The sequence below is a fragment of the Equus caballus genome, chromosome 27, assembly GCF_041296265.1.
Source record: "Equus caballus isolate H_3958 breed thoroughbred chromosome 27, TB-T2T, whole genome shotgun sequence".
NCBI lineage: Eukaryota > Metazoa > Chordata > Mammalia > Perissodactyla > Equidae > Equus > Equus caballus.
The window spans coordinates 34,250,717-34,827,432 of NC_091710.1; the positions used below are offsets into that span (position 1 = coordinate 34,250,717).

Consider the following 576,716-nt stretch of genomic DNA (forward strand, 5'->3'; position numbering starts at 1 on the left):
CTCAGAGAGAATGGCTAACACCAAAATGCTTCTCTACTGTTTTACTGGGAGAAAAACTGAAGCCTCCCCAGGGTGACGGCTGTCATCCAGATGTGGGTTCTAGCCCATTTGTTGCTGTTGTTTAAAACCTCAGAGCAGTCACAGCCTCTCTGCCCCTGCTTCCTCTTCTGGAAAATTAGATGCTTGGATCGGCCACCTTGAAAGCCCCATCCAGTTCATCATTCTCTGACTCCCCCACCCTGAGGCACTAGCTTTATTAGCCTGTCCAAGATACTGTCCTTCCTTGCTGTCACAGAGGGAGGCACATTTCCTCCTTATTTAAAGCCACTCTTTCTCCTGTGAACCCATTCTTTCCTCATCGTGGAGGAATTTTGATGCTCCATGTATCCCCTCCCTCTCTGTTGGCAAATTTCCTTTGTCATTAAACCAATGTATTCATGTCCCTTAGTTACTTCAAACCTATGCATACACGCCCTTGAACCGCAGAAAATTTTGCCCAAATCTACTTTCTCTGGCTGTGTCCTTTACCTGTCTGAGCTTACTGAGTGACCATTAGCTCTGTCCTCAGTGCCTTACCACCTCCTATAATAGTCCCTCTGGAACAACTTTAGATAGCTCTCCTGGCCCAAAGGGTACAAAGGTTAAAGACTGCCTTAGCCTATCTAGCAGAGATAGGCTGAACACCTGTCAATAACAGAAGCGAGAAAGACACAAAGTGATCTTTCTGCTTTGCCAATTAAAGGGAACCCAAGCAACTATTTTAAAAATCTTTTGTTTTTATGTTGGTTTTTTTTTGGAAGGATGTGCGGTGGGAAGAGGAGATATAAAGAGGTGTGAGAAATGAAAAGAGATGAAGAAGGAAGGGACTGGGGGAAGACAGAGGGAGCAGTCAACAGGGGAAGCCAGGGGAGGGCCTGGAATAACGCTGGTTTGAAGAAGTCAGGAGAGAAAAGTCACAGGAGACGGGAGGCATGTGTGTGCAGGAACAGTGGCCAGAGTGAGGAGAACCTGGATATCAAGATGTCAAGAGGATGAGAAGAGCAAGAGGCCAAGAATTAGTGTGAAAATTGAAATAAGAAATAGCATTTCATAGGGCAACATCAGAAAGCACGTCTGGCTCTTTGGGTGTCCCCAAACACAGAGGTGTTTGCAGGAGGGGTGACAGACTTGAGAATTTAGTGGAGTATAGTCTAATAATTAGAAACTGTGCCGTGGTCCTTCTTTTGTTTTCCTGTTCTGCTTCTTTCTTCTTTTGCTGAAATGAGAGTATTATTTTATTTGGAGGCATCATCCCTTATATTTCTTGACTTCCTCTCTGTTTGTACTTATCTTGGGATTAAATGGGTTTAGGATCAGAGAAAACTAGAAAGTTGTTCAAAGCAAATAAATGGAGTTACCAGTCTTTGAAACTGCTTTCTGCTTCTGTTAGGTCTGCTTTGTCATGAAATGGCAAAAATCAGCAAAAATGCAATCCTGAAATTTAAATGGCCACTGGTGCTTTGATGTCAGGCTGAACTATGTACTGAAGTCCTTGAAAAGGGGAGTTCATGGAGAGTCCTCTTGGATCTCTCTGGGTAGAAGGCCACCTGGAGATGTCCACAGGTGACACTGTGGCAAAGATTAACCTGACCCCAGAGCGTGTGTGACATTAGGTTGGTTAAAAACAAACAAACAGCTATACTCTTATTTTGCCTTACCAGCCAGGTTGCTTTGCTTCTGGAAATTTAGCTGCTTCTTTCCTTTCTATAGGGCAGCAGAAAACATCCTCCATTTTCAGTATTCTGGGTCTTGGGGTGAAAGATCCTCTCACTCTTTGAGATATTACAACATTTCGCATGGTCCCCAGGGGTTCAAATCTCTTCTTCTAATAATCTTTACAGACTGTGTGAACTTTTAATTTCCTGCTTTCTTGGAATGAGTTTAGTGATCTGCTCATATTTTAACATTTTGAAATATTGCAACAAAATAGAGCTTGGCTTATCTTCGTTACTGGAAAAAATACATCTTGTCCACCAGCCCTAGAAGTCAGGAAAACTGGTTTCTCTGGAGCATGACATTAAACCGCCTGGTTACTTGATTATCTCCTGTGCTCAGTGCTCGAGCGGGTGGGGAACCCTCGCTGAGCTCCTGCCTGGAGAGTCTTCCTGAACTTCCACAGGAGACGTGGAAGGCCTTTGTAAGCTGCTTTTCACTGAGAACACTCTCAAATCATGTGCCAGTAAAAGTTCTTTCACACTTCTTTCTATGAGGCTTCTACCCTTGATTAGCGGTTATAAATGATATGTATCTATACTGAAAATGAGAAAAGAAAGGCATGACTTCTTAGTAAGTTATACTGTTTAATACGATTAATCTTTGACAACCTTGAGAAAGAGTGGAGCCTGTTAAGAAATATAAGAAAGAGTCCTTCAGAGGCAGGAAACTAGGACCCACTGTTGAAGATAAATATTTGTCTTTGGGTTGTTACCACTGACTTTTGGGTTCAGAGATCTCACTGTTATCAAAGCTAGATCAAGAAGTCCTATGATGGAAGGTACCCTGGGCTCTGACAGCTGCTGCCGAGTGGCCAGTCTACCAACAGGAAAGGAAACCTTGACACCAGAGACAAGGAAACTGAAGAGACAGGCACAGACCACGAAGGGACATCTGTGATGGTTGGAACAGCAACATCTGTGAGGATCCCATTGCTTGGATCAAGCCAGGAATACCCTGAATTAGGAAGCATCCTTTCAGATCAGCTACAGTTTTATCTCTGGTTTGGAGATGTACAATTACTCTAGCAGCAAAGAAAAGACGTTATCCATCTTAAGCTTGAGAAACGCAGAAGCAGGCCACAGGCCAACAAGATGCCGTCTTGGTCTTGTGGCTGGCAGAATGTTGAGTGGGTGTTATCTAACCTGAAATGGGACCAGTTAGATTTTTACAAATATTTACACTATTCCTTTTCTTCCTTTTTTCTTTAAAGGATTATTATAGGAGGAAGAGAGAGAGGAATTGGGTTGCTTGGAAATATTCTTGGATCTTTGAAATAAAACGTGTCCTGTTCGGGGGCCGGCCCTGTGGTGCAGCGGTTAAGTTCACACGTTTGGCTTCTTGGCGGCCTGGGGTTCGCCGGGTCGGATCCTGGGTGTGGACATGACACCGCTTGGCAAACATGCCAAACATGCGCAACATGACATGCTGTGGTAGGCGTCCCAAGTATAAAGTAGAGGAAGATGGGCATAGATGTTAGCTCAGGGCCAGTCTTCCTCAGCAAAAAGAGGAGGATTGGCAGTAATTAGCTCAGGGCTAATCTTCCTCAAAAAAAAAAATAAATGTGTCCCGTTCGATCCAGTAGCCACCAGCTACCTGAAGGTATTTAAATTTAACCTAATAAAAGTTAAATAAAATTAAGCAGTCAGCTCCTCAGTACCTTAGCCACATTTCAAGTGCTCAGCAGCTACACATGCTAGTGGCTATTCTGTTAGTGCAGAGATGGGACATTTCCATCCTGGCAGAATTTTCTGTGTACAGTTCTCTAGAATTTCTTGGGCCCCTTTGCAAATATTATACAGCTACTTTATTTCTTTAAGCCTCCTTACCTCTTCAAACTTCTTCATTTATAAAGTGAGGATAATAAGGTTTCCTTCAAAGGACTGCTATGAAATTTAAATGTGATATTAATTAATGTAAAGCATACATCCCAGTACCTAGCACATTGTAATGCTTAATAAATGGTAGCTCAATGAGTCCATGCAGACTTGAGCCAAACACATTTGTATTTTTTTTAAAGATTTTATTTTTTCCTTTTTCTCCCCAAAGCCCCCCGGTACATAGTTGTATATTCTTCGTTGTGGGTCCTTCTAGTTGTGGCATGTGGGACGCTACCTCAGCGTGGTTTGATGAGCAGTGCCATGTCCGCGCCCAGGATTCGAACCAACAAAATACTGGGCAACCTGCAGTGGAGCGCATGAACTTAACCACTCGGCCACGGGGCCAGGCCCCAAACTCGTTTGTATTTTAAAAGCACCTGTAACCTACAAAGCTTTTTGAAACAATTTCTTTGAGGATCAGACTATTTTTACGGGAACAAGTCACTCATAGTGGTTGATTCGAGAGCCATGCTCAGAGTCATAAGGGGGAGAAGTCTTTGGCTTTCCACAATGCTTTGTATCTAAATAGGAAAGAGAAAGAAAGACATGAAAATCCCCTATGAGGAACATTTCTAGCCTTGAACTCATTTTTTTTTTAGAAGTCCAATGAGATGAAAAATCTCTGCAAAGAGGTGTTTATACTATAGGTGTCAACACAGCCCTCGGCCCAGACAGGCAAATGGGCTGCTCTAATGGGAGCTGTGTATACACAGCGAGGGTAATTACTTTGGGCTGCAGCTGCAGACATGATTTAGCAAACTCCCTGCCTGCAGAGGACTGATACATCCCCGGAGAATGGGCCCAGAGTCATTACAACGGCACAGACCTACCTGAGCTTCCCCTGCCACGAGCTCTTTGAGGTCTTTTGTAATTTGCATTCCTTGGGCAAATGGAATTTAAATTCCTTAGGCAAATTTCATCCTGATGGAACACCTAGATGACACGCATGCCATGATCTCATCGTTTAGGATTTCTGCTTTATAATCATTAATGTCTGCTTCAACAGGCAGGTGAGGGAAAGCGTTCGGGCTGAATCCCACTCTGCTTTCATGAATGCTCCTCTACCTTTCAGTAGCCACTGCTTTTCAAAGCACCTTCATGAATATCTCACTTGCACTGTCATGATATTCTTGTGTGGAGGGAAGGGCATAATGTATTACAGGAAGACACAGGCCCGGGGTTCTGGTCCCGGGCTGCAAGTTAGGAAGTCTGTAAGCCGATGTTCCCCTTCTACCATGAAGCAATGCAAGATCAGAAGGATTGGGCAGGTGGCAATCAGACCACACGTGTAATTGTTCTGTGCTTGCAAAAGAGGAAAATCACGTCCTTCTATTTTCACAGGGAGGCATCAGTGGAGTCTTTGTACATTTCACATCACATATTCAGTTTGCAAACAGAACTATAAATTCTTTCCATTGTTAACCTGAAACAAAACTTTCGCCTCATATCTATCTTGACCTACTTAATTTCTCCATAAGCACCTCAGTAATGGGGTGAGAGGATAATCTAATTTTTTTTGAGACTTTGACTAATGTGGTTACTTTGCTATAGGCCTTCATTTTCCTGGAGTTCTTCCCAGTTCGGATGCTGAGGCCGTGTGGATTGGCTCTTACTATGAGAACTTTGCCTCCAGGGAAAGATCAGTAAATGGAAGATGGGGAAAAATCAGCAAAGAAAACCTCAGCTTGTTCTTTGGGTGCTGGGTAGATTCATTTGCCACCTCCTCCCTAAGCTATATCCCCACCTTAGAATGATGAGAATACCTGTGCTTTGTGGGGCGTGTATGAGGCTTCAATAAGTGTGTGAAAAGTGACAAAAGTAGAATAAAGACCCACGAATGCAGCTATAAAATTCTACACGCCTCTATAGTCTTTGTCTACACACACACACACACACACACACACACACACACACACACACAAACACCCCTGACTAGTGATGTTGGAAAGTACCAATCTGGATTATCTTCCTTAGTTTTTCTTTAGATTTTACTTTTCAAAAATCTCACTCGTCTCCATTAACCCAGAAGAGAAAATCTCTTAAGGAACCATTTCCTTTTGTTAGCATTTTCCAAGCTATTCCACCTACAAATTGGTAGGCAGGATGCTTTGAGTTTAACAATTACCTTGAATTTTGTGAAGATCTTAGCTACCCGTTCCTGACTGCATAGGCACCTCTCCTAATAGTCACGACACGGCATTGTCATTTCTGTTTTAATATCTGTGAGAGCAGATTTTAATTCTGTGAGGGCAGAGTATGTCAGCCTGGCTCGCGGCTGTGTCTTCAGCACTGAGCACGGTGTGATGTAAGTAGCAGGTGTTGAATAACTGACTAAATGAGCTGAATAAGTGGGTGGTGTGACAAAAGTGATCTGAATCTCCAGGAGTGTCTGTGAGAGTGTCTCCTCCATCCTGGTGACCCATGTAGCCCGTTAGTAACTCATGACATGGAAACGGTTCAAACAACAAAAGTAGGAGGTATTTCAGGCCTAAGACATTTTTATCTTTATTTTATACAGCTCTGAGGAGACCAGGTCTGGAGACAGAGCAAATAAAAAAAGCCTTTGGTCTGTGTGTGTCTTTTTAAAAATTATAATGAGGTTGGGTTTTTCCATGCCTGGAGTGAATATTTGTCAAAATAAATAAAACCTCTTCTACGAGCCGTATCATATTGTACCCGAGAAATGAGATTGGTACAATTCCATCACAAGGAACTCTTTACTTTAGAATCAGTATCCATAGCATCTATATGGAATATCTATGCATCTCTGCCAGTTTAAACTTTAAGATTCCACCCAGTCGAACGATTTCTAGCCTCTGCAATCTCAGAATGGGCGGTGATGCCCCAAAGGGAGGGCTTAAGACAGACAGCATCCCAGATGCTCTTCTTTTCAAATAACAGAAGCTAACTCGATCAATTCCACGTAGCAAATAATAAATTTATTAGGTGCCTACAAGTACAAAACATTGAAAGCTGCTGTAGGGGATTATAAAGATATGGAGGAGAAGAGCCCTGCCCTCGAAGAGCTTACAATCTAGGCAATGAGTCATAATGAGTAAGTTGCAGCAATATCACTGTAGGTGACTTACAGAGTTCTTGAAAATGTTCACATCCTTTGATTTCTCCTCTTGTCAAATATGTAAGGAATCCTTTCAACAGGAAAGCCAAACAGTGGGAAAGAGACCTTCGGTGGCATTAATCAGTGACCTTGGCTTTGCTTACGAGCATCTTGCTGTTGCTGTTGCTTATTCTTGTAATTTTCTCAGCGTCGTTTCCTAACGACCTTTGTCTGGAGGGAATCTCCATGCTTCCTGAACCTTCACCAGCGTTTCCTGTTTGTCAGTGAGTGGCTCAGATGCAGTTTGGCCTTGGAATGACTTCCAGTCCAATTTTTCCTTCAGCAAATCCATCTTTTCATTGTCGTTGATGCTAGAATGATATGCCTTGCCATCCGGGGTTTTAAGAGTGGGAGTAAGATGCAATACAAAGAAAAGCAGGCCAGACTTTTCCCTCACTTTAAACATTTAATAGTGCACTTATTGATTATATTCTGTACAGATATAGAGCAAGTTATAAACCTCTTCTTTTATTTTCTTTTCACTTAGACTGTATTCATGTAAAGTGTATTTACATTTAGGAAAAAAACAAAAGTCTTGAGGTACAAAACCCAAAAGAATATCTGAGGTATAAATACAAGTATATTTTAAATAATAATCTTTATCATGCTTTATCTATGTTTGAAAGCACACTGGACATGTGTACATGTTTCTTTTTCTTAATAGAATGGTATATACAACATACAATCTTACAAATCTGAAAGCCATTAAAATTGAATATACAAGTATATCTTCATGAGGAACACTGATATCCAAAATACTCAAATTTTAAAACTCTAATCTGCCCCCCCCAATTCTTCAAAGAAGCTTTGAAATAACACTGACAATGGTAACTAAATTATAACAAAATAAAAATCCTTCTTACAGCTTTCATTCATACATTATTCACTTTTGATCCATACAATTCACTAATACTGTCTCTTAAGTCAATCTTCACCATCACAGTAAAACCTGTATAAAAAGACCACCCCCTTCCAAAAATCTGCACTGGTGTTTTCCTTTTTTTCTTTTACTATGATTACTGTTTTCCATTGCCACTAAAATATATCCCAAGGGCATCATAAAAAAAAAAAAAAGAAAAATGGAGGAAAAAAGAAGCAAAAAAAAAATAAACCAGAAAACCTATTTGCTGATAAGGACAAACCCAATTCATAAACATGTGCAGCTTTCAGAAATGCTGTTAATAACAATAACAACAACTTCTGTGGCTGGGTTAAATTGACATGGATTTCCTTGGACATACATAGCTTCCTACGTTCCTGTACATAGTGTCTTAAAGAGTATCTGTTATAAACATGAAAATGCAAAGAATTTGGACAGGTCAAAGTTTTGATGCTTGATTCAGGAGTAAATGTTAGTGTTCATTTTTTACATCTCAACTTTAAAGAAAAAATAAGGGGCTGACCCCCTGGCCTAGTGGTTAAATTCAGTGCACCCTGCTTTGGTGGCCTGGGTTCAGATCCTGGGCATGGCCCTACATCACTTGTTGGCAGCCATGCTGTGGCGGTGACCCACATACAAAACAGAGGAAGACCGGCACAGATGTTAGCTCAGGGTGAATCTTCCTCAGCAAATAAAATAAAATAAAATAAAAAACTGCACAAAACGAAACAGTGCTTTGGAGCTGGTCAGGGTGGGTTTTCATCCCTGAACTAACCTCTGCTGGTTAAAAATTATATCACCATTTGCGATCAGGTTGAGAGACCAGCTGTGTTTGAAATGGGATATCAGAGTAAATTTACAGTTACTTATAAGGTAAAGAAGAGGTTGGTGGAGAATGTGTCTCCTAACTCAGAAAAAAAAAAATAAATGGACAAGGGGGTTGGGTTCCCTTTCTGGATGGATCCATGGGAAGTTAGATATTCCAGGTTAAACTGAACTCGATGCATCAATTACCTTCTGGAGGCATCTCAGTGTGCCAGACACTGCTTTCCAACTTATACATCTGTGCCATTCAACCAGCAACAAACACACATACACACACTCCTCTGTGCAAACCTTTCTTTGCTCATCTCAGTGAGAAAACATATCAAAGAGAACCAACTATTCCAGTGGGTACACCAGTCCCTCATCACACTGCAGATAAAACGATGCAGGTACACATACACCAAAATCACAAGAGAATGAAGTATCTTCATTATCTTCCGTAAGTATATATAGAGAGTTTTGCTTCTCAGAAGCAATTGGAATAAGAATACATTTTTTTTGCACAGTCTTATATATTCCAGTCAAGGTCTATAATATAGACCTTAAACAAACAGGAAGCAGCTTTTAAAATGTATCATATCGCTACAGTCCATGTCTACACTCCAACTTGTAGTTTTCAGGATTAGACGCGAAACCCAATCTTCCAAGGACTGGCGAGGGTTCTAGAACCAAACGCCCAGATGATGGACACGGTTGCTTTGTCTCAGTAATCACCTGGATTTGGTGTCTTTGGTTTCAGTGTTCTGATTACAGAAAGAGTCTCGGATCTTCACAACTTCAGCTGCACACAAATGTCCAAAAGATTTCGTATACCACTCTGGCATGTGGCCCCTACCACAGGAAGGAAAAGAAAGTGAATTATTCAAATTGGAAAGCCCTGAAATAAGCTGAAGAGAGTTCTGAACACACTTCCATTTCTTGATCAGCAAAATGTGTAAGTAAAGAACACTCTTATTATTCCAAGGTAAGCTCCTGGCACACTTGGAACCAGAACTTTCTCAAGGAACAAGACATCGAGTACAGATATTGAGTGAAGCTATTCAGGGAAAGCTTTGGCATATATAACAAAAAGAGATCAGATTAGTTACTAAAAGGGCATGTCACATTATTGAAACACCTTTGAATATAAAATGAGAAACATCTGCTTGCTAGTTCTAACTCTCATTTCCTGTGGCTTTAAATTCATGGCGGAACCACCATATCCACGTTGCTTTTAGTACCACACTTTCTAAAGGATTGAAATTAGGAAGTGGTACCCAAACCACTGAGAAATAGGAAGGTGTTTCTTTATAAACTCCGCTCCTCATGGACTATGCAAGATACAACACTGTATTTATTTAAGTCATACTTTACATCAGACAAAATGTCTCAATCTTTTTTACAACCCTCGCCATGTCAAAAAATCATAATCAGAATGTACCTTAAGTCAGCTCTGCACATGTAGGTAAGTTTGGATTTCCCGGACCCGCAGGGTTCGATCAGATACCTGGACAGGAGCACATTGACCCTCACTCCCACCACAGGCGCCCGGTCATGATCCACAGACGTGAGTAAAAGGGCACACGCTCCCTTGGGTAAATTGGTCCTCCATGTCCTAGAGAGACAAAACCAGAGGGAAAAAAAAAAATGGACTCTCCTGGAAGCCAAGTTGAAAACGGAGCCTCATTCTTAGAGGAGACAGTTGAGGGCAGGATTGGTGGTCACGCTGTGTGTGACCCAGCCCTGGGTGGACGCCATCCTCTGAACGACTGTGCGAGGACTCGTAAATGAGTAACTCTGTACAGTGCCACTTCTACAGTGACTACAGATGCTCACACAGTCACTTCTTCGAAAGAAAACCAATCTGAAGTGTGACTGACAACCACTTCTGTATTTCACAAATGTATCAGAACATGAGCATCCGAATGAACGCTGCTTTGCTGGAGAAGTTCTGGACTAACGATGTGACATTTCCTCAAGGATTTTTGGAATTCCTCTTTGAATAATGTCTCCAGAGAATTTACGAATTACACATAAGTCAGCTTTAACCACAGCTCACTGGGGACCCAAATGTTATTTCCTGGCTTATGAACTCACTAGCTATTTCGAACAAGCAAATCTATCCTAAAAGGGACAAGAGTCTGCTACCAACGAGCAGATCCAAATGAATGTGCCCCTCTTTCTGAGCTCCATTCCAGAAGAGTTCAAACTATTCTCGGGAATGCAAACACTGTTGGAATAAGTGCAGATATATTTTCCATATTCGGAAGGGTTCGACCCTTTTCTGGAGGTAAACGTTCTATTTTAAATAATTTTACCACCCGGTAACATCCAGTGACATACAGGCTCATCCTTGCCACAGTCATCAATTTGGCGGCTCTCACCTCAAAACCACGTAGTCCCGAGCGGGATGGGGGGCCATGCTGTTTTGGACATACTGGTAGATTTCAGTTTGGCTGTCCAGGATTTCAATCACTTTTGAATCCAACATGTCCACATCCCAAAGGTGCTGCTCTTTAAGGAGGCGCTTTAAGATGTCCTCAGGCACGGCAGGGACTTCAATGGTGGCCCTCCAAAGCCTCAGAGGGGGTCCTTCACTCACCTGCAGAAAGGACGCGTTTTCAGCACTAAGACAATTCACACACACCTAGACTTGGAAGGCAAATTGCTAGCTGGGTACATGATCATCTGTTTAGAGGCTAATAATTATCTATGGCTTTCACAGGCTGTTGTCCCGAGTGGATTCAAGAGCAGGCCAGAAAGCAAACAGAACCAGTGATGTCACCTCTGGTTAAAACCATTAGATCTGTTTTCCTGGGACCCATTCTAGGGTCAAAGCAACAAAGCAAGATTATTTATTTGCACCCCAAAGCCTGCATGGCCATCCAGACTGCTCTCATTGTTCATTTCTTTTCAAGGTGGTAGAGACAGTATCAACAAATACTTCCCACGAGCCTGTCATGCTAAGAAAGCCATTAAAGATGACTCTGCCCTCCAGGGGCTTTTGGTCCTAAGAAGTTAATTTCTTCAGAAGGGCTCCCTGCTCATTACAGGGCCAGGAGTAGAGTGACTGAGAACAGAGGAGAGTGCAAGGGGATCCTGACCAAAGTATGGAAAAATCTAAGCCTGTCATAAAATGCCCTAAAGCCCAAGACCACTACATTCCAGGGAACTCCAGTGTGACTCTGTGGAACCAAAGGATTTCCTTAGACGGTGTGAGTCCTCTGACAAGTGTTAGATGAGTGTTATTCCTCGCTGGACTGGTTTCCACTCTTAGCTGGGGGACGAATCACCTGGCTGCCCAGCTCTGCAAGGAAGGACATGGATGACAGATCCCCATGGAGAGCTGCGCTGGCAAAAGGCTCTCGTCTCTGATGAACCCAAGTCCTGACCACTGGAACTCAACTGGCTGACCCCAGGGAGAAGACTCACCTTCTTATAGGACAGCTCAGCCTGCTCAGACGTAGAGTAGCTGACCCAGCCTTTAAACTTGTCTTTGACCTCTTTAAACAGGCTGTCCACACAGTCCTGGAGGAAGTGTTGGTAGTCAGCTGACTCATCGTTACAAAGGCGCCCCAATGCTTCCAGAGTGAGGGGCTTCAGCTCTTGTTCAGTGTAGGAATTCCGACATCGGCTCATTTCCTCAGGAACCTATGAGGGACACAAGAGACAAAAAGGAGGTTAGTCTGCCTGTACTCATTCTTGATAAAGGTATCTAAAAAGCTTGTTCTACTGCAAGGAGGTTAATTACAGTAGGATAAAAAATAAAATATGTTATAGTAGGAGGAAAAATGACAAAAATAGAGCTTACACTGATGGAGGCGGTTTTCTCAGATACAGAATTTATTTCAGATAATTTGTTGCTTTCTCTTTTTAAGTAAAGGGGTATGGAGGTAGGCAATCTCATTAAACATATTAACTCTAATGAGCTTATACATCATAAAATGTATAAATAGACATTCTCAGGCTATGTATATAATCTCTAGCTGAGAAAAGATCTTTTGACAAGATGTGAACAAGTATTGTTCCTAAGATTTGTCCCTAATCACACTATCTCTAACAAATAACACCACCTCCCATCTCCTCACCTGGAAAAGCTTCTTGCACTCAGCAATCATGTGGGCCAGCCCTTGAGTGGCAGCGAGGTTTTCATTCAAATCTTTCTGATCTGGTTTACCCAAACTTTGTTTTCTTTGCATTACCCTAGGCAGAAGAAATAAGGGAGGGGAAAGAGTCACATATTCATATATCTTTAATCCGTGTGTTATTTGAGGAAACCCAAAGGAGAGAAAAAAAACTACTTCACTGGATCCTATTTGTCATTAAGGGGTTCAAGAGAGCTTTACTTTGGTCGTAAGAATTTCTCAGTTTTATCAACAATGCACAAAAAACATGAAAGAGACTGTTTTCAATGAAATCCAGGCTCTTTAAAGCCATCACGTTAAATAGGTTCTTATTTAAATAGGGCAGCTGGGAAGGTCTAGGTGTGTGCAGCGGGGAGGAAAATCGGCTCTGAGGGGTGTGGGGGGAGGCAATGGACACTGGGGTAAACAGTGTCACTATTCTTTCTGGTTTAAATAAAAAGGATACCCTCCTGAAGGTGAGGGAAAAAATCTATTGTTTCCTAGAGATTCTGTCTTAATCTTATCTGATCTCACTCTTCTCATCTCTAGTTCTCTATCCCATTAAAGTTGGAATGCCCCTGTCAAAGGTTAGAAGTCGTTAAAAGGATATTGAAGCCTTGTATGGCTTTCAGAAGCAAAGCTAACTTCAACTAGCACAACTAGGCCCTCTGCTTCTAGCTAAGAAATATTTGTCAGGATTCCCTGAGAGCTGAGGAAAAGGATCAGCTGGATGGATTAGGCAAGTGGGGTTAAGTCCCGCTGGTGACTCCTTTCTCATACCACTATGAGGACTTTATGTGAAATATTCATATGAGTAAGCAGCTCCAACGGGCTTGGCTATTTCCTCCTGTCAGACATGGGCAAGTTACTTATTTAACTGACCACCCCACAGCCTCGCTTCCCTCATATGTAAAATAAAGACTAACAGTATCTTCACCTCCTAGGATTGTTATGAGGATTAAATGAGATAAGAATGGCAAACGAGTAGTCCTAGGCCTGGGGCAGAGTAAGTGCTGCGCAAACAGCAGCCTTTGTTATGTTTCAGGTTCTCTGACTTTTTTTACAGCCACTCCCATCTTGTATACATCTGAGGGGAAAATTTGCAAACAATTGGCGTAGGTCAGGTCCTAACTTTGAGACTCAACATTATCTGTAATTCTTTTAGACCCAGCCACTTCCTTTCAACTTCCAACACAGCCAGGAGCTTGGCAGAAGCCAAGGCAGGAGGGCCCTCATCCCCCATCCAGTTTCTTAGGTCACTAAATCTGCACGATCCTTTGCTGGCAGAAAGTCTGAAGACACTGTTACAGAGGACACTGGGGAGGATCAGGGGAAACACTTGCCCCGGCGAAGCTCGAATCCAGACCTCTCTCAAAACCTGGTCCAGACCTCTCTCAAAACCTGGTCGTAACCAGATTGTCTAGCAATTCACACCCCCAGGGCTGAGAAGAAAGGAGGGAGCAGCAGGGGAGGTACAGGGGCTATGAGGGAAGGAGGGCCCACTCCTTTTTGCTTGATTCAGTACGAATCCAACAAAAACACAGGGACAACCCTAAAAAGAAAGGTGGGCTGCCTTAGTCTGAAGAGCGTGTGCATACGCATCTCATCTGACTGGTACCTTGGAGAAGAATTCTCTCTCTTGAGGGTGTTGAGGTGGAAGAGGGAAGGCGCCAAGCACACGGCCAGGTTGGTGGGAGTCATCTGGTTTTCTTTCACTGCTGCGGTGACATCGCTCAAGAAATAAAGGAGTGTCTGTAGGACCTCACGGTTCTCATCGGGCAGGAGCATAATGGCAGCCTTGATCGCTTGGAGGCGCTGGTCCTTGGGCACATCTGCACAACACCAGAATTTCCCCCATCAGCTCAGTGATTTTCCACGTACATGGCAAGGAAACGTCCCAAAGCAAATAGCAGCATCAAAGCCCTCAGCCCAGGACTGAACAAGCACTTGCAGAAAGTGTACTCGAGGTTAATATGGAAGAAATTAGGGATTGCCACCAGCGCCACTACCCTCAAGTATTTCCTGCCTGTGGAGGAGTTGAAAAATTTTAAATACCCACAATGCCAATATACTCCAAAATCCACGTCGGAGTTCAATGCCAGATGATGCCCGTTCCTTTAGTTTACAGAACAGTTTTTCTTTTCTAAGGACTTTTTAGAAATCCCTTGTTTACCATTCCCAATTACTGACAACATTACACACTTAGACTTTTTGTTGGGTTTCAATGAAAAATCTTGGCTAAGATATGTTCAAGAGGGTAAGAACTGAGATTTCTTAGGCTTTACTACAAAATGTTCACTCTCTCTCGGGACGTTCATAATTTTAACTGATCTGCTCATTCTTGAAATGGGAAAAAGGAAGCCGCTAAAGCATTCGGTCAATTTAAACAACAGATATATTTAACTAGTAATTTCTTTAAGTTTTAGAAAGGCTACTGAGAGGCTGTTACAAAAATACATGCTTGAGAAATAAACCCACAAAATAACATACATGCAGAAAGTGCTAGACCCAACCTTCAGGTCTCCTTTACTAGGCAAATCTTTCTTTTAAAAGCATGTGGTGGAAAAATCAAGACACTCAAATACAGCTCCATAGGACACACCGATTAAACAGCTCCATGGTTACAATCCATAACAAATACCTTGGTGGGGAAAATGTGACCTGTGTTTTCATAAAATCTGAAAGGATGAAACAAATAATGAAATAATCCAGACCAGCTTCATTTCTCATAAAATAAAGTACAATGCGCCAGTCCTAAAGACAATATGAGCACTAAGCGAAGCTGCTTTTAAATTACATTGCTGTAATACCACAGCGAGCCAAGAAAAACACGAGGCTGTAAAAGCTATAATCCTGATCTTGATCATTAATTTAGACAACTGTTTGCTTTAAGTTTTACTTAAAAGTGAGAAAGGCATGGGTATTGTTTTCCCAAGTATTTCTGGCAGAAACTGAGAGGAATAACAGAAAAAGATTATTTATTCATTTTACAGCAAGATAAAACACACAGACACCTGTGAAATTTTAAACACAACAGGCCCTGCTGGAGAGATGGGAAGCATCTGAAATTTCTGAAAATTGGTACCTGCTCTTTTAAGCATCTTAGGTCACACTGTTCTAGATGTAGGCCTGGATCAGAATGTAAAACTGTACCACGGCTTCAGTAATTAGAGGATAGTGCTAAGGGACATTATTTTTTGCATTATTCAACAGGTGTACAGAAACCTGTTCTACAAACAAGGAGGTAAGGAAGAAATTAATGATGTGTGTTTCCAAGCAGTCATCATGTGAGTCCAAATGAATGACATCAAAGGAAGCTACAGGTTTCAGTGGTCCCACTTTTCCCACCTAACAAAGTTAAGATCAAAGAACACTTACATTGGTAGATCTGGAGAAAGGTTTCTGAGAGTTTGTTCGTCATTAGTGGCTCAGGAAGATCTCGAAAATACTGCTTCAGCATGTCTGCCACATCATACGCAGACTGTCCCTCATAGTTGACACAATCTATGGCGCTTTCATTCATTTGGCGCAGAGCCTGAATCCGGGATTTGACCCCCGATTTTCTGAAGAGCCCAACCTGTTGGAAGAAAAACATTAAGGGTCAAGATGGAAGCAGCATTTTTACTATAGAACTATAAAAAGAAGCATGTATCTGAGGTGCCACGATTAAGTGGGACCTGCATGCGGTGGTTCTCACCTGATCCAAGCAATGGTTGCGGAGGTAGCGCATGGCCTGCTGAATGCTCTGGGGCAGGGGCTGTCCTGTGCGCTGCACATTGATGGTCAGAGGGACCCCGAACACATTCCGGTCCTTGTAGTCTGGAACCTTGATCCTCTTCATGAACTTGGGCACAGCCCTATTTAAAGAATATTGGGTAGATATGTTTACTTGTCTGTCTACACTTATCCATCTCTGCAGACGGACCCTGTAGGCCCTAGATCTGTGCTAATAAGGTGGCTATTTAAATTTAAATTAAATAAAATTACAAATTCAGTTCTCAGTTGTATTAGCCACATTTCAAAGCACTCACTAGCCATTGGTGGCCAGTACGTAGCTACCATATTAGACTGTGCAAATATAGAACATCTCCATCATCATAGACAGTCTCATTGGACAATGCCATTCTAGATCTTGTAAGAGTTTGGACTATGAAGCCCAGTAACATTTCCTCAGTTGGGGATTCTCCTTCCACCGTTAACTCTGAGAATAAGGGAGGTGATGGGCTTCCTTACAAAATGGCGGCACAGGAAGAAACAGAGGCAGAAAACAACATTCAACACCCTAATCTGGTGCTTCATGACAGAAAAACAAGTTGCTATTTGTCTGAAAACAGACAAGAATCTTTTCTAAGTTCTTGATGAGATCCAATGTATTTAGGGTAAAAAGGATCAGGTAATGCTGGGTGAGAAAACAGCAAATACATGATGTTGGTCCAACACAATGAGAACCAACTCCAGAGCTCAACAGTCGGGGCCAAGCTAATGACCCGAAGTCAAAATAAATTCTCCTGCTGATGACCCCGGGGAATAGAACATCTTGAGGCTTCTAAAGAAAGATGGAAAAGAACAATGAGGGTTTTGTGAGCCTACCCCAGGATTCCTGGAGTCCTGACACCAGGTCCAGCCCCAGCAGTATATGCAACGGCAGGAAACCGATGTCATGCATTTAATGCTGTCAGGCAGAAATTCAGCTCTACAAATGACCTCTCTGAATGGGACAAGAAAGGGCAAGGCCGAACAGGAAAAGAAGCCCGTGTAGAATTTCTCCCTACTCCGTGGATCCCACAATGTGAGGCTTTTACATTTGGTTTTGACTCACTGGAAAAACTGACCAGAACTCAAGAAGTATTATGGACTTTGAGATTCTTGAGGCTTTGGTGGGAAGGGGGTGGGCGCCTCAGAAATGAGAATGTAAAAAATGCTGTTTTAAATAGCCAGCAGGGAAAATATGACACTAAGCAGGAGGAGCACAGAGGAACACTGCAGATGACAGACCGCTTGGACTTTCGAGTGCTTACCAACAGTCATGCCGTGTTACTGTTTATAGCTCTCAGAATGGTAACGTGAAAGCACAGAGCCAAATTTGTATTTCCATACAGTTAAGTGTATGGTATCATGGCTATAAGTGTGCATAAGACTTGCTTTGTCGGGGGAGAACAGCCCAGTGGCGGAATGTGCAAAGAACAACATTACGACCTCCACCGAGAATCTGAAGCATGTGGGGATAAACCGGTCAATACTTATTTCTGTCATTCAGAACAAACAACTTCTGTATTTAGCAAGGCTCACATAATAACAGCCTTTGAACAGGAGGTGCTTTGATGCTGAAGTTACACTCACTACGAGTCCTGCGGAGAGGAGGAGCTGCAGAGAGAAAGGACAGTTCCGCTGCTCCATGGGCCCTCACAAGTAACTCTGCTGTGCTACACTGTGTACTGATGAAATGGGTTGCTTCTCTGTTTTTCTAAGAAGCAGCAGTTGTGCAACTGGATAGTAAATGCTCAGATTAGTGGAAAGACTTGAGGCGACGCAGTTGACACTGTGCAATGTGCTGGAAGGTCAATCTAGAAACATTTCTCTGCTTTGCACTGATTGTAGAAAAATTAAGATATGCAAATATTAGGTCATACCCATGACCCATTCAGCCAATGTCTACATCTCACATCATACACACCAAGGGCTGTATTTTCCAAAGTAATTATGGACAGTTTATCTGATCAATTTTATGTTCATGTATATTTTAATCTCTAATATCTCAGAGTAGTGAATTCCTTAAATTTATGATTCACTGTTTGAGTCTGTGTTGGAAAAAGCATAACTTAAACTCTTTAGCACAGGTAGATTTTTGGGTGATGCTGCAAATGCTCACATCAAAAATGAATTCTAAGAACATACATGAATAGGGCTATAAAGCCAGGTACTGTACATTGGTCTCATAATATTTTATGATCTAGGGGCCGGCCTCGTGGCTGAGTGGTTAAGTTTGTGCGCTCTGCTGTGGTGGCCCACGGTTTTGCTGGTTTGGATCCTGGGCGTGGACATGACACCACTCATCAAGCCATGCTGAGGCGGTATCCCACATAGCACAACCAGAAAGACCTACAACTAGAATATAGAACTATGGACTGGGAGGCTGTGGGGAGAAGAATAAAAGAACATATATATTTTATGATCTAAACAACATTTTGCTTTCCTTCCTTCTAAAATATGATCCGATAATATACATATATATTTACCTACGGGGGGCTATTCCTACCATTGGGAAGGACGTGCCTGTACCATGTGACGGGAGACTAATGTATTCTCACCCCATCAACTGGCAGTATGTCACTCAGAGAGCTGAAAACTCAACCAACCACGCTCCCTGCTAATTCCCTAAAGCTATACTGGCTTAAGCAGTATCAAATGCGGCCTCAAGAACGCAGACACCAATTGCATCAGGATGACAGACTAAGGATATTAATGAAAGATAGAACCGTCATATACTCAGTGTTGGGGCAGCCTCCAGGGGCCGACCGAAAACATTTGCAACTACAGTTCACTAAGGAGTTTAAATAAAGCCTTACCAGCTAAATCCATGCTTATTAGAAGGTGTGTATTTCTCCAGCAGGGCGGTCAGCTTCAGCAGTGAGTATTTCTGCAGCAGGTTCATCTGGGCCACAGACTGGCAGTTAATCTGCAGTGATACAGAGTTCAAGCTCGGCCGATGAGAGCTCTGGAAGCTGTGCCATCTCAGTCTGTGCCTGCGAGAGAAGCGAGGGGAGCGGGAGGGAGTACAAAGGCCTTTTAACGGGTAGATGCAAAATGAGCAGGGGGCTGGCATCTATTCTTAGGAACCAAGAGGACTCAACTTCCATTCCATTCTCTGCCCCCCACCCCGTGGTGAAACATACAGAATATAAAATTTACCGTCTAGGCTACTTTTAAGTGTACAGCTCAGTGGCATTAAATACATTCACATTGTCATATAACTACGGCCACCATCCATGCACAGAACTTACTTCATCTTCCCAAACTGAAACTCCACCTGTTAAACAATACCTATTCTTTCTGGATGTTAGGATGTCCTGAGCTGTCACTTTCCTTAGGAACTCACATGGCTACGAATGCCAGAGTTAATCCCATTTCCTCTGCACAAAAGCAGAATCCCTTTCTGATGTCCCCTCCCCATTCTGGAAGAGCTCTTACCTATTGGATCTTGTCAGGGAGGCCCCAACTCCAGAATCTCTCCTTTCCGGGATGTCAGCGGGCTCCTCAGGTTCATTTAGGGAGTTGCCTGTGCTGTCTAGGTCGCTGGGTGTGCCTCGGTCGTGGTCCACATCCAGGTGGATCTGTTTGGGAGAGGATGGGCATGGAGACACAGAGTCCAGGGCTGAGTCAGAGTCTCCTTCATCTGAAAACTTCTCCGACCACTGGTTGACTATCCTCTGCATCCCCTTCACGTGGTAGAGGATGTCGTCCAGCTCGGGGAAGATGTCCTCGTTCTCCAGATCGGCTAGGTCCCCTGAACTGGAATAGAGGATGGAGCCTGGCACATTGTCGTAGATACTCAGGCGGCTGCTCATGGAGCTGGAGGAATTGCGTCTCTTAAGTTCCTTGGGGCTGTCGCTGCTGCTTTCCCTCCTCAGGCTGATATGGCCGGGGCCATGGAAGCTTCCAGTCCTCCAGTTCACAGAGCTGTTATTCCCTGAGGGAGAGAAACTGCCATTGGAAAGGGCCTTGGGGAAAGTGCCAGGCTTGTGATCTTCTGGGATGTAGAACACTGTGTCCTCTGGGTAGCTCTCGCGGTTTTTAAAGTTCTGTTCCATAACGTTGTTGAATGTCGACTGATTGAACGGATCAAAGCCCTCTAGGTACATGCCCACCCGCTTGTTGCAGGCACTGAGGCTCCGGGTCCTGGTGACAGGACTGGGTGTGCTGACGGCGCTGCTGGTCTCAGACTGGCTGCTGCTACTACTGGTCTGCGTGGAGTTGGAAACGCTCCTCTTTCGTACCATGGGGACGTTGATGTGGTTGCCGTTGAGGGCGGAGATCTCCACGCAGTTCAGCTGTTTCAGCTTCTCCTCGTCCATTCCCTCCTGCAGAATGGGCCCACTGATGATCAGCCCCAGCTTGGACGGCGCCTTGTGCTTGCTGTGGTGGGAGCCCTTCAGCTTTAAGCTCTCCATGCGTTTCAGCAGACTGTGCGTCTTGGACTTGGTGTTCTTCTCGTGGCCTTTCATGCTAAAGCTGAAGCTGGACAGTTCCTTGGGAGAGGGCAGGCTGCAGAAAGAGTCATCATTGCCTACGAAGTTGCCAGAGGAGCAGACACTAATGACAGAGTTAGTCCGGGGTGTCACAGCATCCCCGCTGTGGGGAGCATGGGTGGGGAGGCTGCTGGTGCTGCTGAGGCTGCGGACAGAAGCCACCTCCTGGCGCTCGCTGAGGTCTGTCAGCATGCTTTCGTGGCTCGTGGCATTCTTCAGGTGGGGATCGTCGGGGGACCCAGGGACTGGGTCCTGCTTTGGAAAAAAGACATCAAACTCTTCAAGCCGGGACCACCGCTTGCTGTCCCTCTGGAAAGTCCATTTGCCGCTTATTGCACAAGGCTCATCCTCGTCCGAATCCTCACTCTGCAAAGACAGAATGGAGCCATTCATCTGCTGGGAGGGGCAGACAGAGGGGCACTGAGGGCCAGGGGGCCAGGACACTGCTCATAACACACCACCAGTGTCGATTCCCCCCTTACATCTTTATTTTATTTTATTTTTTTAAATAACAAAGATGCATGTGAAGAATTTCACAGGAAAAAGCCTGAGCAAGTGTTTCAAGCTAACTAAGAGTTATTTTATGGAAACTCTGGGATCTATAAGCTGTTCTTTAATTGCTCAGAGGAAACCTCTGAGATCTGTGAAAATTCCAGGCATGCAAAATATTTTGAACTGGAGTCAGCAACTGGTAGGACTCCCTCTGGTCTGCCTCCGATGTTGCCGTCTGTTGACAGTATGTGTTTATATTCCATTTTGCAATTAAAAAGATAGTTTTGAAACACTAACAAGAGTGGGAACTGAAATCTTTAGCTACTCTAGAAGTTTACAAGATCTCCTAACAGACCAACAGGGCCAGCAAGCAAGTTAAGCCATGACAGCCCTTCAGTCCCATACTTTTCAGCCTCTTATCTGTTTTTTTTTGGTCCCTCCCTCACCAGACATGGGAACTAGAATTAAGGCCACAAGCATTCTGTGAAGTTTCAACCTCAGACACGCTTCAGGCAATTTAACCAGGCTTCGCAAATACCCAGTCCTGACAGCATGTGCCATTTGTAAACACTAAGTAACATCTTGGCTGATTATGCCTGATTTATGGGCAGGACTCGGGGTTATGCTGTGACACCAACTATTGCATCTGCGCCTTTTTGGCGGGATATCAAAAGGCACCATTCAGTCTGATGCGTCTCTTTCCCACTGGTGTGGAAAATATCATATGACCCAAGTTTCACAGGACAACGAGTAGAGAGCCGTAAACGCTGACTGGTAGAGTCCTCGCCACAGCTCAGCGGGTGTTGAGGTTCCAGTTCATTTGTTTAAAAGGTTTAACTCCCCCAAGAAGGCAACTTGTGGCAGGTGACGGATTCTAGGATAATTAAAATTTGTACTCTGAACAGTCAGAAATATGTTCTTTGACCAAACTGATTCCTGTTTACTCTAATTTGTAACCCTCACTCCCAGGACTACACCCACCTCCTCTCCTAAGATCTCATAAAAGGTCCTCACATTTCATACGTAGAAGAAATACCATCCGATTCAGTTATGTGTCACCATTGGACTAGAATGTGTGGGATTTCCTGCCCTCCTTTCCTCCTCCCCTAATTCCTTTTCTCCCGCCAAATCTCTATTATTCTTCAATATCCCATAAGCCAGCCTTCACTTCCATCTATACAGCTTTGAAACACAGTTACTGTCATAGTGGAGAAGACAAAGAGCTCCCATGAAATTCAGCTTTAATGCAAAATCCACAGGGATTCCGTAGGCCTCATGCCCTTAATATGGAGTAAGCATGGAGTTAATGAGGCAAAATAATAGATGATTTGTTAAATCAAAAACTCTAGGAAAACCACAATTTATTGTGTGGCTGCAAACTTGGTTTCAAGTATATAAGAATACACAAGTCTTTGCTAAACTTGACTGGATTATAGCCTTAAAAAGGAGGACGTTTTGGGAACAAGGAAGTAAGAGTTTGGGAAACAAAACTTCTTACAAAACACATAATCCCAGTTTTTGGTCTGCCCCTTTTCCTCCCATCCTATTATATATTTTATATACTCACTCTCTTCCGATGAGGACTAATTTCCAGCTTCATCATCGCACATTTATTTAAAGTGTTTAGACGCCTACAGAGCAAAGAAATAACATTAGCAAAGACAGGAAACTACTGATGGGTGGATAAATATTTTTTCCAACAATTGACATGTTTAATGAGTTTCTTTGAATCCATTAATATCTATAATTTAGAAGAGTATTAGAAACTGCTTTAAAAAGTGAATAGTTTGAAAACAGCTTTATATTTCTTAAGTTTTTTCATTTAAATTTATTTTCACTATTATATAGTAAAATGGCAATCTGCAATGGTACTGTCAGGTGCCCCTTATTCTTCATGGAACAAACAACTCTCAATGAAGAAATGTATTCTTTCAATGGGCCCTAGGTTGAGCCATTCAGTAGCTCCATATAGTGCAAAGAAATAAAAGTCTGTGATGTCTCTCTTCGTAGAAATAGGAACAGCAACAAGAACCAACCAGAGTTGTTGGTAAAATAGTGTATCCTATTCTTAAATCCAAATTCAAATATAAAAAGAAAACAATTTTTAGTTATGTTCAACAAATAATCTTAGATAGCCTATTCAAAAATTTATTGAGTTCTTGTACGGAAAGGAAATTTGAGTCCCTTAATGCCCAATTCTTTTTAACACTTCCTCTACCGGACAAGATAATGTTTGGTATAGTCACAGCAATAGTGCAAGTGATTATTTAAAAAATTTGTATACTGCAGCTTCAGGATCAAAATCTTCAGAATTCAAAAATAAGCACTTGAATCAGATTCTTCTTTGGATCAAGAATTATATTTTGACTTTGAATATTCTTTTTACTCTTGCCAAAATGTAATTTCAATTTAAAATTAGGGAAATAATTTAGTTTCATTGAAAATGAAATACTTAAAAAATTTTTAAAAAAACCCTCCCTGCAAAATAATGAAATAGCTGAAAAAAGAAACCCTTTACATATGTAGGAATAAATGGAACGTAAAAGTGTGAATGACAGCCCCTCAGTCCAGTTCTTTCTAACACCTTCCAGAGATCATCACTTAGTCTTCCTCAAATGAAGCTTTAATATATCTGCTATCTTGCACCATCAATTTTCCAGTTTTTCCTAAAATTGCAACCCTTTGTTTTCATAGGATAAGAGCATTTAATTCACAGAAATTCAAAGTCACCATGAGATCTTTTCAAGCCTTTATCTTTCTGATCCTGTTCTTGCGACTTGTCTAACAACTTTGATGCATGAGGATAGAAAGTATTTTTGCCTGCTGATAAGACTGCCTTTGATTTCACAGATTATGCGGTAGCCTGTTTATAGAATAAACAAAGATAATTTAGAGCACCTATGTTCAGGAAAATTCTCTCTGTTGATGGGAGAGAAAGAAAACAAATAATCAAGAGAAAGTCCACAGACTTTAAAATGAGTGGATATAAGGTCCCTCTGTAAGGGGCATCCATTACTTAAATGACTTAGACCCAGCATGTTTTAGTCCTTAAATGTTTTCAAGATTTAAAGAGTCCAGAATGGTCACATTGAGTCTTAGGTCTGGGCTTCATTAATCAAATCTGTAATCAAACACCCACTTGACCTCATATGGGCTTTACTGGTTGAGTGGTCTTTATAACCAGGTTTACTAGGCATGGAGGCCTATGGGGGTGCAGGAGAGGCTTCCTTCACAAACTCTAGTTTGAGTCAAACAAAAAAGACTCAGGGGGCCAGTTTTATAAAGGTCAACACTATGTTTTTCTGTTGGTAGCACCAAGCTAATGGTATTTCAGTTTCGAAGCCCAGAAGTCATTCCCTGGGGTTTCTGTGGGATTCATTTGTCCCCTAGGACCTCCAAAGAATGTCCACTGATGAGATCTTACCTACTGAGAGAGAGACAGTACTGAGGAGAAGGAACAGTTCCAGCTAGATGACCTGGGGGCTCGCTCTGGGTCAGGCACCCTGCTGGCACCTCATACGTATTATTTCATCTTGGTCTGCCCAACAACCCTGTGGTACAGATATTACTGTCTACCTTCATTTGACAGATGAGGAAATAGGGGCTGGAAGAGGGCACAAACCTTGTCCAAGGCCACATGACTAAAACTGGCACTCAAAAACAGTACCTTCTGCATTCCTTTCTCAAATAAATGCGAATGTTGGTAATAAATGGGGCAGCTTATATCCTAAGTACGATTCCTCAGCTGAGCGGCAGAACACTGGTGTCACACACCCTCTGTCCAGAAGCTGTGGTTGTTCTCACCCCCCAGGGCCCTCACGGGGCTCAGCTCTGCAGGAATGTGTCAGTCTTATCTGCTGGGCAACTTGTACCCTGCTCTGAAGGGGGAGGGAGCGCGCGGCTGGGCCGTCAAAGGTTCAAGAGCTTTGCTGCTGGGAGCTCAAGTTCCCTGACGAAAGCAGAGCAGGCGGGCCTCTGGGCCTGGTGTTCAAAATGAACACAGGGAAAAGTGCGAGAGAAGTGTGAGAAAAGAAAGAGGAGTACTTTTCCAAGCAGGACCTGACAAACAGAAATTGTTCCAATTCTTCAAGATATTTTCTTGGAATGCGTGCAATCACTTTAAAAAATGACTTGCTTTCTTTTGAATAGGACAGAAAGAGTAACAAAATCTACTATCTGGCAGGCTGCTTTACATAGCTTAGGCATTTCAAGGGCTGTTTTACAACAGAGTGCAGACTGAAGATGATAGTATGGATAGCTAGTTATCATTACGCGATTATCACCTTATTTACATAACTTCCTGGTTTGTTTATAAAAGGAGTCCGTTGTAACCCTGAAGGAAAACAGCAACATGGAATATTTTTCAGAAGCTACAGTCAGAGTTAGAGGTCTTCTAACAGTCGGTCACAGTTTGCATTTTAATCTGTATGCGTCAGGACAAGCGAAACACTCCTCCAGCATTAACACTAAAGGTGACTCTCATAATCTTGGTCTTATCGGCAGGGTTGGGTTATACAGTAAAACTGGCAAGACTGGGACAAAAGCCAATCTCTCCAAGGAAACAAATACATAAACCTCTTACAAGTGTGAGTGTAAGAATGTTGGTTGGCAATCCAAACCCAAAAAGCCTGGTAGTTCCATAATTGTAACTTTGGTCATTACCAAACTTGATCTGGAAGATAGTATCAACATCATTCTCAAGAAAACAGTCAGTCTACAAGTCCCCGGCCCTAAGTAGTCTGTGTTAAGGGATCAGCTCCTACCAGATTTTTGACCAAAGGAGCTATACGATCTGTAAACGTCATAGGTATACAAATGTTTATAATAAATCTTTAAGCAGACACAAGTGTGTACATGGAAGCATTAGTAACATTGGTGTGGATGGCGGGGGCAAAAAGGAGAAATCATGTAAGAATTAAAGTAAATTCTAAAAAGTTTCATTTAAAATAAAAATGGTAAATATTTAATAATATGTTATTAAAGTAAAACTTTCCAACTGAGTTCTATAATGATATTACTATATGTATTGAAAATCAGTTGCGAAATTTGGAAGTCTACAAACAGGACAAAACCCAAAGCTGTATTTCAAACTACAGTTTCATGGTCTGCTGGCTCTTGAACTCCACGGGCCGAGAAGGCACGTGGAACAGGCTAGGCGAGCAAATGAGATGACTATCGCATAATCAGTAAGACAAGTGTCTCCCGCTCTCCTGACAGTTCAGAACCTGCAGCTCCTTTCAAAGGAAGGTTCTGGCAATCCACTGTAGGTGGCCTCCATCTTTTCGTTCAGAACATTGCTTTAGGCCTCTCAAAAGGGGAACCATTTCCCATGAGAAATCTATTTACGTGACTATGTGGACAAGAGCCTTTGGGTTTTCCATTACAAACAGGCTGATGACTGTGAATTCTGAAGAATTTTTTTTTTTAAAAAGAAAACCCAACCTCAAGGTTTTTTCCGCATCCTCAAATCTGGGCGTCCAATTTGGGCCTGAGAATCTTTAAGCACTTCTGGCATGGAGCACTGCATTTCCTTCCCGCACTTCACCTGTGAGATATTATTCTATGCATAAGAGAAAACGGAAGCCCAACCAGAATGCACTTGCAGAGTCCAAATTCAGATCAAAGCCTGGTTCTTTAGGCTTTTCTCTTCACAGAAGATCTAAGGGCACAGATTTAGACCTTTCAAAGGGAGGTATCTTCTTGAACAGTGGTGAGAGCCAGTGTCAACCAAAAAAACACACAGGGCGCCTCTCCTTGCAGAGCAGGGAAACTAAATTTCCAACTGATATTCCAAAAAAAAAAAAAGTATTCAAGAATCTAATCATGATCCTTTGGGCTGCAATGCCGCAATGATATTTTTATGACCCAGGAATTCCTAAACTGTGGCTGCTGTTCACAGGGCCCACTCACTAAGTGGCTTAAAATGTGTGAAATGGATCATCTGACACAATGGTAAATATTTCCTAGGATACATCTTACGAGTGACCTCATTTTTACGCGTTACCCCCACAGCTAAGCATTAAAACATTCAAAAAATGCCTGGAGTAGTTTATATTCCAGATGCTGCCTTCTTCCCTCCTAACTGCATTAGTGATATTTTTCATTCCAGATGACATAGCTATAATGTGACACACAGTGCGAGGTTTGCAATTAGATTCTTTTCAGAAAATGGGAACAGACCCTGGACATTTCTAAGCAGTCATTTCAGAGGATCTGAAAAGTGACAGTGTTTCTGTGGTTATATGGCACTTTTTTTTCTTGAACCACGAGAACTAGTCTATTCCATACACTATTCTAAACACCCTAGCTATCTTTCCCCCAAAACCACCGCTTAAGTTTTAACTGCTTCAAAAAACACTGTATTACATAAGAAAGCCCCCCAAAATCGTACTTTCACAGAACTACCACTACTTTCTTTGCCTACAAAGGGGAAATAAATACTGCATGTCCTTCCACCTTAATGATGTCTTTCCAAATTAAAATGAATACTGAAATGAACAGAAAATTTATTTTAATTTTACAGGCAAATCAGCATGTGAATTTTGTCTGTGTCTAATTATTTTTTCCAGAATTCGCCTTTTAGGGCTTATAGGTTTTGAGAAAAATTACCAAGGATGAATAACTTAAAAGGAATAAAATGTCATGACGAGTTTGCAAGGATTGTCAGTGTCCCATCACTGTCTGCTACGTGGTTTATTACTTCCACATTACCAACACCTACCAGCTGCTCCTCAGCCCGGAGGTGCACCAACACCATGAGCAAGGATTTCTGGCAGTTTTATTCACATTTCACATCAATGCTCATTTACTGCCTGTCCACTGTATGTTAAAGGCTGTGCTGAGTTATTTTATAGCCCTATTTCATCCTATGGTTACTATTCTGTACCTGGGGAAGCTGAAGAGGTTTAGAGAAGCTGTTCTGGATTCAAACAATGGTCCTGCTGACTCTAGGAGGCCACCCCCCCACCCCCGTTAATTCCTCTGAATGTGTTATTTCCATTCACTATAACAGCAGCTTTCATTCTGTTAGGGTACCTGGTTGGGACCACGCAGTCAATTACATTGCCTTTTAAAAAAACCCGTTCCAAGTTTCCAAACCACCTAAACGTGACCTGTTTCGGCAATCGTATCAAATATGGAAGGGTACTGAGTACCTCCGAGGACGGTGCCATTTGAATGGCTTGTTTAATGTTATTTAACACCAAATAACAAGACCTTACTTATTTTAATGAAAAGGCCTATGATTTATAATGAAGTCACTATACCCATTTGTGAATCAAAAACCTGACATAATTAGTTACAACAAAAGCAAACAAAACCATTTCAGTGATTAAGTACTCTGTTCTTAAAAAGAAAAGACTCAAAACATTTCCATGTACCTGCATAAAGCCTCAATGGCATCTCTGTCCAAAAAATCATGCTCCCTCTTGACCAAGGAAATATCAATGGGGAACAGGAGATCTATTAGGAAAATAAAAACAAATATTTTTATTGAGCACCTAAATTCTTGCCAATCTAGCCCAATTTAGACGAGGAAAAAAAAACCCAAACAAATAAAATAATTTATTGAATACTTACTGCGTTCAGGACACTTCATTCCCTATCAACAGCTATGGGAGGATAGAGCAGTTTAAGACAATTCCATCAGTTTAGAACTTCAGAACATCAGTGTTCTAAAGGAGCTTAGATCTAGAGGGGTCTACAGACTCAAATCTCTCTTGCTGTCAAAGATAAGTGATTCAAAACCCTGTCGCACCTTTACACAAATCAGCAGGCACTAGACCCCTGCTATAAATTACCATCATTTAAGCCAGAATGAAAACCAGAACGATGCCCCCTTTAAATGTCGCTGGGTTTTTTTTCCCATATGTGTCTTTGCTCACAGATCAGGCAAGAGGTCATGGAAAACTGGTCCAAGGAAAGGCGCAGAGAACAATGGGAAGTGGTAGCCAACGGAATCTAACCATTTGCATGACATCAAAAGCTAAAGAGAATTCAGGATGTGCTATTTTTAAGCGAATATTAGCACTTCCATATGGCTTTTCAGGAGTTTATATAACTCCCCCTAAAACAAAAGGCCTGCTATAAAGCCACTGTAGTACAACAGAATCCCAGATCCCTTAATCTGTAGGAGTTCAATACTCGTAGAATACTTAAGAGGACATCAGAACTGAAGAGCAGAACGGGAAAAAGTCAACTCAATGGAAGAATTCCTTTTCTATCCCTTGTTGATAAATACATCCAAGAAGAGTTGGAAGAAAAGACCAGGAGCACCGCCGTGGAAGTTTACAACAGCTCTGGAATTGCCACCAGAGAAAAGCAAGTTATGCCTCCTCGGGGCTCCAGCTATGAGAGTAGATAATGGGCCTTCCCAGGAGAATGCTTATACAGTATCACAAGTAAGAGTCCTTCTGTGCAACTCTGTGGGTCTGGAACGGGCAAAAGAAGTCAGCACAGCAGGAGACCAGGATTACCATACCCCAAAAAATCCCTCAGGCCCCCAAAATGGCTAATGCTGCATATACTGGAAGAGAGATGGCTATCAGGACTCTTGAAGATGCGAGTAATTAGTCATGTTCTAGTTCTTGGGTTGAGTAGGGAGTGCGTGACTGTTCTGTTTTTATGTTTTCTAACTCATCACTGGTTTTACAGAATGGTATGGAGCTCCTCATCCTTATTAATCCATATTCTAGAGATAACACTTGAGTACCTTCTTTTTTCTTTTTACCATGTTGAAAACTAACATAATGGGTTTTATAGTCGTATTGATATGTTCTCTGAATGATAACATAGCCAGACCAATGAAGCAGGTAGAGCCCAAAGATTTATGAAGAAATACATGAAATTCAGTATCACAGGATTATATCTCTTCATTAATTTATAGATCTAGTCTCTTAGGCCAATGGTGAGTAGCACTATGATACTGGGAATAAAAGAGGTGGCTTCTGTGAACGTAAACTATTAGTAAATACAAGCAAGGCACACTGTAAAGCTGTTTGAAGGTCGTGGCATCATATTTCACTTTGAACAGACATCAAGAACTCTCAGTAATAAATAATAGAGCTGACATTAAAGAATATATTTTTTACTACTTCCAGACTATAACATCAGATCCATAAATGTAAATTAAAATGCTCATATGCCTGTTAAGTGTATATGAGACAGCATTGTGTTATTTTACCAATTCCTAATTTAGTGGACCTAAAATACAGTGGATCTAAAATACAGAAATGTATTTTAGATTACTTTCCTCATCCAAATTAACTTTAAAACTCTGTTTAAAAAAATTCTAGAGTAGGTAAGAACTAAATGTGAGAGGAGGGAAAAAAAATCAATCGTTTTCTCTTACCTGCCTAGATTCTTTCTGGCTTTGATCATTTTTTGATGATGGTTTATTGACGTAGAGAAGGAGTCCTCAGAGCTCTTCAGGTTAGAATTTAAACTTCCAGCTTCAGTTTAAGGGCAGGAAGTAAAAATTGCCAAGGACCCAAATAAAGCTAAACAGGAAGACAAGGAATGTGTGGGTTGGTGTGTGGGGTGTGTGTGCTCAGCCTGCACACAGCGGCAGGATGAAGGGGAGAAATTATAGCCCAGAACAATGTACAGTATCCCTCAAAAGCACACTTATGCTTCAAAAAACTTGGAAATGTGAAGACACCCTGAAATGTAACTTGTGAAAAGGCAGTTTGCACTTCAGAATTTGGAAAGAAGTAAGACAGAGACTGGAAATGGTCTTAGCAAACACACACATCACAAGAAAGTGCTTCTTGGCAGCAAATCAACACCAAAAATGGACATAATTGAAGGAAATTTAATTTCTAAACAGGAGAACAAAAGGAACAAAAGGACAGCCATGTTACTGCCACTGCAAATGCAATTATCTTTCCCTATCTCCAGGAGAGCTGTGAATTGAAAACCCAACAGAATGCTGGTCCCACCCCCAAAGTCCTACTGAAAGACAGAGATACTCTAAATGTTGACAGGTCAAAAATTCTCCCTAAAGGAAAGATAAGCAACTCCACCCTAATAAGCATGCGGGTTAAGGAATTGGAGATAGTCTTTGAAATGGAGGATCAGTAAGATATTTTACAGTCTGACAATAAAGTAACGCTGAATCTGTCTTCATGAGAAAATATCATACCTTCAGTCTGGGCTACAATGGGGAAGACCAGGTATTGTAAATTAGGTAACGAATTAATTTAGCTGAGTGAGCCAGGGACATAAAAATGGTCTCTAGGATCTCTGACCAATTTGCTTCTGAGGAGTACCCCACACCCATTGCATATCCCTCTTCAAGGCAACCTGCTGATCATGTCTAGCACTTCCAAGCTCACAAACTATATCCATTCTCAGTTTGGGCTCATGGAATTTTGCTCATGAGTTAAAGAAGGGCGCTAGTGACCCCCTAGCTCCAACTGACAGCCCACTGCCATTATTACAGGAATCAGTCTGCTTGTTATTATCCCAGAAGGATAGAAGAGCAAAAGACATGTTTTGGAATCACTATTTATTGTGAGAAGGTTTGAACATCCCTGGTGAAAAAATTTAAGTGACATCATTTCAATCGGATCTTGTAAAGATTTTGTCACATGGTGGCTAACCGTCTCCTAGTATCTCCTTCCTTCTTAAGTGATGAAAAAGATGTATTTTTAAAATGTAAATCAACCAAAATTATGTTTGCTTTTTGAGATACTGGCAATCCCCTATAAGTGTTCTTTGAGATTTGAACTATGTTTTATTTTTATAAAATATGTAGCATCTACCACAGTTCTGGGCATCTTTGTTGGTGCAGAATTAATATACTGGCGTGTTGATTAGTTGGATGGATGGATGAAAGGAAGGATGGATGGATGGATGGATGGAGAGATGAATGGATAGATGAATGAATGAATGAGAGACACTAGTGTCGTCATCTCAGTAAAGGTAAGGAAACAAAGAATGCTCAAGTTGGAAGAGGCCCTGAAAGACATTTAATTTACTCTCAATTTAGGAACACTTCATATTCATCCAACCTTTGCTTGAAAATTATCCATAAAATGGAGTTCACTAGTTCATAACTCTAATTCTTTTTAAATGATTTCCTATAGTGTAATAACACTCCCATTTCAGTGAACACCTATTCATCTTGCTGTGCACAGAGAACGCTCTGCCCACGCTGGGCAGCCACAGGCTGAGAATGAGTGAGATTTGAGGGGCTCTTCATCCTTGGCCTCAGCATCCAAGTGATCCCCAGGGTACTGATGACAAAATGAAGTAATAAAAATTCAGCCTAGATGTTATTTTTTTTTTAAAAAAGGCCCATTTTTCTTCCTTAAAAAATTAAATGCCAGAGAAAAAATAATATTCATCAAATGACAACTTAAAGTGAAAAGCCTAAATACAAACTAGGGGAAGATATCTTTAACACATGACCAACAAAGGCCTGGTATTTAGAATAAAGAGCTCTTACAAATCATTAAGAAAAGCCCGATCAACTCATGAGGAAAATGAGCGACAGCCCATTTCACAGAAGAGCAAACACCTGTGGCCAGATGATAAGAAGAAATGTGCATTATCATTAATGATCAGGGAAATAGAAGTCAAAATCTATAAGGTGTCATTATATATCCATTTGATTGGCAAAAATCAAAGTGTGACAATAACAAGTGTTGAGAGCATACGGATAGAGGGGATCTTTATATATTACTGGTAGGAGTGACCATTGGGACAGGCACTTTTGAAAAAAATCTGCACTGTAAAATTGAACATACACATCATTACCCAGTAATTCTACCCCTAGGTATATCTGCAAACAAATTACTGCACATGTACCCCAAGAGTACAAGAATGCTCACAACAGTACAGTTTATAAAAGCAAAACAGAAAAAGCCGAAATGCCCACCAATCAGAGTGTGGATATGACTAAACTGTAGTATATCCACACGATGGGGTATTACACGGCAGGCAAAGCAAATGAACCATGGGGACATCGTATCGAAGAATCTTAACAATATAATAAGTGAAAAACTTAAATCCTACCAGATTACATAGAGCCTGATACCCTTTTTATAAAGGTAAAAATAACTTTATAAAAAAATATATTTTAGGAAAATACAATAAACCCATATAAAAATAAAATAAAATGATAAACAGAGATTTCAGGATGATGGTTCCTTGGGTAGCGGGGAGCAGAGGGACCGAACAGGAGAGCACATGGGTGCGTTATTATCAAGGTCCTAGCTTTTGTTTTGAGTGGTGGGGGTCTTAGGTGCTTGTTACATTGTTTTTTAAGGAAATATTTAAATAAGTAATAAAATATCTGAAAATAAATTGTAGATCAATAATGTCAAGAACCAAGGATAGGATCATGCCAATTGAAAAAAAAAAAAGGCATTCCCAGCTCACCTTCATAAAGCTGTGCGTACTGGGGAAAACCTGTTGCCCGGAGCCAATCGCAAGCTTCTTTGGCTTCAATTTCTAGAAGAGAATAGAAAAAAGACAAAATGTTAGTCATGTGTACCTCAGCACGCTTCTTTTTTCCTCAGTGAACTCTTTTTTTGTTATATAGACAAAACATTATGGGAGGTGGGAAACAGGGATAAGCAAAAAGGAAAAAAACCCACTTAATTCAAATGGTTTAAATTTTTGTGCTTTTCAGACTTTTAAAAATGCGTATAATTTAATACATATATATATAGTGCATTATATATCCATATAATGGATAGACAAAATATCCATCTTTCCTGTAAAATAAAATGGGGTCCCAGCAGTAAGATACTCTGTGCTGCTTCTGTATTCTGGTTGCAAATGATTATGAAAATAGGGCATAATAAGAAAGTTGAAGGATTAAATCACTAATTAAGCCTGGCCTGCCTAACTTGGTCTACTTCTCATGTCAACAAAAGGCCACCAAGTACATCTGACACCTGCAATGGAATTAACCTGACCAAAGGAACAGACCTTCTGACACCCCTTGGGAGGCCCATAAAAGCCCCAGGTGCTGTGGCGATGGGTCTTTAGCTGCATCCTGCCGTAGAGGCCAGGCTGTCAGGTGACCCAGAAGGCATTAAGTCAATAAATCCCACAATCTTCGCAGGCTGAAATGCCCAATAAAGCTTCTACTTCCCCGTGGTTAACATCTTGTAGATAGTATTGATAAACAGAAAGGCCAAGAGCAACTGACACACGTGTTCGAACTCACTCATGCACATATTTACAATCCCGTTAAAACTGACTCACAGAGGAGGTCAGGGCACACTCATTAGTTTCTCTGTTTGCACAAAGAATATTCTTTCCACTCCTCTTCCCACCTTCCTCAGGCCATTAGAGTCCTTAGGTATGCAAGGCTATTCGCTCATTTATAACTGTCTACACATTGCTTAATCTATTCCAGATTCAAATCTTCATTAAGCATCTCTCCTCTGGGCCAGGTGGGAGGTGGAGAGCTCATCTTAGAAGTACACATATCTTACTTTTGTCTAGGAACTGTATGGTTACAAAGCATTTTGTATCTATTATTTCATGAGTCCCTTGGCCTTTAAGGAAAGGTAATAAAGAATATTCAGGGGCCAGCCCGGTGGCACAGTGGTTAAGTTCGCACATTCTGCTGTGGTGGCCCAGGGTTCACCAGTTTGGATCCCGGGTGCAAACATGGCACCGCTTATCAAGCCATGCTGTGGCAGGTATCCCACATATAAAGTAGAGGAAGATGGGCATGGATGTTAGCTCAGGGCCAGCCTTCGTCAGCAAAAAGAGGAGGATTGGCAGCAGACGTTAGCTCAGGGCTAATCTTCCTCAAAAAAAAAAAAAAAAGAAAAAGAATATTCAAATTCATTAAAGTAAGTAGGAATGACACTGAGCCGCCAAAGAGAAAAACAACCACGACCTTCTGATGAGTTAGTTAATACCCAAACTAAACATAATTATGGCAGCAGAGTGGAAATAAGTGGCACAGAAAAATTTACTTCCATGAATCTGTCCAGTGCAGTGATGAAAGTAGCATTATTAAACAGAAGATTCAGGACTGAACTGGGGATGAAGGACAAAGTGACATAAATGTGTAAGAACCTCAAGGTGTGCACTGAATAAAAGAATATAGAGAATTGTACAATGTGAATTATCTGTACGTAAAATTTTTTTCATGTACTTATATCTATACCTTGCCTTAGAAAGGAATTAAGGAAGCTTTAAATAAAATCATAAAAAACATTTTCTAGAAAACTATACTGCAGGAAAAATACATAAAAGCTCAACATTTTATTTTAAAGCATGAGGAAATTACTTTTCTCTATCACCTCCATGGACTCTGCTCAAAGATAGAGATGAAAAGAAAAAAAGCTAAGTATTGGCTTTTAAAAAATATTTTAAATAACTTGCTGCTTCTGACACGTTAGTGGTTATTTCCACTGAACAGAGTGCCAGACGATGAACAATAGAGTGTTAAAAAGTAAATGTGCTTGCTTACTTAACAAGTGGTGAGTAACCAGAAATTCTGTGTCTACCCTTTTTGGACTATATTCAGACATGACACCAGGTCAGCACACACACAAAAGCCTTCCTCATACACAATTCACTCACCAACTTTGCCACCTATTTAGAGCATGTTCCTGATTTTCTTATTAAAATGGCTTCATGCTAAGAGGCACGAAAGATGTAAGGCATTATTTTTCTAAAACCCTTTGCATTTATTTATATAATACTTTACGGATTACAAAGTGTTTTCACATCTATTACTCATTTTAGATTCTGAGTGATTTCAGGAACACATACATACTTACTGCTTCTTGTCACTCTCTTACTCATTTTCCACCACCAAGAAAATGAAATGCCCCCAAATGACCAAAAACTGATCTAAGAGCTGTGTCCAAATTGCTACTCTCTTTAGGGCCACTTGGTTAGAAAAAAATGATGTCAACAGGCCAAAGTTTGCTTCTTCAGCACATAATTTAATTAAAAGCTTGCAATGGCTAAAAAGCAGGACTTCCAAGAACTACAGAGATCCAGGAAATTACCCCTCCTTCTCCCTACCCTAAAATAGATGAGAATTTGTCTGTCTTTTAGATATGAAACCATGGAAAATAGACAAGCGTGTATCTATTTTACATTTTAAAAAGTCCACTCATGAAAACTTAGGCTGTGTCACAATTGAGGACTCCCTATTTCTGTAGAATCAGAATAGAAAATGGTAAAACGTTGCCACTGATTTTTAATAACTGGAATAGCTGCTGACCTCACTCTCACCTATTACCAACAGATGAAGAGAAAACGTTAACAATTCAATGTAAGTACTGATTTTTAAAAAATCACTATTTTCCTTTTATTTAATATGAAATGAACCTATGTCTACATCTAACACCCTTCCTGGTCTCACCCTCTGATCCAGGCCATTACTTTCACTCTGATCTCCTTAGTAAATCTCCAGGTCTTCAATTCTCTCCTCTCTCAGAGAATCCATTCACCAACCCTGGCTCATCAAACTTCCTAAGTTACAGTTTTGATCTTGTCTCTCTGTCACAAGCTTCACCGGAGCTCCACTACGTAGAAAAAGCAAGTTTAAACACCTCCGTGTGGTTTTCAAGGCTCTCCACATGGCATCCAACCTAATTTTTCCTGTACTCCCTCTATATTCCAGCCAAAGTAAACTTGGCATTCATCTCCCCACACATCGCCGTGACTTCCCTGGCCTGAAATGCTCTCCCGTCCTCTCAATGTCAAATTTAACTCACCCTTCAAGGCCTCCCCCAAATGCTGCCTCCTCTATGCAGTCTTCCAGATACCTCCCGACAATTCTCTCAATGGCTAACTTTTATTGAGTGTGTACCAGGTGCAAGGCCCGAAGTCTAAGCACTTAATGAATATGAATTCATTTACTGCTCACATTGATCCTGAAACAGGGATTACTAATATCATCCCCAAGATATATGGATGAGGAAAGAAGCAGAGAAATAACCACTTTTCCTTAAAAATAAGCATTCTTCACATTCAAAAGCCATGTGGGAGAGGGAAACAAGACTCACAGAAATGAGCAAGGCAGGTTCTTCCCTTAAAAGATAAATAACAATGAACAACATTTAAAATATTAAAGAAAACCATCTACATGTTGCATTACTTCATTCATTTTAACTCCTCTCTGCCCGTTTTTGGGGGCCTCTAATCAGCTCTAAGGGTACGACTTCTCCTTCAGTGTGTCTCCGTGGTGGCATGAAAACTATGAGGATGATTTTTTAAAAACGTGCCCCACCAGGCAAAAATGCCATCAGAAACTAAAAATACAACGGAAATATAATGAAACTGTCATACCTGGGTTTTCTCTAAGCAAACAACAGACAAATGCGTTAAGGAGGAAACAGGAAATTTTTACTGGAAACAGCGTTAGTGGTTAGTTGCATTAGATGATGAACGGGGTCCAGAAGCCCCTTTTGTGTATGGCTGGAAACCATTAGGCCGCATTGGCACATTTCCTGGCATGAGGGGCTGACCCCATCTTCCCTTTACCCCTCAACAGTAAGTCAAACAGAAATTCCCCACCCCTGTCATCATTCTGTTGAACTTGCTGATCTTAGCCGGTTGAGCAACAGCAACTGGTGGAAGCAGGATGTGATCACTTCCATCTTCTGTGCCTCTGTCTTTACAGTGGGAACTCTCAGCCTCCTTTAACATGCTACCAAAATCAGGATTCAAGTCAAATGCCGCATGTAATTCCTCTCCTAAATAAAATTCTAAGCAATTGGAGGAATGTAAGAAAATTCAAACACTTTCCAGATTCCTTGGATTCTCCCAAATCTGATAGACTGGTGGGCAAAGGTTCATAGAAAAGTTGATGTTTCACAGCCTGGGAGAAGCATGTGAGCTGTGGGAGGCGGGCGTGCTTTCTGATACAACACCAGATTCATTCCTCTCCCTGGTCACACAAATTCCTTCAAATGGAAGGAAGACTCTGGTTCTGGATTCTCCTGCCTCCGTCAGGGTGGCCAATTTTACAGGACTGTCATGCAGCTGGGCACCTTCAGCCCATCTTTACCTGGTGGGTGGGTTTCACAGGGCGGGCCACTAGAGCCGCAAACTACGGCCTCGAACACTCGGACCAAGGGGAGGAGACCTCAGCAGCTCTCACCCCGCATGCAGGTGGCATCACCTTGGGAAGCTTTAGAAAACCACCACCCACCAACCACCCCCAGGTATTCTGACATTCTCAGTCTAGGGAGGGCCTGGACAGTGTATTTTTTAAAAAGCTCCCTAAGTAAATTTGAGGGTAGCCAGGATCCAGAACTGCTGAGCCAGACAGCATTTGTTCATATTCCGTGTCCCAGACTCTCTCCGCTGGGTTATCCTAACAGCCTCCCGACTCTCTGATAAGCAAACTATGACTTGAATCCCTCTCTCTCTGCAATTAATAAAAATAAATGTTAAACACACACGACTGCCAAAGACTGGTTATCAGGTGTTACCTAGGTAAAACAAATTCCTAGATGGCCTAAGTCAGACAGCAGAATATATATATTGATATTTATTAAACGCTAATATTATCTAATCACAGCAAAGATTTTGACTAGCAACCAGTAGCTTTCCTATCTCAGGTGCCTCAAAAATTCCAGACATCTGCTGTGCATATTCAGAAAGAAAGCAGTTAGGAAGCTTCTGGAAGACAGGTCAATACTAATTCAGTTTCTAAGGCCATTTGGCCTAACAGGAGCTGACCCAAATCCACTTTCAGGTACATTGAGTAGAGTCAAACATTTAAGTGAAGCCAATCGTCCTTCATTTTCCCCTTCCTTCAATATTTATTTATTGAACATCTTCTCAGTGTGCTGCCAGGAAGCCAAATGGAAAGATAATTCACAGTTGAGTCCGTGATGTCAGAGGATCCTCTACTTAGGAATGAGTTGGTTTCCTAAGGCTATTCTAAGGTCCACGTGTTTGTTAAGTCTCAAGTGACCCTGTACAGGGAACGCCAACGAGTCCCCATTTCATAGGCAAAAGCCAGAGTCCTAACAAGGCCCACACGCCCTAGATCCTTACCATGCCCCATCCGTCACCCCATCTCCCTCTGGCTGCCTAGCCCAGCCGTACCGGCCTCATCATCCCACCCCATCCCCCTTCTCCTGCTTTATTTGTTCCTTCTTCTAAAATACTTATTTATTATGCTTATTTTGTTTCTCCCCTCTGGTAAGCTCCAAAAGGGCCAGCTTCCCTGCCTATTTTACTCTCTAATATATCCCAGGCACCTACGACAGGGTAGGACACAGAGTAGTTGCTCAATAAATAAGTAAACCACTGATAGGATGTTTGTTCTAGTGAAGTGGTCTTAATTTCTCTGACCAGAATCCACAATAAGAAATACATTTTACATTGTAACCTGGTACAAGTATGTAGGTGTGCATGAATATGTGTACATATATATGCACACATTGAGGTATACAAACACACAAGTATGTATAATCATATGTAAAACTGCAACAAGTTTCACCAAATAACACTTACAATAAGTGATGCAGTCTTCTATTCTTCTATTCTTTTTTTTTTTTTTGAGGAAGATTAGCCCTGAGCTAACATCCGCTGCCAGTCCTCCTCTTTTTTTGCTGAGGAAGACTGGCCCTGAGCTAACATCCATGCCCAACTTCCTCTACTTTATATGTGGGATGCCTGCCACAGCATGGCTTGCCAAGTGGTGCATAGGTCTGCACCCGGGATCTGAACCGGCAAACCCCAGGCCGCCAAAGCGGAGCGTTTGAACTTAACTGCTGTGCCAGGGGCTGGTCCCCCATCTATTCTATTTTTAAAATGCTATTTGTTACCTACCAAAGCAACCAGTGTGAAAGGCATTATTTTCATGCATAGCTTTTTCTTAAAAAGGAAGAAGTTAACTAAGAACTTCTGTATAGTACAGAAGAGAGTGTGATGTGACATAGGAAAGACGTATATGTATTCAGAAGTGGGACCGGGGAGATGGGGGGGCTGCTTGAGCAACCCTTTTATTTTACGCTTGGCCTTTATTTAAGGGGAGTTATGACCTCATATGTAAGATTGGATGGCGGGAGAGGAGACGCAGAGTAAAGGAGACAGAACAAGCTAAGTAGAGAGCTGGCAGGATTCACTGTAACAGAACAGAGGAAGGGAGGCAGGAAGTGGGAAGGAGGTTATCCCAATGGAGCAGATACGAGCATCTCCTTAGCCTGGTTACCCAATGAGCAACCAGCATGATCTCCTCAGATACAAAATGGCTTTGCATCTGAGTGTCCCAAACTCCTCCTAATAATCCATCACAAAAAGGAGGCGAAGTATTACCTGTAACAGGTCAGAAAAACAGATCCAGGAAAGAATCCTTGGCTTAGTTAAGTAGCCTTAAGAAAACAATCTCTGGATCCGTTTCCTCATCTGTAAATCCTGGGATTGCCACGGGCTTTATAAATTCCCTGAATTTCTGTCTCTGAGATCTCTCTTATGCCCATTTCCCCTTCTCTCTAAGACAACCTGTAGAATAGGTTCCATTTCTATCGTTAATTTTCCAGATTTATCATAATTACATGGAGACATTCTTCTTCCCTCAAAAACTGGATCAATAGTAACTGCTTTGAGTTCCCCAATTTTGTAGATTTACTGAAGTTTATTGCTAAAATATCTAATTTGCTTTATAATGCATTAATTTCTTGATTTGGCCCAAGAAGGCAATGTTCATATTAGAGAGAACACAAAACCCTAAAGGTTTTGGCTTTTGTGTGTCTTCAGCCCTCAAACTAAAATTAAGCTTAATAGGAAGAAAACACTTCGCCTCAGAAAATTCTGAGTTTTACTTTGCTTATTGATCTTTTATGTTTGTGGTTCAGTTATGGCAGCATCCTGACTTCTGCAGAATCAGTGAACTGGATGCTGAAATGAATCTTGGGAGCTTTTCATCTTTTCTCGTGACAAACGAGAGAGCTGGTTCAGAGTTTAGGTACTTTGCTTAAGGTTCCAGCGTTACCCGGCTCTCACTCCCAGGTTAAAGCACTTTGTACATATTTCAGTAGTGCCTACAAAGATTACCCTCACCTTTATTTTTATTTTTTATTTATTCATTTTTTTGGTGAGGAAGATTAGCCCTGAGCAACACCTGTTACCAATCCTCTTCTTTTTCTGCTTGAAGAAGATTGTCCCTGAGCTTACATCTGTGCCAATCTTCCTCTATTTTGTACGTGCGACACCACCACAGCGTGGTTGATGTGTGGCGTAGGTCTGTGCCCGGGATCTGAACCCTCGAACCCAGACTGCCAAAGCCGAGCATGCCAAACTTAACCACCACACCACCGGGCTGGCCCCCACCCTCACTTTTAATTCATCTGACTGTTTTTCAGTATGAGTAAGAACTGGAAGTTTTGGGAGTGTTCTGTCTAAGGTTTTTTTTTCCTCCTGCTTGAGGTTTAAAGGCCACTACGTTGCTTTCTAGTAAAGCACATTCCTAGAAATAATATAAAGGGGGAGAAAAAAAGGACCCATTTCCCCAATGAGGTGATGACAGCTTAATAAATGGTTTTGCCTTGAAAAAGAAGGAAAGTCTGGGAGACACACCCAGCCAGCCTATACCTGGGATTACGCCCTTGAAGTGACACTCCAGCGGTGCAGAAATGAAATCAACTGAAATCCCCTTTGGGGATCATTGAGTTCAAGTGTTTGCAAAATACGGTTTTTCACACAAACCAGGAAAAGGCAAGTCCCTCACATCAAAAAATATGTGCCCTTCCCTTGCAAAGGCAAACAGCTCTGTAATGATCTGATCCCACGCATGACGTGGTTCTATCAGGCACTCCAGACGTGAGCTGATTCAGTTATTTCCAGGAACAGAAATTATCTCCCAACTCATCAAAAAATGGCACTTAGTACCCAGCACAAACAAGTCAAACTCCAGGAAAAGAAACTAGTACGGAAATGGATACGGCATCATCATATCTTTTGATTTCATTTCAATCGGAGGTGGGATAAAAAAACCTTTGGTTTACCAACACACACACACATTTCTAGTATTCTATATCAAATATTGCTGCATTTCAAACCATGCACTGCTGAGAAAAATGATTTGAAATAGAACTTAAAATACTGAGCCCTTCAAAGATGATAATTGCATAGATTAAGAAAACAATTTCAAGAAAGGAAATCATCCAAATAACACACTTTTAAGGGCCCTTATTTTTCTGAGCCTCATTTTTTTTCCCTTTTTTGTTTGAGGAAGATTAGCCCTGAGCTAATGTCTGCCACCAAACCTCCTCTTTTTTTTTTGCTGAGGAAGACTGGCCATGAGCTAACATCTGTGACCATCTTCCTTTACTTTATATGTGGCACGCCTGCCACAGCATGGCTTGACAAGCAGTGTGTAGGTTCGCACCCAGGATGTGGGCCGGCAAAACCAGGCCCCCCAAGTGGAATCCGTGAACTTAACTGCTGCGCCCCTGGACTGGCCCCTCTGAGCCTCATTTTTTCATAAAGTGAAGCAGATGGTTTAAGATTATAAAACCCATTTCCCATTAAATTTATTATTCAAGGCAAAAATACCTGGTTACAAACCTAAAGTAACACTCACTACCATCTCCATCCTTAAAAGCTGGCAGGCACATCAATTCTTTCTTTTACATGTGTTGGCAAAGCTCATTCTATGTCTGTCTTTGGCTTCTGCCCTAAGTTCTGCAGTGCTATAGCTCAGGAAACATAAAACACTGTGCAAAGCATACTGCTACAAAAAACCTTAAATTAGAAACAAAGGGAATAGTGAGGGATTCTAGAGAAACTGTTGGCCCATATTTTACTCCATTCTGACTCAAATGAAACATCAAGTCGCCTTATCGAAGACCAATGAGAATAAAAACAATGCAGACACTGGTTAGTAGAAGCTGCCTCTAGCCATTCCTATGTCTAACCTCAAGAAGGAAACATGATTCAATTGGATTTTCTCAGTTTGGGGTCCAAAAATAGAAAAAATAAAGATTACTATCTTCCAGAGGAGTTAAAAAATTATTTTCATCAAAATTGCTTGTGACACCCGGCCCCCCCAAACACACACAAGCTAATTGTCCAAATCTGATTCAGGTACATCGATTTAGTTTAGGAACATGTCTGGCTTTATAACTGATCCATTTTTCCTACAAACACATGGAGATCCTCATTTTATTGCCATCCCCATTTAGTTCACACATGTGGGCGGGAAGGGTCTGAAGCTCCACTCAACGCACACGTGACCTTGGACTAACCACTGAACTTCCAGGCACCTCAGCTGCCCCTCTGTGGGAAGAGGCACTGTTTTTCCAGGCTGCTTTGCAAAGTTCTGGAACTTCCCATGCAATGACTTTTACAAACGCACAAACACGATACAAGATCCCTTTTTTTGTGCTATACCTTTTGTAAAAGGAAGTTGTGCAGAGATTGTCCCTTATGGGTTTATGGTTTCTGCAGGCTGGGGGGGGGGGGGTGGTGGTTAAGATGATTTCAGAACTTTGGCATCTTCTATCGACTTTGTCACCCAAGTGTGACAAACGGCACGGCAGGGCTGTAGTGCTGCCCTAGGCATAGGCCACAGGCCACTTCACCTCCAAAATCCCTTCCTCTATGGCTTCCTACGTGCTGCAGCCTGGGAAATGCTACAGCCTCAGGGTGTGGAAAACTTTTGTCCCCCAGACATCCTCTCGAGACTCCTGCAAGAAGGAAGGCGCCTTTCTGACAAGTTGCAGGAAGCAGCCTCCGGTCCCCTCGGCAGGACACTCCAAGGTGGGGCAGGGAAGAGAACAAAATGTGGATGGGAGGTGTCAAAGGCACCTGAGGACTCCGGCTTCACTGACCTCAGCCTTCGGTCAGCTTTTGAATTTTCTCCTGGGGACAGGAGGGGGTAAGACATGAAAAGGCACCAAGTGGAGGTATGTGTGAATGGAAAACGAGCGTACTTTCCACTAGGAAACTCAGTCTAGCAGCGGAGTAAAGAACAAGGCTAAAGGATTAAGAGAACTTGATTCCTACGGTGCTTTGGCTGGACTTTCCAAAGGTGTAACATTTTACTTTTTGGCGCCCAAGAACATTATTTCCTGACAGGCAGGCATTTTCAAGAGGCCATTCAAATGCTCGCAGTGACATCTGGGAGTAAATTTTCCCCTAGAAATATTATTTTAAAACACTTTCACTGAAGAAAGTATTATTCAGTGGTCAATAGAGGCTAGAAAATGGTATCCTGGACCCCTTCTCTAAAAAAATGACAGAGGCTCAAGTCTCCATTCAGCAGGTCCCAGAGAAGGGATGCAGAAAACACTCATTGATCAGTCGTGGAGCCTAACGTTATAGCCCCCTACTTAGGAGCACAAGCCCCCGAGGAACCCGCAAAGTAACTGCAAAACCAGAGATGGCCCCTAAATTCTGTTGCCTAAATCGAGTCAACTCCTGCCAAATAGAGCTCCATAAGTTGGACTCTACAGCCCCGGACCCCTGGTTGAAATTCTGGCTCTGCCACGTCCAGTGCTCTTAGGTAAGGCATTCAAATGCCCCCAGCCTCAGATCCCTCATCTGTAGAATGGGAAGAAGTGTATCTATTTTGGGGCATTGCCATGAAGATTAAATGTGAGAAGGAAAAGCAAACTGTGATCAATTTTAGCTTCTATAATATTATGACTCTCCCGTTGCTTGTGAGAGATGTTAAAAATATACAGGGTAAATATGCAGGGCTTTCTTCCTGTCCACCATTAATTAAGATGGAAAGGAGGGAAGAGCTGGTGAAAAAAATGTGAAGACAGAGCAGACCTAATTAAAGAACCCCCAGCAGGACCATTCCTTGCTCCTTATCACTGATCATGATAATCCTTAACAATAACACAGGGGCTCACAAGGAAAAGTGCAGGCAGACAGGAAGAGCCCTTCTCAGCTGGGAATCTTCCCCCTTTTACATTAATTAGATTTCTGACTAATTGGAAGTTGAAAGCAAACACCACTGACTGCACACATACCAGCCACTCATTCCTACAAAACTTATTTTAGCCCCACAGCACTGTCCTTCTTGAAAGACGGATTTACCCTCAAGTCTCCGAATTCTTCCATCAGCAATGGATGGCCACAGAATCAGATATAAAGACAATCATGAAAGTCTGCTCCAGAAAAGTCTTTTCCTCCTCATTTCACAGCCATGGAAAGAGGAACCTGGGGCTGCGCTTTTTATGACCGTGTTTGGAAATTTACACTTTACGGTTGGGCATTAGTTGACCTTGACCACCACAGCCGGGAAAATTTTTTATGTCGTGAATGCTGTAACCCCACAACTCAAAAGTCAGTATCTAAGGGGTACATCCTGCTAAAATGAGCACTCTGAGAAACTCAGAGGAAAGACTAAGTTTAGAAATTAAATTCCCTCTTCCCCACCGGATCCCAACTCATATAACTCTAATCAGTGGACTCTGCAAACATTAAAAACGAAAACCCCCTTTCTCTCCCAGGTCTGCTTTATAATTTCAAGAACCGGCTTGACATGACGTGAGCCTCGATGCCAGTTACACCGTGAGGCCAGATTTTGCTGTAATGTTCTAAAGCACGGAGAATTCGGTCTTGAGTGATTTGGCAATATCCAGAGAGGAAGGGGAAACATCTGAAGTTATTTTTATTTTTGCAAGTCTTCTGGCTGCACAGGGTGAATGCTAGGGTGGGTCAAGTATTGTCTAGAGCCCTTCAGGGTCTTTCTTTTTTTTTTTTTTCACCGCCTCATTTCCGTCTTCCTGTTGCTAGGAAGGAGAGCTAAGCATGAGAAACTCGTGTTTACAATACTGGACCATCCTGTCCAGCACCAGCCTCTCTTCAAAGAGTACAACTTACTTCACCCACTGTACTTGGGACGCCTCCATTCTTCTGGACTAAAATCACCCTCCCCGGAATATTTTCAAATTGCATATTTACTCTCCTAAGTCACAAAAATACCACTCTCATTTGAACATTGCATCATGGCTTAAAATCTCCATGGAGACACCAAGGGAAACCCAAGTACTTATTTTTGTATTTGAAGCCACCTCCTGGAACCCCAGCAAACTTCTGACTGGAAGACACCCCCATATCCCCTTTAAGCCCTACACTGGTTCTGCAAACAAGAATTTAAGGACTATGCACATTTTTTCTCACTTCATAGTAATAACTTTAATCATAACATGTCTATTAATCTGGTATATTATCCAGCAGCACCCAAACAACCCTTTTTCATGTTAAAATGCCCTTAAACTTTGCTCCATCTTTGCTCTTTGAATTACAGCATAAAACAACAACAAAATAATAAACAAACAAAAAAAAGGCATTAGCTCAAAGGGCATCAGCCTCTGACCTTCCCTCCAGAACTATAGGAAAATCCTTAATTAGTCCAGTCTATTAAAACTCCACTGCCTTCAATTAGCCAGTTAATTGCTTAGCTGATCAACCTTTTCACTCTTTAAGGAGTAAAGTGGTGTTGCTCATAAGATGTACAACTTGAAAGTTAAGACACATGGAAGTCACTAAAACCACTTTTCTCCTCCACTCTAGGGAAAGACTTGAGTTGGAAGCTCCTTATTCTGATGCTGTGGAGTGGGGAAACCAAGTCAGGGCCCCTTCAGGAACTTCCAGCCACAAGTACAAGGTATCACTCAGGTTGAATTAAAATAAAATCTGTTTTTGTCAAAAGCAAACTTTTAAAAACAGCTGGGAGAGAAAGTCAGTCTGCTCTGCTTCATTTTAAACTCTGAACAGTAGTGCTAATGAAAAAAATATGCACCCAGGATTGGGCCACACCGTAAATCATGCATGCCACAATAAAAGTTAATATGCACAATCGCCAACATTTTCTCAGAAAACGTCTCGAAATAACTTCTGAACGCCCATCTGCTAACTATTTGACACTCATTCCCCGGGACTTTAGTTCTTCTTTAGGGGGGCTGTTGACTTACAGGGCACCCCTCCAACCATCTGCTGTAGTCTGCAAGCCAAGATGGCACTGGGTGCCTCCATTAATTCCACACTTATGGTCTGCAAATTATCTCTGCAGAGGACCAGCCTGCAGTCCAGATGGATGCTGAATTAGCCGACCTCTTGGAGCTGCTGATAGATTTACATTCAGAGTTCTGCGGGGCTATTCTTTTCCCTCAACCCTTCAGCAAATAGAGTTTTGAAAAAAATGTAATTTGAGACTCAGTATTCTGCCTTCTCCAGAGCTGTGATTTTTTTTCTCTCCAAATGCATCATACATGCCACCCTCAAGAATCTTTCTGTAACGGCTGGCTATGCCTACCTAGATTGCATTTCTCAGCTCACCAACAGTGGCTGAAGCAGCCTCTGAATCCTGAGAATGAACCTATTTGCCAACCATGTTGGGTGTAAAAAGACTTAAGGCCAGCGTCAGGCATGGTCTTCCTCTCCACAGTGGAGAGTAGTGACTATACGCAAGGGTTTCTTTCTACAGTAATTAGCATAAATCGCGTATTTGTTGAACATCAGTACGAGACACTGTGCTAAGCACTTGTATTAGCTTCTTTGATCCTCACAACCTCCCCGCACGGTAAATAGTTATTTCCTCCACGCTGCAGACGAAGAAGGTACAGACAGGTCATGTCACTTCCCAGATCTGCCTAGCTAGCAGGCTGCAGACCCAGGCTGCAGACCAAGGACGCCGACCCCGCCAGCCTCACCCCGACTCTGCTCGAAATAGGGGCTGCACGCTGGAAAGACACGCGGAGCCTCGGTGAATTACACGTGGCAGGGTGGGCTTGCTGCGGCCAGGGGTGTAACTCCTTCCGAAGGATCAAAGGCTTGGCCTGTGACGTTGGAGGTGGGGACAGGGGCACAGAAGTGGGGCAGGGTTCCAAAAGGCCGTCCCCTCGCTATGAAAAAAGTCGAGTCGGGAGCGTGCTCCCTTCCTTTCGCGGGCCCAGGGACTCGCTCCGCGCGGGCGCCACCTCTCGAGCCAAGGGCGTGGGCATCTCCATGGGGCACTTTAGGAAACCCGATTCAAAGCCCCAGCACGTGAAGAAACACAGGAGCCCTTCTAGCAGGCAGCCCTAGCATGCAAGCCACGGGTTTGCTTCAATACTCTCCAGGGGCCGGCAGCCACCAAACCCAGACTTTCCTGGCTAGGTCTGAGTTATTTTCCAGTGTTTAAAATACTTGAACAAAAACGGTTTGAAATTAAAGCAATTTTTTGATGAATCTAACTTCAGCAGTTTGAGAGCGTAGTGCCACTACGATCTCAATGTCCCTAAATAATAAACTCTCAGGGAATCAAAGCTCCTTTTGGACTTATATCGGAGAAGGACAGCAAGTACCGAGCCCGGAACGGTCTCCGAAGAAAAGATACGTAAAAAGGTGGTCGCGCCGCGCCCCTCTGAGCCAGAGGCCACCGCCTGGGGTTTAGAATAAGAATAGCAGGGCCGCCGGCCCAGCTGGGCTGGAAGCCTCCTGGACGTGTGCCCCCAACCCGCCCTTAGGCCCCCCGCCCGGCCCTGCACCCCCTGCCAGGCCCTGCGCCCCGCGCCTGGCCCTGCGCCCCCCAGCCCGATCGGGAAATTAACGTGGGCTTCACTTCATCAGTCGCGGTCGGCCCCCCTGAGCCCTACCCGGAGCCCACGGGGCGCGCCAGCTCGCGGCCCCCAGGCAAGAACTAGCCAGGAGTCATTACCCGAGATTAAGACCTCCCTCCCCAAATTAGGACCCTTGTTTTCCCCACACTCCACCTCCTCCACTCCAAGAAACTCGGGCGACTCGGTCCCGAGCCTCCTTGGAAAGCGTTTCAAAAGCACAGAACGTCAGGCATCGACTTGACAAGGCGGGGTGACATTTCCTCCACGGCGAGTCCCCTCCGCAGCTGGCTCCCGCGGCCGGCCCAACGGCAAGGCACAAGTCTAGCTTACGTGTTAGGATCATGGTGTCCGGCTTCTCTCTGCACATCAAATGCGGCGGGGGGCGGCAGGTGCGCAGTGGGGAAGTCGAGGCAGCCCGAGGCAGCTCGGCTCCTGCGCCTAGACACGCGGCGGCACCTGAGACGCGCGCTCCGGCGGTCCTCAGCGCATCCTGGCTCGCCGCTCCGTGCCCCTCGCCACGGCCCCAGAAAGAACACAGGGTTTTCCAGAGGTAGAAAAGGGAGAGCGCTCAGGGAGAGAGGTGAGAAGCCCGGGAGCAGCTGCTCCTGCTGCGGGGACATTCGGCCATGGCCAGGATAGGAGCGACGCGCCCTCGCACGGGCGGCTGCAGCGCACTGCCTCCCGCGTCCCCGGTCGGTCGCGCCCTCCCGCAGCGCCCGCCCCTAAGGGGAGGGACGAGCCTGGGCAGCATTGCCTCCCCGCCTCTGCCTTGGGTCGCCGGCCTCAGCCTCCCGCCGTCCTCAGCCCCGCCCGCTCTCCCGGCCTCGCCCCGCCCCTCGCCCTGGCCCCGCCCCTCGCCTCCGCCCCGCGGCTAGACGCGCCCACCGCAGCCTCAGGCCGTCCTCTGGCCCCGCCCCCAGCCCCGCCCCAGCCTCCTCCGCCCGGGGCTGGAATGTTTCGCTCTGGCCTCCACGTCTGCAGCGGGAAGCGCCTAAAAGTCTCCAACCTTCGGCCTCGGGGGCATAAGGCAAAGGCTGTGCCCACGAGGTGTCTACTTGCCCGGGAGGTCTCGGCTAGACGCTGGGACACCGTGCACTTTCCCTCTTGTTCTTGGTAGCTTTACGCGCTATTTTTTCACCTCTGAGATTCTGCCTCTCATCCTGGTGGGAACCTCATAAATTCGCGGGAGGAGAGGGGAAGAGAGGAGGTGAGGATGAACAGTTTTTCCTGATATGTAAAATGGGAAGAAGAGTACCCGTCCTTTGGACATTCATTATTCATTGCTAAAGCCCGCAGGGTGGCAGAACGAATGTCGGTAATTAACACTGCTGGAGAGAGACACTGAGTTTTTACTCAGCACGTGTTGAATCTACTGTTTGCATACTCACAGCCAGTCTTTTTCTCACCGTGGCCCTTGGGCCACAAACTAATAACAGCTCCTGAACTGTGATGGGCCCGCTCCAGACTGCAGAGTTAGACTCTCTGATGGCGAGAATCTGCATTTTTACAAGCCCTCAAGTGATTCTGATGCACTGAAATTTGATGACCCCTGATATAATAGGAAACTTCATTTTTAAAGATCACAATTGAATACACCCTCAGTAAGATTTTAAACATCCCGACCGACCGGGTTCCATGAAAGTTTGCTTTGGGGCTAATCGATGCTTTCTCTCTGTTAGCTCTGGGCAAAAAAAACTACTAACCTAAACCCATTCATTCAACAAATATAAGGATAGCATTTACTGTGGGCCAAACACTGTTGTAGTCTCCGGAGATGGAGTAGCGAGCAGAAAGACAAAACATCTCTTCCCTCCTGGAGTTTCCCTCCTAGTGGGAAGGACGCACAATAAACGAAATAAATAAGTGAAATATATATAGTGTCTTAGATGGAGATATATAAAGCAGGGGAGTGAAGAGGAGAGCTGGAGGCAGAGTCTGTTTTTAAATAGGGTTAAATGCAAATGGGAGAATTTAGTCTCTCTTAATTATGGTTTAAGATGCATGGATTTCATAGCCATGTCCTTTTTTGTTTTTTTGCTGAGACAGATTTGCCCTAAGCTAACATCCATGCCAGTCTTCCTCTCTTTTTTAGTATGTGGGCTGCCAGCACAGCATGGCTGCTAACAGAGCTGTGTAGGTCTGAGCCCAGGAACCAAAGCGGGCCACCCAAGGGGAGCGTGAAGTACTTAAGCGCTTAGACCACCCGTGCTGGCCCATAGCCATGTCTTAACTTACAGACACAAGACTCTTTTTCATCCTAGTTTTTCAAAAACAAAATAAAAATGCTAACTCCACCGCTGACTCCCTAACTTACCCAACCAGAATTCAGCTCTGCAGAGTGGCATCTCAGGAGGGCATGGGACTCCTCTATTTAGATATTCCAGGGCTTTTCCCTACTTCTAAGTGCCTGGGACACAAAGGTGAGCAAGGACAGGTCTGCCTCTGCCTGCTCAGAGTTTACAGTCTGGTGGGGCAGCATCAAGGGGCTTATGAAGAAGAGGTCCTGGGAGGGCCAGGAAGTGGGGACCTGACCTGGCCTGAGATGACAAGAAGAGGGAGCTGCCCTCTGAAGTCTGGATGCTCCGGGGACTGTCACAACACCTGCAATTGTCAGCAAAGGGGAGTGTGCTTCAAGGGGAGGCTGGAAAAGTAAGGGCAAGAACTTTCCATTCCCTGTTTGACTGTGTTAAGGACCGTTTCACCCTAAACATGATAAACAGTGGGAAGCCTTTTTACTGGATGAAGGCATCCCATGATCAGATTTGCAGTTTGAAAAGACCACCGAGGCTGCAGTGTGTCCTTCAAACTTAGAAAATAGCAATACACCTCCGAAACATACTAATTTCCTTTATTTATTCAAAATCCAGACCTTAAAAATATAGGGGCCAGCTCAGTGGTGTAGTGGTGAAGTTTGTACATTCTGCTTCAGCGGCCTAGGATTTGCCAGTTCCAATCCTGGGCATGGACCCAGCGCTGCTCATCAAACCATCCTGAGGTGGCAACCCACATAGAAGAAGTAGAAGGACTTACAACTAGGATATACAACTATGTACTGGGACTTTGGGGAGGGGGAAAAAAAAAAAAAGAGGAAGATTGGCAACAGATGTTAGCCCAGGGCCAATCTTCCTCACCAAAAAAAAAAAAAAAAAAGAGATGTTCTAAGCATCTCCTCCAAAGCATATCAATTCTTAGATGAGTTCTTAATGTTTACTAGTAACCAGATGAAGTTATACTTTAATTTAATTAGGTTTCTAGGAGTCTGTGCAATCCCAATATACCTACCCCACTAAGTAAGCATCTTTCCAGAATAAAACATGCTAATTTTTTTGTCTCCTCTTGTTTAAGCCCCATTCCTTTCTCTTTGATTGTTGATGTTATCTTCTCTAATTTCATTACATCTCTCAGGAGGTTTGTGTTCTGTGGCTTGTTCATCATCTAATAATATTAATACCCCCAAAAACATTTCCCTTGGTGATGTGTCGGTTTGCATTTGGCCTTCCCTGAATCTCATCATCTTCCATTCTTTGATTTATTGACACAGCCTGTGTCTTGGGCCCAAGCTCAATTTTCATAGTTTTAATTCTTACTCCTGTTAGAAATGGACACGCTACATTTTGAAGGCTGCCGCACTTGCAGAATCGTGGTTGAAAGGAAGACTTTTGGAGCAGGCCACTTCCTAGCTGTATGTTGAACACACGATTTACCTTGTCAAACTTCAGTTTCTTCGGCTTCAAAAAAGGAGGCTGAAATAGTGCACACCTCCTGGGGTTTGTAGTGAGGTTTGAATAAGATAATGCACGTAAGCTTAGCACATAAGTCCTCAATAATTTTCGGCGTTATGATTGTAAATTACTAAGTAGGCACATCAAACAAAAATATGCGATTCATATTTAAATAATTACCCAGAAGACAAAAACAAAACAAGACCTTGACTTTAACCTCTGTGGATCCGAGGAGCCTTGACAAACTGAGAGAAGGAAAGAGTGGAAAAGTCATTGAGTGTCACTGAGCAGGGGTGCTTTACCAGATGAAAGAGGGTCCCCAGGACAGCTCAGGGTCCTTTCTTTCTCGTAACCTTCAACGCATCCCCCGAGGTTTCATTGGTCTGTCATGGGCAGCTGACACTACACTGGGCTCGTTAGCTGATCTGCATGAAGTGAGATTTGGGTATTGAAACATTGGACTCCAAGAGGCAGGGATTAATGTAGCCCGTTTCCCATCAGCTGTCTTAGGTCCTCTGAAACCCCATCAATACATTAGAATAAAAAACTGTCACAAATTACACCTGTTTTTTTTGCTACTGTTGTTAATTATTGGTTCTCAATGGTATATTAAAAAAAAAGAGATTTGACACAAGGACCTGTGATGTTTACTTCCTACCATGCTCTTCTCAGTTTGAGCGTCTGCTACACGGAAGTTCTTGACAGGGCTATCCACACCCTGTCGATTTGGATGTTTGCACATTCCACTGTAGTCTTACCAAGGAAAGAAAAACCACTTGGCTAACTCCTAAACAGCATGACAAGACTTAGTCACTAACAAGGCAACTCTCTGGTTGCTACATTTGAATGACTGATATTAGATATTATTGATATCATCCAAGGACATTCTTCTGCATTTTTGTACTGTGTTAAAAAAAAAAAAAGAAGCAGAAGCTAAGTGTCTACAGGCACTCAAACATGTAATGCTGGTGAGTAAGGCAAGCCATGGCGGGATGGAGAGAACTGGGGAGCCCAGGACCCTTCCAGAGGGCAGCGCCAGCCAGGCTCCCTGGATTGTTGTCATGTGTTAACACGGCAACCCCATCGTTCTGGGTTTAAAGTTTTTCAGGGGCCCCTAGACTTCTATATTTTTATATCAAATCTCCCAATTTTTAGATGCTAGCGACTAATTAAAAAAAAACTTAAACCCATTCCAAGTAATTTCAACTTCTGGCTTCGTTTAGCCCTGGGGCAAATAGCGTAAACCTCTCTTCTAGTGATATGAGCCAAGCAATTTCTTTGGAAATTTATTTCTCTCCCACAGGAACCAAAGCCTCCTGTCCTTGGAAAATGTCGCAATAAAATTTGTGTTCAATGGAGCATTGTGAAATTAGTGTGGCAAATAATTTTCATTTGAAATGCTCAAAGGAAATAGGACAAATGATAGACGGATTTGAAAATCATTTTTAAACAGTCTATTCAATTGAGAGAAATAATTCAATTTGAATGTAATGGTTGTCCTTAAAACATTCATTTCTGTTTAAACTTCAGTGACCCACATCTGGCTTCTTCCCCCACCATCTACCCCGGGCTTCAGCCTTTTCAGTGTTTAAAATCCAAATTCTGGGGTTATAAGATGGAGAAAGAGGACAAAAAGACAGGGCTTAGGCCTCATAAATAAATAAATTCACCTCCTTTTAATTTTACCTCCAGGAGCTCTCTTGTTCAGCCAGACTGTTTTGACCACATCTTTTGAACAATTTAAGTTTAAAATATGCAGGACGTCAACTTTGTCTATCAGTGATATTTTTAGTTAAGGGGGGAACCCTTTGTTCCTGTGTAAATGTGATATAAATTCACTTTTTGGATAATCATTTAAGCCCCAAATATGAACCCGCCTGGCATAGTACTTTTTAAAAAAAGTTTTTTTTTTTTTGAGGAAAATCAGCCCTGAGCTAACATCTGCTGCCAATCATCCTCTTTTTGCTGAGGAAGACTGGCCCTGAGCTAACATCCGTGCCCATCTTCCTCTACTTTATATGTGGGACGCCTGCCACACCATGGCTTGACAAGCGGTGCCGAGGTCCGCACCCGGGATCTGAACTGGCGAACCCTGGGCTGCCGAAGCAGAACGTGCGAACTTAACTGCTGCGCCACCGGGCCAGCCCCAGACACAGTACTTTTATCATTCAACAAAGATTTACTAAACCCTAGAGAAGGCAGTGTGCTGGTGAAACAAAAATAAACATGAATACATAAGTCCTGGGGATGTGATGTACAGAGTGGAGACTATAGTTTTTTTGTTTTTTGTTAAAGATTGGCACCTGAGCTAACATCTGTTGCCAACCTTCTTTTTTTTTCTTTTTCTTCTTCTTCTTCTCCCCAAAGGCCCCAGTAAACAGCTGTATATTCTAGCTGTGAGTTCCTCTGGCTGTGCTATGTGGGACGCCGCCTCAGCATGGTTTGATGAGTGATACCCACCCACACCCAGGATCCGAATGAGTGAAACCCTGGGCCGCCAAAGCAGAGCATGTGAACTTAACCACTCGGCCACGGGGCCGGCCCTGTGATTATAGTTAATAATACTGTACTCTATATTTGAAACTTGCTGAGGGAGTGGATCTTAAAAGTTCTCACCACAGAAAAAACAAGGGTAACTATGTGTGATGATAGATATTAACTAGACTTACCATGGTGATCATTTTGTACTATACACATATATTGAATCATGACATTTTATACCTGAAACCAACATAGTTATATGTCAATTATATCTCAATAAAAAAATACTTTAGAAAATGACAAAAAAAAAGAAGAAATGAACATGGAGAAAGGGCTTGGAGGAGAAAGCTCTTTTGATGGAAGAGAGACAGTTCTGGAATAGTCTTGTGGAGGGTTTGAACATAATGAATTCTCAGTCCTGATTTGATAAATCAATGGGCATGCTTTCCTGAGATAATATTTCAGTAGAATCTCCTTTTAAAGGCTATTTCATTTAACAGCTTGGGTAGTTATTAGCTCAAGGTCTCGCTGCTCAAAATGGCAGAGAAGAGACCCCAGGAGTGCTGGCCCCCAGCCAGTGTTCCTGCCACACCCAACTTCCACTTGATCTTCACCAATGGCTGCTCTCATGCTTTCCTGGGACCTCTGATGGCACAAAAATCAAGCCCGTGAAAAGTAAAACTTGGGATCATTTTTGACTGAAAGAAACTGGGCTACTTTCTGATTGAATTAGCCAATTTTAATGGCATGCTCTGATTCTTGTCTATTCTGACATATCTTCAATTTAATAGTTATTTTTTGAGCTTGTAGCAAATAATTCATTGAAAGCTGAGGATGGACAACATTATTTTATAAGTACTACTAATATTTAATTATTTGCTTTCTTCTTTGAATTTTATGATTATAAAATATTCATTATTAAACAGTTTAGGAAATATAGAAAAGTATAAAGGAAAATTTAAACATTCTCATAACCGCACTACCATTGGCAATTATAGATATATTACATTTTCATGTCTATCCTTCTAGCTTTTTATGTAAAGATATTTTGTTGTACAAAATTGGGATCATAGTGTATATTGTTTTGCAACATTTGATTTCACTTAATATATCTGAAGCATATGACTTATTACAGCTGCTCCATATTCCCTCTTATGGCTATACCATGAATCAGTTAACCAACATTGAGCTTTTATTTTCTCACTATTTTTTCTTTTCTGAAACATCTTGTATATTTTAAACAGTAAGAATTATAAGTTCCTTAGGCAAATTCACTTACTTTGAATTAAGAGGTCAAAGGGTATTGGTACATTTGATATATATTTCTGCCATCCAGAAAGTTTGTACTTCTTTTCAGCAGTGTTTGAACGTACCTATTTCTCTTCACATTAAGTATTGCCAGCATTATAATTTCTATTCTATTGCTAATTTAATTAGCAAAATAAATGATCTCATTATTGTTTGTCTACATTTGTTTGAATACCAAACTGGCTGATTTTTTTTATTATAGTAAAATATACATAACATAAAGTTTTCTATTTTAACTATTATTTTATTTTATTTTTTTCCTGCTTTTTTTTTTTCTCCCCAAATCCCCCTAGGACATAGTTGTATATTTTAGTTGTGGGTCCTTCTAGTTGTGGCATGTGGGACGCCACTTCAACATGGCCTAATGAGCGGTGCCATGTCCGCACCCAGGATCCGAACCCTGGGCCGCTGCAGGGAAGCGCACGAACTTAACCACTTAGCCACCTGGTCAGCCCCAATTTTTTCAACTATTTTTAAAGATACAGTTCAGTGGCGTAAATTACATTTACATGTAATTTACATTTACATGCTGTGCAACTGTCACCATCCATCTCCAGAACTTTTCTTCTTCCCCAACTGAAGCTCTGTATCTGTTTAACAATAATTCCCCATTCTCCTCCCTACCCAGCCCCTTGTAGCAACTGTTCTATTTGCTGTCTTTAGGAAGTTGACTATTCCAACTACCTCATTTAAGTGGAATCATACAATATTTGTCCTTTTCTGTCTGGTCCTTTTGTTATACTGGTTGAATATTTTTATATTTATTAACCAGTTTATTTTTTTTAATTGCCTATTTAATCTTATAGCTCTTCTTTTTTGATGAAGCATTTTTTCTTTTCTTACTGATTTTTAAATATTAGGGATATTAACCATTTGTCATTTATTACAAAAATATTTTTACTAGCTCGTCATCTGCATTTTAAGGCTGTTTGTTTATGACATTTAAGAAATCAACAAGAGTCAAACAAAATTTAAAGGTCTTATCTATTTGTTCTTTTCAATTATTAACAAGGAGTTCATTCAAGCAGTTTTCCCTAGATTTGAAGACAGAAATGCTAAGACACAAAATCAGTTTGCAAAACGAGGCCATTTAATGTGTGGGATTTTCTCGTTTATTTCTAGTTATAGGTTTTATTATGTACTCAAAGAAATATTCCAGTTGTCTTGTTTGATTTTTCTATCTCCCCTAGCATCACGTAAGGATGCCTTGCATAGAGTAAGGCCTCCATAAAGACTTGCTGCAAAAGGCCAGCAGGATCAGGGTATAAATTGGAGACCCAGGGACACTGAATTTTTGAGAAACTTTCTGACTTTCAAGTTTTCCATAAGTGCAATGTATGCGTGTGTGTGTGCATCTTTATTTACTAATAAATGAGTCTTACAACTAACTGCAATGTCAAGATGGCCATTTTTAGCCTTTCACCTTTGGACAAAAACCTATTTTTCAGTACTGCTCTCTGCTACCTTGTTTAAAAGAGCCATTTTTGTGGTCCTCCCAAACGCTGACTTTTAATCCATATCCAAATGCCATTCTAAAGCATCGGCTGCAAGAAAATTCTCTACCATAGTTTTGAAAATCTGAGTGAAATCACTCATGAGTTTGTTTTCACTAAGGAGATGTTTTTTGTTCGTCTGAGTTGTAATGTGTTGCTGTTTCTTCATAGTAGATCACGTCTTAAGATAAAAATACTATGGCATAGGTTTGGGCAATTGCCTGAAAAAAAATAAACAGGTCTTTTTCTTAGCTGCTAACTACAGCATTTTGGCCATTATAGTGTTATTTCTGGAAACCCCTACACAGCTCCAGATCATTAACTTAGTTTAATAGTCAACAGGAGAATGGAGCTGCAGTAGGTCGTAAGGCTTGAGTTTTCATGCATAACTAACTTGGTCAATTATCTCTTAAGGATTCAGTTAAATTAAGCTGTATTTTGGGGAATTGCAAGGCCACAAATTATACTTTTGTAAAAGCAGGCCTGGCAATAAGAATCATGAATTGTGAAAGACTGATGTTTGGAGATTTACCAGGAAAGAATGGACTAGATAGGATCTCTCCTATACAAATATTCTAGTGTTGAACAAACAACTATTTCCGTACTGATGATTGTCACCTTTTTGATGGGTTGACAAAAGAAAGATATAAAAGGCAAAAAAAAGAATTAGAAAAGTCTAGTGAATTTTACAAGTGAGTTCTCCAGGTTCTCTGAATTAGAAAAATGAATCTGTGAGGGTCCTTAAGTCCATGCATGTGTAGAGGAAAGAGATCTGATATAAATCATGTTTCTGACTTGGTAACATACATTATCCGTGGCCTTGAGTTGCTCATACAATAATATCTCTTGCTCCTTGGTTTATTTTTAAATTATATATATATAATATGTATGATATACAACATATTATATAAATTATATATATTTTATTATATATTATATATAAATATATATTATTATATGTAAATAAAAATAGATATAATTTACATACAAAACAAGGATGCTGGATCATTTAACTAAGCATTTTAAGTTGAAAGTACCATATAATTAGGAGATAAATATTATTATTACAGGTAAGGAATTCAACTCAGAGATGTTGCATAGCTTGCTTCATTTCACATTGCTCACAATTGAGGAAGCAAGAACTTGAATCTCGGTCTCTCTGCAACGATGATCACAACCAGGGCTTTAAAGTCAAACTGTGTGAGCTTGGGGCACTATTTCAGGTCCCCCTTCTCCTCTACTGTAAAATGAAGGGATTGGACCAGAGGTTCTTCTCTCAGGTCCCTCAGGCTGTCTTTAGATTTTAGTTTGTCCCGATGTACGTAACACTGAATTTACAGTCATAGTCACTTCCTGGTATAGGGCTCCAAACACATCCAGCATTCAAACATGCTAGTAATTACACAAAAAAATGGTGGAAAGGAAAAAGCATCCACTCTAGGCCACCATACCTCACGCCAATTCAAAACAGAAAACCCTGGTCCACCGAGGATGCTGCTGCAGCCCCCAGGACTGAACCTGCTATGGCAGAACCCTTGTCCCTTGAGGGCCAGGTTCTCATGTCTCTTAAACCTGTACCAGAACCACACTTCTCAGAGACCCACAAGTTAAGCTTTTCTCCTTTCTGGATAACCCTCCTTTACTATCACTGAGGCCTCACAAGGGCTGTGGTTTGGTCCCTGTTCTTGCCCATCAAATTCAGACCATGCAGCTTGATTTGGTAGAATTTGAGGCTCTTCACTCAAATGACCTGCTTAGAAATGAATTCTTCCTTTTCCTTGTTTTCTATGTCACGGCTCTAATTTGCCAATCATATTTTGATTTTAATCCCCCCCCCCCCCTTGGATTTTAAAGATGGAATGTTTCTATTGCTATTTGTGTGATTTTTTTCACACTTTTTGTGAGTGGTTTTCCACTTTCATACACCTAATCTCTCTTCTAAATTTATTCTCCCTTCCAGGAAACTGATTTTGATTATTAGAAAAGAATACTCAACCACGATCCAAAGTGTTACTGATAGAACACTGTGTACCAAGCCTATCCTCACAGTGACACGAACGCTTTTCAAACACCACCAACCTAATAAAAAGATGACAATATGTGTGCTGGCCTCTTGTTTTCCTGCATTATAACCTACATTTGAGCCATTATGCAGCCTGTCTGGTATGTAATAAGACTCTACATTGGCATAGCGCTCCTAAATATAAGTTTATTTGCCATAACATTCAATAAGTGAGCAAGATATTTTGTTGTATTTTCTTCTGATCTTTTTCTTCTCTTACCTTCCTTCCCCGACTTGCTCATTTTTTTTTTTTTTTTGCCTTTTATATTCCAACTCTATGACATTCTGGGACAGGCAAAACTAGGCACACAGTAAAAAGATCAGTGGTTGCCAAGGGTTGGGAGGGAGTGATGAATTGTGGAGCACAGAGGATTTTTAGGGCAGTGAAACTATTCTGTATGATACTACAATGGTGGATATGTGTCATTACACATTTGTACAAACCCACAGAATGTACAGCACCAAAAGTGAATCCTAATGTAAACTATGGACTTTGGGTGATTATGAAGTATCTGTGTAGGTTCCTTAATTGTCACAAATGTACCACTCTGGAGGGTGATGTTGATGGGGGAGGCTATGAATGTGTGTAGGGGGGTTGGGGTTATATGAGAAATCTCTGTACATTCCTCTCGATTTTGCTGTGAGCCTGAATCTGCTGGAAAATATAAAGCCTAGTAAAATATTATGAGAATGGGTTTAGGAGAACATGAAATATCAAATAATAAGGTCAAACATAAGCATTCTGGTGTCCCAGAGGGAGTTAATATAGAGAATGGAGCAAAGAGGCAACGTTTGAGTACATAGTGGCTGAGGATTTTTCAGAACTGACGAAATACAGGAATCCACAAGGACAGGAAGCACAATGTAAATGAAGCAGAATACATACAAAGAAATCAACACCTTAGACACCATTTAGTGAACTTGCAGGATACTTTAAGAAGAAAAAATCTTAAAAGTACTAAAGAGAAAAAGAGATCACTTGCAGCAAATGGAGATTAGATTGATGGCACATGCCACAACAGCAAAAATACAAACCAGAGAACACTGGATTATCTTCAGATCAACAGAGAGGGAGAGAGAGGGAAAGAGGATAACTTTGAATTATATGCCCAGAAAAAACAATTTTTTTTTTTTTTGCTGGGGAAGATTTGCCCTGAGCTAACATCTGTTGCCAAACTTTCTCTTTTTGCTTGAGGGAGATTCTCCCTGAGCTAATTTCTTTTTGCTTGAGGAAGATTCCTCTATTTGGTATGTGGGTTGCCACCACAGCATGGCCACTGACAAGTGGTGTAGTTCTGCTCCGGGGAACTGAACCCAGACCACTGAAGTGGAGCATGCCCAACTTATCCACTAACTCATGGGGCCAGCCCCATAAATACAAATTTTTAAGAATCAAAGCGAAAGACATTTTCAGATAAATAAGAATAAGAGGGAGTTAACAACCAATACAACTTACTGATGGAGATTTTGAAGGATGTACTTAAAGAAAAGGAAAAATGACCTCAAAGGTCTGGGAGTCAAGAAGGAATGGAGAGCAAACAAACTGGTAAAATGACCTAAGTTGAAAAAAAAAACTGTCTACAGAAAATAGAGATATTAATAATAATAATTGGTCTAATTTGTTGAGTTAAAAAACAAGACAACTACAGAGACAACAATAAGTCAGGAGGGAGTGAGTGGAGCAGAATTTTCTAAGGTTCTTGTACTCATTTATTTACTATGCATAGCAAACTTTCAAGAATAATCTCTAAAAGAACAGAAATAGTGTATCCTTCTCAATTAGTAAAGGGACAAACTGGAACAGGAAAACAGAGATTTAGATTTTTTTGAAGCAAAAAATGCAGACGATAAGGCATAGGAGAGAGCAGGTCAAATAAAAACACGAAATAAGGGGGCAAATATGTCCAAAGAGGTCAGTATTTATCAGTAATAATAATAAATATAAATGGTCTCAAGTTGCTACTTAGAAGCCAAAACTGATATGTTATATTGGTCTCCAATAAAAATAAAAATAAAACCCCAACTATATATTCTTTACTTGAACTATATCAAAAGCATTACGATATGGAAAGATTGAAAGTAAAAGGATAGAAAAACATACACTAGGCAAATACTAAGCAAAAGAAAATCAGGTACTACATAGACAGAACTAAAAGACTTTAATTCAAAAAGGACCAAACAAACAAAACAAAACAAAACAAAAACACTGACCATATACAAATCCATAAAGCAAATCTCAACAAATTTCAAAGTGGCATCATATTCACCACTACGGTAGTTTTAAAACGTGTCCAAGAAATCTTCTGCAATCCTTCCATCACAAGGTGGAGTCAGTGTTTCCTCCCCTGAAACCCAGGGGGTCCGATGACCTTCAATGACTAGAACGCAGCACAAGGGACTCTGCTTTACTTCCAAAGTGGGCTAGAAAAGGTCACGTTGCTTCAGCGAGTATTCCTTGGGACAATCACTCACTCTGGAGTCTTCCATGTAAGAAGGTTACCCACCCTGAGGCTGTGATATGGCGACCAAGTGGAAAGGTCAGAGAAAGAGAGAGATGCCACAGGAGCTCCAGCTGTTTCAGCCCACAGATGTTTGAGTTTTCCCAGCCCAGGCACCAGACTTGTGAGTGGAGCAGCCTTTAAGAGACCCTAATCCCAGGGACCCTCAGACTGCAATTGCCCAAGAGACCTGGAAGAAGGACAGCCTCGCTGAGTCCAGTCAATTCCCAGATCATGAGTAAAATAACTGCTATTGTTTGATGCCACTGTCTTGGGGTGGTTTGTTATGCAGACATGGATAACCAGAACAGCCATATTATCCAACAAAAAGGCAATTAAATTAGAAATCAGTAATAACAATTTTACTTTGAACTATAAAGTAAAAAATTTAAAATGCTGAATGAGAGCGAAGGGACTGCATATTTAAACTTGTGAGACATAGTGGAAGCCGGTATCTGATGAAACATATAAGCTTAATTGCTTATTTTAGCCAGAGGAAAGGCTAAAATTTAATTAAGTACTAGCCTAGAAAAAGAACAGAGGAATAAACTCAAAGAAAGCAAAACAAAGGAATTAATAAATAAAAGAGCTGAAATTAATAAAATTAGAAGATATGAGGAGGCATGGAAAACAAATGGTGAATAAATACATGCCAAAATCTTTAAGCTAATTAGTAATCAAAAATGCAAACTGAGACCATAATTAACTGTCATTTTACATACACTAGATTTGCAATTAAAGAGTCTGGCAATGCCAAGTGTTGCCAAGAATGTGTAATAATGAAAACCCATATATATTCCTGGTAGAAGTGTAGATTGGTACAACCTATGAGGAAAACAGTGTTACATTCATTAAAAAATGAACATTGACTATGCTAGGATCCAGCAATTCCACTCTGAGGTATGTACTCTGGAGAAACTCTTGCATACGTTTATCTAGACAACTCAAAAATGTTTATAGTAACACTATATTAGGAAAAACTGGAAATAATGCAAATGCTCCTCAATTGGAGAATAGGTCTTTTAAAATGGCATATTTACATAGTGGAATATTACACAGCAGTGAAAGCAGGTGAGCTACAGCTACGAGCAACCACATGGATAAATCTTTGAAATAATGTTGAGTGAAATATCAACATTAAAAATAAAGTGCTGGGGCTGGCCCGGTGGTGCAGTGGTTAAGTTTGCACGTTCCACTTTGGTGGCCCAGGGTTCACCAGTTCAGATCCTGGGTGCGGACCCCTACACCGCTTGTCAAGCCATGCTGTGGCAGGCATCCCACATATAATGTAGAGGAAGATGGGCACGGATGTTAGCTCAGGGCCAGTCTTCCTTGGCAAAAAAGAGGAGTATTGGTGGCAGATGTTAGCTCAGGGCTAATCTTCCTCAAAAAAAGATAAAAAAAATAAAGGAAAAAAGTTCTTACATGGTAAAAAAAAAAAATTCATAAAATGTGAAAGGAATGACCAATTCAACATTGGGGACTGTGATGGCCTCTGGAGCAAGACAGGGAGACCAGATGCAGAAGGGCTCATGGAGAGCTTCAACAGGAAAGGGAGTATTCTTCAGCTGGGTTTCGGCTTAACAGCTGTTGTATTTTATGCTTTCTAACTTATATTCACCTATATTTGCTTGTTGGTATTAAACATTAAATCATTAAGATTTTTAAAAAGAAGTAACATTAAAGAAAGTTTATTATATTGATAAGAAAATCAATTTTAGAATCAGATCCAGATTTCAGTCCTGAAACTGCCACTTGCTGCCTTACCTTGAAAAAATTACTTTATCTTCAAGTCTTACTTTCCTCATCCATAACATGGGAATAATAATACCTCACTCAGTAGCTGTGAGGATTAAAACAGATTATGTTTATAAAGGGCTTGATACATATTTACGCACATAGTAGCAACAGTAGCTGAAACTTTAACTCAAAATTTATTTTTTTGGGGTGTGTGTGTGCATGCATGTGTGTTTGATCTGTTTAGGTTCTTAAATATACTATAATACTTGTAGTTGTAATTGGATTACACTGCTATTCTATCTGTGTCTTAAAAGGACTCTGAATTATTGTACTAATTATCCTCTGTTGTAGTATTATCATTGATAAGTTCCAGAACTAATGAATTAGTGATACTGAAAATAATAATCACTAACTTTTTTTTTTTGGTGAGGAAGATTGGCCCCAAGCTAACATCTGTTGCCAATCCTCCTCTTTTTGCTTGAGGAAGACTGACCCTGAGCTAACATCTCTGCCAATCTTCCTCTATTTTGTATGTGAGACACCACCACAGAATGGCTTGATGAGCAATGTGCAGGTCTGTGCCCAGGAACCGAACCTGCGAACTCAGGCAGCCAAAGTGGAGCCTGCAAACTTATCCACTTTGCCACTGGGCTGGCCCTCAATCATTAACTTTTTTTTTTTTTTTTTTTTTTTTTTTTTTTTTTTTTTTTTTTAAAATTCAGGGAGTTTTTTTTTTTTTTAAAGATTTTATTTTTTCCCCAAAGCCCCCCGGTACATAGTTGTGTATTCTTCGTTGTGGGTTCTTCTAGTTGTGGCATGTGGGACGCTGCCTCAGCGTGGTCTGATGAGCAGTGCCATGTCCGGCCCAGGATTCGAACTAACGAAACACTGGGCCGCCTGCAGCAGAGCGCGCGAACTTAACCACTCGGCCACGGGGCCAGCCCCTCAATCATTAACTTTTTAATATCTAAATTTATAAGTTATTCAAAACAATCCCCTCTATCTGTCTTATTTCCTCCGTTTACCTTAGTTTGCATTATCAAAGCTAAATAATATTGATAATAACAATAATGATAGTAGTAACAGTAATTTCACTCTGTAAAGGAACATCTACTTTCCAATGTTAAAGTTTATTCCTCTCACATCACATCTAAGACATGGGGCCTTCCACGTTTCAGTTCTATGTTAAAAAAAAAATTATGTCGTATTGCTATTGCTCATGGTATTAGAAGGTTTAAAGCTGCAAGACTTAAAGTCCAAGATAGGGCTGTGGAAAGGTTTGCAATATTCTCCAGCACAGAGAACCAGGGAGAAAAGCAATCTAGGAAATTTAATCTAGAAAGCACAGGACATTCCTGGTTAGTTTTGACTTGATCTGGTCCTGATATAGCTCCTAAATGACAGTTTGAAATCTGCATCAAATTTAGAAGGAAGGAAGGAACACTGCCTAATGTGGTATACATTTTCAATCTCTCTGGGATGATCAATCTAATTTTAGGTAAGGTGAAGTCAAGAGCTCCTATCAGCATCCTCCAAACAGTATTGGATATGAATCAATCAGCTCCCAATTTACATACTTTTACGTATTTTCATATTTACATATTTTCTGATAGGGTGGGTTTGCAGGTCTGTGTCTAGGAGCTGTATTTTAGTCAAAAAAATTTCTTTTTTCTCACGAGGCTATAACAGAAACTGTGTCAACATATCCATTGTATCATTTGGACTCTTCTTTAGAAGTGAGCTTCTAAACAATACTCAGTTTCCTGGGGGAGTGAGAGATTTAACTAAAAACTCGGACCTCAATAAATCTCCAGCCCAGAACGGCAAATGTAGCACCAGCTAGCTTCCCTACATTAACATGTGTGGATTTCTTTTTCCTCTTTTCAAAATGAATTTCTCTGTACTCACAGCTTTGTGACCCAAATTGTTCTCTCCCAGTAGCTTTTATTCACTCTATCAATCTCAAATCTTAAAATCAGAAAAGGAAGTTCGTTCACACTGACTGTCAGATCTTGAGGCTCACGCTCACGATTCTTCATCCGGATATGCACAGGCATGGAGAGGCTTGAGCCCTTCCCTGAAAATGACGTGTATGATGGAGCAGGTCACTGCAACCGAGGCTGGGCTTGCTAAGGCTCAGAGATACAGCACGCTCAATTTTGGTTTCTAGGCCACTATCAGCTAACCAGGGCCTATGGCGAGAAACTTCAACAACTAAATCCCGTGTTTCGTGTTTGCATGCATGCACCTGCATGGGATACACAAATGGACATGCTGGTACTTTTTCATGGGTAACATCTGTGGGCTTAAGCAGATTGTTTTCTAAAGACCTAATCTTAAGCTTTTAGGCTCCATGCTCTCACTTCTCGCTCTTCTGGGCATTTCCCGGACAGCGAGCATCCAGTTGGTCAGTAACGGTGAGAATAACATTTTTATGATACTGAGTGGAAATCTCTCAGCGGAAACAACATACAGGGGCACAGTTTCATTCCTAGCATCCTGACAGAGCTTAACTCAAGTACACTTTCAAAGCCCCTCCATTTGTACTTCCTCATTCAAATCCCACCCCAGAACAAGCTCTTTTTCTTAGCTTCTTGCTCATATATGAATCCTATTCTTTTCCTTTAATTTCCCTGAAATTCCAAAACAGCGCGACTAAGCTGCGCATTGTATTCTGAGCATTAATAAGCAGCTCATTTCCTACTCCTAGAACTTGCTCTGAAACAGTCTCTTTCTTTCCTAGGGACAAACTCTCTGACTTGACCTCTTCTCGTGCTCCCTAGCCCTTCATTGAGGCAATGCCTGGCTCAGTGTCAGGTCATCAAATCGTAATATTCGTCCTCTCTTCGTCTACTCCTCACCTCATCCTACACATCTGATCTGGGTAATTTCTTCGTGCTCTACACAGCCCACCTGAGCCTTCAGTCTTCCCAGACAAGCATAGACAACATGAATATTTCTCAAACACTCTTTTATAGTTGATTACTTTTTCCTCCATCTTCAGAAAGGCGAAGAGACCCTATACACTTGGTCACCCTTACCACCAGTTGGAATAACATCTATGCCTAGGAAGGAAGGAGATATAAACAAACTTAAGTCTCGGCTGACTGGGGCTGGAATCAAACAGGTTATTGTGAGACGAAAGGCTCCATTAACAGTTGCCAGGTCATCGGGCCTCTTGTCGGCACTTGGCTCGGGGAGACTCGCCTCAGTGAATTACTCTCAAAGTCTGAAACTGAGACCTCACGTGCTGGTAACCACAGCACTTGTTTATAGAACTCTTCCAAAGGATGTAATAGGCATTTCCTAAGATCTGTCAGCTCTGGGCTCGTATTAAATCAGCCATTTGTCTCTGAAGGGTGTAGTATTGCCTATAAAACCACCACCACCTGAATCTCTTTTGTGGTCTGGGATGTATAGACGTACATATATGTGTGTGTGAATATGTCCCTGACCCTCTTAGCCAGCTTAAGAGTTACGTACAGGAAAGATGGGACTATGGGTTGGGTCGGGGAAGGCTCTATGACTTCTTTTATTACATGTACCTATTTTTAACAACCTTTTTTTCATAAGAAAAAGTTAAATGAGTGTTTTCTTTAACATTTCATCTCACCTTTAATGTAATAAAATAATCATAACCAAGGAGAACTGACAGAGAATACGAATTGTAATGGCTTGCCCAGCAGGCTCAATTATTCCTTTAAAGGTATATTTCTTTCTTCTAATTACATTAGGCAGTAATTGGAAGGATGGTAACTAATAATTAGGGTTTCATTGTCTCTCTTCTTCTCTTTGTCGCCAATACGCTAATGACTCACTATATTGCCCTTTACAAGGCGCTCTGGAGGGGCCGTGGTGTGGAACTCTGATCATGGGGCTCGCTGGTACGGATGTGGGATGCTGACACACAGGACTGGCTGTAAAAGAAAGAAGGCTGGGATGGCTTTAATATCCTGTTAGACAGAAGCATGACAGATTAGCGGGGACTCCCTCCTTCTCAGGAAACCAGGCCTCTGGCTATAGCTTTGTCTTCAGCGCCGTCTTAGATCTTTATAGACACTTTCCCCCTGAACTTTAAAGGACCCATGCTTTTCAGCTACAGTTTAATGTGCATGAAAGAAAAACTCAGATAAAGGGTTCCAGCAGAAAATCTTATTGAAGGGTCTGATTTCTCAAGATGCCTTCTACAAACTCAGACTTCACGTCCGGAAAAATATTGCAACAGAGGACTTTCTCATTGCAGAAAGCAATTGTTTTAAGGGACTTCAATTTGCTGCACTCCATTAGGGATGGGTTGTAGTCAAGGCCCTCGGTTAAGTGTCTTGGATGAGAGATGTCTAAAGATGGAGCAAGTTAGTGGGGAGTAATAACTAGGAAGTACAGGGATTGGAACCATATGATGGTGAAATATCCGGGGAAGACGAATTCTAGAGAAGAGAACATGAACCCTTATACAACATGGATAAAGATTTGTGGGCAGATGGCTGAAGAAAGCGGACACCAAAGAAGACTCAAATACATAAAAACACATGATATTTACTTGGGAAGACTCAATAGTTACATATATTAATTCTACCTTAATTAATCCATCAATTTAATTAAAAACCAATAAAAACAATAATATGTTTTGAGAATAATGATCACTAACATGTATTGTGTATTATGTCATGCACTTTCTGCGGGTTTTCATCCCTTAATTAGTTTAATCCTCACAGCAATCTTACAATTATTCATAGTCTCATTTTATAAATGAGGAATTTAGGCAGAGTTTAAGCAACTTGCCTAAGCTCACACAGCCTGTAAGCAGAAGAACTGAGATTCAAACCCAAGGATCTAGGTTCGGGAGCTTAAGCTTTATGTGTACTTTTGAATCAATGGAACATAATAGTGAGTCTAGAAATGGATTCAAATAGAGGAGTTTAGGTTTTATTAAACGTAGCACTGCATATCAGGGGAGGAAGAGATGGATGATCATTCAGTACCTGAAGCTGAGACCTAGGTAGCCATCTAGAAACAAACAAGGCTGAACGCTAGCCCACTCTTTACACCAAAGTATTTTTCAAATGTATTAAAGATTAAAAAGTGCAAAATAAAAGGAAAGCCATCCGAAGAAAAATCATCTGGGTGACTGAATAACAGCAGTTGGGAGAAGACACTTTTAACTTTTAAACTATTTGCATTTATTGTCTGTTAAAATTAATTATTTTAAAAGAGAAAAAAAAGAAAGTGGTAGGGCTGCCTACAGGATGTGTGTGTGTGTGCGCGCGAGCGCGCGTGTGTGTGCAGCATAAATAAATGCTAGTGGCATTCAGACCTGTTCCTGAAAAAACAGATCATTGGGTATTCACTCTACCACAGAAAAACGTGGCTGTCTCATGCCTATTTCTATGTGATATTATAGATGGTCCACTCTTTATAGTTTCTTATTAATTGAACAGTATGAACTTTCCTTTAGGTTACTAAGTATATTATCTGAGTTGCTTTGAAGGAGAGACTATGCCAGAATCTAAGGCATGCTTTGTGGGGCAGAGGCTGATCCTTGGAGAAATCCAACGTCTCCAAAAATTAGCAACTACACTATATTTTTTCTGAAATTTACATATCCTGGTCCATAAGAAGTGTTCTGAAATGGCACAGAAGATAGCAGTCAGCCATCACTCACAGTGGTTGACAAGTTCGTGTCCTTTTCTTGACAGGTACGAATCATTCTTTTGGGTTCATTTGCATGTTTTCGGATAGAACACAATAATTCTGAGTTTATAAATATATATGCAAAAGAAATGACTCAATATATACTTGATTAGCTTCAACAGTATCTCAAATAAGCTTTAATTAAAGCATCTTTGTTTAGTGAAGTTACAGATCTTTCTCAGTAAATGAAGCAATGGTTTGAATTTCTGTGGAAGATCAAGACAACTATTAGAAATAAGGTAAACTATTCCCAAATATCGGTTTTTAGAAATCTGATTGATTGCAAGCTTTAATGTTGAATTTTCATTATGTTAAGAAATGGCCATATTTAACCACCAGGGACGACTTGATGGATTATTTGAAAAGCTACTGCCATTTTTTGTCTTGGGAAATGAGCTGGTGAGAAGAATTCATTTTAAGCTTATGACTTAATAAAACTTAGGAACTATTTTGACCACTACACATTTTTAGGCAAATTCCTCCCCGGTATGTCACCTCTGTACATTTTCCCTCTCCAGGGAACACTCTGCTCTCTGTTATAAAAATTTTAGATTGCAATCTTTATTACACAGTTACACAGATTTAGTGTAGAAAAGATAGATAATACAGATGATAAGGAAGAAAAAAAAGAAAACACTATCTTTCATCAAGAAGTAGGCACTATTAATACTTTGACATGTAGATAAGGGAACCTGATTTTGTCAATCACTGTTTTTTTGCAAATTAAAAAAAAAAAACTTATTGAGCCAGCCCTGAGGGCCTAGGGGTTAAAGCTCAGTGCTCTCGCCACTTCGGCGGCTCAGGTTCAGTTCCCGGTCGCAGAACCACACCACTCGTCTGTCAGTTGCCATGCTGTGGTGGCGGCTCACAGAGAAGAACTAGAAGGATCTACAACTAGGATATACAAACATGCACTGGGGTTTTGGGGAAGGCAAAGAAAGAGGAAGATTGGCAACAGATGTTAGGTCAGGGTGAATCTTTCCCAGCAAAACAAAACAAACTTATAATACATGCTCCCATTTAGAAAATCAAATATTAGAGAATTGAGTGAACTCAAAAGTGAAACTCCCCTATCTATTGGGGCAGCTGGTTTGATTATTCAAATCATTTTCTCTGCAATTACTAGTATATTCTCTCTCTATGTACATGTATATGTACACAAACACACATTCTATTTGTTCACAAATTCCTATGCAAACTGTTCTACAACTTGCTTGCTAAAAATACACATAACGTACATGTCTTCACGTCAATGTATATAGATGTGCTCAATTTCTTTTAAGGTTTGTATAGAATTCCTTTATATGGCTGTACCCTAATTATTTAATTAGCCCTCTATTGATGGACATCTATAACGTATGCATCTATAATACAATGTATTGATGGACATCTATAACGTAGGGTTACTGCTACAACCTGCTTCAACGAACAGCCCATTGCTTATAGGTTTTACATGACAAGCACGTGACAAAACACCTCCTCCAAAAAACACATGAAAAGAAAAAGCGACTATATGGTTGGACATCAACATTTTCAGTCTTAGAATCTTAAATGCTGTAATTTTAATGAATGCCCTGGTTTATAATTTTTTTAGGTTTTAAACTTTTTTTTTCTTTTGGTGAGGAAGATTGGCCTTGAACTAACATCTGTTGCCAATCTTCCCCCTTTTTTTCTGCTTGAGGAAGATTGCGGCTGAGCTAACATCTGTGCCAATCTTCTTCTAGTTTACGTGGGATGCTGCCACAGTGTGGCTTGACAAGCGGTGGTAGGTCCATGCCTTGGATCCAAACTGGTGAACCCTGGCTCACTGAAGGGGAGCACGCAAACGTAACCACTATGCCACCAGGCTGGCCCCTAGGTTTCAAACTTTTAATCTGCTTATATTTTATAGAAAAAGCATGTTCACCAAAATCAGACATTTTCAATGCCTCAGGAAGTTCACTAATAAAATATTGAAATAAATGCTTTTAGTTAAAGAAAACTTAAACATTCTAATATTTGTTCTCTAAGTCCCCATATCTTTTAAATTACATTACTTACTGTGTCAATTTGTAATTTGAAGGCCCTCATCATGACTTTGCTAAAAATTTTGCCAGCTTAGGTTTATCCCCCAATTTGAGGTCTCTTGGTAAACAGTTGTTATTGATGAAAACACAATAAAGATATTATTTAATAGTTTGCATGAGGAGTAAAAGAACCCAAAGGCACAGGTCAGCAGTAACTTTATCTGAATACATTAATTATAAGCCAAAAGGCTATAAAATGGAATGAGATACCTCCTAACTAGTTTTTGTTTTACAAAATTGAAGCATTTTTAAATAGATGAAACGGAGACTAGTCCTGCTTGTTTTTTCACTCTGATTCCTAATTTTTTCAGATGTTTTTAGAAGTAAAGTGCTCTCTAGATTTATTCTGAATATGGCATCCCTCCTTTTTTGACTTAAAATTTGAGAAAATGTAATCATTTATTTTCTCATTGCTTTGCTTAGAAAGCAAGGAGAATCAACCCAGCGATCTAGCAAAGATGTGGCTACAGCATTCAAGATGAATAATCTCTAAAATACAGTACTATTCTTTTCTGCTGGAAAGTTAGTTTCAATTGATAGATTATTAAGCTCATCGTCAACCAACTGCTTCAACCCTTACCTCAAGCTGTGTCTGGGAGCAACTTCCTGCCATCAATATCATGGCCAGAAGGCCATCCGAAAGGATCCAAGTTACACTCACACAAAGGATACTGAGTACATAGTTTTGTTTTGTTCTGAATTTCTTCCCACTGTGCCAAATGATTACAAGGTTAGGAGGTTAGAATGTGCTGGATGCACCAGATGCTTTTTATATATTGGCTCTAACTTTGCCTTACATTGTTCTGCCATGTGAGACGCCCTGAGGAAACCTCTTCTCTTCCTTCCCACCAAAGCCGAGAGAAACCCATCAAATATTTTCTCTCGGAAATTCTGACTCTTGAGTCATTGGTGGGCTATGTATTCGCATACTTTCCATCCCTTCCTTCCAGGGCTTAATCATAGTTGTTGGTTAGGAGGAGGAAAGGGTGGGTTCCTGCACTTATAAACTCTAGAATGAAAGGTTATGAAAAGTCCAAATAATCCTGCATCAGATCTAGCTAAAGACAACGTTTGCAACTCAAAAGTCAGGTATTTTAGGTGAAAGCTCGCTGGAGAGCATCCTCAGGTAGGGTGCAACCAGCTTGTAATAACTATTAACGAGGTCTACCCAGGGGCAACCTGACACCTCTGCCCCTTTGAAAGTGAAAACCGCCCTGAAGTCAATGTATGTTTTCAGAGAATACATTAGGGTTAGAAGGAATAGTGGCCTTCTGTTGCTTTGGGGAGGGAATCATTTTTTTCAGGTATGAAGGTTAGAATAAGACGCCAGGATTAACTGCAGTGACTGGAATCTGATTCCCAGACAGGAAGCATCAACAACTGTGTGGATGGTGTTCACGCTGAACCTTCGGGCTGATTTACTGGGAGCTCTTTGGGAACTTGTCATGCATGTCACACTGACCTCGCAAACTCAATTACCTAAGTCAGAACAGGCCGGATCCTTCTCTGCACCATAATTTACAGATCAAATCCAGTTACCCAAGGCAACTGTCTTTCCCCCTTTTTGATAGAAACGGTCAAATAAATTTGCAACACTCTGAGACATTAAGACTCGGAGACATTAACAATCTTCGGTGGTAAAAGCAGAAAACAACTCACATGCAATTTCAAGAGGCGGGATTAGGGAAAGCACAAGAGTGGGAAGTGAAATTGAGGCTACAGGAGTTCTGGAAGGGAAGAAAATTCACCCAAGAGAAGAAGAACATGTGTTTTTGCAAGAGAACCTGCTAGTAGTTAGCTCCAGAGGGAACAATGGGAATAAGCAGAGCAATAAAAAACAAAAAAGAGGGGTTAGTGATTAAAGGTAATTTAGCATTTGAAAAATAACAAAGCATTGGTAATCACCACATAGCTATTTATTGGCTTCCAAATCATAGGCTGACTGAGCTTAATCTAGGCAGACTGAGGGAAAAAGGGTCAGACAGTCTGTCCCCTCGTAAAAATAATAAACACATCATGGGGGCAGTGATTTAAAGGGAGAATTCTTCATAATGCTGTTCTGAGCTCTAGAATTTAAATGCGTAACAATGTGACTATTCTTAAATTCTATCTAAATGTGAATCCTTGGCGATTCGCTGGTATACCTTTCACACTCTGAGTGGGAACTTAACTTTTATAATGTTTATTACATTTAGATCACCGTTATTTTCCTTTTCCTTTCCCACCAGATCAATTTACATTTTTCCTCTCAATTTTTATTTATCATACGTAATACTTGATAACAAAAGTAAAGTAAATTTTTAAAGGAGAAAACATCTCTAACCAGTTTGGTTTACTCACTAGTTTATATAGTTGAATTCTTTGAAACTAGATATCATGGGAATATTTCAGGGTTTGGAAATGTGCATATAAACCAGCTGGACTTTGTTTAACATTTTAAAGCCTTCAAATATTTCACTGAAAGAAACTCAAGATATCTTTTTTATAGATGCCAAGAGGTCACATTTTTATTTGTTCATCTGTGTGTCATATAAAAAGTCCTTAATATTTTAACCATAGTAGGTCCCAGGTTCCCCATCCAATCACCTCATATCATCAAGAGAGGTTAATTCTGAGTCTAACTTTTGTTAAATACAGTACTTATTTATAGGAGCCACATTTAGTCAAATTATTCATCTTTCTATTAAGAGGAATGTAATAAACATGAAGCAGTCTACAGAGGAACTGAAATATAGTCATGTACATCTGAAATTTGCACACTGTTATTAAGCCAATATGACCTCAATAAAATAATTTTTTTAAAAAAGGAATGTAATAAAAGAAGCAAGATTTTACAATGCACTTACTCTTCATGGAGTAACCAGGTTACTTTTAATTTAGAAAGGATTGTCCTGAAATAATTTGTGTATTTGGGGAAAATTCATGGTTCTCCAACGGTACCTTCCTCCTAACTTCTTTATTCTGTATACAAGCAACGCTGAAAGTTGTTGTCAGACAAGGGTGAGGAGGTTCTGGGACAGAAACGAGAGGGAAAAATGCATCCCATAATATCTGGTTCTTCTTCTCCAGGTCAAACACTATTTTAAGGGGATACCTGTGAAGCTTGATGATCCTTCCCATAGAGAATTCTGGAACATCCTAAAGGGAGGGTCATACACTTATATTCCACTATAGTCCTGCTTCTCTTCCAACGCTCGTTCTGTAGGATTTCTGCACTTAATCTTTGCTGCTGGTGTTCACAATCAACACACACACACACACCCCTCTCTCTTTCTGTCTCTCTCATTTTTTGTTGACACCTCTGCATCAAAGGGCAGTCATTTAGTTTCATTTTATGGAAGAGTGAAATAAATCCAGGGTCACCTCGCGTAGTCAACAGCAATAAGACTAGCACTTAAGAATCTGAGCTCCAGACCAGGCTTGAGTGCCCTGAACCCCTGGGTTGAGAGGTGCCACTTCTGGGAACCTCTATTCACATCAACAGCTGCAGAATCTTGCAAGGAAATTTATGTAATTAGCGAAGCAGGCAGAGATAGGATTTTTGGCTTCAGATTCAAATTCCACTTCATGATTCCAAGGTGGAGAGTGTTTTGTTATCTACCCACGTGGGACTGATTTCCCTCATAGGCCTCTAAATCAAATACCAGTACTGTGGCAAGAGCCCAAGAAACTGTAAGGGATCCAGACAGAAAATTCTCATGCATCCACTCCCCAAAGCTTTGGGTTCACAGCTCCTAAGTGAAATTCAACTAGAGGAAGCAGAGCTGGGCACTTCATATGATTCCCCGTGTGAGGCACTGGGGAGAGCTATCCCAGGGCCCCACGACTGGGTCACTCAGAATGACTCCAGGGCACTGTCCTTTATCAAAGGATTGGGAGACAGCTGCACATTCTTGCTTTGAGGTCTTTCTATGGGTGGAGAAGGGACTTAGTCGGCTCTCCTTGCTCTGTGCCCCAACATGAAGCTTAAGAACCCTCTCCCTTGCTTGAGGCACCATCTCATTCAACATCCTCTCTTTTGTTTATGTATTGTGCAACCTATAGGTGTATCACCTCAATTACAAACCCAGACAGGGGCTTTCTTCTCCCCACACTCCTATTCCCATCATCTAATAACTTTTCTTGGGTGAGCTGGCACTGGGCCCAATGGAACACATCCCACACATGTGCACTGTCTCTCTTGGCAGCTCCCAGGGCAATGTTTGTCTCCATCCTGGAGCCCTTGGTGGGTTAGCTGATGCATGGTCCTTGGAATGTTCTTCCCATTGGTGTGTGGATCTGAAGGGGAAATGGCAAAGAGGAAGAAAGGAGGGGACAGAGGGAAGACGTGGAAACCTAGCAAGCAAAGGGAAGGTGGAGGAGGACCACAAGCATTGTAGCGCCAGCTTAAGCCATAAACCTCTGAGTCATAAAGAATGACTCTGATGAGTGGACTGAATGCTGTTTGACTCAGAGAGTATTCCAGGGCCTGTCCCAGCTTGATTTAAAACCTTGACATGTTTCTCATCATCTGCACATGGTTTTCAGTGGTGCTGCCCTCCTGGATTTGGCAGCTAGGCTGTCCCATCTCCATTTCACCTCACTCAGAGGGCAGGGGCCTTGGACGCGTCTCCCTACTCTCTCCTTCTCCTTTCTCTCTTACTTGGCATGAGTTAAACCTCCAGAATGATTTGGCTTCGAAATCACAGAAAGCTTAATGCATGCTAACTCTGTTAAAAGAGAGGAGGTTTACCAGGGAAGGGAGAGGAGCAAGTAAGGTTGTCAATGTCCTTTAATGTTTTGGAAATACTATGTGGAGGAGGAGATGGTAGTGATCAGGATGGATTTGGGGTGTTGGCAGTGGGGGAGATGGACCTATAAAAGATTATTCTATATTTAACCTAATCTAATTTTTTCTCTTTCCTCACCCAAAAGATCCCTCTGTGTGCATGAGGCGGAACTGAAACTAGATGAATACGTTTATTAACTCTAGCATAATAGCTGCAACAACAATAAAGCTAATAATTCTAAGAACAATTTTCAATGAAGTGAAAGAGTGGTGGTGATCTTTTAGCATAATCCGTCGGGGCTTTTTCAAAGAAAAATTCCTGCCCCTGATTCTGATCCTAACTGAACCCATACTCCCCATCCCTGCCTCTTCTGGCGTGAGACTAACTGGTTTACGCCCCTCCCTTACTAATGGAAATGCATCACATCCCTCAGAGAGAACACTCCCTGGCCAGTATCCCATCTGAGACACAGAACAAGTAGAACATATTCAACAATACAGTGCTTCTGAACCTGTGGAATGTGGACCCATGATAGGAGCCTTGTGCTTCTTGTAAAAGCTCCATAAGTCAATATTTGTAGTATTTGTAGACTGAAGGGACAAACTATTTAACTCAGATATTCACACTTATTAAAACATAGCTAGATACTTTTGTGATGAATAAAATACAAAGACATTTCAAAGTATATTAAATTTATAGCAGCTTTTTGGTACCATATTTCAATCAATAGGGACTAAAAGTACAGATACAAGTCTGTGAGGATTTACAAAAGTTTTTCCTTTAATAAAAAATTTATCCCTGAAAGGTTGGGTACCACTGCTGAAGAGTGTCTGCCTCGTAATGGCGACTTTTGATAAAACACACATATGTAGTTACTGTTATTGGAACAGCTTTACTACTTAGTAGAAACATCATGAGAAGGAGTTCAGGAGAAGACAAAGAACTGTATGGGCCAGGAAGAGAAAGTGAAACAATGCTGGAGACTGAAGAATATCAAAGTAGAAGCAATTCTTGTCTAGACAACTTCATGGCAGTAGGCTATGGTTTTAGATAACTGGATTTGGAGATTCTCAGATACTTATCAAATTGGCAGAAGATCTCTCCCCAAATCATTGTCTGCCCTCAAGTATGAGGTTGACTCCATGTAGCCTCCCTAAGTAACACTTTGAGCCTCCCTAAGCGATAACCAGACCTCGTTATTATTAAGGCATGCTCCCAACCTGCATACATGAACACTGAAGGACAGCATGGGAACCCAGGATTTTAGCTTCAAACCAAATATGTGTTAGCTGGCTAGAGTCCATCCTTTTATAATCTCACCATACTTCTTTAATATAAGTTAAAATTGCAATATAATACAAATGTTAGTTCATGTCTTTATAGCACAGTTTACCTGCACTCAGTTAGAACTGGATTGTTCGACTGGTGAATTGCATGATTAGCTGATCAAAGTTGGGAGAAAAGAAAATAATTCATTTCATGTTCAGCATTGCCCACAAGACCTCCCAGAAAGTACCCAGGACCAAGGAATGATTTTGAAAATGGATGGCAAACTCCTTCTTCCAGGGTTGGCAGACATTAAGGAGGAGGACGAGTAGGTCCTTCAAATCTCACTTGAGGGATTAATTCAGCCAGATGAACTAAGTGCCTATGACAGCACCAGGTGGGGTGGCTCTGCCCCTTGTGTGTGCCGCGTGGGGTAGGGAGGTCGTGGGTAGCGATGTGTTACGTGGGTGAAATAGTAGGAAGCAGAAGGAAAGGTGCTTTCTGCTTCTAGAAAAAGGTGGCTAAAACTACTCAGTAGTCAGTCTTGGAAGAAGGAACTGGCAAGATCAAGATGGTACTCATGGTCCAATGTGGTGTGACGATATTCACTCAATCAAAACAACTGGGCTGGTTGTTGGGCAATATGGTGTGATCTCTTCCCTTCATTTCCTAGCATCTTTCTATGACATTTCACCTCCTAATGTTCTCTTTGAAGGCTTCCTGTGTCATTGACTTTAATTAGATCTTATCTATATGAAAATATTAACTGAGGACCATTGGTATGAGACACAGTATGCAACTCGGTCTAGAACTTCCGCCCTCTGGAGCTAACATGACATAGCTAAGCAGACATTCACACTTAGACATCAGGATAAAACTCTTTTCATAATTATGTTTTAATCCAGAGACTTCTCCTTCAGAGCTTTTGCAAATGTTCTATACAGAAACTGTTGATTGTGTTGACCAGGACTAACGTTGTTTATCACCTTGGATTATTCAGTGGGATAGCTTGCAAAACTACATTAGTGGAAAAGGAGCTATGATGGTTATGAAATTAAATCTGAATCAGCAGAGATTTTCCACTTTCTGGTGGGTTTCGCTGTGTTTTGTGGGTTTGAGTGTATGTGCATGTGACGGTCAGTAAAGAGGAGGGCCATCGGCACAGGTAAGCTGCAGAACGGATACAGATCTGGCTCTGTGACTGGTTCTCACTTGTTTTCTCTTTGTCCTCTGGTTGCCAGATAAAAAGCAGGATGCCTGGTGACATTGCAATTTCAGATAAAAGCAAGTAATTTTTTAGCATCAGTATGTCCCATGTGCTATTTGGGACTGACTTACACTGAAAAGCTCATTGTTTATCTGAAATCCAAATTTCACTGAGTGTTCTTTATTTGCTAGGTTTAGCAGCCCTACTTTATACTGTGATCTTAATGGATTCTTAGTGTTAATGTGAAAAAAAAGTAAATGAAAGAAGGATAAGTGGACTAAGTCAGAAAGGGAATAAGTAGGCAAAGAATTTGAAGTGGCTTAGACATGATGCACTGAAAGGGTAGCTGGTAGATAAATGGCACATGGACTGAGAAACAGTATTTCCATATTTCCAGAGATACTCTGACCTTGTCACAAAGTGCTTGCTCCAGTCCTGAGCACTTAGCTTCAACATCCAGCTAGTGGTCTCTACTTGAATATTCTGTTGGCACCTCTAACACAGCGTTGTTAGTTGTGAAGGTAGACACTCAGCCAGGATTTCTGTTTGCCACGGCTCTTCTGGAAAGAAAGATTTGGCCGGGATCCCTGAAACTTAAACAGCTGCTACTTCAGCTACATTTTCCTGAAGAGTAGAGCCAAAGTGATGGAAGCTCCAATTAAAACACTAGCTTCCCCACCTTCATGCATTCCCCTACTCTGGTGAAATGGGCTGACCACACACGAGTGGCAGTGATTCTCTTTCCACTCAGTCTTGTGGCCTTGACTAGAAAGAGGGTGAATGGCCGCTTTGGGTCCATTTCCTTAAGCATACATCGTTATAATGGCTCAGCTGGGTCACTTAGACGGCTAGATGAGTCCAGAAAGGCAAATCCAAGAAAAAGCGTTTAATCCAGGTCCACGGGTATCACGCCTCCTAGTGGTCTAATCTGCTCCTATATCACTAATAATGCCATTGAGTCAGGGCCAAGTCTCCTAGAGGTGGGAAGAAGGCTATGGCAGTTGGGAAGGGGTTGCATGTCTGCATCTTAAAGTGTACGGCCAAAGAACATATTCCCAACTAAGCTCACCATCTTTCCTCTCAGCCTTCCTTAATGATATCATCCAAGTCACACAGGCTCAGAACCCTGCCATCTTTTTTGACCACCCATCCTTCATGTTATTCTCTTCCTCCATAGCTGGTGGCTTATTAAACCCAACACATCCTACCTTGGAGGGCATCCCCAAAGCCTTTGCTACTCCCCTCATTCAAGCCATTAGTACTTTTCATCAGGTCTATGACCATTCCCTAGTCTCCCTGTGTCTGATTTCTCTGCTCTTTAAGTGATCTGATTTATTTAAACTGATTAAATAAGCCAATTTATTTAGACTGCTGACTAATTTTTCTCAAACACATCTCTAATTTGGTACTTGGCTATTTAAAATCTTTCAGACTCCCCATCGCATCTCCAGTCCAGCTATGGGAGAGGAAGGCTGCAGAAGCCAGGAACCACGAGGGGGCTGACAGGTGAGTCCAGAGACTCCTGGAAACTTGCTGCCCTGTGGCCCTTGAGAGAATTCCTTATTTGTCAGAGCTGGCAGGAAGACAAGCAGGCTTCCTGAGCCAGAAGCCCACTTCCATATGATGAAAATGAAGAGAGGGTTAGAGAAATTTTGTCCAGTTTATCTCCTCCCAAAGGACACAAAACCCTGAAAATAGACTGAATTCTGAATGAACAATAAAAAGGCTCCAAGTGAGCTGAGCTACACAGCTAGAGGAAATGAACAAAAGAGCTTTTCTGGTGGAAGGAATCTGTGTACATTCTAGAGTAAAGAGGCAGCAAGAAGATAATTCAGAAAATGGTTACAAAGAGAGTCAAGGAAGAAAAGCTACAAAAGCTGACTGAAATAGACTTTGCTAAGCCTCCTTTTGTCTTAACATTTCCTAAGTTCTTAAGTCTAATTGGTCGAGACTTTTCCTGAAAGGTTGCAAGGGAATTTAATCTTCATATTAAGGATTCCGGGGCTCTTTAGTAAGCAACGCTGATTACTCAGAATTATACTCATTAGGTGTGTGACCTGGACCATAGCTCCTGTTGGGTTTACATGAGGTTCTTACACTCATTTTTCTGAGGACTATGCATTAAAGCTGAATGGCTCCGCAGTGGGGAAAGTTGGGTATTTTATCTCCTGGGTCTTGACGCTGTTATTTGCTGCCTGATTGATGATGCCTGAAATGAGAGTCCAGCTCCTGAGGAGAGCTCAGCTTTTCACGTGAGCTCTGCTATGTGCTAAGTCACCACAGCAGCTCCGAAAATGAATTTCTAATAACAACTGCCAGTGGATCAGTGACTTCACTCCAGGAGGAGACCCGCAAGACAGTATTTATTTGATCCACATGGTCTTGCAAATGGCATCACCTGCATAGATTATTTTAGCCATAAAATCTCCAACGGGGCAATCTATTTTACATTTGTCATTTTGTGAAACCATGATTTAAAACAAAAGTAAAGACTGAACTTATTTTTAGACCACTCAAGGAAAAATCCGGTCTTCTATGACTGACAATATACACCGGGTACCATTTACTTAGTTCATATAGAGTGTTATTTAAAAAAAAAAAAAAATCCACATTTTCTCTTCATTTTCTGTGCTCGAAGGGAAAGGAAGCTTTTGAAAATGAGGATCAGGCTGGAAGTTGTCTCAGATAAGGCCTTCCTATGCCACAGCGACAACGTCTCCAATAATGCTGCCACACTGTGCTTGCTCTCCGTTTCTTATTTCCTTATCTTTCTTATGAGGCCACTTCTAAGACAAAGAAATGCGTCTTTAAGGTTTTTCTTGAATGAGCAAAGCAGCACAAATAGTCTTTAGATTAGCGTTGCTTTGCCATAAAGAAAGTTATTAATTTGAATATTGGATAGTTTTCCAAAATTTTAATGGTTGGGCGAGCCAGTATTATTTCCTAGATGAAGTTATTCTTCTCAGAGCTGTGGGTCTGCATCCAGATCTTGTCCTGGACATACGTCAGTTCATTGTGACATCAGGTGTCAGAGAGGAAAATCTAACAGGGTATTTTAAATCTTTTACCTCCAACAGCAACTTGATGCTATTTCTATTGCTCCCATCATGAAAATTAATGAGAGCAGTCCCAGAAATTGATTTTTATGCTTAAAATACATAGATTAAGGGTCAGGATATTATTGCCAATCAGGAAAGGGAGTGGAAAGGAAAAGACACAGTATCTTTTGTCTTTTGTTCAGAGATGGAAATAAACCGTCTCCATTCCTGATAAGCCTCCTTTGATCTTCCTCTTAGACTAAGGAGAGATCAACAACTGGCTGTTTTACATTTGCTTTTAAAATTCAAAGTGAAGTCCACACCAAACCAATTATTGACGGGCATTATTTCAGTCAGAAAGCCACATCAGGGACCTTGTTATTAGATCTATCTGTTTTCCTAAGAAGGCCCCCAAAATCCCCCAGTGCACTCAGGAAATGGACTCGATGATTAGAGGTCTGTTTTTCCTGATGGTGACCCTGTGGTTATGACTGCTGGAATAGAAGAGTCTAATTTATTATCATAATGTTAGGGGGAGCACACACTCCTCTTTGCACTGTAGAAAGGTCATGGGTATAGGAAATGGAATTCAGAATTTTCTGTGCAGTTTATTCCTAGTCCAGAAATAGTACATAGGCAAATATCTTTATCTCCACCACGTTATGAGTCAGAAGGAAATGTGATGTGTAGTACTTGGAAATTTGCGGGCTTTACTACTAGATAGTTCAAGGTTAGAACCTAACTCAGCACTACCCATTTTTTAATTTTACTACATTTTACTACAATTTTTTTTTTTAAAGGTGTGCTTTTTGGTAAGGAAGATTGGCCCTGAGCTAACATCTGTTGCCAATCTCCCTCTTTTTTTTTTTTCTCCCCAAAGCCCCAGTGCACAGTTGTCTATCCCAGCTGTAGGTCCTTCTAATTCTATGTGGGACGCCACCATAGCATGGCTTGATGAGCAGTGTGTAGGTTTGTGCCCAGGATCAGAACCAGTGAACCCTGGGCCACTGAAGCGGAGCGTGCAAACTTAACCACTATGCCACCGGGCCAGCCCCAACACTACTCATTTTTAAGTTTTGACTTTTTTGTTTGTTTCTCATACATAGAGCAACTATGTCCAATGAGACACTATTTTCAGAGTGTTTGTATTTTAGTATCTAAGAACTAGAAAGATGCAGTGAAATGTAACACTTCTTCCTCTTTTTTTTGCTTTGGAGTTTGGATATACTGGGATTAAAACTTTCTGTCTGTTGTTGAATTATCTGTGGGAGCTTCAGCAAATTACTTAATTCTTCAAACTTGAGAGTTTTTGTGAAATGGGGAAATAATCTGCACCTTGTAGGGTTTTATTGCTTTTAAATTTAGAGCTAATATAGGTAAAATATCTTGGAATATTGCCTGGCTCTCAGCAGAAATTTGGTAAAGAACAATTTTTCTTACTAATAAAAATCACCACTGGTCAGTTGTTGGCATATCTCAGTTTTAGTCTACATGTAGGTCCTGGAAATCGCATTGTGGCTTTGGCCAAGTCTTAACCTGTGGAACCTGAGTTGCCTTCTCTGAAAAATTAAAGAGGTGGTCTAACTCAGGATTAAAAAAAAGCCACAACAAAAGCCTGTTGGTATTATTGCCTTTCATCAAATTCTCCGGGAGATTAAGAACATGTAAGAACACTTCATGATTTAGGTTCCTTAAGCTCCAAAATTCTGTGATTTGTGAAACAAAGCTGATGTCAAGCTTATTTAGCATGAAAATTTTAATTTTTGCTAATTGTTATTAGGACATGCTATGCTAGAGGAGGCTACTGATATATATTAAAATTCTTTAAAGATAAAAGATATGATAGATGGATTTCTACATGTTCTTTAATATTTGAAGAGCCAACAGTTCTGGTTTGATGAGAAGAACACAGTAGAACGTCTCATTTAAAACAGTCATAGTCGCTGAGAAGAAAATTCATTAAATAGTCTTTCCAAATAATTAGAAATTGATAGAAGTCTTAGGAATTGGGAGTTAGTGGGCATGCATTATTGATTTCAGAAGACTGCTTTGAAAACACGTGAGCTAACACTGTTTTGCAGACATCTAAAAGCAGAGGAGTAGAGTCACTTAGGGTGTCTCAAGCCATGATTGAGACAATCCTGAGCTTTTAAACGGGGGTTGAGGTGGGGTGTGTTTTAACCTAAGGGTCCAACCTTTCCTACACCACTCAAAAGGGTTAAGATCCAGAGGAAACCATTTTGTGGCTGAGGGCTCCTGTGCTCCTCAAATTCTGTGACTTACAAAATACATCTCATTTCACATTTATTGAATATATCAATTTCACTTTTACTTACTGGTTCTTAGAATATGTTACGGGTAGCCATCTCAGAAGCTGCTGAAGCAGTGGGAGAAAGTAAATTGCTAAGCTTATCAAAGATTTAGAAATCCTTCAAGGGTGCAGGAGAAAAAAGAGAATACTCCTCTCCGTCTAGTTTCAACTGGAGACGCAGGCAAGAAAGAAAGAAGGACCTGCTACCTAATTATCATCTCCTCCCAAGAAAGCATCAAGAGTTTTTATGAAGGACTATGTGAAACTTTCAGGAATGGTTCCATTCATGTCATTTAGGCTGAGCTGAACCAGGTTTACTCCTATTCTCGATTCATATGATTTTAAAAATTTTATAATAAATGTGAAGTCAGTAGAGACTGAAAAAATTCACCGAGCTTTCATAGATGCTTCACTTCCTGTCTAGTTTACATACAGGAAAAAGTGGGTTTCTGTGTAATTTGATATAACATCAAATTAAGGCCTTGCCAAGGGTACTGCTCAAGATTACTTTGAGGCTCAAATCCCTATGCCCCACGTGAGCATCTACTGGGGAGGAGAGCAAGGAAGAAGTTGGGGCCCAAAGTGGATTCCAAATGAATCCTACTGCTACAACTAGAAGAATGCCTGTCCTTGGGAGCAGGCTTGTGTCCATGGAAAAGCAGAGCTCAGGATTCATTTACGGCCTCAGAACTAAGTCTAAGATCAATAAGTCTACACGCAATCACTCCCATAAAAAAGCTAATCATCTCGACATCAACCCACCAAGAACAATAATTATGCTTCATCTCTATGGCGCCATTCTTTTGAGAAAAATGTATTCTTTATAGACATCATTTGAGGGTGTTTTTTATATAACTAATTTATAGAGTCTGGAGAGTCAAAGAGGCAATTATTTATTTTAAGAGTGAAGTTCTTAGCTTCGTAAGGTGCTTACGCAAATATTTCAGTCATATGCTTTCAGCCTCACTAATAGAGACCCCGACAGGGTGTGGCCCGCAGATCTTCAAACCAAATCACTGCCAGGAAAATATTCGAGTAAGAGAAACCAAAGGAAGGAAACGGACAGTTACTTAGTACCTAAAATGTTCCAGACACATAGTCCTGGCGTTTGTACACCTAGATCATTTATCCCCAACATTTAATCATTTCCTGTGAGATGAGTAGTAATATTTCAGTAAGCGTTACTGTTACAGTAGGATTAAATGAGGCCATACATGGAACGAATTTAGAATGGGGCTTGGACCATAGCAATCTTTCAATAATCGTTAGCCATTATCACAATTTCCTTTTACAGATGATGCAATTTAGACTCAGTTTATTGTAGAGACTTCCTTAAGTTGCACAGTTGGCAAGTGATAAAGTAGTCACAAAAATCACTAAACTTCAGTTTGTCAGGAATATGTACTATTTTGAGTAAACTTCTGATATAGATTTGTACGGTTGACCAAATATCAGAAAAACGGAAGTTTATTCCTCAGTAGCTTAACTGATCTAACAGGAGCTTACTAAGACCCCTATCAAAAAGAACACAGGAATCAGCTGCCAGAATCTTCCAGAGTTTGCAAGATCCAATTTAACGAACCCCAGATTACTCTCATCTTGAGTTCCTTGTTTCTTGTAAATTTTTGCTTCTTCTCCAATTTTCTCAAATTGATGTTGCTGCTTCTCTGATTTCAGACCCTCACTAGGTAACAAAAAAGTCATTAGTCTGTATAAAGTGTTTTCTTTCTTGATATGTTTAATGGTAATTGATACGGCATTTCTTCTCAGCATAATCACGATGATTGTTTTGAAATGTCTTGAACTCTGAGTAAACACAAACATTTAAAAAAATCAACATATTTTTGAAAGGTGCTTTCTGGAATTGTCCTGAATATCTTGAAGCGATAAACATTTGAGGCCTATTTTTAAAGCTCCCCGTCAGAGGTTTGGCTTCCTGCAAACGGGTAGAGGAAAGCCTCTTTCTGGACACTCTCCAGTTCTCTGAGCTCATAAGGGGTGAGAATTTAAGCTCTCCACATATTCTCCTTTTTCAGACCAACCCGATTACTTAACTTTTGGTGCTTCTAAAGAAACCAAATAATGTTTCCTTTTCTTTCTTTGTCCTACCTCTTTTTTCAGCTACTGGATTAAGGATAAAACTACTTAGTTTATTGAATTTAAAATACATCTGAGACTACAGATTTGGAATGATTTGAGAATTCGAATGCATTCTTGAAACTTGGTTAATTTAGTTGATCCTTGTCTCCAGCAAATTTTAAACCGTAAAGGAGGCTCACTTTTTCTACCTTAAACATTGCAAACAGAGGTTTAAGTGTTCATCTTCAACTTTCAACCGTCTGCCCACACTCTTACTTCCCTCTTGTTTTTTAAACACACGTTAAAAAAAGTCAACGTATTTTTGAAGTATATAGACTCATGAGACCTTGCAAAAATAGTTACAACCATCATTCAGCTTTTCCCAATGTGCACTGTCAAAACCAGGAAATTGATAGGCATAATACAATTAGATTATAGACTTTAGTCAAATTTCACAATTTTTGCATGCCCTAATTTTTTGGAAATGTCTCTCTGGATAATTCTATGACTCTTCATCACATGTATGTAAGATTCATATAACCATCACCACAATCATTGTACAGAATTGTTCTGTCATCACAGGAAAACTGTCCTGCGGCTCCTTTAAAGTCACGCCCTCTCTCCTCTTTTCCAACCTCTGCAATCACGTATCTGTTCTCCACTTCTATACTTTTGTCTTTTACAGGATGTTATATAAATGGAGTCATACAGCATGCTTTGCTTTTTTATTACGGAGAATAAACGTATCCACTTTTTAGACATGAATCTCTAAAAATCAAACTTCAAAGAATTTTATTTTGCTTTCCTTTTCTGGATATACACTTTCTTATTTTATTTCATAAAAAATAAAATATATTAAAATCAGGTCAGGTTCTGGTTTGGCTTTATGGCTTCTGAAGCAAAATTTTAATATGCTTTTCATTTGTTCTCCATTTCCTCTAGGGAAAAAAAATGAAATGAGAAGTTTTAAATTGCTGAGAAAGGGATGAAAATTGCCTACAAATAAGAACTTTCTTCCTTATAGAAAAGATGGTTGTGGTAGGCAGATTAACGGCCTCCTTCCCCACTTCCAACGTCCATGTCCTCGTCCCAGGAAACTATAAATATGTTATGTTACAAGGCAACGGAGAATTAAACTAATAGATAGAATTAAGTTTGCTAGTCAGATGACCTTCAGATAGAAAGAGTGCCCTGGGTCATCCAGGTGGACTCAATATAATCACAAGGGTCTTTACAGGTGGGCAAGGGAGAGAGTAGAGGAGGTTGGAGTGACGCAATATAAGAAGAGCTTGCCAGCTCTTGCTGGCGTTGAAGATGGAGGAAGGCACCTGGAGCTAAGGAATGTGGGCAGCCTCTGGAAGCTGGCAAGTCTCCCCTAGAGCTTCCAGAAAGGAATTCGGCCCTGCTGACATCTTGAATTGGGCCCAGTAAGACCCATTTTGGACTTCTGATTTTCAGAACTGTAAGATCATAAATTTTTGTTTTAAAAGTTTGTGGTAGTTTTTTACAGATAATAAATTTGTGTTGATTGAAGCCACAGAAAGTCATAGAACAGTGAAATCATAGAACACGAACACAATGGTCAACCCTAAAGCAATTAGAGAAGACACTTTGCAGGCCAGCCTGGTGGCACAGTGGTTAAGTTTGCATGTTCTGCTTTGGTGGCCCAAGGTTCGCCGGTTTGGATCCCTGGTGCAGACCTATGCACCGTTTGTCAAGCTGCCAGGTGTCCCATATATAAAGTAGAGGAATATGGGCGTGGATGTTAGCTCAGGGCCAGTCTTCCTCAGCAAAAAAGACTTTTAAGAAAAGAACAAAATTTTACCTGTCTAGACTGATGGTGAGTTAGTGGGAAGATCTAATAGGAGGCAGATCTATCATTTTAAAATTAAATTATTAGATCAGAAGAAAGGGTTTACTTTTAATAGGGACTTACTCTGAATAGAGCTTTTCTTGCAAATGATAATTTCAAAACTTAAAATATTTCCATAATCATCCTTCCTGTAAACAAATAATAAAGAATGAGAAGCAATAGGATGCTCAATTTTTAATAATCCCTATTAAATGTAAAAGAAAATACATTTCCATGCTATTTTTTTTATGAGGAAGATTGGCCCTGAGCTAACATCTGTTGCCAGTCTTCCTTGTCTTGCTTGAGGAAAATTGTCACTGAGCTGATATCTGTGCCCATCTTCCTTCATTTTATGTGCGACACGACCACAGCATGGCTGGATGAGTGGTGCTAGGTCTGTGCTGGGGATCCGAACTGTGAACCCTGCCCGGGGCCGCCAAACTCAACCACTATGCCACTGGGTCGGCCTCTCCATGCTATTTTTATTAAGAATTAAAATATATGCTAAACTTAGTTCTGGCATATCATCCACGAACAGGTTTTTGTTCAACACGCAATACTTCCTGTGTGAATCAGCAGTGTGCCAGGCCTGTGGGAGATACAGAAAAACTTCTTCTGGAGTTTACAATTCTGTTTCCAATGATAAAATTAACATGCCGACCAAGCAATAATTAATGATTCCAAGAGTAAACAGATAAGGGTTCTAATTTAGGATAGACCTAAACTCTGCAGCAGTGATGGCCGTGATCTACGGAAGCAGGGGGATAACGGAGGGTCTCACAGAGATGGGGCACGGGAGTGCTATCTCACACAGGTGCGGACGGTACACATCATGCAACAGCAGAGGCAGCCACAGTAATCCTTACGGAGTGCTTACTCTGCGTTGGGCACTATCCTAAGTATTTTAAATTATATTATTTAATCTTCCTATGACCCTATGATGTAGATATTATTATTATTATTATTCCCATTTTACAGATGAGGGAACAGAGGCCGGGAGACCGAGGAGTTAAAACAAAGTGAAAATTAACCGGTATCGAGGAAGTCATTGGGTTCTCTATGGCTCAGCAAAAGCCATTCATTAGCTCCCCTGAGGAGTCATTACTTTCTGATTGTCATGGTCTCTTTTTGTGTCTGCTAGATTGTCAGGACCCCACCCATCTTGTCCAACAGCTGCCAGTGACCACATCCCAGCAGATAACCAAGAAACTTCTGAAGGCAACACAAGCAACTCCAAACCATACACTTTTGGGAGGAAATAAAATTCTTTAAAGTCAAAATAGTACGGTAGAAAGAACAAGGGCCTTTTTGTTTTTATTAAAGAAGTAAGAGACAACCAGCTCTGCTACAGGTTGAAAGAGTTGTTGCAATAAGAAGAAAACAGAATATGATGGAAAGCCTACTTTTGAAGGAAACCTGTCTGTATTTATAAGCGTGAATCGCATTCCAGGGGTCAAGGTGGTGACCCCTAGAAACCAAAGATTGTACTTGAAAGGGGACTGGTCGTTGGTCATGCAGAGAGAAGTGTCAGCAGGGTAGTGAGTTCTGAAAAGTGTCCAGTAAAAACTGACCTTTCCTTGGGTCCTCTGGCTTTTTTTTTAGTGTTTACAATGAGTGCTCAAATAAGATGTTTCTCTCTTTCTCTGTTGGGTATAATTATGTATGCATACAAACCGTGCATATTTATTGTCCATAATATACACTCACCTTGTTCCCTGGATTATTCCTCTTTAAAGACATAGTTTAGATTAAACTATATCTTCAAACTGGAAAGAATCCTCTGAAAAGTGAAGTGGCCTTTCTCTGAACCCTTATCTCCAATGAGAAGGATGAATGCCTCCAACAAAAGGAGACCAGTTATGGGCAAGGAAGATGGCAGAGCTGTGCAAATAAGTGGGGAAGAACTCTGAAATGCTATTGAACAAGAAGTTTTCTATTCTTCTCGGAGTAGAGGTAGGCGTGACATAAGTACAGCGAGGGGAGACTACTTGTGGCAGGTATATATGTTTGCTTGTTTTATCTATAGGATTTTATCAATCCTTTATCAAAAGGATTTATGCAAAATGCCCTGAAAACTGCAAAAATAAATTCCTATTTGAAACACTTAAATCATGAACATTTCTAGGTGCCAATGCACCTTCGTTGTGTGTGCATGTATATTTAACGAGTATGTGATTTTATATGCAATGTATGCGTACATACATTGGGGTGATGTTATTTTTAAATTAGATGAAAGAACAACTTTGCAAAGTGAAACAGCCGAGGCAATTTTAAGGAGATAGTATGTATATGAGAGACTCTTCTAGAACCCATGAAAAGCGTTAAATAGTAGTTCAAGAAAAACATAAAAAGTAGGCAAGAGTTACTGCCTTAAGATATTAATGAGTATCTGAAATGAAATATTTTTGAAACTTTTATTGTGGAAAATTTCCAACACTGGCAAAAATAGAGAAAAACAGTATAATCAATTCCCTTGTATCAGTTACTCAGCTTCAACAATGATCAATTCATTGTCAATCTTGTTTTGTCCATATCCTACCTGCTCCATCCCAACTTGAGTGGCTTATTGTAAAGCAAACCCCAGGTGTCATATCATTTCATCTATAAATGTTTCAGCATGTATCTCTAAAAGCTGAATTTAAGTTCTAAAAACACTTAACAACAATCACACATAAAAATAGTAATGATAATTTCTTCTCATCATATCTATGAAGTGTTCAAATTTCTTAACTCTCCCACAATTTTTAAATTTTTATTTTTTCTAGTTGAGTGTCAGACTGGAGCAAAATATTTTTATGTGACAATAATACATCAGCCATTGAGTCTACTGACTGAGGGATTCGCAGATAAACTTTGTTTTAGGAACAAATTTTGCTGGTTGCTCGCATGAAACTTCCTAATATATTTCCCATCTTTCTTGTCATTCTTTGAAAGTGTCCTGTTTTTATAAGAAGAGTTGGATATTGGGTGATGTGCCATTAGTCTTCTATATGTCATCTGTTTACTTTGAGATATGAAGATTTTCATTGTTTTCATAATTACAGGAATATAAAGAACTAAAAAGCACATTTAAGTTATTTAAATATAGCATCGCTCAGCAAGCAAAGTGTATTGTTTATAGGAATTTTATAACTGCAATGTTCTCCAGCCATACTTCCCTCAAATTCCTGCATTACAGATATAGTAACACACTCAAGGTTTAGAGGCTTACTGATACATACATTACAAAGCAATCAGTCTTTTGAATGGATTTTGAAGGAAGTAACACACAGTGACAGCAAGGGCTACAAATGATATTGTGGTGGTCTAAGGCAAAAGTGCCAACAGTCCTATCGATTTCGCTATTTTATATTTCAGATGCTGTTCCAATCATTAGTGTAATCTGGAGAAATTTTAGTTTTTGGACTGGGAATCATGTAAAAATCAGAGTTTTTTCTATATAGAATGGAAAATGCAGAATCACAGTGAAACTACTCCAACTTAATATCTGTAGAATAGATTGATAGCAGTGAAATTAACTTATTCCTTCTCTAATGTCCTCCCCACTATTCGCTGGAAATTTGAGTTAGACACACACACACACACACACAAATGGTCCTGACGCTTAAACTAAGATTTCAGATGATGGAAAATATTTAAGATGATAGGATATATTTGATTTGATTCTTACATATTTCAGTGATATAATACATCTTAACTGGATTAAAATAATTGCCTGTTTCAGTAAAAGAGTTCTGAGTCACTTGGATATCCATTCTGGGAAAAAACTTATCTCAACCCTGACCTCATCACATTAAAAAAGAATCAATTCCATGAATTGTAGCTCTAGATGTGAAAAGTAGACAATACAGCTTTTAGAGAAAAAGTAGAACTTCCTCCCGACCTGGAAGTAGGCAGAGACTTCATAGATAACACAAAGAAGTACTAATGATAAAAAAAAGATAAATTTTTTTTTAAGATTTTATTTTTTCTCCCCAAAGCTCCCCGGTACATAGTCGTATATTCTTTGTTGTGGGTGCTTCTAGTTGTGGCATGTGGCACGCTGCCTCAGCATGGTTTGAAGAGCAGTGCCATGTCTGCGCCCAGGATTCGAACCAACGAAACACTGGGCCGCCAGCAGCGGAGCACACGAACTTAACCACTTGGCCACGGGGCCAGCCCCAAAGATAAATGTTTTACATTAAAATTAAGAAATTCTGTTCATCAGAAGACACCATTAAGAGCGTGGGAGAAGATTTTTCATAGTATATACATCCACCAATGGTTTTGTCTCCAGAATATATAAAGAATTCCTAAAAATCAGCAAGAAAAAGATAGACGATCCTCTACACATCCACCAGAATGGCTCAGATGAAACAGATGGGAAATATCAAGTGTTGGATGTGGGGCAAATGAAACTCTCATAAACTGCTGGTAGGAGTGTAAATTAGTTCAGTTTGGAAAACTATTTGGTGGTATCTATCAACTGTGATACAGCAATCCTACTGAATATACACCAAATAGAAATGTATACATTTGTTCACCCAAACACAAGCATTGGACTGCTCATAGCAGCATTAGCTGTAATAACTCCAAGCTGGAAACCATCCAAATGCACATCAGCAGTAGAATGGATAAATAGATTCTAGTATATCCACACAACAGAATGCTACAGAGCAATGAGAACGCTCTACAACTCCGCACAGCAATAAGGGATGAATCTCACGAGCATAATTCTGAGTGAGGACGGCCAGACACAAAATGGTGCACACTGCGTGACTGTATTTATGCGAAAGCAGAGCAAACCTCTACTGTTAGAATCAGGAGCCTTGAGAAGTGTGTAGTGACGGTGACCAGAAAGGGGCTTGAGGTCTTCTGCAAAGCTCTCAACGTCTTTGATGTGGGTTTTGGTTAAACAGGTGTGTACAGTTTTAAAAATTTACCAAGCTATACACTTATACATGCACTTTTCAGTATGTATATTATTCTTTAATAAAAAAGTTAAAAAGGCAATTACTTAGCATGCATCTGTTTGTGCCTATTTGGTTTGATTCTCTTTAAAACCTGTACACATCCTTGGCTTTGCAATACTGGATTTGCTGTGGATTACTGAGTCTCATTGGCAGTCCTAGTATAAACCTTGAGTTTGTAGTGAATTCACATAGATTATTAATAATCCAGGTACTTATCAAGTGCAGATTGTATTTGCAGACATTTCTTTACTTCCCTAATTCATATTTCAAGGTTCCCACTAAAGGATATCTCTTTCCTGAAGCTGACCTATTGTCTTTAGTCAGTCAAACTCATTGCCCTTTGCTCTGCACGTCCACGGTGCTTTGATTGTACCTCTGTTATAGCATTTGCTCCATTACTTATGAAGTTTTACTTAGTTGTTTATGTATCTAGCTTATCCACTAGACTGTTAGCCCCCTGAGGGCAAGCACCTTTTCTGTGTCACAGAGCACAGTGGCTGATACATACCAGAAGATATGAAATAAACATTAGTTAGATTGTCTTTAGTACTCCAGATCTTAGCCTTTTTAAGCCAGGCACTGCTAAAAATCCAACCTAAGTGTAACCTTCAGATACGCTGCACTGTATTTTTTATAAGATTCATAATAAAACTTTAGCAAAATGTACATCATATAAGCAAATAAGCGTTACAGATTCTGTGCTAGAGGTGAGGACAGGAGAAGAGTTTCCTTTGCTTGTGCTGGTTGTGTTCTTGATGCTCCACTTAAGCTAAGCTCAGACTAATGCCATGAGTCAAGAAATAATTCGGATAAAGGACCCCTGCCAAAATTGATGTTTGCTTGAGGCATAACCAGATTGCACATTTTATTGACACAATCATGTCAATGATTTATGACTTACGTACGAATGTCAGAATCCATTAAAGCAGGCAAGGCAGTAGATTGACAAATCTATAGAAACAGGGCTCAGAACACAAATTCACCTTCTTTCTCACAGAAAATGCTTCTCAATCATTTCTTTTTTCTTTTTTTTTAAGATTTGTTCTGAGCTAACATCTGTTGCCAATCTTCTATTTTCTTTTTGTATGTGAGCTGCTGCCACAGCATGATTGCTGACAAACGAGTGGCATAGGTCTGTGCCTGGGAACTGAACCCAGGCTGCCGAAGTGGAGTGTGCCGAACTTAACCACCAGGCTACCGGGGCTGGCTGTCTCCTAGTTTTCTTATTATCTATTGGCCATGCCGTTTTAGTCAGTATCTCATTGGGTTCTACCATCTCCCATACTTTTAATGTCAGAGCCCCCAAGGTCTCAGATACTTGTGACATCTTCTCTAATTAAACTCCTTCTTTGGTGACCTCATCCTACCTCATGGCCTTAATATCATCTACACGCTAATAACTCCTAAATTTCTATCTGTGGTCCAAACTTCTTCCCTCAGATCTACCCAGCTACACATACCCTTGGAAGTCTACTAGGCATTTATAACTTAATTACTGAACCAATAACACACTTCTGATCCCCACTCAAAACCTGCTTCTCCTTCAGACTTGTCCTTCTTAGTTCCTACAACTCTATTTTTTCAAAATGTTTTCAAATCATCCTTGCCTCCCCTCTGTCTCTCATGATGTTTCTTGAAAAGGAATCTGGGGGAAAAAAGGGACCTGAGGCTTGTTCTCACTTCAAGGCTTTTGCACTCACATGTCAGCAGAAGTTTTGTCTGTTTTAGTCATTGTTGTTTCCCCGAAGTCTAAGAGGATTTGGCACAAAATAGGTGCCCAATAAATATTTGTTGAATGAAAGAGTCTCTTTAACCTCTCTGCTTTTCTCACTAGAATATAAGTTCCGTGGGGGCAGGGATCATGTCATATTCATCTTTCTGTCTTCAGAGTTTAATATAGTATCTGGCAAAGAGTAGGTGGTCATTAATACTTGTTGAAGTGAACTGTTGAAGAAAAACACACTCTATGATTCTCTGAGTATTGCATTCCAAGACAGCCAGAAGGAAGGTGGAGGACTGTAGAGTTGAGACAGAGCAGAGACAGAGACAGTCCATTAACCAACAGATACACAAATATTAAATTTTACATTATATAGAAATGTAGTCGAATTTGGGAAATAAATTGAGGCTACGGTGATTCTGGACTTTTATTATTAAGAGAGCAGGAGTGAGGAAATTGATCATCGCCACAGGGAATATCTGAGGCAGTCAACATGGCCACCTCTTCAGGAGAGCCACTAATATTTGCGGAATATTTATTATAAGCCAGACTTTTTGATGCACTTTCCAGTGGCGGCTCACTCCTGTTTTCTTGGCCGTTCAACCCTCTAGCTCCGGCCTGGAGAGTTGAGTTTCACTATATGGTGACACTTTCCTATATAAGAAGTACAATCACACAGCTACTAATATTTTTTTCTCTTGTGCTCTTTTTCTCCTCTTCCTCCTCCTTAATGGAAAGGTACTCGTAAAAATAGAAAAATAGAATGGTTGCTTTGGGAGTTTAGGTTGCTATAGAATCCACGATGATTATTTTAAGCAGGTCCATACAAAAGAGGCAGTTTTAAATGGCAAAACCAGCTTTTAGTAGTAAAACTCTTATGAAAAGGAAAATAATGATAAGCATAAAATTTGGACCAGTGGTTACCTCTGGGAGGTGGGAGGGACTTTCTAAGGTATTGGAGATGCTTAATTTCTTAAGCTGGATGGTGAGTACAAGAGTGTTCATTTTATTACTTTTTATATATTTCTGTGAAATGCTAAAAAAAGAAACTGCTCCACTGGACCAAGACCTTCTCAAACAATTATTTAAAGATCTTTAATGTACATTAGACTTAAATTCACCAAAGTCACTTCACTAGCATAAAAACTTTCCATGATAACATAATTGTAAGCATTTCAGCCCTCCTTGTGGAGAGCTTTTATGTAAGGGTCATTCAACAATACAGGCTAAAACAGCCTCTTCCTGTGAAGGTTATATACAGATTCCTTTTGTTTGCTTGTTTATATGTCATTTGTTTCAAACTCTAAATATTCTTCTCTTAGCATCAACATGATTGGAATTCCAGTTGAGAAACAAAAAGCCTGTTTAACTCAAAGTCGTGATGCTGCTTAGGCCCTAACCACTACATGCAACTTGAATTAAGTAAAAAAGCATTCATATCCATAATACAAATTAATACGTATACAAATACATAATACAAATTAGCATGAAGGCAAAAGAAGATGAAACTCTTGCTTCTCCACAAACTCCAGATTTCAGCAGGGCAGAAAAGAAGATTTGGCCCGAGATAGGTGTGTTATGAGAATCTGGAGCAGTGTCTGTCTAATAGAAATATGACAAAGCCACTTTTGTAATTTTAAAATCTCTAGTAGCCATTGTAAAAAAACATAAAAAGCAATAAGTGAAATTAATTTTAATAGAATAGTTTATTTAACCCAAAATATCCAAAATATCCTCATTTCAATAGGTAATCGATATGAAGATGAGAGATTTTACATTCTTTATCTCACAGTTAGTCTTTGAAATCTGGTGTGTATTTTACACTTCAAAGAGTGGATCCAGGTTTTGCGAAACCTAATGTTACACAATTTTGGATGATGCCCTCTTTAAGAAAAAGACAACAACCTTACTAAAGAAATTAGGTATAAAAGTGAGTATCGATTTAGAACGGAAAAAGACATCACAAGGAATGACTGCAGATTTGAAGATTCAGGTCCTTTTCTTTTGAAATCTTTTTTGATAATTTACCAGATACACTTATGCAGAAGTGTTCCCTGATTCCAACCTGGCTTCTCCTCACCTTGCACACCACAGCTCCTGCACTCACAGGGGCCCATCTAAGTCAGGGTCTCTGAAGTATAAGCTTCATGAGCTTTATGGGCTGAATTGCATCTCCTCAAATTCATATGGTGAAGTCCCAACCTCTAGTACCCCAGAATATGACCGTATTGGGAGATAAGGTCTTTAAAGAGATGACTGAGTTAAATGAGATCATTAGGATGGCCCCGAATCCAATATGACTGGTGTCGTTCCAAGAAGTAGAAGAGACACCAGGGGCCCAAGTGCACAGAGGTAAGAGCATGTGAGGACAAAGCATCAAGAAGGCGGCAACAAGCCAAGGAGAGAGACCTGAGGAGAAATCAACCCTGCTGGCACTCAATGATGGACTTCTAGCCTCCAGAACCATGAGAAAATCAATTTCTGTCGTTGAAGCCACCCCATCTGCAGTATTTTGTTATGGCGGCCAGAGCAAAGTGATACAATTAGCTTCTTGATAAAACTTCTTCTCCTTGGGGACTTTGTTCTTTCCTGCCTCATCCCCTTGTTGCACAGCTTCCTCCTCATCTCCGTCTGTTCTGATCCAACCCAACTCGAGCCTTCTCTCCTTCTCCAAGTCTTCCTTGTGGCGAGACCTCTTGGGCTCAGAGCAAGCGACCACTGACCGGTGCTCATTTGGCAAGTGACTATGAGTTCCCTTGTGACCGCTTTTATATTATTATCATGTAGTATTACTTTCACTTTTCAACAGATCATATCTTCTCTCCCTCTCTAGGTGAGTCCTTTGAAGACTATCAGGGACAATATCTTTCTATCAACTTTGAACATTAGAAACATTTCTTGCATGATCCTTTTTGTATTAGGAGAGAGGAGGCCCATTTAGAGTTGTGGATGGTTAAAAAAAAAGTTATTTCCAAAGTTAAAAGATAATGGAAGCCATCCTACCTACTGGTAATTTAATGCTATATCTGCACCAAACAGACAGAAACAGCATAACAACACTTATGGCAGAAGTCCCCTCCCCTCTCTCACTGCTTCCTAGTAATGCAGTGGGTCAGAGGCATTTATCTTTGTTTCTCCTGTAGCAACTCAATGCTGGATGTTGCCTTCTGTTTTTCTACTGGTTACACCAGCAGCGGAAGTTCACAACAATATCTCCCAAAAAACTTTGGCCCGAACCAAAGGAAGTGAGTACATTTAAGGGTGAAAGGATGATTCAACCTCTCTGAGTGCTTAATCCTTGGTATCCCTTCTGAAACTGCCGAAAAGAATGCCAACAAGTTGTAATTACCATGGTGCTCGCTGGGAGGTGGAAATCTGCCAGCACTCATTGGATTGCAACCAACAATCCATTTTAAATAAGTCATCGAAGGAAATGAGCATCTATTTTGGTCATTTTTGAAGCGAATATCTGCCGCTCCTAAAAAGTCCACAAGCAGCCTTGATACAGAGTTTCATAAAACTGCGCTTCTTATCAGCATTGTTTGTGCAGGCTTAAATGTGCACTAAATATAATATAGGAATTCATTAGAGAGTTGATGACAGAAAGGGGCCAACCTTGGTCTCAGAGTAAGAGTAACCTTCTCAGCTCACAAAAATCTGCATTATCCACCCACAGAGAAATGCACACTTACGCTCCTAGTAAGAAAACATATCTGTGTTCAAAATATTTATCCAATGCCATATTTTTCCAGTGAACCAAGGTCCTCTGGGGGACATTCATGGCCATCCTCAGGAAAGCGGGAGGGCTGCTTTTGCAATCAGAACGGTTTCCAAGGCCCTTGTGCCAATTGCCGTGTGCAATGATTCAAACATCAGCTTTGGAAACTTCCTTGGGAGTTGAGTGGGCAGCCATGAATCATCTCTCGCCCTTTGCACATATCGTTACTGATCTCCTTGGAATATTACGTGAAAATAATACTTCGCATTTTTGTAAAGAATGTTTTTCCTCATGGCATCAGACAGTCCTGGAGTAACGGCTGGCTCTGGTGAACTGTGTACCCTGGAACTGGGTATGTTCCAAAAATGTCTGTAAGTGCTGTTTGGAGTCTGGGTCAACACACCTGATTTGGAAGGCTGTCACAGGCCGAGGCCGGCAGTGCTGGCAAAAACACAAGGGCTTCATTTTGAGGATTACAAAACAACAACAACTAATTTTAACCCCTTCACAGTTAACTTGAAGGAGCAGTGGGATCTTGAATTATCCTGTTTTTTATGGGTAAGAAAGTAAGCTGACAAAAATTAATTCTCCTTTTAAAAAAATGCATATAGTGAGAAAAATACTGAGCATGATATTCCCCTTTGAAACGGCTTGTTCTCATTTTTCTGGCCAAAGCTGATAGTATTATAGTCTATCATGTGGGAAGGAATAGCTGGAACCTCAAAGTCTTTGAATTCTAATCGCAAACTTATCATCAATTTGCTATGTAGTTTCAAAGTTTAATGGACACCCTGGGATACCTGTTGAAGTTGACCAACATATTTTGTTACCAGTTGGAGACGGCACTCATTCTGCTGTCAGATCAAAAGCAGATGAGTCGTTTCATGACACATGTTCTTACAAGCAGCAACAAGCGAAATGGGAATTTTGAGCCTTCATATATAAATAAATAGCTCCTATCAATGGTGAATGAGCAAGCTGAAGTGACTGTGAATGCAGCTTGTTGTTACTAGAACCACGTTCCATGAAGAACAGTTGATGGAAATGAGGATACTTAATTTGTAGATAAGAAGATTCAGAGAATATCTAGTAGTTTTGGTGTGGTTGAAGGAACTCCGTGAAGGAGAATTAAACTTGTTTTTGCTTGTGTGACCTCAAAGTACAGAATACGACCAAGAGTAGCAACATGGAAACAGATTTCACACCAACTCAGGGGGATAATGTAACACAGCTCCTTAGAGATGATGTCACTGCACCAAATGACGTGCCCTTCCCCAGAGGTATCCAAATGGATGGTTGATGGCCGAGTGGCAGAAACACTGTGATTTAACTGCAGCAGTATTCCCTTCTTCTGGATTTCAAGGATCATTAAAAAAAAATAAGCAAAGGGATCATCGAAGAAATATAGGCTGTAGCTTTTTAATTTTTCCAGTTAAGGATATTTTAACTGCTGGTTATTCCTATCACCCTTTAACAAAAGGATATTTTAAGCCAAGAAAAATAAGAAAGAACTAATGTAAGAATGAAGGGTAGTTCTTGAATAGTAAATAAATTCAGCTCCATGAAAGATATGCTATTTACATAAATTAAAATACACAAAAGTCAAAACTATACACTCTACACTGATACACACACACATAAATGTGGATGGGAAGAAGAAATATCAACTTATGAGAGTGGTTACCTCTGGATAGGGAGAGGAAAATGGGTCTAGAGTGGTATTTAAAAAGGACTTTAACTTTATGCATAATATTTTATTTCCTTATGTAAAAAATGATAACACAAAAATGATAAAATGTCCACATTTGTCAATTCTGGATGCAGGAAGCAAAGATGTTTGTTATCTTATTCTTTGGTATTTTTCTATATTAAAATAATTGCTCTCTTCTCAAACAAACCAAGCTTTACTACATTGTCTTTCTGTTTCTCATTTCAATAGGCACCAGTGTGAACTATACTGTCATTACTGGTGATCCTCAGGCCATTATTTGGGAGATTGGAGACTATTCGTTTATCAACTGTATCTTGTAGGCCTATTATGGGCCATGCACTGTTTGTACTTCCTACAGTCCTGTGATTCTGTGGTTCCACTATTCTTAATTTTCAGCAGATACCCCGTTTACAGTTTCTTTCAGATCTCATATTTCCTCTGAAATTAGAAACAAAAGTCTTTTCCAGGGATCTTAGATGCAATTATATTAACATAGTTTGCTAACAGTAGTTAGCCTAAGCTGATCAGATTCCCTAATTGGTAGCTATTTAAGCCCTTGATTTATTTTAAGAAGTGGGAATGAGATTGAAGAAAAAAAGATTTAAAGAAATAAAAGATCTGGAAGCTAATGTCAATCTTAGAAGAAACTTGCAATCAGGCATATGACCTGAACTAATAATTGATTTTTTAAATAGTGTTGGCCAGGGGACAAAACAAAAATCATTCACCCTCCAAATTAACACCAGTAATTCTTGCTTTTATAGCTCTGCCATTTATCTTGAATTGCTACCATTTACAAAGGCAAAGTAGAGAGGTGGTGCGGGTGTTAGATGTGACCTCTCCCAATTTATCAAAAACCCAGATAAAGTTGTGAGTCCTTGACACTGCACTGAGATCATGAAGTTCAACCAACATTTACACCAAACAGTGACTTATAGTTTATAGTGGACTTTCACACATAAACTAATCTCTAGCCACTGATCTCCAGACACGGCTTTTTCTGTGCCTCTAAACACAGTGACTAGCAAATGTCTCTTCATTTCTTGGAACACCCTTGAAACATCGCTTCCCTTGGGGAGCTTTTCTTCCTGCTCCACTAGCCCAGACTTATTACTACCTTCTCTGCCTTCTCACTGTTTTGCATATACTTTTATTAAATAGTTCTAATTTTATATTACAAATTATTCTTATCTTATATCAAAATCATTTTTATATATGTCTTCCACAAAAGACAGTGAGGGGAGAATGTTATTTCTACATATTTATGGATGATAACATAGAGGTTAGGGAAATGAGTGAAACCACAGAGCCGGTTAAGTTTTAGAGCCTAAGTGTGAAACTAGATCTGGTGTCTCCAGCTCATGCCCTTTTTATTCTGCAGCATCACTTTTCCCAGCATGTCGTGGTGCTCAGTTTCACTCAATATCACAAGCATCACTACCGTCTTAGTTTCTTAAAATTACGGTAATGAAAAATTTTAAGAAAAGTAACAATGTTTCTAACAGCCTGTATTTATTGAGTGTTTTCAACATGCCAGGCAATGTTCAAGAGTTTTAGACGTATTAATTCATTTAATCTTCACAACAATCCCACAAGATGAGTATTACTGTTATCCTTATTTTATAGGTAAGGAAGTTAAGGTGCTGAATGGTTAGATAACTTGCTTGAAGTCAGCCAGCTAAAGAGTGGCAGAACTGAGATTCACACCAGGTGGTCTGGCTTTGGAACCCATATTCTTAATGAAAGTAGACTTAAACACTGATGTTTTCTCTCCTCAATGGAACTTTGGACATGAACACTGTCTATAAGATTGATTTCAATTTTGATACTATGCATATTATGGAACCACGATTTGGTGCTGGTTCTCTATTTACAGTCTCAACTATAATTATATAGCCCCAAAAGAGAGACAGAGTCGATTCAGTTGATTGAATACAGTGGGTTTCACGTGAATAGTTATTGTGAAACAAGTAGGGTTTTTATTTTCGGATTTTTCCCCCTTCTTACCCTTCAAATAATAAAGCAAACTGACAATTGAGGGAAAAAAAAAAAAAGCCAAACAACCTGTTTCTGATTTGTTTGGGACTACATTCAAGGTTGTACGAATCATTCAGAATTGAATTTCAGAGTGTTCAAAGCAGCTATTCTCTTTTGAAATAACTTAGAGATGAAAAAATAAAATTGTAAAATATGCTGTGTCAAGCTGCCAAGTTAAAGACTTTTCACACGTAGAACAAAAAATGAAACAAAAACATTCATTACAGTGTACACTGTAAAGACCACTTGAGCATAAAACCCAAATAAAAAAAAAATAAAAGCATGAATAAGGACAAATCCTTCATAAGTATTTTATGCCCTGTGATAATAATCAATCAAGAACTTACTTTATTAAGAAAGTAAATTAAAAAAGGCAATATTTAACAACTACAAGAACCCTGAAACATAGCTGAGAATGTGTCCAAGAAGAAAAATTTCTAGTTTTTAATATATTACAATAAAATTCACAGTCATTATTAGAGTTATTTAAATACTATTGTAGTTTAATAATTAAGAAGAAAAACAATCTATGCCTCTGAGATTTTTGGAATCCCCCAAATACCTAGGATAGATTCTGGACATTTTTTTCTATATTTTACAATACTGAACTCCTCATCTCTGACAGTTTCCTTAAAATATAACTTGGATGCTGTATATACAGTACTTATTCCTGGACCCTCATTATTCTATAGACTTTCTTAAATTATCTTTTTTTTTTTTTTTTTGAGGAAGATTAGCCCTGAGCTAACTACTGCCAATCCTCCTCTTTTTGCTGAGGAAGACTGGCCCTGAGCTAACATCCATGCCCATCTTCCTCTACTTTATATGTGGGACGCCTACCGCAGCATGGCTTTTTGCCAAGTGGTGCCATGTCTGCACCTGGGATCCCAACCTGCAAACCCCAGCCGCTGAGAAGCGGAACGTGCGAACTTAACCGCTGTGACACCGGGCCCGCCCCAATTACCTTCTTTTTTTATCCCTACATATTTCCCAACCTGCCTGTCTCCTTAGCTTCCTGGGCTTCTTCGTCTTTTCATTTCTTATTATTTATTAATTACTTAATTCACTCATTCATTCACTCAATATTTATTTCACTTCCCACATCATGACTTTACTCTTAACAAAATTGAAGCAGAGCCGGCCTGATGGCATGGTGGTTAAGTTTGCACTCTCTGCTTTGGCAGCCTGGGGTTCACAAGTTCGAATCCAGGGTGTGGACCTACACACCGCTCATCAAGCCATGCTGTGGCAGTGTCTGTCATATAAAATAGAGGAAGATTGGCTTGGATGTTAGCTCAGTGGCAGTCTTCCTCAAGCAAAAAGAGGAAGACTGGCAACAGATGTTAGCTCAGGGCCAAGCTTCCTCACCAAAGGGAAAAAAACATTGAAGCTGCCTCCTTTTAACACGTTAAATTTCCTCTCTTTTTCAAGGAGAGCTTGAGATTTTAGTTTTAGGGTCAATCTCTCATGAAAAATGAATAGTAGGAAGTGAGATTCATTCACATGCTTCTTCTGAACACTGCCCTCACAAGCTTTACCCTTTGCCCTTCCTTAAACATAAGAGAGTGTTGACTTCATCATATTTAGGCTGTGTTTACTTACATACTGTTCAATCACCACTTTCTGTGTTTTCCATCTTAGGTTGTAAGATACCAGAGGGAACTCAGCATCAAGTGTCAATAATCACCATGCTTACTTCATTTTAAATTTTTACTCAGATGATCTTTTATTTTTCAAACAATACCTGGGCTCTACTCAGCCAAGATAACCAACAGGGAATTTCACTACAATTTTTTATAGAAACTGGGAAGATAAATAAAAGGTGACAAGAAGTGTCTAGATTCCTTCTATCGGTTTTAGAATTATCTTGGGGCTGAGTATTTCTAACTTGAGACAATTCCCAAAAGTAAAATGAAGATTAAATTTTCCATGAAAAGGAAGAGGCTGAATAAACCTAGAGATTGTGTATGTTCCTGTCTGAAAGATGAGTTGGCTATATGTTTGTGAACAAAAGTGGCTCGATGGAGTGGACTGGGGTCCCATCCGCTCTTCTTGCCAGTTTTACTCTAAGAATATCTTTCCCTTCCTTCTGTACCTAGCTGTAAACACAGGCTCTTACTTTTTAAGGCAGGTCTTCCTCAGGATTATGGACAGAAGAGGAAATTCCTTTTAAAATAGCTTTGCGATAGGAGGCTTGTCCCTTACATGAAATAATCCTTTTGGGAAACAAAACAGAATGGATGGGAAATAACATGATAAGAAAACAGCTCTGTAGTTTTGCATTCATTTTAAATCCAATCTTTTCACCCAGGGAGTTGTTAATGCTTTGTGCTGACTCATTTCCCCGCCTCTGTTATTACCCTGGAGGGAGACGCCATTACAAGTCTTACACAGATTCCTAAGCATTCATAACTTCTTGGGTCTTTGATGTGTTTTGGGTCAACAGAATCATTGCAGCACGCCTATCATGGGAGTGGCTTTGGAGAGTCTTGAGGGGCAAAAATGCTCTGGGGAAAGACTTCTGGTAGAGAAAATATTACTGTCAAGCCAGAGAGATTTCTGAAGTCTTCATTCGGTTTAGTGAACTCCAAGGGTTAGGCCAAATGGACCCACAGACTAATGAGCTCCACAGGGTGGACTAGCATATACGGTCCGTGTGGGCTGGGGGGCTGGAAATCAGAAGGCCTGTGGGCAGTGCTAACCTCTGACAGGAGTAAATGTCTTCACAAAGCTCACTTACTTTCAGTTATTTGAAGGTCAAGGTAATGAGAACCCCTAGCATAGGTTAAGGTTAAATACACTATTTCCCTCAGACTTGAAAGAGAGCTTTAGTCTTCTGTTGATAAGTATTGATATGGGTAAAGGTCAAATTCTAGATTTTTAAAAAACTTTCTACCTAGAAATAAATAAACGACTGTAGATGTAGACAGTTTCAGAGTAATTTCAACTCTTTCACCTATTCCTATATATATATATAATATAGAACCCATATATATATATATATATATATGGACCCATATATACTCACAGGTTTTAGAAGCAATAAAATATTTTATTAAGCTCAAGTCACGGCCATTTCATTTCATTATTAGTAGGAGACTTTACAAATGAAGTAAATCATTGGCAAATAAAATGCTGCACTTTAATGATCTGAAAACATAGCATCTTTTTAAATGGTCACTAGACATTTTGCCGATTTCACCAATTACCTGTCACACTCTGGCTGGAAATTCTGAACCATTCCATTCATTTATTAACTTAGCCAGGGAACTGTTTTTAAAAATTTATGAGAATGCTTGTGGTCAAATTCCCTCGCTGCCTTTACTTAGGACTAAGTGGGGAGAAGGCTTTTCCATTGGTTCGTGGTACAAGCACCTGTCTTGTATTTTGCACTGTAACTGTAACTGGGACACTCATTGGCTTGCTTCTTAGCACCTTCTTGATCATTCTGCCTGAATTTGGCCAGTCTTGCAAAGGAGCATTTTGTGATCACATGTTAAAATGAAACTGTTATAGACCAGATGGCACCATTGGGTGGTCATACTAGGAAAAAAAAAACAACACTGCAAGTTTTAATTTTCTGTAGGAAAATAGAGTTCATTTCAGTCCGCAATGAAGTCTAACATACATCATTTGCACCTCTAAGAGTAGCTAGTACTCACTCCAAGGCAAGGGCCCTGAAATGGGGGTCTTGCACCCTAGAGAGTGTGCAAGATGATCTTTGGGGTCTGGTAAGAAAATAGGATTTACTTCTATTTATATTTTATTTATTTTCTGCTTAAAGTAGAATGAAATTAGGTTTTGCTAATATTTAATATGTAGACTGATGTTGATTCCCACCTTCATTCCACATTATGGTCACTTACTCCCAGTCTATTGAGGGAAGATTGTGAATTTCATGGCTTGGATGGGTTGTCAGAGTCTCAATAATTCATTTGCTTTCAGCATATGCATATATGTTTCAATTTACCTATGGATGAACATAATTAACTTAAGAGATATGAAAGATATATTATCTCATTTGAAAAGAAATTTGACTAAAAACAGTGCTAATATGTCGACACAAAGTGAAGGGCAAGAGAAAGTTGATATTTCTTCTATGCCCAATATGAACTCTTGTTTTGACAATCTAATCAGGTTTGGCAAAATGTCTGCCTCCATTCTCCTCTGCCATGAAATTATAAGGAAGACTATCAAAATATTGATATGCATTCACTATTTTTCAAAGTGAACCTTGATCTAGGGGAAAATTATGCCTTGAGATATCAGATAAGGGTAGAACAAGGTTTTCATCATTAGCAAGAGAATTTAAACCTATGCACCTAAAATGTGCCTCTGGATTTCTTCCATGATGTTAAGTTATGTGATCCTCAAACTAATGTTTAATGATAAATGTTAGAAGCCACGGTTGAAAATTTTCACTTAGGAGCCAATGACCTAAAAACACATTAAGGAAAGAATTGTTCTTGCTCTGATAAAAATGGCTAAAAGAATCTTTGAAAAACAGTATGACGTCAAGCTAGAATACCTTCCTTTGACGGTCAACATTGTTAAAAATTTGAAGAAACAAGTTTTATAACAAATTATGCAGTCTAAGTGGTTTGGGATATAGAGTTAAATGAAAGTACAGATGTTTCTAATGGGTCTCAGCTTAGTATTTGCTAAATTTTATTTCAATGACGGAATATGAATGATTACCTTCCCACTTTTATTATGAGCCACTAAAGGAAAGAAAAACCAATGAGGTGATATTCTCAATATTAAATGACTGCTTTAGTAAAAATAATATTTTGCAGAAAAACTATTAGTTTAACCACAGAAATAATTTTAGCCTAAGTTTACAGAGACAACATTGCAAAATTAACAGATGAGCTATTTTAGCAAAGAAGTTAAAGCCAAAAGTGCACAAAATGTCACAGGATGACAATGATATTCTAATGTTTTAATTAAAAAAACTCATCAAACATAGCGGATTCTTTACATTGTTGAAATGAGGTAGAGAATGACCACAAAAACCAATTGCTACCATACAGAGGTTTACTGATTATCTCACGGCAAAGAATTTGAACCTGAAGATGAGTTACTCATTTTTCTTTAACAAAGGCAATTAGTTCAAATTTGCTGACTTTGCTGTGATGAGGAGTAGCTGCCACTATTGTCTTAACTGAGTATACATTTTTAAAAAGGCTTTATAATTTGTTTCTCCAAGATAAAGGTGACATTTAAACAATGAGTGAGGAAGTAACAACTCTGTAAAATAAACAAACAACTTGTGTTATCTATAAGGCATTCTGAAAATACTTTGGCAATGTGTGCATTGCTATGTGACTTTATTATTGAAAATGATGTGTATGTATCACCTACTAAAACTCCCATAAGCAACATTAAAAAAAATCTAACTTCAGTTTTCTAACTGGCTACCTTGTTTTCTAAATGAAAAGCTGTAGTAATTTCAAAGATACGTGTTATAAATACAAAAATGCAATCTCTTAGTTGTTTTCAAGACATCAAAGCAGAGATATTTATCAGTAAAATTTCACCAAAATCCTTTGGATAAATGTTAGATTATATGGAAAATTTTGTATCATGATTTAGTAAAAAAGTTCCATTTTATCCATTTGGAGTTAATTTCTTTTTCTACCCTAATGGCCTTTAAAAAATCAAGTACTGAAATAAACTGAAGTCGAACCAGAGTGGCACCTCCTGTTAAATCAAGATTTAAAAACCAATTTGAAGTGTATTTTGTCACATTTTTTCCCCTAAAAATTGTTAATGATAACATTTATAGAGAAAGCAAAATAGTTTCTTTTCATACTACTAAAAAGCAAAATAAAAACCTTAAAAATAGACATTTTTCATGTTTGCTTAATATAATAGTACAGTATTACAGATAAATGATTTAAAGTAGCAGTTCTCAACTGAGGCAGTTTTGCCCCTCGGGGGACATGTGGCAGTGTCTAGGGATGTTTCTTGGCTGTGGCAACTGAGGGAGGTACCGCTGACATCTAGTTGGGTAGAGGTTAGAGATGCTGGTGAACATCCTACAATGCACAGGACAGCCCCAAATGCCAACAGTGCAGGTTGAGAAACTCTGCTTTAGAGATATATAAACATAAATACATATAATATATATTGTGTACTCAAGAATATTTTACACGTGTGTACTGAATTTAAAAAGTTTGGAGATCACTGTAAGTTATGACTTCTGAAAAGCTGAATCATCAGTTGAGATGTTGCTTGGTTCAAAGTGCAAAATATTTGGTATTTGTTTCAATTCACCATAGGATTTTTATTCAAAATTCCCCTCATTTTCACCCCTGTGAATTATAAATCATGGGTTGACAAGGGAAGCATTTCTCAGTAAGCAAGGCCACATTGGTACAATGTCTTTGGAGCTGTTTGTAGTTGTTTTTCTAAAGTACCCAAACGTTTAAAACAAAGATACATTTTCATGAGGTTATATATATACATTTGCATACAGAATTCAAGAAATGTAATCTCAAAGTATGGGAACTGAAATGAATTTCATAAAACGTATTCATGTCATATCACCTAGGAGTTTCTAGGCAGAGAAGGACTGAATTTAGAAACACAGCTGAAGACTTTTGTTATCAGGCTCCTTGTCTCTATTTTGGTCAGTCTTCAAAAGAACGTTGTGAAGATAAACACCATTTTTAGTACTTATCAATCACTTTTTTTTCAGTAAAAGAGTATTGAATCTTACCAAAAAAGTTGCAGAGTCACAATGTCAATTTTAAAGGCTAGTACAATGAGTTTTCCTATCTTGGGTTCAGGGTTTGGGGATTAAATGCCCAGAGGTACAATACTTACTCTCCAACTTTAAATTCCTCTTATCTGATATTCTATCAAACTTGTTTCCTCTCAGCAGTGCCCAGAGTTTCAGATCAATTTTGGGTCATGATTTTGAAATAGAGATTTAGGGACTGAGTTACAAAATTAAAAAGGCAATGGACATTTGAATATAGGACCAGACGCACACACACATACACACCCACACACACCCCTTTTAGTATGCTTAATAAATGCAAAGAAGCAAGATAGTTTTACAAGTAGTTCCTTAAAATCTGGAGGAGTTGATGATGGGCAGAAGGAGATTTAAAAATCTTCTATCAAAAAAGAAAAATTAATTGCCCAGTATTCATTATTTGAAGCTTAAGTTGTGAAAACGTCATTTATATTGTCTGTATTAATTGTATTCCATATATTATCTTCTTTTAATTGATGTTAAAGAAATCGAAGAATGTTAAAGAGCATGAAAATAAAAAGAATGGTAAGAGTCACTGATGGCTTTGATTTTACTAACTATTTTTCTTAAAGTCTACAAATTCTAGAAAAACCAATAATCCCTTGAAAAAAATTTGGGGGTGGTAGTGATAGAGGGAACTACCCCTTTAGGAAGTCTGTATAGTTTAGCAGATATATTTGATATATGTTGATGTATGTATGTCCATCTGTGCATATCATTCTCTTGCTAGATATAAATGTAGATCTATCTATAAAGATTACCTTAAGATTTTTGAGAGTCTATGCAGTCTTAACTTCTACAATTGTATATAATTTTCCCCATAAAAAGCACAGTTTTTCAGGGGAGCAACTGAATATATAACTATAATGTTGGGTAGTTAGCTAAACTCACAAGCTGGATGACTTTTGTCCACTTGTCTTTCTGACAACAAATTAAACGTTATTTGAGATTATTATTATAGAATATGGTATTGCTCATAAAAATACCATAGAAGAAAATAGAAAAAACTCATAAAATCCTGTAAATGTTAAATATGGGAATGGCAAATCTAGGCAATAGACTAAAATCAACTATGGGCTTTCAAAAGCAAAGATCACCGTTGACAAATTTTAGTACTTTTGGGGGTGGAGGGTAGAGAAGAAGTGTATTTTTCTTCCTTTCAAGTTCCCAAAGTTAAATGCTACAGCAAGGATAGGAAGGAACGACAAACTTGATGTCCATCTGTCATTATTGCTTGCTTGCTAATTTCTTGCCTTTATTTTCTTTTTAAAACAGTTAACAACACAAAGCATATTCCCACAGTTCTCTCCTGTTCTTCGTGCTGAGCAAATGTTGTTTTTCAATTCTGGCTATTTTTTAATGCTGTTTTAGTCATACAAAAATATTCATCAAAAAAGCAGAGGATCAAAGGTTATAGCGCTGAAATATATCAACAAGGATTACAATATTTATTGGAGGCAAAACTTCAGAAGGAGAAATAAATCAAAATACATCAAGCCAATAAACTGTAAAATTGGGAAATAAAGTGAACAGGAACAATAGGATTTGATCTTCGATAGAGATCCGTGTTTCAGAAACATTTTTGCCAATTCATTTACCACATTAAATCAGTTTGGGGAATGCTCTTTCTCTGACTTTGGGAAACATGGACATGAATACTTCGGTATTGAAGGCAGATGGTCCTCATTTGTTATTTGGTGCCTTTTGGTTCAATAGAACCGCTTTAAGTTTTCATCTTTTAGTGACTTAGTCAAACGTGTCCAAATACGACATCTTTTGAAGAACTGTTTTACGCCGTTACTACCTTCAAAATGAAACCTACAAAAGGTGTTTGCCATTCTTGCTGCTTTTAAATTTCTCTCTCTGCTCTGAAGTTCTTCATATAAGCCTGAAATAATCTATTTGTCTTAGGTCATTTCATCTGGAGGAATAGAATAGAAATTTAAAATGAATCGAGTTTTAGTTTTCTCATTCTTTCAGGCTTATAATTATCAAAGGAATGACAGTGAGGGGGATAAAAGGAAAGAGAAGGAGAGCAGCATCTTCCGCAGGGAACTTTTAAGATAAATATTGATCTGTTTCTAAAACCCATTGGAAGCCACTATATCAGTTACCAATAAATACTAACCATGTTTCCTGTATTAGTCAAATAACATAATAATACCATACCACAATTTGTAGGGGAAATGCCAATTTTTTTTTCAGTTCCTTATAAGTAAAACTATTCGTTACTGCATGATAGCTATAAAATAGAAATAAAAACTAGGCGGGCATTAAAAAGAAAAGAAACCCCAAAGTGAGGAGTAGAGGCCTTTTTCTAAATGTACATGAAGTTCTAGCAGGTAAAATAATCAATCTTATGTGTTGTTTATGTCAACGTTTCTAGAATGAAAATTTAACAGAACTCACACCTTGTATGTTGGCAAACTAAAGCTGAGCAATAGTGAGATTAAATAAATCATAAGCAGGATTTTAATACATCATAGACAAGTCATTCCTACAAACAATTGTTACCGTGCCCTATAGATAAGAAATAGCCAGTGACTCCAGTTGAAACAAGCTGTGGTATAAATATGTAAACACTCTTCAGATAATTTAAGTTAACGTTACAAAGACTTCTCTCTCTGTTAAACATGAAAATGAATGACATTCTTCTTATTTCGGCCATATAAGATGACCAGCCATGCTGGCCCTCCAAGCTTTCAGAGTTGCCTCTATCCTGTGTATCCCCGATCCTCCTCTAGCCTGAGTTAGGTCACTGTTAATGTACAAGTCAACAGAACTTTGCTTTGCTTTGAAACAATTAGTAATTACTGTTTCTTCTGTTGAACTTTAAATCTCAGGGGGCAGGGAGCAAGTCTGCATTGTTTATTGCTATGTCTCCAGTGTCTAGCACAATGCTTGACATGAATGAATGAATGCTAAATGAATGAATGAATGAATGAATCCATATTTGTTCATTTCTTAAGATCATATTTTCTGCTTGTCTTGGTTTATGAGAGTTTGGTTTTTGTACTGCTTTTGGCACTCATTTTTCAAAAGAAGACTGATTTAGACAACGTTCATTATAATGTGATATTTTAATGTCAAAAATATAAGAGAAAGATGAAATGGATGAAAAATGATTGCCTGCTTTTAATGATGGACTGCACAGTATTATTGACAGCACTCGTGTTTTCTCAAGTAGCTTTCTCAGAATAGTTTCAAGAACTTCAAACATGCCTTTCATCCTCGTGTTATCTCTGTGATACGTCAAGTATTTTCAATATCACCATATAACAGCTTGGGAGGCAGGCAGGTCTGAAAGGCAGACGTCCAGAAATGTTTTCCATTTGACCAAATGTTTGTTTCCAGTCCTGGACTTTGTTTTCATTTGACCTAATCAAAGTATGCTTTACTCAAGGGCACCCTTTTAATTTCTATTTGCATAGCTTTCTATTTGCTATCGTAGAGATTAAAAAATGGCTTATACTTTCTTTTTAAATCTTTAAGTTTCAAGAAGAGATGTTTAAGGCAGTGGGAGTTTAACAACTACAATTTATTTATTTATCATAATTTCACAATTACAAATAACATGTACTTATTTACATTAATTTTGTTAACTTATTGCCCTTCTCTTTAGTCACACTCAGAGACAAGGTGAAAGATTTTCAATAAAAATTCTGCATGATAATATCAAGATTAAAAATGTCTCAATAATGAACTTACAAACACTGAGAAAATGGAATTTTCCTCAGGAATTATTATTGGCTATATATAGCTCAAGAAAGTAACATAACAACACAGACACAGGTGTATGTACACCTACACCCACTGCGTACAGGCTCACAGTTGTGCACCACACACCTTCAACGACACCATTCCACCTGCGACACACTTTACCTTCTTGAAATGTGTAGACCTAACCACATATGCTTCCGTATTTCTATAAAAGATGGAAAGAGAACGTCTTACTGACTTTATCAGGACTCTTCAGATTTTTAGAAAACATAAGCTACAACTTGGGAAGATGTTGGAAAATTATTAGTTTTAAACCCTAGGATATACTATTTTAAAGGACATGATATTAAAAAAGAAAATTAATACAGTTGGCCTCTCCCATGAGTCAAATCCCAAACTAGACGGGCTTCTGTTTCCAGTGAAGAGAAACTCTGTGGCAGATTCCTTTCCCCTCATGACATTTCATCTTTTAGGAACCTTAGCTATGTCTGCGGTAAGGTTCCAACTGTGCAATGAAATCTTAGACCAATGTTTAATGAGAATTTGGCAACTCAATGCAGTTCAGGATAAGTACTTTTTTGCTTGTTTATTTGTTTTTCTTTGTAAGAAGATATAGTCTAAGTGAAATATCCTTGGGCTTTCTCCCAACCAAATGAAGACTTTAAGTGTCATAAAGAACAACTTACAAACAGATGTAGAAACATTATCAAGTCTAGGAAATACTTAAAACGGCTAAAGAGAATGGAAAATACGCAAATGAGGGTTCTTCTAACTATTTAAGGAGAGTATCCTTAAATGATCCATTTAGTGTTCTTTCTTTGTTTTCCTAGTTCTTTAGGAAAGCCACTTTGTGTATTTTCAGAACCCTATTGGCAAGCTTTCGAGATAGCTCTCCTATTTGCCTTCTTGTGGCCTTGCAGCCCTCCATTGCGAAATACAGCCCGTGGCAGGTGGAGACTGTTGGTGTTTCAGGCTTCTCTTATCGCTGGTGGAACTGGCGCATTGTCAAGTCTTACTGAAGTGCCCTTATTTCTGTAGCAGCCAGCTGAAGAGATTGGAGTGCAATGGCCCTGCCAGGCGCACACCCGCCCAGGCGATGTTTTCTTCTTCAGGAACATGGAAAGGACACTTTTGGGGAAAGGTGTAAGGAGACAAACCAATTGCCACTTCCGAGGGGGGTAAATTTGATCCCTTTGTGCTCTTATCTTCAACCACTTCCAACTTTACTGATTTACCTCTGCTGGGTTCCAGAGGAGGTAAAAAAGAAGAGGAGAAAGCGTTTGATTTGAGTGCTTGTGGCAACGAATGAGTGACAATAGATGAGTCTCAGTGAGACAGTTTTGATAACAGCCTGAGTTCATGATGGGGTGTCAGATACTGTGATACGCAGCACCGCAGATGCACGCAGTACTTGATCAGTCACACAACCATGTAGGAAGAGTCACAAACAACACACGCTTCTTGTTCCTTCGCACATTCACTCATTCATTTGGCAAATAATTTACTGAGTGCTACCATGTGCTGGGCCCTTTTCTAAGCACTAGGATTATAGCAGTAAACAAAACAGCCCCCAATCCCTGCCCTTTGGAAGCTTACATCCTATTGAAGCCTACATCCTACATTCTCTCCATTCTTAAGACATAGTCAACTGCTAGGCCATTTCCCAAATGTCTTATAAAATAAATTATCTTAATTAAAAAGTAATTAATATGGGAAATTTTCTGCCTTGGTGCCATACTGAGAGAACTTGAATTTAAGTATTAAATGTGGGAAAATTAAAGCTCAAAGAGCCATGAAAACACACTCCACTATATATGTACGCTTCGAAAAAGTATTTCCGTTGTAGTGCCACTGAAGGTAGGGCAAGATTCAAGGAAAATTCATAATCCACATTTTCTTAGAATTCTAGGGTGATTATAAAATATTGCCCATTCAGCCTTAGAAACTGCATGTCATTTTCACTTGTTGAATTCTAACCCGTTGCACAGGACTAGCGCACAAGCTCATGGAGTAATCTGCCTATTTTTCTGTTCACCTCTACAAAGAGCCACTACTCATCCTCCCTCACGTCCCAGGAAGAGCCACTCAAGTCAGTTTACTGCCAATCGGTCACTGATGTTTGTCCACAGGAGTGGCAGCTGCCTGTGGAAAAAGGCGAGGCAAGGTCTTCTCCAGCTGTCTCCACTCTGGTCCTCTCCTTGCCTGGTTTTAAGCCCTCACACTCTGGAACCAACTCAATCTGGTAACAACCATGATGATAACGTTAAAAACAATACTTTATATTTTCAGTTATAAATTGTCTTTACACAGAGGATCTCATCTGATTAAAATTATCTCCATTGACAGAGGGTTACCCTAAATTTCAGAAAGGTCAAGTGGTTTGCTCAAAGCCACCCAGCTGCCAAGTGGAAGAACCAGAGTTAGAGAACAATTCTTCTGAATTCTAAACCACTTCTCTAGTCCCTGCTTCTCCTTTTCATGACACACTCTTTGCTCCAGTTGGCTCAAGTCCATTTCCAGTTCCCACGACTGGCCACACTCCTCCTGACTGGTAAGCTCTCTTGCTCGCTTTGCCCCATCCCTGTACCCAGTGGACCTGCCAACACTCTGAGGCCCACCTTCACGTCCCGGCCTTCCCCTAATCTTCCTGAGAGCTCCAGCACACAGTTGCCTCTTCTTTCTCTGAAATATTTCTCTTAGCAAAAGGTTAGTCCACGGTTTCTCAACCTCGGAACTATTGACATATTGAGGCAAATAATTCTTTGTTGTGGAGGGGCTGTCCTTTGCATTGTAGGGTATTTATCAGCATCCTGGCCCCTACCCATTAGATGCTAGTTGTGACAACCAAAAATGTTTCCAGGCATTGCCAAATGTCCCCTGGGGGCCAAAATCACCCCCCAGGTTGAGAATCACTGGTTTAGCCTGCAGTTGTTCTCCAGTTGAATGATGTGGGTCAGGTGTGTCTCCTCATGAGCTGTGAAGTGTGAACGGAATGTTGGTATTCCTTAAAGATGTTCTGCACTCATTATATGTTATGGACCCTTGCCCCACGTTCCAGTTTCAAACTGGGGCCACCAATCACATCTTCACATTCTTGGCTGATTTTCAGTTGTAGAGCATAGTAATGAAGAGCCTACATTACAGAATTGTAAGAAATTGGTATAAACATCACCTCTCTCACCTACTAGTTGTGGAGCTGTGAGACACTTTTTGATTTTCTGTTTGTCTATGTCAGTATTGTCCAGTGGAAATATAATGCAAGCCACATTAAGAGTAAAAGTAAACAAATGAAATTAATTTTATAACATTTTATTTAATCCAATATACCAAAAATAGTATCATTTCAAAATGTAATTAATATAAAAAATTATTAATGAGATGTCTGACATTCATTCAATATCCTTCTGTATTAAGACTTTGAAGTCTAGTGTATATTTTACTCTTACAGAAAGTCTTAATTAGAATTAGCCATATTTCCCGTGATCAATAACCACGTGTGTCTAATGGCTACCAGATGTGCTAGATTCTCCCATTAGGCCGTGAGCACCTTGAGGGCAGAGACTGTCTTAATTTTATATCTAAAAACATTACAGATTGTCTTAAATAGATTACCCTGATTTTCCTGGGTCAAAAGCTTGAGTCCTTTTTGGCCCCCTTTTTTTTTTCCCTTTGGAAACCATTTTAGCCCTTACATAAATACAGGAAACATAAAAGAAGTCAATCTCCTCCTGGAATGGGTTCCTATCTACTTATAGAGAGAAGATATACATGTATGAACAACAGGGGAAAAAACCAATATAGAATTACTATCTACTTTCAACTAGAAGCCTTCAAAATTGAATGGTCGAAGGAAAAAATAGCTTTTTCAATAAATGATGCTAAGACAACTGGATATCCATATGCAAAAGAATCAAGTTGGACCCTTACGTCATGCAATATACAAATGAACTAAAAATGGACCAGAGACCTACATTTAAGAGCTAAAGCTATAAAACTGTTAGAAGAAAACATAGGTGTAAATGTCCATGATCTTGGATTTGGCAATGGATTCTTAGAAATGACACCAAAAGCAGGAGCAACAAAAGGAAAGCTAGATAAATTGGACTTAATCAAAATTAAAACTTTTATGCACTACTGAGAGAGTAAAAAAACAACCCACAGAATTGGAAAAAAGTATTTGCAAATCAATAGACATTTCTCCGAAGAAGATAAACCAGTGGCAACAAATACATGGAAAGGTACTCCAGGTCATTAGTCATCAGGGAAATGCAAATCGAAACTACAATGAGATACCACTTCATACCCAAAGGAGAGCTATAACAAAAAAAAAGGGAAAGTAATAAATGTTAGTAAGGATGTAGGAATTGGAGCCCTTATACATGGCTGGTGGAAATGCACAATGGTGCAGCCTTTGTGAAAAACAGGTTGGCTCTTCCTTACTAAGTTAAAAATACAATTACCATATGACCTAGCAATTCTACCCCTTGGCATTTATCCAAAAGAATTGAAAATGGGTGTTCAAACAGAAACTTGTAGAGGAATGTTCATAGCAGCTGAATAATAGCTAAATAGTCAAACATATTTCAAAATAAATATATTTTCACAATAGCTGAACAGTGTAAAGAATCCAAATGTCCATCAATGGATGGATGGATAAATAAAATGAAGTATAATCATACAATGGGATATTATTCAGCCATCAAAAGGAATGAAATACTGATACATGCTACAACGTGGATGAAAGTTGAAAACATGATGCTAAATGAAAGAAGCCAAGCACGAAGGCCACATATTACATAATGGTTCAGGGGAGGTGGTGTCAATGAGGGCTTTTTGAACAAGATGAGCTTCTGAGCACAAAAGAGATGTAAAATTTGAATTTTCAGCAAAGAAGGATAAGGGTGATCTGGATAAAGATGGAAGCCTGAGTGGAAAAGCTTGTGGGACAAGTGGGGTTCCTGTGGAAATGCTAAAGGAAGTCTCTTTACATTCTACAATTTTGATCCAAGTAAGAAATGCTTTAAAGCACAAAGTATATTTTCATCAGAAACCAAATGCTACCAAATTGTTAAATATAATAAGTACCAATAAGTGAACACATAAAAAAATAATCCTTTGGATCTTGCAATCAGATATTATTTTCTTATTACCCTTAAGAAAAGAGGCAAGTATTCCTTGGGATCACTCACAGCTCATCAATTTTTATGACATTTATTTTACAAATACTGTGTTCCTGTGGAGGAGAGAGGTGGGGACACATGGCATATTTATTTTTTCTATATACAGAGTGAATCCATACATCACTGCTTTAGGAACTAAATACGGGCAATTTGTCTTTGCTTTACTCTTGCATTAAAGGCAACCTGAAATATACAGAATTTGAAATAGGAATTGTTAACTGTCCACATGCAAATCAATAGCCTTGGGAGGTACAACTGTGTGTCCTCCAGGGAAAGCTCAGTGACAGCCACACAGTCACAGCCGAGAATGTCAGCGAGACAGGCTGCGGGCTGAGTGACGAAAGGCAGCCCCACATAAGAAGGTGTTAGGTGATTGCATTTTAAACTTAATGGCGTAGACTTGGGCCCAGGGAGTACTGGAGGTCTCTCTGGAGCACAATAAGGTGAAGGGACTATCTTTTGAGTCTTCAATTCTTAGCTACTTTAAACTCATTGGGTTTTCTCAGCCCTAAACTAAGGTCATCACCTTTCACAAGTTTTCCCCGCAAACAAAACAAATGCTATTGTGTCACCACCTCAGCCTCTTCACGGAGGATGTTAGACACCACTGACCCAGATCATTGCTGCTGGCAGCACATCCAAATAGAGACATCTAGACTGGGAAAAGGCCTCAAAAACAGGCTGACAACCAGAATCCTCACTCAGGGACCTATTCTACTCAACGGGAAAAATTGCTTCCAAAGGTCTTCCATTTCTTAATGCAAGGAAAGCACTGCCAGGTTTCTGTTTTTTCTAAGAGACAACAAGAAGGTTCAAATTCTGATGTCTAAGAAGCCCTTTTTATTATTTTCATCAATTAATGTTGACCTGGCAACCTCAGGCATTCATGGTATCGTGCAACAGAACATATCACAGAGAGTTATACGACATCAAGAAATTTAGGGCCACTCTCAAAAACATATATTTTTACTAAATCCCTTAATCACTCATCCTTGCTATCGTAAATAAGTAAGGAACAGAGGAAGCCCCACACCTTCAGTTCCTTCAGAGTATGGCAGGAAAATTAAACCTAAAAAGGTGGTTGGTGTAGATTATCCTATATTGGAATTTGAGCGATTATGCTAAAAGTGTTTTGAGAAAGGAAAATGACATTCCACATCAGTATCTTGTGAGTATAGTACTGACGATGTTTTATGTAGGTTAGACACATCTTTTAAAAGGCAAGTAAGATATTAAAATTTTTCCTTTTCCCCACAGACCTTGCCATCTGATCGCTCCTTTCTCAGAAGTACGCAAATCCTACTTGCTAAAATTTCAAAACTGTTTTTGAAATCCGAGCACCATCTGGAGATTCCAGAGTTCTTGCTTTTTACCACAGTTTCCCCTCCAGATTCTGCTCTTGTGATAGTGTTCTTCCACACCATTCTGTTTTCTAGGTATCTCATCTTCTTTCTTCATTATAACAAAAGGAGCTCAGCATTTGGAATCAAACAGACCTGGCTGAAATCTGAGTTCTATCAGTTACTACTTGTGTGACTTTCTGGAATCTTCCTAAATGTTTGTGCCTCAACTTCTTCATTTGCAAAACGGAGAGAGTAACAGTATAGGTTTGTTAAAGGACAACGTGAAAGACTATATCTAAGCAACTTATTACAGAGCAGCACACATAGTAGGACCTCAATAAAATTCATTCCCCTGCCCCATCAGACTAGAACTGGCCCAGCCCCATACCAAGTCTCTCAATTGGTGCCTAAGATGTTGTGTGGCATCTCTGAGCATAAGCCAGCTGTGCTTTCTTTAGTAAAGTAAATAGTAATTGCTCATTTAAAATAACACAATTATCTGTTTACCTCTGTAAAGGCTTCCTTTTTGTGTTATATCTATTTTTGATCATTCCCTTACTATTTTTCTGCAACGCAACAAGGATTAAAAATTCTCATAGAAGGACGTGCCCACCAATGGTATTCATTAAATATGGTATAAAGAGAACACATAAAACTAACTTAAGTTTCACATAATGTTCCAAACCAAGCTATCAACATTAATTGGCACAGAAACATTTCTTTGTACACATTTTTGTGCAGGCAACTTCAAAAAAGAATTACTTGGTTGGCTAAGACCATAGGAATGTCAATTTCTAATAAACAACAAGCACGCCATTTTATTGGTCTGCTAGGAATACATATACATGAAAGTAGACCATTATAATTTGAAAAATTTATTTCAGCCTTAAAGTCCTTAAAACTGGCTTCAACTGTTCCTACTTTTACATTGCTTTTAATTTTTCAGTGGTTGATACCTTTCAGCAAAAGGTGGAGAGTTTTAAATTACCCAGTAAAACAGGAACAAATCAAAAGATTTCCTAAAAATGTGAAGAATGTCTGAAACCAATTCTAATAAAAAGGGAAATGTACTGAGTATGTTTAAGAAGCTGTTTCTTTTTGCATTTATTTTACCCTGAATTGCCATGATCAGATTATGCAATTTTTGGAATGACTACAGGCTCCGAGGGCGTATAAAATATCTGACACACACACAAAACTTTTTTGATAAAAACATTTGGGATCTTGTGATTATAAAAAGTGACTTAGTATTTCACGTAAACTGTTTCCATTTAATACCTGATGATTTTAGTCTTGTGGTCATTAGGGACACTCACCAGTCCTCCAGTTCTTTTTTTATTGGTCATATGTCAAGTGTGTCCTTCATTACCTCCTTGAAGGTAGATGTGTCCATACCGTTTGCTTTAGCTAATAGAAAATCTCTAAGTAGAAGCCTTTAACAGCTGGCAGGCAGCTCACCCATCCCCTGCCCGCAGCACCGTGGAAAAATTGATGCACACTCATGATATATGTGCATGCCAGGATGAACGGAATGTAGAGTGTAAGACATGATGAAATCTGAAAAAGTAGTGGTCAAGATTATGGAGACATTCAGTGCCAAGCAAAAGTGTTTGAACTTTATTTCAAAAGCAATGAAGGAACTTCTGAAGGTTTGTGAGCAGGGGAATGAAGTGACCAGGGCTGGGCTACAGGAGAGGCTGGAAAAGTTTTGAGGTGCTTGCTAGAAAAAGCCTAAGCAAAAAAGACATCGCCGTAAAGGACGATTCTTGTGAGAGCCCAGAAAGAAAAGAGGACACTGAACCTGCCACCGGCACCTTGATCTTCAACTTCCCATCCTCCAGAGTGTGAGAAATAAGTATTTGTTGGTTAAGCCAATAAGGAAAAAGTTACCTAGATACTTAGATTCAGGTGAACATAAAAAGAATTACTCACTTACGCTTTCAAGGCTGCCGAAATTCTTTGGGGAAATAAAATAAATTAAATTTGTTTGCTCTATAAAGCAACCATAAAGCTTTTATAAACACAGCGAACCTTCTGTGAAAATAGTGACTATCTATTGGTTTTTTGAGACGTATGCGAAATCAGAGTCTATTTTCCAGAGGAGCTCATTGCCTATGAGCAGATTGCAGTCCTGTTGGTCAGAAGAGCACATCCATGAAATAAATGGCCACTAAATCTCATTAACTTTTTGCTTCTTGGCTGCTGTTGGAGGAATATAAAATTCTTCGCAAAGTGAGAACAAATGTGCAGACTCATCTGCTTAAGGACTTGAGAGCCTAAGTAGGATCTGAGAGCTACAGATGCCAGTGACATTAATTTCAGAATATTCACGATTGTTTATGGGCAAGGGCAGGCCTAGACAGGTTTTGACATGTGTATCCTTGTCCAGCAGTGCTCGGACATGGGGTGGGGAGCTTGAAGTGGTGGTCAAAGGTGAATTCTATTCTGGGAAGGTCCTGATTTATTTATCCCGCACCGCCCACTTCCTTCCTCAAGCAGCTACTTCCTCCTAAACAATATTTCCTCGCTCCTCAATATTAGCACAGGACAGCGTGCACATGAAGGGCGAGATATGGCAGGATCCCCGAGAGTAAGTGCTTACAGATTTTCACCTCTTCCTACTATCTCTATCATACTTACTCTTCCAAGGGCCAAAGGCCAAGTTACTCATCCCATACTAGTATCATGTATTAAGTAAGTTAACAACCAAAGATAAAACCAAAAAACGGAAAGTTGGAAGCTTCTTTAGGAATTTTCTAGATAATTAGAGAAGATGAGCTCTTGAATTAGGTGGGGCTCTGTCATTCTTTTCTTTGCTAGGTTTTCAATGAGATTTCCTATCCATATCAGGAAATGAAAGGCCAATCTGAAGAATCCTTGGAGAGCCCAGCCACTTAATCTCAACTAATTAAAGTCTGTTGCACAGGGCGGAAATGTCCTTTCTTCTATACCTCCGTGCGATTTTAAATAGAAAGTTGATATTCTTCTGTAAAGGTGGGAGTCTGCCTTTAAGAAAATCATACTTCTTTTTCAAAGTGGCTCTTGACTTCTTTTTCAAAGCGGCGTATTTCCCCCCGGACGCTTTCAAAGGCTTTGTTCTCCAGGCACTCCAACCAATGTAATCATCACATTGACATTTGAAGATTTCCCAAACAGGGCAAGTCAAGAGATTTGTCCTACAGAGTTCAGGAAGGAATGTGAACAACCCGGCTGGCACCTACAAGCAGGGAGGGCAACATCTCATTCACTCCTTTCTCCCTGCACAGGTATTTCTGAGCTCACTGCTGGTTAAAAGGGAGCTGCGAACTCTAGATTGAATGTATAGCACATAGAATGGAGATGCCCATGTCAAAAGTCTATTTTTGGCAAGAAACAGTAGAGATTTTCTTTTTTTCCAGAGTTGGAAAATTATTTTTTTTTCCCAAAGTGGATTAATCAATTTGAATGTAACATTCTTGGTTAATATTATTTTCGATGTATATTTTGAGTTTTCTCTAGGAAATTAGAAGTACGTTTACATATGCTTCCATATTCTGGTAGAGACAGAGAAATTAGTGCTGCTTACATGATAGTGAACAGCACAAACATTTATATAACACTTTACAGTCTATCGAGATCTGCCCTATCGTTTCATTTAATATTAAGAAATGCTGATAGACTGACTAAAATTGACTTAGAGAGCAGTTACCCTTTCCCACAGTTGACCACATAGCTTGTAGGGTCAAGGTTCAGAACTTAAATTCTGGAAGTGTGAACTTCTCTTTCCAGGTCACTAGTCTGTCCTTTGGGGGAGATGCTAATGGCATCTCTTGGAAGTCGCAAGAATATGGCGATCGTAGGTCCTAGATTTTCCAGGATGGTCTGTATATACAATATTCTTTATCGTCAGACCATGTGACCTGAGTTTTGTTTCAGAAAACATTTTTCTCCATGTAGTAGTGGAGGCTACTCTGACTTTCTGTCATTAATATAACTTTGAGTCCCTCTGACTTTTGGTAGCTTCAGGAAACTTGGAAGGTTCTGGACTACTTTAGTAGATTGTTCTGGGTAGAGACCTGATTATTTCTGAGCTTTTCTCAAGTGGTTCAAATCAAAGTCTTGGGCACAAACTAAAGTGAACCCCGTGGACTAATACTGTGAGTTGTTAATTTCCATGAACTATTGTGGCAAAAAATTAGGCACAAATGAGAAGTAGTACATTAGTACTCTGTGTGGACTATGAGGAATGGGGACAGGACTGACTGCTGAGCTTAATCTGAATTCCCTGCTTGTTTTAGTGATAATATTAATACAGGCAGCTCATCCTAGTTCTACACATGGTCTCACATGGTGATTAGTCAACAAGACCTGTATCATCAAGTCATTATTGTGACTTCTCTCCTACTCAGATACCAGGAGTCTCATCTTTTCTTATACCCCTCTCCCCTTTTATTTAAGCCCTAATCCATGTCATCTCAGAGATCATGTGGCAGAAACCTACAGGCCTGAGAGACCAGGAACAGGAATCTTAGTGGATTTTTTTTTTTAAGATTTTATTTTTCCTTTTTCTCCCCAAAGCCCCCTGGTACGTAGTTGTATATTTTTATTGTGGGTCCTCCTAGTTGTGGCATGTGGGATGCTGCCTCAGCATGGCTTGATGAGCGATGCCATGTCCACGCCCAGGAATCGAAGTGGCGAAACACTGGGCTGCCAAAGTGGAGCTCACGAACTTAACCACTCAGCCATGGGGCCGGCCCCCTTAGTGGATTTTTCAGATGATGAAGTTGAAGCTGGGAGAAGTTTGTGATTTGCCTAATATCACACAGTAAGTTAATGGCACCGTAGTGTGTACTATTCTCTCAAGTTCGTGCATTACTGATAGATAAAAACTCAAGCACAGGCTCTATGGTTCTACTGAGTTCCCCAACATCAATGCACACTCTCAGGGGGATAGACATATGTGTTGCTACACATGCTAAAAGGTAAATTAAGTGTTTTGAGGGTATTTTCATTCAGTTATTTATAACTATGGCTAATTTATTGTGACATAGGCACTTGTTTCACTTCTCATCTCACATTTAGGCATCATACACAAACAAATAAATTGTAAAAAAAAATCATTTTACACAACTGATTTGATGCCTTTTGTATTTCATGGAATGAACTTTGGCCTGAATATTTTGGCATTTATGTAGCTGGTGTTTAGACTGAACTTAGTCTGGCTGAATGTCTCCATCGTTGTTCCCATCTGTTTCTTCATTAGTAAGTGGGATAATTGTAACATTTCACAGAGCTGATTACAAGAGACTGTGGATATTAAGGCACTTTGTAAACTCGAAATCTATATACAAACGTGAATAATGATTATTGTTGCTACAAAACTGAAGTGGCCATGGTCACTTTACATACTAAGTTCTTGTTCTAATATTATTATTGAGGTTTTTGCTTGTCTTTGAGTTTGCATATTTGGCAAGGAGAGGGTTCTGAAATATGCTTTATTTCCTCTATTGTGACACATGATTCCTTTTTAAGGAGTTTCCTGTTCGTATAAACAGGAAATGCACAATTACCAGAGAACATCTAAATAAAATAAAAAAGAGAGAGATTCTGCAAATTATGTATTTTATAAAGGATTTGTATCTAGACTATATGAAAGACTTATAACTCAATAATAAAAAGACAAATAACCCAATTAAAAAATGGGCAAAGAGAAATACCACATGATCCAGGTATTCCACTTCTGGGTATTTACCAAAGAACATGAAAACACTAATTTGAAAAGATATATGCACCTCTGTGTTCATTCCATCAATATTCACAATAGCCAAGACTTGGAAGCAACCCAAGTGCCTATCAGTGGATGAATGGATAAAGAAGATGTGGTGTACATATACAATGGAATACTACTCAGCTATAAAAAAGGTGAAATTGTGCCATTTGCAACAACATGGATGGACCTTGAGAGTACTATGCTAAGCGAAATAAGTCAGAGAAAGAAAATTACTGTATGATTTCGCTCATATGTGGAAGATAAACAAACAGACAAACACATAGATACAGAGAACAGATTGGTGGTTACCAGAGGAGAAGGGAGTGGAGGGAGGGCAAAAGGGGTAAAGGGGCGCACATGTTTGGTGATGGATAGAAGCTAGACTTTTGGTGGTGAACACGACGCAGTCTATACAGAAGTCAAAATATAATGATGTACACCTGAAATTTATATAATGTAATAAACCAAGGTGACTTCAATAAAATTAAAAAAATAGGTGAAGGATCTGGATGAATATTTCTTCAGGGAAGGCATACAAATAGCCAATATGCATGAAAAGATGCTCAAGAGCATTAGCCATGCATATAGAATGGGAAATGTAAATTAAAACCACAAAAAGATACCACCTCACACCTGCTAGGATGGCTGTAATAAAAAAGACAGACAGTAACGTGTTGATGAGGATGGTGGAGGAATTAGAACTCTTATACCTTGCTGGTAAGAATGTAAAATGATGCAGTTGCTCTGGAAAATAACCTGGCAGTTCCTCAAAAAGATTAAACAGAGTTACTATACGACCCATCAATTCTCTCCTAGGTATACGCCCAACAGAAATCAAAAGGATATATACACACAAGAACTTGTACGTGAATGTTTATAGCAGCGTTATTCATAATAGCCTCAAAGCGGAAATAACCCAAATGTCCACCAACTGATAAATAAAATGTGGTGTATCCACACAATGGAATATTATTTGGCAATAAAAAGAAATAAAGTACTGACACATGCTACAATATTATGAACCTTGAACACATTATACTAAGTGAAAGAAGCCAGTCATAAAGGACCATATATCGTATAATTCCATTTATATGAAATATTCTGAATGGGCAAATCCATAGAAACAGAAAGTAGATTAGTGGTTGCCTAAGACTGGGAGTGGGAGAGTTTTGGGGGAAGAAAGGAGAGTGACTGCTAAGGGGTACAGGATTTCTTTCTTTTTTTCCCCCTATCTCATTTTTCCCCCCAACTTTATTTAAATATAATTGACTTACATGGTGTAAGTTTAAAGCGTACAACATGTTGATTTGATATAGAGTTTCTTTTAGGGGCAATGAAATATTCTAAAATTGCACAACTCTGTAAAAATAGTAAAAACCATTGAACTGCACACGTTAAATGGGTGAATGGTATAGTATGTGAATTACATCTCCATCAAGCTGTTGAGAAAACGAGAGAAAGAGAAAGAGAGAATTCTTCTTTTCCTGGATTCTAAATTATACACGCCATTTCCTTAGTAAAAAGGCATAATGGCACAAGATGCAGAAGCTGAGATGCTCTCCACTTCCACACTGATGACGAGAACCTGGCCCCTAAAAACTCGTGACAAATCCTGAACATGTTCATTTCACTCAAATTGGTGACCTGCAGTTCTCAGGAACATTTCTATCTTAGACAAGATGGATTAGTAGAATGAATTTGGTCCCACGTGGACCAAAGGACTTAATGGCCAAAAGCTTTGATGTTGTCTAACAACTAACCAAACAACACGTTGGATAAAAAGAAAACAGATGTACCGACACCACCGACCGAGGCTTTGATCTCTTCTGTGGTGGCTGCACGGTCATAAAGGACACTGGAAACTTTGTTGCTCTTCCTAATGAGCCTTCCCTGCTTGATTAGGTTCACTGATTTCATGCACACCAAACAGGCAGGGAATGGTATTGCTTTCTAGGAAAGGACTTTGAAGTTTTACTAATACTAGTCAATAAACCATTTCTTGCACTCAGTCCATAAATAACGATTATAGGAGATCTTCCAAAAATACTATATTCAGTCTGATGGTGTGAACAGAGAACACACCAAAAAAGCTCACAGCCATGAGTCAAGAACACCCTGGAAGTTTTTCTGTGTGTGAGGAAGATTGGCTGTGAGCTAACATCTGTTGCCAATCTTCCTCTTTTTGATTGAGGGAGATTGGCACTGAGCGAACATCTGTGCCAATCTTTCCTCTATTTTATGTGGGATGCTGCCACAGTGTGACTTGACGAGTGGTGCTACGTCCGTGCCCAGGATCTGAACCTGCAAACCCTGGGTTGCCAAAGCAGAGCGTGCGACCTTAGCCGCTAGACCACTGGGCTGGCCCCAAGAATGCCTTGGAAGTTCCAATCAGACTCATGCAGCAATTTTCTTTTTCCAGTTTATTGCTTTTTTTTTTTTTTTTATTACTTAAAAGTATTGATTCTCGTGATACCGGCAATTTAAAAAAGTAAGTTATAAAGCAAGATTAGGCTGCAGTGCATCTAGGAAGGCTAAGGTCATTCCTCTTCTAGTTTTTGACACTTGGGGAGCTGAGAGGCCACAGGCTGCCCAAATGGAGAGTATGTAAAGACAGCCACAATCCAGAGATAGAGAGCATTTTCAGGGTTGTTTTGTGAAGAAGTCCCATGCTAAAGGGTTTTAGGTATTTGCCCCTTTGCTTGTGGTGTGGAGAAGGGAATGGTGGGTCACTGTGTCACAAACAAGCCCGGCTAACAGCAGGGAGAGGAAAGGGGGCCTTCAGAATGTGGGCCAGTACATTCAGTACAGGAGAAATTGCAGGACTTGTGTACTTTACCAATAAGAGTCTGGCCTTCAAGTTCTTTAAATTCTTGGTTTTATTGCTAGGCCTCAACATCTTTTAAATCCTGATGGAAGATGAAAAAAATCAAGTGAGGGTTTTTATTCTTGTGAACTGACAGAAACGACTGCTACTTTATGTTTCAGGTTTCACATGTATCAGCAAAGAGCACAGCCTTGGGATCAAAGGAATTTGTTCAGGATCCTAGATTCTTTATTGACTACTGTGTACATTTGGGCAAATAACCTTCTTACTCTTCTGTAACCTCATTTGTTAAATGAGGTGATCTCTAGAGTTTCTATTCCTAGGTATTTTAAATAAAAAAGAAGATACAGATCAGTTATCACTCCCTAATTTACAAAAGGAATGTGTTCCTTCTAGAAAACTTAGAAAACACAGGTCAGCAAAGAGTTGGAAATTTCTTTCCCTTTTATTGGTCCATGACGCTCCGTAATTTTGTACACTTCAAGTCAAAGGTTGTTCGAGCAGGCAGACAGGGTAACAGTTATCTTGTCCAATCCTCTCATGTAACAGATGAGGAGACTGAGAGGTGATTCGTCCAAGGTCACACAGCATATTTTACTGAGCACATCACCGTGCTCAAATTCACTTAAAACGTCTTGTCCTCTAATTGTTTGCAAATAGGATTTTTTGATCTTCGCCTTGAAAGCTCTCTACAAAAGCGTGAACTCTGAACCATAATTTCTTATATGTTGATATGTTTGGTTACATTTTCTCTGCAAAGGGAATCTTTGTGGACTTTTTTGTAGGTTGTTGTATCCAGCAGGTGGTGTGTCTAGAAAACACAAATAACTCAAGAATGCCTGCATATCTGGCACATTCAATTTAGCTCATTGTGTTTACTTTCGCTCACTCTAAAGACGGTCACAACGGCTCTTGGGTTCTGAGTTCTTTGGGCAGTGTAGTGGCAGCTGTTCTCCTAAATAAAGAGGTGGCCCCTCTTCACTCGGCCATCGGTGTCTGTCTGCAGCAGACACAGTATGGCGTCAGAGGCAAAACAATATCACGAGAGGAAATATCCAAGCTGACAGGGTGGGAGAATATAGACGGTCCTGGACCAACAAATGCTGAAGCTGGGGTCGGGGGATGATGTGTGGGGACAGTTTAGGACTTTCTCCCTCCACGGTCAGTCACACACACACAGTAAATATGTAGTCATTCTTGTTTCTCTGCCATTCCAACTTGATGATTCAACTATCATCTTAGAGTGTGAAGAGCGCCATGGCTGAAAGGCTGCCCCCACTGTCCACATTCATTTCAAGTGACATTAATGTTGCCTTGGCAATTGCAAGAGACTTAGGTTTATCTCAACATGTTTGAAATTCAAGTCCAAGTTAGTACATGCATAAAATATATTGTATGAGACAGAGTTCTTAGAAATAGCTATTTACTTCATTACACTGTCTCCTTTGATAGGCAGGACTTTTTTTTTTTTTTTAACATAAAGGATATAGAGATCTTCCATTTATTTGGTTTGTTGGCTCTCTCTGAAGGAACAACAATTTTCGGAAGAAATAATGGCATACTAAGCAAAATGAAGGGTTAAAAATATCATATTTATTCACACTTTTGACTACTGCTAAATAGACATTTTACAACTCTCGTTTATATTTATTGTAGCCCTTGACCATTGTTATGTTCATTTCAGACAGATACTCACATTTTTATTTGAGAGAAAATTCAATACATTTCTAGGATGTTTTCTTCTTTCCTACAGCTAAAATCTTTTTCTCAAAATATATTTTAAAGACTGAATATTACTTTTAAAATATTTTATTCGGATCATGGAGTATGTAAGAATGTACTCCAAAGGAATTTCAAATAAAGGTCCTATAATCTCACAAACAATACATGCCTCATCTCCTATCACATTGTTTCAGTTTCAATAAAATATTTAAACACAGGAATGAAAGTGGAATAATTTGGCCTGTTATCTGGCTATTTTGTCAACACAATGTTTTGATACTTGGATACGCCTGAATTGCTCATTTTCATCCAGCTGTTTGGTATCAGATAAATACAAATTTCATATGCCGTAATTCCTTAGAGTAAGAGAGTCTTGAATTGAGGATCTGGTTGCAGGAAGATGAATTCTATTGGTTTATTGTCTCTCTCTGAGGTTAACATAATAACACCAAATGCCTGAGAAGTCTCAACCACTCACAAGCTATAACAAGTAGATGTTTTCTTTATTTTCCTTCTTTCTTTCTTTCTTACTTTTAAAATAATGAGGTATATTCAAGTCAGTGTAAAACCTCGGATCATGCTGTAGTTATTTTTCATATAACTTATTTGTATTCAAAAAAACTGATAATAACATACTATTAACTCTAAACTAGATATTGGTCTCTCATCCACGAGTTGAAGACAAATACCGGTTCCAATAAAACATTTAGTAAGTGGTTGGGTAATGCAGGACAGGTCTATTTCAAGCTTATTTCCTGTTTACATAAGTATCCTAGACTAATTATAATCAGCATCCTGAAATCAGCCTTAATTAGTACTTTCATTTTGACTATGTAGTTAAGCCAACGCACTTAGCTCTTGAAGAAAAGTTCTGTATATATGGAAATCTGAAGACAATATTAAAGATAAAGAGAACTGTTTCTTAGCACTACCATCTTAGAGCAGAGGAGTCTAGCCAGGAGAACATCTCTTAAGTGGTAGAATACCTTTGCTCCGTTTCTTTTCTAAACATCTGTCTTAGGTTCCACTTAAAATAAAACAATGGTGCATGTAAGTTACATTTGTCAAATTCACATTGGAGAGTTGTATGGATTAAATTCTGAAGTCACACTAAATCAGAAAAGGCACACGAATGCTGAAAAGTTGAATTTTGTGGGGTTGTTTTGGCATGGGATGCTGGCAAAGAAAAGAGAGATTTGTCTTAAAACAGTTGATTTATAAATAACGTTATTTTAAAAGAAGACAAACCAGAAAATATTTTGAGGCCCTCGGTAAAGGTATGGACAGTTACGAGCGAATTCCGGGGTGTTAGCCTTGACTAGCCTTGTCTGTTAAGTCTTGTTGTGCTGTTTCTTTCAGAAAAAGAAGGAAAACTTCATTTCCCGACTGTTGGTTGTGTTCCAGCCTCTGCAGGCAGTAATTACCTGAGTGGTCTCATTTAAACATCATTACCGCTCCATAAATCAGATATTATTGTGCCTACTTTTGAGATGAACAACAAAACTGAGATTAGAAAAGTTAAGTACCTTGCCCAGGCCACTCAGCTATTAAACTAGAGACAGAATTTGAACCTAGCTCTTATTTACTCCAAAGCCCATGCTCTTGGCCCTACAGCAAGATGCCTTTACACATTATCAGCTTCTGAAAGTTGGTGTGAATCCATAAGGCAGAGGCTGAAACAGAAAGTTCTACAGGGAGGTCAGGAGTTCATGAGACAGACAAGGCGATCTGGGATGGGCCATCGTGAGGGCAAAGTGAGTTGGGGGTCCTGCTCCTCCACATTCCTGTGGTGTAGGAGCATCATCTTCATGTTCCTACTACCAAGGGTGGCTCCCCTGGAAAGACTCTGAGTCATTTGTACTATGTAGACAGGACAACATGTAATTACTGTACGTCACGCTCCAAGTGCCAATCACCCCGGTATATTAATTTAAAAAGGTAAGATTTAGCATGTTGACTGCAATAAAAAGAGCCATTTTAAAAATGGAGTAATTTATGTATTTTTAACATTTGCTGCATCATATCAGCCAGATGTTTCCCCAAAGGAAAATCAAGCTGTTTAGAGCACATTGATAAGTTACAAAGAGGTATATAATACATTTTATTAACAGCCAAGTTATTTATGATAGCTGCTCTCTTCTGGTCTTTTTTATTGTAATAAAAAGTCTGATCCAGTCATTTAATAATGAAAGCATATTTGAGTTTGCCTGCGTTTTTATAAGTATATCCAGTTTTTATAACGAAAAGCTGAGAAGGGGCAATGCCAGGAGCAGGTATCCTTCATTCCAGTTTTACAGATGAAAATGAATGTCTTTTTGGCAGTGGAGTGCCATTCAATGGGCCAAGACAACCGTCGCCTTATTTACATGTACAAAATGAGATAACAGCTACAAGCTGGGTCTAAAGCAGTACCTTTTTGCATTTGGGATATATAAGAAAATGTGGAGAGAATGCACGGCATTCTCCTCAAGGCTTAAGGCCAAAAGGAAATTTGTATATTCAATATCTCTAATTTTTATCATTTTTCATCTTCGCAGCATGACAAATTTCTTCAATGTCATATTCTAAACGTGTGTATAAAAATAGCTATGCTGGGGCTAATTTGTGTCAATTTTCCTGTGTAGCAGAAACAGATGAGATACTGAAGAACAGATCCTCTTAAACTAAAATTTAACAATAATTAATTCATAGGTTTAATCCATAGGAGAACTAGAGTTTTTTCAGATGAAACATAATTAAACCTTCTCCCAGCAGTCACTCTCTTAGAGGATATTTCCTAAGAAATGGAGCCAGATGGCTCATCACCATCCACCAGGCCTCGGTAATAAGTTAATTTGGACAAATTGCCACATACACATTCAGCCTTGGCGACCTTTAATTTCTAACAGCTTTAAAAGCATCCATTAAAGCAAAATGGAGGAGAAAGGACTATAAATAGCTCACAGTTTTCAGAAGAATTCTTTGAAGACTAGAACCTTTGGTACTTATTATACAAAACACTAATAGCAGGAAGCAGGAAGAAGCAGTAAAAGGCAAAGTGAAATTTTCAAAAACTGCAATTAAGGTATTACCCATTTTCTGAAGTTGCTATGAATCCCATTTTTGAAATTCTAAATGATATATTTATGGTAAACCTCAAATATATTCTGTGAACATAAAACATTTAAAACCATGTAAAATAGAGGAAATCATTAATTTACTTAAAGATGAAAAGAATGCTGAAGGCTGAATCTTTTGTGGTTTTGTGGCAGTGTTAAATGTTGTAAGATCAAAATGCATAAATCTTTCTCCGGATATAATCTCTTTATGTCTCATTCACTTTTCCAATGCTTACAGTTTCAGATTCTTGATTTTCTGTAAATTTCAAGGATTATATTATTAGTTCAACCCTCTTAAACAATCTTAGTTCGAATTGATTGTGCATCAATGAATGGCTTGATTGCACCTTGACTAAGGGGAGATGTGATTAAAACATTCTATCCGCTCATCTTTGTAAATTGATATTAAAAACAGAATTAAAACTTAAAATCCTCACCCACTAATTAGCCTGTCAACCTGTCATACAGTTCTTTTAACCATATCCATAGGACATTACTTACAATAATGTCTAAGAGGAACAAAAGAAAAATAGTAATTCTTTTAAGTGTATTAAACCACAGATTCTTGGATTCTGTTAATAAAATTATTAAACTCTGACAATATTTCTCTTACAACTCTGAGACAGGTAAATCTTATTGTACAGTCATGCATCTCTTAACAACTGGGATACATTCTGAAAAATGCGTTGTTAGGCAATTTTGTCATTGTGCCAACATCACAGAGTGTGCCTACACAAACTTAGATGGCACAGCCTACTATACACCTGGTGCTAATCTTATGGGGCCACCATCATATATGTGGTCCATCACTGACTGCAATGTCATTATGTGGCACACGACTGTACTTGCTTTGGAGGTGAATCCAAAATAATGTTAGGAATATCTAGGATAATTGGTGTGCAGGGCAATGATTATCACTTTTTATCATGAGTTTATTGAAATAAATACAACTTGAGATCAATATTACGAGATCATTTCTATCTAAAAGGATTTCCTACTTGCCCAGGTGAACTGTTAGGAGCTGGAAAAACAAAGCTATAGCTAGATATTTCTGGCGTACGCATACGTAGAGCATACGAAGTCACAAACCTCTTCCTCGGCTATAACTGATTATTTTTAAATAGCACAGACCTAGCACACATGTTGAAAGAATGAATGAATGAATAGATAAAATTGTCACTTTGACATCCTTTGGAGTGAGTTAATAAATATTAATAGCTTTAGGCTCTTAAACATTTCGGTTGCATTTATTTTCATTTTTACCCCAAACTAAGTTGTGTGTGCGTAAATATGCATGTGTTAACACGTGTATTTATGTTGGTAGACAGATGTATTTCAACTTTTTAAAGGAAATCTAAAAATATATCTCAATATATAGACTCTATACAAACTGAAGTAATTTTGATCCTCTTTCCTCTCCCTCTGTTATACTTGAACCTTTGCTAATACACACAAACTATCCAGTAAATCATAAAAAGGGGCCCTCCCAGGAGACACTGCCCTATAGGTGTGTGGCTCAGTGAGGTGTCAGGACCTTTTAACAAATTAGAAAAACGCCTCCCTTCCTCAGGTGGAGCTGCTCCCCTGCAGGGCTTGGAGATCTAAGGGCAGGCTGGATTTCAGCTCCCAGGTGTCCTCTTGGCCGGGAGCCCTTGAACAGGGCAGATCTTGTCCAACCGCGGCCCTGGGTTCCACAGTTAGCAACTGAAATCAGCTTAATTTTCTGGAAGCTCATAAAAATCATACCTCCCCAGTGATGTCCATGCTCTTTGAGGTGTCCTTCCAGGAGGGACGTGTCCTTACCTTGCAACAATCAGAAGCTGAGCAAGCATTTGCTGAGCCTACTGTGTGCACTGCACTCTGCTGGGTGATGTGGGAGTGTATCACTGAAGTGAAGACAGGTCCCTGCCTTCAGAACATGCTATCTAGTTGGAAAGTCAAAACAAAACCAGGCATTGTGGTATGACTTAGAAATCAGGCTCTGAATATACAACCACTTGGTTTTTTCTGTTTCTTGCTTTATATAAAAAGGAGACTGGGCAGGAGGATTTTGAGTGCATCAACCTAGGGTAACGGGTTTCTTATCTCTAATCTACAAAGAACAACTTGCGAAATGTTATATCTAGCGCTCATTGTGAAGAAACAACAACAGTAGTTGTTATGTACAAATGGCTTTCCATGGTGGGACACTTCCTAGACTAAGGACTTAACACCACATCACAGAGTATTCAGTCGCTGGAGAAGACTAGGGTGAATATTCCAGCATCGGGATGCCGTGTAGGCAAAGGCACAAAGACAGACTTGCTCTAAGACATGTGTGAAACAGAGAAAAGTCCAAGGTAACTGAAACAAGGTATTGAGGTTGGGTTACATAAGGGGAAGCAGGCAGGGCAAGACCAGACTGGGGTCTGTCATTACATCCTCTCCAATGGATCACAGGCACAGAACTGCCCAAGGATTCAATACCATTTAGGCATATGTGTTGGATCTGTAGCTGCGGAGCAGCCTTCCCCAGCGCCAAATGTTTGGGGGCTTAGTCCAGGATCCTGGTCAACGTTATACCACACCCTAAACACCCAATGAAACAATGAACCAGCTCAGACACACACGCACACACATGGGCGCAGACCTCAATAGGGAAGCGCTCCCGATATGTAATCTCAGGACTGTGCTGTGTTCCCCTACTTCAAAGGAGACTCTGACGAGGGGCAGTATTCGAAATGGGAAGTCTTCCAGAAGATGAGCGTTAAAATATTGACTCCTGCGGAATTGTAACCCGGAGAAATGTTCTCCTCAAACAACAAAACAATTTACAAAGTGGCTTGACGTCAGTCCGAGAGAAAGCAGAGTTTGGGAGGCGAGCCAATAAGCTTGCATTGCTGTAATGCTTGTTCTGGTGCCAGGGATAAACATCAGTGCATGCCTTCAGCCCTCTGCCCGTGGAGAGCTAGCTAAGTGGCTGCAGCGCTCTCTACACATAAATAATCTTAATCTTCAAATGAACAGGAGACACATGGGAACAAGATTAGGGAGGCTTTTTTTCTTAGCCCTTTATGGAAACTTACAGAGGAACAAACTTCAGCCTACTATGGAAGTTTCACTTCAAGTAGATGTCTCTGGAGACCCGGGCATGTCTCTGTGCAGATTACCACAGGAGACTCGCTCTCTTCCCATAAGAGTGTCCTCTAAGCCACAGAAGTTTAGAAGATGTAAAGAGCTTAACCAGAGTCAGAGGCGCAGAAAGGGCTGGCGATTCAAAAGAAAATAAAACTGACCTTCATCTGATCACGTGATGGTCAGGCAAACTAGTTCATCTCATCTTCCTTAAGAGAGATATATATTTTTTTGGTACAATTTTTTTTTCTTTTTGCTGGGAAAGATTCGCCCTGAGCTGACATCTGTTGTCATTCTTCCTCTCTCTCTTTTTTTTGCCCTCCCCAAGCTCCAGTACACAGTTGCATATTCTAGTTGTAAGTCCTTCTAGTCCTAGGTGAGCCACTGCCACAGGACAGCTACTGACAGACAGTGGTGTGGTTCCGCGCCCTGGAACCGAACATGGGCCACCGAAGCTGAGCGTGCTGAACTTTAACAGCTCCGCCATCAGGGCTGGCTGTTCCTTAAGATATTTTTAAAGCTGGTGGAGGAAAGGATGGAGTAATCCCTTGGCAATATTTTTTTTAGCAACTTTGGACAACCAAGTTATTAATGACCAATTTCTATTCAAGTGGAAATATATATATTCTCTTTAATTCGAAGGTATCTTTGCTCTTAATGGGGAAAACTCCTAAATGTGTGACATCTGCACCTTTTCTGAAGACACCTGTGACCAGCACAGATGGGGCCACTCATTTGTCACTGGCACACTGTCAGCAGGGAGTGTGGTTCAGCATGCAAAGTATTAAATTATGAATAGTTTGGGATAGTATTAGCTTCTCTCTTCTAATCAGGTTCAGGAGGCTGAGAAAGAGAGGGTGGGAAAGGCCAAAGACAGCGTTGAGAGAAAAGAGAAATCTGTGAGGAGAGAAGGGGAGACAGCTGGGAGGAAAGGGGAACAGCAGTGGAGTTTTTCCACATCTGCGTTATTCTCGCGTGGACTCAATGTCTAGCCGAGAAATACTGCACTTCAATAAGGGGGGTTTGGGAGGTCAATTTGTGGATTTATATTATCCCTGTATGTACACTTTGAACTTCTCTTCTCCTGAAATAAAAGCAGATGCTTAGGAATTATCCAAAGAGGTGGGGAAGTGCTTTCAATTAAGAGTTAAGAAAAGGCCACTTCGAAAGGTATTATTATGCAAATATCTACTGTAAACGCCTTTAGGGTGAACAAGCGGGAGCCCATGTCCCACACGCATACAAATTTTCCTATGCTAAATTGCCCAACCTGATTTGGGGCACATTTTTCTTTTTCTGGGTTTCTGGTTTTCAAGTTCATTATACCCTTTGGTATGTTTTTATATTCTAGATCAGGTTCAATTGTAGACCGTAGAAGGGAGATATCGTGAAAATTAATATTTTGGTAAGATTCTCTTTGAATGGAGCAGAGAAAACATAAGAAAAGCTATTTCCCTTTCCTTCTCCTTGCCCCCAACCCCAAGTCCTCTGGGTGGCAAAGCACCCCTGTAAAGAGAAGCTTTCAGTTCTTTCAATAGGAACAAAGGGACAGTGGTTGAGAAGCTCCTCTTGCGGTGACAGCCCGGTTGGTGAGGTTTTCTTCCAAGGAGACCCTGCTGGGCTGTTAGGAAGTAAGAGGCATTAGCACACCGCTTACTATCTTTCAGGGGCCAATTAGCCAGTTGGAAACACCCAGACCCTGGGCTCCTTTCATTTCTCTTTTAGCAGCTTGCCTTTTGGTCATTTACCATGCTTCATTAAGAGGGCTAAAGCTCAAATCTGTCCATTTGGCTCACCCTTAGGAGCTCTGATGGGAGTTTTCTTGGGGAAGGCAACTGAAGCCACTGGAGGGAGATATGGGGATTATCCACAGATTAGGATTATCTAAACCAGTGCTTTTCAACCCTTTTAACTAGGAGGAGTCCTTTTACAGGTAAAGAAACTCGTGAACCTTGACATGACAGTAATTGTACTGTTAGTATCTGTTGGGTAACAAGCATGTGCTCATATGAAAGAAAGGCTTGTTGATCTTGTCTTCTTGGTCTTCAAACACATTCTGTTCCTCTGCCAACTACTCTTGGAAAGACATCTTTCCTAGGGCATCAACACTCTGAATTCCTTGTGGTTCAGACTCAAGTAAAGTAACAAAGGTTTACAGAAGAAGCCTGGTAACCATCATCTTGGAAACTCTTACTGACAGACAAATATAGATTGTTGAGATGTTTTGGAATAATGAATACTAAACACAAAGGAAAAGAAAAAAAATCTCTTTCCATTTCAATTACTGGTGTTCCCATTTGTGAAGGCTGAAATTTGAAGATGGCTAATAATTTTCTTGCTTAGTGATGATTCAACGTGTGTGTGTGAATCAGAAGGAATTGAAATCAACTTGAGGATGCTGGAGATTATGGAGAGTAGGACCCTAATACGTTTTTAGCCATATTTTTGCCTATTTAGTGAATGGGTCTCAGAGTTAGAATTTCAGAGTACAAGTAGAGGGCATGCTAACATTAGGAACAATTACAAAAACTTGCACAGTACTAACAGAGCGAACTTTTTTGCCCCTGCACTATGATCCATAATTGTTGTTTCTCTTTGTTTATTGTTTCAAAAATTGCTCTCAGTATTTGGGCTCCACCTACTCCCAACAGACAACATTGTCTTCTTCATCACCAAGAAAATTGAGGTGATCAGGTATAAACTACTTCAAGTTATTAGCAACATCTGCATTCTTGAGGCCAAAAAAGCTGCTCTTGTCTTTCCACGTGTTCTTTCTGGACTATCTCACTGTTTTCCTGTTTGCTCATGACCCCCAAGTTGGTATCTCCTGCCCTGCCTTCTCCCCCAACTTTGGACCCAGACACATACCTGCCCACTGGCCACATACGCCTCATACTCACCATTTCCTCAATAACCCATTTCTCTTCCAAAATTCCTCACCTCAGTGGAATAGTCATTCCTCCAAGGATCCAGGGGAGGAACCTGGTGGTAAACTTGGACTTCCCTCTGTCCTACACTCCACACACCCAATTAATCCCCAGGTATTAATTATTTTCTAAATTTTCTCAAATCTGTCCCCTTCTGTTTAGCTCAGCTCTACTTCCGTCCTTCAGCCTCTCATAATCTTTCCCCTGGATGCTTGCAATGACTCTTAATGACTCTCCACTGTCTAAAAATAAGGTCCCTGACTGTTAATATGACATTCAAGACTTTTCATGACCTTCCGTTTCCACTTTCATCTGCCACTCTCCACGTTCCACTTTACCAAACTGCACATACCAAGGGATTGCTCCTATTCCTCCTACTTGAAATCTCCTCCCTACATTTCTCCACCTGTTGACTCAAATCCACCTTCTCTGAACCTTATGCCAAGCTAAGTGTCTTTCCCCTGTGATCCTATTACATCTTGTGCATGCCGCTTTCCTATCACCTATCTGTTATATTACATTGTAATTATCTGTTACTTCATATCCCCTCCCACACCTTTGTCCTCTCTTTGATGCTCCTGTCAAGAAGGAAGACAGTTGCCTACACTGTGAGGAATTTTTTTGTTTTTTGTTTTTAGAGAAAATGCTGGAAATTCTTTGACATACTTCTATTAAGAGCTGAGCTCTATTTTTCTCTCCCCGTGAATCAGGGCAGGATTATCACTTGCTTGTAACCAACAGAATGTGGTTATGTGACTTCTAAGGTTAGGTCAGAAGAGGTGATGCCGCTTGGCCTTGTTCTCTGGGACTTTCGTTTTGGAGCCCTGTTCTACCTTGCAAGAATATTGCCCTGAGGTTGCCACACTGGGAGGAAGCCCAGGCCATATGAAGAGGCCATGTGTAGGTGCTCTGTGAGCCCCAGCTGAGGTGCCAGTTGACAGCTGGCATCAAGCACCAGACACAAATGAAGACACCTCTAGGTGATTCCAGCCCCCCAGCCGTGGAGTCACTCAAGCCTCTGAAACTTCCCAGCTGAGGCCCCAGACCTTATGGAGCAGAAGCCCTGTGTCTGTTCTAACTCCTCACCCACACGCTCCATGAGCATCATAAATGGTTGTTTTACACCACTGAGTTTTGGGGTGGTTTTGCAATCATAGGAACCAGAACACACACCCACAGCAGTCCTCTGCTCATTAACCCTTTACTGGCTCTCTCCACTGATCCCTCCCCCTCATTCTTTCCTTGTGCTTCCTGGATCACTTCCAAAACAAGCTGCTTGACCCAAATCATTATCTCAGGAACTTTTTTAAGGGAAACCCAAGTTAAGACAGCATCCAGCTCCCACCGTCAAAAGTTATTCAGATGGACGTAAAACATTTTTAAATGCTTTAATAGCACTTTAAACAGGTTGCAGAAGGGGCTAAAGCCTGGAGCAGGGATGGTGGTCCTGAGAAAGCATAATTATGAGAGAAGGCAGTTGGGCAGGTTTAAGAAGTCCAGTAAAACTTCTGCCTGGAACTGAGATTTTTGGAGGTTTTTGCAATGATGGCAAATTAAAGGAAGGAATTGATGTTAAAGATACGTTTTTATTTATGAGGCAGTTTTCACTTGGAGAAAAAAATAACTTTGTCTTCAAAAGTCTGAAAGTATGCCTTTTAAATATCTTAGACTTTCTTTTTCCATAGGATTCCCAGGAAACTGCTTAGAAAGGATTAACTTGATCAAGAGAAAATGAGGATTAAAATGACAATAGCGATACTCTTAGCATAGAAGGAAGTTATTTATGTTTTAAAATATACAGTGTTTTCCCTTTTATTGGGTAGATTCAGTCACACGGCAGCAATCTGCATTGTGTGTGTGTGTATCCCATCTAAAGTAGAAGAATTTGATGCTCAGAAAGCATTTGAAAATGACGACCACTCAGAAATCTCATTGAGAGCCAGCCTTGATGGCCTAGCGATTAAAGTTTGGTGCACTCCACTTCAGTGGCCTGGGGTTCATTTCCCGTTGTGGAACCACACCACCTGTCTGTCGGTAGCCATGCTGTGGTGATAGCTCACATAGAGGAACTAGAAGGACTTACAACTAGAATATACAACTATGTACTGGGGCTTTGGGAAGAAAAAAAAAGGGAGGAAGATTGGCAACAGATGTTAGCTCAGAGTGAATCTTACCCAGCAAAAAAAAAAGAAAGAAAGAAAGAAATCTCATTGACCAGAGTACACAGACGGCAGTCTACCTCAGTCTAGTTTCTGACTGTGTTCGTAATAAAGATACCTACAAAAGTATAGTAAGTCAAATGACTTTTTTTTTTTTATTACGGCCACATTCCATCATCCAACACTCACTTGCATACCACTGCCTCACTCATTTCTTTATCATGTTTACCTGAGTTCCTATTTAAATATCTGGAGATAGCCTAGGGAGTGGGGGGATGTCCCAGCGTCCAGGACAGTGCCTGAGACATATTTATAATATTTGTTGAACGCAGAAAGCAGTGTGCAAGGCAATGCACCTCATCACTGAGATCATAAATACTGCTCATTCCTGTTTTGTTGTCAGTACCGTGCCCCACCTAGAAGTGACCCTTGATTGCAAAACTCTAATGAACAAAAGCCAGACTGAGTGTCTCTCTTAAATACAGGCAGAAACAGACTCCTCTGTTAACAAGCATACCATCCAGATAGCCCGTGTCCTTAACCACGCTGCAGAGTTTCACCTCTTGCCCAGAAAGAAGTCATTGCTTTTTATAAGTATTTCATGCATGACCACTGAAAATAGAGAGACAAGACGCAAAAATATTGCTGAAATGATGGCAAGGATTCCTTACTTGGTTGGGTGCCAAGTAAAAGTCAGTTCCAGTTGTTGCACGAACAGTCAAAACTTCAGGCACTGCCAGACATGACTCTCTGCTTGTGCCACTTGGCACAGTTGTTTCTAGGTCAGGATTACAATCGCAGACGTGGTACAGCCAATATTTTGCCCAGCAGGATTGACTATAGAAGACAGAATACCTTCTAAAGAGTGACACATTACATGCAATTACAGTAATTGTTAACACTTATTTAGCACTTACAACGTGCCAGAGAGCTTGCTAAGTGTTTTGCTTATAGTGACACACTTAATCTTTGCGACAACCTTATATAGTAGATGTGTTAATATCATGCCCATTTCACAGATGAGGATGCTAAGGCACAGAGAGGTTAAGGAACCTGCCCATAGCTACCCACCTTGTAAGTGGCAGAATGGGAAGTCAAGCCCCGTCATCTGTTTCCAAGATCCATATTCTTAATTACCACACACGGCTGCTTCCATAGCCACTATACCTGACCGCCCCAAAGCCGTGCAGATGCCCTACTTTAGACATATGTTACAAGTATGCTCGAACAAGGGCAAAGCATAGACCTGCTTCATCTTCAAGGCGAATTATCATAGAGTTAAGGATAATGATGGTGCTCAAATAATCTTCTAATCAAACGATGCAATATTTTATTAACATTGGCACTAGCCCCATAGTACTACCTGGAACTGCTCAAAGCTAAAAGCACTTTCCAGTCTGCATTCATTCTAGTAGAATATTGCTTATGGCAAATCTAGAAATATCATGGAAACACTTAGCTGAAGTTTTGTAGTCACTTGAGACCATAACTCTGCTCTCTATAATCTTTAGAAGATTATATTACGAAGTGAAAGACAAATTGTTTGATACTGAAGCTCCAGAAAAGCAAGAGCTCGGTCACCGGTTGTGTTGGCACAGAGTGGGGGCTCAGTGGCTAACTGAAGCCTCTTCCATCCTGTGCTTTGCCCGGCGCTTCCTTACTCCTGTCTCCTTGCTTTGGCCCTCCTCTCAGGCCTTTTCCCTGTACCGTCTTTTCCTGGCGTCTTCACTTAACTGTCAACACACTCTCTTATATCCCCAACTTCTGCAGCAGTTTCGGCACCTCCCGGTCCTAAGGGAGTCCTGGATCTCCCCTTAGCACATCTCTTCTCTTGCAGCTTTCTCTTGCTTCCGTGGCCCACTAAGTTAGTTGCAGGAAGAGACGTTCTCTCTGATGCTGTTTCCCAATCCTTGTCCTCCCATCTCTTTTGAAGTTGAGGCCGTCAACTCTTTATCAATCTAATGTCCTGTTGCTCCCCCTTCACTCCAGGCTCTAGCCCTGGGTTCACACTCTGACAGCCTCACCAGAGGAGACAGAGTCCCTGTGGACACACTGTGACCCTACGATTTCAAGAGCACCACTGGGCCGCAGTCTGGGCCGGTTTATTCCCTAGGTGCTTCATTCAGAAGTCTTTGACTCTGAAACCTCCTTCTGATCCCAGCCCCCCTCTTTCTCTCCACAGCTGGGCTCTGGTTGAGCCACTCATTCACTCCTGACATGCACCCTCAATTCCCCAGAATCCTGGCTTCTCATTGCCTTCAACCACCAAAACCTCCGCATTGAACGGAAGCTGCAATTCACCTTTTCTCTTTCCTCCTGTGATGGCGAATTACTGCTGGAGAAGATCCCACAGCTCTGCAGAGAGGAGCCATTACCAATGGCTCTTCTGCACATTCTTAGACCTCTGTCTCTGTTCCTCACTGATTCCTCTTAGCCTTGCTGACTCCTCTCAAGCTCTGATCCATTTTTGGCAGACTGTACTGTCCAAACTGCGTCAAGAAAGTTGAGACTATTGGTCTTGATCTAAGTCAGCTTCCCAGACATTCCTTGTCGAGGTAGCTGTTGCCACAGCGATCCCGAGCCCATTTCCACCTGTCTCAGGGTAGGGGGCCTCCTCCTAGCTAAGGCTCTCCTTCAATTGTGCCTTTCACCTCGTCTTCTGAATTATTGCTTCAACAATTTTCTTATCCCTTTCTCAGAGTTGCAATTTCTATTCCTCCCTCCCTCCCTCTCCCTTCCTTCCTTCCTTGCTCCCTCTCTCCCTCCCTTGCTTCTTTCCCTTCTCCCTTCCTTCCTGCTTTCCTTCCTTCCTCCCTCCTTTCCTCCTTTCCTTCTTTCCTTCCTTCCTTCCTCTCCCTCCCCCCACCTTTAACTGGCAACTTCCCCCTCAGCTTAAGTCTCTCTCATCCTGATTAAAAAACAATCAACCCAAACCAAAATAACAAAAACAACAATGAACAGAAAACCAATTCTCTCCCATCCCAAACTGCCCCTGTTTACCATTCTTCTTTCTTTTCAGGCAAACGTCTTCAAATGACAAGGCTCTACTGATGTCATCACTCCTTCACATGCTTGGCCATTTCTTGCCCTGCTACATGTCATCGTCTCCCTGAAATATCTTTGCCTGCCAGGACCCTCCAGGCTGGGTTGGGGCCTCTCCCTGAAATTGCTCCGGGACCCTGTGGCCACCTCTACCACAGCACTCCCTTCTCTCTACTTGACTACTAGACAGTGAGACCCTTCCATGCATGGAAGCTGCCATCTTCACCGTTGTACCCCCAATGCCTGACACAATACCTGGCACGTGGGTAGGATCAACGAGTGTCTGTTGAATAAATGTTTCCTTATAAAGGTCTACCCAATGACTCTGCTCCATTCATATTGCCTCTTTATTGCTTTAACGTAATTTGATCATTTTGACCCAACATATTGCCCTGCCAGAACAATACTGTTCCCATCTGCTTCACTAGGCTTCTGCAAAGATGTCAGATAGTTCTTCGCAGATCACAGATTCTCCTGGTTGAAGTCGACTGGCCTACAGAACATAATTTCTTCACTCAAATATTCTCCTCCAATGACTCCTACACTTAGGGATGTCATAGACTAGGAAAACTTCCAAACGATGTGGGCACAGGATTGGATTGCTAATTTTTATTATCTTAAGTAAATCCATTAATCCCCAACACCTGAAACCAAGTTCTATTATCACCATAATTTCATAAGAAAGGGGATATTTTAAAAACAACACAAAAGTAAGAAGCGCAGAATAAAGGATAGGGCTTTCAATTGAATACATTTATTACTATAACAAATTCAGTACTTGCTGTGAGTCTGCTCAGGCTACCTTAACAGAATACCACAAACAGCGGGGCTTAAACAACAGGAATTTATTTTCTCACAGTTCTGGAGGCTGGAAGTCTAAGATCGGGGTGCTGGCAGGGCTGGTGTCTGGGGAGGGCTGTCTTCCTGGAATGCCCACAGCCACCTTCCGCCTGTGGCCTCCCGTGGCCTTTCCTCTGTGGATATACTCTCCTGCTGTCTCTTGCTCGTCTTATAAGAACAGGAGTCCCCTTGGATTAGGACCCCAACCTTATGACCTCATTTAACCTTAAAAGAGCCTCCTCATAGGCCCTATCTCCAAACACAGTCATGTTGGGGGTTAGGGCTCAGCATATAAATTTTGGGGGGCCACAGCTCAGTCCATAACAATTGCCCTTATTTTCTTATTTTGCTGCAGGTCGTTAAGAAATTTCATCCTCTATTGGCACCAATCCCTAGGCCAGAATTTGGGAAACATAGTTCTAAACATTGTAAATACCACATTTACACACAATACAGCCTCTAAAAAAATTACTCACTTTATTTATTTACCAGTTTAGTTCTTATTGCCGTACTTATTGGTATTATAGTATCTAATCTTTGTTCTGGCAGAAATTTGCCATCTTTTTTAAATGGGAAAGTGCTTTGAGGCAAAGTTCTTGGATCCAAGACTTTTTGAACAAATTTATCCATCTATTCAAAAATATTCATTGAGCAGCTAACCATGTAAACAGAAGGTGATTGAACCCTCTTATCTGTGGTGTCATAGAAAGAAAACTGCGCTTAAAATAATAAGATCTGGATTCTAGCCACCTCTCTGAGCTTAAGTTTCCTCATTTTTAAAATGAAGATAATCACATGTGTTTCCTTAATCTGTCTGAAAGGATTCCATGGGGGTGATTTATGTTGAAGGTGTTTTTTGTTTTTTTGGGTTTTTTTTGGTGAGGAAGATTGGTCCTGAGCTAATATCTGTTGCTAATCTTCTTCTTTTTGCTTGAGAAAGATTGTCCCTGAGTTAACATCTGTGCCAATCTTCCTCTATTTATATGTGGGATGCCACCATAGCATGGTTTGATGAGTCGTATGTAGGTCTGAGCCTGGGATCCCAATCCGTGAACCCTGGGCCGTCGAAACAGAGTGAGGGAACTTAACCACTATGCAACCAGTCCAGTCTCAGAAATTTTTTTTTTAATGTGCAAAGCATTATACAAATAAAGGTATATAATAATTATTAGAGATAACATAATTGGGTTAAAAATATTGAAACATAAGAATTAGATGAAAAAGCAATTCTTAATAACACAGGATTTCATTTTATAAAGTTATACTAGTAGATTCAGGAAATGACATGCTTCCTGATACCAGCAAAGCATTTTACAAAGTTACGGTGATGTTCCTTTAGACTGGATGGGTGCTGGAACAACTGGACCGAGTTATATTTTGGCTGAGCAACTGACTTTCAAGAGTATTGATAATTGAAGGAATATGGACCTAGATAGAGAGCTCTATTTTGTCACTGATCTCATCCTAAGCAACACTTTGATTAAATTAAATCAAAAGTCCTTGATTAAAAGTTCCAAGTAACATGCTTATAAGTCTCTGGGTGTCGCAAAGCTGAAATAAAGAGCTAATATATGGAGAGATAAAGACACAGAATTATCTCAAGAGGCTGAAATGATGGGTAAGGGGAGGTGTATGTAAAATGAACAAGATTAGATATAACCAGGACATATGCCAACCCTATATTTAGGCTTTAAAAAAAAGCAAACCTCTGCTGCACAAGAGAAAGACCTGAGGATTCTAGTTCAAGTTCATGGTAAAAAGATCTCTTGCAGGGCTGGGCCCATGGCTGAGTGGTTAAGTTCACGTGCTCCAGCATCGGTGGGCCAGGGTTTCGCTGGTTCGGATCCTGGGCGAGGACTTGGCACCGCTCATCAGGCCACGACGAGGTGGCATTCCACATAGCACAACCAGAGGCACTCACAACTAGAATATACAACTACGTCCTGGGGGGCTTTGGGGAGAAGAAGAAGATAAAAAAAAAGAAGATTGGCAACAGACGTTAGCTCAGGAGCCAATCTTTAAAAAAAAAAATCTCTTGCTTACAGGTGATCATAAGCTTAATATGAACCATCAATATGGTGAAGGTGATAAAAAGACCAAGAATAAATATATTGAAATTACAGATTATGTTAATGTTGTCATATGACCTAGAACAAGGGAGGAAGGAATCCTACCATATCCTACCTTGTTCAGAGCTGATTCAGAGTATGTTGTTTACTAAACAGGGCTATTAAACTAGAAAGCATCTAGAAGAGAGTGTTTTAAAGACCTTGAAACCCTTCCCAGCAAGAAAATGCTCAAATAATTAAGGAGATGGATCCTGGAGATAAGAGGATATCTTTCTCGCCTGCTTTCAAATATTCGAAAGGTCATCATGTGGAACGTGGGCAAACATTTTATGTGATGCTCCAAGGAATGGTCCCATTACAACTGTCCTGTGAAGGTCTCTGACCCAACAGCAATGACACAAGAAAGAGAGTTAAGAGTAGTATCTGGACCTATAGCCACACTTTGATTGCGGCTCAGGACTTATTCATAAAAAATGGTAAGTCTGATCAAGAACTGAATCCAGAAAGGTGATCTCACTCAGGTATAGACCACCTGTGTTAGACCACCAATTGCATCTTAAGGTACATCATGATGAAGCTATAAAAGGCTTACACAGAGTCATCGAAAGGACTGAGGGAGATGGGACGCTATCATCTGATCTACTCCCCAAACTTTGCAGTAAGAACTTGGGGGAACTCTCAGAAAGTTGTAAGAATAGTTCCAGGTAAAACTGAAGCTGAGCTATGAACACCGAGTAATCAAGTGTTTGGAACGCTTATGGAATTTACTAGCATAAGAGGTGAAACCCGTTAACAATATGAATAGCCATGCAAATATTTTATCTAAATTAATGCGTATGGAGCTAAAATGGATTGTAAAGGAAGAAATTGTTTTTGGGGATTTTCTTAACTTCTTGGCGTGGATGTCAGAGAGTAACAAGGCCTTTTTCAAACTGTTCTTGGAGGCTCTTTGCAACATGGAGCTGCTCCAATGTGGCTGCTCCTGTGTGAGTGATGGTTCTCCTCTGGAACAAGAAATATTGTGTGTGTGTGTGTGTGTGTGTGTGTGTGTGGTGTTTATATATGTATAGATGTATGTAAAACTAAAATCAGATGAAAAGAAAACAACTATGGAAATTTGGGAATATTTATTGCTGATTTTACTCCTTTTCCTGCTTCCTCACTACATGATATTAAACCTGAAAAGACAGTAAATCCTGTAAGCTGTTTTAACTGAAAATGGCAACCGAATAGAAATAGCGCATCTAGGCAGGCCCTGAAGGCTGCCTTCCCACAGGCTGCAACATCCTGTGATGGCCTGAAAGCGTGCTTAGAAAGAGGAGGAATTACCCTGGGTCCGTGCCATATGCTAATTTCATTTTCCCCTCTTCTCCAATACCTTCATCTATTAAGAAGTTAAAGTCTGGAAAAAAAAAAAAACCAACAAAAAAACAAAGGCAGCAAATGCTTAGGAGTAACAAAACATTGCTAAGTTATAACATCTGGACTTGATCATCGCAACCCTGACGTCAGGACACAGCCCAGATGTTAACTATAGTAACCATCTAAAGTTTGGGTGAATGTGGTCTTTCCTTTAATTTGCAAAATCCTTTTTGCAAAAATCCTTGAAAACATAACAGCTTCGGGATATAAGTAGTCTACTAAATATTTAGGAGACCAGCTTTGGGATTACACAAATACAGCAGCTTTCTAGGTGTATTCATCTCCTTGGAATGTTGTGGTCACCTACTTGGAAACCCCACTCCCACCAAGAAAAAAAAAGAGAGAAAGAAAAAAATCAGAAGCACTTGGAAAGAATAGCAAGAAGGGAAACTGTGAATGTAAAAATGACCAGTAACTAGGCCTGAGTCTTGACAGACATGTGGCCATAAGTTAGCCACTCTTCTTTCCTGTTCAAGGGCAGACTGGCTTTCCAAGTTGCAGCCAGCTGGGATGAGCGTCCAGACTTCTATGTGTTATGTATCTCCCTCCACATTTGTTAGGTAGCTGAAGAACAAGAGAAGACTTATCAGAATGCAGATGGAAAATAAAACTGATAATAAACTATATCTTAAATTTCTTTCCACTTTTTTTTTTTGGTGAGGAAGATTGGCCCTGAGCTAACATCCAATGCGAATCTTCTTCTTTTTTTTCCTTCCCAAAGCCCTAGTACAGAGTCGTATATCCTAGCTGTAGGTTATTCTGGTTCTTCTATGTGGGATGCCGCCACAGCATGGCAGGATGACCAGTGGGTAGGTCTGCGCCTAGGATCCGAACTGGCAAACTCCAGGCCACCAAAGCAGACCACGTGAACTTAACCACTTGGCCACCAGGCTGGCCCCCATCTTTCCACTTTTGATCATTATATTGAATTAGTGTTTAACTGACACTTGTACCGATTTCACAGTCGAAAAGGTAATGAGGCTATGCTACCGAAGCCTGTCTTTAGGATTATGATTAAAATAAAATGGAACAAAATTTCATTAGCTGTCTCCTGATCCACCCACATCCCCAGCTGTCAAATATCATGGGAACAAATACTGATCAGAGAAAGACTGAACTAGAGTTAAAAAACACATGATCTCCGGGAGTAGGGAAAAGGATATAGATTTCTGGCTTACTCACAGGTGGAAGTTCTGAATACGGTAAATATTCCTTTTCGTGATTTCATCTGCTAGGGTTGTGACATGACTTAAAATCACTTAGCATTTAACAAAATGCTTAGAGTTCATTTAGCAAATACATAGAAGGCAGCATAGTGATGATCAAGGACGCAGAGCCTGGAGACAGATGATCTACACTTAAACCCTGACTCCCTCGCTGACTGTATGATCCTGGAACAGTTGCAGCCTCCGGGCATGAGTTTAAAATTTTGCAGTGTCAATTGGTCTACTATGAAATGAAGAAAGCAATACCTACCTTATCGCATTTTTGTGAAATCAGTGATAAATGTGTGAAAAGCCTACAGCTGTATCTGCTTTATAAAATCTCAATAAATGACATTATTAATTATCCTAAAAGCAGAGATGTGTCCTGTCCATCTTTGTATCACAATATACAGTGACTGGATAAGCACTCGGCACAGAGTTCCCGAAGCTATGAATGAATGAAAGAGGACAGAGTAAATGAACAAAGTTAGGGGTTGAGACCACAGCCTTCCACTTTAGCCAAGTGAGTTTACTCCTGGTTTCCCTAACTGGCCTGGCCACTGTTTTCACTGACTCTGTGCCCTTCGCCAGGATTCACGATGCTCCCTCCTCTCCTCGCATCTTGCCTACTTTTGCCTGAATTTATTAACCCAGCCACATCTGCAACCTCTCTCGTGATCACTTTCCAGACAACTCCAGGGACCGCTTCCTTGTGATGCCCACAGTACTGGGCATTAACGTCATCCGCAGTCGTCTTTGCAGCTCATGGCTGAGTTCCTAACCTCCAGGAAGCACTCAATTAATATTTGTTGAACGAAAGAATATTGCCCTCTCTGTTGTTGAATGTTTAACGTACCTGTCTCCAGAGTAGGGCCCATGCCCTATACCTTTTCACTACAACACAGCATGGTTAGCAACAAATACTCAGGCACGTATCATATCTGGGTTGCAAGGACATTTAGAGATAATGTAATTTAACCCCATCTCTACCGAAGAAGAAGGTGAGGATTACATAGGCTATTGACTTGCTCATGTCTCACAGAGCTGCTTTACTCTCAGGGTAGGGAATGCAAATCAAACCTCTTGACTCATGATTTTTGGTTGAATGGATGGAAAACAAAGTTCGGAAGGAGGTTTATAAATGATCACATGTATTTATTACTATATAACTCAAGCTTTCAAGATTCCTAAGAACTCCAACAAGGCCTTACTTAGACTAGATCATTACAATACCATTGGCTCTTCTTGTTACAGATTTCTAAAATAGTTTAACTAGTCAAGGGACAAGGGCAGGGTCTCTGGAGACGGCCATAGGTGACTTGGAATAGTGACTACCAGTGATATATTGTTCGGGGTACAGAATGAAGGATATTCTTTAAACACATGTGGTGGTCTCTGACCCTCTTTGTTATTTGCGATCTGTGCACTGTCTTATTTGTATTGGAAGACAGGATCAGGGACAAAGGTCCACCCTAAACTTCTGTAACACTGCAATCCAGATGTCACAAAACGGTTGTCCACGGCAGTCATGACTTATATCACAAAACCAAGTTCTCTGATGACAATTTTCCGTCTGATTTTGTCATGCCGTTCCCAGGACCACATCTGCTCACTTTAAAAAAACAAAACACAACAAAAACACCCAGGAAGTCTGACTTGCCCAGTGAGCAAGTGAATAACAGCACCCTAGCTATTGGTAGGGACGATCTTGTGTGACATAATCTACTTTACATGTTTTAGTCATTGTGTGAATGTATGCTCTGGTTAAAATGCAGATTCCTGAATAATGAAATGTTTGCTGTATTTAGCATTAAAAATTATTTAGTGGAATATCCCGATTATATCAAAAATGTTAACTGAATACAGGATATGATGCTGACTTTGTTTATGTCAGCTACAGGGAAAAAAAAAAAAGAGAGGAATAGAAGCTGTGGGAAAGCTGTATGCTGAAGGTAGAATGTTCTCTTAATCCTAACCAGCTGTCTGTGCTTGAATGCATGGGAACTTAAAAGCAATCTCTCTTTCTCCCTCTCATAATGTGTTTAGTGAGTAGCAAGTTCTGTATGCATTTTGCCAAAGCAATGACAAAGCTGTTTTCTAGCTACAAAAATGTCTAAGAAAATACAAGAGGGAAATAATCAAAAGTCAACTTGAAATAAAATATACGTAAGTCCTGACAACAGATTTCTCCAAGGTTGTTAAGGCAGGGAACCACAAGAAAGGAATTACTTGAACGCAGCCAATTTCAATTCACTCATACCGTTTTAGAGCCGCTACTATCTTAACTTGAATCACCCAGCAAATCACAAGTTCAAGGCTGATAGAAACACAACATTCCGGTACCTGAAGATAAATAGCCTGAGTGTCACACTCCAAGCTCTTCAGATCCTTCAACTCGCCTGCCTTCACATTTTCCTGAAGGGACTGACAAATGATAAATCCCTGACTTCACAAAGGAAACTGCCACTTTACTCTGACTCTCTCAAAGTAATACATCAAGAGAATAGAGGAGTACAGGAAAAAAAATTACATTTTTAATTTTTGTTTACAACAAGTGGAAAAAATATGTAGCTAGGAGAGGACTTAGATATTTGTTAGTTTCTAAAAATGGTTACCCATCTATGTCCCCATTTATTTATAATATTTACTTCCTAAGTTTTGCTTCAGTCCTATAATAAGGTTTGGGGACATCCGGGACTCTGTATTCAGGAGCATTAAGCTCACATCCAAATTTAAACTCTTCCTAGTTACGTGACTTTTGACAAGTTACTTAACATTCTGAGCTTGAGTTTTCTTATTTGTCAATGGGGAACATGATATCTGCTGTAAATGGTTGTGGCAGCGCTCAAAGAGATCGATGGCCTTTGTAAACTCCTGGAATATGGTAGGTCTTCAATGAAAATTAGTTTCTATCACTTACAATATTTCATTTCCTGTCTGTCCAGGGTTTTGTCACTTCTCATACGAGCAGGAGACATTCTAGGACTAGCCTTTAGAACACTCAATTTCATTTTGCAACCAAGGAAACGAGAAAATAAAAAGATCAGAAATTATAATTACAAAATGCCCACTCAGTCGCTCCAGTGGTACTTGGTAGGAGAAATTATGACTACAAAAGGTTTGGCCACCCCAATACCATCCAACATGAGAAACTATGAATGCAAAATGCCCTTAGACAATTCACTGCTGTGAGTTTTAATGAACCATCAGGATCCAGATTGAGTGCACTTAAAATATCTCAATTTTACAGATTTTACAAAAAAATGTGAACACAGTGGTAGGGTTCCCTTAGGACCTCAGAGAGATGTGCGCAAGTGAGGGACCCTGACGCTTCATTAGCTTCATTGTAAATCCACCCCTGGCTGTGGGGTGTGGCAAATCAGTGCTTTGTTATTATCATTATTATTTAAAATATACAGATAGTACAATCTTTGAAAATTTCACAACTTCTCCAAACCCATCATATTTCCTTCCTTTCTTTCCTATTTGCCCTATTTGAATGGACACGTAAACTTGTTTCTTCTGAGTAAGCGATGGGAATGTTGACTTATTTGCACTGGTGTGTGTGTGTAAATTGTCTGAAAAAAAAAGTACTGGTATGCAACGTGGGTGCATACCAGCGCTATATGCAAGATGTTTTTTCTGTTCTAGTAGATTCCTATCTAATTGGGTGGAAAGACTAAAATATGAAACGGTAGCAAAGAGATGAAATAAATAAAAAGAAACATAATTAATTATGGACATTTTAAAAATTGGGAAGTGTTACAAGACTTCAGATAAAATGGACATCAGTAAAGGTTGACATTGTTCTAAACATTATAAAAGCAAGAGAATTGAAAAGTGGAAAGGACTTGGACGAAGGGGTTCATGCTACATTTGTTGAGACCAGGAGCAAACTACAGAGGAGGAACGAACACAGTGCTTTAGCAGAAGCACAGGGAGACAGTATGACTAACATCAGTGTAGGCAGATAACGGAGGATCTTTACAAGCAGGTAGAGGTGTTTTGATTTTAGGTGCCTGGAAATTGCACGACGTTGAAGGATTTTATGCAAAAATAGTGACAAAATGAAGATGACAGTGGCATTCGTGACGCATTGAAGTGGCAGATGCTGGAAACATAGGGACAAGCTTAGAAGACTTCGAATTATTATTGAAGCATAATGGCAGTCTGTGCTGTGGTGGTGGATGCGGGACTCCAAAGGAAGGGCAGACACAGAGACAGACAGAAGGTAGAACTGACGGAATTTGGTGATTGACTTGGTATAAGAGATAAAGGGGAAGTGAGGCAACCCGTAGAAGAGGAACAGATTCTAAAGAATAGACAAGGAGATAATGAGATTAACCTTGGAATGGTTGATTTTAATCTGACGTTGCAAGACATCCAACATTTATTTAGTGGACATGTCCAGTAGATGGTTGGAGAGACAGGATTAGAGTTAAAAGGTGAGGATAGGACAGATAAAGATAGCTAGATAGATGGAGAGGTAGATAGCTAGCTAGCTAGATAGATAAAGGAGGCTCTGATGCTGGATAGATACAAGTATAACTATCATAAGAATTAGCTTTAGGAATTAGGAACATTGAAGCAAGAATATAATCTGGAAATAATTTATGAAAAAAAAAAACATATGAGAGATACTAGGGAGGGGATACTGACTCAAATAGCTTCCGAGTGTTTTGATGGACTCAGAAAGAATGTGAGGTAGACATTTTGCCTCAACTTCCTGATACCTCTTTTTTATTTTACTTGGTCCTATACAAACATAGTTGTATATTCTAAGATACAATATTCATTTATGCAGTTCTGCATTTGGCAGTATGTGTGTGTGCATTTTGATTGATACAACTGTTTGCTGATTAAATCTTTCTGCAAATGTTTGCATCAGGCACTGTTCTAAGCACTGAGAATAACTAGATATACAATACTAAGTTCCTTGCCTTAAAGAAGAACTTAAGATTCTAGAAAGAGAGAGAGATAATAAACATACATAACATTCTGGGATAAACTGATTGCAATCGGTTGATAGGAGAATGTGATTTTAATAGAGTGAGCCAGAATGGCCTCTCAGTAGAGGCAACATTTTAGCAGAGACCTGAAGGAAGTGAGAGAGAAAGCCATGTGACTACTCAGGAAAAAGAGTTTTTCAAGATGAGGGAACAGCAATTGCCAAGGAACAGCGAAGAGACCAAAGTGCATGGCATGGAGTAAACTAGGGGGAGAACAGAAGGAGGCGAAGTAGGAGAGGTAGGCAGGCCCGGTTCAGGTAAGGACATCTTGACCATAGATGGGATTTTATTCTAAGTGTGAGGGCAAGATATTGGAGGGTTTTGAGGTGAGGAGCCATGGACAGGATATTTAAAAATATCACTCTGGTTGCCATGTTTGGAATAAATTACAGGAGAGGGGCAAGGGTGAAAGTAGGGAGGCCAGTTAAGTAGTGATGGTAAGGATACAAGTCCGAGAAGATAGCGGCGTGGTCCAGGGTGGTAGCAGTGAGGGTGGGGACAGTGGTTGGATTCTCGATGCATTTCACAGGTATGGCTGATGTGATTGTCTGATGGAAGGAATGTAGGGGGTGAAAGAAGAGAAGAGTCAAAGACGACTGCCATGAACTGAGATGACAAGGACGAATTTTGTGGGAAAGTGAAGAAGCTCAATTCTGGACACGTTAAGTGATCTTTGGCAAGTTAGCTCACCTCTCTGGATGTGTTTCCTCGTTCGTAAAACAAGGGTAAGAACAGAATTGAAATCATAGGGTTATGCAAGCATTAAATAATGCAAGAAAAGCTCTTTGCAGAGGCTAGCACTGAAGGTTAGGTGTTGAGCTAAAATTAGATATCAGGAAGTTGAAGAAAAACTTCAATCTTACATTCTTTCTGAGTCTTAACCAAAAAAAAAGGCTAAAAATCCTTGCTACATTTTTCTTCCTGACCCCTCTTTCTAGGGTATGGGCGCTACTGTTTTTGTGGGAGAGAATGTTAGTTCTAAGTGTCAATTAGGGCATGTGTGCAAAAAAATAATAATTTTGATGGTGATTGTGAATGAATAGGCAAATTAAGCATAGAAATGATGGTTATTAGAGGGGCTGGCCTGGTGGGGTAGTGGTTGGGTTCGAGCGTTCCACTTCGGCAGCCCTGGGTTGGCAGGTTCGGATCCTGGGCATAGACCTAGCACCACTCGTCAAGCCATGCTGTGGCGGCACCCCATATAAAATAGAGGAAGACCGACACAGATGTTAGCTCAACGACAATCTTCCTCAAGGAAAAAGAAGAAGATTGGCAACAGATCAAGGGTAATCTTCCTCACAAAAAATAATAATAAAAAAAGTGATGGTTATTAGAGAGAAGTTCTAACCGAAATTAGGAAACTTCAAAGAAGAGATAGGGGTTATATTCTGAAGAGAAGAGAAAGAATTTAAAGAATTGCTTGAGGGGAAAACATTCCATGAGAAATGGTAAAAGGCATTAAAATCATGAGGAAAATTGACAATCATGTGCTTATGAAGAAAATCACCACACTTTACAAAGTATAGCTTGTGTCCTGGACTTTATGCGCTAAAGAAATGACTTGCAGTCAACTTAGTAAAACGAAAATAGATCATTTAACTGAGAAAACTGTTAATGCACCAGTGTTGCCAGGCAACCATGAGGAGCTGATTACGCCCCCATTTTTAAGGTGACATCTGAGGTCTTCACAACACAAGGTAGTGCACTGCTCCCAACTGATCAACATGATAAGAAGAAAGACTGCTAGGTGGATGGAGGAATGCAAGCCCAGAAGTCACCAATCCTTACCCCATAGGTCAAAGTTCAAAGTTGAACAACCATCACTAGGTAAGTATCTCTGAGAAAATGCTGAAGTAGAGGCGCTGGTTTTTAACATGCATATGATTCTAAAACACACTGCTTTGCTTAGAAAAGATACTTAAAAAATAAAGTATTGTTACTTACTCATTTAATAAGAGTAGAATGAAAAAATATAATCTACGCCTTTTTTTTGCAAATTAATTCTTCCTCCCCTTGGAAATAATTATCCACTGTTCGGGGAAAGGGTTACTTTTCAATGACATTCAAATAGTCGGTCCCCTATGCCAGGTGTTCACACTTGGTTCCAGGGACGCTTGGTCCTCGTGGGAGCCTTCAGGGAATTTTTTTTGGGTGGAGAGGAAGTGTTCTGTTAGGAGTTCTTGGAAGCATTTCTTCACATAGGTTATTGTGAGGATGTTATCTCTGAAGGACGTTCTTTTTGCTTCCTGTAATTCACAGACTTTCCTTCCATTTTCTATCGTCATCACCTGCTTCAGCTGCATTTGTACCCAAACACAGGCCCAGAAAAGGCGTAAATGAACTTGATGTTTACTATCACCTTTAAACAGATACTTGTCTACATTTTAGCTTGACCTATATAAGAAAACCACACTAAAATGACAGAACTATTACTTATTATTTACAACCTTCATTCCAAACCTTACTCATCTAGTCTTTGCTTAATTCTATTAATAATTTAGATACTTGGGGGCCAGCCCCGTGGCCCAGCGGTTAAGTTCCCACGCTCTGCTTCAGTGGCCCAGGTTTGGATCCTGGGCATGGACATGGCACCGCTCATGAGGCCATGCTGAGGCGGCGTCCCACATAGCAGAGCCAGTAGGACCTACAAGTGGAATATACAACTATGTCCTGGGGGGCTTTGGGGAGAAGAAGAAGAAGAAAAAAAAAGATTGGCAACAGATGTTAGCTCAGGTGCCAATCTTTAAAAGAAATAATTTAAATACTCTTCATGATACATCTATACATGAGATATACATATACAAATTTATATATGCATACAAATATACACATATATGAATACTGTATATACACATGCATATACATTTATATGTATCTATGTACATATATTTATACATATAAATTTGACTGAGTTAATATCCATACCATTTGCATTTTTATGTTTTTTAAAGTAAATATCCTGACTTTTACAGCATTTGAAAAATTCTCTTTTCTATAATGTATTCTTATATATCATTGATAAGTGCGTAACGCATGTCGAACAATTTAGCCATATAAGATGTGCATATCTTAGACTATGAAATTCCATCCTTAGATGACTTACTCTATCACAAAGAAATTTCTACACATATGCACATGGAGGTATGGACAATAGTATTCCTAATAGCAAGTGCTTGTTATTGGAAACAACCTCAGTGCCTCTCAACAGGAGGATAAATCAGTAAATTATGGCACATTTATATAACAGCAGTAAGCATAAATGATCTTTTTGTTTCAACATGAATACATTTCAAAAATATAGTTTTGTGCAAAGTGAGTTACAGAAGAATATTTGCAGTATGGTACCACTTAAAACTTTTAAGTGTGAAAAACAATAATTAATATTGTTTTAGCTTCCTTAAATATGTAATAAGAATATAAAACCAGCATGGGAATGATTAAACCCCAAGTTCAGGACTGGAGAATTTCAGGAGAGTTGGGGAGGAGGAGGTGGGAGGGAATGTGATCCCGGAGAAGCACATAGTCATTTAAATTTTTAAATTTTTAAACAGTAATTTTAATGTTATTTTACTTAAGTTAGTGGTTGATACATGGGTTTCTTGTTTAACAGAGAGAGTCTTGCTATTAGTTAATTGAGAATGCATCTAAAGATATTTTAGGATAAAAGAGTTTTGGAGGGCAAAGGTACCAATTTCAAATGTTACCCGAAGTGCATCGAATCAAAAAACAATGAGTATGTTATGAAAACAGCAACTTAGGCCACACAGGACAGTGGAATCAAATGCCCGAGGGTGCGACCGCATGGACCATTAGCTATAGCAACATCACCTTCATTTTACAAAAGCAATTAGTACACGCTTCAGTCTTCAAAGTGAGCAAGGGTTACCTACTCTTAAAAACTTATTAAAAGCACTTGGCTTCTGACCCTTAGAACTCAATCGGTACAAGGTACGGGTCAGCTTTTTGCTATGGTCATAAAAGTTGCCATTTTCCTAGACTCCATTTAAAAACAGAGACATGACGTAAGTTACGTGATTCAAAAACATGCACTTTTATGTAGCATCAAGTGGAGAGCTCAAGTAATCGTGTTTTGCTAATCAGTTAAAATATTTTAAGTTTGAAGAGGGAGAAAAATATGGAAGAAAGAAAAGAAAGCATGCACACACAGGACAAATTATGCATCCTCAGCTCGTTCAACTCAGTAACTCCCTTTACATACAAAATGGGTGAAAAAAGGAGTGAACAGCCACAGAAGTTCGAGAGTTGGGTATGTGTGGGTTGGGGGTGGGGATTAACGAAGACGGAAGGCCACCAAGGTTCACTCGGGGAACACTTTATGCAGCAAAGTGGGAGTCATGCTCAGGGTCACAGAAATAAAAACATTTTCTGTGAACCGGCCTCCAAAGAATGGGAACTCGGAATGTGTGTGGTGGTGGCTGAGAAGGTGGGTGCGCGGTTTGGACTCATTTGCTCTAGTCTCCAAGAGGGCAGTGTCAGCAGGTGGTGGTTTACCCTCCACTCCCTGTTAATGCCCTTCCCAGACTATGCTTTCTTTTTTCCTTTTTTTTAAAAATTAAATTTTTTTTTTCCCCCTTTCCCAGCCTATTGACACTTGGCTCTAATGTGCTGCTAATCCTTGGGGTATGTGCAGAGTGGCAGGTCACAGACTGTTGTCATTGTCTTAAACGGTGCAAAGGGCGTTTACGATAGATTTTCAGGCACCGCTTTGAAATAATTTTTCTACAGTTTACCCTCCATGTTTATCTTCAGTTGTGCAATGATCATGCTGTGCCTAAGAGCTTTGGTTGGAAACACAGTTTGGGTTCTATGTCATCAACTTATACAAATGATCACTGAAGGACTGAAAGAAACCTTTCTCTATCTTTCTTTCTTGCCCTAGCAAAAAAAAAAAAAAAAAGGAAGACAGAAAGAAGCTTAATATTTTGCATGATTGTTGTACATAAACTGGAATTAGTTACTGAATGTACATTTCATAAATTTACAATATCCTAAGTATAACATATCCAGCGTTATTCTCACCATATTGCTATATGTGCCATCTGCATACAAAAGACGTGAGTAAGGCAAACACATCGGGTTGTCCTGTCACATTCTCCAAGGTGCTCCTGGTTGCCCCCTATTCTCCTGGGTTCTGGCTCTTAAATAAGCCCTCTGCATAGTTCCAATACGATGAATAACTTAGACTATGAAAATCAACCCGTGTGAAATAAAACTTGAGAAGACCTAATATGGTACTCATCCCACATTGCAATGGGTTTTGTCCCATCACCTCCCTTCCCCACCTCCATTGGTTTGTCATCTCATTTGTCCATCCATGAGCTACCCATGCGTCAACACATGCGTGCTCATTTCATTTGGGTAGAATTCACTAAACGAAATTCTAGCTTCTTGTAATAGCACAAAGGAAAGATGTTTCTACTGCAGTTTGAAATTACATGTTCAAACTTGTTTTCATCAGTGAAAAATTATAGTCTAAAGGCTGTCTTATTGGAGATGAAAAACAATACACTGGATGGCATCCTTTTCAACCTGAGATGGGCTTCACTTTTAAAAGTTTTATTTTAAATATAGCATATTGCAAAGGTGGATTAGGAATGTTCTTACTCATCTGGTTTAGTTCTTTTTTTTTTTTTGCCAGATGTTTATGTTGGTGAGAAACCAATAACACTGTCTAGACCTCTAGGATATAGTAATCAAGCATGAATGGAAAACATGCAGAGGTCACACTTCAATCTGGACCTACAACATCCTGCTATTCAAAACCAGATTAGAGATGATGGATCATGATAAACTGAACCACACCGAATGCTGAGTCAGTCATTTGAGAGTTGTCTGCAAAAAGCTAAATATGTCGCAAAAAATCTACCAGATAAAACAAAGTCTAGACATCATTAAATGTGCTTTACCCTCCCCCCCATGCCAAGCTGTCAACAACCAGATGCTACCTTGTGATTTTTACAGCAGCATCCTGTCAATCAGGAATCCTCAACCTTTTATGAAGAAAGTTTCCCTGAAGTCATGGCTTCCTGAGGCGTGTGCATGTGTGTGTCTGCGTGTGCAATTGCCTAGATGTGCTCACGCTAATAATAAATCCCCTAAAGAGACAGAGAAAGAAGAGAGAAAGGTGATACGTAGTGTCAGGATCACAGAGGTCACCAAGCAAGATTGCACTAAGCAATAATATGCCATGTTTTTCCGCTATGCCTTGGTGATTTTCATTGTCTTGAAGTTGTTAATTTGTTTTTATTAAGACTGCTTCAGTTCTTAACTGAAATAATTTACTGACTGGAGATTCTTGCTATAGAGGATCAGAATTGACACTCCTCCATCATGGCACTGAATTCAACACGAAGATATTTTTACTGTCAAATAATGAGAAGTCAGGGTCAATATCTTGGCAAATCATAAACGTGGCCTTCTTCTCACTCTCTACTTCCTGCCTGCCACTCGCAAGACCTTATGAAATTTTTGATCTGGAACATATTTGAGTTATACCAAATGCAAGGTGTGGGTCAATGAGTGTCTCGAAAAAGGCAAAGCTTCCTGCTTCCCAGGGTATACTGGAGAAAATGACAGTGGAGTATTTTATATTTATATTTTTATCCAGTGGAAGGTGCAAGCAGGCAAGTTCGTCCAGTTACTAGTGTGAGAATTTCTTCAAATGTTAAGGAACATCCACATAAGTTATTGGCTGAACACACCAACGCTACTGTGAAAAAAAAATTCAATCTGAAATACCTGTATTAACGTTTGCACCACTCTCCTAGTGTGCACACACACACACACACCCCCCCCACTACTGTCACATCCTCATAGAAGCAAGGAGGCTCTTTTCTGCAATGATTCAAATGTTTTCATTTCCGTGAGTGAGAGTGGGAAAGTGATCATTATGACTTTAAAAGTTAACTGTGTCAAGGAAATTTTCATTTACAAATAGTGTTCATTGGGGTACAAGTGAGCGTGACTCTGACAAAGTACAGAAAAACTAGTAATGATGAACTAGTGTGGCTATCCTTTTGTTATAATGCGCTTGGACCAGTGGAAATTCATGCCGCACAGAGGAGAGAGGGAGCGGGAGGAAGACAGGCAGGGAGGGAGGAAGAAAAGGAGGAAAGGAGGGAGGGAGGGAGAAAAGGAGGGAAACAGAAGGCTGGGACAGAGTAAGGGAGGAACAGATATTGATTGGCTCAGCAAGTACTTTATGGTACCTGTCAAATCGTAACTTGGAATCTGGTTTCCTCTGTAAGTTACTTTTTCCTGCCAAATAGACTCTAGACTATCAAAGTCCAGAGACAGCTTTTAATTTATTTCTGTATCTTTTCTACCCCCTAGCATCGTGTCTTTCACATAGTCAGAGCACAATCATTATGAGCTAATTCGTAGTTAATAAAAGATTATGCCCATCCAGTGTAAAACCCGCTTTGTTAGTCTTTCCTTCAGTGGATGTTCTGTCTGCCCTCTTGACTGTACAGCGTCTGAACCGTGTTCCACACTTTCTCCGTTTCTAGGTCCCTTATTTGAAAATGAAACGTTCAACCTTAAAAATTTTCCGGCTTTCTTTCATCCTTCAGCCTCTCTACCTGGTAACAGTAAGAAGCCATAATTAACCACATTCTTTGGAATATACTAGTGAAATTACCTTTAAGAGAAAAGGAGGCCATGGTACGTGAACATGTTGTCAATATTCAAACTATGCTTTAATTAAAAACGTGAAAATTGATCAAAGCAATATTAACACAAACTCATATCTTCTTTGGTAATTTTCTCATTGATTTAACCTCTACATTGGGTAAATGATAATTAATTTTCAAACAATTGAAAACGATCTAGGATGTCATTGATCTGAAATGGAGCAGAATTTTTTGAGATCGTTTTGTATGTGGAGCTGTAGAATTGTTTCACTATAATTGTATACTTAATCCTAAAATGCTATTATCTCAAGTATTTTTCTGCTCAAAGTGTGACATAACTTTGGTGAGGGGTAAACATTTAACGATATTATAATTATGCCATATTTTTAACACAACTCACTTATCACTATTTTTCTTTTCTTTTAAAAATGCAAAATAGGAATCTCTCTCTTAAAGTTATGATGAGAAGAACAGGTTTCTTGACTTTGAGTTTGGTTCCATAAGAAATTCTGCAGAATCACAAAAGACTTAGGACAATCTATTTCAGTTCAAGAGCTCATGTATATTGAAGTTTGAGACTGATCTCATCTATAAATTGAGATATTTAAAGAACAACTTCCAATTTTAGTTCATTTTGATTTCTGAATCAGTCAAGAGCACTCTATTTTACACAGCGACATATTTTAGACTTTCGTACACTTAAACCGAAAAAAGGTCAGCATCTTATCTTAAAAAAATGATTGAATATATGACTTCATAGCACTTTGGAAGTAAGGAGTCTTTGTCCTATGGAGAGAATGGCCAATTCATTAGGGAAGATGCACTGACTTGCCTGGCCCTTCTTTGCAGAGATGGTCTCCCTTGGTTGTTTGGGGGCATCCCACTGATGGTCTGATTTATTTATTTGTGTTTACAAGTTACACTGCTCATGAGGGCAGTTGGGCCCACGGGGATCTGAAGAGCAGTTTGAACTGGTATTTCTCAATCTTTATACTCATGTCTGTCCCTCCCACCCATGATTTCTTTCTCTACCTTCAGCATTTGTAAGATACAGTACTATGAAAACAATAAATTGATAGAGTATATTTTTAAAAGCTACATACGCTTTTCTGATACTGCCCCTTACAGATGTGCCTTCCCCCACCCTCCTGAGAATCACTACTTTAAAGAACAAATCAGTGATGAGTTTCAGACACCCCTCAGTGTCCAGGAGACACTATGTAGTTCTTCTTTAATAAAATGGAGTTCACTTTACCCATGCTGGTCCCCTCCTGAGTTCAAATTCAGGTGTCATAGCGAGGGCTGGGGGGCAAGGATGGTGCCTGTCTTGTTTGTCATTCAGTGCCTAGCACAGTGTTTTGCATATGCTAAGTTCTCAATAAATATTTTTGAGATTACTTAATGATGTTTCTGAGTTGTTTTATTTTATTTTCTCCCCAAAGCCCCCCAGTACATAGTGGCATATTCTAGTTTTAGGTTCTTCTGGTTGTGCTGTGTGGGACGCCACCTCAACATGGCTTGACGAGCAGTGCTAGGTCGGCACCCAGGATCCAAACCGGTGAAACCCTGGGGCGCCGAAATGGAGCATGTGAACTTAACCACTCAGCCATGGGGCTAGATCTGTTTCTGAGTTTTGTCCACGGATATGTACTAGTGGATTTTTAAGATATTACCAAAAAAATATCCTAACTTATATGGGAATAAAAATAGGAGAATACAGCTCTTAGGATTATTTTGAAGATTAAATGGGAAAACGCCTTTAGAGCTCTCCACATAGATTCTGGTACTTAGTAGGCACTCAAATGAAAACATAATTATTGTTATTATATTATTTGTAATAGAGAATGCATCCAAATGATAATAACCACCAATTGCTAGATGTCACATACAGTTCATATTACACAAAAAAATTTCATTCACGTTACATGCCTAGTCTTTGGCTGTGCCTGAGAAGAGCAGCAACAGTATTACAGTCACTACAGAACTTGATTATTAAGGGGTTAGATAACTTTGGCCTTTGGTTAAGTCTTCATCAATAATTCCAAGCAAATGCTTCAAAAATATCAGTGGTTGTTCATGAGCAATGGGGGAAGAGCACAGAAGGATCAATGCAAACCCATCATCATCACACACAAACAACTCCAGCACATGCCCTCTGGACCACACATCCTCTTTCTTCCAGAACGACAGATTACAGAAAACATACAGATGGCCAAGAGGTACTCAAAAGATGCTCACAATCACTAGTTATCAGGGAAATGCAAATCAAAACCACAATGAGATATCACCTCACACCTGCTAGAATAGCTATTATCAAAAAGACAAGAAATAACAAATTGTTGGTGAGGATGTGGAGAAAAGGGAACCCTTGGGCACTGCTGGTGGGAATGTAAACTGGTACAGCCACTATGGAGGTTCCTCAAAATATTGAAAATAGAACTACCATATGACCCAGCAATTCCACCTCTGGGTATTTATCCAAAGAAAATGAAAACACTAACTCAAAAAGATATGTGTACCTTCACGTTACTGCAGCATTATTTACAATAGCCAAGACATGGAAACAACCTAAGTGTCCATCGACGAATGAGTGGATGAAGAAAATGTGATACACACACACAAACACACACAGAGGAATATTATTCAGCCAAAAAAAGAATGAAATCTTGCCATTTGTAACAACATGGATGGAGCTTGGAGCTTGAAGGCATTATGCTAAGGGAAATAAGTCAGACAGAGAAAGACAAATACCATACGATCTCCATCATACGTGGCATCTAAAAAAAGACAAAACAAAACAAAACCAAGCTCATAGGTACAGAGAACAGATTGGTCGTTGCTAGAGGCAGGGGTCAGGGGTGGGCCAAATGGGTGAAGGAGGTCACAAGGTACAAACTTCCACTTATAAAATAAATAAGTCATGGGAATGTAATGTACAGCATGGTTAATAACACTGCATTGCATATTTGAAAGTTGCTAAAAGAGTAAATGTTAAATTTCTCATCATAAGAAAAAAGTTCTCTTAACTGTGTGGTGATGGGCGTTAAGCAGACTTACTGTAGTGATCGTTTTGCAATATATACAAATATCGAAGCATCATGTTGTACAGCTGAAACTAGTATAACGCTGAGCATCAATTATACCTCAATTTCTATAGAAAGAATGCCAGGTTATTAAAAGTAAGCGACCAGAGTCAGAAATTGAAAAACACAAACAATGACAAGTTTTACTTCAATTTATATCTTAATAATTTCCCTGAAATAGGGAACTTCCAGGGGAATGTTCTTTTAAATCCAGTTTGGGCTGTATGATATAGCTTCAGATCCTTAAGCAGACCTGTGACTAATTAATACACCCCTCCTACCAAGACTGTGACTTTGGACACGTCTTGTTATTACAATTATAATGATCTTTGGCCAGATATGCACCCTGCTCACACGTACTATTTTAAAGGAAGAAAGTTACAGAAGTTTCGCTCCAGAAAGGGAGGCGTGCAAAATATCCCTTTCAGTGGCAGCCTTGACATTTGGCATACTTTTTCCCATTCCAGAGCTGGGCCACGTGCTTGAAACCCCAGACCGCGGCTGGTGCTGCTGCTCTTTTCCATGTTTGGCTCCGACTATATAGTAATTTTCAAAGCAGGTTCCAACTCGCTTGGGAAGACTTTCAGATGTTGTACACCCAGCCTGACAAACTCATGTGCAAGGACAGATTCCCTCATCAATGTGCGAAACAGTCCTTCTCCAGTCACTTCACTGCGGAGTTCGACAAGGTCCGCACTAAAGTCGCCTCCATTAGATTCTTCTTTGTTTTTCTCCAGAGGTACAGAGATAAATTCCAATTGCCATTGAAATTTTACCTTTTCTTTTCTTTTTTTTGGACTGGTTGAACTACATTTGCTCAAAAGGCTTAGGCAAATTATAGTTGTGTCATGCCAATGGGGTGAAGCTTCTATGGGAGTAAAGCTTATGGAAGTAAAGCTTAAGGAAAAGAAAGGGGGGTTATAACGAGCCAAACTGATGGAGTCTTCTAAGCAATTTGCATAGTAGGTCATTTAATCCTTAAAACAATTTCATGACATAGGTACTATCATCATCCTTTTTATATTGGTGAGAAACAGACTGACTTGCCCAACGTTATCCAGTGCAAGAGCCAGGATTCAAACCCAGGCAGTCTGACGTCACAGCCAGCTCTCTTAGCCACTGCATTATGCTTCCTCTCATCAAAGAAGGCCTCGACATCAACATTCTCTTCTTTTTATTGAAATAGTAATATCTAATTTAACACATGATCACATCTACCCTCTAGAAATGTGACAGTGTCTCATGAAGCATCATTAATGGTGGTCTCTCAGATCATTTAAAATGTTATACAATGTCGCATACATCTAGACAAGTCTTTGTTTACTGGAGGAGCCTGCATATTTTGAGGCCTACATCACTTTGGTTAAAAGGCATTATATATGCCCTTACTTGCTTTTCACTGTGAACCAATGAGCAGAAAACAGTTCACAGGAGCCAGTGTTTGTGGTTGCCTGTCATGGGAAGTCGGCCAGAATTTTTGTTGCCCCATTGAATTGAGAGCCAACCTACTGCACATGTATGTCAAGCATTCATTTTGCCAGTGAACTGGAGACCTGGTCAGCTGAAACGTAAAAATCTATTTCACAAAAGACAGAAGATGCTGAACAGTCAACAAAATACCCCAGGGGGATCCAACCTAATGTAGATACTTGAAGAATTCATGCCCATTGAATCTCACCTGGATTGAGACTTATCTAAATTTTCCTGCCTTCTTCATGAGCAGTTCAGTTCTTCTTCCTTTTCTTAAACGTTTAGTTATCAAAGTAGTCCCACGTGTCTCGTAGTAGGTTGAGGCATTTAGAGTTTTCCCCTTCTACGTCATGTTTCTCTAAGTGAATAGATTGAATCCTTTTTTTTACATCAGTGTGTTTTACACCATATGTTTTTCTCATCTTATTAGGTGTTGTTAAATAAACACTAATATTTAATTTCTTTTTGGTTTATTTATTCATTTCACTTTCCAAATTGATGAAAGCTCCTGTACACGTGTATTCCGGGTTTTGCCTTATCTTCAGTCTCTCAGCCACTTTCTAGTCTGAATTTTAGTTTCTTTTATTTTTCCTTAGAGGCAATCTTATTGGTACATCAGTCCAAACTTGTTTGTGGAGCTTTGTCAACCACACATCAAGGAATTCCAGCCATCTCATGCATGACAGCCCAGCATCTCAGTCTAGAAGAATTTTTGACTGGAAGTATTTGAAAGCCACAGTGAGTAGTAGGCAGGGATTTTTAATCTAGGGTCTATGGAGAGAATTCAGGGTGTCCGTGAACTTGGATGAGAAAAAAATTACATTTTTATTTTCACTACACTCTAACTGAAATTTAGCACTTCTTCCAATTACGAATGTTGACAAACTGCCACTCCCCCATGCAGTGGTATTAGCTGTCCTTGTGGCTTTATTACCAATAGAAACTAGACTGTTCCATATCACATTGCAGTTGCTGTAGACAGCACAAAATACCATTTATACTCCACAGTTATGGGAGTTATCAAATCCACTCCAGATCATACAGGATACAGTTTTTCTGTCCACAGATGTTCTTGTGACATTGCTGGCCCCATTCGGCCACCAAACAGTAAAGCTGAAGGTTTGCACACTGATGACCTAGATGTGGATGTTGCTCCCCAGGATTTCCTATTCACAATGGTGACAAGGAGATGAATCAGACAGTTCAGTCCAATGCTCTTATTCTAGCTAAGCAATAACAATCTACACACTGGTATCTTTAAAAAATATTTAATTTACTTCCTTATATTTTAAACACATTATCTTGTTATATAATTAATTCATGTTATACTACTACATCACAAATTTTTGTTTGGGATACCTTGATAACTATATTTCACTATAGTTGGTTTCCTTTATAATTCTATGTATTTTATTTATACATTAAAAATATTATTCTGAGAAGTGATGCACAGGCTTCAGCAGAATGCTAAAGAGATCTACTGGCACGAAAAAGGCTAAAAAGCCCTATGTGAAAGGATTAAGGGGCAACGGGTTTTCAGGAATGAAATGCACCCTGAAGCCATATGTCCCTGTAACCAAGGGGAGGGAGGTGGCACTAGGGGAGTAGCAGGGACACAGAGGAGGTTTAAGATGGATGCACAATTCGTCCAGAGAAGGGCTGTCTGCCCCATCCGTCACCCAATGTCAACCTCAAAGTTCTAATTCCCTGAAAACTCAATGCCATCCTCTGCTCTTAAGAAAGAAGACAGTGGACCTGTGGGGTTGGGAAGAATGTTTGGAGAGAGGATGGGAGGAAGAGAAACCCCTATGGGCTGTGGTTGGGCAGAAAACGGCAATTACATGTAAAGGAGGACGCAGTTAAGACGGTCTCTTCTGTCACTCCACACAAGTGGAAGGCCTTCTCCTAGCAGCAGTTCTGTATTTTGTTTATATAAGGCTGCGGGTCCTTAAAAATAACAGATGAAATCCCTGTTTTATATAGAAGGAAGTTTAGGCAAGGGGAAGTAAATGGCAGTTTTTGCACATGACGTTATTTGAGACAGAAGAACTTGGAATTGGTAAGTTACATAGTGTGCATGTGTGTGTGTGTGTGTGTGTGTGTGTGTGTGAGAGAGAGAGAGAGAAAGAGATTGATTGAGAGAGAAAACACCTACCGAGGACACTTAAAACTTTGTCCCATGGCCAAACACTTTGGTCCGATCAAACCTCTGGAAGAAACTGAAATCTCAGATGAGCTTTTGAGAAACTCGATGAAAGTCATCAAGGTAATGATCATCACGGAGAGAGCATTTCAGGTGCTATTAACAGAAGTATGTTCCGCCAGAGGCTTCAAAACACTTTTTACCTGTCACCTGATTAATTTCACAACATAAAGTGAAGTGGGAGGTTTGGACTTTCCCCCGCCCTCCATTCTGCAAAGTGGTCTGACGTACAATCAAGACTGCATCTGGTGTTCGAGAAGGTGACTTTTTGTGGATAATTAACAGCTATTATTCAGCCTTTGGTCAGTGGGAAGGTTGGGTGCAGAGGAGAAGTTTGAGGCAAAGGAAAGATGTAAGTGCTCTTGGGGTTTGGATATGCACCAAATCAGACTCCATTTGACAAACACCCATTGAGCTATGAGCCACGTGACAAGCACTGGGGAAGACCCAGTAATCAGAGTCGGCCATCAGTAGCCTAAGTCCTTTCCTTTCAACTGTAGTTCCTGATTCTCTACTGTGTGAATTACCTAGGAGGTCGTACTCATCTTAGAAAATCCCGGCAATAGAAAGAATTTCTTCCTTCAGTGGACCGGGAGCAGCAAAAATCCTATTTGCTATTAGAGCTGTGGAAATGTTTAATTTTTCATCACACATAAAAAGTAACTATTTTTCTCCAAGTGTTTTTCATCTGATGCTAAATTTTTGACTCCGTATAGACCATTAATGTATACAAATGACAAGAAAGAGACAGCAACTTTCCAGGGGTAATATCCTTATTTTTAGAGGTCAACAGTTGTCAAAAGCTCCTCAGTTATGAAAATATAAGAGGAAATCTTATATAAGAGAATATACAAGGGAAGCAGAAATGTTTAAATTAATCTTACTCTCAAATTAAAACCCCAAACCACAATATATATTTTTGTGTTATCCTTAAGAAGACATTATTTCCGGAATCTTTCCATTTGAGACAATGGATTTGACAAATAAGATGATAATGAAGGAATTACTTTTTTTTTTTAAGGTCAACCAATTATAGTTGTGAATTTTACTTCCTAAACTTCCTCTGGTCAATTGCAAATTATCATCATTAGATAAAACACCTTAAAAAATTCTCAGAAAGTTGGATTTAAGGTATCACATTTTACTCTAAAGCGATAAGAAAATGGTTAAATTAAATTTAAAATATTTTGCTCTCTTAGACTTGACATTGTTTACTCTCTCCCAGTCCTGGGCAATATTGTTCGGTTTAACAGAGAGAAAGATTTTCATGAGCGCTTAGTAAAGCCTTACAGCCTATGATGGTATTGTAACTAGCATGTTATCTTCATAATCTGCTTTATCACCATCACAAACCTTAAATTTCCCCCCTTCAAGTCACATCAGGACAATTATGTGAAAGTCGAACGACCTTTTATCAAGAACACACGGCACAGAAATCTGGATCAATACTCGGAGGCCACTTCTGATGTTTTTAACAATTCAGAACTTCATTCAGTATATGAAAAACAACTGGATTAACCAAAAAGGTTAAGAAAACATAATCTTTGACCCATCCATGAAGATGACATAAGGATACAGATTTAGAGAACAAACAAGAAGGAGCCATCAAACACCACTGGGATACCTTTCCTGGATTGGGAGAGGTGTTTTGTTACTGTGAGATGCTATTCTACATCAGTTTATGAACATTCTTAATTCCAGAACCAGGGGGAAGTTCCTGTTTCCTTAGCGGACCTCTTAACACACAGTGTGCCATTTCGTCGCTGTCACATGAGCCCTAGAACACTTGAATTGCACCACTGTATTTATGTTTTATTATATTTCAAATGCCTGCCTCTAGCATACCTGACACCCTCTTGGAACTCAGAGCAGCTCCAGGCTGCCAGAGGAAATACCAGCAGGCTTTCACTGGGCAGCCCAGATTACTCCACTGACACACAGCCCTTCCAGGCCCCTCTCCTGCACACAGCGCCAGGCCACCTCAGCCAAGCCAGCTCCACAGCTGACCCTCCCCAGCGCAACAGATCTGCGTGCTTCTGCCTGCGGTTGTTCATCACCACTGACTGCCCGACGCTCAAAAAGGACCTTGCTTTTATTTTCAAGGTTAAAAAAAAAAACTCTCATAAAACCTTATCTAGAAAGAATCAGACCAAAACCCAGAGAGGCATTAGAGTGAAAAAAAAAAAACCAAACCACTCCAGAAACGTTAAATATCAGAGGATGGGAGACTGAAATCATTACCATGACACGGATGAACTTTACCCAGCTGATGAGATCATCAATTATCCGAGTTAATAACTGCGTCCGTGTATTTAATTGTTTTCCTTCTAATACTTCTCATCCCCACACCCCCTGCCCCCACCCCAACCCCAACCCCCCACGCCTTCGCCCCTCACCTGCCAGCCGTCTGTCTCTGGTGTTTTTCCAAATAGCATCCAGGGCTCTAGCCGTGGAGTCTCGGATGTGATCGCTAAAGGACCTCCGGAGAGGGGCTCTCAGGGGCTGAGCCATCACGCGGGCCTCAGCTCCCCTGATCACCCGCAAAGGACTTCAGCGCAGCCCCGGCGCGGCGACCATCCTCTCGTCCTGCTGCAGATGGCTGTCCCCGGCCCGCGGCGGGGCTGCGCGCTCAGGCCGCCGGCACTGCGGCTCGCGCTGCGGCCCGGGGAGCGCCGGCTGCAGGCGGCTGCTGGCCCGCCGCCAGGCGCGCGCGGCGGCCACATCTGGAAGGGCTTACCCCTGAGCCAGCGACACGCTCGCGCAGCTCTCGAGCTGCCTTCGTGGCTATCTAGATGATTCTAGCTCCCTGTGTCGTCCAATCACTCGACTCGGTACAGGCTGGGCTGTTCGTCTCTTGAATAACAGGTCTCTTCTTCCCCAGCCATCCAGGTCACCTTGCATTTTTGAAGGAAAGGCAGGGCAGGAGGCAAAAAAAGGGAGGGAGGGAGGGAGGGAGGGAGGGAGGGAGAGGAGGAGGGGCAGGCAGGGTTCTCTTCAGTTTTCAAGGCTAATTCTCATTGCCATTTGCATTTGATTAACTTATTTGGCTTTTATTAAGGCCTGGCTTTCGATTATGCTGTTTATGAGATAGAAAGTTCAACCTTTACTTGTGGTTGTGGGAAGGTAGATAGAGCTGTAGGGTGCATCCTGGGGATCAAACTGGATTCTCTCTGGGAAATGGAGACTTGAGTTTTAAACGAAATATCAATCAACTCCTCATATTTTCCCTATAACTATGCTTCTCCTTATAATCAGTAGCTTAATCCAATAATTCTAGATTTTGCCTCTAAATAAGGTTCAAATGTACCCCGGTCTTGTGAATCTTTCAGTTCCAAGCAAGCAAATTTCATCATTGCAATTGCATGTCAAAAACTCACCCCAAAAGAATGAAGAAAAATGCCAAGCATCATGAAATCAAAATATGGGCCAACTGCTTCTTTTACAAGATGTGTTTTCGAGTTTCTAAAATGCCAAATAAATCTATTTCTCTGCCAATGAATTTGGCTGATTTTCTGCCTTTTAATGCATTATGAACCCTCTCCTTCCCCACTGTCCCCTACATCCCATCTTGTAACTCTCAAGGTTTGGCATGGAACCTTAATATTGGCATGAGATCGTGTCTAAGGGCCAGTTCATAACCTTTGTGAGATTAGACAATGCTGTAAAAGCGCTTTGTAAATTGCAAGGTATCATGCAAAGGCTAATTATTATCATAATTATTTTGATACATGAAATCATTTTCAACCCACTCTGATCTCCCTGAGTCTCCAAATTTTTATCGCACGTACCCTCCTTCCCCTGCAATTCTGACAACTTAATTATACGAAAGATGATAATTAAAATAGTGATATTATGCTCACGAGTTATCACCACTAAAACCACTGCTTATTAGTGACCCATGTGTCCCAAATTGTATTGTTCCCAAAGGGTGACAGCTCATGAGTCTCTCCAACTGAAAATGTGCTTCTTGGTAGATATTTCCTTTTTTGCTTCATCATTGGGCTGGGCATAGATCAGGAGGCCGTGAGCGCTGACTGCTGAGGTATGTAGACCTCTGTGCATAGGGGAATCAGTTCCAAGGAAATTCTCCATAAAAAATTTCAAAAAATGTTATCATCTAATACCTGGTTCCGTTTTAAAACAAAGTCCCCAAAGTCTGTGTGTGTGTGTGTATGTGTGTGTGTGCGTGCGTGCACACGTTTCTCCTTCAAAGAGGTCTGGGCAGTTTGAAACAGGTTGACTCATTTCCTGGTCAGATTGAACAGGACAGGTCTATGTGGACCCCTTTTACAGAGGAACAGCATGAAGTCACCATAGCATGAGCAGTGACCCCCACATTGTGCTAGGCCTGGGGAAGTTGAGGCTGAATAAAGCATCGATTCTGACTTCAAGGAGAAGTCACATGGGCCACAAATAATTTCAAAACAGCATGATAAATTCCACGATAGAAGCATGTGCAAGGTGTCATGGGAATACCCAGATAGAAAACGTAGCCTGGACTTCTAACTCTTCCTAGGTACTGGCCTCACCTAAATTTCCAACAAGATCTACGACAGTGTCAGGAATATACAATCAATCATTCCCAGCATGCAAAGCGACTGACTATAATGGCATGAAGCTTTTCTATTCCTAAACACAGACGGGGGAGTAATAAAGGGGAAATAGCATTTGTTGAGTACCTATGACGTACCACAAACTCTTCCAGCACTGTATATAGATCCACATGTGTAGACCGGGATAAATGTTATTATCTCCTCTCGGGAGATGAGGAAGCTGAAGCTCAGAAAGAAGAGATTCGAGGAAGCTCAGATAATAAACGTCAGATCCAGGATTCACACCCAGTGCTGTCTGCATCCAAAACTCATTAGCCTCTCAATCAACTTGACTGGTCATAAATTAATGACAAAGATGATAATGACCCATCAGTGTTAACCTCAGTTGATACTAAGCTATGGGCCGAAGCTCCTTACTCTTAGCCAAATAAAATCACCAACTGGATCCAGTGTGTGGAAGAAGGCTGAGTCTCAGATGAGTCTTAGGTGATTCCAGCTATGGAAATTGCAAGGCAGTGAGTCCAGAGAATTAAGGCCTAGTCAATGCATACTCTTTAATGATAGGACACTCAGGTATGATCTCCAGAGGGTTCCAGAAAGACCGCCCTTCTCCTCTGCAATACTCGCTCTCCAGGACAACACCCCCAGTTCTTCATTGTAGCTCATCTCAGAAGGTGCTGGAAAAACCTATGGATTCTAAGTACAGGTTCCATTAGGTAGAATGATCCATCTTTCTAAGAGGTTTTTTATGTTACAGGAAAAAAAAAAAGGAAACATAAACGTAACTTTTATTGACAGGCTATCGGAGAGGGGCAGCATACCTAAATGTTTTCAAGCAAGGTGGGCTTTAATTATTAATTTTACCATAACCCACAGAAGGGCTGGGACCTTGGCCCATTACTTCTGAAAACTCAATCCAATTTTCACTGTGAGGATATTGCAACTCCTTGTGGATGAATCTCAGCCACATGTCATGGGTATGGTGTCAAAACCATTCTATACACAGCCAATTTTAAATTATTCTTGTTTCTTTGCTTGCTTTCTGTATTTATTGGCCACTAGAAATGTTCCACGCAGAAAAAGTGCTTTTTAGAATCCACTGTTTATAGAATAATTCTTCAAGTTGTATTTCCACGGATTTCAAATAATCCAAGTCTTTTCTAACTGTGAGGGGTGAGGACCGTATGTGATAATTAGCGTTGTCTCAGCTTGGCAGATGGGGGAAGTGGGAACGTGAGAAGTCTGTTGGTTCTTTTCAAGATCCCACTGGGAATTATAAGAGAAAAGAAAATGGTGACATTATGCTTTGATAGCTTCTCACTTTCTTATTTTTGTGATAAAGGACTGTTTCAGCTATTAGTGGAGTCGCTCTTTGACCTGGGGCGCTTTGCAATCTCTCCCAGATCCCTGGAGAGCACAGATTCTTGTCATATATTAAGCTACATATTCTGGCTCCAGTGAGTCCCTAATATTTTCCATCTAAGAAAACCATTTGGCAATGTATTATAGATTTTATCTAATTTTATCTAACTTATAAATTTTATCTTCTTACTGCAAACAAAAACTTAAATTTTATAGTGTTTCTAGGTCCCATTTGCTTTGATCTAATGTTAGGGACATCTTATTTTCCAAGTCCATGTAGCATCAATCCACTTCGGTCTTATAGCCACTGTCATTTGTTGATGCAACTCATTTAAATCTTTGGAGCAATTAGAAGATTTAGGACTACCCAAGGCGCTAATAGCTTCTTTCAAAATAATGTGAATAATGATGGGAAATGGAAAGTTTATTGGAGCAATGCCATGCTTGGATTTGGGTCTTTGGCACAGAGAGGAAATTATTAAAACCCCAATTGGTTAAGCCCTGTGAGTGATTCCGCTCCTGCAACAGGCCAGCAGGCTTAGTACATAATAAGTCTGCCTGAAGGGCTGTAACTCCACAATAGTAGAGTTCTCCAATATGTAGGTATCCAATAAACCACGACAAGAAGAATTCGTAGTATGAAGTTTCTGTAACTTTAAAGAATTGTAAATGGTTTCTGTTTACTCCAATTAATAACACCCAGCCTGTAGGTTACATGTTGCTGCTATTGTTTTCATTTTGAAATATTTATTTAATATGGCCATCTTCAGCACATTTGCTCTGCTGCAAGTGGCAATTTTATTTCTTAATCTGCTTCTGCATTTGGAACCCTAAGGATTACACTAAATTTGGTTGAGAATCTCCTTTGTGATAAACTCTGTTAAGTGTTCCCCACCAAAGGGCTCAAGCCCAGGTTGCTCACTCTATCTATTCGTTATCGATTGCTATGTTATAGATGAATAGACCACAGTGTTGATTTTCTTCAAATCGATGATCTCTGACCTGGGGGCAGACAAGATTCCTCTTGGAAGGCAGGAAGAAAATCTGAGAATCTATATCCAGATCTATGTATACGGTTCTTTAAATATTTCTATTTTTGTCTAATGTATGAAGCACATAGGTACAGTGATTTATGGGTCTAATTTATAAATAAATAAATTTCTTGGGGTTCTACACTCAGAAAATTGTACTGATGGGAATTAGTGATCAAAGAAGTTCCGAGACTATTTCTCTCCAACTACTGACATATACCCAAATCAGACTATCTTTCAGAGTAAAATCAACTTGTTAGGGGCACACTGTTGAATAAATGTATAAGAGGAAAGGGTGTAACAGAACAGGAAGTGAATATTAGGAAAGAGAGGACTTCCTTGTCTTCCTGACTAGCTTATTTCCTTTCCGACTCTGAATCTCCTTACTACCTGTGCTTTCTGAAACAAAGTTCTTCACCTGGACTGAGAAAAGCCACCTTATCTGTGAGAAAGGAAACTGCTACAGACAATGTTTGTTTCCCCCCAAATTTCGTATGTTGAAAACTAACCCCCAGTGTGATGGTATTTGGAGGTTGGGCCTTTGGGAGGTGATTAGGTCATGAGGGAGGAGCCCTCATAAATGGGATTAGTGTCCTTATAAAGAGACTCTAGAGAGCTCCCTTGTCCCTTCTGCTATGTGAGGGCTCAGCAAGAAGGTGGTGTCTATGAATGAGGAAATGGGCCCTCACCACATACCAAATCTGCTGGCACCTTGATCTTAGACTCTGCAGCCTCCAGACTGTGAGAAATAAATCTCTGTTGTTTATAAGCCACTCAGCCTATGGTATTCTGTTATAGAAGTGCAAATGGACTAAGACAGAGACTTAATTTCAGTCCTGCTTTGTGATCTCAGGACAGCATTTTCACAATTGCTGATGAGTTAATTGACTAGATCACTGATTCTGGTCCAGAGGGGCAGATGGAAGTGGAGGATGTCAGAATCACAAAGAGTGGGACCTCACCTTTCCTATTCGAAGTGGAGTAAAAGGTTAACCAACTCTACTGGGCAAATGGTCTCACTCCACTTATAAAAAATTACCATAACAGAATCTTAATTATTAGTAAATATATTGGCCATTTGTACACTTTCAAGTTGCTTTGAACATACCTCTTTGGAGTTACTCATTTGTTGGTTTTGGTTTACTCATCTCTCAATTATTTCTTTTCCATTTTGTATAGTTGACTCTAGTTTTATATACTGGAATTTTTGGCAGAGAGATAGGAAATAAAAGATACTGGAGAATGGGGACCAGCCCAGTGGCATAGTGGTTAAGTTTGTATGCTCCACTTTGGCGGCCTGGGGTTCACCAGTTTGGATCCTGAGTGCAGACCTACAACGGCTCATCAAGCCATGCTGTGGCTGGCGTCCTACATATAAAATAGGGGAAGACGGTCACAGATGTTAGCTCAAGGCTAATCTTCCTCAAAAGAAAATATCCTGGAGAACGGAAAGAGAAAGTAGTCATGCCCTCAGAATTTTTTTTTAATGCAATGATTTCAGATTTTCTTCTATGTCATGATTTCAGAAGATTAAAATATTTTTAATTTCTATGGAAAAATCGACAAGGGTTCTCACCAATATCTATGCTAAAAGATAATACGTCTATAATTTTTTATTGCCTTAGCAAAGAATAGGCTCTCTAATGGTAAAATAGATTTTAGATACAGTTAAAACTTTAGGAGGAAATAATTTCTTTTCCCTTATTCTTCATTTCCTTTTATTCTTTTAGTCTTCCTTTTATTCCTTCTTATCCTTTATTCTTCATAGTGTAAAATTCCAGTATATTATTAATTAAAGGAGCCCAGCATTATGGCATAGAATTATGGTGATATAATTTCTCTGCTCACTCAGATTTACAGTATGTCATGGCTACTTGAATTGCTTTTAAATTATGTTTGTTTCAAATCCTACTAGCTATTTTGTGTATCTTTATATTGAGATTGAGACCAAAAAACCAACCTCTTGCTTATTTTGAATTATAAGACTTCTTTCTGAGAAACAAACAAAATATTCAGATGTTTTATTTTACTTTCATGTAAACTTACTACCACAAATCTCCATGAAGAATGCCAGATGTGGTTATCCTTTGGATTATAATAATTATCAATAACCTCAAATAACATGCTACAGTAATAATAAAATCAAAAGCAATTTTGGATAATGGCTGAGTGATATACTCAAGCATGTACATTCAGGGATAATTTCAAAGTCGGACAACAGGAGCCTAAATATTTTTCTATGTTAATATAACCTGTTGATTACACCTTTTCAACCATATTATTAATAAATGTCATATATTGTGACAAGACCCCATTGCCAGTACCAACAGGCTTGAATGTTTTTGTAAAAAGCTATTTTACAGGTTGACTTAGCTTCAGCCCATGAAAGGATCCTGCTGATACACCCACACACACCTACACACACACACACATACACCCACACACACCTACACACACACATACACACACACACATATCACATATACCCACACACACCTACACACACACACATGCAAAAAAAATACAAAACAATATTTTTTTTAGAAATTGCACAACAGGCAACACAGGATCGTGATCTCTGAAAGAAGATTAAAAAAAAAAAAAAATACATGAGCTCTACCATTGCCCCAACTTACAGCCTAGGGGTAGTTTCTGGGCCAGAGTAGAGAGAGGAAAATCAAACATAACCTGGCAATCTTGAGGTGACAGAGATCAGAGATTACGGAGACTGAGGTAGCTGGAATTTGCAGGTCAGAGTACCAAAGAAGAGGGAGCAGCATAGAGAGTGGGCCATGCAGATCTGCAGAGGGTCTCCTCAAGCCTTTGACTAAATATTAGTCAGCACAGGTGTAAGAAGGAACTGTCCCAAGCTGAGGAAAGAAGTATTGGACCTCAGCAGGTTGATCACTTCCCGGAGCTTACACAGGGCTGGGATTAGTTTCTGCTCCTACCAGCCAGCATGAAGAGACCCCATGTAACACGAGGCATTGGGCGGAATCCCCAGAAGAGTCATGCCTCAAGAGTGGGGCTAAATTAGTTCTAGAGTGATGGCTGTTCTTTATCTGCCAGGAGAAGAAAAGAAATAATAAAGATAAGACCAGAAATCATGGAAATTGAAAACAGACAATAGAGAAGATCAAAAGCTGGTTCTTTGGGAAGATCAATAAAATAGATTAATCTCTGGTCAGATTAATGAGAAATAAAAGTGAGTTTAATGAGGTCACAGAACTCAAGGTCAATATACAAAAATCAATTGTATTTCCATATACTAGCAATAAACAATTAGTAATTAAAATAAGTGCCATTTACAAAATGACCAAAAAATATGAAATACTTAGAGATAGATTTAACAAATATGTGTACAAAAACCTGTACACAATGCTATAAAACAGAGAGCTATACCCTGTTCACGGATTTGAAGACTCAATATTACTTGGATGTCAGTTCTTCCCACACTAACGTATAGATTCAACATAAAACCAATCAAAATTCCAGAAAGTTATTTTTTTTGAAAAACTGACAAGTTGATTCTAAAATTTATATGGAAATACAAAGGACCTAAATGAACCAAAAAGATTTTGAAAAAGAAAAGCAATGTTGGAGGATTTACACTACTTGATTTCAAGACTTACTGTAAGTCTACGGTAATCAAGACAAAATAATATTGATTTAAGGATAGACATATAGACCAATGAAACAGAATAGAAATTTCAGAACTATATCCATCCTATATACTCAGTTGACTTTTGATAAAGATGCCAAGGTAAGTCAGTGGGGTAATCTTTTTGGGCAAGTGGTACTGGGACAACTGGATAACCATATGGAAAAAAATGACCCTCAACTCTTACCTCACACCTTAAACAAACATTTACCTAAATGTAAGAGTAAAACTATAAGACTCATAGAAGAAATTTTGTGACCTTAACTTGGGTAAAGTTTTCTTAGCACCTAATAAGCATGAATTATAAAGGAAAAAAAGATAAATTGGAACAAAAAAACCTTTGTTTTTTTAAAGATGCTGCAAAGAAAAGAAAAAGTCAAGTCACTAGCTAAGAGAAAATATTTGCAAAACACATATCTAATAAAGAACTTGTATCTAGAATATATAAAGAACCCTTATCATTCAATAACAAAAAGACAAGTAACCAGATTTTAACCAGTGGGCAAAAGTTTTGAAATGACACTTCACAAAAGAAGATATATGAGTGGGCAATAAGCACATGAAAAGATGCCCAACCTCATTAGTCATTAGGGAAATGTTAATTAAAATCACATTGAGATACCACTACCTACTAAAATTAAAAAGACTAACCATAGCAAGTATTGGAGAGGATGTGGGGTGACTGGAATTCTTATACATTGCTGGTGGGAATGTAAAATGTTTTAACAATTTGGAAACAGTTTGGAAGTTTCTTTTAAAGTTAAATATACCCTTGACCAACTGTCTCCTCCTAGCTATTACTAAAGAGAAAAAATAGCATATGTTTGTATAAAAAGAGTATACAATTGTATAACGTATGAGAATATTCAGAGCACCTTTTTCCATTTGCAGATAATTCTATAAAATTATCCATAAAATTACCACTATAGTGACAGAGACTAGCTCTGTGCTGGCCAGAAGTTGGGATGGGGGTGAGGGTGGGATGAGATTCACCATAACGTGCGTGAGGGATTTTTTGAGGGGATGAGAAAAAAGAAAATGAAAAACAGGAAAAATTAGCAACATTAATAACCAATAGAGTGTTAATATCTATAATAAAGAAAGCACTTCTACAAATCAAAAAAGCCAAATAGAAACAGCCCCAAATTGAAAAAAACCAATGAATTTTATGAATAAGCATTTTATAAAGTATATGGAGGTAACAGAAGAAATAGAAGTGAAATAGAAGTTTAGTGTTCAAATATTGCTCTCACTGAAAATTCTCTGCCATTAGCAAATATCAGAACTCTGAATCTCTAAAAATGAGATATACACCTTGACAGAGAGGAGGGGGGAAATTGCTGCTTAAAGAATGATAGCCAGCTTGGAGTACGTACATATGGAAATGACAGAGCCAGTGCTGTGCTATTGGATCAAATTATATGAGACAGTTTTACAATAAGGCACTTCAGAGATTATCAATAATAAAATTTATTAGAATGGCATCATGAAAGACTTATTCTATATTGAATAAGTATTAGTATCATTTCATGCAAGGTTATTAATATTGATATGTTTTCAGCCAAAGCAATAAAAACATTTCAACTCAATAAAGGTAGGTTATTATTGGATTGAATTATTATATTAGGATATGTTATTTGTGTGGATATATATTCATTTTCAGGGCACCTAATGGACCTTTAAAAAATGCTTATTTAAGTAAATAGGCATTTTGATAACATTAACAGCAAAAGAACATACAATTTCACAGTCTCTTCCTGATAAAAAGTAAGCTAAAAATTTCTTCCCAAATATTTGAAACAAGAAAAGAAAAAAGAAGAAAAGTGAAACACTTATTCTTCTGACTAGCATACAGAAAGCTAAAGAAAGACAAGTCAGGAAAAGAGAGTAAAAAAGAACAGCCTTGAGAAAAGGAAAAATAGTAGAATTATGGGAGATGGAGCATCATGATTCTTTTGCATCGATTAAACTGTACAGGAATTGACAGTCTGCAAATTTCACCTGAAAGAGGGCATCTGTCGTGAAGGAAAGTCAAGCATACTCCCAGCTGCAGAGAAAAAGCAGACGGGGAAGGGCACGGGAGATTTTTAGCAAGTACTTCTTTTGAACAAATTCCTCTTTGTTTTTTCTTTTTTGGCGGAGGAACCCCCCATTAATAGATTTAAGAAACATGATGGCGATGAATGAACGCTGGTACCTGCACTGCTTCCCTAATCTTGACTTTGAGACTTGGGGGTTCAGACCCTAATTCTCACTCATACTGATTATTGCCTTGGGCTTCTTGGTTTCTGAAACTAGTCAGTGTGTGGCCAACGGCTGGTCAGGGTCTGGACAGATGGTCAGAGATGAGCACAGAAATCAAGAGGAAGCATTTTGAAACTTCTTATAGTAATTTGACAGAGTAATTTTCCATCCGTTGAATCCCATGATAAAATACTTTGGCTTCTATTTTTTATATTTCGTGGGCTTTTTTCCCAATTTTATTTTTCTAGTAATCTGTTTTCATTATATTCTAAAACAGTATGTGCCCACAAGAGACTGAAAAAAAAATCATTCACCGTAAATAGTTTAGGAAACCCTGCTCTAAATAAATGTATAAAATATCTAGAGACGATGGTTGCTTGAGTATTTCAATAAATGGGACTTTATCTTGCTTGTGTCTAGATAGAGAAAAAGGGCAAATCAGTTTTGTGAAGTTTTCAATCAGCTTCTGAATTAAACAATTGTTGATATTTGCATATTGCTTGCTATTTGTTCTTTATGTGGAAGAGCAGCATAGTATGTATTGTTAATATCTCAAATTGGAAATCAAACAAATAAAAGACTTTTAAAAGAAATGGAAGTATTTCTGCCTTTGGAATTTCATGCCCAGTGAGTGGTTCCTATCTGGCATGGAGACTAGAGATCATTAATGATGCAAGAACATCAAAAACTGAAATAGTCAAAGAAAAACAAAGGGTAGGTGGTGGCAGGAAATAGATCAGGCAATTTAGTCATTTAAGTGTGAAATATGATTATTCTAAAGTAAACCTCCTTTTTATCTAGCTAGTTTGAGGAAATGGTTAGCATTTCTTAGGATGAAGATTTGCTCCAAAATCAGTTAGAAAATCGGAGATCTTTAGAAGCAGCTATTTTCTTTAGTTCTCTAAATTCATATGTTATCTCTTCTTTATCTTAATGGTGTCACTTGTTATTTATTATCATGAGCAAGGGTTACATTATGATAAAGCAGAACTCAGTTTTTAAAAGTGTCTCGCCAAAAGCAAAAGCATAACTCAAAATCCTTTGATTTTTTTCCAACCTCGTCAGCAAGCCCCCTGTGATGTATACATATTAAAAGTCCTTTATCAATAGTGATTATAGTTTTTATCTATCTAATGGGTTTCTAGTATTGTAGTGCATCATTTAAAAAAAAAAACTGTTTTTGCCTCTTTTTCTTTTACTGTTAATAAAGAGTTAAGAATAAGGATGTCTTGATGTTTGCAGCTGGGGTAATACCACTGATTAATTTAATAAGATTTACTATACTTCGTAAAAGTTATAATCACTCTCCAAGGCCTCTTGGAGTCTGGACCCATCCCATTTTCCAGTCTTCTCTCCTTCCAAACACAAACTCCATGCTCCAGCTGGCTGGGCTGCACAATTGCATCACCGCGCCTCATGCATTCGCACTGTCCTGACTTTGCCAACACTATTTTCCTTGCCTAGAAATGTCTCAGATCTTCCTCTCCCGTTTTTCGAAGCTTTCTTTTTCTCCAGATCTTCTCTGGACCACTCCAGCCCAGGTGACCTCTCTCAACTAAATGTCTAGAGTCTCTTGAGTATCTTACCGCTTAGCTTTTACCACTTATCTTGCTTGACAGGCTGGAAGCATTCTCAAGGGATGTGATCTCAAGATCTAGGACAAGGACATTCTGAGACCACGGAACAGGAGAGGCAAGAAAAGCAGCACATATCAACATCGCTCATTCCTATCCTTTTGCCCTTTATCACTGGCCCTCAACTTTCTAAGAGAGAGGAAGTGGGAGAGAAAGAGGGTACAGAAGAGAATTGGATGGGCTGACATTTGGCTGGACTTGGATTAACCTGGAGTAGGGGTAATAGGGTCCACTGAGGGGAAGCTGACGATTGTAGCCTTGCTAACAATTATAACATATATGTCAGTTTTCAGCACTATATAATAGTGGTTTTTCGCTGACACTTGGGCTGTTTCTAGATTACAAAATAGCAAATTAGGTAATGTTTGCCTGTGTCATTCCCTCATGCCCCTTTCTGAACATCTTCACTCCTGAGATCTCTTCCTTTTCCCTAAGGCATTCATCCAGTTTTACCACTGCATGGCGTTCTACTCCTTCACTGCCCCAAATTGTCCGTCTCACAGAGATGAGAACTCCTGTTAGCTGGGTGCTTGATAATACTAGCTGGGCTATTCTAAGGTGACGTTGAGCCCTGGGAGAGGAGGGGGTTGTGGGATATAGAGAAATTTATATATAAAACAAGAACCTGATCCAAATAAACATCTACTTATTGAAAGTGAGTGGTGGAATAATGAGACATTTAGCTTCTTATTGCATTGTCTCTGTTCTCTTTTTGTCTCCCTATCATGTGCCTATGGAATTATTTCCACTGCTTTAAAACCTTGTTGTCTTTAGTTGATTGGATAATGAGTCGGTTGGTCAATGATAAGTATGTGAAACCAGATGACACAACAGGGCATCTTTGATTACTTTGGTTGTTCAATAAACTGTTCATATGTGTATATCCTTTCTCTCACCTTGACTATAAACTCTTTGAGGGTAGTGTCTTAAGCAGTTTTATAAGCCCAGCACACTGATAAAAACATATATTCAGAAATATTTCTGGTTATATTTATAATAAAATATGACCTTTTGCTAGCCATTCAGTGTCATGTTAATTTTTCTTATCCCTTATGATTTGGTTATGCATGCAAACTTTGAAGTACATATTGAAATTATACCCTAGAGGGTATGTTACATTTAGGAATCTTGAGCCTGAGAGATTCTGATTCAACAGGCCTGGAGGCATCCAAGAATCTGAATTTTTAAAAAAGTGTTCTAGAAAATTATGAGGCACATTTTAACAAACATTGCATTAAGAGGATACGCCTTTCTTTTTAATTAAAAATGCCATTTTTCTTTCAATCAAAAAATTATTGAGTGTTCTTTATATGCAAGACATTCGAAGATAAATCAGACATGGATTTTATTATATAATAGGGAAAAATAAGCCTTAATAATCATAATAAAGGGCATAAAGGGATAAAAACCTTATGAGAAAAAAGTTAAAAATAGAAATACCTTATGACCCAGCCATCCCACTACTGGGTATCTATCCTAAGAACCTGAAATCAGCAATTCCAAAAGTCCCATGCACCCCTATGTTCATCGCAGCATTATTCACAATAGCCAAGTCATGGAATCAACCTAAGTGCCCAGCAACTGATGATTGGATAAAGAAGATATGGTATATATATATACAATGGAATACTACTCAGCCATAAAAAAGGACAAAGTCGTCCCATTCACAACAGCATGGATGGACCTTGAGGGTATTATGTTGAGTGAAATAAGCCAGACAGAGAAGGACGAACTCTGTATGACTCCACTCATAGGCGGTAGTTAGCATATAGACAAAGAGAACTGATCGGTCGTTACCAGGGGAAAGGGGGTTGGGGGGAGGGCACTAGGGGTGAAGTGGTGTACCCACAACATGGCTAATAATGATGTACAACTGTAATTTCACAAAGTTGTTAACTATCATAATCTTAATAATAATAATAAAAAAAACCTTATGAGAACTTCAAGTATAGTATTGAGAGTTCCGGGGAAAAGGGCTGATTTCAGGGTAGTGGAGACCTTGGAAGGCTTCAAAGAGGACGTGAGCATGGATGTCTGTTGATAGTATGAGACGAAATGCTAGGAATATCAATGAGTACTAGGATATGAATATGTAAGTTTATCTGTGTGCTCTCTGGTATTAACTTCTATTATTTGAGACAGACAAGATAAGACTCTCAAATTGGAAAATTAATATTAATATTAAATCCATTAAAATACAAGTCAGAGCACTGTGTCTACCATAGCATCAATCAGATGTTTATATTTTTTACTCTCTATATCATTTATGTAGACACTTAAAGAAATATAAATAAGGCTAAATTCTAGAGAACCACAAAACCATTGTGAGGTATTCTCTTGCTCTCCTTCCTCTTAAAAACAAAACAAAATAAAACAAAACAAATCAAAAGCCCAAAACCGCTAAGGGTTAAATAATTTCACTGAAGAAAAACAAAAGCGAGGTAAGCTGAAGTCATGGGAAATGGTAGAGAAAGAACAAGAGGCTGAAAACCCACCACAGATGGAGCAAAGATTTTCCAGATGTGGAATTCTTTCTATGGATCAGTGCTGTTAGCTTGGCCGACTTAGGTTCTACCAGGGAAAAAAATATTCAGCTATGGCTTCCTTCTAACTTCTATCTATAATCTAAGTAAACCTACTTTGCTGAAATTTTATATTTTGTTTCCTTTAGAAAAATGTCTTAATGTCTGTGATCTGCAGATATTTTTTAAAAGTTGGCTTACATTCTAGATGGGGATGTTTTTGGAAAGCCTGAAGATATTTGTACGTGTGCCGGAATATCTCCATTTGGAAAGACATTTCTAAAATCTCTTTGTCACAGTCCTTTTGTCCACATCACAGAAAGGCCAGGGTGCTCCCTGCATGTGAGGATGAGGGGGTCACTGCTCTGTTTATATTCTGCTGTCATGGACCATCTGGGAGAATGGCCCCTGATTAGCTGCAGAGCGATGAGTGCCATCTCAGAGTCAGGGTCACAAGTTAGACCGACATGATTTGTTTTTTTTTTTAAAGGCCCCCAAATCTGGTGCTCAAAAATATTAGAAAAGAATGGAAGTTTTCTTGATATAATAAATAAACCAGCTTCCTGCTTTACTAAAGTCGTAAGATAAGAAAAGCTTTATTTCCCGCTTTCTGTCACCTGGCTGACCTTCGTTTTGCATGGATGAAAGTTACTGTCTTCATCATTGCCGCTGGAATGCAGCCATTAGAGGTCTTAGGGGAAAAAAATCACGGAAATGCCCCCACATATGTGATTTGTTTTTTAATTAAAAAAAATACTAAGTCATAGAATTCAGGTAGATGCAGTAGAATTCTGATTTTTTTTTCTTAAAGATATTTTATTTAAAAAAAGTATCAACTGTGTCACCCCTGATTATTTGTTTGTTTATAGTCTTCTCTCTTTTGGATTTACAATGTTAGCTATTATTATTTAATATCTTGCTGATTATATTTAGTAGACTAAGATAGTGTGAATATAGTCTATTAAAAATATCAAATTGTTGGGGGCAACAGCACTTGACTCAAACAAATTACAATGCAAGTTATAAACCAGATGACATGTTCAGGATGAAGTTAAGTGATTTTAAGAAGGAGATAATTTATTTGGTCAAGAAAATCCATGAATCTCAGAAATACAAGATATGATGCTACTGATGGGGATGAATGCATCTGAATGAGGTGGCACAGACTTCTATGGACTGCTTAGTAATTATGAAGTAGTAATATAGTTTTGTAACTTAAAAAGGCAGTATAACTGTGAAAAATTATAATTTTATTGAACATTCACTATTTACGTAGTTCTTGCTAAGTCTTAAGGAGCAAAACCAATTAAACGGCAACCCAAAATATGTCATGGTTCTTCATTGAGGTTGTTTATAATTTATTTTGTGGGACAGGATATATATATATATAAAAGAAACAGAGAATGATGTAAGACATCAGGTAAAATTAAGTAATAGACTGTTTTTAATATTAATTGTATATTCAATAGGAATTTGGAGAAGGATGGCTAATCATCTGAGTGCAAGAACTTGTTCACATTAGGTCCAATTGAAAGCCTGAGACATGAGGATATGGAGATGTTCTGCAACTGTGGGCCGGGGGCCTCCTGAGAGCTGGAGCTGACACCTAAGGAGTCTGGGATGGAAGCAACTTTCTCCTTCTCTTTCTTTAGTTTGCAGTGTTTCTGACTTCTCTGGCTTGACCCACTGCTCTGTCATCCTGCTCATCTTTGCAGAATGGTTTCCTCTTTTACTTCTCCTCACAGTCTAGGTGAACTTTCAGCTGAAGCACCTGCTGCAGGTTGACGGAGTCTCTTTGGCTCATAATTTAAATGAGAGAGAGATAGTAGAGAGAGAGAGAGAGAGAGAAAGAGATTGGCCACTGGTCAGCCAATGTGTTCTCTGGCCTTGAGTCAAGTGTGCCCTCTCCCCCAACCCCGACCCACCTGCCCCCAGTCCAATTGACTCCAGCCAGGGCCTAGGATAGGGGGTTACAGGGCACACAGGCTGCTCCTTTCAGGGGCAGAAGATAAGATGACCAATGAATCTTGTCTAATTCAAAGGGGGAGTTCATTGCAAAGTGGAGCAATTAGAGGAGGCTTTATGCAAAAACATGGTGCTTAAGCAAATTCTTGAAGAAAGAATGTGATTTGGAGTAAAAGGTAGAAGAGTATTTGGGGGACAGTAAACTTCAGGAGCAAAAGTATAAGGACATACATATGTAGATCGTATAAATGATATGAATTATTACAGTTTTATTAATTTTGGTCATACTTTTATCAGAGCACTTGGAGGTGGGAGAAATGCTGATGTTAGGCATGGAGAGGTAGAGAAAGTATCAGCTTTGGAGCAAGAGAGATTCAAATACTGTATAGCATAGTGTGTATTAAGGAAAATGTAAAGGAAGCAGCTAGCTCTCTTCTCAGAGACTACATGGTAGGTATACAATAAATAACAGCTATTGATAACATATTTAGTAGTAGTTTTTTTGTGTGTGTGAGGAAGACTGTCCCTGAGCTAATATGTGTGCAATCTTCCTCTATTTTGTATGTGGGATGCCGCCACAGCATGGCTTCATGAGCAGTGTGTATGTCCACACACAGGATCCGAACTCATGAACCCTGGGCCATCAAAGCAGAGTGTGTGAATTTAACCACTATGCCACTGGGCCAGCATCCCATAGTAGTATTTTCTTTCTGACAACTTGAAGAAATTTCAAAGGAGAGAAATGAAGTAATTAAAATTAATGGCTAAGAGAAGAGAGTTACTTTTGCCTAAAGAAGAAAGGATAAAAGTTAACAGAAGTGGAGTGTGTAATATATTTTATGATCAATGAGTTTTTCAAAAGAAGTTTTTACATTAAAAATATATTAAATAACCTCCTTTAACTGTGGTATATCTAAAAATGAGCTATCAAGTCTTGAAAAGACATGGAGAAATCTTCAATGCATATTGTTAAGGGAAAAAAGCCAATCTAAAAGGCGATATGTTGTAATGTTATAGTATCCCACAGAATAGTTTCACTGCCCCAAAATCCTCTGTGCTCCATTGATTTGTGTCTCCTTTTCCCCAGCCCCTGGCTACCCATTATCTTTTTACTACATCCATGGTTTTGCCTTTAAAAGAATGTCGTATAGTTTGAACTGTACTTTCCACTCAATGTTTCTGTGAATCTAAAATTGTTCTTAAAAATAGCCTATTAATTAAATAAACCACCTTTAGGTGCACAGCATCGTGCTCAGTAACTTTTAAAAAGATGCTTAAAAGTTTGTTGGGAGACAAGGTTGAGACAAAATAAAACACTCAACGGACAATGACAACCCACATATGATTAAGTATGAAAATGACCAGTACAGACTACATATGCTGTAGATGAATCATTTCAAAAAGTATGAAATTAATATAAGCAGAAGTTGCCATAGAAGACTTCATGGTGAAGGTGGGACCAAAATGAGACCTTGAGGGGTTGGGGAGATAATGTCTGGAAGGGAAACAGGGGGAGCAAAGGTCAAGTTACGCAGAAGCAAATTCAGGAGGAAAAGGAGGTTGCTCCCATGGCTACAGCAGAAGATGCATGTTAGAGGAGGATGGGAGATAAGGTTGGAAAGGAAGGGTAAGGCCAGATTATGGAAACATTTGTTCGTCAGCCTGAAGAGTCTTGGCATTTAACCACTACATACAGCAAGTGGCTAACAGCATGTACTCTAGTCTGCATTGCTTGCTTTGAATCCTGCCTTGACCACAGTGTGACTTTGGGTATTTTAGGAAACCTCTCTGAGTCTCAGGTTCATCAGACCCATAATGTGGTAAATAATAACACCTACCTTATAGGGTTGCTAGAGGATGACATCAGTTCATACCTATAAAGTGCTTGGAGAAGTGCAGGCACAGAGTGAACACTTGCTATTAGTATCCATTCAACCATCATTCGACAAACGTTAAGTCAAAAATCTTCTTCTAAGAGGCTGGCATTACATAGGTGCAGGGAAAATGTCTACCTTTCAGGAAATCACAGCACAGCAGGGAACACACTTAAATAAACAGATCCAAGAAGACCATAGACTTAGAAAGGCAGGCAAACTAAAGACGTGGTGAACTGCACTATTATCCTCTATTTCTCTATTTCCTTAAATCCATTGGAAAGAACAGATTTAACATTAATTTTAAAAAGAAGTTTATAACATTAGCAGTTAGGAGTCACCGGAATGTATTTTCTGGGGGAGTTCAATGGTTAGAAAATTTTAAAAACGAAACCCCATCATGGTGAGCTTTTGGTGACCATTTTGCTTGTGGAATTCTATGAGATCTGTCTACCTGATTACAGTCGTCAGGGCAAAATAGCTTCTTAAATCCACGATCCACTCTCCTGAAATAACCAGGCTGGTCTTCTGTACAGACTGCACGTAACAAGATGGGCGCCAGCCTTTTCTTGGGCATTAGTTAATTTGTTATGGGTGTTAATATCTGCCTTGGATTTCCCACTTAGATAAACCATATCTCAAAATCATAGTTTAATTCTACAACAGAAATGTTTATGGATCCATCTGGAAGAAATATTGCTCTCAAACTCTTGCTTTTGAAAAAACAAATCCAGTTCTTCATACCAATGGTGGGTCAATAAGAGAAGAAAAGTATAGTCATGCCAACAGAATTGTAGGTCATTACATACTCAGACAGGTCAAAATAATACCTTTTTTTATATACCTCTCCAAAGAAAGGAGAATCAATGAAAAATTATCTTATGGGTACATAATTGTGTCTACGTTGTTACATAGGGCTAATAAAAGTAACTGAACTGCACACTTTGCACTGAGAACTTTATAAAGGTAAATATTTGGAGCCACTGAAGAAGTGATCAGATAGTATTTTCAAACTAAATGAAAGTTCTTCTAATACTCTGTAAATAAAACTGACAGAAAGGGGCTTTTTTTAATAAGTTGTCTTTCTTCAGGGGAGATTGAGAATGACAAATTTATTTTTCTATTGATAAAAGGTCAATGTCAATTAAAATACTGAAATACAAAACTGCTTTATTAGCCTGTATTGGCAGTTCATAGCCATCTCTTCCTCCTGCTGATAGCCATTCTTTCAAGGCATAAAGGGGGGAACAAAATATACACAAAACTTTTTGGAGGAAGAAATTTCAAGCTTGTGAAAAATTGTGAAAAGTCACAGTCGTTGACAGACTGGAGATTAACTAAGTGTATGCATGAGATGTTTGGGATGTCAAATAAGTATATTAATTCCAAAAAACTATTTCTTGAGCATCTGCTCTGTGCAAGATACTACACTGGGTGGGGAGTGACAAAGATGAAGTGAAGGTTTTTTGCCTTTAAGGAGTTCACAGCCTGATACGGAAGATAATTCATGAAAAGAAATACATCACAGAAATCACTAAATGCCGTAGAAAGATAGAGCCACTTTCATCTATGAAGACGTGGGAAGACCACTCCAAGTACAGGAGGGAAAATTTGAACTGGAACTTGTTAAAAGAGAAATTATCTTGTACCCATGTTGTTTGAAATATAACTGAAAAGCAAAGGAAATACATTTGATTGGTTCTGGTGACACAGTAGATTTATTCTACCCACTGGGTAATAAATGACATACCAATATAACATTAAGAAACACATTTAGAAAATTATCCGTACTGAAAAATATCCTATGAACTCAAGATCTTTGCCATTTAAGAATAGCTTACTTATATTTTTCATGAATTCCTTGATACCTGGAAGCTAATGTGTTTCCTCTCAACAGCCCAGTCAACCACAGCCAACTTTTCATGGATTCGTTTACATTAGGTTTCAGAATAAATGAGAGGTTATGTGCGGGCATACCCCAAATTCCTTCCTCATAAAAAAGCAGGCAAGCAGAGACCATAATAGTAAGAAAAGTGAAGCAAGTGAGTATTTATAAGCCATTAGTATAAAAATAATGAAATTCATTTTCTGAGAGTGAAAGGGAATAAAGAATTTGGAATGTTGGCCAAAGCCCAGCCTAGCCAGATAAAGACAATTTTCAGATCTTGTTGAACCCTGTAAAACAGCTGGGGGTCTTTGCAGTAACAGAAAGAGCTTTACTTAGAACAGAATGATAAGATTCTATGTTTGGCTTTGGGAGTATTATGTGTATAGAGTAAAGCATTTGCTGATTTTTGAAAGATCTCATTTATTTGTTCATTTACCAGACATCAAGCAACTACAGTAACGCCAGGTATTGGGAGTAGCACAGAGGTGATGAAACAAAATTCCATCTTTCAAGGTGCTTATGGTCTGGTGAGCGACAAAGCACTAAACCAGTCTGATCTGTACTAAAATGGAGACATAAAATAGAGCAGAGTCTTTCAAAGGAGGACTCTGAAACAGAGCAGTCCTATTTTTATTTTTTCATCAAATCCCTTTGGATCTGCAGATATTAGAACATGACTTAGAGTGGAATAGATCACATGGGTAATTCTCTAAATTGAAGCAATGATGATCAAACTGGAAAGGGGGCAATATTTTGCATTTCACGGTTTTTTTTTTTTTTTTTTTTTTTTTGTCATCTGCATTTCCTTTCTCAGTGATCACAGGCAGCCAAGAAAATTAATACCCAAATGCACCAAGTCAGCTTTGTTATTTTGGATATTTACAAGGAGCTTAGGATGAAATTATGAAAACCCTGCTTTTTCCCCTCACACATTTGTCACAAAGAAGTGTTTGATTTCTATGACCTGCCTTGTTAGCCACAACACAAAGTTTGGAGAGACTGAGAATCTGTTATATGCCTCTGAAAGCTATCTTTCACAAGTGTTTCAGCCTATAATTATTCATTATCTTGATTTTTAACATTTTCTGGCCAACTAAATAACCTGGAGGCAGGAGAACAAACATTCTGAGAAAAATGACCAAGGAATGCAACCCAAGTCAAACTCTAAGTCATCTTTCTCAATGGTGCCCTTTACACATTGGTATGGGGTAGATCCCCCAATAACACCATTAATTAATTACCCAGCTGAGATATTTGGCAGGTGTGGGCGTGGTAGGAGTAATGGAGAAAGTTGGAGGTGGAGAGTTAAATAAAGTTTTTAATAAATACGTAAAATAATAATTTAATAAGTATTAACTCTAAATCATTAAGATTGAAGTCAAAGTATCTTTGTAATTATAACTTATCAGTTAACACTTATTTATAGAACACCTACTATGTGCTAATAGCTGTTTTAATTACAGAGCCCTCAAAGATAATATTTGTGATCTAGACAAGCTCCATGGGCTAGAGAGGAGGACACAAACAAAGCAAGATAATAGGACTATAATAGAAAACAGAGCATTTTCTAGGAGCACAGGAAAATCAATGACTAATTCTGCCTGGGAAATAATTCATTATTATATTGTTGGATCTAACAAAACAAGTAGAATTTTCAAGGCAGAAAGGGCAAAAATAATTGTCATTTTGGGGCAATGATAGTGGTCTATTTTCCATGGACTGCCAGGTAGCCTGACAAAATTTGCAAGGTGTTCTAAGATTTAATTTTAGAACGAGAGATTTCATATTACTCCATATTACTACTTTTCAAATATATTCAGAGTCACATTTTAGTGACTAAAATGCAATGCTAATTTTCTAATTTACATGCCTCTATGCAATAGAGAACACATTCAAAATCATAAGCATAGATATTTTTCTCCTTCTCGCGATTAAATGAAACTATATTCATTTAGGATGAAGAAAAACATGGTCTGATGATTTTCTTTTCCTGAATAAGTCACTTCTCTCTTCTACTATCTCTGTCCTCTGCCTCTACCTATCATTTATGTTTTTTACAAGGCAGTTGCATGATCTAGGCAGAAGTAGAAAGATACAGAGTTGGGGGAGTTCTGTGGCTGATGTGGTGACTGAAGTTGGACAAACAAACCAGCAAACCAGTACAAAGGAATAGAAGGAAGAGAAAATATTGGTAGGTATATCCGTGAGACTATAGCAGGAAACAGATGGCACATTGGGTAAAGTGAGGGGAGTTTAGTAACAGGACTCTCTATAAAGGTGTAGAGAAACCAGGAGCAAGAGGAGAGAATGGTTGTCAGAACCTGGAAACTTATGTGGAAAGGGCCACTGAAGAGAAGCCAGCCGTGACTCCTCAGGAGACAGATGGGGGAATAAACCACCCACCCATCCTCACAGCCCCACTGTCCACCCCCACTTTCAGTCTCCTGCTGGGTGTCCTCATTGGTGGAATAGGGAAGACGGAAAGGAGGGCAACCCATTGATTTTACCTACTCCAGTCAGCCTCCAGGACACAGAGCAGAGAAGAAGCAGGGTGGAGGGTGAATATGAGGGGCAAAATGAACATATCCAGGACAGTAAATTATTCTGCACCCAGCTTACAAATGGCCAGGTATGTCAAGCAGGAAAGTTTGACCTTATCCTGTAGACAGTAGGGAGACAAAGAGAATGTTAAAGCAGCAACTGATATGATCAGTTGATGCTTTTCAAGATAACCCTGGAGACTGGTAAAGAGTGAACTGGTGTAATGACAGGTTAAGGCGGGGAAACCAGTTCTGGACGCTGTTGGGAAAGTCCAGTGGAAAGTGGAGGGCTACATTAAAGCAATGGTGGGGAGAATGGACAAGTGATGATTAGAAGGCAGCATTGACAGGATTGTGGGCAGGAGGTGAGGGAGTGGGGCTGGGAGCTGGGTAGATAGGATCCCATTACCCCAGGGACTAGGGATATATGGGATAATGGAATCATAGGAAAATGGGACATAGGCTATTTCTCAGGGACTAATCTGGTGAAAACCAGAGATTATCTGTTCACAAGACAGAATTTCAACCTAATAGAGACAAGAATTTCTAATGAGGGGTTAAAATATGACCAACTTCACCTATACTGTGATAACCTCTGTCTGAATTAACTCACTCAGAAGCTAATGGAGAAAGTGATCTCTTTCTTCCACAGGGACAGCTGCTTAGCTGTTAATTGTTGCCCTGAGGAAGCATTTAAGAGCTCTTGGAGCAGACGTGGGCAGCAGTAACAGAGCTAGCTTCTATTTGGCCTGTGCACATGGTGGTTATAAGCACAACTAATTGTCATAAAAAACAGCACCATCTTTTAGAGCCTACTTGGTGCCAAGCATTGTTGCCTTACAACAACAAGAGGGCAGCTTCATTATTTACACTCTAGAAACAAGGGAAATGAGGGGCTTAAGTCACTTGCTCAAGGCCACACAGATAGGAAGCAGATGTGCTAGAGAACAAACCAATGGCATTAGGCCTACTTTGTAGGGGCAGACAGACTCTGGTGGCATAATGGAAGTTATATGAAAATATTATGTGTTGGATAAAATTGCACATTGATACTTGCGTGACCAATTCCGATTTTTTAAAAACAATTGATTTGACTTTATTTCAGATCCTGAGAATGCACATTCGGATAGTTTCCTGAAAACAATATTTTTATTTGATTCTTTTCCTGGGAAGCTTTGTGAATAAGCTGGGCTAAGAAAGTCTCAGTTGATAAAAGCCAAAGGATGCTGCTGGCCTAAGGGAATATTCTCAACTAGGGTTGGAGTTCCCTCAGGGCAAAGACCATGCCTTATTGGTAACTGCTTCCTCAATTGAACCTAATATGATGCCTAGTTGATATTGCTGGTCAATAAGTATTTATGAAATGAATGAGCCAATGGGAAGCTGTTTTAAAATGATTTTCCCTTAGAGTTTTTTTGTCATCATAAGGCAAGAGGCAGCAGCAAATCTGATTCCACTAGACTGTGTTTACATAGCAACATGGATCAGAATAGACGACGGTCAGTTAAAGGACACACAGGGACAACCACACAAGTGTAATTCAAGAATTAGTAATGGAATGTACCCAAAATGATTTTGTTTAGAGATTCACAAAGCCTGGTGGAGTTGGTTCCAGTTGGCTTGGATGAGAGGTCACACAGATTAAAAATAGACTTTCTTAATAAAGAACAATAGGCTACATTCATTTAGCCAGACAGAAAAAAAAAATGACAGGCCTTAGGGGTGCGTCTGAAGCGTAATCCTATTTAAAAGCTCAATTAACTCCTAGAAGATTGAGTGGGTCCTCTGCCTTCACCGCCATTCCTAGGTCTAGCGAAGCTTAAAATAGAGACTCACAAAGATAGGAATAAAGAGATTCACATTTGTGTATAGAACACTCAAAATATTTTTAATATTTTAAATAGAGCTTTAAAAAGCTTGGATATAATATATAATATTATTATTATATAATATATAATATTTATATAATATAATAATATATAATATATAATATAATTATATAATATATAATATTTATATAATATAATAATATATAATATATAATATAATTATATAATATAATATTATATTATTAATATTAAATAGAGCTTTAAAAAGCTTGGATATAATATAATAGATTGCTTACATTGTTACAGTCCTTTAAATCTTTTGAAATAAATCATATTCTCTTTTGAATTATTCAAATCTGTTACCATCAATAATAAAATATTCAAATATAAGCCTTTATCTTGACATGCAAATTCATTGATTTTTTAAAAATCATCTCTTTCTCGTATTTATATCATCAAACAAAATTATATTTCCTCAAACAAATCAGTACATTCTCTAGAAATCTAAATCAAAATCCATTCTGGAGTAAATTCCAATCATTCTAATGTTTTAATATACAGAAGCCAGGTTCAGCTCACAGCAGTCCAGCCTGGGTTAACCATATGCGATGGGACCCCCAGGTGCATCCTGAGTGGGTCACATTATCAATTGGTGGATCCTACTTTTAGCAGACCATCTTAGGAACCTCTGTGAATGAAATTTATCACCTTTTCCATTTGTGCCCCAGCAGTATAGAAATGACCACAGAGATTGCTAAATAAAGAGTGACAATTAATTTCATGTCTTTTTCTGGTTGTGGTTCTTGAAGAGGAAAATTTTCAGGATTATGATCATAAGTGGTGGTTGCATTATATTTATACCCTCTGTTTAATTAGTTCTTTGTTTTAGTACAAATATCTTTAAAAATTTGAGAAGCTTGATAAAATGAAGCACTTCTCCCGTCAAACAAGTCATTTAAATAGCAGAGGGAGAAGAAAACTCTTGGCCTCTCCATTCCCTCACACAATGGCATTTCCATTCCTTCTTCCCCTTTCCCACCAGTCATGATTTACATCCTGATTTTCTCCTTGGAATCTGAAAGAATTTGCTGAGATTCTGGAGTAAGATGACAACTTTGCCCTGTTATATACTTTACCTAAATCGCAGCCAGTCTTGGGAATTACACAGAGAATGTCACAACCCAAGATAAAGCACGACTTTGGCTAAATTTCTTTTTCTTTGTGAAGCAAATACTCACTGAACCATTTATTTCTTGTCCTAACTAGATAGTTAACATGACCTATTTAAGACATTAGAGCTCTGGAACTGTAAGATGAATTTGTTTAATGTTTGCTATTAATCCATTCAATAGCCCTGCATTGTTAAATTGAGCAGTTTTTCTCTTCAACTGACACATGATTCCAGCTCAATATTTTCCTTCTATTCTGAAGGGTTGCCATTCAGCATATTACAGTGAAGAAACCAGACACAGCCTATGATGAGGGAAAAGTTTAGCTCATGGAAGGATATAAACTATGAAAACTTTTTGTGAAAACTATCTAGCGGCAAAAATGAAATCACTAAACTAGAAAGAGAACATCCTCACTATAAAAATCATATCAGACAGACTCTAATCCTTTTGCGTAAAGTCACTTGAAGTTGGGACATCTTTTAGAGGATACTATAAACTTTTAATATGGCTCTTAAAAATCACAAATGTCCAAGAACTAAAGGACGTGCTTCGAGTTTGGTAGCGTACTTTTAATCTGTTTTTTAAAATATTGTTATTATTACACAGAAAATGTAAGACAATATTGAAGAAGATCAATAGATTTTTAAAAAGTGCATGATCCCACCAATTCAAATCTAATTTTTCATCTTTCCATGTTTCTCATCAATTCTTATCTATTTTTCCATAAGACTGGTAACAGTTATAATCATAGCACAGAGCATAGAAAAATATTATACTTTTTTCAGTACGATTATTCATATTGCTTCACAATTATATTTTTGCTGGTAAAGCATCAGCTTTAAACAAGTACATCATTTTCTATGACTACTAAATAAGCTACTTAAGATTAAGAAACAAATCTTGATAATTATTAACAACTAATTTCCAAAGGCCATTCTCCAGTACATTGAACAACACCTAATTCTTTTCCTCAAGAAAAAACTTGTGGTCACAGTTACAATTTGTAGTAAAGCGACAAGAAGCATGTATCTTATTCTAACACAATTAGAAAAACTACATTTTTCTTCTTACATTTTGAGCAAAACAAATTCATTTTTCAGGAATTCAACAATAACATCTGCCCAGAGACTGATGAGATTTACACATTTTAGATATTTAATGACATGTCTATATGAAGATGGAATTTTGTTCTAAAATTGATAGGAAGGAAAATAAGACCAAATGTCAACTTACCAGCCTTTTCCTTTTCTGAAATACCTGGAATAGCCTGAAAAAGAAAACAAAAGCCATAAAATTGTGGAATTATTAAAAAGAAACATAACATTATTAGGAATAAAACGAAGTATCATAAACGGAGCAAAAATTAAATAGAATCTGACAATAGAAAGATGATAGGGCAGAGGATCTGAGTGGACATTTTTCCAAAGACATTCAAATGCCCAACAGGTACATGAAAAGGTGCTCAACATCACTAATCATCAGGGAAATGCAAATCAAAATCACAATGAGATATCACCTCACACCTGCTAGAATGGCTGTCTTCAAAAAAACGAGAGATAACAAGTGTTGGTGAGGATGTGGGAAAAAGGGAACCCTGTGCACTGTTGGTGGGAATGTAAATTGGTGCCACCACTGCAGAAAACAGTATGGAGGCTCCGTAGAAAAGTGGTTGCCAGGGGCTGGGATGGGGGAAATAGGGAGAGGTTGGTCAAAGGGTACAGACTTTCACCTGTAAGATGGATGAGGTCTGAGGATCTAATGTCAAACATAGTGACTGTGGTTGATAGCATTGTATTATGTAATTGATATTTGCTAAGAGAGTAGAACTTAAATGTTCTCACCAAAAAAAAAAAAGAAAAAAGATAAATATGTGAGGTGATGAATGTGTTAATTAACTAGATCGTGGGAGTTCTCTCACAACGTATACATATATCAAATCACCACAATGTACACTTTAAATATCTTCCAAATTTATTTGTCAATTATATCTCAATAAAACTGAAAAGAAAAAAGAGAGAGTTGTGGAACTGTCAGTAAAGTGACTAGATCCAGCTATGAGAATTGTAAATACCATGTAATTGTTTTGTTCTCTGAAGACAGGCTCATATTACTCCTGAAGGATACTGGCAATTAACGAGACTAAAAAGACTCTTTGAATTTGGGTAGAATTTTTGTAGTTCAATTTCTTTGTCCTATTTTGGGAGGCAGAACAAGTAAATTGTTTGGTCAGTTTCTAGGCATTTCCAATCACTGCCCTGTCCCTTCTAGGCTCGGATTCCTCCTGTACAAAAGGGAGATAATCACACCTACTTCATACGGCTGCTGCAAGGACTAACTGTAATAGCCTCTGTAAAACACCTGAGGTCCTCAGGAAAAGGCAGCTGCTCTTATACTTGTTACTATGGGCACTGGGCCAATGGGTCAGTTCACTGATGTGAGAGGTTTAGAAGTTCAATTCCCAGCAATGATCCTTCACTATCATTTGAAAAATAGAATTCAGAGTGAGATGTTTTCAGAAGACTTTAAAGTATCAATGTCTGATCTACTCTTTGTGGATGCTCTAAAACAAATTAAGGAAGTTGAACTTCTGGTTCCCATTCACCTCAGTTATTCATGTATAAAATGCAGTTAGCATGAACGTATTAACTTGTACTGGGAGCCTTTTATAAATCTATCTGGGGGAATATAAATCTATGTGGGGTAGAAACCCCACAACCGTTGACCACACAAGATGTCCACAAGTGATGTCTTCTTCAGGGCACAAAGTCCTCAGAGTTGGGGTAAGTAGGCTCAAATGAGCAATTAATTTTGTTGCAAGTGTGTATGTGTGTGTGTGTGTGAGAGAGAGAGAGAGAGAGAGATGAAGGCTCATGTGTACCCCTGCTGTAGATCAGTCTAAGGAAATAGCATCAATCTTCATTTCCAGAAATATCAAATATCAAGACACCTATATTTTTGTGAGGTATTGATCATGGGCTGCCGAGATCCTTATCTTTGGAATTTACTGGATTTGGAGATTGACGCAATTTTTCAAATAAGGGAAAATTCTTTCCGTGAATAAAAAATAGAGTTTTTGTTTTGGCAAGATTGATCTATAGTGAAAGTATATTTTGACTTAATCATGATCTATATTTCCTTGTTCACTTCTTGTTCTCTGAGTGTGAACACTGACTCTGCATCCTGGCAAAGATGCAGCCATGAACAGAATACCAGGGAGTTAGATGGCAGAGTGGAGGATCATGCCCAAGGACCAGGGCATCAAAGCGGTTGTGTAGGCTTCAAGCAACTTCCTTAGTATCCTTTCATTTACAGGAGGCTCATCTGATTTTTCCTTTGCTTTAAGAGGAACTTCTCTGGCTCTATACTCCAGGAAAATTGTTTTCTCCCTTTACAAGAAAGTTATATACAGTTTTGGTGACATTTGTTTACTTTTTATGTCTTTTTTTGGGAAAGCATTTAAAAATGGAATTAAATCAATACTGTGCGTTATATTTTAAGCCTAGCCCCTGGATATCCCCCCTGACTGGAGATCAGAGCTTTTAAATTATTTTCTTTCTTTTGTGACAAGCAAATAAACAAACAACAAAACAAAACAGAAGCCCTTTCATTGACAAGATTGTAAAAGTTGGTGATAGGCAATTAAAGGATGTTCATGGAGAAAGTTCCTCAATACAAGAGTAACTAACACTTACTAAGTTCTCAGTATGTACAAGGTACAGTTTTAAGCTTTTACCTGCAGAAAAATAACTCAATCCTTAGAACAACCCCATGGAGTCCTGAAAGTAAAGTCACTTTTTCGAGGTCACAGTCAGTAATAGAAGCTAAGACACGACTACTGGCATGCTGGCCTCGGAGGTCGCTAACACTAATTTCAAAAACTAATCACAATATTTTAAAAGGAAGGAGGAAAAGGTTGCAGAGGTCCTATGATAAGACATTGACTTAGATCAAGGAATATCTGTACAAGACATTTAGAAATTATCTACATAAGCTCTCTCTTCTTTAGCTAAAGCATTTAAGACAAATAGAATGTCTTGCCCCAAAACACAAATTGAGCAGTGACAGGCCTTTTCCATATCTTATTCTACTTGATTACAGAGTGTGTAACACAGCATGTATAAATTTCATAAAAATGTTAATCAATGAGTTGTGCTATGAAGCAAATATGGTTTAGTCCCTATATAGCCAATGCCAATACTTCAAGTTGCCAGTGCCAATTACTTTAGAATCTCACCTCATTCTGCATGATTCTTTAAGCTACCAATGGTCACTTCCATTAAATAAACTGCAAAGGCCGTAGTAAAATGTGGAGAAAGGAAAGTCAAATTTTAGTATACCCAGAATTTTATAACTTCTCTTTCAAGGTACAGCCACATAGTAATAACAGCTGGATATCCCTCGGCTGATTTATCTTTGAATTTGAGGGCGAATTGGCTCTTCAGAAAATGGCTTATGAATAAATTGATTAAATTTGTGAAATTTCCCAGGGATGGAAGTCATCAAATTTAAAAAATGCTGCCACTTGGTTTTTAATTAATTAGAGCTATTTGTTGATTCTTAATTACACACCTAGGTATCAAACCCTTAGCAAAGTTTTCTTCCTTGTGGGATTCACAGTCCAGTTGAAGATACAAGAAAAGACAGAGTGGTTCCATGCACCAGATACTAAATGGCACAGAATAGCACCATTGCTTGTGTGACGCTAAAAGGAGTAGGAAGATAGGAGATAATTAGGGCTACCCGGGTACAATTGGAATAGCTTTCCTGGGCACCGAACCCTTGGGAAGGAGGCATTAGTCAGGAGATTCTTCTTTCCCTTGACTTCTGAGAAGAGGAATGGCTAGATTTGGGTCCATGTCCTGAGGATCCGTAGTATTAAATCTGTTCCTGGGCTTGGAAAAAAATTATTCCATGCAAGCTGGCTGTAGAGTCTGGTACAGAGTAGGTGTTCATCAAACGTTTGTGGAATTAAAGTACCAAATGCACATTTGTATATAGAGTTTAAATAACATGTATGACTTGCTTATGAGAAAGCTCCCATAAAAAGCATATTTTTGAATTCATTAGGGGTTTTTGTTAATAGCTGCCATATGTTTCATTTGAACTGTATCCTCAGGAAGTGATTTAACATTTCTGGCAATAAAGCAATTAAATAGGATTTTCCTGCTGGCCATATGGGTTCGCTGTAACTTCATATTTTCTCTCATTTCTCAATGGAACAAAGGGAGGTCTACTAATAACTTCCAAATGAGAGAAAGAAATCGTTCATAGTCTTTTGTTATTCTTCTCTGTGGTATTCAAATGATAGAATAACAACCTTTTCAATGCCTGTACTGACACATAAAAATTTTCACTGAAGTTGATCTGTTAAGGTGTTTTACAATTGAATTTTTTAAAAAAACCATTAAAGAGAAAGCTTTTTAGTAAAAAGGGAGGAAACAATTTGCTTTCTCTTAATGAGGTCTTTTAAAGCTGTGTGTGGGAACTTAGACTGTGTGTGTGTGTCTGTTTGTATTTTTGGATGTGAAATATTGTTGAGGAAATGCCGATTTAGACATGTCTCGCGGAAATGTTGTAGACATATGTTGATGCTTTCAGTCTGCTGCTAGGATGGTTTTCTGCACTTGCAGGAGGACATCCACTGGACACCTTTTAGGAACTCATACCAACTACACAGAAGCTGCTAACATAAATAGTAACATAACCAGTAGTTATCATATCTGAATCCATTTTAGGACAATGACAATTGAATTGATTCAATTTCTTCTCAATGATTTTAAGTGAAAATGGAGTATGATTTTTCTTTTTAGGATGTTATTGGTAATAATATGCCATGTCCCTCAATTATATAAATTCTTTCCTTCTTTTTTTTTTTTTTTGGAATTGGGACCATAGAATACTACCATTAAGAAGACTCTTTGAAAGCCAACCTCTTCAAAAAATGGACAGCTATGACAGACTGGAAGATTCTATTCACAGATTCCATGAAGGGATTTTTTTTGTTCTGCTGTAAACAACAAAGTACTACCATTTATTTTGTACTTTTTGTTTTGCATGTTTTCAAATATCAGAGATGCTCACACAAAAGTGTATGGAATATTGTTTTGTCCTATAAGGATTTCCTCCACTTGCCTTTTTTAAAATGGCAAGAATCAGTGGTAGAGTAATTTATTCCATTCCTTTGAAAATATTCACTTTTCTTTCCACAAAAATATTTTACAGAGAAATTTCAAAATGGGTAATTGTGTCCTTGGAAGTTGCAGGAAAACATCCCTCAGTGATGGAACAGCCTCTGACTTAGATGAGGGCACAAGAGCCCATTGTGATCACGATGGGCAAGAGGAAGAGTTAGAGGAGTCACATTTTTTGGGAAGACATGAAAGAAAAGAAGATACACTGGAAAAATGGGTTTGTTTCCATTTCTTTATTTAAAGGCTCTTTGAAATCACTCCAGTCTGTGATATTGTCCCGTCAATGATTTCTGTTTGCCTTCATTTGAACAAAGAACTTCATTGAAAAGCTGTGTCTGATTGGCAATCTGATATTATCTATTTTGGTTTACAAAGTGTTTCTCCAGCTTTGACAGCCATAGTTCTTTCATTGGAAATACAGGCTCTTCTTGGTGGTAGGAACTTAGACATCATTAAATCGTGTTTCCCAAACTACAGTATTTCGAATACCATCTTTACTATTTTCTACGTATATGTATCACTTATAGATTATTTAATGATTTTTTACATATCAAATATTACTTAATTTGTTTTAAATAATAAAAATAAAAGGCATGAATTTACGAGTCTGCTTTTTTTATGTTATTCATAACACTGATTAAAATAAATAATTACAGAAATTTAAAATGTGTGTCTCTGTATCAGCTGATGTACACCAGTAATCTATGTAACCATGCTTTGGGAAACACTCTTCTAGCTCTTTCTTTGTCCTTTTGTCTATGAGGTTGTTGAGATCCAGAGAGATTAAATGACTTGCCCAATGTTATAAGGCTTTAGTTGGCCAAATGGGGATAAGACTGGAGTCTGGGTCTTAAAGCATTGTCTACTAATACCATCATTCACAAGGCTGGTGAAGCTGAAAGGTCAACAAGGCTTTATCCATCTTAGTGTTCATGATTCCAATGTAACTTGGTTTCTCGACCTTACAATGGAAGATAATGGAAATTCAGAGAAAGAGATAGTGTGCTGATATGAGGACTGTCTTCAAGGTACACATACATACAACCAAAGTGAAATAAATATGGAGATAATTATCTGAGAAATCTAATTCATGTTGTATATCCTTTGTTCCAAGAAGAATTTGGCAGGTCTTATTTGAGACAGAAGCTGTCAGCCATACTGAGGAACTTTTTTTTGCCAAGATTGCTGACTGTAACAACTATCTGTACAGGCTTGCAGAGCGAAATGATGGTTTCATCTATATTCTATGATGTAGAAATTTGGGGTCTCAGCTCAAAATGGTGGCTAAGCATTTGAATAAAGATGAAATTTATTCTTAAGAAATGTTTTGGTGTTGATCAGAGGCGCATCTGTGGTCCACCTTTGAGTAGAGATGGGATTATTCTCTAATAAATAAGAATATAAGGTGGGCTTCTCACCTTTAACATCTGTTTTTCTCTTTTTCAAAACACCGGCATTTACTGTGTTTAAAGCTGATATCTCTCTCTTCAACAATCTACAGAATATCTCACTCCATGCTTACTTCAGAGAGCTAAATGTTGAATTTAAGGCTGTCTAGCTCTTGACAAAACTCTGGTCAAGGTCATTTTTATTTGGAAATATAAGAGAAAAGGTAATTATTGTTCTGAATTTTAAAAAATTCTTTCTTTAGCAAGCTAGATAAACAGAAAAATTCACGACTGACCTACATTGACTTAACTCTTCTCAGCATTTATTGAAGTTCTTAATTATAATGTTTCTATATCTCCAATAAATCCACTGTTGAACATATTATTCGTGACAGAATTCAATATCCTTTCAACACATTTCCATGTTATAAATTCCTTTCAGAATTTGACAAGTCATGTTTCCCTCTCCAACTCTGTTATTATGAAAGTTCAGTGCTAAATGCAATGTTTAATTGGAGCAACCATAATATCATTTTACCCTTTACATAACTTTGAAATTTTATTCATTATCCTTTATTTATATCTTTTGCCATAAGTTGCTCTATTTTCATAAATATGTGAGTAATACATTTTAAAACATTTTTTTGATTTTATGGTCAACTTTGTAATAATGGAAAAAGAATTGTTGCTGAAGTAACTGAATATGTTCATAAATTTCACTAGAAAAATTGCATTATTTCTTCCTTTTTGGACACTTGTTAATATAGATATATCCCCTTAAAACTGCTAGTTCTTCAAAAGTATTCTTTTATTGTTTGGTGTGGTGATTTGCATATGGTAGCCATTCAGAAATACTGACTGATTATTCAAGGGAGGTCGGATTTTTTTAAAGTCTGGTTTACGAAAGTTCACAATTAAGGAGCACCACAGACATGTGGCAGACTTAATTTCACTCAAGCTGACACCCAAGACAGGTGACTTATTCAGAGAGCAATTGACTTAGAATGGCTGTTTATTCTTCTTCTCGGATGATGTTAACCAGCAATTCCTCTGCCCTTTGATGTTAAACTTATGCCATTTCATTCTTCCTTGTATCCCTCATAACGGCTTTTGTCATTGTGTCCATGCCCTCATTCTTCTAGCCTGAGTCATGGTTTTTTGCTGGTGCGTAACCCTCTTTCTCCCCGTATCTGATGAGCATCACAAAGGCAATTGTCCCCGCTGAAGTTGTTACTATACCACTGTTTTCCTTAAAATGCTTTAATGATGATTTTCCCTCTTCCTGGGATGCTTGGCCATGAGCACATGCTCTGAGATCCTCGTCCTGTTGGGCCCAGTTCTAATTAATCAGTCAACAGACACATGTTAAGTATCCACTACATGCACAGTCTTTTACTAAGTGCGGTGGTTCCGCTAGAAGAAATAGAAGATATGCTGTCAAAATAACTAATCTCTTTATGAATTCAAGCCTGAAGACTGAAGCAGAAAATTAGAGGTGGACATGAGCAAGTAATATATTTCTTGCTGCCGCTAATAAGCTCTGTGACCTTTAGCAAGTTTCCAGAACTCTCTGAGCTCAGCTGCCTCATCTATTAAAAAAGGATAGAAATAATATTTACATCTCAGGGCTATTTGTGGGGATTAAATGAAATGCTGCATGGAGGGGGATTATCACAGTACTTGTCCCATAGCTCCCTAAGTGTAAACTATTCCTATTGTTGGATTAGTTAGTATAATATAAAAAAGTAACTATATATCTATTCCAAGATAATGCAAAGAAACATAGGTCGTCTGTCTCTGCCTCTTCCTCTTCCTTCTGTCAGATTAACTTGTTTCCTCATGTTCATTCCTCTTTTATTTATTTATTTGCTTATTTTTGCTGAGGAAGATTAGCCCTGAGCTAACATCTGTGACAGTCTTCCACTACGTTGTACGTGGGTTGCTGCCACGGCAGGGCTGGTGAGCGGTGTAGGTCTGTGCCTGAGATCTGAACCTGCGAACCTGGGCCGCTGAGGTGGAACGTGTCAAACTTAACGGCTATGCCATGGGGCCAGCCCTCTCTTTTATTTCCTTTTCACTATTTGTAATTATTTTCTGTGTTATTCTGAAAACAAGTTTTCTTAGTTTCATGTCAACTGTTTCCTTTCAGTCTTATAAAGCCTAGTTTGGAGGCTACCATGCTCAACCCTCACCATTAGTTTGGAGCCTGTCACTGACTGTTGCTAGGTGGGACAATTCTTTGCCCCCTTAGGTTTAAACAAGTGTCACTACAGAGATATATGCATATAATTGGGGATATTATATATATATATATATATAATACTGGCCAAAAGACTTGGATAAAAGTACAGAGGCAAAGCATTTGTTAATGGTTTAACATAGAATTGCATATACTATCTAGCTCATAAACAAAATAACTTGCATTACGAATTTCTTTGTTTTGTATATTTTCACTTAGCGTCTTAGAAGGCTGAGAGAGAAAGTATTTCACTCATACCCTCCTTGACTAGGTTAATTATTACCAATTATATTCAAATATAAGCTTAGGTTCATATCAATAATTCAATGCCTGCATGTTCATCTCTATTACCCCAAATTTACTAATATTATCACAGTTTCATAACTTCCAACTTAAGAGTTGGAGTGAGGCTTCTGGTAGAAACTCAAAACATATACCATCAAGTCAGAATTGCAAAAACAGTACAGATTGAAACTACTTAAATGATATACATAAATCTCTTTATGACAAACTATAACCCTGTTCACTGAATCGGAATTTACTCTTATCAAATATTACTTCATGTAAGTGGGCTCTTGGCTGGGGCCCAGAAACATTTGTGTTACGGGGAGATAGACATTCACTGTAGTGGGACCCACTAACAAGTTTGATTTGAAATATTCATCTTATGTGTGCTGTAAACCACAATGCCTTATTTACACCGTGATACCAGGCTCAGCTAAAATACAGGTTCTACTGTGCCTGAAAGTAAAAGTTTTCTAATATTCCACAGCTCTAATGAAGCTTATCCTTTCGGACCCAAGAGTGCACAGAACCCACCATATGTGATTGGGAACTAAGGAAGAAATTTGGAGTGGCTAAGGACTGATAGAAACTGATAAAACAAAAAAAGCATAAGGGCTTTTTGAAATGAGGATACTAATAGATAGTAACCAAATGTTTGATGCTTTGAAGCTGTGAACTGTAGGATCATGGAAATATTTAAAAATATTCTGTTCTTTGAAGATGAATACCTAGGCAGAAGAGATGTCTCTTACCATTTCTGAGGTACATGCCTGAATCGATCCATAAAATGTGAGGTGTCTACATGAAGATGAACTTGATGCTGGGGCTTTTCAATTGTCTGCTCTTGATAACAGGATAAATATTCTAGGGCCTTTCTCCCCAAATCCCAAGGTCATGGAGCCCAACTCAGTTTCGTTTACCACACCAGGAACTTGAATGCCTTCCGTTGCTGGTTAGTTTCCATTTCCCCTCCACAGTTCCTTTCTACCTTGTCATCTGTGCAGGAAAGCTGATCTGAATGGGCCATATGCTCTGGTTTGCTTGGGATAATCCTAGTTGACATGAGCCTCTTGGTCAGTATAGCATTTTTCTCAGAATGTTCACTTTTCAAAAGGTAGCCTTTTAATTTTTGGAGTAGTTTTAGGTTCACAGAAAATTGAGAGGAAGGTACAGAGATTTCCTGTATACCCTCCGCCCCTACACATGCATAGTCTCCCCCATTATCAGCATCCTCCACCAGAATGTACATTTGTTATGACTGATGAACCTATATTAACACATCATATGACCCAAAGTCCATAGTTTACATCAGGGTTCACTCAGATGTTATATATTCTATGGGTTTGGATAAATGTATAGCCACATGCATCCAGGATTATAGTTTCATACAGAACAGTTTCACTGCCCTAAAAATCCTCTATGTTCCTCTACCAATTCGTCCCTGCCTCTGCCCTAACCTTTGGCAACCACTAATCTTTTTACTGTCTCCACAGTTTTGTCTTTTCCAGAATCTCATATAGTTGAAATCATACTGTATGTAGCCTTTTAAGATTGACTTCTTTCACTTAGTAATATACATTTAAGGTGTCTCCATGTCTTTTTGTGGCTTGATAGCTCTTTCTTTTTTTTTTTGGTGAGGAAGAAGGGCCCTGAGCTAACATCTGTTGCCAATCTTCCTCTTTTTGCTTGAGGAAGATTATTCCTGAGCTAACAGCTGTGCCAGTCTCTGTCTATTTGGCATGTGGGCCGCTGCCACAGTATGGCTGGTTGAGTGGTGTGTAGGTCTGTGCCCGTGATCTGAACCTGCAAACCCCAGGCTGCTGAAGCAGAGTGCTCAAATTTAACCACTATGCCACTGGGCTGGCGCCCCTAGCTCTTTCTTTTTAGTGCTGAATAATATTCCATGGTCTGGAAGTATCATAGTTCATTTATCCATTCACCTACTGAAGGGCATCTTGGTTGCTTCTAGTCTTGGCAATTATGAATAAAGCTGCCAAAAACATCTGTGTGCAGGTTTTGGTGTGGACGTACGTTTCTAGCTCCTTTAGGCATACCAAGGAGTGTGATTGCCAGATTGTATGGTAAGAGTATGTTTAGTGCTGGAATGTTCATTTTTTGATGACATGAAATTATCAATAGTTGTATTAATATGTCAGGTGGGTTTGCCTTTCCAGCTTCTGTAGTCTTGTCTAGCATTGTGGGAGAAGCATGTGCAGAGAGCAAAGTTCTGACTTTACTATATGGTTACATTTGAAAGATGACTAGTGATAAACAGCCTCTTTCCCAACCCTTTCCAGGTATAATCTAACAAGCACCTCCCTTTCAAGAACACGCAGGTTGCTCACTGGTTTAACAAAGTGCACGATGACACGAGTGGCTAGGGAGAGCTAATTCCTGATTTCAGGTGATGATGGGAGTGTGTGATGCTGCTGCCCTACCAGTCACTTGGTGCACCAGACACTTGTGCTCTGGTGTCAGTCGCAGCCTGCAGGATATGCAGTCTGACGGGGTAGGAGGAAAATGTGGGTGAGGTGCATGTGAAATATGCATACGTGAAATACATGGGGGAAACCGAGGTGGAGCAGTTTTGCCATAGAGTATATAGTGTAGTAGGGGCTTTCTTGCTACATTGGTTTCATCATTTACTGTATGGTATAAAAATCTACATCGGTTATATTTCTTTGTTTGCAGTAATTACAGTTAATTTTAACACCTCCTTTAACTCTCAAAAGTGTCCCAGTTTGGAACTTAATTTGTATGGGAACACTTTACATAGATTCCATCAACAGCATCCCATACCCCCTGGCTTCCAGGTAGGTTGAGCCTTTGGGAAGCCCCAGTAGGGGATATAAGGGTGTGATATTGCGATTTATAATAAGAAATATATATTTGATTTTCCATCCCATTTCTGGCACAGAGCTCTTAAAACCCTTGGAATTTCCTAAGTTATGAGAGTGATAAAGGAGTCTTTTGTTATGCTAATGAGGTGACTTTTGGATCTCAGCTAAGGACAGAGGCTGGTTTCCGGGGAAACTAACCATATGATTAGAGGATTGGAAATTTCAGTCCCACCCCCCAGCCTCCTGCGAGTGGAAGGGGCTGGAGATTGAGTTCAATCACTAATGGCCAATGGTTTAATCAATCATGCCTATGTAATGAAGCTCCATAAAAACCCAAAAGGAGGGGGTTCAGAGAGCTTCTAGACTGGTGGACATGTGCAGATTTGGGGAGAGCGATGTGCTTGGAGAAGGCAAGGAAGCTCTGCACATTTTCCATGCCCTATGCATCTCTTCTACCTGGTTGTTCCTGAGTTATTTCCTTGTATAATAAATTGGTAATCTAGTGAGTAAAATGTTTCACAGCTAGAGTGCTGTGAGCCTCTCTAGCAAATTAATCTAACCCAAGGAGGGGGTCATTGGAACCTCTGATCTATATCCTATTGGTCAGAAGCATAGGTAATAACCTGGGTTTGCAACTGGCATGGGAGGGGAAGGGAGGAGGCAGTCTTGTGTGAGTGAGCCCTTAACATGTGGGATCTGACACTCTCTCCAGGTAGAGAGTGTCAGAAGTGAGTTGAATTGTAGGACACCCAGCTGGTGTCCAGAGAATTGGTTGGTGGTATGGAGGAAACCCTGCTCCATGTTGGAAATTGGTTCCAGAACCCCTTTAAAGGGGAAAGGAGTGTTTATTCCCCTTGATCCTACCTGGCATAGTTGCCTTGAACTGGTTATGCCCTTTCACCCAAGGCCATTGCTCTTCTCAAGGCAGCTGACTCTTTCCCTCTGAGTTCTGTTAACTGCTTCTTTCTCTTTGGGACCTTGGAGTGAACACAGCTCAGCTGTAACTAAGCCGCCCTGGTTGCTGCACTGACCCTTGTGTTTTTCCTACCCTGCACCTTTGTAAATAGTCCCTTTGTAACTAATCCTTTCCCATATAATCCTATTTTAAGTGTGCCTTCTCTTTCTATTGGAGCAGTGATTGGTACACCTCTACTCCTTCTTTGAGTGTGCGTGGAAATCCCATTGCTCTTCCTGCCCCTCTCTCTCTGTGTGGGAGGTTATGTAGGGCATAGATTGTAATAAGTGGAAATGTCTTAAGAAGCACTGGTGTACCTTTAAACCTATCTTAACTCCCAGAAAATTGCATTTCAAAATGAGTTAGTGAATTCTGAGCCTTCTGTGAGATGAAATTTGTGGTACTGACACATTTCCAACTTATGCTAAAGGAAAAAAGATTAGAATCATTGAGTATATGGAAGATTACGTAATAGTATTGGCAATTAGCCACATTTTTGTTTGTAAACATAGATGGAAGGAAAATTAACTAGCAAGTATGAAAACATGAGTGTCCAGATTGAATTGCTTCAATACTAATTTTCTATAGAAAATTCGATAAATATATGTGCACATTAGCCACAAAAGTAAAGGCTTTGTAGACATGGCATGGTCAACTGAAATTTACATACGGCTTTAGAAGTTAGATAAAATTTTGACTCCATCGTTAACTAAATATTTTGCAAAATATATTATCAAAAAATATTTATCAAAGGCTGAGTAGAAGATAGGAGATAAGGAGAAAAGGCAATGATTTAGAGTTCTAGGGGAAAAGACAAGGATGAAATGACAGTGTTCAGCACTCTTTTGACCAATGTCACTAAGGAGCTAATGCTCACATCTATCCTGGGCTGTGTATAGTGGCGGGAGGAATATGGCGGAGTGGGGAGGGCCTGGATTAAAGATGCTGGGAGGGGTCAAACAGGGAAAGAGAGTAGAGAAAAAAGGGGAGACATGAATCAGGACCATTAAAATGCCTGCATTTACAAGGGCTAGGAGAAGTTGAGGGGAATGGAAAGAGGGTTGAGAAAGGAAAGTCAGAGAGATAAGCTGTGGTGGAGAGAGAGTGAAGTTATAGTAGTAAGCAGGAGGGGTCAGCATTTTGTGAATAACTAGATGAAGTAATGGTAGAATGCTTCAATGACATGGGAAATAGGCAACACTTAGTAAGAGGTGACACTTACCGAGTGCTTACTCTATGCTAGGCACTTTTCTAAGCACTTGGCACATATTAACTGATATAATATTAATAACTACCCTAAGAAGGGGGTCCTGTCACTATTCTATTTTATATATGAGGAAACCAAGTCCCATAGATATCAGGTAACTTACTTGCCCAAGGTCTCAGAATTTATGAATGGTCAAACCAAGAATTGAACCCGGGATTTTAACCCAGATTAAGTCCACGTTCTTAACCTCTATACTACACAGCTTCTCTTGGACTGGCACACTCCTTTTTCTGTAAGTATGTAGATAACAATAGGAAAAAAAGGGAAATTAGAAACCAAAGATATTGGTATTGTTTTTAATTACTGGGAAACAAAAACCTAATTGGAATGTGGGCTTAAAGGAGTAATTGAACAGCGATCATCCTTGAGATGCCTAATGGGTGGGAGCCACAAATTTTAAAGGAGCTGAGAACTTTAACACAAAGGAAGCCCTGGCACATTTTCTTTTTCTACTTGTAGGTCTGAGCTGGCTGCCCCTTTCCCCTCTTTCTTCTCAATCAGACATTGCTGGCTAAGAGTACACTTATTAGAGTGAAAGGAGAAATCACTTAAATTTTATGACCGCACTAGAAAATGTGTATACACTTTCGCGAGACAGATAGAATGCTGTACACTTTAGCCTCGTGTAATGTCTCTCCTCCAAAAAAACACAACTGAGTGAGGCTCACCCCAGAGCTGGGCGCTGACAAGGAGCACTTCAAATGGAGTGAGCTTTCACAGATCTGGATTTTCTCATCAATCGGCAGTGATGCTGAAGGGCCGATTATACATATAATGAGTGTATCTTTCAGAAAGGTCAAAAGTAATTGATTTAGTGGCTGTTTCATTTATAAAACTGTTTATGATTATGAACACGTCAGCAAAATAAAAAACACCCCAAAAAAGTGAAAGTAATGTAGGAAGCACGTATAGACGCCTGACCCTAAAGAGTAACTGCAGTATAACCGAGATCCCATTTTTCTCCCAGTGACGAAGAATGCTTGCAAAACGTCATGTTCTCCACACTTCTCTTTTCCCCCCAACCCACTCCTTCTAGTAGCCTCCCCTGACCATTGTTTAATTCTGTGACTTTACTATTAGAGTTGACAAAAAGTTAGTTTGGGTTTTAAACAATCAAATTGGCACTATGTCTACTGATTTCTAGTTCTAAAAATCAACAAGATGCTGTTTTATCATCTTAAACCTTTTCCTGGTCTCCATTTGGAATATCTGGCCTCATTGTGACTTCTGCTATCCAGGAAATGGGTTGAAAACTTGCCCTATCAATTCTTTACTTTGAGAATTTAGGCTCCTCGAGGTCACTGTAATCTTTGTATTGGGTGCAACTTTATCCAATTATCTATTTTTCTGTAATTAACAAAAGAAAATACTTGGGATTTATACCAAAAAAAATATGAAAACAATGTCATTGTTTTCCCCTTTTGGGGATTACAATATAGCAGGATCCCAAACCCACAAAACTGATATTATCCCAGTTACTTAACATGCAAAATCTAGTACTAGGAAAGGGTCATACATTTTAACAATATTAAGGCTTATTAATTTAAGTACTAAACAGGGAAACAGTCAGTAAAGAAACTAAAGACAATAAAGTGATTCCAGAGCAAGAGATCTAAGCAGTTTGGTGCATTTTGGTAGCAAAGAGAACGCTCCCTCGGTAATGAGGTTGTCTCCTCTTTCCAATTAGCCACTGTCTTTTCTATAGGAAGTTAACCGTTCTATGACCCCAGAGAGATGAGGGTAGTTCATCCAGTTCTCAGGGACGCTAGATGGTTTTCTGATATTTCTATCATTTTTTTATAAGAAACTTACATACTTTTAAAGTTGGCTATTTGCAGGCTCTTCTGTTAAGGATTCGAATCAAACCCACATGGCGCAGATGAAGGAGGTGACCTACTTTGAAATGTTTTTTATAGGGATTCAGTAAATGTGCTACATTCTCTGGTAAGCCTATTTTTAATTCCCACAACTCTTTTCTTCAGTATTTGGGTTAAAATTCCATTAACAAATGGTACTTTTCCACATATTCTCCACTCTGGGAAACTTGAGTACTAGAAAATTAAAGATTTATTGAAGTGGGCCTGAAAAATATATCTATTCAAATGTGTTATTTACATTGGAGTTTTGAACATGCATTTTTTTTTCAAGCACTATAGTAAAATTTCTTTTATAATGAGAAAAATTCTAAATAAAAAATAAATCAAAATTGCTTTTATTAAATGCTTAGTTTGTTAATCAAAGCATTTGAGATCTCATCTACTGGCTGTTTTAACTGGTGGTCATTGCTGTTGAATACCCTTGACTATTTTGACTTTGAAAGACAACCATATGTCTAGGTCTAGTGGCCTCAAGAAAGTTAGTTAAAAACTTTAGATCACAGTTTTTCTTTGTTGTAAAGTGTGAGCCTATCTTTAAAGTTCCAAACTTTAAATAATTCTTAGTTTGTGCTGAAATGTATGAGTTTCTCTTGGAATGTCTGTCAGCAAAAAACTTGGCCAAACTGAAACCATATGAGTTCTGGGAAGTAATATTTCTTTACTGCATAGACATGCCATTACCCATAGAGTTTACTGTGATGGTTTTAATATATGTCCACACATTCTTTGACACTCCTTCCTTTAAAAAGTAGAGGATTTGCCTCCCTAATAGAGAATGTGACACTGTGTGACTTCTGACATTGTGTCATAAAAGGCATTGCAGCTGCCTCCTTGCTCACTCTTTTGGAGGGTTTGCATTGGCATAAGCTGGCTCCAATGTCATGAGGACACTCAAGTCACCCTACGTGGTTCACATGGGAAGGAACCGAGGCCTCCTGCCAACAGTCACGTGAATGAGCCACATTGGAAACAGACCCTCCAGTCCTTGTCACGCCCTCAGAAGTCTTGACAACAACCTCACGAGTTAGAACCACCCAGCCAAGCTGCCCCTGACTTTCTGACCCACAGAAACTGTGTGAAATTAGAAATATTCATTGTTATTTTAAGTTACTAAATTTTCGGGTAATTCGTTATGCAGCAATAAATAACTGATATATTTACCCATTTGTTTAAATGAGGACCTTGTAACTATTTTTTGTACAAATTTCAAAACTATAACTAAACTAAAATTCCTCTTATTTCCTAGGGAACTAAGTTTTTAAAAGTTCCTTTAAAAGACTGTTTCATGTTCAAGGCCATGAATTCACCCCTAATATGAAGAATCACAAATTTCCTCTGCCACAATTAAGGAGCATTTTCTTTGGTGGCAGACCTAATGAAAACAGGCAGAAAGCTGGCCTCTGTTTTGATTATTATTCTCTTTCATCTTCCTTTACAGTTAAGCATTCTGTTTGGGTTGATGGTCATCATTTATTAATTTATATTTATTGAGCTCCCCACAATCCGAACTATACACAGTGTAACAAAAATTTATTTTTACCATTAAGAAACTTAGACTTTTCAACAAAGAGCGATGTGAGCATACACAGTCAGGCATGTGGTGTTCATATCACGTTAACGTATACACAGAGACAAGGCAGTGCGGCTCAATGAATACCTTACTGTTATTGAGCATTTATATATACAGTGTATTATTTAATCCTCACAGTAATCCTATGAGGCATAAAATAAGCATTTCACTAGTTGGTGGTATTATTTCTTTTGAAAATAAATATTTTCCTGATTATAAATATATTTTAGAGACTGAAAATATGGAAAGATACGCTAGTGCAGTGTTAGTGTGAATGGATGAGGCAAGCTGGCTTATGAGTTATATGAGATAGTTAACGTGTCTCGATGCATCCAATTTCATGGCTTCGTTAGAGCCTGTCAGCAGGGGCCATTGAGCATAGTCAGGACAAGTCTGTTACTTGAGAACTTCTAATATAGAGTCTGAAAAATCAGACTGGGTTTTTTTTTTCTTTTGAGTCGCATCAGAGAGAGATCTGGCCTTGTTTTTTAAACTTTTGTTGTTGCTATTCTCTCTCAAATGTGCTAACAAGGCGACTCTCAGAAACACCCTCGAGAGCAAACTGAAGATTTTTAGGAGCTCCTTTTATTGAGGAACACGTAGGAGACACGTCACCAGGGCAATTCCTTAAAAGAGACTTTAAAACAAGCTCTAACTTTATCAATAGGAGACACTTCCTTTTTCTTTTCTGTGTTAATCTGCACAAGCCCTTAGCTTCCACACCAAATTCAAACCATGTACTTTTACTTATGCAGTGAAAAATAGATTTTTTTTCACATTAGAATCTTATTGCATATCAAACTTTTGCAAAGTCTTTACTAAACTTGAACATTTGCAATTTAAACCAACCAAAATGCAGTGACAATTGTGTTTTCCTTGATAAATCTCAAAGGCGTTATGTTGTTTGTGTGTTTGTTTATATATATATATATATTTTAAGGCAACTATTAGAGTATCAATTAGTCTTTTGACAATACTTTGGTGATGCTGTGTAAAGATTATTTACCATAAGGTAATCCAAGCGATTGTTTGACTTGTTTAAACACCAAATGCTAAAAAATGTTTTGAGTTTCTCGAAATTACACAGGCATATAAACGAACTGTGTAAAACAGACGTAACAAAGGTACTGGGAGTGAGGATCAAAACAGAGATGTTCTTTTTTAGAATCCTGTAACTTATGGCAATTATTTCATAAAAGAGCTGGAAAAAAGCAGCAAGGAAAGAGAAATCTCAGAAGTTAATCCGTCTTGGGTTTTTGCTTGGATAGTTTGTTTAGAGCCTTGAAAAGAAGTAGGAGTGAGACTAACGAGCCTCTGGCTCCCAGACCAAAGCCAGTCCCTTGAGGAGACTGCTGGAGTATTGCACGTGTGGCAAGAAGGGATAACATGATACACAGAAACAATTCTTTTCTTGCTTCCAATTGTCATGCTAAATTGCACAATACTTCCACAACACTTCTCAAACAATTACACATATTCTGGGACAATAATTTTATACATAAGCAGAGAAAAATCTCAGAAGGCCATAAATGTCCCTCTGCTACATAAAAGGAGGTTGACAAATGGGTGGTTTCAGAGCCCTGATCGTAAGGGAGAGACATAAAGGAAGCCGACGATCAGTGAACAATCCCCAGTAAATGATTGGTCTTGTATGTGAAGACAAACAGCTGCTGGAGCTTTCTGGAAAACGCTATAGAGATTTAAGAATTCATAGAAAAAGAACTTCTGGCACTATCGCAGATGAAGGTCAAGATTAATATTCTCTGGGAAAACTGGACACTAAAGGAAAAGATTGTCTTCTTGCAGCGTATTTTAAAGCATTCAGTGGTTTATATTTATTCCAAATTAAAGAAAATGGCTCTATCAACCCACTCACTCAATATATACCAAAGACTTAGTATTGCAAGGCAAACAACAGGATATTAAAAATCATGACGTACAATTCCTAGCCTCAATGAACTTGAGGTCTAAGAGAGACAAAAAGACATCCACATGCAATTTCACTCATGATTCCAGAGAGAAACTGAGAGGTGATGTTTGGTAGTAAGAGTCTATCTTTTTATTTAAGGAAGTCTTGCGCTTAAACCATGGTTCAATGAGTATCAGCTGACCTCTACTACTCAGAGTTGGGGATGTGATATAGCAGAAAACCCAAAGGCTCACAATAAAAGTACACACAATTGTGTACATAATCTTGCAATTCACAACTCAGAGGCCACCTACCATTTTCCCCACCCTCCTGTAGCCACCTTATCAAGTTGGACAAGCACCGTTGGCCCCCAATGTCTTTCCTCCACTAGGCCCACGAAAAGAGCCTGACAAATCAGGTATGACTAAGTAAACAAAAGGTAAAACTGGGACTTCCCAGCATGCCCATCTCCGATTACCTAGATCAGTGGTTCCCAAACCTATTGTGCACCAGAATCACCTGCTGGGGCCTGCTTCCAGAGTTTTTGGATTCAGTAGGTCTAGAGTGGGCTCTAGAATTGCTATTTTCTTTAAGTTTCCAGGTGATGCCACTGCTGCTGCTCCAGGAAGCCTCATAGATGAGGGCTCATAGTGTGAGACCGTGACCTGGGGAGGAAGTGGGCCTGGGCCTGGAGGCCAGTATTATCAACCAAGTCAAGAAGGGGCCAGCAGAGCAAACTGACCAGGACCAGTCAGAGAAGAAAGAGAAAAACCAGAAGAGTGTGATGTCCTAGAAGCTGAAAGAGGGGCCAGCCCTCTGGCTGAGGGGTTAAGTTTGTGCGCTCCGCTTTGGTGGCCCAGGGTTTTGCTGGTTTGGATGCTGGGTGCCGACATTGCACCACTCATCAGGCCATGTTGAGGCAGCGTCCCACATAGCACAACTAGAAGGACCTACAGCTGGAAAATATAATTATATACTGGGTGGCTTTGGGGAGCAGAAGGAGAAGAGAAAAAAAAAGAAGATTGGCAACAGATGTTAGCTCAGGTGCCAATCTTTAAAAAAAAATCAAAGCTGAAAGCAGTGACTTTTTTTTTTTTTGTGAGGAGGATTGGCCCTGAGCGAACATCTGTTGCCAATCCTCTTCTTTTTGCTTGAGGAAGATGGCTCCTGAGCTAACATCTGTACCAATCTCCCTGTATTTTGGCTTTACGAGTGGTGTGTAAGTCTGTGCCCGGGATCCAAACCCGTGAACCCCAGGACTGCCAAAGCAGAGCATGTGAACTTAACCACTGTGCCATCTGGCCGGCCCCAAGAAGCAACATTTTTGAAATGGGAAGGGCAGTCTGGAGGTGGGAGTGTTGCTGAGATCATGATGAAAGGAGATGGAAAGTGCGGTAATTTGATCTCGCAACACAGAAGTTGAGGAAGTCCCTGAAAACATCAGCAAGGATAGATGTGGAAACCTGGTGGAGAGAGGAAGCTGGATTAGAGAGAGCGGAAGAGTGAGTGGGAGGGGAGGAAGCAAACACATTTATTTACTGAATTGTCAATCCAGACATTGATTCATCCAATTAAGTTTTAAACAAATATTACGTGAGACACAAGTCAGCCCTGGAGAGAAGATGAAGAATCAGGTTCTTGCCTTGAAGTGGCTCATTACAACCTAGATGGGGAGACAAATAAGTCAACACCTTCTTTCCTTCCTCTCCTCAGACTTTCCTCAGCTGAGTGTTACTTTCTGGAGTTGTGACTATTTGCCAGTCTCACAGAGCTTCTCAACTTTTTCATGTCAAGACACACACAAATTTATAATTTTGGTACAGATCATTGGGCTGACTACATGGGCTACTCAAGGCTGGAGCTGTGTCCTAGAAAAATACATCACTGTCTGTGGCTCCAGCCTGTGTGATAAATAGAATCCTAGTCATCCCCAGACTGGTTCAATCTGTCATTGCCTCAGCTTAGGTATGCTCGGTTCTAGTCATATCTGGGCTCTTCCCATCAAAACTAGAGTTTGAGAGGCCTAGAGGAAAGAAGACATTTCCGGAGATAACGATTTTTCTACTGAATTTTGGGGTGGCCTGGCTTTTGGGTATTTTTTTTTACCCTTCATATGTTTTATGATTAGGTAATATTACCACTACTAATGTAGAATTTACCCGATATATATTATTATTTAAAAATCCTTTAACATATCCTTGCTGTATATTTATAAGGTCATGTCTTATTTTTCCAACTAAACTCTAAGATCCTTCAGGACTGTAGCTATGAACACAGTTTCTTTCTTTTTATCCTGCTTATGCCAGAGTACTATCTTTCATGTCGTAAGTAATTCTCATCGATGGATACATACACAGGTGTGTGAAGTCCGCATTCGATGCCCTGGCTTTGTTTGGAGTACCAGAGAAAGGAATACTGCTTTATTATCTAATGTTTAAAATCAAGCCTGATTTTTGACTTTGGCTGGTAGACTCATCTGATATTAAAAGAACCCAGAAAAATCTGACTGAGGTGGAGTTTTAGCAGACTATGTACACGTACTTTTTGTATTGATTATTAGATATTGAAATCAATACTGGTGAACTTTTGACTGAACACAAAGCTCTACTTTGCTAAAATAGAGTTGGTTCTGGGCCTCTTTTTCCACACCACCCTCTTTTAGTGGAATCTCGCATATTCTGTGAGCTCTGAGCAAACAAATATAGATAACAGTTTTGAGGCCAACACATTCAAACCTGTCACCAGATACCTTTCTCTATGCCTCCTTTGCCAACAGGGACCTTCCTATTGTGTGGCCATGATACTTTTGCATCATGTTTCCAGGCCCCAGATCTCAGGTGTGCGACAACACATGGGGAGAGGGGACGAGGTGACTGTCTAGTCACGGGTTAGGATTACATAAATCTGTCTTTCCTCATAACTCGCCTTTTTATTTTTGTTTTCTTTGCCAGCTTAACTTTTCTCCAGACTCTCTGTGGCAAAACTGGCAGAAAACAACTATTTAAAATGACTTTCCTCACAAGGACGGCGTCATGAGCATAACAGGTCAGTCTCATGGGTAGGGTTTCCTCCCTCTAAAAAATGTTTACACACTTGAAATTAGGTTAAAATAAACATCAAGGATAGATATGAAAAGGAAAAAAGATAAAGCAAAGAATATGCCCCAAAAGGCTTAAAATAAGCCTCAAGGATTGTGAGCCAGTAGGAGCAAAGCTAGCTCACTCGTTTATGACTCACTTGAGTCAGGTTTCTCTGGAGGTTTCGGTTGTTTCCTGGCTGCTATTAAACCAGCTTCCTAGTAAACAGGTTCTCACATTGATTATGCTGGAAAATTCTGTGGATTGATGTTTGCAAATAAGCCCAAACTTTTAAATTTACTGTTTTTGAAATTTGTATTATTTTATAAGTACCAAATTGGCCACCTTAGTTTTTCTCTTGCAGCTTCCTCTCCATCAATGTGATGGTGGATCCCACAGTAGCACGGGGGGCTTACAGAATACCCAGGAAGTTCAATGCCTCTGGGGCCCCATATTTTAGGCCCTAACAAGTACATGCATACTTTAGTTTTAGCTTAAAGTATTTATATTTATAAGCAACAGAAGATAACCCCAGTGGCACTTACTTCTCTGAGTTGACCCTAATTCTGAAGCATAATTTTTAACAAAAATGGCTTTTATTGCAACACAAAAATAAATCCCTCTCTGTACAATTAAGCTCAGGCCTTGTGAGTGATAGTTACCTCATTAAAACGACACTTTCTTCGTGCCGGCCCAGTGTCGTAGTGGTTAAGTTCACCTGTTCTGCTTTGGCAGCCGGGGGTTCATGGGTTTGGATCCCAGGAATGGACCTACACACCATTCATCAAGCCATGTTGTGGAGGTGTCCCACATGCAACATAGAGGAAGATTCGCATGGATGTTGGCTCAGGGACAATCTTCCTCAACCCCATCGCCAAAAAAGACACTTTCTTTGCTTTGTGTGTGGAAAATAATGATGGATAGGAGACAATGTGATTTTCTCTTAGGTGGCAATTCCAGTCTGTAGAATTCTTCTTGTTCAGAGATCTGAGGTCATGAAGCCATGGCCTAGGTGTATAAAGAACAAACTCTAAGCCTAGCAGCATTTTAATAAGTCTGGTTCAGTAAAAGGAAATACTCCAAAGAAGACTGAGAATAAAGAGCGTCCAGACTGAGAACTTCTTGTTCTGAGGGTACATATTGATTTGTTACAACAGCTATTGCGATGGACAGACAAGAAGGGGAAAGAAATCAATATCCCTGATTTTGTCACACAGCTGAAATCTGTTCACTACAGAATGTCTTCAAATTTAAAATGTCTACGTTCTAACTTAGAAATGATGCGGATAGAAACATCAGAAAACAAACCCCAACCCCCCCAAAGAACTTTATATAAACACTAAAACTCAGGATGTTCTGGTTTCTGTTTAAAAATACAACCTATTTTTTGAAATTTCTAAGATTTCAGAAGCACAAATATTTTCACATACCAAAAAGATGCCAATATTGATATTGGCATCAAGTCAGGCCTTGCTCCTTACTTTAAGTGGCTTTCATGTTATCCTTTCCGTGTTTTATTCCTTTTTGCTAGGCCGTTCCTTGACATAACACATTGAGAATGTGACCACAGCACAATGTGTGTAACTTCTGAGGATGGAGACTACAACCCTGTTAGGGTGACTTCAGCCTTCGCAAAGCAACAACGAAATTTTACTAAACCAATGAATTAGCTTCGGTATTTTTAATGACCTCTAAATCACACACAGTAAAACCTTGATGGACCAGAATATTTTGGAAATGGAACATAAATTGCATTTTCTCCTTAATGCTGCTTTACATTTTAAAAAGAAAAAGTTTATTTCAACCACTGTTGAAAATCGTTGTAAAGTGCATTAGGACATTTTCCTGCCTTAGCAAATAAAGCATAACGAACACAATGCAATCTTTCTTTAAAGACTGTGGTTCCTGCAGTGCCTCCAGCTTCTAATCATCTGAGCTGCATTCCCCACCCTCTAGTTTTGAGAAGTACACGTGAGGGTCAGAGTACACACAGCAAACCCCGGAAGCTACATCTTGTTGGGTTTGCCTTTTTTCGGAGAAGTAAATTATAGATTACATGATTAACCCATCAATTAATACAGGTTAATCGATATTTTAGAGAATTAAGATAGTTTACTTGGAACGATATATTTAAATATGATTTTTTTCTGAACTACACTGAGTCTTTAATGAAATGGATGGGTAACAGTGATTTTGCGATTCTAGAATCTCCTGTCCAGAAGTTTACAAAAATGAGATCTCTATTTATCCTCCCTGAAGGAAGAGGAATGGATTAAATCACCTCTGTGGAATTTCTACCACACTGTGATTCTAGAAAAGCGATTTGATATCTAAAAAAGTTATTTAAGTAAAATAAATAACTGAATTTTTTTTTTTTTTTTTTTTTTTTTTGCTGAGGAAGATTCACCCTAAGCTAACACCTGTTACCAATCTTCCTCTTTTTTTTGCTTGAGGAAGATTACCCTAAGATAACATCTGTGCCAGTCTTCCTCCATTTTGTATGTGGGTCACTGCCACAGCATGGCTGACCAGTGGTGTATGTCCACACCTGGGGATCTGAACCTGTGAACCTGGGCCACAGCAGAGAATGCTGAACTTAACCACTATGCCATGGGGCTGACCTCTAATTTAATTCTTTTAAAAAGATAATAGTACTTTTCATCTAGCCCTTATTACTACTTCATATGTAACTTTTTAAAATGATTTTTTGTTGTCTGTCTTATTAGTAAATGCATGAAAAATTCTTGTAAAAATATCCTTTCCTTACCTATATCATAGAAGTTTTTCTTTGAGATGCAGAATAAAAATTTTCTCAGACTCACACTTCTCTAAGGGGGCATTCAGAGCCGCATTGGGAAGCGGCGCTCCAACTTGTCACAGAGTCCTTCGTACCTTCTCATCCCCCATTTAAAACATGGCTTTATTTAGAATATACAAAACAAATGCACAGCAACCCAAACTATATGTGAGTTCCTAAAGGGTTCAGAATGACTCCTCCTCCTTCATTACCTAACGTCAATTTATCAGCTATCTACAAACATACTCATTTTATTAGGCTCTACACTAAAGGAGGAAATTCAATTATAAGATCTTAGCAAGCCCAGAGTTAGTCAGACACAAACATTTTCCGGGTATCTTCTCTGTGGGCCAGGTCCTCGTTCCAGTACTAGGAAAACAGTGATGAACCGAACCGGAAACGCACCTCTTCTCATGGAGCTAACGTCCCAGTAAGGGAGATTGACTAACAATACTGAAAACACATAGGTTTATGTCATATTCAGATAAACATGAGGAAGAAGACAGAATAAGGCCGTGTGGTTTCGAGTGCCCGAGGCCTAGTGAGAGGATGGAAGGCGGCTTTAGCCAAGATGCTTAGGGAAGCTGGCTCCCACGGAGGTGGCTGCAACCCGAGGACTGAGGAGACAGTCTTGCACAGACCGGGGGGAGGCAGCCCCAGCTGCAAGAGCAAAGCCTTTGGAATGGAAAGGAGCTTGGTGTGCTCAAAGGACAGAGGTCAGGCTAGAGTCGCTGTGGCATAGTGAAAGACAGGGGAGAATGGAGAGAAAAGAGGTCAGGGAGAAGGGCACACACCAGAGCTTCTAAACCCTTGTAGGAATTTCATGCTGGTTACAATGGGAAGCAGCTGGGAGGTTTTAAGCAGGAAGAGTGGTTTGATCTGATTAGTGCTTAGAAAGATCCCTCTGTGCAGAGGATAGGCTGCAGGGGCAGGAGAGGAGGCAGGAGACCGGTTGGGATACTGGGAAACCATGATGACTTGAACTGGGGTTCTGAGAGACAAACATCAATTGTCTCTGGCCAAGGATAAGGAAAGGGAAAACACAGGAGACTTTTGTAGGCAAAGCGGCAGGGCTTACTGAAGCATGGATGGATGGCTCATTTGAAGGAAGGAGGAAGATCAAAGATTGCTTCTGGGTATTTGGCAGGGGATACTGGCTGGAAACCTGAGCGTGTGGGGGAGTAGAAACCAATTGTCCTGCTTTTGGCATGTTAAGCATGAGATGCTTGTTAGATATCCAAATGGAGACAAGTCAGAATGATAGCTATGATTTCTCAGTACCTACTACGTGCCAGACACTGCTCTAAGCCTTTTAGGTGCAAAAGCTAACTTACTTCTTTCATCTATAGCTGGCAGTAGGGACTACTATTATGATGGCTAAGGTCATGACAAATGGCATAGTCTGAATCAGTCCACAGGAAACCTGGCTCAGGGGCCCTAGCTGGTCATCAGTGTGCTAACCTGAAGGAGGAGAGAGCAGTCTGGGCTTAGGGGAGAGATCCAAGCTTTACATACACATTTTAGAGTCATCACCCTACAGGGTGTTTTGAAACCATGGGACAGCATGACATCTTCCAGAGAAAGATTGCAGACAGGGAGGAAAAGATGGCTGGAGATAGCTTCTTGGGGCCTTCACCAGTTTAGAAGTCTCTCAAAGAAGAAAGAGCAAAGGAACAAGATAAATAGCAGCAAGTGTAATTGGAGGAATCAGGTACATGGCTATAGAATCTGTCTAAAGTTCATTGGAGTTCAAATATACGACTTCTTTTTTTCTTTTGAAAAGGAATCATATTCAGAGAACATGGAAACCAAGGACATGTGGGTCCAACATTTGTCTCTCTGGAATTCTAATATTTGTAGAGAAAACAGTGTGAACACACAAGAAAATCTTTTCCAGATAACTTCGTGTTTACTGTCAAGTCACGAAACTTTCTGATGTAGGGTGGAGGACAATTAAGGGAGGGTTGTCTGAACCCTGACTGAAGTTTCTGAAAGCATATTTGAAAGTAACATCCTATTTTTCTCGTGGTAAAGTCATCCCTTGGTCGAGGTCATGAAAACCCCCCTTCTTCATAAGAATGGGCCTCAAGAAGTATAGGATAATATATATGATGTATTCTGCCTTATAGAAAACACTAATAATGAAGTATTCCAGCTAAATCTAGATGTATTGTTCTGTAGAACCACAGCACTGTTCACTTATCCACGCAATTTAAAGTCTGCCATGCGTGCATGACAGTATAAAGGAGCAAAATGAATCAAGCATTATTCATTGGACCTATACTGAGACGTGTAATTATCACTATTAGTTTCAAAACAACCTGATGTTCTGGATAAGAGAATAGGTTTTCATAAACAATTGTTCTGCAAATAATGAAAAAATTTTACTTTATATTTTCATTCATGAAGGTAAAATTTATTACCTATTATATTTGAATTTTAGCTGGGAGAAGGAAAGGTATGATATTCAGAAGCTTTCCAAAAATTGGAAAGAGTGCATATTTCCAAAGGCTCCTCTTTTGAAAATACAAGTGAGTGAGTTATTTTCTTTCTAGAACTTCCAATAGGAGCTGGAGACCACTCATCTAAATCTATGAAGCATCTTCGACTATTTGCTAAAATCCAGGAAAGCAGAACCTTTAATCAAGTTTATTTTTCTAACAAATACCTCGTCCTAAGATGAAGTTGCTTGACTATGAGACAGTAGGGTTTATTATAGGGATTGGAAATAGAATTACAATGGTAGAAATTACAATGTATCAATACATGTTATGATATTTGCTAAATTAGTTTAATATTTCAGACTAGGAAATGTAACAATTCCAGGGGAAGCTTTTTAACCCTCAAAAAGAGAAGTCCTCAGGCCAGCCTCAGTGGCCTAGCGGTTAAGTTCAGCACGCGCTACTTCAGTAGCCCAGGTTCCCAGGCGCAGACCTACACTGCTCTGTTAGCGGCCATACTGTGCTGGTGGCCCACGTACTAAAAAATAGAGGAAGATTGGCATGGGTGTTAGCTCAGGGCAAATCTACCTCAGCAAAAAAAAAAAGGGGGGAGAGAGAGAGAGAGACAGAAGTCCTTCAACCTCATCTTCTTTATCTATAAAATAAGAATAATAATGGTACTTTCAGGGTTGTTGTGATGATTAATAAAAAATTTTGAAAATACCATGTAGTATGCCACCCAAATATAAACTGATATTATTGCTATATGACATTAATGGTACCTCAAGAAGACAAAATCAAAACGTTAAGACTGGTGTCAAATTTGTCGTTTTTTTCTCACATATTTCAGATATAGAAATCATTGGCTAGAAGCAAATGATTTACTAAGTAATCAGCTAAAGGATATAAAATGGAAAATATAAACAAAGTAAAAACAAAATCACTTGTCTCTATCCAAAGGCAGAAGGCAAAGTATAGCTTCCTTCCTGGAGGAAAAAGTAGAAATAGAATGAAGACTTATTCAAACATTTACTTGACCATACCTTTATTGGAAAACTGAATTCCAGAATACTAAGAACATTTAATTTCTTTATACTTCTGCTATGCTAAAATCTTGATGATGTAACCCATAAAAGAAGGTCTGTATGAAAGAGCAGAGTATATGGATATTATTTCCATAACCCACGTTAGAAATTGGCAGTATGGTTTTTGAGTTCAAGGAAAAATACTTCTGATTCAATTAGGATTATTTTTAAATTAAATTACTCACTATCTGTCTCATTTCAGAATAACGAATTACCTCATTTGTAATTAAGGATGAATTCACTCATAGTTACGTAAAATAATTGGTCCAATATTTTCAAAGGTCATGATGCAGGGTAATAACATATTCTGGGAAATTTGTATTTCGTAATTATTTTTAATGCCTTGATTTGATTTGATAATCATATTAGCATCACGGATTATAAATAGATGGAAAAATAAGGAGGTAGATTCTGATCTCTTGGCACATTGTTCAACTTTACAATGTGTATATCAGAGAATTTAAGAGGATAAGACAAAATCAAGAAAACTGAATTTCCAAGATCATGTGTATGTTAGAATATGTATCTACATAATTATGCATACAAAGCAAATTTTCCCATAAATTTTGGTAAAATAAGGTCAGAAATCATTATCTTACTGATGTTTAACAGAGAGAGATTCAGAACAATAAAGAAAACTTAATATAGTATGAACTGAATTATTGAATTGAGAGTTCCTTCGTGTCAAGAAGTTAAGTCCCAGACTTTCAACTGCTTTTGCTATAAACTGCATGAAAAAGAAATATTTTCCCATAGTATGAACTGTATATGCAATTTTGACCAATTGGGCTTCATCCATTTACTCTTTTATCCAACCCTATACATACTGATCCCTTACCATATATTGAGTAATACCCTTCACTGTCACCAGCCTAATGGTACAGTCAGAGGAACTTCGTATCTTGGTGAAATTGCTGTCATGTTACCTTTGCAGATGGTTTGATGTGATTCAAAGAACACGATCTGGCTGCAGGTTTGCCCCAACTTGATCAGTCAAGTCACTTGGCCTGCCTGCCTCTCAGCATCCACCTCATGGGAACCAGGATGATGCGCTCATCCAATCAGAGGCGTGTTGGAAGATGAAGCGAGATAATATATGTTGGACATGGTTAAAAATAAATTAGAGTAACAATGTAGAGTTTTAAAAAATTATTATTTTAGTTTCACTGGAAATAATTGTGGTTGGTGCTGTAGATACCACCTCAGATGAACTCCAATATTGAAGTTAAGGACTGGCGCACAAGCGTGGGCCCGCCAATTTTGTTAGAAAGGGGGAAGAAAGCACACAGCAACTACTGCCATAAAATGGAGAAATTGTCCTTTGTGTATCCCATCATACTGCATATAATAGAAATAACCAGGTTTGGATACCACTTGAGAAAATCAATATATCGTGAGCATTTGTTTTTTACCAGAGTCTCCTTTTTGCGAAGACACGAACATGAACAAACTCTGACTCCTGACCCCGAGAAATTCAGTCTTGTGAAATCCACTTCACATGTGTACACATCTCAGCTGTGTAAGGATGACAAGCCAGATGATCTTGAAGGGGTCAGCTCCTGCTACATGCCGCAGCTCCACACCCAGGTCATAGAAGGTGAGTCACAGCCTAACTAACCACTAATAAGCGGCAGCTTAATTCTTGCCACAGTAAAATAACACGTAGCTTCTATTGTTGGTTTGCGGAAATCAAAGAATTCTATAGAATCAGCAATTGTTACGAACATCTGTAATTTCTCTTTTGTATACTTTGTTTTTTTTTCATACAAAATGTTTGTAAGTTAACCAAGCAATTAAACCAAACATGTTTACTGATTTGGATTTTTTTTTTATCATTATACCAGAAGCGCTTAATATATAATGACACATATGTTTGGTAACAGGAAAGAGGGAAATTTCTAGAAGAGCAGGAGCTCAGTAAATATTTGCAGAATGATTGATAATGAATTAATTAACTGATCCATTCCCTTGCTTGCCAAATAGGAATTTTACAGACTAAACTACCTTTATTAGAGAGTTGCTGTGAGGTTAAAAGACCACGAGATGATGTATGTAAGAACAATTTTCAAAGTTAAAATGGCTCTACCAAGCAATGAACATAGCTCAAATGATACAATAATTGCCCTCTAAGTCAGAGAGGACAAGGCACAGCGTGTGACTTTTCCGGCCTCTGGGGACAAGCTTTCTAGCGGATTTATCAGGATGAGGTGATGTGGAGCAGTTAGCAGGTGCCAGGCAAATAACAAGGGCTTGAGAAATAATGTATTCTCTTTTCAACTCTCCAGTTTCAGTTTGCCACTGTTTCTTTTCGCGGGCACGTCTTCAGGAATGAGCACATCAGACAGCAGAGCACAGTTAGCATTTTAGATATTTTGTTGATATTTGTGTTGTGAAATCATATTTGATTCCTGACTTGACACGGGGTACAGATGTCCTGTCATTATTTCACTGTTTTGAAATAAGGAGAGTGGATGGTTCCTATCCCCAGAAAATTTTCTTAAGTATCAGAGACTATTTCTGATTTAAGTTTAAAAGCCCATTTCTACGAAAATAAATCTATAAGCACATAAAGCAGGGTTTCTTAACCTGGGGCCCCTAGTTTCTAAATCCCTGAATTTATTTGTGCATGTGTACATTTATTTCTTAAGAAAACAGTCCCTAACTTTTATCAAATACACAAAGGGATTGTGATTCTCTCCAAATTAAGAATTACTGGTATAGAAAGTCTATAACAATTAAATAGTTTATGATGTGTTTCATTTGTGACTCAAGGGTTCACATTCATTTCTTCCTTTTTTACTTTTCCATTTATTTAACAAATATTGATTGAATGTCTCCTGTATTCTAAAGCAGAGGGAATACTGCAGTGAATAAAACATAAATTGCTGCTGTTCTCATGGGACTTAGAGTCTAGAGGGGGAGATGGACAAAAAGCAGTTAATAAAATACATAAAATCAGTTAGCAACAAGAGTTATGAAAGAAAATAAAGTGGAGTTGGGCGTAGAGCATGATACATGAGATGGGTGTGGTCTTAAGTTCTCAGACAAGGGCTCAGGGAAACTGCTCTGGCCAGGTGACCTCAGCGCAGAGACCTGCATGGAGGGCAAGAGAAAGCCATCCACACGTGTGGGTGAAACACATTCCAGGCACTCTTTGAGGCCAGATTTCATCTTCAACTTATTATTAATATTATTGTTTATTTTATTGAGGTCACATTGGTTTATAGCATGATGTAAATTTCAGGTGTATATCATTATATTTCAGCTTCTGTACAGACTGCATTGTGTTCACCACCAAAAGCCTAGTTTCCATCCATCACCATACACATGTGCCCCTTTACCCCTTTCACCCATTCCCACCCCCCCATCTTCAATTTCTTATGTGGACTTCTTTCTTGCATATGGTCCTGCTTACATTTTGTTGCTGCTTTCCATGGTTGTTTTTCTTTCATAGGCCCACTGGATGTGAATTTCTGCTCTCAATTTCCTCTCCGGTAAAATGAGGGTGTTTGACTAGCTGGTTCCTTAAAATGTTAACATATTGTGGCGCCTATTGTTGTTTTATTGTTATAAACTTCACAAGTTTCAAAGTTCTCCCAAACTCGGTAACAATATGGCCTAAGCCGTAAATTCCATAATTAATTTATCCACCAAAGATTCACTAAGAAGTAAAATGTGTGTTCTTGCCTCTGAAGAGTGTACAATCTGACGGTAACATGCTTCCTGGAAAGTTAAACTGTGCTCTATGGATGCATCCAATTGCAGGTGAATTATTCTTATTCCTTGGGGTGGCTTTACCAGCACCTAAGTCTATCTGAACATCTAAGGTTTCCCATGTCACGGTACTGACAAAGGCATATTCTCATCAAGCTGGAGGGATATCCAGGACCAATATTGCTCCTTTGAGATTCACGCTGGGGGAAACATTGTGTTAGGTAGAATCTGAGTAAAAGTAATGGGCAGAGGATCACATTTCAGCAAAAGCACTGTTTTTCAAGCTGAACCAATTTCTCTAGCTTCTAATGACAACACTCTACAAAAGAAACTAGTTACAAACAAACAACAGAAAAGAAAAGAAAGGAAAAGACGAGAAAGCCCTCAAGAAACTGGACAGCTTGATGCATGCTCCCATGTATAGCAGAACCACCGGGAATCATCCAGTCTCTGTTGTCTTCCACAAAACTGAGACCAGCCCACAGACAGGAAGGAAGTCAGTGCACTTATAAGGCAGCTGTGAGTGTCACTCACACTCAAGGTGTCTTTAGCTTAGAGCAGGTTCTTGAACTCTAGCTTGCATTGGAATCACTGGAGAGCTTGTTGAAACATAGGTTACTGGGCCCTAGGCATAGTCTCTGAGCCTAAGAATTTTTTATTCCTAACAGTTTCTAAGTGATGTTGATGCTGCTAGACCATGTTTTGAGAACTGTTGGCTTAGAGAATTCCCAGTTAATTCCTGATTGGAGAACTGACACTGGGCCTCTGAGGGTGTCAAGGCAGTTAGAATGTTGTAAGGAGTCCTTGCAGAAGGCTTTGAAGCAGGGCAGCCAAGATGGTGTCTATAGTAAGTGAAACAAGCAGGCTCATCTTCCTGGTATGCAGCTGCTGAGATGTAAGAGGCTTTTCAAACATTGTGCAGCTTTGAGGTTGGTGCCCCGGGGAGGAACAGGCCCCATCAAGGCCAGCCAAGAGTAGACTGATTACATCTGTACCCAAAGTGTAGAGGACCAAAAGTCATCCATCAAATTCTCTAATCACACATGAACACGAGATCAGCTAAGCTGTCAGCTGAACAATCTTTCAATCAGTAAAATAATAAAGTCCTTAAATTGCTCACTATTTTATAAGCCAGGTAGCATTTATGTAGCAATAAAGAAACTCTTTAAATTGAAATAGATCAAGCAGATACAGAGAGTGTGAATTAAAAGAGTGTTTGCTTTCACTTTGTGAATTCCAAACTAAAAACCATTACTGATCTTGAAGAATCTAAATATGATGGATGAGCTCTGACAAAATGAAAGGTAAGTAATAAATGTAAAATAACACACAACAGATAATAGGAACTACCTTATTTACAAACTATTTAATGCTTATACTAAGAAAATGATTATTTTGTATTTCAAGAAAACATTAAAAATACAGAGCAAATTTGGAGGAAACTCTGGAAAATTCCATGTGATTAGAATAGCTAGAAAAGCAAACAGTTTGGTCAAGCAAGGGCCATGTGGTGGTTAATTTGATGTATCAACTTGGCAAGTCTATGGTGCAAGTCTTTTGGTCAAACACAAGTCTAGATGTTACTGTGAAGGCATTCTTTTAGATGTGATTAACATTTAAATCAGTTGACTTTGAGTAAAGCAGATTACCCTCCATGATGTGGATGGGCCTCATCCAATAGTTGAAGCCTCAAGGACAAAGACTGAGGTTCCTCAAACAAGAAGGAATTCTGCCTGATGACTGCGACATAGAAACCCTGACACATTTTCCACCCTGTTGCCCTGCAGAATTTGCACTTATGGATGCAAAATCAACCCTTTCCCGAATTTCCAGGCTGCCAGCCTGCCTTATGAATTTCAAACTTGCTGACCCCCACAATCACATGGGCCAACTCTTTGAAATAAATCTCTCTGTCTCTCTGTATCTGTGTCTGTTTCTTTCTGTCTCTGTCTCTCTCATACATGTTTCTCGTATTGGTTCTGTTTCTCTGGAGAACACTAACTAACACAGTATATATCAAAGACAAGATAAGACCCATCAGACTGGAGTTGCTGAATTTCAGACTGTTTTTAATGTGACTATGGTGAACCCAGCAATAATTTTTACTTTGACCACTCGAGAGTGATTGAATTTTCCTCTTATTCTCCATTGTCTCCACACTTTGCCCATTGAAAAGCAGAGACTCTTATTTGCTGTGTATTTCTGTGAAACAGGTCACCTGCGCTTTCTATAATTTCCTTTGCTTGGAAGGTGCAAAGAGAAGTGGATTTAGGATTCCTCACTGATTTGATCAGTTTGAGAGATTGGATTGTCACCACCATGCTTCCTCCAGTTATTTTATATCATTTGCAGCCTTAAGTGTTGCTACACCAAGTAATTATTCTGATCAGAAAGTGATGGCTCATTGCCTGAGACGGGAACATCATGTACGAGGCTGCCGTTTTGCACAACTCCTAGGATTGTGCAATGTGGTGTCCCCAATCAGTTATGATCACTGAATAGAAAAAAGAATTAAGACAACATGTATCTGTACATTTAGAGTTAAGATGTGCTCAAATGAAAGTTACAAGATGGGGGAAGAAGGTATTGTATATTCTGTGCAAGGCACTATGCTAGGTTATTTAGATGCATAATCCTATTTGATTTTTTTCACATCTGTAATGTAGATGATGTCTGTCATGATGATGAGGATTCCCATTTTCTAGGTAAGAAAAAGAAGGTCAGGGATATTAAGTGACCTGCCAAAATCAAGTTGTTAGTAAATGAAGCGACAGGAATTTAAGTCATATCTGATTCCAAAGCCTGTACTCTTTTCCTACACTGGATAGCTTCTAGGTGAGACTTTCACAGTGTGGAACAGAGCTTTAATGCCTTTGGTTCAATTTAAAGATACACCACCCTGATTGTTTTCAGAGAAGGACCTTTTCTAGACATTGGTCTGAAAATAAAGCTACAACAGGTGAGTCTAAGTCAGCATTTCATATCGTTTTGATGCACTTAGGGACCCAAACTTGAATTACTTAGTTGCTTGTTTCCAGAATGGTAGCACAAATGGATCAAGCCATCAAGATGTTGGGTTATAAAGTATCATTTTCTTTGGGAAAAAAGTGAGGTTTCTCAGAATCTTGGGATTCCTTTTCCTTTGATATTTTCTGAATCTATGTTATTATCCTATAAACCTTTCAATCACTTACTCATTTATTCTTTCATTCAATATGTACTGAATACTTACTATACCAAAATTGTGTATTTTATGCTTAGGAATGTACAAAGATGAATTAGCTATAGGTTCCCTTTAGTACTTTCAATCTAGAGGGGAAGTTCTAGTAAATAAGTGAAAGACAGAATGCAGAGTGACAAATGGTTTCTGATGTTTGCCGCAAACAATGCCTGGAAGAGTTCTTGCAAAATGCTGATAGAGATGGTTACTGATGAAATAATGCCTGAGGTTAACCACTATTCCACTAGAGTTATCACGATGAAAATGATGATGATAACAACACAAGCCAGATTGACCTGTTGGGAAAGCTAGTTTGAATAAAATCATTTGGGCAGATTTTGTGTGTGTGTCCGTGTGTGCGTCTCAGAAATAAGGGAAAGAAATTAATAACCATAGAAGTGTGTTGCACTTTGTAATTGGACATAGTTTCCACGTGGTGTGAAAGGAAAAAAATCTAATTGTATGCATACATTTAACCTAATAAGTTTAGTCATTTTGTAATTATTTAATTATTTTGCCAAATTGGATAATAGGTGGATGAGAAATGATGATAAACTTACTCTAGTAGACTGAAAAGGCAAATAATGTATACAATTCCAGAACGGTGAAGTAGGACAGATACTTAGAGCCCTCCTTCCCCCTCTTACTTTGCACACGAGGAGAGGAATCCTGAGTCGGGAAACACATTTGTCCATGCGCGGTAGAAGAACCAGCGGAAGAACGTGGGATAGAACTTGAGAGGAGAGGAAATCTTGGGGATGGAAATTGTAAACTTGTTTTTCCCTCCCCAACAATATCTAACTGTCAGGCATTGTGCTTAACATGTCAGGAGTTCCTTTAATAACAAACAAATTGAGAATTAAAAAGACGGTTGATTTCAGTTCCCCTAGAGCGAAAACAAAAAGTAATGATTCCAGAGCAGCAAGAGAGGAAATGAACCTCCTTGAAGCAGCAGTTAAAAAAAGCTACCTTGGGAGTGAGAGTGAGGGAGAGAAGGAACCAGGACACCGTTCAGAGGTGGGGTCGGTGTCACGAGGGATCTCTTGGAAGAAATAATCTACTTATGTGGTTAAGAGAGGGTTAGCTGAAGTAAGTTTTTCATTCATAGTTTCGAACTCAGCAAGGAGTTAGGGTAAAAAGATAAAGTTTTTATTCTATCTTAGAAAAGAAGGACTCATAAACCTTTGGTGGTATTGTTTAAGGTGTTATAGAAAGCCACTCAAATTTGTTATTTGGGAGTTTGGCACTGTGCCTCTCCCATCTCACGCTACATAAGGTAGATACCTTTTACTACATTGGGAAATGATTTCACAAGAATCTCACACATGAGAAAGCTCTTCTGCAAATATGTCCCGAGTTGCCCTTTGGGATTAGAGAGTGTTGTCCTTTGAGAATATTAGATCACTTGTCTCTAAAACGTGGCCAAATTTTGAGCATAATACTTTCTTATGTGAAGAAATTCATAACGGTATTAGAAGAGGCTCTTTCAATTCAGCTAGAGTTTTGAAACACATTCCAAGTCTACTGGTTTTGACGGAAGAAAAATCGTTCGTAATCTTTGTCTAAGATTTTTCAACTAGCAGCAGGAATGAAATGTAGGCTAGTTTGAGTTCGCAAACAAGTTGTGGTCTAAATATTCACTTTCAAGTCTGCTGTTTGGAACTCTGAAATCATTTTCTCATAGACAAAAAGACTGACATGGTAGCTGGGTTGCCAAGTTTGCTCACAACATCCCTTTAAACCATCATGCACATGGTTTAACTGTTTTACTTGTTTTTTGTAACATGAGCTGCAGGTACAAGAACTTGATGGCAAAGTGCACATTGTTCCTCTAATGTAAAGGACTCATTGACCTTCCCATTGTCCAGGCCGGGAATGTGTCCAAGAGGGAGGTGATGGAGGGCTGGGTGGTCTTGCCAGTATAAACCCCAAGTTCACACTCTCCTTTTTTTTTCATAGCCTGTGTGATTGGTTCTCTTAACTTCCCTTTTCCCAGGCACAGCAGATAATTCTGACAAGGTTTTATCTCTTCTTGAGTCCAGAACAAGAGGAAACATATCTAAAACCAGATACGCTGTTTTTGGTAATTTCTGAATATTTTAGAAAACAAAGGGAGAAACAACTAGGGGACAATTAAGTCCATCTCTTTAGTGATTCCCTTTCTCTTTATGAAAGAACAAAATCACATTTCGGTAGTAATGGTGATGATGAAAGCTTTATCTACATTTCTAAGGAAAATCACACACAGATAGCCCCAAGCATGTCATCATTACAGCTTAAGGATATGCGGGTGCTTTGGGACCAAGAACAGCAGGTCTGGACAGAGTTGGAGTAGCCATATTGGGTGTGGGAGCATGAGAAAGGTGCAGGTCTGGGAATTTAATCTCTCTTCTGCAACACACAGCCCATTCTGGACCACACTTAGTGTGCAGATTTAACTCTTAGTTAAATCACTCTGAGGATTAGAGAAGGCGGAGGAGGAAGGGAAGAATGAAGAGAAGTGGCTGGAGTATTTCTATGGTCACTTCCAGGCGCTCTGCACCATAAGAAAATCTGGCAAGATAAATAAGCTACTGTCCCTCTCCTGTGGGCAGAGAAGCATAAGAAGCTCATTCCAGTACATGAAGTATGTATGGATAAGGTGCTTTCTATAAGAATACAGAGTTGGGGCTCCTAATCCTTGAGGGAAGGGGAAGTAAAAAACAAAAGCTTCCTGCAAATTTCACTTGCAGAAATATTGTGTAAATGGGGAGGTAGAGAAAAAAGGTATGTATGACAGCAAGGAGGTGGGGGAGAGCATGGCCTTCACATGAATGGTATGTGTGTGCCTGATGGTCGGGCACAAGCAGTTCCATGTTGCTGGAGCTTAAGATATACTATGTGGCAAGGAGTGCAAAACCAAGCTAGAGAGATAGAATCATTCAGGGCTGTGAGCCACACTAAGGAGCTGGCTATTTTCTCTAGAGCATAGGAGCTACTAAAAGTTTAAGCAGAAGTGACATTGAGAGATTTGCGTGCATTTTGGATGGATGAACTGGTGGTGTGTTGGAAGTAGATTTAAGGATGACAGACTAGAAAGGATACCAGTTGGGAGGCTGTTGCAAGTCTATGTGAAAGTTGATGAAGACTTTGTGGAGACTGTGGGTTGAGTGTTGATAGTAGGAATAGTGCATATAGTTTCTGATTCAAAAAATGTTTTGGTACTTCTGGTTAAATATGACTGAATAGACACATTCTCTTATGTTAGATTCCTCCTTCAAACACAATGTAATAGTAAAAATGAAAGAGAGAAAGAAAAAATGGAAGCAAAGGTGACAGGAGGATACAGAGATAATGCAAGCCATAGCAATAACACTTTTACTTTGGAAAGTAGATGGACTGGTGGTAGCTACTGATAGGCTGCAGAAACCTGTATTCTCAGCCTTCTTGGGGGGAAGTCAGTAAGAAGGAAACAGATCCTTTGAGCTTAAAAAATCTTAACGTGCTCCGGGGTTGGAGGCACCAGTTACTGGAGACGGGCCTATGGGGATGAAAAGAGGAGGAATGCCTTTATACATAGCAGTTAGATTCCCAGATCCCAAGCCCATGCTGCACAGCCAGTTAACTTTCCATCTACCAATTCAACAGGTGAAGAAGTCTGCTCTCTGGAAACATGTATTGACAGGTCTTGGACCAAGGATAGCAGGCAGAGCTGAGGGCAGGGTGAGGTGCAGCAGTGGAAATAGAGAGGAGGTGAAAGTCAGCACCTTATTCTGCTCAGCTCCTTGAATTCTGACAGCCAGACATTACCTAGGAAGTGATGGAAAATTTCATTCTGGAGAAACATGTCAGCCAAACAGAAAAGACCAAGATGTCAACATTTGAGAAAATTCTTAAAAGTACTTAAGTCTCAACCAGATCTTTAGCCACCAGTAAACAAATGCTAGAGTGCCCTTTCCAAACCCCATTCCAACACAGAGTGTCTAATCAACGTTTAGTGACTTATCTTTGTATATAAACATGGAGCCAAAGCTCACCAGACATACAGGCAAGGCTGCTAACATGAAAGGCAGAACAACAATAACAAAATACACACAAAAAATGAAATTTGGAGAAAACAGAGACAATGCAAGGAGGAAAAGAAAACTACAAAGAAAACCATAATTAGAATCACTGGAGAAGTAAGTAATAAAATACCATACTAAGGACAAGATGCCATAGAAAAGGACTATGCAGAGAACATGAATGATCTCATGTATCTTTTTAAAAAACAGAAATTTAAAAATTTGTTAGATGTTTTGGAAAATAAATTAGCAAAAAATTTCTCAGAAAGAAGATAAAAATGGCAAAGACATAGAAAATGGAAGACAAATGTTAAAAAAATAGCAGATAAGTCTAAGAGGTCTAATATCTAAATCATAGCAAATATGGAATGAGAGAACACAGAAAACCAAGATGGAAGAAATTATTTTTAAAAATACAAAAGTATCTCCAGAAATGAAGGAATGAGTTTTTGGACTTAAAGGGACAAACAAATGCCTAGAAAAAAAAGAGGGGAAAAAAAAAAAAAAAAAAAAGGAATAGAATAAGACTAAAGCATATCATTGTAAATTCTCACTACATTACAGGTAAATAGAAGAATCTAAATTTTGATAGAAAAGTGAAAACACATCACTTATAGGATTGGGAATCAGAGTGACATTGGACTTCTTAAGAGCAAAACTTCAATCTGGAAGGCAATCAAGTAACACTTTGAAATTTTAAGGGAAATGATTTCCAACCTTGAATTCTATACTTAACTAAACTATCAAGCAAATGTCAGGGCAGATTAAAAGCATTTTCAGATGTGGACATTAATTTCAAGAATGACATTCCATGAACTATTTCTTAGGAAGCCATTAGAGAACCTGCTCCATTGTAACAAGGAAGTAAACCAAAAAAGGAGAATGTAAATGAATTCTGGGAAATAGGGGATCCAACTCAGCATAAGGAAAAGAGAATGCCTTGGATGATGGTCACAGGTTGACAGCTAGGAAGGGGGATAGATAACAAATAATCCAAAAAGAAGTAGAAAGGTAGAAATCTCTGTGAGAAATAGTTTCAAGAAAAAGATAAAACAAGACAAAACAAATGAACAAAACCAAAACTGGTAGATTACCAGATCAATAATATCAAGATATTGTAAGAAGTTTTACAGCTCTGGCATAGTTTGGAATTAAATAATTGAAAGGAAGATAGAAAATAAGCCCTGTTTCCCTCAAAGAAGGTAACTAAGGGAAACCAAAAAGTTGTTTCAAATAAGGGAATATAATCATATTATAACATTATGGCAGTAGGTGGGTGTATGTGTAGTGTACGAAAGCTAAATTCTCATCTTTTATAGCTACATAACTAAAAGTGAAAAATCAAGAAACATCAGTTGAGCATTTTATTTAAAAATATAGAAGCAGATATCAATAAAAACAGCAAAACTATTTGAAGATGTGTGCTATGGGGAGGAGAAATCAGGATGGGGAAAGATGACGTAGGGGTTTGTTAATTTTTGTTATATACATAGCCATACTACTTCAACCATTAAAATGTGAATATGTTTTTGTTGATACAAATAAGAAGAAAGTATCACAAAAGAAAACAGGCAAAATCATCTGGGTTTGATATTGACTGGGTTTGGGTGGTGAGAAAGGTAGAAGAAACCTGAAGCACTCCTAGTTTTCTAGGTGAATGATTAGACTGGGCAATGTCAAGTTGATTATAGGAAAGCGGTAGGTACCTGGTGGCAAGAGATATGGAGAGGGAAAGGAAGATAAGTTGCATTTTAGATATCCTGAGTTTGAAGGTGGATGTGCCCTCAGGATGACTGAATTTAACTGTCTCAGGACTCTCTCTCTCTTCTTTGCTTGTCTTTTCTTTGTGGACTTTAATATCTGAGACCAGGTTCTCCATGCAGTGGGGGATATGGTTGTAAGCATATTGGGAATTACGTCTTTCAGTTTGTGACCAGAAACCAAAATAAGCAGTCTTGTTTGACAGGTCTGAAAAATTCTGAAGATACGTATTATGATGGTCTAAGCTGGATCACCTGCTCCCCTCTGTGGCCACAGGCTGGATCTGTTACTGGAAGAAGGTGTTTAGAAGACAAAAGCACTACACCCTACATCTATAATTTTTCTTAAAAACTGTATTCCCAGTCAGCATGATGGTGGAGTGAACTTGCCCAGGACTCTCTCCCCTCCAACATACAATGAAAACGGGCATCCATACTCCAACAGAGGACATCCTAACACAACACAGAAACATTAGAGAGACACACAGCCATATGATGAAAGGCAGAGAGGCTGGAGCCCCCCTTGGAGGAGCTGGAGTGGGATAAGAGAGAACTTTGCTCCCTCCCCTACAGACTGAGATCCACGATCATGGGAGGCTCCATGAGGGAAGGAATGGGGCAGGGGACACTCATTCGCAGGAACATCAAGGACTCCCTAGGGCCCTTGCAGCCTAGAGGGAAGACCTCTAATGGGGTGAAAGCTTTTGCAGTGGGTGACCTCATCAAGCCAACACCTCAGGAGACCAGATAGCCAGAGTAGGCAAGAAAGCCCAGAGAGTGATCAGGAGAAAGTGCTTCTACCCCCACCCACCCTGCACCTGCTACACTGCGTGGGATCTCAGCTCAAGGCAGAGGGCTCGGAATATGCAGCTCTTGACCCGCACCCAGTGGCAATAGGCAGCAACTGCAACCAAATAATATCAGAATGTGTAAGACCAGACCCACCTCCTTTAGCAATATCAGACACTACGTCAAATCTCCAGACCAGAGAGAAAGTGACAAGTACCCAGAATTCAGTCCTGAGGACAGAGAAATACGTAATTTAAATGACAATGAATTCAAAATATCTATCATCAAAAACTCAGTGAGGTAAAAGAGAATGTAGAGAAACAATTCCAGGAGTTCAGGAGCTACTTCACAAAAGAGATTGAAACTATAAAGAAGAATCAATCAGAAATATTAGAGATGAAAGACACAATGGAAGAGATAAAACAAAATACAGATTCTCTGAATGCTTGAGTGGACGTCATAAAGGAGAGTATCAGCATAATTGAAGAGAGACATGTTGAAATGCTCCAGACAGAGGAGGAGAGAGGACTAAGACTAAAAAGAAATGAGGAAAGTCTCCAAGAAATATCCGACTCACTGTGGAAATGCAACATAAGAATTATAGGTATTCAAGAAGGAGAAGAGAAGGATAATGGGGCAGAAAGCGTATTCAAATAAATAACAGCAGAGAACTTCCCAAATCTAGGGAAAGAGAGGGAAATATGTGTGGAAGAGGCTTCTTGATCTCCTAGATTTGTCAGTGTAAAAAGACCTACTGCAAGGCATATAGTAGTAAAACTGGCAAAAATGAATGACAAAGAAAGGATACTAAGGGCAGCAAGGCAGAAGAAAATAACCTACAAAGGAACCCCTATCAGGCTTTCAGCGGATTTCTCTGCAGAAACCTTACAAGCTAGGAGAGAATGGAATGACATATTCACATCTCTAAAAGACAAAAATCTTCAACCAAGAAAACTTATTACAGCAAAAATATCCTTCACATATGAGGGAGAAATAAAAACTTTCCCAGACAAACAAAAGCTAAGGGACTTGGTAGCCACCAGACATCCCCCACATTAAGTCCTCAAGAAGGCACTCATATCTGAAAAAAAAAAAAAGCAAGAAATGGGTCACAAAACACAGAGTATGGAGATAAATAGGTAGACAGAATCAGAATAGGATAGTAAATACTCAAGTATAGCATTAAGCTAAAGGGAAGGAAAACACCAAAAACAAAGATAATTATGTCATTTTAACCACAAACTCACAACACAAGTTGGAATATGATATGAGAAAAACAAATTAGGAGGGGAAGAGGAAAGGGACTGAATCTGTTTAAACTAAGGAAATAGGAGGCCATCAGAAAATCGCTATCTTATACATGAGATTCTGAATACAAACCTCAGGGTAACCACTAGACAAAAAAGCAGAACAGAGACACCAATGATAAATAAGGAGAAAACAAAGAAACACGTCATAAAAGACTACATAATCTAATGGGTAGACCAAAACACACAGGACCAGAAACAAATGAAATGCAGGAAAATAAGAAAATGAGTGATAAAATGACAGCGTTAAGCCCTCATACATCAATAATCACCCTAAATGTAAGTGGATTGAATTCTCCAATAAAAAGACACAGAGTGGCGAGATGGATTAAAGAAAAAGACCCAACAATATGCTGCCTCCATGAAACACATCTCAGCTCCAATGACAAATGCAGGCTCAGAGTGAAGGGATGGAAGATGATACTCCAAACTAACGGCAAACAAAAGAAAGCATGAAGTGAAGAAGTGAAACTCTTCCTGTTTGCAGACGACATGATCTTATATAGAGAAAATCCCAAAGAATCCATTGGAAAACTAATAGAAATAATTAACAACCACAGTAAAGTTGCAGGATACAAAATCAACTTACAAAAATCAGTTGCTTTTCTATACTCCAATAACGAACTTACAGAAAGAGAACTCAAGAGCACAATTCCATTTCCAATTGCAACTAAAAGAATAAAGTACCTAGGAATAAATTTAACCAAGGACATGAAGGACTTGTACAATGAAAACTATAAGACATTACTGAAAGAAAGTGATAATGACATAAAGAGATGGAAAGATATTCCATGAACATGGACTGGAAAAATAAACATAGTTAAAATGTCCATACTACCTAAAGCAATCTACAGATTCAATGCAATCCCAATCAGAATCCCAAGGACATTCTTCACGGATTTAGAACAAAGAATACTAAAATTCATATGGGGCAACCCAAGACTCTGAATTGCTAAGGCAATCCTGAGAAAAAAGAACAAAGCTGGAGGCATCACAATCCCTGACTTCAAAATGTACCAGAAAGCCATAGTGATCAAAATGACATGGTACTGGTACAAAAACAGGCACACAGATCAATGGAACAGAACTGAAAGCCCAGAAATAAAACTGCATATCTTCCTACAGCTAATCTTTGACAAAGGTGCCAAGAACATAACAATGAAGAAAAGGTAGTCTCTTGAATAAATGGTGTTGGGAAAACAGGACAGCGACATGCAAAAGAATGAAGGTAGACCATGATCTCACGCCATACACAAAAATAAACTCAAAATGGATCAAAGACTTGAAGATAAGTTGTGAAACCATAAAACTCCTGGAAGACAATATAGGTAGTACACTCTTGGACACTCGAACTTAAAAGGATCTTTTTGAATATCATGTCTTCTCGGACAAGGGAAATAAAAGAAAAAATAAACAAGCAGGAGTTCATCAGACTAAAGAGCTTCTGCAAGGCAAAAGAAACTAGGATCAAAACAAAGAGACAACCCACCAACTGGGAGAAAATATTTGCAGATAATATATCTGACAAGGGGTTAATTTCCATAATATATAAGGAATTCACACAACTGAACAATAAAAAAACAAACAGCCTGATCAAAAAATGGGCAGAGGATATGAACAGACATTTTTCCAAAGAAGATATACAGATGGCCAATAAACACATGAAAAGATGTTCAACATCACTAATCATCAGGGAAATGCAAGTCAAAACTACACTAAGATACCACCTTACGCCTGTTAAAATGGCTATGATCACTAAGACTAAAAATAACACAAGTTGCAGAGGGTGTGGAGCAAAGGGAACCCTCATACACTGCTGGTGGGAATGCAAACTGGTGCAGCCACTATGGAAAACAGCATGGAGATTCCTCAAAAAACTAAAAATAGAACTACCATATGACCCAGGTATCCCACTAGTGGGTATCTACCCAAACAACTTGAAATCACCAATACAAAGTAACATATGAACACCTATGTTCATTGCAGCACTATTCACAATAGCCAAGACATGGAAACAATCCAAGTGCCCATTGACGATGATTGGATAAAGAAGATGTGGTTTATATATACAATGGAACACTACTCAGCCATAAAAAAGACAAATTAATCCCATTTGCAACAACATGGGAGGACCTGGAGGGAATTATGCTAAGAGAAATAAGCCAGACTGAGAAAGACAAACACCAGATGATTTCACTTATGTGTGGAATATGAACAAACACAGGAACAAAGAAAACAGTTCCCTGGTTACCAGGGGAAAGGGTTGGGGGTAGGCACAGGAGGTGAAGGGGAGTACTTATGTGGTGACAGTCAAGAAATAATGTACAACTGAAATCTCACATTGATGTAAAGTGTTATGAACTCAATAAAAAAATATTAAATTCCTTCTTTCAAGGCCCACCTCCAAATGTACCCTAATGATAGATGTTATAATTACCTCAGCTGGAATTCATTTAGCTTTCTTCCATAACACTCATTGCTTTATTGTTTGTGTGGGGGACTGGAATTGGCCACCCCAAGATATGTCTCTTTGGCATGAGGATTATTTTGGGCTGGTTACTTTTACAAACTGCAGACATGAGAGAAACTCTGAAAAGTAGAAGTTACCCTTTGTTAAGAGGCATTTACATTCATAAAGGAGATCTCCATCTGTAAAGGTGTCTCCCTCTCTGTACCAGGAAGAAGGGGGAATGACCTTATCTCTAGAAACTCTTACCAATGCAGAAGGCAAGGACTTAAATCTGCGTAATAACCTTACTCTCGTTTACTGTGCTTTCTGGTAATCTCCCATAACTGACTCCTCTCACCCCCAACATCCTCCTTTGTCTTTAGCTGAGGATGGTATTTAAAGTGAGAGCTTTCAGCATTTTCACGAGTTGCTCAGTTTTTCGAGGTCTGTACCATGAATACATGTTATAAAGCTTTGTTTAATTTTCTCCTGTTATTCTGTCTCACAAGAATTTAATTCATTATCTGGCCAGAAGGACCCAGAGTGGGTAGAGGAAATGTCTTCCTCCCCTACACGTGTATGTCCTTTATCATTTATTGCACTTAGTAGAAGGTTTTTATATGTGTATACCTCCTCTGTAAGATTTTAAGCTCCTGATGTGAAAGTGTGAAATGTAATTGTAAAGAAAAATACCAGAAGGTTTATATGTAAATGAGAATTGTCCATGTCAGAACAGTAAAGTTGGAAGTTTGTAGACTTTAATGATTTTATTACTCACACCTTACCTAGAAGGCCCTCTTTGTAATTGTTTTCAAACTTAGTACTCATTCTTGTGATATCTTCTTTCGAAATATTTGTCCTTTTCTTTTCTTTCTTTTTTTTTGCTGAGGAAGATTCACTCTGAGCTAACATCTGTTGCCAATCTTCCTCTTTTTGCTTGAGGAAGATTGTCCCTGAGCTAACATCTGTGCCAGTCTTCCTGTATTTTGTATGTGGGTAGCCACCACAGCATGGCAGCCGACGAGTGGTGTCAGTCTGCACCCTGGAACAGAACCTGCGCCGTCAAAGCACACTGAACTTAACCACTAGGCCATGGGGTCAGCCCCTAAACAGTGAAATCTAGTGACAGGTTCCATGAAGTACAATTTTTGAAGTATATTTTTGATACAGATGTTTGATTTTGATTTAGATTTTTGAAATGGACAAATTTACGAACTAAGGCAGGTGACTATAATGTAATGATGTTTTCTTCCGTGACTTATAGATTGACTTTGAAAGTCTTTCTGAAGGAGTTCCAAATGTTTTCAAACAATGAGGCGATTTATTTAGTAAACATGTATACCGTATTTATTATATACCAAGCACAGTTCTAAGTGCTTTACACATATTAACTCATTTATCCCCACAATAAACTGCTAATGAAGGTACCATTATTATCCCCATTTTATAGATAAAGAAACTGAAGCACAAAGAATTTAAGAAACTAATGTCACAAACTAGGGAGTAAATTTGGGACTCCATTCCAAGGCCATGTACCTGACCACTGATGATATACTATACTATCATTGCAATGTTAATTTTTCAAATATAGTCACTAAGAAAGGGGTTGCATTCTTATGCCTTTGAGCCACATGCTTTCTCCCTCAGTTTTTGTAGCCTGTAAGCTACATTTGTTTTTTGATTTTTGAAAAAGAATTAAAGAGAATATATTGTTGCACATGAAAATTATATGAAATTGAAATTTTAGTGTCCCCAAATAAAATGTTATTGGAACACATCCATGTACATTGGCTTCTGTGTTGTCCACAATGCTTTTGCAATACGATGGTAGAATGGAGTAGTTGAGACAGACACTGAATGGCCCAAAAAAGCCTAAAATATTTGCTATCTGACCCTTTATAGAAAAAGTTTGATGACCCCTGACTTAGAAAAAGGATAATTGTCTCGATGTGTACTTCTGACAAGTTCCTCAAAAGAAATTCCAAAATAATCCAGTTCCAGTAGTTTATATTATAGTGAGTGATTTGCCTTTTCTTCTGTTAAATTAAATTCTTGCATAAAATAACATAGACCCTTTCATTCGTTTAATTCATATATGCCAGACATTGCTTGTAGAAAATTTAAAGTATAAAGAGTAAAATAAAAACTTTAGCAGCATTACTTTATGGCCAGTTCTCATGCTCCCCAAAACATCTATACCGTGCTTTGTACACCATTAAGAAATCAATAAATTTTTATTAGAAATTCATTTTGTTGTATTTTGCACACAGCATGTTTCCTATTACGTGCTGAATGGCTCCATGTGCTTATAAAGAGATAAAAGGAAATCATGTTGAGACAGCTTTATGATGACAAAAATGCAAAGCGTGAAATGCAACTTGAAACAGCCAATGGAGCGCTGTGGTCGAAGGCAGGTCCGGGAGCCAGGCTGCCTGCCTTCAATCCTGCCACAGTGCTTGCTTCCCACCCAAGGGACACACGGAAGCACTCAGTGGGGCTCATCACCCACGCTCCCTGGCTTCAGTTTCCCCCTCTGTAGACTTACGTGCTTGAAATTAAAGGATATGTAAGGTCGCAAGAACTTTTTGAACATATAAATTTACAATAAGGAACAGGTATGATGGTTTGAGATTTTTAACATCTCTAATAAGAGCCATTGTTTGCTGTGGTGGAAGATGCCGAGAAGATAAGAACAAGGTCAGATAAATATTTACCACTGGCTAAACATTAGCCATAGCTTTGTAATATTAGATGAATTATTTTATCCTTCTTTTAAAAATAGAATGTTCACTCATGTGTGGGTAAACCCATTGGTCCTTTTATTTTTCAATGTTAAGTGATAAATATATAATAGTAGAGATAAGTTTGATACCTAAACAAATTGCCCAGAACTATAGTTAAAGCTGAGTAATTTTTATTTAATCAAAATATCTGGAAATTCCTCCTTTACTCTTTAATTCAAAACATGATTCATTTAGAGATATGTAGAGATGGGTAATAACTTATTTTGGATAAATATTTTGCATCTATAATTTTAACTTTTATTATGCCAACTGTAATATATGAAAAATAAAATTTTTAAATAAATTTTTATAAAAATATATTTAATATTTTATAATATTTTGTAGTATAAAAATATATATTTTAATAAAGACATACATTTGAAGTATATATAGTCATTTAAGAGACTATCAACAAGATATGCATGAGAAAATATTCACAAGTTTTCATTTAAAATAACGTTTATGTCCTGTTAAACATTGATTTACCTTTAAACTTTAGCTTCTTGGGGTAGTTGGGTGAAGACAATTGTTTAAAGACACTTTTCGATTAAAGGGCAAGTCACTGTTAATCTGTGTCGCTTGCTGAAGTATGCCTGGGACATGGGCTCATCTTCACATACACACACCAAAAATCATTAAATGGAAAAGGAAATAAAGGGGGACCCTTTTGTCTAGGAGCTTCCTGTATGAATTTACATTAAAAGTGTAAACATAATTTATTAACTCAGTCATTATTATGTCATTAATATATACATGACACATTGTCTTTTGGGAAAGTAGAAACATTAGGTGATTATAATAACTATGATTAAGGAAAAAATAAGTTGAACTTGTGGCCAAGACATTTACAAAACTGACCACAGGCCTATCGGTAACACTAGTATTCTAAATCACGCAAGTAATTGACTCATTCTCTAGGGAGGATAAACAAAAGCCCAAATGTGCAGAAATCTACTTAAAAGAAATCTATTTTAGCAAGAAGGTAACAAAGCCCCACAATGAATCCTTTTATTAGAAAATTAAACCCTCTTTTTTTTTTTTTACGTGTACAATTTTCATGTCCCTGATGATATTACCCTGCCTTCTTAGTTGTCCTTGTGCACACAGATGGCTTTGCTCTGAAAGGTGGCTAGAGCTGGCTTTGCTCTTTGAGACTGCAGCCCAGGCAGGTTATAGAGGGAAAGCCAAGGTCAGGCTTGCCCTGCCCAGTTCTTGGAGGATGAACACCCAGGGAAAGTGGGGATGGGCATCTGGTCAGGGGTTTCAGACCATCCAAAGAATTTTTTCTCAATTACATATGTGTCATTTCTTCCAAGTCAGGAGGAGAAAATACGTTTGAACTCTGTCTAATACCTTTTGAAGTTTCACAACCTTATACTGCTTGTTTACATAAAGCAATAAAAGATTATTTTTCTAAAGCTCCTTCCAGCTCTAACGTTCTATCCTCAGTGGTCAGGGAATAGTTGTCAATTCACTCTGTGATGGTTGAGAGTTAAACATGTTAATGGCTTTGTCCACAGACATGCGTCTCCACATTTCAGCCTCTTGGGATTCTGCCCTCCAGCCATATTGAACTTCTTGTCCTTTCTGTAATTGGCTATGCTCTTTCACTTCACACCTTCAAACCTGTTGTTTACTCTGCCTTAAAAACTCATTCCCTACCTCTTTGCTTGGCTAATTCCTATTGATGAAAATTTCTTTATTTGACATAGCTACTAGTACCTTATATATACAAACCTCCTTCCAGGCTTTTTTTAAATAAGACTCTTTCTAGGAAGCTTTTCTTGGTCATTCTAACTAGTTAGATGCTCTTACTCCATGGTCCCACAGCAACCGGTACTTTTATTCAAGCCCTTAAGATACTTTATTGTCTGTCATTGCCAGTGTCATTGACTTATGGGCTTGACCATGAGCTTAGTGAAAGCACAGGATGGGTCTATGCTCCTTACCTTTGCTATTCCCAGGAGCAAACCCAGTATCTGGCATTAAGCACCTGTGAAAAGATTCATATTGAGTGAATGCCAAAATAATTCCCAGAGTTTTTAGTGTAAGAATGCATATAAATCGAACTCCCTTGGAAGCAAAAAAAAAAAATGGAAAATTGAAATGAATCTGCGTGGTTTGAAATTCATTTATGCACCAAGTTCATTAGCCCGTTTCATTTTTTTGAATGTCACTCATATTTAGCTCATTGATAAAGTTCAGGTATGCAGACAATGAGAAGTTTAAAATCAGTGATTGCTCTTCATTTGAAATCCGACATCATTGGGAGGGTTGTCTTCACAATCATCACATTGTCACACAGTCGGCTAAATATGTATTATTTTCTACAGCGTGCTAATTACCATAAAGAACTAAAAGTTCAAATGTTCTAAATATTACAATCATATTTCTAAGTTAGACTTTGATATCTGAAATGAAACAAAAAAATCTATCCTCCAACAAATAATCCTTTATTTGTTATCTGTGATGGTCAGCTTGAGCTGCCATAGCAAATTATCATAGACTGGGTGGCCTAGACAACAGAAATTTACTTCTCACTGTTCTAGACTTAGTCCCAGACTAAGGTCCAGCAGATTTGAAGGTGAAGACACTCTTCTTGGCTTGAAGATGGCCGCCGCCTTGCTGCATCCTCATACGGCCTTTCCTCTGGGTACACGAGGGGAGAGAGGAAGCGGGCTCTCTCGTGTCTCTTCTTACACACTAATCCTACTCAATCAAGGCCCTACTCTCATGACCTCATTTAACCTTGATTACTTCCTTACTCTCAATACGGTCACCTTGGGGGTGAGGGCTTCCATATATGAATTTTGGGGGGGACTCAATTCAGTCCGCAGCTTTATCATTCTAGAAAAACATTTTGAGCAATTCAACTTGAAGCCCTGGAAAGCATTCTTTTGGCGTGTATAACACAAAGTGGTATTGATTCATTTAAAAAAATCTTTTTTTCTTTTTTTCAGTTAAGCACTGTTATGATGACGCAAGAGAGGTTATTTTTCTGGAGTTTGGAGCAATAGTCACTGACTTGGCATTATCTTTAGAGGAATTGATATCATCCGGCCATATTTCATACAAGGCATTTCCTCTTGAACTTTTAATGTAACCTTATTTAGACTTTAAGACCTGGTCATGAACTCCGAAACTGTCAAGTCCAAACTCTTTTATTTAAAGATGAAGAAATTTAGTCCCAAAGAGCCTGAGTTGCCCAAATTCCTTAGCAAGTTATTCAAAGCGTTTCACAATTTGCCTCAATTTACATTTTAACCAAATTGCCCTTTATTCTCCTGCACTGTATATTTTCACCATACCAGATTACTTGGCAATTACCTTTCAAAGGTCCTAATTGAAACTTCTCTGGATGTTTCTGCCTGCACTCCCCAAACAGAATCGATTATTCATTTCTATCTCTTTACAATTTTTGCAAGTACTTTTATATTACTTCTTGAATTATGTCATAGTAATTTATGTTAATTTACGTACTTCATTAAATTATGAGCTTCTTGAAGTCAGCGACCGGGCTCTACTTATATTTGCTAGTCCTAACCTTAGTATAGTATAGTATAGGACTTAGTATAGTAGTATAGGACCTTAATAAATGATTTCCAAACTTATTTTCTGAAGGTCATGTGGCTCATAAGTAGTACACCAATAAGAAATCTGCGTCTCCTGACTGCCTGATCCCTGCTCTTTTTACTCCTAGACCACATTTCACTCTTAAGTTGCTGGTTTTAGAGTTCTGGAAGGTCTTCTGGGGCAAAGCACTTCATAAGCATAAGTCAGGAAAGTCCTTCCCTGAGTCAGAGATCACATCCTAATTCTGTCTGATGCCTAAATGTTTCAAAAACACCATGCTGGAGAAAACTGTTATATTTCTTACTGGGCAAATTTACCCCAAGTCGTCAGCACCAAAAGTCAAGTTTGTCTTCTACTGTTATGACTCTGGCTTAGGGAAGGACTCCGCAAGGCTTCAGCATGGTTACGTTGAGGGCTGCCTAGAAAAATCACTGATGCTCCAAGCAGATTAAAGGTCAATGAAGTTAAGCCTGGGGCAACTGTTCTCTGAACTCTGGCACATTCTTACTGGTTTTCTGCTATTTTATTGCTTTTGGCCCTTCCCTATGGTTTAGCAAGGATTGTGAAATACCGAATAAAGTTACAAGAAGACAGGTTGATACGCATTTCGTGAGTCAAATCTCAATTCTTTTCATCATCAGAATTTTCTTTCTTGAGAATTACAATGAGTTGAGATATTTTTGCAACAGATGTGTTGAAATCTTATGAAAATTGATATAGACAAAAACACCTATTTTTTTCAATACTGTATGAATATCCAGAAGATACTATAAATTTTGCAATTCCCTGAAAATGTAAAAAGGCTTTGAAGAAACTAGAAGAGGACCACTTGATGATTAAAAATATAAATTCCACTTAGGGTGCACACTTTATAAACATACCTGTATATATTCTCATAAATTAGGTATTATCTTGAAAGAGACAAGAACTTTCTGAAAATCCCTAGATAAATCTTTAAACGCCAATCTTGCCATAACATTTTGCTTTACAACAAACATCCTCCTATCCACCTTAAGTTTTTCTGGAACTGATAGCTGTAAGTCAGAAGATTCTAACTCACAAATTAGTTGAAACCGATGATATCAGAACAAATCACTTTTCCACATATGCAAAATGCACATATATAGAAATACACATCCCTAGATGTCTTTATTTATAAATAATAAAATAACCTGAGGAACCTCCCTAATCAGACTTCGATCTCAAAATATCAGTTTTGTTGCCCCCAGATCAGTGAGATTTGTGCTATTCTGTAGAAGAGTGGGGGATGGCCTTTAATTTGCATTTAGTCCAAAAAATGCTTGATTTCTCTGGGTATTTTTCCTTATCTGCTTGCTTAGCAGCATGGACCGTTATTAACTTGCCTCCTACGTTTTCTTCTGGTCTACAGTAGATGAAAGAAACGTAATGAGTTTTGTTTTCTTTTAAAAAATAAACATTAAAATATTTTTCCATGTTATCCATTGTAGTTTTTCTTTCCCAAATGACCCAATCACAAACCACAGAGTTACAATACCCTTGAACGGACAACACAAAATTCCTGCTAAGGAAGGAGCCAAAAAAAATGCTAAAAGAGAAGGGAAGTGAAAAAGAGGCAATGAGTAAAAAGGATTTTCCCTTTTATCTGAACCCAAGTACCCAAGAGGGCCATTTCTTTTAAATTTTCTTTTCTATTTTTGTACATACTGACAAAGTTATTCAAATTAAGACTATGTTACTTTGCAAGTTTGTGAAAGATATTCATTTGCAAAATTATTTGAAAGGTCAGGCCTATTTTATCATGCAAAAGCAAAACAGTTACAAATGATCTTTTAAAACAGTATTTGTTCTCTGTCCTTTCTGCTCTTTCACAAAACCTGCCTCATAAGCTGATCCGGAATTCCTAGCAATTGAAATGGCTTATTTTGCATCCCTCACCCATCAATTTGGCTTTATTGGGTAATGTTACGCTCAGGTAATGCTATACAAATCTGGGCAAATGAGTTTCACTTCAAAGACCCGGGGCTCAGATTATAAATGAAAAGGGACCCGTTCTGCTGGTGGTATGCACCTGCAGCTCTGCTTGAGGTCAGACTCAACCATTGGAAGAGGTAAAGTTTACTCTCAGCTGGTTCAACAAAACACAACTCATTCTAAATGAGGCAGCAGAGAGGAAATCTCAGCAAATCCAGTGACGTTGAAATTTGTTAGGAACAGCGATCCCAAAACCAGTTCTGTGCCATCCAAGAGCACCTTCAATTATCTAAGGAGTTACGCAAAATTCTTTAAGGAATTCTCAAAACATACTTAACTGTTTATTACCCAAAAAAATGATATAAAAATATGAACCATGCCATGATTTCAGGAGATAAGATCATAAAGTGTCATAAAGTTAAGCAACGAGACACTATCGTAACTTTTAACAAGTTCAAGTTCAAGTTCTAAAGCATTACAACATGTACCAGAACATACGTGAAATTGAACTGATGCCGTTTCAGGTGGTTATGGAATGAATAAGCAGAAATGGCCAGGAAATTGCAGGTGTGTTTACACTGGATGGAGTTCGACAGGAATGGGACAATTGCTAATTGAAAGACTTACGAAAAGCTAGTGCATCAACATTTTAAAAGTGGGTATGCCAGATCTCCGTTAGTGTATTTAGAAAGCTTTCTTTCAGAACTTGCGAGAATTCTGTGCCCAACCCCAGAGGAGACAGAACAGTTGGGTTCAAACGAACTGGGCTGCCTTGAGCAATTAATTTCACATCTGAGTCCTAGTTGCCTCTTCTGTAAGATGGGGATAGTAATACCCACCTTGTTGGATTATTTTGAGGATTAAATGCATGTAAAACACTTAGCACAGGGCCTTGTCCAGAGTGAATATTTGGTGCGTGTTAGTTTCCCAAAGACAGTGGGGTGTAACCCTGTCAGTACATCAGAATCACCCGGGAGAATTTAAAACATACTAGTGCCAGGGCTCCACTACAAACCAATTAAAATCAGATCCTGGGGCTAGGGACCAAACACTGGTCTTATAAAAGCTCCCCAGGAGATTCTACTTGCAGTCAGGGTTGCAAACCACTGATCTAAGCTATCCAATTAGTCTGCCAGTGGTTCTTAACCTTCGCCGCACATTGAAATCACCTGGGAACTTAAAAATACCGATGCCTGGGTTTCTGCTTCTGATTTAATTGGTACACAGCTCAGCTTGGGAATTGGGAGTGTTACAAGTTCCCCAGTTAATCTTTAAAAAAAAAAAAAATCTCACTATATTGAGGTATGATTGACATGCGAAAAGCTGTGTATATTTAATGTACACAACTTGATAAGTTTGGAGATGAGTATACACCTGTAAGACCACCACCACAATCAAGACCATGAACACATCCATCACCGCCAAAAGTTTCCTCTGCCCTCCTTTATTTATTTTATTTATTTTTCCCAGTTAATTCTACCGTGCCCAGGTTGAGGACCACAGAGAATCAGAAGGATAACACTTACTCCGTGTGTTCTGGTTCTATGGTGTGATTTCTTTTCTTTTATAAATAATGTAATTTTTCTCATTACACAAGTAATACATGTTTTAAAAATTAATAAATGCAGAAAACCATGAAGAAAATTTTTAAAAATCCTTAATCTCACTGCTCAGAAATAAACATTGTCAGCAGTTTGGTTTCTTTCCTTCTTCGTATGCTGGTTTTATGTGGTTGGGTTCATGCTGCGTATACAATATTTTATTCGTTTTTTATTTTACATTACACTGCAAGTATTTTCAATGTCATTTAATACACACTTTAGATACCATATTAAAGAAGTAGTATGTGTATAGAAAGTCTCCTTTACATATTATTATTTTGCATATTTCAAAGAAAGTTCCAAAGTATCCAGAAATCTTTTTAGGCAAACTTCCCCCACCAAAATCAAATGTCCCTCATGGCAGGCTAGGAAGGAATAGATTCAAACTTCTTGCTCAAGGCAGAAATCAAAGATCTGACAATAGGTACTACTGCCCAATTTCTCCTCATCAATCACATTGATCAGTAACCTTCTATAAGAAAGTCATGGCATTAGATACTGGGCATTGGACCAGGTCATGATTTGAATGCTAGGCCAAGCTAAGATAGATCTTGAACAGTCAAGGCAGGAAGAAGAGGGAAGAACAGAGAATGTCCTAAAACCAAGGAAATAAATCCAAACTCAGAGCCAAAGAGCCACTGGACACAATAGATGGCAACCACTAAACTTTGAGAAATCAGCAGAACTTTTGAGTTTCCTGACCCAAAGGTAAAACGTATTGAGCAGTGGCTTGAGTTGAATCGGCTTGCAGGGCAGAGATGAATTAGCACATGCTTAGTCTAGGAGTCAGTCTAGAAGCTGAAGACAAAATTTGCAGGGAGGGTGAACTCGATGACAGTAGGGGATATGGAAGCTGAGCAATGATGCTTAAATGACTTGCTGGAAGTTAACCAGTAAAACTGGAGAAAGTGCTCATGCTTAGGGGCAATGTAAAGACGGGCTTGGAAAAATTTCCTTGACATCCTCCAAACTGGAGGCAACAAAGTGTGAAATTGGAACGTTTGTCTTGATGCAGCAAGATTTCTGGGCACTCTGTAAAGTGGGGAGCCAAGTGCCTGATAATGTAATAATTTCAAGGACGAGCCTGAAATTAGAGAGAAACTCTGATGTACGTTAACCTTTCCTGGAGGCATTAGCTCACATCTCTTCCACTTCTGAACACGGACATCTGTTTCTCATAATCCATGATTAATTATCTGCTCTCTAGTCTTGTTGCCTAATTTTTAAATATATGTTAATCTTGTTACTAAAACAAAACTATAAACAAGGGGAGGTGTGGAAGAGGAAAACGGAACTTACAATATGTTTAGAATAAAACTCAAACTTACCATAGACTGCAGGCCCTGTGTCATCTAGCTGTTTACCCTGCATCAGCCACTCTGGCCCCTTCCTGTTTCTTAAGCATTCCACGCTCTTTCCTGTCTCAGGGCCTTTGCCCTGGATATTTCCTGTCTAGAATTTTCATCTCCTGGCTCTTTTCATCCACATGGCTGGCTTCTTCTCATCAGTTAAGTGTTCTAGTATCCTAATGAGGCCTTTCTAGACTATTCTATCAAAAGATTTACTCCCTCATCTCTCTATTTTTTCCGTTATACCCTCTATCATGATGCATTTATTCATTTATTCTGTAATTACGTGTATTTTCCTACTCTGTGCATGGTATGGTTATACAAGAGTTGGTGCCTACCATCATGGAGCCTACACTTAAGTGGGAGATATAAACATGAATCATACAACTACACAAATAATTGCAAAATCCTAATTCTGTTAGTATCTACAGATAAGAGCTCATGGAACTGACCTGTAAGTATTTTACTTGGGATTTCTTTGTAGTTTGTTATCTATCTCCCACCTGAAATATTTCATCCCTGAGGGCAGAGTCTTTGCTTTCTGTCTGCTTCTGCACTGTGGCCCCAGAGCATGCACGTTGTAGAGACTTACTTGATAAATGTCATGGAATAAATGAATGTGAAGCATTTACATTTCTCTTTCTTTTAAACTTCACGGCAACCATGAGAACTATGTACCACAATCTCTCTTTTATGGATTAACAGCATGGAAGCTCAGATAAGAAATTAGTCCAAGGTCATAAAGCTGGTGACCGAAACAGAAACTGAACCTAGTTCCTGCTCTTTCTATTGCACAGAGGACATGGGAGAGGCAAAGAATCAATTTTGTAAATTGTTTACCACGTGTAGAACCTAAGCTCATTGATTACATTATTTTCACGTATTCTCCCCATAAACTCAAAAGCAAAACCCCCAAAACCAGCTACCACACAAAAGAACCCCTACAACTTCATTTTCAAATCGCATTGCATGACCAACAAAATCCAAGCTTGCCAAGCACGCTCAAATGTTTCTCAGTGTTTGGTGATTGCAAAATTGGATTTCATTTGGATCTCTTTATATTTGGCACCAAAATGATAACTTGAAGGATCGAGAACAAAATGTATGCTTGTGTGGCATTTGCTTTACTTGGCTAAAGGAAACCAGGTACAAAGGTACATACTCTCTTAACTCTTTCTGCACTCGAATAAGTTCTCTGAAATTTGAAAGGAGTTCCTACAGTGGTTTCTTTGTTACTTATGACTTGAGGGTTAGCAGGGAGGGGGGTGTGTGTGAGTGTGCATAATGTGTGTGCATGTGCATGTGTGTAATATGCATGTGTGTATGTGTGTTTATGCATGCACAGGTGTGTATTTTGCTCACACTTTTTTTTGCTTTTATTTCCTCCTCATTTTCATGGGATCTCTCCTTCCAGATCTTGGATCATACAGGGCTAGACTTTAGCTTTGGAAGAAAGACAGGAGGGCGAGGAAAGCCAGAGAACAGCTAATAAGGAGGTTTCTGGTTCAGATTCTCAGATGACACGCTGACCTCTGCATGGAGCATCAGCCCACCAACTTTCCTTCAGATTTACTCCCCACTTTGCATGCCCCTCACAGTCAAGCATTATTTTTAAGTTTCCAGGTCTCTGGGTAATGCCACTCCTAGCTCCCCTTTTGTTTGGTGGCCCCAGTACTGGCACATAAACCTCTAAGCTTACGTGGATTCCCTTTTTGGAATCCAAACCCTTCAAAGACCAATCAAAACCAAACACCTTTCCCCCAATTAAATAAAAACACGCATAGTTTAAGGAAAATTGTCTCATATCTCTAACTCATTTACTTATACACCATCAATGCAATAAGAACTAATTGATGTCTGAGAAATGCCTTAGAGTTTTCTAAAAGGGAATTGTAAAGTTTTCCCCTCACATTTAATAAACCTCATATTTTGCCAAGGATGAAACTCTTGGTATGTTTGAGATTGCATAGTAAATCTGTGCCCGAAGACTTTCAACACTTTCTTCAACTGGGACAAACGTCTTCCCGTACTGATACTTAATTTACATTCAATCCAACATGTACGCCGTTAGTGGAATCCTTAGCAATCCAACTCTATTTTTAATTTCCATTTCACAACCTCTATCCTGTTACCATCCTTCATGTGGATCAAGAGAATAGAATCCTGGAGGGAGACCTTCGTTACATAAATTGAGAGAAAAATATTTTGAGTTAAACTGATTACCTGTTCCTTTGGAACAGAAGCACATTAGGCTATGGAATGCAATCAGTCGTATCCCTGTGGCTTGCTAATATTTAAGGTTGTGTAGGAGGAGCTGATCCACCCCGTTAGTCGTGTGTCAGTTTCCCTTGTAGGAGGAATTACTGGCCTCCGTTCGCCTCAAGATGCTATGATACTCCCAGGCTCCTCTGGAAGGTCAGAGGATTCTGTGCCTTCATCCTGCTCTAGCCGTGATCTCTCTTCAAACATAAGACTCCTTTGAATACATTGGAGGGACAAGTGCCAGATGCATAGGGTGCCACAGATTTCTCTTTTGCTAATCTTGGAGTCTGCCTTCCTCAATTAACCACTTACAACACCTTCATTGTATACCACTGAGCAAGCAGTTGCAAGACGGTGTTGCCTCTGGGTTTCCAGACGTGTGTCATTTCCACCGCATATTTAGCAGCACATAACTGCCTGAAGTGGGGAGCCGGAATGTGAGGCATGTCTCACCGAGGCGTAGGGTTTTTATTTAAAAAAAAAAGAAATCACTCAACTGCTAATGCAAACGTCAACCTCCCAGCCCTATTCTTAAAAATAAATAAATACAAGGAGTTCCCCGTGTGAGAGGTACATTAGGGACACAAGATATTCATTTCCATGAAGTCACTCACAGCAGGCCTGTCTGGAAAAATGCTTTCATCTTCTGCAAAGGGAGGGGAAAATGTACCAGCACGAAGGTTTAAAGACCAAGACTTTGAAGTAGAGGCTGAAGTGGGAAAAGTTATCCTTCAGTCAGGTGAATTTGGGCCAAACCAGATTAATTTCTATAGTTCATCTCAACGCCTGCTCCACCGAGACCATAGAATTGAGATTTGTAGAAGAGAAGCTTCTATATCTCACCCAATAGTGTCAAACTGGGTTTCCTGCAGTCCTGGTGTTCCCACAGGGACCCTGGGAGGAAGAGGGCAGTCGAAGCAATAAGGGTATCACACTGCTTCAGCCAGGACAGCTCTGCTTTTATCTGCTCCATGGATTGTGGTCTACTTTAATTCATTTAACGCACATTCATTGAGCATCTACTACGACATGCCTGGCACTGTCCCAAGGGTGGTGATGATAGTGATCAAGACAGACACAGCCTTGGCCTGATGGGACCTGAGGTCCGTGCAAGGTCCTCGGTGGGCTGGCGGGAGGTGTGTGAGTGGGAACATTCTACGATTGACTCCATCATTGGTGTCCCAACAGGCCCATTTGGAGGATGAATAAAGTGAGACTCATAGAGATAAAGTCCCACAGCTAATTAACTGAAGAGTTAAGGACGGAATCCAGAGGCCTTGACTTCTACTTCAGTGTTCTTCCTCCCTAGCTCAGACAGGAAGAGAAGGAATAAAAAAATTTAGGAATCTGCTCAGCTGGAGAGGATGTGAATGTCAGTCCATGAACTTCCCCTGACTACATCTTATCTCTGTTCCTATCCTTTTGAGGGCTCTCTCAAGACGCGATCAAGGCTGTGCGCCCATCCCTGGTCATGAGGAGGATCATATGCATGGGCCTTGTTCCTTCCAGACCAACGTCTTCGTTTCCCCTTTGATAGGAGTTCATCTGGCTACAGTTCGTTCCAGGAGCTTTCCCATCAGCCACTCTGTTCCTGTGGCCCCTTCTGCACAGTCCATTCTCTGTGAAATTGCTCAGGCTGTCTTGCATTCTTTGCCGCATTGCATCACTTCCTTCCTTTCTTGCGTGCATGGGGAGCACTTTCTCTCCAACCCCCACTCTTGCCCGCTCACTCTCCCAACCCTGAACTCTGCCTCTTTTCCCTTTCCTCTCTATGTCCCCCTTGAGGCTATGTTACTGTATTTTATAATGCTGAAAACTAGAAGAAAGGCAGGACGAAATTCAGTTTATTTTCCTTTTGATTCTGCACTTCTGCCTTGTTCCTCTTTAGAATTCCTCATTCTTTTCTGATTTGGGGTTTCAACTTTATTCCTGGTCACTGCTGCTGCCTGCTGTGCATCCCTCCCCCTTCACAAAATCAGTGATCCTGTCTCCCATCAGGCCTTGCAAGGTTAGATCTGATCAGTTTACCTGAAGAAGGGCGACCTGCAATGTTTGTGACTCAGGATGTGGAATCTTCCTTAGTCAGTCCAAACCTTGCCCTGCTAGGAAACGTGGCCCAGAGAACTGCTGGTTGTGATCCCACACCCCACACCGTCCTTAAAGATCCTGTCCTAGGCCGGCCAGTGACGTGGTGGTTAAGTGCACACATTCCACTTCAGTGGCCCCAGGTTCGCTGGTTCGGATCCCGGGTGCGGACAACGCACTGCTTGGCAAGCCATGCTGTGGTAGGCGTCCCACATATAAAGTAGAGGAAGATGGGCATGGATGTTAGCTCAGGGCCAGTCTTCCTCAGCAAAAAGAGGAGGGTTGGCAGCAGATGTCAGCTCAGGGCTAATCTTCCTCAAAAAAAAAAAAATTAAAAAAAATGCTTATCTTAAAAAAAAAAATTAAAAAAAAAAAAACAAACCCTGTCCGACATTCAGCTTCCTGTTCTTGGGAGTTGCTTACTTGTTAGCTCCAATATCTTAGTCCTCACTAGGGGGCCTGATGGAAGGAAAGCAAAAAGCAGCCTCCACTTACCACAGATCTTCTCATGAATTGTTTCTTTAGACAACATTGTTTCTTTATTACAGCAAAAAACACAAACCAAACCAAGCCAAAACAAAATGCTATTTGTTTGTTTCTGGGAAGAAGGGTTTGTTTTCTTTCCACAGTGTAGCCCATTGAATCCTGCCTGTATCCTTTGAAATCCTAAAATCAGGTTCTCTGTAATCTTTAGTTAACATAGTTGTAGTAGAAAGCGAAACACTCTGTGGTCTGTTCATCTCATTTGTGTGTTTTCCTTCATCTGAATTGGGCTCCTGGAGGATAAATTCAGCAGGCCTGGCCTATCTACCAGCACCTGTGTAAAGAAGGACAGGCTAGGGGCTGGCCCCGTGGCCAAGTGGTTAAATTCGTGCGCTCTGCTTTGGCAGCCCAGAGTTTAACCGGTTCGGATCCTGGGCGTAGACATGGCGCCACTCATCAGGCCACACTGAGGCGGTGTCCCACATGCCACAAGTAGAAGGACCCACAACTGAAATATGCAACTATGTACTGGGCGGATTTGGGGAGAAAAAGAAGAAAAAATAAAAGAAGATTGGCAACAGTTGTTAGCTCAGGTGCCAATCTTTAAAAGAAAAAAAAGGCAGGAGAGGAGAGCATTTCAAGAGATTCTTTGAGTTAAATTTGCAGATGAGGATGCTCTGATATTATTAGGACATGAGCCTTGGGAAGGCTTTCAGTTTAGAAAGCAATGATACAGAAATAAGCATTCACTCTCTTCTCGCCCCAATTACGATCAACCATCGTGTGGGCTCGAATAGGGTTTATGGCTTTAGGGTTGTTTTCTGTGTGTAAAGTTGATAAGTCTAGTCAAGGACCAAATCTTTGACCTTGGCTTCAAGGGACCACTGTGTTCCAAACAGCTGCGTTTATTCCAGTAAAATGTAACTCAGAGTGGAAAAAAAAAAATTAGAGCTGTTCTGTTGGACTAAATGATGGGATTTTCAAACAGATAAGGTTTTGATCCCCACTTTAAAGCTGAGAGATTAATGCCCCACTGGGATAAAGGGCCCTTAAACACTTCTGTCTCCTCGGGCAGTATATTTTCCATTACACCAAATTCAAGGTCACGTGGTGTCGCTTGCTTTCTTCCCTTCCTCTCCTCCTGTCTTCCCTTCCACAGAGCCTCGGCATGCTCTCCTTCACGGGAAGGGCATCTCTGGCTGACTGAAGTGTTGTCTTTGCACTTCTCACCACAGCACAACCACAAGGTCGAGTTCTTATTTGCTGCAGGGAAGTCAGGAAGGACTTTGAGGTCAATACAGTGGGATATTGCCCATTGGAAAATGCAAGGCTGTTCTTCCCTATGAGGAAAAAGAATTCTTACAAAATAGTGTCCTATCAGAGGACACATTCCATTGAAGCCATACTTATTTGTGAACCGAGGTGGCACAGGTCACTCCTGGAAGGTGGACTGACACGGTTTGGTGCTAAAACATATACTCTGAGCTCTTAGGCTAAACAGCCCTCACAGATGGTAAGGTGGGGGTTGGATATTAATGGTTCACCGTTTCTAAAACAAACTGAAGGTTTTTTCTGAGTAAAGAGAAGTGGTACAGATGTTAGCAAGCCTCTTCCTGCTCACCCCTTCTCTGGTGATGCTTGGAGGATGCAGCACGCAGGGCAGGGCTGGGGGTGACTGCCTCACTCGCCTTAACATACGCATGCCGTGGTCCCCAAGTGCCTGGAGAACAGGTGCTGTGTCATCAACCTCTCTCCATCTCCCGGCGTGTTGGACATGGAGTAGCTTTGTTGAATTTGGTTGAGCGTCAAGTAGGTACATTCCTTCTATTTAATCTATTGCTATACCTCCTTTTAGAGTCTAGTACGTATGGTATTATTGACTTCGGCAAAAAAAAAAGATGACAATCATTCTCAGCAAAATCATCAAAGACTTGCTTTTCCTGTTGTTGTTGTTGTTGTTCAAATAGGAAATTTTTCTCCTTACCTTATTTCCTGGGTTTTTCTTCAGCATTTAAAAGTGTGAACCGTGCTCTCCTTCTCAAAACTGTGTTCTTTTGTATGGTGCAACAGCGCTCTCTAACAAGTTTTTGGACACTCAATTCAGTTTCTTCTGAGGGTCCCTCATTCTTCCAGTAGCTCAGGCAGAAATCCTGAAAGCATCCTTGACTTCTTTCTTTCTCTTACTGACGACATTCAAGCCATCAGAATTTCTGTTTTCTCTTTCTTAAAAATATATCTAGAATATGAACATTTTTACCACCAATATGCCTACTCCCTGGGCCCAGCCACCATCCTCTCTCACCCGGACTGTCACACACACTTTCTAACTAGTGCCCCTGATTTTCCCTCTGCTACAGGCAGAGGGGTCCCTTTAAAGCCTAAGTCAGATCATGTCACGGCTCTACTTACCATCCTGGGCTTCTCGTCTCACTCAGATTAAAGTCAGAGTCCTCACTATGGCCCCCGAGGCTTCTGATGCCCTGGTCCCTCTCCCCAGCTCACTCAGCTCTAGCTCACTGACCCTTGCTGCCTTTCCCAGCATATCACATGTGCTCCTGCCTTGAGCCTTCAGCACTTGCTTTTCCCGCACTGGAAATGCTCCTCCTCGGGGATCGATATGGTTTGCTTTCTCACCCCCTACCAGTCTTTACTCAAAAAATGAATGTCAGCTTCTTAGTGAGGCCAACCCTGATCATTGTCTGAAAGGCCACACCTCACATTCTCTTCCTATCTCTGTTTCTTCTTAGTACATATCATTATTAACATACTAATATACTTTACTTTTTTGTTCTTTTTTCCCTCCAATATACTCTCAGCCCTCAAAGGACAGGCACATACACTCATTATTATTATTGTCACTTGTGTTCACTGATGTAGTGTTTGCCATAGAGGAAATACTAAATAAGCATTTGTTGAGTGACTAATTAACTGAAAGGGGGGTGTTTCCCATGGTTTTCTCTCAGTCTTTTCTCATGCTTCCTGGGTGATTGTCCCATGTTTAAATCAGCTGTCTGCAGATAGCACTGTATGGCAAATTTCTTTGTAGTTCCAGACATGTATGTTTAAGCTGCTTCCCAGGCATTGCCCTTGCCTTTTTTGTTTGCTACAACTCTTTCTCCTCCAAATGGCTTAAGCATATTGATGTGCATAACTGAACAATCCAGTTGTAGGGCTGGCTTCAGGTGTGGCTGAAAGCAGGGCTCAAACAGTGTCATCAGAACCTGCTTCTTCTTGCTGCCTCACTCAGCTCTGCTTCTCCAGATTGGCTCCATTCTTGGTTTCTCTTTCTGGGATGGCAAGATGGCTACAGCAGCCTCGGCCTCATGTACTTGTGATTCTAAATCCAATACAGAGGAGAGAGTTTCTTTTCTAGTAGGTCCCACAAAATTCCTAATGTTCAAACCCTAATGGGACCAGCTCAGGACAGGTGGGTCCCAGCCTCCCTCACTCAGCCATTGGCAACACGGACACACACATTCACACACGCTCACATAACTTTGGCCCAGGGAATTGTAGCAGGTTTAGTGGCTCTTATCTGGGCCTCATGCTGTACGCTTGGGGGCAGCCTTGCCATACCATATAAACTAAGTGTTGTAAGGGACCCTCAAATGAAAATTGGGGTGGATTTTAGAATAAGCGAAAATGGATGCCAAGGATATTCCTTGTCTTGGTGTCATCATCTTCCTAGTTGCTCAGTTATTAAGAAGTCTGGTTTCCTTCCCCTTCTTTACTCCGTAATCCAATATGTTACTTACTGTATAGGGTATAATTCCTCAATATATCTTGGATCCATCCAGGCCTCGTCCATCACATGTCAGCTACCTCAATTCTGGCCTCATTGCTTTGTTTTGTGCCTGGATCGCTATGAGAGTCTTTGAAAGAGTGGCCTTCTCTAGATATATTCCAATGTGTCCTCTCCCCATTCAGAAGAGATTTTTCCAAAACGCACGCATGGTCTCCCTGCTCACCCCTGTCCTTTGAGGGAGCCCCCTCATCTTCTTTGTCACAGTGTAGGAATCAGATCTTTTGGGTCTGACTCTAACCAGCCTCTGCAGCCTCTGCTCTGGGCTCCAGTCCCTGCACTTCTGCCAGACCCAACTATCTGCTGGTCCCCAGCGGTGCTGTGGGCTTTCTCACCTCCATGCCTTAGCTCTCACTGACTGTGAAAAGTTCTAGAAAGTTCTTCTCTTGGTTCTCTACACCTTCACCAGGGTAAATCCATCTGTCCTTAAATAGTAAAGTAATATTTGAGAGCTCCCACTGTATGCCACCTTTCGCTAATGCCCTCAAAACTATTTCAGGTGTCCCACCCCAGCCTTCCCTGAGTGCAAATTAGTTTTTTCTTAGTGTGTCTTCCTGTTTAACTGTTGAGCTCTTTGAGGAAGTCTATCATATCATCAGTAGCTAGCACAATGCATGGCATGTAGTAGACACTCAATAAATGATTATTGAATAAGTAAATACAATGTAAATAACTGGGAGGCAATATATGGCATTTGAAAGCATCTTTGCTACTAAGCAAGTACATCATAAAAGGATCAAATAAAAGCATGGTGCTCTAACGGTTCTCAACAGCAGGATTCGCTTGGAAATACATTCGCCAGGGAGTGATGTAGGCAGATCGTCAATGCATTGAAATACATCAGGAAGCTATTCATTTGACCTGCGATTTGAGACTTTGCTTATTGGGAAGCGGTTATACCTCCCTACCATTCACATTTCACTTGTCACTTCTTTTTAAAATGTGTGCACGTGTGGTTTTGATAATAGGAAATAGGATACCTAATGTCTGAAAAAAGGAGGCAAAGGGAGTTGACCTTTATCTGGGATCATTTTAAAAGCCCCAGAAGATTCCAAGTCAAAGGTTCAAAATCATGCTTTCCTTAATAACTGCTAATCAAGATTAAACATTTGTAGAGAGAACGGCCATCCATATAAATCATCATGTCCATGGGTGACCCGTTTACAGCCATTTTGTACACAAATAGCAGCATTGTTCTGGGATTGGTAGTCAGTTCACTAACATTCCGAGAAAATGTCCAAATGAATTCTTCTGTGGTGACGTGGGAAGAACATCATTTCTTCAGAGGCGCCAACATGGTGCGGAAATCCCTCCTTTAAGTGTCTGTATTCATCACTGATGAAATCTAATGCTTCCTTGCTGGCATTTGAATTACTACAATTATGAGACACAGTTCATGAACTTTCTGTCATATTTTGACCAAATGCTGAAGTATTTCCTCATCTTCTCGAGTACAAAGGAACATGCCATTGATAGAAACAGGAAAGCGAATAGAGGTACATAAGACACTTCATTTTAAAACAGGCAGTCATATTAACTCATCTTAATATTCTATTTAGCGCAAGATTTTTGCTCATATAGAAAGGGGCCTACACATTAAGCTATGAAGAATGCAGAAAGACAAATTGGCCAGGAATATATGTATTTCTACTTTATAATATCTATTCTTTAGAATATTCACAATGACGCAATATGCTTGGGATGACCCAGCCTCCACTGCGGGTTGGCTCAGAGAACAGCAACAAAGAAGCGTGACTACAGAAAGCGGCGAGGAGGGCTATAGCTGAAACCCAAATGACAATTATTAAGATGGATGCAAAGAGGGGTGACGGAATTATTAATCTTTTTCATAACCCTTGTCTTCTCAGATAATGGCCACATTCATTGAGCGTCATTTTGAATACAAAAGTGTGCTGTGGGGTTTCCCTGATGATAAAAAGCCTCCTTCATGTTTCACTGTTCCCTGCGGTTGAATATTCCCATCTTTCTGGGAACTGGGCTCCGTAAATCGCTCCTTATCTTATGCTAAGACAAGTAGGACAAGGATGCCTGTTTTGGGCTGTTGATCTTCTTGGTTAACCCCATTTTCTTGGTTCTTTTCTCAGTTACAGATGTGTCTCTCTTTAACACATCCTAGTACAGAAAATATCAGAATTTGATTCAGCTCAAAGAACGATTTGCCATGAATCTAAGCAAAATGCAAATATACTATTTAAAATATTGATTGTCCACCAAAAATAATTTTATGTACTCCCTTTTAAAGAGCACATCTATTGTATAAATTGAAGCATTGTAATGGCTATCATTGATAGAGGGCTAACTATACAACAAGCATTCTGCTAAGAGATTTACTTCCATAAACCACTGAATCTTTGTGAATATCCTTTAAAAGGGCTAGTTAAGTTATTTAATTAAAATGAAAGTATTTTAAAACTAGCTTATTAAAAATACTAAAACAGAGAAAACATAAGTGTGTATTCATATATATATGTATAAAGTGTGCTCAGCTTTATAAAATGTTAAGAATAATTTTATAAATATGTATTGCTCTGTTTCATGGAAATTATTTTATTACTTTGAAGTGTGGATTATTTTATCAAATTTTAACCTAACTCTAATCAATTTCCAAAAAGAAAATCAATAAAATAGGAAAAGTATTAATGGGAGACCAATTCCATGTCTATAGTGTATGATTTTCTGCTTAAGAAATATGTGTAGAAATGCTATGAATGAAAGAACTATATCTTCTTTTAACCTATGATTTTTAATATTTGACATCTTGCCTCTTGAAATAGGTCTCAGTGGAATGGGGATGCTCTGTCAGTGGTCGTGTAGTTTGGTATGGATGTAGAGCCTCCATCGTGAGCACTCGAAACCCAAGCTTCGACTTAACCTCTGACCCAGGAGGCCAAAGGACGGGCCTACTCAATCCCAAATTCTTTAAATCTACTATCTGAAATGAAAATTTCAATGGCTATTATTTTTGCTATGTGATGAGAATTTAAAAAATGATTTCTATGTTTCAAGGCTTGGCTAACATTCTAAATCAAAGAGGAGCGAAAGTACATGTAAACTATGGAGTAATGTATTACACTTCGGTTTAAAAACACAGAAATATATATTCATATAAGTATATTCTATAAAATATGTCATCTCCCAAACAGCGGGAGATGTTGATATCTAGGATACTCGTTAGAAGACTTGTAGATTTTCTCATTTTCTCCTAATACTTTCACCAGCTTGAAACCTGAAAACATTTAAATCGCACTCTTTTTATGGCTCCAAGAAAAAGCATCAAAAAGGAGCAAGCCATTCCTGTGTAGTCTTAGGTGTGTCTTTTAGGTGAAGAGGATGGTTTGACGGTGAGGAGCTGATCACATGAATTCTTAAGCTTCCTGTCTGTGTAGTGGCTCATATTTCCTCTTACGGAGAACATGGAGAGTGTTTTCACATAATCTGGTAAAAACCTCTCAACAGTGCATGTGATCATTTACCTGATTTCTTAACGGTAGGAAAAACAGTAGAATGTGGTGAATGAAATAAAGCAAAGCTTGGACCGGCTCCGTGGCCGAGTGGTTAAGTTCCCGCGCTCCGCTGCGGTGGCCCAGGGTTCAGATCCTGGGCGCGGACATGGCACCATTCGTCAGGCCACGTTGAGGCGGTGTCCCACATCCCACAACTAGAAGGACCTGCGACTACGATATACAACTGTGTACAGAGGGGGTTTGGGGAGACAAAGCAGAAAAAAAAAAAAAAAAAAGAAATAAGGCGAAGCTGGGGAGGACTTGCTAACGACATGCCCTCCCCCTTCCCCAACTCCTCAGTGAGCAATCCCCGTGTGACTTGGTGCTGTCAGGGAACACGATGGATTCGGGAGCATGCCCTGCTCTGAATCCCAGCCCCTCTTCTTCTCCCTGCCCATGAGGGACCCTTGTAATCACGCATTTTTTGTATATGGAAAAGGCAATATAGTTAGAATAGAAGGTGTGATTTTGTGATAGTTAGAAATGTTAGGAAATAAGGCAGGAAGGTGTGTGGCAGAGAGGGAGGAGTGCTGTGTTTTGTGGATTCAGAGCTGGCACAGGGAGAGCAGAACTTCAGAGGTGTCAGTACACTTTTCATCTTTCCTGGGGATTCAGTCTCCTGGGATGTTTGCAAAGCTCTGGCCGAGTAACTGGCTGCTTTCACTCGCAGAGGTCTTCCGTGTGACAGAAGCAAGACAAGACGGCTCTTTCTAGCCGATATTTAATCCCACCTCTTGTCAAGTGACTCAAGTCAATACTTCTCACTGTGTCAAGATTCTCCACCTGTTACATATTGATTACTGTGCTGATTTCATGGCTATTTGGTGTGGATTATATGTGTCAGTGGGTTGTAAATATGCTGAGGGGAAAAAAAATTTGGTAGAAACCATGAGTGACAGAAAGCAGTAGCCAATGAGTCTTTTAGATGCTTCACACTGTTACACTGTGATTTGCCAGTTTTTGGTTTTGGTGGATTAAAATGTTTTTGGTGGGTTCGTTAAGGACAGTGTGGTACAGTGGGGATTCTAGGATTTGGCTAAAGGAATCCACTAAATTGAATGCTTTTAAGTCCAGGGATGGCATTTTCTGTTTCAATGTTCAGCATCTACCATAGAGATTGGCACACGGTAAGAGCTCTAATTTTCGTTCAATGAATCAATGGAAAGGAAAAAAGCTAGAATGTGGAAGTAATCACACCTATGTATACCAAAGCTAGCCCTTTAAATCACATATCCTTTACTAACGAATTCTAAAAGAAGCTAGAAATATGAACAACTCTATAACAAGAAAATAAGAGTCTTCCACAGGAATCCTCTTTATTGTAAGGAGGACATTTATTAAGGGATTTTATAAAATACTATAAAAATATTCTTTCAAGGTGAAGCACTTTGAAAATTCAAAGTTTGTAGAAATGAAAATAGCAAATGTATGTCAAAAATGCTTAACTATACTTAGCCATAGATTCTTACAGAAATGGAATAAAAAGCCAAATATTCTCGAAAGATACTTTGCCTTATGTATACTTCCATATGCATTTACCGTGCAATATACATTTTGATAACATTACACATCCTGAAACATCCTCTGTGAATATAACTTCTTAAAGTTCCTGAAAAGTCATTGAAAGCTCTCTAGTTTTGGAACACTGGAGGCACAATTTTAAATTGGTGAGTCCTAATGATAAAAGCTGAATTTATATAAATCTAAATTGCCTCATATTGTGGATCTCTTATTTTGCCTGTGAAGTGATATACAATTTGACCAGAAGATGGCAGCATTCTGACAGAAAAAAGAAACAAAACAAGAAGGCGAACATGGAAACAAAAAAGCAAAATGCTGCAATTACCACGCTTTTTATTCTTCAAAGTTTTGCTCACACTATTTTAATTAAGATTAATCTGTTTTGGGATATTATCCTTTTCAAGGTGTAAGATGTCCTCACTCCAAGACAAATAACTTAGTAATTTTAAGAGCCCGCCTGTATGATTTTCTCATCAAAGAAGAAAGTCCTTTGAAAGATCCAGCAATTATCTGAAGGCTATAGAATTTTAAGTCAGTGGTGCATTCATTTTCTCTTGGTGTGAAAAATAATATGTGAAAATAATATATATACTAATCAAACTTAGGATCTAGAAAAGATTAAAAGTATTAGATTCTTCTCCAAAATATCTGCTTAAGGTAGCGGAACATTCTTGTGCACTGTAAAATGCATCATATAGAAGCACAATTTTAAAAACACGAAAAGATTCTTTCACGGGAAAAAAATGTGTATTTATGCATATATATACTTTTATTTGTTTGCAAATCTTAAAAACCTCTGTACTCTTCTCTTAAACCTATTTTAAATTCAGACATCTGATTACAAGTATTTCTTTGTTTATAACAATATTGAAAGTCCTTCATCAGCTTGAAAGGGTAACAGAACTTCCCTTTTGTGCCTATCTTACTAACAACTTTAATTGAATTGAAATGAAAAGATACATAGGGGAGCGTATAGCTCATGTCCTTGTAATGTCCCTTCTAATTCATACAGAAAATGGAATTATACCTAATCCACTATGACAACATTCTTTAAACCGGCATGAATGCCAACCAACATTTAAAGCAACATTAATGAATAATGTTGTTTACTCTGTGTAACTCAGAAATATTCTAGGAATAATTGGGAAAAAATAATAAATACGTGATTCTAACAGTAACGAAAAATATTGAAATGATTTTCATTTTGTGTCTCTTGCTTTTAAGTGGCATTGTAAAGTTTTTGCCATAAATGCAGTGATTGTTTTCTGGTTCGATGACAATATTTTAATGAAAGTTCATAGGTATTTGTAAAAAAAAAAATTAGATATAGTGTTCTATTCCTTCAAAGAGTGTAAGAAAAATAGTCCTTGAGCCCAAGTCTGAATATAAGCAGGTACCCTTGGGGCTATTCCTGCTGCCCAGGCAGCTCCTAAGTCAGGATATGCCATCTCTACTCCCCCGGAGCCAGCCTGACCTAATTCCCTCCACTTCTGCCTGAACTTGACCATCGAGACCCAATAGGAGCACTTATTGCTGAAATCCCCCCTTTCTCATCCCAAGAAGTTGTCAAGCTTCTAGATCTCAGCCCCAAACTGAACTTCCAGAACATTTACCAGGCAGAGTCCATCTCTTGTCATTGGACCTTTTCCTCATTACAATTCCCAAGAAAGTCTGACTCATATGGAAGGATGTTTCTTTAGCACATGTTGGAGCTGAAGAAGAAACCAGGCCCCACAATAGACAAAAAAATTATGTCATGTAGACTACAAATTAGAAAAATGTTAAAGTCTAGGCAAACTGATAAACACTTACATTTTATTCTCCTTGCAGAAATACTATGATTCATTTTAAACCTCTGTCATCTTCATTTTTTTTATTGTGTTCAGATTTGTTAATCTCTGGGTCATCTGTAAGTCAACATGCAAACTATTCTGCAATGTTTTAACATGTCACCTGATCAGCATGTGTTCTGACAATGTATTTAAAGAAAATCTGTTTTTAAAAAATTTTCCCCCTTTTGGGGGATATAAACTCTACTTGCAGCAAGGCCAATTAGGGAACTGTAGCGTGGTAGTCATCCACCTTTGGGGTGTGTGTACCTATCTTTAGTCCTGTCTGAATACAGTTTTAGTGAATGACAAAAAACACCACCATAACCTTGAATCTGTGGTTTTGTCTTACTCAAAGTGTTCTTATCTCCCAGAGGGCAGCAGGAAGCAACTGTGTTCCTGGCAGTCGCAATCGCTGCTCAGGACACAGATCCCTGCCATGGGACGTTAAAAATTGAAGTTTTGACCTAAACCCTAAGGTTACAGATTCAATATCAAAGTAAGTTGTGAGATAGACAAAAAATAGAACTTGCAAAAAGTATTTAGAGGAGAGTGTGTTAGAGAACTCTTAATTGCCCCACCCCCCTGAAGGATATAACAGGATCAGGAATCAGAAGGTTTGGGATTTGAGTGTGTTATGAGTCCACCCCCACATCTTGCTCTGTAAGACAGGGTTAGTAGGGCGCCTGCTCTCATTTCAAGGCTGGTTAAAGGAACTCAAAGAGACCCTTCAGACACAGGGACCCTGCAGCACGAGGGACACTGGAGACCGACCAGGCTTGACTGGGCTGCCTAGCTGATGAGGAGTCAAAGCAAATGTGCTTGTATTCATATCAACTAGATTCCTAGATCTTTCAGGAAAAAGTCAGTGTTAGTGTTTCTTATGGATCAGAGATGTATGACATGGCTTTATTTAAGGGTCTATTCAGTGGGTTGACTACAGGTATAAACAGGCCTCAGTCACGAGAGGCTAAAAGTGTCTTTGCACTCCTGGGGGCCACAGAAAATATAAGTGACCTGAAAAAATAGAAATATAAAGGCCACATTAAGGGGATTAGAGATGTGGTAGCTAATCTCTAAAATGGCTGCCAGTGATCTTTGCCTCCTCACACATGTGCTCTGGGTGGTCCCCTCCCACAACAATCAGCATTGTGTGACCAATAGAATACAACAGATACTATGGTTTGTGATTTTCAAAGCTAGTTCATAAAAGGCATTGCTGCTTCTGCCTTGGTCTCTTAGATTGCTCGCCCTGGGAGAATTCAGCTGCTAAGATGTAAGGACACTAAGACTGTCTCACAGGAAGACCCATGTGGAGAGGAGCCAATCCACAAACCTTGTGGGTCAGTCATTTTGGAAGTGATTTTCCATCGCTAGCCAACACATGACTTCAACCTCATGAGAGACCCTAGACTAGAGCTGCATGAACAGGCTACTTCTGAATTCCTGGTCCATGGAAACCATGAGACATAATAGATGATTATGGTTGTTTTAAGCCTCTAAATTAAGGTTGATTTGTTATGCAACAATAGATAACTAACACAGATTTTTGGTACTGGAAATGGGGTTCTGCTATAACAAAAACCCTAAAAACTGGCAAAATGTGGGAGTGGCTATGGGATCAGGTGGCAGGTGGATGCTAGATGGACCTCAAGGAGAGTGCTGTTGAAAGACTAGAGAACGTCAAAGATACTGTTAGCATAAGCTGGGTGTTCTTTAAGGAAGCTGTCAGGGAGAGCTTAAAAAAAAGTGAGAAAAATATTATCAGAAGAAAGGGGATTCTTTTTATTTAGTGGCAGAAAGTTTAGCAATACAGTTGTGTGTGGTAATGCGGAAAGGAGAAAATGCACCTAAGGTATTTAGTGATCTAGCCAAGGAGATATCCAGACTGGGTTAAAGGTACTATCTGGCTTCTTGTTACTTATCCTAAAATGCAAAAGGAGAGAGATAAACTTCTTCTCAGCCTCTCCGGACAATAAATGATACTAAAATTGAGAAATGGTTTCTGGATAAGATCAAAATTAGGTCACAGCCAAGAAAATATAGTCTAAAGATAAAATTCTTTGCTAAGTCCTCATAAATATAGAAGAGAATGCCTTAGAGAACTGTTCAAAAAGCTCTCTAAGGATGTTTAGGGTGTACTTCACAGATCTTTTACATTAAATATTAGGATTTCTAAGAATCATCAGTGTATTGTTTCTCAGAAGCCTCATGAGGGGTCAGAGGTAGAGAAAGGTTTATCTTAAAGAGATTTTTAAGTGTGGCTTTTGTCTGATGGAAGAAGCCCTAATAAGACACACAGGAGATGCACAAAGTTCTAAAGAGATTGCAGAAACACTTCATTCCAGATCCAGAGATTCAGAGACAGTGCAAGACCAATAGAGGGCTTTGACCCCAAACCTCTATATGCAGAAACCAAGACGAGAAAACTACTCAGTTACAAAAGCAGTCTTTTCATAAGAAAAAGGAAGAATGACTCAAAGGGCAAAATCAAGATCTAAGAGGGTTGAACCAGGAACTGTGGAGAATCATTCCCAGGAAGTAGTAGGAATGATTCTTAGTCAAGAACCTTCAAGTATATGCCATATTGCTTTTCAGAATTTCTATAGACCAGTGACTCTTATGTACATCCCATATTCTCCTTTTTGAATGGGAGGGTTGATAGTGGTTATACTGTATCTGTCATACCATTGTATGTTGGGTTTGTTCACAGGCCTTCAGGTCAAGAGGAACTGTGATCAAGGGGCTGTACTTGAGGAACCATACCTGGGGTGTCTCATCTGAGACTGGATATGATTTCTATGAGAAAACCTTGAACTTTGCAAAGATGCTGTGACGAGATGAGTCTTCTGGGGGCCTTTGGAGGAGGTGAAGGTCTTAGTGTATGGGAAAGACATGATTCATTGTGTTGGCCAGCCTTCAAGATGGCCCTCAGTAATTCTCAGTTTCATAAGCAAGCCCATGGTTTAGGCTCTTCCCACATAGAACCAGAGCTAGTCTGTGTGACCAATAGAATATAGCAGGTATGCCAATTTGACTTCCTTGATTTCTTTTACTCTCTCTGGGGGAAGCCAGATGCCATGTCACGAGGACACTCAAACAGCCCCACTGAGAGACCCACCCAGAAAGGAAGCAATTTTCTGGCACTAATCTCCCCGTCACATGAGTAAGTCAATTTACAAATGGATCTTGCAGCCCCTGTAAAGTTTTTAAATGACTGCATCCCAGCAGAGACCTGCCTGTAACCTTATGAAAGAACTTAAGCTAGAACACATACCAGAGTTTCTCTCAAATTCTGAACTTATTAGGAACCATGAGAAATAATAATTAATTATTGTTTTTTTAGGCCACAAAGTTTAAATATGATTTATTTCATAGTAACAGATAACTAAAACAGCAGGTGACAGATCCTTAAATATCTTCCAGACCCATGGAGTATTCATGTTTATCTGGAGAAAACTTCTTTGTTCTCCTTGCCCTCGCACCTCCCATTGCATAGTTGCTAGCAAGTGATGTATGGGGTGAGCAAGAAAGGAAAAGAAAGCTAAACCCCCAGCCTCCAATCTTCCCTGGCTGCAGGCAGACACCTGCCTTTAGCAGGACACCACTGGGAGAGAGGGGAGGAGCCTCATAGGTAAAGGAAAACTGAAATGCTGGTCACTATAGAGATTGAACTTTCTCATTTTTGATTCAAGACTGCTACATTTGGAAATTTAAAATGATTGTATTACTTAAGACTACCTAGTAAGAGTTATCGGAGTCCCTGAGATTTTGTCTAAGGAAGGAGAACAGCAGCTGATATGGGCATCTGTTGTGGAAGGTGGAAGAGAAAATTAATTTATTTTGTGATTTCATTCCATTCGGTAGTGCATATTTAACATAAGATTACGTTTTTAGAAAAACAATAAAACAATGCAAAAAGACATTAAGAAACCTTACCTTAATAAAACCTCCTCTGCTAGCCTTTGTCTTTCCTTCTTTCCATTATTACCAAAAACATCCTGGAAGGATGTACATTTAAAATGGGTATACTTTATTGTATGTAAATTATACCTTAATAAAGTTGATTAAAAAACATTGCTTTTTCTCCTCATACCTACTTCTGCTTCTTTATTCCCTTAGTCAATGACCTTATCGTTGTCTTATTTTTTCAAGATATAAATCTTGAATCTGCTTTTAATTCTTTTCTTTTTCTCATCCTGTGCAAAAGGTTAATTTTCAAACTCTATGAGTTCTTCCTCCAGCAGTGTATGTGAATCCACATCTTCTGTCTTCCCTCTCATTGCTTCTTTTAGGTCCTCACTCTCCCTGGCCTGACCTTCCCACACAAATTTCTCTGCTCTTCCTCATTCCCTTTGATGCCCCCCACACTCTCAATCCATTTTTCTGCACTTTTAGAGTTCTAGTTCCTTAAAATATAAATCAGATCATTTGATTTTCTTGTTTAAAAGCCACTGCCACATTTCCTTTAAGGTAGATTTTTTTTTTGGCAGGGTATTGAAAGTTCTCCCCAAACTTACCCAAAAGGCTATTCTAGCCACATTTTCTGCCAGGTGTAGCTATGTACACCACACTTTACTCAAATTAGATTACCCAATATGCCCCGAGCATCTCTGATGCTTTTTTTTTAATGATTTGCACCTGAGCTAACATCTGTTGCCAATCTTCTTTTTATTTTTTCTTCTTCTTCTCCCCAAAGCCCCCCAATACATAGTTGTATATTCTAGTTGTAGGTCCCTCTGGTTATGCTATATGGGACGCCGGCCTTAGGATGGTCTGATGAGCGGTGTTAGGTCGGCGCCCAGGACCGGAACCAGCAAACCCTGGGCTGCTGAAGTGGAGCACAAGATCTCAACCAGTTGACCACGGAGATGGCCCCTCTGATACTTTTCACATGCTCTTCCTCTTCCCCTTTCTTCACCTGGCAAACTCCTCATCACTATTAAAGACCATATTCCATTGTCAATTCCTCTGGGAAGTCTTACCTAAGGGTTCCCACCTTCGCTCCAGAACTAATACATTTCTTTTAATCCTTATGTTTGGTAATAACTTTAATCTGGTACTTATCACATCTCTTCATAACCACGTGCTTGCCTATCTGCTGCTTGCATCACAGAAGGCACCTCATGAAGGTGAAGGCCGTGGAATATCTGGTGGAAACTGCAGAGCGACTCCCAGATTTCCTCCTCAGGGTCAATGCACCAATTCCTCTGCTGCTGGGAATAGTGGCTGCCAATGGTTGCAGCTGCTTCTCTCTTTGGGAAATGCCGCTGGCAGCAAGGAACAGCCTCTCTCAAGGTTAGTTTGCTTTCTAGGGAGAGCCTAAGACCCGTGATTGGCTGGTACAGAGACACAGAAGTCCAGGCCCCTTGCCTCAATTTGGGACAAGTCTGAAGGGCCACCCAAGCTCCAGAGATCTCCGTAGGATCAACCGAAGCCACAGTAGTTAACTGCATTGCAGCTCAGCCAACTCTGCCCTCTGAGCCATTGGGCCGTCCTCACTTCCGTACATGTCTATCTCCCGAGAGCACTCATCAATAAAGCTTTTCCAGGCAACTTTTGGTCCCAGAGTCTGATTCCAGACATTCCAATCTTGTCACCCTCCTTTTTTTTCCCTTACATTCTTTCCCAGTGCGTAGCACAGCGGCTTACACATAGCCAGAGTAAGTTCTTGTAGTTTTTTGGAAAAAAAAAAAAATTTGGCTTCATAACATTAATGTTCATAATATTAATAGTGTTAGGGCTCAGGTACATTATAAATTGCAAAGGTTTTTGTTTATTAAAATGTAGAATAAAATTCCTTAAAGACATGAATACATCGGTTAGACACATTACACATGGCTAATAATGTTCTTTACCTTTTGATTAAAGTAAGGTGTTCGAATACCTAATAAGTATAAGAAAAATTCAACATTACTGGTGTTAGGAAACTTCTCTTTAACAAATACGGAATTCCTTTTTGGTCTATGTAAGTATATGATCATGCATTGCTTAACGATGGGGACATGTTCTGAGAACTACGTCTTCAGGCAATTTCATCATTGTGGGAGCATCATAGAGTATACTTACAAACCTAGACAGTATAGCCTGCTACACACCTAGGCTATATGGTACTAATCTTATGGGACCACCACAGTGTATGCAGTCCATCACTTATTGAAATGTCATTATGTGGCGCAAGACTATAAAAGAAAGTATTAAAAATGCAGACAAAAATATACAAAGAGTGTATGTATGTATATATGTAGAATTATGTATGCCTATCATAGTGTTATATATAATATTGCACTTAATACAGAAAGAAAAACTAAAAATTTGCTACAAGTAGGGAAATGATTGCACATTTTTGATACATTTACAAAATCCCAAATGTAAAATTAGATAACGTAGTTATTTGTTTAGGAAATATCTCTAAATGGAAACTCTACTAGTTATGAGTTCTAAATGTTCATCTATTAAAAATTACTTAAAATTCTGACTTTATTCTTCAATAGAAACAAACCAAAAGGAAAAAAAAAGTCAGAGGCTGGACCAGTGGCATAGTAGTTAAGTTTGCATGCTCTGCTTTGGTGGCCTGGGGTTTGCAGTTCAGATCCCAGGCACAGACCTACACACCGCTCATCAAGCCATACTGCGGCAGTGTCCCACATATAAAATAAAGGAAGATTGGCACAGATATTAGCTCAGGGATAATCTTCCTCAAGCAAAAAGAGGAAGATTGGCAACAGATGTTAGTTCAGGGCTAATCTTCCTCACCAAAAAAAAAAAAAAAAAAAAAGGCAAAGGCAAAGGCAAAACTCTTGATCTACAGTCTAGTGTCTGAAATACAGAATTTAATGACTGGGCCCATATAACCCCAGACCTGGGCTAACCTGAGTTGCTCTGTTCCAGAGTCTACTGTCTCTCACACTTTTTTGTTTCTTATTGCCCCCCAGACTTGAGGACTCAGTGATGGTGAAGCTTTAAGAATGAATATGTTACCCTGGCAGCAGGGAATTTCTGGTGGCTGCCTCACAAAGATGCTCTTGGAAATGATGTAGACATATATTACAGGCTGCCTGTGCTCACAAAAAAAATTCTTCAACATTTTCCTCACCCATATAATTTGTTTAGTCTGGGAATTAAACAAAATTTATGCTATGGATTGATCAAAGAAGATCTTATTCAAAGGTCAACATATAAAAGAGATTAAAGTAAATAAGTTTGGCTGGTGCAGGTGGAGGGAGGCAGTTCTGGGGCTGCCACAGGGTGCACAGTCTCCGCGGCACTGATTTATTCCATTATTACTGCCTGTTCGCATGATTCTCTGCACTTCATATTATGAGTAATTTGGTAAATTCCCATTCAGTGAATTGCTATAATATCTATACAGAAATAGGGACATCAAAGTGAATCAACAAATCCCAACCACAAAATAAAATGGATAAAGCAATCTATGGTAAAGACAAAACAATTAGAATTGTGTTCATGAGCATCCATTAATTTTCCTTTAAAGGAATTTACTAATCCAGAAATCATCTGGATTATACTAAGCTGTTACAGAAGAAAGAATAGAGAATCCCTAAAAATTGGCAATGGCAACAATAATTTGAAGAATTTGAACTATAGAGACATAACTGACCTACCTAATACATAGATATAAGCACAGAGAAAGAAGCAAAACAAGGAGGCAAAGGGATATATTTCAAGTAAAGGAACAGGACAAAACCCCAGAAAAAGAACAAAATGAAACGTAAATAAACAATCTACCTGACAAAGAGTTCAAGCAAAAAGCCATAAGGATGCTCACTGATCTTGGGAGAAGAATGGATGAACTCAGTGAGAACTTCAACAAAGAACTGGAAAATATAAAAAAGAACCAATCAGAAATGAAGAGTACAATAATGGAAATAAAAAATTCACTAGAAGGACTCAATAGCAGAGTAAATGATACAGAAGAAAGGATCAGTGAGCTGGATGAAAGACTAGAGGAAATCACCCAAGCTGAACAGAAAAAAGAAAAAACAATTAAAAAGAATGAGAACAGTCTAAGGGAACTCTGGGACAATGTCAAGTGCACTAACATTCGTATTATAGGTGTCTCAGAAGGAGAAGAGAGAGACAAAGGGGCAGAGAATCTATCTGAAGAAATAATAAGGCTATCATAAGGAATAAGGAAATCATAAGGCTATCAACTGACTTCTCAGCAGAAACCTCAGAGGCTAGAAGGGAGTAGCACAATATATTTAAAGTGCTGAAAGGAAAAAATGTACAGCCGAGAATACTCTACCTGGGAAAGTTATCATTCACAATGGAAGGAGAGATAAAGAGTTTCCCAGACAAGCAAAACTTAAAGGAATTTATCACTAAGAAACCAGTCTTACAAGAAATGCTAAAGAGACTTGTTTAAGTGGGAAAGAGAAGACCACAAATAGGAATAAGAAAATTAGCAAGAAAAAAAAGTAGTAAAATCACTGGTAAAGGCAAAAAATTCAGTAAAGGTACTAGATCAACCACTTACGAATCTAATATGAAGGTCAAAAGACAAAAGTACTAAAATTACCCATTTCCATGATAAGAGGGTAACAGATACAAACACGCACACAAAAAGAGGTTGGATGTGATATCAAAAACATAAAGTAGGGGAGAAAGGGAGTAAAAGACTAGACAAAGGTATGAAACTAGAAATCAACTACAGGAAGAAAATCAGAAAAGCCACAAATATGTGAAAATTAAATGAAATACGACTGAACAACTATTGGGTCAATGAAGAAGTCAAAGGAAAAATCCAAAAATAACTGGATACAAATGAAAATGAAAATACAACATGCCAAAATTTATGGCATACAGCAAAAGAGATTCTAAGAGGGAAGTTTATAGCAATACAGGCCTACCTCAACAAACAAGAAAAATTTCAAGTAAACAACCCAACAGTGCAGCTAAAGGAAGTGGAAAAAGAAGAACAGAGCACCAAATCAGTAGAAGGAAGGAAATAATAAAAATCAGAGCAGAAATAAATGAAATAGAGACTTAAAAAACAAGAGAAAAAAAGTCAATGAAACCAAGAGCTGGTTCTTTGAAAAGATAACCAAAGTTGACAAACCTTTAGCTAGACTCACCAAGAAGAAAAGAGAGATGCCTCAAATAAATAAAATCAGAAATGAAAGAGGAAAAATTACAATGGATACTTCAGAAATACGAAAAATTATAAGACAATACTACGAAAAGCTATATGGCAACAAATTGGATAATTATAGGAAATGGATAAATTCTTAGAATCATACAACCTTCCAAAACTGAATCAAGAGGAAATAAAGAATTTGAATAGACCAATCACCAGTAAGGAAATCGAAACAGTAATCAAAAACCTCCCAAAAAATAAAAGTCCAGGATCAGACAACTTCCCTGGTGAATTCTACCAAATATTCAAAGAAGACTTAATAACTATTCTTCTCAAACTCTTCCAAAAAAGTGAAGAGGAGGGAAAGCTTCCTAATTCATTCTATGAAGCCACATTACCCTGATATCAACACCAGCCAAGAACAACACAAAAAAAGAAAATTATAGGCCAATATCACTGATGAACATCGATGGAAAAATCCTCCACAAAATACCAGCAAATCAAATACAGCAATACATTAAAAAGATCATACACCTTGATCAAGTGGGATTTATTCCTGGGATGCAGGGATGGTTCAGTATCAGCAAATCAATCAACATGATACATCACATTAACAAAATGAAGACTAAAAATAACATGATCATCTCAATAGATGCAGAGAAAGCATTTGACAAGATACAGTATCCATTTATGATAAAAACTCGGAATAAAATGGGTTTAGATGGAAAGTACCTCAACATAATAAAGGCCATATATAAAAACTCACAGCTAATGTCATTCTCAACGGAGAAAAACTGAAAGCTATCCCTCTAAGAACAGGAACCAGACGGGGATGCCCACTGTCACCTCTCTTATTTAACACAGTATTGGAAGTCCTAGCCAGAGCAGTCAGGCAAGAAAAAGAAATAAAAGGGTCCAAATTGGAAAAGAAGAAGTGAAACTGTCACTATTTGCAGATGACATGATTTTATAAACAGAAAACCCTAAAGAATCCACTAAAAATCTTTTAGAAATAAATGAATACAGTCAAGTTGCAGGATTCAAAATCAACATACAAAAATCAGTCGCGTTTCTATACAATAACAACAAAGTAGCAGAAAGAGAAATTAAGACTACAATCCCATTTACAATTGCAACAAAAAGAATAAAATACCCAGGAATAAACTTAACCAAAGAGGTGAAAGATCTGTACAGTGAAAACTACAAAACATTGTTGAAAGAAATTGAAGAAGACACAAAGAAATGGAAAGATATTCCATGCTCTTGGTTTGGAAGAATTGACATAGTTAAAATGTCCATACTTCCTAAAGCAATCTACAGATTCAATGCAATCTCTATCGAGTCTCCAACAACAGTTTCTACAGAAATAGAAGAAAGAATCCTAAAATTTATATGCAACAACAAAAGACCCCCAATAGCCAAAGGAATCCTGAGAAAAAAGAACAAAACTGGAAGTATCACACTCCCTGACTTCAAAATATACTACAAAGCTATAGTAACCGGAACAGCATGGTGCTGGCAAAGAAACAGACACATACATCAATGGAACAGAATCGAGAGCCCAGAAACAAACCCACACATATATGGAGAGCTAATTTTTGACAAGGGAACCAAGGACGTACAATGGAGAAAGGAGAGTCTCCTCAATAAATCGTGTGGGGAAAACTGGACAGCCACATGCAAAAGAATGAAAGTAGACCATTATCTTATACCATGCACAAAAATCAACTCAAAATGGATCAAAGACATGAATGTAAGACCTGAAATCATGAAACTTCTGGAAGAAAACATAGTCAGTATGCTCTTTGACATAGGTCTTAGCAGCATATTTTCAAGTACCACATCTGACCAGGCAAGGGAAACAATAGAAAAAATAAACAAATGGAACTACATTAAACTAGAAGGCTTCTGCACAGCAAAGGAAACCATGAACAAAATGAAAAGACCAACTAACAATTGGGACGAGATATTTGCAAACCATATATCTGATAAGGGGTTAATATCCACAATATACAAAGAACTCATATATCACAACAACAAAAAACTAACAACTCAATTAAAAAATGGGCAAAAGATCTGAACAGACATTTCTCCCAAAAAGATATACAGATGGCCAACAGGCACATGAAAAGATGTTCAACATCATTAACTACCAGGGAAATTCAAATCAAAACTACAATGAGATATCATCTCATGCTCATCGGAATGGCAATAACTAACAAGACAGGAAAAAACAAGTGTTGGATGTGGAGAAAAGGGAACCCTCGTACACTGCTGGTGGGAGTGCAAACTGGTGCAGCCACCATGGAAAACAGTATGGCCATTCCTCAAAAACTTAAGAATAGAACTACCATACGTTCCAGCTATTCCACTGCTGGCTATTTATCCAAAGAACATGAAAACATGAATGTGTAAAGATACATGCACCCCTATGTTCATTGCAGCATTATTCACAATAGCCAAGACTTGGAAGCAACCTAGGTGCCCATCAAGGGACAATGGATAAAGAAGATGTGGTATATATACACAGTGGAATACTATTTAACCATAAGAATCTATGAAATCTGGTCATTTGTGACAACATGGATGGACCTAGAGGGTATTATGCTAAGGAAATAGGTCAGAGTGAGAAAGTCAAATACTGTATGATCTCACTCCTAAGTAGAAGATAAAAACAACGACAAACAAACACATAGAGACAGAGATTGGAGTGGTGGTTACCAGAGGGGAAGGGGGGAGGGAGGAGGACGAAAGGGGTGATTAGGCACATGTGTGTGGTGATGGATGGTAATTAGTCTTTGAGTGGTGAACATGGTGTAATCTACACAGAAATTGAAATATAATGATGTACACCTGAAATTTATATGATGTTATGAACCAATGTTACTGCAATGAAAAAAAAAACAAAAAAAGAGTATGAACTATTGGTTCAAAAAAATAAAAAAAAACCTAGCACATAAAATGTTCATTAAATACCCAGAATAGTCAGGAATATCAATATTTTTCAAGTGACATGTCTTAGGACACCACGAAGATTAAAAGTAGATAATTTCCTTACTTTCTTATTTTTGTTACATGACTCCAACTCTTTAGATATGTGATACTCAAAATACTCAAATACTTGGTCCACATTTTAATTTTTCCATTTAGGAATCTGGTACATGGTAGACAGCTCAAAACTTTACTCAAGAAGGACCTTTGTGTAAACTTTGTATATCTGCTATGGAACATTCGTGTGGAATCCCTGATTAAACATCTCAAATGACTTCAACTGTCTTTAAGAACTGAGTAGAGAGGCCATCAAATGCCAGGGGTTGAATTAATTATCAAAGAATCAAAGTAGAGAAGTAGGAAAAAATGGGAACGTATTGAATATGCCATTAGAACTTTGGAACAACTAGGTTTGAAATGAACAAAGTGAGAACTCTGTGAAAATGGCTTCCTGGTTATTATTACTGCTCAGGGCTATGAATTATATTCTTGGTTGCTGTGATGTGGCATGCTGTTGGCTTGCCATTTTACATTGCCCAGAAATAACTGGAAGTTGTTATTTCTCTTGGATGAAAATATGAGCTGGATTCGAGAAGTAACATCTGCACATGGAAAAACTAAATTTTTCTCATTGTAATGATGATAACATACAAAAGTACTATTCATATGACCAAATCTTAGGTTGCCTAGATGATTTTTAAAAATTGGTTCTTGTCCTAAGGAAATCTGTTCAATTCTAACTTTTTCCTTATTCATGTGTGTTCCATTTTCCCCAGTTTCTTTTCATTTCAAAAATTCTGCTCCAGACATCTAATTAACCAAGTTATTATAAACTAAACACAAACAAGATAGAAAAACAATTTTGCCAACTCAAAAAATTATTTAAATACCATGTGGTCACAGAGTAGTAAGGATCAGTATATCTGGGTACAAATTATATTTATTCTTGGCAAAATGAAACTCCTCAAAGTGAGATTCAAAGTGAAAAGCTTACATGAGGAGGTCATTGTGGAGATCAAATAACGTATCCCAAATAAGACTGTCACGAATTAACATGTAAATGAATTGGAAACAGATGTCAGTATCTTTAAACACAAGAAACGAGAGAATTTTGAATTTATTTTAAATATAAAAGCAAATGGCTATGAAAAATATTTCGATTTTTCAAAGCCCAAGGCTAGTGAATTACGTACTTACTTCAAAATCCAGAATATGTGACTGGAATCCTCTATGCTTTAGAATCATAGAATTCTAAGAAATATCTCATTACAATAATCACAGAATGATTTCCTTTTTAGAAATATTTTTTTCCAGCTCTTTGGTGGCTCAGTTTTTCTTAAAACAAAGCTATAAAATAAATTTTGCCTGATTTTTCCTTTTCATAAACAATGAGGATTTTAACAGACAAATATTTCTTTAAAATACACATACTTTAATGTTATTCCTTAGCTATGTCAAAGTTAAATGACCACATTTAAAAGCATTACAATCAAAGGCATTTTTCTAAGACTATTACATTTTGTTTGCATTTATCAATGGTAAGCTGTACTAATCCATGTTTTCTTGATATTTCAGAAGAGGCTGACTAAACTTTGTTTAAAAATTTGATCTATGTCATTTTTTCCTTTACTATGCTGACAATTTTCTTTACTTATCATATGTGGCATTGTGAAAAACTGTTTAAATTCTAGTCAAATTTATACATTACTTTGCATTTTTTCCCCAAAGACTTCAGTAAAAAGAAATATTTGCAGTTTCTCTTTGTAAAAAAGACAATGCTTTTTCCCTCTATTTTATTTTAACTATGGGACAGCATTAGGGAAAATTACCAGTTTTGTAAAAAATTCATCTGACAAACATTTAAGCAAAAATATAGTATATAATTTCCTGATAAAACAAAATAGAAATATTACTAGAATTTTGCATATCAATTGGGTTTTATATGATACTTTAAAATGATGTGGTGCCTATTTAATATGTCACAAGCAAAATGACTTTAGCTTAATGACCGTATGTACAAGATACGTGATTGCACTTTGATGTAAAACCTGGTTTACCCTGAAACTATTACGGGGAACCCCTGATGGTTTTTCTTTTCTTTCTTGGATCAGTTTTAATTTTATTGATATGCTGTGCATTGGGACAAATGTGAATGACGTTTTATGGTTCCATAGCAGAATCAATTTTCACTGAATACCCATGAAACATAGCTAATTTATTGCAAAGGAGATACTGCAGAATTCTCCACTAGGAAATACACTCTGACCAAGCAATTCCTGTCAATGTGCCTGAAGCGTCTTATGTGTAACAAAGATGTTCTCATGTTCATCAGATCTCTTCACTAGACAACTGATGGAAGCGTCAGAACCTGGATAAGCGCTTCTTTATGGGGGGCTTGTAAAGTCTTTTGAGAATTGGATGAAGATATTGACACTCTTCTCATGTGTAAATGCTGACGGGCATACGTAATGTAAAATACAATCTCAGGAGGTTCAGTCACCCTCCTAAATTCCCCCACGGATTCTAGGTTGAATTCCTCTTCTAACCTTGTGTAGCTAATTCATCACAGATTAACGTCATACTCCCAATCAGACTGCCCCTGACATCTTTAATAAATAACTCTCTATCAAAACAATGTTTATGGGCTTTATAATTTTTATTTTTAAGCAGCCTTACATGGAAGTCCTTCTTTTACAGAAGTAACAATTAACAAGTCGGTTATTGGTTATAAAAGGTGCCCATTAACCTCTGTTCTTCTCACTTTATGAGCTTTTCTCTTTTGAAACCCTTTCTCAGATCTTCCCAAACTTCAGATCTCCTACCCCAGATACAGACACCACCTAGGTCCATCCCTAGGAACAGACGCCACCACACAGTCTATACCCAGGAACAGTGAATAAATCTGCATTGGTGGTTTCCGTGTTTATCCTGAGTAATAGTCTTATATAAAATTAATAAATATATCATTAAAATTTATGCTGAATAATAATTATATGACTATATGAGAACTTCATAATTACTAATTTGGTTTCATCAAAAATTTAACCATATAGTTAAGAATTATTCAACACAGGCTTTTGGAAAATAACATCAGGGGATGGATATATACATATATAGACACATGCACACAAATATATGTATATATAATCTGGTGTATATGTATATATGTACACACACACATATACGCATGTAAACACATATAGAAAATCTGCGGTAGATGGATGATTTAGAAAGTGATGTTAGAACGATATAACCTGTGCCGCTCTCGGATGAGTCACTGCTGTTCCTTGTTGTTCAATGAAGGTGTTCTTGTGCCCTTGGAGAATTCAGACATTAATGACATTTCGTTTCTGATATAGTAACATCTCAAGCCAATTTATATTGGTTTTGAAGACAGGAAGTTAGGATGTGGATCTCCGTAGGAGGCAGTGTGTAGGACTGTGGAAGATCCGGGTGCCCTCCGGGACCCATCTCTTACTAGAGACCATAGGCAACTCACATTAGCCATTGGAAGTCCCAGTTTTCTCGTCTGTGAACGCTAGGTAATAACACCATCTACCTCAAGGCTAATGTGAGGATTTGATGAACTATGCCTTACAGGTCCATAATATAGTCTCTGCCGCATAGTGTGCACTCCATAAATGCTTGTTGTTTATTTTTTTTTTTAATTTTTGATGTTATTATTACATGGGCAGAAAATACTTTTCTCCATCATTACAACCCCGGTAAAACTTTGGAATCTTTCCTAAAGTTCACATTCCTGTAATCTCTGCTTTTACCATGTTTACATATAGATTCATAAAAATATTTTGAATGGCAAGTTATACTTCTTACATACAGAGTAGCCAAAAGACAGATGGAAAATTTCAAGAACAATGTAAATTACACCATTTCTCATTGGGTGAAAAAAGGGAAAATAAGATTCTGTTTTTAAGTGACAAACTTTAATAACATTTGTTAAAAATAACAATGTCCAAACTCATATACAGTGTCATCACCTCCTTTTCCTCTGACCTCAAAACATTTATGCTTTTTAAGGAGGATGTCGCTATTGATGAGTGAATGTCAGACCGGAAAGTTAGTATTTGATTCTGTGATGCCAGAGGGGAGAAAAATAATAGAGTGCATGTGAGTGCCTCACTGAGTTGACTATAGCATAAACAATTATGTTTGGGGAGTCACATGGAGCGATTTTTTTCTTCAACAATAGGTTAGACTGATCGTGCAATTTTTGGAATTGTCAGTAAAAGCAGTTCAAATATCTGGTTGACTGTGGCATTGAAGTCTTGTCTTTTCTTTTTGATGAGGAAGATTGGCCCTGAGCTAACACCTGTTGCTAATCTTCCTTTTTTTTGCTTGAGCAAGACTTGCTGAGCTAACATCTATGCCAATCTTCCTCTATTTTGTATGTGGGATGCCATCTCAGCACGGCTTGCTGAGTGGTGCATAAGTCCGTGCTCAGGATCCGAACCTGTGAACCCTGGGCCGCCGAGTGGAGTGTGTGAACTTAACCACTACACCACTGGGATGGCCCCATGGAGTCTTTTCTTTTTTAAAGTCATGTAGAAATGATCATGAACTTGTAGTCAGGACATACTGTTGAAGCTTTATTTTGGTCACTGTCTAGCAAACTTTAGGCAGGATTTAACCTGAACCATTCTTAAAAGGAGTTGGTGGTCCCTGGCTGGGCGGCATTCTGCCTGCCCTCAGCTCCCACCCCTCCAGGAGCTGCTGTTTCCCTCCTCATCCATGTCATTGCTATTTTGGTGGAATAATGAAAAGATCAGGGGTGTATCTAATCTGTGAAATTAGAGCTACTGTTGCCATCTTGAGCTGGAATAAGATACAGCTGTCTTTTTTTCACTCTGTAGCAATCACAATAATGAAGGTTAATAATTTCTGCTGTTTTTGATGTCTTCAATAAAAGGATTATTTTGTAATTCTAGTATTCAGTACATTCTGATATGAATGCCAATATATTCCGACATTCCTTTAGATAGTTTAGGACACACTCAGAGCTGGTCTGTCTAGCTGTGGTTGGAACATGCCCAGACCATTGAGGGTCTCATCACTGTTATTAGAATTTCTTTATCACAGGGCTACTAAAGGAGTTTCTGGGGGTGGGGAGGGGCATTTAGACTAAATTAAAAACATATCCTTGCATTGCTTTTAACAACGCTCTCGGTTATTCTGCACAGCAGAATGCTAGACCCTCCCAGCTCCTCCAGTTACTTATTTTACAAATAAAACTTGCTGTTTTCCTGGTCTAGCGCTTGGTCTCTTTCTTCGTAAATGTATGATTAATAGTGATTTAATGAACACCTCCACTTATCAGTATCTTTAGGAAAAACAACAATGACAAAGCCTCCGAGGTTTTAGTGCCCAGCTGTCAAATCTTTCATGTAACTGTCGTATATTAATTAATGCGGGAACAGCTAGGGCACTGAATACCATGGCGGGAGGAAGGTCTGTGTATCACTCTGCAGTGAATCTCAGCACTTCGTATAAAATGACGTAACCACTCATGGGTTGTTTGCAGAACCGTCTGGTATGAAAGGCATTGGGAGATTGCCTCAAATGTACGAAACAAAGAATTTAGGAGAGAAATGGAGGAGCTTTTTGACATGAAGCACTAGACCTCTTTTCTTCTCATGTGTTTTTTGGTAGTGGATATCCTACGCTGTAACTTTTTCATTTTTGTGTGAAATACATCTCAGAAATCTATTTTAATCCTCAATTTTCAGCGTGATATATACATAGCATTCATGAAAAATCTGAAGATTACTCATTGGTCCCATTCTAATAATAAATATAAAAGAAGAAATCTTATTGAAAAATAGGCACTTAGAAACCCAGAGACCTTACACACAAAACGAAAGCCAAATATTTGTGGTAGTTAGTCACCATTATAAATAGACTTCACAGCAGCAAATCAAACGTAACATTAAATAATTCTGAAATGAAAGTAAGCAGTCTGTAAAAATGTGACATTATGGAGCGGAAGGTTAGTTCAATTTAGGTGGATGCTAGAAGTAGGTGTTCTTATAATTTAACATTTCTATTTAATGTGAAAATGGAAATTTTAGTTCATGATGAAAAGAACAGCAGGGTAGGATAATAGAGTTTTTGTCTTTTCCCAAAGTAGCCAGACTGCAATGACACATCTTCTAGTCCCTAAGCTCCAAATCGAGGGGAAAAGTATCTGTTTAATCTCTCATAAAATAGGTAAAATTCTTCTTTCTAATATTCTAACCCAAAAACAACTAAAAACGTAAAACTGATTCATGGCCCAAGAATTATTTTCAAACTGTAGTTAAAAGGAAGCATTCAAAAGGATAACACCACCAATAACAACCAAAAATGTACACACGCAAATTCAAACAACACTTCCTCCCAAAACAAAGGCTGGTTTTCAAGCTACTTTTATTATAGGCCATTTACTTTAAGATATTTCCTGAAAGTTAGTTGCCTTTGACAGTGGAGTGTTTTTGTCCGGGTACTTTTTTCTCATGGCTGGCTGGAGAATTTTATTAAATTATAGTTCAGTAGCTGGACAGAGTTGCATGTCCAATTGTCTAACCCTACCTGTGATATCGCTCAAGATGTGTTAAGCAGTTTTTGATTGTCTTGAAGAGGAATATTGTGTTTGGAGGCTGTCAATTTCATAATGATTCTCATTAATCACTAATGAGTCTCGGCATCACTACGAGGCTGTGGTTTTGTGCTCAGGTAACAAGTCACACTTCAACAGCTAGACACATATTCATATCCAATTTTATTCAAATTTGACAACTTTTCAGTAAATAGCTGATTTGTGGTGCATGAAACAATGTTTCTGTTTAATAATTGATTTTAAGTATTTCTTAATTTTGCTTTGGGGTGAATAGTGTGGTCAATTGATATGGCAAAACATGAAAAAATTGATAAAGTACCCATCACAAACTACGCTGAGAGTTAAAGTCCTAGAAAAACTGATGGTTTTGTTTTTGATTCTAAAACTTTACTGAAGACAGCTACCATAAAATATATGTACATATCTCAACAGAAATATGTTGACCATATTTATAAACATGGGAGTATTGAAGAAAGTCTAAGAAACTGAACACAGAGTTGTATGACTTGTTACGAATTATAAGGTGGCCACACACTAAAATATGTATGTTACAAGGAAGAAATAGTGGATCCCAAGGGCAATTATTCTGAAGTAAAAGATGAACATGAAATGAATATCACAGTGAAAAGAACTGCTCTTCAGCATAATGGCAGGTACCTTAAAAAGTGAATTTAGGCATAAATACCTTTAAAAAGGGAATTCACCTTCCTTTCTGCTTCCTTCTTATTTGTCAGCCCCACCTCTGTCCCAAGTGTTCAAAAGGCCAATGTTCCAATGGTTCCCAAACCTTCAACTTAAATCTGTTGAGAGGCTTTTATCCTTTTCCTTAATAAGAAATGTAGTAAAATGGGATCACCGGGTTTCATATTTTAATTTTGTGTTTCAACCTTCTTTATGCATTATGAAAAAGAAGAGCACCATTTCATTGCAGTCTGTGCATTATTTCTGGCCCTTTTCAGTTTACCCCCAAATAGCATTGTGTAGATGTCATTGGTTCCTTCTATTGCCAACATATACAGCACCACCACATAGCAGGTCATTGCGTTTCACTGTTTCTGTGCTTACCTTCTTGTGCTAGACTGCGAGCTGTTTAAAGACAGAGAATATGTTTTATTGCTCTCTGAGACTTTTTCATCCAGCCTAATGCATGCCATATAGTATATGTTCAATAAATATTTATTCCATAAAAAAGAATGCTCTAGATGTTCCTGAAATTGAATATATCTACTACGTTTTAAATTCGGAGTATTCCCTTTTGAGTCTCATTTCAGGCTTGTCTTTTATTTTCAAGGCAGGCAAACAAGCAATCCAAACTTGTTTCTCTGTGTTAAGCTAACATGGGCATTTAAAAAAATAATACGGCACTATGATTTTCACTAAACTAGGAAAGGTTATTTTGGAGCGGCTGGGACTTCAGATATTTGAAGTAGTAATTACTTCCTCCATAAATGTTACCTTTTAGAGTCAAATACTGCTTTCCTGCTGCAGTTCAACTTTTTACTTAAAGGAAAATGGCTTTTATTTACAATTCACCACGCTATAGTATTATATCCGGTAATTCTTTTTTATTTGCTTTGGTAGCATCATACAATCACTGAAGCATCATCATCATAATGACAGTAGCTTACATTTGTTCAATATTTATTTTGTGGCAAGCATTTCACTAAGCACTTTACATGTGCTATGTCATTTTAGACCCACATAAAATTTGTGGTGTGTGTGATTTTTATATATCTGTATCTCCATTTCTCTATCTATCGATTGGCTGGTCGATTGAAGCTTTGAGAGGCAATTTTCTAACCAGTAAGCTGTGTGGTCAGGACAATAACGCAGGGAGAGCTATCTTCAGATTTTGCATTCTTGGTTCTTTAAAGGTCTGTGTATCTAGTAACAAAATTGAATACCGTATTTTGCATAATTCTGGATCCACGACCTGTTTTAGTGAAGTACTTGTGTTATCATTTATAAAACAAACAGCGTATGTTGGGTTGTACTTAATTAAATACTATGAAGTCACTGCAACTAAAATTCTCAGCGTATTTCTTCTGTATTGAATGGATGTGATATCAACACTTACCTGATGATCATCCACATTTTGTCTTGAGACTGACTGTTATTATCATTTGTGACTTACCATAGACTTGGGTTTGGTTCCAGAATTGGCCACTGCTGTGGAAGATGGCAGGTCAGTGGACTCAGTGTTAGAAGACAGATTTATCTGAGTCTGATTTACTGAAATGGTATCTGCTCCGCTCTCAGATCCTGACTCCAGATCCTATTAAAAGAAAAGGAATTGACGTGAAAGGTGTGTACATGCTCTCTACATGCCTTTTCTCCCTGCCACCAACACTTTCCACCTCCTCCTTCTCCCAACACACATTGACCCACTAGAGAGTTAGGGGCAACTGACATTGACATGTCACCCATCGTCCTGCATTATTTTGTAATAACAATTATACTCTTCAGAGGGTTTGGTTTTAGAAGGCAAATACTGGAGAATGAAGTAATATACTACCTTGGTAATTTAACAGCTGATTGGGAATTGGAAGTGGCAGTAGTGGGAGCCAGCTAGGGCACTGCAGTGAGTCAGGAGGTGGAAGCCCATAAACATCCCTTGCTTACTGTGTGACCTTAAGTAAATCACTTAATACCCCTCATGTGGCAGGGTCATTGTGGGTGTCAAGCGGAAAGACAGTTGTCTCTTTTCCTCACCTCACTCAGAAATGCCCCCATCAGACTTCCATAGTGACATCTGCCACAATGGCTTGGAATCATTTAGCTCAAGTGTCTGTCTGTCTAATGAACTATAAGTTATCTGAGGGCAGGAACTATGCTTTGCCATGTGTAATTCAATTCCTTCATTTGAAAATGGGTATAACAATAGCATGCGCTCACAGAGTTTCCTGAGCATTAAGTAGCATATATGCAAAGTGCATATAATCGGCACTTGATAATTTTCATTAAATGTTAGCCATTACTACAAATATAGTTATTATTAATATCATTATGGGTTTTTTTTAAAAGATTTTATTTTTTCCTTTTTCTCCCCAAAGCCCCCCAGTACATAGTTGCATATTCTTCGTTGTGGGTTCTTCTAGTTGTGGCATGTGGGACACTGCCTCAGCTTGGTTTGATGAGCAGTGCCATGTCTGCACCCAGGATTTGAACCAACGAAACACTGGGCCGCCTGCAGCAGAGCGCGCGAACTTGACCACTCGGCCACGGGGCCAGCCCCATCATTATGGTTTTTTAATATCTAGTACACAGAACGTGGCTATGACTTGTCTACTAAGTGAATGCAATTACTCAGTAATCTCTTCAAAGACTGTGCATTCAATTTATCAAACGCTCCCTTCGTGTTGTATGGTGACCTGAGAGCACAGGGGAAAGTTAGGTATGAGGAGAACGCAGAGGGGAGGGAGTAAAGGTGAATATCACTCTACAGTTTTAACCTGAGAAAATTATGAGTTAAGTATCTTTATGTCTACTCTTTCTACATCTCAACTTTACCATCGCCCACATGGTGCATCTACCCTGAACCCTAACTCTCTGGCCCGATGCTATACCATTCTCATGTTTCTTAGTATGTTCCAGCCAAACTTGCTGTTTGTCAGTCTTTCCAGTCCACTAAGCTGGTTTCTACAGTGGGGACTATGTCTTTTCTTGTCCTTTGCCGCAGTATTTGCCTTTGCTGGCCCTTTCTTGTCACTCAGGTCTTAGTTTCAATGTCACTACCTCATAGAATCATCCTTTAACATTTCAAGCTAAAGTAGTTTCTTCCTTTCAACCTCCACAGCATCATTCTCTGTTTTATAATCCTATTACCTTGTTTATCTACCACATATGAATTATATCTAACCATCATCTTATCTATCTATCTATCCATCCGTTCACCCTTCATTCATCGCTTTCTCTAATCCTTGTCTGTCTCCCTCACCTGGAATCTATGTATCACAAGAGCAGAGATTCACCTGTCTTGTTCACTGATACATCTCCAGATCTTAGAATAGTGCTTGGCACCTAGAACATGATCATTAAATATTATTTTATGAAAGAATAACTAGACTTACAAATATTAATGTTTAACCAGCGAGGTAAAAGATCTGTACACTGAAAACTATAAGACATTGATGAAAAGAAACTGAAGAAGACACAAAAAAATGGAAAGATATCCCATGTTCTTGGATTGGAGGAACTAAAATTGTGAAAATGTCTATACTGCCCAAAGTGATCTGCAGATTCAGTGCCACCCCTGTCAAAATTCTAATGGCATTTTTCACAGAAACAGAAAAAACAATCCTAAAATTTGTGTGAGAACACAAAAGACCCTGAATAGACACAGCAATCTTGAGAAAGAAGAGCAAAGCTGGAGGCATCACAATTCCTGACTTCAGATTCTATTAAAAAGGTATAGTAATCAAACCGGTATGGTACTGGCATAAAAACAGACACATAGACCAATGGAATAGAATAGACAGTTCAGAGATAAACACATGCGTATATAGTTAGCTAATATTTGACAAGGAAGCCAAGAACACTCAATAATGAAAAAATAGTCTTTTCAATAACTGTTATTGAGAAAATTGGATATTCACATGCAAATGAATGAAATTGGACCCCATCTTACACCACTCACAAAAATTAACTTGAAATGAATTAAAGATTTAAATGTAAGATCTGAAACTGTAAAAACTCCTAGAAAAAACACAGTGAAAAAGTTTCTTGACATTGGTCTTGGCAACGATATTTTGGATATGACACCAAAGCACAAAGCATGATAAAAGAAAAAATAAGATGTACAAGTTCTGGGGATCTAATATTCAGTACGGTGACTATCGTTAACAATACTTGTTAATTATAAACCTGAAGTTGCTAAGTGAGTAGATATTAAATGTTCTCACCTCACACACACAAAACTGTAATTATATGAGGTGATGGATGTGTTAACTAACCTTATTGTGGTAACCATTTTGCTAATATACAAGTGGGTCAAATCATCACATTGTATACCCTAAACTTATACAGTGTTATGTGCCAATTATATCTCAATAAAGCTGCAAAAAAAGAAAAGAAAAAAGTGGGACACAAAGACAAAGAGATAGAAAGAAAGGGTACAAAAAATATACAGAGATAATGAATATGAAAAGTGTGTGTGTGCGTGTGTGTGTAAAACATATAACCCTAACTAAATTTCTCATGCCCTGAGTGATTTCATATCAAGGCCGTCTACTCCTCTTTTGCATGGAAAAGAGAAACAACACTTTACCGTAAGATAAATGTGATTCATTAAAATTTCAAATTGAATCAACATCAAATGCATAGTCATAAGTAGAAGGTAATTTATAAGCCATTTATATTTGACTTTTATGTATATCAGAAATCTTTTGTGTCAGTTTTGCCTTCCTGTTTATAATTTGATTAGGTAAACAACAGGGCAACTTTGTATCTTTCTAACAATACAGCAATTCTGAGGCAAAATAGTAAACAGTGTTAAAAGCTGCCATTTATTGAGTTTTTGCCTTTTAAAGACAATACTTTACAGCCATCTCTGCTTCCAGTGTTCACCAACTCTGTGAGGAAGGTACTGTTATCGTCACCTGATGGATGATGAAGCCAAGGCTAAGGTGAGTAACTTGACCAAATTCACATTCTGTGGCAGGGCTAGCATTAAAACTCAGATCTGTCTGATCCCAACTTGTAAGTTCTATCAAGGCAGCCTCCTTACATCTTTACCTCTACCTTTATTTTAATATTTTTTTTATCTTAAAGGCATTCTTAAAGACTTCAACCTATATTATTTTTTATACCCTTTATTATAGTAGAACTCACTCCACCATTTTCTCACAAATCGTCTCAAACTGAGGTCCCTGTTTCATTGTCTGTCTTGTCCTCCCTACTAAATCGTAAATTCACAGAGCAGTGTGAGGGTGTGGCAGAGGACGTTTCTCCTCTGAATCTGGGACAGTGCTCCTTGTGGACAATCAAGGTCATAATCATGCTGTTATAATCCCCTTATTCCATGGTGCAATTATCAAAAGGAATGGAAAGTGCCTGTGGAAAAATTTTTGATGATGAGAGAATGTTAAAATTAGCTTTAAATACCAAGGAACAGAAATAAAGAACAAGGAATGACCTAGAAAAACAGAAAGACCAAAAAGAAGTTTTGAGGGCTGCAGAATATGTCTTATTCATCTTGGGCCCAGTGCCTGGCATGAGTACATGGGAGAGGAAAAGGGAATTAACAAACTCTACATATGTACGCTGTGCCAGATCTGTGCAATATGTCTTACATACGCTCTTCCATTTACTGCTCCCAACAAGCCACGAGGTAGGAAATAATGTTTCTTTTTGTACATGAACCTCAAGTTGAGAAATTAGAGAATTTTCTTATGTTCTCAGGTATTTAGTTGTCGAGCTGGCATTTGAACCCAGGCCTGGAGACTCCAAAGTACATAATATTTCCACTCTATTATTTTGCCTATTCCGAGTATCTAGTGAAGTGAAAATTTAGATCTTTATTTACAGAATCAACCATTATTCAGCAATGGTGGGGATATTCCATGAGATAGGGTGTGTAATATAAAATCCAGTTTACACTTTAAGTGGAGGCACAAGATTAGATGTAGGCAGATGTGGAAATCATTACCTGCATTAGCTCCTGTTTCTGTTCTGCCTTTACCATTCAACAAAGAACCACATCTAGCAGGTAAGGGCTGTCTTGCTTTCTGAGACAGAGACTACAATATGGAGCTGTATTTAGCAGAAATATGGGCTGTGGTTTTCCTCCTAAATACATGGAGATTGAGGAAAGTTCAATGCAGAAGAAAAAGGGGAGAGATTAACAATTCACGACAGACAATTTTAATGAGAAAACATATCCCATGTTTGCATTAATGGCAAAAAAACTATTACAAAGGATCTCCTATTAAAAAGTATGGCTTAAAAGTTGATGAAAATGCATATGAAGCTTCTCTGCACACTTCATATGGAAACAAGATGAAAACATCTCTTCTCGCTGGTCTTCAGGGTATGGCTTGGATTGCTTTTCTTCCATTTGGATACTTTTCCTACTAATGTATGTGCAAGACACTATGGGAGCACCAGGAAAGGAGTAATTGATTCTGGCTAGGAGGACAGAAGGATATTTAAGGAAGACTTCTCTGTAAAGAAACCATTTGGGATGAATTCCGAAGGCTAAGAAAAAATTATTCAGGTTACAAACAAAAACAAAAATGTCATTTCTACTGGTTTTCTAAGTCGAAGTATTTAATTTCATATTTATTCATTAAAAAAATTTACTCAACTTATTTAAACTAAAAAAAAACCCAAAACTAGTTGACCCATTTCTCCCATTTTTAATTACAAAATTTTTTTTTTGCCCAAGCTATCAAACTACAATGGGATTAGAGTCAGCTAGAGAAGGCGGTATGATGTAGTGGTTAAATGATATGGCTCTGCAGCAAGGCTGGTGGGTTTGTATCCCAGATCGGGCACACACAATTACTAACTTCTCTACGCGGTTTACTCATCTAAAAAACACTGTGAGGAATTAAAGTGATAACATATGTAAAGGACTTAGAATAGTACCTAGTATATACTGAAGTTAGCCATTATTTTAATTGTTTAAAATTATTTACTTTGAATTATTTACTTTGAAATATTCTGCCCCACAGTTAGAATGAGCCTTGAAAAACTTCAGAATAAATGATAGAACTGTACTAATTAAAGAATTTTGAGACAGAATAGCTCTATTTTGGTGGGTGTTCAAATTTATACACAGGATTTTCCACCCCTTTGATCTTAGGTAACACAATTTCTTGACTTAATGTGTTGATTTTTGCACAACAAATGTAATAGAGTAATTGAAAAGGGATTCGTAGATTAATCATAAGTAAACTCTACCATCACATTTGGTAGATCTGTACAAACTAAGTCATTTAATATGAAGCTAATATAGATACATAAAGTGTATAGCCAGTCCTGGAATCTGTGTCTTCCAAATTTTATTTTGAGTGTCAAAATCTCAGAGGAGTGTCTGTCTTATATGAAATTAGTGCACAGTAGAATACATTAGTTCACAGTAGAATAAAATTCTCACCTCTGTCCTATTCATCGTATTTCACTGAGAGAATTTTAGAGTGTTTTCAAGTTACTCTCATCTAAATTCTTTCCTGCAGTATGCTGTGTTAGTTCAACCAGCATCCATCCATCCATCCACCCATCCACCTACCCAACCATCCATCTATCCATCCATCCATCCACGCATCCATCCATCCACACAGCACATATTTCTTATCTTCTATACCCAATGTAAACTTGTGGGGCACTGGAAATAAAATACTAAACAAGATAGACATAGCCTTGCTGATGGCATTTATAGCATATCAGAAAAAACTGAAAATTAGGGAAATAGCTGAAATGAAGAGGATTTGATCACTAGGAACCGTAATTTCCCAAGCTGACTGTCTTTTCTAACTAATAATAACCATTTTCTTTTGAATCCCACACTTCTCTAATGGACTCTGCATGAAGCATAGAATTCTTTGTGTCTTCTTTACAGAACACTATCAGGGTCACATATGGGTGGATGCTGCCATGAAGGATGTTTCATTCGTAAGAGGGACTCTATGAAGTAGAGATATCATGCTCATGGGCAAAGAGGTGGAAAGTGGAAAGCTCACAGGCACGTGCCGCCGCAGGTTCGTTGGTGTGCTGGACGGAGAGGAGCTGGTGCTGAGAGCATTCTCAATGTCTTGGTCAAGTTGGTCCAGTTTCATAATTAGCAGCACCATGGAGTCTAGCCGCGCCCTATCTCGATCTTCTCTTATTTCCTGAGGAACAGAACATGTTGTTATTGAATCTGAAAGGCCATTCTTAGAAAGAATAAAAAGTTCCCTGTTCTTCAATGTGACAAAAAGGACACTGAATAATAGGCAGTCTTCTACTTAAGGGAGAACGGAAGTTCTATTCTGTGTCATCAATGGGCTCTTCATTGGAAAGATGCTGACCCACTGCCAAGAAAGCATTTTACATGAATATTAAATATATATCTTCTGGAGCAAAGTGCATGAAAAAGAAGTGTAACATCAATGAGTACTGGTACATAATTACTACTTTCCAATGAATTATTTTTGGGAAAAGTTATATGTTTACTCTTCTTTTGTCATGGTACAAATCAACTATAACAAACTAATAATTATGGTTAGATATTTAAGGATGAATGCAAAAGAATATTTGAGGAAGAATATTTCTGAGTGTAGCAAAACAATGGGAAAAGAATCAAACAAGGCAGGTTTTCAGCTTGTGCAGGGGGCAGTTTTTTTTTTTTTTTTTTAACATGGGGCCATTTACCTACTGCTGCTTCAACTTCTGTCATTGCCAATATTTTCAAGCTTCTTTTTCTTTCACACATTTTTGAAAACAGCCCCCACAACCATATGATTCATGGTTACTTATTCTGAATTCACTGTAATATAGACACATATTTATGGAAAGATTTTTGCTTATAGGAATAGATAAAGCTTCTCATTGACCAAATAGAGTTATTTGGGCATGACTATTTACTATTCTAATGTGTTCAAATCTTCGAAATTCCCTGTGTTGTACAAGGTACGAAGGTTGGGTAAGGTGTTGGGTGAAAAAAAAAAGAAAACCTTGGAAACGCGGTAAGTTTCATCAGAAGCAAAATCTATTGAGGAATGTAATAGACTTGGGGCCAGCCTTTTTGAGGCAAATCATCATTTGCAACTCATGTTGGCATCTTCTCATCTAGTTGAGATATTTGCCTGGGAGAAATCAGGTTTGAAAGGACCACCCATGGTGACCTCGAAGGGAAAATATAGCATGACAGAAGCCTGAGGGGTGTGAGAACAAGGGAGCAAGTTGAGGGCTTTGCTTAGGTGATGGTAGTAGTAACAGCACGGATGAGTAACTGCCTGAATCAGGTCTTTAATTTTGTTTTTGGCTTTGTTCTTTTAATCCCTCTGAATGCTCTAGCCACCATTAGGAGGGACCTCCAAAGAATAGGGAGTGGGGTAATTTTGTGGATTCATCTAATTCTACATGGGTCTCCTTACCTCAAACAGTTAGAGTTATCTTTCATATGTCAAATAATTGGTTTATTAGATTCAGTTGGTCAGAGAGTCATCAAAAGACCTGAACCTTACCTCACACCCTTTTCCTCAATGCTACAGAAATTCGTTACCTTCAAAAGAGCGTTATTCATAGTTAAATCCTGCTTAGACCTTACATGAGAGTCCCAGAAATACTGGAGATTATTCAACTTAATTCTCTTCTAAATATTCCAGAAAATGGAAAAATCTGACTGAATAGAAGACTCAGGGTCCCCTTAATTACGCCTCCAATGTACCTGCTTATGTAATTTCCTTCTCCAAAGTTGTGTTTGGCAAGATAATGTTCTTTGCATCTCTATATCCACATATCTCTTTGTGTGATTGTCTTTAATTTCCCAGTTATACATCCTCAAGCACAAAGATTACATTTTTCTACCTGGCAGACATGGAGTCAAGTTGTACCCTGCGCACGAATGCCTTTTCAGGAGTAGTAATAATGAAATCAATAGGAGCCAGTGAAATAACACCTCCCAGAGCTTTAGAAAATATATCTTGATATTTTTCCAGCTACTGAGTTAATGTTGGATAAAGCATAATATCCTGCAGCTATCCTAGACCTATCACCAGTAGTCTCAGAAACAATTTGTCTTTGAATTAACTGGATGTTGAGATTGTGCTTTAAAAACATTTTCAAATCCATGGGCTGAGCATCAAGTTATTCCAAATGATCTGCCAAAAGGAATAAAATCACATAGCTTTGGTCTACAATATTCCTTTAGAGAAACAAGCTTATTGCTTTTCCTTTTCCTTCATGGATGCTTCCTTATTTACCATCTATTACGTTCAGCCTGAAGTGTCAAGTACTCAGACCAGTATCATATGTTATACATTCATAAACTTCACAAAATAGAGTTGACTATAAATCAGATGTTTTGGATAAATATTATTGTCCTTGTCTTTAAAACCCAGGTATTAATGTTTCACAAAGTTCTAACCTTTCATACATCCATGGCTAAACTCCAGTGAATAGCTCATGCCGGAAAACAAAGCTGTGTATTTGCAGATTTTGGCTAGGTTGACTTCTACAGTGGAGCTTTCATTTCATGCTGTCATTGTCGTCCAGGAAGAGGAACCTCTTAAAAAGTGAAGCTGCCTATTAATGAAGCTCTCAGTATTTCAGTAACTTAAACCCCTTAAATTAAGCCAAGATGCTAAATTCTCTCCCTTCCCATCTTTCCTTCCTTCATTCCTGCAGTTCCGGCTGTTCTGGGCCAAGCACTAATAAAGGGAAAAAATATTAATTAGTGAATAAGAGATATAAAACCCCTGCTTTTCTGAATATTATAGTCAACCACAAGAAGACAGGCAGCAAAAGTTAACAAATTGATAAATAAGATAGTTTCAGATAGGAACAAGTGTGATAAGAAAATGAATAGGTTAATGAGATATATAGAAACCACAGGAACAGTGTCCCACTGTGCATAGGGTGGTCAGAGAAGAGCTTTCTGTGGAAATGAGAGTTAAGTCATGATGGGGAGAAAAAGAATGAGGTAGGGGAGAGAAAGAGCGAAAGAGAGATTGAGAGAAAGAGAGATCGAGAGAAAAAGAAAGCAAGAAAGAAAGCAAGGAAGGAAGGAAGAAGAAAGAAAAAGAAGGAGGAGGAGGAAGAGGAGAGAGAACTAGGAAAAGCCTTCCACGCAGAGTGAAGAGTGATACAAGGATGTGGAGGTGAGAATGAGTTCGGTAAGTAAGAGCATCAGAAAAGTTAGGGAAGCAGTGAGGGGAGGCACTGAAATGGAGAGTGAATGAGTACTAGGACCAAAATGAGGTTGAATAGAAATAGGAGCCAAATTGTATTTTGTTACGAAGGGCACTGTAAAAACGTCAATTTTATTCTATGTGCGATGGGGCCACTGGCAGGAAGCAAGTAAATGAAAGATTTGCTATGTTTTTTGAACCTTTAGAGTTCTCACAATGTATTGACAATCAAATGCTTTTGGAACCTCACCATACTTTATATCAAGCAATGACACATGGCTAATACATACTAAATAGTTCTAATTATTCTAAGATTATTCCTCTAGTTCTAGTCATACTCCTTTTTGTGCTGAAGTCTGAATTGGACTCTCTTTACAGTGATTATGAAGAAATGGACACTTTCACAAAGCCCCCCATATTTTGAGATCAAAGTGAAAAAGAAGAAAACACTGGTTTGAGAGCTATTTCTTAGAAGTAGGGAGAGGGCGGGCAGTGGTCTGTTGGTAAATGTTTAGCAACTGGATCTCCAATTAAAAGGAAAGTCCTGATTTGTAGCACTTGCCGATTTCTGGGGTGTAAATACTCCCATGGTCAATTTCAAAGTCCCAACCAGATATTATTAAATGCAGAGTTGGGAGATGCACACAATTGGCTCTTGTGAGCTGATGTGAGCTGCTGCATGGTGGCTCTAACACACATTCTGAGTGGGGACCAGTAAGATGGAGAATCATTCTTAGAATTTGACTTGAATAAAAACATTGGTAGTTAAACCAATGTATGTAATTATGTATAATGATATATTGAAATAACGCATTTTATTTATTTAACACATTTACTTTCCTTAACTTTTCTTCCTGTTGCCCAGGTAGAGTTCGGTATAAACTGTAGATTTAAATTGTGTACTTCTGGAGGATTCTCTTGTTTCCTAGCAGAGGCTCCTTTATCTGCCTTCCTTGCACTATTCCATTATTTATGTTTGTAAAATTCCTTAGAATTCATTATAATTAACATATCTTTATATTTGTATTTTTACTTAAGTCAGTCAAAACACATTTCTTTAAGTTACCCCTTATGTCACTTAGAGACTTCATTCAACGTTTCAGATTTTAGAAATCTGGAAGTCCAGGATCGGTTCCAGTGTCCCGACTGCAGAGGAGGAAAGTGAATTCCAGGGAGTTTTAGGTCTGATCCCTCCTCCATTGCCAACTTCCTGCTCTTCCACTTCTCTTTCCAATACTCCATTTTTGCTTTCCTTCCATAGAAACAATTTTTAATTTAACACCCATTCAGGTATCGTGTATTCTCTCCTCAACTCCTGCAACTTGGTTTCCATTCCTTCCGACATGCAGAAACACCAATGACCACAGTGAATTGCAAGAAACCTTTGAACCATCTAGTCCACTTCTTTACCCTTTTATTTAACAATCATTCAATATATGTTTATTGCCCATCGTTATGAACTACACACTGTTTCCTGGGGAGCAACCCATTTCATATTTGTACAGTAATAGTTTTTAGAAATGTTGTGGAGTCAAATTCTGCCTTTTTCTAATTTCTCAGTTCCTCCCTCCAGAGCTGGGTATAAGTGGTGTCTATTTCATCAAACTTCCTTTCAAATATTTGAAGAACCATGTTGTTTCTATTTTCTTCCTTTGCTGGGTAAATCATCCTTGGTTCTCTTAATTATTTCTCATATGGCATGTTTTAAAATCCTTATTAGTTCTGCTGTCTCTGAATATGACCTAATTCCGTCAATGACCCAATTAATGGTTGGTGCCCAGGGTTAATTATATCACTCTACACGTTCTCCGACCAGAACGGAGAAGGCAAGTCCTTCCCCATGTACTATATACCGTCTTTAATACGGCCTAAGAATTAAGTGCCTGTTTAGAACACGAACAGACTATTCCTAATGGGATAGCCACAATCTGATTTGTTTTTTTTAATTGAAGAAACAGTATTTAGTTGGCTGCGAGCTGACTTTGAGTCAACAGCGTGATATATGTCTCCTTTTCCAGCGTGTGCTTGTGTATTGCTAAGGACAGAAGCATACTGTTGTCCCGAGACTGTAACCAGCTGTTGTCAAGGTATACATGATATATGGAGCTGCTGTGGAAGAAATTTCCAGTTGTATCTCTTTCAGATACAAGTCAGTGGATACTTAACTCTAATTAGGAGAGAAACTTTTATTCAGTTTGATTTATGGTTAAAAACTTAATATGGTCAACTGTGTGGTGTTCATTGGGAGATCTGAAAGATGCTCCTTATCTACTCCCAAGATCTACTATTTTGTCCTTGGGCAGCAAAGTCCCTTTGATCACAATGGCAGCTAGGGGAGATTAACATGGTTTCTAGAGGGTCTTCTTTCCTGGAAGCCTCTGAATTGGAATGCTCTGAATACGAGCTTCCACTACCCGTCATTCCTTCCATCTGGGGAAGACAATTCCCACCCGTCTCTTTCTCTAGAAGCTCTTTATTGAAAAACACAAAACACAGCATACACACAGGGAGTGGGGAGGCGGTGCGAGTTACCGGACATTTTACAGACTGGGCAAATATGAAGTCCCGAGAAGAGGGAGCCTCGCCTAGAGACGCACAGGCTCCATGTTCCTAATGCCAAGCATTTGGAAGAGAACCAAAAAATTCAGTAAAATACGCGGATGCTTCCAAATAGTGGATATTTGGCTCAGCAAACATAGCATTGCCTGAATGTTCTGCTTGTCAATGAATTGTGGCATCACATACAGCCATAATAAATTAAAGGCTAGGCCAGGAATAGAACTAAGACTTCCTGATTCTTAATCCAAGGTTCTGGCCCCTATACTGTCTTTGATTTCACACACATCTCGCTGGCTATTCTGGGCTGGTAATACTCCTTGCTCACCCATAAAAGAAAGAGACCTTTTAGCAAAAGACTTGGCTCAACTTCATCCTGAATTATTTGATCTGCAGCCAGTTGGACTAGTATGAAATCTCATATTAGTGTTATATATTTCATTTGACAATAAATTCCCATTCTAGATTTTCCTTCCTTAAAATAATATCCTGTTTAAAGAGCCAGAAAGTTATTAAATCTTTTATTCTTCAAAACCAGTGAAGATTTCATCTGAAATGACAGTCAGAAGCTAAAGATAATTTAATTATCTTATGTTAGAATTCCTAGGCAAGTTAAAGAAGTCAGCCTTAATTTTTTTTTTTTTTATAGTGAGGAAGATTGTCCCTGAGCTAACATCTGTTGTCAATCTTCTTTTTCCTTGAGGAAGATTGTCCCTGAGCTAACATCTGTGCCAATCTTCCTCTGTTTTATATGTGGGATGCCTCCACAGCATGGCTTGATGAGCAGTGTGCAGGTTTGTGCCCAGGATACGAACCCGCAAATCCCGGGCTGCTGAAATGGAGTGTGCTAACCCAACCACTACACCACCACTACAGCACTGGGCTGGCCCCCAGCCTTAATTTTTATTCTGCTGCTTTTCAAGATGAAACTTACGTAGACTGGGAGGAAAGAAAACAAACCAGCAACTACCTCTTATTGGACAGATACGTTCTATTCAATCGCAAAATCTTTGTGTATTATCTTTAATTATTAATATGTGCCAATATCATTATAATATTGGAGGACGGAGAGTGATAAATAATATCCTCATTCAAAGTACAAGGACTCTTTTAACTGATATATAAACCGTGGCTCTATATTAAGTCTTTATGTTCACTCCCTATTTATCTGCCTTCATTTATGAGGCATGGTGAAGAAAATCGGGCTCTCTTTTGCTGGATTTTTAAACTCTAACTAGGCTTCAAATGAAGCATTTCTTAGTTGGGACTTTGGTAAATTGCCTACACAGTCTCCGGAATGGTTTCAAAGGACATTGATGCAGCTGGGGCTAAGGAGTGCTGAGAAGTGGCAGGTGTGACCCAGGGAGAGAATTGTGTGGGCGGTAATTCCTCTGGATTCTAGGGAAATCTGAGGATGACTTCCTCCACTGGCTTCAAAGGCCCATTTTTGGGACTGAGATATAATTTCTTCCTAAATTATTTGGTAAGCATTCTGAAACCAGTCTTCACTTTAAATGCTAAAGTTGGACATGGACATTCAGGGTCACTTAATACACTTACAGACACAAAGTCAGCCTCCCTGAGTTTCTGAGTTGATTATTTGTTCTGTGTCGTCATACCTATGTGAGATCTGCAAAGACTTCCAGCATTTTTTGCTTGTTTGTTTCGTGTACAATTCTCAGTAGCTCTTTGCTTGGGCTCAGGTATTAAAGGAGACAGGACTTCTTCTGGTTTGAAAAATAAGAAAAACATCTATTTAGCATTAAAATTCTGTAAACTATGTTCAAGAATGTTAGCTATGATGTTTTTTTCTTAGATGTGGATAACAAAGACAGACATAAGTAAAAATTAATTCCTTTTCTATAAAAACATATGACGATTTAGAAGAAGAGTCTCGTATTGTCCTGGCTTCTGTCTACTTTTCTAGTTTCGCCTCTCGTCATTCTCCCTGGTCCTGCCTCATGTTCCTCAAATGTCAGTCATCCTGATATATATTTATATATAGTCACCACTATATATTTTTTAATATTTTTCTTTAAAGAAACTTAGTTTTTTACTGTTAAAAATGCACTTTTACTTTTATAAATAAATGCTATATAATATATAAATGATAATCTTATATTTTTCTAAAGTGTATTAAACTGCAAAATTAGCAAAATAAAAATCCTTATACTCTCTGATACAACCTCCCATAAACCAAACTACGTTTTAGGAAATGCTGTCCTAAAAGTACAGAACTTCTTTTGGTTTCTCAAATATGCTAGGATTTTTCTCATTTGAAACTAAAATTACCAGATTTTGTAAAATAAAAATATAGGATGCCCGATTATCTTTGAATTTCAGAGAAACAAGAAATATATATATATATATATATATATATGTTTGTATAAGTATGTCCCAAATATTGCACAGGACAATATTGCATGGGATGTACTTATACTAAAACATTTCTTGTTGTTTATCTAAAATTCAAATGTAACTGAGAATCCTATATTTTATTCAGCAATTCTATTTTTTTTTATTTATTTTTTTTGGTGAAGGAGATTGGCCCTGAGCTAACGTCCATTGCCAATCTTCCTCTGTTTCGTATGTGGGATGCCTCCACAGCATGGCTTGATGAGTGGTGTATAGGTCCACACCTGGGATCCGAATCTGTGAACCCCAGGCTGCCAAAGTGGAACGCACAGACTTAGCCACTATGCCACCAAGCTGGCTCCAGCAATTCTATTTTTGATTCATGTAATAATGCTCCTTTGGCTTAACACACTTCTCCCCAGTCTGGGGCTATCAGAGGAAACCCTTGATTTCGAACACAATGTCACTCCAGTGGTGAGGTGTTACACAGGTTGTTTCCTTGAATGAATGAACAGGAACTGCTTCTTAAATTTCGCTATACAACTTCAATGAGTGAAAAGTTTCTTTTCTCGGTATCTTATTTAGTGTTACAATCCTAGGCAAATCTAAGACTTGCCGTTTTGGTTTTTCTTTAGTAACAAAATAAAATGCGAAAAATGAATGAGGCTGCTCTTGTGGAATTTCAAATGTACTTAAATTGTGAACGTTCTGTACTGAATTTTCCATGAATGAGTAAATTCAGAGTACGTTTTTGCCATTGTAGATTTTCTCACTGTGGAATGTCTGTGGCTTTTTTGACATTAGTGAAGAGGCCTCGCATTGAAAAAGTATGGGAGCTATTTATCTAGTCCAGTTCTCTCATTTTTTCTGGTGAGGTAATTACTTCAGCCAAATTGAAGACATTCCCAAGGCTACAAACTTTAGTTGATGGCAGAACGGGAAAATCTAGGTCTCCTGATTCAATTCATTTTTGCTTTTTGTTACTTAAGCAGCCATTAACGCTTTTAATCCTATAAGGCACTGTCTTCAACTCTACAGATGATCTAAAAGGATACATTTTCCACACAAATTTATGTCCATTGAGAGATCTGGGCTGAGAACACATAGACTAAAAAAAATAGACTTAGTCACATATGGATGGCGTCTTCTTATTGTTATTAACCCACAAATTTAGAAGATAAAACCCTCTAATCGATGATTTGTTCCTTTCTTCCTCCTTTCCTCCCTTCCTCTATGCCTTCTTTTTTTCCCCCTTTCTTCCTACCCTCCCTCCTTCTTTTCTTCTTTTCTTCCTTCCTTCTTTTCTTCCTTCCTTCCCTCCTACCCTTCTTCTCTCCCTCTCCCTCTCTCTCTTCTCTCTTTTCTTTCTTCCTTCCTTCCTCTCTCTCTGTCTCTCTCTCTCCTTCCCTCCCTCCCTCCCTTCCTTCCTTTCTCTATCAATAATTAACTCTATTCTCACATGTTACTGTGTGTCAGAACCATTGAACAACTTGCTAAAACAAACCTGCTGTTTTAGTAGGTCTTTGATGGAAATGGAGCATTTGCATTTTTAACAAGCTCCCAGGTACTGCTGCTGCTGCTGGAGGCCACACCTGGAGAACCTCTGAACCACCATTAGAGCAACAGTTCTCAAAAGTGGCTGATTTTAAGTGTGCTTACATAGCTTTGAACATTTCTATGAGCTAAGGCTCCACCCACCCAACTCTGATGTAGTAGCTGTGGGAGGACGCCAAGCTAACGTGTTTTTGAGAAGTTCCCCAGATATATTCAAAGCACGGTGAGGGTTAAGGAACATTGTAATCGATTTCAGAGAAAGTCATTTCATGGTTTCTGACAGAAATTAGGACACTGGGAATTGGATTCTCACCCAGAGTAATTCCACAATAAAAAAAATCTATTAATCCCTTATATTAACAGATTAATGGGAAAAATATAACAAATAAGTGACAAAAAAGCATGTACAACATTAAAAACTTATTTTAAATCACTTGTTAGTGATTTAATAAACAGAACAAAATAAATTTACAAAAGCCCTCTCAGGTAGCAAGGATTTAGAAGGCAATTTTCTTAACTTTATTAAGAATATCAGACAATTAGAGCAAGTATCGAGGATAACAGTGAAACATTAGAAACACTTCTATCATATTAAGAAAAAGTAAGAATGCCTGTTATCTTACATTCTATTCAACATTGTGTTCGAGGTTCTTGTCAATACGACAAAAACAGCAGCAGCAACAACAAGATGGAGATGGTTATGTTACAATGAAAGAGAATTTGTACCTTGAAAATCCCAGAGAATAATCTGATGATCTGTTAGAACAAACAGAAGAATTTTGCACAAGAAAGAAAAACAAAAGAACATTCTTGTCCACTGTCATTAACCATTTAAAAAATGAAACAGAAAAATGCAAATAACAGTAACAACAAAGACTAAAATATCTAGAAGTAACCGAACAAGAAATATTCAAGACCTTCACAGAGAAAGCTAAAAATGTCACCAAAGGATGTAAAAGGAGACAGAACAGAGGGAGAGAGACATAACTGTTCTCATAGGAGAATTCTTTCTAGCATACTTTACAACTAATTTGTTAGGTATGTTGTCTGTTTCCCCTCTAGAAGGTAGCAATCATCACCTGTTTTACATACTGACATAATACAAGAGTCTAGAGCAGTAAGGGGGGGTTGGCACATAATCATCACACAATAGATGTTTATTGAATGAATGAATGGATAAAGTGTTAATTGTCTTTGAATTAATTTATAAATTGGTCATCCAACCTAAAACTCCCACGGGATTTTTTAATGGAAATTGCAAAGCTGTTTCTTCAAAAACAAAAATAAAGACAAAAAAAAAAAAAAAACCCAAATAGGACAGACAAAAAAACTTTTTTAGTATGAATATCTTTAAACATATACAAAAAAGAGACTATAATAAACTCTCATGTGTCTGTAAGCTTAAAACTTGTCAATATTTTGCCAATTTTATTTTATTTATCCCTCCCCGGTTAAAAACAAATCCAGTATTTTAGGTAAATCTCTGACATCATATTTCACCCACAAATGCTTAAGTATGAAAAATTGATCTTAAAATTTTCTTACACGAGTAAAAATAATAAAATATCTTGGAATAAATTTAACCAAGGAAGTGAAAGATCTATACAATGAAAGCTACAAGACTTTCCCAAAAGAAATTGATGATGGCATAAAGAGATGGAAAGAGATTCCATGCACACGGATTGGAAGAATAAACAAGTTAAAATGTCTATACTACCTAAAGCAATCTACAGACTCAATGCAATCCTAATCAGAATCCCAATGACATTTTTCACAGAAATAGAACAAAGAATCCTAAAATTCATATGGGGCAAGAAAAGACCCCGAGCTGCTAAAGCAATCCTGAGAAAAAAGAACAAAGCTGCAGGCATCACAATCCCTGACTTCAAAACATACTACAAAGCTACAGTAATCAAAACAGCATGGTACTGGCACAAAAACAGGCACACAGATCAATGGAACAGAATTGAAATCCCAGAAATACAACCACACATCTATGGACAGCTAATCTTCGACAAAGGAGCTGAGAACATACAATGGAGAAAGGAAAGTCTCTTCAACAAATGGTGCTGGGAAAACTGGACAGCCACATGTAAAAGAATGAAAATAGAGCTTTATTTTATGCCATTCACAAAAATAAACTCAAAATGGATCAAAGACTTAAAGGTAAGACCTGAAACCATAAGACTTCTAGACAAAAATATAGGCAGTACACTCTGACATCAGTCTTAAAATGATTTTTTCGGGCACCATGTCTTCTCAGACAAAGGAAGCAGTATAATAAATAAACAAATGGGACTTCATCAGACTAAAGAGCTTCTGCAAGGTGAGGGAAAACAGGATTAAAACAAAAACACAACCCCCCAACTGGGAAAAAAGTATTTGCAACTCATATATCCAACAAAAGGTTAATCTCCATAATATATAAAGAACTGAAACAGCTCAACAACAAAAAATCAAACAACCCGATCAAAAAATGGGCAGAAGATATCAACAGACGTTTCTCCAAAGAAGATATATGGATGGCCAATAGACACATGAAAAGATTCTCATCATCACGGATCATCAGGGAAATGCAAATCAAAACTACACTAAGATATCACCTTACACCAGTAAGAATGGCTAAAATAACTAAGACAAAAAAAATATCAAATGTTGGAGAGGTCATGGAGAAAAGGGGACCCTCATACACTGCTGGTGGGAATGCAAACTGGTGCAGCCACTATGGAAAACAGTATGGAGATTTCTCAAAAAATTAAAAATAGAAATACCATCTGACCCAGCCATCCCACTACTGGTGTCTATTGAAAGCACTTGAAATCAGCAATTCAAAGAGACTCATGCACCCCTATGTTCACTGAAGCATAATTCACGATAGCCAAGACGTGGAAGCAACCCAAGTGCCCATGAACTGATGACTGGATAAAGAAGATGTGGTATATATATACAATGGAATACTAGTCAGCCATAAAAAGGATAAAATTGTCCATTCACAACAATGTGGATGGACCTTGAGGGTATTATGTTAAGCAAAATAAGCCAGATAGAGAAAGACAGACTCTGTATTACTCGACTCATATGTGGAAGATAAACCAACCCATAGGGAAAGAGAACAGATTAGCGGCTACCAGGGGAAAAAGGGGTGGAAAGTGGGCACAAAGGGTGAAGTGGTGCACCTATAATATGACTGACATATAATAATGTACAACTGAAATTTCACAAGATTGTAAACTATCATAACCTCAATGAAAAAAAGAAATATGAAAAAAAGAAAAAATTCTTGCAAGAGGAAAGGAGTACTCATCACAAAAATCTTAAAAACAGAACAATCTAAACATTCACTAGAACATGACACTGTATAAAAACATACAAATGAAAAGACTTACAAAAGTTAAAAGGCAATTAACAGACTGAGAGAAAATATTTGGAGCACATATAACAGAGAATTAAGAAATTATAAAAAGATAATCTAATAAAAATGGTCAAAGCATACAAAAAGGCTATTCATAGAATAAGAATGACTAATGACTTTAAACCCTAAACTTCACTGGTAATCAAAACAATACAAATAAGATCAAGAACGAGAATTATTATTTTTCATCTTTCAGATTGTCAAAAAAGAAAAAATCTTGACTGTACTCAGGGTTGACAATGCCTTTGGAAGTGTAAATTTCTGCCTGTTATGGAGCGTAGTTTGGCAGTATCTATTAAAATTAAAGTAGGACATATCCTTCACCCTGGCATTCTAATTTTAGGTATCTTTCCTAGAGAATTACTTGCATTAATGAATTAATAATTGCATTATTAGCATGCCCAATACTATTCGCTGAAGCATTGTTTTTTCCTAGTGACCAAAGAACTGGAAATAATTTATGTGGCTGTCAATAGAAAACTGTTCAATGTAGTAAATTATGGTACCGTTATCCCTTCGATCACCACATAAGAGTTGTAAATATGAGGGAGATAAACATGCACTCACAGAGCCACTAGTAATCTATTCAGCTCTTCACTGTGAATTAGAAAATTGGGCCCCTTTGGAGGGATGCACCCGTGCCAGCATTCACTGCTTGATGAGTAACACACAGGTTGCCCATCAGTGCCCACTCAGCACTTTGGTTTGGTGTCCTTGTGCAGGGAACAATAACCTGCACAACTGTACTTGGGACCCTCCTACTCATAGGGAAAGCACTCCAAGAGGGTTTGGTAAGTGGAGAAAGAAAGATGAAGAACAATACTTTAAAGCATGAAACTCTTTAGGTACCAAATGAGCACCTATGCACACACATGTGCACACACACACAAATACACACACTCAAAGGAAAATTCTGTATTTCTATATGCATATACATAGATGCACGAAAAAATATCTAGAAAGATGCCTATCTCTGGGGGGGTGGGCGTGGAATTGGGAGGGGGGCAAAAGGAAACTATAGATTTTTCTGTGTGGTCTGAAATTCCTACAGTGAATATGTGGTTGCAATTTACATCAGTGATTATTATTTTTTTATTAGGTAGAAAAATAAACATTTATTAAAAAGAAGAAAATAAAGCACTACAAATTATATCTTAAAAAGCTGACAAACTCCACAAACATGAAAAAGCCCAGAAAAAATTTTATTAGTTAACTGCACAACATACTTTATAATATGTTTTTTTCTACCTTTTTCTTTATCATGAGTGATTTTAGAAGATTTTTGGTACATCCTTATATTGACATGCTCTGAAGCCTTTAAAGCCATGATTGAAAATCTTTATTATTGACACGGAAAGATGTCCACGCATTTGTTAAGTAAGCTTACTAAATTTTACGTAAGATAAATTTCTGTTTTCACATGTGAAGAGACAATTTATCTTTCCAGTAGTTTGAAGTCCCTAAGCCGCTCTTCACAGCCTTATTTGTTGAGTTCTGGAGATCATCTCTTTCTGTGATCTTCACCCTCAATATGTTGAATCCTGGCTGGGCCAATTTGATGCACAACCTGGTCTTCCCGGTTACTCCTAAGAATTACAGTTTTTCCTCACAGACCAGACAAATTCCAGAATAGCTGCATTGTTTCTTTTAGCCCAAAGATAGAAAAGAATATCATTATGACCTTGACTCTACTGTAAAGCCAAACTGACATTTCGTGAGATGTGATATGATGGGACTCTCTGTGGAAAGGCTAAAAGTTACAGAGATCCAGTAAGTGAGTATAAAATACAATTTTGATGCTTCTATATTTGTGATTTTAAGGTCGAGTTGCTATATACTTGCAATGAACTAAGAAAAATATTCTTATTTGACAAAATTTTATTTTTTAAGTCAAATGGCAATGAGCGCCGTGCAATGTAACTTGATGAAATTTAATAAAACTGTTGGTACTGTTGATAAATACTTAACCCAAATAGCAATTTAAGTAAATACACGTCAAAGTTTTAAAGATATTATTAGGCATTCTGTTATGGAAAAGGAATCTACAGAATGGGAGAAAATATTTGCAAACTATAAATCTGATAAGGGGTTAATATCCAAAATGCATAAAGAACTCATACAACTCAATAGCATAAAAGCAAATGATCTGATTAAAATGTGGGCAAAGGACCCCAAAAGACATTTTTTCAGGCAGACTTAGAAATAGCCGATAGGTACATGAAAAGGTGCTCAACATCACTAATTATGCAAACCAAAACCACAATATGATATTACCTCATGTCTGTTAGAATGGCTGTTATCAAAAAGACCAGGCGTAGCAAATGTTGGCATGAATGTGGAGAAAAGGGAGCTGTTACACACTGTTGGTGAGAATGTAAATTGGTGCAGCCACTATGGGAAACAGTATGGCCGTTCCTCAAAAATAAAAATAGAGCTATCATATGATCCAGCAATCCCACTCTGGGGAGTATATCCAAAGGAATTGAAATCAGTGTCTAGAAGAGATATCTTCATCCCCATGTTTATTGTAACATTATTCACAATAGCCAAGATATGGAAACAACCTAAATGTCCATCAAAGGATGACTGGATTATCCCTAAAAAAATGTGTTATATATATATAAATGGAATATTATTCAGCCATACAAAAGAAGGAAGTCTTGCCTTTTACAAAGCAGGAGGACATAGTAAGTGAAATAAGGCAGACAGAGAGAAACAAATACTGCATGGTATTGCTCGCATGTGGAATTTTTTTTTAAAAAGCTGATTTTTTTAATAGAAACAGAGTAGAATGGCAGAATGGTGGTTTTCAGGGGCTGTTGGGAGGGGAAAATGTAGAAATGTTGGTCAAAGGGTACAAACATTCAGTTATTTAAAAAGTAAGTTCTGAGGGTCTAATGTACAGAATGGTGATTGTTGTTAATAATTTGGTATTATATACTTGTTGCTGAGATTAGCACGACCAGAAGGCCCTGAGACTAGAATATATAACTATGTACTGGAGGGCTTTGGGGAGAAGAAGAAGAAAAGAAAAGAAAGTTGCTGAGAGTAGATCTTAAGCATTCTCAACACACACGTGCACACACACACACATGCACAAACACACACAGACAGAACAGTTACCGATGTGAAGTGATGGATGTGTTAATTATCTTGATTTTGGTAATCATTCTACAATGTATGCCAAATCACCATGTTGTACAGCTTAAATATATGCAAATACATTTGTCAATTTTCCCTCAATGAAGATGAAAAAAAATCAATGATAATTAAATTTAGGATGTATGTCATTTACTTGTAGCATAAATATTTTTTCTTTGATCTCTTTTTTGGCAGTTACTAATTTAAAAAGGAGTAACTAGTCATTATAGCTCGCTTATATTATTAAGCATTTCATTCACTCAATCAATTTTTCTTTTCTTTTTTTATTTTTTTTGAGGAAGATTAGCCCTGAGCTAACATCTCTGTCCGTCTTCCTCTATTTTATATGTGGGAAGCTGTCACAGCGTGGCTTGATAAGCAGTGTGTAGGTCCATGCCCAGGATCCAAACTGGCAAACCTGGGGCCACTGAAGTGGAGAGCTCAAACTTAACCTCTACGCCACTGAGCCAGCCCCTTCTCCATCAATTTTTAAAGTCCACGTGAGAAGAGATGGGGCCCCATGCTTCTCTGTAACCACTAATATACCTAGCAGAGGGAATGCACATAGTAGGACTCAAAAGTATTTTTTGATTAATTACCAACTATTTAGCTACCAAGTCCCAATCTTTAATGAGTATATAGATAAGGCTGACAATCTCTAAAGGTCAAAGTTTCTACAGAAACAGAGCATAAACAGCTACTATGGGAACTTGTCTTTTTCATTTTAATTGAAGAGAAATTTTCAGAGGCACTGATTAGAAAATGTGTTGGCAGTGGAGTGGTTCATTGTTCGTGTCCTTATAAGACTTAGTCAAAACTCAAAAACGTCTTTGTGGTATAATATTTCTGAGGGAAAGGGACATTTGAAAAATAGCCTTTTGCTTCCAAAATATTGAGGTTACTCATCTTCCAATTCCCTGAGATCATTAAGACCTGTTTATTTGCCTTTCTCTTGTGCATAAGGAAACCAAACAATGCCTTTTTCTTTCCCAATATGGTAATAACTGTTAACCCAAATTTCTGCCTAGGGAATCCCTCTAGCACATTGAAGAAAAATATTTCTTTATATAACTTGCTTGTTCTCTGTATAAACTATGTGCCCATGAAAGGGACCCATTAAGTTTTTATGGTTTTTAATTCAAATGGTCAAATTCAATAATACATGAGACTCCTGTGGAGCTGACTTACACACACTTCCTACAATGAGTAGTCATTCTTTGGCTATCAGTTGTATAAACACAAAGTAAAATGCGACTAATAGAGCTTCTGAGTTAGAGATCTTAAGACCAATTTTAAATAACATATCAAAATGGGATTCAGGGTTCCTTAAAATATTATGGTTTGAAGTGTATATATGCAACACGTATTTAATGAGGGTTGAGCCAATGAATAAAGTAACTTTGTGTGTTTTCAAAAGGTGGGGTTTAAGACTCTACAGTGTGGCTTTTCTCAGAAGCCCGAGGTAGGTGGAATAGTACTCGGTGATAACATTCTGTTATTTTCATGGTGAAATTATGAAACAAGCAGACCACAGAGTAGTAATTTCAAGCTAGAAAGGACTTTAGACATTGTGTAGCTTTTTTGACAATGAAAACATTGCCTAAGATTAGTAATATCAAGAAACAATTGGCTTGCTACACTTTGCCTGCAAGAGATGGTAATTGGAGGGAAGGTTAAAATACACCAGGGGAAATTACACACGGTTACTGCCTCCATTAGTTAACAAATGGATATTTTGGCAAGTGTAAATCTTTTCTTTTTGAACATTTAAGTTACTCATGGAGCAGATTGGCCCATCTCTTTCTTAAGCCATGATTTCAGGGAGAGGGCTGCGGTTTACATTTTTTCCATGTTTATTGAGCAACTATTAGATCACTAACACTGTGTCATGCACAAGGGAGAAATTCTCTCTTCTTTTAAGGAATGTATATTACATCTGGTAGACTGATATGCAAACAAGCAGCCAAAACCAAATGGGATGAGATTAGTGCTAGAGCAAAGTTCTATTCAGGAAAAAACAAGACAGATTCTGATTTGGGGAGATTCTGATTGGGTGATATGGGGTCAGTTTCATAAAGAAGACAACAATTAAACTGAGCCTTGAGAATTGAGTAAGACTGGGAAGAAAGGAAGGCATGGAAGTGCAAGACGTGCTGGGAATATAAAAGGACACAAAACATGGTAATAAAATGGGTTTGCCTTCTGAATGAGTTGGGAGTGGGGCGAGACTAGCTCTGGCTAAAGTCTTGTGCAAAGCACAATGCAAGATACATACTCAACACACATAGAGAGTTCTTGAATTGAATTGAGTTGCATAGGTTTGCCCTGGCCCCCAAGCTTACCAGGCATGTATCTTCCTATTTTTTCTTTTCACTCACCAACTTTCCCTTTCCAGGTCTTCATGACAGTAGTTTTATGAGCAAAATGATTGTATTTGTGTAAAATATATTGAAAGTGGAAAAAGAAAATGAACGCTTTCTGCTCTCTCTGCAACCCCTACTGCATCACCTCTGTCTGGGCTCTCTACAGGCACAGTATTTCCCCTATTTGTTTCAAGGTGAACATAAATTTGCCATTTAAGTGATTCACCGAAGTAGGCATGTTTTACAAGCTGTTGAGGAGGGCCCTGTGCTAGGTTGGTGAGTTTCACCTCACTGCTCTTTGCGGTGACAGTTGAGTCCTAGTAGAAAGCATTAAGGATAATATATTTTTACATTTATCAAAGTGCTAGGCATTTCTTAAACATTCCGTGACTATTTAATCAGAAATGGCATTTCCATACAATTTCTGCTTTGATGTGTCTCATTATTCAATTTGATAAAATTCGATTAAAATTTTATTCAACTACCAATGTTTGCGGATGACTAGAAGGTCAAATACGTGAGAAAGCATGGATCTTTTGGTAGAAACTCTCCAAATTACTGATAAAATAATTCAAAGTACATGTTCTTCCACTGAGCGCAAGATAAAGGAAGGACTGGATATTTTTATTCTAAATGTCTCCTCATGGATTGAAAGCATTGATCCGTTTCAGACTTAGAAAGTCCAACCAAAGGGAAAATAAGAATTAAGATCTCATTATTTTTTAAGATTCTGTTATTTGCTCAGCAAAATATAATTCAAATGTAAATTTTAATATGACTATAAAAATAGGAAGTAAATTAAATAGACCTAAGAAATGTCTTCATTCCATTTAATATGATTTTGAGAGGGGTATTTCCTTATGTTGTTGAAACAGAAACACAGCATTACTCTTCTGGCAGACAGTTCTCATGAACTTTGGAAATTAAAACAAAACAAAACAACTCATTGTCCTACCTGGAAAAATAATAGTAATGGTAAAAAAAAACCCAAAAAAGCAAAAAAGCAAAGATTTCCATTATTTTCCTTAAGATGTTTCTTGTGCTCTTGGTCAGAAATAAGTTATTTAATAGAATTAACCTACTTTGAGCAAGGATTTACAACAATCTTTGTATTTAGTAACACAATGAGCCAATGAGTATTGAATATAAATGGCTACAAATATAATAATATGCATTAGCTGCTAAATTCTGGGAGCAAGTGAGTGGTGAGAATTCTGTGGACTTTCTCACATACCATGTCTCTAGGAATATTGTTTTGAAAGCCCTCTAAGCATTTAGGATGTGCTGCTTTTTCTGAGTTCTTAGAACACAATGTGCAGTAAAGGGAGTGTTAGAAAGGGTCACTATCTCCAAGGGAAATATGCAAGCGCCACAGATGCACAAATCAAGCTGCTGTTTCCCACAAACTCCACGGCTCCTCTTGAGCACAGGAAGGGAAAGAAAAATCCTCTAAAAAATCAACCACATGTTAGTATTGAAATGGTGCCAGGAACACAGACAGCCCTAGAGGGTTTGTTTGAAATCAATATTGATGGAGCCGTGTGGTGGGTCAAGAGAATGGCACATCTTGCTCTCAGAGTTCACAGGACTGAGTATTTTTATTCAGCCAAAGAGGAAAACTCGGAAGGCAAACAGACAGCAGCGGCAATGATCCAGCAACACTGACAGTGGGACATTTTTAGAGGAATGTCTAGTGAGAATATCTCAATCAATCCTCATTTAATGAAATCTCTGGGAGGCAGAGGGGGCTGTGTTTGGGCAGAAGGTGACATGGGGTATTACAAAGCCCTCCTGGTGAATGAGACTTGCATTTTGATGAAATTTTTGATGTATTGGGTCAATATCATTATTATACTGTGTCATAGCAAAACTATGTCACATTAGCGTGGTCAAACTGATTGTACTTTAATGCATATGAAGCAAAAACAACCTACCACCTGGCCCGCCTCCAAAAAAATACCTAAAAATTATTTCTCCCCCTTTTTTTGAATGGACCAATCTGATTATATACCAATTGAATAGCTGTCCATGCTTAGTATTCCAAGTAATTGTTAAGTAATGATCAATTTTTTTCCATAAAGAAATTATAGCTATTGTGTATATAAACCTTTAACATAAAGCTGGCAAGCCTTAGGCACTCAACTGCTTCTTCTCCCCCATTTTCTGAGCCTCAATAGTATTTTACATATTGCTGTATAGATATGAAGGGTTTTTATTAGTAGTATTAACAACAATTGCAGCGATATTTGCATACCTGTATTTTTTAGTTTTTCTGAGCACTTACTTCTATATTGTAAGAAATATTTTCTTTTCATATCACAGATAAAATTCTTCTGACACCCTCTCTATATTCAAAAGAACTTCAGCCTTAGTCTCTTTGCCTTATTTTCTCATTCTATCCTTGTTCTTGAGGATCATAGAATTTAAAGCTGGAAGGAGAACTTGAGATCATTTACAGTGTCTTTGTCTTTAAACAGACATGACAACTGGGGCCCAGGAGAGGCTTCTTAGTAGGGAGAAGGCAGATCTAGAAACCAATTCTTCCTCCTCCAGATCTGTGTCGCACCATTTTTCTATGTCCTTCGTATCTCACAGGGGTTCCTGTATTGTTTTTATTGCCTAATTCTGTACGTCTTTTTTCCTTCGCTTTAAAAATTGTCTACAGGGACCAGCCTGGTGGCATAGCGGTTAAGTTTGCATGCTCTGCTCTGGTGGCCTGGGGTTCACAGGTTCCCATTCTGGGCACGGACCTACATGCTGTTCATCAAGCCACACTGTGACAGTGTCCCACAAAATAGAGGAAGATTGGCACAGATGTTAGCTCAGGGCCAATCTTCCTCCCCCAAACAAACAAATAAACAAAACCATCTACATTTTTCTCTCACCTTAGAATTTCCTCCAACACTCTCTGCAGTTATGTCAATGAGGCACTATGGAAACCTTTCTTGTCATATTATGGATTTTTTTTTTAATAGTTTTTTTTTCCTGGGAAAGATTTACCCTGAGCTAACATCTGTTGCCAATTTTCCTCTCTCTTTTTTCTCTTTTCCTTCCCAAAGCTCCAACACATAGTTGTATATTCTTGTTGTAAGTCCTTCTAGGTCTGCTATGCGAGCTGCTGCCACAGCATGGCTGCCGACAGATGAGTGCTGTGGTCCCGCTCCTGGGAACCGAACCTGGGCTGCTGAAGTGGAGCGTGCTGAACTTTAACTACTAGGCCATCAGGGCTGGCTCAGGTTTGTCTTAATTTTGTCTGGCTTTAGCCTACAACTTGCCACTTCTAAGTATTAATTCTTGGGGCATTTGTCTGATGCAGGTGTGGCTAAACTTTGATCTGTCTTTGGGGACTCCCTGCTGTTTGCTTTGATTCCACACTCCTTGTGCTGTTCCTTCATGATTGTGCAATTGTGGTGAGTGACTCTCAGCTTCTCTCCCTGTTTACTCAGTTCAATTCTCCCTTTACGGTAAAGTCCCAGGGTTCCAGCTGTTTCCCAATTTTTCATCAGTTACTAATGCGTTGCGCCCCCTCTTCAAGCATTTTCCACAGGTCTCTGTCCTGACAGTGGACTCTTCTGTTCCATCCTCGTGGCTTTCTACACAAAGACGACAGGCTCAGCTCCCAAGCACCATCCCAGTCTTCCCCCATTTCTCCTTTCTTTGAACTTGCATAACCATTCTAGTGAGTGCCATACAATTTCACACTGATAGTTTCTAATTTGACAGAATTGGATTTTCTTGATAGATGGGAAGGCTAAAGAAATCTTTCTTGAGCTGTTTCTGTCTCTGTCAGCTTGAAATCTATGCTACTCTTTGGCTCAGAATTAACCTTTTTTCCTACTCCATGTGGAAATATTCTGCTAATTCTCCAGAGCAAAATTTCTTAGTCATTCTCTCTACGACTCCTTTCTTATTCCTTTTTCCCCTCAGAATTAATTAACCCTTTCACACTGCACTCATAGGCCCCTTGTCCTCTTATAGTCATTTTTGTCTATTTTCTTGAAAAACTTGTGAGCTCTTTGGGGTCAGAAATAAATCTTGGACTTTTAAATTGTGTGCTTTTTTCTTGAGCCTTTCACAATTTCTGCCCCTGCTAGAAAGAAACCCTTAATCTTTTCTTAGACTGAAGCTCTGGGACGCAGGAATAATGTTTCTTATGCTTTTGCCCCCATCACAGTACCTAATAAAATGTGGAGCACGTGGTGGTCACTTGATATACTGACAGGTTGACCATCTAGCCAGAAATCTGGTAGTGGAGTTCTCAATTTGGTCTCAGAGAGAAAACCCTCTGTGTGAATGGCTTTTGGGAACAATGGAAGGGCTATGATTAAAATTTAGGGCTCAGGAAAGAAAGGCATTTCGGTTTTTTTCTTAGTCTTTTAATCTCAGCCATTTCTAGGTCTCTGTGTGGGTATGTACTGGTGTGAAAAGGTAAGGTGGCAAAAGACAGTAGAGGAATGGCAGATGCAGACACACTCATTGGGTCCACAGAAGTCATGGGAAAAGAAACTATATCATTGGCAAGAGATGCTGTGTGCTCTTCTTTAATCACAAATTTGTTTCAAGTATACACATGGCCTTAGCTTAATGTTCCCCAAATTGATATTTGATATTGATATTTGAGGATTTTAGTAGGGATTTTTCACTTGAGATGTTAATAGACGTAACTTGAGAAAAATATTTGAGTAATCAAATAAACTTGTGAAATTCTGTTTTTTATGATTTTTCTTTCTATAATACTTTACTGAAGCATTGTAGTGTCCATTAGCATGTTGAAACCTTTGAGAACTCCTGAAGTGAATAAAATTGTTTAGCTTTATTTACTCAAGCACTTTTCAAACATTTGTGAACATGGATCCCTTTGATCTATTTGTTTGTTTCTCACAGAACACTAGTTTGAGGAATGGCTGACCCAAATACTCTATGGTGACTTGAGTTCAGAAGAAAAGATACTCTCTGTGAGAATGGAGGGCACCCTCTCTCCATCTGTTGAGTCTCTGAGAGGTAACAGTTAAGTTATCCAAGATGTGTTTTCTGTAGGGTGGCCCTCCAAGTAGAAATGGCCCCTGAAGAACTCTCCAGATACTGGCCATAGCTAAGTGCTGAAGCAAATTAATTTTAATGAAGCTGTGTTTCACAAACTTAAATGAGCATACAAGTCATCTGGAGTTCTTGTTAAAGTGCGATTCTGGTTTAGGAGGTCTGGGTTGGGGCCTGAGATTCGAATTCCTAACAGACTCCAAGGCAATACCGACAATGTTGCTCTTTAGAAAGCCCTGTGAGTAGCAAGATAGTGGAATGTTGAGACGGTGGATAAGATCTGGAAGCTCCTGACCCACCATGGACTCTAGCCCCATTATCATTCCTGGGAAAGGGTTGGTGCTCCCAAGCAAGGAATGCTGGAATGGTACGACAGGGCTGGAGGCCAAGGTTCTGCAATGTCCTTTGGCCGATTGGTTCCAGTTCTGTCTTTCTCAGAATCTGACGACTGTTCCAGCTGGATCTCAATGTATTGCACTTGAATGTGATGGGCAGTGGTGGAACTGCATGCTTTCTGCTACTCTTGTCTGTGTTTTCCCCAATATATGAGATTCCAGAAGGTCACAGAGTGTTCTGCATGGTCATTTGCTTCTGTTTACTTGACAATCTTTTTGCACAAATTTTCTGAGTAGAGTCAACGAGGAACTGGGAAGTTTAAAAAATTAGGAAACAGGTTAGGAGGGAACTACTCATATTGTTCTTCAAAAGCCCTCCACACAATGGTCCTAGGCCATCAGTCCAAAGTCACTTTCACCTCTTCCTCAACACAGAGCTCTGAGGTCCATTTAGTCTAGTCTCTTGCTTAGCCTACTCATATGCCATGCTAAGTTCCTCATTCATGCAAGGGCATAGGCTGTCCATCCATGTATTCTCTTTCTTTCTAATTCTTTCTCAGATGTGAGCCCAGCTCGGTTCTGCTTTCTTCGCAAAGCCTCTCCTACTCCCCTCAAAGCACACACTATAAAACATAACTTGTCCCTGTTCTATTGGTTTCTTTTTTCCATTTTCTACATTCTTGTCTCACAGTTACACTTTAGGTTCTTTGAGAACAGATATATTTGTCATTATTTTGTAAGTTTTTATTTGATTTTATTGTTCTCTGCTGTTCTAGTCTCTCACATATTCTCGTTTCATGCTCCGGTGCAGCAAAGAAAACTTCTCTAAGGACTTTGTTATCTCATTTGGGAAATACAGACTTTGGACTAATCTGTGGTTTTCAAATTTCTTGAACACATAGAACCATTTCTTCAAAGAATATATTAGATAGTGACCCAATATATGGAAGAGATCAGAGCAGCCCCTGGTAGGGCTGCCGGGCAACATGGCGGAGGGAGGGAAGGCAGAGACTTTCCTCTTGCCCATCCCTCCACTCTTCACAGAATCTCTGCCTAATCCTACAGTTGCACAGAACAGTTTGAAAACCACTGGATTCAATGATCTCTAAGGTCTTTTATGACTCTGACTTTAATCATTTGAGGAACTTTGGTGGTTTATAATAAAGTGGACAAACACAGCATGACAAATAAATAAAATCATAAGATGAAGTCCATACCTGACAATGGTTTTTAAGGTGTGGGTCATTGAACACTTGCACCGGAAACACTGTGATGCTTTTCAAAGATGCCAGATCACTGATCTCCTTCAAGGTTTATCTAAGCATAGTGGGTGAGACCCGTTCATTTGCAGTTTATCAACAGCAGTGCACACGTGGCTCAACTACTGAGCTTTGTACAATGTAAATATCTGGCTGCTACTCCCATAAGTTCTGATTTAATAGATTTTGGATGAGGTCCAAGCATCTGTACTTTTAGTAGCGATTTTCTGTGTACCTCTGGTTGAGAACCACTGATATAGTGCAGGGAAAAGTAAAATACCAAAAGCTTAGAGGTACACAGTTGCTGTCATTATGCAGCAAGTTTAGCTTTGAGCTTCCTATCAGTGAAAGCAAAAGAGGGAAAGTCTTATTTTATATATCTTTTTGCCATGCCCATCACAATGCGGGGTATAAGTAATACTCAATAAGAATATCTTTATTTATTGGAAGCACTCTCACATTTCTTTTTGGTGCCTTTTATTATGGTGATAGGACCTCTAGATTTCAAAATTCTACTTGCTCAAAAAAGTATATGAAAATATTGTCAGCCAAGTATAACTAAGAATGCCAAAATACTTGTTTGGAAGATATATAGATATTTCATAATGCCTAAATACTTTAATTAAGTACTGGGTAACAAAAAATCCAAAGGTTAAATCCCCATTTGTTTTAGATTGCTTTCATTTTCAGTTACGCATATCATGTTTAAACGCTACCTGATTATTGCATGAGCGTGTAAGTGATTCTTACCCGTGACCAAATATTAGAATCAAGTGGGAGGTGATCACCCTTTTATCTGGTACCCAGGCCACACTTCCAAACAGTTATATCAGAATCTCTGAAGATGGGACCTAGATATCAGCATTTTACAAAGCTCTCTAAGTAATTCCAATGTGAAGCCAAGGTTCTGGCTTCAATCAACAGTTCCAAACTAGAGAATGCATAATAATTATCTAAGGAGTTTGTTGGAAATGCAAATTCCCCTCTCCCCTACAACTGAGATTCTGACTCAATAGGTTTATCTGAAAATTTAGATGTGATTGTGCTGCAGGTGGTCTTTGAGAAACAATGACCCACGAAAAAAGTCAAACGGATTCTAAAAAAAAAAATCTAAAAGTAAATGCTGCTATAAGAAGTGAAGATGTGATCTCTATTTCCTATGCTGCTTAATTACCCTTTACCAGTGGATATGACTATTAGAGACCTTTAATCTGTGATAGATGCTAAGCCACAATTATACATTGAAGTCCAAGAAGCTCCTGACTTACCCCCTAGAGTGCAGCAGGAGCTACACTTGGGAGCAACAGACTGCTGAAAGACCTCGAGTCAATGTTTTGAAAAATGATTTTTAGATTGTATTTTGAGGTGGTGCTCATTGTCTTTTTCTCTACCAAACTTTTGAAGGCAAAAAGTGGAGTTCTACTTGGGAACACATTTTCTCCATGGAATAAAAAATTGGGAAAATTACCTGGAATATTTTGTTTATGAAATTTGGTAATTGATTTAAAAATTCTACACAATGGGAAGGCTAAGAATCAACATTATATTTCTTGGAAATTCTCAGTCTTAAAATCAAATGTTGTGAAACACAGAATTTTATAAAGTACTAGATTTTTTGGTGAAATTTATTTTTTGCTACTAAATTCCCAACAATGGGTTAATCATGGATAAATAGTTACTGAGAAAGAAAAAAATTCACAATATATTTTGAAGCTTCAAAGCATTATAACATGACGTGTGCGACTAATTGCTATCATATCTAGTTGCGTGAAAAACATTGATAAATGAAAAAAATGAGAGATGATGAATGGACGATAAGCGAGGATAAGCTATTAAATCCTCAACAAAGTGAGGATAAGCTATAAAATCCACAATTCATGTTAGTCAAGTGAGAGTTTATTAGGCCACGGCATTAATTTGAGTTCTTTCACTTGTCCCTCACTGAAACACTATTCAAACTAGCTAAAGTAAAAAAAGAATGTATTGGGGATATAACTGAGAAGCCCAGGAGGTAGATTCAGGCACAGATGCATTTAGGGAATCAACCAAATTTATCACAGCTCTGTCTCGCTTGTCTCTGTGATGGCTTCATTTCCGGGTAAGCTTTCTCCACGTGATGGCAAACATGGCCGTCTGGGGTTCAAGCCTTTATCTTGAGCTCAAGATAATCTCAAGACAATCTTTCTTAGAAAAGTACTCTCAGCAAAACTGGATGACTGTGGCCAAGGGGATAAGATCTGACTGGCCAGAATGGGTGATATGCTTACCCATCTCTAGGTCTTGCAACAGGAAGTTGTGGGTGGGAAAGAGGGGGTGCCGAGTGGAGGGAAAGGGGTCATGTGATTGACAGTCTCCTAAGGCCAAATATAGCAGATACAGAGCTAAACCAGTTCTGGGCAGATAAAAGATAATGGCTTCCCACAATAGTTAGTATAGAAAATGAGCCCAAAGAAAGAAATAGTTTTAGACCACATCTTAGAAATTCACACGTAACATTTTATTGCAGCTCACTGTATTTGTCTAAGTTAGCGGTTTTCTGCCTCCCTATCAAATTTCCTTATTAAAAAAACAAAATACTTATTTATTGGAATGCATTCCTAAGTTGACTTTTCATGAAAATGATGGAGCAAATTAAATCTGAGATCTATCATCACACAATCTCAACAGGCTACTACATTTGACCAAAGTAAATCCATTTTCACACAAATTATTGTAATCAACTCAACAATGTGTTATGTTGAAAATGAGACCTGACTAACTATAGTCAACTATAAACAAATATTTATTGCATTCTTTGGCTATGAGCAAATGCTGATGAGAGATATCTTTAAAAAAGAAAAAAGTGATATACGTGGGAATTGTGATCTAGTTTGGGAGCAAAACACAAGTTAGTGTGAACAATTACAAAACAATATATCACTAAACTATATAATACATACTATATGTGCTCATGCTAATAGGAACATTAGAATTCTCATTTTAATCCTACAGTTTTATAACTTGCATGCACACAACAAGTTTATTTACATTCTATTAAACATTACTAGAGGAATGTTCAGTTCTTTTCCCTAAGAAAGGCAATGCTCTAAATCAATTTTAAGGTTGATCTTTGCTTTATACCATTCAGGGCTGGAAAATCTCTTTCACCTACAGGAAGAGATATTGGTAATGAAGGGTGTGAAGTGCCTCCACGAAAATGCAAGAAAAAGATTCAAATGCTTTTTAATTTTGGCAACTAGGAGCTGGCTGGCGACATTTATAAGAGTAGTTTCAGGAGACTAGTGAAGTTGTAAGACAGAATCACATGAAGTGTAAACAGAAGGAGAGAAAATGAAGACAATGATATTAGACTGGCCTTACAAAAAGCAGGACTGAGAAGAAAAAACGCGTTCATGGCTATTTGGTTATGTACAATTGGCGCAGATTCCTTTCCTTACCCCGCCCCACCCTGCCTCGCCTCTCCTTTTTTTTCTTTTCCTTTTTCAAAGATGGAGAGGCTAAATCTAATTCATAAGTTGAAGAGAAAGAGCCAGGAGAGGGAAAAGTTGTTGACAGCATAGAAATTTGGGGAAATTGAAGTAGCCAAGCCACTGAGAAGGTAGAAGGGATGGGATCCAGAACACAGCTGAAGGTGTTGGCATTGGGAGGGAGGTGAGATTCCCATTCCATTATGGCTGAAAGGAAGAATTCGTGAAAAGACATGAACATTTGTGGGGAGAAGAGAGGAACTTGAAAGAATGATTTGACCCATGACTCTATTTGCTCTTTGAACAAAGAGGTAAGTTTCACTGCCCAAATTGTGTGAGAGTGTTCTAGGGCAAGGATGCCCAGCAAGGCTTGAGGGACGTGGCGAAAGAAATCTTTGGACTTGCCACTCCAGGGGCTGAGGAGTGTCACATTTCCACAGAGAATATTTCTATTAAGGTAGCTACAGGTCAGAAAAAGTCCTGGATGAAGAGCTATTCTTACATAAACCAATCACAAATGCCCATCCCATGTGTGAAGAGTTAACAACCAAGTCAGTTTTTCCTATTAATTGTCAAACATCAAAATGATAAATCCAATTATAAGTTGCGTGACTCTTAAGCTTTCTTCCCTCAAAATGGCAAGAAACTGATTTTTGTTTTATCACTAAAACGACAGACTGAAACGAGATTATGCAATGACATGCAGGTTGTTATCTTCAATTATGTATGATGTCAGGGTACTTTGGTCTTATAAATTTTACAAGATATGTTCTGTTAGCTCAGAAAAAAAAATCACTTTTCTGGGAACAAATACAAAAAAATGATGAAGTTTTCCCCAAACACTTTGTGTTTATTGGATGGAGAAAGAAAAGTGGAAGTTTCTATAGATCATGGATTTGATGACAAACTCTAATTTTAATTCTGTAGTTTTACAGATGAGTATGATATTCCAAATAATGGTCCCTTAACTAGCTAGCAAGAGAGTTGAGATAGAATAATGACTTCTAAGCCACTTCTTTTTTCACAAAATAGATCTCCATAATCCAAGATGTCACTACTCTAGATTTTAAACATACACATAGGAAACCAGTAATTTTAGTTTCCCCTTCTCAATTCACAAAATTTATTAGTATTTTCTTTGAAGCTGTAAAAATTTGCAGACATGAGAGTAAATATTGAGCACGTTTGAGCAAGTATGTGTGTGAGTGTGTGTGCACACACGTGCATGTGGGCATAAGGGAGAATGAGAGAGACAGACAGGTGGATGATGTGGCTGAGGACTTTGGGTAAGTATTGGCAGGATGAAACTGAATTCCCTTACTACTGTGATGTTCTATCAACTGAGTCATTGTGGAGTTTCTGTGGTATGTAAGAAACCATTCCAGATGAAGGAGGAATAAAAAATATAATCCCTTTTAAGACTTGGGGATTCAAGACATAATTTCTGAAGCATTTAATAAAAAATATAAAGCAATATTTGATAAATTGTCAAAGTAGGAATAGTGAGCTGGAGTAGACTGAGTTTTGTTTACTAAAAACTGAGGTGAGTTTTCTCTCTGCCTTCTCTCTGCCAATAAATCTATTTTTTGAGGTTATACTTGAATTTTTTTAAACACATATTTTTTTTAAGATTTTATTTTTTTCCTTTTTCTTCCCAAAGCCCCCCAGTACATAGTTGTATATTCTTCGTTGTGGGTCCTTCTAGTTGTGGCATGTGGGACGCCGCCTCAATGTGCCTTGATGAGCAGTGCCATGTCTGCGCCCAGGATTCGAACCAACGAAACACTGGGCCGCCTGCAGCAGAGCACGCGAACTTAACCACTCGGCCACGGGGCCAGCCACTATACTTGAATTTTTAGGCTGATGAATTGGACCTATAAACAAACAGGTGTGAAATATAGACCAGAGACTGAATATTCTGATTATTTCATACTTAAACACAGTCTTAGGTAGCTGGAAAGTTTAAGACACATTGTCGTGGGTTGAATTGTGTTCTTCAAGAGATGTGTGTTTAAGTCTTAATCCCTGCTACCTGTGAATGTGGCCTTATCTGGAAATAGGGTCTTTGCAGACGTAATCAAGTTCAAACGAGGTCATGCAGAATTAGGATGGCCTTAATCCAATGACTGGTATCCTTATAAGAAGAGGGAGATTTGGACACAGACAAACACATAGCAGAGAAGACTAGGTGACCACGGAGGCAGAGATTGGAATGATGCATCTTCAAGACAGGGAGCACCAGGGGTTGCTGATAACCACCGGAAGCCAGGAAGAGGCAAGGAAGGATTCTTCCCTGGAGCCTTCAGAGGGAACATGAACTTTTTTTACACCTTGATTTGAGACTTCTGGCCTCCAGAACTGTAAGAAGATCCATTTCTATTGTTTTAAGCCATGCAGTTTGTGATTCTTTGTTATACAGCCCTAGGAAACTAATCTATACATATTCTGATAACTCAACAAAGGAGTACAGATGTGAAGTTTACCAAGAAAGAAATACAGCTAAGGAATTTTAGAGCTTTAGTACAATTTTCTTAATCATAAATGAGGAAATTTAGGCCTACAGACCTAACAATTACCTCCCCCAAACTGATTAATGGGAAGCGGGCACCAGAATCCAGGTATCTTTCTTCCTATTCTATTTTTTTTCTCATACTGTCCAAATGTACACAGGAAATATATTGTGCTCTGTAGAGATAAATTGGAAAAAGAGACTTCTCCTCCTGAATTTGCCTTATTGTACGACTTCAGCAGGCTTTGAGGCTTCCTTGAAGGTCACATCTTATTGAATTTTACTGTCCAGAATTCAGTTACCTATCAGTACTAGTCCTCGAAATGAGAAACCGTGTTTGTACTCCAAAAGGACTCTCCCTTTTCTTCATTATTTTTACAGAGTCTCCCCCCAAAACAGATCTTCTTAGACTTCTTTTTCTTTTTAATGTCATTATCTAGACAATTGGGGCTTTGAAAATTTAAAAATTCTTGTAGGAGTAACTAAAACACTTTTTTATTCTTTAGGCAGCTGTTTAACCCACAGCAACTGGACAATGCAGGAAACAGACAAGCTGAGGAGCAAATTGCATTTTCGCAGCGCTCTGCTCCATGGCTCTGTCTTGTAAGATCCAGCTCCATGGAAAAGATGTTTGATGTTATAAGAACCTATTTATTTGACACATTGCCAAAATGAATGGAATATTTTCAAGAAATTCACATACCACCAGAAATGTGAGAATGTATTTGGTCACTGGATGCTCACAAATTTAAGGCTTGAAAAAGGAACTTTCCCTATATCTTTATACTTTTTTGGGAGGAAAAGCAGGGTGATGTGACCCAGCTCTTGGTTTCTTGATAAAATAGTCTATAAAAACCTGCATTTCTAAAAACGTATATTAAAATGCGCACTTTGAGAGAATATGTTTTAATTTAGAGTCACAAAGTTTTTGAGTTGATCATCTTGAGGCATGTGCCCCAACACATTAAAATAGTTTTCAGTCATCTCCTGAAGATTTTCCAAAACTCTGATAGCCTAGTGAACTTCTACTTTGTCCTCAAAATTTACATAGCCCCCACCTCTTTTTACCCTCTTCCTCTCGTCGACACCATTCCTACTGTTTCTCAAGTTGACAAGTTGAGAACTTAAGGCTCCAGCAAACACTCAGTTTTTCCTTGAATGAAAACATTAATCAAGGTGAAGCAAAAACAGGGGAAAGAGATGGAGGAGCGATAGTGTATTTTAAGGCCTACTGCCTGGTTCTCATTAGACATGCTGTGGCTTTCTTTTAGGTCCACATTGATTTCTTATACTTCCAGGACATGCTGGTGAATATTTTAGTCAATTGAGCATCTTTCAAATGTTGAAATATGTCTTTTATTTTTTCATAGTCAAAACACAGAATTCTATCTCACACATGATCTGAGCCAACTGAATCATTTTCACATTAAGTAATAAGGCCTCGTTTCTTGTGATTAAGTCTATGTTTGTTTCTTTCAACAAATCACATCAGCACACATGACCTCATGTAATGGCTATGCCTGAGGCACAGAAAGTCCACATGCTTACGTATAGCAGATCACGTTGTTGTATTTCTCTGGTGACTAGCTCCTGGGGACCATTGTGTGGGCAGATCTGCAGGGGCCTCTGTGACTGTCTTTTAGGGGATGGTCTGGCTGATGACTGTTTTTAAAACTCCCAACCTATGAAATTCCCTGCCAACAAACGCCATCAGGTTGTAAATGTAGTAAAAATTAATTCAAATAACAGAATCTAGAAGCTGCCTTGGATCTCAAAAGGCCATTTGATACTGACACAGCTCCTGAGCAGAGTTATGCTTGCTTCAGACAAATGGGTCTCCAATCTGATTTTCCAGTGAGTCACAGCACTGAATAGTTTTGAGATTCTTATAAAGTCCCAAGGAAGAGTAAACTCCTGGAGAATTTTTGTTGCATATTGATCTGCTCTTAGCTGTCATATAAAATGGACATTTTTTTCATCTTCGATATTTTTCTTTAAAGCAGCTGTTCTCAGTCCTGGTTGGACATCAGAGAAATCTAGAGAGTTTTAAACAAAACACTGATCCTCCCACCCCACTCTGATCAAATTAAATCAGAATCTCTTTGTGGACGCCAGCGCTGATATTTTTAAAAGCTACTGGAGAGACTTTAATGTGCCACCAGAGTTGAAACCACTGTTCTAATGTATGGCATTTACTGGTGACAAGTGTTTAATCAATAGTATCTATGTAGTCTGATGGTAGAAAAGATATCTTAGTTTTTCTGTTCGTTTGTTTAATTTGGAATTGCCCTACTCCATTCTTAGTAGTCTCTCTGGAGTCAGTTTTCAACAGAATAGCCAGAATGATTGTTTTAAGACAAGTCAGTTCATGCTACTTCCTGACTCAAAACAATTCAAAGCCTTTCTATTACTCAAAATTCAAATTTACTGTGGCTAAGAAGTTGTTGCGATCTAGTCTGTCCCTAAGACCACGTCTCCTACCACTCATCCGTCTCTCACGTCACTCTCCTCCCACTGGATTTCCAGCTCTTTTTCAAACATGCCAAGTTGAGAAGCTCTGCCAAGAAAACTCTTGCCCAGATTTTCCTGGGCTGGCTTCCTTCCCTTTTTCAGGTCTGTCTACTCTCAAATGTCATCTTTGTAGAGAGACATTCTCTGTCCAAAACAACCACATCCTCCCATGATAACTCTCCATTCCCTAACCCTGACTCCTTGCATTTATCAATACACACAACACCCTTTGCAAACTAGGAGTCAGTAAACTTTTTCTACAAAGGATCAGGGAGTGATATGTTAGGTTTTGTGTGTCTTACCCTTGTCTCTGTCACAACTTAATTCTGTAATTAGAGTATGAAAGCAGTCATAGACAATACGTAAACGTATGAATGTGACTGCGTTCCAATAAAGCTTTATTTACAGAAAAGGCAGAAGGTCAGATTTGGCCTGCAGGCAGTAATTTGCTGGCCTTTGCTGTATAAGTGAGGTTCTTCCATGTATTTGGGTTTAGGTGTTGTATTTTCTGTTACTGATACAACTGTCTCCGTTAAAAAAATTCCCAATTAATAATACATCCACATGTAAATTAGCAAACTTCAAATGTAATTAGTATTTGGATCAAGCCTGGTATCCTTTTGAATTCTAATGGGAACATATAATGTGTATGTTCTTTTTGAGTCAAAAATCCTTTGAGGGATAAAACCCAAACTAGCTCTTATTCTCTAATATATTGGGGGATTTGCAGCGGATCTGACATCAAAAAACTGCAGCTAGTTGTTTGTGATTTCACAGAAAGAAGCATTACATCATCCTGAGTGCTACTAACCAGCTGCCAGGCACTCCTAGTGCCTTTGTCTTTCTTAAACCTGCCTAGTATAGGAAAGAATGTCTTTCCCTTCACAATTCGTCTTTGATGAGGAAGATTATGATAGCTGTAAACATAGTCACCCGTTAGAAATGACTTTTTCTGGACCATCAGCTTTTTAAACTTACGCTAGGAATAGCCTTCCCAGCAGGAGGATGGACTGACCATAAAAATAGTTCAGTGTTCCTCAAAGTGTATTCCACTGAATGTTGGGTCTGTGAGATGATAATAGAAATTAGGATGGAAAAAGTCTTTGGTGAAATAAATTTGGGAAATACTAATTTCTTTACTGCAGGATTTTCAGAACATCCTGGATGAAAGCAGCAATGGATATTTTTATCCATTATGAACTTTCAGGAAGGAGCTAGGGTATATATACCTTTCTCATTATGTTTTGATCTCTGGAACCTGTTTTACTTGCAGTGTATCTTGCAGAAATAGGGTTCTTTGGAACCCACTTTGAGAAAAACAATTAAATCCTATCCTCTTTAAAAGTTATTTAATAATCTCTGGCAACTTCCTTTGTATTATCAAGTTTTACCAATGCTATTAATAAAAATGCCTTGTTTATTATTATTATGATTTATAATATTAATATTTAATAAATTTTTATTTACTATTTAATAAATATTTACATTTAATAAATTAAACTAATTTTAATTTAATATTAGTATTTAATAAATATTATGTTAATAAATGTAAATAGGTATGTGAAGTAGTTTGCCTGTCAAAATCTCAAATTTCTTGTCTCGGCTCTTGTTGGTCAGCTACGTAAATCAATTTAATCTCTAGAAATAGTGATGTTGTTTTTATATATTTAAATTTTCAATAAAAACGTTAAAGGAAGCTTGTTCATTTTTTTCTGAGATGGAACACCTAGTCACCTAGTTCTTTTTCCAAATAATATAGGAATATGTCAAAGTAGGTCACAGTCGTGAATCCTAGAAAATAAAAGCTCGATAAGAGTATAAGTTTCATGAAATGATGAAAAATTACACCGAAGGAATACTGCGACTAGTAGAAGGAAGTAAATCAATACAAAGAGAGGAAACAACAACTACTGCTTTTCAGCAGTAGCTTCCCTTTTACTTTACCACCTAGCATTTTGTGTTAAACTACTTTTTCTCCCTATTTACTATCTACATATATTCTTAGAAATATTTTTCAAGAGCACCACTTTATTCACGTTTCTTCAGAAACTGAATTCTAATTACAATATGTGATAGTAATAGTCAAGCGGTTCAAACTTGAAATATATCCTGGGATTAGTCTACCAAACTATCACTATGAGGAATTTCATTATCTTCAATATATTTAAAACTCCAAATGGACAAATGTGTCTGATTTGAAGGCCAGAAGAAACACAGCATTCTGTATTTGTTTTCTTCACCCCCATTTTGTTCTATTACCCAATTTGAGTTGAAAGCAAAGGAGTATATGAGGGAAATGCCTGGAGCACAAACACCAGGTTTACTTTCCTCTTAGCATTCACTATCCGCAGTCCTTTCAGTATTTTTTTAAAAGCAAACTAGAGAAATAATATATAAAAATATTATAATTCCAATGTCTTGAATTGTCTGTTAGACACATTGGGCCCCATGATTTGCTAAATTATGCTGACCTGATACAAAGTCAGCCCTCAGGGCCATTGTAAACTTCAAGGGCAGCTGAAGTTCTAGACTAGTAGTTATCCAAGTGTCCCATCCAATGTTAATTTCAAAGAATATTCATCCGTCTTTCGTAAAAAAGGATTCTGGGGGCTATTTAATTGGGGAAACACGGTATTAAACACAGGCAAGCAGAACTTCTCAGAGAAGTTGTAATACTTCTCCCAGCTTTTGTATGAAATGAGCATTAGGACTATCCCAGACGCACCTGTTGTATTGCATTTTTGTAACATGCCCTTGCTGATGAGTGGCTCTGTGCCTTATACTGCTATCAAATGTCTGACTTTTCTCTCTATCTCTTCTACCCAGGATTTACTGTTCTTGTTTAGGTGCAAGTTTAGCCAGCAATATCCTGCAGTTATCCAGAATCTGCAAAGCATCATACCAGTCATATCCATGATGAAATGCACTAATATATTTTCTATGCTCTGGAGTAGATCTGTAATGCACAAATTCTTCTTAAAAAGCAAAGCAAAAATTTTTCAGAATCATAAACTCAGAGGATAGCTTTAAAATTCCCAGTCTTGAAGAAAATTTTATCAAATGAGTGACAAAAAGAAGTTTTCAATGATTGATGTGGTAAGTTTAGGGGTATTCTACAGTTTCAAAGGAGTGAAGAAAATCATTATGTTAAAAAACTTTAGTGTATTATCATTATTATTATTATTTTTGGTGAGGAAGATTCTCCCTAAGCTAACATCTGTTGGCAATCCTCTTCTTTTTTTTTTGCTTGAAGAGGGTTAGCCCTGAGCTAATTTCTCTGCTGATCTTCCTCTATTTTGTATGTGGGACGCCTCCGTAGCATGGCTGGTGAGTGGAGTAGGTCTGTGCCCAAGATCTGAACCCACAAACCAGGGCTGCCAAAGTGGAGCATGTGGTACTTTAACCACTCGGCCACAAGGCCAGCCCCTAAGATATTATTTTCAAGACCTAAAATAACATTGAATTTTGATTAATACAAGCTGTAGTATTTCTCCTCACAAATTTGTCTTGATCCAGTTATTTTATTATTAAACATTATTCCATTGCACTGTCTTTTAAAATTACAAGAACACAAGCAAATGTCATTCAGTGCTGGAAGAGATACAGGGTGATTATCTGCAGTGTTTATGGTTCATGGAAATTTTCAATGCAATTTGAAAAAGTCCTTTCATTTCAGCAATAATTAAATTTTTGCTTTCCCTCTCTAATTACATTCTTATTGGTTTGTACACTTCCATTTTCTTCATTTCTCTAACTGGAGTCTGTAAAAGGTCTAGTCCCATTTTCTTCATTGATATAGGCATTAATAAAGCAATAGTCATAGCACTCATGCATGCTTATAGCCTTTTCCCATATTTCCCCCAAAATGTGTACTCCCTGATATCTGACCAATACACGCAGGAACCTGCATATTTCTTCATTGCTGAGCCATTTGCTCTTTTAGTTGTTATTGTTGGTCTTTCATATGGCCATTTTTCTCTACTAACTTTGAGATTACCCTTTTCAATTTTCTTTTTTAGTTTTATTATTGAAAGTGGATATCATTGGATTGATTCTTATTGGTATTTGTAGCATTCTTGAAATTGTCTTTTACTTGCTTTGGAAAATTCTCACTCATTTTCTCTTCAACTATTGCTTCTGTCCTTTTTTCTCTCTGTCTACTCTCCTTCTAGAAATCAAATGACATATATGTTAATATTTTCTCTGTGTCGATATCATTTTTAAAAGAAATTCCATTATTTTATCTATGCATAAGTCTGGTTACTACTGATTTTCTGGGTCACTAAGTATTTCTTCTGCTCGTTAAGTCTTTTGTATAATTCATCTATTTAAATCTCAATTCCAGTCATGTAGTTTTTACAACTAGAATTTCCACTTGATTCTTTTTAATATATACCTCTGCTGAATTTTATGCATATTTCTGTTAAAATTCTCTGTTTTATTGTTTATTTTCTTGAATATACTAATCAGTTTTTTAAAGTCTATGACTGATAACTCCAATATCTAGATAGATCATTTGTGGGTCTATTTGTATTATCTGTTTTTCTTTGCTCCTGTTTCTCAGCATGCCTGGATGTTTTTGATCAACTAATAGAAGTTGTGCATGAAATATTGTAGAGACTCTAGATAATATTTTCTGCCTCCAGAGAGAGTTCAGCCTATTTCCTGGCAAGCAGCTATAGTGGGGGCCAATCACATTAACTCAATTAGGAACTGAGTTACTTTTGAGCTGAGTTGAAGTCTTAGTAAGATTTGTTCTCTCCAGTCCACTTCCATTCCAAGTGTATTGCCTTCCAGGGGTCCCAACGAGAGCCCTAGGGGGCTTACTTAATAACTTCTCCCGGGTTCCACCTGAACTTCAGTTTTTCTGTTAGCTCTGTGTGACTGCTAAAAGCTCTCTTGGCTTCTCACTCTTTGGTCCTGAGAAACCTTACATTTAGTTAATGCCTTAAATGCAAAACCTCTGAGTATCAGGCTCATTTCCCTGTGTCTCATTCTTCATGGATCATATCCCCTCATGTCCTGGCTGCTATGACAACTCTGAATGCCAATATTTGTCTCTTTCTAACTAAGAGACTGCTGAAAACTCTGCTGCCTTCTTGCCTCTTAGCAGGGGCTTTCTGCCTGGATTCTCTATCTCTTTTCTCTCATCAAGTGCTGGATTGGATGAGGAAATATTCTGAGAAGAAAGGCACCTCACAATATGTGAGGTCAACTCTCTGCAGTTCCCTCCTCTCTGGTATCTTGAGCCCTAATTCCTACGTGCTTCAACAGCTCTCTAATGTGTTCATATATAGAGGGGCCTTTTTTTGTACGTATTTTTCTGTATTACTGTTATTTTTGATGGGAGCATTGGTTTGCTATGAGCTATTCCATCATAGCCAGAAGTTTAAATCTCTATTTGATTTTAAATTGACAGATTCTTATAGACTCCATGAAAATTTGGGAAATTAAATTCTTTGTCATGGTTCTGGAAAAAGTTGGAATGAGCCTTCTGACCGCCCCAGTAAAAGATGTATTGATCTGACATTCAAAAGAACATATACATACTGAATCCTAAAGTGTAGTAAAGAGGAGACTTAAAATATAAAATAAATATATTATATCCTTAGGAAAAGTTCACTATAAAATTATGAATCTAAGGAGGATAAAAGCAAGATGTGAAAAATATACAGAAATATAATTAGAGAAAAACATTATTTGCTTGACATTTTCCAAGTCATGTAAATTGGTGATTTTTCAATACCTTTATTTTGGATTGGCTTTTATAGGGTTTCAGTGAAATCAACATCAGCAAAAGTAGGGGAGAAAAGGCAGAAAGTACAGTATTTAAACTAGGTGGAAGTTCAAGCCTATCTCTAAGTTGGCCAAGTGATAAGGGACTTTATTGACTTCAAAAAACATTGAGGTCTGACAAGTGAAAATGTGGTGCAAATCATCTTACTTGTCTTGAATGCAGCATAAAGCAAACTTCGAGGGAAACTCCATTGAAGGTTACTATTTGTGTAAGTGATTATGAAATTTTCAAATGCAAAAGACACTAAAGAAATCACTCAGTCTACAGATTCCACAAAAAAAGTGCAAGGGCTTGGCTGTTCATGTGTGAAGTCATGTATTCTTCGCTCTATATTTGAAGGAATGAAGAAGGAAGGCAGGAAAGAAGGAAGGAAAGAAGGGAAAAAGAAAGAAAGGAAGGGAGGGAGAGAGGGAGGGAGAAAGGGAGAGAGGAACAAAGGAGAGAGGAGGAAAGACAGAGAGAAAGATGGACAGAGAGAGAGAATGTTATTTAACGGCATCCTGCTTTGATCTTATTGCATGCTCTTGGTGTCTTTCCACTTCCTTCCAAAAGTCAGTAGGCAGTTGGCCATGGATTGCTGTATTCATTATGTCTTTAGCCAGGAACAGAAAGTAAAATTGCTTTTGAAGAGAAGTGGGAGGGTAAATGAGTGATCTGAGAGGGAAGCAGAAAGCTCTAGGCACTAACAAACACAAGCCCGGACTTCAGAGACAGAAGCACAAATACACCATCTGGATCTTCATGGGGCTTGTAAACCAGAGAATGGAACAAGAGCTGCAGAGCTTAGAGTATCTGACTTTCCACCCTAAACCCAGAGGTATAAACATAGGCACAAAGTAAGGAACCACCAATTATTAAGGCTGTCACCTAGAACAACCCAAAAGAGCAGAACATCTGGTTAATTCCACAAAAGCCACAGTAATGAGTAGGGACAGAATTAGTATCTATGACACGCCGGTGACTACAGACTTCACTAGACATTACTGTCGGGAGGCCTCTTTTTTGAGTGATACCATCCTACTGTGAGGTGCAACAGCTGTAAAAGAAAGGAAAACAAAACAAAAATAACCCAGACATCTCTCTTTTTCTGGGTTAAAAACCTGAGGAATCTGCATACACAGCACCTAAGAGTTTTCCGAGGAGTCAAACTGAATTCAGCTATCTGTGTGCTACTGAGAGATACAAAGGAATATACATTTCAAACCCTTGTGCCCATATTTCGTACACTTCCTCCCTAACAAGACTGAGAGAATCCTAAGAAAAGAGTTAGGGAATGGTTTAAGTCCTTGTCGAATCATATGGTTGTTGACTGAAACAGTGATCAGCCCATTGGTAAAATCATTCATAAACATCTTCACTACCTGAATGGCTGTGGGGAAAGGTATAGTAGCATATCAATTACAGACCAGGAAAATCACAACAAAACAAAGAACTATTGATTTTTTTTTCTAAAAATTAAAAAAAACAAGAACCCCAAAGGCTAATTAGACCTAGATAACTTTATGATGTTCAGTGGAAGAATGGTAAAATTCCTTCTGGAAAGAATTAAAAGTAACGTGGACAAATGTTCCATAATCGAGAACAAAGAAACATGAAAAATGATGTTAGAAAATGGTATTTACCCTCAATATCAATGAAACTTCTACCTTGCTCATCCTACTGTCATGGTACCCCTCAGGCAACAACCCTCAAGGACGTAAAATATATGATATAGTGTATTTCACCAAGACTGTAACAGAATTGAATCTCATGTATAGTATGCTACTTTTGGGAATTTGAAGTCTATTTGTTTCTTTTCTCTGTTATTTTCAAATTGCGAGAAATGAAAAAATATCACTCATTTCTTGTTTTCATCTCCTGATTTGCACAAACCCTTCCCAATGGGAAAAATTGTTATTGGAAATCATGGTCTGGTCATGTTCATTTAGTTATGACTACATTTTAAATCATCACACACTGGATGCAGAAACCTTTGGCCCTATGTAAAATTAACAAAACAAAAACCAGTAAAAAGAAATAAACCCCAAACAACAAGGACTCAGTTCTCATGTCTCTTGTGATTTTAAAACGGTCCCCTAACCTTTTCCTGTGTTCAGCCTTCACTGCATTAACTAACATAGCAACTTTTTGCCAAATGTTGATTTTTGAATCAGAATGCAGTTCATTTTCCGTAGAAATAAAATAATCACCCTGGAAGTCTACTCACGTCCAATATTCAGATAAACATGCTATTTTTTACTAAACCTTTTTTGTGCATTCATTGTTAATATCCTGTAATTCTTACATTTTGTTATTAGGCTAACAATTTATGATGTTCTTTTTGTGACGTTGAGTAATATAGTATCTATTTGGCATACGTTAGATTTGCTTCTGGTGAATGTGTGGTTGTGGAGAATACATTTTCAAATGTTTTATCCTTGTTGACCAGATTCACTCAGCTAGTAGGTGGTGGCAATGGGACTTTTGTCCAGGTAATCTGATTCCAGAGGCTTTCCTTTTTTCTACTTTTCAATACTATTTTCGAAAAGCATACTTTAGAAAAGAAAAAAGAAAGAAAAGAAAAAAGATATGAAGTCTTTATTTCTTCTAGGTGACAACCATCACAACACAATATTTTTCCTAGATTTTGTCAATTTTGGCATATGCAGAGGATAGGCTAAGATTTACGGTACAAAATGATATAAGAAAACTTTTTCTAATATTTGCTCCCATTCTGGAATGTAAGGTGTTGTAGTTGTTTATTTGTCTTTCGTTCTTATTTTTTTATTTTTATGGGGTTTTTTTGGTTAGACCAGCTAAATTGGTACTCCTAATTCTTTGAGAATACTATGCAAACTAATCTCAAATATTAAAATATCCTGCTTGTTTATTTAACATTTTTCAGGAAACGGATATGCATCTGAAAGATTTCAGAATGATGTCTGTGTAAATTCTCCTAAACTTTGGCCCTAGTATATAGTGAAATATGTGAAAGACTCAAGGTCTAGGATATTAGCAGCATGGATAACTAAATGTTAATAATTTTTTTACCCTGAAGAGTACAGCTTTTGAAACAAAATTCATCTTGGAAACTACTTCTAGTCGACTTGGGCAACATCAGTGATTATGGCTGGGCAGGCTTTTACCAGGTGACTCATTCCCCTTTGCAACTGCTCAGTCCGTGGTATGTCACTGTGGGTATCCACTTACACTCACATGGAAAAAAGGTTGGTCATGAATCATGAAGCCCTGGAATGGAAGCGTGTTTTCAAGCAATATTCATCAAATTTCCCAGGGTGGAAAGAGTAGTTTCTCTCTTGGATCTCCTAAAATCTCCTTTAGGAGTACTGTCTACATTATCCTTAAACTTAATCCCACGCCCTCCTTTCTCCATAGTGTTCAGTGTTAAATTTTTCCTTTTAATTTCAGAAACATTCTGTCTCGGTTTAGAACATTTTGGGTGCAGGTGATGTGGTTTCTAATATACTGCCACCGATGTCCAATAGCAGATTTGGCAACAGGGGGGATACTGTTGTTTTTGATCATTTTCCAGGATCTACAGGGGGTTTTGAGACATCTCTGCTTTCCTACCATCGGTCCATTTAGTCATTTTGTTTTGAGACCAAGATGAACTCAGGCAACCCAGACAAGCTTGCAGCATTTTTCATGGATTACTGAGGAAGCCAATTTAATGAGCATCTTGTACCTTACAAGCCACAATCATTCCAGAGGTTAACCTTACGAAGCAATTAAGAAAAATCATCCCAGTATTGTGAAATGACCTAGAATCAGAGATCACTGGGCTTGACAAAGACTCTTTTTATCTAGAAAGCTAAGTATACAGTTGGACTTGAGTAAATAATAGTCTTTGGAGATGTGGAGATTGGCACATAGCTCAGCTCCAACGGAGTTGATATAATAGAGAGAAATAGAGGTACCCTTTGCCTTTGCAAGGGAAGGTCATTTTGGAATTCATGGGACAATATTTCCAGGGTCAAATGAGGGATAATTGTCTCTTTCAAAGAGGAGATTGTGTTGGTATTTGTTTTAATTAACCCAAGAAGTGCAATTTTAGAACTTTATCTGTTATTTACTGGATATTGTATGTGTTACTGACAAACATAGGACAGGATTTAGGAATCTGACACAGGAAAAGTGAATCCTGGGTTGCCCATTTGCATGCTAATGGCAGGTTGTGATGCGACGTGAAGAAAAATCAAAATCTCAACCAAGAGCACGATGGGGTATTATTGAATGGAGGAAAACTTTTCAACTTGGTGACAGCTGTAACTTTGTAATATCAGATTACAGGTTTTCCCAACTTTGTATTATTGTGGAAGTCTCAGTAATTACATGTGCCATTGGGATTGTCAATTTTTAGTCCCTGAACCTTATCGTAATTCATAACTCTTTTGATATTTTCTTATATACTTAGGAAAACATGTTTTTAAAGAATCAAGGAGAAATTCTACAATAAAACATATTAAAATTAGAGTTAATGAAACTTAGAACATTGTTTAAAAATAATATTAAAATTAGAATTTGAAAAGTAAATTTATTTTTAACTGAAAGTGTACTTTATTTTTTGAACATTGTTTTCTTTTTCTAGTCTATAACATTTGAGGAGTTATCTAATGAAAATAGTTAAAATGAATTTAATATGTAAACTAAATAATTTTTCTTAATAAACATATACCTTTCTTTATAAATATATTAAAAATTAAAAGTTCATTCTTTTTTTAATCTATTCTGGAAATTAGACATTACACAGTCAGAGTAAGTGTTACTCAATGTTATCCTACATACGGCTAGAGGAGATAATGAAACATTTTCTACTTGATATGAAAATGTCCAGATATCCTCAAGCCAAATCAATGATGTGATTGCTGTAATTCACAAGGTTTTTACTTTTCAACCATTTGCTGAAGCATTAGGTACAAATATATAGGTACCATCATATAATCACCAGAAGAAAATAAAGTGGCTAATTGAAATTATTGCTCTGTTCTCCAACTTGAGCTGCTTCAGTATACTACACTGATCTTGAATGATCTCAGAACAAAAGCATGTTTTCCTTGATACCTTGAATATAGCAACAGTGATAACCAAGACCTGAGAATAATGAAAGACTACACAACTGATCAGTTCAAGTCATGCTGATCTCCCCTGATAAAATCTTGAATCTCAGGATTAGTGTAAGTCCAGATGGCACATGTGTAGGGGAGGAAGACATATCCTCTACCCACTGGGTCCTTCTGGTTAGGCTACAAATTAAATTGGCATGAGACAGAATAAAAGGAGAAAATCAAACAAAGCTTTATGACATGTATACATGGGAGACACCCAGGAAAACTGAGTAACTCACCAAAATGGCAGACACTCTCATCTTAAATACCATCTTCAGCTACAGACAAGGAGGGTGTTGGGAGTGGTGGTTTGGGGCTTCAAAGGGGAGGAAGGCAATTCACATGGAAATGGAAAAGCAAATGTTTGGTAAATCGAACTCTGCTAAGAGTGGGCTTAGCAAGGATTCTCCCAGTCTACTGGATACCCAGAGTTATCTATGGTGATGACCTGTCCTGGAGACAGGCTTTTATTTTAAATTTCTCTTAGGCAGTTAGGGGGAAAGTCAAAGTTTCTTTCAGTCTTTTCTTCTTGACAATAGTCAAAGGAAGGCAAAGAGACACATTTTGGGGTGGCCAATTCTGATCTCCCACACATGCTTAGTATTTCTGGGCCTGGGATTCCTCACTGTGATATTCTAAAGTCAAGCTAGCCCATCATGGTGAAATTTGCAGAGCTACCTCCACAGCTGAGCTGATTGCAGCTTCCAGATGAGAATGACTAATGACTGTGACGTAAGCAATCATAGTGAAATAACAACAGGAGCTTACAGTTGCTTGCTTTTGTTCCTTTCAGAAGTTGTTCACAGTCATCACTTCACTTGTCCTCCACAACAACCCTATCAACCAATTTAATCCTTATTTTATGGAAGAACTGAGAAATAGGTAAGTGACCAACACACGTCACAATGAGTCTCTTCAGTATTTTCATGAGACTCAAAAGAGGAAATATTTTAAAAATATATAATTGTTTATAAATATAAAGAGGAATGGAATATAATTATATATATGCAATAAGATAACTAAAACATTCATTTTATCAAAGAAGATTAATAAAGCAGGAAGCCATTTATAGATATCTCTGATTTTGTTTGTTATAATGGTGAAATACAGGGATTCTTTATATGTTTACTAATAGAATACATGGCCCAGGGTACTTTGTTTTGTTCAGATAGAAATGTTTACTGAGTGCAAGCTGAGCAGCCAATTCATTCCTCTGGTTTAAGGAACCATATCTCATTGAAAATCTCATGACTGTCCTCAAAAGAATTTAAAGAAATGCCACTAGCCTGGCTAGGTTTTCTTTTTATTCAACTTCCTATAATTTGAAACTCAATAGTGCTTAGTTACCATTGTAGAAATGTTATTTTATAGTTAAATTTAATTACAAAGACGCCAGCTTTATCTGCTAAAATATGTATTAGGATGTAAAAGATACTGATTTTGGCTAATTGTTTAAGCAAATAAATATATTCTGAAGTTGCAAAACATGACTGCCTTCTTTTATCTGCCTGTCCACTCAGCTGACAACTAGACATCAAGAATGAACTGTGAAACCTTCCTCAGAATGCTAAATTATGTTACTATATGTGCCAAGGTTTAAAATCCTCCTCATGGTTAAATGTTGAAATTAAAATGTTTTAATTGCCACTCTAATAGTTTTTCTTGAATATAGCATTTAGGAAAGAGTGTGGTGAAAAAAGGCAGATTATTTTTTGGACTACGTGCAGCTTGGCTTGCTCGTGTAGTTACAAAAAACAAATGTTTGTCCAACAAAATGCTGAGAATCCTGTCTCCTGGGAAACTTATACAAGGTCATAGTTTCGTGAGCATAAAAAAATCTTGTAAAAGCACACTAGCATGTAATATGAGAAAGTAAAGAAGTGGTTGGGGAAAAAATTTGATTCTGTTGGTTGAAACATCTAGTAAGAAAAAAATGATAAGTTACTGTCTTCTTAAAATACTATGTTTTATATGCAAAACACATTCACAAAGTACATTATTTTCTTCAAAGATCATTTCCACCAAGTTCCTGAGAAGGCGAAAAGTAATGATCAAATCCCAGCAATATTACAGAGAAGGGAGGAGTTAGACATGGAACAAAACAGCCTGACGGGTGCACATGGAGAAGGGAGTATGAAAGAGTTTCTTAATATCCGTAGAATGTGCAGTATTGGAACAGTTTCGTGGGGGTGTGTAGATGGTAAAGATTACAGAGCATAGACACATGTGGCTGTGACTTCCATCAACTCTGGGGACCTGGTGGTTTCCTTTACCATTGAATCCCTATGTGCCAAGTGCCTGGCACATGGTAAGCTCTCAACCAATATTTGTTGAATGACTGAATGAGTAAACAGTAAACAATCTAGTTAGATGAAGGTGTGGGAATTGATTTGATAGCAGAATCCATGGACAGTTCACTACAAAGGAGGTGAACTGACTCCTTTGTTTATAAATTGAACAACATGACTCCTTTGTTAATAAAACCAGATGTTACAAATAAATATTACAAGCATGGAAAGATTTGCCTTGGGTAAGAGAAGGAGATGGAATGTTGTACACACAGAATCATACATGTTCAGATGTACACACTGTACATACATCGCCTACACAGAAACGTCTTTGACTGTCCTGTTAAAATGTGTGTGTCAGATTGCGTTACTCTTCTCCTCGAGACCCTCCAAAAGTTCACATGACATTCAGGGTAACAGCCAAGGGTCCTCAAAGATCCTCACGTCTTGGACCTTATCTCCTGCAGGTTCATCTACCTCTCTCTGCTCCAGCTGGCCCTGCCCTCCAGCTCCTATCTCAAACCCTCCTGTTGGCTCTGACTTTACGATTCCTCATCCCCGCCTACACCTGCAAAGCTGGCTCACTCCTTCAGCCCCTTTAGATCTTTACTCCAATGTCACCTTCTCAATGGGGCATTCTCTGGCCACTCTGTCTAAACTTGCTTTTCCTGTCTTTTCTCCTGTTTTATTTTCCTGTACCATTATATGCTGTCCTACGTATTTTACTTATATGACTTTTATGCTGTCTGTCTCCCTCACTACAATGCAAGCTTCATGAAGGTAGGAATTCTTGTCTGCTTTGTAGTTGTTTTGTCTATCTTTTGTATCCCAAGCCTTTAGAACACTGGAAGACAAGATTTGTTGAATTAATGAATGAGCAAATGAAGAAATTAACCAAATTAACAAAAATTTGGGGGCTTTCTTGTTGAACTTTATTATCTATTTTCCCTCATTTCCAAATTTTTAAAGATGCAAATTGATCAAAATGTCTAGTAAGCGAAATGGCAACTATTAAAAGGAAAAAAACTTTGTGTCTAAAAGAGGAAAAATATCAATTCTTTTACAGATATCATGCAACAGAGTTTTTTGTAACAGGAAAATCTTAGAGTAGGGGTTCTTAATCTTGGTTCATGGATCCCTAACAATTTCAGAGGGGGGGGTCTCTGAATCTGTATATTTTTAGGCTAATTTGTATATGTATAATGCTTATTTTTCTTGTGAAATGGACTAAAGCTTTCGTCACATACTCAAAGACAATGTTTACAAAAGTATGGTCTTTTTACCATCTATATTGGTATAACCTGGGTGGAGGGGTGCTTATAAAAGTTGCATATTTCTGGATCCCTCCCCATACATACTGAAACCAGAATCTCTGGGGGATGGAGCCAGGATAAGATGTTTTGCAACAAATTTTCCAGTTGATTTTTATCCAAATTTTACTTAGGATTCACTGCCTCCAGTGGGTTGTGATCCTGAAAATACGGTAACCATTTCACATGGCTGTTTGCAAGGTTAGCATAGTGTCACTTAGATTTGATCGTCTCAGAAGGCCAGTGAGGTCTCTGAAGGTAGGTAGCCATTCTCGTTGTTTCCCTGGCATGGAAACTGATGCTCCAGGAAGAAAAGTGTTTGACCTAGTTCTCAAAGTTAAGTCCAAAGTTCTTTCACTCTACATGTTTACTTTCTGAAGATGACCTTCTTCCGTAAAGAATTCACAAGGATCTTCCTAACATAGTAGCCATAACATTTCCAGTAGCACTCAAGACATTTATTGAATTTTTCAGCGTTATCAAGTAAATATGTAGAGCAATATAGACAACAAACAGCCCAGGCAAATGAAATTTTAGAAGCATTGCATAACATCTCTATATAACATACAAACTTATTAGCTTTTTCATCTGTTGACGATTCCTGTATGTCGCATTCCTACTGTTTCTGTTCACATTGCCCTTTTTCTTCTCAATTATTTTTGCTTTTATGTCCAGCATCACTCAGTGTAGTACTTGCAGGCCCATAGTTTCATACGTGAAAGTGTTCTGCCTTGCCTACATTGCTCTTGAAAGCAGGAATTATGTGCTTACATTTTATATGGGACTTGACGAGTAATAGATCCCCCAAGTAAGATGGCCTTTGTGGTCCCTCAGGTTTGAAAGCTGGGATCAGCTCCAAATACAGATTCCACTAATGTCGATGGATCTCCTATTACGGCACTGTTCTAGGTGCTGGCACAGACTGTTCCAGCTGAATATCAAGCTGCAGAAAATCAATTCAAGACAACAAAATTAAATCTGCAGTGTTACCAATGGGTTTGAATAGCTGCATGACTTATTTTATTTTGTAGTTGTCGTAATTGAAAACATTGTCCATTTTTAGGATACAATCTTGTTTGTGGCTTAGATGATGTGTATTAAACTCAAAAATTGGATTTAAAAATCTTTGTTCTTGATAAGTTTCTATTTCTAGGCACAACCTGATTGCACTCAACATTTTTAAAGTGCGTCTCTCTTTCTCAGAGCATTGCGACTCCTTTCCCGAATCTAGCATTAGGCTCCATTCATATTAAACGTTTGATGTGTTTGCTGAATGAAAGAATAAAGACAAAATATTTTAAAATCCTCCATTTCTATGTCCATTTTCTTGAATTATTTAAAACATTCTCTTGTCAAACAAATGTTACATATTATAGAATACACTCCTGCCATATTATATTATTATAATAATGACTGGAAGGTTTTTAGACGTTAAATCAGGAACAATGAAGCTAGAAGGAAGATGTCTCTTACAAAAGATATAATGTGAAGTAGAAAATTATTTTATAAATACATCAGTCATGAGAGACAAAAGAGAAAACTAGTATAACATTTGTTTATTTTTAAGAGGGCGAGGCAAGGGCAGTTAATTTCATTAAAGAACTTGGTATTATAGGAAATTCTAAGGATTCTAAGGAGAACAAAACACGAGAAGTTTTCTAGATGAAACTAAGGTATGAATAAATAATGCTAAATGAGACCATGAAAGTAAAAACAAAGTTCACACACGCTCTGGTTGACAATCTGTGGGTTCAGTTTAATGATGCCATTTAGTCAGCCTTACCCCTCCTTCCCTGCCAAGAAGTAATTAAACCTTACTTTTCACCTCTGTATTTGGTTGAGTATCAGAATAGTTGAAAGAACAGTTATTTATCATTTGTCCAAATTATCATCAGTTATTATCTTCTCCAAAAGACTTCATCGAAGTATAGGATAGTTTAAGCAGAACCAACACAGACCACAAGGTTGGACAGCAAAGTAAGAGTTGTAAGAGAATTATGAACCTAAGTGCAAATCTCTTAGTGATCAGCGGACACTAGAAAAATCCTCTATATGTTGGGAAAGGGCTATTGCAAAGCCCTTTAAAAAAGAAAGCAGGACGATTGCAAGAACTACAGGACACAAAGTTTGAGTCATATATGGATATGCAATCATCAAATATTACCAGAGATAAGAATTTTAATTCTAGCCAAAATGTGAGTGTTACGCTTACAATCATTAGGTGTGCGATTTCAGTGGAGCAGTTTTGGCAAGATCCATAATTTTAGAGTTGGAAGGAACCTTAAAGATCATCTAGTCTCACTCCCTTGCTTTATAGATAAGGGACATGAGGTCCTGAAAGATAACGTGGCTTTCCCAGGGTCAAACTGGGTGACAATTACAACACAGAACTCCTAACTCCCAGCCCACTGCTATTTCTACTAATTGAAGTTTTGATTTTTTGTAGCCTTGATAAGATATAGTCAATAAAATGTTCTAACATGGGGTGAGCCTGTTAAAGAATTCCCTTGTTATTTGAAATGCTAAGTTGGCATTTGAGAAAACTCCAAAGTAATACTCTGTTCTGTTACCACAGAGCTCACACTGTACAATACATGAAAACGGTGATCTGATATGAGGTCACTACTACAATTTTGAAATCACAGATGTTGCTGACACTTCATAAATAAGTAGTTGAAAGTACTTCACATGACCTTTTGAAATATGGGCTCAATCTATAATTGCAATTTTTTTCCCCCTCAAGCCAGATTTGTTGACATTTCTACCACTATCCTCCCGCTGTCGTGTATAATGAATACTAAAAACCAAGCCCATAGTTTTTCTTCACTTAGAATAAAAGTGAAGGAAAAAAGTTATAATTTTTGGTAAAAAACCCCTAGAAGTTCACGTATTCTTAGTTTGGTGGGCAGTTTTGTAAAATAGAATATTAAAGATAAAGCCTCATATGATATAAGAATATAGAGTATTCTTTTGTAGAATAAAATCCACTAACTTATTAACCAGCTAAAAATGTTAGCACTTCCACAGATCAATCTATTTCTTGTGTCCAGCTAATGAATAGGAATTCTTTCCTAATAGAATATGATTTTAAACAACCAGAAAACTATAGTTTGATTTTCTAAATGTAGCACTTTTTCTAAAAGCTCTTTAAAGAACAGTTGTCTTGAAAGTTCCCTTTTTTCTTGCTATATCTCTGGAGAATTTCTATGTTCTGTGAAGCTATGTTTTTCAGATTTCTTTCTCTCCCTCCCCCTCTTTCATTCTCTGGTTCTTTTTTCTCTTTTCTCTGGGACAGGAAGTTGAGGGTGTTGACCTCATCTGGATCTTTCCCAATGTCAGAAGGTGGTCTTTTCAAAAAGATTCCAAGTTGTGGATTTCTTCCTGATTTTATTTTTCAGATAATTGTGTCAATAAATGAGTTCTAAATGTTTTTTTTTCCTCCTCCTTCCTCATAGCTGTAAAATGACCAAGTGGCTCCTCTGAGACAAATTACTGAGCCTTTAGAGAAATAAGTACTATCTCTTTGTTCATTGAAACGGCAATGTGTTTTCCTGACAGGGCGGGGGCTGGGCTTGGGAGCGCACAGTGACAAGCCCTCTGGTCTTCAGGGCCCTCAGCTTGTTGGCATCAGTGTGCTCCATGCTAATGCTGTGGACCTGCCTCTGCTCACAGTGAAGTTTCTGAAGGGTTGCTGCTCTGATCTTCCTTTCCCATCCGGTCTAAATAGGGACTCTTTTGATTTTTAGAAGAGGGAAATGTTATGGAAAAACTGCTTCCTGTGAATCAGCATAATAAAACTAGAAGGATACAAATGCCACATAAAATAGTCTATAAAAAGATTTTTGTGCACAACTCTTTTTATAAGTTTATGAGTAGGCGGATGGCCTGTGGAAAACCCCCTCCACTCACCCAATATTGCTTTGTGGACATGTGCCTGGAATGCCATCCTGATTGCTCTCTGCCTATTCCTGAACCTACTCGTCCTTCAGTTAAATTGAAATTACTTCATACCGCCCCCTCAGAAACTTCCCCACATGATTCTGCTCACTGCCAGAAGGTTAGCATCTAGGGCAGAGCTTGGAACTCAATATTAATATTGAGTATTAGTAGTAGTATTGAATATGAGCGTTGGTATAATAGTATTGAGGCCTCAACGAAGAACTGTTGAACATATGAACAGATGAATGCCAGCAGCCAGTGAGGCTGTCTTACCCTGATATGTATTGTCCGTATCCTTGGCAGTTTTTAAAATATACTGCCTTGTACTCATTTATATCTGAAAAGGTCTACGTGTCTAATTGCCTCACTGCATTTAAAGGACTGTGTTTCTTCTCTTCACAGCAACTTTTTATCCCCCACAGCTCCTTGCGAAGTGCCTTCCTTGTTCACCATCAAAGCTTGGTTGTCTAATTAAAAGATTTCCCTAACGATTTTCCTCAAGTTCACTGTAAATGTTCTATGCATCTGTTCATTTAATCATCATGACCCAGCTGTTTAGACCTGATTATGAGCTGGGGTGGCAAAGACAAATAAAAATGATTTCTGCCTTGGAGGATCTCCTTGGGAGGGACAAAGTAAATAAACACTTACAGTTCAAGGTAAGGAGTGTTACTCTAAAGGTATGAGCTCTGGGAGTACAGGGTTTGAGATGGGACCAAAGACGAGGTAGGGAAATAGATGGGGAGGTGATGGTGTGGGTCAAAATTAAGGGCCCGGGGAGCGACTCCTCCCGTGCTTCCTGACAGCACACTTGCTATTTGAAGGCTAGAAGGGATTACTGCTTATGAGGAGTAGATGTCTGATATGTATATGCATACATCTAAGGCCAGACGTACTTAGGAATCTCAATGCAAATGACAAACTACTGTGAGCACTAATTCTGAAGACGAATTCTTTCCTTCTCTGGTATCATAGTGTTTCATGTTTTACAGTGTGAGGGAAAAACAGGTTCCATGGATGTAAGAATATGTGTAGATGTAATATGATGATGGCAGCTAACGTGCCAGTGAATGAGCATCCCATACACCAATGTGTCTTGGGATGAATTCATCATCTCTTTATGTGAAAATTCGGCACATGGGTCCATACAGTGTACATGGACAGCTATTTTCCCCCACCCTTTTAGCAAACATTCATGGCTTCAGCCTCTTCCTGCCCTTCCGCTTCACCCCTGCCCTGCCTGGGGCTTGCCTCTGCCTTCAGGTGATAGTCAGTACACATTCTGTCACTCTCCATCAGGCCAGACTTTTTACAGAGTTTATCTTTCATAATCTTTAATAATACATTTAAAAAACAAAAGTTGTTTGTCCCTTTCTCAAATATAAAATTATATGTATTACTGATTTCAAACTATGCATGGTCCTTTACAGGAGGCATTTCTCCCATCCCTGCTCATGCTTCTTGCAAAGTGTTGTATTCATTCCTCTTTTTCTACAAGTTGAAGAGCAAGTTCACTGATTTACGCAAGATGACAGAGCTAGTTAGCGGTAGAGCTGGTATGAGCCACATCTCTCCTCTGGGACACCAGTGCTTTTTCTGTCAGTCTGTGGTACCTTCCGTATTTATATAAAAGTCAATATGCATGTGTTCAAGGATGCTGCCTGCGACTTACTGTGTGATGCTTCTGCATGCCTGCAGCAAGAATTTTAGTGGGACATTTATCTGCTAATATCTAGCCCGTTTACCTTAGCAGTAGTGGAGAGAAAGCCCAGTTCCAGGATCTTTCTTCCTTTTTCACCTTGCTCTATACTCACGCTACAAGGGGGAAGGCCGTATTACAGGACAGGTGGAGCAGAGTGAGACTCTCATTGCTGTTCCACTCCAACCCTTTCCTCGGAGGGCACAGAACTGCTGTGAGGTCATGGGGTACACAGACCTTACCGTTCAGCAAATACATTTTCAACTTAGTCCATACAAATTCTATCTAAATGTATTCAAGATAATTTTATTAAAAATCTGCCAAGTCTTCAGCTGTCATTTCATCCTGTGGTCTATAAAACACATACGATATATGCCAAGAATCCTGAGTCCACCTGGGAACATTTCTTTTCAAATGTTCAAAAACATTTGCCATTCTTGTTCTTGGTAACTTGTTCTTATTGCCGATGTATCTGTTTTTTACATCGCTGTATGATAGCCTTTTGAAAGCAGAAGAAATGGATGGAGTTGTAACCAATGTAACTTTACAAGACGTTGAAGCTCACTCTCTACCAACGGTCTTCAGAGAAGAGCATTGAACACATGTTTTATTAGTTACTGTAGCTGCTTCTGGAACTCTTATAACCCTACGGTTTTGTTGTTGATCATTATGATGCATAGGTATCATTAGTGTAAGGAATAAAAATAAGTCAGAAGTAAGTGGCTTTTTTCTTTGTCATCACAGAGAACATACATCTGGCAATTTTGAACTGAAATATCTTGACTATACAAGATGGCCTCTTATATAGTCTTAGAAAAACAAGCAAAGGAGTTCTGGAGATGCTTTTTATCTGGATGCTAGCATTCAGAGAACTTCACAAAGGACTGTTATCTAGAGTGGTAACTTGGTGTGACTGAATATGTATCGGTTTGCCATTTTGTGGGAATATGATCTCTGGAATTTGGTCCTTGATTATGACCAAAGGTTCCAGATTCTATCGGTTGCAAAGAAGAATAACTGGTTGGCGCGATTCTGGTCTCTTTGCTATAAAGTAACAGAGAGTAATCATGGAGGGGATGCTTTAAAAATATGACCTGATAGGACATGGATTAGTTTCTTCAGATCTATTTAAGGTATAAAGATCTAATCTGATACATATTCAGACTACTTGAATAGTCACTATTTTGTTTGTCCCATTGATTTGTTACAGACATTCGTTTATGAAAATGCTTTAGTTTTGTTTACCTTTGAAGTAGACCTGTTGAAAATAGTGAATTTGTAAAAGATTTCATGCGGATTAGATAAAAGAGCTTTTCGTGTTTTATTGTCTCCAAATTGGGACCGGTCATTTCTGGTCATGAGGAAGCAATGTTGTTCTAATAGCTGTTTAGAGTTATTATTTTTGGCTTATTATTCTCTGACGAGGAAACAGGAACCTGACATTTTGCTGGATTCCCAGGACCTATGTCTTTAAAGACTGAGATTATCAACCTTCCCTAGAGAGTCATCTGTTAGAGAAGAGGGCCATCTGGGACTGGAGTGGCAGTTCTATTTGTGGGGACATGAAAGAGCTCAGAAGACCTAGAAGGAGAAAAATGACAGCTAACCTGCTTCCTTCTTTGCAATCTAAGGGGTGAAATAAATGAAAGAGATAAACTAAAATAAAAAGAAGAGAAAAAAAGATGACATTTGAATACAGTAAAAAGTTTTCCCCCAGAGTCAAGAAAGACTCAAGTTCAAGGCTAAAAGTGTGTAAAAATTGCAGTCTTGTTGATATGGGTTGAGGCCTTGGCGCAACTGGAGAGCTGGTGCTGGAGGCCACAGAGGAAAAAAGCTTCCCAAAGCCCCGAGTGCCTTAGGAAGAGGCACCTTTATCTTCTTATTCTGGAGGGCTACATGTGTTGTAACTAAGTGCACAGGGCCAGATATAATCTAGACTCACACAAGCAAAAAGCAACACAGACAAACAAAAGGCAACAGCAGACGCTCTTTTTCTTCACCAGCTTACTGCATTCATGCATCGTATTTACCACGTGTTACTTAGAATTCGAAGTCATAATCCTTGCCTTTTGGCAGTTTAGAATCTAATTAGGGAAAATGGATCTCAAACACAAGGATTTAAAACATGACAAGAAAAATCCCTCTAAGTGTTTACGGCTAAAGCACATTCACATTTGCTATCACATTTAAAGCATTTTTCTGTATTGTATATTAACACATCAACTGACATATGAAATGTATCACAGATATGTAAATTACAAGGCATGATATTACAACGATCCCCTGTGAATCTAACATCTCATCCTAGAACAGGAACATTACCAAAGATTTAAATCCACTTATATACTCCTCTCCGGTCTCATCCTTGCTTCCCTACACTCTGCTAAGTTTTTTTATTTTTGTATTTTAGTCTCTTGTTTTTTTAAAAACATAGGTTTTAAATTGTGTATATATGTGTGCCTAAGTAAGATATTATTTAGTTCTCTTTTTGGGCTCTATAAACATATTAGACTCTGTAGTTTTCTGAAACTTGCCTACCTTACTCCCTGAAACATTATTTTACAAACATCTAGTGTTGTGGGTTGAAGTACTTAATTTATTTTATATGTGTGTAATATGCCATTATGTTGATATACTACAAGGTATTTATCCATTCTCTTATCAATGAATATTTAGATTATTTCTAGGTTTTTAAAAATTATTATGAACATTAATAGAATGCATACTCTTGTACACATTTCCTGGAGGACGAATTCAAGATTGTTTCTAAGGCTATACCTCTAGAAGTAAGATTGGTTATTTTTAAAGTATGTGAATGTTTAGCTTTAAGGTATAATGCCAAAGTGTTTTCTAAAACTGTGATATCAATCATACTGATACCCAGGATGTACAGGAATTCCTGCTGACCCTAGTCAACTCTGACACTTGGTAACTTAGACTTTTTACTTCGTGCCAGTCTAGAGGGTGCAAAATGTTACATCTTTGTAATTTTAATTGGCACTTCTTTGATTTGAAAGCAGTTTCTAAAATGCTTTCTTTATACGGTGTTTTGCTAAACAGAATTTCTAAATTTTAACATAGTAAATATACCCATCTTTTCTAATGTAATTAGTGTTCTTTGTATAATATCAGCTCCTTACTATTCTACTTCAAGGTCATAAATTTAATTTTTATGTTTTCATCTAAAATATTTCAAATTTCCTTTTCATATTTAAACGTTAATTCATCTAGAATGGTGTCTGTGTGTGAGAGAGAGAGAAAGAAGAGAAAGAGAGAGGGGAGATGGATTTAATTTACCCTTTTCCTGTAGATAACTGATTTTCCGTGTATCGGACACCTCTATCCTATATTGAAGTTCCATTTTTGTGGGTTTTTTCTGGGCTTTCTCTTCTGTTCCAGTAGTTAATTCGTCTATTCATTCATAAATATCACATTATATTAATTCAATATCTTTAAAACGTTTTGACATTTGGGTAGGCCAGTCCTCCCACCTTGCACTACTTCTTCATGATCTCTTGGCTATACTCTGTCCATTGCTCTTGCATATACATTTTAGAATTAGCTTGCCAAGTTCTTTGAAAAACTCTGTTGGAACTTTGATTTCAATTGCATAGAATCTATGGACCAATTTTGGGAGCACTGAAATCTTTACAATATGGAGTCTTTCTATCTGTGAGTATGATATGTCCCTCTACCTATTTAGGTCTTCTTTAATATCTTGCAATACAGTTTTATAATTTCCTGCATAAGGTATAACATGGAAAGTTACCATGCATGAAGATTTGCTTCTTTTTTTTTTTGATGCAAAAGATTGGCCCTGAGCTAACATCAGTTGCTAAGATTCCACTTTTTTCTTTCCTCCCCAAAGCCCCGGTACATAGTTATATGTCCTAGTTGTAAGTCATTCTAGTTCTTCTATGCAGAATGCTGCTTCAGCAAGGCTTGATGAACAGTGCGTGGGTCTGCACCCCGGATCCGAATCGGCAAACCCTGGGCTCCCGAAGCAGAGAGCATGAACTAAACCACTCGGCCACAGGGCTTGCACCAATGATTTACTTCTCTGTAACTACATTATAGTTCTTGTTGCTCTCCTAAATGGTAACTTTTAAAGCATACATTTTCTAAATTTTTGTTTGCTACACTCTCTTATTATTTTTAATAATTTGTCTGACTATTTTTGCAGGATTTTTTGAGTAGGCAATCATATTATCTGCAAAAAACATCATTCTTAGACTTTATCACTGCTGCCCAGCCCCCATAGGTATGGATCTGCTGTGTGAAGTTGAAGAGAGGCCGTGATATTGTGTCCCATTATGGATGCTGTGAGCTGTGGGCTTTTTTTTTTTATAGATATCACTTTTTAGATTAAGATAGTTCTAGTCTGTTCCTATTTTCTTAATTTTTTAAAAAACATAAATAGATGTTGGATTTTGCCAAATGCTTTTTCTGCATCTCTTGAGATGATCATGCATCTTTTTCTCTTTTAACGCATAAATGAATGTTTAAAATGACATGTATGTACAGATTTTTTAATGTTAAACCACCCTTTTATTCCCTGAATTAATCGAGTTTGGTTAAGGCATTTTGTCTTGTTTTATACTGCTGAATTCTGTTTGCTAATGTTTTGTTCAGGTTTTTGCATCTATGTTCATGAGTGAGATTCATTCTTTCCTATTCTCTGAAAGAGTTCACAAGAGATTGAAATGATTTCTTTCTCCAAAGCTGAGTAGAATTTCCCTGTAAAATCATCTGGATTTGGCGTTTCCTTTGCAGGAGAATTTTAAAGACTTTGCTTTTAAAAGTGTTATAAGATTATATTTTTTCCTTGGTTAAGTTTAGTTAAGTTACATTTTTTCTAGTAATTTGTCTATTTCCTATAATTTTTCAAGTTTATTGATCTAAAGTTTTACAACATATTCTCTAATTAATTTATCAGTGATTATACTCCACTTTCTATTTCTAATATTATTTATGCCTTCTTTCTTTCTTGACTCAATAGAGATTGGTATATTTATTTTTAGGTTTTCCAGATAACCAAATTTTTTTTGTTGATACTCCCAATTTTATGCTTGCTTTTTTCTCTTGATTTTTGTTTTTGTCTTAATTATTTCCTTTCTTTACTTTAATTGGGTTTATATCATTCTTTTTCTTACTCCTTATGACACTTGCCTTATCTTCAGCTTTTCTTCTTTTATAATATGAGTATCTAAGTCTTTACATTTCTCTGCAAGTACCTTTTCTGTTGCAGCCCACATATTCAGATGTGCACTATTTTTTAATTATCATTTAGTTATCTTTAAAATTTCAATTATGAGTGTTTCTTTATCTCTTGAATTATTAGTATGAATACATCTTAATTTCCAAATTATGGGAATTTTTAATCATTAAATTCTAACCTAATTGTTTAACTTAATTGCATTATGGTTTGAGGATGTGGTCTGTGTGACACAACTTTTTGACATTTGTTGAGACATATTTCCCCATGGTTTACAATATCAATTTTCAAAATACTCCATGTGTGATTGAAAAGAATATATGTTCTAATTATTGTGTGCAGAGTTCTATATGTGTATCAGATTAAGCTTGATTATTGTGTTTCTTAAATCATCTGGCTCTTTATTAATCTTTTTACTTGTACTCTCAATATTTAAGAGAGCTAATAGCTTACCACCAAAATTGTACATTTTTCAAAATTTCTATCTAGTTATTTTAAAGTTTTCTTTATATATTTTTAGTCTATTTTATCTGTTGCATGCAGTTTAAAGTTGTTATATCTTCACAGTGAATTGAAACTTTTATCAATATTGGTGACTTAACAATTTTATGTGGTGACTTTAATGATTGCTTTGTCTTAAATATGTTTATTTCATTTGTATTTACCTTTTATTGTTTCTTTTCCTTTCAAATTTTCCAAGTCCTTATGCTTTACATATTTTGTAAATAAGATTTGGCTGGAGATTTTTTCCCCATAATAAACTTTTAGTTGATTATTAAAGTCCATTTACATTTATTGTGATTATTGATATAATTGGATTTTGTTATACCATTTTAACATTTTTATATTTTATTCATCCTATTTTTAATATATTTTGCTTTCGTTTGGGTATTGATTGACTTTATTTGTTTATATTTCATTTCGTTCTCTGGAATTTATTCACCCTATTTCTATTCCTTTATTGATTATCCTTGACATTTTACCATGGCAAATTTCTATTATATAATCTAAAATTGTATGTATGTCTCAACCCCCACTTTCCTGAAAGATACAAGGAACTTTGTGACTTTTAACTCTGAGCATCCCTCTCTGACTTACTCTCAGTTATCGTAGCTACGTTCTTTGTTTTGTAATTTGTAATTGGGTCTCATTGCCGGATCTTAACATATGGGAACTCTGTGGGTCTTAATTGGGGACGGGGGCACTTTTTTGCTGCGAAGTTTTGCTTCTGCCAGTAGCTGGGAGATACTACCCAGCTTGAGGTTGTAGCTCAGCTTGGGCTCCCCTTCCCATCCTGAGGCTGGCTCAAGACTCAGTTTTTTGGTTGCAGTGCTGCTCTTGGCATCAGTCCTCAGGCAACCTTGTTCTTCCTGTCTGCCCACTATTCACCGTCCTATCAAGGCTCCAGGTCTGCCTTTTATCATTAGCTCGTGTTGTTGTCATGTTTCCGGGCGAGAGGTTCATTGGTGATCTTCCCTATCCCTTGTAAGACCAACGGTATCTGAAAGCATTCGTCCTTTCCAGAGCTTCGGTGAACTGACAAATGAAGTTCTTTTCAGGCAATACTGCTGTAAAGGTGAAGCCTCCCTTTCAGTCATTTTAATAATGACGTAAAGTAGGAATTATTACCACACATTTACCTTGAAGAAATTTTGACACAAAGAGGCTAACTTGCCCAAGATACAACAGCAATTTAAGTAAGAGATTGGACTCTTGATTTTATTTTACCTCAATTCCATTCTTTTACCTTAAAACTACTAAGATGTGAAAAATAATGTGCAAAGCAGTAACACATTAATGCTGAGGGGAGGTGGAATAAGGATGTAATCGGTTTTTGTTCTTGTAGAAACAGTTGTTGTTTTTCAGGAATATGGTGGAATTCAGTTACACGTGTACTTCTTATATTTTCCTGGTACCACATACACCTGCCCACCCTCAGTTCTCATGAGCCGGATCATCATTAGCTTTGCTACCATCTATTTGCTTCTTTTGTGACCAATTTCTCCATAATCATTTTCCATATTTATGTCTCATTGCTACTCCAACTCCACAGATAAAAGATCAGGACCAACAGATTAAATAACTTTCTCAGTGTCCCAGTCTAATATGTGGTGGGATCCAGGAATCAAACTGAATTTTGTCTGGTTCCAGATTCCCCTCTCTTACAGTTTATATCGTTTATGAATTGCACAGCAGCACCGTTTCCTAGGAGGGAGAAAGCATTGGATAGTGACTGTGGCCTGAACAGTAGCATTTCTTTTTAGATTCTCACTGGTCCACTGTCCAATGTACAGGTCAAAGAAAAAAGCTCCTCTCTTTTCGATGTTGTAGATAAACAATCATCTTGGAAGTTCTGAAGTCTGCTATATTTTAAACAGAGCCTTGAAATATTTTAAATAAAGCTTAAAAGGCTTAAATACTGCTTTTTAAAAAAATCCTATGTATTCCTTAAAATTGAGTTTTCTCATGAATGCCTGGTCCTCAAGTCTGTACTGTGGTCAGAATAATGGGCTTTGGAGCCCTGACCCACAGATATCTGAATAATAACTCTGACACTCAGTTACTCTGTGACCTGAAAGTATGTCACTTATTTGTCAAGACCTCGATTTTTTCATCTACCAGTTTGTACCTAATTTGTAAGTTGTTGTGATGATTAAATGAGACAATGCTTACAAAGAGTAGGATCTGGTGCTCGCATGTAGTTAATGCTCAATTAGTAGGAGTTACAGGTATTTGCAAAGGTAAATTTTAGACAGGTTGTGTAACTTTCCATATCCTAAAAGTTTTATTGAAATTTATGTTTGAAAGTTAAGATTAACATAAAAGTTTGCAATAAAAATGATTGGAAGATATTATTGAAATATATAACCTACATAATTTGATATGACTTTGACCTTCTAATAGTTGCTAAAATTGCATGTTCAAGAAATGTGACATGGTTTTGCTAAAAGTCTATACAGATAACCCAATGGTCAAAAGCTCTTGAGTTGTCCTGGAGGGAAAGCATAAATTGTGAAGAGAATTAAATATACAAGCAACTCTAGTTTCTATCCTCCAGAATAATGTTATAATTACTCAGTTTGTGAGAAAACATCTGGGCAGAGCAGCTAATTGTGTATAAAAAGTGGCAATTGGGGCCCAGTCCTGGGGCCAGGTGGTTAAAGTTCCGCATGTTCCACTTTGGTGGGCTGGGTTCGTGGGTTCGGATCCCAGGCGTAGACCTACTCAACTCACCAGCCATGCTGTGGCAGTGTCCTACGTACAAAACAGAGGAAGACTGGCATAGATGCTGGCTCAGGGTGAATCTTCCTCAGGAAAAAAAAAAAGTGGCACTTGGATTTCCCTTGATTTTCTGTAGTTTATATAAAGCACTCCTTAACAATAAATCCACTTGTGCTCAGCTACCCATTCAATCTCATTTTTTTCCCTCAGTGAACAAAGTGACTTCCTCCTGTGGAAGAATTTAATAAAACATTTGAATAAAATAATCCTTTGATACAGCTGAGGAAGAGGAAAGCATATTTGTCTTATCTGACTATACAACTTAAAAGCAGTTCAGGAAAAAGTAATTTATTGCCCAAGGGACTTTTATTTTATTATTTGAGCATAATGTGCTAGGTAACTATTCTAATGGCCGTTTGAAATAAAGAACGACTTTCAGCAAAGTCCCTGGAATGCTCCTTGGCAGATCGTCCAACCCTTTCCACCCCACCCTTCCACTCCACCCCCAAGTCACTTCCATCCTTACTCAGTGACATCAGCCTGGGGCCCTTCTGAAGAAGAAGATCTCAACGCCGAGGGGCAGTCATGGAGCTCTCCCACTCATGGGACCACAAAAATCCCAAAAGTTTCTTAGCTAACACCCTTTAAAAAATTGAGGCTTGTGGAAAACCTACGCACGGAAAGTCTGTTTCTATTTCAGTTGTGTATCAGTTAAGATGGAAAATTTTTAAAGTCCACACAGATGGTAAATAAATTTCTGCTACATGAGGCAGTTCCTGGAATAAAGCAATTTTCTCAAATAACAAGTGCCAACTTATTTTTTCAGTGGGACTTATTTTTAACTTTCCCAGGGAATGGTTGAGAGACTGGGAGCAATGTCCTTCACCTTAGGAATCTGTCTCCTTCCAGAAGAAACTAATGCTGTTCTCACTACAGAAGTACACGTACGTATAATTACATACGTACAATGAGTGAAGGGGTGGGTTGTTCATTTTCTTGGGGGAGGAGAATGTGTGAGGGATTGAGAAGATGGAAATTTTGCAGAAGTATTTATGTTTTCATTCAATGTTTAGTTTTCTATAACTTACTCTAAACAGTATAAAATTAACTCATATTCTTGCTTAGGAATTCATTAAATATCTTGAACAGATGATCATTAATCTCTGAGAATTCTTTACACACTGTTGGACTTGGCCTGTGTCTCCACAGAAGTCTTCAGCATTAGTCTCTGAGGACATAGTTGAAACTCCCTAATGGTTTGCTGGGTTATCCTTCATTGGGAGAATTTAAGACACCAGAGAATGTAAAAATATACAATTTGCTAAAGGGTGATTGAAACATCTCTTCTAGTAGCATAGATTCCCTCTTCATAAGAAATACAAAGATTGACTATTAAAGGATTAACTTGTGTTATAATATATGGATGGTTTTATTACAGCAGAGTGCTAAGTACATGGCCCTTACAAATTCAAATTTATTAACTTCCTTTTCTTTTTTTTTGATAAAACCTTTCACTCAGCACTATAGAGGATCCACCAATCTATCAATAAATATTTACTGATGCCTGAATACTAATCATTGTAGGAACAAGGAAAAAAAGAGAAATCTGTCTTTCCCCTAAAGAGGTTATAGTTGAAGGGACAGATATGAAGGAATTAGAGAACCATCAAGGGGTGGACTATGTGATGCTGAACATTGTGGTGTGGGGCAGAGGGTAATATGTTGATCTGATACGTCGAGAGATGCTGCTATGGATTGAATGTTTGTGTCCCCTCAGATTCATGTGTTGAAGCCCTAACCCCAATATAAGATAGTAGAAGGTGGGGTCTTTGGGAAGTAATTAGGTTTAGATGAGATTACGAAGGTGGAGCCCCCATGAGGGGCTTAGCGTCCTTATAATAACAGGAAGAGACATCAGAGCTTCCTTTCTCCACTGTGCATGGGCACAGTGGGACGGTAGCCATCTGTAAGCCAGGAGGAGAGTCTTCACCAGAACCTAAACATGCTGGCACCCTGAGCTCAGACTTCTTGCCTCCAGAACTGTAAGAAAACAAATGTCTATTGTTTAAGCTACCCTAGTCTATGGTATCTTGTCATAGCAGCCTGAGCAGACTAAGAAAGATACCAGTGCTCAGGTGGAATCTGCGAGGAAACCATCCACATGGAAAAGGAAGACAGATTTTCGGAAGAGAAATTTTGAAGTCTCTTTTTTAGTGACACTGTTATAACTTTTCAGGCGAAGTGACAATATTTTTGTGTGTGTGAGAAATTCTAATGCCTGGGGGTAAACACTGACAAATAAACAAGAATCATTATGTTAAGACACAAACACAATTGACTAACCAACAATTATATGGAAATTAGAGAAGTAGGGGGCTGGAGGGACATAAAGGTTTCCTAATTCGACATCCTCCCTGGAATAATGAGAGGACAAGCTTGGGGAGGGGACTGACTTGCTCAAGGTCAGAGGGGCTGTCAGAGCTGGGATGGGAACAGCACTCGTCCATGAGCTAACTCTGTGCGCCTTCCATCAGAACATGAGAAACAATAACAGGTTCAGTGTTCCTGTTCTGCAGCATGTATGTGAAAATTTGTCAGTCTGGTTTAGTGAGAATCAAAGATCTCTGAGATTAATTCCCAAAGTTTTTCCCTTGGTTTTCTTTTATTTGGTCACTAAATTTCCTGCGATGTTATACCAAATCAAAATGCAGGTATTAATGGTTGAATGAAAACATATTTTGATAGTGACATAATTAAAATGGCATTTTTTTATAAACAAAGAAAACCAAACTATGCTTTCCATTTTAAAAAGTAGTAAGTTTCTAAATATTTGTAGCTGGCATTCCTTTTCTGACTTAAATGTGCTGTCTCAGGTTGAATTTGTTTAAAATAGCCTTTAAAAAGAGGTGTTTCCTATAATACAGTACAGATACGTTAATATTTAAAGTTTCTTTCTGAAAATCTTTATTCTGAAAAAAACTTTGATTTTCAATTTTGATTCAAGAGGACTTTAGTCTTCTTATTTTGAGAGCGCAGAAAAAGACCATCTTTCCTATCAGGTCTTTGGCTAAAAAATAGTGGTTAAAATAATGAATTTCCTGTTATTCTTAGCATGTGCCCAGAAGCCGTGGAGATTTTTGGACTGACTTAGTGAATTAAAGAAAGAAAGTGAATAAAAGACCCTATTATGAATAGCAACCATAGAAAATAAAGATAATAAACAGTAGTAGTTTCACAATGGAAAGAAAGACACAACTGTAACCACAAAATCTCTCCCAGAGATGGGGAGACCCTTTGGTGTATTTCAACTTTGAGGTAAATTGAAGGAAATACAAACCCTGAGGCAGCTACTCAAATCTTCAGAAGAACACACTACAGACTGAGGTCAGTGATTGACAATTGTTGGGTATATGGCCTTAAGAACGGAGCTGGTGGTGTGAAAGAAACTAGGATATCATCTTCGGAAACTAATCAGCTATGAGTGAAATCACGCAAACTCTAAAGAGGATGAACCTAAACTCTCAATATTTCCTTCAGCTTAGTACATTCTTTAGTTCTCACATGCTTGGGTCATTATTTCATAACCAGTTCTCCGCTGAATTCTGAATGGGTGGTCTAGAAACTTCTACAAGACAACCAGTTCTCAGTATATTTACCATCTTCCAGGGAATAAGAAAAGTGAGTAGGTTGTTTCTTGAAGCAAAAAGTAGCTATCAGGGTGAATTGTGATGAGGGAAATGTATCCTTTTAAAAATAACAAGCTTTGAACTTTAAATAGAATAAATGAGAAATTATTTTAGTATTGCTTCAGAAACCTGATTAGTATCATTTATTGCTTTGTGAATATTAGCTCTTCCATGGCTTTCTGTGGACCCAGCTGTAAGAGCTTTATTTTTCATGTTGTTTTAAAAGCATTATGCCAGTTATTGAAAGCTTAATATCTATCAAAAAGATTAAAGTTTTCAAAATATTAGGAAAACTAGAAACATAAGCAAATATATCCTTTTTTGTTTTTTTTAAAGATTTTTTTTCCCTTTTCTCCCCAAAGCCCCCCGGTACATAGTTGTGTATTTTTAGTTGTGGGTCCTTCTACTTGTGGCATGCGGGATGCTGCCTCAGCACGGCTTGATGAGCGTGCCATGTCCACGTCCAGGATCTGAACCAGTGAAACCCTGGGCCGCTGAGGCAGAGTGTGTGAACGTAACCGCTCGGCCACGGGGCCAGCCCTAGAAAATATATTCTAATAATTTCAACAGAATTTTCTTAACCCTCTAAGAAATTTAAATTTAGAAGAGGAAACAAGGAACATTTTTACTTTTACACATACATCCATGCCATAATTCTTTTTAGTATGGCTAGTACATAAGTCCGTCATGTAATTTGTCACCTAAATGGGACACTTCAGACAGTAAAAGGGGGACAACACACATAAACCAGAGTGGCCAGAGAAATGAGGATGAATAGTCACCACACTAAAAGTTAGAGTTATGAATGTTTTTCCTTCAAGGTTTTTGAGTTTCTTGAGGAGAATGACAGTAACTCATTCATGTTTGATTGCCTAGCAACTAACATAATGCCCATATGTTAGATGGTAAAAAAAAAAAAGTGCTAAATGTATGAATCAATGATTGAATGGATTAACAAAAATATATGTTTCTCAAACAATTATGATTTTATTGTGGGATACACTCTTTCATGTACCTGAAATCAATGAAGATTAAAACATCAGAGTCAATGACATGAGAAGACAGCATAGCCTTTCTTTTTCTCTTCTTCCAGACACATAGCAAGGGAAGTTTTATTTTTCTCCTACATCAGCCTTACTAAAAATGGAGACAGTTCTGTAGTCAGTTGTGGCTGGGGAGGTATAGACTCATTCATTCTTCCATCCATCAGCCTACCCATTCGTCCATCCATCCATCCATCCATCCATCCACTAGACAACTTCGTTTCTTACTATAACGTACTGACCACTGAAACTACACAGGGAAACATATACTTTCTATCGTCAATGAGCGTATAGTGCCACCAAATCAGGGCATTTCTTAGGTTCATCCTCAAACAAGATGAAAAATAATTATTAACTTTCATTCATTTTACTTCTTTTCTCAGTGAAGACATTTTCAGGGAGAGAGGTAGGAAGATGCAGCTTTGGGAACTTAAAGAAAGCAGAATGAGTTTGACTTCTAAGAGAGTCTGAGAACGATGGTGGTCAGAGAGCTTGGATTTGTTGTGCGTTTCTGTAGGACTTGTTAGAGTAGTGAAAGTAAGCATAAAATTTTAACAAAGACTAAATATAGAGGACTTCAAAATGTAAGCTCGGGGATATGATGTTCATTTGATAAAAACTAACAGATTGGGTTAACTTGTCATGAAAGGAAATAACCTGATGATGCAATTTTGTTAGGAAGGTTAAATTTGATTATACTATTGAGAATGAACTAGAATAAGAGAAAACAAACTGGATCCAGCGCAAGGAATTTATTATAGTACCTCCTCATGCTGAGCTGAGCATGTGGATAGAGTGGAGACATGAAACTGGGGACACAGAAATATTTCTACAAGAATCTAAGAGAGATCACACACCACTTACCTATTCTAACCAATTTTCCTTAGCCATAACTAGGAAAGGTTAACCAAAATCACTAAATCTTAAAGAAAAATCAATAGCAGGGAAACAGACCACTGCACAAAAAGAAATAATTCAGGTAACACCACCACATTAAAAATCTCTAAACTTCACATTAAATTCTTCCTGTAATTAGTATTCTCAGAGAGATTTGAGAGAATTGCGTCTATAAAACATGAACATGCTACTAATAAGGAGGGAACAGAGAACATGCCCCATATTCTTCACTTTTCCTTTTGTTATGGGTGTGAACTTTCAGCACCAATATAAGCCCAATCTCTCTACTAGACACTGGATCCCCTCCTCTCTCATCAGGGCAAGGACGTCATTTCTAGAACTCCTTTCTTGTAGCAATGATATTTCCTCTACTGGGTCATTTCTATCAGCTTCCAAATATGATGTCCAAACCTCTTCCATTAAAAATTAAAAGAAAGAATTTCGCTTGACTCCACATCTTCCTCTGGATTCCACTCTCTTTGTTTTCTTTTATAACAAATATTAATTTAATTAATCATTATTTAATAGTTGGCTTTGCTCACTTTCTTCAATTCCTATTCTCCATTTTGCTCTTGAACCCACTAAAAACAAGCATCTGTCCCCACTAAAATGGCTGTGAACAAGCCGGCCAACGGACGTTGTGCTGCTAAATGCCAGGTTTATTCTTGATCCACCCACAGCATTTGAAACATTTGATTTCACTCTTCTTTTAGAAACAGCTTCTTCACATGGCTTCCGGTATCCTATTCTTTGACTCTTTTCCTTCATTTATTCATTCTACTCCTTAATTGGTTTACTATTAATTTGTTGATTTATTTTCTGCTTCCTTAGGCTAGAAAGTAGGTCCTTGAGAACAAAGATGTTACTTTGTATCCCTCACATTCAGAAGAGTGCTTGGTACATAGCATGTGTCAGTAACTATTTATTGACTAGGTAATTGAATGAAAACAAGAAAGAGCTATGTAAGTTGAAAATATGACTTACACAATAAATATTTCAATGGATAGCGAATAAGAAAATGGATATGTCTGAACACCAAGTGGCTGATCTGGTCCAGTGAGTCAAGGAAATCTCACAGTAGACAAAGCAAAAATACAAGGAAACATCAAATAACAGATAGAAGTTAAGAGACATAGATACAGGTTATTCAAAAGCATTGAATAGGAATTCTGGGAAGAAACAATGGGAGGTGGTAAGGCTCATAAAATATTGGGAGGAATGAGCTAATGAAAGACATGACTTTTCAGATTGAAAGATCTTAGTAAACGTTAGGCGTCACTCAAAAGAATCAAAGCTCCTCTTAGTCACATCCTGATAAATTCTATAACTCCAAGGATAAAGAAAACATCTTAAGAACACCCAGAGTCTTAAAAATAAGTTACAAAAACCAAGTTATCAGTGTGACATAGATCTTCACATCTTAAATACGGGGTCACAGGAGGGTTGAGGAGTGTCAGCTAGTTTCTTAAAGGAAAAAAATGAGCCTAGAGTTCTAAGCCTGTTTAATTATTAATTAAAATATGAGCAAAATAATGACCCCTATAGACGTAAAAGAACTTAAAAACTATGCACAGCTACGTGATGAAGACATTCAAAGAGATATGTCAACCAGGGAAATAAGACTATAAGAAAGATGCAGAACATGGATACTAGAAAGTTGTGTGACATAGAAAATGGGAACAAAGTAGAAGGAATTTAAGAGAAAATTTATTAGACCTTGATGCCTGGGTGATCCCTCTTTTAACAACGTGCCTTATATCTGCTTCTATGTGGGTCCAATTTCACTCTTTTGTTCTGGAGTGGATATTTACATATGAGAAAGCCTTTTGTGGATTTGAATTTTTATCGTTCACCTAAAGATGAAGCATGGAACAATTATTTATAGCCACAAGGGAGACCGCATATGCTCAAATCTTGAAAATATATAAATAATATTATCAACAAAAATTAGGAGACAGAGCAGGGGAAAGAGAGACTAAGGGATAAGTGCCAATTTTCTAAACTTTTGAAATAGAAATACAATAAATACTATTTAAAATGGATAAATCAACAAATAGAGGAATAAGTATTTTATTTAGCAGGCATGTTCATGAAAGCAAATGCCAAGAAGAAGTAAAAAATACATAAACAATAAAATCAGTAGGTACAGAGGAGAAGCTTTGAGCTAGTATGAGAACACTAAATTCCACTGAAATGTAAGTTTTTGATGATAGGAAATTTGTCAGCCCATTGTTCTAGTCCCTACATCGTTTGTGCTTGGCACAATATAAGCAGTTGTTATGGGTTGAATTGTGTCTCCTCCCACCCTATCAATTGATATGTTGAAAATTTATGAAGTCATACTGGTCTACGGTGGGCCTCCACTCCAAAATGACTGGTGTCCTTGCAAAAAGGGGCAGTCTGGATAGAGACACACACACACAATGCCACGTGAACACAAAGAACATAAAGGCAGAAGAGCCGGCCCAGTGGCTCAGCAGTTTAGTTTGCATGTTCTGCTTTGGCAGCCTAGGGTTCGCCAGTTCAGATCCTGGGTGCGGACCTATGCACTGCTTGGCAAGTCATGCTGTAGCAGGCGTCCCACATACAAAGGAGAGGAAGATGGGCATGGATGTTAGCTCAGGGCCAGTCTTCCTCAGCAAAAATTAGGAGGAAAGGCAGCAGATATTAGCTCAGGGTTAACCTTCCTCAAAAAAAAAAAAAAAAACCAAAAAAAAAACCCATAAAGGCAGAGATCAGTCTACAAGCCTAGGAACACTAAAGATCATCAGCAAACCACCAGAAGCTAGGAGACAGGCATGGAACAGACTCTCTGTCACAGCCAACACCCTGCTGACACCTTGGTCTTAGACTTCTAGTCTTCAGAACTGTGACAATAAATTTCTGTTGTTTAAGCACACAATTTGTGGTTCTTTGTTCCCGTAACCCTAGCAAACTAATACAGCAGTCAATACACAAGTGAAACCCTTCATCTTTCACAAATAGACATCACAAATTCCATGTAATGTCATTAATGAATAAATACAAATAAAAGCATGTATTTATAGTTAGGTTATAGTTATAGTTATGAACCAGAATTGGAGACAGTTAATAAAAGTAGTCTTTGGAAGAATGGGACTAGTCAGAGAGGAAATTTAACTTTTCATTTTATACTTTACTTTTTGACTGTGTGCAGGTATCACTTATATAATAATAAGATAAAAATAGGTAGTTGATAAATGAACCAATGCTATCTTACTGGAAGTATCTTTTTTCAAGTTAAACAGTGAGGCAATTTAAAGCTTGGAATTGACTCAGGAATTTTGACTTCGTATAATTACTTACAACTATGGAAAGCACGCTATCTCTCAAAGAAAATAAGGTACATTTTATGTAGAAATGTCTTCATATTATTCACCATAGTTTACAGTTATTTTTTACTTAATTTTTAAAGAGCTGTCAGGTTGAATTAAAGATGAAGAAATATAGTGTGAGGTGATTAAGTGACTTAATTGGAAAAAGAAGACAGTGAAAAGAATTGTGTTAATTACTACTATTCACTAAGACAATGTGTGAAGTGCTGTGCTTGTCTTCACTCATCAGTCGATCTACAGGAATGCAGTAACTCCCACTCTAGGCCAGGCATATGCTAGGCACTAAGGGGAGAATGCTGAATCAATTACGAGTCTGCTGGTCCCTGCCTTAAGGAATTTAGTTTGAAGTGTAGTTTCCTGAGGATGGCATAACAAATTACTGCAAATTTAGGGCTTAAAGCTACAGAAATTTTTTCTTTCACAGTTTCTGGGGCCAGATTAATCAAAGTGTGCTGGCAGGACCTGGCTTCCCCAGAAGGTTCTGGGGGAGGATCCTTCCTTGCCTTTTCCAGCTTCTGGTGGGTCCAGGTGTTCCTTGGCTGGTGGCTGCATCACTCCAGTCTCTGCCTCCATCTTCATATGGCCTTCTCCTCTGTGTGTCTGTGCCTTCTCCTCTTCTTTCTTTTATGAGGACACTTGGCACTGAATGTAGGGTTGACCCAGGTAATCCAGGATGATCCCATCTTGGGATCCTTAACTTAATTGCTTCTGCAAAGACCCTTTTTCCAAATAAGGTCACATTCAAAGGTTCCAGGGGTTAGGACATGCACATATGTTTTTGGGGGTTACAATACAATCACTACAGTATGGATAAGTGGACAGAAAATTCCAACACCGTGTGACACTATGCTAGCATACATACAGGGGGTTACAGCATGCTAGCATGCACAGAAAACACCCGGAAGGAGACTCTAATTCAGTCTGAAGGGTTCAGGGAAGACTTTTTGAGTGAAGTGACATTTAAGATGACACCTGATGAATGGCAAGGGTAGGAAGGTGGGCTGGGGAGAGCTTTCAGGGTAAGAGCAAGAGTATGATGAGCTTGAGTAACTGGGAGAAGTTTAATGTAAACTGTGAAATGTGAAACGAAGAGAAGCACAGAATGAGATCGCATAGGTAAACAGGGCCCAGATTGTGACTGTCCTGGAAAACCTTGTCTGGCATATTAGAATTTTAAAGCTATGGAGGGGAGAGGGACAGATTTGCATTGTCTAAGGATAATTTGGACCGCAGTACGGAGACTAGATTGGTGGGGATTAGGACTGGACCCAAAGAAACTGTTATGATGGTGTTGCAGTAATTAGAGCAAGAGATGGTCGGGGATTTCATGGGATCTGGGTGAGAAATATTGAGGATGTAGAATTACTCTTTTTATAACAATTGCTAATTACAGCTAAACTCACAGGTGCATTTCTACAGTGTTTCTAAAGTGAAGATAGATTCCAAAGCTCTAAATTTTCATTTTTCTACAACTTTCTGGAACTATGATTTACCCACAGGTATATATAGACATGTAACAATATGAATCTAACTTTCTAGAACAATGACTAGCTCACAGGTATATACAGACATGTAAAAATATGAATCTAACTGCAATTTTTAGTAAGCATTTTGAATTTCTGAAACGTCTTTTATATATAGATTGATTTCCTCTAGTTCTTAGAGCTATTCGCACACTTTAATTTGCATTGTCAAAGTAAATTTGGCTTTTTAAACTCCTTCCTAAGTGAAAGGATGGGACTGTACATTTGGGTGGTGGATATTGCCTCTGACTCACTCTTAATTATATGTACCTTTTTAGTTCTTTTGGTTCCAGAAAGTTTCACAAGAAGGAGGTCAGGAATGCAGAAGGGTGTTATCAAAGTGGCAATGGGATTCTCTCCAGAGAGAACTAAGGCAGCAACAGTGGGAGAAGGTAAATATGTCACTTTGAACATAAGCAGTCCCTCTGGCGAACAGCAGTGCCCATCAGGGAAAAAAATCCAGTCTGCTCCTTCTCACCTGGATGCCCACTGACCATGACAGCGGTGGGTAGGGTGCATAATATAATAACTGACATGCAGAGGGGAGATTACCATGGGCCTGAAAGTGGCCTGACCAGCAACCTCAGGGTGACATATTTGCTAATTTGCTAATATTTCTTCCAGCATGGAGTTTTATTAAGTGGTTGAAATGGTAACAATTACTTGAAAGCACAGTGTCAAGTACGACTTCCCTGGACTTGCAATGTAGAACAATGACAGAAATCCCTGTAAAGGTTATTATACACCTGAAGTGTGTTGGCTACACCTCTTTGGTACTTTGAGCATGACTTGGTGTCTGCTTTGTATTCCCCTTCAATTGCAGGGGTTCCTGGTTCTATTAACACACTTCTACCATTTCCTCCTTAGTAGAGACTGACTTTTATTTTGTTTCCATGAACCCTGATATGGTGTAGGAAACCATAGTGTGGTCATTTTTATTATTCACAATATTCCGTTTTAGTCTTCCATCATAAACAATATATGCAAAATGACTTCAATGTAGGTTGATAACAAATAGTAGCATTAAATGTTCCCACTTTGAGCCTGTTCTTATCCACCATTCCCACCTCTCCTCCCCTTACTCAAACAACTTTATGTGCACCAACTTTTGCTATCATGATCTCTATAATAATCAGAGCTCCCGCTCAGTATTGTACAGCTCTCTCACTTTAAAAGGAAATACTGGAGGCACAAATATTGGGCAGCAGCTCACATGCATCACTGACTCTATCAATGTAGTGACCTATCTATTGACATCTCGTGAGTAAATTTAATCCTCTTAAACGATTTATGTGAAGGTTAGGAATTAAATTTCATAAGCAATACGACTATTGTCCCTTCATTCTCTATCAAGAAAATAAATTATCTCAGTGGCCAGGATTGGAAATTTAGGATTACAATAGCTATAAGGTATTGCATGTGAAAAATAGATTTACTTCCATTTTAAGTTGCCCAGGACAGGCTGATGTACAGCTTAGCATGCCCTTTCTTTCTAGTGTAGACAGAATTTTAAGTACAAAACTCTAGTGCTTTACATGATTACTAATATGTTTAAAAGAAAAATTTGCATGAAGATTATACTGAAATCCACTGGCTAGTTTCCTTTCTCCCCTGCCCTCCTGAACGATTGCTCACAGTATGGAACTTGTTTGAAATACTTTTCAGCTTGTTTAAAATTTGTCATGCCTCAACCCAAACACTGCGGACATCTGAGAGAAAGCACTTTGTAACTTCTAAGTGGATAGAGATAATATTTATGATAAAAGTCTATGTTGATCACAGGGAAAGAGTACAGAATAATTGAATTAAATGAAAATTCATGCCTCAGGAAAGAGCAACTTTTTATTATAAAACTAGAAACCCAGGAGAAGCTGAGAAAAACAAACAATTTCAGATTGTATTTTCAGTTTTTAAAAATTTCTTTTATATTTATGTCAGCATATACCTGAAATGGTAGTTAAATTCTCAAAACTGTTTTTTTTTCTTTCTGCACACGTAGTGGACAAATGTCTGAAATAGAAGGATAAAACATTTCCTTTCATCGTTCAAAAAAACCTTAATATTAGGTTTGTGTTACATTTCGATGTTGGCCAATTCTTTCTGATTACTTTTAAATTATAGCTTTTGCATGATAATATGCAACTCAGCATCTTCTCCGTGGGGCAGCAACTTTGCATTGGTAACAGGACATACCACTATTAACACTCTAAATTACAGCTCCTTGGCCCTGTCAATACACTCACATTATTCCAGTTAAAGTGAAATGCAAGGATGTTTAAAGTCTCCTCCAGCTGGAACATTCCATGAACCTATGAAAAGCAAATTCTCTGTCTCTCATCCCATGTTTGTTCGTAAGATGCTGCCTACAACAATCTAGTCCACTGAACAAGGTCTTGTTTGTTGGGTAAACGAACACGTAGCAGGACATTAAACATCATGTTACCATCTTACAGAAAATGAAGACAAAATGCAAAGGATATTATTGAAGAAAGGAATGAAAATTAAAGTCCCATCTACGCGATGGCAAATGCATCCTGTTAGAAATAACTACTCTGCACCCAAAAGCTCAGCTGTTCGTTTCTTAACGTAGGTACCAGTCGGATGTGTTGACTCTGACTGCATCTCTCTGTGCCTTTGCTGGGGAGTGGGGGTGGGTGAGAAAATGGTCTGTAGGCCCCAAAGGTGATATCTACCGCTGAGGCTGAGCCAGCTTCTGGTTTCCTTCTGCCTCTCCTTTGGAAACACGTGGGAGCAAAACACCATCATCAACCACCTCGCTAATGTCCCTGTGGTAGTGACCACTCAGTGTCTGTGTGTTTTGTGACCTCCTGTACTCCAAGTCTCAATAAAGACTGTACTCATTGCAGGAAGCCAAATACACATCTCAGATTGTGCTTGATTATTGCAGATGTTGAAAATTAATTTAAATATGTATATAATTCATATGTATGTATTACATATGTATTAAATTTATATATATATGTGTATATATATTTTGTTAGGCGAATTTATTTCACCCTTAGCATTCCTGCTATCGGTTTGGCAGGAATAAACTTCATAATTCACTTAAGAAAAAGTTGAACTCTTTCAGAAATTCAGAAATGGATTTTGTGGTGTAAATTGACATCTAATCTAATAATATTTAAATAATGTTGGAAATGAAGGCTGTTATCTGGCACGCCATGCTTGGCCCCTAATCTTTCCCACTCAGAGTTTGTCGTGGAGCAACAGAAGAGGATCAGCGTGGTCCCTGAAGGCCATCCTCTGAACGGATGGTCATCCATCACATCACTCATAGAGCCCATGTGCTCTTATTGTTAAAGAATGTCTTGATTTATAGTCAGGTAAGGTGAAAATTGAGATTTTATCTTTTATCAGATATTTATGAAGTACACTTTCCGTCTGCTACACTCTGACTGAAATACCTTTGGGTACCTCTTCAAAGTGACTCTGAAGAAAATTTTCGATTGTGCTTTGGGCCGATATGTGAGTGGACTATGAAACATCATAACCAGGACTGAATTTTTAACCAGAAAGGAATTACTGTCTTGCTTTTTCAATTCTCACACTTTTAGTCAGTTACACTGTTAAATTGTCTCATTACAGTCATCCATAATTATGAAAAAATTAATTAATAGCCTTCCAGAGATCATTCTTGCGTATCTATGAGCGTATGAGAGTTAGCGGGGCTCACCATCTCATCTCATCATCATTTTATAGTTGAACCATTTTGTTCATGTAGCTCCCAATCTTGTTTGGTCATCAAGCAAATTTCCACAATCTTCATTTCATTTTCTGCAAACTAATCTGACACTAGCTGGGCAGCAAATTAACATGGATCTTTTTCAGGACCCATTAGTATGTTCAAATCTAGATTATTTATGTACCTTGTGTGTGTGTGTGTGAGGAATATTCACCCTAAGCTAACATCCATTGCCAGTCTTCCTCCATTTTGCATGTGGGATGCCCCCACAGCATGGCTGCTGAGTGGAGTAGGTCCACACCCGGGAACCAAATCCGCGAACCTGGGCCACCAAAGTGGAGCGCATGGAGGCTTAACCACTCAGGCACCAAGTTGGCCTTTATTTACTTATTTTTGATAAAGTAAATCCAGAAATTACTTGGCTAAAAACCTAAGTTTGAAAACAGAAAGTTGCTTTGCCTAAGGTAAAGTCCAGCATGTGGAGTGCTGTCATCCTCTTCTGATTTTCATATCACCACGAAATAGTTTGCAAAGAAAACCTTAGCCTTTGAAAGTGTCTGTTTACATAATGGTTTTTTTTGAAGGATTTGCTTATTTCACTTACTTTCAGATTCAAGTCTGTGTATCTTAAGAAAATAAAAAAATTGTATTTCTCAAGGACAGTCAAAATAGGCACACAGGGATTCCTTTCCCTCATTCCCACAAGTGCAAAGTCTTCACGTCCTTCAAAGCTCAGCTCGGGCACCACGTGGGGAAGCCTTCCCTGCCCTCCTCGTCTGGATGGGATCCCTCTCCTAGCCTGTCATGCCCTAGTTCCATAGGTCTTAATACTTTCTACCTTGGATTAGGTTGAACCATGATGTTACTGTTCTTGTAGCAAACAAATTCAAAACCTAATACTACATTAGGCTCTAATAGTAATAGTTATATTAAAGTTAGTTTAACTGAACATTTTGTTATGTTTCCTCGCCCCTACCGACGCATAAGCTCCTTCAGGTTAGGATGCATATATAATTCTTATTCAGATTCTACACCACACAGAGCAAAGTGCATGGGAAAGAGAAGGTACTTCACATTTATTTAGTTAATGAACACATATTCCAGGTTCTACTACATAATGATAATCAGATAGCAAAGATGTCCATGCGGGTTGACTTACTTTATAAATCCTCTCTCAAATTTTGTCAGTCTATCCCCACAACTATTCCCAGACAGTCCAGCTTACTCTCAGAGATCTATAATTAGGGCAAATTTGTAAAATAAACAAAGAGAAACTGCCACTAACGGTCTATGATTAATTGCTAAAGTCACAAGTTGTTTTTACCACGTCATGCACAGTTTTAATTACTTTATATATGTTAACTTATATAATCTTCCTAACAACAGGGTGAAGTATCCCATTACATAGATGAAAAAACTGAGGCCAGAGAGAATAAGCAACGTACAAGATCACAAAGCTGTAAGTGGGGAAAGTGGTTTGGGTTCAGAGTCCATTGGCTTAATACTTTGTTCTATGCCTTGCACTATTCATAGTAAAAGCTGTGGAGGCTGACTAGGAGCCGTGCAGCACTCCAGAAATTTCCAACTTAAGCAGCTTCCGTGGCTGGCCACGTATGCTATGGATATCGATTCCACTAGAATTTGAGCTATTCCCAGATATAATAATTCTGCAATTCTTCAGTTATTTACCTGTCATATCTTCATCTCAAATTTTGGTTGAAAAATGCATTGTTCTAGTGGTTGCATTATACAGCTGTTCAGTCACATTTTCTCTCATTTGATGTTCCTAAAACCTTAGGAGGTAGGGACTGGTGTTTCCGTTTTTCATTTAAGGCCCACAAAGTTTAGCGAACATCCCTCAATTTAGATTGTGCTCCTTCTTCTCATCACAGCTGACTCTCTTGGTTAGAAAATCAAGCTCAGACCAAGCTATTCATTTTCTAAACCAAATAATGATGCTATTTTAACTTTATTTTAAAAAACCTCTGGGTTAACTTTTAAGGTATATAAAAAGAAGTAAACCCTTTTGAAGTTCCACTGGCTCAAAAAATAGAACCAAAAATTGAGGAGATTCATTAATCACTAGTTTTATTCCTGTGCCAATGTAGAAATAGAACTGAAAAAAGAATAAAAGTGTGCTTTCCGAGTTGCTTATATTTCCTTTGAAAATTGTGAGGTTATCTCTAAAGTAGCACTATAATTTTCTTGACAGTAGAAAATTATCTGTGGCATAGAGATCTTGTTGGCAGCAGAGATAAGTACTTTATTTCTAAGAACACGAGCCAGAAAATGAACAGATTCTGTTGGCACCATTGTGTTTCATGCCCAGATAAGAGGCAGGGTCCTGTTATGTAGCTTATGCTAGTTACCCCAGCTTTTGTGGATATTGGCATTTCTTCGATGGAGGCAGCCAAAACCTATGGTGGTTGTGTTGGTATTAAAAGATTAATAAGTCGGTCCTGGTTTATAGTAACAGAAATCCATGAGGAAGAAACTAAATCAATTTCACCCTTACGATAGCCTCTAATGGGCAATTGGCTCTGAAATAACCATTAATTACTTAAAATAACATCATAAAAGTGTATTAATTCTTGCTCCAATAAAAGCTGATGTTGGGTTAATGTGAACTTATTAATGATCTTGTTACTAATAACGTAAATTTGCAGTTTTGGTCCAAGTCACTGCTTGGATCAGAGGCCCATCACACATCATAACTAATTTTTTCAAAAATATCTGGAACAAGAAACGTTCAGATCTAATTGCTCTCATTCAGAGTATTTTTATGCCTTAAAGGCACCTGGCAACAAATCTCCCTACTTTATGTGGTTTTCACCATAGAAATGAAAAAGAAATTTATTATTGTCTGACACTCTAAATAAATGTCCCTCAATTTCTCTGACTCATTTGTCTTCAGTCCCTTACTCTGTTATTCCTGTCATCTCCACTCCCCTCCACTCCCAATGTCCTCATTGACATTAACCAGAAATGCCAGAGAATTTCTAAACTGCTAGCCTCCCAACATTTTTGATTATATACTCCTCAGTGAGCATGTGTATGTTATTTACTTATAAACTATAACACATATACTTTTGTATTAATATATCATATACATTAGAAAACGTATAAAATTAAAGGATAAATTAAAAATAAATGTGAATTAGTATTATAATATTTTCCTCTTCTATATCATCCTTGCCCACTCCTCTGTAGAGACAATTCAGTAGATTATAAATGACATTTATGACTCATAGATTACTTTAGAACTACTTAGTTATAATTAATTAGTTATTTTGTGGCACAGGGTAATAATCATCCTAATCTTGAAGGTTGCGTCAGAGACCCAGATTTTACACATTCTTTTCTCCCTCTTGTTCCCTCATGCCCTGTTTTAGCACGGAACTACCAGGGATGGCAGAGAGGAGATTATGGTATAAAGTATGGGATATCTGGTTTTGGTTGTATGGCTTCATTTCTTCTGCATCTTTCTAACTTAGGCTTTTTACACCTGACACTGTCTTCTGAAAATAAGTCTTTTACTATGACATGAGTATTCATTCATTCAAACACTTGTGAACAGGGTTCTAAGCCCTGGGCTGGATGCTATAGACAAAAGATTGACTTGCTATAGACACAAGACTGTCCCCGATGAGCTTATGTTTTAGTTAGCAATGGTGGGATCAAATGAATTTGTAGTAAACATTATAACCGGAATAAGTCCTCTATGGGTGAAAAGAGAATCAAGCAACTAACTTGGCTGAGGAAATCGGGGAAAGTTCCCCCGACGTGCAAACCTTTGAAGATCTTGAGATAGGAGCTTATCAGGGCTTCACCTTTAGCTGTTGGAGATACAGCCCTTGAGGGCTGGCTCTAGTTGTCAGCGTTCCTCATGTGAAATGATAGTAACAATAATTTATGGCCACCGACCCTGTAATTGCTGATGTCTAATTCGTGTTCCTTGTCTCCTTGCTAAACTTCTGCTCGCAATAACTACAACTTCATCATGTTGAAATAGAATCTGATTCCAACCTGCTCTGAATCCACTTTTTGTCAAGGACTTGTATTGCTATTCCTAGCAATTGACCAGTGCTTTCCTTGGCATCCTATTTTAGCCTATCCTTCTCTCTCTCTGTCTCTGTCTCTCTCTTTCTGCCTTCCTTCTTCTCCCCCTCCTTCTTGTCCTTCTGTCCTCCTCCCCTTCCCTTCTCTCTCTCTCTCTCTCTCTCTCTCTCTCGGTATGGTTCCCTCTGTTCAGTGGTAGCCTTATGTGTCAGTCAAACAGAAGCCTTATATGGGAACTCCAACATCATTTCAGGTACTACATGCTTCGCAACATAAAGAACTCTTGCTGTCTGGCTCACGGTGGTGCACCAAATACACGGGGCCTGGGATATTGAAAACATTCAATATTTATTACTGATCGATTTTACAAGACACTATAGCTGGCGTTATATTTTATCATATAATTCAATGTTTTTGCATTTCTAGTTGGTTTTAGGGGAATCATGTTCATTATGAGGCAACATATTTGACCCCCAAATATCTGCAAATGTATTTTTGGCTTTCCAGTTGTTTATTAGGCAAAATCCGTTTAAATGGTAGGAAATAATTTGACGGTTTTCAGAGGGCTAACGACACAAAATGAGCTACTCACAAAGCTACCAGCTTCACCTGGGACACAAATCCAGCTAAAAGTATGGCTGAGAAGACCTCGTGTTATCCATCTATACACCCACTTTCCACTTGGTCACAACTTTTCTCTGCCAGCCCTAATCCTTGACCCAGGGAAACAAAGTTTAGAAACAATACAATCTGCTCAGCAAGCCTATGCCTTTAAAACTAGCGTGACCTCTGTGTTAAATCACACTGTCAGTATGAGTCTGTCTGCAGAGCTATATATAATTACCCTGCTTTCCATTCCTTCCCTCTTTGTCAGCTGATACCAGGCTTATTAACAAACTGTAATTCTTCCGCTAGTCCTTGTTTTCATTCAACATATCTTGGGGCCTTAGCTTAACCATCTTTTTGGTTTTAATTTCTTGGACAATTTTTTCCTTCTCTTTTGTATTCTTCCAGCCGGCCTCCTCTCTGGGTCCAGTCTATCTTCTGGTAATTTACCATGTTCGTAAGTCACCCATCTATCAATGTTAGCCTCCTCACGCTAAAAGGCTCACATATGGGCATCCAGGAGATAGAAAGGAAGAAGAAGTTCATAAAAAGGAATGAGGTCACTTCAGGTACAGGTGTGCTTCTACCAAATTTACATGTATTTTAAAGATAGGGTGAGGAGAAAATATTTGATTTTAATTAGTTGTTGCTAATTGATGTATTACATTCGTCCAGAGATAAGTACAGTATTGGGTTTTGCTCCCCTGCTGTTTTTCCATAAGAAAAAGTGTAGCATTTGGTCAACATCACTTCAACATATAAAATAGTTTCCTGACATGGTAAGGTATTCTGCAGGGTGACATTAAAGCATCCAGTATTTATACAGAATATCACAGGACATGGAGGCAGCTTGTTTACTCCTTTCCCAACATACCCTGATATTCAGGCATGCATTTATGTTAGGGTGCTGTTCCTCAACAGATTTATGTTATGAGTTACCATTCAATATAAAATTTCCCCTTCTCCCTTGATAACAGAATTTTTAGCAGACATCTGCTTGCCCAGAATGCAGACTGTCTTTCCCAGCCCTTATTGCTAGGTGTGACCATGCAACTAAGCTCTAGCATATGAAGGTGAGAGAAAAAGATGTGTACACCTTCTGGGTTCTGCCTTTACACAGGAGCGTGGCCACCCCTGCACCCTTTCCTCTTTCCACTGACTTGAATATGAATAAGGGCTCAAGGGGACAGAGCAGTTAGATAAAAGAGGTCCGGGGGTTTGAAAACATAGAGCCTACATATTGGTCAGAAGTGCTCATACCCAGTTATTATGAGTGTGTGAGAGAAAGATGCTGTTTAAGCCACTTTTATGCTGGTTTTCTGTCCTAGCAGTGAAATCTATAGCTTAAATGATACAGTTAGTCTATTGTTGAAATGTGAAGTTTGCTCAAATGTTCAGATCATTTTTGCCTTATCTTTTGGGGTTTATCTTGCTTTGTAACATGGATTACGTCTTATGTGAGCAAATAAAAATATGTTCTTCCATTTATATAACTATTATGGTCATTCAAAAATTTGAGAACTATTTAAATAATCTCTGGAGAAGACTGAATTTTGGACTCTCTCTAATTAGTAAACCACCATCAAGAATAAATATACTAGTTCTTTAAAAAAAATCTAACCTCAAGTCTTTCCCTACATATTTTCCATCTTCACATCTCATTTGGTTTAAAGTGACCACTTCTTAGACTGTCTCCCTCCTCCAGATTTCTCTGAAATTTGTCTCTGAGAATCACTCTTAACCTTAACCAGCTGCCTTACCCCGAAGACCCACCCACGCCCTGTAAGTGTTGGTCATATGCCACGCGACCTTCTGACTCATTTTACTAATGTCTGCTCGTAATCTATTTGGTTTTCCTTTGATTTCAGTGGCTTCAATTTAATGATATATTTCATCATATTTATGAGAATTATTAGCTTAAAAGGGTAATATTTACATATACTACCAACGCAGTCTTCTCCAGCTGAGACTCCTAATAAATATATGTGTGGCTATCCTTAATGGCCAGAAATATCATTGGAAAACAAGAAAAAAATACATCTTGCAAAACAACAAATGCCTGCCAAGATTTATAGGTTTCAAGGAATGATAATTTATATCTAAAGCACAATGATATCTCTAGAGCACTATTTCATTACATTCTGAGGATCACTCTGATAGGCTCTGTTTTTGTTTTCAGTTTTTTCAAGACTTAGAACCTTGATTATATCCTGACCAAAAAAAAAAAAATTCATGCTCATAGATTCAATGAAGGATTTGGTTCACTCATATGACCATCAGATATTGATCTGGTTTAAGTTCTCTAACTAAAATTTTATTAGCTTATATTCTATTTCACCTTTCCAAGCTCTAATCTTGACGCTGTCACCATGGCTGACAAATAGTTTTAAAGATTCAGACAATTAAGCAAACTTTTTTCAGGCTCCGGCACCTAATGCTTTAGACACGAAAATGTGGCTTGCTGTCTCTCTAAAAGACTTATCCATTTGAAACTAGTTGCGCCAGCAGAAGGACTCGAGTAGCTGATTGGAACTCTTCTTGCTATTTTGAAAAACTTTATAAATGTTTGTTGCTATTTCATAAATGTAATAATAATCATAATAACTTTATAGATAAAAGGTCATTTTGTGCCATGCAGAAAATCTTTCGAATAGTTTATATATCTAATATTATTTTGTTTTTGTACTTCCATTCATTGTATGCATTTCACCCATAATTCCATCACCTCTTATAAAAATTATACAAGGTAAAATGTGAAAATCCTCTGCTTCTACCCTTTTAATTTCATTCTCTCAAAGTAACTGCTTTTAACAATTTTGTGCCTATTTAGCCATAATTTTGCATATTCTTGTTTCATCATATAGAGAGGTTTATACTCCTAACTATATCTATATCATCTATCTATATACACATTTTGTCATATAAGGCTGAGATGTGCTATACATGTTGGTCTGTCATTGTCTTTTTCCAGATATACCAAATCATGAGCATCATTCAAAGTTAGTGCACATGACTCTCACTCCATCTTTTTAATGGCTGCATAGTGTTCCATACGACAGATAAACAATAATTAAGCAAATTCTTTAGTGATGTAAATTTGAGTTGTTTCCTTTCTTTGTCAGTAACATACAATACAATGAAGAGCATCTCTCTATATATTTTTATGGGTTTGTTTTATTATTTCTTTTGGTAAACTTCTAAAATGGCTAATTGCCAATTTGAAGATATTTTAACACTCTTTCAATAACAAATAGAACAAAAATTCCTACACATTTTGATTTTAGAAACTTCTGTCATAGCCCCATTTTTCCAGAATTAATTCCAAATCTGAAATTTTGCGTTTAATCTGTTTATCACAAAGCCTCCCAAATGGGTCATAGAGTCAAAGCAAATGTTCTACCAGACAATGCCATAACACTTTAGAATGATGAAATGCTTAAAATAGAATATTTAAGTTAGAACTTGTAAATGAGATATAATTACCACTCTCACAATGCAATCATGCTATAGTGACATGTCCAAGAGCAAATTCTTTCCAGCATTCTTAGTATTGATATAAATGTCCAAGTGGTGAGCATATGTTTCTGGAATTTTTAATGTTTCTGTCGGCAGTTGGGTAGGGTTTGTCTTATTTTAAGGGAGCTATGTCATAGGTCAGTTAATACTGTCTTAAGTCATTATTGCATTCCCTCCAACAGATTTGATGGGATATATGGGCATTTCTGAAAAAGTGACCTGAGCATTCCAATCATAACAACTTCATGGAGCATTAACATTTAAATATAATTTATATAAGGAAGGAAGAGTTTGCCAGAAGCACAGAATACTCTGTAGGCATACAGTTTGAGCACATTGATCTTTGCTGTAAAAACTTTGACTTCACTTAAACTAACTTATGACATGTTACTGATCTAGTTTGTTAGCAAAACCACAGTTTATGGAAACCAGATTTCTTCACCACAAAGAGAGCTGGAGATTCTTTTTCTCCTCAGTGTAGATAGCCTCAATTGAACAGAGCTAAGCACATTAGCTTCGTGTTAGCAGAATTGCCATTATAGATTGATGTATCAAGAGGGGCACAAGGATGTTACACTAAAGTGTCTGATCTGCAGGGCTTTTTCAACGCCAAGGGCCATGTTGTATTTACAGAAGAAATTCTACTTGTATTTACACCAGGATTATAGAGCACTACATTCTTGGAAGAATTTGGGGGAAATCTTTAAAGATAAGACAAACTTTGGTCAACAGTTCACTAGCTAAACTATGCTTCTTGTAGCTCCACTCTAATCCTTGCTTCTCTCATTTGGAAACTTCCTGAGGGAACATGACATCTACAGGATTAGCCAAAGGGGACTTGGTATAAAAAAATAATTTCAGCGACTGATCCTCTTTAGTCAAGAGTTAAAGAAAAGTTGATACATCTATTGATAGCGAATGTGCCAGGGTATCATTTAAAATAATATCAGCACATTTTGAGGGATGGAGGAAGTACTATTGCTTTTATATCCATAAAAGGATCATTTTTAATGTGTCATTTATACTACTTTTATTATGATGAAATATGCTTTTTAAAGGGAGAAAGCAACAAGCTGAAATAAATGATATCAAATTAAAAAATACCATGACTGTCTTTCTAAAAATTAGAGATCACTGTTCAGATGGGCCTTGAAGTGTGCACTGTTTGGTAGCTATTTAATTCCAACTGAAGAAAGTGACATCAATTCCATCTTCAACACAATTCCAAAACAGAATGTTCGTAAACAATGATAAATATTATTAGTGAAATGGATAGATTATTATATTTTAATTTTTACATATTTTGATGGTTTCCCCAAGAAGATACTCTTTGAGTTATACAGCTACACTACATTACACTATCTCTTTAATCCTAGCAAAATAGTAAGTGATGAAAATAAGGATATTTACAAAATTCCGAAAACCAGATAATCTGTGCATGTGTCTTACCTTTCTTTTGCGAAGTCTGACTTGGTTATCTGCGGGTTCCTGGGTGGCCAGAGTTTCCTTTAAGTGTAAACACTGCATACCATCTCCTGAGTTGACCCTTGGAAGACTTTTGTTTTGATGTTCTGAGAAACCACTCTTCTCCAGGCCATTTTCAGCTAACATTCCCCTAGGGCAAGAAAGAGGCTGCAGAAGGCAGTTTCCAGAATCTGGTTTTAATAATGGCAGTCCTCTGTCTGTACAAGGAATAGCCAAGAACTCCTCTTGTACTACACTGCAGGTGTTTCTTTCATGTTCATCTTTAGGGAAGTCGGGTTTCCTTCGTTGCTGAGCAATTACAGCAGAATTAAGTAATTGCTTCTCAGGCACAATATCTTTCACATTCAAAGAATCACATGCATCTATTTTGGATGCATCTTTTATTTCACTTAAGTTTATATCATTGCAAAGCTCCAGGCCTTTACTTATAATGTCAACAACTTTTCTCTCCCCCTTTTCTTCTACTAGCACTAAATCAGCTCCACCAGCCGTTCCCCAGGAGTTATAAGAATCTTCGTTACTTTCCATGATGGACAGTGTCTTTACCAAGGAGCCTGCTCCTCTGACACTACATTGGTCTGATGTTTTATGCTCTTGGGTAGTTAAAATCTGTTTATCATCTGTAAGGTATAGATCGGAATCGGTATCCTCATCAGAAATGTGCACTAGTGTTTCCGTGCTGGCCTCCAGAGAAAAAAACTGATCTTCACCTTCGTGGCTGTCATTTTCATCTACGTCTTTTGAAATGTGACCCATTGGCCTCCCAGGAAAATCTCTCAGCTCTGATCCAGGACAGCAGTCTGGTAGTGAAACACACTTCTCTTTGCGGTCCACATTTAGAGTTGCATCTTTTTCCATACTTGCCTGCAAGCTGTCAGCTACTAGTCCATGATGACATGCTGCGTTATAAGAATCAGAATTAAAAGGCTGTCCCATCCATTGGGTCACATGTTCTTCCCAGCTTCTCTTTCTGATAGCTGCAGACATGTCATCGTAGTTTAACAACAGATAGAGAGACACGTTCCATATGAGACTAGAGGAGATGGAGCTTCATTAATTATAACCTCAAATTCACTGATTGACGAAGAGAGTGAGTTTTGTCAGTTCACCACCTATTAAAAAATTTAAGAAAATATATAGTTCAGGATGTAGTTCTAAAGTCAAAACATATCATGGAAAAGAGAGAACTTAATCTGTGTTATGAAAGATTACGTAGAAGTTTTTATAAAGGTTCTGTTTAATAGCTTTAATAGTATTATTTCTTAATAGCCTAATATTAGAAGAAAATTTCACATTTAATATTTCTGGTAAAAAATCATTGACAATACTTTTAAGTGCAACTGAACTGGTTGATCTATCAATGAATAAAGATATAACTATTAAACATTTAAAACTCCACTAAGAAAATATTTGGATTGCAATATTTAATAAAGTTCACCGGAAGAAACTTGTTGCTCTAGCTTACATGCTTTGCTAAATTACTTTTGTGAACACAAGTCATTACCAAAGCCACGAGGGAACTGTTCATGCAAAAGTTGAGCTATAGAGATAGCACGTGTAATGCATTTGTGTGTGAAAGAACTAATACAGATTCCAAATTACCGGGATGTATTTACTCCAGGGAGTGACTAAGAGACATGGAATAATCCAGTTTAGTTCATAACGCATAATTCATGGATAAGAAAGCATAACACATACATTTACAATGCCTCAGGATAAATACATTTCCATGCATTCTGTTACTACTACTACTACTAGCTAGCAAGTTAGTGTTAACGAAGCTCAGAGAAATTAAATAACTTGCCCAAGATTATCCCATTGAGGAAGTAAGCCAAGATTCAGACTAAGCCCTGGTCCTAAGGCCTAGGCTGACAGCCAACAAACTTCACTGTCTCCATGGAATGACAGCCTACCTCCGCCCCTTCTTTCCACGTGTCTTTAGGATGTATAAAATCTAAACTCTGCAGGGAAGAGTTCCAGTGAGCCAAAAAGAAGATGTGAGCAAGATAACACAATTGGGACAATTCTTCAGAAATTTCAGTCTCATTCTCTTTGGCTCCAAAAGAGTTTAGTTTGTATACTTCTGTTAGAATTTGGCCATAAAAATTTATGTAAACAAGAAAACCAGGCATAAGATAAGGTCAGAATATAAACACATTCCAGGTATCCATCCTTTCGCCTTGAATTATTCAAATCCTTAGTTAAAGGAAGCAAATTCTATCAGTGTAAACTCAGTCTTATAAAAATGACTAACCTAAATGTCCTGTATTGAAACCAAATTACTGGACTATAAAAGAAAAATCCCATTCAAAGAGCAGACACTTCTAGTTTTTACTCCACACAAGAACCATCAGCACATAACATGGGCTGGCTTATTGGTTTCAGCCATAAACAAGATTAACTACTGTGCCGGTTTGGGGTCACTTCAGTCTATTGAAAAGGACTCCGACTCCCCACCAAAAATTTCAAGGTATTTTGACCAAGCACTTGCCAGAAAGGTAAATATCCCCATCGTGTAAAGACCAGTGGAGTTGAGGAATGTACTAGAATTTGGTACCTCGGCCTGACCAAATATCTTTCTGGATACTGTTTGGTTCCCTCAAAGGTCTGTGACCATCTTTGAAAATGGTCAGCATTCACATTTTCCATGTTGGCATTCATTTTGCACTCAAAAGAAAATATAAAGTCCCTGAATTCCATGCATAAGTCATTATAGTGTGGGAGGCTGCGGAAAGTGGAAAAAACGCATAGATGCAGGCCAGAAAATTTCTGCTTTCATGGGCAGATTTGGGTTGTAATAGGGCGGTTCTGTTTTAGATGCTTTCTTTTCTTTATTTTTATCCAGTGTAGAAAGAGCACGGTAACTTAAGAAATGCCAAGTGGTGTTACTGTGTCATTCCTAAGCCACATTTACATTTAAGTTGAGACTGAATTCTGGTTTCATTTCTTTTACTAAGGAGAAATAGAGTTTTATTAACCCCTTGGGGAACAGATTACATAAAAATTTTGCCGTTAAGACCATACCATAATATTAATTAACTTATTTTACTCAACCTTGGCAAGTAGGTAAGTATTTTTATAATGTCAAGGAAGACAGTTCTACAAGTCGTGAGACAATCTAGCTACAAAGAGGGATTGTAAATTAGACAGACGCAACACAGCATTAACTCCTTATGTTCTAACTTCTCATCTAGGTTCTTTGGACATTTTCAAATGATTCCTGTGAATGTACAGTGTCTTTATTTTTAGACATAAATCTCCTAATTATCATTATGACCATCATCACTACCTTTTGAGTATTCAGTCCATATCCTGTGATCTGATAGATGTTTAAAAAATTTATCTCTACGAGCTTTCTTATTCATACTTCCTATTTAAATTCTGATTTGTAAGATTTATGGTTAAAATCTGCCTCCAAGATCTAAAGGCTAAACAGAATATTAATAAAAAGAAACCTTGGATTATTGTCATTCGCATCTGAGCACATTGGTCTCATTTTCTAAATCATCTCAATTGACTAGAATCCATTCTATAAGATTGAAATGTCTTTGTAAAAAACCTGACTTTCCCTATGTGTCTCCTCACCAGGCAGCCTCATTTAAAATTATATTTCTAACTACTAACCACCTATTTTGCAAATTTCTATTACATTTTTTTTGGTAATCCCTTTATACAGTTTCATTCAGAATGAGCTCAGCTGCTCAGGACTTGGATGAAAGATCTGGAAAAGCATAGGTCATTCCAGGGTGTTGATTTTATGAAGTGTATTTCCATGGGGATTTTTTCTTTCTTAAATTCATGTATTCAAACAGAACTGTATTAATATTAAAAGATACTCAATGTACCTCTGATTATGAAACAATTCTGGAAAATATTTATGAAATGTCCAAATTCACTTTTTTTGATATTAGTGCGTAGGATGTTTAGACACAAAGTGATTTAAAATTTATTGTTTGGGTTAATTTTGTAACAGTTTACCGTCAACTGACATAAGCGTTTTTTGGCATACAGTATATATTTTAAAGTTAATCAAAACCAACAAGAATTGGAGACATTCTAGTTTGAGAATCACTGACCTATGTTTGATATCAATCATGCTCTCCTTTGCACTTGCTTCTGAAATAAACACATACCTTAAATTTGAACCTGGCAATTGTGCCTGGGAAGAAGAACCTGATGATAATCACTATTGTTGATGCTATAGCCTGGGAGAACATGGCGCAAATGAAATACTTGTGGCTAAAAACCAAGTGGGCAGTACTGTAGAACTGACAGCAATGCTGTCTTATCTTAATCATTTATTCAACAAGTGTTTATTCAGTGCCTAATGGGCCATAGACACTCTGCTAAACATTGGGAATGTAAACCTAAATAATATATTCTACCTTACCTAAAGGAGCTTATAATTTTAAGGGAGAAACTCATGTAAACAAAAATAATAAGTCCTCTCATGGCCATAAACACCATGGAAAGTTTAACACAAAACAGGGGGTCATCAATTCCTCTCTCCCTCCCTCCCTCCCTTCCTTCTTCCTTCCTTCCTTTTTTCCTTCTTTCCTTCTTGCTTTCTTTCTGTGAGTGGTGTCAGGGGTGGTGAACATGTTAGGTAGGGTTTCTAGGAGGAAATCCCTGAATGAGGCCCTCTGTGGTAAACCATATCCAGGTGAAATGGGAGTTGAGGTAGAGTTTCCTGCTCTATGGTTGAAGTCTTCCTTTCTTTCGGGCTTCAGATTCTTCCTATTCTAGAATCATCTCTTTGGGAAAGATAGCAGAGGCAACAATAAATTCCAGAGAATTACTTACAACTTTAAAATTCATTGGTCTCCTTGGAGGGAAACCACACTTCTCAGGAGTATCTCAGAGAAAATGGAGGGGAGACGTTTGTCAAAGAAAAAAATTTCAGAAAATTTCCCAGAACTAATGACCCAAGTCTTCAGGTTGAAGGGAATCAATAAAGTATGCAGTAATACAAGGAATAAAAATAGACTGCGCCAAGAAATAACTTTGTAAAATTTTAGAATTTTAGAGGTAAGCGAATGATCATAAAGGTTATCAGAGACAGAACAGAGAGTATTAAGCATCGGAAATCTGAATTAGATTAGATTTCTCAATAGCAACACTGGAAATAAAACAGTCAAATGAAAGAAAATGTAATCATAGTACACTGCTTGGCTTAGCTGAGAAAATTTTATGTAGCCAAAATAATGCAAATAGTAAATAGTGACTTAATAAAAAAAACTATGAAACAGCTATTTTTGGAGCACAGGATTTGTGGAGGATGGGGTTAGGGAGAGACGGTGGAGAGAATAGTTTCAGAGAGCTAACTCTTCGTTTTCTATAGTAGGAAGTTAACAGATAATGTCTAACTTGGAAAAAAAATAGTACAATCACGTTGTTTAGAAATGTGGAGGTAAACGTCAGGAGAAATAGCTAAAAACAATTTTAAATTATCATGATTATACGTGTCATTTGCTTGAGATAAAGAAAATTTTCTGAATCTCAGAAAGCATGTTAAATAATAATCTAAATTTTAATGTGTTCCAGAGCAGTAATTGTAACAAAGAGTTGATACATAAATATAGGTGTAGTTCCACTAAAATATGTCCAATGGGACCAAACTATTCCCTTTAGCCCTTCCCCTCTCACCCCATGACCCTCTCACAGTTACACATATTCCTGCCTCATACCTTAAGAGAAATAAAGGTGCCAGTTTGCATATTTATTTTGGGCCAAGGATGTCAGTACAGTATTCCATGAGATTCTTAGGTGATTTCTCTTGTGCCTTCCTTTCATCCCCCAACCCTTCTGGGAACTCCTGAAATTTGGGACAAGTATTCTTGGTAATCCTCTTCGCTCTAGTCTTTCTAAAATGTTATCTGAGTAAAAGTTTAAGATACAGAAATACGTAAATAGCCTAAAATGAGTAAATGCATGAGAAAGCGGAATTCTCCATTGCACTATTCTCCAACTTCTCCTGGTCACATCACTCACAGTATTTGGAAAGATGGCAACTTTTTTGATTCAACCCCTCAAATGTGGGTATCTTGTTTTATCCTTTCAGAACATAGATGACATATATAGATATACATATATACACATACATAAACAGAAGTATGTATATATATATATATATATACATGCATCTGATTGACTCCTGAATCGTTTTTAAACATATTCACACAGATCTTGCTTATTTAATAGAAGAAAAAACAAAGACATAAGAATTCTGCCACTTTCTCTTTATTTTCCTACTTTTTCCTTAGATGGCCAGAATTCTGGTTTTCCTTAGAGTCTTCCTTCTTAATTACCTATCCCATGTTAAATATCTAGTTCATGTTCTCCTCTTATTACTGTATACATAAATGTAATATCTACCACATAGCATGTACTCAGTCATTGTGGGAAGGAAGGGAAGACATAAGAGAGACGATCACTTTTTAATGAAAAGAAGATAAAACTCTCTAAAATGCACTCTTGCAAGAATAGAGAACCCATCTGAACCAAGAAAAAATCCTTCCTTCATTGGCCCACTTTGTTGCTACTATGATAAGCGTCAAGTTGATGAGATAGAGAGATTGGGAATCTGTCCTTTAGTGATTTGAAACCTTAATGGATCTTAGCCCACTTTCAGGGAGTCACATTTGCACACAATAAGTGTTCCATTCACTTGAATTGAATTAGACAATTAGAACAGAATCAACAACACAGAAACAGACATGACCATAGCTTAATACAGTTCTTCAAATGTGCTCTCACTGACATCAAAGTAAATCTTCAATACAGTGAGGCCAAAGTAAAATTTGTTTTCTTGATGGAGCTGTCAAAGAACAAATCATCTAGCAAACAAAATGGTGCACATTTGGGCATCTTCTCACTGTCCCCCAGCTCAATGATAACATGAAGAGGAATGCTTCTCATTGTCAAACTGATGTTACATATTCAACATACTTAGACGCAGCAGCACAGCCTAGGAAAGATATGATTCTTCCTAATTCCTTTACGTAAATGCATAAACAAATAGAAAATAAGATAACACATTTTTAAAAAGCATTCCTATGAGTCTAGTCAGGATAGCCAACTTTTACTAAAAAACCCTTAGCACTTTTTCTTTGAAATACTCTTGCTATTTCATCCAAGTTAGACAGGGCTAGAATTGGGCTGTGGGCGAGAGAGAACTTCAATAACAGGATGCAAGGATTTATCTCCGTATGATTTCATGCAGATTTCCTTTTTTTAGTGGTAATCTGTGTCTTAATCCTTCGCGCAATCATTATCCACCTACTTTTACATACTTTGTCAAATGTTGGAATTTACTCATTATGCCTCATTAGCTGTTGGTGGAAAAAACAAACTCCTGTTAAAATTCTTTATTGGTAAATTCCTTAACGACGCTTAAAATATTATATATGAAATAGCTTCCTAAATGTCTCAGCAGCCTAAATAGCAGCCTAAATGTCTCTAGGCTGTCTGGAAATCTTCAGAAATTTTAGTAAATTACAGAATAACCCATCTATAATGAACTAAGTCAGTGGAATAAGTAGTACATCACTTTTTCCGAGAGACACATCCAAGCTTCCATCATTTTTGGTCTTTAGAAGAAAAATGAAGAAGTAGGCACTCAACTTAAAAATATTCTTTTAACATTTACCTACTTAAATATACATATATATTTCAACTTTACTGAGCTTAGAAAACTTTTTCTCATTCTTAGCTCTCAGAGTCAAAGCTATTGCAAGGATGAGACATTTTGAAAGTAAACTCAGTCAATACAGTACAAATCCGCTCATCAGAAAAGAGCAGGGTGTTACAAGATTGCAAGTTATTATTTCTGTGGTGCCCTATTTTTACCTCCAGCTTCCCACTATTTCGTGGAGCCTTAGTAGTTTCTAATTTTCCTGCAGGCAGGAACCCAGATGCTGCAGTGTTTGACTTACTACCACTTTATAACTCAAGTCAGCCAGGTTTGCAGATTCTCTTAACGTTTTCTTAAATAACCCACATGTAATTTGAGGAAATCTTGGAACATTCTACCATATTTGCCTGATATCATCACTAAGACTTTTCTGGGGATAATTGGTTTCCAAGAAATCCCAGAATTAACACAGTCATGAGGGACAATATTGCATCTTGGATGCATTATTTTCTAGATATCTGTATTCTCTTTGGGTTTTATGTTTTGTTTTTTAAAAAGTACACAGTCTTCTCAATAATAGAGTTCCATCCTATACAGAATCCTTTGAGTATTTAGAACTACAGTGTATCTTAGATATTTCTGCAAATAAATTCATTAATGAAGTCATTTTTTTGCCTTGATATCTCTTTTCTACAGAATCCTTTATAATCAAAGAAAAGTATTGCCTTTGCTCTGAACTTGTTTCACTTAGGATTTTTCATGCAACAGGAAAAAGCTTAGATCTGGATTTGATATCAAGAGTTTGGCTGCCTTTTTTTTCTTTTTTTTTGGATGGCAAAGCCGTATGATTGAAATGTGGTTTTGCCTTATTATAAAAAGATATTTCCATTCAACAAGGGACACAGATTATAAAGCTTTATCATCAGCATGGCGAGATGTAGCTTTGCTTTAAGTGGCCACTTCCTATTTTTAGCTTTGCTATCATTTCCAAGAACACTCTAATGGTAGACACAGTAACAACCAAATGCAAATAAGAGATGTAGATACATCAACACATGTGCTTGGATAGCTAGGTGACAGCAAGATACTGAGATTTCAGTCATTCAATAAGTACAACTTTCACTGAAATTAGGAGCATGAAATTCTTGGGAACTTAGCCACTTCTGTTAGGTTGGTATCCTACCAGGGGCTGATGACTCTGATAACAACTTTTGTCTTCTCTATTTAATATCTGTAATTGTCATCTTGCCATCTCTGGACATACATATCAACTTGATTTTATTACCAAGTGTTCTTCTATATACCCAAGTAATAGTAGGTGCATCAGAAAGTTTTTATGATCATGATAATAGTAACAGTAAAAAAATCTTCCATTTGTTAAGCATTTACTGCAGGCCAGGTACTGTATTTTGTGTTTTACTTACACAATCCCCTTTAGTAATAATACTCACAAATACTCTATGAGACAGGTACGATTTTGGCAGGACTAAGTAACTAGCTCAATGTCCACACCTATTGGTAGGTAGGGATTATTGTCTCCAATTTTTGTGAAGGCATGACGTCTGTTAAAGAACCATTTTTTTTTTTCTGGTGATTTGGGTTAGTTATCTAAGTTTTGTGTTCCTCAGTTTTCTCACTTCTGTAATGGGGATAACGGAAATTGTTGAGGGAAAAATAATGATATTGAGCTAAAATAATAATAGCCAGCCCTGGTGGTCTAGTGGTTAAGGTTCGACACTATATCCAGTTCATTTCCCCGTCAGAGAACCACACCGCCCATCTGTCAGTTGTCGTACTATGGTGGCCGCATGTTGCTGTGATGCTGAAAGCTAAGCCACTGGGATTTCAAATACCAGCAGGGTCACCCATGGTGGACAGGTTTCAGCAGAGCTTCCAGACTAAGACAGACTAGGAAAAAGGACTTGGCCACCCACTTCCAAAAAAATGGGCATGAAAACCTTGTAAACAGCAGCGGAACATTGTCTGATATAGCCCTGGAAGATGAGAGGATGGTGCCAAAAGAGCGGGCAGGGTTCTTCTCCATTGTCCGCAGGGTCACTAGAAGTTGGAATTGATGGTACTAACAAAAATAATGATAATAATGAGCTAATGACATATGTAGAACACTTAATCCATGGCATATTGCAAGAATTTACCAGATGCTAAGCGATATGATGATAAAGAGAGTGACAACTCCTTTAGTTGTTGATGGATCTTAGCTGCAGAATTCATGGCTAAGTATGAGCTGGAACTATTGCTTGTAAGCCCATGTTATTGCAATATGATGAGCGACTTGGCCAAAATGTGAAACGCCATGATTCTTTCTTTCCTGACTAATTGACCTCTCATTTTTTTAAACAAAGATTTGTTTGTTATTCTGTATGCAAAACAATTTGCACATATAAAATCTCATCTGATGCTCAAAATGACCTGGTGATATAAATATTTTCATTATCTTCCCTACTTTACCAATAAAAAGCGGAAGCTCAAAGTAGTTGTGGGGCGTGGTTCAAATCACAGAGCATCAAGTGGCAGAGATGCAGCTCAGAGCCAGTTTTCTGACTCTGCCTGGGAGCTTCTCAGTACACCACCCCATTTAAATTGTGGAAAATTCACTAGTGCTCTGCTCTCACTGGCCGCGTGTAACTTTTAATTTCCAACTATTTCTGGATGCTCATGCTACTTTCTGGTTCTTAATGAACTTGTAATGTCATCTTAGGAGAGTATTGTTAACCTCTGGCCTCAGGCTCTGATGACTCTTGCCAACCTCTTCTTTTTCTTTCCCCCTTTAAAAATTATGGCTCTATCATTACAGGATGTCTAGCAAATTAAGAAAGGCCCACAATGCCCACTCTTCAACACTGATTCTCCTTTCCTTTCTTTCTTTTTTCCTTCCTATTTACTCCACAAACACTTATTGACTTTCAGATATTGACAACACCTGACATGCCAGGTGTATTGCTAATTGCTGGGAATAAAAAGAAACTCTAAGTGAATTTCTAAATTTGTTCTCTGATCTTCCTACTTCCTTTCTGTCTCATTTCCATTAAGAGAACTGATTTTCTTTTTGAATTATTTGAATTGAATTATTAAAATGTTTCGTTCATTCATTCTAGTATAAAACCCTTTTCACACGTACAACTAGCTACAATTTTTTTTTCTACCCATCTGTCTTAACTATTGAGCAAGTTCATATGCACACAGTTTGCATTGCCTTTCAGGGTTTTTTTTGCATCAGAGTCCCTGTTCAATCTTTTCAAGTTCACTTATAAACTCTATAATCCGCTGAATCAAAATCAACAATCTTTTTTTAACTAGATCTCAAGACCCACACTTCACCTTTATTCTCACTTCCTTGAAACCTAATCCCATCTATTTCTCAAAACTCTATGAACGGAATAGCGGTCTAATGCCAAACAGAACCATACAAGTCAGTGTTGCATTTAGACATCCACACCAAAGTCAAACTGGAGTCAGGCTTCTCTGTAAACCTGTTTAGTTTAGGTCATGCACATATAGGGCATATCATTCATGTGGGGAAGGAGGCGCGATATTCACGCCACTTCCTTCAAATCTGGAGGTTTTTACTTTTCCCTCATCCTCTTTACTTCTCATGTCTTAATTTCTTGACATGGCTCTATTTTGATAATAACATTTTCTAAGCCTGATCTGGGTCACCTCTAATTGGAACTTCACTGTCCTGTAATGATTTCTACAGAGAGATTCTCATTGGAAGATAATACTGACACCAATTCATTCATTCTCCAAGAAGAAACAAATAAGATGGAAACAAAAGATAAATTTTGAATGTCCCAATTTAGATTCATTTGACGCCTATAAGACGGAATCCTCTAGAAGTAAGATTAAACCATGCCTAAAGTACTTGTAGTGAGGTGTACGGTATGCACAGGTTTGGATGGAGCCAGAAATACTCTCCTTGTTTATTATAATGTCCTTAACAAAAAAAAATAAATGGATGCCCTCTCTTTCATGCAGCCCTCCAGTAGTCACGCAGTCAGCTATATAGGCATCTGCTTTACTGCATTTATTCCTCATTCCAATAAAGAGGACCGTGGTGACACTGGAAGTGTTGAATAGCATATCTTTTAAGTGTTAATAACATCAGGAAATTTCATCTGGTTCATAAAAATGGAAAAAAAGTATCAAGACACACATTCTCTCTAAAGAAATGTCATGTCCTAGAAATGACATATATTAATTTTATGAGACAGTCTCTTGGAAAGTGCAGGGTTTCAGCGTGCATAGCAACATATATTGTCATACCTGAAGTATGATGCAGATGAAACAGCCAACTCTCCCGTTTTACGCTGCACTGGTCAGACGTTTACTTACACGCTGTACCAGATTCTATAGTCTACAACTAAAGGACTTTGCAGAAGGTTCAGAGTAGATATATGAGTCAATTAAAGGATTGAAAATAAGCTGTAGAAGAGAAGATGACAGGAAGTGGGCTTATTTGGCCTAGAAGCATACACTTATGTTTTCATATGTCCAGTTAGGCTTTTCGTATTTCCACTGAGGAAAAAACCCAGAGAAGTGGAAACAAGTTGCAGCAATAGAGATTTGGGTTAGATAATAGAAAGCAAGTCTGGGTACATGAGACTTAAATTGATTCCCTGGGGGGGTAGTAAAATCTCCTCTGGATGTCACCCGTTGGGGTAGGTTCATTATGTTACTATTTGAATACAAGGATATGAATCAGACAAGCTCTTTTCTAGCCCTATGTTTTTAAGAAACATCCGTTTAAAGTTAATATAATTATTAGCATATGGATTGATTCTGTTTGCATAATCATAAAATGTTATAAGGTCACAAACAAGTTATTCCTTTAAAGTGTTTGTGGAAGGCATACAACATCTTTTTAAGAAAACTTTTGCATTTGTGAAAATTTCATTACTTAGTAAATTTGATTCTTTTTTAAAAGCATGATTTTTTTTCCACACTGCAACACTAGTGGCAGCTTTAGCCTCTTTTTTTGTTTTTAAAGAGGAACTCCAATTTTCTGTCTAAAAGTAGCCTTCTGCTGGACATGTTCATACTTTATTCTGCATAATTATTATTTGACAGCAAAGCGATGTAATATAAAGATATTTGAATATGAAACGTGGTACTGTGGTTCCATTGTCATCTCGTCCACTAGCTAGTGGTGTGACCTTGGACAGGTCACTTTTGAATGTCATTCCTTAGCTCCCTTGTGGCAACCTCACGAGTGTTAAAAGAGTGATATCTTGTGTTCTTTCCTTCTTTGAAATTCTACTGAGGGATGTTCTTAAATGGTAATTTAGATAAGCAGTATTTTATTTTTCACATATTTAAAAATAGATTCTTTTTTATCATATTTAAAAGTCAACAAGATAAATTGTTAGTGAGTAGTTAAAAATCATCGATATAGTTATTCTAGTATAGAATTTAAGAATAACTAGCTAATCCAGCAAATGGTCACCTTGTACTATGTAAAAATATAATGAAAACACTTGATTTCTTATGATCCAAATGTCAAATAGTTCTGATCTTTCATTAAGTAAATTTTCTGTTCATCTGATAGATTTAGAAATATACATGAATATTTGTTCCTTTCACATACCATAAAATAATGATTTTTCATTCTAAATATTCAGAAGTATAATATAACAGTATGTTATGCATTAAAAGTCCATGCTATTTCAGTAATTAGTAAGTTTCTTTCCTTATACATTGCACACTTACATATCTAAGATTCCTTAAAGAGACTATAGCCCCGTGGAAATGTAATTTAATGATTATCTGAATTATGAACACATGATCAGTTTTCCATACGATCGTAGTGGTTTCCGGCTGCCTTAAAATAGTAATAATGAATGTCATTGTCACTGAGATTTACTTCAATTATTGAAAACTATTCACAGAAAATATGTCCTGAGCAGTGACTCCAGGAATGTTAAATATAAATTAAATCTAATTCTAGGACTTAAATTTTTGAAAATCAGATTCAATCCTATTTAGGATAGAAATAATTTCCGAAATTTTATGTGTGTAATTTTTTTTTCCTAGTAAAACTTTTAAGCTGCACATTAGCAGCTTGACCTGTGGTTGAAAACTGGTGTGGAGAAATGTTGAGGAATCCAATCTTCATATTTTAAATGAGGCACAAAATATCCTTTGGAGATTCATTATTAAGAAAAGTCACTCTAGTCCTGTCTAGTCTCCCTGTTGGCAAAAGAAGGGGAGATAAAAAGAATTCATTTACACCTCACGCTTTTGTGTGAGAATATGTATTTGTTTCATCTTATGCCATGTAGTAGGAAAGCTGGTCTTTTAGCTCTATTCATAAATAAGAACAAAAAAGGATCAAAATAAAAATCTTAGTTTATGGAGGAAAAGACTAAAATCTCTATGGAGCCTATTTTAGAACTGACATTTTGCTAAAACAATTTGACTGACAGTTTTCTACTTACTAAAACACTTTCCACCTCTGATTTCATGGCTTGGCTCTAAAACCTAGGAAATCACCACTCAGTGCAAGATGCTAACGTTTCTCTCGATCTTTCTGCCTCTTCAAAGATTGTTTCCAAGTAGAAAGATAGATAGTCCACAGCGTCTTACCTAGAGATCGAGGAGCTGAAACTCCAAGGCATGACATTGTTCAACACTCAGGCTAGGAAAGAAGTCCGTCCCCGTTAGTTTCTCCAAAATATAAGTTCACATTTCGTGGTTGAGATCATTGCTCTATTCTAAGCAGTTTTACGCAGTGTGTGATTCTAACAAAAACAGCCTCTGCAGCTGGAGGGAGCCTTCGCTAAAGCAGGAGTCTGTCAAGGCGTTCCTAGTGACTTCTGTCTACTAAATTCAGACTGATGTTTTGCGAAAGGGGCCTCCACCACCAGGCCCAGATTGCCTGCAAGCATTTCCTGCCTCTGAGTAGTGTGCATGTGAGAAAGACTGCACGATGCGGAGGGGAGGGGGAGAGAGCAGAGCCCGCCCGGGCGTTTTAGGAGTTCTGATTTTACACAGAACTGAAGTGAGTTTGTCAAAGCTCTTGAGATGATTAGCTGGAGAGTCATAAAGTTGTAGAGCTTTTTCTATCCCACGCTGCTTATGAAAAAAATAAAAAAGGAAAGAAAACATAGTTCTCTTCCCTCATATACAACTTTTCCACTCTGTTAAGTGGATATACACAACTTAATCAAAATACCTTTGCAGTTCTCATTTCAAAAGATCTTTCAAGAGAGCAAGATGAATTTTAATACCATAATTCTTCTAAACTTGCAAACCTTTTTTAGACTACTTACAATTTTAAATGCTGCAGCCTGACATATCCTACCTGAGAGATCTGTAAGTAACATCCCAAGAATCCAGTAAATAGAACACTTTCTTCAAGATCTCTCCAATCCCAAGAATCCTTCCCAGAAGCAAGTAGTCTGTGTCTTGGCATATGCAGCATTACCTCTAGTCAGAATCCTCCAGTTACACAAATCCAGTGCTGGAAAAGCAGAAGACAGACTCCATCTTGATCTTATTACGGTCTTGCTGACATTAACCACTTGCAACCGCTTCCATCTAGCATGACAGAGTCCCTGAATCACGTCTCTAAAGCAGTTCACAGTATCTGCATCCTCCGGCTGACACAAATTTCGTGAACTATCATCTGTTTATCTTTTCTTCTTTCTTGTGCCTCCCCTGAATGACTTCCTCCTAGCTGCTCCAGGCTGGGAACTTGGACTACCATTTGGTTTTGATTAAAACCAGACAGCCAGCTCTGGAGAATTTAGGGAATAAGCTAATGGAAATTGCGAGTATGGCTTTAATTAGTGCATCAATTAATAATAGATGTTAGCTCGTCTTATAATAAGATGACACAAATATAAACACAGAGGAAGCTCAAGTGGTTTCAGGAAAGAAGTTACACCAATTCTCATTTCTTTATGACCCAAAATTCTCCTTAGGGAAAGTGGAAGGAAAGAAGAGAGATGTGGCCTTGGGACATCCAGGTTGTGGATAGGCCAGTGGAGCCGGCTTGGTTGTTTATATGAGAGAAACAGGAAACAGCATCTCTGAGTTTAATTATCTTGCTTGGTTGAAATTGCTCAGTATGTCTCCCTTCTACTTTATTTACAATCAATAGATTCTCTTGCTATTTATGACTTAAGCATTTTCTTCAGTGATTAGTAATTGGATTAATCTGATTATTAGGTCTGTGTGTGCCTTGCAAATTTCAAGGGATTTCCAATAATGAGAGGCATAAGTACAATTCCAATTTCAATATGAGAAATGAGTAACATATAAAGAAGTACAAGAAATATTAAACCAATTAGCCCTAAGATCCATCCTGTACATCTCTGAAATTTTAAGTAGTTTTTATCATTCACTTTTATTCTCAGTTGGCTCTATTTTTATAAAGGCTGACAGATACCTGGATATTACCTAGCCATCTTTTTACTAGTCCCTGAGAATATTGGGTAAGTAATAACACAAAGAAATATGATGTTACAGCTACTATTTCTTTTCTTATTGGCTAATTAAAATCTCTCAAAATTAACGCAAAGCATGGACTATGAGAGAAATATTAAATGGCAAGAATAACATATTGCACATGGATTTGAAGATGAGATGCATTCAAATAAAAACATGTGGGCAGAAGAAATTTTTAAGAGTTTATATCAAAACATTCCTGATTAAAAAATAAGCATTTAGATGCCTTTTATTTAACCTTTAACCATACGGCAAGAAGGAAGTCCATGCTTTCATAAATTCTTTAAAAAGTTATTTATATTCATATCCAAAATACTTCCACTGAAACTATGCCCAATTAATCTTCCCAACAATCTTTGTGTGTATTCTTATTTTGCTTTTACAGATAAAGTATTAGAAATTTATGGAAGTAATTTTCTCACAATCAAATGATGGAAAGTGGCCAAGTCCACATTGGAACCCAGATTTTCTAACTCTACATTTTGTGCTTTTCCCCTCCCTATCAGAGTTCAGCTGCCTCTCTTGTCTCCCAATTAGTTGCTGTGTGAAATTGGGAGGGCTTCTGAAACTCTCTGAGTTTCACATTCCTCTTTAAAAATGGGGACAATTCCACATAACTTGCACATTGGAAAGCAAGATCAACTTTATACACACATATATTTATAAATTTATATTTATTTCCCTTAGGAAAACAGTGGAGCAGAATGGAATGAGAACTGATGTCAGTTCTTTCCTAAAATAACTTGTGTATCTCTATCTCCATCTCTATCTCTATCTCTGCCTCTAGTATATAGTGGGCGCTCAATAAATATTAACACTCTGTTAATTCTTCTCGACCGGAGTCTCCTCATGAGTTCTATAATCCTGCCTTATATAATTTAGCCTTGTTTTTGTTTACATTGGCCTGAGGAAATAACAAAACTCTATTCACATACATTTATAAATGCCTTTTTAGATATCTAGACACTCTTATTGGTAATTTTCTCCTTAATGTGCTCTTCCCTAAACAAATAAGAATTCATCCTTATTCTATTATTAGAGGATTACTTCCCAAATCTTTAATTACTCATTTATTTTTCATCCTTCATTTACCTGGCTCCAAACAAACCTCAGGATTTATATCCTCATGAAGTCTTTACCAAATATGAGTATAAAGGTAATTAAGGAGATAATTTCCTAAATATTTAACATAGTGTCAGGCACATAGAAAGGGTCCAAAATGTTTGGCCCCTTCTCCTTTCTACTTCTAAATCTGAATACATACTCCCTTAAGTGCCTATTGCTCTAGACGAGATCAGCTAAGAAAATATGGTATAGAGGCAGTTACAAAGTTGAAAACAAAGTATCAGGATAGGAGTCTGGCTCCAAAACCAACAAGCATGATGACCCAGTGCAAGTTGCTTAACCTGTGTAAGCCTCCGCTTTAGCCTCTGGATCAAAAATTTTTTTAAAATTAGAGATGATAGTCTATGTCAAGCCAATGGTATTCACTGCTAACTAGAATTATTTTTTACTATTTAAATTATTGTTCTTTTCCATGTCTACATCTGTCTTCTGTGATGACGTTTTAAAGAATCTGGTTATTGAACTCAGCATTAAATGTATGCATTTGCAATAATTTTATTGGTGGAGCAATTATATACTTTTCTTTTAAGAAAAGAAAGTGGTAAAATGAGGATTAAAACTTATTGTGAAGATCAACTTTCTTCCCACCTCCTATGATCTAAATAATAACATCGCCTGTGATTGACAAGTCAATCCCCAGTCGTCTTCAGGAAATTTGAATCTGGGCTTTTTTAAAAGAATTATTCAATGAGTCTAATGTAATCCAACAAAATTTTGACTGTGTAAAGTGAGACCTATCTTTTGAAAAGAATGTTCTACTCTTTATAAATTGATTAGTGAACATCAATTCCACACCCACATTTACCATTTGTGATATTGTGAATGTAAGTAGGCTTTTATTCTGTCCATTTTGATAGAGAAACAGTATCATAAGAGTAGTGAACTTAAAATTATAAAGAGAATGAAGGCCTTTAAAGCACTTTTGAAGCGTCCACACATGTACGGTTAGTGGAATAAACGTAGGAGCACTTTGTCTATGAAAACTGATCCTCCAAAAATCTGTATTTAACAACTTTGCTTGCAGCTTGTTGGAGTTACCACGTATATGTCAAAACAATAACAATAGAATGCACTTAGGATTTCTGGTTAACGTTTTCAGTAGTTTTTAGATGTACTTTCTTCCAATAGATTCATTTCAATAGACATACACCCGTGTAGAAAAAACAAAATGCAAGTTTTTAGTTTGTATTTAATAATCTGCATGTGCATTATTAGTTTTTTTAATCAACTTTGTCAAACTTTTGACACTCTACTTTCGCTAGACATTTATTATTCACCCAGTGTATTCATTATAGGAACACAATTAAGTTTGATGTTGAAGTAACAAAAGGATCAAAAGCATATAAATTTTCCAAAACCAATTGTAACTGCTTCTTAGATTATTATGTTTATTGCTTCCTTTCATTGAAAATGATTACAACCCAAGAATAACTTTGGAAAAAAAAGTATCTTGATAAATTTCAAATAGCTTTGAAAACATAAACTTTCCATGTAGTAGAAAAATTATCTTGGCACAGACGTAAGAGTATATATGATCCTAGAAACTGATGCATGTTCCTGCCTGTTCAATAGGGCCAGGATACTCTTAGAAGCATGAAGACTCCAAGCCATATAAGACTCATTTTAGAGAGGTCTGATGTGCCCAGCCAGTAGAAGCTGAGGTTGTTTCTATGTCACACTATGAAAACTTAAGCCAACATCACCATGTGGCACATTTCAGCATCTTTGCTAAGTGCTGTTGTAATATTCTCTGAAATTATCATTTCATGGCTAAAAAATATCCTTGCGTCTTCAGTCTACTCAAAAGTGCTCCTTCTTCACTTTTGATTTAGAGCCCACACTCTCTCTAGTGTCTTTTACAGTTCTTTCAAGTGGGGCCGCACATGGTCTCTTACACCATCTGTTCACCTGGGGAAAGTGGTAAAAAACCTATGACCAGACTCCTCAATGCCATGTCCAGATTCCTTCTCCTTAGTAAAATCTCTGCTCCAATTAAGTCTCTGCCGTTTCAGAGTCATTCTACCTGACTCCTTCTCCCGTACTCTACCATAGAGGCTTGTGTATGTTAATTTCTGTTAAAATACAAGTATTCCTTTAGTCTTTTTCTCTTTAACATGGAATCACTGGAGGACCTCAGTATACATACAAAGTGAGCATACTTAATACCCATCCACACATTCAGGTGACGTTTACTGACTATTTACTATACTCACGGTACTGTTCTACGCACTTGGGATATATCACTAACCACAACCAGACAAAAACCAAAAGAACTTTGCCCTCAAGAAGCTTAAATAGGAGGTAGGGGGTTGGTAATCAACACTAAACATTATAAATATGCAAATTGTCTAGTAGATAGATAATTACCAGGGAAAATAGAAAGTGCACAGCATGATAAAGAGTATGAGGAGCAAGGGTTGAGGGGCAACCATGTTACAGAATTAAATAAGAGATACTAGGGTAGGTCTCCCAGGGGGACTTTTTAGTACAGATTTTAAAAGGGTGAGAGAGACGACCATATAGATATCTGGACATTGCAGAGTTCCAGCAGAGTAAACAAGGTCCCAAGGATGAGAGTGCCTGGTAGTCTCCAAAAAGAGCAAGGGGATCGTGTGGCCCTGATGGAAGGAGAAAGGGCTAGAGGACTAGATGACGCACTCAGGGAGGGAAGGAGGAAGGGGTTAGGGCGTGTCTGGTAAGGACTTTGGCTTTGACTCTGAGTGATGAGTGGAGCCCTTGTAAAGTTTTGAGCAGAGGAGCCAAGGTCTGCTTTACATTTTATTAGGGTTACTCTGGCTGCTGTGTTAATAGCAGGCTGAAAGGAATTAAGGGCCAAAGCAAGGAGACTGGGTAGGGAGGTCACTATGGTAATCCAGGTGAGAGACACGCAGGGTGGCTCAGAGGGAGGCGATGAGAAAGGTCAGACGTGAACTTCCTTTTTGGTGTTTAGCGCCAAGAGTGCTTCCTGAAGAATGAAATTTGCTATGTAAGAGGAAAAGGAAAGTCAAAAAAGCTTCTTGAGCAACTCAAGGAGGGAGCTGCCATCAACTAAAAGAGAAGCTTGGAGGTGAAGTGAGATTTGCGTGGTAGAGAGCAGGATTTTAGTTTTGGACACATTACATTGGCGATGTCTGTTAAACATTTCTAATAGAAATGTCAAGGTGGCAGTTGCATATATGAATTCAAGTTTGGAAGAGAGGTTTCGGCTGGAGAAATAAATTTGGGAGTGAAACATATAGCGGCAATTGAAAGCAACAGACTGAATGAGATCCTCAAGAGACTAAATGTAAATAGAGAAAGTAAGAGGAGAAAGAGCTGATTGGCCACTGGATTTAATAATGTAGATGCCACTGGTGATAATGACAGGAACAAGTTCAGAGACTCTATGGACAAAAGCATCAGGCTTAGTAGCATAGTTTAAAGGAGACTTTGAGGAAAGGAATTGGAGACACAAGTAGAATCAATTCTTTTGAAGCTGTACTGCAAAAAGAAGCAAAGAAATGACGGGGTAACTGGGATCGTGTGAAGGTTTTATTAGGATGGGAGAATAACAGTCTGTTTGCAAATTTTTGTTTTGTTTTGTAATCGGTATGGTATTTTCCCAAGGGGAGGAGAATGATGATGCAGAAAAGAGAGTGGAAAAATATGGGAGAGGATTTTTGAGTAGGAGAGAGAACTTGGGACCTAGAGCATGGAGACTGATTTTAGATAGGAGTATGATACATGTGAAAATTTTAGTGGATATTAGATATCACGAGTCTGTTAGTCACTCAGCAAACTTCAGCTAACCACTATTACAGTTTTGCTTGCTATTCAATTTAAAATTACTTTCTGTTGTTCTTAGTCACATAAAATTACCCATAATAGATAATTGGTTAACTAGATGATATCAAAGGAAGAGAAAAACGCAAAAATTTTGTAAACCTGCTTTTCTGTGTTATTCAATACATAAAGCCACCTCCTGTTGTTCTCTGATGAAACCTGGTACTGCCAGGTTCAGGAGGACCTTTTCCCCTGACACTGGACTCTCACTCCAGTTCCATCCCTTAAGGTTGCAAAGAAAGGTATAGCTTTTGTGTTTCTCTCAACTTCTGGTAGTGTATTTTTGTTGTTTTCTAGTTCTGAGTCCTTTTCCTAATTTCTTCATTTTTATTTTTCAATTCCTCTTTCAGTCCTTCTAGATTTCAGTTGCTTTTGGCGTTTCTCATATGTATTTTAATACCTTTATTGAGATATAATTGACACACAACAAACTGCACATATTTAAAGTGTGCCATTTGATTGCTTTTGACAAATGCATGCACTGTGATACCATCCTCACGATCAAAATAATGCACGTCCCCATCACCTCCAAGGTTCCTCATGCCTCTGTCATCCCTCCCCTTTGTTCTTTTCTCCCTCTCAAGCAATGACTGTTCTGCTTTCTGTCACTGCAGATCAGTTGAAATTTCCTAGATACTTATTTACATGAAATCATATGTATGTATTTTCTTCTGGCTTCTTTCACTTAGCATAATTATTTGAGATCCATCCACGTTGTTGCATGTTTCAACAGTGCATTCCTTTATATTGCTAAGTAGTGTTCCGTTGTAGGGATAAACCACAGCTGGTTTATCCGTTCACCTGTTAATCGACTTTTGGGACAATAACATTGGGACAAAGTTAGTACTTGACTATTACAAATTAAGCTCCTATGAACATTCACGTACAAGTCTTTGTATGCACCTATTCTTTCATTTCCTTGGATAAATACCTAGGAGTGAATGGCCGGGTCATTTGATAGACATATTTCTAACTTTTTCAAGAACTAACAAAGTGTTTTCTAAGGTGGATGTTCCATATTATATTTCCACCAGAAGTTTCTGAGAATTTTTGTTGTTACACAGATTTGATAACACTTGGTATGATCAATTTAATTTTAGCCTTTCTGATGGATGCTTAGTCACATTTCATTGTGATTTAATTTGCAATTTCCTAATGATTAATAATGTAGGCATCTTTTCCCACGCTTATTTGTCATCAGTATATCTTCAGTGAAGTGTCTGTTTAAATCTTTTGTCCTTTTAAAAAAAAATTGGGTTGTTGGTTTCCTTATTATTGAGTTATGAGACATCTTTATATATTTTGCATATGGGTTCTTTATCAAGTGATTTGCAAATATTTTATCCCTGTGTATTTGTCTGTATATTTTTTTAACAGTGCCTTTTGGAGAGTAGAAGTTCTTACTTTTGATAAATGAACAATTGTCAGTCTTTTTCTTTTATGGATTGTGCTTGTGGTCTCATGGCAAAGAAATTAGGTTTCATTGCCTAATCTAAGATCACAAATGTTTTATGCTAGAAGTGTGATGGGTTTAGATTTTACAGTTAGGTTCTCTGAGACATTTAGAGTTAATTTTTTTATATGACAAGAGTATGGACCAAAGTTCGTTTCTTTTTTTTCCCTGGAATGTGGATATCCAGTTGTCCTAGCACTATTTGTGACAATCTTTTCTCCACAGAATTGTCTTTGTTCCTTTAACAAGAATCAATTGACCAAACATATGCGGTTCTATTTCCAGACTCTCTATTCTGTTCCGTTGATGTATTTGTTTATCTCTTATGCAGTACCACACTGTATTGATTATCGTAGCCTTACAATAAGTTTTGAAATCAAGTGTCATAAATATTCCAAGTTTGTTCTTCTTTATCAATGTTGTTTTGGATAATCTAGGACCATTGTATTTCCATATGAATTTTAGAAGCAGCTTGTGCATTTCTACAAAAAAATCTATTGGGATTTCGATCAATTTCTATTTAGATCAATTGGGAGAGAATTAATATTTTAATAATACTGAGCCTTCTGTTCCATGAACACAGTGTATCACTTCTTTTATATACATTTTCAATTTCTCTTTGCAGCATTTTGTACTTCTCACTGTAGAAGTCTTGCACATTTTTGTCAGATTTATCTCTAAGTATTTCATGTTTTTGATTCTATTGTAAATGATATTTTTAAAAATTTCCATTTCCAATTGTTTATTGTATTATATAGAACACAATTCATTTTTGTACATTGATTCATATCCTGAAAACTTGCAAAACTCACTATTTCTAGTAGCTTTTTGAAGATCCCTAAGATTTTCTACAAAGCTGATCATGTTGTATGTGAATAAAGATGGTTTTGCTGCTTCTTTTTCAATCTGAATGCTTTTTATTTATTTTTTTGATTTTTTTTCCCCACAGGCTAAAATCTGCACTATGGTGTTGAATAATATTGGTGAAAGTGGATGGTCTTGCCTTGTTTTGGATCTGAGGGAAAAAGCATTTGGTCTTTTAGTCTTAATTATGATGTTAGCTGCAAGGTTTTTTTGTAGATGCCCTTTATGAAGTTGGGACGTTCCCTCTATTCCAGTTGTTCTCAGCTGGGGGTGATTTGTTCCCCATGGACATTTGGAAATGTTGGAAATATTTTTAGCTGTCACAACTGGCACACAGTGCTGTTCCTGGCTGCAAAACATACTACAATTCACAAGACAGCTTCCCATAACAAATAGTTATCTGACCCAAAATGTTGATGGTGTCAAGTTGGAGAAATTGTGCCCTACTCTATTTCTAATTTGTGAAGAGCAATTTTTAAAATCAGGAAAGTATATCAGAATCCAAAAAATATTTTTCTGAATAGGACTTTTACTTTTTATTTATTTTTTATTTTTAAAGATTTTATTTTTCCTTTTTCTCCCCAAAGCCCCCCGGTACATAGTTGTGTATTTTTAGTTGTGGGTCCTTCTAGTTGTGGCATGTGGGACGCCGCCTCAGCATGGCTTGATGAGTGGTGCCATGTCCGCGCCCAGGATTCGAACTGGTGAATCCCTGGGCTGCCGAAGCAGAGCACACAAACTTAACCACTCGGCCATGGGGCCGGCCCCAGGATTTTTATTTTTAAGTCTGCATAAAGGATTTTTTTTTCAGTTTGTTAATAATGGCACATTTCATCAATTGATTTTCAAATGTTAAACAAATCTTGCCTTCCTGGGACAAACCACATTTTGTCATGATGTATTATTATCTTTTATATATTACTGAATTTAATTTGATAAACTTTTGTTAAGAATTTTTGCATCTATGTTCAAAAGGGATAATGGTTTGTTGCTTTCTTGTTATCTTTGTTATTGATTTCTGAATTAATTCCATTAAGGTTGGAGAATATACTGTGGATAATTTGATTTTTTTTTGATTTATTGAGACTTGTCTTATGACCAAACATATGGTCCATTTTGGTAGGTCCATTTTAAAAGAACGTGTATTATTTTTTCTTGTCATGATTTTATTGATGAAGCACCTGATCAAGATCCAGACAACTGAAAAATTTTCACCATTACTCCGGCAAGAGGGAATGAAATAGCATCTATTATATATAAACACCAGGCATATCTTTAGAGAGATCTTAGTTTCAGCGGATTCCTACTAAGCAACCTAATATTTTCTTGGAACAGAGGTTACCCTGCTCCTGGAATTTTTAAGGATTATCCAGTTTAAACCCTACATACCAGTAGAATAATCATTTATGTTTGAAATGAGTATTAGCTAAGTATTATCCAAAGGTTTAACAACTGAATTCACCCAATTTTAAGTGTAAACATTTCAGTGCATATGCTTGCTTGGGCATGCAGTAGAAATCAGTATTTCACTTATAGATTATCAGCCTTGGTAGAACTGATGTGTTAACCATTAGAAATAAAGGACACAATTAGAACTGAAAGAACATAAACAATTCTTTATCAAACTCTTGAAAAATTTTGGTGTTCTGTTCAGTATCCAATCGGACATATTCACATTTATATAGTGTCACTTCTACAGCCTGCTCTTAATTATATTCTTGGATAAAACAACATACAACAGTGTTTTCTTTCATGAATTTCAACGACCAGGTTTCCATTTAGTATGAAAAAAGAAAACTGAAAAAAACTGTAAAATTAAAGTTTTTGTGAAATTGCATATCTCATTTTAAGCTGGAGAAAAATATGTTGGGCAGAATGTAGTAAAAACTTTGCCAAAATTCAAATGTTAGAAAAATAGTTTGAAAGAGTTTGTAAAACATGTGTCATAATAGGTTTCTCCTATCCTTATGTTGGAAGGTTGAATTTCACTACTAAAATAATCTTATTGTGGGATAAAATATAGCAGAGTTTCCTCTGCTTATATTAGTTATTCGTGGGCCAAAGTCGAGTGTCTGTTACAGTCGCCAAGTTCCTATGTAGACAAATGAATCCCAGAAACACAGAAGCTATTTTATTTGGGGCCTTGCTGGGCTGCAAGCTTTTTAATGAGTTAAAATAATATTTTGGGTTTTAAGTAGAAAGTGTGAACTATCAAAAACACAGACATTTGACTTTAAAGTTTAGGACGAAAACAATTCCACATGCAAAGTCGGTTTGAGCAACAGGCCCACTGAACTTGGAGACAGAAACCCCTGAGTGATGGTTTCTATGACTGTTTTCTTTGGGCTACGAGTCAGGGAAGCTGATATGATGATACTGAAGCTCTTGAAGGAAAATTATTCTATCACTAACACGTATGTTCAAAAATTTCCATGTAAGAAAAATTGTTTTAGCTTATGTCTGAATAGCCATATTAAGATAATGACTTGCTTCTCTTCTAGATAGGAAGATAATGATAATTATTGCTAAAAACCAAGAAGATAGAAACCACAGAATGTGCAAGAATGTACATAAGCAAATGAAATAAGTGAATTAGAAGCAATATTTTTCTTAAAATGGGTCAAGTAGTTTTGTTAGCATTAATCTATTTTTTTTCAAGTGCTGATTAGGAATAAAAAAGATCAAACACAACTTTTTGAACACCTACAGCAAGACCCAAAGTTGTTAAGGATTTTGAACATAATGGTGACAATGTAAAGATAATTGTAACAATTACTTTGTAATCAGATAATTTTTGTAAGTATAAAGACATGTATGGCACCCTATAAACATTTGGTATTGTTTTGTTTTCCATTTTAAGTGAAGGTCGTTTTAACATTTCTCTCCAAATTTTTGTTATCGTAAGGGCTAACTCTAATGTCTGCTTTTCTGTAAATGCTTTCCCAGATGACCCAGAATTATACTTAGTTTCTTTCTTCTCTGTTTTCTCTCAACACTTTATTTATACTTCTATTCAAACATGCCTCTTGTTTGGGTAATACTAAAAGGAAGATGGGCTACAGGTGTGCCACAAACTAAAGACTGATCTCTTACATTTAGGACGATCATCCCCTGAACTGAGAGAAGAATTTCAGGTGGAAGAAGGCAAATAAATAAACAAAAAAGAACACCTATCATGCCAGAAAGATGAAACAGCTAAATCCTAGAAATCAAGGGGGATGTCGCTGCCGGAACCTTCGTTTCTCCTGTATTGTAAATATATATTACATCCTGCATACACAGTTGAATCACATCTGCCTCTCATATTGTGAGTTCAAGACCATGTCTTACTTATAATTCTATTCCTAACACTACATAGTTAAGAGCTAGGGAAAAAAAGGATGGAAAGCTATCAGGAAATCACCTGTGAGCATTAGTTTAAGCAGATCTTTTTCCTCCTATCCATACATTGGAAAGAACAGGAATTTTGATTAGTGTGGGTTGTGGGGGAGAAGGTTGGGGGATAAACAGGGAGTAATTTAGCACAAGAGGCACATCTATGCACAGTGGGGTTGAGCAGTTGGTCTATAATGACACTTTTGGGGTTTATGGGAAACTAGATGGCACCTGAGAGATGGAAGGTAAAAGTAGAAAAATGAGGGCTATTTTGCAACCTTATCTGGAGTTGACTAGTGAGAGTATTACTGTTCTTTTCCCCTATCCTTTTTATATCCTGTCTATATCCTGTTTTCTCTAAGTCCTCTATGCTTACCTACCAACCTGCTGGTGTCATAAGGTGAGCACATCCATTTCTTAAGAGAAATAGAATTAAGAGATGATACAAAGAGAAACTTACTGCTGAGTTTTAAAAATTCCTTGAAATGCAAATCACAAAGGAAATACCTAGTTGCTTCTCTAATGGATGGCGGAAATTGGTGGGACAAGATACTGAGTTTCTGGTTTTTGGTTTCATTCTCTGAAGACATTTCTGTGTTTCTTGGCTGTGTGTGTGTGTGTGTGTGTGTGTGTGTGTGTGTATGTGTTTCCAGAAACATGTAGCATATCCTTGAGCCAGACTACATGCCTATGAGTCAAAATTTCAGCCTGCGTTTGTCTTAAACCGTGAAGCGCTGGGTGTAACCTAACAGAACCTGGCAGGTTGTCTGAATAGTTCTTTCACCACTTGACCCAAACTACAGTAAATCAGATGACATATTGTTCCAATTTTACATTAATACTCCTATTTCAATAAGGAAAGGAAGAGTGTGTTCTATCAAGATTTTCAAATACAAACAAAATCTAGTTTCAGATCCAAACTATTACAGAATTTAATATTGGAGTCACCAAATGTAGTTTGCTTGGTTTTTTTTTTCTTTTTGAAACTTTGTATGTAAGTATTTTAGCATTTGCTGTGGACTGAACTGTGCCCCGCCCCCCCCCCCCCCCCCCCCCCGCCCAACTCCAAATTCGTATGTTGAAGCCTTAACCCCCAATATGATGGTAATTGGAGATGAGGCCTTTGGGAGATAATTAGGTGTAGATTAGGCCATGAAGACGGGGCCCTTCATAGACATAATGATGGGATTAATGCCCTTATAAGAAGTGGAGGAGACACCAGAGCTCTCCCTCTGCCATGTGGGGACACAGGGCACACAGGTGGTCATTGCACACCTGCAAGAGGGCCCCGGTCAGGAACCAAATCATCCAGCACTTTGATCTTGTGCTTTCCAACCTCCAGAACGGAGAGAAATAAATGCCAGTTGTTTAAGCCACGCAGTCTATGATATTTTGTTATCGCGGTCCAGGCAGATTAACACAGCACTTTACAAGTGTGCAATGTTCATTGAGTTGCATTTAAAGGAAAACTTGATACTAGAAACTCAATGTCTATAAGTAATAGCAGTAGAAGTAATAATAATGATGATGATGATGATGATGGTGGTGGATGGAATTTAATGAATTATCCCTTCTCTCTTGCTAAAATTCCTGGGGGAAAGTCAGTGAAGGTGGGGATGAAATTTTATCCTTCCTTCTAAATAAATATTGGTGCTATGTACAGTGAACCTATGAGCCATTCTCAGCTCTGCTATCTCTAAATAAGATGAATCAAAATATTTTGCACACTTATTTTTAGAAAGACATCATATATTACAAAAAGAAAAATATACATATTTCTTCTACTTTTTAAAATAATCCAGTTCTAGAACTTTGATTAGCTTAGGTGACTGATCCAGTCACTCAGCTAGTTAGTGACAAGGCTTTCTCCTCCCAGCCCAAGGAAAGTTCTTTCTGTCTCAAGGCAGAAGCTTAACTCTAGCCTACGATATTTTTCTCCAAAATCTTTTGTCTATGCTCTAACTCCAGTAAGGCCCAATTAGAGCCAAAGAGGCAAAAAATAAATAAATAAGGCTTTTGAAGGCTTCTTTGCAAAAGCCAAAAGAGACTTGCTTTCTCTGCTTTCTTCTAAAACATCTTCCCATGAGGCAATAACCATTGAACCACCTAGCTCAATGAGATGGATTGGGAATAAGAAAATGAAGGGGAAAGGGGATACTGGGGAAAGGTTGTGAATCTGATTCTGTCACACTATCTAAAGGATATTTTAAGGATGACCTATCTCTCAGCATCCCTCTCCATCTGTTTTTTTCCTTCTATACTTAACATGCTCTTCAACTTCTCCTAAAATAAGGAAGCCATCCTTCAATCCTGTCTCCACTTGGAACTGTAATTCCTGACTCTGTTTTTTGTTACTAAAGCCTTGGGAATCATAAAGGATATGCATGAAGTGGTTACTAATTGTCAGGCTCCATTCTCAGGACTGTACGAGGTTGCTATTTAAGCCTGACAACAATCCTGGGAACTAGGATCTATTAATACGTTCCCTGTGTAGATAAGGTAACTGACGCTGAGGGGCCTAACTAACCTGTCAAAGTTCTCACATTGGAAAGTGTGTCGGACTTCAAAGCACAAGCTCTTAACCACTGCCTTTCCATTTGTGCGTGTTACACTCCTCACTGCAATTTCGCACCCTGTTGATTCTCATCCTTCCATCTCTAAACTCCTGTCCTCAGCCATTTACAAAGTTCCTCTCAATAGTAACCTGTCATCTTTCAATTATGCAAATTGAAAGGCATAAAGTGAATAGAAGGAATAAATACTTTAAATGTCAATTATTTCCAAATTGTATTCAAAGTCTTTTATGATAACGTATTTCCATGTGAAAAACTGGAAATAGCCTATTGAATAATTGTCAGATAAACTTGGAGTATGCATTAGTTGAAATGTTATGTGCCATTAGTGATGCTTACATTAGAGTACTAATTAATATAAGCAGGAGGCAATAAAACCACCACAATGTAAAAACAAAAACTCATAAAAATCTATCCATAGAGAGAAACGCTGGAAAAATGTATCAAAATATAACAGCGATTGTCTTTGAGTACTAGAACCTTGGTGATATATTTTTATGTTCTCTCATTTTTAGTTTCTAAATTTTCCATAGTGAGCACATAATACTTCAATAACGGTAGGACAAACTATATTTGAAATGTAGTAGAAATAGTATATGTAAAAAGAGTTAAAATATTATGAAGTTTCAGTCAACAACCATCTGTGTGGTTCCAGCCAAATAATTTCTTTGGGTCTCAGTTTTCTCATCTGTAAAAGGAGTGGGAGGGACTAAATATTAATTCCAACTCCCATGTATCGTGTTGTAATTTTCATTTATGTTAACTGCTTTAATCTTCCCAAATAATCATGAGAAGTAGACAATATTAGACCACCTTTTGGGGGATGAAGAGCTGAGTTTCTAAGCACTTAAGAAACCAACAGTAGATGGTGGGGACCAAGAATCAAAACCATGGATTTCCAAAGGGGATGCCTAAAATCTCCATCACAAATATTTTATCTACTATGTTCATCTAATTCTGATTATTTACGTCTCCTTTCTTAATGTCGCCTTTCTGAGTATTATCCCCAAATTCTTTCCAAGCTTTTTAGGTCTTATTCAATTGACTCTTTTTCCATTTATTCCAATAATTACAGGATATCTTACCTATTTCTCTAGAAACTTTTCCTTGATCGGCCTAGTTGACTGAACTGTATCTCCTCACCATTTTTGACGCACACACAATGAGGATGTTAAGACCTGGCATGTTTGTACCTCCTTTTACTTTATTAATGGTAAGAATCATATCTTCTGTTGATATTGTATTTTTCTCTTACACACACACACACAGACACTCCTCATCCGTTGTAGTTCAATAGAAGGCTCAGCGCATTATAACTTGGGTCTTGCAGATTATGTCAATTTGGGGGATAAAAACTGGAACATACTGTTCTGGAAGTCCCCAGAAAGTGGTGCGTGTGTTTTGCAGATTCTCAGCTCCCATATGGCAGGCATCATTTTCCTCCTTTCCTGCTCCAAATGAGGCAAAGAGGCAGCTCTTCAGCCTACAGATTCTAAGTGGAAGTTAAGACACTGATCTCCAGGAAACGCCCCACCAATCCTGCTGACCAGGCACAGAATATGCTCATGCAGAGGTTTACTTGTCACTGTCTCAGCCAGAGCCAGCAATTGTCAACCCTAAAGACACTGCCTTCTCTCTCTTGGCTCTGAAACCTGCAGAACTGATGCTACCAATATTATATTCTTTTGGTCTTCTATAGAGAGCTTAGTTTTTATTAAAATAGTTTTTCTATTGCACCCCTTCATGAGTCCTCAGGGATTGGAATGGAGGAAAATCTGAGTGATCTGATGCTGAACATCTCATCTGTCCCGTGCAACACTGGACCACACTCCTCTGGCTGACCTAGTCCATCTGACACTCACTCACCTTCTGGCAAGTTATAGGAGATGTCTTATCTCTTCATAATCATTTTCATTTATTCGACACATGTTTACTGAAAGTTCGTTATCTGCCAGGCAGTGACTGAGGTTTTGGTCACAAATCAAGAACAAGACAAAGCCCCTTCCCCTTTGGAGTTTGTATTTTAAGAGGAGCACAGACATTAAGTAAGGACATATGTATATTGTGATGACAACTGCTATAAAGAAAAATAAATCAGAGCAAGGGACTAAATAGTGATGTGTCTGTATGTACGTGCGTGTGTATGTGTGTATTTGTGTGTGTGCATGCTTGAGTGTGCACTTTTAGATCATCGGGAAGAAAGTCCTCAAGAGAGTGATATCAGAATGACAGCATGGGGAAAGCATGGGGTTTCACAAGGGAGCTATAAAACAAATACAAACCCATGGAGGCAGGCCTATCCAGATCTTTCTGCAACTCAGGATGGACACACCTTAGGCACAGGTTGAGTCTCCCGCTCTACATTGTTTACTGGTTTATAAAGAAATGGAGTCGGCTATCTCAAGAAAAGGTTGAAGTGTCAAATTCCAACATTTAAAAATTAAACTATATGTCTAAACAATAATTCTCTTCATACAGTGAGCCCCAGGGACATAGCTGTTGGAAAGACTCATTTGTCCTCAGAAACTATAAAACTGGGTTGTAAGCAAGATTTAAATGAAGTAGTGGGTATGATTACTCATAAAACAAACAAACAAAAAACAAAAAGCTATCCATTGTGATACAAAAAATCAGGAATTATTATGTAAAGGAGTGGACTGTATTTTGAAGTGTATTATTAATATTTATAAAATGTCTATTGATATTTATAACTCTGCTTACATGATTAATAGATTTTGACAACCCAACATTCCGTATAGTTCCTTTTTGGCCTAATGGAACCAGCCATACATTTACTCATGGGTAGAGGTACAGACTTACATCCCGTTAGCAAGATCTTTTTGAGCCCCCGACACACCCAGAATGCTACGTCCATATTGGATGTTGTGCAGAGCTAATAAACGTGTCCTAGCTCTTAGGTAGCTTATAAATTAGTTTTGGGCAAAAGAGAATCATTTTACCACCAATGACAAGAATAGCAAAGAACAGTAAACAGCATCTCCCTCCTTACACACCAATGATGTCGAGCTAAGTTGTAGATCATGATTAATGAGAAATGAGAGGTACATGTCATACATAACAGAGAGGATCTGATTCCACAGAGAAGCAAATCAAGTTAGCAGGGTCCATCATGTGAGGTGACTAGGTGAAACTGGAGGGAGTTGCGAATTCTAAGGACTACAGGTTATAATCACAGAGCAGAATTACAGAGTTCAAAGCTTTGGTTTAACCTAGGTTAGAGCGATACACAAAAGATGTGTGCATTTTTAGGAGTGGCTCCAATGAAGGAGGAATGAAAATCTTAAGGAAGAAACTTCTCCATATTTAGTACTTAACTGGAACTTCTTGTTAATTATGTAAAGCAGAAAAGCAATTACTCCCATCCTCTATTTTACAAATGATCATAGTGAGGCTCTGAGAGATTAAGTGGCTTGAGCCCTGGGAGGCAGTTACTGAATTACAGGGCAGGACTAACCCAGGTTACGTTACCTGTTGACACAGGCTCATTCCATTATCCCAGGGGGCCTCTTGATTTAAAAATCACGTGTCAGCCTTGCACAATAATCCCCAGCTATAAACCAATGGCAATTTTTGGAGAAGACATATTGCATATCTATATGACATGATGAAATAAGTCACATATTTAGAGAATCTTCAATCTTCTTCCTTTTAATCCTTTTAAGTAGCACCTGGCCATCTGCACTTCAAAAATTGTTTCAGTGCACCCAAGAATCTGTTCCAAAGTTACCGTATTTTTTGAAAACAGATCATTATTGGTTATTACCAGATATAAGGGAATTTTGTGTTAAAATTCCAAAATTATTAACATCTTTCTTGTAAAACAGCCAATACACTTCGACAAGATCTATAAAAAATGGGAATGATGTAATTAATAAGGTAGTATATTTCTGAATCTCTAAGTTTCTGTTTTAAGCACATTAAATACTCAGCCAAAAATCTTAGCAGTAAATAAAAACACACTAATCCGCTATATATTAGCACAAACTCAAGCTGGAAAGGTTTCACTTGTTTTTAATTCAAGAAAACAAAATCAAGGAGGATAAAACCTCTGTCTTTCCATTAACACATCCAGACTCACTTTCTGTAATTGTGCTCTGGTTCTGTTATCTATACCCTCACGATAGACTTGACCACATAGTACGTTTAACGTTCGCGCTTGATTTAATCATTCTAACATATTGCTGTAAACTAGTATGAATGGCAACACTGCATCTCATTGATTGTTCTTTTGTCATCCCCTGGAACATAATAAAACCCAGGAAATGTTTGAAATGCAAGCTGAGGATCCCATGCAGTTCCTCTATCAAAAATAGTATAAGTTGTTTACGCTGTGAAACAATCTCAAGTCTTGAGTCAAGGTTTCAGGGAAAAAGTGCACACAGGTTAAGAGACTGAGACTTAATCAGACAAAAGATCAGGGCAGAGTGAGAGCAACTATTGATGATGATCATATAATAACAACAGCAACCAGAAGAATCCTAACAGTAACAATCGTAACAGCTAACTTTTAGAAGCCAGGTATGTTCCAGGCTCTGGGCTAGGCATATTACATCAACTATCTCCTTTAAATCTCACAGAGACTCCATGAAGTAATAATAAAATGAATTAATATTGTTTTTTAAACTAATTATTAAATAATTAATATTTATAATTACAATAATTTATAATGATAAAACCTTAAGGATTATCTCATTAATCTTCATAAAACCTTCCGAGGTGCTGTGGGGAAATAGGCCTTCTTAAGTGCTGGAAGGTGGGAGCAGAGATATTACCAGGATCACCTGGAGAACCCAGTTAAACATGCCTGTAAATGGGAACACGTTTATCCTGGGTAGGCACTTCTGGAACGGTGATGCAAGCACTGAATATAAAAAAATAGCAATATCTCAAGAATTAGGATTTCTAGATCTGGTGAGACCTTACTCTTTGCAGATGGTGTCAACAGCAGCTGTGTGCCCTTGTTAGTGATGTTGAAGGGAACAGGATATGATGCTAAGATACGTTGCATCCGCTCTCATACTGTGTGGGCATTTTGCTTCAGAGTTTTGTGTGTGTGTCCTTGGCCAGTTAAATGAGGAACTTACTCTAACTGTGTCTGTGTGTAGTGTATCAGTGGGTGTGATTATATGTTCTCTGTATTCCAGTCAGTACTCCTCCTGAGTGGATAAAGTACTCGTCAAAGAACCAGTACTCTCCCGAGCTCCCTAGCTATGTGGCTAATGATGTTATTGACCATGTCTTTTATTTTGCCTACAAAAGATCATTTCATCTTACAAAATTTTTCCTGTATTTATACTTCCCTCTCACTCTTAAAATATATGGCCAATTAAACACGTTTTTTTCCTAGTCATTTACATTCTTTTTTTCTTCATAGGTAAGGCTTTATCCTTAAATCTGTGTAAAATGTTATTCTTTTCAATAATTTCACATCCTACTCTCACATTTGGTCATAACCATTATTTACATAGATTACTGGCAATATTTAATTCTGCTTTTGTTCAATAGACCTGCTAACTGTATTTTGGTGAAAGCTCAGATGAGATCAGCAAGTTGAGAGCTACTTTAAGAAAAGTAGGTTTATGCTCACTCATAAGTAGAAGATAAAAACGACAAAAAAAGAAAAAAACACATAGCATTGGAGATTGGACTGGTGGTTACCACTGGGGAAGGGGGGAGGGGGGAGGGCAAAAGGGGTGATTAGGGTCACATGTGAGGGGATGCACTATAATTAGTGTTTGGGTGTTGAACATGATGTAATGTATCCAGAATTTGAAATATGATGTACATCCGAAAAAAATAAAAATTAAAAAAAAAAAGAAAACGAAAAGTAGATTTAATGACCTTGCTCCAATCTACCCCTTGAAGCTGGAAGACCTTCTGCCCCTAGTCAGAAACTGATGTGTAGTGGGCACCCAGGAAATGACTTTCAGGTTAAATAGAGAAACTCTGTAGGTCAGTAAGTTGATAGCTTTTAATCCCTGTTTTTGTTCCTGGAGATGAGGAATTGAAGAGTGTGTGGGGGGAGTGGGTTTTATAGTTTATACGTTTAAAGAACCCATAGGGTGAGTGATCCCTCAAGTAATAGAGTAGGATGGGGTGATAGGAGAGAAAAAATATTTCAGGTAGTGCTGATTTAGACAATTACTTTTATGTTCTTGACCAAAGCTAAGATAAACTTCAAAATTTTTTCCAATGTAGCAGTGAAGAGAAGAAAGATAGTTTTATCAAATTAGCCACATGCATATTTTTCAAAACTCCAGAAGAGAGACAGTTTACAGAGATGTGTGCAAAATGAAATAGGAATGATTAGAGCTTTATAAACCTATTTTGGAGGACTTTTAATTTCAGGTAACCCCATAGATTCTGAATGTGTGCTGGATTTAATATATATCAGTCCTGCGTCTGAGAGACCCACGCGACTATACATCGGAAGGCGGACGGACGTCCCTCTGGGAGGAGGTGGAGATAGGTGAAAACTCTCCGACCCCGACCGAACAGCCTAGTACCTGCAAGTGGCTTTCTTCCAACGGATGCCCCCAGAAGATCAACACACACCTAGGGCAGGAGCAAGCACACACCAGAGGAGCGACGGTGGAAACAGGTGACCAGAACCCTACCTAAACCCCTCGCAATTACTCCTAATTGCAGAGGGAAACTCTAGAGTTACACACTTGAGCCTGCGGGGAGAGTCTCGCCCCGCCATTGGCAGGGAGACCCCGCCTGGTGTCCACGGCGCCCGGAGGGTCCCAGAGAGAATCACAGAGGGCGTGGTGGCCCCCCGGCTGCCACTGCCTTCACGGCCGGGCAAGGGATTGGAGAGGACTGGGGCTGGGTGAAGCTCCAGAGGCCGGCTCTGCGCCCCGGAGGGGAAGCTCCAGAGTTCCGCCCGGGCAGCAGACAAAACTCTCTGTCTGCCGTTAGTGGAGGGGCCATTCCCAGCATTCACAACTCCGGGAAAGTCCCGGAGAGAATTCCAGAGAGCGAGGCGATCCCCAGCTGCCTTTGTCTGCCCGGCCGGGCAAGGGATTGCCAGAGATCTCGGAGAGGACTGGGGCTGGGTGGAGCTCCAGAGGCCAGCTCCACGCTCCAGAGAGGAAGCTCCAGAGTTCCGCCCGGGCAGCAGACAAAACTCTCTGTCTGCCATTAGTGGAGGGGCCACTCCCAGCATCCACAACACCAGGAGGGTCCTGGAGAGGAGAATATCAGGCAGGGCAGCAGCTGACCAGCTACCACTGAAATCAGGATCCCAGGCTATCCCCCAGTCAGGGCAAAGGGCTCCCCGAGTTCCTGGGGAAGAGGACTGGGGCTGGGTGGAGTTCCAGCGACCCAGCTCCGTAGCCTAGGGGGAAACCCAACAGGCTCACAGCAGCCTCAGCAAAAGCCTCTGCACAGCACTAGTAGAGAGCATCCATCCAGCAGCCACAAGGCTGGAAGACCCCAGGACAAAAGTAGCATAGCTAGATGAGCTAACCACAGACTGTAGAAGATGCCAATAGCTCTGCTGTGACCCATAGTGGACAAGTGAGATTTTGTGGGTGCCAACAGTGATGGAGTGGCAAATATAAGTGATCCTACCCCTGGCCGCTGGAAAAGCCCATAACACCATTGCAGACCCCAAGGAGGGAGCACATCTAGGTGGGCTGCAACAGTAGGCACCAGCAGCCTGAAGCCCCCCCGTGATGGCCCCCACGGCAGACGAGGGAATCCAAAGGACCACTGTGACTACGAGGAGGGGCCCAGGCCCAGTTAGCAACTGAGGATAGGGTTCCCGGTTGGTGCAGTATAAACAGCTGCTCCCCCACCACAGCAGCAGAAACAAGTGGAAGGAGCAACTAATCTCTATCTCTATGTGGAGGCACAAATCTACAACATCAAGCAATATGAAAAAATACGTTAAATCTCCAGAACAGAAGGAAAACAACAAATACACAGACAACAATCCCAAAGAAAATGAAATATATAACCTAAATGACGATGACTTCAAAACAGCCATCATTAAAATACTCAGTGAGTTAAGAGAGAATTCAGATAGACAACTCAACGAGTTCAGGAGCTATGTCACGAAAGAGCTGGATACGATAAAGAAGAACCAAACAGAAATACCGGAAATGAAGAACACAATAGAGGAGATTAAGAAAAATCTAGATGCACTGAATAGTAGGGCTGATAATATGGAGGAAAGAATTAGCAATTTGGAAGATGGGAATATAGAAATGCTGCAGGCAGAGGAGGAGAGAGAAGTAAGACTAAAAAGAAATGAAGAAACTCTCCAAGAATTATCAGACACAATTAGGAGATGCAACGTAAGGATTATAGGTATACCAGAGGGAGAAGAGAAGGAGAAAGGGGCAGAAAGCCTATTCAAAGAAATAATGGCTGAGAACTTCCCAAATCTGGTGAGAGAGATGGATCTTCAGGTGACAGAAGCCAATAGATCTCCAAACTTTATCAATGCAAGAAGACCAACCCCACGGCATATAGTAGTGAAGCTAGCAAAAGTCAACGACAAGGAGAAAATACTAAGGACAGCCAGACAAAAGAATCTAACCTACAAAGGAACCCCCATCAGGCTATGAGCAGATTTCTCAGCAGAAACTTTACAGGCTAGAAGAGAGTGGAATGATATATTCAAAAATCTGAAGGACAAAAACCTACAGCTGAGAATTCTCTACCCAGCGAAAATATCCTTCAAATATGATGGAGAAATAAAAACTTTCCCAGATAAACAAAAATTAAGGGAGTTCATTGCTACAAAACCTCCTCTTCAGGAAAACCCTCATTCCTGAAAAATCGAAAAAAGGAAAGGGGCTACAAAACCAAGAGCAGAGGAGATAAGTAGAAGGACAACAACAGAGAGTAGCAGCTCTTCATCAGAACAGATTAAACCATGGGACGAGAAACAAAGGAAATTGAAGAAAACCGGAAAACAAGACATAAAAGGGTAGTGGTAGGCCCCCACATCTCAATAATCACTCTAAATGTAAATGGATTGAACTCCCCAATCAAAAGACACAGAGTGGCAGGATGGATCAAAGAACAAGACCCAACAATATGCTGCCTCCAGGAAATACACCTCAGCCCCAAAGACAAACACAGACTCAGAGTGAAGGGATGGAGAACAATACTCCAAGCTAATAATGAACAAAAGAAAGCAGGTGTCGCTATACTAATATCAGACAAGGTAGACTTCAAAGCAAAACAGATAAAGAAAGACAAAGAGGGACGATACATAATGATAAAAGGGACTCTCCACCAAGAAGACATAACACTTATAAATATATACGCACCCAACACAGGAGCACCAAAATTTGTAAAGCAACACTTAACAGAACTAAAAGAAGACATCAACAACAATACAATAATAGTAGGGGACCTCAACACACCATTAACACCAATGGACAGAACATCCAGACAGAAAATCAACAAGGAAATAATAGAATTAAATGAAAAATTAGACCAGATGGACTTAATAGATATATATAGAACACTTGATCCAAAAACAGCAGGTTACACATTCTTCTCAAGCGCACATGGAACATTCTCAAGGATTGACCATATTTTGGGAAACAAAGCAAACATCAATAAATACAAGAGAGTTGAAATAATATCAAGCATCTTTTCTGATCATAATGCTATGAAACTAGAAATCAACTACAAACAAAAGCAGAGAAAGGTGCAAAAATGTGGAGACTAAACAACACGCTTCTGAACAAACAATGGATTATTGAAGAAATTAAAGAAGAAATCAAATATTATCTGGAGACAAATGAAAGTGAGAACACGACATACCAAATCATTTGGGATGCAGCAAAAGCAGTCCTAAGAGGGAAATTCATTGCAATACAGGCTCACCTCACTAAACAAGAAAAAGCTCACATAAGCAACCTCAAACGACACCTAACAGAACTAGAAAAAGAAGAACAAACAAAGCCCAGAGTCAGTAGAAGGAGGGAAATAATAAAAAGAAGAGCAGAAATAAACAATATTGAAACGAAAAAGACAGTAGAAAGGATCAATGAAACAAAGAGTTGGTTCTTCAAAAAAATTAACAAAATCGACAAACCTTTAGCCAGACTCACCAAGAAAAGAAGAGAGAAATCTCAAATAAATAAAATTAGGAATGAGAGAGGAGAAATCACAACAGATACCAATGAAATACAAGGGATCATAAGAGAATACTATGAAAAACTATATGCCAACAAATTGAACAACCTGGAAGAAATGGACAACTTCCTAGACTCCTACAACCTCCCCAAACTGAATCACGAAGAAATGGAGAATCTGAATAGGCCAATCACAAGTAAGGAAATAGAAACGGTAATCAAAAACCTTCCCAAAAATAAGAGTCCAGGACCAGACAGCTTCTCTGGAGAATTCTACCAAACATTCAAAGAAGACTTAATACCTATTCTTCTCAAACTATTCCAGAAAATTGAGGAAGATGGAGTACTCCCTAACACATTCTATGAAGCCAACATCACTCTGATCCCCAAACCTGACAAGGACAACACAAAGAAGGAGAACTACAGGCCGATATCACTGATGAACAGATGCAAAAATCCTCAACAAAATTCTGGCAAACCGAATACAGCAATACATCAAAAAGATTATACACCATGATCAAGTGGGATTTATACCAGGGACACAGGGATGGTTCAACATCCGCAAGTCAATCAATGTGATACACTACATCAACAAAATGAAAAACAAAAACCACATGATCATCTCAATAGATGCAGAGAAAGCATTCCACAAGATCCAACACCCATTTATGATAAAAACCCTCAATAAAATGAGTATAGAAGGAAAGTACCTCAACATAATAAAGGCCATATATGACAGACCCACAGCCAACATCATACTCAATGGACAAAAACTGAAAGCCATCCCTCTGAGGACAGGAACAAGTCAAGGGTGTCCACTTTCACCACTCCTATTCAACATAGTACTGGAGGTGTTGGCCAGAGCAATTCGGCAGGAAAAAGAAATAAAAGGAATCCAAATAGGTAATGAAGAAGTAAAACTCTCGCTGTTTGCAGATGACATGATCTTATATGCAGAAAACCCCAAAGAATCCATAGAAAAACTATTAGAAATAATCAACAACTACAGCAAAGTTGCAGGGTATAAAATCAACATACATAAATCAGTAGCATTTCTATACACTAACAATGAACTAACAGAAAAAGAACTCAAGAATTCTATCCCATTCACAATCACAACGAAAAGAATAAAATACCTTGGGATAAACTTAACCAAGGAAGTGAAGGATCTATACAATGAAAACTACAAGACTTTCTTGAAAGAAATTGACGACGACATAAAGAGATGGAAAGACATTCCATGCACATGGATTGGAAGAATAAACATAGTTAAAATGTCCATACTACCTAAAGCAATCTACAGATTCAATGCTATCCCAATCAGAATCCTAAGAACACTCTTCACAGAAATTGAACAAAGAATCCTAAAATTCATATGGGGCAACAAAAGACCGCGAATTGTTAAAGCAATCCTGAGCAAGAAAAACAAAGCCGGCAGAATCACAATCCCCGATTTCAAAACATACTACAAAGCTACAGTGATCAAAACAGCATGGTACTGGTACAAAAACAGGTCCACAGATCAATGGAACAGAATTGAAAGCCCAGAGATAAAACCACACATCTATGGACAGCTAATCTTCGACAAAGGAGCAGAGGGCCTACAATGGAGAAAAGAAAGTCTCTTCAACAAATGGTGCTGGGAAAACTGGACAGCCACATGCAAAAGATTGAAAATTGACCATTCTTTTTCACCACACACCACAATAAACTCAAAATGGATCAAAGACCTAAAGATTAGGCCTGAAACAATAAGTCTTCTGGAAGAGAATATAGGCAGTACACTCTTTGACATCAGTTTCAAAAGAATCTTTTCGGACACTATAACTCCTCAGTTGAGGGAAACAATAGAAAGAATAAACAAATGGGACTTCATCAGACTAAAGAGCTTCTTCAAGGCAAGGGAAAACAGGATTGAAACAAAAAAACAGCTCACTAATTGGGAAAAAATATTTACAAGCCACTTATCTGACAAAGGGTTAATCTCCATTATATACAAAGAACTCACACGGCTTAACAACAAAAAAACAAACAACCCGATCAAAAAATGGGCAGAGGACATGAACAGACATTTCTCAAAAGAAGATATAAATATGGCCAATAGACACATGAAAAGATGTTCATCATCGCTAATCATCAGGGAAATGCAAATCAAAACTACACTAAGATATCACCTTACACCCGTTAGATTGGCAAAAACATCCAAAACCAAGAGCGACAAATGTTGGAGAGGTTGTGGAGAAAAAGGAACCCTCATACACTGTTGGTGGGAATGCAAACTGGTACAGCCACTGTGGAAAACAGTATGGAGATTTCTCAAAAAGTTAGAAATAGGAATACCCTATGACCCAGCCATCCCATTACTGGGTATCTATCCTAAGAACCTGAAATCAGAAATCCCAAGAGTCCCTTGCACCCCTATGTTCATCGCAGCATTATTTACAATAGCCAAGACGTGGAACCAACCTACATGCCCAGAAACTGATGATTGGATAAAGAAGATATGGTATATATACACAATGGACTACTACTCAGCCATAAAAAAAGACAAAATTGGCCCATTCGCATCAACGTGGATGGACCTCGAGGGTATTATGTTAAGCGAAATAAGCCAGTCAGAGAAAGACGAACTCTATATGATTCCACTCATAGGTGGAAGTTAACATATTGACAAGGAGATCTGATCGGTGGTTACCAGGGAAAAGGGGGGGTGGGGGGAGGGCACAAAGGGGGAAGAGGTGTACCCACAACATGACTAACAATAATGTACAACTGAAATCTCACAAGGTTGTAATCTATCATAACATTAATAAAAAATATATATATATATATCAGTCCTGGTAAAAGGAACTTATAATGGAATGACAAGTGTGGGATACTGAGAAACACAAGCACCAGAAATAAGTGAATTAATAGGCAGTCCAGAAACACAGCGATAGCTGGAGAAGATCTGGTCAGAACTTGCTATGGACATTTCCGTGGTCTCAGTTAAGTGTTTCACTTCCACCTTAGTGGAATATTGCTATGATTAAAAATAGGTCTCAACGTCAACTAAGCATTCACACATTCCATTCCACAGTAAAATTTCAATCCTCCTTAGCGAATGACTTTTGTGGTCTTTATGAAATCCCAGGTTCAATGAACCCCTGTAGATATGTTTAAAGTGAGGTGATTGAAGTCCGGTACTAAATAGAAAATCTCACTCAGCATTCCAATTCTTGAGCTGCATAAACCAGATACGCACCATCTTTTACAAAATGGTGCCTGGACAAACCCCATAGGCTTTGGTCGTGTCACATATTTCCTCCACAAATATGGTTCAAAAAGCATGCATTTGGTTCAATCAATTCCTGTTACCATCAAAATGTTTGTTAGGCTTGAAATATAATACCAATTATTTCTGAGGTTAGTAATGAGGGCATTAAGACAAGATAGGAAACCTCAACCAGTCAGTTAATGGAACCCTAGATATGACAATCACTCATCTGAGGATTTGTTCAAATAACAATCTACAAGCATGATTTTGAATGTCAGAATGGACACTGATCACATGTCAGTGTGAAAACTAGGACAGGAGTGCAGATTATTCTCTCAGGAATTAGCAAAATGTGTGGTATTAGTTTTTATACAATAAATGCAGGATTTTAACAGTTTAGAAACGATCATAATACTCTTTGAGAGACATGGAAATGATATTCCATATCACTGTGCTATCAAACAAACAATTTAATAGGCTAATTCTTTTATTATTATTATTATTAGCTTTATTAACCTATAATTTACATACAATAAAAGTCATCAATTTCAAGTGTACAGTTTGATGAGTTTTGATAAATATATAAAGTCCTGTAATCACCACCAAAACTATGCCGTAGAACATCTTAGCCACACCAGAAAGTTTCCTTGTACCCTTTGCAGTCACTCTCTTCTCCTAACCCCTGGCTCTGTTAACCATTGATCTTTTTGTCACTATAGTTTTACTTGTTCTAGAATTTCATATAAATGAAATCATGCATTATATTTGCTTTTGTATCTGACTTCTTTCATTCAGAATAATGTTTTTGACATTCATCCAGATTATTATACATTGCAGTAGTTTAAGCTTTTTATTGCTGAGTAGTATTCCACTGTATGGGTGCACAACAATTTATTTTTCTCCTCAGGAATTGATGGACATTTGGATTATTTCCATTTTGGGGTTATAACAAATACAGCTAGTACAAACATTCATGTACAAGTCTTTGTGTGGAGATATGTTTGCTTTCTCTTAAGTGAGTGCCTAGGAACAGAATTCCTGGGGGATGTGTTAAATGTGTATTTTAAAAAAAACGCCAACTTTTCTCCAATCGGCTGAAGTATTTTGCATATTCAATGGTCTCTGAGAGGTCCAATTAGTCTACATCTTGAAAACACTTGGTATGGTCAAATTTTTAAATTTTAGTCATTCTAGTAGGGGTGTAGTAGTACCTAATTGTCTTATTAATTGTCATATTCCTAATGATATTGAGAATTTCTCATGTACTTATTTTTTCATGTACTTAACATTTATGTATATTCTTTGGTGAAGTGTCATTCAAATCTTTTGGCCATTTTGCTTGGGTTTTATGTTTTTCAATTATTGAGTTGTAAGGTCTCTAATATATTCTGAATATAAGTCCTTCGTTAGTACATATTTTGCAAATCTTTTCTCCCAGCCTGTGGCTTTCCTTTCATTTTTGTGAGAGGATCTCTTGAAGGAGCAAATGTTTTTATTTATGATAAAGTTCAAGTCTTTTTCTTTTTTGGTTTGGGATTTTTCTGTCTTATCTAATAAATATTTACTTAACCTAAGATCACAATCATTTTACCTATGTTTTCATTTAGAAATTTTATAGCTTTAGCTCTTATACTTAGGTCCATGATCTATTTAGAGATAATTATGGTATATAGTGTGAGGTAAGGGCCAAGACTTTTTTTCTGCATAGGGGTATACAAATTTTTCAGTAACATTCGTTGAAAAGACAGTTCTGCACTTTCATTGACTTAAATTGAAATATATGTGCGGGTCTCTTTGTGAACTCTCCATTCTGTCCCATTCATCTGTAAGTCTATCTTTTCAACAATACCACACTGTCTTAACTATTGTAACTTTATCATGTCTTCATTTATTTCAAAACTTGTTTTAGCTATTCTATGTCCTTTGAATTTTCATATAAATTTTAGAAGAAGTTTAAAATTTCTTCAGTAGAAAGTCTTCTGAAATTTTTCTTGGAATAGAGTTGAATCTGTAGATCAGTTTGAGGAAAATACACCTCTTAACACTATTGATCTCCTGATCAATAAACATAGGATATCTCTAGATTTATTTAGGTCTTTTTAAACATTCAGCAATATTTTATTGTTTTCAGTTTATAAGTTTTCCAAGTTTTTGGTTAGACTTATCCATAAGTATTTTATATTTTTGGTATTGTTCTTAACAGTTTCAATTGTTTGTTGCTAATATATAAAAACACAGTTGATTTTTGTGCATTGATATTATGACTTGAGACATGATTACCTGATTAGTTTTAGTAGCCTTTTTTGTGGATTTCTTAGAATTTTCTACCTAGGTGATTATATTGTCTATTAATAAAGCTAGGCTTATTTAAAATATATTTTGTCAAACGTTTGACAAATATATACTTGTCATTTATTGTAATTTATTGTAAGTATGATATGGTTCTTTTTTCCTATTAATATCATAAATTACATTGATTGATTTTCTAATCATAAACTAGCTTTGCATTTGGATAAACTCTACTTGGTAATGATGTAATAAATTAAGGAGGAAGAAACTAATATTGCTTGTTTTAAGGATTACTGTGCCTTGTATGTGATTTGTGTTTAGTAAATATGCATTTTTAAATATAGTCCAAAAAAATGAATGCAAAGCAGGGAAGAAATTTTTAAAAGTTTAGACTTAGAGAAAATATAACTTTGTAGCCTTTCCTGAAATAGTACCTTGTTGTAGAATTGTGATATTTTGTGTTGTAAATTTCCTTGAATTCAGAACTAGATAATTCAGACCAGATGGCCAATGCAATCATGAAACAGAGAATCTTAGAATGACAAAGACAATTATTTTATTATTCATTATTTTATATCATTTGCATTCCATGTATAATAGCTACATAAGTTGTATGTATGGGCACAAATACGTCAGTTTCTCTCTCCCCTCTTTGTCGTTCTTTTTCTCTCTTTCTGTGTCTCTCTCTCTTTCTTTTACACACACAAACACATATATACACATAGGCACTCACGTGGGCAAATAGGGAGTAACTTAATACATTGGTCATTTAACTGATGAACCCAACAATTTGCAATCCAGAGGCCAAAAGGACTCAGAGCAGCCAAACTGAACAATTTTTATCTGTGATTTTTCTCATTATCTATTTCCTCATGATCTTTCTCTCTCTGTATATATGGTATAATTATTTGGAGCAATTTTAGCTATGTGGTAATCTGTACATAGTAGATTAAACATGGCACTTTAGCATGAGAAAATGAAACAGTAATAGGTGTAGAGATGGGAGGATCTGAGAGCCAACAGCATGAGGAGAGAGATTACAAAAAGCAGACAAAAGAACGGAAAAGTGTAGCAGCTGGGGCTGCTCAGTGATTGCATACTATTGTGCATGATTCATGCCCCTGAGAATAATCGCAGAATTTTAGCACAGTCTAATAGCTTATGTTCAAGATGATGAAATGGAGTCATTAAGAATAAGTTAAGTCTGATCAGTATACTCGGTTTAACAAGGCATGGAAGTGTACAATCCATTTACAAAAACTGTCCATTAAAATAGTTGAAAATATTTTGGCACTTTTGGGAGTAAACTTTATTTCTTTTGGGAAATTCACTTGGACAATACTCTTCAAAGTCTCTTTGTTCAGTAACGCTGCTTAAATCAGGAATTTGATATATCTACAAGGAGTAACCATGTAACGGTGGCAAGGACAGGACACGGCCAACCTAAGGTGGCGCTCTTCCCACAGACTTCAAGATTAATAGCACCTCCCCTGGAATTGTGCGGTACTGCAGCCCTGTCCACAGGGGCTGGGATTTTAAGCTTCTGTTGTGTTCACTGTTGTATCCTCAGTGCTAGGACTGTGCGTGGCATGTAGTAGCCACTTCATAACATTTTTTTATTAGCTATGAATGAATGCGTAAACTAAATTTAACTGAATTTATTAAGTAACTGAAGTAACCAAATTTAAACGGCAACATTTAGAAACAAAATATTTGAGTTCTCAGAAGAACTAACAAAATTTTATGGATGTCCTATTTAAATCAGAGCGGAACATTTGACTGAAAGGTAATAGAGAGGTGCTATAAAGGAAGGGAAAGGACTGGGAAAGTGTCAACTTCATGAACATTGTGGAGGAAGGCTTGGGTTTCTTCCAGGTCACCTTCCCTGCCAAGGTTCACCTTTTCTGTCCTGGATAAAAGTGGGGCCCAGAACGGCTTCTTGCGTTCCCAGATTGGATCATGCTGCATTGTATGGACAAGGCTCACCCTTCTTATTCTCTGTTCTTGAAATCTCAGTCTATTGTAAATGGATGCTGTGGTGGTGTTGGACTCTATCTGTTTAATATACTTGGTCAGTTCTAGTTTTGTACGATATAGAGAGAGTATTAAGCCAGATGATGATACTAATGATGACAAGGCATTGAATTTGGAATCTGAAGATTAAAATTTTACATCTGGCTGAACCATTTATGCGGAGATAAATGATATCATATCTGAAAAACAAAAAAAGACTTTCTATTTGCCTGTTATGTTTTGTTTGTCCATGAAGTTAAAAAATAGTTTAGAATTATTATATTATTATGGATAGCAATTAAGCAATTTAGAATCCAGCGTTTCCATAATTTATGGTGAATAAAATGCTACAAACCCTATTAAACATATTAAAAATTAGCCATTTTGAAACTTTAAGTTTATTAAATTTTTTAAAGGCACATTGGGATACCAGCCAAGCACAATAGTTCATACATAGTCATTAGATATGTGCATTGGCTTTGAAGATATGTTAAAGAGAATAGGGGAGGGGATTAAGAAAACAATTTTTTATGGTATCTTGGAATTCTTATCTATTATAAAGTCAAAAATAGTTTTGAAAATCCTGTAAAGGATATGCTATTTATAGGGCCCATAGTCAGCTTGTCAGATGTAATGGTTTTCTCATATTGGTCATTAATCTTTGTTTCAGTAATAATCGCAGACCACCATAAATTCTGAATACCCATGGAATTTCACGGTCTGAAATTATTCTGCAATTTAATGTCCAAGCATTAAAAACAGACGAAGAATTTGAGTATTTGTTTTCTTTTAATCAGTTGCAATGTAAAATGTTTATGAATCTCAATCTTGAAAAACTATTTTAATATGATGAAATATTTTGGAATGCTTTAAAAAGCCATAACAGAACTGAATTACATCTTTTATATTGGAATCAACAGAGGAACTTTTTAAAAGCCATATTTAGCTGCAAAGTTTTACAAGATTATATTTAAGGTGCAACTCAAAATCACCTTCCAGATGTCTCATTTATAGAATATGACTAGTTCATCCATGAATCACCAACATGTCATGCTGCTTCCGCACTGAAGTTTCATACAAACTAAGGAAATACCAGAGCCTTCTGTTCTCTTGGGTCTTTTATTATAGGATCCACTCAGTCCATTCTGCCTTTTGATAACGAAAGCCAGCATGAGAAGATAGACCACGATTCCAAAGGGGTCGACATCTTAGTAATTGGTCCTAATCACTCTGGAATATTGTATCCCAAGTTTAGACTTCTTTCCATCTTCCATATTTTATTCATCAATCATGGTTTCTGTCATAACTTGGCATGAGTCTCTAGAATGCTGTGTATTGTTAAAACAATCCTACACTTCCTGAAATAGACACTCTATGTATTATAGAGCAAAGAACTCTTTGAAGAAGTTCTTTCTTTTTTAATTATGTTGTCTATAAAAAAACATACTCAGCTTAATTATAATCATGTTAAATACTTATGACATATAATTCCTTAAAATTCGATGAATCGACTACTTTTATTGCATGTGATTGTTTCAGTTAAATGATGAGCAAAATTTCATATTATCTGACAGAAAGTTGATGATATAATGGAAGTATTGTATCAAAAGCAGTTTAATTGGGAAATAATAGTATTTTCCATTTAGAACTTATGATAAACAACTGAACAATTTTTATAACCTTCTAAGGATTCTTAATAGTTATTATTGATCAATTATTGATCTTTCCATGGCTTTAGAAATAAAATCGAAAGCCGTCAGCATTATCTGAAGTGATCTACCTATAGACTTGGGTAAGAAGAGCTCTCTTGCCATGGATTCAAAACTTAGAGTGCTGCTGGTATCATGAGTCACATTTACTAAGTTTATTAAAGAAGAAAATAGGTGCCTTTGTCAGTGACATGGTACAGCCTGTAACCATAGATATCACACTCTTGACTAATACTTTTCAGGCCCCAAGGAAATACTTGTCTCTATCTCTTGTTCTCTGTCCTCAAAAGCAAGATGGTCACATCCTACTGCTCTGAACATTGAGAAGATCATGGATTTTGCCTCTGCTGGCAGCAGAGACAGACACAGCTCATACCTTAAGATGGCATATTTGCTGAACTTGGAAAATATAACGTACTTTAAGTGTTTGTTAGCTTGACCTACAACTTTTAAATATTTAACCTCTATTTATGCCCTCACCTCAATCCTCATCTTTATATATCTGACTCCTTCCCTCTTGCTAATCTGTTCTCCTAGCACCTGTCCATATAGACACATACGTAATTTTGAAACACTTGCCATTTCCTAAAACATCCTTATGTCTCACTCATTTCTCACTGGTTGTTTCCTTTCTTGGAGTGTCTCTTCCTTTCTTGTCTTCTGGATGAAATTTTTTCATCTTTAAGATTCTATTCAAGTGTTAACACCTCTTTGAAATTTTCTCCAGCACCCCACACTTCAACATAGACTGATCTAAAATGACACAATATGAAATGTTAAGTGCCAATATATATTTATATAAAAATATATAGGCATAGTACCTAGCACATCGTGAGAATTCAATATGTTCATTGTTATTAATTCTTCATGTTAAGCTGGATTATCATCTCCTCACTCTCACCTTTCCCTCCACCATACTAGATTGGCTGGTTCTATTGTGTGTTTCCATAGCATTTTGTGCTCCCATATTGGCCATTTTTTTTTTTTTAAAGATTTTATTTTTTCCTTTTTCTCCCCAAAGCTCCCCGGTACATAGCTGTATATTCTTCGTTGTGGGTCCTTCTAGTTGTGGCATGTGAGACGCTGCCTCAGCGTGGTCTGATGAGCAGTGTCATGTCTGCGCCCAGGATTCGAACCAACGAAACACTGGGCCGCCTGCAGCGGAGCGCGAGAACTTAACCACTCGGCCACGGGGCCAGCCCCCCATATTGGCCATTTTTAACAATCACACACTTGACTAATGTTTGTCTTTCTGTGTATATCTCATCCAATTCTTAATCCAGAATTAAACTGAATTAATGAATCGCTTTCCAGAGGGAAAGTAAGAGTTGAGATTTGGAGAGATATTTGAGGGTCTGGAATTTAGAAGTAGTTATAAAGACAATGGATAAAATTAAGGAATTTTTTTTTCAATTTTATTTACTTATTTATTTTTAATTGCAGGGACATTGGGTTATAACATTACATAGCCTTTGGATGTATGTCATATTTCGATTTCTGTGTAGATTACATCATGTTCACCACCCGAAAACTAATTATAGTCCATCCCCTCACATGTGAGCCTAATCACCCCTTTTGCCCTCCCTCCCACCCCCCATGGTAACCACCAATCCAATCTCCGTTGCTATGTGTTTGTCATTGTTTTTATCTTCTACTTATGAGTGAGATCATATGGCATTTGATTTTCTCCCTCTGACTTATTTCACTCAGCATAATACCCTCAAGGTCCATCCATGTTGTCACAAACGGCCGGATTTCATCATTTCTTATGGCTGAGTAGTAAAATTTAAAAAGTTATAAGGAATAAAAAATAAACATTCGGAATAGTAAAAGAAGAGACATCTAAGGTATTTACTTATATGTCCCCAAGGGGTTATTCATCTGAAACTGGTAGAGAATTGTCAAATTGAGTTTACCCCCTATTCTTTTACTTCAGTTCCAGTAGACATAATCAACTGCCTTACGTCAACGGCCAAGACATTTTTTTCAAAGTTAATGTGCCTTGTTTATATCTTTTTTAAGAAAAAAACTCTCAGTTAACTTGGGTTAATTATTTTTATCATCATCACCTGGCATATAATAGGGGCTTAAGAAATAGTGTCAAATATTTGCCTTAAGAACAATAATGTAGCAGTAAAAATATGCATAAATATTATCACTTCTGGGAAAAAAGTTTGATATAAAAGTTGTAATGGAGGTTTAGGAAACTATTCTTACCCTGATCAGTTCTCATGTGGATTTAGCAATGCTGTGGTTTTAGTTGACATCATATTTTAAAAGCAAATCACCTCTTGATAGCACAGAGGTATGATGCATTTCTATAACAACATATTGATATGCAACTAGATAGCTGGTAACCAACACAATGCAGATTCTTCGGACTGGATAGCTGACCCATAGAGAAGATCTCATATGTTTTTGATGACATAATTTCTCTTTTTAGGAAATATTTTTTTGGGCTCCAGAAAAATGTTGGAATGAATTGAATGAAAGGAAAATTATAATTACTTAATTTCAGTAAGAGAATTCTTCTGTCTTTCATACTTCATTCTCCCAGTTTATAAAATATAAGAAATTTAACTTATTTTTGAACTTTTCCCCTTCCTTTAAATTTAGTTATAATTGACCGGCTATATAAAAAAATCAACAAATGAATTTCCACTTGTAAAAATCACTTATTTTCTTACTCTAGGGATGGCAGAAATTAGCAGTAAAAACAGGAAATAAAGAAACATCTTAAGTAGAAATTACTTTAAGTAAAGCCTTCTAAGTCAGTTATTTTCAATAATCAGCCTTAATGAGGTGATAGGTCTATGAGTAATAGGACAAAAAACTGAAGGGCAGGTAAAATAATTGTATTACAAGAAACTTAATAGCTTTTTAAAAAGTCTTTTCCTTGAGAACTCATTATCCTGAAGAAAATTACAAACTGTATTAGAAAGCACTTTAATCTGAGCTGAAAATTGTTTCAGAAACTCCCCATCAAGCACTAGGTGAGGTAAGCAAATTTAACTGCTTTAACCCTATAATTACATTTCCGCTATCTGTGCTTCCAAATTTCCATGAGATATCACGGTGAAATCACCAGAAACATTGCTGCGCTGCTAATACATATAACATAACTCATGGGTGTGACACAACTAGTCTAAGAAAGGTTGATACACTAAACAGCAGAGGAATTAAATTTTTAAATCATGTTAAAGGATGTGGTAGAAAACATCTGGAAAAGAACAGGTTGATTGAAATAGGCCTGCATGGCTTCAGGAATGGAAGTCATATTAAACTAATCTCCAAAGAACTCTGAGAGTATTACTGCCAAAAAAGACAAAGGCAGTTCAGGGATGTAATGCATTTGGATTTTCAAGGATCACATGAAAATGCTGGAGCTTAAAGAGTCAGTCTAGCAATGTGTTATCTTTGATTTTTAACCTTTTCATTGTTTTCAAAGATGGCTATCTGGCTCGTTTTTAAAATTCATATGAATAGGCAGAAACACGATATTCATTTAGGAAATAATTATTGTGCCTACTGTGTGCCAGGCAGGTACTGAGATTAGAGAAACAAGAGATGTGTCTTCATCCTTGAGACTCCAGAGTCTGGGCTGAGAGCTCAGCAACTATCTGGCTGGGTTAGAGAGACACTAACCCAAACTGAGGTTTTGCATGTTCTGCTTCAGATGTTTAAATTTTAGATTTAAATTTTAAAATTAAAGATGAGGACAATCCTCATTCCTATTCAATGGTGACAAAATACATATGGAGGCATAGGGTTTTCTCCAGGAGCACTTGTAGAAATAGTAAAGAAATGAAAGAGAATCTTGAAGCAAAATATTTTTATGTACATTCTTTTAGTTATTTCTAGAGCAGCTTCAGCTATCTTAAAATAAAGTTAAACCCTACGGAATAGATGAATCATTTAATCAGATTGATGACTGGAATTATGGCTTGAATCCAGCTACATGTTTTGTGTTTAATCATGGAACTGTGTAGCTAGAAAGAATTGCAGACCACTCCGGTTGAGAGATTCTTGAAGTGCATTCTATAATACAAAAAGAAAAGTTTTTATGGTCAAATAATCTAGAAATCAATGGATTAAATAAAGTTAAACAGTTTTTCCACTGCAAGAATTCTCTGAATTTATTCTACTGATGTGTATTGTATTCTCCACAAAAGACAGCACAGTTTATAGCATTTCCCAGTCTTGTTTGACCAAATATACATTTTTCAAAGAACACTTCTTGGGGAATATTTATTTGAAACTCTTTGGAAACTATCGCCTTAGCCGAACTTCCTTACTTTGCAAAGATAGAGTTAATGTTCAGCAGGTTAAGTGATTTACACAGTCAAAAGTTGGCTCTGGTGAGTCAAGGCTAAGTATGTAGCTTTTAGATTTTTCGTCTGGCATGCATTCTTCCATATGGTTAAGTCTGTGTACTCCACTTTGGCGGCCTGGGGTTCATGAGTTAGGATCCTGGGCGCAGACCTACACACCCCTCAACAAGCCATGCTGTGGTGGAATCCCACATACAAAATAGAGGAAGATTGGCACAGATGTTAGCTATGGGCCAATCTTCCTCAAACAAAAAGAGGAAGATTGGCAACAGATGTTAGCTCAGGGCCAATCTTCCTCAGGCAGGAAAAAAAAATTGATTTGCCTAAGAACAAGTCTGGGTTGATCATGGGAGCAGGCTTGCCCTCTCATTTCCTACATCTTTCTATGACAGATCTTCTTCTTATTTGTCACATTGGAAGAAATGATTTACTTTTATGGAAAAGGAGTATGCTTTTAAGGAATTTAGTTGTCTGTCATTGGTTAATCACAGAATTAGAAATAGGAATATTAAACTAAAAGCTTGTTACTTCAGCTTACACAACATTGGTCTCATTAATGAAATAGTTATCAATACCCACAGAACATTAACATATTTAAATTTTGATAGCGTTAGCCACTAATGTGGCATTGATTGTTAATTAGCAATGAAGTAACCTTTATACGTCATTATATTGTAAATTAAATACCTATCAGCTTTTGTGCACGTATACACCACCTTCCTTCCTATTATTTTAGATGACCTGTCTGTGTGCTTTTCTAAGGCCAATCTTGCCTGACACCTACTGAATCCCTCCCTCTCTCACCTACTATAGAACATCACTTGGGCCTTTCTCGTCCTGTCTCCTGCATCTGTACCTTTTCCCACTTGATTGGATTTCTCACCAGCATACACACATACCATTTTTCTCTCACATTAAATATAATCTTCTCTTGATTTCACTTGCTTCTCCAGCTATTTCTCCATTTTCTGTTCCCCTTTATAGCAAAGATTTTCAAGAGTTACCTATACTCATTATCTCCTTTTTCTCTCTTTAAATTCTGTCAACATCTAGTTCTCATGAATCTTTCATCTCCATCACTTCAAAGCTACTCTTGTCAAGGTCACCAAAGTCTTCCACATTAATAAATCTAATGGTTAATTCTCAGCCCTTATCTTACTTGGGGCGTTTGATATGGCTGCTCACTTCCTTCTCTTTGAATACTTTCTTCACTGGGCTTCCAGAACCCACATTCTCCTGGTTTTCTTTGTATTTCCCTTGCTGCTCCTTCTCAGTGTCTTTTGCTCCTCACATTCCCAAACTTTGATATTAGAGTACGCAGGGCTTCCCGGTTTCTCTTCTCATCTGTAGACACTCCTCTTGTGATCTCCTCCTGCCTTATGGCTTTAAATGCTATCTATGTGCTCATGACTTTCTAACTTCCATATTGCCATCCAGGTTCCTCCCCTTAGTCTCTGGACCTACCTACTGGAATACCTACTTAATACCTCCACTTAGGTGCCTACAGGCATCTCAGACTTAAAATTTCCAAAGGCTGCATTTCCAGTCTTCCTCTCCAATGGTTTTCCTTGCAGTCTTTTCTATTTCCATTAATGATAACTCAATCTTCCCACTTTTTCCTTCTTAACTGTTCACTTTCTCACACCTCATGCCCAATGCCATTGAGAAATCTTTGAAGTTCAATTTCAAAATGTCTCCAAAATATGACCATTTCTTACAACCTCTACTGCTACCATTCTGGTTCAAGAAACTATTATCTCTTGCTTGGACTTCTGCGTCTATCTTTGTAGTCCAACCCCCATCCTACTTTCCCATCTGCATCCAAAGTCACAGCAGCCAGAGATATCCTATTAAAATGTCTGCTCAGTGTTCTAATCATTATTCATCTTACCAATAGAAAAACCCAAAGAGTTTACAACAGCCTACAAAACCCTACGTGATTGGGTTCTCACTAACTCTGCACTATTAACCTCCAATTCCATTAATCTCCTCCAGTCAGCCCACAAACACCTTTGCTGTTTTTTTATACACATCAGGGTGCTCTCAGTGGAGGACATTTGCTCTTGCTGTTCCCTCAGTCTGTAACACTTTTCCTCAACAAACTCATGGCTCATCCCCTCACCTCCTTCATGTCTGTTCAAATTTCATCTCTTTGGAGAGACCGTCCCTGATCTCTGTATTTAAAATTACAACACTCCTCAGAACTTCCTCACAATCTTTGGTGATTTAGTTTTCTTCATGTCACATATCACCTTTTAATGTACTTTACTTATTTATTATGCTTATTATCTGTCTCCACACACTAGAATATAAGCTCCATGAGGACAGGTTTTCTTGTATGTTTTATTTGCTAAGGTATTCCAAATGGGAAAATAATACATGTGTGGGAAAGACACAAAATATACATACCAACTTTAGGATAGTGAGCACATTTGGGAAAGAATCATATGGAATAAAACTGAGTGAAGATGACCAGATGGCTTTAGTTTTCTCATTTATACCATATTACTTATTTTTTTCATAATAAAGGACCCAATTATCATTAAGAGTTTATTTTTGTTATATATTATTGTTGGGTACAAGGGTTTTAGTTGTATTTTTCCTCTGAACTTTCTGAACATTTAAAATATTTTAAAACGTTATAAAAACGGTTTAGGGAGCTGGCCCAGTGGCACAGTGGTTCAGTTTGCGAGCTCTGCTTCAGTGGCTTTGGGTTTGCCTGTTCAGATCCTGGGTGTGGACCTACTCATCAAGCCATGCTGTGGCAGCGTGCCACATAGATGAGCTAGAAGGACACACAACTAGGATATACAACTATGTACTGGGGCTTTGGGGAGAAAAATAAAACAGTTTACTGAGAAAGAAAGAGGCTGGCACATGGGCTACTGTGGTTCTGAATGGCTGGAACAAAGATGGGGGAGAAGGACCGATGGTAGAAGGAAAGAAGGAGAGAGACAGTGGCCAAGCATAGGGTAGTCATGGGTAAGTTTGGCTATTTTATAAAAGGATATTTAGGACATGTGTCATAGAGCAGTGTTTCTCAAACTTCAATATGCATAGATGCATAGTAATCACCAAATGATTTGACCAACTGTAAATTCCAATTCAGTTGGTCTGAGAGGAGCTGAGATTCTGTCCGGTAAGACTCTCCCAGGTAGTGCTGTATTCTCCTGGTGCTAGAGAGTCACGAACAAGTCCTATAGTGCAGAACCTCGAACTTGTCCTCACACTAGAATCCTCAGGAGAGTTATAGGAAATACCGATGTCTGGGTTCAAACCTCAAAGACTCTGATTTAATTGGCATTAGGTGTGGTCTGGCCACCACCTAATATTTTAAAAAGTGGTTTTAATGTGCAGCTTTAAAGTGCTGTGGCGGGTCCAGGCCAGGTGCCTTCCTGGTAAATTGCCTCTTCTGAGGACCCCTTCTCAATGCCTGCTTCCTATAGTCTCTTTCTGAGGGGTTTTGAAGCAGAGGCCACTGGGTTGTACAAATTGATGCTGCTGCTCAAGCCAGGCCATGTGCCAGGGATTAGGACCCCAAACCAGACACAGGCTGGACACCTGACAGGCATTCTCTTTACTGACTGAGGCCTGGGCAGTCAACTGCTTCAAGAACCTGAATGACCATTACATGCAAAGTAAAAGTAGGGACAACACAGGCCTACTTCTGAGAGGGGTGCTATCAGAGATGCTGCAGACTTGCCAGAACTACTGCCAGACTGTCAAATCGATTATTTAATCATTTGATTGATTTATTATTTTCAAAATTTATCGATGGTGGGATATGTGCAAGATGTATAATTCAATGGTGGAGAAGACAGACTTTTTCCGGCCCTGGTAGAGCTTGTCATCAGTTACCACAAAGAGTAAACAACTTATCACATGATTGTGAACTTATTTTTAAGGTGGTGATGGTTACATGCATGGTCTGGTACTGAAAGCACGAGTACTAGGGGTCTGAGGGAAAGGCTTGTTTGAAGGAGTGATAGATAAGCTGAGACCTGAAGGATGAGTAGTAATCAGCTGGGAGAACGGAGTAGGAGGCAGAGGAAAAGCTGCTGTTGAGTACTGACTGTTCTTTCACTCAGGGGAATTTTCAGCTGTTTAAACAATTTCCTTTCTCTTTTTTCCTGAAGTATTTTTACTTAAAGCCTTTGGTGACTATATTATCCTGAATGTCTCCCTGGCTTTGTTGTGTGTTTTGTTTTCAATCTGAAAAAGCCAATGCATATCCGCTAATGGTTTCAGGAAAGACAAAATGAAGAGAAGCAACAGGAAACATGAAACCGGGGGCGGGGGGGGGGGGGGGGGCGCGGAGTCTGAGCTGTGCTTCCTTCTGGCGGCAGTGTGTGGATAACTATTCAGAAAGGAGTTGGAGTGGAAGGAAGGATGGGAAGGGTGTGGGAAGAGGCTAGAAGTTGTGAGGCCATCTTGAAGACAGGTGCAATTAGATCCAGTGAGAAATGATGGCACCTCATCCCAGGGTATTTGAGAAGGGCCTGCAGAGACTGAAGAGAAGCAGCCAGTTTGGAGACGTGTCATTACAGGACTTTAAGACTGATTGGAACATTTGATGGAGGAGAGGAAGGCCCCAAGGATGACTCCAAGGAGCCAGACTCCTTGGCTCATTTGCAGGCTTCTGCCCTGTGTTTCACGAGTTTATAAGCTCACGATCACAGTTTAATACTCCAATTACCAAATTTCTGTTGTTGTCTGATGACTTTCAACATCTAATAATTTTAGGTCTTTGATGGCTTAAGTATCTTTAAATACTTATTAGCGGTAGGAGAAAATGAAGGAAATCAAATTATTTCAAACATTTTTTAAATTTGCTGTCCTCTTATGAGAAATGGAATACTATATAAATGGAAGTATGTTGCTCAGCATTCCTTTTGAATTCCTTTTGCTCTGCATGCCTTAGAGCACCATGCCCTGAGTCACTGGGTCGTGGCAGAACTGATTATGAGATACAGTTCACACCAGAGTTGGGAGTGGGGTGGACATGCCAAACAGATGAAAAAATAATACCTACCCTGAGAAACATTCAATCAAGATGAGAATTTGGAACATAAATGGCCAAAAATATTGACAAAATAGCCTGTCAATCTCATGAAATTTTTCTTTACTTTGATTAATCATTTTGCTCAGATATACTTGTGAAGTATAAAATAGACACTTACCTAGATATCTTTTCCTGTGAGACAGTGACCCACTTAGAAATGAAGATCTACATATAATCTTTTAAAGGTTGGCAGTTTTCAACTCCTAGTCCAAACAATTTCCACTCTAAAATTGATTTTGATCTTTAACTCACTTCTAAACAACGTAAGTATTAGAGGAGGAATGGGGAAGAGGGACATCATTATATTCCATAATTTTTTTGTTGGAATTAAATACGGATTTTTTTAGGTGTACTTTACAAAATATCTTGATATGCGATGGGAAGAGGTGATTAAGCAATTATTGGAAATACTGCAGGTCTGACACAAATGCATTAATGCTATTATGAATATCGTGATTATATTATATGAATATGTTATAATGCTATTACATATGTCCTAACATGAAATAAAAATCTGAAGCTAATTCAGATTTTAGTTTTATTCGTGACAGCATTTTCCTTAACCAAAGATTAGAAAATTTGATAGAAAACATTTTTTTCTTCTTTATTTTTTCTGAGGAAGATTCACCCAGAGCTAACATCTGTTGCCAATCTTCCTCTTTTTTTTGATTTAGGAAGATTTGTCCTGGGCTAACATCTGTGCCAATCCTTCTCTATTTTTTATATGTGGGTTGCTGCCACAGCTTGGCTGCTGAGTGGCATAGGTCGGTGCCCGGGATCTGAACCCATGAACCAGAGTTGCCAAAGTGGACTGCACTGAGCTAAACCACTAGGCCATGGGTCTGGCCCCAGAAAACATTTTTTAATCTAAATGAAAAGAGGAAGAAAGTAAAATAAATTCTATGGAGGGATGTGCGTTTGCACTTAAAGAGTTTAACAAGTTTGATGCATGCATTTTAGCAAAGGAAAATGAGAGAAGTCAGCTTCTGCTAGTTAGAACAAAGGCTGGCATTGTGAGATTTACTTTTCTGGCATTTATAGTCTATTGCCCTGAAATACTTGATAAGCTCACTTAAATTGGGAGGTCAGAAAATCAGAAAAAATATGAAGATGGTAGAAATGTTGAGATCACAGGGCCCAAGGAGTTGACGTGTTTTCATCACTTCATTTTCTCTTTTCATTCGGGGAAGTAACGTGTACATTTGTACTTATCTGTTGTTCAAAGCATTTTGTAATTAATGCTTTGGACAAATCTTACTAGGCAGGTAGGATACAAATGCAAAACTTAAGAATCAGAAAAGTAAAAAGCTTATTAAAATTAGATAACTCACAATGGAGGGGCCAGTATTAGAAGGATCTGTGTTCAGGTTCCCTATTAAATCTATTCCAGAATTGTATTGATAGTGACTGCAACTACCATGTGCTGGATAATAAGGTTTAGTCTATCCTATCTCATTTGATACTTAACACCACCCTAAGAGGTGGGTGCTTCTGTCCCTATTACATTGCAAGAAACAGAAGTGAAGGAGCTGATACAACTTAAGTTTGGGGAGGGGTCATCATTTTTCCTTTTTAAGATGTATAGGCTCTGAGGGACTACTTAAGATTTCTTGTTTGTATTTCGGTTAACTGAAGTCCACGTTTTATAGAGCGCTGTGGGAATCACTCTCAATTGTTCTTTAGGTCACTTTACCAAAGCTTGCATTGGGACATATCCATATAATAGCAGTTGAGGAAAAGAAGATGCCTAATCAGACAGCACAGTATGAGAATAATACATTAAAATACAACAAGCGTGGACCAATTTTAGTATGTCTCAGTTATATTAAGCATTAGGCTGTCTGATGGATTTTAATCCATTTGATGCCATTCTCTTCATTCTGGATGAGTTTTATTCTTGTTTTTGTTCTTATAATGTTAATTGTTATCACTATATTTAATACAGAAAAGGAACTTGTAGCAGAGTCAGTAGCATTCATCTCCAAGCTTCTATCATCTCCAAGAAGTTTCAAAATTATATATTCTTGGCTTGGGGAGGGTGCTATAATAAAAAAAGGGCAGACAAAGCCAAACAAAGAAAAACAACTTTACAAACAACAGAAATTAGTTTAATGACATACAGCCTCGCTTATTAGTAAAGGGTCTAACAAGTTTGACGCATGAAATTCAGCCACAGAAAAGACAAGAAACAGCCTCTGCTAGCCAGAACAAAGGCTGACATTGTGAGAGTTCAGCGGCATAATATACAGGCTTCAAATAAGAGTTCTGGCCAGTGGGACATAAAGGACGTGCTTCATTAGCTATCATAGTGCATACCTCTCAGGCTTGTACCACGGGGCAGCATGCAGCAAGGGCATGGGCGCAAAGAATGAGCCATTCACTCAGGTTTCATAATCTTGCTCTGTTTCAGCCTCCTGGGTTGACAGCTTTCAAGTTAAGCATGGAAGGCTCTGAAGAAACAGTCTTACATTCTTCAGTGATAGAGTTTGTTTTTGGAAAATGCCTATCTAAAATAAGGAGATAAAGTAAGTTGAGGCTGTGAGCTCAATTTATTACATTAGATGTCTTTCCGGAGCATAGTGATATTTTTATGATTGCTTTGAACACTTCAATAAAATAGTTCTACAAAGATCGGTCTCAAATGAAATTATTTGCAATTTCTATGTCATTCAACCCTATGCAATCATATGAATATTCATTTTACAGGGAAAGCTTACTTTGTATGTAGAAAAATTACAGTAGAATGCTTTGCAAAGATATTGAGTAAAAGAAAAATAATTCTATGTAGTAGATTTCAGGACAACTACTATAAATTCCAATCTTTTTCCCAATCATCCAGAGCCACAGAACTCTGTCCCGCCTGGAAAACACAAAAGTATGTAACTCAAATTCAAATTAATGGCAACATTTTTGAATTCATTTCATACATCCTCTGTGCTTTGAAGAGAAATAAATTATAATTTGGTTCCGATTTATATTAATTTCCTAGATACGAAGATCAGTTTTAAATAGTATTGCCCGAAGGCTCAGGGTCTTAACTGTGTAAAATTGCATAAAGTTGCTGAGAACCGTTCTGAACTTGAACTATAATGAAGAGGGAATAAATAAGGCTAGAAAACCTATCCATCATGTTACTATCATAGAATTTTCAAGACAAAATAGCCAAAGAGACCATACAATTCAAATTCATATTTAACATTATTTGTTGTGAAGAATATCACCATCGATGCACCTAAATATATTGGAAATATCTATTTCTAAAATACATGAGTAATTTATGATCTACACTGGTTCAGGATTTTACCAAATACTCAGAAGGAGTAGTAGGAAGTCATTGCTTAATGCCTAAAAGCATTAAAAATCCCAAAATACTACACCAATCAAGATATCGTAAAAGAACTGTTTAAAATGAAAATTTCAAATTTTACCTATTTTCCAATAAGAACACTAATTTCTTTCTTAAAACACTAGATGTGAGCAAATACTCTGTAGGCTGGCCAGTCAAGTTTATGATAGTGTCAGAGAAGATCACTTGCATTCACAAGGCTCCCCGCGGGCCTTCATCTGAGACAAAAGTGCTTCTTAATTAACAAAGTCAAAATTGCTAGAATGTAGCTCCAGGTACACCTATAAAGCAGTTTATCTTCAGTCCCTATATTTGACAATTCTATTTTTCTCCCTTAGCAAATCACTAGCAGTTTTATACTAAAAGCCTATCCCAGAGGCAGGCTGTCTAACTAGCCTTTAATTTGGTTTTCATATAAACCACATACTATAGGTTGAATTGTATCCCCCCAAATTCTTATATGGAAGTCCTAACCTCCAGTACCTCTGAATGTGACTTTTTTTGGAGACATGGTCTTTAGAGAGATAATCAAGTTAAAATGAGGTTGTTAGGATGAGATACCAATATTGGGCATCAATACGGCTGGTGTCTTTATGAAAAGCTGAAATTTGGACAAAGAGACACCAGATAGGGAGAACCTCATATGAACATGGGGATGGCCATCCAAAGTCAAGGAGAGAGGCCCAGAACATATCGTTCCCTCATAGACCTCAGAAGGAACCAACTCTACCAATGCTTTGATTTCGGACTCCTATCTTCCAGACTGTGAGATAATTTCTGTTTTTTTAAGCCACTCAGTTTGTGATGCTTTATTACAGCAACTCTAGCAAATTAACACATCACACACACACACACACACACACACACACACACACACACACACACAATGATCCACACATCTCTGATAATTTCCTTTAAAAAAAGATAACTGAGATTATGCTTCTTTTTCTTCATTCTAAAAAATATGTTGGTTAAAATTGTGACATTTGGAACACCCAGACTCCAACTGAGTTGCTAATTTATATTATGCCAGTGATGTATAAAACACTTTGTCTGTTTAGAAAAAATTCAGATAAATATCACATATTTAGAAATTATTTAAAAATAAAAACCCACTACATTTGCAGGATTGAATTTTATTCAAACTCAAGTTTTTAAAACACGATTTCTACGTAAAGTGAATAATACTCTGGCAATATTGAAAGGACATAGATGACAGATTTATTTGAAGTCTTTAATTGGAGAGTTTATTCTCTATTAATTTATGAATTTCCTCAACTGTTTATCCATTTATCTATCTCCCAGAGTTTTGCTATAATAGCATTTTATAGGACAATTTTGTGTCACACATATCATTTTGATTTTTTGTTTTTCTAAGTTCAAAAACATTTCTAAACTATGAGAAGTTTTACATTCATTTACAAATTTGTAAAGACAAAGGTAAATGTCCAATTTTTAACATGGGTAAGATTACTAACCTCACCACTACCTCACAGTGTGGTGGAGGTATTAGATAAAGAAAATAGATAAGAGAAAGCAATCAGAGGAATAAGAATTAGGAAGGAAGGGGCTATCTTAACTTGTAGATAATGTGACTATATATCTGGAAAACCACAGGGCAAAATCAATGAGAAAACTCTTACAGACCGTGTTACTGGTAGGTTGAGGGAGTGGCCATAAGGGATATACAAGGGAACTCTGTATACTGATTTTGGTGGTTGTTACATGTATTAAAATTCATAGCTGTATGGCAAAAGAAAGAAACAAGTCCATTTAAAAATTAATAACCTTAATAAAATAAAAAGCTACTCTAGGCAATAAAAATTTACTCACCTAGCCGGCTATAAAACAAAAATACAGAAACCTGTAGCATTCTAGCAAACAAATAATAACCAGATAGAAGATATAGTAGAAGAAACTACTTGCTTTACAACCACTAAAACAAAAGTGTATAAAACAAAATACATAAACTTAAAAAGAAACGGACAGAACCTAAATGAGGAAAACCACCCAAAAGATCCCAAAGTACACTTGAATGCATAGAAAAATACATTACTGGATAGGAAGAACTGTTTAAAAAAAATTCCCAATGATTATAAATTTAGTGCACTCCAATAAAATACCGTTATGTACTTTACTGTTATCCTGGAACAAGACAAGTTGGTTATAAAGCTCATTTGGAAAAATAACAAATAAGAACATCCACGCAATTCTTGAAAATGAAGGTGAGGGGTCAGGCCCTATGAGATGTTAAAACATATTACAGAGCCTCTTAAAACAGCATGGTATTGGTATGTGACTAGAAAGACAGACCAATGTACTAGAGTTGAAATTCCAGAAAAAGAAACAAACCTCAGTGCAGTGCATGTGGGAATTTATGAAAAAGCATCTAGAGACAGGGGGGTAACAAAGAACAGTTTAGTAAGTATTGTTGGGATCAGTGGATGGCCATATGGAAAAATGTAAAATTAGAATCATTCTCCATATTGTAGTAGAGAAGGAACTATAAAAGGATCAGAGTTTTTTTTTTTTTAAAGATTGGCACCTGGGCTAACAACTGTTGCCAATCTTTTTTTTTTTTTTTTTCTGCTTTTATCTCCCCAACCCCCCCCGTACACAGTTGTATATCTTAGTTGCACGTCCTTCTAGCTGTGGGATGTGGGACGCCACCTCTACCTGGCCTGACGAGCAGTGCTATGTCTGCACCCAGGATCCGAACCCTGGGCCGTCTCAGCGGAGCGCGTGAACTTAACCACTCGGCCACGGAGCCGGCCCCAGGATCAGAGTTTTAAAGCAAGGGAATAACAAGAATCACAAGCACTGTAAGAAAACACGGGTGAGTTTATTTATAACAGGGGAGTAGAGGAAATTATTCCAAACGTGACTAAGAATCCAAGAGCAATAAGAACAAAGATTGATAAGTTTGATATATGAAATAAAAAAATTAAACTTTTGCATGGCAAAAACCAGCATAAGCAAATAAAAAGACAAACTGGGAAAATCATTTGGAACTTATGTCACAGACAAATGGATACTATTTCCAAAATCAAAGAGCTTTTAAGTGCTGTTAAGACTTGAGAAGAATAAAACTAAAATTCTATGTAAAAATAGGTGAAAGAAATGAATAGACATTATACATAAAAAGAAACGTAAATGTTTAGCGAAATAAGCCACACAGAGAAAGACAAATATTGCATGATTTCACTCATATATGGAAGATTACAAATACTTGGATAAAGAGAACAGATTACCAGAGTAGAAGGGACAAAGGGGCACACGTGTATGGTGATGGATAAAAATTAAACTACTGGGGATGAGCGCGATGAAGTGTATTCAGGAATTGATAAACAATAATGTACACCTGAAACTACACAATGTTATAGACCATTATAATCTCAATAAAATTACTTAAAAAAAGAGAAATGTAAATGACCCTATACACATGAAGTGGTGTTCAGTCTCACTCAAAATGAGAAGAATTCAACTTAAAATCACAATGAGATACCATTTCTCATCCATTAGATTCACAAAAATCCGTAAATTCGAGTACATATCTTGTCAGCCGGGATCTTGGGAACAGGCACTCTCATACATCGCTGGGAGGAATGCAAAATGTAGACCCCCTTTAGAGGGGAATTTGGAAACGTGAAAAAAAAAAAAAAGCTACACGTGCCTTTATCCTTTGATCCACTAATCTCACTCCTAGAAATAATCCTGGAGATCTATCTCCACAAATACAAAGAAAAATTTGATTTCTTATAAAAGCAAAATGCTCACCAAAATGTGGGGATAACTGTGGTACATTTCCATGATGGAATACTGTGCAGTGGTACAGAGAAATGAGGAAGATGTCTATATGCTGATATGAAGTGATATCCAGGATGTATTTTTAATGAAAAAAAAAGTGTAAAGCAATGTGTAGAGTATGCTGAATATTTGTTTTTGTAAGAAAGGAGACACAAATGTTTATTGATTTATAATTTCAAAAAGAAAATTAGAAGGATAAACAATTTTAAAATAACGATTTTCTATGGGACACATAATGGTAGATACAGAGAAGAAAGCTAAACTGCTCTGCCTTTTCCTTCTTTTCTTTATTGTTTTTTAAATTGTTCACACTTTGGAAGCACAGTGGGTTAAAGAGCCTTGAGCACTCTATCAGCCAAATGCAGCCAAGGGACCTTGATTCAAACACTGCAACTTGCAAAAAGGCATTTTTGAGATAATCAGAGAAATTCAAATACAGAATAATTAGTAGAGGACATTAAGGAATTATCACATTTTAGATGTGATAATCACATCTTTACAAAGGCCCTCTCTTCTAGAGATATAAGCTGAAGTATTTATGGATAAAAGTATCATATCTTGATTTTTTTATCTTGAATCAGGGGACAAAAAGTGAGGAGGGGGTGTTTGTGTCTCAAAAGCCTTAAAACTGTACCTACATCTTGACCTGTCAATTACAATTTCCAGAATTTATCCAGTATGTATAGCTATGAATGTGTATAAGTTTCTCCTAATAATTTTTAGAAGCAAAAAACTGGAAATAACTCCTGTCTCAATAATTCAACTAGTTAAATAAATTCAATAGTGTAATACAGCCTTTAAGATTATGTTGAGAAAGTATTTTTATAAATTGAATGGAAAAGTGTTCCTATTATTACTAACTGAAGAAAATAGTTCATAAAACCATAATTAAACATAATCTAGATTTTATTAGCAAAAATTATTCAAGGAAAAACATACAATGTTTTATAAGTGTTTATGGTAGAATCTTTTGGGAAGTCAGAATTCAGGTAACTTTTACTTAAAATCAGTATTTGTGGTTTGTCTTTATCTTTTAAAGTATTTACGATAAATGTATAATACCTTTGCAAAACAATAGCCATTAAAGTAAAAAGCAGCTCTTCATAAGGCAATTAATCAATTTCAGAAAAATTATAAAACTGAAGACACATAGGAAAAAATGGAAAGATTGAGATATTTGCGAAGTGGAAACATTTCACAGAAATGAAGAACAACCACTGCCCTGTATTGAAATCATTTTTTACCATGAGTGATGTTAAGATTCTTGCCTTCACAAAAAATGGTTTCTCACAGTGAGATTCCTGACATATCCATCTTAGCCCCTTAGGAGTAGAAATAATATTTCATTTTGCTTGATGCACAGAACCAAGTACAGTGTTGTGAAGTTTATGTAAAGGGTAGAATGTTTTTTAAGGATCTGTCAACTTAATTTCCCATATTCATAAACTAGATTCTTTCCTGCTACCCTGTATACCACAATGGCTCCAGGAAGAGATACAGGCCAAACACCTCCTTGGCAAGGAGGTGAATTGCTTGTCAGACAGGAAGAAGCTAAAGGCATGCCCTTCTTCCTCCAAGGAAAGAGAAATGAGAGAGAAAGGGAGTCGCACAGGAAGTCTAATTTGTTTTCAGTTCCTGTCTCCAGGTTTAAGCCCCATATCTGCAAAGCATATTTGATTGTTGAGGAAAGGCTAGAAGAAGAGCTTTTGCCCCGCTCCCTGTTGAGAACTATGAGGGAAGATACAGTGACAGCAGGAAAATAACAGTAGCACCATAGCACGGTTAGGCCAGGGGCATCTGATTTGTCTCCTTCCCTTCCATCCTGTCCCACCCCCACCCCAGGCAGCCTTCAGCCACAACATGCTCTATAAAGGACCCTGGCGACCCCATCAGCGCCTAAGAGATGCCAAGATGTTTGAGATTGCTGGAGGAAGAGTTTGCCAGAGGAAGTCTGAAAGATAGTGAAGCGGCAAGGGCTATAGGCTGTGCTGGGTGCTGGAGCACATCCGCCATTTTCTCTGCCACTTCTCAGCATGTTTTTGAAAGAAACAGAGCCAGCCTCCAGGAGGGAGCCAAAGTACCACTGGGTGTCATGACCTAGGCACCATAGCCAGGAAAGGTTGTGACAAGTTCCACTAGCCTTGGATTTTGTTAGGACCCTGGAAAGAACCTGACTAACTGTGACTTGGTGGAAAACAGCACACACCCACGGACCACCTGCACTATGCGCTGGAGACCAGCTAAAGGATCAGCACAAAGTTAGGGCCCCGTATGCTGAATGTCCCAAAGGTAAAGTTTGCCCCTCTAGGAAGATACCATCCTGGGAGGAAGGAATAGCTCTGTTATGGAGCTAAATTTAGCATTGACTAAATATTTGTCAAAATGAGACTGACATAGGACTGTCTGGGATATCATTAATCATCAAGTTAATGGTTTTGCATAGCTACCAAAATGGGTGAGAACTTGTAAGGAAGATTACATTAATAACAGGAAAAAAAAGTGCACCATTTTCTTTGCACATTTGAGTGTTCATTGGATAATATGTTTTAGTCTTGGTTAATTAATTTTAGTTTTAGATAATTAGTTTTGGTTTTGCAAAAAAAACTGCTCCAAGGTTCATAGACATTTGCTAAATACAGAATAAGTAATTATGTAACAAAGTTATCGAGACACTGAAATATTGCTGTGCATTTTCTGGGAAGGCTATAAATATTTCCTCTGTCAATCCCTTGGGGTTTTTTTCCTGATAAAAACAATAAAATGTTTAAAATGTCATACTATATTTTTTTCCTGCAAATCTTGATTAAATCTGCTTTCAGTATAGTAAGTAGGAATGATTTGTATCGACTGTTACAGGATAAAAAGATTTTAGATAAGATAGAAAGTTGCTACTCTCCACTCCCGTTTCCCTTTTCTGCATTCCTGAGGTTTTTCCCTCTCACTTGAAGCATTCAATTAAAAAAAAAATTAGTGTAAGACATTACACTTGTTCACAGTTCTCTTAATCTCTCTTAACAATATGAAATACAGATTTTGCCAGTACTGCTAATAGAATGGTCTGTTTTTTTCATATATATATCACTGATAATTCTCATATACAAGGAAGAGAGTAAGCAAATATTTTTATTTCATGTATAGCCAGGATAACAAGAGTGTGGATTTTAAGTAGAGTCACCTTTAAACTTTATTCTGTGATAGAGTTAGAGTTGAAGGTAAAGAGTACAAGGTTTATACAAACTGATAGTTTCTATGTTTAAAATCCAATTTTGACTTCTGTCTTCATGAATCTCGGTTTATGATGATATAGTACTGTTGAGCTATTTTACTCCCTTAGGTAACACAATGTTAGGGTGCTGAACAGTTTACTGGGTCATGCTGGTTATTACAAAGCAATTGGTTAATTACAGGATATTTCCCCAAATTTATCTGCTTACAGGGTAAAGTTATCTTTTTTTTTAAATTTAGCATATTAGAACATATGAATATAAAGTATAGCTCCCTTGCTGAATGTTTTGGGGCAAAATGTGCATTATATTGAATTACCCATAAATATTCAGAGAAAGGGGGAGGTTTATGAAATAAAAATTAAGAATGAAAATCTTGAGCCTTTCAGACATGGAAATTACTTGGAGCTATCTACAAGTTATCTGCTACCTCTTTTTAAAGGCTAATATTATATAATAAAATATAATTTGGGTTGTATAAATGAAGTTGGAATCTCTTTATCTTCAATATGAAGCTGGCTCATATTTGAGAGACGCTTTTTGAAGATTTCAGACTTTTGACTCTTTGCCAAAGTGGACATTTTTGAAACAACATTAAATATATCTGGCTAGACTTGAATAACAGCGTGCGCACACACACACACACACACACACACACACACAGAAGGAATTGAGCGAGAGAGCCTGTTCTCTTGAAATTATCTCAGATACTCACTAAGACCTAGACTCAGATATTTATTAAGATGTAGAAAAAGCCCATCTCCAGAGATAACATTTTATAATTTCTGAGAATAGTTACTGATAAAACTCTAGCATGTTTTTTCAAAGGCTGTTTTAAAAGGGTATGTCATGAGTAACAATCTAAATTGGGGAGTCCACAAAGAAAAAAGATTGGAGTTCCTTGAGCTGATCGTACTTATTCCAGAAAATCCACTGGACCTGTGTGAGGTGATATTTATTTCTATTTCCATAGTCAATCAACGCATTACTCAACAGGGATTTCTCAAACATCTTCTATGTAACTGCTGAATGCTGGGCACCCGTGACATGGTTTCTGCCTTCACGGAGTTTTTGATCTAGTGTGGCTATGTGGGGGTCATTATCAAATATTCCTACAAACACATAGTTGCAAACTGTGAAAGGAAGGATGTAAAGTGCTGGGGGCGGGAGTGGGAATGAAGCCCTTCTTGAGGAAATGGGACTTGAAGGAGGAGCAGTAATTAATCATATAAAGAAGGACAGGCGTTCGCATGCCAATCCAAGGGGAGCTGCTTGAACCAAAAACCTGCGGAACAGTGATTTGGGAAAACTGCAAGGTCATCCCAATGCTGGAGCACAGAAAATTGTGCAGAATGAGGCTGGAGAAAGGTGTCATGCAGGAGTCGTTAGGATGGCTTCAGCACTTTGATTTTTATCCTAAGTCATGGCGTACAAATAGGTGTTCTCCTGGCTATATGAGTGACAGACAGACATGTTTCTGCTTGTGCCTTTTGGCCAGCAGGGTTGTTGTTCTTAATTTGGATACATTTAGGGGGGGCATGCATTCTCGTATACACACGTATATTTGTTTGACCCCTGAGAAAAGGGAGTTTGCAACCTTTTCTCAGGTTTTAGTTTTTTAAGTTTTGCACTAATCAACAACAGCCAGAGAGCGAACGGAGAAGCCGTCCCTGCAAACCCGGCGTGAACTGCGCAGGCGGAATCGGCGTTGAGGGAGGTGGGGGAAAGGGTGAGGTGCGGCGCAGCGACCTACTGCGCATGACCACCCCGCGTTGCCAAGGCAACGGGAAGGCGTATCCCGGAAGAGGAGCGTGGCTCAGCTGCCGGCTCAGGCCTGACTAGTTCCTGAAGCAATCTTGACCAGAGCAAAGCAGATATGGAGCCGAGTCTGATGTAATGTGTTGGCTATCTGCCTAGGAGCCCGGGCATTCAGAAGGGCAAGGGAAATTGGCCCAAGCGGACATCAGGGCTATGGCCGACCTTTGTAACGAGACCTTCAAGTCCTTTACTGACGAGGTACAGAGATCTGGTTCATTCAGCTTTTCTGAAAGACTGCAACCCTGGCCCCATGCCTCTGGGAGCAAACCTGAGAGTGGAAAGCCCACTACATACTTGGAATATCGAGACAAGCAATCTGAGCTTTCGGAGTACAAAAATTATGAAGAGAAGTTCAGTAGAAAATGGATCAACCATCTCAAGGGCAAAGAAACTAACTCTGAACAGTACCAACCAGACACTAAACTTCAAACAGAAATCACTCGGGCATCCGAGGGAGAATTGAATGCCCTGCAGTCTTTTTGCACCATTAAGATAAACCTGATCCATCGTAGAGCGAACTCTAAGGAGAAAAAGAGCAGCAGACATAAAAAGCTGCAGTTTACGTTGGATGCAGAGCCTTCAGAGAGAGATGTCTTAAACTGTACTGTCCCTGATGAGCTTTTGAACAGAGTCTATTTAAAAAACATGAGGACAATAGCAAAACAGGTGGCGACAGCTAAGCAACACATTTCTTCTCAGTGTCCTAGTTGTAACAGAAAAAGAGCAGAACTGGCTCAATCTGCCTTCCTGAAACGAAAGAAAACTTTACTGGAGTCACTTCTACTCCAAGAGAAGATAGATGAACATCTTCATACTAAAGACTTTCTGACCCTTATTGGAGAAGTGCATCAAGGCCTTCCCAGGCTGTCAGATGACCCCAGAAAAATCTGGAAAAGACTGAGTGAGAAAAGTCAGATCGGATACTCCGGTTTTTGAAAGGTCAGATAGAGAGCAAGAGATGTAGCAAAGTGGAGATAATGTTTGTCACTCACTTTTTCGCTACCGTTTCTCAAACTACTGACTCTAACCAAACTGGAGATGGTATTTATTCATGATAATGTGTAATATGGATAGCTGTTTCTGTTGTGTATTTGAATAATTATCATCATTTCTACAGGCACTTTGGAAACTAACAAGACTTTACTATGCTTCCTTCACAGATTTGAGGACTAAAAACTTTCCATCCAATATATTTTTCAGATTTGAGGGGGCAAGATTGTACTTGGAATAGTGACAAAGTTTTTATAACAATCCAGGAGAGAGATGATGGTATTTTGGACTAGGGTTTTGACAGTATAGACAGAAGTAAGAGATACTTAGTAAGAAATAATTGACAGTCTTTGGTGAAGAAATAGATAGGGGGATTTAATAAAAGGTAAATTTTAAGAACGTTACTAAGTGCCCTTGGATGAATGATGATTTCATTAAGGTAGGAACATTGGAAGAGAATCATCTTTGATAGGAGTGATTAAGCGGGGGGGTTATTTGGACACGGTTAGCTTGAGGTATATTTGAGACATCCACATTGAGAGGTTAAGGAAACATTTGGTTATTTGTGCTTGCAGTCTAGAGGAATTTCTAGCCTAGAGATTTGAAATAAAAGGGTGAGGGTCAGGAATCATTGGCATCTAGTTGGAAATTGAGGTCATAGATGTGGTGAGCTCTTCTGGAAGGGAGTATAGTGAGAAGAGGGGAAGGGCTATGACTAACTCCTGAGAAGTTCAATGGCTGGATAGAGGAGAATAAGCCGGCAAAGGATGTTGAGAAGAAATTATCACAGAAGGATAAAGGAAACCAGGAATGTTTAGTGTCATAGAGCCCGAGGAAAGAGACTGTTTCAAGGAGGATGGGTTATCTAAGCATGAAAATGCAGCAGAAAGTTCACATGAAGTGACTTAGTCGTGTGTCCGCCTCTGTTGACCTGAGCAACAACCACTTCACTTATAGAAAGTGGGCATGTAAAGTGGATTGAGGAATAAATGTAAGGGAAGGAAATGAAGAATATTATTATAGGCTATTACTTTGAAAGTTTAGCTGTGGAGACGGGAAGCTGGAAATAGATGTAGAATTAAGAGAAGAATGCTTGGACAAATTATCTAAAAAGCCATTTTGGTCATAAAGATTTTATGAAACGTCTCTTGTTCATCTTACTTTCCATTCTGATGAAACAATATTATCCCCGGAAGAATACCATGGTATTTGGAAATACATTTATTGGGAAAAATGTCAGGTGGCATTCTGAGAAATTATATTTATTATTTACTTTCTCTATAAAAATATAAATCCTAGAATAAGTGACAGTACGTAGAGGTCATTTTTCTACTTGTATAACACCTAAGCTATCACAATCAAAAAGGCATTTGTTTGTAAAACTCACTACAAAACAGTGACTGTATCTATTCCAGTATTACTCTGAGTTTAGACCTTTATTTATGTGTAAAAATACTCTTTTTTTCCTGTAAAATTTAGCATATATCCCCTTAGTAAGTCATTTCTAAATGAAATGGAAAATAAATCATTATCATTTTCATAGTAACTCTTTATTTGAAATCTGCATTACTTCATGCTTTATCTTTGGCATCTCAATATATTCGCATTTCACATAATCAAAATTCTGAATAATTTCCCATTTAGAATTTTCCCATTAAAGGTCAAAATCCACTTCTTTAGTCAACTAAGCTAGAACTCTTAGAGTCATCTTTTGTTCCTCCTTTTTTTATTAACTCAATCCCCAAGCTAATTATTTTTCTGTAAGACCCTTAGATCATTCTTCAGTATCTTCTAGCCCTGATTTCTCATTTCCATCTTATTACTACTTTCCTCATCATCTCAGCCCTCCTACTCCTAATTTCTCTCCTTCTGAGTCCGTTCTCCATACAGTTGTCAGAATTATTTTTCTAACATGCAAATCTGTTCAAGTAATTCCCTTGATTAAAAAAACAAACAAACCAAAAAACCCTAAATGGTTTGTCAGTGCTATGGAAATAGTTCACATTAATTAATGCCACATAGAGGTTCTTTAATATCTCGCCTAAATTTACCTGTTTAAGCTCATCTCCTGGTCTCTCCCCTCTGTATTTAAGCCTGTCTAGAAGAATTGCAATTCCCTGAGCCCTCTTGTTCTTTGTGCCACTATGGTTTACGAGTACACGTTTGTTTTGTTCAAATTCTCTTAATTGTCGATTCCAGCTGGTGTATTCTTCTTCTTCTTTTTTTTGGTTTAGTTTTTATATTTTATTATGGTAAATACGTAGTATATTTAGATGGTTCAAAAATCACAGGGCTGTTAAAAGGTTTAGCATGCAAAGTCTCCCTTCCACCCAGTTACCCTCCCACTTGCTTCTATGTTGGCCCTGCCAGACCTCTACCCTGCCAGGCTTAACTCTTTACTTGCTGGATCATGGGGCAATCAGGAATCCAGGGGTAAGAGCAGAGGTAGAGGGAATTCAGGAAATTGGGGAGTGGCCACTTACCAACCAGGACAGAGAATTTCTATATTTTAACCAGGAGAACCTGATTAGTGTGTGTGGGCTGAATATTCATGTTACCTATAAGTAGCCATTTATATTAGTTTCGTATATATTCTTCCAGTGTTTCTTTATGCAAATACAGACACCAAAGATAATTTACTATGTATGTTCTTCTGCACCTTGGTTTGGTTTTTTTTCCTATTTTTTCTTGTGATTATCTCTCTGTCTCTCTCTGTGTGTATAAATATATATATATATATAAAATATAATATAACATAAAATTTGCCTTTTTAACCGTGGCTAATTGTACCATTCAATGGCACTACTTACATTTACAATGTTGTGCATCTGTCACCACTATTTCCAAAATTTTTCATCACCCCAAACAGAAACTCTGGACCCCTTAAGCTGTAACTCTCCATTCTCCCCTCCCTTCAGTCCCTGGTAACTGCTAATGTTCTTTCCATCTCTATGAATTTGCTTATTCTAGATACCTTTAGATATTTCTAGATAGATAAGTGGAATCATAATATTTGTTCTTTTGTGTTTGGCTTATTTTAATACATAGTGTTTTCAAATTTCATCATCCATGTTCTAGCAGAATTTCATTTATTTTTATGGCCGAATAATATACCATTGTATGTACATACATGAGATGTATGTTTGTTTATTTATCTACTGATGAACAGTTGGCTTGTTTCCACTTTGGGGTTGTTGTGAATAATACTGCTATGAACGTTGTTATACAAGTACCTGTGTGAACACTCGTTTTCAATCTTTTGGGTCTATACTTAAGGGTAGAATTGCTGGATCACATGGTAATTTTACATGTAGCTTTTCGAGAAATGGCCTAGTTGCTTCCACAGCAGTTATGGCACTTTACGTTTCCACCAACAACATACAGAGGTTCCAGTGCTTCCACATCCTTGCTAACACTTATTCTCCATTTTTACAAATTATAAGCATTCTAATAGGTGTAAAGTTGTATTCCATTTTGCTTTGGATTTGCATTTGACTAATGTTGAGCATCTTTTCATGTGATCATTGGCCATTTGTGTATCTCATTTAGAGAAATGTCTCTTCAAAGTCCTTTGCCCATTTGTAAAATTCGGTTGTTCTGACTATTTTTTGAGTTGCAGGAGTTATTTATGTATTCTGGAAATGAAACTCTTATCGGATATATGAGTTGCAAATATATTCGCCCATTCCGTGAATTTTTCCATTCTCGTGATAGTGTCCATTGGTGCACAAAAGCTTTTAATTTTAGTAAAGTCAAATTTGTATATTTTTTCTTTTGTTGTTTGTGCTTTTGGTGTCATATTTAAGAAACTATCACCAAATGTAGGCCCATATAGATTTATCCCTATGTTTTCTTCTAAGAGTTCTATAGTCTTAGGTCTTATGTTTAGGTATTTAATCCATTTTGAGTTAATTTTTTTGTTTATGGTGTGACATAAGGTTTCACTTTTTGCATGTCAGTGTCATTTTTCCAGCACCATTCTTGAAGAGACTGGTCTTTCTCTCCATTCGGTAATCTTGGCACCCTTGTAAAAATCAGTTTATCATAAATGTGAGGGTTTATTTCCAGACACTAAATTCTGTTTCATTGATCTATATGTCTGCCTTTATGCCAGTACCACACTGTTTTGATTACTGTGCTTTGTAACTAGTTTTGAAACCAGTAAGTGTGAGTTCTCCATCTCTGTTGTTGTTTTTCAAGGTTGTTCTGGTTATTCATGGTCCCTTGAGAGTCCGTATGAATTTGAGGATGAGGTTTTCCATTCTGCAAAAAACGTCATTGGAATTTTAATAGGGATTGCAGTGAATCTCTGTATTGTTTCTTAACAATATTAAGTCTTTCAATCCCTGCGCAAGGAATATCTTTTCATTTATTTAGGTCTTCTTTAATTTCTTTCCGCAGTGTTTTGTAGTTTTCAGTCACGTGCCTTGTTTGTTGCATTTATTTCTAAGTATTTTATTCCCTTGTTTGGTTTGTAAATAGATTTTTTTTTCCAATCCAGTTTCATCTTGGATGTTCATTGCTATTGCATAGAAATACAACTAATTTTTGCATGTTGATTTTGTATCCGAAAATTTGCTAAATTTGTTTGTTTGATCTAATAGTTTTTTAAAACATATTCTTTAGGGTTTTCTAACTATAAGATTACGTCATCTGCAAACAGAGGTAATTTTACTTCTTCCTTCTAATTTGGATATGTTTTTTTTTTCTTTGCCTGATTTCCCTGTCTTATAATGAATAGAAGTGGTGAAAGCAGGCATCCTTGTCGTGTTCCTGGTCTTAGGAGAAGAGCTTTCAGTTTTTCACTATTGAATACGATCGTTGTCGGTTTTTCATATAAGGCTTTTTTCATGTTGAGGAAGTTCCCTTCTATTCTTAGCTTATTGAATGTTTTCTATCATAAAAGGATGTTGGATTTTGTCAAAGGATTTTTCTGTATCAGTTGAGATGATCATGTGGTTTGGTGTACTCTTTTAACCCAGCCTAAAACCTCACCTTCTTTGCACTCATCTCCTAATCCTTAAATACGGACTAATCACGATTAAAGGCTGGAGCCTGTGTGCTCCTAAAGTATTCATGTAAATCCATATTATAACACTTCTGTCTTCCTTAACATGTTTTTCTTTCTTACTTGATTGTGAGCAACTCAGGGGTAGAGACTCTTTCTTACAATCACATCTATGGTGCTTAGCACAGTACCTCTCATATGATGGTGCTCAATGGAAGTTTCATGGGTGAAAACATAAGTTCATCCAAGCAATGAGATTTAATATGTGTTTTGCACCAAAATAATAATCTGCTAGCCTACTCTTTTCTGTCAATATTTACCCTTCTGTGGCTGTTTCCTGTAATTTTTCTCACTTTTCTCTCCATGGATTGGATTTCATTTTATCATATATGTACATATGTTTTCTCAGTGGCAAATTAGTGGATTTTTTTTCTCTTTTTTTGTGAGGAAGATTGGCCCTGAGCTAACATCCGTTGGCAATCTTCCTCTTTTTGCTTGAGGAAAATTGTCACTGAGCTAACGTCTGTGCCAATATTCCTCTGTTTTGTGTGGGATGTTGCCACAGCATGGCTTAATGAGCAGCGCTAGGTCTGCACCCAGGATCCGAACCGGCAAACTCTGGACTGCGGAAGCAAAGCTCACAAACTTAACCACCATGACACGGGGCTGGCCCCTGGAACATTTTTTGTAAGACATCTTTCCAGAAAGTATGCAACTAATTAATATAGTATTCATTTAAAAGAATTAATATAAAATATATTTCTCTGGAATATGCATTTTGAGATAGGAAAAAACTCATCTGAAGTGTTAATTTTAAAGCTAATTCATGACTTTCTGCAATTTTGAAATAGGGTAAAAATTCTTGATGCTAAAACTTGCAGATCACTTTTGTGTTGCCTCTGAATAAATTCAAAAGGAATGAATATCCTTTCTTGAAACTCGTTATACCTGCACCCAGGGGATTCCAGTGCAGCTGGAAAGGAAGGTGCATGAGATCAGATGTTAAGAAATTACATATCCCAATGCACTAAAAATGTATCCTGCAACTTGGTACAAGATTATATGAAATATAAATTTATATAATTATAATATACAAATTCCATAAATAGGCTTCTATTTTGTTTATGTTTTGTCACCTAAATTTTTTAATAAAAAGAAAATTTCTGCACCCAGAAGCAAATCTATACATTTAACAAGCAGTAATAGTGAAATCCTTGAAACAGAAGTAAGTAATGTGCCAGACTGAGAGAAAAGAAAGTTCAGTCCTGAACATCTGAGTCATTCAAATTCCAGTCTCAGAACTGTTTAGGAATGTTTGGGACACCCAACTCAGAATACCTCCAATTTTAAACATGTTAGTTTATTTCATGATGGTGCCTAATATAGTAACTTAGTTGTTTCTGCAGCAACATGGCTTAACAGGTTGTAAAGAAATCAGAATTGTGGCTTTATGTGGGTGTAGACTTTCCCCCAATTTTGTCCGGAATTGACAGATAAAAAGTACATAGCCAAATAGTTAATTTGAGAAACAGAAAAGGAAAAGATAGCTGAACTTCTGTTCTCAGTTGATAATACCCTTTGCAATAGAGACTTCAGAAATTTTCCAATTTGCAGTCAAAATTGCAAAGTTCTATCAGAGTGGCTCAAATAATCCTAAAGCCTAGTTTTGATGAGCCACTGTTTGTGAGGTATTAATCGAGGTTGAGGAGAAAGTATGTTGTGGTCATCCCACTCAAAATTTGCTTTGGATGTCAAGACTGATGACCCCACACAACACCTGAGAGGGTATGAAAAGGTTTATTACTCATATAGTGAGGGCTCTGGGGAGCATAGGGCAGACTCCCAAGGAGATCTGAAAGTGGCTTGAGAGAGAGAAAGGGAGACTGGTTTGGTCTTTATTGTGATTAGGGAGCACAGCTGAGGTGAAGACTCCCACCTGTGGGCTGGGGCTCGCTTGCATGGTTTGAACTTCCTTCCAGGACTGAAAAAGGGAGCCCCTGGGCTTTCTTATCAGCTGGCCCAACTGTGGGGCAGAAGGGCAGGGCTTGAAAGTTTTTGACTGTCAAACATCAAAAATGGAATCAGATTATTTATTATAATTCACCCCTGATGTTTGACTGATAAAGGAAATACATCATGTTTCATTTAATTAAATTTTCTTAAGTATGCCATGATGGTGTTCTATGAGGCTTGTAGCCTGAGACTGGCCAAGGCGGTGAGAGTTCCACTGAACACCTTGTTCAAGAGCCCAACATTGTGTATTTTTAGAAGTGAAATGGTCGCTCAACAATATCTGGAACTCCCAAGTGGATAGTGTGGTTTTAATGTGCACAGAGATATGTTTAACCCTGATTTGTATTTTGGCTATCCATTTGGCAAGAGATTCCCAGAGTCATTTTCCCCAAAGAGGGAAACTTTGGATGAGTAATGGCTGTTGCTACCGTTGGCGGAGCCCATTGGCAATGGTCCAGCAGTCTGTACAAATGCACAGATGGAGTCACTTGTTGGCCAGGGTAAGATGACTGCCTAAAGTTTGGGTAATTTTGTTGACCATTGATTGGATCCCATTCTTTATCAAGGACGTCTGGATTAAGGAATGAGAAGCGGAAGGTCTCCAGTAAGCTCCATCATGTACAGTTTTGATGCTGTCTATAAAGTGTACACTCCCATTGCTCTTCACTCCTTTGATCCCAAAGGGCTCCCCAGGTAGCCAAGGCGCTGAGAGGGGTGACCTCCTCTAGCATCTTGTCAACTGGTCAGGGACTGAGGGCAGAAGAAGCCACTCTCTCTTGTAGGTGGGATACTCCAGAGGACCCAGACTTAGTTCTGTCCTGTAGGTGACATTTTTGTCTTAGCAAGGAGGCTTTGGTGGCTGTGCTGAGCTTGTATAGGGCTGCCTTGTGACCCACAGAAAGGCATAGAGCTTCACAGGCTTGGAGCCTCTAAGAACCTCTGTTTCCAGAAGAGCTCAGTGTGCAGTCAGCAGTTGCCATTCTAATGGTGTATAGGGTGGAGCTGAGGAAGGGCAGTTTCTCACACCAGAAATCCATGGGCAACTTATGGTGACCAAGGGTGGTCCAGAGATTTCAGGAGATAGGAGAGGAAACTGCTAAAGCTTCTACAGTGATGAATGATTCTCTAGGGAAGGGAGAGGGGACACTAATGAGAGCGACTGTTGTATTGCAATTTGGACAGATTCTACAGGCCCTTGTTGTACAGGGCCCCAATTCAAGAGGGGCCAGTTTGTGAATAACAGCATAAATAGGCTTAAGTAAAATTTGTAAATGAGGAATACGTTGCCTCCAGATCCCCAAAAGGCCTAAAAGATGTTGGGCTTGTTTTACCATTGTGGGTGCAGAGAGGGTCAATTGCTTCTTCTTGACAGTGTTAGAGATTCAGAAGCCAACAGCTCGCCAAATCACGTTCAGGAATTTAACTGGGGTTGCAGGGCCTTGTACTATGAGTAGAGAAACGGCAAACTTCTTTTTTGAGTTTTCCCTCTTGTTCCTCATCTTTTTTGTTTTTAGCTTGGTCTTCCTATCTAAAAAGAGACATTTTATTTCATGCAATTGGGAGTACACACATCAAAGTCACCTAGAAAATATTTTAATACATTAAAAAAATAAAATAAAAACTTTGTGTGTGTGTGTGAGAGAGAGAGAGAGAGAAGGAAGTAGGACAGATACACAAAGTTCTAGTCTCATACAGTCCCTGGGAGAGAAAAGTTTAAGGAAAAAAAAACCCATTCACTCTTCCTGGAGAATAAATTACTCTCTTAAATGCAGGAATATTCCTGTAGCCTCTGAAGTTTATCTCACAGAGCTCTAGGGCAGCACATTTTCCAAAAGTCAGGATACAGTAATATACACCCCTGGAGAGATTTTCTCCTATAATGAGGTGGCGATGAGACAAAACCAAAACAAAACAGAAGAAACGTTTCTACAGCCACTCTCTTCAAGACACCACCATAAATAAGATATTTAGTATTTTCATTTCACAGTATTGGCCACACAGATAAACTTGTTAACTCTTTAGCAAAATATTGATTCTTTAGGGAAAAAAAGAAGTGAGAAATATTGCATCCTTCTGTTAGAGTCAGTGGCTCTGAGTTTGGTTGGTTCCTTTGGGACAGGAGACTACACTCAATGAATGTATGGTAAAAATTGGGTTAAGCGTCCTTGACTTTGTCAGCAGGTCCTCAGTGACCAGTCACCCAAGGAGCTTGTCCTTAGAAGGGCTGATTGACTGATTGGATGAACATACACTGAGGGGATGCTGGCAATGATCATGGTGATTTCCTGGATCCAGGAGCTGCTGTTTATCTGTGAGTTGGCTGAACTACTGCTGTCCTGGTTGGCCTGTGGTCTGAGTGATCTGTTGGGTGTTGGTGGAAAGTGTCTGAGTGCCTCTACCAGCTAAGACAGCAGATTTGTGGAATGTGTGGGGTCCTTCCCATGTCAATACTCTTCTACTGCATCAGCTGCATAGTCTGTGCAGGGCCGCCCTGGGCTTGCTGGGCTTGGTCCTGTGGCTAGATCTGGACAAGGTGATCTGCTGATCTGATCCATCCCACAGCTTGCCAAGTATGGGCTGGCCCCACTGAGGCCACATTATGAGGACATGCCTAAGCTGGATGGTGCTCTTTGGAGTTGGTGGTCTGCTGGTCTTGCTACTGGTCCTGGTCCTGGACAGTAGTGGGCTGCTGAACTGGGGTGAAATAGTACTGGATGGGCTCAGCAGGAGGCACACTGATGCACCTGGTCCTGACGCCCTGGCAATTTTGATGATCTCTTGGAACAGCATCATTGAGAAAGTTCAACTGATCATATTTTGTAATTGCCAAGGCAGTATCCTTCATCTGTAGACTTTGACACTTGATTTCCTCTGGGATAAAATCTGGGCCTCCTTAGCAAAGAGCGCAGGAGCTTCTCATTGGTCTTCTCCAAATCTTCAAACAGGTATCTTTTGTCATTACCTGTACCAGGTATCTTTCATTGTTAAATTCTGGACTTCTTCCCTGGCCCAGGAGCAGCATTATGGACCTTGCTGGGCATCACTGCTTCTGGAACCACAAACTCCTCCTTCTGTCAAGGAGTCCAGGGAAGCTGATGAGTGACCCTGAAACTTCTGACGTGTTGGACAATGTGGAGGCCGGTCAGGCAGAGGGAGGGGACAAAACAAGGTTGAGGCAAAACCAAGGTGGCAGGTGGACAATCTCTTTTATCTCTTCTTGTATAACTCTGCTCTCAGCACAGATTTTCCTTCATTTCTCAAAGCAAAAGAGTTTCTCACCTCTGCTTTCGGGACACATTTAGTTGCTATTCTCCGACTTCTTCTTATTATTCAAATTTCATCCCAAATAATATCAACTCAGAGATCTTCTGGATCACCCTATATAAATTAATGTTTCCTTCCCATCAGTTATGGCCCACCTGATGTCCATGGTTATTTCCTTCAATGGGTTTATAAATCATCTTATTTGATGTTTAATTTTTAGATTGTCTCTCTCATTTCTTTTTACGCTACTGGAATTTCCTTGAAACTAGGGTCTTATATGAATTCTTTGGATCATTGCGCTAATTTGAGACAATGAAAACAGATGGCAAAATAGCACGATATGACCTGCAAGCAGGCAGAAGTCATGCTTTATAAGGATCCCCAGTGAGAGAATTGTGATTGCTGCAGGTATCTGTATCTTGCCTTAGCTGGGGTACAGAGACAAGTCCATTGAATTGAGATGTGGAATCTTCCCAAGGGCGGCTTTGGCTCAAGGACTCTCCATCGCTTTGAAACGTTGTTGGAAGTGTGCACAGACCAAGACTCTTCCCAGCCAATCCTCCTTCCTCCTCTTACTCCTTGCAGAGGTTTCAAAACTGCATTGCGGTCCGAAGGTTTTTCTCACCTTCTATTGCTCTCCCTCTCCTGATAAATCCCTTGTGCCTCCAATCCCATGTTAGCTCCTGCTTCATAATGGACGCAAACTAATGCAATACTCTGTATAAAAGAATTCATTTATTTATTCAATAAAAATATTATTGAGGACTAGGAATTTAAGGAATAAGACATGGTGCTTCCTTCAAGGGATTTAGAGTCTTTTTAGAACACAGAAGTATAAACAAATATGTATACTAATACAACATGGTCAGTACAGTGATAAATATATTTTGAGTTCAGTCATGCACTGAATAACAATGTTTCAGTTAATGACGGACCACATATATGATGGTGGTCCCATAAGGTGAGTACCATATACCCTAGGTGTATAGTAGGCTATACCTTCTAGGTTTGTGTAAGTATAACAACGAAATCGCCTCATGATGCATTTCTCAGAACATATCACCATTGTTAAGTGACGCACGACTGTATAGTCAGAGAACTTGGTATTTTTAAGGAAATTTATCCAAGAGGATATACTCTCTGAGCAAAGTATTTAAGGATGTATTTCTGGAGTAAAAAGAATGAAGAGATAAGAATAGAGACATAGGCATTGGGCAAACCATAGGATAGCCACCTTAATACGCTTTGATTTTACTTTGTGATTTATGAGGGTCCATTTTTGCTAGGGTTGCCGTAACAAACTGGGTGGCTTAAGCAGCAGGAATTTATTGTCTCACAGTTCTAGAGGCTAGAAGTCAGAAATAAAAGTGTTGGCAGGGTTGGTTCCTTCTGAGGGCGGTAAGAGAATCTGTTTTATGCCTCTCCCCCAGTTTCTGGTGGTTTGCTGACAATTTTCAGTGTTCCTGGACTTACAGAAATGTCACCTCAATCTTTGCTTTCATGTTCACAATGTGTTCTCACCGTGTGCATGTCTGTATCCAAATTTCCCCTTTTTGTAAGAGCACCAGTCATATTGGTTTAGGACGCACCCCAATGACCTCATTTTAACTGGACTACCTCTTTAAAGACCCTCTCTCCAAATAAGGTCACATGCTGAGATACTGTGGGTTAGGACTTCAAGATAGAAATTTGAGGGGAACACAATTCAGACCATAACAGAGAGAGTGGTAATGCAGAGGAATGACATGCCCAGAATTTCATTTCAGTTAAATCATTCTAGAATCTCAGTTGATGAAAGCTATTCAAGGTAATGATTTTCAACCATGGCTGCACATTAGAATTATCTGAGAAGCTTTCAAAATATACCAATGCCCAGGCCTTCCTTCTATATATCCTGGTTTAATTGCCAAGGGGTGGAGACCTGGCAGTAGTATTTTTAAAAATCTTCCCCATAGAGTGTAATATGCAGCTGCGTTTAGAACTACTGTTTTAGGACGATAAGGCGTGAGGCAGGAAGACCAGTTTGGAGGTTGTTATGTTAATAAAGGAAAGAGATAATAAGGTTCTGCAATGTGGCATCAGCAGTGGGAAAGAGGAAGAGAGGAAGAGATGGTTTCTAAAAACAGGAAGTAAGTCAGTGGGACCTGAAGACTGATTAAATGGGGGGTGGTAGAGAAGAGCAAAAGGTGAGGCCTATGCTCCCATCAGGTACATGCCAGTGTCGTCAGCAGATATTAAAGATAAAAAAAGTTTTATGTCTTGGAGGAAAGCATAATAATTGCATTGATTGAGTTTTTGACAAACGTTATTTTGAGAAAATTGTAGGTTCACCTGCAATTCTAAGAAATAATGCAGAGAAATCCTCTGTACTATTGACCCAGTTTCTCTCAATGGTAACATCTTGCAAATCAGCATTATAATATCTCAACAGGACACTGACACTAATACAGTCGAGATACAGAACAGTTCCATCACCACAGGGATACGCTGAGTCTGACATGCCTGTAGATAGTGGTCAAGTAAGACTTGTTAAGGTGGCATTCTATAAGAAGTGTTCCTCATCTGGTTTTGATCATTCTAAGGTACCAAAAATCTGCCAAAACTAAGTGAGATCCATGTACTTCAAGTGCCTCAATATGATATTACATGGAGGAATTTTCTATACTTAGGGTTTTAAGTAATGCATGTCTAGCTGAGAGTTGGAAATACAGGTAGGCAGCCATTCCACCTATAGGACAAGATCTGTTGGGGAAAATCGTTTATACATACGCACTCACACATGCACGCACACCCAAAGATGCATGCATATATCCACCACAAATATGTACATGGACACTTGCAGCTCTTATTAAAAGAGACAAAATTTTGTGAGTGGCCACTGCAGGAACCCCTCACTTTTGAAGAGAGTGACGATTCTGTCTTTTAAAGGGTGTGTTTTCATTTTAACCACAGCCAAAAAAAGAGAGATTAAAAACAGCTGGAACATATGTCTATTTTCACCTCCTCCATCTGGAACTTTGTTTTTGGATATCACAGACATTTTCCAAACAAAACTCTGCTGAACAAAATGATAAATGTGGAAGAGACATGTATGATTCTCTTTTTCTTTGAAGAGCTTTATAGAATCCAAAGCATTGGTGTGTTTTTCAAACATAAAACCAAACCTTTGAACATCACAAATAGAATTTGCTTTCGATGGGTGATGTGGCATTTAATTTATATTTGAAATTAGGCAATGTTGTTGACTACAATGCTGGCTCTTTAATTGGTAGGTCCTATTTACCTGGGAAGTAAAAATGAAGTCTTTTATTATATGTTGATATTTGAATAGAACAGACAATTCAAATAATGTTTTAGCCAGTCTTTCAAGTTTCTGTCAGTAATTTACTCTCTAATTCACCTTTTTCCTCAAATCTCCCACCAAAACTACTGTAGCTAGACCCTTATTGTGTCATGCCCCAATTACTATAATAATTTTCTTACTCTTTCACTGACTACAGTATGCTTTTATACCAATACATTCTATGTAATAATTCCAGGTTAATCTCTTAAAACTGCTTTGGTAACAGCACTCGAATTGTGTGTAGACTAAAATCCAAAATCCTTGACTTTTATTACATACGTTCTTCTTCAGTTTCAAACAGGGATTAAGAACCAAGGTTTGAAAAGTCTTTGTTTCAAATTCCAGTTCTTCCAATTACAAATACATTTTGCAAAGTTTTGTTGTCCTAGCTCAACTGATGAATTGTGAGGATCTGAAATTAGGTAATGGCAGAGAAGATAGGTGAAAAATGGAAAAAGATAATAAAATGGATAAACCTTGGGGAAATTGATCAAAAGACAGAAAATGATGTCAAGCATGATATTTACCTTAAGCTACTGTGTGGATTACCTGAGAGAGAGGATCTAGGAAAGAGAAGGGTTTGGTAGAATGAGGAGGAAACCATTATTTCAATTTGATGTATGACATCTAGATGATTATATTTATTCCACAGCAGTTAAGGACCAGGGAAGGAGAGCAGAGGCAAAGATAAAAATTTTGGAGGCAGTAGAAAATTACAATTGCTCTGTTCATCCAACATTAAACCATTAAATATAAACTCACTCCACTACAGAAAAATACAGCCTGGGGGGTGTGGCATATTTTAAACCCCCAGTTTTACTGGATAATAAAGTAATAAAGTTAAAGTGTATTCCATAAAAATGACAGAAACAGTATTAAACAAAAGTTCAAATAAAAATCTTGGTACCATTTACCTTGAACTTTTGGCTCAATATAAGATGATTCAAAAATTATGGCTACTTGACTATCTCAGCAGCTGTTTTCACAAAGACTAAAGATATAGACTTGGAATTCATGGTTAAATGATATTTATTAGACTAGGAGAAGTATGGGGGCTGGGAGAGGTCATGGCTACTTCTTTGCTCTACAATTTAGGGAACTTCTTTTGATTTGTGACCAAGCACATAGTTTTGAAATAAGTGAGAAAGGAGAAGGTCGCCTGTCTAACAAACTAGATTACCCCAGGGCAGTCGACCAGGTGACAGATGGAGTCAGATTGCCCTCACATTCCTGTAGGAGAAGATATTTTTCACAGTTCTGGACCATATCCACTCAACATAAAACAGAATCTGATAACAATTATGGGCTGCTAGTGCACAGTGAGAAGTCAAATACCAAAGCCAGTCCTTGCCAAGTTTTTCTTTGTATTTTAACCACATGATCCATATTCTTCATTAGGCTATCCTTCATCCGTCTAAACAAGAGGCTGTTGTTAGTTTATAAAACTTAACCATTCTTAGCCCAGATGCTAATGTCTGCTTCTTTAAAGTTATAATGGAGATTTTTGTATTTCCTATAATTACAGAAAAAGCTAATTGAAAACCAAAAACCAAAACCAATCTTTCTAAGAACGTTTGGGAGGATCTGATGGAATAACATTTACTGTTACAACAGTCAGAGGCAATGATTCTCCTTTTCTTCTGGGAAAAGTTGAGCAGACCTTTCTGACAGCTTCGAGAGAGCCAGTGTGTCGGACAGACTGCACGTGCTCTCTGAAAGAGACGTTCCGGTCAATGTCGACTAGGGTTGAGTTGATTTTGTGCTGCTCAAAAGCTCAGCTATTGGATCATGGAGAGTCATTTTTAATTTGCACTTATTTTATTTTAGTGACCTTGAAGATTTTTTTTCATGTTGATTAACTGTTTGCATGTTTCTTATTTTGTGAATTGTTCTCTTCATCCTTTTTGCCCAGTTCTATATGGAGCATTCTATTTTTTTCCATAGACGTAAGGAGATTTTCCTTTACCCATGGGATCAGTTGTCTTTCTTCTATCTGATATGTATAAATATATATATATATATTTTTTTTAAGATTTTACTTTTTCCTTTTTCTTCCCAAAGCCCCCCGGTACATAGTTGTATATTCTTCGTTGTGTGTCCATCTAGTTGTGGCATGTGGGACGCTGCCTCAGCGTGGCTTGATGAGCAGTGTCATGTCCGCGCCCAGGATTCGAACCAACGAAACACCGGGCCGCCTGCAGCGGAGCGCGCAAACTTAACCGCTCGGCCACGGGGCCAGCCCCTGATATGTATAAATATATTTTTTATTTTTAAAGAATAATAAAATATGAATGTTAAAAGGGAATATTTGAAAAATAAGAATAATAGAGTTAAATACACTTTAATCTCAATTCTAAAAATATATGTATAAACATTGTGATTTTGAAAAAACGACAAACTACACCAAAATGTATTAACAGTCACCATCTGCATATAATAGGTTTACTTTAATACTGTGCTTTGTATATCTATGTACTTTTCAAAATTTCAACTATGAACATGTATTATTTTAAAATGTTATGGAAAACAACAAAATTTTGGACAAAGAAACCTAGCATTCTTAAAATTAAGATATCTATATGCATATACATTATTGTTTTGTTTTATTTTCCCTCATTTTTTTTCTATGCATATGTTTTTTCCACATTGACATCAATCCTGCATACATGATGTTAAAGATATTTTTCACTTGTGGTTTGTTAACATCTTAGAATATCTTTCCTACGATCTAGTAATCTCCCACAGTCCTGCCTTCCCCAGGAAGAAGTTATAAAACTCACCTTCCCAGTCTCCTTTGCAGCTGTAGAACAGACATGTCACCCAGGTTACACCAAATTGAATCCCCAGCATCAGATTTGTATTTAGAAGTACGCAGAGTAAGGAGGTGGCCACATATGCAGTAATCAGTATTCTGACAATCATGGTCGCCAAAGCAACTGTTTTTTGGACATGGCAATGGTAGAGATCCAGCCCTGAGCATCTTAGGTGATGAGGCGAGGTGGGCACTGGTGGTGTCACTGGAAAAGCCCTCACAGTGTGGCTGGGTAATGGATTTCGCTATTTAGTTTTAGAATTTTGCTTTCTACCCTTCCAAAGACTCTGGGAGCTCCAGAATATTCTTTAGCATATACTTTTTCTGATTAAAATAGCCAGAGTGGGCTCTATATTTCCAACAAAGAGCACTGCCCAACGACTTGCAGTTTATATTTGTTTTCTGTCTTTCAATATCGCATTAATTTTAAATAGTTTCTGGATACCTTCATTATTTAAATGTGCTGTAATTTATTTATTCTCTCATCATTAGAATATTTAGTTTGTTTTCATTCCATCAATATAATAAAACATGCTACACTCAACATTTACGTATAAATATAAATCCGTTTATGTTTTCTTCCAAAGCAGATATTTCCAGGAGAGGAATTATCAAATCAAAATGTTTTATACTTTTCAATACTTTTTACAAATTCTGCCAATGTTTTCATCATAACCCTCCCAGGAATGAATAAAATGAGTACTTTCAAGAAATCATAGGTCATTATGGCGGAGCATAATAGATAAAGGAAAATTCTTATGTGAGATTAGAGAGAAAGGATCTGGTCATACCGTGTGGTGTTTCTAAGTAATGGTAAGGAGCTAGGTTTTTATTTAAAGTGTGATGGGAAATTCTACGAAGATATTAAAGAGAGAACTAAAATAACCTGATATACATTTTTTAAAAAATGATCACCCTCATTTTTTTGTTGCAAGAAAGGAGAGCCGTTAGGAGACTCTTGCTGGAATCTAGGTTAGAGATGATGGTGGCTTGGACCTGATTGCTAATGAAATGAGAAAGACCTGAAAGATTCGGGGTACCTTTTGGAAGTATAACTGGTAGAATTTATGGATATATTGGATATGAGATCTGAGAGAAAGTGGACTCATGGTGATAAATAGATTTTGACTTGGGCAACTGGGCATGGATGGTGGTGAAATACACTGAGATGGAGAAAACTAAGGGAGGATTAGATTTATGGAATGGGGTGAGAAATTTAGGGTTCTGTTTGAGCCTGTTCAGTGTACCTTTTGGCTACTATTGTGGACATTTAAAATCAGCAGCTGGATATAAATATCTGGAGTTTGGGAGTCGAGATCAGATATCGATTCATTGACATATGGGGATTAAAGATTTAGAACTGAATGAGGTCACCTAGGAAGCACCTGTTGATAGAGAAGAGGTCAATCTGACAGTTAGAAGCCAAACAGAGCAAAGAGACCAAGTAAGTAGATGAAAAAGAGTAACCATATGGGGCAAAAGGTCTTATATTTATTCATTTTTGGAATGACTCTTAGATTCTGCCTCCTGCCACTACTTTTTTGTATTGAGATATTTATGGGGTTTTATTGAACTGAAAAACTTTTCGTACATCAAAGACACAGACTGTTTATTATGCTTGAATCCCCCTCATTTCTCTTTCCTTTGTTTCATTTATATTTTGATATCTCCTTCATTTTTTGTAGCCAAATCTGTTGACTTTTTAATGTGTTATATAATGCATCGCTTTTTAAAATTTTACTTAAGTGTTCTTGTCCATCCCAAATCTACTAAACATTGACCAATATATTTCTCCCAATTTTTATGAATTCTTAAAAAGAAAAACGAACATCGTTAGCCCTTTAATTCATCTGGAATGTATTTTGGTAACTGAGCAGACATTTCTTGAAACTACGGAGTGAATCTTGGTTGGCTAGTCTTGCTGCCAAGGTTCTTCCCACTGAGAGGATTTCCCTCATTCAGTGTCCTGAGTCCTACCCCTAAGAGGGGCATTATGAATAGTACTCAGCAGAAGACCCTAGTGTCTGAGCCAATGGCTTCTTTTTGGTTCAGTTTTGCGAGTCTTAGGATTCTTTTTTAATGGCTAAGCAATGATTAATCTCTGTTAACCAAGTTTGGTCATGTTAGTCTCCCGACTATTCTATTTGAATCTGTTGCTTGTAATTAATCCCAGAAATCTTATTGAGTCATGCTCTCTAAACAGGGTCACACCCTCATGCCCCCCTCCTTTTCCCCCCAAATATTCCAGTCTGAGTGCCATTTCTCTTTTATTTCTGTTTAAGGGATCTAGCTTCAGCATATGAATAAGTTATCACGGGCTGAGGCAGCCAGGCTGTTCAAATACCTTCTGAATTTGCACTGCAATATTCCCCAGTGTGCCTCATCCAATCTGTGTTCCAGTTGGATGTGGTTTTTAATAAGAGCCATAATCAATTTTGTTAGCAGCAGGCCAAGAGGAGGTGTTTTGGAGAGGGAACTTGACGTCCTTACATTCCAAATACTTAGATTCCCTCGGTTTTAAAATTTCTTTCTTTATTATTATTTTTTTTTATCAGCACACCAACTTTAGGAGCATCAGAAAATTTAACTGCTTCAGTTCAGCTGGGAACATGTGGCAGCCATTTGCTCTGACCATCAAATATTCCCACGTCTCCTTCTGGGCACATGGTAGGATTGCAATTCTTGGCCCCCCGAAACTGAGTGTGATCATCCAATTTGCATAGGCCAATGTGAAAGAGAACAAAAGACACGTGCCTCGAATGAGAAATAAACCTTTGTTGTTCTAAGTCGCTTAATTTATGAGTGGCTTACTATTAGCGGAGTATAATGGAGCAGCTCCTGACTGATACAGAACCGGTCCCTTCAAGTGAGTTACTGTGGAATTAACCTGATTTGAGAACTTGCTTTAAAAAGTAAAACATATTGTTACTAGTTACACTCAGAAGTGATACAGTCAAAATTGATTAGGAAATCATTTGAGCACATCTTTGAGGAAAGGCTGTGTAGGCAAAGAACTTCATCCATGTGGGTGTGCTCATAATGGTTACATTGTTGTACATCAGGGTAAAATTGTAATTTTGTGACAAAGCACAGACCAAGAAATTGAGAGAAAATACTCTTATAAAGATCTCCTCACCACATGATAATAATAAAAAAAAAAGCAAACACAAAGCCCAAATATAAGACTGCCTGATTGAAACAAACAAAAACCTCATGGCCTTGGGAAGTATAGGGCTCTTCTATTGATCTTGCCTAGGACAATGTAAGACTTCCAATGTGGCCTGCTTAACTCTGTATTCAGTTTAGAAGAGTTTTCTGTAATTGTTGATTCTATGGTAGTTGTTTTGATTCGTTTGTTAGGAACAATCTGAGTCCTTGCTTCTATCACTATCTATCCTAACATTGTATCAGATTCTCCCAAATTACTTCTATCTATTTGCCTGAATTCTGAGAGAATTTCACAAATCTATGCTTCATGACAATTCTTCAGTTTTCTGCAGAAGTCTTCTCCTTTGTGTCTATAACCCTCATTTTAATTGTGCATTAAACATTTCTTTTTTTTCTAAACCCAGTGTCTTTGCCTCTCATATTGTTGTCTTTTCAAAACAACATTCTGACTACCTTCAAGACATAGACTTGCAATATAGAGATGGTTGCAGAAGGTTTTCAAGTAAGTTAGGAGCAACGACCTAATTTTGGGTTGCGTTTATTTTCAAATTTCATACAAAGCGTGTGTAAGTTAACAATTTATTTCATCGTCCCTTTCAATGAGTGTTATAGATTGTGGAAGCTCCTCCCAAATTTGACAACTGATTGACTCTCAATCTTCGATTCCTATTTTGTTGCGGGTTTTCGTATATTCCTGCATAGATATCTTTATTTGCTGTGAAAAAATGGGATAGTCTGAATCACAGACACCATTTTTCTCTTCAGACATCTAGAGAATCTGACTGTAATGACTAAAGGTCATTTGTGAAATTATACTCATAATTGTTTTGCACAGTCACAAGCATTAAGATCACTGAGAAAGAAATGATAGAGATGCTTCCTGCACCGCTTCCCAAATCAAAGGCACATTTAGTTACTTTCAGATTTTTTTCCTAATAAAAATCACAAGCATGTTGTTTTTCAATGAGAGTAGTGTTCTAGATGTCTGGTGACAATTCTCCTGACTGTTTATTATAAATATGTCCATTTTCATGAAAATATATTAACTATCAAACCCACATCAGTGAATATAACATCTTAGAATAATGGAACTAACAATTAGGTAAACAGAAATAACATGTCTTTAAATATCTCAAAAGTCATTTTTGTGTGAGAAATTCATCAAAATATCTTACTTTTGGCATTTGAATATACTAGCCCTGAATGAGATGAATATCAGATAAAGATTAAAAATTATCTTTAATCTTGAAGACTTCAAAGATATTTTGCAATCATCAAAAAAGCTATTGAGGAAAAAAGCAAGAAGTATATGCCGAATATGTTGAACAGTTTTGACTCTTGTTGAGTTAAAGAAATCTGGGTGAAAGATATGCTGGTAACTACTAGAGATACATATTTAAATATAAACATACGCTCAAGTAGAGAAAGATTACTAATTGTGAAAATATGTATCGCTAACACAGTGCCAAAAATTGCCTGTGGTTTGTTGTATTACAATATCTTAAAGAAGATCTTTAAATAGAAGAGCACTATATTTCTTCTCTGTAGACCCAAATGTTAAATCAACTGAAATAAACTGGTTTCAATAAATCTTGTGGGAAACCTATAATCATTGTACATTAGGGCACTGGAATTTTTGTTTCTAAATATATCACAGAAAAATGATCTAGAAAAATAAGATATTAAGAAGTCTCTTCCTTTTACTTGTGCAATCTCTACATGTCTATATGCATACATCTTCTAGAAGTATATCTGATGAGTTCAATAATCCCCTGAATTTAACAATTTTTAATATGCCTATAGAAGTGGTCCACTTTGGATATATCGTTTTGAGATGAAAATGATAAAGTCATGTGGAGAGAGTCAAAATGATGAATAAACTAAATCCAACAGGATCACATCTATAGTCAGTTTTTGGCTGGCTGCTTCAGCGCAAAGCTTAGTTCTCTGTAGAGAAGAGACGCCATTAGGAACCTCTCAAATGTGACTTTCTCATTCACTATTACTTTGTCCTCTGGAAGTAGTGGGATGGTGAGGTTGGAGATAGTTTGAGGACAGAAGAGTGGCCTTTCTCGGCAGGGTTTCTCTACTACTGTGGCTCACAACACCTTGAAGAAACAACCTTCAGCCTCAAGCATCTCCTATTTCAGGTTCTGCCACAGAAGTTCCGTGGAACTTTCCCAACTCTGCTCAAGCATTTAGATAATCAGATTCCTACAGGTCTTTCTTAAATGTAGATGCTTTTGTGGAAAAGATAACCCTCTGACTCCTCAGTGTTCCCAGAGGAGCAGGACTGCGATTGTGAGGGGCGCATGTGCTTTGATTGACAGCAGGCGAGCTTATAAAGGAGGCAGAAAGGAAAACAGGGATGCATATTGGGGTACAGATGAGAGTCTTTCAAATGAAAGTCATACTTCCTTTATAAACTTTCCTTGGGACCTCAAGGCTCCTTCCAAAACTCTGGCTTCAAGGAACTAAAAATAGTCACATATAACACTTCACACAAACCATGTTGTGCCAAGAACTTAAAGCTCAAGAAATTCTTACCAAACACTTATCATAGTCAATGTCTTAATAACGTAAACTCTGATAGAGGTAATTATTTTAAAATCATATAATTGTCCTATGGTGTTAAATGCCTGTGTACCTGGTGCGGGGGTGGGGTACAAATCAAAAGCATGCTTTCTGAACTCTGAACTTTAAATTTTTATGATGTAGATACACTCTCTTCTTTTTTCAATGTTCTTTCTTCAGTGTTTGAAGGAGAGATTAGAATAACAGTGCCACCTTGTTCCTCATAAAAAAGTCCAACAAGGGCAAGGAAAATTTAGATTTTTCATCTTATTATGCCCACTTGGACTTTTATTGGCCATATCTTAATGCTACTACACTTGCACTACTGGAGCCAAAAGTTCTTATCAAATTTATTGTTATTATTTTAACATTCTGAAACAGATTTTCCACACTTAATTTGGAAAAATATTCAGATGAAAGATGGATGCATTTCCAGCTTACATCTCAAGCTTTTATTGTAACTGACATTGGACAATTTCAAACTGGAGGAATGACATAAGAAATGACTGGACCATCTGCTTTGCTTGCCTCATTTCTTATGATATTTAATCAATCATCCAACCTTTGTTGAGACTGCTAATTTTGGCCACTTGAGTGCATTTTAATGCCATTAAAACTAGTAAAAATTTCTCTGAAACACCATCCCATTTATTTGACTATACTTCCCCGTATAGTGACAAATTTAGATTTTACTCATTACTTAAATTAAAAGAAGGAACTTTTATTTTATGTATTTACAATAGCATAAAGATCATGGTGTCTGTGTGCACGTGTGATGGAGGATAAAAGCTTGAATGGAATTGCAGCATGCACAAACATAAGAGGCAGTGACCAGGCTATAACAAATGATATTAGGATATATAAAGTGCATATGGATTTGATAAGGATATTTTTATTCCAAGTCAACATGTTGCTTTCTTGCAGGTCCTCACTCAAAATACATTTCATAACTGCACAGAAAGACTGTGTACAAAAAATTGTAGACACATTCTGATCTATTTTGAATTCGAACTGCTACATGCAAGATTTGAAATTGCATCATATATAGAATAAGAGAGCCACGAGACAACTAAATTTAGCCACCTTTGTGTGGAATGCAGACTTGCATACATTATTGGGAATTAAAGAAGTTTATACAGAAAAAGAAAAAAGGTGTCAGAGTCTGATTACTAATTTTACTCTGCCACTAGGAGTGGTCTGCCTCTCATCTAAACAAACCCCACTGGGCTTCAATTTTCTCATGCAAAAAGAAGCTTGTTTTCTAGAGTTTCTGGATTGTTCATTCAGATTTTTAAGTATAGAATTATTAAAATGTCAAATAAAAAGCAATTCAAAGAGACTTAACAAAGAACATGAAATCGAACTAAAATTTCACTGTTTTTCCATTCATGTCATTTTGTAAATATCCAGCAGTAGCGTTTGGCGCATGCTGATAATCAGAGCCCTTTCAAGGGCTGCCCTATGCTGAGCAGGCTGAGGGGAGACTTGGACACCTGACTCCCTCTCCATCTCTGCTGAGCTCACTTGGAGTGGTTCTGCTCTGGTCGACTTTAGTATTTCTATACCCAATAAATATTTTCTTTGAAGAGAGAATTTTTGGGTTAAATAAGACGTAGAAGTGACTGATAAGTGATTCCCGAGATCCCTTCTAGAACCAATCTGCTTTTCTAGTATTCTCTCATGAACCTGAAAATATAGTAAAATTTCCCAGAAGTAGTTATTTTTCTTTTACTTCAATGAATAAGCTGATATTAGCACATTGACGTTTGTATACACTGGACAGCCTTATGACTGTAGTTACTTTGCTTTAATAATCAGCATTAGATAAATCAGTGTATGCAGTGGCCAGAGAATACAACAAGTAACTCAAGTCAACTTCCCAGGACATATTCTTACATCAACTTTGACTCATTGCATGAAATAGCTATCATTTTTAAAAATAATTAGCAAATAATTTTTTTGCCGTTGGGAGCATTGATTCCAAAACTAACATTTTAATTATTCTGAATAAGAAATATGAGATTCTGTTTAGAATATGAATGTAAAAATGGTCTGTGTCTATGGCTATACTCTGAAGAAAATTATAGCCTTAATTGTTTCTGTAACTGAAATATGATTGAAAATAAATCAAACTAAACATATAACTTAAGTACCCAAAACTAAGGCAAAAGTGAGATATTAACACAGATGAAACTTGAAAATTGTGAATTAGAAAACAAACAAGCATACTAATTGGAAAAGTCTCTTTCTATAGAAAGAGCAATAATAAAAATACCCCTGCAATGTGTTGTTAAGACAAAAAGAAAGAACGAAAATATCACATGAGAAATTATAAAGCAGATATATTCACAATAGCAGGAGAGATCAAAGAATTATAAAGATCGTTATGCCAATCTCATGTCAATAATTATATACATTCACATAAAATGGATAATATCCTCGAACAATAATAAATTAGTAAAAGTGATTTGAATAGAAGAAAGCCTGCACAAATTAAGATCTATGGGAATATTTTTAATTGTTTGTCACAAAAATTGAAGCTAGGTTCAGGTGGTTCTATCATTTTTATATTAGTCGCAGTACTCTAGATGACAAAAAGTTGGAGAGCATCTTAACTACTTTTGTAATTTTATTACCAAATACTGAGGAAGAAGGCAGGAACAAAGGATAAACCAAGATCATAAATATCTAAGAATAAACTACAGAGATTGTAGAAGTCACTTACCCAGAAAATTATAAAATATTATTGAGAGACATTAACAAAGATCTAAATAAATGGACCCATATCCAAGTATATGGATTGGAAGACTCAATATTGTAATGTCAATTCTAGCCAAATTTATACATAAATTTAGTCCCAATAAAAATCCCTTTTTTCTGGGGCTGGCCCCGTGGCCGAGTGGTTAAGTTCGCGCGCTCCGCTGCAGGCGGCCCAGTGTTTCGTCAGTTCGAATCCTGGGCGCGGACATGGCACTGCTCATCAAACCATGCTGAGGCAGCGTCCCACATGCCACAATTGGAGGGACCCACAACTAAGAATATGCAACTATGTACCGGGGGGCTTTGGGGAGAAAAAGGAAAAAAATAAAATCTTAGAAAAAAAAATCTCTTTTTTCTGGTAGAAATTGACAAACTGATTCTAAATTGCAAAATGCAAAGGTCTTTGAATAGCCAGGACAAATCTGAAGAAAGGAAAAGCATTATAAAAGTCCTTATATAACAAGTAAAATGTATAGTTGAGAAAGGAAAACAAATCTCAGACTTACTATGTGTGTATCAGTTTGTATGAGGTATAGACCTACTGGACAATCTGATTCAGATTGAGCATCCTCACCATGTTCACCATTCTCAAATGAGCCTTGCCTGAATCTGAGGCACTACCCAGATTTATTACTTGGAGAAATTGATGCTGATGGCAGTTCAGAACCCTGAACCTTGTCATTAGAAGGCAACAGAAAACATGCTTCTCTTCTTTTAGGAGCTGTGCCAAAAATTCAGACTAGAAAAGGCCCCAAGTTATGTAACTCTCAATTATTTCTTAATGGACTTGTATTTAAGTAAGTGCACTGCGAGGAGACATACCTGTTTCTCTGATAACCTTTTATTTAATTGGTAAACTCTCTTAAGGCATGGGTTGTATAGAATCCAGTGATTGAAATCTTAAGTAAGAAGAAAGGAATTAAGGAATTCGTAGGGGAAATTAAGACCTAAAGTAATTAAAATGTCTCAATGAGGCTCAGTAGTCAACATTTCCATTAAAAGATATATACAATATTCATGTTATCTGGACCCCAGAAAATTAGTTACAATTGGAGTGTCCAAGGAAATTTTTAAATGACTCAACATCAAAGAAACTTTGCATTTTCTGTCAGTTTAGTAACTGACACTAGTGCACAATCCCCAGGCAGTAATCTTCACTGCAATCAGAAAGTAGTGTAGACATAGTTGAAATAAAGGAAAAGCAGCAATATAAAAATACACGACAGTGATCCTGTGCATGATTACTTTTATTCCTAATAGAGATTTCCTTTTGTTTTTATGCTTTTCAAATCTTAGATAGTTGAAGAGTTCCTTTTTATTTAAGTAAACTTATGTTAACAAAAAATAATAGGATTGACATAAACAACATCCAAAATGAAGTTCCTCCTCATTAATTTTACTTTCATGCTGTGTGCATATATACATTGATAAGCATCAACTGATCAGGGCCTTTATTTGCATTTATTTACAAATGCAAATAAATTATTGTAATATAAAATCATTTAACAACTGCTCCAAATGGAGTATACTCATTTTATATGTAGTACTTATTTTATAAAGTCACCATGGATATTTTCCCAATTTAAGTCATATTTCATTCTTTGCTTGTTCAGTACTTTCCAAGAAATAGTCATTTATTTTGGGTCTCACAAACTTTTAAAAATGGTCTCTACTTTCATCCAGTTTCTGAAGATAAAGTCTTGTGAAGCCCTCCTGAAGGCCTGCCCTTGTCTTTGATGTTATTGTAGGTGTGGCAGCGTCAGGTAGTTCTAATATAATGCTTGGTCGTCCACCAGTAAGTTAGCCTTGCTCTAGGTATGGCTTCTCACATTTTAGTTTGAGTAATCAGGTTTCTGATTAGCTCTTGAGCTCAAATTCCCATCTTCCAATAAGCAGTTGCTATCTTATGCTTTAATGCATAAGTTCCGGTCTGAGGAAAATATCGTTAAAATATCCTGTCCATTTGATCTCATAAATAATAGAACTTTTAAAGAAATGCATGTGTGCTGTATCATCAGATTGCTAGAAATGCGACAAATACTATTTTTCAGGCTATCTTCCCTATTTTTGATCCTTGGAAATACCATTGCTATGACCAAGTTAATATTCATAGGAAAGTACTTGTTAGAATAATCAGGCTAACAGTATAAAGCTAGTATATGAGATGACAACTTGGATAACTTGGCTCAGTGTCTAGGGAAGAGTTAGGGTAGTTGGACAAAGAAACATGAACATAGAGAAAAGGGAATAGAAGGACAAATCGAGTGTACATTTTCCAGGAAATCTGAGACATTTTGTTTTTACTATATATAATTTCAAGTTCTAGAAATTGCACTCATATAAGAAAACAACCTGCTTTGGTGAGTTTGCGAGCCAAGTAACCCAGAAGTAATATTCATATTTCATTTTGGGTTCTTTTTCCAAGTATATTCAATGTGCCTACTATTTTTCAGAATTAACTGTATGTTTTACATTTCAAATTAAAATATACTCCATTGAGCACCAATGGCTGCTGACATCATAGAAATGAAAACAACCACAGGTTAAGGGCCTCCTGATGGAAGAACACAGGGCCGAGTCTGAAGCTCCTGGCCGAGAAAGAGAACCTGAGTCTGAGTGATTCTCTAGACCCAAATGCCAACTTATAAAAAATACAGAAGGCAGAGAAACATCTTAAACTACACCATGGTATCGCAATCTACAACATCCAGGCTGGGAAATTCTACAAGGCAAAAATCCAGAGTATTTCAATAGACAAAATGCAAGGAAAATAAGAGATAGAAGGAGAATTTGTAGATTAAAAATATCTAAAAAAAAATTGATCAATGCCCATGTGTGAGCTTTATTTGGATCTTGATTTAAATACATGTAAAAAAAGGACACAGGAGACTACAAGATAGTTATATACTTACTATTTATTTGGTGATATTAAGGATGCTTAATTTTTAAACTGTGATCATGGTATTGTAGTATTTTAAAGAAGAGAGCTTATTTTTAGAGAAGCATACTGAAATATCTACAGATGAAGGGACGTGCTGTCTAGTATTTACTTCAAAATAACACGAGAACAAGGGCAAATTAAAGGAGGTATGTATGAAACAAGAATGGCCATGTGTGTTGACTGCTAATGCTTGGTCCTGGGTACCTCAAAATTCATTACACTGCTCTGTTTTTGTATATATTCAAAGTTATTCATAGATTCTTTTAAAGTTATGCCAAAATAAAGGCATTTCTAGGCTACTGAACAAACGAAAATAAAATAAAATGAACTTTTCAAATTCCTACTATTTCCCAGAATTTTGGCTTTTTATACTTTGCAATTCTGAGATAGTTTTCAGGGAAGGTCTTTGTATTCTCCTTTATTTTTTAAATTTGTTTAGATAAAAGAATCTGTAGCTAATATAATTTTCTCCTTATCTTTAGACCATTTCCATACGTGCTGATAATACAACTGAATTTTAAGGCAGAGGTCTTTATGTGAGGTGGAAGACTTATTTTAAGATACCAGAAATTAAAAATTTCTTAAGGTTTTTAGGTGGCCATATCTTAGATAACACACCTGTTATTATAACATAAAGTGAACATGCTAAACATTAAAATAATTAAATGCAAGATAAATTGTTCAAAGAATGAGCAGTTTTGTTTAATAAAATTCAAAAATTATCTTGCTCTGCAAATTGTCTGTAATAACAAATACTAAATACATATAGACTAATATTTAACTTGTAATGATTTGTTCTTGTGCATAGAGACACTAATGGAAATATGAGCTTGGTTTTCTCATCTAGACATTAGGATGCCGAGTTTGACTGTCATCCATTTTTACGCTATGTTTATAACATCATTCGTTGGTTTATGAGTCTTGGTAACTTTAAAACAATAATTAATATATGCAATTCTCTAATCTAGACAGAGTTTGATTAATCATAATCACTAACTTTTTTCTTTAATATTTTATAAGAATTTCTTACATAATGTGGAAACAGAAAAGTCCCTGAATCAACAGAGAAGTGATAAGATCATAATTAGGGTTTTATAAGATTAGTTTGTAGTAATATTACCTTTCTTGCAAACCGTAATAGATAATGTTATTCAACATAACGTAAAAAAAAAAAAAAAGATGCAGGGTAAATTTTGATTACTTATCCTGAAAGGTCCTACACTCTACATCATATTGACAGTTTAGATCTCCCCAGTGTAAATGTTCAGGACCTTTGCCCTGCTTGAAAACAAGCAACTGAGTAAATGCAAGTGATTTTAAATTAAGAGTGACTGTGCAATTACTTTAGGGAATAAAAAATTAGCTTATCCATTAGTGTTATAGGTTGCTGTAAGGGAGAACACGCTGTCTGTTCATTCAATTAACTCTCAACTTCAAGGCAACCCATCATTTCATTTGTAACGTTGTTTATTAAGCAACTCTGAATTTTAAAAAAGCTATGCTTTTAGACAATATAGCCTTGGTAATATATTCTCTGGGATTACTTGGAACTATTTCGTACATTAGTTAATTGTCAGAAGAGATAAATGGTTTACATAATAGATTTTGATCAAATTCTATGAAAAAGTTTACAATAAAAAGAACTCTATAACATTATTTTTTCTAAGCAAAATAACTATAAACGTTATTTTGAAATGCAACGATAATCTTATGATATCTGTACTGAAAATGATGGTGGGATGGAAGCAAAAACGAAAATACAAATCTCAAATAGTATCATCTGCCTTAAACTGAACAAATATTTTCACTTTGAACTAGGTAGCAGAAATCATTTTTCCAAACAATTGTATGACAGAGCATCGCAATTATCAATTATTGTTAAAAACTCATACCTCTCTGAAAAAGCATTACACATTTTTGGATGAATACAATTTCAATCAATGTCAGAAAGGGACCGTAAGTATCTCAAGTTTTTTTTTTTTAAGTATTTTAATCATAGGCACTTTTCTCTATTTATAGAACTTCATTTCATGAGTAAAGTATTACGACTACATTTTCAGAAACACTTTAGCATGCAAACCTCTGATAATGCATATACATATATTGTTATATGTGATATTAAATATAAAAGGAGAAGAAAGAGTTTTACCTGGTTAATCACCTGTGTTGGTCTCAAGCAGAGTAGAACAAATGGATCCATCCGCAATGTCTTGTCTGATAATGGTGAGTGAGGGAGGCCGTAGTTTTAAGGGGTGGGACTTATCTTTAGTAATGAATTCTCAAGGGACTGTTTCTAATCAGGGAATGCACTGCAGACAATGAAGCCATTCTCCATTTGTTGACCCTAGTTCTGTATGTACAATCTGCTGTGGGTGTATTCATGCATCAGTGGAGGAACTGACATATATTTCCCTGAAGTTTATGGTATTGAAGTATATTTTGAAACAAGGATTACATGAAAATAAGGTTGATCTTTCATTGCTTTGAAGTTTTTCCATTGTGTATTCATTTCTTCTAATGTTTTCTCTCTTGGGATGAAAATCATAAAAAGGCTTAACTCCAAACAGTATAATCTCTCACCTGATGATACAGGAAGTCCTCTGAAACATCACTTGTAGATGGATACATGTGCTCTCCGCCCTGAAAATTTGAATGGTGGGAGTGGAGGCTCACTATTTTTGGAGCCACCTTATTCAACTCAGGACAGTGTTACCTGTTAGACATCTTTTTATATCATGGTTATTTATGCATAGTATTTCACCAAAGTTGCAAATTTATACATCTCATTTCTGTATTGCAAATCAGATAGCTTTGTTTATCTGCCTGAGACCTGCATTTTCCAGAAGTATTTTTCCTTTTCGCACTATTCCCCTAACTTGTTTGGACACATTCTTCAGCCAGTTCTGTCAATATTTTTAAAGTATGCTTCTAGAATCCAGCACTTCTCGCCACTACTGCCCTAGCATGGCTGATCATCAGCTGACCTTGCTACTGGCTTCCCCTCTTCCACTCTGCTGCCCAACAGCCTGTTCTCTGTACTGTAGCCTGGCTGATCCTTTCACACCACCAGTCAGATCATGTCAATTTCCTCATCCTCCAATAGCGTCCCACTCCAATAAGTTATCTTGAAAATTCTCTAATAACTTCCAGCCTAATTCAGAATAACACAAAAATTCCTTATGATGGTCCACAATAGCCTGGCCCCTCACCCCAGCTCTCTGAGCTTACTTAACACTTACTTCTTCTCCTCCACATACAGCCGCTGCTCCCTGCTCTCCAGGCAGATGGCCTTCCTGCCGTTCCTCAAAGACGTCAAGAGCACTCCTGCCTCAGGACCTTGGATCTGCTGATTGCTTCCCTGCAATACTCTTCCCTGGATGGATTTTTCTGCATTTAGGTCTCAGTTCAAGCGCCAGCTTAACTGTGGGATCTTCCTTGACTACTAGAAATAGCAAATACACCATTCGTCATGCCCTCCTTGCCTTGCTTTATTTTTTCTTCATAGCATTTAGTTATTTATGTGTTTTTTGTTTACTAGTTACCACACCCAATTGAATATAAACTCCGTGAAGAAGGGGACTCTGTTTTGTTTACTGATGTATCTCCGAATCCTGAACAGGGCTTTGCAATATTCACTGAATAAATATTTTTTAAATGAATGAATGATTAAGCCTTGCTTTTTCTTCCCCATTTTATAGAATATTCTAATCAATAGAATCTAACGGAATAAATGAAATATCAGTCTATTCTAATAATGATTTACATGACTGTGTAAATCAGTATAACCGTCAAATGTATCTTAAAATCCTAGAAACTGAAGGCCTGTTAGCATTCACCAGGACTCATCTCCTGTTACCAGGCTGGACTGCATTTTGTTCCACAATTGAATCTATGGACAATTTTTCTTTTCTCTCCCAGCACATAGTTGCATATCCCAGTTGTAAGTCGTTTTAGTTATATGTGGGATGCCACCACAGCATGGCTTGATTAGCAGTGTGTAGACCTGTGCCTAGGATCCGAACTGGCGAATTCTGGGCTGCTGAAGTGGAGTGCGTGAAGTTGACCATTCGGCCATGGGGCTGGCCCCTGACAATGTTTTTTTTTGTTTTTTGTTTTTTTGTTTTTTTAATTTTTTTTATTGTTTTCCTTTTTCTCCTCAAAGCCCCCCGGTACATAGTTGTATATTCTAGTTGTAGGTCCTTCTAGTTGTGGCATGTGGGACGCTGCCTCAGCATGGCTTGATGAGCAGTGCCATGTCTACACCCAGGATTCGAACCGACGAAACACTGGGCCGCCTGCAGCGGAGTGCGCGGACTTAACCACTGGGCCATGGGGCCGGCCCCCTGACAATGTTTTTTGATCTCCTTTTATACCCATTCAATTGGCTTAATTATCTTTATTGTAATAAAATATTCTCTGCATAAAAACTGGTTTCTTTCCACAAATAATCTCTCCGAAGATTCTGAAAAGTTCTTAATAGGCCTTTTATTTTCTTCCTTAAATTAAGTGAAGTTTTTTTCTGAAGCACTAATTCACTATATAGCGATTCCCCGTTATCTGCCGTGGATATGCTCCACGACCCCCAATAGATGCCTGAAACCCTAGATAGTACCAAACTCTAAATATACTATATTTTCCTATACATACCTACCTATGATTTTAATTTATAAATTAGGCACAAGAGATTAATTACAATAACTAACAAAATAGAATAATTATAACAATATACAATAACAATACATTTGTATACAATACAAAAAGTGGAAGATTGGCAGCAGATGTTAGCTCAGGGAGAATCTTCCTCAGCAAAAAAAAAAAAAAGAAAAAATGGTAAACACAATTCTAGAATCCTGATTGTTTTAAAACAAACTATTTCCAAATATTTTTGATTTCATATCACTATCAGGATTTTACCATGAGCTGTCTGTTTCTCCATGTCTCTACATCTTTATGTCTATATGCATCTATCTATCTATCTATCTATCTATCTATCTATCTATCTACCTATTGTCTATCTATCTATCTTACCATACTTATATAAAAGGGAGATATTCAGAATGTTTAACAGCAGGTTTAGGTGAGGCAATAACTAATTGGAATGAATGTAGGCCATAATCCTTGGTTAGGGTCCTGGAGGCTCCTTACCTTGTCAAGCATCCCTGTGATTTGTTGGATTACAGAGAGACAGAGGCACATTGTAGGGGCTGAGCTGCATGAGGGCCCTCAGGGCACTTGACGCAGTAGCTAATGACCAACTGGTAGTGACGTGTTTTGACATTTAACAAGCAGTATGGCTGCTTCAATTATGTAAGCCATGAAATTTTAAATTACATACACACACACACAAACAAATTTAAAGGGTGAAATAAAGATGAAACAATAATTGTGGTATCTGAGTACAATTATTAGTATTTCAAGCCACAATAAATCCTCAGAGCAAAGTTGCTTGCTAAGATTAGTGGATAGAAATTCATATTACAAATAAGCTTCAAAAATTTATAGCTGAGGGGCCGGCCCCCTGGCTGAGTGGTTAAGTTGGTGCGCTCTGCTTCAGTGGCCCAGGGTTTTGCCGGTTCGAAACGGACACGGCACCACTCATCAGGCCATGCTGAGGTGGCGTCCCACATGCCACAACTAGAAGGACCCACAACTAAAAATACACAACTATGTACCGGGGGACTTTGGGGAGAAAAAGAAAAAATAAAATCTTTAAAAAAAAATTTATAGCCGACTTTGTCAGATTTTACTTTGAAATTTTGCTGATAAAGAGCACATAATAGAAGGAAAACACCCAGCTGTGCCAATTTCCTATTGCTGTTTTTGTATTCTTCTTCCTCTTCTTCCATTCGATGTGTAGAAGGTAAGTGATCACTAAGATCGGTACAGAGACTTGAGAAGAATTAAAAAATCGAGCTATCATCTGGAAAAAAATAAATGGCTTTTTCCTGCTGTAACTGAGCTGTGTTTGTATTATTATTAAAGGTTTTACTACATTGCATGTGATTAATTCCTGTCATGTTTTCCTGATTTTGCTGTTGGACTATTCTTTGGGGATCAAGACAAGAGATGTTCATTTTTAACAAGGTCCCCAGTATGCCTCTTTTCCATACTAAGTTTGAGAACCCCTAAACCAGACAGAGGGCTCTTCAGGAAAAAGAGTCATCTTATACCATTGCTGCTTCTTTCAATCTTTGTGAATCTTGGGTTATATACATCCCTTAATGACCATTACTTGAACAAAGTTTTGTAATTCCTAATCTGTGCCTCCAGGTGTAGTGGGAGCTACTGGTGATGATGTGTACAGATATAAATATATACTTGCCCTCTATGGATTTGCAGTCTTGTTGGGAAACCTCGAAAAAACTGTCAAATAATAAATAAACCAATTTAAGTAGTGAATGAGTGGCAGGGGTAACACAAACTCGAAAATGGCTTTTGCTGTATCACTGTTAAGAAAAAAGAAAGAAAGAAAACCCTAAGTTACATTTTTTAAGTATTTGGCAGTCTACTGTGGTCCTTCTCTAAATTATTTTATTAAATATCTGTGCAGGATCATTTGTAATGTAGACTTGAAATGCCTTTAAGATACTATTCAGGCATAGTAGTTCTTGCAACAGTTGTGGTCTAACTGCTACAGATAATAGGTCATGACAAAATACACGTGCAACTATTAGATAAGACCATGGAATGGAATCTGACTTATGTTTGTGTTATTTGAATCGTATATGATGAAAAGACATTTTTGCTTATGCAATTGAATAATTTAATAATTTTAAAGTAGAAATTGCCAAATGTACTATTAGAATACATCATAGTGATACCTTTGAAAAAATAGAAATGGTTGGTGTTGTGAATTTACGCATCTTTATAAACTGTCAGGCAAGTGTTAAACATTTCCCCATCAAGTTTACTACTGACCTCAACGGAAGTTGTTTAATTTCCACAGATACACAAATTAATTAAGAAAAAAGTGGAACCATGAGTTTAACCATAGGAAATTTGAGAAAACTTCTGGTGCTATTTATATGCTACAGAGATCGAGATCCCTAGCTAAGTATACCAAGAGTAGGATGCAACTTCGCCACCAGGTGTAGCTGCTGAAGAAGGCGTGTGATTCAGAAAAATCTTTATTCTCTGGATTTGAAGAAGGCTTATACTCAAACTTTCATTTGATCCTGAAGAAGACATTCAGATTAAATGTAGTTAAGACAAAATCAATTTTGATTGGTTAAAATTGGATATTTAATATATTTCTTTTTTCTTTTAAAGAGCCATTATTGAAAAGGTACTTTACAATAAGTTGTCTTCAAATGGAGACAATGTACATACAAATGTTTTAAAGAACATTTCACTTGCCTCCTGATAAGTTCTCAGTATTGGAATATTTGGAGCTTTGGGAGTCAAATGTGAATACCTACTGAGCAATGTTATAACACTTATTCAACTAAAGCTGGACTAGTTTTCTTGTCCATTTTGTTACCCAGTCCGTGCTGCTGTTCCTTCTAGTCCTTTCTCCTCCATGGAAAGCTGTGAATGGAGGAGAACAGAGAAATGCCGCTTCAGCTTGGAACAGCTACTGCATGGACAATAGGTCTAGAGGGGCCTCAGAACGTTAAACACACACATGCACACACACACACACACACACACACACACACACAGACAACACAACGTTTTATAAATGGATGTATGAGTTTCTTTTTTAAACATCAGATTTATGAGGACAACATTTGTTTTCTGATAAGATAAAGATTAAATATAAATCTGTAATATAAAAATGTAAATGTGTAGAAAGTCTGTTTGGAGACTTTCTATCCTAGAATCTAAAGTGTTACTTACTGTGTGGCACAGATGTTTGATTCTTGGTAAAAGTTTCTTAAGCTCAATTAGTCTTCTTTTTTGTTTTTTACTGTAAATATAGAAATTAAGGTGATGGCTTTCTAATGACTTTTATAATCACGCAAGAGGAGCACGTTCTTTATATTTATTTTGAAAAGTACTTCTCAATAGCCTTTGGTGTAGTGTTCATACAATTACTATATTCCAGGCTTTGGAAATCATTTTCTCAGATCAAATACAAGCTTTAGATCCATTTAACTGTTCTTCAACAGTAAAGGAATAAATTTGCTCATTTCTGAGTTCTGTGTTGTGCTTATATTAAATTACTGTCTAACTGGTTTCCATCCACTTTCCAGATTACCTTAATAGAAAATAACATTACTGCCCCAGGTCATTTCTCCTGATGTAAGTGGATTAGATACATATATTTCTTTTTGCTCCTTTTGGGAGGTTTAATCTGGCAGCAGCGTTTTCTGAATTTAACACTGGTTAAGGAACATTGTATCCATTAGCGGTCAAGGTATAGTTAGATGTTAATTACATTATCTTACTCCATTTTGTAGGTAGATTGTATTTTCTGCTAGAGAAAATTAAATTCATACAATAATCCTTTTTCCTTGAAAATGGAAAAGTTTTTTGCATGCATAGCAGCTTTCATTCGAACTTCTGAAGCAGTATGCAGTGTGATAGAAAAGACAAAATACTTCATAAGACCGTGCCCCAGAGGAGACCGGCATCATTTATACACCTGGGAGAAGCCTCATCTTATATTTAGCAAATGAACATTTTTTTGGAGATTTGAAATCAAACCCTTTTCTCTGAGTGCTAAGAAATTAGAAATGACAATTTGCATTTCACAGCACCTTTAGTCTAAAGTACTCCAAGAATTATAAGTATGTTATTGTATCTTTAACTTTTTTTCATGAAAAAGAACGTCTGAGCACTTTCCACACGGTTCAGGGTTGGTTAGATGCCCCCTGTGTCAAAGGTTGGAATAAAGCTTATTATCCCATGAACTTTTCTGCTCCTTCTGGACTAAGCCACAGGATTAATGATGCTTTTTTTAAAATTGGATTTGAAGAGTTATCTGCATGTTAAAATATATTTCCTTTACTCCAATTTCTATAGCTTATGTCTTCAAAATCCCCTTTCTTCTTTGCTCCTCATTATCCAGTTATCTTCCCCATTCCTAATTCTTATCTGGCCTCCCTAAGAAGAGGGGGCCTGGTTGTGTATGGGAGGGAGGGGACAAATGACATCTGCATTGGCTTGAATGTCAGCAAACAGAAAGGACCCGTAATGTATGAAAATAGCTTAAGTTCTATTTATTGAGGCCCTAGAGGGACATATTTAGAAAGCCCCAAGCTACAAGAGTTAATGCAAATTTTTGCTTTTAATCCTAATATTCTAACATGGGCACAGGGAAATCTTGCTTAATTTTACTGATTTTTTGTTTGAAATATTGAAAGAATAATGAAAATTAAACCTACAAAATGTGCACTTGGAAGTTCTTTAGCTCCAAATATGCCAGTGTATTATTTTCTCATTTCATTTTCTGAACAGCTCCATGTGTGTATGGTTTCTATACATTTAGGATAACTAGGTATTGCTGTTTTTGACCTATTCATCTGAAAACTGGAGCTCAGAAAGATTAAACAATTTTTTCAAGCAAATTTAAGCTGTTTTTTCCACATTCTGGGCCATCGTCCTTAGAATATTGTCCATCCTCACACCCATAATATGACTGTAGCATCTTGATAAATCATATCTGGGGCCGTCCCCATGGCCCAGTGGTTACATTCGTGTGCTCTGCTTTGGCGGCCCAGGGTTTCACTGGTTGGGATCCTGAGCGTGGATCTAGCACCACTCAGCAAGCCATGCTGAGGGAGCTTCCCACATAGCAGAGGCAGAAGGACCTAGAACTAGAATATACAATTATGTACTGGGGGGCTTTGGGGAGGAGAAGAAAAAAAAGAAGATTGGTAACAGATGTCAGCTCAGGTGCCAAAAAAAAAAAGAAATCACATCTGCATTAAGAAAGCAAAGGCTTTCTAGAAGTGCCATCCAGAAGCTTGACCGAGTCCAACCACTTCTCAAGAGGAAAGAAGTTACTAGAATTGGCCTACAGTACTCATGATTCATCCCCAGGGGCTCAGGTAGCAACCACTTCTATCTCTAAAATTAAGGAATCTCCGCCGTTGGTACTGTGAGCCGGGAAAGAGAAGGAAATTGATGTGGAATTGGCAATGGCCAGTGTCAGGGGCTACCAGACCAGATGGACCTCCCTGCTTAGGATTCTCTCTGCTAGGAGGCAGATTTATGTTTTTTTCTTGCATTAGTTTAATACATAATCATCCAGAAAACTATAGCTACCAGCTTCTGGCTCAACAATAACAACAAGAAGAACAGTATTTCTCTTTTCCATTGTTTTGGGATGCATTCGTGCAAAGTACGTAAATTCTGTGTAAACAAAATACGAAATACGCAGTTTATAATAGAAATTTATCAAATAGTTGGGAAACCAGGCAATGTGTTTTTGTGGAAAATGCACCAGCTTTGGAAGCAGTATTCAAATTTTAGTTCTGCCATTAACTAACCACATTACCTTGGGCAATTTCTTTATCCTTTTAGAGACTCAGTTTACGCATATAAAACAGGAATTCAACTTGCAGGATGCTGTGAACATTAAATGAGATTATGCATGTAAAGCACTTACCACAATTACTAGCACATACCAGCTGCCTTATAAGTGTTAGTAACTATTATAATTTATGCCCAAATAGGTCCTTTTTACCATAACAAAGACTTATGTTTCTAAGGGTGCACACACTCCATCTAGAAAATGTATGGATTTCCACTGTAATAGTCTTATTAATATAGACAAATAATCAATTAGATTGGGTTAACAATCTGTTGTATTAATAGGCTAACTGAACTCTATACTCATTTGCTATTAAAAGCAGGATTTCTAAGCAACTGGTACAATGTTCTATCCTTGCAGGTTCACCTACAAGGTATTTCATAAGTAAGTGCTATGAATATTGTATCCTGATATTACAAAATACAGCTCAAATTTGGTAGGAAAATACAGCTTCTACTCATGACCTTGGTGGTGATTAGCGGTAAAATGAGAGGTAAACATTTCATTTAGAACAATATGTGCTGTAAGTTGCATCCTAAGTTAGTCCAGGACTGGAGAAAATCTCACCTGTTCAGCAGCTTAATGGACTGAATCGTTGTTTTTTTTAAAAAAAAAATCTTATTTTTGCATTCATATGAAATTCTAATTAAAGAATAATTAGAATATAATTATATAACTGAGTGAATTTTCATGCGTTTACTTCAAGGTGAAGTTCAGTTTTATCTAGTTGTTAAAAAGTAAAATTATAGCTATTGGACTGGATATTTTAAAGCTAATTTCTTACACAGCTTTCTTTTACTTTTATAAGCATTCACGAAAAAAGGAACTAGCATGTTTTCCACCTAATGCCTTAAGATAATAAATGATTGAAGGCTTAGAAGCATTTGAAGTACCACTTAGAATAATGAAATTGGCTCTACTTACCACCACATTGAACAATAATCTAATTTACCCTGTTGATATCTCAGAGACAGTTTAATGCAAACAACAAATTTACTTTCGTTGATGTCCAAATATTCTACAAAATACTTCAAACTCCAAACACAGCTTTCTCCACAAAAGTACATGCTCATGGTTAGATATTTAGCATGAAGAGATTTCACTGAAGGAATAAAAATTAAAATGCTAAAATAATATAAAATATTTCACTGAAAATACATTTGCACTATTATATCTACAGTGTGGCGATGTTTACCATAAAAATGACCAGCAATAACAATGAATTTTGGAGGGTTAAGGTACCAGGTGCCTTTTGAAAGGATGTGTCACTGTAAGGTGGGTTACAGTGGCAACTGATTTTATAAACTCCCAAATCTCATTGGATTAATATAAAAGATATTTGATTTTTGCTCATGGCACAGTCTAGAGAGAATTAGATGGCTCTCCCGCAAGCAACGCCTCAGAATTCCTTGTGAGCCTACCATCTTACATTTTCAAGATAAGCCTGGCACCATCAAGCTTCTAGAAGGTGGAAAGAGGGAAGGATCTCACACACTTGATACCTAGATACTTCAGCCAGGAAGTAGAAATATATCACTTTCACTCATGTTCGATTGGCAAGAAAAGATGCATGATCTGACCCACATGCAAAGGAGAAGGGGCTTGGAAATGTAGTTCCCATCGCTCAGACACTTCCAAGAACTTATTCTATCCTATGGAAGCAGAACATGAAACTTTGGTGGTCAGCTACCTGTCTCTGCCACCATCATCCACCCTCCTAACATAGATTTCAACTGGTAGAAAGAGAGTGGGAGGCTGATTTATGGAAGGTTGCTGCAAAGTGGAAAAAATATCGCCTTCCTTGTCCTGGAATCTAATGACAGTTTCTAAAGATGATTTTTTGAGAAATATCCCATATTTTTTCCAACTTAACATAATTGAGAGTTGGGCAACTTTTAAAAGCAATAGAGGACATTCCTTTACTTGCCAAAGAGAATCAGTCTTCAAGAAGGTATTGTGACAAACTTATCGGCAGAAGTTGAGTAGAATATGTTTTAGAGTGCTACTCCTGCATGTGAACTTTGATTACTGATATCAGTACGGACAGTCAGAAAGAAGGGAAAAGTGAGTTTCTCCCTTCTGTCTTTTAATAATCATTAAAAATTTCCATTATCCCTAGGTGGAAGCTAGCTTCCACATTATTCAACTGATCAACCTGAAGGGGGCATTAATAGGAAAGGAATTATATGGTGGAGATTTTCATTTCTGCTACCATCATAAATTAGTAAGGAGGAAAAGCCCTCCCAGTGAGAAAAAATCCACCTAAATATGGGAGGTAAAATAAAATTAAAAAGTCAAATGCATAGCTGAGTTCACACACACAAATACTAAAGTAAAATAAATCTTATAAGCTATAAATGAAGTGGGTAAAGCCTCTAAGGCTAAAGGAGCAGTGGGCTGGAACAAAGAGATGGAATATATGACTTCTAACAGAATAAAGAAAAATGAAATTAAAAAGCCCAATCAACAAAAAACATGTCAGGAAAGATAAGGAGAATAGAGAAAAAGTTAAGCTAAATATAATGACAGTGGGATTATCCAAAAACATCAATAATCTCCCTAAATATAAATGGACTAAATTTGTCAGTTATGAGAGACATCAACAGACTGAGTATACAAGGTCCATTTACAAGCTCAAGGTACATCTAAAACTAAAAGACGAAGAAAGGTTGACAGTAAAACGATAAGGATAAACCCAGCAAATACAAAAACAAAAACTGGAGTGACTGTACCAGTGTAAAGAAACAGACTTGAGTAGAAAAAAGAAAAATGGGTATTAAAACGATTATTGCATAATGATAAAGGTTTCAATCTCATTAAGAAATGTAACGATTCTAAACTAGAATGTAGCTATCAAATAACAAATATTGATGAGCAAAAATTGTTAGCACTGTAAGAAAACAATGAAAAATTCTTATTTTTGGGGATATTTTAATATAAATTTCTCAATATTTGATATACTCTGCAGAAAAAAATTTATAAAGAAGATTTGAACATAAGCTTATCTAATGTACATATCTTAAACTATTCACCAATAAAAATGCTATTATGTAAATATACTTATTTACCTAATACACTTGTGATTAATTAATAATAAATTATTGCATATTAAATGTAGTAATACTTAGAAAAATACATTTCCATAAATTCAAATATTAGAAATGAACAATATCTAAAAATTAGTGACATAAAAATTTAAGCCAAGAAATTATGGAAGAAACAAAATAGACCTGAAGATGATAGAAGAAAGATAATTGTAAAAAATAAATGTGGAATTAATGAAATAGAAAAAGCTAAAATAGAAAGGATCAACAGAACCAAAGTTGAATCTTTGAAGAGACTAATAAAGTAGTTAAATCTGGAATATTTTTTCAAAGAAAAAGAGAAAGAGATTAGACAAATAAATAGTATTTGAAATTTTAAAATGGAATATAACTATTGATATATGTATTTATACATGTATCAAATTTTCTTGATATGCAATCTACAAAAATAATTTAATTTACTACATCCCAGAAGAAAACATTTTGAAAATATAAACTTCAAAATATACAATTCACTATAGCAACAAAAATGTAAAGTGCCTAGTAATAAATTAATCATCAGATGAGAGAGCATACATGGAGAAAAGTATAATATTGTACTAAAAAATATTGAAGAAAATAAATATATACAACAAACTTAAAATTAATGGAGACGTCTATATTCATGGAGAAGAATAATCAATGAAATAACAACGTCAATTCTTTACCAATTTTCTCCATGAAGGCAATACAATTCTAATAGAAATCTTGATAGTAGCTTGACTGGCATTTGACAGGATGATTCTAAAAATGCGTAAAACTGATCAAAGAGCCTGAAAGAGGTATGGTTATTTTAATGAAGAAAAACTCAGTGGGTGCATTTTTTCCTATGATATCAAGACTTGTAACATTTTATTAGATAAGACAGTAAGAGACAAAAGCAGACAGACAAATGGCCAATAGTACAGAAATAAGGAGCCCAAGAATTGACTCAGACATATACAGAAACTTTATAGATGACAAGTTTGGCTTTGTAAATAGAGATTAAATAAAAGAGAGTGGAAAAGAAAAGAAACTTTTAAATCATTTAAAATAAAATAAAACAGAATATTTGTAAAATTTTGGGATGAGGAGAAAGATTTCAACAAGACAACCAAGGCAAAAATGTTAAAGGAAATGACTAATAAATTTGACTGTTAAAAAATGTCTGGGTAGCAAAAGACAATAAAAAAGGAAACAACTAGGGGCAGTCTGGGGGAGGATATTTGAAAATTAAAAAATTAACAAACATTGGTATTCAAAATAGATTTTTGAAACTACAAATCAAGAAGAAAAAGAAAACAACCAAGTAGAAAAACTAGACAAAAATATGAAAAGGCAATTTACAGAAGAGGAAACACAAATGGCCGACACACACAGGAAAAAATGCTCACCCTCACTAGAAATCAGCAAAATGCAAACTACAGGCACAAAGAAATGCCATTTCTCAGCCTGCAGACTGGGAAAAATCTAAATAGTCCAACAATAACAAACACTAGTGAGGCCATAGAGAAACAGGATTTCTTTTCACTGATGAGGAAGTGTAAATAGTTTTAACCATGCTGGAAAGGAGTTTGTTGTTTGCTAGCTTTGAGATGTGGATAATTTATGTCCCAGCACTTCCATTCCTAAACATTTATCCTACAGATTAAGGTGACTTGTGCAATAACGATCGTAGTAACATTGAGAGTTTTAGTGAGTAACCAAAAAATGAAATGTTATCAATAGGAGAATGAGTGGGTAAATGGTGGTATGTCCACCAAAAGTAATAGAAACATCTGTGAAAATGAGTCAGTAAGAGTTAGTATATCCTCTTGGATGGGTCTCACAAATATTATGTTGAGAGGGAAATAGCAAGTTGACAAGGAATTTACCAGTATGCTATGGTTCACAGAAAGCTTAATCACCTTAAAGGGTATACTATACATGGTTTAGGATACATACGTATGAAGTAAAGGACAAAGAAATGCTTAGGAAGGATAAAAACTGAATCCATCATAGAGATAACTCTGTGATGACGGCTGGGGAATGTATTTGGGGAACGCATACAGGAAGTTTCAACTATTTGTAACATGGGTATTGAGTATGTAGTTGTTTCTGGTATTATTACTTATGCCTTTTTGTATGTCAGAATGATTTTGTAACTGTTTACTCAAAAGGATACAGATTGCAAAATGAATCATAAAAAGTCTAGTCTGATGCTCGTATGTATATTTTATTCATTTATTTTACGATAACTGAGGCCCAGAGGGAGGAAATCACTTAATCAATGCTATCGAAATAGTTAAGGACAGAATTAAGACTAAAAACCACGTACCTGACTCAAACTCCAGTGCCTTAATAATTCCTATTGCTAAACAACATTAGAGAACGAAATGTTTAGCTCCTTTTTGCAATTAGGAGAATGGATTCCGAGAGAAGTTTCATCGACTGTCTTAGGGTTACAGAATCAGAAAATAGAACAGTGTTTTTTCTACCCTGACACAGTCAATAAACACGTTTATCAACTAAAGTGGCTCAAATGGCTATGATTTTTAAATCAGGTAAAACACAAGAATGATATATCTGAATTTCCACTCAGGACTTGCCTGATCTGAAAACGTCCACTAGCTGAGCCTGATAGATTATTTCCCTCTGCCAATGGAAGGAAGGGCTTAAGGGGAAATATTTCTACCCATGGAATTGAATAATGACTTAACCTTCAGTTCAAAAGAGCAGTGAACATATTTTTGTTGTTGTTTCTGTGTTGTGTGCTGTGTATGCATAAAGTAGATCATTTTATATTTGTGTAAGGTATGTGTATGTCTGTGTGTGTTTGTGCTTTAGTGCATACAGATTTTCTAAGTTGATGGCAGAGAAGGGCATTAGCTATAAATATTCAATTTAAGGGAGCTTAAAGAGTGTCGGGAGGGTGGGTGGCAAATTTATAATGTTAAGTAAAATCTACCTGTCAAGGCAGGAGTCCAGAGTGCCAAAGAGGGTACAGTGTGGCCTCACAGATAAATGAGAAAATGGGCCTCCCCTTGAGGATTTGTGCTTAATGGAAGGTACCAGTAGTCCAGGAACTCGTCTATCATTTCATGCCTCAGACAATGCCCAGGTAAGAAAATGAACATTTCAAGAGCTGAGCAGTGTCATAGGAATCCCTTTCGTTTTGTTAGTCCTTGAGACTCAACACAGCTGCTTTGGCTTCTTACAAATCCAGTAAAGCTAGGCACATTTGTCTTGACATCTGAGAGGTCTCCTTGCTTCCACTGTATCAGGTAAGCCATCTATCTTCTTTTGTTTTGGTAAATGGAAATGGAGATGGATGGGCGACAGACACATTTGTTTCGGGGTTCTTTGACGCTCTCAGGCAAAATTATAGTTATGGAAGAAACTATGTAGAACTTACTTAGATTTTTAAAAGTTGAAATCCCCTCAAATTAGTAAACCTAGCAGAATTTCTGGAGTTAACAGGACAAACAAGGGAGGAAAAGAATCAATTTGGTAGTTTTACTTTTAATCCCTTGAGGAACCTCCATGCAGTTTTCCATAGCGGCTGTACCAATTTGCATTCCCACCAACATCACACAGGATTCCCTTTTCTCCACATCCTCACCAACACTTGTTTATTTCTTGTCTTTTTGATAATAGCCATGCTAACAGGTTTGAGGTGAGATCTTATTGTGACTTTGATTTGCATTTCTCTAATTATTCGTAGCGTTGAACACCTTTTTATGTACCTGTTGGCCATTTGTATGTCTTCTTTGGGAAATGTCTCATTTCTGGGTATACATCTGAAGGAAACAAAATCACTATTTTGAAGGCTTATCTGCCCTCTCATGTTCATTGTAGTGTTATTCACAATAGCTAAGACATGGAAACAACTTAAGTGTCAACCAACAGATGAAAGGACAAGGAAAATGTGGTACATATATAAATCTGAAAAAGTTGCACTCATAGAAACAAAGCAGAAAGGTAGTTGCGGGGGGCTGGGGGTGTCTGTGTGTTGTGGGGGATGGGGAGATGTGGGTCAAAGGATGTAAACTTCCAGTTACAAGATGAAGAAGTTCTGAGGGGCTAATGCACAGCATGGTGATTAGAGTTAACAACCTGGTATAGTATACGTGAAATTTGCTAAGAAAGTAAATCTTAAATGTTCTCACCACAAAGAAAAGAAAGTAACTATGTGAAGTGATGGATGTGTTAACTAACTTTATTGTAATCATTTCATAATATATACATGTATCAATCATCACATGGTACACTTTAAATTTATGCAATTTTATTTGTCAATTATACCTCAATAAAGTTAGAAAAAAATCAATTTATTCTCAGGTTCTTACTAGTATATGGAGAAATGCCACACTTAGCCTTGTGGAAAAAATGAAGAGTGATGCTATACAAGGACCACGCAACTAGTAGTAGTGACAGCATCTCTGCTAAAAACATGAGTGGGTCTCTACTCAAAGGAGAGTGTCCTATAACTTCTAAGGAGAACACTGGTAATTCCTATGTGACAAGTGGTGTAAATACAAAGAGAATGGGCAGAAAACTCCTTACTCCTCCATGTGAAGGTCTCCCCTCATCAGGCATCTGTCAAGGTTATGTCTAGGTCCTACGGTGGAGTTGATGAAAGTAAGAGGGCAGGTGCCAGGAGTATCCTGTAGGAAGGGTAGCTCCCATCCATCTCCCAACTTGGCAGAGAAAAGACTCAGAAAAAAAGGCGGCTCTTACTTGCCTCTAAGCCCTGAGCCCTTTCCAGGAAGCAGAAGCGGCCCTCCTATGCAAAGCAACCTGCGCTGTCCATTCACATTCAAAGCAACCATTTGGAGCCACCTCCAAAAAGAGCAGTCTTTGGTATTTAAAAAAAGGGCAAAGTCTAGTCGGGTTCAGAGAAGGAGTCAACCAAAAATGAACTGCAAAAAAATTTAATGGCTATATTAAGAGGCTGAAGGCCAAATGCACCCGGCTGGGCCCCAGCTAAAGTTACAGATGGTTTTGTTTCAAAACAACCACTGAAACTCTTACACTTGTAGGTCCGCCACTAACAGACAGACTCACTCCATGGGACTCAGAGGATTCCACTATCAAACCTGACCCAGGGCCGGCCCGGTGGAGCAGCGGTTAAGTTCTCACCGTCCGCTTCTCGGTGGCCCGGGGTTTGCCGGTTCGGATCCCGGGTGCGGACATGGCACCGCTTGGGACGCCATGCTGTGGTAGGCGTCCCACATATAAAGTAGAGGCTTCCCACATATAATGTAGAGGAACATCCCACGATGTTAGCTCAGGGCCAGGCTTCCTCAGCAAAAAGAGGAGGACTGGTAGTAGTTAGCTCAGGGCTAATCTTCCTCAAAAAAAACCCCAAAAAAACCCCCAAAAAACCCTGACCCATTGTCACCACCACTGTAGTGTTAAGAAAAGAGGAAGATTTAAACAAGCTGAGGTCCAAAGAGACTAAATCCAATTGATTATCCCCAACTTGAAACGAATTACAAGAGTTTGCTAATATTTTTAGGTATCTACTGCTGACACTTAGCTTTACTGTACTCTCAGATTCTAGGACTGGACATGATCTCTGATGGAGATAATTACATACACAGCAGACACAGTCAACGATGATAATGTTTTGCTATCACTGACTATGCAAAATCAGTTTACAGGCACACATTCTTTCAAAAAATTAATAAAGCAATTTAATATCAGAAATAATATAACAGAAACCTATTTAAACCTCCATTGAGATTAGACTGTTGTTAACATTTTGCCCCATCTACAACAAATGTCTTTATGTATTTTAAACAAAAATTTTTTAAAAATACAAAATCCCTCTGCTATCTCTTTCCCCTTCGTCTCTTCCCCAAGTAACCTCTATCCGGAAATTAGTGTTTATCCTCCCCACATTTGCTTCAGTATTTCATGTGTGAGTTTTTTAAGGGTTTAGGACATAAGAATAGCATTATTGTCATTTATTTACTTGCCCATGTTGATCTTTAGATTTTATCTACACTGTTTATAAATCTTTCGTCTTCCATATGTGTATAGGTATTTTCTGCCACTCTATGGTTAGTTTTACATCTTATTTATGAAGTTGTTTATAACACGCAAGTTTTTAATGCATTTTCTAATGTTTTCTAAGTAGCTTCCATTCCTGGGAAAAATGCAGTCGATCTGATATCATGTATTCCATGCTTGTTTTATATGTTGTCTGTGCATTATTGCTATTTTTTTCAGGATTCTCGTATCTATCCTCTTGAATGAGATTGTTCTCGAAATTTCGTTTCTTATCCTCTGCTTATTGGGCTTTACCCTCAAAGCTTTTCTGGCATAAAATGAACTGAGGCCTATTTTCTCCTCTGTTTGAAAGAGTTTGTATAATATTAAGTAACTTCTTGCTTGAATGGTTAGTAAACTTGCTGGACAATTGTCTGGACCTGGTGTTTTTGTGTGTATATACATATGCTGGGAAGTGAGGAGGATTTTTAAGTATAAATTCAACTTATTTAATAACTATTCTATTCAAGTTGTCCATTTATATGTGTGTATGTATATATATATAGCAGAGTTATACACACATATATTCTAGGAACGTCCCCATTTTGTTTGCCTTTTAAATCTATCATAAAATTATTCACGTCTATCTATAGTTCTCTCCATTTTTTCATCCCTAGTATTATTTATTTGTTCTGTCTCTCCTTCTTTCTCTCTCTCAATCAAACTCTCTCTCTCTCTCAAACTTCACTCATTACTTTTGATTACCTTTTTGGTGCTAAATAAACTATATTCACAAGTTTTGAGATGGAGTATTTTCATTGTTATTCTGTTTTAAATATGCTCTACTTAATATCAGAATTTTTTCTTTGACCTATCAATTATTTGATCATCATATGCGTTAACAGTTTTTGAGTGCTTACTAGGTACCAGGTTCTCCTCTAAATACTTTGTATGTAATAATTTATTTAATCTGTTACACAGCCCAATGACATAGGTATTCCATTCCCATTTCACAGATGAAAAAACTGAGCTTTGAAAGGTTAAGTAAGGGGCCAGCAGTTAAGTTCGCACATTCCACTTTGGCAGCCAGGGGTTTGCTGGTTCGGATCCCAGGTGCGGACCTAGAACTGCTTGCTGAGCCAGTCTGTGGCAGATGTCCCACATAAAATAGAGGAAGATGGGCATGGATGTTAGCTCAGGGCCAATCTTCCTCAAAAAAGAAAAAGAAGGTTAAATAAATTGTCCAAGGCCACACAGCTAATAAGTGATAATGTTGGACTTTTAATGTAAGCAGGCTGTCTCCAGAGTCCTTGCTTTTAACGGAAATGCATAATGCCCTTCAAGTAGAAGATGTGTGTGTGTGTGTGTGTGTGTGTTTTAATTTTCCAAGTAAGAAATTTGGAGAGTTTTGGAAGATATCCTCTTGTTTCATATTTTTAACTTTGCTGCATAATATAGGTAGAAAAATAAAGTCATTATGAGAGCAATATTTTTATTATTTATTGAGAATAGATTTTTTAACCTAGCCCTTGTCTAACTTTTGTAAATAATTCATTCGTGTCCCAACACAAGTTTCTATTCCCTAATTGTTAGTTTCAAGGTTCTGTATATTTCTATTAGATAAAAATTATTAATTATCTTGTTCAGAACATCTATATCTTCTTTTTTTCCTTTACTTGACCTATACACTTCTGTGACTGGTATCTTAAGATCTCCAACTATTATTATTATTCAGTGAATTCATCAGTTTCTCATGGTGATTATATCAGTTTTTACTCTATGTATTTGAGGTATATATTTTCAAATGCATACAGATTAGAAATGATCATATATCCCTGGTGAATTATTTTTTTACCATAAAGTAATTACATTTTTATTCTTAATATTTTGATACTAATAATATTTTGATTATTATTTATATTTGATTATTATTATAATAATATCTTTGATTTATTTTTTTGTTTAGTCTTTTTCCATCATTTACTTGGAGTGTCTACCCCAAAAACCTCACTAGCAAAAATATGATGGTTCTAATAAGATGAAATATATAGGTGTAAATTGAACTATACCAAAGGAACTTAAATCTGTAATTCAAACTTCATTGACTTCCAGGAATGACAACCTTAGTCTAGTAGCCTGCCTGATGGCATATTAGTAAGACAAAACATTTTAAAGATAACGGTCCCTCATTTCTGGAGAGATGGGCTGCACTATCCCTTATGGCTGCCACCTCTGATGTTAGTTTAGCTCTGGCAGTCTGACAGGTTTATACAGGCATATCCCTCTACACTAGCCAGGGATATTTTTAATTAGTTCTGGGATTTTTTTTTGGCTTTCATATTGATTTGGTCTTTTTGTCACTAGCAACACTTTATAGGTAAGAGTACCTACTTTGTAGGTAGATAGGATGGATGATGTCTTAGGGACCACTGCCACTGTAAAACAATTAGCATCGAGAGAAGTAGCCACCAGGGAGAATAAGAACCACAACAGCTACAAAGAAGTACCTCACAGACCCTTATGGCTGGGCGAGTTCTGCGCTAATGGATTACAGGAGAACGCGACTATAACCCAGCAAGGCATTGTATCAGGGTAAAGTCTCCTACACAGATGTCACTATTACATAACAATAACTCTCCATATCTGCTTTCTGACAAACAAGTAAGAGTTAACAGGGACCCTGCTGCTCCAAATGTAGTCTCCAGACCAGCAGCATCAGCTTTGCAGCCCAGGTCTACTGAATCAAAATCCACGCATTGAAGTTGGAGAGCTGGAGAAAACATACGTGAATGGTGGATGGAGTATACGGTATACTAAAGGGGACACTGCAGGTAGAAGAATTAGCATTTTTGAAGATAGCGAAGCATAACCCAGCATGGGGTATTTGGAAAAATGATGCTACAAGACTCTTTTATTTGAATCCCACTAAGTGAATTGTATGTGTATGTGAGTGGTGGTAGTAGCAGCAGTAGCAACAGCAACAGCAGCAGTAATGGTAGTAAAAGGAGTAGAAGGGTTTGAGGCTGGAGGCGCAGACGGGAATTCAATTATGATGAGTTTGAATTCATTGTAAATGGACTGATGGAATTTAACTAGAGATGACGTAGGGGAATTTATGATTTGCCAAGATCATTCTGCTAGCAGAGTGGAGATAAGGTGGAGGAAAGAAAAGCTAAGCTCAAGCAGACCATTAGCAGGTAATTATGGTAATCATGATTGTAAATGATGAAGCCCTAAATAAGGCAGATTTAAAGAAAAGGTGATTATGTAGAGGAGAGAATCCATAGACTGTGTGGCCCATTGGAGGAAGGAGATAAGGAAGATGGAGTCATCAAGACAGACATTGAGTTCCTGCTATCTTAGGTTGGGGCCCCTGGGAAGAGACAATGAGGCAGAGATCTGTGCAGCAGTTTATTGGGAAATGCTCTCTGGAGAAACACTTTAAGAGACCGAGGAAAGCAGGACTGGGCAGAGTGAGCGTGATGTACTTGCAGTGGAGGACTTCGTTGGTCCCACATCAAGACCTGGAGCTGGGATAGCCCATCAGAGCTGTCCCCAACAGAGACAAGGCAGGTGAGCCTTTGTTCCCACATATTTAACAATCACTAAATGTGGGCTGTCCCCAGGAATGACATACAGCCTTGGGCAAAGGAGCTTCCTTTAGCTAAGGGCCTTCTGGAAAGGGTCTCATCAATAAGCTGTCAGCATTCCTGTAGCAACTGGGAAAACGCATGCCTTGGTCTTAAAGGAGGATCTAGGTGGCGCACTCCAGAATCCACTATTCTTGTCTTCTGTGCCCAAAACAGATGGTTTAATTTTATTTTTATTTTTTTGTTTTTTTGAGTAACGTTAGCCCTGAGCTAACATCTGCCAATCCTCCTCTTTTTGCTCAGCAAGAATGGCCCTGAGCTAACATCCATGCCCATCTTCCTCTACTTTATACGTGGGACGCCACCACAGCATGGCTTGCCAAGTGGTGCCATGTCCACACCTGGGATCCAGACTGGCAAACCCCAGGCCACCAGAGCAGAACGTCCGCACTTAACCACTGTGCCACAGGCCGGCCCCCAGATGGTTTTAATATTCACTAAAGTGAGAGAATTCCAGAGTAGAGAGAGGTTTGAGATAAACATAGGTGAATAAACATTCATGTTGGTTTTCAGGTATCCAAGGGACCTCAAATTAAAACTGATAATGAAACTGTCTAGTATATGGGCCTTGAAATTGCAAAGAGATCAGGAATTATAGATTTAGGAAGCTTTAGCACATAAGTAGTAGTTGAAAGCATAGTTATTGCTGAAATCATATAGAAACACAACAGTAAATACAGAGACCTAAATATGGCAGAACAACGTCATACAAGTTAGCAATATCAAATAGGAGCTTTTAAGGAGACAGAAGAAGAAAGTATTATGGCAGAAGCTGAACCAAAAATATTTGAGAACAAAAGTGTGAATAATATTCTCCAGGATTTTGAAGGGCATAAATAGTGTAAGGAAAGCTATTTCTAAAGGATTTGGCTTGTGGATGCTAACAAGTGACTTCAGTCATAGCAGGTTCCGTGGAGTGACAGACAGGACTTGTAGGCAGAGGATGTCAATTGCTTTTTCAGTAAGTAAATTGCCCTTACTGATTGTTAGGCTAGGAGAAGGATGGTGGCTGGAGGATTAGGAAGAGGCAAATTTAGTAAAGGACTGCTTTCAACGATGCAAGTTAGGTGTAAGGAAGCTGAGAGAGAGGATACAAGGATCCCAGGACTATTGAAATATTAAGATTACAGCACTGTGCACGTGCGAGAGAATTGTGTGAAGAGGGTGATGACATTAGCTGTGACCCCTTTAGTTAAAGGAAGTTGCCAGTCTCCAAGGTGATGCTCCAGGAAGGGAAAAGGGACGTTAAATCCATGACTGCATTCTCCTCCCTCCCTTTCTTTTCCTGCCAGTGTTCTCCATTCAAAAGAAATTGAAGTCAGAAAGTAGGGCATCTTCAGATGAAGTCTATACTCCTGGAAGGAGAAGAATGGAGACTGAGTCTGCAAGGACAAATAGAAGAACCAGCACAATGGAGCAATAGTTTAATGGCCCAGATGAACCTGTGCTCTTTTTCTCTCTTACATGTGAAGAGAATTTTCTCTATGTAAGAAAAACTAATGGGATCTGTCAGCTATCCAGACAAGAGGGATGAGGAATTAGATTTGTAAGACTAGAGCTATTCCCAGGACAGTGAAAAATATATTTCAATTTATAATATTAGAAACGTTCAAGGAAGTGAACACTCTCTGATACATAGTAAAATATGCCATCGAAACTGTACATTATTATCAAGATGTAGACTAAGATTATGATACTAGATTAAAGAAAAATAACATGATGTCAGAGTTTTTAAATTTATCATTTTTAGAGAATTTTTTGCTCTGAAGAAATGGAAAGCAGAGAAACTTGGAGATTTACCAGGACTGAGTCCTTCACAGTCAACAGTTGGCTCTTAAACTTGCAAAATATTTGGAGCATGTGTTTTTCTTTGCTTGTTAGTTTTCCCACAGTACAGATTTTCTAGATTTTGCTAAGCTAATTCAAGTGCCTGGCTTGTTTCTCCCTCAGCATCCTTATGCCTTTCCTCTGTGGATCAAATTCCCCATCTAAATTAGTACACATTTTTCTTGAAGGAAGGACCAAATAAAAAAGAATAAAATGGGTCAACGTTTCTTAGCATTATTTAAGACAAACAATTCTAGTATTATTCATTTCACTTCACTCACTTAAAAATCATGACAGAGCTGTACAAAAGAATTGATAAAAATCACAGTTAATTTTTTGTGTGGTAAGAATATTCAACATAAGATCTACCCTCTTATCGAATTTTTAAGTATACAATACAGTATTGTTAACCATAGATGCTATGCTGTACAGGAAATCTCTAGAACTTATTCATCTTGCACAATGGAAACTTTCTATCCCTTGACTAATATTTCCCTGAATTCCTCTGTCCCCAGTCCCATTCTACTCTGTGATTCAAAATAATAATGATATTAATAATAATAATAAATAAAGAAGGTGGGAGGAAACCTTTGAAAGTGATGAATATGTTTATGGCATAGATTGCAGTGATGGTTTCACAGGTGTACTCTTATCTCCAAACCGTCCAAGTTGTACACCTTAAATATACACAACTTTTCTTTCTTTCTTTTTTTTTTGGTGAGGAAGATTGTTACTGAGCTAACATCTGTGCCAGTCTTCCTCTATTTTGTATGTGGACACCGCCACAGCATGGCTTGATGAGTGGTGTGTAGGTCCACGCCAGGATGTGAACTCGCAGCCCCCCGCTATGGGCATGGAACACGTGAATTTCACCACCACGCCACAGGGCTGGCCCCTGTACAAACTTTTATATGTCAATCATATTTCAATAAAGTAGTTTTAAAAAATCACAGGTATGTTGAGTTTGAGTTTGAAAATCTCAATTAAAGTTATAATTTATTGGATTTTTTTTTGTAGTGGAGGTATTTGACTCGGGCTCACTCAGGGACGAGCTGAGAAGAGAGAACTAGGTAAATTCTTTGTTTCAGTAAAACAGGAGTTTTACTGTTTTCCCTCTTCCAGCCTTTGTTTACCCAGATAAGTAAGAGATGGGAAAGGATAGCTTGCATGGGGCAAGGAGACATGGGGATCGGAGTGTGGAAAGAGAACCCCGGGGCAAGTCTTTTGGGTCTTTACTGGCCCTTGGCTCACTTAACATAATGGAAGAATAGAGCCCTCCAGGAGATGCGGCTAAGGACATGTCGATTCTGGACCACAGGCAGATGAAGAGAGGGCAGAGGTGACCTTCAAGAGGCTTTTATTTTGAAGTGGCCAGTGAAGCTGCTCCATTTGGGGATGGCTCTCTTGAGGCTTTTATTTGCTTTTTGGAGCACGGTTTCAGGGTTTTAGACATATGAAGCGATTTCTAGAAGCACTGACTTCTGTTCTGACCTACATGTTTATAAGAATTTTCTCTGGGCAGTCTTAGCCCTCAATGTATGCTTAACGTTGCTTTAATGAAGCATCCAGTATAGGAGTTGTTCGTGCTTACTGAACTTCATTACTCATATCTGTGTATAGACTGAGCAGTAGGGAACATTGTTATTAAACAAGTAAGATGGCTTTGATATGTTTTACTTCTAATCTATCACAATATCAAACGAATTTGAAAATATTTTTCTCAGTGGTGGTGGGTGGATTAGGAGTAAATGTTCACTGTTGTCAAGATTAAATGCAAACTCTCTCTCCAAAAAGTCTTACTTTAGATCTTTGTCTCAAATCAATAACTATGTAATCCTAGCACACGTCTAGAGGAGAATGTTACAAGTGTTAATAGAAACGCCATTTTTATAGGTAACTTCAAAATATTTAAAATTTGTAATTCGTTCATTCAATTATTTATCGCGTACAAACTATTTGCTAAGAGGACTTTGGGTCTTGCTTACATAGAGGTGGACAAGCAAATTCCCAGCGCTCATGGAACTTTCTATTTACTGCTTAGTAACACAACCATTGGAAAAGCGCACCCTTTTGGTTTTCCTAGGAAACATATACCTCAAGGGTGCCCAGCATAAAGGACACACAAATGTAAGATTAGTCTTTTATTGTCTGAAGGCAAAGGTGCTACCTGCTGAAGAATCTGCACTTGTTTCTAGTTAAGGCAGGATGTAGGAAAGGTTTTCTTTGCTGTTCTCACATTCCTCTCTGGAAGTCTCTGCCTTCTAACCTGGAATCTCTTCTGTACCGCCGTATTAACTGAAGCATCAACTGTAATTCCACAAAGAGCTTCAAGCACAGATCCTTTTGGAGCTACTACCTTTTTAAAGTAGCATTTCAAAACAACAAATACATTTTAAAGCCTTTCAAAATCCTAAGAAATAAAGTAAGATGATGATTTCATAGGCATTTTCTGGTTTATATTTTTGGTTGAAGGCCTTGCCTTAGTTAATTCATCATTAAATAGCTTCAACTTAGCAGGAACCTTCTCACAATGTTCCCATTGTTTTGATGTTGTTGAATCTAGAACATCAAATCAACAAATGTTACTATACCCCTCATAGATGCCCTTGGCATTTTTGAAAGGCTAGTAGAAATTCCAGCTAGGTAACAAAAAATGAGCTAATGACACTTCATTTTGGTTCTTTTCGGTGAGAAAGATTCACTCTGAGCTAATATCCGTTGCCAGTTTTCCTTCTTTGTGCTTGAGGAAGATTAGCCCTGAGCTAACATCTGTGCCAGTCTTCCTCTATTTTGTATGTGGGTCCCCACCACAACATGGCTCGACAAGTGGTATAGGTCTGCACCTGGGATCCAAACCCATGAATGCAGGCAGCTGAATTGGAGCATGCAGGGCTTAACCACTATGCCAGGGGACTGGCCTCAACATTTCATTCTTGTTAACAGAGAACACATTCTTAAAATGAGTATTTTGGCTTTCAACACTTCAATCCCATCAGGCCCTCTCTCCCTTCTCAAATATTTCCTTGGAAACTTCCTTGAATATTTGGATTTAGTGAAGACTTTGGGAAAAAATTCTAAGCAGGATGTCTCTGTGGCATTCCAAGTAAAGAGTATTTATCAACAGCAATTTCTATTTTTATAAATGTCTGGGACCATGTGAGTTTACAAGAAAGAGTTGTCTATTTATTATAATGAGGTCCTTCATGCTCTCCCATAACAAGAACAGGCACAAGACTAATAATTTATCTTTTCACTCTCTATATTTACTCTGAGAACAGTAACTCTTCCAGCACTGATTTATGTGTGTGTCAAAAATGATTTCTGTTAAATATTTACATGTTATGTACACAGAAACTTCAATTTTCATAGTCCTGGGGTAATTCACTAAAATAAGGATATGTTGATATTTTTGTAATGCAATATCCCACTAATTCACGTTAATTAAAACAAAAACCAGACTGAATTTAGATGCATCATTTCAGGAAATGTTTCAAGGAAGACAATTTTATTACTTCAACACGTATATATATAAAAGGAAAATAACTGTTACTGATCAAAACCTTGAGACAATATGGTTTAATAAAAAGGTAAGGATGAGCTAGAGTTTGTATCCATCCAGAATATGAAAATAAGTCAAGAACAAAATTCTAAAATAAAGTAGTATATTTCAAATCCTGTTTTGAAAATGTATGTTGTCTCACACTCAAAAATATATTTTATCATAGCTATAGCAGCTTTGAGTTTGAGTATGTGTCATCCTGGAATACCACATATTCTAAAATATGTAATCTTAAGATTTTTTGCAATAAGAAGTTATCAACTTTGGAACAGATGATATTTTAAAATGTTCATAACTATTGTTTGGAATGCTTAAAATTTGATATAAAAGTATCTTGCTTATTTGCTTAGATTCCATGGACCTTTTCATGAACTGGCGTGTATCTGATACACAGCACTATATTAGGTTAATGGAAGTTCAAGGTTGTTGTTACACTACGTGTGAACTTGCACAGTATTTTATACATACTTCACAGTATGCGCAGCAGAAGAAAAGACAGCATGGGCTTTAGATGAGAATTTTGATAGGAGCAGAGCATACTGCCCCGTTTCCATTGCATGTAAATTCTAGAAATGCCCTTGAATCAGCATATTCATAAACCTGTGTTCCCCTGAATACAATTCATGGCTCACCACTCACTTTCAGAGCAGAGTATTTGCCTTACCAGTACTTTTTAAGAGCTGATTGCAATAATGGCCTCAGTTTTCCCCTCTCCCTGTATTTATAACCTTTGTCAGGTTACTTTGAAGTTCTTCCCACTAAAGTGTCAGAAAATATTTTTTCTAGGCTGTGATTCTGAATTTGACTATGTGACTTGCTTTGTCCAATAGAGTTAAGTGGCAGCTGGTCTGTTCTGAGCCTAGGACGCTAGTGACCTTCAGTGCTTCTACTTGCTCTTCGGCGTCTCCACATCACCAGGGGGACATGTTTGAGCTGGTCTGCTGGAGGATAAGTGCCCTGGTCATGTCAGCTGAGGCCAATCTGGATGAGCAGATTGGCCGGCCCACCCCAGACACATAAGCAAGCCCAGCCTTGTATACCGAGCTGCTTAGAGACACCCAGCTGATTTCAGCCATTTGGACAATAGATGCTTATTGTTACACGCTACTGACATTTTTGTTTTGCTGTTGAATAGCAAAAATTAACGAATACAACCAGATAGGAAAATTCATCACATTGGAAGCAGGAAAGTTTATGCAGTGGTTTTTCAGAACAGAGAAATTCCAACTCCTATATCAGAATCATTTTAATCTGCTTTTTGGAATGTAGATGCCTAAGTCACCTCTCAGACCCACTGAATCAGAATTTTTGTGGAGAGGTATCTGAAAATACATACAAAGCCCAGTGATTATTATAGACATTAAAACTTGAAGACTGCTGCTCCATGGACTCGATCTCTGAAGATTTTTTTTCCTCCCCTAGGTGGTGGCAGCAGAAAATTTCCCAGGAGAAATATCAATGGGAAATTTTTGGAGACCCCCCCTTCAGTTGTCCTTTTTGCTAGATTCCCACAAGTAGAGAAATCATAAGAGTCACTGAGGAAAACAACCACATGTAGACTTTCAAGATTGTGTCTGTTTAATGTTCTGTAAATAAAGCCATGATGTATTTCTGCAACCATAGAAAAATTTACTGGCAAAAACATGGAAGCCAGACGAATTAAGCCCTGGGCTGAAACTCTGTGATCTCAGTTTCTCAATACCTTTATATCATAAGAAAGTTATTTTCAGTCTATTTTTTTTTTCCTGCATACAAAGGATGTGGGAAGTCTTACACTTTATAGTCATATATATAACTTCAAAATAATCTTGGGTAAATTTACTTCTTTTTTTCTTTTGGCATTTATAAAAACCATTTGAAATGGCTGGCACTGAATGTTCATATAACAGATTTGGGCACCAGAAAAACTCACATTTTTAGCCTAACTTTGGACTATGGGCTACTTAATGATCTGGATTCAACTGCTGAAATAACATACATTATTGCCTTTTTATATCCTGAAATATTAGCAAAACCTTTTCCATCCCTTTAGTTTTATGATTAACTTATTTTGATGTGACTATTAAAATACAAATGCAAATGACTGACCATTATTAGGGCTGTTTGTATTAGTCAGAGTTCTCCAGAGAAACAGAACCGATAGGAGATTCTATGTATATTTATCTGCTTTACAGATATAGGGGAGAGAGAGAGAGAGAGATTTATTACAAGGAATTGGGTCACGTGAGCATGAATGCTGAGAAGTTCCCATCTGCACTCAGCAAGGTGGAAACCCAAGAAAGCAGATGGTATAGTTCCACCATGAGTCTGAAGGCCTGAGAAGAGAGCCAATGATGTAAGTTCAAGTTCGAAGGCAAAAGACTGATGTCCCAGCTCCAAGACAGTCAGGCATAGAGCGCGAATCTTCCCTTACTCAGCTTTGTTGTTCTATTCTGACCTTCAACAGATTGGACGAAGCTCAACCAATTTGGGGAGACCACTTTGCTTTACTCAGTCTACCAGTTCAAAAGTTCATCTTATCTAGAAACGTCCTTACAAACATACCTGGAATAATGTTTAATCAAATATCTGGGCACCCTGAGGCCCAATCAAGTTGGCACATAAAATTAACCATCACACTGTTGAACATACATATGCCTATTATCACTTTTAAGCTACAAATATATGATTGCTAGAGGTCAATGTCTGAAAGGAATATTTTTATACATTTAGAGTCTTAAGGCTTTATGTTAGAGACTGGACACATGGTTTCCAAACCTGGCTACACATAAAACAAATCACTGGGAGAAGTGAATGGAAAATAGAGCAGTCAAGTCTCTTATTTTTATTTCTATTTCTTAACTGCAGAAGTATTTTGTTTGTTTGCTTAATAATAAAATAAAGATAAAATGTTGGCTGATATACAATGGAAGCACCAGGATCACAAAGTTCTGGTATCATAATTGGTCAGTCATAGAGTTTTTTAGAGTTTAAGTTTAATTAATTGATTTTTTTTTGTAGCCATGATTTAACTTCAGATGATACCTGTAAGGTTTGTAATGCCTAACAGTTTGCCAAGTATAAACAAAAAATATAATTCTTAAAATAATTTTAGATGAGATATACTTTTTTAACAAATGCAAAGATAAAACTTAGATAAGCCCCTTACTTAAAGGTTAAAATATTTTGTTAGTTTGTTTGTTCATCTTCTAGAGTTTTCCATCCTCATATAGATAACATAGCAATAATGCTTGCAAAAATGACCAGGAGAAAGATTTCTTAAAACCTTGAATACTTTGTGGCTTTCTGTGTTAGTTAAGATCACATTAATTGTCAAGAAATCCAAAAATGTAGAATGGTTCAAGGATAAGAAATTATAATCATCTCACAATTAAAATTCAAAAAGATTGCTCTTAATCTGGGCAACTCTCCTCAAACTGGGGACTTAGGAGTCCAGGCTCCTTTCATCTCATGGTTGTGCCTTGTTCAACAAGCTGCGTGCAAGTTCACTACACTCATTTTGTAGCAAGCTGGTGGAAGGGGACAATCACATGTGTGAGAGATGTATATACTGGCCCAGAAATGATGGTACAAATCGTGTCTGCTCACATTTGATCACCCCAGCTGCAAGGGAGGCTAGCAAATAGTCTAAGTGTGTGTCCAGGTCAAAGAAACCCAAAAGTGAAGAGTCACCCAAACTCTTTCTAATTTCCTTCTTCACTGGCTGGCACTGAATATTCATATGACAGATTTGGACATCATAAAAACTCACATTTTCAAAATAGTTTTGGACTCTGGGCTCCAGAGATCTGGCAAACGCTACTAATAGGCTCATAAAGGCCATATTTGATCATTCTTACAGTGCAGATTTTAATTGGTGATCCACTGGAAGTGGTGTCTGCAAACATATTCTGTAAAAGGCCTGATAATAAATATTGTACGCTTTGCGGGTGATAGGGTCTCTGTCTCTATCACTCAGCACAGCTATTGTAATGCAAAAACAACCAACATGGCGAGGTTGTGCTGCAATAAATGTATGGTGGGATAGTGGGCTAGATTTGGTCCATGGGGCCATAGTTTTCTGACCACTATTCTAGTTGAAAAATTCATTTACAGATTGCTTATATTGTCTCCTTCTTACGAGGACTGTAGCTTTTCCTATTTGCTATTGTAATTAATTTGAGCGCAATTAAATTGGCGTTTATCTTGATATATCCTAACTATATTGATTTTGGTGGAGGGAGTTGGAAGTTACACATAACCATCACGGCAATCTGGTTATTTGTCCTGGGAATGTTTGCCCAATGTGGAACAAAGGCTTGGGGAGAAACTATGAGTGGTTGAAGAGTTGCAATGTGTTTTAATCAGAATCTTTCAATTTCAAATGGACAGAATCTCAATTTAAAAATAGTTTAAGGAAAAAAGGACCTTTATCGGCTCACATATCTGAGGAGTCCAGAAATACATCTTCAGGTATAGCAAGATCCAAATGATTAAATGATATTTTTAGAAACATATATCTCTCAGTTATATTTTGCTGTATGTGGTCTTTCACTTTTAGGTTAGTTATTTCCAAGTAATTTCAAAAGCAGTCTTCAATATTTCTGGGCTTATAGCCTACCTGCTTAGTAATCTCAGTAAACACATGGGTCTTCTTTCCCTATTTTAGCAAAAGTGGTAAGGATAATTTTTTATTGTTCTAACTTAAATCAAATGCTCATTTCTTATACTTGATGGTTAAAAGGATGGGATAAACTCTTTGACCAGCCATGCATACATCACATTCCCATTCTCTGGAGATATGGGATGAATTAGGTCCCAATAAAACCATATGGATTAAAACTGAGGTAGGTAACATTAACCAAAAGTAAATCAAGCTGTTATATCAGAAATTGAGGGCATGCATAAGAAGTGATCAAAAACAACAGATGTCAACCACGCACCAACATTTAATGAGTTTATTTTTCATAGCTTTCCAAATAAAGTTTAGGTTAACTTTTTAAAAGCTTCATATATGACTGCTTTGGGAGAGGGGATAAAGAAAACCACAAAAAAAAATATTATGAACTTGAGTTCAATCTCTGGGGATGCTTACTTTCAAAATGCAAAATTTGATTTGGTTAAAAACTGACATTATGCTCCTGCCCTGAAAGGATGCTTATCTAACACCTTAGGACAAATGCTGTTCTTTAGGACACTGAATGAAAATAATCTATTTGGAACATAAAGCTATCCTGATAAATGAATATTCTAAATTTGTGATATGAGTATTAAGTACAACAGTTTATACCGTGAAAATATAAATTTCAATTAAAATAAAATAAGGATGTATTTAAGAACGAGATTTAAATTTGCTCCAGTAGCTATACTTTCCAGATGTGTATATTTATTACTCGCTTTTTAATAAATATAGATTTGAAATTAACTGGCCAATTTGTTCTTTTCACTGTTCTATATTTGCAGTTGTGTGTGCCAAACTTGCCTTCCTAGAATACTATGTAATTTTTTTATTCCACAGGAAATAACATCCACCAGATGGTACAAGTACACATGCATAAAGCCCAGATGTCAATATTTTCAGAACTTCATTTTTAATGAGTGGAGATGAACACAAATATGCATTACCTAATGGTTAGCATTCAACATTATTCAAATTCCGGGGAAAAGTTGAGAATGTTCTCTACTATTACACTTGTTGCTCATCTAAAATCATAGATAATTAGACAGGCTAGTGATACAGGTAAAACCTTTTTGCCTGAAATGTATTAAGAATACTTGTAAATCTTGGATTAAGGTACAAGAAGTCCTCTACAAGAGTGTAACATTAAGATGACATTATTGAACAGAAACACATGTGGAAAGATCTGGGAGCTCCAACATGAGACTTTGTATGATGCCACTTGCAAAAATAAAAGTTAATGTGATGACGAGTAAAATAAATTCAGGAGATGACAGTCTTGTTCCAGCATGCCCTAATGTGAAAACACATGGGGAATTTTGTGAAGTTCTAGGCAATAAGCACTACATGGAAAAATGACAAATAGCAATTCACCCAGAAAATAGCAGCTGTGTCATATGGGGAACGCTTGCTACAAATGGAAATATTTAAGCTGGAGCAAAGAAGACTTAGAAGAGACAGATCATTGTCACAAGCCTGCCATATGGAAGAACCTTGAAGATAATAGAGGGAAAGCTTCCCATTAACATAAACTAAAACATCCTGACATTAGTGTTGGTTCAACATGCAATAAGTTTTCTTGAAGGACTGTGGGTTTCCCATACTAGCAACATCCATGGAGACCTGGAACTGTAAAGGTGGATAGTGGGTGTTCCATCAAGATTTTTGGAATGAGTAAGTGAAGATAGGGAAGATGATTTAAATTTATTGAGCACCTATTATTTTTCCAATAAAATAGTCATATAATTTATTCAAATGATGCCTTCCATAGCAAATATAATCTTCATTTTACTGATTAGTCAACTGAAACCCAGAGGCTAATTTAGCAAAGATCACAAAATAAGTGGACACCCAGAATTCCCCCAAAGAGCTTTCTGACTCCAAATCCACGCATGCTTTGTCTAGGATTGTTTTAAAGATCAAGGATGTCCAATCTGTTGGTTAATATAGATAATATTGGGGTAGAAGCTAATAAAATACAGATGCACGAGCATGTTACAAAATCTTAGATATGTGTAAATAAAGACATCATGAAGATTTCTTCTGCTGAGGGAAGACAGAAAACAAAATAAGATTATTTTAGGTAGTGCTAAATGCCATAAAGAGCATGTAAATGTGCAGTGGTAAATGGAGGAGACTTTACATCAGGTGGTCAGGTAGGGCCTCTTTGAAGACATGAGACATAAATGAGACTCAAATGATAAGAAGGAGCCAGGTGTGCACACGGCCAGAGGGAATGAGTTCCAGGCCAAGGTAACAGAGAGCCATGAGACAGAAATGAACTTGACGTTTGCAAAACCCTGCAAAAATAGCTCTATTATTAAAGCTTGGTGAATAAGAGAGATAATTCATGAAATGAGGTCAGAGAGAAGGGCAGACAATAGATAAAGTCTTCTGGTCTATGGCAAGGTGTCTGGATAGTATTCTGTGTCCAATGGGGAGCCTAACATGAACTGGGTCATGTGCCAAAAGTTGTTTATTTCTGGCTGGGGACAATGTTTTCAAGACTGACAAGGGTAGAAGCAAAGAGATCACCAAACATATATATATATATATATATATATATACACGTATATATATATATGTATGTATGTTTAAGAAGAATGAGACAGTAAGAGGGGTTAGCAGTGAAAATAGAGATAAATGGATATTTTCCAGCCTATAAAATCAACTTTATTGGGGTATAAATCACCTACAATAAATGCACACATCTGAAGTTTGATGAGTTTTGACACATATATGTACTCTCAGCTACATTTTTGAGGGAGTGCAATCAGGAAACAAGAAAGGTCTTGGATGATAAAAATATAATATGAAAAATAAAAATGAAGTCTTGGGAAATAAATTGAGGTAAACCGCCAGAGTGTAGGACAAAGCAACTAGAAATATTGACAGAAAAGATAAGACATAGAGGATCATTGTCATCGTAAAGCTATTAAAAACATTTAAAAAGCAAAGAATGCAAGTGATATATACACAAGTGATATAAAATGATATTCTATACAATTTCCTGAGAGAAAATGCAGATAACTTTCAAAGGAACAAAGCTCAGTCAATATTAGCCTCATCAGTAGCACTCGTTATTAACTGACAATGCACCAGTGCCTTTAAAATTCTGAAAATTATTTCTAGCTTAGCATTCTATACCCAGCCAAACTACCAATCAAATATGAGAGTAATATAAAGTCATTTTCAGATCTGCATATGTAAGAAAATTTGCTTTCCACATACCATTTCTTTGAAGTTTTTGAGGATGATCTTTAGAAAAACATGGAAGAGAAAGATGTGGGATTCAAGAAACAGCAGATCCAACACAAAGTAATAATCAAGGGACTTCCTAGATAGTGAGTTAGGCAGTAGCCCCTGAAACCCAGTATGAGGAGAGTCAATGGAATTACTGGGAGTCACCCTTGTGGGAGAAAAGGGTGGTATAAAATATGATTGAAAATTTGGAAAAACTTGAGAATATGGTTAAGGTAAGTGGAGATTTAAAAGATTTTTTGTTGTTGCTGCTGTTAAACTTCGCTAACTGATCCATTTTAGAGATTAACTAGATACAACGGAATATAAATACTATCAACTCGGATGATATAAAAGTAAAGGCACAGCTGATGTCACATGTGGAAGGGGTAGGAGACCCAGAGGGAAGGTCAGAGTGAAAAGTTTCCCACTTTACAAAGTGAGGAGCAAAGTGGTTCTATTAATGGATTAAGAATAAAGTGGTTTAAATTGATTATTTCAAGTTGCAACAGTAACCAGGGAAGCATCTGTAAACAATGAAATCACTACTGGGAGGAAAGAGCGGGAAGAATGTGGCTTAAGTGAGCTGAGTTCTTCTCTCTCCTATCAGAAAGTCAATAAACAATGTCTACAGTCCATAAATCTAAAACATCAATACAAACACATAGCTTAGAAACAAAGAGATAACTACCAGCAGAATTCAGAACAACAAATGGTCTTTGCCTCTGAAAGCAGAAACGGAGAAAAATATAGTGATCAGGCAGATAACTGTTGTTTTCATCCTAAATTTTTCAGAAATATTTGAGTTTTTAAACCATATCTGTGTTTCATGTATTTCTTGAATAACCTTTTTTAAGAACAGTAAAGTCCTTTTACTGGTAATTAGTAATAGAACTTCTGAGACATCAGATGTGCTGAAAAACTTTTAATTGTTAGGAAATGCTTTTATTAATTTATCTATATAATTTGTCCATCCAATAACTTCTCAGTAATGTTAAAAAACCTGTAAGCATGATAAAAAGCATACCTGTCCAAATAGGTAGAAATGGTGCTATTATCATTGATTTAAAAAAGCAATGGATTTAGAATTGATAAAAACATTATGATAATTTTCTGGAGTGTGCCTCAGTTGATAATTATTTGTCTTATTTGTATGTTCTTTCTCATTGCTAGGCAATTCAGATATTTATCCAGTTACATCACAGATTTTTATTATTATGTTCTGGAAACTTTGATAGTAAAATGAGAAATCATCTTGCTCACTAAACTCGATTCAGAACAATTTTAGTAAAAAAAATTTGGAAGAATTATGGAAGCAACCAGCCAAGCGCTAATAAAAATCATATGCACTATAAATTGCACAAGATCTGAATATAATCTGTTCTTTGTTAACATCAAATAATTATTCAGTAGCATGAGGTTTCAATTCACTATATATTAGGGATCCTCAATAGTTGTTGGTGATAAATCACGTGGCAACATAAATTAAGTGTAATAATCAATTACGTTTGATGTGTTGCCATTTCTTGATGTCAGATTATCCATTAATCTCTGAATGGTTTTTAATTGGAATAACTTGTATAAAAGTTAAAAGAATATGATCTTTATTATTCAAGGCTATTTGTAGCAATATGTTCATATGGTTGGCAATCTTTATATTCTAGAGCACTAAACTAGATTGGTGTGTTCTCATTGCTTGGCTAATAACCTCCATGGCATGTGACTGTGGAGGCATGAGGTTGAAAACAATCCAAGAACGTTTACATCTCTGAGGCACTGAGGAAAGGATCAGGCAGACGCAGAACAGAGATATTTACGTTTTTAAGAAAGTAGATTTTTATTAAATTTTAACTTTGACCCAGTTTCTAAATATTTAAAATGTACCCTGGAATCAGGATGTAATACTTTGAAGTTGATTTTGGTTAGCTTACCTTGGGAAGGAGTTATGAAATCCTTAGTCCTCAGGTAGATTTCCTCTATTTTGACTCCTTGTTTTTTCACTAACCTGTCACACAATTTGTGTTTTTGATCTTTCTACACAAAATTTACATTATGCAAATATTGAATAAGTTTCTTAATAGGGACAGAGTTTCAGCTTTGCAAGATGAAAAACTTTCTGGGGGTGGATGGTGGTGAAGATGGTGATGATGATGACGACAATGTGAGTGTATTTATTGCCACTGAACCATATATTTAAAAACAGTTAAAATGCTAAATTTTATGTCATGCATATTTTACAACTAAATTAAAAAAATGAAAGCAAAAAAATCACCCTGAAGTAATAGATGCAATTTTTATGGAACTGAAGTGTCTACACTTCTAACTTCTTAATGGCTAATTGCAAAATGCATCCCACTTAGTATTTACTCAAGGGTATTTTCTGAGTAAGTTATTCTTTAATTTGTTTTAGTGTGATTAATATAACCCACTTTTATTACATAGGAGATAATTGTATGTGACTCCAAAATTTGCAAATATCACATAAACATCAGAGGGTTGGGACGTGGGGAAAGGAATCGAGTACTCCAGGAAGCTGGTCTACACTAATATTTATTACTGCCTTCTGTGTCTCTTTCAGTTAAGTTGTATTAAATTCCCAATTTTCGTGTGTTGGGGAGAAGCACAACTTGGAATAATATCAATTAGAGTCAATTACTATGGAATATGTTGCCATTTCCACATAGCCACATACTGGTAACCTCCAGGTCACAAGATATGTAGAAGAAGAAAACATATGGGGAATTGGAAAAAGAGAAGGAAGAGGACGAGGAACAGATGATGTAAATGAAGATAATCAGCTTAAATTATCAAATATGGTCAAAATGAACATCTGAGAACGCATTTAGTTCCCAAAATCCTTAGAGACTATCTTTAGAAGTTAGCTCTTTATTTGAAGATGAAGCTGTTCCTTCACAATTGTTTTCCATGCATGGCATATGTGACTGTATCTTAGAATTAGAATGTGTTGGCAAGTACGTGGGCTAATGGGGAGATACCCCCAAAGCACTTGGACTCAATTTTTAAGGACATGTAGAACCCAATCTTTAAAAGGTTTAATTATTGCTCCTATGGGGCGTCTATTTGCAGGCACGCTCTGAAACAATTGCTGGACTTCACTAGAGCCTTGCAGGAGGGCGTGCTGCCTGGCTTTCACCTAGGCATGATGAACTGCCATCAGGTACCCTGCTCAGTGGAAATAAAGCTTGTCACCCACCCCTACATACTTGTAACACTTTATGTACTGAGGATATCTTACTACATTTTATTAAGCTACTCTTAAAATTTCTTTTCCTCTTGGTAATTAATCCTAATTTTTGTAATTTCCTTGAATGAATTATTTTTTCAAGGCTTTTAGACATAGGAAATTCCTGTGAAACTACTGAAATATCTCCAAGCCACTGTTAAATTCTGGCAAAGATGTGCTATAGTGTGACCCTTTCCGCCAGATAATGGGTTTGGATTTCATTTAAAGCAGGTATGAGATACTGGAGGTAATTACCATCTCAGTCAGTTAAGAAGGTGTGACTAAAGATCTTATCTGGCCACAGGAAGACAGACTGTATTTCTCTGCTTAGCCAAATGATTGAACCTTATCAGTCAAAACACACAACTTCCAGTTGAAAATTGGGAAAAATAAAACCCTAAATGAAAGAATCAACTAATCTGTTTTTTAGTCTCCAAAATGCCATGGAACTGCCATATTTTTTTAAACACAATATTGGCCAGATTATTTTGGGTAAGTAGAAAATAGGTTTTAATAGAGCAATGAGATTTTTTTCAACCATGGGCAGTTCTCTTCTCTGTTTTTTAATTGTAAAAATTAAATCATACCATAAAATGCTCAATTATCCACAATGCCAGAAATCTAACAAGGCTATTCCAATTTTGCCTATTCCTTTCTTATCTTTGGCAGGAGCATTTAGTGGGCACAGAAACATGGCTTAAATCCTTTTTAGCCTGATACGAGAAAGGGAGTTTGAAAAGGGAAATTAAAAAAAAGAGTAAAAGGTTTTCTGTTTCCACAGGGCAATCTTCCCAAAAGTAATTCCTTCTGGCCCCAAATCAAAGGGACTAGATAAGCAATTCCTTCCCCCATCCTGAGAAAAGTGCAGAGCAGACTGATTTTGCAGTCCTCTCAGAAAGGACTATGGGAATAGTGAGATTTGTGAAATGTGGTCAAGGTGAGATCTGTGAATATCATTCATTCATTAATTCATTGCTTGACGTGAACCTTTACTGAGAACCTACTATGTGGTACACTTTGTACTATGCACTGGGAAGGCAAAGGTGAAAAAAATACAGTTTCTGGCATTGTAAAGTTCATAGTCAGTTGGAAGATGTTGATGTGCAAACAGAGAAGTAACACTACAACATGGCAAGGTTGAAACAGAAGTATTAACAGAGTTTGGTGGGAGCAAGGGGAATGGACAACTCAATTAGATTATGGATCTTGAGAAATTCTTCAACAGAAAAACTCTAGCTGGCTCCTGAAGAATGAATGGAGCTTGCCATTTGTGACAACATGGAGGGAACTTGAGGGCATCATGCAAAGGGATGTAAGTCAGAAGGAGAATGATAATCACTGGATGCTTTCACCCATATGTGAAAGATAAGCAAACACACACACACAGATACAGAGAACAGACTGGTGGTTACCAGAGGGAAAGGAGAAGATCAAAAGAGGTAAAGGGTCACAGGTGTACCCTGACGGATGGAAACTAGACTTTTGGTGGTGAATGTGATACAATGTATACAGAAGCCAAAACATAACCATGTACCTGAAATTTTACACAATGTTATAAACCAATGTGACCTCAACAAAAGGAAATGAATGAAGATTGCAAAGTGACAGGTAAAATGGAGGAAAGGAGGAGCATTCCAAGTTATTCAGGTAGATTCGTTTCCAGGTGGCACCTTAGCAGGGCTCACACTGAAAATCAGAAAAAGACATAATAATAGACACCATTTAGCCTCTAATGTATCAGGCACTGTGCTTACCGCTCTCCATGCATTATCTCATTGATTTTCACCACAACTATTTCAAGCTAGGTATTATTATCCCTGTTTTAGTAGTAAAAAACCCAAAATCAGAGAGGCTAAGTAACTAGCTTAAGGTCAAAATGATTGAAATGCACATTTGTCTGGTGTTCTGTGATCAGTGAGGTCATTCAGTCGAGCTATGAAGTTGTTAGACTATCAGAAAACCTAAGACATTGCCATAGCAAGATCCAGACTCAGGGTAGGCATTTTGAAGTCATACATTAGATTAAACTAAATTAAAAATATACTTTGACATTAATGTACTTAACATACACCATATAAATTGCCTGTGGGTATGGCTACTGACTCTTTAAATTCACTCTTAGCAAAAGGGTTAAAAACATTTTTTAAAATATGCTGGTCACATATACATCTTAACATTTATTAACTTCTTTTTCTTTTTAAAAATATTCATTCTGGGACTTGTGGTGTTTTCCCCTAAGATTAATACTCCACATATTTAGGCTAACCAATTTTGCATTTCTTAGCAAAGGCAAGAATTTACAGACCATTTTTCAATTACCAAGTTGCTGGCTGTGTTCCAAAAATTATTTAAGTGGTTGTGAGAGCATACTTTTCTTTTGAAAGACAGCTGTTCTTAACAGGAAGTCACAGACTAATTTATTTACCATACAATTGTGTGGAAATGCTGGATATTTCTAGTAAGGAAAAAAGAATACAATCTCGATGCATACATGGTGTGCAAAAGGTAGAGTTGGATGTGTGGTAGGCACTGAATTAGAAATAGGTTTTTATCTAATATTGACTCTAGCATTCGATGGTGTTTTTTCCAAAACTTTCTTCTTCTTTCCCTCATCTCTTTGAGTCTAAAATTAGATTTTCTTTTCTTGCTTTATATCTTAGTCCTCATTGCTTATCTAGAACCTCAGCTTCAGGTGATTTGACATCTTACTCCACACTTCCCTCTTCTTCTACCTTAGTAATCTCCAGCTTGTCCACTCTCATTCCCCAAAATCTCAAGGTGATTCTTGAAGAGTGATTCTTAAAAGGAGTAGGATGGTGCAGGAGGACAGAACACATACCTGAATTTTTGAGTGAGGATCATCAGTCAAATCTGAATAGTTCCATCTGCACCTGCCAAGTTGATAACCAGGCAGCTAAAGATGAAAGTTTTTTTTTTTTTTTTTTTTTTTTGAGGAGGATTAGCGCTGAGCTAACTACTACCAATCCTCCTCTTTTTGCTGAGGAAGACGCCCTGAGCTAACATCCATGCCCATCTGCCTCCACAAGATGAAAGTTTTGATTTATTAATTCATTCAACCATCATTAATTCATTTATCCATTTATCCATTTACTCATACAACACTCATGCATTCAGCATCTGTTACGTGCCAGACATCATGCTAAGTTGAGTACTAAATTTGACAGCATGGATTCTTACCCTCATAAATCTAACCATCTAGTGTTCCAAATCTCTAGTGAAATATCTTCCTCTCCCAATATTCTTCTAATGTCTTCCCTGTTCTTTATTCCAATTAATCTCTTTTTCTTTGAACAACGTAGACCATTAGTGGAGGGCTCTAGTCTATTCAGAAGATTCAGTCTAGGCTCTTTGAGATTGGGAGAGACATCTTTTAGTGGGGATGGATGGGAAACATGAAGCATCTTTTTACAGTGGCAGCACTATCCTACTCTATGCTGCCAGCATCTTATGGAGATCTTGACGATTTCTCTTAATCGCCTCATTTTGTGGTGAAATGCTTGGATTCTTCAGGAAATGACTTCATGGTATTTTTAAATTCTCAGTCACTTGTTCCATGTCCTTATTAAATATCTGAGTCAACACTGATTTTCCTGATATGAATAGCTCTTTCCACAAGGAAGAGAATGTCCACCTCAGTTTTGATTCTCACTACCTGACCTCCTGCCTTAGCAGTTTTCAGTGATATATTCCAGAAAAATTGATGGGATTTCTACTAGCCCCAGAATCCTCTGCAACTTGTCAGTCAGATTTAATTACTCGTTCCATGACAAGAGTAGGCGTGTCTCGATTGCTAGCAAGAAGAAGACACAGGCAAGGAATCACTTTTTGTCCCTAAGTTACAGAAATACCATTTAATGAATATAAGAACTCAGTGGGGGAAAAAAGTCCCCCAAGGAAAATGATCACTAAACTCTTAGGTCCCCACCACCTCCAACTCTCCAGCGCAGGAAAGAGAGGCAAGGGGTTCTGTGGGGTGAAATGCAGAACACACAAGAAAGCTGAGATTTGATGGAGTAGAATGGGCTTGAGCAGGGGCTCATTGAAGGTGCTAGTTATCTTGCAGGGAGTGAACAGAACTTCATGGAAGAAAAATATTTATACAGTAGAGAGGGGAAGAAAGGAAGGGTGGAGTAAAGAAACAGTTTAATGAGGGTGTTTCAGTTCGATGCACTGCTTTCTTCCACCCAGGAATTCAGGGAACTGAATTATTCCATCTTATGGCTGACTCTATCTTAGGAGTCATTCCACCTAATGGGTCTCCCAGCCCCTCAGATCGAGTTGGCCTTTATTTTCCAGTGGAAGAAAGGGAGAAACAGAATGGGAGAAAACTCACCAGCTTCCTAAAGGCCTCAGCCCGGAAGAGACAAACAGCACTTCTACTCACGTTCTCTCGGTGAGTACTTGTCACTTGGCTGAACCTGGATTCAAGGTGGACTGAGCCAAGGCCTCTAAGCAACAACTCCACCTTCTTGAAGGGAAAGCGCACATTGTTAGAGGACAGCTAGTTATATCTTTGAGGCAGGAGAAAATATGTATTACTACATGTATATTATGGCCATTGAGAAATAATTTCAGTGTTTTCAGTGCAGTCTGAAAATTGTTCCTTTGTAAGCAACTCCTAAGTTACGTTGAATCCCCAGGATCAAATGTTTATTCTTCTTAAGTGTTCAGAAAGTATAATGCTTTTGGTTATAAACAAGAACTAGTTTTGGAATAATTAAGCACTATAACTAAGCAATACGTCCATCATTTATCATCTACATCATGTTTATGAATCTGAAATACACATGAAATAATAAGATTGAGTCATTCTTTGAGCTTACAACCCCAGAGACATCTCTCAGCATAAAATCTAAGCCACTTTCAGGGAGTTCAAGGCCCTGCATGATCTTTGTGCCCTCCCTTTTCGTTTGCCTCCCTTCGCTGTCTCATTGATTCACCGCACTGTCGTCACACTAGCTTTCTTTTCTGCCTTCAGTCAACTCAAGAGAATTACACTGTCAGGACCTTTGTCGCCCCTTGCTGCTGTGCTTTCCTTCCCCCAGATCTCAACAAGGTAGTCTTTTTCTCAACAGTTCGGTTTAATGCAAATATCGCCTATTCAAGAGGCCTTCTTGGCCACTGTATGCAACCTCATTGATTTCCACACTATTATCTTATCTTCTCTACTTACATATTCACTGTCTGATTCTGATTAGGACAGACATCCTTCTCTGTTTGCAGCTATTTCTTAAGCAACTCAAATATAGGTATCTGGCATATAGTAAGCAATCGATAAATAATATTAAATATGACATGTTTTCCTAATATCCTAAGTATGATATAGAGTTTTCCTTGGTTTAATGATTTAAAGCAAAGGGTTAAAAAGGCTTAAATTATTATGCATTTTTTTTCCATAGAATAAAAGAAAATCATTATGAAATATAGACAAGTTAGGCACACAGCATTTAAGGGGGTGTGTGTGCGTGAGGGTGCACCTTTTTAAAAGCCTATTATGTTCAGTGTTTATGTAAATTATCTAATTTAACAACAAAAGCAACTTCATGATGAATGTATAATGATGATTATTTTCTAGATGAGGAAATTCTGACTCATTAAATTTAGCAAGTTTTCAATTTTTTCAGCTAATATATCAATTGAACTGGAATCCAAACACAAATCTTCTGGCTTCAAGGCTGCTGCTCCTTCTGAGGCGTTTCCTTAATCGACATCCTGCATATTCAGACATATCTCTTCACAATAGCATCATTTCCATGGAAAGCATTTATTAAAACTTGCGGTAAAATAAATAGCGTTTGTCACTTAAAAATGAATCAGCTAAACTACTCAAAACACCAAACTAATCTAATTATTGGAGATATGAAATATAGTGAATTCTCCAGGCCCAATTTGGAAGTCTAACACATTTCAGAATGATCCAGATTTTTACAGGTTAAATTAAGAAAGCCTGCCACCTTGTGGTAATTTTTATACTAGGGCAGTCCTGCCTTCTCATAAAGGCTTAGTGAAAGTGTACATTTCATTTGCATTTTATCCTTTGCATATCTTTGAAATTTGTAGACATACAAAATAAAATAACATTCTATTGAAGATAGCGAAAACAACTACAGTCTTGAAATACCAGTTATAATTAGAATTCCCTTGTATTTCAGGGAAAGAAAAATCTATCTTGTGCCTCAGTATGTGTTCCATATTTTTCTGGTTTAACTAATGGGAAGGAAGGCAGATAACTTTTAGCTCTGAGCCTTATCTACTGTTTGAAAATGCTTGGATCCAAGTGGAAATTCTAGGGAGAGAATTGGGATGAAAAAGAGAATCAAGATTGAGGCTTCCTCCCCATTGCTCATTCTTTTTCTTTACCAAATCAAGGAACATGGCATGAACCCCATATTGAATAGAAATGAGAATCTGGTTACAAAGTGGCTTTCTAATTTATTAGTATGCTTTGGGATTTTTCTAAAATCCAACCAAGAGTTAATATTCAAGTTTGGAATTAGTTGTAAGATCCTCAGTCTAATCTCCTCTTATAGAAATGATCATTCTGGCATTTATCCAGTGACATTTTTTCTTTTCTGGTGGGAAAGTTGGAATTATCTGATAATGACTGTTGTCTATTATTCTTAAGTAAAATACGTCTGTGAGGATCATTTCTAGGAATGTAGATAACATTGAGAAGGGGGAAATAGGTATACCTAAAGAATCTCTTGTTCTGGGCTTCTTTGTCTGCAAATTATTGTGACTTGTTTTATGCTGCCTATTTAGTGTCTCAAGTTAGTGTGTGATTGGCTGTCACCATTTAACCTGCCTTAAGGTGAGAGTAAAGTGGATGGATGACACCTTGTACTTAATAATTCTGCTCTAAGGGAGGTAATGAAAAGAATCAGAAAACATTTCACTTTGAAGCAGTTACCTTGTTTCCCATGCAAAACCTAGCTGTTGTCTATGCCTACCAGCTCCCAGGACTGAGTGAGCCTTGGAAACTTGGAGTCCTGGATAGTGAAGAATCCAGTTCTAGGCAGAGCACTGGAGGCTGCGTAGGCAATAGAAGCTCACCTTCTGACATTACACTGACAGAGATTGACTGATCAATTGGTGTCCAGAAATTTCCAACACATTGTGATGAAAACAAGCTAAATAAGACCTGGTCTACCAGACAGACGTGGTATCTAGTTTTTGCTGGTTCTATGCTGGAAGAAAAATTGATTTCTTCATTAGCAATTAGAGATATTACCATACTAATTTGTCTGAAGTCATGAACTTCACAGGGTTTAATTGAATAACTGGAATATATTAAGCTCTATGCTGTGACCTGGATGCTTCACAATAGGCGTGATCAAGCAAAGTCCCTACCTTGCTGTTTACAGTTTTGTGAACATATGACACTAAAAAAAAAAAGAAAGAAAAGATAAAAAGGGGTTTAAAGAGGAAAAGAGCACAGTGAAGTAAAAACACACACAAAACAAAGCAAACAAAAATCTGGAAGAACCTGGTGCTTGCTGTGATTGAAGAGAAACCTGGGACACGATAAGGCTGGAGAAGTAAACATGGGTCAGATCACGCAGGCTTAGTGGTTTAATGCCAAAATACACAGGCATTGTGTAGCAGCTAAAATGAAATTAACGTTTACGTACCCGCTCTGTGACCAATTCATTTAAGGCTCACAATAACTCTATATTTTCAAATTCTCCCTTTTGTAGATGAGAAGTAGGATTTAAGAGTATGAAATTGCTCAACTTCTTGCCGAAAAACCTGGTAAAGAATCCAGTGCACATTTTTAGGTGATGTTAACTTAAAGTACCGAAATGTTTATCTGTCATTTTCCACATGCACATATCACATGTTGTCTACATAAAGACATTCAAGAATTAGAGCCGTCAAACTATTTCTGTCTACTGTGGATAAGTGGTTCTAGCTAGAAGTAGCAGAGTGTGTAATCAGCGCTGAGGATAGACTCTAACACCAGCTCAAAGTCTGTCCAATTGTATTTGCATCTTCCTTTCTCATTCTTTCAGTCCTTCAGTTTTTCTTACCTCCTCTGTATTCATTACCCTTTCCCTGTACCTCTTTCAGATTTCTTTATCTTTCCTTTATCCTTTTTTTCCTCTTCTCTCAATTGGGTGATTTAAAATTGGTTGTACTAATTGAATATGAATGTACTATCTCATCTTAAAAATGTTATTATGTATAGTTCTCATGCACAAACAAGTAAGCAAAACCAACAAAAAACCCAAAAGTAGATGCAGCAAATGAATTGGTGGATTAGGAACAGCTCAATATTTTGGAGTTAGAAGACCCACATTTGAGACCTGTTTCTGGACTAAGATTTTACAAAGCATGAGAATTTCAGCTTTCTAACCTGTATCATGAAGATAACTTTTAACTTTTGACTCTGTGAAGATCATTCGGATATTGTATGCAGAAATGACAAGCTATTAAAAAATCCTAGTACTTTTATTATACGCGCTCAGATCTTCATCTGACCTATTTCCTATTGTTACTATACTTTTGTAAGGCTTTTAAACTAACACTTGAAATACTGAAGCACATATTACTTGATGCTATTTTGTCCTAAATCGTCCTTTTATTGTGAAAGAATGGCATTTGTGACATTGCTTTTTCATTGAAAAGAGACAGTCCTTTTGCTGACTAAACAGCTTGGCGTCCCAGTAGCTAATTCCCATTTCCTGGCATGTTATCATAGCGCCATCTGCTGGAACTTGGCAGGTTGATACTAAAGACTTAAAGGAGCATATCAGAGATGTATAAAGACAAACGTGATTTTGTCTTGTGAGCTACAAGCAATCATAAACTTTGTTTGAAATAATGATTCATTCCTTTCGGCTAATATATGTTCATGTAACAAAGTGATATGTAGCATTTAAAACAATGAAATAACTGAAAGTAGTTCCAAGATTTATTAGAAAAATCTAAGAAAAAGGTGCAGAATAGGGTGTATTATTGTTTCATTTTTATTATTATTATTTTTTGGTGAGGAAGATTGGCCCTGAACTAACATCTGTCGCCCACCTTCTTCTTTTTGCTTGAGGAAGATTGTCACTGAGCTAACACCTGTGCCAATCTTCCTCCCTTTTGTATGTGGGACGCCTCCACAGCATGGCTTGATGAGTGGTTTTGTGGGTCTGCACCTGGGTTCTGAACCCGTGAGTCCCTGGCCGCCGAAGGAGAGCACACGAACTTAACCCCTATGCCATCGGCTGGCCCCTGTGTTATTGTTCTAATTCAAATATGGAATACATCTGTAAATGTATCTATGTGCATGATTTGAATAGAATGTATTATACACTTCGACATTTTAACTTGACAGTGTTTACTTTGGAGCAAAAGGCTTGGTGGAGGTGAAGGTACATTATTTTAAAAATAATCCCTAACTATATTGTTTGAATTTCTATCTTGTACATGTATTACTTTTACTTTGTTTTATTTTAGTTTTAATAAAATAATTGGGGTTATCTGTATGGTGAGAGTTTGAAGCCATTTGTTGCACTTTTACATTTGACTATGTTTAAAAATTTTGTTAATAAGTGTGTTTTTAAAGTATTATTAACTTGTTTCTTTATGCCCTTATAACATCTTGTCTATATTTGTTTTTTAGCAATTATGTTAATTTGGTTCCAGCATAGTTACTATAGCAATACATCTGAAAATTTCCGGAACAAACATGATTTTAAATATTTTGACCTTTGTCCTCAGTAAAGACTTGCGTAATTTTTAGACTATGAGGTCTCTTATAATTGTAATAAGTAGCTTATCGTAATAGGCTTTGCTACTAGCCGTGTGACCTTTGGAAAAATTATTTAACATCTAGCTGCCTGTTTCTTACCTGTATAATGAAGATAATGTTATCTATCTTAAAGGGTGTTTATGAAGCTTAGAGAGCATGAAGCCCTAGGAGGTGCCCAATATTCATAGTTATTAGGATTGCGTATGTTAGCGTGCATGTGTGAGTGTGTGTGTGGTGTGTGTGTGTATATGGTGTGTATCTGTCTCCCTCACTAGTTTGAGAACTCTTTGAAGGCTCAGGAATGTCTTCAGCCTCATATCCTCAGAAGCTAGCAGAGTGCCTTATACACATTGGTAATAGTAACTTTTAAAATTCGTTTCCTGGGAGTTTAGGAGAGAATTACAAGAAAAATAAGATCTAAGTATCAAGAGACGCTAGAATGTACAGGTGACCTTTTGCAAAATCTGAATTTTCAACCCTAGACATTTTTCTACCTAAGTCATCTTTTCACTTAAAGTTTTTATGTATTTATGTATTGTTTTGCTAAATAATGGTTACAATCCTTCCAATAGGATTTATTGAAAGGACTTATTTGTGTGTGTATTCGCAACCTATAAACAGAGCAGGGCGGTGCATGTATTAACTTTGTATCTGAATGCAAAAGTTTGCACCAGTCTTAGATGTTTCAGTGTAACGAGGTATTATCTCCCAGGGCAGGGGCTGGTTTACCATCTCCAGCATGTAGCGTAGTGATCAGAATTGAAGCACTCCGTTCATCCATGATGATTATTAAGCACAATGACTTATTTTTTCAGAAAATTTTATCAAACTCTCTTTTTCCTTTTTACAGATACATTGAGAAATTGAATTAGTTTGGAATGAAGGGGCATAAGAGAGGTCATGAGAAAATAAAGCAGGAACTGGCTTAATTCTAGTCTATGAATCAGGGAAGAAAATTCTAAAAGGAAAAGAGAAAATCTTCGTATTGAACACGTTAACAATGTGCATGTTGACTGTTGCTGAAATACATTTAGGAATTATTGTGGTACAACCAGTGGCCTTGTGAAGTAATGTTAAGAGTGCTATTATAAAATAAGAAACCTTTTAAATAGTATTTTTGAGGTAGTTGGCATATAATATGTTGCACACTTTTAAGATGCACAATTTCATAATTTTTTTGTGTGTGAGGACCACTGGCCCTGAGTGAACATGTGTTGCTAATCTTCCTTTTACAAAGACATTTCATGTACAATTTTTCTTTGAATTTTTTTCTAATTTGAGTGTGTCGTTTACTTCTCGTTCCCTCTTGGTATAAACAGAACTGGAAGATAGAGTGAAGTAGTCTAATATGGATGTGCTCTGAAGTCTATGAGTAAATGAGAGAAGAAACACAATGAGAAATATATTATATATAAAAATACAAACATATGAAAACTGATAAATACCAAGAACTGATTAAAGAGAATAAGCCTCAAATATGGAAAGTAAAATGTATACCAAATAAAATAAAGATAAATTCAATCTATGCATCATAGATACTACAGAAAAAGAATCAGAGAAAAATAAAGGATCTTAAAAGCTATCAGAATGAAAAGTGGGTTACACATAAATGAATAGTAGTTAAACTGATGCCTTTCTTCTCAAGAGTAACAATGGAAGCCACCAACAGATTTAAAAGAGTGAAAGAAAATAATCACTCAAGGATTATAGACGCGGGAAAAACGTCTCAAGGATGAGACTGAAATGAAGACAGTTTCAGACAAATAAAAACTGAGAAAGTTTATTACCAACAGAGTATATTAAAGAACTCTTAATGAATGTGGTTCAGGAAGAAGAAACCTGATCCATGAAAGAAGATCTGAGAAGCAAGACTAGCCAGCTCTGAAAATGGTAGACCTGTGGGTAAGCCTAAACAAGTAACTATGTAAATTGATAATGATATATCTCATTTGTGGAGTTAAAAGAGATAGATTCAAAGTCTTGAACAGCACTGACATATAATTTGGGAGGTATATATTACTGTGTATTAAATAAAGCTCCACTTATTGTAAGAACTATGGTTGATGTTTATGAGTTGGTACACATAGGCTAGACTGGTATTTCCATAGCAGAGATTTAAGGCAATTATCTGGGAGTAATTCAGGAGAAAAAAATCTACATAATTTGCTGCATCCAGAGAAATATAAAATTGTGCAGGGATTTCTCTTCCTAGCCTCCCTAAAGCAAAGTGAAACCGTATCTTGCCTTCAGACAGAGGGTGCCAAATGGGCTGAGATGCTGAGGAAGTACCTTTTCCTGATTATTTGGGACAAGTCTCAGGTGGGGCTTCTTTTTCTGATTATACATTCTTTTATTTTTCCAGTGAGGCAGCTGGTATGTGAGACAACTTCTAAATTGGAGAAGGGGTTGGCGGGCTGAATGGCCAGCATGATAATAACTAAGAATGAAATTATCAGCCAGAACAAGGGGTCCTCCCTTATTCCGCTTCAGGGTTTTCTTTAATTGAAATAGATTTCTCTTTATGTTTTATGCAGTTCTGTACCAGAGCAGACTACATTTTATGGGCAAAAAAGAAAGGTCATGGAACCTATTCTCTGATTTACTGCTTTAGTTGTGGCCTGCGCTGGAAAGTACAATGATTTCTGCTGCTTTGTAATGCTGGACCGGTCCAGGTAGTCAATTTGGTTTCATTTCGGTCTGAATACTTCCTACGGACAGGGTCTGATTTCTTCTAATAACAGTCTTGGCGCATGCTCAAGGACTAGCTGGCTTGTCACTTACCTTGTTATTTCTTAATACTCTATTAAGCCCCAAATTCAAAATCCAGGCTTTTACTTTCTGTCCAACAGAAAGAATTGACTTTGGGCTCCATGTTTCAAGGGCAATATAAGCAGTTTAATAACCTAGAAAGGTTTTCATCATTTCTTTCACTCAACATTTTACCATTACTCATGGGATATAAAAAAATAAAGAGACTGCTTTTCACATTGATTTTCTTCGCTCAGAGCAGAATTCAGTCTTTGGTCTTACTTCAGAGACAAGTATAGGTCCCAATGCATCCAGTTGTTTTTCTGGAAGCCTTACAGCTCTCAGTTCACCTAACAAGCAACTTCAGAGGTGTGTCGCATTTTGGGGGACTCAGATTAATCTGACAAATACAATCTTTCAGGCTGCCTATATGCTGCTTATCAGCATTAAGCTCTGACATGAAAAGAATCTGGCCTCTAAAAATATTAATTTGTGTTTCTCGAGGGAACTTGACTCTGTCTAAGACCTGAATATTTTGCAGAGCAGGATTCTCATCACACAATACGAGGGAAAAATAATTTTCCAAATAAAAAATTTTAAAAACAATGTAGCATGGAGGTTGAACTCTCTTATGATCCTTCATTTTTTTTTGAAATTAACAGGCTTCACAGAATCAAACAAATTTCTGCGATGAAATGACATGGAAAAGGGCATAGACAATCTCCCATTAGCATGGGACTCTCTTTCTCTGCCCTCTTGATAACTTTTCCTTAGTTTTTACTCAATGAAATTCGGTGAATAGAACTCTGCTTTGTGAGGTGGCAAGAGTTTCTGTTTTCTACATAAGGCACTGAAGGAATTCTGTATTTTGTCAGTCTGAAATATCTGCCTGTTTAGGTAACAAAGTTCCTCTTCATTTAGAAATAGGAAGATCCATAGTTATTAAAAAACAAAATTTTCTTCCATCTGAGTGCTAACCAGGCCCGACCCTCTTAGCTTCCAAGATCAGATGAAATCTGGCACATTCAGGGTGGTATGACCATAGACCAGAGGGGAAGGGGATGGGAGAGGGCAGAGGGGTAAAGGGACACAAATGTTTGGTGATGGATTAAAAACTAGACTATTGGCGGTGAACACAATGCAATTTATACAGAAACTGATAATATAACAATGTACATCTGAAATTATGCAATGTTATGAACCAATATGACCTCAAGAAAATAATTTAAAAAAAAGTTGTTCAATTTTAAACGGATTTCCTAGTTTGGAAATACTTTTCCTCACGACTTTATTTTACATTCATTGTGAAGGATATCAATGTATTCAAAAAATATAAACATGCAACTTGATAAATTCTCATAAAGTAAACACCCAAGTCATAAAGTAAACGCTGTCCAAGTCAAAGTAGAAAACTGACAGCAGTCCAGAAGCACGTCCTGTAGCTCCCTCAAAGTATTAAAGCCCCTTTCTTTCCAAATGTAGCCATTATCATGGTTTCTAATACAATAGTTTAGTTTTCTCTGCCTTGGAAATATATTTAATTGGAATTATTATGTATACATACATATGCAGATATAAACATAGGTACGTATATTTCTGTTGGTAATATACCTAGGAGTAGTTGGTGGGATCTTTGTGTTACATGTCTGTTCAAATTAGCAGTGAATTGGGGCCGGCCCCCTGGGTGGCGGTTAAGTTTGTGCACGCTCTGCTTAAGCGAGTTGGGGTTCACAGGTTCGGATCCCAGGTGTAGACATAGCACCCTCATCAAGCCACACTGTGGGGGCATCACACAGAAAATAGAGGAAGATCGGCACAGATGTTAGCTCAGCAGCAATCTTCCTCAAGCAAAAAGAGGAAGATTGGCAACAGACATTAGCTCAGGGCCAATCTTCCTCACAAAACCCAACCAAACAAAAACAAACAAATTAGCAGTGAATAAAATGCTCTTTCTAAATAGTTGCACCCATTTACTCTCCTACAAGGAATGTTGAGTCCCTGTTGCTCCATGTCATTGACAGTGATTGATGGTGCCATTCCTTCCAGTTTTAGTCATGTTGGTTCATACGTAGTAATATCTCATGGAAGTTTCAACTAGAATTTTCCTGATGACTAACGAAGTTTGAGGATACTTTCAATTGTTAGTTTCTTCTTTGTAACTCTTGCCCATTTTCTATTGTGTTTGCTGTACATTTTCTTATTGACTTACGCAAGCCTTTTTTTTTTTTTTCTTTTTTGGAGAAGATTTGCCCTGAGATAACATCCATTGCCAATTTTCCTCTTTTTTTGGTGGAGGAAGATCAGCCCTGAGCTATCATCTGTGCCAGTTGTCCTCTATTTTTGTATGTGGGTCATTGCCACTGCACGGCTTGATGAGTGTAGGTCCATGCTCAGGATCCAAACCCAGGAACCCGGCCTGCGGAAGCATAGTGCACCAAACTTGACCACTAGGCCATGGGGCTGGCCCCCATACAAGCTTTTAAAACATTCTGGATACTCATATTCAGGTTTTTGTTGGTTATATGTGTTGCATGGGGTGTTTTGTATGATCTATTTTGATGAACAGATATTCTTAATTTTAATTTAATATTCTTAATTTATTGATCTCTTCCTTTAAGGGTAATGCTTTTTGGATATTATTAAAAAAATCTCTCCCTATACCAAGGCTACGAAGATATTTTCCTACATTATCTTCTGGAAGTTTTATTTTGCTTTTCTTACTGAAAGCCACAGTTTACCTGGAATTATCTGTTGCGTGATTTGATGTGCAAGTTTTATGTTTGTCCATATGGATCTACAGATTCCAGAAGTCCCCGGGTTTCCTCTTAAGCTTCTCAGACATTGATGCTACACATTCATCTTTATCTTATTCCCCCTGCATTAAAATGCAGCACTCATGTTTTACAAGATAGCGCTTAGTACCCATTTATTATTTACCTGGTCAGACTTTGGCAAAACTTTTGCTTTACAGAGAAGATGGAGATGAAAAGAGTACTGAGGAATAGCTGAAATTCTCTCTACTTAACCAGAGTTTTTTCAGAGAAGATCACATGTGTCTGTCCAAATTAGGAAATCAACACCTGTTCTGCACCATCAGAGTTATGTTGGACTTAGTAAATCCATGATTCAACTTTGATGGGTGTTTACATTCTTTTTCAAAAAACATTTTTCTACATCTCCAGAAGTAGCATTTTACATTACTGAATTATGCGTTGCTTCAATCAAGAGTAATCCTGGCTTACGATAAAAATGAATTACTAAAATTACCTTTTTATAATTATAATCTTTTTTATCTTTGAGAATGATAAAAGCCTCTTGTCAAGAGCATTGCTTTAATCAAGAGTTTTGGATGCCTATGGAATTATCTCTATCTTTTTTAAAAAAGAAAATCAAAAGTATTTGTTTTACATGGATAGAATACTAATTTCAATTAGTGACTCCAGCCAGTATTTGGTACAAATACAATGTCCAAAAAACTTCCAATTGCAGCAGTTAAACTCATTGCCATCATTGGTAATTAATTTGATAAATGTCATGGTGAGAGCAAATTTGCAGTACTATAGATAAAGAGAAATACATTCAGTTGAATTAATATTAAAATTTTTAATCACTTGCCAAATCTCCAAATCTTATATTCCCACCTTGTAATGCAACCAAAATTATAAGTTAATAATTGTATTTTATGTGTATTTTGATTTATTACATATGAAAGTATAGTTAAAAATATAGTCAATCTTAATGTGAAATAATGATTAAATCATAGTTAATTAAAATAAGGATACTTGAAATTTAAGGGCCGAAAGACTAAAAGTGAAATTAGTTTGGATAGAACCTATTTATTTATTTATTTATTTTTTGTGAGGAAGATTGGCCCTGTGCTAACATCTGGGCTAATCTTCTGCTATTTTATTTGAGATGCTGTCACAGCATGGCTTGATGAGCAGTGCTAGGTCCATGCCCGGGATCCGAATCTGCAAACCCCAGGCCATTGAAAGGGAACCCGCAAACTTAACCACTATACCATCGGGCTGGTCCCTGGATAGAGCCCTTTAAAAAAAAGCATTATTAATGACATCTTTATGGGTCCATTATCTTCTTTTTAGTAGAAACTGGAAAAATCAAATAGTTCGAAATGTATATTTAAAACATTGTATTTCTTTTATTCAGTATGAATCTATTAAAATCTCTTTTCCCAGCCCTGTCCTCTCCTAAGCCCTGATCTGTGCCTAGTTAACATTTGACTTGATTGTTCCATGCAAATTTCAACATGTCTAAAAATAGGCATAACATTTCTCTCCAAATGGGTGTTCTTCCCATTCCTATCTCTGTTTGGTTTGGAATCTTAGATATCCTCTGACTTCTCATCCCTTTCAGCCACTTATTTCCAAAAGGTCGCCTTCTCATTGATTTTAATATATCTTCTTGGCTGTCTCCATTGTCCTCGTCAGCTCACCTGAATCCTGATATTGGTATCCTAATAGTTTCTCTGCCCTTACCTTGTCTTTTTCAGTTCATCTGTTAGAATGTTGAGAAATTTATTTTTAAAAATATGTCACTTGAATAAGGCCTTGCTCAGAATCAAATCTTTAAGAAACTAGATTCTGAACAGGAATCTTGGAGTTTTCTAAATTTACCTCTACTCCCACATATAAAATCCCATCAGCGCATTATTTTTTTCTCAGCAATCCTTGACATTTGTTTCTACTTTTGCACCATGTTCTCAAATCAATCCTTTATCTTACTTTCAAGGCCCCATACTGTGCTATTCAATTCCAGTCTTAATCTTGCTCTAAAAGTGGATTTCTGCTGGCAAAACTGGAGATGATGAGGGAAAAGAGAGAAAGAAAGGGGGAGAGAGGAAGAGAAGAGAGAGAGAAAGAGAAACATGGAAAGGGAATTGCAGCGTCAACATCCATCTTCTTCACCACATTGCCTCTCCTTTTTTGTGCCACATTTAATCTTGTTACTCTCCAAATCCAGGAAACCTATGTGCATACTCAGATAAAATGACTCCCTTTCTGGAAAACAGTGAAGTATTAGTAGCATTCACAAATGGAGTACCTGTGTTCTTAGGGTAAACAAGCACTTTCTAAGGGATTCCTGATACAGAGTGATGGATGTCGAGATGAGCTACCCAGATCTCTAATCAAGGAAAGATTTGTTGCCCTGTCTTCTGAGAGAGCTTTCAATGGAGTGTCTTTTCTCTTTTTTCCTTAAAGTTTGGCATCTGAGCTAACATCTGTTGCCAATCTTTTTTTTATCTTCTTCTCCCCAGAGCCCCCCTTTACATAGTTATATATTCTAGTTGTAGATCCTTCTGGTTGTGCTGTGTGGGACACCACCTCAGCATGGCCTGATGAGTGGTGCTAAGTCCATGCCCAGGATCCAAACCAGTGAAACCTTGGGCCGCCAAAGCAGAGTGCGCAAACTTAACCACTTGAAGATGGGGCCGGCCCCTCAATGGAATGTCTTTGGCTGTCAACTTCCTTAGTCATGGTCATGCCCTCCCTGGGACTGACAAGAATTTTAGCTTCAGGTCCCCCATGTGGTTGGCTGAGGCTATTGCTGGACCTGAATTGCAGCTCGGTGTCTCCCTTTGCCAAGTCTGGCTTCCTTTCTGCAAAACATATATGTATTTTCATGAAATGAAATATTTTGACCCATATTGGGATATATTATAGAGTGGAGTGGAAGTTGTGATAATAATATTTCTTTAATGAGCCTTTCCCTTCTACTCTCCCAACTACTGTCAATGAATGCAAGCTTTGTGAGGGAAAGGCTCATGAGAACAAAGCAAGGAGAATGTCCCCAAGAAACAGTAAGACAGCAGAAGTTCTTTATTTCCTCCAGGAAGCAAACTTATTACAAAGCTCCATGAATTATCTATTTACCTGTCCTAGAATCTTCAAGATTTGCAAAAATAGTATGACGCAAAATACTAATCTGCCATAAAGTGCACTCTGCATTTTTACCATTTTCATAGTAAGGAGGCGCTTCTTGATGAGTCTTAGTCTGGATCACATGCAGACTTTGAACAGTTTCAAGAAATAGGAAGAGGAAAAGTTCCACGTTAATCTTGACAGATGCTATTTCTTCAAATAGAAGGAATATAGACTAGAAGTAAATCAGTTTTATTTTTGAAAATTTATTTAGTTTCTGGACATACGTTTTCATCAACTTTTCTAAGAGATTGCTGCAGACATTAAAGCAACATTTATTTTTATTTGGGTGCAAGTTTTCTGCTTGCTGTCAACCATCAACAATTTCTCTATGTAGCCATTAATCTCTTCCATGTACTTATTAGATTTATATTAACCTTAAGAGAGTACGTTGCAGATAATATTTAAATAATGCACCCATCAACAATGATTAAGACACTGCTCGTTTAGCATCTCATTTACTCATGTTTTCACTTGTTTTGTTGTTAATTTCTACAAGGTTGATTAAACTGAATTCATAAAATCAGAATCGCTACTCGTGAACAGATATAGGGCAAATTGTTCCCCAATGCCATCTTAAGCATAATGCTCCTGAACGTCAAAAAATTGGCTTTGTTGAATAGGGATTAATTCTTCTCTTTCAGCTATTGATGTGCTGTTCTAATTCTGCCAAATGCATAATGAAAATGAATTTAGAGTCCATTGGATAAAATTTAAAGGAGTGATATACCAGTTTTATTTAAAAATGCTAATATTTATCCTACCTCTGAAGTTAAGTCCTTTGAAGTGGTTTAAAATTATAAGGAATTTTAGATTTTAACTTAAAATGTATGATGGGGTGTAGAGAGCTGCAAAACTCTTTTAGGAGCTATCAAAGCAGCCCATTTTGAAAACCACCAAGTTAAGGAATGTTTGTGTTTGTTTTCTAAAAACACATTGAATTTCAGCACATTTCCATCACCCAAAAAACTCCCCTGATCCCGATGGCAGTCAATTCCCACTCTTACCCGAAACCCTAGGCAGCCACCAGTTTGCTCTGTTTCTCTAAGTTTGTCTTTTCTGGGCATTAGATACAAATGGAGTCATACAATATATATTCTTTTGCATCCTTATTCTTTAATTAACATAATATTTCTCAGTTCATCCATGTTAACGCATGTCAGTATTTCACTCCTTTTTATTGTTGAATAGCACGCCATAATGTTGGCCCACCACATTGTGTTTATCCATTCACCAGTCGTCTGACACCTGAATGTTGCCAGTTTTTGGCTATTATGAATAATGCTGCTAGGAATATTTGCACACAAGCCTTTGTGGACAAATATTTTCACTTCTTTGGGTAAATCCCAGGAGTGGAAACTTTGAGATGCATGACAAATTTAGGATTATCTTTTTAAGAAACTGCCAAGCTTTTTTTCCAAAGAAATTACTCCAGTCCACATTCCCAATAGCAACCCTTTAGGATTCCAGTTTTTCCTTGGTCTCAACAACACTTGGCATTGTCTGTCTTCTTGATCATAGCCATTTTAGTGGGTGTGTAGTGGCAACTCATCCAGTTTCCATTTGCATTTTCCTAATGATTAATGATAATGACCACTAGTCATTTGTGTGTCTTCTCTGGTGATACGTACACTTAAGTCTTCTAACCATTTCCTAACTGGTCTCTTGGCCCTTTCATCATTGAGCTGTAAGGATTTCCCACACATTTCCCATACATCTGGACTCACATCCTTAACTAGAAACATGACCTGCAAATATTTTCTCCCAGCAAGTGGCTTGTCTTTTCAGGTCTAAATAGTATCTTTCAAGGCACAAAAATTTTAATTTTAGTGAAGTCTAATATATCAATTTGTTTTTTATGGCTCTTGCTATGATGTTATGTCTAAGAACTCTGTGCCTAACTCGGGATCATAAATACTTTATTTTAGTCATTTCATAGTTTTAACTCTTAAATTTAGGTCTATGATCTATTTTGAGTTAAATTTTGTATATGATGTGAGGTAAGGGTCTAAATCACTATTTTGTGTGGGTAATTGATTGCCCCAGAAGTATTTATTATATTGATTATTCTTCCCCCTTTGAATTATCTTGGCACTTTTCTGAAAAATAAATTAAACATAAATATCAGGGTTTATTTCTGGAGTCTTGATTTTGTTTCATTGATTTATAATGTCTATCTTATGCTGATACCACTTGTCTTGATTACAGTAGCTTTAGCGTAACTTTTGAAATTGGGTAGAATAAATCTTCCAACTTTATTCTTCTTACTCAAAATGTTTTTGGTATTTCTAGGGACTTTTCCTTTCCATATACATTTTAGGATCAGTTTTTTAATTTCTACAAACAGCCTGATCATTTCTAGTTACTTGAAGTGAAATCTTAGCTATTGATTTAAAACCTTTCTTCTTTTTTGGACAGAAACATTTAAAACGTAATTTCCCTCTCAGTATTCTTTTCACTGCATCCCATGATTTTTATATATTGTTTCTGTTTTCATACAGTTCAAATATTTAAAAAATTGCCTTTGAGGTTTCTCCTTTGACCATTGGATTACTCAGAGGTGTGCTGTTTAATTTCTAAATGTTTGGAGTTTTCCTAGATTTTTTTACATTGTAGATGTCTAGTTTAATTCTGTTTTGGTCAGAGAATAGATTATGCATGACTTAAATCTTTTTAAAATTATTAGGACATACGGTCTCAGTGAATGTTTGTCCTGGTGAATGCTTCGTGGGCATTTAAAAAGAAGGTGTATTACACAGTCATTCTCTGATGCTTCTGTAAAAGCCAGTTAGGTCAGATTGATCAATAGTGCTTCTCAAATCTTCTGTACACTTGTTCATTTTCTGTCTAGTTATTCTATCTGTTATTAAGAATGGAGTATTGTAATATGCAACCATGATTGGTGGATTTTCTATTTCTCCTCTCAATTCTTTCAGGTTTTGCTCCAAGTATTTTTTAATGCATTTTGTGATTAGGTGCATATACATTTATATTTATTATGTTCTCTTAATGTATTGGTCCTTGTATCATTTTGAAATATCCTTCTTTGTCTATAGTAATATTTCTTGGATTAAAGTGTGCTTTGTCTGATACTAACAAAGACACTTTAGCTGTCTTCTGGATACTGTTTGAATGGTATCTCTTCTTCTATCCCTTTAATTTCAAATGTTTATGTCTTTGAATCAGAAGTGTCTCTTTTGTTGATGACATATAGACTTGCTTGATTCTCTGTCCTTTCTTCTCTATCTAGCCTGACAATCTCTGCCTTTTGAGTGCAATGTCTAGTGCATTCACACTTAATGTGATTACTGATACAGTTGGATTTATATCTGCCAATTTGCTATTTGTTATATATTTGTCTCATGTCCTTTTTGTTCTTCTGTCCCCCTTATTACCTCATTTTGTGTTAGACAAATATTTTTAATGTACAATCCTTAATTATTCTGTTGTATGTTTACTATATTTTTGTTATTTTCTTAATGATTTATCTAAAAATTACAATATGCATCTGAATTTATCACAATCTTCTTCTTCATAATAATGCTAACTTAAATATAGAAAAATAGAGAAAGTTTACCCCAATATATCTCCTTTTCATTTCCATGCCTTTTTGTAATTATGGTTATATTTACTACATCTTTATATTTTGTAAGCCTATTAGTATAGTTTTATTTTTATTACATAACATAATCTTATGTTTTTAAAAAGAAGTTAAGAGAAGAAATAAAACTATAAAATCTTTTACATCAACTCATGTATTTATGTTTTTTAGTGCTCTTCACATCTTCCTGTGAATTCAAGTTACCACCAGTAGTATTTTCTTTCAGCCATTTTTTAGTATTTCTTGTTAGGCAAGCAGGTTAGCAATAGATTCCCTCAGTCTTTGTTTATCTAGGATTATCTTTATTTTGCCTTATTTTATCAAGAATAGCTTTGCTGAATATAGAATTCTTGGCTGACAGTTTTTATGCCCCAGAACATTGAATGGTAATTCTCCTACCTTCTGGCTTCTGTAATTTGTAGTGATTGGTCAGTCATTAATCATTTTACTGTTCCACTGTCTGCAATGAGTTACTTTTCTCTTACTGCTTCTAAGATTTTCTCCTTGTCTTTTACTTTCAATAGTTTATCAACAATATGTCCAGGTGTGCTTCTCTGTGTTTATCTTACCTGAAAATTATTAAGCATCTTAGATCTGTTGATTCATGTTTTTCGTTAAATTTTGCCCATTATTTTTTTAAACACTTTTCTGCCCCTTTCTCTTTCTCCTCTCTTCTTGTGATTCCCATATACATATGCTGATATGCTTGATATTATCTCACAGGTCTAGGAAGGTTTGCTCACTTTTACTCAATCTTTGCCCCTCTGTTTTTCATATTGGAAAATTTCTATTGATACATTGTCACGTTCACTGATTATTTTTGTTTTTTGCAATCTAAAATCTTTGAGACCCTTTAGTGAACTTTTATTTCAGTTCTTTTATTTTTTAATTATAGAATTTCCATTTTCTGGTTATAATTTCAATCTCTCTATTGATATTCTTTGTTTGTTGCATCATTGTCCTCATACTTTCCTTTAGTTCTTTAAATATGGTGTCTTTCCTTCTATAAATATATTTAGAATAGCCTCTTTGAAGTCTTTGCTTGCTAAATTAAACACAAAGGAACGTTCAGAGATGGTTTTTATTGATTGCTTTTTTTTTCCTTGTTGGCTATACTCTGTCGTTTCTTTGCCATTACATAAATGTTTTGTTGAATATCAAACATTTTAGATAATATATTGTGACAACTCTAGATTCTGAAGTTTTTCCCTTTGAGAGTTGTCATTGTTTGTTTGTTCATTCACTAACTTGCATGGACTAGATCTCTGATGTCTCTCTTTATCGTGATATGTGGTCACTTATGTTACTGATCATTTTTTAGAAATTTTATTTGTAAGTCTGGATTTCTAGGGTTTGTCCCGTGTCTGCATAACTCAATATTCTGCCAAATATTTGTCAAATTTTGTGTTCAAACACCTTGAGCCAATAGGCTTCCATTCTCTGCTCATGGAGTTGTTTTGGCTGGGAATACATTCAAACTACAGATCATTTAAAGTCCACCTTGGCTTTTATTTTATCCTGAGATCTCTTCTTCACATGAACACAGACTTTCTTGAGAAGGAATCTATGGGAGATTTGGGTTCTCTTGAGTCTCTGATGATGATCACCTGTGCATAATTTCCAGGCAATACATGGAGAGGCTATCAAGCCTCCTCTGGCTGTCTCACCTCCAGGAAATCTCTGTTACGCATCAGGCTAGTTCACTGGTTCGTTTCTTGTCCCCAACTAGATGCTAACCTGAGGCTAACAGAGCCACTGGACCTTCCTGTTCACTTATTGCTGAGATTGCCACTTAAACAAACAGCATTCTGAATCAAGTAAGCTCTCTCTGTAGAGGTAGCAAAACTGTTGATTTTCATAGCCGGTCCCTTCCTGGTTAAGTTGCTGCCCTGACAGAGCATAGAGGGTGAGGGGCTTTGGATCCCTAGGCAAGAACTCCACAGACTGGTGCTGTTCTTACCTGAAGTTCAGCAGTTTTCATGAATAAATGCTTCTATTTGGGAAAATTTGTTTCCCAAGTGCTGAAATGATTGCTTTGACATCCAATTTTATAGTTGCTTTCTTGGGGAAAGGATTTGTCAATTGCCTTACTCCATCAAGCGAGATGTCAGAGCTTACAATGACAGTTTAAAATCACAAAACATCATGCTTTTTAAAAATTTTCTGATTAGAATGTGTATTGGGCAACACACGAATCAAATATTCTATCATCATTCATAAGCGAGAGTTGCAGGTTTGTAAAAAACAACATGGGAGATGTGAGCACACAGCTAACGTTTAAAGCCATGAAACTAAATAAGACCACTTAGAAGTGAGTATATATAAAAAAGAGACCCTAGGACTAAGCCTTGGGGCACTTAAATATTTAGCGGTTGGTGAGTTGATGTGGAAACAGCAAAGGAGACAGGGTGGCCACTGAGATATGGAAAGAACCAAGAGAAACGTCCTATAAGCCAAATGGGAAAAGCAAGTCCTTCAAGAAGGAAGAGGTATTCAGCTGGGTCAAATTTCGCTTCAGGCCAAGTAAGATGAGGACTATGACTAGTACATAGATTTGGTTATATAATGGTCACTGGCGATCTTGTTAAAAGTTGTTTCAATAGAATGGGATCAATAGAAGCTTCATTGGAGTGAATTTAATAAAAATGAAAGGAGAAAAATTGGTTCTAGGCAATTATTTTGAGGAGATTTTTCTATAAGAGAAGAAAAACATGACAGGTGTAGCAGGAACAGTATGTGGGCTCATGAGAGATATCATTTAACATGAAGATAGGAGAGAATAAACTATGATTATATGCTAACAAGTATGATCTAGCAGAGAGAGGATAATTGTTACAGAAGAGATGGGAGTCAGTTGCTTTAGGATTCATCAGAACCACCTGGAGGGCTTGTTAGAATACAGATTGCTGGGCGCCATCCGTGGGGTTTCTGATTCATAGGCCTGGGGTGGGGCCTACAAATTTGCATTCCTAACAAGCTGTGAAATGAAACTGCTGCTGTTGTTGCTGTTCATCTGAGGACCGCAGTTTGGTAACTACTGTGCTAGAACCATGGCCCAGCACAATTTTCCTCTGTACTTACATAGGGATATTACAGAAATTAGCTCTGGATAATGAGGAAAATATAGAGGAAAGTCACAGAGGGAATATGTCAATATAGAGGAAATTAGAGGAGTTGACTTTGGCTGGGAGTTCACTGATAGTAACAGAAGAGAAGGCCAAGTGCTTGGCCACAGATTCAAGGAGAGATTAGCTGCTAAGGGGAGACCTTGTGAAAGTTCCGTTTTGACTGCAATCAGGAGTAAGGTCATCATCTGGAAGTGAGGACAGGAGGGGAGGTGTTGGACGTTCGAGGACAGAGTAGAACTCTAATTAGGATGGAACATTTGGTTAATTCCCCCAAATAGACCAACTTGTGTTCTTAAAACAACTAATTCATTTTCGTTCATCTGATACTAAAAGAGAAGATTTCAGTGAACCATTGGCTTTTAACTCAACAATTCTTACTATTTTCAGATAGATTTAAGCATTTAGATTCACTAGGTTTTATTTTTCTCATCCTGCATCATCTCCACCTACACAGCATTAGAGCAAAGAATAATGATTATTTCTGCATCACACTTTGTTCTCTGTCTGGGTTTCACAGTGGGGTGCAGAAGCCAGTATGAGTTGTTCTCAGTATCATAATGTTATGTTTCAAAGGTATAAAAATTTTTGAAACGTAGCTTGATAATTCCAGATTAAGTAAAACTTTAAGGTTAAAAGTGGTGCCGTCATGCTATTAATGCATCATTTTGCTTATTACTTCATAACCTATCCATTTTGTGAGTTAAAATCAAATATCAAAAAATACAATATGAAGAAAATCACAATAGTTCACCTAAAGAGAATGTCAATAATAGATTATTTTAAACAAGCAAATGTATCAATTACTGCAAGTTGCTACTTACATTAATTGTCTATTTCTTGTGTTACCCAAATAATTTCCAGATAGTTAATCCTTTTCTTTAGAAGTGTGTTAATTTTACCTTTTCTTTCTGATTATTTAATACAAGGCAGGCTAATGGACACCCAATATGTGTAGTACTACTCACTCATTATTATTAGCCTCTGAACCAAGTAAGTAGATATAAAATGAATTGTGAATTTGATAAAAGTGAAATTATAAATTTGGTAAGATAGAAATTGGTTGCTGGAGACTATATGAAACAACTTTTCTTATGTAACACATGACCACAAAATTTAGTGGCTAAAAGCCAACACTTTGTTTATTCCTCAGGTCTGGGGGTTGGAATTTGGGTTGAGCTCATCAGGTCTGGGTGCTTCTGCCTTTGATTAAGCTCATTCATATGTCTGTACCCATTTGCCAGTTTGGCTGGGTGCTGGCTAGCTGGCTTGTTTCTGCTCATCCTGGTCTTTGATTCAGCGTGGAGCCAAAGCTTGAACACATGGCTGAGGAGGGTTCCAAGAGAGAGGGCACAAGAGTACAATGTCTCACAAGTGCTAGCTTATGACCGGCAACATCAAAGCAAGTCATAAGGCCAGCTGATATCTAACAAACTTCACCTCTTGATGGGATGCACTCAAAAGTCACATTGCTAAGGAGCTTTTATTTAGGAAGGTTAACAGTTTTGGTTATTTTTGCAAAAATCTGCCACAGCAACAAATTAATCCAAAGGACAATTATAGCGTAATAATTGGAAATGGGCAAGAGAAAAGGCATTGAAAGAAGACAGTAGGAATGTATTGAATAAAGAAAAGAACTATTTTACTTTTTAAGACACCAGGTTATAATGCGATTTATTAAAACAAAAACAAGAACAAAGAACCTCTATGATTTGGCATTAGCTTGGCCATTTCTGGGGACTTTCGGGCCTGGTGTTGTAGGGAGCAGTTACGTACCTAGGATGTGGAACAAATATGACATGGTGCATGTGATTCTGACCACAGTGACAATTTATTATTTATTTTGTTTTACTTTTTTTTGTGAGGAAGATTGGCCCTGAGCTAACATCTGTGCCAATCTTCCTCTATTTTATGTGGGATACCTCCACAGCGTGGCCTGCCAAGCGGTGCTATGTCTGAGCCAGGTTATCCGAATCTACGAACTCTGGGCCTCTGAAGTGGAGTGCTCAAACTTAACCACTGTGCCACTGGGCCGACCCCATACACTATTTTTTTTTTTTTGACTTACTTTTTCTTTACTCTTTACCTAGAGGGGTTAATCTTCCCCTACTGTTGGATGAAATCTCTGAAAGATCCCATATTTTTCTTCCTCTTAGTTAAGATCTGTTATCACTTTAAACACATAGACTTAGTATCAACTCTAACTGAAATGTCCAGGTGATCAAATTCAAATTAATGTAAAGCTTCTCTCATGCCCAGGGTGAGGACAAGCCTATGCTTCAAGCTGAAAGCCTGTAGAAGGAAGGGGACAGTGTCCTTTTGTTCTCTATTTTCTCCATACTCACCTCTTTCCCTACTAGCTAGCTGCCAAAGTCTAAGGGGGTAAATTGGGAGAACAGCTGTGTCAGTTTACTGGGGCTGCTGGAACAAAGGACCGCAAACTGAATGCTTTAAACAATAGATATTTATTGTCTCACAGTTCTGGAGGCCGGAAGTCCAAGGTCAAGATGTTGGCAGGGTTGGTTCCGTCTGGGGGCTGTGAGGGGAAATCTGTTCCATGCAGTGGTTTGCTGGCAATCTTCGGTGTTCCTTGGCTTGTGGATGCATCACCTCCATCTCTGTCCTCTCAGTCACATGGTGTTCCTGGGTGTACATTTATCTCTTCATTTGGCACTCTTTCTATATAGACACTAGTCCTGGTGGATTAGGGGTCCACCCTACTTCATTGTGACCTCATCTTAATACCTTTGCATCTTAATTAAACCTGAAATGACACTATTTCCAAATAAGGTCACATTCTGAGGTACTGGGGGTTAGGACTTAAAATATCTGAATTTGGGGGTAGAGGGTCACAATCAAACCCATAACAATAAGCAAGGAGATTGCATTTTCTTTAGAAAAGTGGTGCTATCATAAGCTAGTTTTGGTTCCCTGGGCTCAGAAGAAATTTAAATCTGGCCTCTTTCATTGAAGTTCAATCCTTCTCTCATGGGCATGCCATTTTCATGTGCCTTTCAGTGGTTCCCTGCTGGACCCAGGGCATCCACTTTAGGTTGTTCAGGTTGAACAGACAGACCAAGGGGCGGAGCAGAAAGGGAGTATTGAAGCTGAATTTCAGTCTGAGCTCTACTCACTTAAAAATGTGTGTTGGTTTAGAGGCTGCATATACTCAGATAAAGGAAGCATTTCTTTTATTTAATAAAAGCTGCCCTTTAATTACTGAGGATTGTGCCCATAGGGCTATATCCACTCAGAGGGTATCTTTTTTTTTTCTTTCCATAAAAGATATAATGTACTCCAGCACTCACCCCGGCTCGGACCCTCTGTCTTATGGCTCCCTTCACCTGGGTAGGTACATTTAGGTTGTCATTTGTTCCTCTTTCCTCAGCTCTTGGTCATCTGGAAGCACACATCCAGTCACTTTAGCATAAAGTCTCCTTGCCTCTATTGGTCAGGACGTGGAATGACCTCACGCTAATTCTCCCGCCTCTGCAGCATAGCCTGCATCTTGTCAACTTGATATATGCACACATCCCTTTGTGCTGGTGTATTCTGGGAAGGCAGATTGACCCCAAAGCAACAACTCTATCCCAGATCTATCCCCAAAGCAATTAGTCAGGAGTTAGTCCAAAGTCAACACTCTTCTGGTTTTTATTTTCTTAAAGATTGGCACCTGAGCTATCATCTGTTGCCAATCTTTTTTTTTTTCTTCTTCTCCCCAAAGCCCCCCAGTACATAGTTGTATATTCTAGTTGTGAGTGTCTCCAGTCGTGCTATGTGGGATGCCCCTTCAGCATGGCCTGATGATCGGTGCCACGTCCACACCCAGGATCTGAACCAGCGAAACTCTGGGCTGCCAAAGCAGAGCACGCAAACTTAACCACTCTGCCACTGGGCTGGCCCCAATGTGCCTTTTTCATTTTCTCCATTGTCGATACACACCAGTCCACTGGATTTTTCAACTTCAAATAATGCCCTTGTAGGCCTGGGGTTTGTTAGCATCTCCTCTGTTGTCCTAAAGGAGAGTGAGAGAGATGGACCGGAGAGGAGTGTGTGTGTGTGTAAGGAATATGTATGGTGTCCAATTTTTCAACTGGAATACCATCACAACTTTGCTCACGGAATCCTCTCTCTAACTCCTTTTTTGTGTTCTTCATCTAGCTGAGGGGTCCAAGAGTCATAAACAGGTTCTCAGGGCCATTTTCTTCATAAATTTGAGCATGACTGGTCTTTCTTATCCTCTCTTTTATATGCCTTTATGTGTCTTCTTGGCACCTCAATAGAAATTGAGGCTGGGAAGATGATATACTTCTGAGGGCTTGTGTGTTAAAGAGAACTTTTCTTGGTGGCGGTGGTGGTTGGGAGTGTTTCATGAGATGGCTATGTGAACCTCAGTTCTTCCTGAGCACTGACTTGGGAAGCCATATCCATCCCCCGACCTTGCTATCTGATTCTTCTCTGGGTCATTGCTTACGTACTGCTTTTTGAAAGCACGGAGTATTGAGTAGAGTATAATAGATTGTTGCCCTGGTTATTAGCTTTGGTGTTACCCTGGGCTTCATTTTATTCTCTGTGAAATCACATTATTGGACTAACTGAGCTATAAGATGCCTTCCAAATCTAATACTCTACGATTTCAGGACAAGTGCTATAATTTACTGCACAGTGAATACATTTCTGGCCTTGTGCCCTTGAAAGTATTGTGTGATGTTTATGTATAATATGTGTAGAGCACTAAGTTGAAATCTATATTGCAGCCAATGGAGAAATATAGGAGAGAGCAACTATAGTTTCTGAACTTTCTTTTAATGAAGAAATTTTGAAGAGCTGTTACTGCTTTCCCATTACTATAAATAAATGAATCCTTTTATATTAAACATATTTAATTTAAATGAAAATGTCATGGAAGATAATGAAAACATATTCTCACTTACAGCAATTATCTAAACCATATGAATAGTGATGGAGATGTTTCCAAGAAATTTAGGTTTTTAAGAAAATTTTTATTAAGAAAAATCTGCTTGCAACTGTATATAAAGACATCATTATGAAAAATTAAATCCTTTCCTTGCATGTATTGTTTGTAGGCTAAGGCAGCTTATTCTATACATGAGTTACACAATTTTGAAAGGGAAGATCAAAATATGGTTTCATTTTACAATCCACAGGAAGATATTTATAGTAGATATCTTTTATATTTTATGCCCCATTCACAGTCATCTCCTCTTCTTTAACTGTGCCTTCTCACTCATATGGGCACTGTGATATGTGTGTGCATGTGTGTGTATGTGTGTGCATGTGTGTGCGTTTGTGTGTGTGGTCAGGTGTTGGTCAAAAGAACAATTTATTCACCATGCCTGTGCCTCATCACTGGCTACAACTGATTGTAATAAGGGTAGGCACCTGACCTAAGTTCTTTCCTCAGAATTTGAGAATTGTGAGAATGAAAGCAAAATCAAGAGAGTTTGAGAGACAGACAGACAGACAGAGACAACACATGTACACACACAGAGACAGAGAGACAGAGAGACCTACATTTTTGTATGGTAACCTTTGGCTCAAGAACCAAGGGGTAGTTATTTTTCAGCTACTATGTGAAGTGGACAATCAGAGTTTTTAGAGTGATTTCTGATGCTTGTAAGAGAAATCTCACTTAATTCTCAATTAATCAAAAAGAACATTTATTATATCCCATACTGGGACATTTTGGAGGTAGAATGGACATTAGGGTTGTTGAATTATGTGTATTAACAATATCTTGAAGGATCTGGTTCTTTCCCGCTCTCTGCTTTACCATCTTCAATATTGCCTTTATCCGCAGGCTGCAGAAAGAATCACTGTGGCAAAATCAGCCATTGCATCCAGAGAGGATACCCCTCAGAGTGATGGATCTTCCCTCAGAATCCTGCCAGCAGATTACCCCAGCACTTCAGTAGCCAGAATTGGGTGACGCGGCTCTTTCTGGGGCAATCATTGCGGAGGGAAATGGGATTCCCCATACACATAGCCTGACAGTCCGCATTTGGATGTGACGGTGGATCAGCTTCTCTGGAGACAAATTGCTGTAAAGGGAAGAGAAAAACTTGACCGAAAGGGTTATGTTAAGGAAGAAGGATGTTTGTTAGACAATAAAAGAAGTTGGCTGACAGAGAAGCTGAATAAAGACATAGAAAAACACAAATGAATGATGTCCAGATCACTTTTGGCCCAAACTAGTTGAGGTGGATCTCCATTATTTCGAATCAAAAGAGTCCTGACCGGAACAAAAGCTTAAAAATTAAAATCTAACAACCTTTCAAACTCTTTGGAGAAAAGGCGATTTTTAGTTTTGCTCTTAATCTAGTTTTGGAATGGTTTTCAGGTAACCAGTATATTGTTTTCTTATGTTATATATTAAATGAATCAATATCCTTCAGCCAACGACCACCAGGTGCCCTCCTGTAGATGAACAAGTTGGGCTTATTACCTCATTTGCACGAGCGAAACACACACCATGGGGAACCATGGGGGCATCTCAATTAGAGGGTGTTAGAAAGGATGTATTATAGGATTTGGGCTTGTGTTTGGTGATTTTGGGGACAGTTTAAGGAAGAAAGGGTTTGCTCTGCATTGGATGTTTTCAGGAAGCAGGATATATTAATAATTCTTATCTAGAAGAAGGAAAGGCTAGAGAAAAGGTACAGCTGTAATGGGTATAGAAATAGCAGTCACTCATGTTAGTCAGGAGAGGAGGATGTTGGTATTTTTGTGGTTTGCACGGTGACCTTAGTTTGTCTGTGCCTAGAGAAACGTAGTATGCAGAATAGACTTCATTTGTTAGAAGTTTATTTTAGGCTTCAGGTCACGGTAACATTGTTATATCTCTAAGGAAATATTCTCTTATCATTCCCTTCAAACCATTTGTTACTTATCTTATATAGCTATAGTTTCATTCACTGCCTATCAATGCCCTTGGTTAAAGCATTTAGAAATTTTATTAAAATTAAGATTTTCATTGTTTATAGGAATAAGTTTTATTAAATTATGATCACTTTATAGGTAGGTTTTGTATTGAGGTTGTAAAATGAACTTTTAAGCATTTTATCCTGTAAAAGACAGTGATCAGTCCATATTTCAACAAGACACTGAATCAATGGACAATGTCAGATAAAGAGCTTCAAGAGTGATCATTTAAATTTCCTTAAAAGCAATCTGTAAGTACAGCAAATGACTTTATTCACAAGTCTCTTTTTTCCTCCTCAAATTTTATCAAATCAGAAAAGATTTAGTTATATTGATCATTTGGAAATGGAGGAAAACAAGACTAAAAAACTCCTGTAGGTGGCAGTCAAACTCTGAATAATGATTTAAAATTTTCTGCTTGCTACAGTTGATTGCTATCCTTGGAAAGTTCTTTGAGTTTTGAAAAGCCAACATGCTTTACAATTCTCCCTTTACCACTATTTTGCAGTATATCTGAATTAGTAAATCTTTTGTACGTAGTCATTTAAGATGCATGGCGCAGAAGCTTCGGAAAACTGAAAATAAGAAGTATGATGTGTAATAGGATAGCACTTCTAAATCAATTTGCTTAGAAATATATGTTTGTTATTCTAATTTATGAGCTATCATAATCAAAGTAATGTCATAAGTAGAGTGCAAAAAGAATTTATTTTACTTACTTGTCGTCAAGTAAAGAATATATTAAATGTCATTTCTTTTCATAGTAGTAAAAATAAGTTACCACTTAGAACGCTGCTTTGGAGAAAGCATTCACTTATCTTTCATCCTTTCATGTCTGTGACAGGATATTTCTTGCTTTCAGATACTCAGAACAGTATGACTATCTTCTTCCAACATTCATATCTTAAAGAAAATAAAATTTACGTTTAAATGTGCATCAATAATTTGATATGTGTTGTATATTACATAACAATAATGACTCAAAGGAGGGAATTAATCATTGAAACTTTACAGAAAAAAGTTGTTTAATTCCACAAATTTTACCCGTATTATAGATATCATAAGGATTGCCCAAAATACTTAGCAATCTAAATGACATGAGCACCGATCAGTCTGAAGTGATGCTGGTGGACAACAACATGTGTGAGGATGCTGGAGTGTACCAGCTTGAGATCACTCTAGATATTTTTGTATCTTTGGGAGATTCTGAAAATAAGGCTCAGAGAGTCTAGCCCGTTTGCCAAATAACCATTAAAATTAGAATCTAGCTGATCTGACTTTACTCCTATTATCCTCCTATGAAAACTTAGAAGCATACATAATACTGTGTACATATGTGCAACAGTAAACTTTTTTGTTGTTATCGTGGTTGCAAAAGTAGAATTAAATTAACCTAGGAGTTTATAAGCAAATCAACCAAATGACTAACTTTAATCTCTTATGGCGTTTGTCCACTTTCCTTAAGTCCATTTTAGACAACTTTTGAAACCACAGGGCATTATAACTTAACAGTTAAGAAGCCAGTATTGTGCAAATTAGAGACATTATATTGCCTTTTGCTCTCAGATAAAAATTCATAAAATGCAAATGTTATTTACCAAAGTAATACGGATTGTGATGTACCAACTGAAAAAAAGATCATAGGATTTCAGAAAAGAGGAGAATGAATTATACTTATTTTGGTATGAATAATAACAATAATAATAAAGTAATAAAATATAAAAGAATGGTCCAGATTAGTGGTGATGTTGGTGGGGAAGTGGGTGGGTTATTCCATTGTTGTTACGACAAGGTGTGTGTCAGAGAATGTTGGATGCATACCTAATATTCATTGTCTCCTTATTCGCTAACTGAACTTCATTTTTAGCAGGGGTGTTAATGTGCTCTTACAATAACACATTTCCAGCCTTCCTTGCTGTAAATGGGGCCTTCTATCCTTTCCAAATAGAAAAAGAATAATTCTGCCTAGCCCGAGATATTGTTTAATATTAATTAAACTTTTAATATGTGCTAGCTATTATCTATCTAGAGTATGGTGTGCCAGGCTAGACTTTAAACATGAATAAATTCCTGTTAATTTTCAAGGAAGTTTTATTCTTTGAAGAGATAAATGAGAGGGTAGAAAAATCTACCTAGAGGTGTAGTAAGTGACATTTTTGAAGTTTACGCTTCAATGCTTAAATAATTCTTCATTTCAATTATTTTATGCCAGTAAATATCTATTCTGGGAAAGATAACCACAATGATTCCTATTCTTGAAGTTACTTCTGTACTTATCCAGGGGAAAATAACAATTTGGACTGTGTAGATTTTTCTGAGGGCATACCATAATGTAACACTCCTGGCTATGTGTGTGTACCTTCATCTGCGTTTGTTTTTTAACTTCAAATTTCCATAAAACACTGAAGATATGAGGTAGAGAAAGGAAGCTCTTATAAATGCTTCTTATTTATTCTCTGTATTTTCAATTCTCTTGTAAATAGCTACTCTGCTGTTGTGTTTTCTTTGATGGTAAAGAGATCCTAATTCAGCCTTTGTGTAAAAACCCTTTATGAAATGGAGGACTGATTTTCCTTTGCGTAAGCTGAGTAATCTCCTTAGATGTATCCATCTTAGCAGGTCTGATTTTGTGCTATCTAAATTGTTGAATCTTCTTCAAGTTCTTCATCAGCCTCTTCAGTTTTAGCTGTCTGAAATATATATTTGCCATTTATCCATTTTTAAGAAAAGGTATTGAAAGTCATTCTGCTTCCTTAGTGGAAATTCTCTGGTGCTACCCGTACATGCCATATCAAAAATAAAATGCAATAGTTTTACATGTATCAATTAATCCTTTCTCAAAGCAATATTATGATCTTTTCTAATCTACAAGCACTTTTTAAAACCATCATAAATATCTAACAAAAGGTACATCAATGATTTTTCCTTCCAGTGCATTCGAATACATCTATAAAGTAATACAGATTTAAATTTAGCTTTTTACTTTCAATATACATTCTGTCCTTAAGTTTTTGCCTCCACCGTTTCAACTGTATTAGTTTTCTTTTAGTTATTAGCCTTTCTAAAACTGTAGTTTCAGGGATCATCCTGGTGGTGTAGCGGTTAGGTTTGTGCGCTCCAGTTGAGTGGCCTGGGGTTTGCAGGCTCGGATCCTGGCTGTGGACCTACACATCGCTCATCAAGCCATGCTGTGGTGGCATCCCACATACAAAGAAGAGGAAGATTGGCACCGAGGTTAGCTCAGCGACAAAATTCCTCACCAATGAATAAATAAATAAATAATAAAAAACCAAACTGTAGGTTCACAAGAATTTCAAATAATGTGCTTGAGACAGTATTTATCTTTCTAGGCTACAATTTGTTTATCTGGAAGACTAAGAAGTCAGACTAGATGAGCTCTCAGATTCCTTCCAGCTTTAGGTTAGAAAGTGTGAAAAATTAAGGAAATTAAATTTCTTTTTTTCTGATATATTGAATTAATAGTTCTCTTCTTTTCTCTAAGTTGTACCACATTCATTTCTTTGGCTTTTTAGGCTTTTCTTTATCGTCTTCCTTACCAATCTTTTCTAACTTTGAAGCATTCTCATCTGTATTTCAGCTCCCTATGTAGTTCTTAGATTCAGTGTAACCCTGATACCTTATTAAGAGTAGGATGGCTCTGGGTATGGCCCCAGGGCTACCGTGAGAAAAAATCAGAGTCTCACTTGAGAGAATTGGGATGTTACATTTTATTTCTGGAAGGCAATGATTTTGCCAGAGGGAAAGAGTCATTCTACTTTGGCAGGTTTTTTTTTTTTCTTTTTTTTAATGTTTTTACTTTTGCATCTTTACCCTTGGACTCTAGTGTCTGAGCCTACAAGGCTGCTAAATCCTTCCAAGACTTTTTATCAGACTACATGCAGCATTCTTTCAAATGCAAGGTCAGAGTGTAAGTCTTTTTTGATATTATGGTTGTAAAATGAGAAGGGCTACTTATTTCAGATAAAAATTCTTTTTACCTTTCCATAAAAGCTTTATTCTTTCACACATAATATCTGATTTTTATATTCAGTAAAAAATAGAATAAACCTCAGGAGATGGAGTAACAGTGTTTGTGGCTATCGAAATCACAGAAGTACATGGCTGGAGGATACATTGACAGGTCATTTTTTTCACCTCCATTGTCAAATAAATTTGCTGTTAAATCAGCCAGGAAAATAGGTCTGAAATCTTTTCATGCTGCTCTGGGACCTCAGAGTCTAATGCTTCTTTTTTAACACACAACATTGCCTAAGTTATCAATTTAGGTTTTTAATTATACTTAAGTCATTGGTGCTACAGCATATAGGAGTTTTTAAAAAGAGTGGGAAATATTAACTGGGTATGGCTACTTAACACATTCAAATTGTGATTTTCTTCTTGCTTTGAGGACAAATAGAAGAGACAATTGCACGTTTTCTTTTGAATTCTTATCTCTCCAAGTTAGTCCTGCTTTATTAAGACCTAAATATGAATTCCCAACTGCCAAGTCACTCAGATCCATAGTTCAAGGCTTATACAAAAAATGATTTCATTCTTGAAGTTTGGAAAGTGTAAAAGTGGTAAGGAGCTTATTTCTTCTTCTCCTAACTGGTTTAAAAATAAATTGTATAAAACAATATGTATATAATTGTACTGTTTGGTCTATAACATATAGAAAAGTTATTTGCCAATAACAACATGAAGGAGTTGAGTGGGAGCAAAGTTATATTAGGCTAAGGAAATGATATAATATGATAACTTGAATATACAAGGACAAATGAAGAGAACCAGAAATGGTATACAAGAAGATATAACTACATATACAAGAAATGCTATAAATATATACCTTCTCTCTTTTGTTCTCTCAGCTTCTTTAAAATAAATAAAATTATATAAAGTAATAATTATAACCATACATTGTTGGGTTTGTATCTTATATAGTTGTAATATGTATAACAATAATACCACAAAATGGGGAAAAAGTAAATCAAGCTATATAGGAATAACGTTTCTATATCTCAATGAAATTAATCTAATACAAATCTGAAGTAGATTCTAAGTTAAGACGCACATAAAATCCATAGAGTGACCATTAGGAAATAATTTTGTCTAAAGCAAAAATATCATTGAAGAAATTAAAATATTATATTAAAAATATTAGTGCAAAAATATTCACTTAGTGTAAAGGGGGAATAGAGGAACAGAAAAGACAAAAGACATAGAAAACAAAAAGTAATATGGCAGATTTAATCCAGCTCTATCAAGAAAAGCATTAAATGTGAATGAATTAAGTAATCCAATCAAAAGGCAAATTGTCAGACTAACTAAAGAAACAAAACCTGAATAGACGCTGTCTATGGGAGACACACTTTAGATGAAAAGATACAAATAGATTGAAAGTAAAAAGATGAAAAAAGAGAAAGGGATAACGGGATATGTATGGTGATGGATACAAATTAGACTACGGGGGGTGAACACAAGGAACTGCATCCAGAAATTGATAAATAGTGATGTAGTCCCAAAATTACACAATGTTATAGACCATTATGATCTCAGTAAAATTACTGGAAAAAAAGAATACAATCCCATTTACAATCATAACAAAAAGAATAAAATATCCAGAAATAAATTTAGCCAAGGAGGTGTAAGACCTACACAATGAAAACTATAAGACATTATTAAAAGAAATTGATGATGACATAGAGAAATGGAATGATGTTTCATGCACGTGGATTGGAAGAATAAATATAGTTGAATTGTCTATATTACTTAAAGCAGTCTACAGATTCGATGCAATCCCAATCAGAATCCCAATGACATTCTTCACAGAAATAGGACAAAGAATCCTAAAATTCATATGGGGCAAGAAAAGACCCCAAATAGCTAAAGCGATCCTGAGAAAAAAGAACAAAGCTGGAGGCATCACAATCCCTGACTTCAAAATATACTACAAAGCTATAGTAATCATAACATCTTGGTTATGAAGACACCTTATAAAAAATTCTGTGAAGCACTAATATATAATAATGGCTAAATAATGTCAAGTTTGGATAAAGTCCATTAGAGCTTCAGGTCATACTTATGATGTTTACCATTCTAGTGTTCACACCTATACTTCAAATATTTTGATATTTTGATCTGTAGTATTTTAGAAAAGTCATAATAGGGAGAAAAAGTGTCACCAGCTCATTGATTATTATAATTTAAACCAAATTTCTTTAATAAATTAATATACAACCTTTTTTAAAAAAAGGTGGAAAAGGATATGTTATTCAAAGAGCAACTGTAAGAAAGCTGGCATGGCTATGCTAATATCAAACAAAATAAACTTTAGCAAAAAAACTATTACTATAGAGAAAAAGCAATGTTTTATGATGATAATAAAGTTAATTAACCAGAAAGACATAACACTTATAAACATATACACATCTAACAACAGACCTACAAAACTTATGAAACAAAACCCGATGGTAACAAAGGAAGAAATAGAAATTCAACAATCCTTTGCTTTTAATAATGGGGAAAACAACTAGGCAGAAGATCAACAAGGAAATAGAAGACTTGGACAATTACAAACAAATCAGACCTAACAGACATCTATATAGCACCCCACCCAGCAAAAGCAGGATGTATATTCTTCTCAAGTGCGCATGGAACATTCTGCAGAATAGACTTTATCTTAGGCTATAAAATACACCTTGACAAATTTAAGAGGATTGAAATAATACATAGTATGTTCTTCAAAGACAATGGAATGAAATTAGAAACTAATAATATAAATTTGGTAACTTCACAAATATGTAGAAGTTAAATGACACATTCTTTAAAACCAATGGGTTAAAGAAAAAATCCACAAAGAAAATTAGAAGAGACTTTGAGATGGATGCAAATGATTATAGCACATATCAAAACTTATGGATGGATGCAGCTAGCACCGTGTTCAGAGGGAAACTTATAGCTGTAAATGCCTATGTTAAAAAACAAGAAAATCTCAAATTAACAACTTACTTTCTACCTTAAGACATTGGAAAAAAAAGGATAAACTAGATTCAAAGCATATGACAAGTAAAGATACTAGACTAGTAAAAATGATACAAGCAAACAAAGACAGCCCAAAAAGAAAAACCCAGGCTCAGATGTCTTCACCGTGAATTCTACCAAACATTTAAATAAGAATCAATGCTAACTAATCCTTCCCAAACTCTACCAAAAACAGAAAGGAGGGAGCACTTCCCAACTCATTCTATGAGGCCAGTATCACCCTGGTACCCAAATCAGACAAAACATCTTAAGAAAACTATAGACTGATAATAGATGCTCAATTACAGAGCTATTTCCCAGCTGTTACCAGAGAATCCAAATTACCAATACTTAATTGAAAGTAAAACATGATTTGCCACACTAAAAGGCTAGAAGTGAAATGTGACAGAATTTAAACTAGTAGATATAAATGCAATACCTATCTCTACTAGAAAAAATATACATCTATATTAGAAAAATCAAATCCTGAGAAAGAGCTCCCATCTTAAGCACACATTATCTGAAATCCCAACCAGAAAGACAGCCCATGATTTTTTAAAACAATTCGTTGTGTGAAAAAAAATTGTGAATGTTAGTGACAAAAATGGCACTTTGGGGCTAAAACTACAAAATAAACCGGTTTTCTGAAAACACGTAGGAAACATTTCAAATCGTTTTCAAAATGTCTGATTCATATGCTTATCTCAGAAAAACTTATCTGGTCTGTGTAGAAATTTATCTTGAAATACAAACGAAGCAAAATGAGTTTTTAAAGGGTGTGTGTGTGTATGTGTGTATATATATATATATATATGTATGTATGTATATATATACATACTAGAATAAGTTTGCTTAGTTAGATACCAAACTGGTATAATGACCTATGCAGGATAATAAAACATAAAGTTTGAGTTTATCTTCTTTACCATACAGAAATCATTTCTATGAGACAATAATCATTTGCATCTCATCAGTTTCTTTTCAATTTAATACCTAACTTTATAGTCTAGGCCTTAATTAATAGTACATAGAATGTTGCTGCCAGAGACACAGATGACTCTTAAGTGGTTTTGTTAACAATATTCTAGTATCACGTAAAAAGAGCTTGCAGGCTCTTTTAATGTTTTTCTTAATAGTCCTATATTGTCTACTACCTTTTATTGACATGCAGCTTCATCTAAGAAATGAGACAACCAGAAGCATGCATTCCTCGATGTTAATCACACATACACACATGCGCTTGCTTGCTCACACACACACCTCCCCCCTCCAAGATATTTCTGTATAAATGATAGATGGACATGCAGTTTTGAAGTGAATGTTGGTCTTTCTTTATGGGCTAGAGAATCATGATTTAAGTTATTTGGAAGTACAGCATGCTTGTTATCAACATATTACTTCTCAGCCCCCAAACCATCCTTCTTTTTCCTGCTTTGGAATAGTGGAGCTGGCCCCTGTAAACAGTTGACATAATGTTAAGCATTATAGTAGAAGCCTCTGGAAGGTTACCAAAGGAGAAAAGGTCTTCTCTTCCTGAATACAGTCTATTGGTCTATTGCTCTTTTGGTCTATTGCTGTGCAGCTGAGCTGCCATTGGCATGTGGGTCACTCGACAGTGGGCACCCCTGTGGGTGGTTTCTTAGTAAGTTTTGTCAGAACCCCAGAGGCAACTTTCTGGTGAGATTTGTTCTCATCTGAGAGGTGGCTTCCAAGAAAGTGTCAGTGCCCCATCCCCATCCTCCTCAGAAAAACCTGGCTTTCCAGGTTTTTGTTTGCCAGGCGTGGCGTACAATACCTCAGAAAAATTCTCTGCTATCCGGTGGGCAACAGCTGTACCTTCAACCAGTTCTGAGTATCAGTCTTGGTGTGGTCCTCTTCTAAGATTCTCTTTCTTGGATATCTTCCTTCAGTCCTAGAGGTGGTGGTTGTCACTCATATCTTTTAGATTCCTATATTTTTTAGATTCTCTTTATCCTTCCTATTAGTTAATTCCCTCTTATGAATTAATAATTCTTTATGTTCAATTTTCCCTGTTCAAATGACTGTTTTGGTTGCTGTCTCCTAACTTGGCCCTGACTGATACAGATAGCATTTTATTAGATTTTTACCTAAATGAAGAAGGTAAGGGCAGGAATTTTGCTCAAGAAAATATGAAATGCTTATTCATATGTATATAAATATCACTCCCATATTTAGATAAATATTTACTTTATTCAATATTTAATTCACGGTATATCTCAGCCACGTCATGTCATTTCAAATAACTCATTTTTATCCTGAACATTTAATTTAGAGCACCATAAAGATTCATAAGTAGTTGCATATTTTATTGTGTAATGGTGCTTATCAGATATTCCTACTGAAACGTCCTATTCTCAGAGGAGAAGGAGCTAAAACCTTAGGGCAGAGTTCAAGGGGATCTTTTGAGTTTGGTTTGAAGGTACTTGTTATAATATTTAGTGTATTATCTTAAGATTTCACATTCTATTCCATAATGGAGGCTATTCTGTTTTAATATTAAAAATTATGCTTTAGGGGCCAGCCGGGTGCCGCAGCGGTTAAGTTCCCATGTTCCACTTCAGTGGTCTGGTTGGAATCCTGGGTACAGCCATGGCACCGCTTGGCAAGCCATGCTGTTGCAGGCGTCCCACATATAAAAAAGTAGAGGAAGATGGGCATGGATGTTCGCTCAGGGCCAGTCTTCCTCAGTAAAGGGAGGAGGATTGGCAGCAGAGGTTAGCTCTGGGCTAATCTTGCTAAAAAAAAAAAATGCTTTAAATTGCTGTTAAATTAATATTTTCCTTATAATTCCTAAAAGTAAACTAAGGTGCAGGAAGATATATATGTTTAGAATGATTTTAGCTATGACTTTTTCTATTTCCTAGCACATGGCCATGTTCACTGGGAGTATACGTTTCCTGGTATGATAAATAATGGGTATATTGTTAAGCAGGCTCAAAAAAGTCTGGAGCTGGCTCCATTCAGTTTTCCCAGCCTAACCACCTGCCTACTAGGTCTTAAGTGTATACCTACCTCTTCCTTAACTTAAAATAATCCTTGAGTTTTGAAGGGAAAGATATCTACGGGAGGAAATTTAGATGGGGAACTTGCAAAATTTTGCAACATTTATGGGCAACAATTCTTCAGGTGGACACTGGGCAAAGTTTGGCTGATAATAAACTGAAATCTTCTGTAGATGATATCAGAAAGGATAATTATTTGTTCCATGAGCCAAACTTGATTGTGTGAAATTTGAGTAGTTTATAAGCTCTACTATCTCTACTCTTACGGGACAACTTGATCCTTGAGCAACATCTCTCATGGTTGTCATTTCCTGGTTGCATCTCGGCCCTGTAAGATGGATATTTCACTTCTGCTATGTTTCCATCTTTCTTGAGTACTTATTAGCCATTTCCTCTGGACATTCTTGCTATTTATAATTTATGATCTATCATTCTAATTTTCATTCCTTTCTTTTCTTTGTATTCCTACCTCACTGCCCCCCTCCCAACCTCCCCCAAAAGGGCCAGGACAATTATTTTATAGTATGGAAAAATATTTTGCTTGAATATACTTCCTTTGGTCAAAACCAAAATTCTTCAAGTTCCTTCCAAATCTTAGGATTTTGTATAATAGAGCCAGAAATGGAAACATATGGAAGCCACCTTTGTTTTTCTGTCTTGCCATAACTCTCCTTTAAGATCAGAAATACAGACTCAGTTTCTAGTTCGCATTGTCAAATAGGAAAAGGGAAGATATTAGAATAAAAAAATAACCCAGTTTTATAAGCCTAAATTATATTCCACTGTAGCGTGGCATTTAAGGTACTCTTTGTATATTTCCAATTGTGCCGCAAAATTCAAGGAGAAGAATGCAAAATAAAGATTTCTTTTTTATTTCTTAGAATTTTGCCAAAAGTAACCTTTCCAATTTCTGGGGGATATGTGCCCCCTTTTAATAATTCATTTATCCCAAAAGATTATTTTAGAAACAGGGGGACATAATCCAATATTGAAAGATTTAAAGACTGTTTTCCACAGAAAGATCTGGCTGTCAGCACGTGATATCAGATTTATCAGGCATTCTGGGATCATATGGCTGATTTTCAACATGTTTACATTGTGATCCTGCTTAGAAATCTCTCCTGTAATAACTGTTTTGAGATCACTGCTATGTAATTGGAAATATAGATACTTAGGCTTTTAAATGCTATAGAACTTTAATTTGTAGCTTGTGAAATAGTGCTTGTAATGATCATTACTGCTTTATAACTTGAGGAGGAGAAATCACAAACTAGAAACTGCAATATTCAGTAAAAAATAATTAAAGACCTCAAGCTATTCTTGTTTAATGGAGTCAAAAATTGTGAAGAAATTTTGTTTCTATAAGAGATATTCTGCAAAATAATAAATTTAGCAAAATTTAATATTTCCATTTTTACAGATTGTCTAATGAATTGACAAAGTTAATATTACACTTTTTTACAATCCGTAATATTTATTTCCTAGCTTTTGGTTTATGTTATTACTTTACCATTTCCTGAATATGAAACATATTGCTTTGAGAATTCTACAGAATTCTCAGCCTTGTGAATATTTAAACAAGTCTTATGCAGTCAAGTGTAAGAGAAGATGTGACTCCATTGTTTAAATGGTTGTAAAATCTGTACTACTCAAGACAAAAAGCAAAAAAAAAAATTCTCAGGAAGTAAAGGCTTGCTCAAAAGCTCTCCACACTAACACTCTCATCATATCTATCTATCATATCTCACTGTCTCAAAATGGCGTAGCCCATCACAACACAACTAGAGTCAGACTTTTGTTCTAATTGGGACAATTTCTATCACCAGAAAAGGAAAATATACAGACAACGTAGTCATTAAGGGAGACTTTTTATCATTGCTATAGGAATGTGAAAGATAGAGTCATTTGAATGAAGTGGACTATTTTACAGTGACGTAAACATAGTCACTTTTCTTACCAAGTACAGTAAGGGGGCCCCTCACTCAGATTATCTCCTGACTCTGTTTGCCTGAAGTACCAGGTCCACCTTTAGGCAATTTGAAAAGGAGCATGCACCAAGTGTGTAAATATTTCAGTGACTGTCCTTCATTTCAGTATCAAACAACTGTTTCCAAGCTATATACGTATATATTTTTTTCAGGCTGTTTTGAAAGTCTTTTTTTGAGAATGAGAAAATTTGAAATAAATTTTAAGAACATATTTTAGTGACATTCAAGAGCAACTGCGGAAAGTCTTCCTTCTGGGAGAAAAAACTAGAAGCACTTCGAGAATTTCATACACATTGACATCATCTTAATGCAAATTTCCATTAAAATAAAATATAGCTTTATGTAATTATTTTAGCTCAAATTTAAGAGTTTCTAATAAATATAAAAGACATAACAAAAAAGGTCAGAAAACTATGTATGAATATTTGGATTCTGATATTGAAAATCATTGAAATCTGATCTTATATTAAATAGTTTTGATATTGGTTAGAAAAAATGTACCATTTAAATATTTGAATTATAGGGCTTGGAGCTCCTTTGTTGAGCCATAGTAAGCAGATTAAAATTTATTCTTTTGGGGAAAAAGATTGGCCCTGAACTAAAATCTGCTGCCAATCTTCCTCTTTTTGGTTGAGGAAGACTGTCACTGAGCTAACATCTGTGCCAATCTTCTTCTCTTTTGTATGTGGGATGCCACCACAGAATGGCTTGATGAGTGGTGTGTAGGTCTGCACCTGGCATCTGAACCCATGGACCCCCGGCTGCAAAAGCAAAGTGTGACCTTAACCTCTATGCCACAGAGCTGGCCCTTTTTTTTTTAAGTGAAAAATTTTTGCTCATTTTAAACTTTCAATTGATGTCTTTGGTTCACTCCTCCATTTTAATAAAGTCTGAGATTTCACACATAAGAAATGGGAAGTAAACAGAGAATGTGTACGTGAACTTTAGTGCAACAAAGCTGGAAAAAAATTTGAAAATACTATTCATTTTAAAAGATTTTCAAAAGACGTTTATTCACTTCTCTGGCAAATCTGGACAAGCACAGAAGGGCAGCCCTGAGTAGACTCTGCCCTTTGGACATCGTTCTCGCTCTCTATGGCTATGGCTACTCCACCCACACTGTGTCTTATCAGAAAGAAGCTGCCCAAAGAAGACCTGACCAGGCCAGATCCTTTATGCTTTTAAACTCTATGTTAAAATAGTAAAGCAATTATAATTGTCCCTGGTGGGAAAGCCCTAGGCAGAACTGTGACATAGGCGAGCTGCCCTCCACTACTTCCCTTTCAGAAATGCCTCCTGCCCTTGAAGTGTCCATGGCCTCTTTTGGTTGGCCAGCTGCCCAGCTCTCTCTTCACTCTATTTCTCTCCCAATATTTTTGTTCTAAAAAAATTTCATTGTCCTTAGTCTTGAATGCCTTCCTAGGTAGCTGAGTACTTAACAGAGAAACCAATAAAGGCAACGGTAGAGGCTGAATTGTTTCTTGTTATTTTCTATTTCGAAAATAAAAGCATTTTTAATTCTGGCTTTTAAAATCTCAATAAATAACTAAAATGGAAGTTTCTTGACATTGGTCAGCAAACCAAAGGATGAAACATTTTGAGGCAGAAGAACTTTTTCCAGCAGTTGTCCTGTGATACTACACATCTGTTCAGGTCTATGTAGGGTACACAAAATGTCACACATGGAAAGGCTTGCACTCATTTTTTTTTGGGTGAGGAAGATTGGCCCTGTGCTAAAATCTGCTGCCAATCTTCCCCCATTTTGTATGTGGGATGCCTCCACAGCATGGCTTGATGAGTGGTGCATAGGTCTGCTCCTGGGATCTGAAACTGAGAACCCCAGGCCACTGAAAAGAGCACGAACTTAACCACTACACCACTGGGTCGACCCTGAGATGCTTACAGTCCTTTTTTTAGAAAATTATGGGTAATAAAACAATGAAGAGGGGCACTTGTTCTCTTATCCATAAGAAGATACTCAGGGGCTGGCCTGGTGGCACAGTGATTAAGTTCACACATTCTGCTTCACCAACCCAGGGTTCACCAGTTCAGATCCGGAGTGCAGACATGGCACTGCTTGGCAAGCCATGCTGCAGTAGGCATCCCACATATAAAGTGGAGGAAGATGGGCACGGATGTTACCTCAGGGCCAGTCTTCCTCGGCAAAAAGAGGAGGATTGACAGCAGATGTTAGGTCAGGGCTAATCTTCCTCAAAAAAAAAAAAAAGAAGAAGATACTCACATTTTCCTGCAAATCCACAACTTTATGTACTTATCATGTAGTCAGATTAAGTAAACTTTTATTGAGGACATATGATGCGCCAGGCTTTGTCCTAGGCACTTGGATATTTTTACATTATACTTAAAGAAAAAATATTTTAAGTATTTACTCTATAAGATACTGGTGACTATTGACTTAGATAATAGAGCAAAAGAAATACAAAAGAAAGCACTTTATTCTTACAATGATATTGAAATCATTCATATTATTTAAAGTTTGCCAGAGAAGGTGACTCCATTACTTCCTTGAAAAAAATACTCCAATATATTAATCAAAAAATTAAAATTTTTTTATTCAAATTTTTTTGCCCTAAATTTTCACTGATCATAATTTCAAATGATAAATACAGTTGTGATCATAGTTTAGAATATTTGAAATACAGACTATACGGTTGCTAAATAACGCTTAGACCCACCTACCTTTTTTAGTATAAAATAAAAAGCTAGAAACAGAGTAGTCCATTTAACAAATATTTCTCTTAAAAATGATGGCTTGTATGTTCATTGCAGTGTTATACACAATACCCAAGACATGGAAGCAACCTAGGTGCCCATCAAGGGATGAGTGGATAAAGAAGATGTGGTATTTATACACGACGGACTACTACTCAGCCATAAGAAATGACAAAATCTGGCCATTTGTGACAACATGGATGGACCTTGAGGGTATTATGCTGAGTGAAATAAGGCAGAGGGAGAAAGTCAAATACCATATGATCTCACTCATAAGTAGAAGATAAAAACAATGCCAAAAAAACACATAGCATTGGAGATTGGATTGGTGGTTACCATAGGGGAAGGGGGGAGGGAGGGAGGGCAACAGGGGTGATTAGGCTCACATGTGGGGAGATGGACTGTAATTAGTTTTCGGGTGGTGAACATGATGTAATGTACACAGAATTTGAAATATGATGTACATCCGAAAATAAACAAATAAATAAATAAATAAAAAATAAATAAAATAAAATAGCGTCCAAAGAAGACTGAGGAAAATTAAATGAGAAAAAAAAAAATGATGGCTTGTGGTACTTTTGGTCTCTGGTCATATCCCTAGATATTTATAAAATATTTAGAGCTGTTTGCAGGGTTTTACTTTGAGTTAGGTGGGAAAACATTATTATTACTGAATATTCATGAGCATATGCTGAACATACAGAACTCTGGAAAGAGGACAAAAGAGTTTAGGCTCTGTGTTGGGCTCCCAAAGGTGTCTATATTCTAATCCTAGAACCTGTGAAGACGTTACTTTCCGTGGCTACAAGGGCTTGGCAGATGTGATTAAGCGAAGGACTTTAAAATAGGAGGTTAGTCTGGATTATTCCGGTGGGTCCAGTGTAATCACAAAATCCTTAAAAGTGGAAGACGGAGGCACGAAAGTCAGAGTTAGGGAAGAAGACATGACGATAGGAAGAAGGTTAGTGATGTAAAGAAGGTCAGAACCTATAAAAGGCAAAGAAATGGATTCTCCCCTGAGCCTACAGAGAGCAGCACAGCCCTGCCGACACTTGGATTTTAGCCCAATGAAATCCATGTCAGACTTCAGCCCCAAGGAGCTTTAAGATAATGAATTTGTGCTGTTTTAAGCTACTACATTTGTAGAAATTTGTTACAGGAGCAATGAAAATCTAATACAGTTTTCGAAATTAAAAGCATAAAAAATTAGTGAATTAAAAATCAGAGGCAAGGACTAATGATACAAGGAAGTAGGGTACTTTGGGAGGTGGAGACTAGGGATGCAAAACAAATAGAAAAGGAGCTCAGAGAGCGAAAGCATGCCAAAATTTGGGAGCTGAAAGCATTTGAAAGGCCTGTAGCAGCCACTAAAACTAGGAAAGAGAGGGATGAACCCCAGCAGGTCATCAGAAGCCAGAATAAAAGATGTATTATGAATTACAAAAGGATTTTAAACTTTATAAAAAACACTTTAGGGTTTTAATTAGGAGAGTGACATAATTTTTAAATTTGTTTTTTGGAAAGATTAGTCTTGCTGTAGTGAGGATAATGGATTGGGCTGGAACACTTCTGGATGCCAAGAAACAAGTTAAAAGGCTGTTGAAATAATTTACATTATAGCTTATAGCTATAGGACAGCAATAGTGAGGATGAAAAAAACCTTGTGGATTTGAGAAACATTTACGAAGTAGAATACACTGGTAAGTGAAGGAAGATCAGAGTCAAGGATAATACTCATGTTTCTTGCTTGAGCAACTGAATGAGTCATTTACTGAAAAATGACACAGAGAGGGGAATAATCTTGTGAAAGAAACATTATTTGTTCAATTTTGAAGTATTAACGTTGAAGTATGCATGAGAGATTTAAATGGAGGGGAATATTGGGAATTTGGGTTAGACTTATAGAGTGAGTTTGGGTGGGTGGTGTAAACATGAGAGTTCTTAGTATATAGGTGATATTTGAATCTCTGAGAATGAAAAGAAAAGAATGAAAAGTTAGTGTGTAACAGTAACATCTGAAGAACGGCATTTAGAGGATTGGTAGAAAAACACAGAGCAGTGTGCTGCTAAACAAAGCTGAGTCGTAGATTTGTAGCATTTGCCAGTTTCCATGGAGTAAACATTCCCATCACTACTTATTTTTGAGCTCCTTGTGTTACACCCCAGTGCAGGTGGGAAGATATGCACACAATTGGCTTCCATCCCTCGTGCAAGCTGGTTCTAGTCCATTACTGAAAAACTTCGAAGAAGAAGCAGAGAGTCAGGAGGCACGAGCAGTGAGAAATTTAAAAAAGTGTGTAGAAAATCCTTTAGAAACATTGATTATGAAAGCAGGAGAGAGATGGGGAGTGCAGGATAAATTTTGTTTTTATTTTGGTTGGGGAAAGAATTGAGTACATTTAAATGCTAATGATAAGTAGCCAGTACAGAGGTGAGGGAAGGAGTGTGTGAAAAGTGAAGTCTCTAAGGGGTTTAGTATGCATACAGGGAGCTGGAGGAAATGGAATCATAAGCACAAGATGAGTTTCCGACAGGAAGAGGGTAAGCTCTTCTCTCATAAAAGAAGACAGGTGGAAAGGAATAGAGGCAGATGCAAAAGCATTTATATGTTTGTTTCAAGAATTATAGAAGTTATTTTACGATATATTGCATATTTTGCAGTGTAATAAGTCAGATGAAATTTGAAGTTGATGGAAAGGTGATGAATGTTGGAACTTTATAGAGATTTCAAGCAGGAAACAAGAGTTTTTGGGAAGTATTTCTTTCTTGACATCAGTGACCGTAAATTTAGAGAGGCACAACTCTAACTGGTAATGAGACATTCTCCAGCAACTGTCAGAAATGAAGACGTAAACAGAGAAATCAGGAAATTGGACATAAACGGGATTGGCCTTTGTGAAACAGAATGGCAGAGGTCCGGTGGGGTAAGGTAGTAGAGGAAATTGTTCAGAGAGAGCTTAAAGAGATGGGGTGTGGAATTTTTGCTCTATAGAAAAAGAGGTAAAGATAGATAAGTGCTGCTAAATACAAAGAAAGTAGGAAGATTATAAGAACTAACTAGGTAAAAGAAATAGCATAAATTGAGAATAACTGATTAAGAATACTGGGAAGATGGAAATTGTGGTCAGAATGGTACAGGTCTAAATTATAGAGGTAGAGTTGACTTGAAAGATCTAACAGGAGGGTGACCATGTGAGTAAGTGACTGAAGTACAATTGAAGGTCTTGGAGATGAAATCACAGGACTACAAGGTTAAGATTATGTATTGGTGATTAATTTAGATATTGAAGTCACTGATGATGATGCTAGGAATTAGTTATAGAAGAAGATGATTAGTTTTCGGTGATATGGATGATAGTGCTAAGAGGGATAAAAGGTGTTGTGTGAGTAATATGAGTCTAAAAGTAGCAAGCATTTGACTTGGATTGAGAGAGGAATAACTCTGGACATGGCAGTAGGTGACGAGAGGACTTTGCTCTTCCTATTGTGTATGGGGAATGCAAGAGTTTTAAGGCAAGTGATATTTTGGGGCTTAAGAGTGAGTATGGGAATGAGATTCTAGGTAAATCTACAAAGTGAAAGTAATGTTCAGTGGAGTAGGAGCCTCACTTCTATTTTCTGAAATTCAAATCTTTGAATTTTTTCTTAGAATTTCCTTCCTTGTCTGAAGACTTATCTTGTAATTTTACGTTTGGAATAATCTCAACGGATTTTTTTTCATAACCTTAAAAAATGCAAACACTCTATATCCCTATATGAGGACAGGATACATATATACTATGTTATCACTCATTTTATTCTTTGAATAAATAAATTAATCTGCTGCTTTTGTGATGAGAGGCTTTGAGGGGAAGAGCAGAGCTAAGAGTTCAAAGGCATTAGGCACCGGTGTGGAGGGGTGCAAGGATGGGGTGCAAATGGTGGAATGTACAGAAGGGGGCATGGGAATGGCTAGAGAACACATTTAAGTGTAATGTAATTTTATTTCTAAACTTAGACCTCTTATATAAGCCTTAGGTTTGAGAGAATAGGCAGAAGTTTTCAAAGATTGGATACTCTCTTTTAGTTACTTCTGAATTTTAGCTTCTGTGCCTTGCAGCATTTAATATCTCCACTTTTAGTTGGCTACTAAATGAATACATTGTTTAGGTTAAAGCTGTAATCTGTTTGTCTCTTCAAAAGCATATCTCTTTATTTTGTCATTACTTGTTATCACTGCCCTCCAGAAAAACTGGCACCTACGTTAACACCAAATGAATTCGTAAGGCATAAAGCCATTACCGAAGTTAGTAAGTTAATAATATTGATTACAAAAGGTGTTATTTAAAAAACATTTGAAAAGATTGTTAATGCACTTATTCATTTATTTAGAGTTAATGGATGGCTTTATTTAATAAACCATAGTGGAGAAAAAATGAACCATTAAGTAAAATCAATTAGGTAAGGAATCTCTTAGCTTCCACCCAGTGAAAATGATTATTATAATGCAGGTGACTCTTCAGATCATTCCTATTTAAGGTAGTTTATATCTTGTGCATTTTAGGATAATCCATACAATTTCACTAATGATGGAGACAACTCAGAGATACAGGAGAGCACGCCACGTGCACAGATTTGTAGGGTTACATGTGTGGTGGTACATATCCAGAATACCATGTCTGTGAAAAGGAGAAGCCTTTGATATACCGCAGAAGAGAAAAAATGTGGAATGTACTCAGGAAAGGAACACAAGAAAGCAGAAATAAATTTAAAAAACATTACATTTTAAACAAATTATTTTTATCAAGCTTAAAAAACACAAGAAACAGAACTTTATTTACCCCTGATAAATTATACTCCCACGGTTTGGGGTTGAATTTATTCAATGACTGACTAATTTTCATTTTTTAAGCTTGTAAGCTAGATCGAGTTTCAAAATAGTGTCAGTTCAAAAATTAAAGTGTATGAAGCACACAGCAGAGTGTCCAGCACAAAAGAAGCAGTCAATTAATGTTAGCTATTATTGTTATTATGCATAACTTGGAACAAATATTCATAGATCTTTGTGCCTAATGGCAAAACTGAATGTTGAACAATGAGAATGTTAATAACAATATATTTTTTGAAAAACTTCCAGTATCTTCACATACTTAGAGCAATTCCAACACCTTCGCACATTGCCCTTTGAGCTATGCAACTTTAATTTTCACTTGCCTTTTTAGTATATGTGCCTTCCTGCCCAGATAACATAGTAAATCTCTCGAAGGCAGAATGTGTGCTTTATTCCTATTTCTGGACTCAGTATCTGTTTTAACATCCCACACATAAGCGAGACTCAATGCACTTAGCATTATTATCAACATTTGGTTGGATGGAGCTGCTCCAAATAAAGGAAAATTTGGAAGAGGTAGACCTTGAAATATTTGCTGTCATTTAAGATAAATATCAGGTGGAACTGTAATATTGTTTGAGTCTTAAAGACATCACATGATACTCACAAGACTCTTGTCATTCCTTTATTTCCTTCTGCTAGGGCGGTTTTGTAGTGTCTTCTAGAACATTTTAATGTCTTTTAAACCTATCTTTTTTCATTATCTTCTCATGTAGATTGGAATTCTTATTGCAAATAAATCCATTCTGACTAGTACTTTAAATAGAAAATAATTTTTTAAAAACATGTTATATACCTCACAAAAGTGGCATGCTAGTGTAGCTATTTTCTCTAAAATATGACATAATTATTTTCAATAATAATTATGAAATAAAATAAATAATAATATGGCCAGTAAAAATGCAGACAGTGAAAATTTATTTTTATTGACTTTTCAACAATAATGCTGGTAAGATATATTAAAAATAAAAATTAAAAATTAGATATTACAGCACACAAAAGGGAAAAAGTGATAGGTTGATAGTTGTAAAACACATTCACACTTTTCTTTAAAAAATTGAAAATTTATACCTATATATTAATCTGTCATAATAATGGATAATAACATTATAGTTTCTGTTTTCAAGACTTAACTTCGGAAAATTTGCAGTCACTTCGTCAAAATGGATTTTCTTTGCATATTCATGCTCAATAAACAGTATATCAGATTCGTTATAATTGATTGGAAGCAATTTTTATTAAATTTAATTTTAAAATGTTCAC

At 38.0% G+C, this 576,716-nt stretch overlaps 2 protein-coding genes across 9 annotated transcripts; one reads left to right on the plus strand and one right to left on the minus strand.

Annotated features, from left to right (window-relative positions):
* Nucleotides 1-6,549: 6,549 nt before the first annotated feature.
* DLC1 (DLC1 Rho GTPase activating protein) lies at nt 6,550-486,242 on the minus strand. 8 transcript variants are annotated; one of them, XM_070253247.1, is made up of 18 exons: nt 486,156-486,242; nt 384,805-385,952; nt 298,746-298,895; nt 292,199-292,339; nt 198,626-198,659; nt 33,681-33,752; nt 28,676-28,757; nt 22,864-22,927; nt 19,747-21,170; nt 19,125-19,301; nt 16,256-16,415; nt 15,937-16,135; nt 14,177-14,390; nt 12,523-12,637; nt 11,867-12,085; nt 10,819-11,036; nt 9,876-10,049; nt 6,550-9,286 (listed from the first exon to the last, which is right to left on the minus strand). In XM_070253247.1, the coding sequence occupies exons 2-18, from the start codon at nt 385,825-385,827 to the stop codon at nt 9,166-9,168; spliced, it is 4,587 nt and encodes a 1,528-aa protein (XP_070109348.1). In that variant the 5' UTR covers nt 385,828-385,952; nt 486,156-486,242; the 3' UTR covers nt 6,550-9,165. The 8 variants fall into 8 exon arrangements, with proteins under 8 accessions (XP_070109348.1, XP_070109347.1, XP_070109346.1 ...); XM_070253246.1 differs by lacking the exon at nt 486,156-486,242 and adding an exon at nt 399,795-400,470; XM_070253245.1 differs by lacking the exon at nt 486,156-486,242 and adding an exon at nt 399,918-400,412.
* Nucleotides 451,570-456,338, plus strand: C27H8orf48 (chromosome 27 C8orf48 homolog). The gene is given in 4 exon segments (XM_023630425.2): nt 451,570-451,836; nt 455,233-456,063; nt 456,065-456,119; nt 456,122-456,338. Coding segments are annotated over 4 exon segments (1,230 nt in total). The 3' UTR covers nt 456,199-456,338.
* Nucleotides 486,243-576,716: the final 90,474 nt, after the last annotated feature.

Bases quoted from the DNA above. Each gene is read 5' to 3' on its own strand.
- DLC1 (XM_070253247.1), bottom strand. From the start codon at position 385,827: ATGTCTGCAGCTATCAGAAAGAGAAGCTGGGAAGAACATGTGACCCAA. The intron at 292,340-298,745 runs GTGAGCTTTCCA...TTCTTTTAATAG, and splicing joins ACCTGCGGCGGCACGTGCCT to GATCTGGAGTCAGGATCTGA. The intron at 16,136-16,255 runs GTGAGAACCACC...TTCTTCCAACAG, and splicing joins GCAACCATTGCTTGGATCAG to GTTGGGCTCTTCAGAAAATC.